This window comes from Mobula birostris, chromosome 23 (assembly GCF_030028105.1).
Source record: "Mobula birostris isolate sMobBir1 chromosome 23, sMobBir1.hap1, whole genome shotgun sequence".
In the NCBI taxonomy this organism is placed as follows: Eukaryota; Metazoa; Chordata; class Chondrichthyes; order Myliobatiformes; family Myliobatidae; genus Mobula; species Mobula birostris.
In genome coordinates, this window is record NC_092392.1 from 51,079,899 (window position 1) to 51,656,614 (window position 576,716).

The window sequence follows — 576,716 nt, forward strand, 5'->3', positions numbered from 1 at the left end:
CCTTATAAAGTAGAATAGCTGATCCCCAAATGGGCTCAAACACAAGCTGCTCTAAAAAGCCATCTTGTAGGCGTTCTACAAATTCCCCCTCTTGGGATCCAGCACCGATCTGATTTTCTCGATCTACCTGTATATTGAAACCCCCCATGACTCTCGCAACATTGCCCTTTTGACATACATTTTCTATCTCCCGTTGTAATTTGTAGGCCACATCTTTGCTACTGTTCGGAGGCCTGTGTATAACTCCCATCAAGGTCTTTTTACTCATGCAGTTTCTTCGCTCTACCCACAACAATTCTACACCTTCTGATCCTATGTCATCTCTTTCTAAGGATTTGATTTCATTTTTTATGAAGAGAGCCATGCCAGCGCCTCTGCTTACCTGCCTGTCCTTTCGATACAATGTGTATCCTTGGATGTTAGTTTCCAACTATAATCACTCAGCCACGACTCAGTGATGCCCACATCATACACGACGATCTGTAACTATGCTCCAAATTCATCTATCTTATTCAGTATTTGTGCATCCGACTCTAATACCTTCAGTCCTGTATTCATCACCCTATTCAATTTTTCCACTTTACATTGCAACTGATCCAATTGATTGCAGTTTTGCCCTATCATTAACCTCTTCTTCTCCACAGTCTCACTACGTACTGCATCTACTTGTACACCACCTGCCTCATTCTCAGACCTAAAACACCAATTTCCATTCCAGCCAAATTAGTTTAAAATCTCCCCAACTGCTTTAACAAACCTGCCCAAAAGAATATTGGTCTCCCTCAGGTTCAGGTGTAAACTGACCCTTTGTTCAGATCATATCTTTCACAGAGGACATCTCAATGAACTAGAAATCTGAACCCCTGCCCTCTGCATCAGTTCCTCAGCCACACATTTATCTGCCAGATGTTCCTATTCTTACCCTCTCTGGTGCGTGGTACAGGCAGCAACCTAGGGATTACTACCCAGGAGGTCATGCTTTTCAGCTTTTTATATAGCACCCTAAAATCTCTCTTCAGGACCTCCTCACCTTTCCTAACTATGTCATTGGTGCTAATATGTACCAAGATACCCCTCATCTACACATTAGGGGGGCATTTACAGTGGCCACTTAACTTCACAACCCACATTTTTGGGATGTGGGAGGAACCCCATATGATCACACTGAGAATATCCAAGTTCCACGTAGAGGTCAGGACTCAAGTTGGTTTATTCAAGTTAGTGTGATATACAGTATCGTGCCACTTAAAAGAATTCAAGAGAGAATTAAATGAGAGAGCAATAAATGGTTATATCTTGAAATGAGTATCAAATGATTCAATATACCTTTTCAGCAGAAACTGCCATTTGTCCCTCCAAGAAATCCTGATTTGGCTGCTGATTGCCAGAAGGAATTGCACAGTTCAGGGCAAAGGCTGTCACAATCTAATTTCTCAAGGGGTCTGTAACAATGCATTAAGTTTTTGTTTGCATATGTCAGTCCAGGCACAGCTCCAAATATCTGCTGAACAGCCCCTACAGTGTCGTGGGAAGTTCAGTTCCCTCGGAACATGTTTATGCATACTCAAGTCATACTGGATCCTTCGGCAGCTTTGCACTTATAAAATGGGTCACATAATAAAATCTCTTGGTTTTTGGATTTATTCTATACTGGTGCAATCTCCAATGAGATTGTGTAGTCTGAATCCAATTCCTGTTCAGTCAATAGTACTCAGAATAGGAGTGAACTGCTGTGATCTCTGCTATATATGGAGAAATGTATCTGCTGGTTAAGTGATGCCATCCTATCAGTATTAGACTGAGAATCGACGAAGTTGCAGAACTGAAAGAAAATTGGGATTTTACCTTACATAAAATTAGGTACGTAACTCTAAGGAAGTATTTTTCAATTTCCAATGAAATGTAAAATCCTAGATAATAAGAGAAATATTTTCTCTACAGGTATTTTGCAATTGAATCAAACAGGACTTATTATTATATATCACCAACAAGAGAAAACCTGCAGATACTGGAAATCCAAGCAACACACACAAAATGCTGGAAGAACTTAGCAGGCCAGGCAGCGTTCCTGGAGAAGAGTGCAGTTAACGTTTCAGGCCAAAACCCTTTGGCAGGATTTTCATTACATATTTTAACTTTTTTTTGCTATTTGCTATATTGCTTGATTATGCTCTGTACACTACTCCAATTGTTAACTCTGATCTTCCCTTCTATTCCTCTATCCCTAACAATGCTGCTTTCTATGGGTGAATTTCTTACACTGCTAGTAATGTAATGGGAGCTGCTGGCTGAAGCAATATTGCAACTCCCTGCACACCATAGCCTGTATGCACCTTTCTATTCAAGTTATTATATGATTAACTTCTTTGATTCATGTAGCTCTTTTGTCATGTTTACTTTCACAGCCCCCTGAACCTGATCACTATTTTATTGAACAGAAAAAATGCTGAAAATGCTTAGCAAGTCAAGCAGCATCAGTGGAAGGAGAAATGATTGATGATTTTGGTCCTGGACCTATTAGCAGAACAGTTGTTTTTTTGATTCGTTGAATCCACAGCCATTTCTTCTCTTAAATCTGTCAATTACCAAGACATTGCTCTGAGCTTGCACTCCCTCCATGGTTATGGATCGATAGTTGAAAGTGACTTACCTGTAAGAACCCTCAGCTTTTCTCGCTCATCTAGCATGATATCACTTAGGGATTTTTTTTTCTCTGACAGGACTGCCTTTAACCAGTTAAATGTTTCAACAGAGAGTAGAATGTAAGGAAAGGTAACTCACTTTAGAGCAGCCCCACAGCGCACATTATTTAAAGAAAGAACTGCATTTTCATAATGCTTTTCGTCAGCTCAGGACACACCAAAGTGCTTTACAACCAAAGACTAATATTTGAAGTGTAAGAAATGTAACAACCAATTTGCCTGCATCATGATCATTGAGCTTATTCAGGGCAGGGAGGCAGTCAGCACTTGCTAAAGGATATACTTCAAAAGATCTCCTCTGCCAACACTGTGTGCTTGATGCCGTGTCCTTGACTCCATCACAGAACATATTATCTACCTGAACTCTATCCCAGCCTGAGAAGAGGTTCAAAAGGCTGACTGACAGTTCATAAACAACATAGCCTCTGCTGCAGTTGCTCTCCTACTGAAATGCTAAAGCATGGCAGGGAACTAATTCCTGACCTTGTCCCCTCATCTGGGAGTGGGTGAGCAAGGTTCTTGACTCACAGGTAAGCCATTTCCTGCCAGCTGCAGCAGCTCCCCCGGGGTTCATAACGGGAACAGCAATTCATTTGTGTAAGGAAATTGGCGTGCGCTATATGTCCTCCTCTACTTTGAAGAAGCCAAATGCAGTTTGAAGGACTGTTTTGCAAGATACCTTCATTTATGTCTGTCATTTTAATTCTGCATCCCATTCCTATCCTGACACATCTGTCTTTGGCCTCCTGAACTAAAGAGGAATACCACCTTATTTTCTGTCTAGGCACATTTCAGCCCTTGGGATTCAATACCAAATTTCACAATTTCAGATAGCTCTTTTTTTCTGTTATATTAGAACTGGATAGTTTTGCTGTTATCCATGTGCAATTTTACCTCACTTTTTCTTTCTCTAAAGACACTACCTGATCTGCTTGGCATTTTCAACATTCTGCTTTTCAATTCAGTATTTAAAAGTAGTTCTGACCTGCATTTCACAGCTTTAACACACACGTCTGTTTGTGTTCTCTCTCTTTAATTTCCCTCATTAATCTATTTACCAGTTAGCTCTATGAACATTGGGAAAAATTGGAAGACCCTTGTCTAATTCTATGAGAAATAATCTGTTTTTTTTGTCCCTCTACTATCCTTCTCGAAATATAAAACTAACTTGTTTTCTAATTTTCTGATGAAGGATTTTTGTCCTGACACATTAACATAACTTCGCTTTCCATAGATGGTCCCCAATCTGCAGAGTTTCCAGCATTTTGTTTTTATCTCAGATTTCCAGCATCTGCAGTTCTTTGTTCTTGTATTATTAATGATAACAGATGCAGAATGGGGCCGTGCTTACAAATGTAGGTTTGTACCTGAAATTGATGTCAGACCAGGAAAAATTGCATGAATGGTAAAACAGTAGGTTCTTTTTTTCTGAATGCAAGTCACATGTGCAACAAGAAAAGTGAACTAATAGCACATGTAGAAATAAATGGCCCTCTCAGAGAGTGATCACAGTTGGGAATTAAATATTCTGGAATACATAATATTGAAGCAACAGAAAAATGGCAAAGGGAATTGATTTAAAAATGAGGTAAAGGATTTTAGCTCTGAAAGTCAAATAGTAGAATCATTCTGGGTGGAGCTTAGAAACAAAAAGCAATAAACTTTGAAGGGTGTTGTATATTGGCTACCTGACAGAAATGATAGTTTAGGTCGTAGTATTAATCAGGAAATTGAAGGTGCACATAACAAAGTTAGTATAACAATCATGAGGTGGGGGGCTTTAGTCGACATAAAATCTGGCAAATCATATTAACATTAATAATATGCAGGATGAATCAAGGTACATTTAAGAGATAGTTTCTAGACAAGGAACCAATGAGGAAACAGACCCTTTTTTATTTCTTCTACTGTATAATAAGTAAGAGTTAATAGGTGATCAGGCAGCAAAGGGCCCTTGGAAGAGCTGTGATCATAACAGAATTTTGAATACCTGTTAATATTCAAAATTATCTGCTTCATTCTGATACCAAAGTCTTAAATCTGAATCAAGCATAAGGTATGAGTTTTCTATGGTAGATCTGGAAGCTAAATTGGATGATATGAAAGAAATCCAAAAATGGATAACTTTTAAAAAATTAATACTTAGTATTATATTATATAAAAGGCAAAAATCCAATAAAGAAAGCAACTTTGCCTTGGCTATTAGAGAAATTATAGACAGTATTAGATAAAATGAAAAGATTTCTAATGTGACCCAAGAAACAAGTATGCCTGAGGACTGGAAAATTTAATAATTCAATAATTGAGAACCAATGCATTGATAAAGAAAGGGATATTAGAATATGAGAAACTTAAAAACATACAGCAGTAAAGATGTAAAAGGTAGAACATCAGCTGAAGTTCATGTTGATCCTTTATGGACTGAGAGGGAAGAAATTACATTAGAAAGCAAAGAAATGGCACAGAAATTAAATCCGCTTTCATGGAAGAAAGTAGAGGAAATAATGGAGGAGAACTATTCTTGAGTAAGTGAGGAACACAGCGAGAGTAACATGAAGATAAAACAAGTATTGGAGAAACAAAAAGGAATTACAGACACTGAATCCCCTGATCTATTGATCTATACATCAAACATTTGAAGAGAAGGGTATAAAGAAAATGGGTGCACTGATCGACATCCTTCAAAATTTAGTAGATTCTATAACAATTCCCACAGATGGGAGAGTAACAAATGTAATATCATTATTTCTCATTTTGTAAGAAAACAAGAAACTGACATCAGTACTATGGAAAATGCTGGAAAGATTAATAAAACATATTAATTGGACAGAATCAACATGCATTTACAAAAGGAAAATCATGTTTAACAAATCTGTTGGAAACATTTTAGGTTTCTACTAGCAAGATAAATGAGGGTAAAGCAGTTGATGTGGTGTATGTGGACTTTTAGAAGATCTTTGATAAGATACCACACAAGAACTAATTCAGTAAGCTGGCACACATGGGTACTGAGGGTTATTTGATGACTTGTACAATGTGTTTTGATTCATTTATAGACTGAAAAAAAGAGCAGGAATAAATGGGTTATATTTGGGTTTGAAGAATGTGATCATTGGAGTGCCATTGGGGTCAGTGCTGGGGCCACAGCTGTGCGTAGTCCAATGAGATGGATAAGAAGATCATATATATTGTATGCAACATTGACAATGATACAAAATACTGTGATAACGTGGGCAGAAAGGAGGATGGATAATAGCTTAAAGGGAATATAGACAAATTATATTAATGGACAAGGACACAAGAAATGAAGTATAAATATGGAAAAAATATAAGACCATAATACATAGGAACAGAATTCGGCCCATCAAGGCTGCTCCGCAATTCCATCATGGTGGATTCATTATCCCTCTCAACCCCAATCTTCTGCCTTCTCCCCATAACCCTTGACATCCTTACTGAACAAGAACCTATCAGCCTCTGCTCTAAATATGCCCAATGACTTGGCCTTCACAGCCATCTACATCAATGAACTCCACACATTTACCATCCTTTTGCTAAAGAAATTCCTCCTCAAGGTCATTCACTTTGGTAGGAAAAATACAAAGGGACAGGAGAGATTAAGGGAATCCTTAAAAACACTTAATAGTAATGTGCAGGTTCAGCATATGTTAGCCTAATTGCAAGAGAATTTGCATATACTGCAATTTATTTATTTATTTTAGTTCTTCTACATTATAGAAAAACATAGAAAACATAGAAAATAGGTGCAGAAGTAGGCCATTCGGCCCTTCGAGCCTGCACCGCCATTCAGTATGATCATGGCTGATCATCCAACTCAGAACCCTGCACCAGCCTTCCCTCCATACCCCCTGATCCCTTTAGCCACAAGGGCCATATCTAACTCCCTCTTAAATATAGCCAATGAACTGGCCTCAACTGTTTCCTGTGGCAGAGAATTCCACAGATTCACCACTCTCTGTGTGAAGAAGTTTTTCCTAATCTCGGTCCTAAAAGGCTTCCCCTTTATCCTCAAACTACGACCCCTCGTTCTGGACCTCCAGTAAACAGTCACACAGAAAATATGATTTGACAGTCAATATAGTCTTATGAAGAGAAATCAGCATTTACAAACATAATATATATTGAGTGTGCTTTTAATATAAATGGGGATATGGGGAAATCAGTGTACTTAATTATGTTGATTGGGTAATTGATAAGATGTCACACAAATAGTTATTGCATTAAATAAAGATTAGAGACTATGAGTGAATACTGATAGAGTTTTGTCAAAGGAAAACATAGATATACTGTACCTGCAAAAAGGGTGGGTGAGTGAGTCTATGAGGACTGAATGAAATGTATTGCACTGAACTGCTGCTGCTAAGTTATCAAATTTCATGTCACATGCCAGTGATAATAAACCTGATTCTGATTCTGAGAATTTGAGTATAAAGTGAGAGATGTCTTGCTCCAATCATATGGGTCCTGGTGAGACCAGACCTGGAACAATGCTTCCAGGTCTGGCCTCTCCAGCTAAGGAAGAATCTGCTTCCAGTAGACAGCAGGTTCACAGATTGATTCCAGGGATTGTGTGTTTATTATTGAAAAGAATTAAACACTTGGACCATACTCTACTCATAAACAAGAGAAAATCTGCAGATGCTGAAAATTCAAGCAACACACACAAAATGCTGGAGGAACTCAGCAGGCCAGGCAGCATCTATGGAAAAGAGTACAGTTGACGTTTTGGGCTGAGATCCTTCAGCATGACCATACTCTACTGAGTTTAAATGAATGAGAGGTGATCTCACTGAAGCATGCAAAATATTTCACTGAGCTTGACAGAGTAGATGCAGGGTTGATGTTTCCCCTGGGTGGCGTTCAAGAACAAGTGGCAACAGTCTCAAAGTAAGGGATTGAACAGAACAAAAATGAGAAGACATTTTCTTACCCAAAGCATAGTGACATTTTTGAATTCTCACCCTGAGAGCTATGAAGGCTCAGTTGCTAGGTATTTTCAAAAGAGAGATTGATGGATTTTTAGGTATCGAGTGATATAGGATTCCACCGGAATTGTGGTGCTGTGGTGAAAGATCAGCAATAATCTGAGTGCCTATTCCTGCGTCTATTTCTTGAATTCTAACACTTCATTCCAAAAGACAGCTCCTTTGTTAGTGAATTACGCAGGCAGTGGACTGGACTATCAGTCTCTGGATTGGTACTTGAACCTTCAACATTTGGACTTAGTGAATGCTACCGGCCGGAACATAGATAACACCAGATGACATATTAGATATTTAGGATTCTAGTATGTGTTGCTATCATTGCAAGATCACAGCTTGGTTTATGTGCAAGGTGAATGACCTTTGTATATGTACTAGAACTACGTGTCCTGTGTGACAATATAAAGCAAAGTGTGGTCATGCAAAAATGTTTACATTGCCAGATATAGTTGCATTGTCCTGAATAAATATGGCTAGTCACAATTCTGGGTGGCGAGGTAAAGATATATCTCTACCAAAGGAGGTGTACTGTGCTCCTTCCCTTCCCTAGGCTGCAGGTCACCCTTGGTCAAGGTGTAACACCTGCTTAGCCACCCGAACTGGATCACGAAGCCAAGGGAGCAGATAGTGGATGGTCGTATGAGCAGCTGGTGCATATCACAAGTCCTGGCTATGCAACCACTGATGCCAGGCAGACAATTCCTGAAGAACATTGATAATGGCTGGAGTCACCCATCTTGTTAAGTCACTGCCCAGGAGAAAGCAATGGCAAACTACTTTGGTAGAAGAATTTGCCAAGAGCAATCATAGTCATGAGACCATGATTGCCTATGTCATACAACACTGTACATAAAGATGATGAGTCATAATTCCCTTTGCTTTATGTTATGTCATGTTTATATGTGGACAAATTTGCTTTCATTCTGTGTGTTATTGTACACACTACGCAAAGTCTTTATTTTTCATTCAACCACTCTTTTATGCACTTTATTTTTTTTCCAAAACTCAGGAAAGAGGAAAAATAGCTGCAATATTTGTATTTGTCATCTGAATGCATTGTGTGTGGTTTGGTAACTTAGAGGAATCTCACCCACCTGAGTGCTCATTTGGTAAAATATATCCAAAGGTAGAACATCGTGATCCTTCAAGATGTGTACAGCCGCTTAGAATCTGTGAGTTATTTCACTGTCAGCATCACCAAAATGTTGTGCAGAAAATATACATCACACTTTGGAAGCATGTCTGGATCTTCCTAGACTTGTATAACAGCTGGTACCTGAGGCCATTTCATGCAGGGAATCCTCCAGCTAAAATGTATTATCCATTGTGAGCAAGTTAGGATCTCCCTGACAAAGATACAGACATTTGTGCCTGCAGTTCTGCACTCTTCATGAATCAATCTCTTTTACAATAACACACAGAATGAAGGCAAATTTGTCCACATATAAACATGACAGAGCTTAAAGCAAAGGGAGATGTATGTGAGTAGATGTTAGTTATCAAGTGTGGTCTGGGATTTTTTTATGGTTGACCCCAAGTACATGTGTGTTTCTTCTAACAATGGGCAGAATTAACCCATAACAAGAATCTCCACTAAGGTGGGTGAACTTTAAGTGAGAGTTAATCTCAAACTTGAATAGATAGTGGAGAAGACTTATGCATCCAGAGCACTGGCATCTCTGAATAAAAAAAAAATACAGACTATACAATGAATAACAATTACCTTGAGGAAGTACTTAACCCATAGAAGAAGTGAAACAACACATTTCATGTCATCTGAGTCAGTGATCATAAATCTGATTCTGAGGATTGCTAGTAAGAGGTATCTATAGATAAGAGGAATCCATAGTGCTTCCCTAAGAAAAGTTGGCTGTACATATGCTCAGAGTTAATGTTAAAAGATGATCTACACAAGACTAAATGCAAATAGGATAGGTGTTACCCCTCGGAGGTTGTGTTGCCGAATGTTGGGGGCACTTTAAGCTAGTGGCTACCTTTACGGAAGTTTCCTGCCCTTAGCTGGAGGCACAGTGAGTAGAAGTTTCTACAGATTGTCTTGCCCAGAGCTAGAGGCAGAGTAGTTAAAGATAACCCATAGGAGGTAGTCCTACCCTGAATTGGGGGCACAGTTGGTAGGGTTTCCAAAGTGACAATATCCTATTCATATGGTTTATCTCCTAGGGGTGGTCATACCCTGAACTAGGACTACCCTGATTGAGTGTCTTAGCCCAAAAATTTGACTATTCATTTTCCTCCCCAGATGCTGCCTCACCTGTTGAGTTCCTCCAGCATTTTCTGCAGGTTGATCCAAGTTTCTAGCATCTGCAGTCTCTCTTGTATCTCTGGGACACACTGTGTTACTGTGGGAGGATGCCACAGGAGTTAGGGGCGAAGTGGGTAGAGTTAATCTATAGCAAGTTGTTCTGTACAGAGCTGGACCACAATTGCATGAGGGTTACCCACCAAAAGTGTGGCCTTACCTAAAGCTGATGGCACAATGGCCAGAAAGAACAGAAGTTACCGAAAAGAAAGTGTCCGCCAGGACTGAGGGTTAACTTCAGTTCCGCGGGACTATACAGTATCTTGGCCAGCTCCAGGAGAGCGCCACGACCCCAGAAGGGGGCAGTGAACGTGCCCCAGGTCGGCGCGGTCCATTGTTGTCCCGGCAACGCACCGCGGTCGCGAGCGCATGCAAGCACATAGCGAGTGCGAACCCGTTCCCCGTCCTATGCACCCCGCCCCCAGCTCGATCCGGAGGATTCTTCCCCCTCACCTCGGGCGGCTGCCCGGGCGACGCTCGTGCACAGCGGTCACTACCTGGTCGGGGCGCGCGCCGGCCACTGGAGCGTGCGGACACGACGGGGAGGAGTCACAGGCGTCGGGAGTGCGCAGGGACCTCCCCGGCTCCAGATATGGCGGACTGCAAGTCCGAGTGGCTCCGGCTGCCGGGGTCCTGGTCTCACGGTGTTACCCGGGACGGGCGCGTCTTCTTCATCGAGTGAGTGCGGGGCGGAGCGGCGGGGAGGGGAGAGGAGAGGAGAGAAGAGGAAGGGAGGGGTGGCTGCCCCTTTAGTCTGCCATTGACCCGCGGTGTTTATATGTGTGTTTCTCTCCCCCAGTGAGGAAGCACAGCGAACAACCTGGCTGCATCCAGCGACAGGCGAGGCCGTCATCAGCGGGCACCGCAAGACGGCAGGTACGGAGAGCCCGTCCCGCCCTCGACACCTTTCTCTGTTCCCAGCTGGGACCGTAGTGGGGGCGGGAAACCAGGTCGCCCAAAGTGCTGGGCTTGTTCTGACAAGGGACGCATGACTGTGGGTGAGAGTGTGGGTCCTGATCGGGGGACCCTTGGATTGGAGTGTGGGTCCTGATCGGAGGACCCTTGGTGGGAGTGTGGGTCCTGATCAGGGAACCCTTGGCAGGGAGTGTAGGTCCTGATCAGGGGGCCTCCGGGTGGAAGTGTAGATTCTGATCGGGGACCCCTGGGTGATTGTGTGGCTCCTGGTCGGGGCTCCCTGGGTGAGAGTGTAGGTTCTGATTGGGGATCCCTGGGTGAGAGAGTGGGTTCTGATCGGGTACCCTGGGTAAGAGTGTGGCTCCTGGTCGGGGCCCTTTGGTGGATGTGGCACAAGAGTCTGCGGATACTGACTACCAGGATTAGGCGACAATGAGACCCTGGACCGGAACTCCCTGAATTGGGATGGATTTTGGGTGATTGCACCTTTCCCGCACCAGTTAGCGGTGGCTGAGTATGCGTACTCTGTCAGTGCGAGGTAGTCGTTTGTCTTCAGTTTGTTGTGCTTCCCAGAGCCCCACTAACCTGTCCTGAGCTCTAGGCGGGCGGTATATGTTGGTGAATGCTCTCGGCTCAACAGAATGTGGGAACACCGTGTATTTGTCCAGTTTTTTACCACGCTGCAGCTTTGTGCCTGAGTCAGGGTCAGTGGTGGGGAGGGGGTCAAAGGGATGCTCATTGTTTGAGTTGCTAAGGCTTCCTATTTTCGGACAGATCTACCAACCGGTTGGGAAGAAGGATACACCTTCGAAGGGGCGAGGTATTACATTAAGTGAGTAAACCCAAGACTTATAATACAATGAGTAGATTCGTGCTGAATCTGATTACTAACTCTTGTGCGGCGCTCTGTTTCAAGTGCTGGTTAGCTGCGGATACCAATTTTCTTGCGTTAAATTCGAATTAAAGTTGCTCAATGTGGATTTCGCATTTTGCGTGGGGTGGGTGTGTCGCGCCTGTAGATTTCGACATAGGCTCCAGCGACGCTCTGATTAAAATGTTACGTCTGAACGTCATCCGAAATTTAAAAATGCTGTGAGTCGTTACCCTCTGCGGGGTTTCTCGTGTTTATTTACAAACGATGACGTGTCGGATTAGGATATTCTAATAGCAGACGTAAAGAAAAGTTTTACCTGTTTCCTCCTTCGTTTTATTGTAATAAAATGACTGTAGTTTGAATCAGTGTGCTTAAGGCAAAGTCCTTCCAGGAAAAGCTGATTAGCTGATATATTCGGGTTAGCTAGAAGACATGCACCTTGCTTAAAATCAAATAGATGCAATATTTTTCTTTTTTTTTCTATCACGTTTATGACTACTTTTGAACATTGTAGCTGGATAGGCTAACAAGACAGTTCTAACAAGAGTGAAGTTCACAATAATTCTTGAACTACTTCTTCACCATTATTATGTTGTTACTATACGTTAAATTCAAAACTAAATGTGGCTGGCGGCAGTGCTTATTTCTGCCTTGAAGGTTGAACATTTTGAGACCCTGGTAAATGTTTCCATTATAATATTCGAAATTTTGTGTTTCTTTGTAGAACTCAGCATTGCTGTGTATTAGCAATGATTTGTAATGTGCTTGAAGTCTTAAGATCCTAAGTGTAGCCATCTAAAATTGTTTCTTTGTCATCAGTTAGTGCCTGTACCAGTGGGGTTAGATGAAGTGTGCTTTAGAATATATGGCAGAAATTGTTTGTGCTAATGGCGCTGCAGATAGAATATCTGGCTATGGAAGTACACATAGAGTATGCTTCAGATCCTCAGCAGGTCAGGCAATATCTATGGAAAGAGAAAAAGAGTTAACAATTCAAGGCAAAGACTCATTGTCAGCCCTGACAATATACGTGAAACATTATCTCTTTCTCATTCTAGAGATGCTGTCTGACCCACTGAGGGTTGACAGCATTATGTTTTTGCTTCAGATTTCCTGCGTCTGCAGTTTTTTTGATTTTCATGAAAGCACACTCCCTTGGTGAACTTATTCCTTTAGATGCAGTGCTTGCGTCCTTTTGTTCATGGAGGTTGTCACTTCCCTATCAGAAAAGTAATAGAGATTTAATGTGCTGATGTAGTTTTACAATGAACAATATGATGAGTGCAAGGTGAACCCATAATTGAAGGGTGGAAATCTGCATTATGATGGGTCTGCATACGGCTAAGATTTGCTGTGGATAATTTTGATCATTGTTCTTATGCATTCTGAACGTGTATGTAATTAATGTGCTACTTACACAGCAGAATGGCTTCATGTGGAAGTTTAAATATCACTACTTTCAAAATATGTTAAATTACAGCGGTTATTAGTTAAAATGTTAGAGGTTTATTAAGTTTAAATTTATGAAATGAAGGCAAAATATTATATTATGTTTGGAGGAAATGTATCAGATGATTTGTAATGGATTTCATTCACTCTTTCAGAACTGCTAGTTAGCTGTTAATGGGAGATTGTAAAATAATATTCATTTCAAGAGCTGAAGTTTCCACACATAATATTATCTGACAGACTGTGCCAATTTGAATGGACAGAAAGATGCAGTGAGAGCAATGAAACTCATTCTAGAAGGACTTATTTAGGATGTAAAATGTATTTTCATTGAATGGCTGATGGAAAGGTTAGAATATGAAGGAAACTCATGAATAAATTCAGAAAATGCTGGTGAACGCAGCAGCAGGCCAGGCCGGAAGGGTCCCAGCCCGAAACGTCGACTGTACCTCTTCCTATATATGCTGCCTGGCCTGCTGCGTTCACCAGCATTTTTTGTGTGTGTTGCTTGAATTTCCAGCAACTGCAGATTTCCTGGTGTCTGCGTTCATGAATAAACTGGTCATTTTGAGGTTGGGAGACTGATTACCCATGTGGTGCCACATGGTTCGGTTTAGGGATTCCAGCTGTTTACAATCTATATCAGTAATTTAGATGAGATGACCAAGAGCAACATATCCAAAACAGTTGCTTATATATGAGAGTATAGATTCTGGGGAGGACGAAGAGAGGCTTCAGGGGTCATAGAAAGGCTAGGTATCAAGGTAAGCACACAGAGGATGGAACATAATGTTATGAAGTGTGTTATTATCTATTTCCTTTTTAAAGAGATTATTTTCTAAATATTGATAGATTAAATGATGTCTAGAGTGACAGGCGTGTCAGTAAAATTAATGTGCAGATATGACAAGCAAACGGAATATCACCTTTTATTTTTAAATATGTAAAGGCATCCGTTAGTCCGATGAGATCATGGATCTGTGCCTGGAAAGTCTTCACTCTCCAGGGCGCAGGCCTGGGCAAGGTTGTATGGAAGACCAGCAGTTGCCCATGCTGCAAATCTCCCCTCTCCACGACACCGATGTTGTCCAAGGGAAGGGCATTAGGACCCATACAGCTTGGCAACAGTGTCGTCGCAGAGCACTATGTGATTAAGTGCCTTGCTCAAGGACACAACACGCTACTTCGGCTGGGGCTCAAACTCACGACCTTCAGATCGCTAGTTGATTGCCTTAACCACTTGGCCATGTGCCCACACTTTTAAATATGAGTGCAGTCATAACTAATTGATATTATATAGGGTCCTAGTGAGATTTCACATAGAATATTATTTGATAACATCTAATAACAAAGAATAGATATGCTTGCAGTAGAAGGAATACAGTGAGTCCTGGGAGGATAGATTAAAGCATAGGGCCTGTCTGGTTAGAGATAATGAGGAATGATCTCAGTGTAACATACAAAATTATTCTTAACAGTGTAGTCCCACAAGCTGGGCTATTTGGTACAGGCTTCAAATGAGCATCATCAGTTCAGGATTGAGATTTTGGAGTTCTCTACCAAAGATCACTTTGGAGGCTTAGATACTAAGTATGTTTAAGACACATTAAGATTTGATTGGTATAGAAAAATGGATCTGTGATAAAAGACCAATCATAAGCTCATTTGGCGGAGTAGGGAGTAGGTGTAAGGGACCTAATACCCTCTGACTTCTGAGGCTTATGTTGTTTTGATCAAATGGGTAGGTTGAAGAAATATTGGAACATTTCTGGTGCACAAATACGTGGGGAGTATTGGTTGGTTAGGAATGAAAATAAATTTGCTGAGTGGTGTTTGTTTTTGCAGAGTTCTTAAATACCCGTAATTGTTGGGTCCTTAAGTATTCTGCATACTTGCATTAAGTGCTTTGCAGCAGAGTGCCTCAGTTTTATTTCCCAGTACCTACAGTTGAAGTGTACATTAATTTAAATTAAGTAACAGGCTATAAAAGTTTTCAATGTAGTAAAGAAAATACAAAAGACCACCCTGAGTGTTGTTTCTATCAAATAACATCTCATCTCAACTGACCCCTATTTATTTCTCAGAATAATGGTAAGGCTATCTGTTCTAACAGCAATAATGAACAAAGTTAGACTGTAATTTCTAATGTACGCTTTTTTGTGATTAAATGCAAAATCTGGAAATTATAGTCTTGAGTTATCTGTTCCTCATTGCTCTGTAATGTTTCCTTTCAGATGGACCCGGCATTGAAATCTATGCCAGATCATGAATATGTTAAAATTATCCATTAAATATGGCAGAATAAAAATAGGCCATATGTATGAACTTTTAATATTATTCAGGCATTAATACTTCAGATAACTTATCCGTCCCTAAGACAATGTAATAGTCAGATATGAGTGTCAGAACTTAAAATTCTTCTTCATCTAATTTTTCTTTCACAATCAACAGGAATTCTGCAGATGCTGGAAATTCAAGCAACACACATCAAAGTTGCTGGTGAACGTAGCAGGCCAGGTAGCATCTCTAGGAAGAGGTACAGTCGATGTTTCAGGCCAAGTCCTGACGAAGGGTCTCAGCTTGAAACGTCAACTGTACCTCTTCCTAGAGATGCTGCCTGGCTTGCTGCGTTCACCAGCAACTTTGACGTGTGTTGCTTTCTTTCACAATCCTCATTTTGACATGATTTAAATTTAATGTATAGATCTCGGTTCATACTTCCTGTGTTAGACCACATGTCCTAATGACACTTAAATCAGGCTGAAAGTCTCATATTATCTGTACTGCAACTCCACAGATCCCCTGCAGAGGATGTCATATTGGATCAGATTCCAGATTAGAACAAGCCTCTGTTCAAAAGCCTGTGAAAACTTTGGAGGCAGCTGTAAACGTATTGAACAGCAAGTGCCAGTTGGACCTTTGTAATGTACCATGATAGAAAACAGTCGATTTTTGTTTTGCTGTATTCTCAAAATACGTTACTCTTGATTATTTATACGAGTAGGCAATTGGATGTTTAAGATTTGAATAAAAGGCAAAAATGGTGTAGAACATGACATTTTTACTTTCCACATTGCTGAACCTTTGCCCATTAATTAGCTTGTTTACTTAATCAATACACTTATTGCAGAATTTCACAATAGATCAAAACATTCCTTGGAGTATTAGTAGAACTTTGGAGTATGGTGGTGAAGCTAATGGAGACTTGACCTGGAGTTCAGAGTTTGGTAGCTGAGGAATTTAAATGGAATAAATCTGGAAAAATCTGCTTGTATCATTAGTGACGGTCAACAAGCTACCAGAAACCACCACCCCCATTTTATTTACTGATGTTACAGTAGGGGGTGGGTCATTTAAAACTGAGGTGAACAATGATTTGCAGAGAGTGATGAATTTCGGGAATTTTCCAACCCAGAGAGTAGTGGAGGCCAGATAACTGGAGGTATTTTTTAAAAAGTGCTATTTTGAGAGCACTGGGATTGAGGACTAAGGGAAACTGGCACAGAAGTAGAGAGATAAAGATTAACTTTATTTGTCACATTGAAACATACAGTGAAATATATCATTTTGTGTCAACGACCAACATAGTCCGAAGATTGTGCTGGGGACAGCCCATAAGTGTTGCCACGCTTCTGACGCCAAAATAGCATGCTCAGAATTCAGGAACCCTAACCGTGCATCTTTGAAACATGGGAGGAAACTGGAGCACCTGGAGGTTACCCACTTGGTTATGGGGAGAACGTATAAATGCTTCACAGAGCAGCAGTGGGAGTAGGTTATCAAAGATCATATTGAATGGCAGGACAGGCTTTAGGGGCCAGATGGCCGACTTGTACTCCCACTCTTATTCCTATTTCCTTGTATTTTTGTTCTTCAGGAAAGGAAGTCTGTCCAGTTATCTATGTACGTTAAGTATATGTGATATTCTCCTGATGTAATAAAAAAACATTTTGGTGCAATAAATTATATTACTGTTATGTGGAAAGTATAGCTGCCAATTTGTTGTCATTAAAGTTTCTCAAGATATAATTGAATGAATAACTAAATCCTTTATGGTATTAGTAACAATTTTACAGTGAATTATAGTCAGGTAAATCTTGCGTTGAAACAAGAGTGTCAGAGTACACCGCGCTGCAGGATAGTACCCTCATATAATAATAGTTTGGAATATGCAGTAACTTATGACTTTACTGGAACTCAAGTCAGTCCTGGATTTCATTTTGCCATAATGAAGTGAATTGAAGACAGTGATTTGAGGTATCACTTCAAACACTTAATCAGACTGCTGAGTAATCACTTTTAAGGTGTTTATTGTTTACAATGTTAAATTATCAAGTAAATAGAGATAATTCTTAGATCTTTGTACAATATATGTACTCCATAAATTTTAAAACTGCTGTTACTGCCCTCTACAGAAAACTGCTAGTAAATGAAAATTCTGGAATTCACACAGAGCAGTATTGAGGCGATTTAACAATTTGGTTTGCATGCTCCAAACAGTTGATTCCATTTGTGTCATTCTGGTTGCCGAACAATCCATATACAGCATAATTTTCTCAAATAATAATACAGGGGCAGTAGTGCTTATTGAGTGAACAGTTTGGTTTCAGAATGTATTAAGCTAGCTGACAACTGTGGCCTTCACCTTTTATATTTTCAAGTTCTTATCCAGAAACCTGCCCATATAGACCCTGGCCTGTACTTCAGAGTGTTCTGAAGGAGCTCTGCATGTCAAAATGTGACATTTCTGTGAAACATGAAATCAACATTCTGGCATATCTCAAGTGTTGTGAAAGATGATGTAGTGCTATGTAAAAACAGTAATCAAAAATTTTCCTGGTGTCCTGGTCAATACTTTTCTCAAAAAATAGATGATCAGTCATAATTTTATTACTGTTTATAGACCAATCAGTGTGCATATTGATTGTTAGAACACAAGAGTGGCTGCACTTGTTGGCGATAAAAATGCTGTGGGATGTCTCAAAGTAATGGAAAAGTCTTGTATAAATGTATTACAAAGTGTAAATAAATAAATGACTCAGTATTCCTTTTGCTTTCAAGTATCCAAGGGAAAAAGAATAATATTTATTCACCCTTTAATAAGGGAATTGACTTCACATCTGAGATGAACATAATATTCTTGAACCAATTGTGCAGTATTTTTTTCAATATTATTGTGTAACTTCATTTAATTTTGTTGTAGAAAGAAATCCAAATTTGTTCTGATTTTCTCCTTGATACAATTTATATCAATCCCAGAAATTAAAATAATTAATGTAATCTCAATGTAGGGGTCAAAATATTGACTCCTACTATCCTTTGAGTAAAGAAGTGTTTCAAGGATAGCTAAAATTTTGGCGCTTTCAAGGCTATGTGCATTCTTACCAGGCTAAATATTTATTACTTATCAAGTGACATCCTTTATTTGAAAGACTTTGGAGTTTATGGTATCATTGGGCATTGTGGATAAATAGAAACTATTTCTGTTGACACATTGGCCAGAGCATAGCAAACATTATTTAAATCTGGAAAATAATAATATAGCTGCAGGTTAAAAGATATGACATTGTGGCCATCACCGAGTCATGGCTAAATGATGGATGTGATTGGGAGCTGAATATCCCAGGATACACAGTGTACAGGAAGGATAGGAAAGTAGGTAAAGGGGGTGGCGTGGCCCTGATGGTAAGTAACGATATCAAAGCAATAGAAAGAAGGGACATAGGATCAGAAGAGGTAGAATCCTTATGGGTAGAATTAAGAAATGGCAAGGGTAAAAAGACACTAATAGCAGTTATATACAGGCCTTCAAACAGCAGTCGGGATGTGGACTACAAGTTGCAGCTGGAAATAGAAAAAGCGTGTCAGAAGGACAATGTCAAGATAATTATGGAGGATTTTTATATGAAAGTGGATTGGGAAAGTCTGGAAGGTAATGGATCTCAGGAGAGGGAGTTTGTAGAATGCCTACAGGATGGCTTTTTGGAGCAACTTGTCCAGAAGCCCACCAGGGGACCGGCTGTTTTGGATTGGGTGCTGTGTAACGAACCTGAGGCGATTAGGGAGCTGGAAGTAAAGGAACCTCTTGGAAGTAGTGATCATAATATGATTGAGTTCAGTTTCAAATTTGAAAAGAGAAGCTGGTATCAGGTGTATCGATATTTCAGTGGAACAGGGGAAATTACAGTGGTATGAGAGAGAGAAAGTAAACTAAATGGAGGGACGGCAGAGCAGAATTGGATGAAATTCCTACAAGAAATAAGGAAAATGCAGGAAAAATATATTCCAAGAAAAAAGAAAATCATGAATGGAAAAATGGCGCAAATGTGGCTAACGAGAGAGGTTAAGGCAAAAATAAAGGCAAAAGAAACGGCGTACAAGGAAGCAAAAATTAGTGGGAAAAATGAGGACTGGAAGACCTTTAAAAACTTACAGAAAGAAACTGAGAAAGTCGTTAGGAAAGAAAAGATGAAATACGAAAGGAAGTTGGCGATTAACATAAAAAAGGATACTAAGAGTTTTTTTAAATATATGAAGAGTAAAAGAGTGACAAGGGTAGATATGGGACCGATTGAAAATGATGCTGGAGTAATTATAATGGATAACAAAGAGATGGCAGAGGAACTGAATGAGTATTTTGCATCAGTCTTCACAGTGGAAGACATGAGCAATATACCTGATAGCCAGAGGTATCAGGGAATAGAATTAGGTACAGTCAAGATAACTAGAGAGAAAGTGCTTGGGAAGCTAAGTCTCCCGGCCCGGATGAGGTGCACCCAAGGGTTCTGAAGGAGGTGGCTTTGGAGATTGTGGAAGCATTGGAAATGATCTTCCAGGAATCAATAGACTCTGGCATGGTTCCGGAGGACTGGAAGGTCGCAAATGTAGTTCAGCTACTTAAGAAAGGAGGGAGGCGGCAAAAAGAAAATTACAGACCTATTAGTCTGACATCGGTGGTTGGAAAGATATTGGAGTCAATCCTCAAGGACGAGGTTATGAAATACCTCGAGGTGCATGACAAGATAGGCCGAAGCCAGCGTGGTTTCATGAAGGGAAGATCCTGCCTCACCAACCTATTGGAATTTTTTGAGGTAATCTTAAATAAGATTGACAAGGGAGAGGCTGTGGATGTTGTGTATTTGGATTTTCAAAAGGCCTTCGATAAGGTGCCGCATATGAGGCTGCTTAATAAGATGAGAGCCCATGGAATTATAGGAAAGGTATTGAAATGGGTGGAGCATTGGCTGATAGGCAGAAAGCAAAGGGTGGGAATAAAGGAATCCTATTCTCATTGGTTGCCGGTTACTAGTAGTGTTCCGCAGGGGTCGGTGTTGGGGCTGCTTCTTTTTACGATGTATATCGATGATTTGGATTATGGATTAAATGGTTTTGTGGCCAGGTTTGCGGATGACACCAAGATAGGTGGAGGAACAGGAAATGTTGAAGAAGCAGAAAGGTTGCAGAGAGACTTAGTCAGTTTAGGAGAGTGGGCAAAGAAATGGCAGATGAGATACAACATTGACAAATGTACGGTTGTACATTTCGGAAGAAGAAATAATCGGGCAGATTATTATTTAGATGGGGAGAAAATTCAAAAATCGGAAGTGCAAAGGGCCTTGGGGGTCCTCGTGCAGGATACCCTAAAGGTCAACCACCAAGTTGGATTAGCGGTAAGGAAAGCAAATGCTGTGTTGGCATTCATTTCAAGAGGAATAGTGTATAAGAGTAAGGAGGTGTTGATGAGGCTCTATGGGGCATTAGTGAGACCTCATTTGGAATACTGTGTGCAGTTTTGGGCCCCCTATCTTAGAAAGGATATACTGATGTTGGAGAGAGTTCAGAGAAGATTTACGAGGATGATTCCTGGAATGCAGGGGCTAACATATGAGAAGCGTCTGTCGGCTCTTGGATTGTATTCATTAGAGTATAGAAGAATGAGAGGGGATCTCGTAGAAACGTTTCGAATGTTGAAAGGGTTGGACAGAGTAGATGTGGAAAGGTTGTTTCCCTTGGTGGGTGAGTCCAGGACAAGAGGCCATAGTCTTAGAATTAGAGGGTACCCAGTTAAAACAGAGATGAGGAGAAATTTTTTTAGCCAGAGGGTCATGGATTTGTGGAACTCATTGCCACATATGGCTGTGGAGGCCCGATCATTGAGGGTGTTTAAGGAGGAGATTGACAGGTATCTAATTAGTCAGGGTATCAAGGGATATGGGGAAAAAGCCGGAAATTGGAACTAGATGGGTGAATAGTTTAGCTCATGGGGGAGCTGCGGAGCAGACTCGATGGGCCAAATGGCCTAGTTCTGCTCCTTTGTCTTGTGATCTTGTGATAAAGGATGAATGTTGTAAAGTGCTGTAGATTAACATATTTGAGCTGTAGCGTCTTTGAAGAAGTTTTAAAAATGTAATGCTGCCTTGTTGTCACTGTGTGGTGAAATAAACCTGAGTAGAGAGACTTGCAAATGGAAATGATGTGTATTACTAGATAACATTCAGGTCACAACCCTTCGATCTGAAACATCAACTATCTCTTTCCCTCTATAAATGCTACCTGACTAGCAGGGTTCCTTCTCCGTCTTGTGTGTTGTTCCAGAATCCCGCATCTAGTCTTTTGTGCCTCCCAACATATTCATGACTTGGTAAGGTTAAGAGATAAGTTGGGGATAATAGTTTGGGAATTATATGGGTGAGAATTTGCACATGGACATGAGAATTTTTATGGAGCTTTAAAGTGAAAATTACCATCACCATGTGTGACAGCAGAGATTGAAAGAAAAAAAGATAGATTCTTTGGAGGTGGACAGAATAACTCATGGTAAGTTGGTGATAGACAACTAAACTACTTCTTTAGAAAAAACAGATGATAAGGTTAGAGCAAAGTGAAGTCTTCAAATGAAAAAAACATTGAGAGCCTGCAACTCCATCTGGTATTGGAAGAGTCGAGCATTGGACCAGAAGTCCCCACAAAGGACTGTAAGAACAGCTGAGAGGAACATGGGGGTCTCCATCCATTGGGGCCATTTATCAGGAGCACTGCATACACAAAGCTCTTAATATTATTAAGGATCCCACCCATCTATCCAACATCCTCTGACTTTCTCCCTTCAGGCAGGAGACTATGCTGCATAAAAACAAGAATGATCAGATGAGAAACAGTTTCTTCGGCCAGACCATTAGGCTTCTGAACTCCCTGCTGCATTGTACTTGAACTGTTATTGTTCCGTACCTTACAATATTTAATATTATTGCACCTTAGTTTGTTATTGATGTGTGATTCATTTGTAGATTTTATCCTTACTTCCATAAGTTATCATGTGAAATGTGTGTTATGTGTACTACTGTGTTTTACACACTGGTTTGGAGAAATGTAGTCTCATTTCTATATACGTTATATGGCTATATGTATTATATACATTCAAAACTGGTAATTTATATCACTGCTTTATAATGGATTATAAACTCACTGGCTAAGTCTGAGCAATTCATGCCACACAGTCATGAGAATGGAAATTAAAATTGTTGCTCAACAAACTGATAGGAAACAATTGAATTTGTTTTTAGAACATTGTTTTCGCATTTAGTGCTGAGTTGGTTAATTTTTCTTTGTGAGCAATAACAACATGGAAGCTGGAATGTAGTGAAATGCTCTAGCTGTTAAATATAAATATTATCAAATAAAAAATGCGGTATAGAATTAAATGACCAAAAGATTGGCCCAGTAGGGAGGTCCCAAGTAGCTTCTCAAAGGGAATGTGAGAGGTAGAGAGCTTTTCAGAAGGAAATGGGTCTAATTTGGCTGAAAACTTGGTGACATTTAAAATGAACAAAGTGCAGAGGAGCATCTGAAGAGCAAGGACAACTTGAAAGCTTATGATTTTACAGAGATAGATAAAGGAATTTCATGTCTTTGAAATCGAGTGGTATTAAAATCTAGGTATTGCTGCGTAAGAGCTGGTGAAAGTGAGGAGGTACTGTACTGGTATAATTGGTGATAGAAACTTGGTGTGAGTCAGGATATAGGTATTATCTTTTCAAATGATCATGGAGTTTGGCTAAAAGTCTACTACAATATTTAAGTTTACCACTCAAAAGTTAAGCTCATCTAGAAATTTGGCATGATATCTTGGCTTAAGTTAGCAAGAATTTGAATTACATTGTTAGATGCTTGAAATAGAGGGAAAAAATTATCTTAGGTTTGGGAAGACAGTCTGGGACAAGATTTAGAAATGAGGGCCATGTGGGTGGTTTGAACAAAGTAAACACTGGGAAATTCTGTCAGGTGAGAGAAGTTTCATGGACATAGGATCATTGTTCTTATTTCATGGTATTGTTTCAACTGCTCTGCACCCATCCAGGCAAAAGAAGAACGTTTAATTACGGTTCAGGTTCTTGGCTTGGAAGTGATAGAAAGGCTTTGGAGAATAAGGTGATGAGTTACTTGATGCAGAGTATCAAAATTGTAAGCAGAAGATTATCAACTAATGCAGTTACTGGCTTTGAAATTAGCACTTTGTGTGTCAAACTTGACAAACTGCTTACAGCCATTCTGGAATGCAAACTTCATGGAGAAATTCTTAACCTTTCCATTTGTGGACCTTTCACAGAAGGAATTACTTTCCTAATGCTTTTTTTAGTTTTTTGGAACATATGCCTTGAATTTCAGATATAAGAGCCAGTGAAGGTTTGTAATTCTGTAGTTTAATGACAATGTGCAGCCACAGATTCACTTGACGTATTCTATTGACATTACCATTCTTGAAACAGTGTTGGCTGCATGTGTGTAGCATGACTGAATGTCTCTATTCTCACAGCTTGGTGTAGGGCCATGTCAGGCTAGGTCTTGCTTCATGTTTGTGAGTACTAGGTATTTTTTTTTCATTGCAATTTGTATTGCAATTGTGCTGCTTCTGATTGAAATGAGTTATCACTCCTTTAATTGAAAGGTGTTTTTATTTTGTGGGAGCTGGGGTATGGGTGGGTTTGTTGATGGAACTAGTGCAGGTGCATCAAAGATTTTCATTGGAATAAAATCATATCGAGGAGCGAGGTAAAAAGGAAATTGCAGTATGGGACCTACATATGCTTGCATGAGGAAAAAAATCCATCACAGCCTCTAAGCGTTCAGTAAATTGGTTTCTTGTGAGACAAATGTATTAGTTAGGGTCTTATAAAGGTTTCACATTACAGAAAAGGCAATCAACTGTACGACAGAGGAATTACAAAAAAAAATTGGTTTAAGATAGGATCTTTAAGATCTTTTCATCAAATGACAAAGTTTAAATCCTCAGTATTAGGATTTATTCCACAGAAAGGCTGTCCTTTATCACAATATGTTGTCTTCATTCTGAATTTGGAAACCCAGATTTTTGCTTTAATGGCTTCGCTCTTTAATAAAAAAAACAAATGCTGGAAGGAAGCCTGTCAAGCAGGCTTTCTACAGAAAAAGTAATCCGTTAAAGTTTCAGGTGAAAGACCTTCAATCAGATCTTTGAACAGAGATTTTGACTAGTTTCTCCTTCTATGGTTGCTGTTTAATGGCTGAGTTCTTCCAGCATTTTTGTTATTGTTTCAAGTAATAGTTTCTGCTGGTTTATTTGTTTTTGTTTACCCCATTTATGTAGATGCTGCAGAGAAGGTGCTGGATCTACTAGGCTTGTCAGGCCACATTTGTGGGAAGAGAAGCAGAATTATTCTTCAGAATTGGGAAGGAGAGAAAATGCTTGTTAAGTTGCAGGGATGGTGAGAGATGGGTGTTTTCAAGAGGGTTGAACCATGGTGACCTTGAGGATAGGGCATAACCAAAATGATGAGACTGGGAACATAGACAAGGGAATGTTTTAGTTGTGAAATGTGGAGCTAGAAGATGTGCTCAGCAGGTAAGGCTGAACATGCCCACTATTATCAGAGGCAGAAAAGGAAACAAAAATAACACCAGCTGACCAATATTACAAATAAATGACTGATGCAGATAGACAGTTCAAGTTACCTGAAAGTTTAGAATTCAATATTGAGTCCAGAAGCTACAACATGTCCAGTTGGAAGATGAGGTGCTGCTTTTGTAACAGTGCCGACCAATAAGAATGGGATGGTAGGCAACAGGAACCTTAGGGTCGGCCCTGTGGACTGCATACAGTTGTCTTGCCATGCCGTTACCAATCTGCATTTGATTTCTTTACTGTCAAGGAGACCATGTTGTAAATACTGAATGCAATATATATATATATATGAGTGGAAGAATTGCAATTAAATCACTTCTTCACCTTAATACATTCTTTTGGGCTGTGGATGATAGGAAGGCAAGAACGGAGAGGACAAGTGTTACATTACCTGCAATTGAATGGGAAAGTATCATAAGAAAAAGAAGTGGTTTGTGGGAACAGTAGGGTTGACCAGGGAGCTATGAAGGGAACTGTCCTACTTGGATTCCAATTGTATTAGGAACCTATTGTAAAGGTTATATCTTCAAATCCTGGTGTCATGGTCTGTATCTGGATTGCAATTTCACATAATGGAAAGGCATGCTTATTATGAAACATTCTGATATTTTGTAGAATATTCATCTTTCCCATGAGAACACGATAGGAATAAAAAGGAATAAAAAGATCAAATCTGTGCAATCAGAGACTCTTGTTAATCATGTGGAAGAGACAAATACATGGGGAAAAAGGCAAAATAGTCTTTTAATTCCTTAAGTAACCATGGAAAGATCCAAGGGATATGTGAAGCTCCTAACACTCAAAATAAATTGTAGAGCGTAATGGAAACAGTCATTGAATACATTTGCCTGAAATGTTGCTAAGAAAGCAGAATCCATCATCAAAGCTATTCAGGCCATACCCTCTTCTCACTACTACCATTGGACTGGAGGTACAGAAACCACAAGTTCCTCACCACCAGGTCAGGAACAGTTTATTATCCTATATCTATCAGGCTCCTGAACCAGTGTGGATAACTTCGTTCACCACTACTCTGAACTGATTCGACAACCTGCTGACTCAATTAAAAAAAAACAACTCGTTCTCAGTCATCATCTTCATCATTATGCGCTGTGTCATATGACATGGGTGATGATGGTCTTGTGACCGTGATTGTTCATGGCAGTGTCCTCACTATTATTTGTACTTGCACAGTTTGCCGCCTTTTTCACATTGGTTGTTTGCCAGTCTTTATGTATAGCTTTTCATAGATTCGATTGTATTTCTTTACTTTCCTGTTGTTGATAGTGACTCACTAGCCACAAAGTACCTGGTGCAAAAACTTGCTATTTGAAATCCCTGATTAGCGGTTTCAACTATTAAGCGGATTCAGTTCTAAATGGTGAGGTCCAATGTATAAGCTGGTCCTGTAGAAACTCTACTTATTAGATAGCTGAGAAAAAAAGCCGTAGCTGACTGAACAAACCCCAGCTTTGCTGGCTGTCAAGGTCTTCAAAGTGAGGAAATTAAGGATCCAGTTGCACAAGGAGGTATCGAGACCTAGGTCTTGAAGCTTGTTGATTAGTCCTTGATTCTTTGACCACTCATCTGTAAAGCTAATTCCAGCATACTAATCACTGATTAAACATGTTCAACCAATTCAAAGGGAGCTAAAGAGCTGGCTAGAAGGAGCAATCTCACTGTTACAGGACTACCTTGAAAACATAGACTGGAAAGTGTTCAGGGAGGCGGCTACCTACGACCATCACGTTAATATCAATGAATATGCATGATCTGTGACTGGCTACAAAGAAAGTGCACTGAGGACGTCACTGTTACAAAACGCATCTATGTGAGGGCAAATCAGAAGCCATGGTTGACAGCAGAGGTATGAACCTGACTGAGAGATCGGAATGCTTCCTTCAGATCGAGGGTAAGAGAGCTGTCAGGTCAGCAAGAGCTGCACTTTCCCATGCCATCAGGAAGGCAAAATGGGATTATTCACAAAGACCAACCCTGTTTTGCCTTTTGTAGAGACCGTTTTAAAGAATTGGCGCTGTAGCTTGATGACCTTCGTTTCATACAGAAGAATGATATATGGGAGCTACAGAGAGGCAGTCACCCAGACCACTTTGAATATTGTTGGGAGGAGCAGCCTACCAAGTGGAAACTGCAGTGGCTGAGTCTCTAGTACTGAGTCTGTCCCTGTGGCTCAGATGGAAAGGGGGTGGGAGAAAAGGAATGTAGCAGCGATAGGGGATTTCATAGTTAGAGGAACAGATAGGAGATTCTGTGGATATGAAAATGAAACCCGGTTGGTATTTTGCCTCCCAGCTGCCAGGGTCAGGTATGCCTCAGACTGGGTCCACCGCATTCTAAGGGGGGGGGCGGGGAGGAGGGTAAACGGCCAAAAGTTCTGATACATACTGATACCAATGACATTAGCAGAAAAAAGGAGGAGGTAACGAAGAGAGAATATAGGGAGTTAGATAGAAAGTTGAAAATCAGGACCAATATGATCGTGATCTCTGGATTGCTGACTAGGTCATGCTCTAGTGAGGGTAAGAGCATGATGATTTGACAGATGAATTGGTGTAGAAGGTAGTCTTTCAGATTTCTGGATTATTGGGATCTCTTCTGGGAAAGGTAGGATCTGTTCAAAAAGGATGAGTTACACCTGAATGTGAGGAGGACCAAAATCCTTGCTGGCAGCTTTGCTAGAATTGTTGGAGAGGGCTTAAACTAATTTAACAGGGGGATGGGAACCAGAGTGATAGGGCAGAGAATGGGCAGTTTGTGTATAAGTTGATGCAGTATGTAGTGTGACTGTAAAGAAGGACGGGCAGATGATGAGGAAAAATTGCAGTCAATGGGATGAGGTGTAGTGTAACATGGGAACAAAATCGAAAAGGGTGATGAGCACAGGATTGAAGGTGCTATATTTGAATTCATACAGTATACTGACTAAGGTACATGATCTTGTAGCACGATTGGATATTGGCAGGTATGATGTAGGCATCACTGAGTCACGGCTGAAGAAAGATCTTGGTTTGGGGCTTAACGTCCAATGATACACACTATTGAAATGACAGGCAGGTAGGCAGAGGGGATGGCATGGTTTTGTTGGTAACAAATGAAATTATATCCTTAGAGGTGACGTAGGATTGGAAGATGTATCCTTATGGGTAGGGTTAAGAAACTGAAAGGGTAAAAAGACTCTGATAGGAGTTATATACAGGCCTCTGAATAGTAGCCAGGTTGTGGGATACAGATTACAACGGGAGATAAAGAAGACATGTAAAAAAGGTGGGGAACTCAATATGCAGGTAGACTGTGAAATTTGCTGTATCCCAAGAGAAGGAATTTTTAGAATGCTTAGGAGGTGGCTTTTTAGAGTAACTTGTGGTTGAACCCACTAGGGGATCAGCTATTCTGGATTTGATGTTGTGTAATCACCTAGATTTGATTTGGGAGCTTAAGAGTAAATGAACTTTTAGGAGACAGTGATCATAATGTGATAGAATTCTCCCTGCAGTTTGAGAGGGATAAGAGGGATAAGATAAAATCAGATGTATCTGTATTCCAACAGAATAGATGGAATTACAGAGGCATGAGAGAGGAGCTGGCCAAAGTTGATTGGAAGGGGACATTATCAGGGATGAAGGCGGAAAAGCAATGGTTGGAGTTCCTGCAGGTGGGTCAGAAGGTATAGGATAGATATATCCCAAAGATGAAGTAGTATTCTAAATAGAGGCTGAGGCAACTGTGGCTAATGAGGGAAGTCAAAGACAGCATAAAAGGAAAAGTGAGGGCATATAATAGAGCAAAAATTAGTGGGAAGTTAGAGGATTGAGAAAATTAAAAACCAACGAAAGACAACTAAAAAAAGTCATGAGAGAAAAGATGATAGTTAAGCTAGCCAGTAATATATAAGAGAATACCAAAAGTTTTTTTTTCAGATAGGGCAGAACTGAGTGCATTTGCTTTTGAATCACTGGACTCTAGAATGGTTCTGGAGGTCTGGAAAATTGCAAATGTCTCTCCACTCTTCAAGAAGGGAGGGAAGAAGAAGAAAGGAAATTGCAGGCCAGTTAGCCTGATCTCAGTGGTTGGGAAGATCGTGGAGTTGATTGTTAAGGATGCGGTTTCGCGGTACATGCAGGCATAAGATAAAATAGTCCAAAGTCAGTATGGTTTCCTTAAGAGGAAATCTTGCTTGACAAATCTGTTGGAATTCCTTGGGGAAATAAGAGGCAGGATAGACAAAGTTTACTTGGATTTTCAGAAGGCCTTTGACATGGTGCCACACATGAGGCTACTTAACAAGAGCCAATGGTATTACAAGAAAGGTGTTAACATGTATAGAGGATTGGCTGACTAGCAGGAGCAAAGAGTGGGAATAAAGGGAGCGTTTTCTGATTGGCCTCTGGTGACTAGTGGTGTTCTGCACGGGTTGATGTTGGGACCACTTCTTTTCATGTTACGTGTCAATGATTTGGATTGTAGAATTCAAATCATGGCCAAGTTGACTGGTGATACAAAGATAGGTGAATGGACAGGTAGTGTTAAAGAAGTAGGAGGTCTACAGAAGGATTTAGATTGGGAGAATGGATAAAGAAGTGGCAGATAGAATACACTGTTGGAAAGTGTATGGTCATGCACTTTGGCAGAAGGAATAAAGGCATAGACTATTTTCTAAATTGGGAGAAAATTCAAAAATCTGAAGTGCAAAGGGACATTGAAGTCCCCATGCAGGATTCCCTAGACGTTAACTTGCAGGTTGAATTGGTGGTAAGGAAAGCAAATGGAATGTTAGCATTCATTTCAGGAGGACTAGAATATAAAAGCAAGAGTGTAATGCTGGGGCTTTATAAGGTATTAGTCAGACTGCAGTGAGCAGTTTTGGACCCTTATTTAAGAAAAAATATGCTGGCGGTGGAGTGTGTCCCAAGGAGGTTCATGAGAATGATTCTGGGAATGAAAGGGTTAACATATGAAGAGTGTTTGATGGCTCTGTGCCGGTACTGGCTGGAGCTCAGAAGAGTGAGGAGCTATCTTACTGAAACCTGTTGAATATTCAACTGCTTATGTAGAATGGGTGTAGGAAGGATGCTTCCTTTTGTGGGTGAGTCTTTTTGTGGCACAACCTCAATTTAGATAGATGTCCATTTAGAACAAAGATGAGGGATTTCTTTAGCCAGAGGGTAGTGAATCTGGAATTCATTACCACAGATGGCTGTGGAGGCCAAGTCATTGAGTATATTTAAAGCGAGCTTGATTGGTTTTAGATTAGTCAGGACCTCATGGATTACCAGAAGAAGGTAGGAGAATGGAATTGAGAGGGATAATAAATCAGTCATGATGGATTGGTGGAGCAGACTCGATGGGCCAAGTGGCCTAATTCTGCTCCTATGTCTTATGGTCTGATATACCAGCATTTCTGTGACACCAGAAATACCAAGTATGTGTGATAGGGCATTCAGATTGTAATGGACTACAAGTCCATCCTACATGTCAACGACAGTGACACTTCCCTTCCTTATAGGCTAAACGTCTTTTATGCTCAGTTTGATGCATGGACCAATGTGTCGGTGAGGAATGCTCTCCTTCCCTTTTTGGGGCTTGCCATCTCTCTCAGTGCAGAGAGGAGGTAGACCGTCTGGTAAAATGGTGCAAGCACAGCAACTTGAGTCTCACCATGAACAAGATCAAAGAGATGATTGTGGACTTTAAGAAGATGCAGGTTGACCTTTCTTTGCTGCCCATACACAGCTCCTCCGTAGCGTGAGTTAGGGGTACCAAGTTTTTGGGAGTGCACTTAAACGATGATCTCATCTGGACCCTCAACAGCGCCTTTGGTCAAGAAAGCATAGCAGCATTTTCACTTCCTGAGGGGATGGAGATGAGTGAGGGATCCCCCTTCCCGGTTTTAAACAACCTTTACTGCAGTGGTTCCCAACCACCGGGCCGCAGAGCATGTGCTACCAGGCCACTAGGAAACAATATGATTTGGCGATATGAAACAAAATGAGTCAGCTGCACCTTTCCTCATTCCCTTTCACGCCCACTGTTGGAACTTGAACACTTGCAAGGTCATTACCCACGCATCATCCACGTGGGAGGAAGATCAACTCCTCGAGCTTGCAAATGACGGTGGGCTGAAAAGTACATTTTACATAACATCTCTGCCGGCATTCTGAATCAAAGTCAAGGCTGAATATCTTGAGATAGCCACGAAAGCACTGAAAACGTTGCTTCCATTTCCAACATCATATCTCTGTGAAGCTGGCTTTTCTGCAATGAATGCAACGAAAACTAAATTGCGGAATAGACTGGACACAAGGAATCCCCTTCGAGTATTGCTATCTCCCATCACCCCTCGATGGGACCGTCTTGTTGCAGGGAAACAAGCCCAGGGCTCGCACTGATTCAGCGATATTGGTGTGTTGCAATGATTTATATGTTCATATGGGAAAAATATGTGCTGTGTGTTTAATATTAAATTCATTAGATAAACCCTTTTAGAAATGAAATTGAGTGTATTAGACACTTATAAGTGACTTAGTTGACTTATCACCTATATTCCAGTTGTGATTAACACCCCTCCTTCCCCACCGGTTGGCCGGTCCGCAAGAATATTGTCAATATTAAACTGGTCCGCAGTGCAAAAAATGTTGGGGACTCCTGCTTTACTGGAGCACCATTAAAAATGCCCTGACCAGTGCATTACCATCTGGTACAGGAATTGCAAGGCATCTGACTGCAAGTCCTTAGAAAGGTTGGCTGAGAGGATCATCGGGGTCTCTCTTCCACCCATTAGAGATACTTTATCAGGAGTGCTGCATACTTAGGTCCCTTAGCATTGTTAGTGATGCCTCCCATCCATCCTACAATCTCTTTGACCCTCTGCCATCAGGCAGTATGTACCATAGCATTAGGATAAATGATGTTAGGATGGGAATCGCCTCTTCCACCAGACAGTGAAGTTACTGAACTCCCTGTCACCACCTAGGTCTTATCATGCATGAAGTACCAGTAGCATTAGACAATAGACAATAGGTGCAGAAGTAGACCATTCGGCCCTTCGAGCCATATGCTGTTTACTTTTTAACTTGTATATATGCACCTTATTATTTGTTAGTTTATTTGTGGTAATGTTACTTTGTGCTGTGTATGAGTTATATTTACTGTGTTGTGCACCTTGGTTTGGGGTTGTCTCGTTTGACAACGATTTTGAACATGGCCCAGGCCATTGACTCCAGGCAATCCTTTTGCCACTTGTCTGGTGCCTTGTTCTTTAAACTGCCTGTATACTGGGGAGGACAGCCAGATGATCAAAATTTCTGAAATGTGGTGTAGAGATGGAATAGTAGGTATTCTTGATAATAGTGTAGCAATAGTTGACTGTGTTGAATCCTGGGTACTGAAGGTGATGTGCTGATGCTAATTGGCAGTAATTTCTTTGAGCAAGTCTGATTGAAGTCCCTGGCAAGGATGTATTAATCACAGCTCACAATATGCACACAATACATTGTATGCTTGCTTGTCATCTGCCTTTGGTGCTATGTAAACTATGGTCAGGATCACAGCAGAGAGTCCTCTCAGTAAATAGAACAGTTAGCACTTAATCATTAGGTGTTCTAGGTTGAGGGAACAAGAGCAAGATGAGACTAGACATTCAGATACATTTATAAGCTAATTTTCAATGTGATTTTTTAAAATGATTATATATTTACCAAAACTAAATAATAAAACACTTAATGGACAGTGTTTAACCAAAGCTGAAGAAAGGTTCAAAGATAAAGTAGATATGCTTGAACTTTTGTCCCTAGTAAGTGTTGCTCTTCATGAAATAAACTGAGTCACTGTACTTGCACAGCTCTAACCTGATGTCAATTCAAGAAGTGCTGTAGGTTTGAACTTTACAGCAGTGAAGAATTGGGTATGAGGATGTATTAAGTAATCACGAGCTAAGAATGACCTGTAACTTCAGGATTTCTACCTGTGAGGGCAACGCTAAACTTGGTTGCAGTTCCATGAAATTACTGGCATTTCATTGTAAGGTACATCTTAGTCTGAATCAATATCCACTACTTATGAGTACATATTATCCATTAGGTGTTGAGGCTTTGTGCACAATATACTTTTATGGACCATAGTGATAATTCCATATTCTCAAATACAATATGAAAGATAATTTATACTTTATAATATTATTGTCGGTTTCATATTTTAGAGCTCCCAATTACACAAGCTTAAAATCTGGTTTGTTTTCTCTTTTCCAATGTGGCAATTTCCCTTTCCCAAGGATTGAAAATTTAACTGGATTTCTTTCTTGGCCCTTTACTTGAAATAAACTTTCCATTTTTCATTAACCAAAGTTTGGAAGTTAGAAATTTGTACATTATTAAGACAAAGTACTTGAGAAAGTGGCATATATTTTCTTTCATTGATCTTCAAGGGCCAGTCTTTATGCTCATGTGGTCATTTGCAACTTAATTTTAATCTGAACAGGATAATATGAACCCTTCTGGTAAACCATATAAAGCTTTGAAAGATTTCTTCTATACTTTGCTTTCTCATCTTCCTGTAAATTTAATTGTAAATATTTTGTATAATATGGAAAGAATCACAGGCAATACTATCAGATGTGGGAAATGTAAATATGAATAACTGTCGGAAAGTTCTGTCACAATTACATTAGGAAGATCAACATATCTGTAAACTGTGGAGTTCATTGCAATGCATATTCATTCTTCTGTTGAGAAAATTAACATTGCTTCCAAGCTGAGGAAGCTAAGAATCTTGATTCAGTGAGAAAGCAGTCCAGTGACTCTTGAGTGGAAGTGTTTATGCTTACAAGGTTAGATCAGAACTGTCTGTGATTCAGAAATCTTCTTAGCTCTTGCCAACTGGGGAGTTATGAAGAATTGTCAATTCCACAAGAGAGTTTGATAACTGCACAAGATAGGATAGAAGAGAAATTAGTTTGACAAAAGAATCTGTTGACAATTTTTGCACAAGATAGTAGGATAAGGGGTAAAGATTATGTATTAGTAAAGAAAGTGGGAAATTAATAAATAAGAACAATTGTGTTATTAGCTTGACAGGGCATGAAGCACATGTACTTGAATTATCATTGACAGATCCTTGCACTGTTTACCAAGATCTCCGGTAAAGACCAGGTTTTACATCCACACTCCCTTTGAATTTCAGACATCAAGGATAAGCATCAGCTGTCTGTACGCCTCTCTGCATCCTAGTCAACGTCACCAAGCAGTGCTGTGTGCCAGTCAGTTTGTAGTCTGTGTGTAATTCTTTCTGAATGGGAATTATTTTATTTTATTCTGTCAAGTTTAGCCACTGTATGTTCTGGTGCATGTTTCCTCTTCCAGTGTTCATAGTGGGTGATGACCTAATGAACTGTCATTTCTTTTCTTCCACAATGTGGGCATCTTGTCAAGAACTGGATATTTTGTAGTTGTAACACACACAAAATGCTGGTGGAACACAGCAGGCCAGACAGCATCCATAGGACGAAGGGTCTCGGCCCGAAACATCGACTGTGCTTCTTCCTATGGATGCTGTCTGGCCTGCTGCGTTCCACCAGCATTTTGTGTGCGTTGCTTGAATTTCCAGCATCTGCAAATTTCCTTGTGTTTGGATTTGTAGCTGCTTTCCCTTCAGGTGATAGCATCTTTTTCCACTACACATTTTTGAAATGTATTTAATATTGTTTAAGAAATCTTACTGTGGCTTCTCTATATAATTTAATATCATGAATGTGCATGCCTTAATGTTATTGTGGATTTGGCATCAACTGCCTGACCTGGCCACAGAGGGAAGTGGTATGAGGCTAATGGAGGAAACAAGCTTGAATCCTTTGGTTTGATATTACATGGAAAGAAATTGCTCTGTGGTTATTTATCTTATTTAAAATGTGCAGAGGTGACTATGCCATTCTCAAAATATCAATTAGCATCAGTTTTATGCTAACTTGCTCCTTTCAGATATAACCTTTGCAGCCAGAAAACTTTGGAGTGTATTATTTTATTTTATTTTTTATTTTGTTCTTTAGAGATGTAGCACGGAATAGGCCTTTCCGGCCCAACGAGCTGCACTGTCCAGCAATAGACAGCAATTAGTGCTAGCCTAACCACAGGACAATTTATAATGACCAATTAACTTGCTATTCAGTGCATCTTTAGAATGTGGAGGAAACAGGAGCATCGGGAGAAAACTCACTTGTTCACGGGAGGATCATACAAACTCCTTACAGATGGCATTAGAATTGAACTCCGATCTCTGACACTCCAAGTTGTAATAGCATTGCGCTAATCTGTAAAACTGTAATACCATCAAGGACTGTGCGCTGCTTCCCTAACAACAAACCATGGGTCACCAGTGATCTTAAGGCTCTTGTCAATCACAAAAAGAGCCTTTAGATCAAAACAGGAGAAATTAAAACAGGTGCAGAAGGAGCTAAAGAAGAAGATCAAGGTAGTTAAAGAGGGATACAGGAGAGAGGTGGAGAATAAGCTTGGACAGAGTAGCACATGGAAGGTGTGGAGAGGCATGAAGAACATCTCTGGCTTCAATCTGCTCACAAACAAGAAAAAATCTGCAGATGCTGTCCCGCCAAAGGGTCTCGGCTCCAAATGTCGACTGTACTTTTTTCCATAGATGCTGTCTGGCCTGCTGAGTTCCTCCAGCATTTTGTGTGTGTTACTTGCAGCTTTGGAGCATTGGAATATAGTCGTGAATAAGCTAATGAGTTAAACCAGTTCTTCAATAGGTTTGACAATTGCCTTCCTGTTCACAGCCCTCAGCACACCAGTCCAGGTGTCGAGGCACCCAATGCTCCTTCAGCCACGATATCTCCCGTCCCCCCCACTTCCCCCTCCCGTTCAACACATAGATGAACTACACAGGCTTCCACTGTCTACATCCCCCTCCATGCTCTGCATCTATCATCCATACACCAACCATCGTCCCAATCTTCACCTCCTCCAGCCCTCGCTTTCCACCTCAACTCCCCAGTCATCATGGACTCACCTTCACTCATAAGCAGGTGAGAAGGGCTCTGGAGATATTCAGACATGGTAAAGCATTGGAACCGGATGGTGTAAACCTCAGGGCCCTGAAGGAATGTGCTGAGCAGCTATGAAGTACTCCAGTGCATTTTCAATCTGAATCTCAGCCTGAAAAGGGCCCAACTTTGTGGAAAAACATCATGTGTGGTCCCAGTACCCAAGAAGGGTCAACTGAAAGTCTTGAAAGACTACCGTCCAGTGGCCCTGACATCACACATCATGAAGACCCTAGAGGAGCTGGTCCTGGCACACCTCCAAGCTCTGGTCAGATCAGCCCTCAGTCGCCTGCAGTTTGCCTACCAGGAGTACGTTGCCGTCAATGATACTGCCATCTACCTGCTGAACGGAGCCTACTCTCATTTGGATAAGTAGGGCAGTACTGCGAGGATCATGTTTTTTGATTTCTTGAGTGTCTTCAATACCATGCAGCCCTCATTGCAGGGGAAAAGCTCCGTTCAATAGAGGTTGGCATTTCTATTGTATCCTGGATAATGGACTACCTTACTGGCTGACCACAGTTTGTGTGGCTTCAGAACTGTGTGTCAGACATGACTATAAGCAGCTCTAGGCCCGAAAGGGGACTATATTGACTCCCTTCCTGTTTACCCTGTATACACCTCATTTTCGATAAAAAGAAAAGAGTCATGTCATCTACAGAAATTATCTGATGACTGAACAATAGTTGTGTGTCTAAAGGGAGGATGGGAGGATGAATATAGGGCTCTGGTGGAGGACTTTGTCAAATGGTGCAAGCTGACTCATCTGTAGCTGAACATCAGTAAGACGAAAGAGAAGGTAATGGACTTTAGGAAGACTAAGCCTGCATTATTACTATAGATGATGAGGACGTGGATGTGGTGAGGACCTACAAGTACCTGGGGATGCACCTGAATGACAGTCTTGAGTGGAGCACCAACACAGAGGCTGTGTACAAGAAGGGCCAGAGTCACTTCTACTTCCTGAAGAGAGTAGGGTCCTTTGGAGTTTGCAGGCCTCTCCTTCACATGTTCTACCACTGTGTTGTTGCCAGTACAATCTTCTTTGTAGTGGTGTGCTGGGCAATGGCATCAACATGGGTGATGCCAACAGGCTCAATAAACTGATTAGAAAGGCTGGCTGTGTTATAGGAGTCAAACTGTTCACTGGGGGCTGTAGTAGAACAAAGGACCCTATGGAAAATCCTGGCAATTCTGGACAATGTTTCTCATCTTCTGTATGCCACCTTGGCTGAACAGAGGAGCACTTTTAGTAATAGGCTAAGACAACTGCGCTACTCTTTGGAGCGCTACATGAGGTCATTCTTACTCTTGGCTATTAGGCTTTATAATGAGTCAAACTATTGCCAGGGAAGTGGTGACCCCCTCCTGTTAGACTGTTTGTGTTAAATTAATTTTTATTCTCTCTTTTCTTCTAATATTTGTGTATCTGTGCAGTTGTAATACAACTGTGATGCTATAATTTCCTTTGGGATCAATAGAGTATCTATCCATCTGTCGCCAGGCCCAGTGAAAAGTCAATGTTTCTGAAAAACTGTACCACCTGGTTTCCTTATTATTTTGAATGGTTGTAGTTATTGCAACCATCTCATATATATTTTCTTTATAAGCATTACATTTTGTTTTACTTTTAGAAATGTTGGAGGAAAGTAACCTTTAACATAGAACATAGAATGGTACAGCACATTACAGGCCCTTTGGCCCACAATGTTGTGCCGACCCTTAAACCCTGCCTCCCATATAACCCCCCCACCTTAAATTCCTCCATATACCTGTCTAGTAGTCTCTTAAACTTCAGGAGCGTATCTGCCTCCACCACTGACTCAGGCAGTGCATTCCACGCACCAACCACTCTCTGAGTAAAAAACCTTCCTCTAATATCCCCCTTGAACTTCCCACCCCTTACCTTAGAGCCATGTCCTCTTGTATTGAGCAGTGGTGCCCTGGGGAAGAGGCGCTGGCTATCCACTCTATCTGTTCCTCTTATTATCTTGTACACCTCTATCATGTCTCCTCTCACCCTCCTTCTCTCCAAAGAGTAAAGCCCTAGCTCCCTTAATCTCAGATCATAATCCATACTCTCTAAACCAGGCAGCATACTGGTAAATCTCCTCTGTACCCTTTCCAATGCTTCCACGTTCCTTCCTATAGTGAGGTGACCAGAACTGGACACAGTACTCCAATTGTGGCCTAACCAGAGTTTTATAGAGCTGCATCATTACATTGCGACTCTTAAACTCTATCCCCCGACTTATGAAAGCTAACACCCCATAAGCTTTCTTAACTACCCTATCTACCTGTGAGGCAACTTTCAGGGATCTGTGGACATGTACCCCCAGATCCCTCTGCTCCTCCAGACTACCAAGTATCCTGCTATTTACTTTGTACTCTACCTTGGAGTTTCTCCTTCCAAAGTGTACCACCTCCCACTTCTCTGGATTGAACTCCATCTGCCACTCTCAGCCCACTTCTGCATCCTATCAATGTCTCGCTGCAATCTTTGACAATCCTCTACACCAGCGGTCCCCAACCACCGGGCCACGGACCGGTACCGGGCCGCAAAGCATGCGCTACCGGGCCGCGAGGAAACGATATGAGTCAGCTGCACCTTTCCTCATTCTCTGTCACACGAACTGTTGAGCTTGAATGCACGCGTGGTCATTACACACGCGTCATCTATGTCAGCACGGGAAGAAGATCAACTCCTTGAGCTTGCAAATGACGGCGGGCTGAAAAGTGTGTTTGACATAACATCTCTGCCGGCATTCCAGATCAAAGTCAAGGCTAAATATCCTGAGATAGCCACGAAAGCACTGAAACTGTTGCTTCCATTTCCAACATATCTCTGCAATGAATGCAACGAAAACTAAATTGCGGAATAGATTGGACATAAGGAACCCCCTTCGAGTATCGCTGTCTTCCATCACCCCTCGATAAGACCGTCTTGTTGCAGGGAAACAAGCCCAGGGCTCCCACTGATTCAGCGATATTGGTGTGTTGCAATGATTTTATATGTTCATACGGGGAAAATATGTGCTGTGTATTTAATATCCAAACATTACTTAAAATGTTATGATGCTATTGACTTATATAACCATATAACAATTACAACATGGAAGCAGGCCATCTCTGCCCTTCTAGTCCGTGCTGAACGCTACTCTCACCTAGACCCACCGACCTGCACTCAGCCCATAACCCGCCATTCCTTTCCTGTCCATATACCTATCCAATTTTTCTTTAAATAATAATATCGAACCTGCTTCTGCCACTTCTAATGGAAGTTCGTTCAACACTTACTTCAAGCTCCCCTGATAATTGACATATCACTATATTCATGCGAAGAAAATATGCACTGTGTGTTTAATATTAAATTCGTTAGATAAACCCTTTTAGAAATGAAATTGAGTGTATTAGCCACTTATCACCTATATACCAGTTGTGATTAACACCCCCCACCCCCCCGAACAGAATGGCTAAAAAAGATTTGTAGAAAAAATCGGCACGTACACGCATGCGCACTGGTGCCCGCACAAGGCTTCATGTAGTCTTTCTCGGGGTAAAGCCAACGTATTTGACTGCTACTCTTGTCCGTTGGCAGCCCTACCCCCACCCCCAGGTCGGCCGGTCCGCAAGAATATTGTCAATATTAAACCAGTCCGCAATGCAAAAAGGTTGGGGACCCCTGCTCTACACTATCTACACCACCACCAACCTTTGTGTCATCTGCAAACTTGTCATCTCACCTCTCTACCCCCACATCCAGGTCTTTTGTCAGAGTCTAGGTTGTCTACATGCTCCACTCTGCTCTGGAGCACCTGGACAACTGCAATACATATGTCAGGCTGCTGTTTATTAATTGCAGCTCAGCATTCAATACCATCACCCCCTTGGTACTTATCACCAAGCTTTAAAACCTGGGCTTGTGTACCTCCGTTTGCAACTGGATCCTTGACTTCCTTATCAGGAGACCACAGTCAATGCTGATCAGTAATAATATTTTCTTGCTGACAGTCAGCACAGGTACACCCCAAGTGCTTAATCCATTGCTCTACTCACTACCGCTATGACTGTATGGCTAAGCACAGCCCAAAATCCATCTATAAATTTACTGATGAATCCACTGTTGGTAGAATTTTTGATTGGTGACAGGAGTGAGATAGATCAGTTGGTTGAGTGGTGTCACAACAGTAACTTTGCACTTAGTAGTAAGACCAAGGGGGAAAAACACAGACACCTGTCTTACCCCATATGATTAGTTTCTAAGTTTGTCATGAAATTTTTGTAGTACGTGTACATGAACGGCAATCCATTTGGAGCAACACAATTCTAATGTTCTATGTTGTGAAGGTACTTTGTTTTATCCTTTTTAGGTTCAGAGTGGATATATTGTAGTTGACTCTTAACTAACAATCATTTAGGCGTTAGGTAGTCTTTTCTAACCAGTCTTTCTGCTCTTATTGGTTGAAATGCTTGTCACTATTCTTTATTATAGTCGTCATTGTAGTAACTTCTTGATAATAGATATTCACCTTGTATTGTAATTTCTTGGTCTGTCCCTCACCTTCCCTAAAAGTTAATGATGTGTATTTTTCCATATTACTGTAATTGTTCACCAATTGAAAGAACTTTAGAAGATGATAGGAAATCAACAACATTCTTGATTCCATAATGCCGGAGGGAAGCGTCTGTTCTGAAGGTTTACAGCTTTTGAGTTTGTTACTCGCCTTCTGTACTGCTGTTTTTTGATGTCACATGTACAGATATCTGGGGGAATTGATGTGAGCTCTTAGCCTGAAACATCGACAGCTCAATTCCCTCTATAGATACTGCCTGGCTTTGAGTTACTCCAACATTGTGTGTGTGTGTGTGTGTGTGTGTGTGTGTGTGTGTGTGTGTGTGTGTGTGTGTTTTACTCCAGCTTTCCAGCCTCTGTACTTTCTCTTATGTCTGCTGTTTTATGTTCATTTGGATGAATTCCCATCCTTGAGAATATTAAGAATGCTTGTTGTCTTCTTTCTATACAAGAAATGCCAATGCCAATTATTCAACAATTCTGTCATAACAGTTCTCTAGGGTTTCATGTTGCTCTCAACCACATTATTTATAATTGTAAATATATTTTGCTGCCTTTGATATTCGTTGCAAGCCTCTGCATTTTGTAGCTTTTGCTATCTTTTTGCCATCACTTGTGGGCTAAAATTTGTAACTCTTCCAGTCACCAGAACTTGGCTAGTTTTTGTATGTTTTATGGGTTTTGTTATAAGTTTTATTTCTTTTATCTTTTGATATCTATAGCTGTTCTTTGGCAAGCTAAGCTCTTTCCCCAAGTAAACTGGTTCTGTAAATGACATAGGAGCAGAATTGGGCCATTAGGCCTATCGAGTCTGCTCCGCCTTTTCATCCTGGCTGATCCAATTTTCCTCTCAACCTCAATCTCTTGCCTCCTCCCCGTATTCCTTCATGCCCTGACCAATCAAGAATCTATCAACCTCTGCCTTAAATATATATAAAGACTTACCCTCCACAGATTCATCACTCTCTGGGTAAAGAAATTCCTCCTCGCCTGCGTTCTAAAAGGACACCCCTCTAAGTCCTCTGGTCTTAGACTCACCCACCATAAGAAACGTCCTCTCCACATACACTTTGTGAAGGCCCTTCACCATTTGATAGGTTTCACTGAGCTTGTGTATTCTTGTGAATTCTAGGAATACAGGCCCAGAGCCATAAAAAAAAATGCTCTTCATACGACAAGCTATTCAATCCCTGAATCAGTTTTGTGAACCTCCTTTGAACCCTCTCCAGTTTCAGCACATCTTTTCTAAGATAAGGGTCCCAAAACTGCTCAGAACACTCCATGAAGCCCTATGGGGCTTCTTAAAGTCTCAACATTAGATTCTTGCTTTTATATTCTAGTCTACTTGAAATGACTACTAATATTGCATTTACCGTCTTCACCATAGACTGAGCCAGCAAATTAAACTTTAGTGAATCCTACACAAGGACTCACAAGTCCCTTTGTGCCTCAGTTTTTTGTATTTTGTCTCCATTTAGAAAATAGTCAACCCTTTCGTTTCTTCTACTAAAGTGCATGACTGTACACTTCCTGACACTGTGTTCCATCTGCTATTTCTTTGCCTGTTCTCCTAATCTAAGTCCTTCTGTAGCCTCTCTACTTCCTCAAAGCTACCTGCCCCTCTACCTACTTTCATATTGTCTGGAAACTTTGCAGCAAAGCCATCAATTCCATCATTCAAATCATTGATATATAATGTTAAAAAAAATCAGTCACACACAGACCCCAGTGGAATACTGCTAGTCACTAGTAACCAACCAGAAAAGGCTCCCTTTATTCCCACGCTTTTCCTCCTGCCAATCAGCCACTGCTTTAACCATGTTAGAATCTTTCCTGTAATACCATGGGGGTTGTAGCTTGTTGCTCCAGAAATCTTAAAAGTTTTCAGTTTTTTTCTTTTCAAGTATAATGGATGAATCAAGTACCAAGCTAGCTAAATGTGGATCACTTGTTAGTCTTCTCTGTTTTTGGGTTTTGGTATATAATTTTGTGGAAACTATGTTATATTGTCTCTGGAAATTTGCTGGTTTTCTATTATCACAATCTACATGGAAAAATTGCCTGTCCCAAATGACTGTCTAATTTCTGCATTTATAAATTCTGGTATGAAGATGGCGCCAGTGAACCATGGTGACGTTCTGTGGGTTACATGCAGTACTACTAATTATACCTCTTGAATTACTCTTGCTGCAATCTGAAGCTTGTTATTTCCCTGTAAACAATGTATTTTTGAACTAACTTCATCAACCACAGATTGTACAATTTCCCTATGGACTTGGTGGACATAACACTCAAGGAAACGGGTACAGCACCTTTAAGCAGATGAAGGTTCATCACCATGGCCAGAAGCAAAGCCGGAGAGGAGACTCCAAGCCAGCCTGAAACACAGAGGAATGAGATCTCTTCTACCCTCCGTCTTGTCAGCAAATGTGCAGTTGCTGGAGAACAAAACTAAGGACTTGATGGCTGTATTGAAGGGAAATGAGAGATCGTTGTGTTCGATGTTTAACCTTGACATGACTTACACCCAGCATATCAGATACAGCAATCAGACCTGAAGGCTTCTTGATTCATAGGATGGTCTGAACTGCTGATTTGGAAAAGGCAAAAGTTGGAGGTGTGTGTTTCATGGTAAACTCTCTCAGTGGTGCTCCGATGTGGCAGTTTTGTCATTGGATAACTGTAATCAAGCATTTGAGATATTGTTTGATGCTGTCACAAAACTAGAGAAGGTCCATCCCGGCGCATTTCAATCATGGTTGGGGACTTCAACCAGGCTTACTTAAAGAAATCTCTGCTCAATTTCCATCAGCCTAGGACCTTTAGCACCAGAGGCCTCAACAGGGTAGACCACTGTTGTACGAAGATAAGGAATGCCCAGTTCACATTTCAGGAAATCTGATCACTTGGCTGCCCTTTTCCTACCTGCGTACAGACAGAAGCTAAAGAGCACGGCTTCAGAGTTTAGTACAACAAAGAGGTAGTCACAGGAGGCAGAGGAGCGGCTATGGGATTGCTTTGAGTCGGTGGACTGGGCAGTGTTCAGGGAGTTATCTGTGGATCTGAATGAACACACCATGGTTATCATGAACTTTATACAAACAATTGTAGATGAGTGTGTCCCTACAAAATTATTCAGAGTCTTTGCTAATCAGAAACACTGGATGGACCATGAGATTCACAATCTGCTGAGGGCCCGGTCAGAGGTGTTCTAGTCTGACGACCAAAAAAGTTACAAGGACCAGATATGATCTCTGGAAAGCCATCTCATGGGTGAAGTGGCAATTCCTGATTAAACTTAAATCAATGAAGGATGTTCAACAGTTGTGGCAGGGTTTGAATGCTATCAGTTCTTACAAATGAAATCAAGCGACATAGCAACAACAGGGTTTTGCTTCCAGATTATCTCACTCCCTTCTATGCTCACTTTGATTGACAAAACATGGGGGATCCATGACAAACTCCCACAGTCGCCACTGATCCTGTGATTTCAGTCTCTGAAGCTGATGTCCCTGAGCATCCTTCAGGAGGATGAGCCCTTGATAAGCGTACAGCCTGGATAGGGTATCTGGCCAAGTATTACAGACCTGTGCTGATCAACTGGCTGGGGTGTTCACTGAGATCTTTAACTTCTCATTTTGGCAGTGTGAGGTATAATTCAATCAGGCTTCAATTATGCCAGTGTCTTAAAAGAACATGGTAACCTACCTCAAAGAATATCGCCCAGTAGCACTTAGGTCCACAGTGATCACATGTTTTGAGAGGTTGGTGATGAAACATGTCAACTCCTGCCCGAGAAGCAAGTTGGATCCGCTCTAATTTGTCTACCGGCACAACAGGTCCACTGCGATGCCATTTCATTGCCTCTTTCCTCAACCCTGGAACATCTATACAGCAAAGATACATACAGATCCTGACAAAGGGTCTCGACCTGAAGCGTCGACTGCGCCTCTTCCTAGAGATGCTGCCTGGTCTGCTGCGTTCACCAGCAACTTTTTTATGTGTTACAGATCAGGATGCTCTTTTTTTGCCACAGCTCAGCATTCAATACTATCATCCCCTCAAAGCTAATCAATAAGCTTCATGACCCTGGTCTCAATATTTCCTTATTCAATTGAATCCTCAATTTCCTCACTTGCAGACCTTATTCAGTTCGGATTGGCAACAACATACCCTCCACAATCTCCATCAGCACAGGTGCACCACAAGGCCGTGTGCTTAGTCCCTGCAGCTCGCTTTACAGTTATGACTGCGGCTAAGCACAGCTCCCATGCCATATTCACACTTGCTGATGACACCATTGCTGAAGGCTGAATCAAAATGGATTAGCGTATAGGAGGGAGATTGAAAATCTGACTGAGTGGTGCCACAACAACAACCTGTTACTCAATATCAGCAAGACCAAGGAGCTGGTTATTGACTTCAGGAGGAGGAAACCAGAGGCCCATGAGCCAGTCCTCATCAGGGTTCAGAGGTGGAGGGGGTCAGCAACTTTAAATTCTTCAGTGTTATCATTTCAGTGGACCTGTCCTGGGCCCAGCACATAAGTGTAATTATGAAGAAAGCACAGCAAGCCCTTACTTTATTAGGAGTTTGCAAAGATTCAGCATGACATCTAAAACTTTGAAAAACTTTAGATGTGTGATGAAGAGTATATTGACTGGCTGCATCACAGCCTGGTACAGAAACACCAATGTCTTTAAATGGAAAATCCTACAAAAAATAGTGGATATGGCCCAGTCCATTATGGGTGAAGCCCTCTCCACCATTGAGCACGGAGTGTTGTTGCAAGAAAGCAGCATCGGTCACTGGGGACCCCCTCCACCCAGGTCAGGCTCTCTTCTCTCTGCTGCCATCAGGAAGAAGGCCCGAAACGTCGACTATGCTTCTTCCTATGGATGCTGTCTGGCCTGCTGCGTTCCACCAGCATTTTGTGTGTGTTACTTGAATTTCCAGCATCTGCAGATTTCCTCGTGTTTGTGTTAGTCATTATTGTGTAAGTTTGCCCTGTGCTCTTAAGCAATGTATGATGCTGTAAAAGGAACAGGGATTTATATTGATTAAATGTTGTCTAGCTTCATCATCATCAGCACAATTTACCATCAGCACAGGTTCATCACATGGCTGTGTGCTTAACTCCCTGCTCTCTACTCAGTTTATGTTTAAATTGTGTAGCTAAGTACAGCAACAATGCTGTATTTAAGTTTGCTGATGACACCAGTTTTGTTAGCTAAATCAAAGGTGATGAAGAATCACCCAAAGGAGGGAGATTAATAATTTGGTTGAATGATGCTTCAACAACTTCTCACTCAACATCAGCAAAATCAAAGAGCTGATTACCGACTACAGGAGGAAGAAGCCAGAGGTCTATGAAGCAGTCTTCATTAAGGGCTTGGTGATTGAGAGGGTCAAAGTTCAAAGTAAATTTATTTATTATCTAAGTATGTATATGTTAGCAAATAAAACTCTTGAGATTCATTTCTTGTGGGCATTCACAGTGAATCCAAGAACCATAACAGAATCAATGAAAGATTGCACCTAGTAGGCCAGACAAACAACCATTATGCAAAATACATCAAACTGAAAATACAAAAAGATAAAAATAACAAACAAAATAATAATATAAATAAATAAATAACCAATAAATATCGAGAACATAAGATGAAGAGTCCTTGAAAGTGAGTCCATAGCTTATGGGAACACTTCAGTGATGGGGCAAGTGAAATTGAGTGAAGTTGTCCCCTCTGGTTCAGGAGCCTGGTGGTTGAGGAGTAATAACTGTTCCTGAAACCAGGGCAGTGGATTTGAATCCCTTGGTGTTATCACATCAGAGGACCTGTCCTGGTACCAGCACTCAAGTGTCATCACAAAGAAGGCACAACAGACTGTCTGCTCTCTTAGAAGTTTGAGTAGATTCAGCATTTCACCAAATCTTTGACAAACTTCTATAGTTTCACAGTGGAGAGCATCCTAATGGTTACATCACAACTTAGTATGGAAGCACCAAAGCCTAGGAACAGTAAAGGCTGCAGAAAGTAATGAACACACAGCTAGGTCTGTCATGGGGAAAACCCTCCCTACAATTGAATACATGTGCATGGTGTGCTGCCATAAGAAAGCAACATCCATCATCAAAGACATCCACCTTGCAGTCCATACCCTATTGTCACTACTACCATCGGGCAGGAGATACAGAAGCCTTAGGTCCCACACCACCAGGTTCAAGAACAGTTATTAGACTACAACATAGAGCATTACAGCACAGTACAGGCTTTTTGGCCCATAATGTTGTGCCAACCTTTTAACCTACCCTGTGATCAATATAACCCTCCCCCCCCCCCATAGCCTCCCATTATTTTTTTTTATCTGTGTGTCTAATAAGAGTTTCTTTAATGCTCTTAATGTATCTGCCTCTATCAGCAACTCTGGTAGGGCATTCTCTGCACTCACCACTCTCTGTGTAAAGAACATATCTCCAACATCCCCGTGTACTTTCCTCCAATCACCTTAAAGTTGTTCGCCTTGAATTAGCTGTATGATTTTGTACACCTCTATTAAGTCACTTTTCATCCTCCTTTTCTCCAAAGAGAAAAGCACTAGCTCGCTCAACCTATTGTCTGAAGACATGCCCTCTAGACCAGGCAACATTCTGGTAAATCTCCTCTGCATCCTTAGGCTCTTGAACCAGCATGGCTGGCTTCAATCGCCACATCACTGAACTGATACTATGACCTGCAGGTTCATTTTCAAGGACTCTTGACAACTCCTGATCTCAGTGTTACATTTTATTTGCACAGTTTGTCCTCTTGTGCATATTGGTTGTTTGTCAGTCTTTGTCTGTTTTTGTGTAGCTTTTATTGAATTCTGTGTATTTCTTTTTCCCTGTAAATGCCTACAGGAAAATCTCCAGATAATATTGTAACATGTATAAATTTACTTTGATCTTGAATTTTAAATTTTAGAATTGGAATCAGGTTTATTATCACCAGCATGTATCGTGAAATTTGTTATCTTAGCAGCAGCAGTTCAATGCAATACATAATATAGAAGGAGAAGAAAATAATAGTAATATAATAAATAAGAAAATCAATTATCATGGCTCCGTCTGTCTAAGTAGACAATGGATGCACCTGGTATCCGGGGCGCAGACCAGGGCGATGAATATGGAGACCCTGGGCTGCCCAGACATCAAGATCTCCCTCTTGGTCTCGTGGATGTGGTCCAAAGGAATGCCAAGCAGTACATTTGGCATCAGCTTGGCTGCAGGAGCTGCCGGGAGGTGACATGATACGTCATCCAACCGCCTTAGGGGCTCCACTCCGGATTTGTGTAGGGTTTCCTCCTTAGCCTTCTCTTCTCCCGAAGATACCCACATATTGAATAAATTAAAAATCGTGCAAAAAACAAATTATATTTTTTTAAAAAGTGAGGTTGTATTCATGGGCTCAATGACCATTTAGGAGTTGGATGTCAGAGGGGAAGAAGCTGTTCCTGAATCGCTGAGTGTGTGCCTTTAGGCTTCTGTACCTCCCACCTGATGGTGACAGTGAGAAAAGGGCATGCCCTGGGTGCTGGAGTCCTTAATAATGGATGCTGCCTTTCTGAGACACCGCTCCTTGAAGATGTCCTGGGTACTTCGTAGGCAAGTACCCAAGATGGAGCCAACTAAACTTACAACCCTCTGCAGCTTCTTTCGGTCCTGTGCAGTAGTCATCCCCATATCGGACAGTGATGCACCCTGTCAGAATGCTCTCCATGGTATATCTATAGAAGTTTTTGAGTGTTTTTGTTGACATACCAAATCTCTTCAAACTCTGAATGAAGTATATTCGCTGTCTTGCCTTCTTTATAACTGCATTGATAAGTTGGGACCAGGTTAGGTCCTTGGAGATCTTGACACCCAGGAGCTTGAAGCTGCTCACTCTCTCCACTTTTGATCCATCTATGTGGATTGGTATGTGTTCTTTCATCTTACCCTTCCTGAAGTTCACAATCAGCTCTTTCGTCTTACGTGGGATTGAGGATTGTAACCATAGTCCAGCATCATAATGTATAACACTCTACTTTTCTGCTTAAAATACAAACCAGTGATCCTTCATGTAAACTGCTGTTCACGGTTTCTCATTCTAAAATATTATCATGCATAGCCTTGATGGTGGAGAAAGACTGCTCTTTCCCTTGGTGGTTAGTGTGATGTATTATGGAGTCTGTGACCCAGGTTCAGTTATGCTGCTGTCTCTAAGGAGTTTACATTCTCCCCATGACTGTGTGTTTCCTCACAGTGCTCCATTTTCCTCTCACATTTCAAAGACATATGGGTTAGGAAGTTGTAGGTATGCTATGCTTATGGCAGAAGCAAAGCAATACTTGTGGGCTGCCGCCAGCACATCCTCAGACTGTGTTGGTCATTGATGCAAACAGTGCATTCCACCATATGTTTCAATGTACATGTGACAAATAAAGCTAAGTTTGTTAGGGGCAACTGTAAAGAGAGGTTGTAACTGTGAAGAGAGGAAAAACAAAAATTTCATTCATGACTATCCACAGATACAGTATATGCTATGTGATCTGCTGACTAGCCTCAGCATTTTGCTTTTTTTTATTCCTTAAGTATCTTGCATTAATAAATGTTTGCATTGCATGATGCCAAATCCACACACCTAACCACTAATACTTCATTTCCTGTCAGTCACCTTATGTTCAGATACTCCTGTGCCTAGTGTCACTTTATGGACGTACAATTGATCTATGTATATAAACAGTCTCATGTATTTATCTTTATTGTGCTTTTTAAGATATTTTGTTCTTTCGTGTATTGTTTTTTTTTGGTGTACTGCATTGGATCCAGAGTAAGAATTATTTTGTTCTCGTATATACTTGTGTACTGGAAATAGCACCAAACAATCTTGTATGATTTTTGATCACATTGTGCAAGTATAACTGGTTATTTTTTTAAAATCTTCAATTTAGTTTGAGAGCTGTATGGCACTCAAACTCGCTGGAATTTAGAAGGATGGGGGGGGATCTCATTGAAACCTTTTGAATGTTGAAAGGCCTAGACAGAGTAGATGTGAAAAGGATATTTTCCATGGTGGGGGAGTCTAGGACAAGAAGGCACAGCCTCAGGATAAAGGGGCATCCATTTAAAGTAGAGATGTGGAGAAATTTCTTTAGCCAGAGGGTGGTGAATTTGTGGAATTTATTACCACAGGCAGCTGTGGAGGCCAGGTCATTGGGTGTATTTAAGGCAAAGCTTGATAGGTTCTTGATTGGACCCGGCATCAAAGATTACGGGAAGAAGACTGGGGAGTGAGGCGGAGGAAGGGGGGATAAGAGGATCAGCCATGATTGAATGGCGGAGCAGGCATGGGCCAAACGGCCTAATTCTGCTCCTTTGTCTTAGAGTTTATAGTTTATGGTTTTGTGTAACAATTCTTGTTTATACAAGGGAATTCTGTTGTCTGTCTTGACTTCATAGTTAATAAGTGATCTAATTGTGAAACAACAGGAAGTAGAATTCTTCTAAATGATGACAAATTGGTCCAAGCTGTAATTAGACTACATACAAGATTGCTTTTAGATGTTCAAAATTTACAGTTCCTGAGATCTTTCTTTTGGTGTTTTCTTAAATTAGTTGTTGATTTATAGTTACTAATGTTTGGATACATTCCACATGTTACTTTATTGAATTTATGTTTGAGTCGAAATAAATTTTGCAGCTTGCTGTACACTTGTATACTGTATGGTGAAGGAAAGAGTTGTAAATTCAGTCTGTGACCCCAGAAGTAGCACATTTATTACAGTGATTGTTTTAAAGTAGTTTTCCAAGCAGAATATCTTACTTTGTATTCAATATCCTCTCTTAAGCCTCAACTGTATACATCAAAATTGACTCAGTTCCTCTTGTTAATGCTCTAATAATCTCAAAGTTGTATGTTTTCTGGTGATATGGACTATAAGAAATTTATATCTGAAATACTTCTTTAAAAGTCATTTTGTAAGGCTGGTGGGCATTTCTAACTTGAAATTACACAATCTGTGTCAAATAATTGCCCGACGCCGGCCCCCTAGGCCTGAGTCGACGTAGTAGTAGTGTGTCAAATAATCATCAGCGAAGGTTTTGATCTTTATGTGATTTTAAAAACTTGTGCAATTTATTTGTATTTTTAGTGGGTTAAAGAGAAAAGATATTGGGGTTGCACGGTAATGTAGTGGTTAGCACAACGCTTTACCGTACAAGTGATCCAGATTCATTTCCCCCCACTGTCTGTAGGAGTTTGAATGTTCTCCACATGACCGCGTGGGTTTCCTCCGGGTGTGCCAATTTCCTCCCACAGTCCAAAGCTGTGCCGGTTTGTAGGTCAATTGGTCATTTTAAACTGTCTTGTGATTGGGCTAGGGTTAAGTCGGGGGTTGCTGGGTGATGTGGCCACAAGGGCCTATTCCATGCTGCATCTCAATTAATTAACTAATTAATTAACAATATTTAGATATTCATTGTAATGAAATGTAAAAATGTGAGGTAATTTGTGTGCAGGGAATTGATGTTGAATCTTTAGCAATGTTCCCTTTCACCTCCCTTCCAAACAAATTGTTCAGAGAACATTTCAGGATTATAATACTGTTTCAAAATTCCAAAATATTTTTTTCCATGGTTTCCCCAACTTTCACTTTTAGATTTCTTACATTTACAACATTTTGATTGTTAACGGCCATTACTCAGTCACAGTTACATAGAACATAGAAACATAGAAAACCTACAGCACAATGCTGTTCCGAACATGTATTTGCTTTTAAAATTACCTAGGGTTACCCACTGCCCTCTATTTTTCTAAGCTCCATGTACCTATCCAAGAGTCTCTTAAAAGAGATAGGGGGAGTAAAAGAGTTATATCCTTTCAGTACTGGATTGCCATGTATCAGTATATATTTTGTTCAGTGCTTCTAAAATGTGAAAGCAAAATAGAAAGCTAATTCTGTTTTGAGACTGAGTTGGCCAAACTTAAATGTTTGTGACGCTCTGTTATAAGGATGAAATTGGGTGAGAAGCAAAGGGACAGCCGTTGGACTTGTTATCTTTGGGAGTGGATCTTTAACTCGAGGCCAAACCAATGCCAGTAAGTGGCATATCTCTTGGTTTGTTGTACAGGTTTCTCCTGCTATCCGAAAGTAGAGCATTCCTGTGAAACCCTTCATAAGCCGAAATGGCATAAAGCGAAGAAGCAATTACCATTAATTTATATGGGAAAAATTTTCCACTTTAACCAGGACACCACAGAGGTTCTGGCACAGGCAAACATGAAGCTGAAACGAGAATTATTAGAAGTGTGGTTCTCTTCAGATAATTCCATAGACAAACGTATTAAAATAGACACCATCTATGAACCGCTAAGAGCCAAAGAAACACGAGCCAATGGAATTAAAAGTTCAGCTGAAGGGGCCCCTAATCAGGACCGAGTCAAGTGAATGGGGGCCTATCAATGTTCCCTCTGAGGTGTGCGCGCGTGCACACGCACACACGCACACGCACACGCGCACACACACACACACACACACACACCTTTTGCTACCAGGGCACAAAAGAATTTAAATTGCTCACAAAAGGTTGACACCCTCTGCCTCATTGGCATGTTAAGTATATTTCATGATTGTGCGCAATCACATTCCTTTTCTAGTTTCTGATGTGGACAGTGTTGACAACGTGGAGTTTGCGATGATTTGTCTGCAAATCTTAGAATTGTGATACTCTGGAAATTCTCACTGTCTCTTTGGAGAAAGCTCTGAACTTTAATCCTTCTAGATACTTTCTAAAATGTGCTTTGCCTGATGATTGCTTGTTATGGAAACTTAATACAATCTGCACGTGTGGATGCTGTTTTTGCATTTTGTTCTGTATTTGTTTACTTTTCATCTTTTAAGCTTTCTAGGAGTGCCTGCATAAGATTAGAAGTAGCTGTACACCCACCCCCATCCTTACCCATTTAATTGCATTGCTGTCTCATAAATGTAAAATCAAGTAGAGACTTCAGTTACAAACGAGAGAATCTGCAGAGGCTGGAAATCCAAGCACCAGACATAGGATGCTGGAGGAACTCAGCACACCAGTCAGCATCTATGGAAAAGGTTACAGTTTAAGTTGCTTAGATACTTAAGTTGTGGATTTTGATGGCTTAAAAGTGAAGCTTGTTTCTGTGATACACATTTAATGTGATTGTACCATGTCTTTAACATGGCTGTGACAACAATACTCTGAATCCTATTGGTTGAAATGATAGATGGTGGCTTGCACAGTAGTTTCCAGTATAATTGGTAGCTTTCTTGATGTTATCAGTAAGTTTTGTGAATATTCCCTTTGCTTTTCAGTTTAAAATAACCATGTTGTCTTATTTCCTCTGATCTTGGCTTGTTACATAACTAACCAATCTAAATATCTACAGACTTGCATTTTAGGCAGTTAGCACAAAAGTGAAATCTGTTTCACTTGAATGGGTAGTTATTATATTCTGACTCTTTGAAGCTATTTCTGGGTCACAGCCTCTTTTTATCTTGATCACAAGGTGCTATTAATTAACTGGTGTCACACGGTCTCCATTGTTTCTTTGTCTTCTAGAAGTGGCACAGGAAGCTAAATGCAGTAATCTGAGTACTTTGAACTGTGTCCCTGTTGTAGCATTGACCAATGGTTGTTTTATTAGTATTACGACAGCAAGTCCAAAAGCAGCAGAAGTAACACTAATCTATTATTTCATGTCATTTTATGTTAAACTTGGGAAAGTTTAAACACTTTGCAAGTCACAAATGTATATTCACATGGCCATCTTAGATTGGGTGTTGTGCAATAATCCACATTTTATGAGGGAGCTTAATGTAAAGGAACCCCTTGGAGGCAGTGATCATAATATGATTGAATTCGTACTGCAGTTTGAGAAGGAGAAGCATGAGTCACATGTATCAGTATCGCAGTGGAATAAAGGGAATTGCAGAGGCATGAGAAGAGAGTTTGCCCAGGTGGATTGGAGGAGATTAATGGTGAGGATGATGGCAGAGCAGAGATGGCTGAAGTTTCTGGGAATAGTTCACAAGGCGCAGGATAGATTTGTCCCACAAAAGAAGTTGTTCTCAAATGGCAGGGGTAGGCAACTGTGACTGACGAGGGACATTAAGGACTGCATAAAAGCCAAGGGCAGGGCATATAAGGTAGCAAAAGAGAGTTTGGGAAATTAGATGATTGGGAAGCTTTTAAAATCCAACAAAAGGCAACTAAAAATGCTAAAAGAAGGGATAAGATGAAATATAAGGACAAAAATAATATAAAGCAAGATACCAAAAGTTTTTTTTCAGTTATGTAAGGAGTAAAAGGGAGGTGAGAGTTGATACTAGACCACTGGGAAATGATGTTGGTGAAGTAGTAATGGGGAACAAAGAAATGGCAATGAACTTTCAATGGGTACATTGAATGTCAGAGAAATGGATACAATATACATCCTGAAATTCTTTGCATCGGGAAATTCTTTCTTTACTGTGGAAGCCACTAGCAGTGTGCCGGAGGTCTGAGTGTCAGGGAGCAGGAGTGAGTGCCATTGCTATTACAAAGGAAAAAGTGCTAGGCAAACTCAAAGGTCTTAAGGTGGATAGGTCACCTGGACCAGATAGACTACATCCCAGAGTCCTAAGAGAGGTTGCTGAAGAGATAACAGATGCATTGTTCATGATCTTTCAAGAATCACTTGTTTCTGGCATGGTCATGGAAGCCTGGAAGATTACAAATGTCACTCCTCTCTTTAAGAAGGGAGGAAGGCAAAGGAAAGGAAATTATTGGTTAGTTAGCCTAATCCCAGTGGTTAGGAAACAGTTGGCGTCAATTATTCAGGATGAGGTTTCGGAGTACTTGGAGACTAATGATAAAATAAGTCAAAGTCAGCATGGTTTCTGCAAAGGGAAATCCTGCCTGACAAATCTGCTAGAGTTCTTTGAGAAAGTAGCAAGCAGGGTGGACAAAGGAGAGGCAGCGGATATCATTCACTTGGATTTTCAGAAGGCATTTGATAAGGTGCCACACATGAGGCTGCTTGATAAGATAAAATCCTATGGCATTATAGGAAAGCTACTGGCATGGATAGAGGAATGGCTGACAGGCAGGAGGCAGCGAGTGGAAATAAAGGGGACCTTTTCTGGTTGGCTGCCAGTGACGAGTGGTGTTCTGCAAGTCAGTATTGGGACCACTACTTTTCACATTGTTTGTCAGTGATTTGGATAATGGAATTAATGGGTTTGTGGAAAAGCTTGCGGATGATACAAAGATAGGTGGAGGAGTAGGTAGTGCTGGGAAGCAAGGCGATTGCAGCTGGACTTGGACAGATTGGAAGAATGGGCAAAAAAGTGGCAGATGGAATATAGTGTTGGGAAATGTATGATAATGCATTTTGGTAAAAGGAACAGAAGTGTTGACTATTATTTAAATGGAGAAAAGGTTCAAATATCAAAGGTACAGAGGGACTTAGGAGTCCTCGTGCAAGACTCCTCCAGGTTTCACCTATCACAGTGTGTTTCTCTCCCTTCCCCCCACCTTTTAAATCTACTCATCAGCTTTTTTCTCCAGTCCTGCCGCAGAGTTTCGGCCTGAAACGTCAACTGCACGCTTTTCCTAGATGCTTCCTGGCCTGCTGAGATCCTCCAGCATTTTTTATGTGTTGATGGCATGAACATCAATTTCTCCTTCTGGTAACCATTTTCCCCTCCCCATTCCGTCTTGTATTTTCCTTGCCTGTCCAATACTTCCCCTGGTGCCCTTCCTCCTTCCCTTTCTCTCAGGGTCAACTCCCATATCAGATTTCCTTTTCTCCAGCTCTTTTCCACCTATCACCTCCCTGCTTCTTACTTCATTTCCTGCTCTTTCCCGCCCCCCCTCCCCCCCCCCCAGTCTACCTGGCGTCACCTATCACCAAAGCTTGTCTATCTGGTCCTGCTTCCCCTCTTTCCCCCCCCTCCCCCATCTTTTTGTTCTGGCATCTTCCCCCTTCCTTTCCAGTCCTGATGAAGGGTCTCTGTCTGAAAGATCGATTTTTTAATTCATTTCCACAGATGCTGCCCGACCTGCTGAATTCCTTCAACATTTTGTGCATGTTGCTCTGGATTTGCAGCATCTGCAGTATCTCTTGTGTTTAGGAAAATATTTGTGGCTGTTTATTATTTTTAGATGGGCTGCAAACCAGGGGTTTTGTAGAATGAATAAGTTGATTTCAGTTAGTTTACACAATGCTTATGATGTTTGTCACTGCAGTAAATCTTTCCGGCCAGCAGGAGGCAAATGTACTCTGTTCCCAGAACAAATCAGGCCACTTCAGACAAGGTGGTATTTATTTTAGAGAGAAAAATTGTCCTTTTGAGATGTGAGAATTTCAAGCTGTGCAAACTGTTACCTGATTCTTAGTTTTCCAGATGTTCAGCGCAAAGACAATTGACTGCTGGTATTAATGGTGCAACGTGTTCAATAAAATAAATGAAAAAAAAATGAAATAATTGAATTAGAAATTGTGAAGTGGAAGAGAAATAATGCAAATGTGAGCAAAATTGCTGGAATGAGATATGCATAATGAAAAAGTAATATATTTAGTTTTATGCTCAGTTTTTACTTATTTTATGATCAAAGTTGACAGCTAAATTCATTTCACTTTATATTTTTAAAAAAATTGAATTCTGATCTTAGAACCCAGATCTGTGATCTAATTAGGATCTACCAAAAACTGCAGTGGACTCATTAAGTGGGAGCGAGGAACTGAAAGAGTAAAAGATATAATCACAATTTGTCTAATTATCTTTCCATAACTACTTTGGTTTATAGACTAATGAATCAGTTGTCTTTCGCCTGTTGGAATATTATTGCCCGGTTACTAACTCAATAATCATATGAATTCAGAGGCAATGTTCACTTAGAATGCTGAATGAAGACTCAGGGTCAAAAGCAATTATATGAAATGTAGCCTCTTTCATGTTAACTTTTGTTTTCCAAATTGTGTTATCAGTTTCTCTTTCGGGGGGGGGGGGGCTGCAGTTTCACAGGGAAAAAAATAGTTTGGATTGTTTGAAATCAGTTTGCTTCGATTCAGTTTTACCTGAGTCAATCGTCTATGATCGACTGAAACAGGGGTCCCCAACCTTTTTTGCACCGCGGACCGGTTTAATATTGACAATATTCTTGTGGACTGGTGGGGGGTGGGGAGGGTGTGTTCCAGTAGGGTTAAACTCACCTCAACATTGTCTTTTACAGTTTGGGTTGCCAACTTTCTCACTCCCAAATAAGGGACAAAAGTAGCAGTCAAATCCCGGGGAACTTTACCCCAGGAAAGACTACCGTGACCATGAAGCCTTGCGCGAGCACCTGTGTGCGTATGTGTGACGTGCACATGTGATGTGCGCATGCACGTACGTGCCGAATTTTTTCCCACTAATCGGCTTTGCCTTCATATTCCCGACTATACTGTACATACATTATTTCTACTTTATATAGGCTGTGTATTTATCATATCATTCCTGCTTTTACTATATGTTAGTGTTATTTCGGTTTTGTGTGTTATTTGATATGATTTGTTAGGTTATTTTTTGAGTCTGGGAACACTCAAAAATTTTTCCCATATAAGTTAATGGTAATTGCTTCTTCGCTTCATGCCATTTCGGCACGAAAGGTTTCACAGGAACGCTGTACCTTAGCGGGCGACATACGGGACAAGGGCGGTCCCGTATGGGACAACCCAATTTAGCCCAATATACGGGATGTCCCGGCAAATACGGGACAGTTGGCAACCCTATGTTCAAGTTCAACAGTGCGTGTCAGGGAATGAGGAAAGGTGCAGCTGATTTGTATCGTTTCCTCATGGCTCGGTAGCACATGCTATGCGGCCTGGTGGTTGGGGACCACTGGACTAAAAAAATGAGAATGCATAACTTAACCTGACAAATAACCCAACATTTCTGTGCTGTGCAACAAATTAAGCTGCCACTTCTTAGATGAATCAATAAACTATCTGCCTTGTCAGGATCGATAACATTTTGTTCTGAAGAAGGGTAGAATAATTAGTAATATCATTCTTATTGCCCATTTCTTCTAACCAATATTACAAAAGTATGGGTATATACATCTGCTAAACTGATCATCCCAAATTCTTAATAATAGCAAGTGAATAAGTAATCAGGTAACTTTTAGAAACAAGAGAAAATCTGCAGAAATCCAAGCAACACACACAAAATGCTGGAGGAACTCAGCAGGCCAGGCAAGATCTGTGGAAAAGACTTTGTGCTGATTAAGGACCTCAGCCCAAAATGTCAATTGTTTACTCTTTTCCACGGATATTGCCTGGCCTGCTGAATTCCTCCAGCATTTTGTGTGTGTTGCTTGGATTTCGCAGATTTTCTCTTGTTTATAAAAGTTATCTGATTATTTATTCGCTTGTTATTATTAAGAATTTGGGATGCTCAGTTTAGCAGATGTATATACCCATATTTAAAAATCGTTGAGTATGAGGCACCTTTGCACATCTCAAGACTGTGAAAGGAGTGGTTTGACTTTTCTGTTTAAGACTATGTTCTAAGAATTATTAACAAAGTATTGCACTGAATTGCTGAAATGAAGATAGACAGTTTTTTTGTCCAGAGCTCATCTCAAGGTTGAATGAGACCAAGGTTGTGAACTATCTGCATGTACTAGAAATCAGAACTAACAAACAAAAATACTGGAGCCTCTCTACAGTTTGTGGGCAGCATCTGTGAAGAGTGAAGTCGAGTTAATCTTTTGTCAGAGATGGTAAATGTTAGAAAGGAAATGTTGCAGAGAAAGGGGAAAGATGTGGAAAAGATCGAAAGAAACTCTATGCTAGGGTGAAGATTCAGTTACCTGTGGCTGCAGTTTTATCTGCAAGAAGGTGCTAGAGTAAACAAATAATAATAATGACTTTATTTAGAGAGCACTTTTCATACAGATGATATAGTTCGAAGTACTCTACAATAGGTTAAAAGTACAAACATAATAAAAAATATAAAAATAAAAGACAAAAACATGTGAAAATCAAGATTAAATCAATAGGTTTTGAGTTGGAGTTTAAAAGTCTCCACTGAGTCTGCATCCCTTTTATAAGTTTTAGGTATTGAATTCCACAGTTTAGGAGCGTAATTCAAAAAAGCTGACCTGCCTAATGATCTTTTGAGGGAGAATGTTTAAATTTAAGGGACTGGTGGAAGAAGACCTGAGAGCTCGAGCAGGATTATAAAACGAAAACGATTCTGTGATGTATTCCAGTCCCAGACGATTAAAAGCTTTGAAAAGAAGTAAGAGAACTTTAAAATCAATTCTAAAAGATACAGGAAGCCAATGCATAGGTAGCTTTAAGGGAGTGATGATGGAAGTTGGGGTGGAGAGGCAGTGTAAGTAGGAGGCAATGAATGAAGTCTGAACTGCTGGGGAAAGAAACTGGAAAGAATACACCATACCGGTAATGAAGACACTGGAATTTGCAGATATTGGGGTCTGGAGCAACATACAAACGCTGGACGAGCTCAGTAGGTCAGGGAAATGGTTGGTTGATGTCTTGTGTCAGTGACTGTTCCTGCTCTGTCCACCAACGAACTAACAGTTCCCCTTACAGAAGAGATATAGTTGCTCAGATACCCCCACACATACCAATCTGGAGCCAGACTTATCTATGTGCTTGACAGTACCGAGAGACAAATTACAGAATAGGTATAATGGCAACATACACAAGACAGGCTGGAGCTGATCTTATGTATGTGTATGACTGCACAAAGAAACAAGGATCTTGAAACATTGTCTGACTCTTGAGAAGAAATATGGCTCAGCATGGCTTAGCACATCAGTTGATCATCAGCGGTTTCTTGCAGAAAAACAGGCTGCTGTTGTTTAACTGATCGTGTTAACCCTTTTACATACTTTATCACTTTGATAGCTAGGAAGCCTATTCTCCCAAGCCACAACAGTGAGCCTAGTGCATGCCAGCATCCCACTTGATCTTCCCTTCTTTCCCATTGTATTGATGGCAGGAATGATCGTCATTTGCCTGATGTGATTTGCCATACTCACGCGTGGTCAATGAGATTGTGAAGAATGGAAAAGAAGAGTAAAAAGTGGTGAATGGGCCGGGGGAAGGATGAGAAAGGAAGAAAGTGAGGGATTGGAGGGTGAAGAGAAGTCAGGCAGAACGTAGGGAGAATAGAGAATAGGAAGTTTGTTGGAGGAGAAATGGGGAGAGTGTGGGTCAAGGAAGCGGGAGGAAGAAGTATAGAGAAAGTGTGGGGTATAGAAAAGTCAATTAGCCACTGGTGCCTTAATGAACACGTCTGACCTTTAACAAAGTACCAATTTCTTGTACTAACCCCCTACAACTTGAATGTCTTGATGTTGGCAACTTGATAATCTTTGTCTTCAAGATACTAATTGTTTGAGCCTTCATTGTCATCTTGGGTACTGAATTCCTAAGACTCATCGCACTCAAGGTGAAAAAATCCTTTCTTGCCTTTCTTTTGAATGGCTGATCATTGTGAGACTTCTGAGACTGTGACTGTAGGTTATGGATGTCTTATAGAGGGGAAATAACAACTCTGGAGACTCACCAGGACTCTGAGCAATTGTATGTAGCAAGACTTCTTTTGCACTCGCCCTTTTTCAGGCAAGGCTAACATGCTGTGTCTCTTGCTAACTGCTGAAAATTTGTATTTTGCATAATTTTGAATATTCTTCCTGTATTTTGAATTTTTACGTAATTCTGTATTGTTGGTGTAAAGGTGTCACTGAATATGTGGGGTTGAAGTCTGTAGCTGAAGGAAACTGGTCTGATGAGAAAGTGGACATGCAATAATAAAAATTGCCTCTTGATATTACTCATTGCACCAAAGGAACTTTATCAGAATCTGGTTGGTGATATATATTTCAATTGGTCAAAAACCACAGGCGTACTTCACAGTATTATGAGGCTACTGTGGAGGAAAACCGAAAACCCTTTCGATTTGAAAGAATCGGTCTCGAGTATGTCATACTCTTAGATTCTTTTGTCCATTGTAAAACTTCCCTTGTATTATCATAGCTATTACAATCTATTCCTTAAAAAAATTGTATATTTCCTAGTCAGCCTTTCAGGGCAAACCAGTTTGTTTACCCTCTCTCAAAAGAAGATTAAAACAGCATTTTATCTGGCTGAGTGATTGTGGAACTGCAGTTCAGTTTTTGCTTAGATTTACCGATGACTAGAAAGGTAGAATATTAAAAGATGGAGGATGGTTTTTATTAATGGAAGTAATTTAGTTCACTGTCTGCTAGCAAATTAGATGAGCTGTAAACATGTCCCTGAAGCATAGTCCTCATAATGAAGTGGAGAAACTTCTACGTCGGTGGAGAATGCATGCTTTGAACAGCACCTTAATTAGACAGCATATTGGCCATTATTGACTTCAAATGATAAACCCTTTGACAGGGTTATAGTTTGTACATAAGTAATCATGCTTATCTAGTTTTCTAAAATTTATATTTTGATTGTTATTTACAGTTTCATCCAGGAAAAAATAATCTTTGGGCTCTGTCTCTGAGATGGCTAATGGGTTTGATGGAAAGATTAACATTTATTCTGCAGCTGATTTATAAATCTGAAAGATCTGAACTTGGGTCATGCTGTGTGATTTGTAATATCATTCCTTAAGCTTATACCTGAAGTTGCACTGGGAAGTCAATTCGTGTGTAAAATCATGGATTCAGGAAATTACTGAACACAATGACAGAGTTGCACTAGCTTGATGCATTATGTGGGGAGGTACCACCAAGTTATTCACAATAAGATGAAAAGGGATGAGCCTGACATATTTGGTGTGGATGCTGGAAGTTGCATGCAGGAGGTCAGACATTTGGTCAGAGGGCGGTCAGTTAAAATAACTGGCAAGTAAAGAGTTAGATTGTAAACTATCTGGTAGAGTAGGTGTGGAGCTGGTAAATCTGGAGGTGATATTTAAAACAGAGAAATCTTTTGGAACATCTGATTTATGAAATTCTAGTTGCCAGATGGTGGCAGCATTTATTTAGCAACAGATGGTGGCAAGTCTAACATTGAGTCATCTGAGTATTTAAAAATGGGAATTTGCAATTCTAAAAATTTGCTATATGTTGGAATTCTAAATTTAGCTGAAATACTTACTTCTCTATTCTCTAAGAAAGGTGTACTTTCTTAACAAATTTAGTGAATCATTTTTGTACCTCAGTCATTAGCTGAACCTGCTGCAAGATTAAACAATTCTCTCTTCTCAAACCAGTGCATTCCTTTTAGCTGAGGGAGATTTGTAGCTTTACTCTTGCTGTAACCTGTGGTTATTTATCTTTATAACATTTTAGTGCTAGCTAGCTTCAATCTCCCTTCCTCTCTTTTTAACCCTGAATTTGGATACCGGGCGTCAGAGCTAAGATTGTATAGATTTATGTTTTCCAAGTTATAGTCATGGCTTATGTACAAAAAGTAATTATGATTTTCTTTTGCAATTAGTACCATTCAAATTTCCACATTGTAGACAAGAATTGAATTTTGAAAATCAAAATAACTGCAGGATGCTGAAAATCGAAAACAACAATTAAAAAAAAAGTGCTGGGTATTCTCAGCAGGTCAGGCCACATCTGTGGAATGAGAAGCGGTCAGTATTTCAGTTCAGAGACCCTTTCTCAGAACTGAAAAGGAGGCAAAAGATGCTGGTGAAGCTGGGGGATGGTGGGAAGTGGTGCCACCGAATGGAATATCTGTGACAGGGTGAAAACAGGGTTAGAGTAAGGAGAAGCTGCAAGCATAGTTTTCAGAATCAGGTTTATTATCACCAGCATGTGACGTGAAATTAGAGGCTGAGAATATAGATAAAATAGCCTTACAAAAGAATTGGGAGTTGTGAAATGCAGAGCAAATGGATGCAGGTCAGGCTGGTCATGTGCTCCACTCCCAGAGAGAAGGGGAAAAGACAGGCTAAACCAGGGGTCGGCAACCTTTTTGCCTCTGTGGGCTGGATCGCGTATTAATGAGCAGACGGCGGGCCAGATAAATGCCATTAAAAACTTGAAATATGGGAATTATCCATTTAAATACATCTAGTTATGTTTTGCCTCAAATTAATGAATAACGCATGCTAGAAAATCATTTGTGCTTGAGGTTGCCTACCCCTGGGTTAAACTAACATTCCAGATTGATGATTGATGCAGATTAATAAGTCACATTGCCTGAAGTTGTAAAATTTAGCATTGAATATAGAAGGCTGCAGTATGATTAGAAGATAAAGTATTGTTCCTTAAACTTGCAATGAATCTCACTGAGGCGCCGCAGGGGACCACAGATCAGTAAGTGATCAGGGGTGCAATGAGAAGGAAAGTGGCAGGTAACAGGAAGGTCTGGGGTCACTCCTGTAGAATGAATGCAAATGCTCAGCAAAGTGAGAACCCACTCTCTGGTTTCAACAATCTAAAGGAGACCGTATTGTGTACATAGAATTCAATTCACTAAATCAGAAGAAGTGTAAATGTATTCCTGCTTCACCTGGAAAGATTGTTCAGGTCCCTGGATGGTGGGAAGGGAGAATGTGAAAGGACGTGCAAAATTTCTTGAGATGCTTTAGTGCAGTCAAGGAATACTGTGGATCTTCATCCTAGGGAAGTGTTATTTGTGAGGACCCTTTGTGGATAGATTTCATTATTTTATGAAAGACCATAGCTTTGAATACTTAAGTAAAGGAGTCAATAATGACTTGGTTGCTTATGTCAAATGTGCCATTTGCAAACAGCATCTTTATGTTGGGATTGGATGATGGGTTGAGTAATCTTGGTTCTGAAGTGGAGCTAATAAAGCTTTAATAGATTTCTTTTGCAAGTGATTTTCACTTTGCAAGCTGGTGGGAGTGGGGGTGCCTATTTCAGGTGCAGTATTTCTTGACTCCATTTTGCACTAAGATTGGATTCCTTGGTGAGTATGTGTCGTATGTAATTGCGTGGCAGGTAAAAATGTCAGTAACTTACCGTTAACAGCTAAGATTCAGAAGGACTGCAATTTGCCTTTTGCCACAATGGAGATTTTTTTAGCCAGAATTTTTTTTTTTTTTTTAGCTAAAATTTTTTTAGCCAGAGGGTGGTGAATCTATGGAATTTGTTGCCACGGGCGGCAGTGGAGGCCAAGTCATTGGGTGTATTTAAGGCAGAGATTGATAGGTATCTGAGTAGCCAGGGCATCAAAGGTTATGGTGAGAAGGTGGGGGAGTGGGACTAAATGGGAGAATGGAGCAGCTCATGATAAAATGGCGGAGCAGACTCGATGGGCCAAATGGCCGACTTTTGCTCCTTTGTCTTATGATCTTATGGCAATTGTCAATGGCAGCTGCAATCCCAATCGCTCTTCACATGGCTTTAGACCACCTGGATAACACAAACACCTATGTCAGGATGCTGCTCATTGACTATAGCTCAGCATTAATACCATCATTCCCACATCCTGATTCAGAAGTTGCAGAACCTGGGCCTCAATACCTCCCTCTGCAATTGGATCCTTGACTTCCTAACTGTAAGACCACAATCTATGCGGATTGGTGATAACATCTCCTCACTGGCGATCGACACTGGTGCACCTCGGGTATGTGCTTAGCCCACTGCTCTACTGTCTCTATACCTATAACTGTGTGGCTGGGCATAGCTCAAATACCATCTATAAATTTGCTGATGATACAAGCTGGCACTCAAAATCAGTAAGATGAAAGAGCTGATTGTGGACTTCAGGAAGGGTAAGATGAAGAAACACATACCAATCCTCATAGAGGGATCAGAGGTGGTGAGAGTGAGCAGTTTCAAGTTCCTGGGTGTCAAGATCTCTGAGGACCTAACCTGGTGTCAATATATTGATGCAGTTATAAAGAAGGCAAGATAGCAACTATACTATTTAATGAGTTTGAAGAGCTTTGGTATGTCAACAAAAATACACAAAAATTTCTATAGATGTACCGTGGAGATCATTCTGACAGGCTGCATCACTTGTCTGGTATGGGGGGTGGGGTGCTACGGCACAGGATCGGAAGAAGCTGAAGAGGGTTGTAGCTCCATCTTGGGTACTAGCCTACAAAGTACCCAGGACTCTTCAGGGAGCGGTGTCTCAGAAAGGTAGTGTCCGTTATTAAGGACCTCCAGCACCCAGGGCATGCCCTTTTCTCATTCCTAGCATCAGGTATGAGGTACAGAAGCCTGAAGGCACGCACTCAGCGATTCAGAAATAGCTTCTTCCCCTCTGCCTTCCAATTCCTAAATGGACATTGAACCATTGAACACTACCTCACTTTTTAAATATATATTTGTTTTTTGCGCGATTCGATATATGCATACTGTAATTTACTTTTTTTCTTCTATATTATGTACTAGATTGTACTGCTGCTGCTAAGTTAACAAATTTCACGACATGCCGGTGATAATATACCTGATTCTGATGCTCATTCCTTGTTCCTCTCAGCCGGGGCATTTGGATTTTCTGAAGTGTCAAGTTTATTGTTGCTGCATACAATTTCCTTAGACTTATTGCATGGTGAAGGTTATGTTTTCATGAGCAAAACCTGCATTGGAGCTCTCAGTAACTTTGAAAGAGGTCCTTTGTGATAACCATTGCATCTATGAATTCCTTAACAATGTAAAAGCCACAATGTTTTGAAGATCTAAGGACTAACCCCACTATGAGTTGTGACTGGAAAAAAAGCTCAAGTGCAGGCAGCTGGGCAAACCATCTGTAATTACTTTTGTTGGAACTACCATGACTATAGCATCTCTGAGATCTGCTGCCATGCTCACCTCTTCCCTGATGACAGAGATTAGGTCATGAATTGATGCCAGAAGTATACTTCTGGTATTATTTTTAAAATCTCGGCAATGATATTCTGTGTTCTGGAAGCTTTGCAGATTTTCAATTGTTGAATGGTCTTTTCAGCCTGTTACAGGGGTGGGATAGCACCAATATTGTTGCATGTGTTGAGCTATGGGATGGAGTTGAGAACATTCGTGTCAAAGCCAGTATCAGTTGAAGAAACTCTTGGCATGCTTGCTTCAGGAGGTGTTTGTAGCCTCTGCACTTGAGCTTTTTTTTCATTTGACCACTCATAGTGGGCTTGATCATCGGATATTCAGAGGGTAGCTGATTTTGGCATTGCCAAGAATACACACTCGAAAGTAGGTAGCAGATGGATCTCGTACAACTAATGGGCCATCTGGTCTTTAAGTTGTGGATAGTTTTGTTTGATCTCAGAATTCAAAAACCTTTTATATGTCCGAGACAGGATTGTATATCTGGTTTGGGAAGCTTTTTGAATATTATTACTCACTTCTTGGATCTTAGTAGAAATTGAGGACACCCTCAGAGACATGAGAGATTCTGCAGATGCTAGAAATCTTGATCAACGTACGCAAAATGCTGGAGGAACTCAGCAATTCAGGCATCTATTGTTGGCTTTATTTCCTTCCATAGATGCTGCCTGTGTTGAGATCCTTTAGCATTTTATTTGTGTTATTGTGGACCCCTGCAGCTCCTATGTATTCATTCACTGACTGAATGGAACTTCAGTTGCACGGGTTTGATACCTTTGGACAAAGATTTTCCCGCTGCAGTGTTTACGTTGAGGGAGACGATAGTCCTGATTGTACAGTGGATGGTCCAGCAATCATCAGCAGCCTCCGAGGTGTGAACATCACTGCGGTTACACACTTCAAAATTTGTAAACTGGTTTGTTTCTATCAAGAGTACAGTGAAAAATTTGTCTTGTGTACTGTCATACGGATCAATTCATTACAACAGTTCCTTGAGGTGGTAAAGGGTAGTACAATAACAAAGTGAAGAATAAAGCATTACAGTACAGTGAAAGTATAGACAATAAAGTTCAAGGTCATAACGAGGTAGCCTGCGAGGTTAAGGGTTCATCTTGTCATACTAGGGGACCATTCAATAGTTTTATATCAGTGGATAGAAGCTGTCCTAGAGTCTGCTGTTACAGTGCCTTATAAAAGTATTGAAACCCCAACCCTGTATTCACATAAATGATTATTACAACCAAGGATTTTGATAAATTTAACTGGGAATTCTTATTTGTGAATTGCTCTATTTTTTTCCACCCAGGGAAAATTGTAAAGCATGAAAAACAATAAATTCAAAAACTGTAATGTCAGCAATTTAAAAGCCTTCATCCTCCTTTGTGCAATACTTAGTTGAACCATCTCTTTCTGCTATAACAGCCAGTGGTCTTTTTGGATAAATCTCTGTATTAGCTTTGACCAACATGATGAAGCACGATTTGCCCATTCTAGGGATGAGGCAAGGGACAGGCTGGTTCAGCTAGCTGCTCTGTGCAGTTTAATCATCTTTGTGCTGAACTGGGGCTGTGGCCTGTGACAAACGGGCTACTGGGTCCGCTGCAGTGCCTTGGGCTCACTTTCATGAACTTCCATTGTTTGCTTGCATTTGGATGTTTGTACAATTTGTTTTTTCTGCACATTGGGTGTTTGGTAGTCATTTTTTAATGGGTTCTATTGCGTTTCTTTGTTCAGTGGTTGCCTGTAGGAGACTAATCTCAAAATTGTATGTAGTACAATTTTGACATTGGTTAGTCAATGTACTTTGAACTTTTACTCCTTGAAAAATTGCTAAAGCTGTGCTCGGTTAGTTTGGGAGCAGTGGTGGATAGCAGTCTTGAGGTCGTGCCAGAGATGTTTGATTGTGTTAAGGTCAGAACTCTGGGCCAGTCAAGGACCTCAATTTTCTTCAATTGAAACCACTCTATGGTTACTCTGGCAGTGTCATGCCCTGCTGAAATACAAAGTTCCTCCCCAGTTTAAGCTTTCTGGCAGAGGGTAGCAGGTTTTTATCCAGGATCTCTCTGTACTTATCTGCATTCATCTTCCCATCAATCCAGATTAGTTTCCAGTCCCTGCTGCTGAAAGGCATCTCACAGCATGATACTACCTCCACCATACTTTACATTAAGTGTGGTGTGACCATGCTTCTGCACAGTGTTGCATTTATGCCACATGTACCGCTTAGTGTTGAGGTTAAAAAAAGTTCAATTTAGTCTATTTAGACTACAAGACCTTCTTCCACATCTTTATGGTATCTTCCAAGAATGCTCTGCAAAGCGTATGCTTTTTATTTCAGCCCGGGCTTCTTCCTTGTTACTCTTCCGTAAATATCCTATTTGGGAAAGTCCGTAGAAATTGTGGAGCCAAGAAACTTCATCTCCAGTTGCAGTCACTGACTTCTCAGCTCACTGAGAATGAATGTTGATATCACAGTAGCTTCAGTTACAAGTGCTATTCTTCTCTGGTGATGAAGTTTGGAAGGACAGCCAGACCTAGGCAGTGTGGCTGTGGTTTCATATTTTTTCCACTTTTTCATGATGGATTATACTGAGCTCTGAGATACGTTCGGTGTCTTTGAAATGTTTTTGTACCCTTCCCCAAATCTGTGCTTCTATAGTATCATTTCTTTGACTTTTCTTGAATGTTCTTTTGTCTTCATTTTGGTTTGTTTTGTAGATTAGGTCAAAAAGTCCTACTTCAATACATCTTAAATTTAGAGTCTGAGATAGTAAAATGTAAAAACATTTGTGGGGATTGAATAGTTTTTCAAGGCACTGCACGTTTTCATGCTTTTGTATCTTCTCGATAGAAATGGAGTAAAGAGGATGTCGGGAGTTGGTGGGGTCTTTGATTATTTTGGCTGCTTGACTGAGGCAGCAAGAAGTACAGACAGAGTTTATGGAGGAGGGGCTAGTTTCTGTGATGTGCTGAACTGCCCACAACTCTGAGTTTTCTTCTTGTCACAAAGGTTGGATTTACTGATTTACCATGCTAAGCTGTGATGAATCCGGATAAGATACTTTCAATAGTGTTTTGATTTTTTTAAAAAATGATGGTGAGAGTCAAAGGGGCTCTCACCAATTTCTTTATAACAATTTCTTTAGCTATCTGAGGAAGTAAAAGTTTTTTTTTGGTCCTGGCACCTATGTGGTTGGAATAAGACATGCTTTCAGTGGTCACTTCTGTTGACATCATTCATTAGGTAGCAATGGTTTGACTAGTTACATAGAGGGAATCAGTTTGTTTCCTGTTGAAACTCTAGCTCAGGAATGTTCAAGATTTGAAAAGGATACCTCCTGGCTTCATCTATTGCCTATGTCTGATGACAAGCATATTGGCTTCACCTTGGAATGAGCCAGAGTGATAATGGTGAGAGAGAATTTTTTTTCCCTTCCAAGATAAGGTGTAGGGCACTACCTTGTTCTTTGAATTGCTTTCCTGCCCATCGTTGTCATACTGAGGCTAGTGCTATCAGTAGTCAACAGTAGTACTCAAATATGTGAGAACCTATTATAGTAAAACTCTGATAATACTGGACCACAAAAATTTTGCTTCCTGAATACTTTTTGGTATATCGTTTGGATACTGGGCTGCTGATCATGAAAATAACCATGAACTTTCCCAATCATGCATCTTTTCTTTAATTGCCTATACTTGTTATTTCAATTCATAATTCAAGTCAATTGAAATGTTGCCCACAATGTCAGCTGGGCATGCTTACGCAGGGTAGATGCTGCATGGTAGGACAGGTTTTAGGAAGGCTGTAAATTTCCATGGAGGATTTTGATGTCAGTCAGATGTTTCCAGGACTAACTGATGCCAAGATTAAGGAAGGTACTTTTGTTGGTCCACTAATTAAACAGGTCATCAATGTCAGGCAAATCAATGAACTTCTAGTGGGATTGGAGAAAATCACATGGAAGGCTTTCAAGGATATTGTTGAAACCTTTCTTGGCAACTACAGAGCACTAAACTTCTTGCAGCTGTTTGATAAGATGCTTCAAGTATACAAAACCATGAAGTGCAACATGTCACTAAAGATTCATTTCTGCATTCCCATTCCAACTTCTTCCCTGCAAATCTTGGCACTGTCAGTGACAAGCATTGTGAAAGGTTTCACCAGGACATTACAGTCATGGGCATTGTGGTATCAGGGCAACTGGAATCCATTAATCCTGGCTGATTATTGTTGGACACTTAAGCGAGAAGCCTCAGACACCAGATTACAAATGAAAATCGACAAAACATTTTTAGCTTAGTTGAACTGCTTAGCAAACCATCAACACCATAATGCATTTAAACACATTATATTCTATAAGTTATTTCTTTTGTTTCTCTAATTTCCTCTGTGAGACAAGTAGTCTGAAGTTATATTTGTGTTCAGCTTCAAGCAGTCTAACATAAATTTAAAAAAAGTTTTAAGGAAGCAACACTTTCGGGAAAAAAAATTGTTGTCCATTGTAATCAAGTACCCCAATGTTTGGAAACTAAGATAGCTTAGCATCTGGCTCAGCAGGCCGCCATTCCCATACTTGCTTTAAACGCATCAATGCTCCCTTTAAACACATCAGAGCCCCCTTTATACACATCAGAGCCCCTGTTGCCAATCTCATTTTAACCTCCCTGGGCCTCTGTAACCACACTTAAAGTACACTGGGGCCCATTCTCACACTCACTTTAAGTTCACTAGGTTCATTGTAAATTTTATTACTATCCTATATAATTTCTTTAAAAAAAATAAGTGAATTGTAAGTCTGACAGTCTGGCACCAGAGTCTCCAGGATATTGGATTATTGAAGCTTTAGTGTGTCTGGAGTCAGTTTCACTGTTGTAGTTTAAGGTGGGTAAAGCAATTTTAACATATAAGTTATTATAATTTTACAGATTGAAATAAATGTTAAGTTCTGGTTCATTCACATGCAACAATTTATGTGCTTTAATAATATTCTAATTTTGCCAAGTTCTCCATTTTTGATATGGATACTAGTTTTTACAAAGTACTGGATATGCAGTCCACAACGTCACTCACTTATATCTGTTATATCAGTTAGATGTACAAACTTCATATATGTACGACATCTGATTTTAATAAATAAAAGCACTAGGGATGAGTAAAAAATCATCAGAAGAGAAAGCAGTGAAGGCAACTATTCATCATTTTATTTATTCTCCTGTTGTCTTTCTGTTTCCTTGGTAGAAATCAAGATTATATTGAAATCAACACATCATATTACACAAGGTCCATTGATGTTGCTTCAGTGTGAACATGTACAATAATGATTTTAACAAAGTAATTTTTAAACAAGCCTTGACTGCAATATGGTGACTTCAAATGTTACTAAAGTCAATTCTATGAGAGTTTGCTATAAGTGTGTCCAAACACTTTTTTTTTATCCAGTGTTAAGAACTTTAATTTTCATCTTTGCAAACATGAGAGTTCCAGAAAATATTTGCATATACTTATGTAATAGAAAATATTTTTGAGGAGTTTGTTGACATCTGAAATATTCTGCTTATTATTTAATAATTACAGTGGCATGCAAAAGCTTGGGCACCCCGGTCAAAATTTCTGTTACTGTGAATAGCTAAGTGAGTAAAAGATAACTGATCTCCAAAAGTTATAAAGTTAAAGATGAAACATTCTTTTCAACAGTTTTGTTTTGTACAATTTTAGAGGGGAAAAAGGGAAAGGAGCACCATGCAAAAGTTTGGGCACTCCAAGAGATTTGAGCTCTCAGATAACTTTTACCAAGGTCTCAGACCTTAATTAGCTTGTTACGGCTATGGTTTGTTCATAATCATTGTTAGGAAAGGCCAGGTGATGCAAATTTCAAAGCTTTATAAATACCCTGACTCCTCGAACCTTGTCCCAACAATCAGCAGCCATGGGCTCCTCTAAGCAGCTGCCTAGCACTCTGAAAACTAAAATAAATGATGCCCACAAAGCAGGAGAAAGCTATAAGCAGATAGCAAAGCGTTTTCAGGTAGCCGTTTCCTCAGTTCGTAATGTAATTAAGAAATGGCAGTTAACAGGAACAGTGGAGGACAAGTTGAGGTCTGGAAGACCAAGAAAACTTTCCAAGAGAGCTGCTCGTAGGATTGCTAGAAAGGCAAATCAAAACCCCCCTTTGACTGCAAGAGACCTTCAGGAAGTTTTAGCAGACTCTGGAGTGGTGGTGCACTGTTCTACTGTGTAGTGACACCTGCACAAATATGACCTTCAAGGAAGAGTCATCAGAAGAAAACCTTTCCTGGATCCTCACCACAAAATTCAGCATCAGAAGTTTGCAAAGGAACATCTAAACAAGCCTGATGCATTTTGGAAACAAGTCCTGTGGACTGATGAAGTTAAAATAGAACTTTTTGGCCACAATGAGCAAAGGTATGTTTGGAGAAAAAAGGGTGCAGAATTTCATGAAAAGAACACTCTCCAACTGTTAAGCACGGTGGTGGATCAATCATGCTTTAGGCTTGTGTTGCAGCCAGTGGCACAGGGAATATTTCACTAGAAGAGGGAAGAATGAATTCATTCAAATACCAGCAAATTCTGAAAGCAAACATAACACTGTCTGTAAAAATAAACTGAAAATAACAAGAGGATGGCTTCTGCAACAGGATAATGCACCTCAAAATCCCAATGGACTACCTCAAGAGGTGCAAGCTGAAGGTTTTTCCATGGCTCTCACAGTCCTCCGACCTAAACGTCATCGAGAATCTGTGGCTTGACCTCAAAAGAGCAGTGCATGCAAGACGGTCCAAGAATCTCACAGAACTAGAAGCCTTTTGCAAGGAAGAATAGGTGAAAATCCCCAAAACAAGAACTGGAAGACTCTTAGCTGGCTACAGAAAGTGTTTACAAGCTGTGATACTTGCAGAAGGGGGTGTTACTAAGTACTGACCATAGAGTGCCCAGACTTTTGCTTCAAGCCCTTTTTTGTTATTTTGAAACTGTAAAAGATGGAAATAAAAAAGTAATCTTGCTTAAATTATTAAAGAAATGTGTCATCTTTAACTTTATGCCTTTTGGAAATCAGGTCATCTTTTATTCGCTTAGCTATTCACAGTAACAGAAATTTTGACCAAGGGTGCCCAGACTTTTGCATGCCACTGTGTGTGTGCAGTTTATGAATTTGTTGTTTATACCCTCTGTGACTAGCTTCTTTGAAGGAGGGTTTTGGCCCAAAATATTGACTGTTTATTAATTTCCATAAATGCTGTATGACCTCATGGGTTCCTCTAGCATTTTGTTTGTAGCTATTTTGTCTGTCTTTTGAGATAGTATTCATTAACTATTCCATTTTATTCCATTTTACAACTCCAGATCTGCTGTTTCATCCCCTGGTTCTCTGGTTATAATGAATAGGGTACACAAGGCATCTTTTAGCATGCTATTTGCAAGCTTGATATTATTGCTTGATTATAGTCTGCAATACCTCTAATTTGAACAAAATTACCTGCATAGTTTCATTTGACTTGGCAGTGGACTTCACTAAATCTTACAAATAAAGATAAACCAACATCCCTTACCTAACTCTCCCATGCAATAGATTTCCCTCTATGGCAGGAGAATGAAGACATGAATGTTTATTTGTTGGACAGTGACCATATAAATGAATTATTTTCTCTCAGTAAGCATTTTCAATGAAAAGTACAAGCATTATTAATGATTTTCATGTTGCATCATAAAACATTTGTCAAAGTAGTAAATAAGGCATTAAATATATTGACGTATCTCGTACCAAAAATACTGACATGTCAATTTGGAATTGCTTACTGTAACTAAATACTGTACATAATGCAACTGTTCATTGAATGAAATAGAGTCATTCAGCAAGGAAACAGACCCTTTGGTCCAACCCATCCATGCCAAATAGGATGCCCATCTAAGCTACTCCCATTTGGTCGCGTTTGACCCATATCCCTCTAAACCTTTCCTATCCTATCCAAATGCCTTTGTAAACATTCCTGTATTTACCTCAACCACTTCCTTTGGCAGCTTGTCCCACCCTCTGTGCAAATAAAGTTGCCCCTTAAGTTCTCAATAATTTTTTCCCTCTTATTAAGACTATGCCATCTACTTTGTGATTTTCCTGTATGCAGTCAGTCCATGTATGATTTTATACACCTTAGATCACTACTCACTCCCCTGTATTCCAAGAAATAAAGTCCTATCCTGCCCAGCCTCTCTCATAATCTAGTCTCTCAAGTTCCAGCAACATCCTTGTACATTTTTTCTAAACTCATTCCAATTTTTTGGCACTTTTCTTACAGCAGGTGACCAAACAATAATAGACAATAGGTGCAGGAGTAGGCCATTCGGCCCTTTGAGCCAGCACCACCATTCACTGTGATCATGGCTGATCATCCACAATCAGTATCCAATTCCTGCCTTATCCCCATAACCTTTGATTCCACTATTTTTAAGAGCTCTATCCATCTCTTTCTTGAAAGCATCCAGAGACTTGACCTCCACAGCCTTCTGGGGCAGAGCATTCCATATATCTACCACTCTCTGGGTGAAAAAGTTTTTCCTCAACTCCGTTCTAAATGGCCTACCCCTTATTCTTAAACTGTGGCCTCTGGTTCTGGACTCACCCATCAGCAGGAACATGCTTCCTGCCTCCAACATGTCCAATTCCTTAATAATCTTATATGTTTCAATAAGATCCCCTCTCGGCCTTCTAAATTCCAGACTATACAAGCCCAGTTGCTCCAATCTTTTGACATATGATAGTCCCGCCATCCTGGGAATTAACTTTGTGAACCTACGCTGCACTCCCTCAATAGCAAGAATGTCCTTCCTCAAATTTGGAGACCAAAACTGCACACAGTACTCCAGATGTGATCTCACCAGGGCCCTGTACAGCTGCAGAAGGACCTCTTTGCTCTTATACTCAATTCCCCTTGTTATGAAGGCCAGCATGCCATTAGCTTTCTTCACTGCCTGCTGTACTTGAATGCTTGCTTTCAGTGACTGATGTACAAGAACACCTAGATCTCGTGCTTCCCCTTTTCCTGACTTGACTCCATTTAGATAATAATCTGCCTTCCCGTTCTTGCCACCAAAGTGGATAACCTCACATTTATCCACATTAAACTGTATCTGCCATGCATCTGCTCACTCACCCAGCCTGTCCAAGTCACCCTGCATTCTCATAACATCCTTCTCCCATTTCACACTGCCACCCAGCTTTGTGTCATTGGCAAATTTGCTATATAATACTCACAAGTGTAGCTTCCAATGTCTTGTACAGTTGCAGCTTAACATCCCAACATCTGTACCCAATGCCTCAGCTGCTGAAGGTCAGCATGCCAAATTGTTCACTAATTTGAACCAAATAACATTTTTTAAAAAATTTTCAGCTGAAGTATATATTCAAGATTTGAAATTGTTTAATGTCATTTCTAATACACAAGTGTAAAGGAGACCAAAATAATTATTACTTTAGGTCCGGCGCAGCATAAAAAACACAATAATAAAAAGTACAATAAATACAAATACGTAAGATAGCTTAAATACATTGACTCTATGTACATAAAGTGATGCTAGGCACAGGACTATCTGTACGGAAGGTGACATTGACACGAAATGATAAAATAGTGGTGATGGGTGGGCAGGCCAGAAACATTTTGTTCTTTTCCTCTGTCTTTGTGGCCTTTTATTTTAAGCCAATGAATGAATAGATTGTGCCTATATAACAATTAGCTTAGCTAAGCATTGGGAAACACTTTCAAAAGCTTATTTAAATGTGCTTTAATTTGGGTTGAAAGTCCTTTAACCAAACAGAATTAACACATGATTGCAGAAACGTGGCTATTTACTTCGCTTGCTGTCTTCTTTCTAAATTAAGATCATGGGCTATTATATTTGGCTTCAGTGAAAAATTGTTGGTTCTCTATATGGTTGCTCTATTATAATGTGGAACATCTCTTAGAAGTAGAAGTATTATTATTTCGTACTTCAACATCAGATAGCTTGTTACTTTTTGGAGCTGTTATTGCTTTGTACAGTCCATTATTTTATTGCTGAAGAAGAGTGGGTCATTTGAAGAAGAATCTGCTACCCTAAGGTTATTTTGCTATTGAACTCTTACCTGCTTTTTCTTCATAGGCCTCTCTGTATGTCCATCATGTGTCTGACATTAGACTTTGATATAGTTATTATCTACTGTTGAAAGCAAATAAATTGAGGCATGACATTTTTTTGAATTTAAAATTTTCCTGGTGTCACCAATCATTGTTCAGGAAACTGGTTAGTAAGTGGTTGAATATCTATAATTTTCACAATTATTAGATCAGTCCTAATTCTATGCCTTGAGAGTAGTTGAAAAGTGAATGAAACGATTGAACGGATCCAATAGTACATAATAAAGGAATTGGTGGAGCATGTGTTGAATAAAATTGAAGTAATACTTCATTAGTCTTCTAGTTTTTAGTTGACCAAAACCATCTTTAGTAGCTTGAGGATCTTATTGCCATAAAAGTGATTATCTTACATACTCAATTTAATAGAAAACTTGGGTGTGCAGATGTTAAACCTGTTGTGATATCTAGTGATTGACATTTTCCTTGGACTGTTATACACTATGTACGCAGGATTTATTTGTGGTGTAGTTCAAGGAAGTTGAAAATTGTAGAATGAGCTTAATTCGAATGAGATGAAGTTTCTGGACAATTATTTTGGATAGTTTATTATTGAAACAGACATTTTAAAATAAAATGTATTGTAATTCTTGTGAAAAATACATTATGTCCACTGTACCCTCTAAGCTGTGCGGGTGCAGGGTCGCACAGTAACTGAAATGCACATAGTCAATGCAGCTGGAATTTTCTTTTATATAATGCTAATATAATTTTAAAATCTTTGAACCATAGAAACTACAGCAAAGAAACAGGCCTTTTGGCCCTTCTTGGCTGTGCCAAACCATTTTCTGCCTAGTCCCACTGATCTGCACATGGACCATATCCCTCCATACACCTCCCATCCATGTATCTGTCCAATTTATTCTTAAATGTTAAAAAAGAACCCGCATTTACCACCTCGTCTGGCAGCTCATTCCATACTCCCGCCACTCCCTGTGTGAAGAAGCCCCCCCCAATGTTCCCTTTAAACTTTTCCCCCCTCACCCTTAACCCATGTCCTCTGGTTTTTTTCTCCCCTTGCCTCAGTGGAAAAAGCCTGCTTGCATTCACTCTATCTATACCCATCATAATTTTATATACCTCTATCAAATCTCCCCTCATTCTTCTATGCTCCAGGGAATAAAGTCCTAACCTATTCAACCTTTCTCTGTAACTGAGTTTCTCAAGTCCCGGCAATTATATTTGCTAATATAATTGTGAAATTCCCTTAAATCAATGATGTGTTAATGAATATAATCCATAAATTTTCTAAATAGTAAACATGTCAACTTTTACTTTTTAGTGCTTCCAATGTATTTACATTGTCAGTATTTCAAGTTACCACATTGTTACAAATTGTAACAATAAACAGAGAATGGAAGTTGAAACTCATTGTTTAAAAACTACCAGCCTGCTGAACGCTGACACCATTTAGTCAAAGCATTTTACTTTTGCCATTGTGCCTATCAGTTGCTTTGACCTCCTTGACATCACTTACATGTGTGTGAGTTGTGGTTTGTGTTTGATGTGCATATTACAAAAAACAACATTTAGAGAGCCCTGCAGTTTTCAGGTCATGAAAAAAAATTCCTGCTCAGAGTAATGGTCGGCCCATGCACCTGTTAAAAAAAATAGAGGGAGTGTTGATTATGTCTGATATTTTGAATTCAGTATAATTTGCTTTTATAGTTATAGGAAATATTTTAATGTAAAATTAAAATAAAAATAATGTATAGAACTCTGTCTTTACTGGTAAGGAATCATTTAAGCTGAGTGTCTATCATTAATTACTGTGAGATTGCAAGCTACAAAATAGGGTCCCATTATTTTTGGCCTCAAAATTGAAGTGCACTGAAAAGTCATAAAGGCTAAAATAATTAATACTAAAGTGCTTAAGTCACTTGCTATCATGTAGCTTATTGTTACACTGGCTTTGAGTACTTTGGAAATGACAACCCAGGCACAGGTAGGGGTTTGAAGAAACAAGTGGCTAATAGAAATTAAAATTATAGTCAAATAACAATATAGATTTAAATAAAAAGTTCTCAGCAAATATGACTAGAAACAGACAATTGTGGCTAACTGAGACATTTATTAGATTAAAAGAAGCTGATACTGTTTCCAAAATAACAATGAGCTTGAAAAGTCAATAAAGGATAATCAAGAAACTGATGGGAAGGGAAATAGAATGAATGTAAGCCAGCAAGAAGTTTAAAATAGATTCTAAGAGATTTTACAACTATACAATAAGGAAAATTTGTGAAAGAAAACACTGGTCCTTTGGAGGTAAACGTGTGGGCAGCTTGGTGAGTTTTGACATGCAGTTCTCCCAGCTCAATGGATTCAGTGGTAGTGGGAGTGAGTCATCATCCCTGACACATATGGGAATCCTAAACTGACATCAGTTTGTCCACATTGAGAATGGCCAGGCCTGTAGGAGGGAAATTGCATTATAGAAGTAGCAATATGTTTGTTTCAACCAGTTATATTATTTGTACATAAATGACAAATTTTCTGTCTGCTGTGATCCCACACATTCAATTTTCTTCAGATCAAACCTGTTTTTAAAAAGTTGCACAATCTTCTAAATTGCTGACTTGAACAGTGCATTCTACTGTCTTACAGCCTTCAATTTGCAGCCACAATGAATTTCTTCTGGAATGTCTGGTACACTGTAAAAGGTCAACTGAATGGTCTGCGGCAGTTTTGGTCAGTAGTCCACTGCACAGCAAGGTTTAATTGACATAGCCATTTCAATCTTGCAGGCAAAATATGCCACCAGTTTCCTTTCCTCAAGGTTGGGCAGTCTTGGATATTGGGGAGCTGTAGAGGGACGGGGTGGGGGGAAATGCCCCTTTGCTTAAGCATTGGGAGTGAATGGGAAGAAACTGACAATTGGATAGGACACTTGGAGAGGAAGAGCCTCTTACTGTTAGTTGTGGAAACAGATGGGACTGCAGCCTGCCTTGGGAAGAAGGAGCAAGCACAACATTGGAACATGGGGAAGGGAGCAAACTGGCACTCTGAATCTATATCTGGAGGAGATGGTTCTAGCATCTTGCTTGACAGTTGAGAGAAGCAAGGACCAGGTTTCTCCTTGGATACTGAAAGGAGGGAGGATTCTTTTTCGTCAAGTTGTAATAAACTTGTATATGCCTGTTAGCAGTACAATAATGTGTATTTGGAAATTGCATCTTCCTGAAATAATTTTCCAAGTTATGAGGAAGATTAAAGTTATCGGAAGCTATGGGTTTTACACTCTTGCAACTTAAAATGAAAGTCATCATGTTAATATCAGCAGGACCAAGGAGCTGATTATCGACTTCAGGAGGGGGAAACTGGAGGTCCGTGAGCCAGTTTTTATCAGGGGATCAGAGGTGTAGAGGGTCAGCAACTTTAAATTCCTTAGGGTTATAATTTCAGAGGATCTATCCTGGGTCAAGTATGTGAGTGCCATTGCAAAGAAAGTAAGGCAGCGCCTCTTCTCTCTTTGAAGAATGCAAAGATTTAGCATGACATGTAAGACTTTGACGAACTTCTATAAATGTGTGGTAGAGAGTATATTCACTAGTTGCATCACAGTCTGGCATGGAAACACCAATGCTTTGAATTGAAAATCCTACAAAAATAGTGGATATGGCCCAGGCTATCATGCATAAAGCCCTTCCCACCAATGAGGACATCTACATAGTGCTGTCATAGACAAGCAGCATCCACCTCCAGGCTTTGCTGTCTTCTTGCTGCTGTCTTTAGTAGAATGCTACTGAAACTACTACACTACTATAAAATTGTGCATTAGGTCCTTGTATTTATTGATGGTAGAATCTGCTGTGTTCTTTTTGATTGTGTGTAAGTGAACCAAATTAGCGTGGACACCTTCAAACAATGCTTTTGACGATGGCATCCTCCAAATCTTCAGTTTCATTGTAACATTCAAAATGAGTGTCAATTCCTTCAATTTCTTTGTAGTTCCTAACATGAAGTAGTGAAATGGTTTCATTTTCACTCTCAGCTGTTGCTGGAATCTCCAAGCCTAAATGCTTGAAACTACAGTAAGCAAAACAGTTATGAGTTGTCTGACTCTTTATTACTCGCCAACTTATTAGTGATAAAAATCACTGCTTTTTGAATACAAACACACAAGTGACACCAGTTAAAATTTATTTGCTTTAAGGGCGGTGTAATGGCTAACAATCACAGAAGTGCACATGGCTGACACTGGTTAGAAACTGTTCGGCAGTAGTCTCCGGTCCCAATTAAGCAGCATAGTGTCCCTAATAAAAGATTTCCAGCTAATTTCATGATTTAATTTTCTTCTTTAAGAATTGTGCTGAATGAACAGCTGCCGTGATTAACTGATGTCCAAATTAACCAGCATCCACTGTACATTGTTTGTCTAACTGATGTTTAATGAATGGATAAGACTAGCTTACTTGGCTATAAGGATTTCTGGATGTGGCTTTCTGTGGTGAGAATGAATACATTTTGGGAGCAAGTCTGAATCTAGTAGTGTCAAGAGTTTTTCTAGGTGACGGCAATAATATAGAGGAACATAGAATTTTGTAAAATATGAGGATCAATTGAGAGAAATGCTGTTAAATGGGCAAGATTCATTTTTCCAAATGTTAAAATTGTTGTCTTGCAATTACTCAATCAGATTGACCAGTTCTGGCCATTTTACACAAAAACGATATTAGTTTGTTGAAGGAGGAATTTCTTAACTGGTGAATGCAGTCAATTTTATGATCAGTTATCACATAACAACTAGTTAATTGCTGTTTAACAGATGGGCTATTTTTCTGTCTTGACAAATTGACAATGTATTTGAAACATTTCCTTGGACAAGATGTTTTTACTGCTGTTTTAAACTTGGGTGTAAAATATTGTGATGTGCTATTCATGGAAAGGAACAGGAATAAATCATGCAAAATGAGCTCAGAATCTGCGAAATTAGAAGAAATTTAGCAGGTCAGGCAGCATTTCTGGAAAGTTAAACAGTCGATGTTTCGGGCAAGACCATTCTTCAGGACTGGAAAGGAAGGGGAAAGGCGGCAGAATTTAAAAAGCTGTGGAGCAGGGAAAGGGGAGAAAGGGAAGAAGGAGGGGCACGGGGGGGGGGCGGTTGACAGACAGGTGAGAAGAATTAAGAGGCCCGAGTGGGGAATAGAAGAGCGGGAGCGGAAAAGAAAAAGAGAAAAAAAAATTCCAGATGGAGAAATTGATGTTCCCTCTGGTGCCCCTCCTCCTTCCCTTTCTCACATGGTCTACTCTCCTCTCCTTTCCAGCCTTTTACTTTTCCCACCCACTTCGCTTCACCTATCACCTAGCTTGTCATCCTCTCCCTCTCCCCAACTTTTTATTCTGGCATCTTTCCCCCTATCTTTCCAGTCCTGATGAAGAGCCTTGGACCAAAATGTTGAATGTTTACTCACTTTCATAGATACTGCCTCACTTACTGAGTTCCTTCAGCACTTTGTCTGTTTCTCTTGATTTCCAGCTTCTGCAGAATCTCTTGTGTTTATGATTTGCTGCTCCACTGCAAAGTCTCTTTGAGCTATGCCTACCCTGAAGAAATTTAAATCTTCTCTTTGGGAGTTCAGTGAGACCCTCTCTCACTACTCCCACTCTGTGATCTCTGCTGCCCTCCAACTTGTTGACCATGTTTTCACCCAGACTCACTACCACAGCCATGTACCACCCTGGGAACTTGTCTTCACTGCAGTCATGTTCCATAGGGCTTCCAGCTCCATTTTCAGGCCTCCGGGTTTGGACCAACTGAGGATCCCAGGTACATAGACAGCTTCTCCTTCTGAATTTTACACACCATCCTTTCAGCTTTGTGGAAATACCTGCGGACTCTCTCTCAGTCTCTGCCACAGCTCCAGGCCTCTCTCTCCTCCGCCTGCTATGGACTCCTCTGAAATTTCATCATCCTTCAGATCTATGCCTTCAATTGCCAGTTCTTTGCCTTCCTCGCATTCAGTAAGAATAGCGAGATTGCCTTTCTCCTGACAACAGATTATGCTGTCTCCAACTCCGGTCCTGTACGCCTCCAAACCACGGCCACTGCTACTTCCCGCTCAGACCTTGATTCAAATGTGCGCCTGCAAACCATGGATCCCACTGTTTTCAACTCCATTTCTGATGGCCCTGGACACCTCCAGACCATGGCCCTTGCTGCCTTCTGCTTGGAACTCCATTCGATCAGAAGCCTCCAGACTGCGGGTCCCATCGACTCCAACTCTGATTCTGATGGCTTGCGTGGCTCTAGATCGCAGCTCGCACTGTAACCAACTCCTGTTCCGCCAATACCAGACTTCTTGAGATAGTGAATTATGTAGCCTCCATCTCCAGCCCCAACCTTGGCTGCTACCACCTCCAAGCTGAGACTTTCCTCACTGCCACTGGGCCCCTGGGCTCCCCTTCCCCCACCACAGCTCTCCAACCCCAAATCTCTCAGGTTTCCCTGTCACCTCTTGGGTTCTCAGAACCTTTCCCCACCACCCCCCTGAACACCCCAACCATCCTCTCTGGCCTTACCCTTTCTGAGGTGGAATGTTCTGTCCTTGGCACGGGCCTTTGATTCCCTTTGCCTGCCACTCAGTGAGTTCTGTGCCTGCCACGATGCCGAGCTCTACTTCCATTGCCTCCAACTTCAAGACCACTTCTTTGGCTAGAATTCCCCACCCTGCACAGATGACCCCTATTCCTGTGTCCAACCCTTCCCTTCTTGGACATCCCACTCTAGTTCTGTGCTTGCACTGGATTTCTTCATCTTAAATTGCTGATGAGACATAAACTAGCTTGACCTCCTTGGACCTTGACCCTCCTCCCCCCCCCCCCAAATGTTATGCTTTCCCCTCTCTCCACACCAATCCCAACCTCAGCATCAAACCTGCAGACAAAGGGACTGCTGTTGTCATGTGGTGGGATGACTTCTACCTTGGTGAGGCCAGGCAGCAACTTCAAGACACATCTTACTTGCCTCTTGGAAAGGACTTCGCTCTGGACCATTAGGCCACTGTTTTCCACACCTCTACTAACCTCATCAACTCTGGAGATCTCACATCCACTGCCACCAGACTCGTAGTTCCTTACCCTGCACTACTCGCTTCTACCCACTACCCAAGATCTACAAATCTGACTCTCCGGGTAGGCCATTGTCTCCGCCTGCTCCTACCCCACTGAATTCGTGTTTGCATACTTTATCTCCATTCCATTGCCCTTGATTCAGTCCCTTCCCACGTACATCTGCGACACTTAACATACTCTCGTTCTCCTCAACAACTTTCAATGTCCTGGGCCTGACTACCTCATTTTCACCATGGATGTCCAGACCCTATCCCCAACAAGAAGCCCTTAAAGCTCTCTGCTTCTTTCTTGACAAAATAGCCAACCAGTTTCCCTTCATCACCATCCTCCTCCATCTGGTAGAACTAGTCCTCACCCTCAACAATTTCTTGTTCGGATCCCAATTTCTCCAAACTCAGGGAATAGCCATGGCCCCCAGCTATGCCTGCCTTTTCACTGGGTATATAGACCAATCCATGTTCTTTGCCTTCCTTGGCAATGCTTCCCAAATCTTTCTTTGCTACATTGAAGACTGGATTGATGCTGCTTCATGCACCCATGCTGAGCTGATCAATTTCATCAACTTTGCATCCAACTTCCACTCTGCACTTAATTTCCTTTGGTCTATTTCTGACACCCCTCTCTCTGTTCTCCATCTCTCTCTGTCTCCATCTCTAGGGACAAACTGTCTACTGACATCTTTTGTAAACTTACAAATTTCCACTGCTATCTTGACTGTACCTCTTCCCAGTCTATCTTCTGTAAAAATAATATTCCCTTTTCTCAGTTCCTTTGTCTCCACCGTATCTGCTGCCAGGATGAGGCTTCCTTTCCAGGACCACAGAGATGTACTCCTCCTTTAAAGAACGGGGTTTCCGTTCCTTCACAATTGATGCTGCCCTCACCCGCATCTCCTCCATATCCTGGACATCTGTGCTCACCCCATCTTCCTGCTGCCTTAACAATGATATTGTTCCTCTTGTCTTTACCTACCACCCCATGAGCCTCCATGTCTAACTAATCTTTCTCCACAAATTTTGCTATCTTCAGTGAAATACTACAACCAAACAGATCTTTACTTCCTTCCCACTTCCTGCCTTCTGCAGGGATTGCTCCCGTCATGATTCCCTTGTCCATTTGTCCCTCCCACTAATGTCCCTCCTGGCACATATCCCTGAAAGTGAGAGAAATGTTGTATTTGCCTATTCACCTCCTCCCTCACCTCCATTCAGGGTCCCAAACTGTCCTTCTAGATGAGGCAACATTTTACTTGGGAATCTGTTGAGTTGTCTATTGTATCCGGTGCTCCCGATGAAGTCACTTCTGCATTTGTGAGACCCAGTGAGAATTTGGGGACTGCTTTGTTGAGTACTACTGCTCCATCTGCAAAACAAAATTTCCCAATGGCCAACCACTTTAAGTCCTATGCCCATTCCTGTTCTGACATGTTGGTTCATGGCTTCCTCTTCTACCACAATGAGGCCACTCTCAGGGTGGAGAAGTATTACCTCATTTTGTCCAGGTAGTCTCCAATCTAATGGCATGAATGTTGATTATTCCATCTGGTAATTTTTTTCTCTTTTGTTTTTCTTTGACTCTTCCATCTTCTATTCCCACTCTGACTTCTTAGCTCTACTCCTCACTTTACCCTGGTGCCCCTTCTTCCCTTTCTCCTATGGACCACTCTCCTCCTACCAGATTCCTCCTTCTACAGCCCTCTACCTGTCCAACCCACTTGGCTTCATCTATCACCAAGAATAACATCTAGCTTGTCATTCTTCCCCTCCCCCCACCTTTTTATTCTGGCATTTTCCATCTTCCTTTCCAGTCCTAATGAAGGAGCTAGGCCAGGAACATCAAATATTTATTTATTTCCATGGATGCTGCCTGACCTGCTGAGTTCCCCCAGCATTTTCTGTGTGCTGTTCTGGATTTCCAGTATCTGCAGAGTGTCCTGTATTGGAAGGGAATTTGCTTACTCTAGTTAGGCTGCCGAATTTGTCTCTTTCATATTTTCTATGCTCTTAGCACTTTATTCATTTCTCCACAATTTAAGTGTTTTGCTTCAGGCATGTTTATTTCAGGAAATACTCGGAAATCAGCAATTACTTCAAGTTTAGTAGCTGTGGCTTATTTTACTGGCCACTGAGCATGCTCAAAGCATTTATCAACATCTTGATATTGTAAAATTACAGCAGCATTATTTTTATTCAAAAATTTCAGGCAGTAAAGTAACATAGAACTGTTAAAATTGAAGTATTTATAGAAGATATCACAGAGCTGGTTCAGAGATGTTTCATTGAGAGGGCAAAATAACTGTACTAATAAATGTGATGCACTGGTATCTAAATGTGGTAAATGTGCATCACTATGTTTCCAATGCATCTTTTTAACTGAAGATGAGTTGCAAAGAGAATTCACAGCTTATTGAGGGTTTTTGTATAACTACTTCCTTTTATTTAACCTGTCAACTATCCTGAAAGGAAGATGCTTGGTGGTTTTCCACTTCCATTGGAAAAAGTCTGTTGGGTTATAAAGGGAAATTTTGCATTCTAAAAGAAGTTTGTGAAAATATTTGGGATCCAAAAATGACTGGAATTGATGATTATATTGCTATTTATCTTACTTTTAACTAACTTTTTTAAAACTGATCTTTTATTTTTACTTCTCTTCTAATACTTGTATATCTGTGCACTTGTAATGCTACTGTGGCATTGTAATTTCCTTTGGGATCTAATCTCTATTTGGTAGAAATTTTAGCGATAGGTTTGCTGTATGTAATACATTTGAAATGTTTCTGTTTTGAATCTCATTATTTCTAATTACTTCCCCTAGAAGTTGCACTTAAGCAATTTGGAGAAAATGTAATTTCACCTTAATGGGGCTTCTAGTTGTGGAATAATGTTACACTTGAGAATTGATAAGCTTCAGTTTATGATGAAAAATATTTTGTAGTATTGCATGATCACTTCTTAAAGCTGCTCAAGACAAATGTATGTTTTTATTTGAGAGCTGAATAAATGGCTGCTAATTCATTTGTTCTGTATAAATAGCATAATCCTTTTTTATATGCACAAGTTTATGTTTTGTATAAGATAAACTGTTAGAATGTTCTTAGAAAAGGTTTAAGGTTTGGGCCAGTCTTCATTCAAGATGCTTTCCCTGTAAATCCTATTGTAAATGAACATAGATTGTGCCATTAATTCTGTGCAGATTAATTGAATAGATTTCAGTATTCAGAAGGGTACCCTTCAGAATTTATGATACAGAATGTACGACAGATGAAGATAAGCTATGTTGATATCTTTTGCACTTGAAAATAGTTTGCATATTCTACTAGTAACTTATTATTTTTTAAAAGTATATGTTATAGAAGTAGGCTTAGAAATATACAACAATTTCAAGTTCAAAGTTTACAGTAAATTTATTATCAAAGTACATATGTCACCATATACAACCCTTGGGTTCATTTTCTTGTGGGCATACTCAATTCTGTAGAATAATGATTATGAAGAACCACCTGACTAGGATGTTGAACCAGAGGGCAGAAGACAACCAACTATACGAATACAAAAAGAAGAAATAATAATAATATTAAATAAACAAACAGTAACTATCAAAAACATGTGATTAAAGAGTACTTGACAATGAGTCTATTGGTTATAGGAGCATTTCAATGAACATTTCAAATTATTCACAACTGAATTTAATAAGAAAGTCTAATTTTATCAGGGTTGTAAGAATTATTAAATGTTTATTTGCAGCACGCTCTTGTCTTTGTTTTATGATACCTTGTAACCATTGTCCAGAATTACAGCCCACATGTTTTTATTGAATGTGTTGCCATATTTTTCTGAAGGGCTTTCAGAATCTCTAGGTGTGAATTGCTAGTTCTATTGCTATGTAATTAATTCCAACATTCTGTTAAAGAAACACACATAAAAGTTGCTGGTGAACGCAGCAGGCCAGGCAGCATCTCGAGGAAGAGGTGCAGTCGACGTTTCAGGCCGAGACCCTTCGTCAGGACTAACTGAAGGAAGAGTGAGTAAGGGATTTGAAAGTTGGAGGGGGAGGGGGAGATCCAAAATGATAGGAGAAGACAGGAGGGGGAGGGATGGAGCCAAGAGCTGGACAGGTGATAGGCAAAAGGGATACGAGAGGATCATGGGACAGGAGGTCCGGGAAGAAAGACAAGCGGGGGTGGGACCCAGAGGATGGGCAAGGGGTATATTCAGAGGGACAGAGGGAGAAAAAGGACAGTGAGAGAAGGAATGTGTATATAAAAATAAGTAACAGATGGGGTCGGAGGGGGAGGTGGGGCATTAGCGGAAGTTAGAGAAGTCGATGTTCATGCCATCAGGTTGGAGGCTACCCAGACGGAATATAAGGTGTTCCTCCAACTTGAGTGTGGCTTCATCTTTACAGTAGAGGAGGCCGTGGATAGACATGTCAGAATGGGAATGGGATGTGGAATTAAAATGTGTGGCCACTGGGAGATCCTGCTTTCTCTGGCGGACAGAGCGTAGGTATTCAGCAAAGCGGTCTCCCAGTCTGCGTCGGGTCTCACCAATATATAAAAGGCCACATCGGGAGTACTGGACGCAGTATATCACCCCAGCCGACTCACAGGTGAAGTGTTGCCTCACCTGGAAGAACTGTTTGGGGCCCTGAATGGTGGTAAGGGAGGAAGTGTAAGGGCATGTGTAGCACTTGTTCCGTTTACACGGATAAGTACCAGGAGGGAGATCAGTGGGGAGGGATGGGGGGGACGAATGGACAAGGGAGTTGCGTAGGGAGCAATCCCTGCGGAATGCAGAGGGGGGGGGAGGGAAAGATGTGCTTAGTGGTGGGATCCCGTTGGAGGTGGCGGAAGTTACGGAGAATAATATGTTGGACCCGGAGGCTGGTGGGGTGGTAGGTGAGGACGAGGGGAACCCTATTCCAAGTGGTGTGGCGGGAGGATGGAGTGAGAGCAGATGTACGTGAAATGGGGGAGATGCGTTTAAGAGCAGAGTTGATAGTGGAGGAAGGGAAGCTCCTTTCTTTAAAAAAGGAAGACATCTCCTTCGTCCTAGAATGAAGAGCCTCAACCTGAGAGCAGATGTGGCGGAGAGGGAGGAATTGCGAGAAGGGGATGGCGTTTTTGCAAGAGACAGGGTGAGAAGAGGAATAGTCCAGATAGCTGTGAGAGTCAGTAGGCTTATAGTAGACTCTCACTACTGACTCTCACCTACTGACTCTCACAGCCACCCCCCTTGTCTTTCTTCCCGGACCTCCTGTCCCATGATCCTCTCGTATCCCTTTTGCCTATCACCTGTCCAGTTCTTGGCTCCATCCCTCCCCCTCCTGTCTTCTATCATTTTGGATCTCCCCCTCCCCCTCCAACTTCAAATCCCTTACTCACTCTTCCTTCAGTTAGTCCTGATGAAGAGTCTCGGCCTGAAACGTCGACTGCACCTCTTCCTAGAGATGCTGCCTGGCCTGCTGCGTTCACCAGCAACTTTGATGTGTGTTGCTTGAATTTCCAGCATCTGCAGAATCCCTGTTGTTTGTGATTTTGTTAAAGACTTTATTTTTGTTTTAGGCTAGTGAAAAATAAGGAATTTGAAGTAACACTTAAATAAACTATTGAAGTTACTTGACTTTCAAATTAGCCTACAAAATTGTGCACCATATCTTGCAACCAAAACGAAATTAGGTCTGGTATTTTGTAACAGAATTAATTTCCAGCAAAATTTAATTGGGCCCCATAGAAGAAGGTAATATCTGATGAAATGTTCATACGCAACAATACATTCTTGAATACGTTGGACGTATCTTGTTTATAAATCAAAAGTACTTGGATAGCAGCTGAGAACATTCAAGCAACCGAGGATCTGCAATCAATTCGCAATCGTATTGAAGTTGATCTGTTCCTGACCATTTGTTGAATCAGACGAAATGTTACTGGAAATGAAAATCATGTCAAATGTTTCACCTTCACAAGCACATATCAATTAAAACTCCATTTCTCTGTGGGGTAAAGTCCTGATTTGGTTCCACTCCTGACCAGAAAAGGATAGACAGAATATCTTGAATAGCGGCCTTTCCTTCTGCCCTTGCGGCATTTTTGCCCCCAACATTCAGACTTGGCTCTTTTTGCAACAGCTTTCACCCTGCCTTATTTACCTATAGAAATGAATAATCTAACACAATCCCACATGTTCTCCTCTTGAATATCCGTGATCGAGAGAGAGAGTTCTCCTCTTCGACCAAACTTAAGGTAATTCAAGTCACAAATAAAACAGACAGTGCTGAAAGTGCTCAGCATTAACATTTCACATCAATGCTGTCCTACCAGAATTTATTCACATCTATGCTATTCACATTCAAACTCTCAACAAGCCCTCCTTCACACATCATCCTTGTGCTTAAATGAAGTCTAAGTAAAACTATGATTTTAAAAATTCTCGAACATTGGTCAGTCCCACAGCTTCCAAAAGTCACCTCCAGCTCCCAAATCCGCAGCTCTGTGCTCCTTCAGTTCTAACCTCTTTTTATCAAATGTAATCATTGTCAGTGGTCATAACTTCAGCTATCTACCACTGAACTCTGGAAATCCCCTCCCTTCTCATTCTTCCACTATTTGACTTCTCTTTCCTCCTTCGGGGCATTCCTTAAAATTTACATTTACTCAACTATGCTATTAGTTATCTGTATTTTATGTCTCTTTTTTGGCCTATGCTTCATTTTTAAGTGATGCTAGATACTTGGAAGCTGATTATTTCCAGTGCTTATTTGGTAATAAATAAAATCAATCCATATTTTCTTTTACATTATTTTAAAAATTTATTTCCTCCTACACAATTCCAGAGCATTGTTGTTAATTTTTGCCTGCTATGCACCTTGAATTATTTAATATTGCTGTCTGTTATCTGAATGTTCAGTGCCTTTGGAATGTTGTGAATACACCATTTGTAATATACATTTGATGGCTAAGTTCATTTCTGCAAAATGCAAATTACTTAAGCAACATTGAATCGTTGAAAAAAATTTAGTGTTAACATCTGTTATGTTGTACTAATAAATATAATTATTGTTATGCTAGGTTTATCTCCTAACCAAAACAATGTATTTTATAACATAAAAAAGCTGCAAAATCAGTTTATGTATACAACAAAGGGTGCTAGAATGCTTAAACTTTGGTAATTAAATCTTACTGCTTTCAATTCACTTAGCCTGTTCCAATGAGAGAAACACAGATCCCACATGGAATACTAAAATGTTCCAAAACAATCTCATGGCTATTAGTGAACAGTAAATCTAAATGTACTATTTAAGCAGTGTGTGTATATTCTGGCATCTAACCATCTGATCTTCCCATCTACCCATGCGCTTAAAGTAGAACTGACAAAAGCAAAACCTTTTTTATTCATATTCCAAACCAAAGGCATGCTGGTATCGTCATCTGCAAGGGGTAGATTTTAGCTCTTCTCAAGTGAAGACTAGATACAGTAATCTTCTGCTAAGCCAGAGAATAACAAATCAGCACAGATTGTCATAAAGTTCTTGAAGTGATCATCATGTATTGTGACTCCTAGAGTTAGAGAAACATTTATTCTCCATTTGCTCATTTTCCTGAAATCATAAAGACATGGCATCCGCTATATTGTCTCATATTAAAAGGCGTATTGTTTTCAGGTCATTTTACTGAGATTTTTCTTCCCCCACGGTTAGTAGAGTTTGAAGTGAGAGTTTGTCCTCTGGCCTATACTTACTGGAATTTAAAAATTAAGGTCTTTATGACAGAATAGATTCTGAAATGTTGTTTCTTCCTGGTGGAGAGTTTAGAACAGGGGTAGGCAACCTTAAGCACAAATGATTTTCTAGCATGTGTTATTCATTAACTTGAGGCAAAATATAACTAGATGTATTTAAATGGATAATTCCCATATTTGAAGCTTTTTATGGCATTTATCTGGCCCACCGTCCGCTCATTAATACGCGATCTGGCCCACAGAGGCAGAAAGGTTGCCGACCCCTGGTTTAGAACAAGGGGTTTAGGATTGTCTTTATGGAGTTGAAGATAAGGATATATTTCTTCATGCACGGATTGTAAATCTATGAGTTCTGTACCACAGAACCTTCAGGAGTTTAGTTTTTTTTTGGTCAGGATTGAGACTGAAGGACAATTGAAACTTGGGGAATCTGGAAATTTGAATTGTGACTTGTTGCATGCTGGCCATGTGTGCAGGATGAACTTGGCAGTTTACAACTTTGTTTTGTTCTGCACTCCATTGAGTGTCTGCAGGGAAAAAAAGACAGCTGACAACCTTGTGAATTCACTAGTCTAATCTTGTGTTCATCTTCTTTCCTTTCTTCATCATCCCTTATTTGTCCTTTCCTGAAATCTACATTGCCATTAAGTACTCTCAGATCTCTCCACTCATAATTACTGGGGGTAATTTACAGAGACCAGTTAACCAGCCAATCTACATGGCTTTAGGGTGTGTGAGGAAGCCAGGGAAAGCATGCAAGCTCTGCATGAAGAGCACTGGCATTCCTGGGTATGTTTTCTGTGATGTTCTGAGAGTCCTTCATTTTATTTTTCTGTAGAAAGTGGCAGTGGTCCTTCGTTTTACTCCTCATTTCTAGCTTGTGTGTGCAATATTAAGACGAAGGTCCATAAAAAATGGGAAGTCCAAATAATTATATTTCCCTTGAGCCTTGGAATACACAAGTCTCACCATAATCCCACCCTTGATTGCTCATAAATGTCAAATCTCTATTTTCTGTTTAATGAATTCAGGTCTTAAAAAATAACAAGCATTCATTTAAAAATAAAGGCAAGACTTTAAAGCTTTTAGTTGACAATAAAGTATAAACTAAATTATTTTATAAATTATTAATAAAATTTCAAAAGCATTCTTTTGAAATATCAAATTAATACCTTCAGCAAATCATATGCCTTCTTCAATTCTTTGAATTGTATTGCTAAGAGGTTTGAGTAATTATTACTGACTGTGTTATCAGCAAATTATAGACATGATGCACCATTTCAAAGTCAGTCAAGTTTATTGTTATATGCACAAGTATATGTAAGCACAGAGGCAATGGAAAAACTTGACTTGAAACAGCATCACAGGTACAAAGCATCAGATACACAATATTTACAAGGAAAATATAAATTAAACAGAAATTATGCATACAGTAATTCTTACAAGAAATAACTCAATTAGAACTAAAAACACAGAGTCTATTGTAGTGCAAAGTCATCATGGTGATGCTGTAGCGAGCTAGTGAATAAGATTATGCAGGTTGTTTAAGAGCCAAATGGTTAAAGGGAGTAGCAGTACTTGAACCTAGTGGTGTAGGACTTCAGGCTTCTGTACCTCCTACATAATGATAGGTTTGAGAAGATAGCATTACCTGGATGGTGGGATCTTTGATAATGTGTGTTGTGTTCTTGAGGTAGCATCTCATGTAGATACTACCGATGGTGGGAAGAGATGTACCCATCTTGAGTCTACGACTTGGCAGGTTTGGTATTCCTGTGCATTTGGATGTCCAGACTAGACCCTGATGCAATCAGTTAGGACACTTCCAATAGTACATCTGTAAAAGTTTGAGTGTTAAGAAACTTGGCAAATCTCTTTAATCTTCCGAGAAAATAAAAACACTGACGTGCCTTCCTTGTGATTACATCTATGTGCTTGGTATCTGATATGTTAATACCAAGGAATTTAAAGCTGCTGACCCTCTCTACCACTGTTTTACAAAAATAGACAGGCACATTTTCTGCTTCCTTCCTCTTCCTGAAGTCAGCAATCAGTTCTTTAGCTGTACTGACATTGAATGAAAGTTGCTTGTTGATTTGCCATTTAGCTAATAAGAAATGTATAAAAATTGTATATGGGGCCTGGAAAATGCTTGAATTTCCTAGATTCATTTGGAACCTCAAGGTCTTTTTTTTTTTTGCTTCGTTGTTTAACTGTGTAACCAAGCTGGCAAGACCATCTTTTATTGACCATCTGTGATTATCCACTAGTTGGTACTGAGTCGCTGCCTTGAAGCATTGTCCTGCTTCTGATGAAAGATACGTCCACAATATTATTGAGTAGGGGTATCCAAGATTTAGCTCCAGCAAGTGATCAATGAATAGAGATGTATTTTCAAGTTAGGATGGAAGTTTGAAAGAGAAAATGCAGGCCCTGTTCACATCAGTATTCTATCAGTTTGCTTGTAGATGGTGGAAAGTCTTTGGGGTGCCATGAGGTGAGCAACTTTCTTGAAGACATTCCTTCAACTTGATCTTGTGCCTCCAGTATTATTGTGACTAATTGTGTTAAATAGGTGTTATCTTAAGTCTTTCAAGACAGCATTGTTTAGTTATACTATAGATCTGTGGAATTGCTTTTTCTTTTTTGAAATAAAATTTGATTATTTTAAATCATTTGGGTACCATGAGATACTGTATCTTCAGAATGGATGCTATACTTGAAATTGCCACTTTGGGTTAGAATACAATAAAATTAAGTCAATATCCTTCATCTGTATGTGCTTGCATCAGTAAGTGCAATTTGTATTTTGTACTCTGACTTGGGAGAGCAACTGAAATGTTTCCTTCAGAATTTCTCATTGTGCTACTAATTTGCCTGTGAACTGTCAACAAAGTGAGTCCATATACAGTCCATTAGCGTAGTTGTTCTGACAGCATAAATTATAGATATGATACAAATAATCAATATTACAGTTTTTAAGATGCTATCTGGCAGCAAACACTTACTGGTCTGAAAAAGTTGATCTGCTTTGAGTTCACCTGGCCCTATTTGCAGGGATGTACAGCTGAAGATCAATGTAAACAGTGGCCTCTAATGAACTAAATGGTACTGTTGCAGTTAGTCAGCTGATATCCATGATTTACAAGGAATGGGAGAGTAATCACTGAAACATCCCTTGTTCTCTCTCCCTTCACTTCGAACTTAAAACCTGATAGATTTCCAACTTTAGTTATTTATATATACATTAATCAATCTCTTCACAAATGGTGCCCAACCTGCAGAGTATATAGGGGACGTTCAATTTTTAAAATCTTAAGTTCTTTATTATTATTGTGTTCATACTCTAAACATTAAGATGCCTGTATGTCATACAAAGACCAAGATAGGGTAATATTTATTTAGCGTTATACTGAGGAGTAGCCCTTCCGGCCCTTCGAGCCACACTGTGCCAGCAATCCCCGATAACCCCATTAACCCTAACCTATTCATGGAATAATTTACAATGCCCAGTATGTTTTGGACTGTGGGGAGAAAACTGAGGACCTTACAAATCACTGATGTGGAAGTTAGAGACAGGTTAACCCCAAGGAGGATGCTGATGGTGGTGTGCTGTGAAACTGCCAACTAGAGGCAAGCACATTTTAGCTGAAAAACTGGTTATGTTCAGAAGCTCAAACATGAGGTATTCTGCAGATGCTTGAAATTCAAGCATCACACATCAAAGTTGCTGGTGAACGCAGCAGGCCAGGCAGCATCTCTAGGAAGAGGTACAGTCGACGTTTCGGGCCGAGACCCTTCGTCAGGGCTAACTGAAAGAAGACGAAGTCCTGACGAAGGGTCTCGGCCCGAAACGTCGACTGTACCTCTTCCTAGAGATGCTGCGTTCACCAGCAACTCTGATGTGTGTTGCTATGTTCAGAAGCTGCTCTTTAACAAGATACTTCACAACCCAAGCAGGGGAAAATGTAAAGTCCTATCCTGATTGTTTACTTCCTTAATGTTATCTTTCCTTTTATTATGTTATATGCTGCACATGAGGCAATTTAACAAGATAAAAGCCCTGTTTGGCTGCTGGTGACTGCTGGTTTACTGCAAGGGTTGGTATGGGCACTGTTTCTTTTTATGTTATATTTCAGTGACTTGGATGTCGGAATTGATGGCTCTTGACCAAGTTTGTTGATGATATGAAGATGGATGGGCAGGTAGTGTTGAGGAAGCACAGAGTCTGCAGAAGGACTTGGACAGATTGGGAAAATGGGCAAAGAAGTAGCATTTGGAATATAGTGCACGGAAATGTATGGTCATGCACTTTGGTAGAAGGAATAATGGTATAGACTTCCCTAAATGGGGAGAAAATTCAAAAATTAGAGGTGCAAAAGGACTTGAGAACCCTTGTGCAGCATTCCCTGAAGATTAACTTGCAGGTTGATTTGTTCATGAGGAAGGCAAATGCAATGTTAGCATTCGTTTCAAGAGGACTAGGATATAAAAGCAAGGATGTTATGCTGAGGCTTCCTAAGGCATAGGCCAGACCCCACTTGGAGCAGTTTTGGGCCCCTTATCTAAGAAAAGATGTGCTGGCATTGGAGTGGGTCCAGAGGAGATTAATGTGAATGAAAAGTTTAACATATGAGGACAGATTGATGGTTCTGGGCTTGTACTCACTGGAATTTAGAAGAATGAGTGGGGTGGTGGGGGAGAAAAAACTTAATGAAACCCATTGAATATTGAAAAGCCGAGATAGAGTGGATGTGGAGAAGATGTTTCCTTGATTAGGTCAGTCTAGGGCCAGACAGCACAGCCTCAAAATAGAGAGACGTCTATTTATTACAGAGATGAGGAGGAATTTCTTTAGCTAGAGTGTGGTGAATCTGTGGAATTCATTGCCACGGACAGCTGTGGAGACCAAGTCATTGAGAATATGTGAAGCGGAGCTTGACAGGTTCTTGATTAGTCAGAGAATCAGTTATGGGGAGAAGGCCGGAGAATGTGATTGAGAAGGATAACAAATCAGCCATGATGGAATGGTGGAGCAGACTCGATCGGCTGAGTAGCCAAATTTTGCTCCTATGTTTTATCATCTTTTCTGGTACCTTTTTGTTTAGCCCTTGATATAACCAGTCAGAGAACACTGTCTAAACATAATTCCTCTTCTTCATGCTACACAGTGCTTCGAGTATCCTTGGTAAACAAAGAAAAATAAAATGGACAGCTGTTCTAACCTGCCCTCTCAGATTACTCCTACGGAATTAAACTTAAAAGGACATCCTTAGTAAAATTATATTCACCCTATCACTTTGCCAATGGCACATTTCTTTTTCTCTGCCATATTTTCTGTCATGCCAATTTCAAAAACTTCACTTTTGTATTTGTATCTATAATTCCTGAAGAGAGCAATACTAATATTTTTTACATGGAAGGAAAACAAACTATAACGGAATTCTTTCCCGTGTCTTTAAGGGAATCGAGAAAGGTCTCTTCCATGAGATGCAGCAGGTGCTTGCAATGAAATGGTGCCGAAACTATTATAGCAGTGGATTGAAGAATTGGGCGTATAAATAATTACAGATTTGTACTCTGATTTTAAGAAAACATTCCTGATTGGCATTTACTTGTGTGACCTTCATGTTTTTTGGGAAAATAGAATTTTAAAGAAACATAAAACCAAAGCATCAATTCCATCATTTTGAGATGAATCTAAGTTGCTTTAGTTCCATCTCCGTTTTGATGTTTTGTTTTCTGTAATAGGGAAATATTAGCAAAATTTGTTAATGTTTTAAAGCTAAAACTTTCAATTAATGTTAAAAGAATTTATGTTGGAGGCTCTTTATTCATGGGACTCACCACCTGTATTACTGACGCAACATTTAGACATACAACTCTATTTCATGATCTGAATCTATTGAGAGCCTTTATTTCTATCTGCGTCACACAGTCATGAGTCATTCTATTCAGCTTTGCAAGTATTTTAATTACGTCCTTTAATGAATGTTAGTCCTGTGTTACTGAATAGTGGGTGTTAAGTACTGGTGAAATAAGGATTCAAAGATAGTGGGTTAAATTTATTTTTGAATGATTCTGAATTATTTTGATGAAGTACAATTAACACACAAAGTATGGATGGTGACTTTTAAGGTAACAGTCTTTGAAAGACTAAGTATTCTGTTGGTGCTTTTGTTCTACTGAGAGACATTATTGGTAGTAATAAGTGAACATTACTCTGATCTGTAGTGGAGGTGTACTAACATGGTTTTACAGTGCTTTAGTGTTGCTCCTAGAAAATGCACTGTTCTCTGCTTTGAGAATAGTTACACACTGCTTACAGTTGTCAAGCTGAAACAGTGCAATTTCAGTGAAATAATGCTCTTTAAAACTTTCCTTGGGTCAATCACTTAGCAAGTATTTTCTTGCTGCGTTGATCACAACTCTGGTGTACTGCTACTTCATCTCATTATTGTTGAATGAGGCTCGTTGGTGGTCACCAACTTCAGGCATTAGTGTTGTGGCATCAATTGATTTATTTCCATTACTGGCCAATTTTTCATATTTTTAAAAAACTTAATTCAAAGCATATACAGATAGTTCAGAAGTAGAAGTTATAGAATGCAATGATTTTTGTACAGAATGTTCACTCATCTGTACGCGGGAGCTTTCATCATCTTAATTCCCTGTATTGCTCGTGTGAAAAGCAATTGTAAATAATGTGTAAGAAGAGGTACAGTTGTCGTTTCGGGCCGAGACCCTTCATCAGGACTAACTGTGACTGACGAAGGGTCTCGGCTGGAAACGTCGACTGTACCTCTTCCTATAGATGCTGCCTGGCCTGCTGTGTTCACCAGCAATTTTAATGTGTATTGCTTAAAATTCCAGCATCTGCAGATTTCCTCGTGTTTGCGTGTAAATAATGTGTGACAGGTATTAAATACAAGTTTATTGTAAAGAGTGCATGTTATGCTTTTTTCTGATCTTAGGGTTCACAAGCAATTTTATCCCCACTGAAATACTCAAAATATAATCCATATGTTTCCATATTTCTTCGTTATGTAGATGGAGGCTTTATCATCCTTGTGAGTCTGTGCTGGCTCACACAGCAACTCCATTTGATGCCTATTTTCCTGTAATCTATTCTTTCCATCAGCTCCCCTCCCTATTCTTGCCCTTACCCACACTAGAGGCAGTTTTAATTAGCCATTTAACCTACTGAATCATACACCTGAGCAACTGGAGGTAACCTGTGTGGTCACAGAGCTAATGGAGATGCCGCACAAGTGGTACAGCGGTTCAGGATGTAACTGGGTCACTGGGCTGTGAAGCAGCAACCTACAGTGCTGCCCACTCTTACTGTATGGTATAAAACAGTTTTCTTTTAGCAAAATACTATAAATGATAATGAGATAGATTAGATAGTGTGTTCTCGAATTTTGGTTGAGAAATAAAAGGTGGTCAGGATACTGGGATAATTCCCATGCTCATTTTCCAGTTGTGCTATGTGAGAAATTGCATCCATCATTGAGTGGACTTAGGACATCAGGGTAAAATAATGTTTCACCCAAGGTGGCTGATAGGAATCGAATCCACATTTACCTGCATTGAATTACCATTGAGTTATGTGCTTAAACTGAAGATCTTCTGACTAAACATAGTGAATAAAACCTGATTATTTTCCAACCTTGTGATGAAAGATCATCAGCCTAAAATATTTAACTCTTTTTCTGTCTTTCCAGATTCTGCTCAACTTTGAGTATTTCCAACACATTTTGCATTTGCTACATTTTAATTGAGTGGCTTGTATTGTTCAAAGATAGCAACAATCTGAAAATGATGGGTGCCGATAAATAAATACGGTATTTGAATCCTGCGAGACTAATTGCCTCTGTGAAATTAGTTAACTTGTAGTAGTTATTTAAATTGATCTGAACTTTTACTATAAGATCACACTTTTTTAAAAAAAAGACTCGTGTGTAATTACCTTGATGTGCTTTCCAGTAGACTGACTGGTCGTAGCTTGTTGACGTGAGGACCTTTTTTTTTAAAAAGAAACTTTTTCCTCATTTCGCGTAACCAATTAACATCTCAAAAGAAAATCTAAGTGTTTACATTGGAAGCATGCATATTTTGAAATCGTGAATTTGCATCTTGTGAGAAAGGAAAGGGTGAATAAACTGGGGCTTTTTTCCATAGATGTCGTAAATATAGATATGGCTTGTGAACAGGTTCTGTTTTTACAGATGTTCATAAGCTGATTGTGTACATAATTTTGAAAATATACGACAATTGCTTGTAATCATATCTCCTTAATTTTTTTTTAAATGTCAGAGATGTCAAGGGTAAGTTTTTTTACGCAGAAAGTGGTGAGTGTGTGGAATGGGCTGCCGGCGACGGTGGTTGAGGCAGATACAATAGGATCTTTTTTTAATTTAAAAACAAAACTTTCAATTTACAGATACATTTACATTTTTTCCCCTCACAGATATCAGCTTTCAGAACACTTCCATCGAAATATAGACATCACCACAACATCCTATACAAAAGCCCTTATTAGTATAGCAGACAGGTTTACATCTACATACTGCAGAAAAGGTTGCCATGTGTTATGAAAACTATTTGTTTTTGAGTGTACCATACATGTCAAAAAGTCCCAAGGAATGTATTTCATGATTAACTTACGCCAACCAAAAAGTCCAGGGGCCTTATCGGATATCCAACAAAGTAAAATGTTCTTCCTTGCACAAAAAGTCAGGATGTTAAAAAGTTTTTTCTGATGAGCATTAATAATACGACCGCTGGGTAAGCCGAAGAGAAAAGACACTGGGTCCAGTTCAAGCTCCATCTTCAGAATCCTTTTCATTTCACGGAAAATATTACTCCAGTGTGCCTGAAGCTTGGGACAAGTCCAAAAACAGTGGGTGAAAGTTCCAGTATTTACTTTACATTTGGAACACATTTGGAGAAACCCTTGTCTTAAATTTCGAGAGACGATCTGGAGTCAGATGGGCTCTATGCAGAATTTTGAGTTGCAATGCTTTAGTTCTATTAAAAACTGTAATTTTCTTTGCATTATCACAGATGTCTTCCCATGTTTCATCTGTAATTTCTACTCCCAGCTCTTCTTCCCAGACCTTTCCCAGACCTTTCCCAGCTGCTCAGCCTCTCCACAAGAACGTTCCCTCAGGATGCTGTAAAAAGTACTAATGGAGACTTCACCCTTAGAACAAAACACCCTCTTTTTTATGTCAGAACTATAGAAATCAGTTAACAATGATGTTTTTTTTCTGTATATGATCTCTTATCTGAAAGAAACGAAGAAGATCCTTGTTGGGTGTGTTAAATTTTTGTACTATTTGACTAAAAGACATCATCGTTCCTTCATCAAACAGATCTCCTAGATGGAAAATACCCTTAGAAATCCAAAGTTTAAATCCAGAATCCATTATGCCAAGCTGAAAATCTGGACTGCTGGTTATTGGAGTGAAGGATGATATTTTCGCTGCGTTGCCCTCAGTTTGTCGTACCGCCCTCCAAGCCCTGACTATATTAATTATTATTTGATTGCGACAATATTCCTTAACTAGTTTCATCTTATTGAGGAAAAGCAAATTAATAAGAGGGCATTTTGCTTATGAAGCTTCAATGTCTAGCCAAATTGAGGAGGGGTCCCTGCAAACCTAGTCAACCACATAAGATAAAAAGGAACTTAATTGATATTTTATGATCTCTGGAAAATCCAGATCCCCCTAGACTACTGGGAAGCTGTAACTTAGACATTTTAATACAGGGTCTCTTTTCGTTCCAGATGAAAGAAAAAAAACAGCCATTTATTTTTTTAAGTATTTGTTGGGTAAAAATGACTGGAATCATTCGTATTGGGTAGAGCAGACGAGAAAGAACGTTCATTTTGAGCGAGGGTACTTGGCCAAGCCAAGAATTGGGAAGAGTGCTCCATCGCTCAAGAACCTGCTTGATTTTGTCAAATAACTGTGTAAAGTTAGCTTTAAACGATTGATCAAACGTAGATGTGATAAAATGCCTAAGTAAACAAAACCTGTCTGCCACCATTTAAAGGGGAAAGCACCCTGAGTGTCAGGTATCTGCTGCAGATTCCCCAGAGGCATAGCCTCTGATTTAGTAAGGTTTATTTTATAACCTGAAAAGGCGTTAAATGAATTGATGCATTGTATAAGGTGATGCACTGATATAGCAAGCTTTAATAAGGAAAATTAGAACATCATCCGCATACAATGTAATTTTATGTGACTTTAGTTCTATGTCTGGAGCAGATATTTTGGGGTCTTGCCGAATAGCCTCAGCCAATGGCTTGATCACTAGTGTGAAAAGTAGTGGTGATAAAGGGCAGCCCAGCTGGCTGCCCCTCAGAATACTAAAGTTATCCAACCTAATACCAACAGTGAGAATCACAGCCAAAGGGTCATTATAAAGAACCTTCACCCACTTAATAAAATTATTGCCCAAACCAAATTGTTCTAAAGTGAAAAAAAGATATGACCATTTGACACGATCAAAGGCCTTTTCTGCATCTAAGGAAACCACCAAGCCGTCCACTGCCTGTTGCTGAGATGCCTGAATCATATTAAGTAATCTTCTGATATTGTTAGATGATCTACGGCCTTTTACAAAACCCCTTTGATCCTCTTTTATGATTAAAGTTAACACAGTTTCTAATTGTAATGTTAAGGTTTTAGATAAGGTTTTAAAGTCAACATTTAACAATGAAATAGGCCCAATCTTAAATCCAGAATCCATTATGCCAAGCTGTAGGAGGCACAATCTTCAGGACTCTTTCCTTGCTTAAGCATTAGGGAGATGTTAGCTTCTCTCAATGATGGTGGGAGGAGACCACAATTAAATGCATGATTGAATATGTTTAGCATAGGCTCTGATAATAACTCTGTGAGCTCTTTATAGAATTCATCAGTCCATCAGGACCAGGGGCCTTCCCACCTTGGAGCTGTCTCACAGCTTCCTGTATCTCATGTACAGATAAAGGAGCATTGAGGAGGGACTCTTGTTCAGAAGAAATGCCTAGGTCAGGGGTCCCCAACCTTTTTTGCACTGCGGACCGGTTTAATATTGACAGTATTCTTGCAGACTGGCTGACTGGGATGGGTGGTGGTGGGGTGTAGGGTTGCCAACAGACAAGAGTAGCAGTCAAATTCAGGACACTTGTGTTTACCCCGAGAAAGACTACCATGACCATGAAGCATTGCTTGGGCACCTGTGTGCGCATGCGTGTGCGTGCAGATTTTTTTTTCCCACAGATCGTTTTTGGCGACTCTGTTCAGTGAAACTACACTGTACATACATTATTTCTACTTTATGTAGGCTGTGTATTTATCATATCATTCCTGCTTTTACTATATGTTAGTGTTATTTTTGGTTTTATGTGTTATTTGGTATGATTTGGTAGGTTATTTTTTGGGTCTGGAGACACTCAAAAATTTTTCCCATAGAAATTAATGGTAATTGCTTCTTCGCTTTACACCATTTCGGCATGAAAGGTTTCATAGGAACACTCTACCTTAACGGGGGAAATACGGGACAAGGGCGGTCCCGTATGGGACAAACTAATTTAGCCCAATACAGTATATGGGATGTCCTGGCTAATATGGGACAGTTGGCAACCCTGGGGCGGGGTGGTGTTAATCATGACTGGAATATTGGTGATAAGTCAACTATAAGTCACTTATAAGTGGCTAATACACTCAATTTTGTTTCTAAAAGGGTTTACCTAAGGAATTTAATATTAGACACACAGCGCATATTTTCCTCGCATGAATATAGTGATAAGTCAATTATAAGTCACTTATAAGTCAATAGCATCATAACATTTTAAGTAACGTTTGGATATTAAACACACAGCACATATTTTACTCGTATGAACATGTAAAATCATTGTAACACACCAATATTGCTGAATCAGTGGGAGCCCTGGGCTTGTTTCCCTGCAACAAGATGGTCCTATTGAGGGGTGATGGGAGATAGCGATACTCGGAGGGGGTTCTTTATGTCCATTCTATTCCACAATTTAGTTTTCATTGCATTCATTGCAGAAAACCCTGCTTCGCAGAGATATGTTGGAAATGGAAGCAACGTTTTCAGTGCTTTCGTGGCTGTCTCAGGATATTCAGCCTTGACTTTGACCCAGAATGCCAGCAGAGATGTTATGTCAAACATACTTTTCAGCCCGCCGTCATTTGCAAGCTCGGGGAGTTGATCTTCTTCCCGCGCTGACATGAGTGACACATGGGTAATGACCTCGCATGCGTTCAAGTTCAACAGTGAATGACAGGGAATGAGGAAAGGTGCAGCTGACTCATATCGCCAAATCATATCGTTTCCTCATGCTTTGCGGCCTGCTACCAGTCCACGGCCCGGTGGTTGGGGACCACTGGCCTAGGAGATCTAAATTTCTGAAAAAGGACTCCATCCTAGATTGTCCATCATTACATTGCTCAGATTGATGCAATTTAGAATAAAAATTCTTAAACACAACATTAATCATTTTAGAATTACTAGTGAGGGCTCCTATCCCATCCCTAATTGAAGCAATAGCCTGAGAGGCATTTTTCTTTCTAGCTAAATAAGCCAAATACCTACCTGGTTTTTCACCATGTTCAAACAGTCGTTGTTCAGCAAATGTCAATTTTCTTTTGGCTGCTTGTGTAAGTAAAGAGTTTAGTGTAGCATAGGGCTGTGATATTCTGTAACTTGGCTTCAGAAGGCTTATTAATATAGTTCTTTTCAGCTGCTGCAAGCCTTGCTTCCACTAGACACTGCTGTTCCGCAGCTCGTCACTTCTTACTAGCAGAGTAGGAGATAATTAATTCCCTTGCATAGGCCTTAACGGTTTCCTAGAGCATCGATGGACTACTAGCTGATTTGAAATTAATAGATAGGAAAATTTTAATTTGGAAGTAAAGTAGTCTATAAATTTATTATCTTTTATAATAAAAGGATTCAGCCTCCAATGTCTAGATCGTGCTGAATTATCTTTGGGCTTAATATTTAAATATACTGCTGCATGCTCAGAAATAGTGATATTTCTAATTGTGCAGGATACAACTAAATCTAGGAACGTTTTGGGGGTTAGGAAAAAGGTCTATTCTGGTATAACGCTTGTGTGGATTAGAAAAAAATGTGGTCTGTTTCTGAGGGATGTAACAACCTCCAGACATCCACAAGTCCCTAGTTCTCCACATAAGCCCATGATTTGTTTGGACTGGGAGGAGAGCAATGGGGGACCACTAGGCACTCTGTCCATCAATGGGTCCATGAGACAATTAAAATCCCCACCTACAATAATGTTTTGTATTGAAAAGCTTGTAAGTTTGGAAAAAGCATCTATTACGAATCTGAGAGGATGAGCTAGACGGTAGTAAACATTGAGAATACTATCTTCCTCTCCATATATTGAAGACTTAACAATCATAAACCTCCCATACTTATCTTAATGCAGTCTAATAACTTAAAAGGTAGGTTCTTCCTAATTAAAATGGCCACCCTTTCCCACTCCTGGTATTAAAAGATGAAAAATAGACTTGATCAAATCCACTCTGTTGCAGTTTTAGATGTTCTTTATCATTTAAATGTGTCTCCTGCAATAAGGCTATGTCCACCCTTTCCTTTTTCAGGTTTAATAGGATTTTCTTTCTCTTGATTGGTGAATGACTCCCCTTAATGTTCCAAGTGCACAATTTTAATATAATACTGGTCATAACCCTTTATAACAATCATTTGACTCTGGAGGAGAAGAAACCCAACTTAAGATCAGCTGAGCAGCAATAAGTGAATTAAAAAAAAGCACAAAAAAACAAAGCGTCAACAGCGCTGAACAAGAGGATTTACCCCACACTTAAAGGGGATATCTGAACCTTCTAGCACCCCATATTCTGCCCCACTGCTTAATATGGCATTTAACATAGTCAGAAATGAAAACAGGACATTCTTTAGCCCAATGTGTCTACAAAAGTTTTAGCTTTGCCTGGAGAATCAAATATAATGGTGGTCCTGTTGTAGTTGATTTTCAGCGCCCCTGGGTACAGCATAAAGTACTGGATTCCGGATTCCCTCAGCCATTTCTTTACATGGTCGAATTTCTTGCGCTTCTGAATAACGGCTGCTGAAAAATCTTGAAAAATCATAAGCCTGGATCCCTCATATATTAAAGCCTGGGCATCACTCCCGCGGCACCCCAAAGCCTCCATCACTCTTTGCTTATCACCGAAATTATGGAACCGCACGAGGACAGGTTGAGGAAGTTGGCCTGGGCCCAGTTTTGGAGCCAGCGTACGATGAGCTCTTTCCACTTTAATGCGTCCAGCCTTGGTTTCCAAATCAAGGAACTTAGACAGCCAGCCCTCAAAAACTTAGCTGGCTGGCTGCCTTCTGTACCTTCAGGTACACCGCTAATTCGTATGTTCTTCCTCCCACTTCTATTCTCAAGATCATCGATATGGTGAGACAGGCTTTGAACTTGCTTTTCTGACGCCCGGATGCAGCTTTGGGCTTGACCAGCTACAGTTTCTACCGGGGAGACTCGACCCTCGGCCTCGGTCGTTCTTGTATCAAGGTTTTTAAGCTCCAATGTGTGGTTCTGGAGTGTTAGAGAGAGTGGACCCAACTTCTTGTCCATCATTTTGGACACGTTCTCCATAACTTCCTGAATTACTTGACGAGAAGCTGGGTCCAATGTGTTAGCATAGAGAGCAGCACCTAGCATCTCAGTCCTGGGAGAGCACAGGATGTGCAGTCCATCCTGGCCGCCTGTCTAGTACTTTTCAATGGCATGGTGTTGAAGCAGCTCAAAAAAATACTCATCAATGTTCATGTTATTAAGTCCGATACGTGGGCATTTTTAAAAAAAGTTGGAACGGATATGGGAAATTATCAGCGTTGTGATGCTGAGCTCAGCAAGCGGACGTTTCACTGTGCCGCGATCTTGAAAACCCACAATAGGGTCTTTTAAAAGACTCCTGGACAGGTACATGGAGCTCAGAAAAATAGAGGGCTATGGGTAACCCTAGCTACTTTCTAAGGTAAGGATATGTTTGGCACAGCTTTGTGGGCCGAAGGGCCTGTATTGTGCTGTAGGTTTTCTATGTTTCTATGTTAATTTTCTAATAAATGGTTTCAAAATTACACATGACTGATAAGAAAGAACAATTACTAAAAGTGGAAAGAGTGAAGAAATAAATGTGAGGCTCTTGAATTTAGTATGGTAGTTTATTCACATGTATATGTGTCTATAATTTGGGTGTTCATAATCCTTTGGAATTTGAGGCCTAGATTAAGGGATGATTCCATTTCTTTAGCGTTGGAAACTAGAGATAATAAATGTAATGCTTTCATCAATGAATTCAGAAGCAATGTGCTTACATGAAATGTGAGAGTTACTACTGAAGTGTAGTTGAAACGAATACCATAAATGGATTGAGAGGGAAGCTGTGTAAGTACAGAAAAAGAATTGAATGATAGTGTGGGATGAAGCAACTGGTGGGAGGAAGATAATATAGATCATAAACGCAGGCAGCATCTAAACTGCAAGCCCAGTTACTTGTGTGGGGAACAGTGATGAGGTACTGGAAGTATTCAGAGCAGTTTCTGAAGTACTGTACATAACTTTGTTTTCTCTGCTGCTTGTGTTTATTTTGTTGGGGGGGGCATCTTTGAAAGGCTATTGTGCTTTAGATTGTACATGTCAGCACTGTATTTGGAAAATTATTTACTAAGTTAATTCTATTGAACCGTTTGTTTCTATTACATAGGCCTCTGAAATATGCAATTTAGTTAATAATTGTCATGAACAATATTCTCTCTAATTTTTAGTAGTCAGTGTGTGCAAATTTTTTTCCTGTGACAAATGTGCGCACTGAATGCACACATGGCACAGTTTATGTAGGTTTATAAAACATTTGACATAAAATTGTGCAGAATAACAACAAAATAACATACATATTTAAGTCACTGAGTTATTTTTTCTCTCTCCTGTCTTTGGCATATACCTATTCTTTGTAAGCTCAATCTAGACTAATAGAACTTCCATCCAATAGATAGCTTTTGATTCTCATTAACATATCCAAATAACATTCACCTGAACGGTTTCTCAGCTTGTTTTTGAGTTGATTTATTAGGCTAAAACCTCACTCACAGTCCGCAATAGATGCAGGAAGGTTCCCCCAATGTCCATCAACTGTGCAAGGTTGCAAAACTGTTCATTTTTGAAGTACAAATGCCACCATTTGAGCAAAGTTTGAAATCAGTTTGGATTTAATTTTTTTCTTGCATGGAAAATTTGAAATCATTAAACTGTCTAACTATTACAGTATTTTCAGCTAGAAAATCATGATATTTTAGACATAAGGCATTAACTTGTTCATCGCCAAATGTGAAGTCACAATCTGCAATTGCGGAGAAATCAAAAGCTGACCATTCTTGTACCTCATCTTCAGGAAACCTTTCTTCTAAATGAACACAAAGACTATTTATAAAAGCCAACAGCGAACTTGTATCTACTGTGACGTTTTCTTCACGTTGTTGGCTTAGCAAAACTTCAACTTTGTCACTCCATGAAACATTGTCTCCCAGATACTGCTTTCTTGCCTTGTTAATTTTGCCTCGCGCAAAATGAAGTGAATCAGTCGGTGTCAGGCCACTCTTTTGCAGAATCTTTCACAGTGCAGCCAGTTCATCAAAGACATCACTTAAAACCTGTAAAGCTACTTCAAAGTGATGTTTATCAAAGACATCACTTAAAACCTGTAAAGTTCTTTTGCGCTTCATGGTCTTCGCTTCTTTTGAATTCGACATAGTGATTCAATATTTTTTTCAATAAAAACTAGTAAGCTATCTATAGGTTTTGAAACAGATCTTTGTAAACTTTACGTTATGAACACTGTCTGCCAAAGATGGCTGCTGCTGTGATGCAGCTGTACAAACTGGAACAGGAAAGGTGAGGTGACGTAAATTAGTGACGTGCATTGTGGTATTTGAAAAACCAACTAACTAGTTAACAAAATCATTTGGCTAAAAGATTATTTTCAATAAGTATAATTATTAATTACTACATTATTTTAGGTAACTAACCTTTTGTGCGCACATTAATTTCCTTTGTGCGCTGGTTGAAAAACGTGTGTGTGCGTGCACATGCACACAGCTCAGAAGGATCACAGGCCATGAACCCATTTACATGGTTTATGGTTTTTATTTTTATTCCCTTTTTGATTACTAGGGTGAAGTAGCTTTCTTACTTTACCACAGTCTGTATTTTGCCTTTGCTTTCCCTTTGGGCTTTAGCCCATCAACATTTTTTGTATTTTATTGTCTTTTTCATGGTGTACTCAAATTTCCTCAGCAAATCCATTTGCATGTTTACATTTTCGTGTTACCCTTATTTATACTTTAATTTGTGCTTAAACCACCAAATTGATTTTCTACTCACCTCTGCTTGTTTTTATATCAGCTTTAATTTCTAGCTCCCACTTTGATTCCCATTCCCAGTAGAATGTCTTTTCTCTTGGCAAAAGAATTTCCCATTTCTCTTTCATGCTTGTTTCTCTTGGATATCATCCCTTCCATGTGATAACTTGAATTGAAAACTGATGAGGAAATTTGAGTACATCATGAATAAGCCACTAGACCACTTACCTTCTTCTGCTTCCTTCTCTCTGAGGCCATACACTTCCTCTTCTCTACCATTTCCATCTATATGTGGGCTGACCACGTAGGTGAAAGCAGAAGCATAATAGTTTCTGTATTTTTAATGTGACCTGAGATCAGGAAGTCCAGTACTTTTTTTATCATCATAATTTTGTTAGCTTATACATTGTGTTTTATAGTTGCAGGAAGAGAAAGAACAATATGGGGAATTTTCTGGTAGATAACTGAAAACATGCAAATGAATTTGCACATTGCACATGGATTTTGGACCAGACTTGAATTCTCCTGAATATAGGATTTATATTCAAATAGGAGCAATTGATAGCCAAAACCCTGTATCAGGACTGGTAGGAGGGTCTCAACCCAAAATGTCTACTATTCCTTTGTCTTCACAGATTCTTTTTAGTGTGCTGAGTTCCTCTAGCGGACTGATCTTTGCTCCATATTATAGTGTGTGCAATTTTTCTGTCTCCATGATGGCCAAGTGTTTGGTTTCCACTTTTCTGTGTGGTTGCCTGGTGATTAAAAGAGAAATTGTTCTTCAAATTGACATGACCTTAAAGAATTATTTTATTTACACAATGGTCATAAGACTGTTAATTTCCTATCTGACTGTCTCAATACCTCCTTCTTCCTTGTGCAATTGGATGTTGAGTTCCTCACTTGCAGACCCCAGACAATTCATATTGGTGTCTCCTCCATAATCTTCATCAACACAGGGGCACCACAAACTACTTGCTTTACACTTATGACTGTGGCTAAGCACATATTCAGATTTGCTGATGACACCACTGCTGTTGGCCAAATCAAAGGTAGTTATGAATCATCATAAAGGAGAGGGATTGATGCCACACAACAACCACTCATCATAAAGGAGAGGGAATGATGCCACACAACAACCACTCACTCAATATCAGCAAGACCCAAGGAACTGATAATTGACTTCAGGAGGGAGAAAATGGACGACAATGAGCCTGTCCTCATCGGGGGATCAGAGGTGTATGGAGTCAGCAACTTTAAATTCCTTGGTGTTATCATTTCAGAGGAACTGTCCTAGGTCCAGCATGTAAATGCAATTACGAAAAAAGCATGGTAGTGCCTCTTATTCCTTAGAAGTTTGCAAAGATTCAGCATGATATCTAATACTTCGACAAAACGTTTATAGATGCGTAATGGAGAGTATATTCACTGGTTACATCACAGGCTGATATGGAAACACCAGTTCCCTTGAATGGAAAATCCTACAAAAAGTAATTGATATGGCTCAGTGTATAATGGTAAAGCCCTCACCACCATTGAGCATATCTACATGGAGTGCTGTTGCAGGAAAGTAGCATCTATCATCCTGACGAAGGGTTCCGGCCTGAAACATCGACTGATCTTTTCCACGGATGCTGCCCGACCTGCTGAGTTGCTCCAGCATGTTGTGAGTGTTGCTTTGACCCCAGCATCTGCAGATTATTTTGTGTTATCTATCATCAGGACACCCACCTCCCAAGTTCTCACTGCTGCCATCAGGAAGAAGGTACAGGTGCCTCAGGGCTCTCACTACCAGTTCAGAAACAGTTATTACTCTCAATTTTCTGGCTCTTGAACCAGTGGGGATGACTTCATTCAGTTTCACTTTCCTCATCACTGAACTGTTCTCACAACCTATGGACTTACTTTCAAGGACTCTTCATTTCATGTTCTCGATATTTATTGTTTAATTATTTATTAATGCAATTTATTTTTCTCTAGCTCAAGCTGTTAAAACCTGAGGTACAGGCATAGCCAAGCATGCTCATTTGTCAATTGCTAAGAACTTTCGGACTATTCTAGTGGTGTTTAGTGTTATGGCTTTCTGAAGATTTACATAGAAATTACTGTGTAGCCCTAATTGTTTAATGCTATTGTGTAGTGTCTTTGGGATGACACCATTTGTAGATATTACTATCGGGAAATGTATAACTTCTTCATGTTCCAAAATCTTTCATTTTCCTCTTCTAATTCAGCATATTTCTGGTGTTTTTTACTTATTGATTTCTGTATGTTATGTATGTTTGGAATGGCTATATCTCGTAAATAAGTTGCTCTTGCTTGTTTATCCTGTTTTTAGTATATCTGGGCAGTTATTATGAATTGTCCTATCTGTAACAACGGATCAGTTGTAATATAATTTGTGGTATTTTGATTCTAATTCTAAAACTGGTTCAGACTTGTATTTGTAGTAAGGTGTGATTTCATTTATGAGTTCGTATTTTAAAGCAAACTTTTCATGAATGATGTTTACCGCTTGATTGTGCCTGTGTAAGTAATCAGATTGTGTTAAACTGGTATTATTGTTATTATTATTATTATTGTTTTTCTACTGTTTGTTGACTTCTACACATTAGCTGTTTGTCCTCCCTGTTGGGTGCAGTCTTTCATTGATTCTATTATGGTTCTTAGATTTACTGAGTATGCAAGAAAACAAATCTCAGGGTTTTATATGGTGACAAACATGTACTTTGATAATAAATTTACTTCGAACTTTTGTAAAGTTGCAAAAGCTGGCAATGAAGGTGTTTGAAAAAATCGTGAGTTAAATCATGGATGAGAAACTAATATTTGAAATTTTTGCTAATTTATTACAAGTTATCTAAACAAATTCATCATTGATTTCTAACATTCACAAAACTGATAAGCAGGTCTGCAGTTTCAATTATTGTCAACAATTTTTAAGTTTGCATCCTATTTTCCATGACATAATATATTCACTGGGACCATTAGTAGTAAGAACTCTTTTTCAAAAGAACCATACTGTAAACTTTGTTCATCATTGTGGCCTGCTATGCAATTTTCATATAGAGACCATTTTAAGTATACTTATGATGAGTATAATTGGACTTTTATTCAGTGAGATAATAGAAACAGTGTATAGAGGCAGAATAAACCATTTGGTCCATCATGCCTGCTTTGCTATTATGGCTGATTCTGTATCTCACTACTTCCACCCCTCGATGTCAGGAAATTTATCTATCCCCTTAAATATATGTGATGAATTTTCTTCTACAACCCTCTGTGGCAGCAAGTTCCGCCCTTTATGTAAATGTCAGTTCATCTGAGACTTAAATGTCTAACCTTGTATTCTGAAATTTGACTTCTTTGAATCAACCAGTCAGGGGAAACATCTGGTCTGTTTAGCCAGATTAGGATCAATCAGATCCTCTTTTTCGCTCTTAAACAACAAAATACAAATTTTGTTGACCTAATCTCCCATCATATGGCAATGTTACTATTGGCAAAACCTCTCTGATGAACCTTTTATAGCATTCCTTCCATGACATATAAATCCTCTTAGATAATGCGACCAAAAGTGCATATGATACTCCAGCTGTGGTGTGACAAAGGCTCTGTAAAATTGTAGCAAGATTTCCTTGTTACTGCTCTCAAATCCTCTTGCAACAAAGACCAGGAAATCCTTTGCTATCTTAACTACTTGCTACACTTGCATGTTTACTTTGAATGACGTTTATAAGAACATGCTGGTCCCTTTGTAGAAGAACATTTCTAATCAAGCATAATTTAAATAATGCTTCATTTCTGATTTTCCTTCCAAAATAGTTAACTTCCCATTTATCCATCTTGTACTACATCTGCCAAGTTTTTGCCCATGTACTCAATCTGTCCAAGTTGCCTTAAACCCTTTTCACTTTCTGTGTAATTGACAATTCTTTTCAGTTTAATGTTTTAAGCAACCTTAAAGTATTATTTTCTATTCTCTTACCCAAACCATTAACATACATATTCTGAATAGCTGAGGCTGAAGTACAGATTTCTGCCGTATCACATTAGTTAGTTCCCATTACCAAAAAAGGCCTATTTATTCACTCTCTCCACTGTCAGTTTTCAGGTCATGTTAATATCACATTTTAATTTTGCAGCTTTCTGAAAAGCCAAGTTCACCACATCCACTTATTATCCGTTATCTATTCCACCAATTACATCCTCAAAATGATCCAGTGTTTGTCAAGCACGACTTCACTTCCAAAGTTCGTGTTGAATTTGGCTGATCCTGTTGATGTTTTCCAAGTGTCTAAGTATCTCATTCTCTATATCTGCCTGCAGCATTTTCCTTACTGCTGATGCTAGACTTTTCTACTCTTTTTTTAAATAAAAAGTTTACATTTGCTATCGGCTAATCTGTGGCAACTGTCACATGATCCTTAGAATTCTGGAAAATGATAATCAATGCATCCAGTGCTTCTACAGCTGCCTCCTTTAGCGTCTTGGATGCAAATTATGGGACTCTAGGGATTTATGGTCTTACTGTGCCATTAATTTCTCAAGCATTATTTTCATACTAATTTTCATTTCTTTTAGTTCTTCACCATCATTAGATACTGGATTCCTTAACATTTCTGAAATGCTCTTTGTGTCTTTTTCATTGAGTACTTTTATAAATTCTCTGCCATTTCCTTGCTCCCCATTATGAATTCTCTTGTTTTTGAACCCTGCATTTGATTGCCCTGGTCTCTTGTGTTTGTAATAGCTTTTATAGTCAACATTTTAAAGTCAACATTGTTAATGAAATGCATCAATACAAATATTGAATAAACATGCAGCAAAGATAGAATGGTTTTAATGGGGAATTTTACCTTTTGCATCAATAGAGATAAACAAAGAAGGTAAAATCTTTGAGTGTATTGAGGTCAAACAATATGACCAGAAACAGCAATGAAACAGATTATATTTAATAATTCATCAGAAGTCATATTTAGTTGGGATATTAATATAGTGCAATTTGAATCTAATATATGCCATAAAAGGTATTGATTTCAATATTAGTATAACAAAACAGCAATCCAAGGTGGCTAATTTTTCCAAAATTTAGATTTTGGAAAGGATAACTTCAGTATGATGGTACATCTACAGCTAATTGGCAAAATTAGTTAATAGATGATATGTAAATAATTGTGCAATGATCACAATGAATTTAATATATTACAGGATGAATTATAGGCTTCTTAGCTCTTTAGGATACATGCCAATGAAACAACTATAGATAGGAAATGAGTTTGATGTTCGAGTTCACCTCCATTCTGGTGTGTTACACCAGCCTTGGAGTTGATGGCATAGATTCACAGTAAATCTAGCAGTGAATGGAAATCTGTAGGCATTCAACAGGAGAGACACAGTCCACCACGATCTGTAACATCGAGGCAACTTGTTTCAGTGGAGATATTAGACAGGTAAGCTGGGATAGAACATGTGGCATGGTTAAAGGCAATAAAGTGCTAACCTGGCAAAGCTGCGGCAAGATTCCATTCATTTTAAACAGCAAAAGCAGCATGCTATGGACAGAGCTAAGCAAATCTATGCCCAGCAAGCCAGATCAAAGCCTGAAAATCCTGCCACATATGGTTATGATGAACAATTTAAAGAAAACAGAGAGGGCAGATCTTGGGAAGTAAGTGCATAGTGCATTTCCAATTAGAAATGAAGAGGAAATGTTCTGCCATGGTCTTATACTGAAGACCTACATTCATAGACTAATCTTTATTCAATCTAATCCTCTCTCCATCATTTCAAAGAATGGCGAAGTACATTGGATAGACTTAAATGTACTCTCAACAACATCCTAGTTAGAAGTGCTAAAGACCATGAGTAATTCTTTCACTTGCCAGGTTGTTTCAGAACACCCAAAAATGCTGACTATAGACACTGGGGAAACTTCAGACCAATATTACGTGGAAATTCTTGAAAATGACATAGACAGTTCTTAATTGCTGACCTATGAACCTGCTCATTGCTGCTCAGATTGGATTCCATTAAGATCATCGGGCTTCAGACTTAATTGCAGCTGTTGCCCAGAGGGGTGGAGAGAGTGACAGTCCTTGATATCAGAGCAGCATTTATTCAAATATGGTTTCAGGCAGCTTAAGTAAAATTCAAGCCACAGAAACTGAAATTCTCCGCTCTTTTAGATTATACTGAACAGTGTTTGATGGCAATCAGCTCAGTGCTAGGGCTAGGGGTTAAATAGAACAGCATGTTGGTTGAACTATCTTTAGCAATTGAATTGACTTTATTACTTACATTCTCCATAAACATGAGGTGTAAAAATCTTCACATGACGTCTCCATCTAAATGTGCAATGTGCAGTTTATAATAATTTATAATAAATAGTATGTACAACAATATTGAATACAAATACAGTTGTGTCAGCATGGCTGATGGCTTGGTGGAGAAGCTGTCCGGGAACCTGTTGGTCCTGGCTTTTATGCTTTGGTACCGTTTCCCAGATGGTAGCAGCTGGAACAGGTTGTAGCTGGGGTGACTCAGGTCCCCAGTAATCCTTCTGCCCTTTTGACACACCTATCTTTGTAAATGTGCTGAATAGAGGGAAGTTCACATCCACAGATGCACTGGGCTGTCCGCACCACTCTCTGCAGAGTCCTGTGATTGAGGGAAGTAGAGTTCCCATACCAGGCATGATGCAGCCCATCAGGATGCTCTCAATTCATAACAAGATTCCCTCCCACAATATCAGGAGTGGAGATTTTTTCTGATGTGCAGTGAACTGTTCCATATACAGTTTGTCCAGGAAAACATTCAGACATCAGTGGTAAGTTTTGATCATAGAGTAATGTGCCAATAAGTTCAAGTTTAATTGTCATTCAACCTTACATGAATATTCCTGAATACAGTCAAACAGACCAAGGTGAAAAACGCAGTACTAACAGACATACACAGCACAAGACACATATAGGGATACTATTACAGCTACAGAAAGGATGGGTAATGTAGCAGGGTCCTCTTTTGAGTCAGTATGGGTAGAAGTTGCGAACAGGAAGGGAGCAGTTACTCTATTGGGAGTGTGCTATAGGCCCCCTGGTAGCAGCAGAGATACCGAGGAGCAGATTGGGAGGCAGATTTTGGAAAGGTGCAAAAATAACAGGGTTGTTATCATGGGTGACTTTAACTTCCCTAATATTGGTTGGCACCTGATTAGTTCCAAGGGTTTGGATGGAGCAGAGTTTGATAAGTGTGTCCAGGACGAATTCCTGTCACAGTATGTTGACAGGCCGACTAGGGGGAATGCCATACTAGATCTAGTATTAGGTAACAAAATGGGTCAGGTCACAGATCTCTCAGTGGGTGAGCATCTGGGGGATGGTGACCACCACTCCCTGGTCTTTAGCATTATCATGGAAAAGGATAGAATCAGAGAGGACAGGAAAATTTTTAATTGGGGAAGGGCAAATTATGAGGCTATAAGGCTAGAACTTGCAGGTGTGAATTGGGATGATGTTTTTGCAGGGAAATGTACTATGGACATGTGGTCGCTGTTTAGCGATCTCTTGCAGGATGTTAAGGATAAATTTGTCCTGGTGAGGAAGATAAAGAGTGGTAGGGTGAAGGAACCATGGGTGATAAATGAGGTGAAAAATCTAGTCAGATAGAAGAAGGCAACATACATGAGGTTTAGGAAGCAAGGATCAGATGGGTCTATTGAGGAATATAGGGTAGCAAGAAAGGAGCTTAAGAAGGGCTGAGAAGAGCAAGAAGGGGGCATGAGAAGGCCTTGGCGAGTAGGGTAAAGGAAAACTCCAAGGCATTCATCAATTATGTGAAGAGCAAAAGGATGACAGGAGTGAAGGTAGGACCGATTAGAGATAAAGGTGGGAAGATGTGCCTGCAGGCTGTGGAAGTGAGCGAGGTCCTCAATGAATACTCCTCTTCGGTATTCACCAATGAGAGGGAATGTGATGACGGTGAGGACAATATGAGTGAGGTTGATGTTCTGGAGCATGTTGATATTAAGGCAGAGGAGGTGTTGGAGTTATTAAAATACATTAGGACGGATAAGTCCCCGGGGCCTGACGGAATATTCCCCAGACTGCTCCACGAGACGAGGGAGGAGATTGCTGAGCCTCTGGCTAGGATCTTTGTGTCCTTGTTGTCTATGGGAATGGTACCGGAGGATTGGAGGGAGGCGAATGTTGTCCCCTTGTTCAAAAAAGGTAGTAGGGATAGTCCGGGTAGTTATAGACCAATGAGTCCTAATACGTCTGTGGTGGGAAAGTTGTTGGAAACGATTCTTAGAGATAAGATCTGTGGACATTTAGAGAATCATGGTCTGATCAGGGACAGTCAGCATGGCTTTGTGAAGGGCAGATCATGTCTAGCAAGCCTGATAGAGTTCTTTGAGGAGGTGACCAGGCATATAGATGATGGTAGCACAGTGGATGTGCTTTATATGGATTTTAGTAAAGTTGGTGGTGTTGTAGATATTGTAGAGGATTGTTGAAGATTGCAGAGAGACATTGATAGGTTGCAGAAGTGGGCTGAGAAGTAGTAGATGGAGTTCAGCCCAGAGAAGTGTGAGGTGGTACACTTTGGAAGGACAGACTCCAAGGCAGAGAACAAAGTAAATGGCAGGATACTTGGTAGTGTGGAGGAGCAGAGGGATCTTGGGGTACATGTCCACAGATCCCTGAAAGTTGCCTCACAGGTAGATAGGGTAATTAAGAAAGCTTATGGGGTGTTAGCTTTCATAAGTCGAGGGATAGAGTTTAAGAGTTGCAAGGTAATTATGCAGCTCTATAAAACTCTGGTTAGGCCACACTTGGAGTATTGTGTCCAGTTCTGGTCGCATCACTATAGGAAGGAGGTGGAAACATTGGAAAGGGTACAGGGGAGATGCTGCCTGGTTTAGAGAGCATGGATTATGATCAGAGATTAAAGGAGCTAGTGCTTTACTCTTTGGAGAGAAGGAGGATGAGAGGAGACATGATAGAGGTGTACAAGATATTAAGAGGAATAGATGGAGTGGACAGCCAGCACCTCTTCCTCAAGGCACCACTGCTCAATACAAGGGGACATAGCTTTAAGGTAAGCAGTGGGAAGTTTAAGGGGGATATTAGAGGAAGGTTTTTTACTCAGAGAGTGGTTGGTGCGTAGAATACACTGCCTGAGTCAGTGGTGGAAGCAGATACACTAGTGAAATTTAACAGACAACTAGACAGGTATATGGAGGAATTTAAGGTGGGGGGTTATATGGGATGCAGGGTTTGAGGGTCGGAACAACATTGTGGGCCGAAGGGCCTGTACTGTGCTGTACTATTCTTTGTCCGATATAGCACATATATTTACAATAGCAGTAAATATACCGTCACAAAAAAGTAATGGTAATATAGCCCAAGTCCCTGAGTATCACATCCTGTAAATTGGTGCATGGAATGATGTCAGCAAGAACAAACCTACAGCATAGTAGTCATCTCATGCTAATGCAACCACAGACGAATGCAAACAACAGGAATTCTGCAGATGCTGGAAATTCAAGCAACACACATCAAAGTTGCTGGTGAACGCAGCAGGCCAGGCAGCATCTCTAGGAAGAGGTACAGTCAACATTTCAGGCCGAGACCCTTCGTCAGGACTAACTGAAGGAAGAGTTAGTAAGAGATTTGAAAGTAGGAGGGGGAGGGGAGATCCAAAATGGTAGGAGAAGACAGGAGGGGGAGGGACGGAATCAAGAGCTGGACAGGTGATTGGCAAAGGGGATATGAGAGGATCATGGGACAGGAAGCCCAGGGAGAAAGACGGGTCGGGGCGGGTGGGGGACCCAGAGGATGGGCAAGGGGTATAGTCAGAGGGACAGAGGGAGAAAAAGGAGAGTCAGAGAAAGAATGTGTGTATAAAAATAAATAACGGGTGGGGTACAAGGGGGAGGTGGGGCATTAGCAGAAGTTAGGGAAGTCAATGTTCATGCCATTAGGTTGGAGGCTACCCAGACAGAATATAAGGTGTTGTTCCTCCAACCTGAGTGTGGCTTCATCTTTACAGTAGAGGAGGCTGTGGATAGACATGTCAGAATGGGAATGGGATGTGGAATTAAAATATGTGGCCACTGGGAGATCCTGCTTTCTCTGGCGTTCAGCAAAGCGGTCTCCCAGTTTGCGTCGGGTCTCGCAAATATATAGAAGGCCACATTGGGAGCACCGGATGCAGTATATTACCCCAGCCGACTCACAGGTGAAGTGTCGCCTCACCTGGAAGGACTGTCTGGGGCCTTGAATGGTGGTAAGGGAGGAAGTGTAAGGGCATGTATAGCACTTGTTCCGACTGCGAAGAAAGTGTCCCGAAGGTGTGGAAGGGTCTGGGATAGGGACACCAAATACCTCCTCATGGCGGAGAGGGTCGCCTTCAGAGCTTGACGGGAGAAGCGACGAGAGGCAGAGTCAATAAAATGTGAATACCAATCCAGCTTGTCTTCCTCTGAACGAACACGGGAGGGAGCAAGCCCCCAACCCAGCATGGATGCCCGCTGTGTCACACCACCTCTGGCATCTCTTCCCTTGGATGGCTGCAACACGCTACCTAGTGGCACATGCGTCTGGTCCGCACTGCAACAGGTTCCCACCATTGGTCTCGCCAACAAAACAGTGAACCAGATTTGCAGTTTTCTACATTATCAATGTTCAACAGGCTCTCGTGATCTCTAAAATAACATCCAAGACAATCACTCACACACACACACACACACACACACACACACACACACACACACACACACACACACACACCCCCCCCTCCGCCATGCACTGCCTCAGACATGCTCCTGTAGCAGGCTGCAACACAGTCTGCAACAAGTCCAGCTTGATCACTATCAATTAACGATCTGTGTCTCCTAATTACTGACTTCTTGCCACAGGGGGAAGAAAGATCTTTCCTGATTACTCTGCTAAGACTTTTCTCAAAATTGCCTGCCTCTATCAAATCCCTCTTCATCCTTTGTTTGAGAGAAATGAATTCAGTCTAGTTTGTTGTAAACACATGAGATTCTACAGATGCTGGACATCCAGAGTGGCGGGCACAAAACTCAGCAGGTCAGGCAGCGTCTATGGAAAGGAATAAACAGTCAATGTTTTGGGCCAAGACCCTTCATAAAGGACTCAGGATCAAAAGCAGACCTAGTCTGTTTCTCACCCTAATTATTACTTTCCTGCCTTGGTAATATCTTAAAACCTCTTTAGACTCTGGAGATATCACAGCTTCCTATACTGTAAAACTACAATACACATCTATACAACCATGTGTTAGGGCGCAGCAAGAATACTGCATGCAGGTCTGATTGCATTGTTGTACCGGAGAGGTACAAAGGTCATTCACCAGGAAGGTGCCTGGGATGGACCAGTTCAGATCTGAGGAAAGACAGGGTAGGCTGAGTTTGTTTGGTTTCATTTAAAGATGGCAAAGACTGAACAAGTCTCCAGCCAAAATAAAGATATCATTCAAATAAATAGAGGTGAGGGAGGAGATGTATTTGGACTGGAATTAAAAAGTGCTTTTCTTATTCTGCAAGAGAAAGACTAGTTTGAACTTGTGCAGGTTGCCACTGAATAGTCAAAGAAGCTGTTCTATGTAATAATGTGTTTAACCAGATAAAGGAGGGTGGTTGTTGAGGACAAGTAGTTGGAACTCTGTTCACTGAAGAAGCAAGGCCATTTCATGATTTAGTTTTTCTGATTAGAAACTGGAGGCCTTGATAGATTATATGCTCTCCGCACATCATTTATTTTAGTGAGATCTGAACTGCAGACACTTAATTATAAGTAATTGCATAAACTTTGGATATATTCTCTGTAATTCAGAAGAATAACTAATATGTTTTGGAGGTATTAAGGGGATTTCAGATTAGGTAGAGAAACTATTTTTGTTAGCTGAAGTGCTTAGGATTTGGAAGTCACTTAAATTGGGAGATAGGCTTTTTATTAGTGTTGCTAGGAAATGTTTTTGTGTGGAAAGGCTGATACGAGTCTGGAAAGCACGGCAACAACAGGTAAATGGAATTTGGCCATCTTCAGTGAGATTCTTACTGAATGCATTTTGCATTCAGCATTTTGGATCCAGCTTTTGTCGCTGTCTCTTTACATCTTCGGGTCTAAGAAAATTATCCTACCAATGTGCTCTTGTGGTTTACTAAATTTATTTTGATTCTTAGTATTAACCTTCATTCCTGTGTGGCCTCTGTGATGGAAATTGCATCTGAACTTCTCATTGCAATTATGCTCTCATATTCAAAGTTACATTGTCAGCTTGAAGTGCATGGGAAATTTTTTGATGTTTGACTTCATTTCCCTTCTAAAAAGAAGGTGCTACACATGAATATAAACTTTGAAAACTTGGATTGAATTAGATCGGCAAGCTTACACTCATTTTCTCCTAACATCTCAATCCATTCACCAAAAGATTGCAATTTTCCTTTATATCTTACATGGCATGCTATAGAAATCTGATAAGTAATATATTTGGCTCAGTTACTTTATGGTAACTGCAGGCAGATCTCTCTGCTATCTGCCTTGAGGATTTAATCACTTAATATCTGTGCCCAAAAGAGCTACTTCCTGAATTGCATTGTGAACTCTGACCATCGGGAGACACAGCGAGCATGAATTTCCTGTGCACTTCAAGGTGACTATGTGACAACTCCTTGAGAAATGCAGAGAGCATTATCAACCTCCGTACAATGCCGTTTTTGACCTCGTGACAGTCTTTCACTCCATTTTTTTTGGGAAGGACTTTGGAGCGTAGTATTCAAGATTGTCTCCATCTTGCATCTTTTTCATGAAAGCATGCAAGCTGTGATCTTAGTCAACAGGTTCAGAACAGACGCAATCTCATTGCAGAATAATGTGAAGCAAGATACCCATCATCACCCCAGCACTTTCCTCAATCTGTGTAGCTGCATCTTACCTCCAGGGATCTTACTGTTGGGACAGAGCTAATTTACAGAGCAGGTGGGAAACTGTTCAACCTACATTGCCTCCATTCCAGAATTAAGGTTGCTCCAACTTTAGTAATCAAGATGCAGTCTACAGGTGAAGCCTCAAGGTGCCTGTTTTGGCCATGGAGCTGCAAAATATTGTTGGGTTTTTCATTAAATCACAGGGAAGAACGGGCCCTACACTTAAGATTTGCAAACCAAAAAACCTCTATCAACTTACTTTTCAAAGTTCAAAGTAAATGTCTTATCAAAGTACATGTGTGTCACCAGATATGACCCTGAGATTCATTTTCTAGTGAGCGTACTCAATAAATTCAATAACCATGATAGGATCAATGGCAGACAACCAGTGTGCAAAAGATGACAAACTGCAAATGAAAAAAAAATATATAAATAAGCAATAAATATTGAGAGCATGAGATGAAGACTCCTTGAAAGTGACTCATTTAGTTGTAGGAACAGTTCAGTGGTGGGCAAGTAAAGTTGTGAGAGGTTTTTTCCTCTGGTTCAAAAGTCTGATGGCTGAGGGGCAATAACTGTTCCTGAATCTAGTGGTGTGAGCCTAGAGGATCCTGTACCTTCTCTCTGATGGCAGCACTGAGAAGACTGCATGAACTGGGTAGTGGAGATCCCTGATGATGGATGTTGTATTCCTGCAATAATGCTGCTTGTAGATGTTCTCAATAGTGGGGAGAGCTTTGCCCACGATGGGCTGGACCATATCTACTACTTTTTGTAGGATTTTCCATTCAAGAGCCTTGTTATTTCCATACCAGGCTGTGAAACAGTCAGTCAATATACAGGTGTCCCCCGCTTTTTGAACGTTCGCTTTATGAAACCTTGCTGTTACAAAAGACCTACATTAGTTACCTGTTTTCGCTAACAGAAGGTGTTTTCACTGTTACGAAAAAAGGCAGCGCGCGCCCCGAGCAGCCTCCCCCGGAACTGCATTCTAGCCGGTGTTGCTTAAACACGTGCCTGTGAGCGGCCATTAGCAAGATGAGTTCTAAGGTATCGGAAAAGCCTAAAAGAGCTCATAAAGGTGTTACACTTAGCACAAAACTAGGCATAGTTATAGCGTTTCAGTCGTGGTGGACAAAGTGAGTTTGGCTTGTGGAAGTTGACGAAGCTGATGTTGAAGAGGTTTTGGCATCCCGTGACCAAGAACTGATAGGTGAACAGCTGAGGAAAGGAAGAGGAAAGGATAACAATCGAAACCAAATGTAGTAGCGAATGGACTGAAAGTGAAGTCGTCCAGGAACTGAATGTGAAGCAACTGCCTGAGAGTTTCGCTGAAATAATTGCAGAAAAGTATGACTTTAACTTTGAAAGGGTACGCCGGTTTAGGCCATATTTGCAAGATGGTTTGAGTGCTTACAAAGAACTGTATGATAGAAAAATGCGCAAGTCTAAGCAGTCAAGCATACTGTCGTTTTTTAGGCCTTCCATATCAGCCACAGCAGACGATGAACTTCGACTTTCGACATCGAGGCAGGCAGATCAGAGGTGATTGCCGATTGTGTCGCCTCTGATCTGGGCTGACATTTACGTGCCGGGCGGCACCTAATTAATTAGCTTGTTTATTTCGGCTTTTTTCTTAAAGATGTGCTGCATCTTGGCTACTGCTGCACCACTGCATGCTTCGCGGATCAATATCGTTCCGCGGCCTGGAGGGTGGGGACCACTGCACCACCCCGGCCTCCGACGACTCAGCCTAACACACCATCATCAGTGTGCTGGGCGCTGTCTTCCTGATTCTAGTAAGTGATACTACACTGTACATACATTATTTCTACTTTATATAGGCTGTGTATTTTTATGTGTTATTTGGTATGATTTGGCAGCTTCATAGCTTAAAGTTTACTGGAGAGAGTGTTTCTGCCGAGAGCACTTACGCCGTGTTTCTGCCGAGAGCACTTGCGTGAGATTTTCGCTACGGAGAACAGTGCGGCAATGATTATAGAGAAGTATTTCTACTTTATATAGGCTGTGTATTTATCATATTATTCCTGCTTTTACTATATGTTACTGTTAGGTTTGATGTGTTATTTGGCATGATTTGGTGGGTAATTTTTTGGGTCTGCGAACACTCACAAATTTTCCCCATATAAATAAATGGTAATTGCTTCTTCACATTATGACATTCCGGCTTACGAACCATTTCATAGGAACGCTCTACCTTTGGATGGCGGGGGAAACCTGTACTTCTACACTGCACTGCACTTCTGCAGAAGTTTGTCAAAGTTTGAGATATCACGCTGAGTCTTCACAAATTCCTAATGAAGTAGAGGTGTTGCTGTGCCTTCTTTGTAATATCACTTGCCTGGTGGGCTCAGGACAGGTCATCCAACATAATAACACAGAGAAATTTAAAGTTACTGACCTTCTCCACCTCTGATCATCTGATGAGAACTGGCTCATGGTCCTCTGGTTTCCTTCTCCCGAAGTCAATAATCAACTCCTTGGCCTTGCTGACATTGAGTAAGAGATTGTTGTTATGGCACCACAAAGCCAAATTTTCAGTCTTCTTCCTGTATGTTGACTTATCACCATCTTTGATTTGGCTTACGACAATGGTGTCATCAGCAAACCTGAATATGGCATTCGAGCTATGCTTAGCCACAGTCTTAGGTGGAAAGTAATTAGAGCAGGGGGCTAAGCACACAGCCTTGTGGTATACCTGTGCTGATAGAGATAGTAGAGGAGATGTTGTTGCTAATCCAAACTGGCTGGGATCTGCAAGTGAAAAAATCAAGGTTCCAATTGCACAGGAGGTATTGAGGCCAAGTTCTTTAAGCTTGATGATTAGTTTTGAAGAGGTGATGGTTTTTAATGCTGAGCTGTAGATAAAGGACATCCTGATGTACTGTGTGCAGCTTTGCTGTTCAGATATTCCAGGATTGAGTACAAAACCAATGGCATCTACTATGGACCTGTTGGGCCAGTAAGCACCAAGTCACTTCTCAGGCAGGAGTTGATATGTTTCATTATCAACTTCTCAAAACATTTCATGACTGTGTATATAAGTCCTACAGGACTTCATTGAGGCAAGTTGTCACTTTCTTCTTAGGCACTGGCATAATTGAAGCTTGCTTGAAGCAGATGGGTACCTCAGACTGCTGAAGCAAGGGGTTAAAGTTTTCAGTGAACACTCCATCCAGTTGATCAGCACAAGTCTTAGTACTTGGCCAGGTACCATCTGGGTTAGAGGCTTTCCGTGGGTTCACCCTCTCGAAGGATGCACTTACATTAGCCTCAGAAATTGAAATCACAGGATCACTGAGAGTTCTACAGCACTGTCTTCAACATTAAAGGTTCATTGCAAGACCCTGGGAGAAAATGTGGACAGTTTTCCATATATGAGGAACCACTTTTAATGCAAAATGGCATAGATGATGAAGTTCACAGTCACCTTCATAGTCAACTCTGGGGAAAAGTGTTTTTTAAAGATTGACCTCAAATTCACTTCAGGAAGGTTTACTGGGCCCTGCCCTCCCATGTACTTTTGAGTCATTGGCTACCTATGGAGGAAACCTCAGTGGTACCACTAATGCTGCTTGACAAGATTATTCAAATCCACCTGGAAGATAAATGTACCAATATCAGTATTCTCTACCACATCTCCCGCATTGAAACGCAAATTTCATTTGGCTAGCTGCAAGTGAAGGTTACATGTTTGACACAAGGTTCCCAAAACTGACACTTTATTTTATGGATGTTGAGCTTGCATATTTTCCATTTGTGTTTTCTCCAGATGCTCCATTTTCCTCCTAAAGGAGTGCAGACTTGTTGATTAAATACCTCTGTTGTGGAGGTGAATGGCAGAACTGGAGGGAACTGATGAGAGTGTGAGGAGATGGTAATGGGATTAGTGTAGAATTAATGTCAATGAGTGTTTGATCTGTTTCCATACTTGGTAAGTCTATGATAAAATATCTGAAATAGGTAAGTTCATATTTACAGAGCGTTGAACACATGCTCTCATTTCAGACAGGAAGTTCTGTACCATTGTGTTCTTTGTTCGGAAAGATATCTTGTTTTTAAATTTGAAAAGAGTTGCTTTTATTTATATAGAAGTTAGAAGCAATATTGTATTCTATTCTGTGACTGATGTTCATATTTTTCAGAGGACATCTTGATTGGTGTCGACAAATTGGGCTTTAAAGGGCCTATGTCCACATTGTATAACTCTGCCCTTCAACCCACAAATCCTTGTAGGCCACTTCTGTATACATTTATCCAGGGAAGTAAAGTATGTTCCTTGTAATTTCTACTCAATGCACATTTCCAGAAGTTCAGTTCAGTTGTAAAATTTTAGCTGTGTTAATGAATAAGCTAACATAGTTTATTACTTTTGCATTTTAGTGTATTTTCGAAAGGCATTGTAAGGTACAAATTTAATATGAACAGAGAATAATAAATGCCTGTGCACATTAAAAATGCAATCATCGCATTGCTTTCAGTGTCTTTAAAAAGAGAACAAAGTTAGTGGATTTCATAAGGCATTATATAAGACTTAATTAACAGTGCTTCAAACCAAACAACTGAAATCAATGCAGTATTATAAATTGCATAGTATGCTTGCGTGAGAGTTAAATAGTTTGTTCCCAAAGATAGGGTGGTCGTACTTTAGAAGATTGTTTGTGTTCATTCTGAGATAGAAGCTAGATAGGATTAGAGTTAGTTTTTCACCCTGACTTCTGATATGATAGGTCAGGACCACTAATGACTCAAAGTTCTGTGGAAAAAGTCATGTAAATGTTTACAAAAAAAAATTCAGACTTCACTATTGCAGAATTAGTGGCGGTTGTACGATAAATCTGTTCTACCCACACTATCATAAAGGTTCGCTGAAATGTGTTGTCTTAAGAACAGATTAATACAATTTCTATTAAATGCATAAGCCAATGTCTTTTTTTTAACATTTGATAATTTGATATTTTGTGTATGCAGTAAATGAACTATATGTTTGCAAGGTATGAAACAGAACTGTTTCACATAATGTAGCATTGAAATGACATCATGCACAGTGTCGAGTTTCAGTTCCTGCAAAGCAGCTTGACAGCTGTGATGCTTTATTTCTCTCTCTTCGGGCATTAGATTGCTCACTGGGGAACCTCTTCAAAGAAACGGGATCCATTTCAGGACTTAGCAAATACTGCATCTTGACAGATGTCGGGAGTTCAGCAAAAGGATTGAATTACCTTGAACACTAAAGTCTGACTTTGTGCTGTGATTTTGTTTTTATTTGCTGGTTTAGTTGCTGGAATTGTGCAGCATACCAAGGCAATTGGTTAATACAATGTAAGTATGATTTTGATCAGAAGAACTATACTGTATCCAGGTTGCATGTTGCATTTATGTAGATTTTTTGCCGAAAAAATTCTTTTACAAAGATTGAGATTCTACATTGTTTTTCAGTTATATATGTATATATATGCCTTTAGTATATAGATGAAAGTCTTTAAGTTCAAGCAATAATTTAAAAGCTATAGTGCTTGAACTGCAAGCAAAATAAATTCGCTTGAAATTTGAAAAGAGCGTCAGACATTTGGCACTGTTTGTTCCGATCACTGGTGACAGATTATATGCCTCTGCGATTTGATGATTGTTAGTTGTTCTATAGACTGGTAGAAGCCTGCAACCAGCATTGGGAACAGAAACAGATTAGAAGTACGATTGTCTGGTAAATTCGTAGATAAGCACATGACAAGCAATTCAGGGTGGAGAGGAATTTAGAAGGAGATTTGATTAGCTTTATTAATCTTATTCTGCAACTTGTAAACTTGAGATGTAATTCATATTTGTGGGAATATTTAGCTTCATGGTTCATTTTACAAAATTTATTATATGGGTCAAATGCTTTGTATGGATTTTACTGTTAATTCATTAAACTATAATGAATGAAGCTTTAAACTGAAGTATATTTACATATCCAGACTATTGCAGTCCCTAAAAATCAGTTTTAAAAGGCATAATAAACACATCAATGCCATCTTTTTAACACATTTTTCTCTTCATAAATTTGTGCTAACAGTGATGTTTTTCAGTGTTTAACATTTTTTAAAAACTGCAACATGTTTTAATCGCGGGTGGGGGAATAGAAAATTCTGGAGACTTGATTGTCTTTTCATTTTACCATGTATTTTAATGGAATTCATTCATGATTAATGTTTACTGGAGATAGTGTTGAGATATTTGGTTGGGCTCCATTTTTGATGTTTTGGAATGCTGTACAGCAATCATGCAACTTATCACGTTCCAAATATCCCCAGAGATTTTCCAGTTTGAGTAGTATTGGTAAAAGAAAGAAACTATTTATTTGCATTTCTTACTTACTGTATCTGTTGGTATTGGGGCTTCACAAGGCCTACATATATTGGCCACCTCTAATTAAGAGCTACATGCTTAAGCTCCTGCTGTCTCCTTCTGGTGTAGGTACTCTCAGAATGCTGGTGTAGAAGTAGTTTCAAGGTTTTGACCCAGCAGTGGTGAAGGAATAACAGTATAGTTCTGGGGTAGGTAGTGTGCGTCCTGAAGGGGGAGCTTCCCATGGATTTGAAACCGCTATTGCTCTTGGTGGCAGAGGCTCTGAGTTTTTGTATTACTGCAGTGCATTTAATTGGTGTTACTGGCTGTGACCGCTATGTATTAGATTTAATATTTAGTGTGGTGAATGACATTCTGGTCCACCTAGGGTACTTTATCCTGCTAGATATTGAGTTTCTTGACATCTGTTGGTAATGGCAAATGGATTAAACTGATTCTGATTCTGAAATGTGATGGATTGATAGACTCCTGGTATTAAAGGTTTGAGGTGTCGGGTGATGAATCACTCACTGCAAGCTATCCTCGCTTCAACCTGCCCTTGTTGGCAATATATTTGTGTGTCTGGACCAGCTTAGTTTCTGGTCAACAATACCTCTAATATATTAATAGTAGAGACTAAGTGACAAATGCCATTGAATGTCAAAGACAGATGATGAGACCACCTCTTGTTACAATTGGTCTTTGTGTTATAAGTTTTACACGCCATTTATCAGTCCATGCCTCAATGTTGTATGGGTCATGTTGCATGCAGGCATGTGCCACTTCATTTGCCAAGGAGTTACAAGTGTAATTAATGTTGTAAAGTCATCAGTAATTGGCCCAGCTGCTCACTTTATGATAGATCATTGATAAACCAATGGAAGGTGGTTGAGACTAGGAGCAACACAAACAGAATGCTGGAGAAATTCACCAAGTCAAGAAGTATCTATGTAGGGGAGTAAACAATTGTTGTCTCAGGCCAAGATTCTTCATCAGGACTCTGATGAAGAGTAGGACGTTTTGAGACTCAGGACACTGCATTTGTGTTCTGGGAATAGAATGTTTGCACCTCAAGCAATGCTGAAGAAACAATATAGTTTGAGTGGAAATTGCAGTTTTATTTTCTTTTAGTATTGGTAAATTCACTTTTAATCTGTAGTACCAATTAATGTATCATGCATGTTCCAGCTGGAACTCACTTTAAACCCATCTAACATTAATAGAATGTTTCTTCCAAATCTTCTTTTTCATATCCCTTGTTTCCAATCCCAATTTTACATTCCAGAGAGTCGTATAGGGTGTGTTGTACATATAGGCTCGGTTGTGCATATAGGCATTGGCTGTTGTACATATAGGCATTGGCTGTTTCAGTTGCACTGGAGCTGTGAGCACAGTTGGACATTGTGCAATCATCAGTGAACACCCCCACATGTGACCTTGGGATCGAAGGAAGGTCATGGATCATTGGAACTTTGGATCAAATCAGGTCCTTTAATTTTCCCTTTCCCAGACTGTGATAAGTGGGGCATTGATGCTGTTGGATTTATGTCCTTGAATTGAGATCACGCTGATAATGTTATTGTGCAGTTCCTTGTTTTCTTTTTATGAACCCAACAGTGAGTGACTCCATTACTCTTGTTTTACAACATCCTTTGATTTACATTTCCACTCAGTTAAATTTCAGGATCTTTGCCCAGCCTAATCCAAATGATGATATATACACATGTGACACCCTGACACGGATCTACATGTTTTTTCCATCTTGGTTGCTCTCCTGGTGTCATCAATTCACTGCTTTAATCATATTTTCTCTCATTGAAGTGTTTTTTTCCAGCAATATCCCATGCCTTGTGTGTTATTCTCTTCAGAATCCTACTCAAAACCTTTTGCTTTAACTATTAACTTTGCCTGTTTCCTACATGATCATTGTTCTTTCTTAATTGTCCAAGCTCTGAAATGATTTGGAGTGTCTTATCTGACAGTCCAAATTATTATTCATGGAGTGGGCTTGATCCAAGTTAAAGTGACAAGGAGTATCACTCATTCGCTTTTGAAAATAAAACTGTCTGATTATTTTAAGTGGAAGCTGTTGATTTTTGTATATTGGTTGCCACTTGTTTTTTTCCTTCTGAGAAGTAATTTCAGTTTCCTTTAGCAGCACCACTCTCTGTGGGTTTTGGCACAAGGAGACCATGTTTCCAATCACCAGCCTATCACCCCATCGTGTAGACTTTAAACAATTTCTGACATGTTAACTTCACCTTAAATGTGTTGTCATTTGGACTCATGACTGCCTCCTTGGTCCCTTTTAGACACTATTGCTAAAATTATTATTATTATAGTCACCTATTTGGGGATGATTTTGGACTGAAGTACAATTTCTCAAAACTACAATCCAAGGAAGAGATTTTGAAAGATTATGAACCGTTGTCTTTTTTTTCAAAGAACCAGGGTAAAAAATCCTGGGTTCTTTTTAGAACAGAATCACCAGCTTATTCTGAGAAGACATTTTTCCAATCTTGCCAGAATAAGCTGGTGATCCTTTCAAATAAAAGCAGCTGCAATATGTATTCACTGAAAAAAGCCAGCCTCACTTTTTATTTTTAGAACTTTACACTCTTAGTCATGTAATAAAGATTCCATTCCCCCGAAAGGGCTTTAATCACCCATTCCTCAGATATCATATTACACAATACAGTCTATCCATGTAATCTCCAGATATTCCACAGAGTATTCTTAACTCCAGTACTGGTGAAACATCAGAGAGGTTGCTCACTGGTACTAAGCTATTTCATTCTTACCACTGTTTTCCATTAAATCTGTAGTCAGGTATGGTAAATTATTTTAAAACTTTTGTTTTCCAATTAAAACTTCAATTATGTATTAAATTAATGGGAATAAACTGACAACTTAATAAACTCTGGGAAATAGAGTGAAAAAGCAGGTGACTAGTGGTACGGTTTGAATTTTTTTTGACACTGACTCGTACATTATTCTGACACTGACTCATGCTTACTGTACTTTGCTCCCACATATGCACAAAGGTACTCTTTTTACAGGCTGTTCAAATCTGTCAGTGAGTGAGCATTAAATAAAATTTTGGTTGATGTGGGTGAACAAACCATTTTTAAAGATGGTGGGAAAGATTTTACTGACATTGTATGATAGTCTGAATTATTAAAAAGTTGATATTTTATATACTGAACTTTTTCAAGATTGAACAGCTTAAGCAGAGGTAGTTTGAGGAATTGTCATGGCATTGATATTTTCCTTTTCCTGATTAAAGGAGCAGAATTGTCTTTGTGTCTGCATTTTGCAGCTGAAGTAGATTTTCTTAAAGCTATTGCTGGAATTCTAAAGTTCAATGTAAATTTATTATTATCAAAGTACATATACGGCACCATACACCACCCTGAGATTCATTTTCTTGTAGGCATTCACACTAGAACAAAGAAATGCAATAAAATCAATGAAAAACTACACACACAGACTGACAACCACTGCAAATGATGTCAAATGATCCAAATATAATAAAACAATAATAATTATATAAGTAAATAATACTAAGAATTAAGTAAGTAAGTAAATGCAAATGTTCACAAGGCAACCAGAAAACCAGACTTTTATGAGGCTTTTAGGATTCTTTATTGGGCAAAGGGGATATTGTTGGAGGATTAATTATTCTATATAATTCCAATTTCAAAGGATATTTGTTAACATTTTGCAAATTTTGTGCCGAATATGAGGTATACGTTAGATCAGATGTATTCCAATTAATTTTATGTATTGAGGGATGACCTCTGTTAATGTAGATCTTTGTTACCTTTTCCCATGTAATTCTCACTAACATGGCAAAAAACAATTTAGTAGAAAATAAGAAAAGCTCATCTTTTGGTGTTCATGTCAAGGCTATTCTATATACTTTGAGTTATTTCCAACGTTTTAAATCTGGTCGAATGAGGTTCTTTTATTTCCAAAATCAGCAGCCACTGGACCATAGTTTGAAAATTTTTTGCAAATGATTTGTAGAATACCCTTCCCATCAAACCTCAGCTGAGATTGATGGGAATGGTATAGCTGAAGTTTCAGTTGTGTTCAACCTCCTTTTTAGCCCTTTTAAATTGTTTCCACAGTGGGAAATTCAACTATTACATCTGCTTTAGGCTTTAATTGATAGATTATCAGAGTCAATATTTATTTTTCTTTGCTGGTTCTCTGTTTCTTCTCAGTTGCTCTATTTAGTATGCTGCTAAGGCAGTTGTTTGATACAAGAGACAGAAAATGCTTGAGAAGTACTGTTTTCTCTTGTTAATTACATGCATAGGCTCTGCTTGTTCTTCCCAGAGTAATCTGTCATTTGGATTTATCAATATTCAACATATTACTGATGAGATACCAGCACCTCAAAAACTACCTAATGTCATCCTCCATTTCCATCTTACTTCAAACTATCTTCTTACCTCTTAATTGAAATAATATAATGTAAATATTTTAACTGACCTTCATAGATATTTTTGGAGTTCATTATTTTTTATATTCATATGCAGCAAAACTTTTGCTGGTCTTTGTCTTTCAACTACTCATGACACTGAGTTATTTGAAATCTTTCCACGGTTTTATAATTGCATGTTTTAAGGTAGGTTACATAAGCTTATAGAAGTACTGAAGTAGAATATGCTTTGCAATTGTGTTGGGTTTCAAGTTTATTAGTGCAATAGAAACTTGAATTAAGGGTCTAATGCAGGAATTCCCAACTTTTTTATGCCATGGATACCTACCATTAACCGAGGGGTCTGTGGGTCCCAGGTTGGGAACCCCTGGTCAAATGAAAGGAATTAAAAGTATTGTTCTGTTTCTGCTTCTTTCAAGAAAAATCACATAAATTCAGGCAAGTGAATATTTTGTTCAAAATTTTGTCCCTTTCTTGTTCAGGTAGTCAGTGTGTTCTGGCCTCTAGAGACACAGTTTGTTCTGTATGAACATTTCTTCCTGTGTGTAAGCTGTTTTTATCCTTTCTCGCATGGATTAATTTGGATTTCAATTTGAAGTATATAGGAAGACCTTTATCTCCATCTTCTCTTTATTTGCCCTTGAAACAACAATATCTGTATGTCTTGTTTTGTTAATATTGGTAAAAATTCACTATATTTTTTTTAAAGGAAGCATTGTGTTTATTACTTCTAATTATTAAGGTATCACTGTGCCATGAGTTTAATCTTGATTACGTGGCATGGCATATGGAGTCTTGTGTGTGCATATTACCGTGGGTAACGCCAATTGTGTGAATAATCGATAGAATTGGTATATTCAGATGCACAACGATTCTTTATTGAATTTAATATATATTTTACTTTCTGCAGTTTCAGAAATAAGATCTCATTAAAACACTAAAGGAATCTTCCCTCTTGCGTCATTCTTGAGAAGGTGTTTAACTCACTGTGTAGCTTTGTACATGCACACTGTGGGAGCAGGGATATTAAGTAATAATTATATAGCTATGAATACAAAATGTTTAAAATATAAGAAGGTGAACAGTTTTCTTGAACATTGTAACTTCATGTCTGTACTGAGCATACTTTCTGTAGGAAATAATAAAGGGGCAGGCTCTGATCTTTTTAACTGTCAAAATCTGTATCGTGAAATTTTGTATTTACGCTTTTATGAATAGCATACAACATTTTTAGTGAGTGCAAAAGTTTTCTTGATATTCAGTCAAAGAACTGTATTTGACAACATCCTTTCTTGAATGGTGCCTTTAACGAAGTGTTGTGGGAAATACAAAATTAAAGTACATTTAGTTTATATTTGTTCATGGGTGGAGCAGATGATTTGCTTTAAGCTCTTGAAGTTGATTCATTTTTTTTAGTATTTGGGAGTTCAAAGTTCAAGGTAAATTTATTATCAGAGTACCTATATGTCACCACATACTCAGTAAATCCATAATAGAATAGTACTCAAACGGAATCAGTGAAAGACTGCACCAACTTGTTTCAACCGATATGCATAAGACAACAAACCTTGCAAATACAAAGAGAAAGAAATAATAATACATAAATCAGCAATAAATATCGAGAACATGAGATGAAAAGTCCTTAAAAGTGAGTCTAAAGGTTGTAGGAACATTTCATTGATGGTCTTAGTGAAGCTGAGTGGAGTTACCCCTTTTGATTAAAGAGCCTGATGGTTGAGGGGTAATAACTGCTCCTGAACATGGTGGTGCAAGTCCTGAGGTTCCTGTACCACCTTCGTAATGGCAGCACCGAGAAGAGAGCATGACCTAGGTGGTGGGAATCTCTGATGATGGATGCTGCTCCCCTGTGATAATACTTCTTGTAGATGTACTCAGTAGTGGCATTAATAAATCAAATGCCAATACTAAATCCAATTGTTCCATATAAACGTTGTATATTTGGTTGCTAGAGGCTGCAGACCAGGGAAATTGGGAATTAATGCATAAATGAAGACTGGAAAATTGCAAATCTCATTCCATTCTTTAAATGAATGTTGTTTACTTGGATTTTCAGAAGGCCTTTGACAAGATGCGACAAGATAAGAACCCATGGTATTACAGGAGAGATACTATGATGGATAGAAGATTGGTTGATTGGCAGCAGGCAAAGTGTCAGAACAAAGAGGGCTATTCTGGTTCGTTGCTAGTTCTGCAAGGGTTGATACTGGGCCCTGTTCCTTTTACATTACATGTCATGATTTGGATGCTGGAATTGATGGCCAAGTTTGCAGACGATACAAAAATAGGTGGAGGGGCAGGTAGTGTTGAGGAAGCAGGGGGTTTGCAGAAGGACTCAAATAGATTGGAAAAATGGTCAAAGAAATGGCAGAAGGAATATAGTGCGGGGAAGTGTATGGTCATGCACTTTTACCGAAGGAATAAAGACATAGACTATTTTCTAAATGGAAAAAATTCAAAACTCAGATTTGGGAGTCCTTGTGCAGGATTCCCTAAAGGTTAACTTGGAGGTTGAGTTGGTGGTAAGGAAAGCAAATGCAATGTTAACGTTCATTTTGAGAGGTCTAGAATATAAAAACAATCATGTGATGCTGAGGCTTTATAAAGGCATTGGTCAGACTACACTTGGAGAATTGAGCAGTTTTCGGCTCCTTATCTAGGAATAGATGTGCTGGCATTGGAGAGAGTCTGGAGGAGATTCACAAGAATGATGCATAGAATTTTTTTTTTGGCTCTGGGCTTGTACTCGCTGGAGCTCAGAAGAATTGTGTGGGGGGGGGGATGAGGATCACATTGAAACCTATTGAATATTCAAAAGCCTGGACAGAGTGGTTGTTGAGAGGACGTTTCCTATCATGGATGAGTCTTTGACCAGAGGGCACAGCCTCAGAGTAAAGGGGCATCCATTTTGAACAGAGATGAAAAGGAGTTTTTTTCAGCTAGAGGGTAGTGTATCTATGGAATTTATTTTCATGGCTGGCTGCGGTGGCCAAGTTTTAAGTATATTTAAAGAGGAGATGGATGGGTTCTTGTTTAGTCAGAGCATCAAAGTTTAAGGGGAGAAAGCAGGAGAATGGGGTTGATAGGGATAATAAATTAGCCACTATGGAATGGTGGAGCAGAGTCAATGTGCCCAGAGGCTTAATTCTGCTCCTATGTCCTATGGTCTTTCATTTTAATGGTCTTTTGTAACTTAGTGTTGTTCTTATTCGTAAAGGCATACATCTGTTAGAATAAAGCACACAATGCAGTTTGATCCTGAGATACATCCTAGGATATGATGGGACACACCATCGGTGATGTAACCTGGGGTCATTGGATGTTTCAGGTCTTTCAGCATAAGGTGCTTTCGCCCAGATGACCCAGCCAAGATTGACTGGGCCCTAGCTTGTGACCCAGCAACAATGGCCCGTAGGGCATACCTCTTGATCCACAGCCATCTGGACACTCACTCAGCAGCCTCTGTGATGGTCCTGATGGCTCTTTTCTTTGCAGCCCCTGTAATGTCAAGGAGTTAGTAAGTTCTGCCAGCAAAACCTCTGCACACCACCTTGACAGGCGCACATCGAGCTCTCCACCCATCTCTGACACTGCACCACCAGCTTTTGGTATTTGGGCTTTCTTACGCTCAAACGCCTCCTCAGTTACTTTTCTTCATTCGTGAAATGTAGTGAACTTAGTTCTTCTACTTCCATGGTTTTGGCCTTTGTAGTTAAGTGTTCCTTAGATTTATAATTCCACAATTTTAAAACAATAATAAAAGATGAGTGTCACCTGTGTTACTCAGAATGGTGCACAATTTAAAATGAACACAACAGTGAAAGAAATCCAATGATGTAACAGTTTTATCTTCTTCCTAGTCGATGATGGTGGCTCTAATTATGTGCTGGAATTAATGTGGAAAGTATGCCCCAACTTAAAAAGTGTGTATAGCTCAGAGGAAACTAAAGTTGAAACATTGCAACATGGTCAGGTATGTTTTCAAGAAATTCAAAACTTGCACTGGTAAGTGGAAACCCCCTGGCATTAAAGCTATTGCAATCACAATGGAGAGCCAGTCAAGCCAAAAAGTATTGTGCATTCCATCCACAGCCTCTGTGGGAAAGTTTGCTCTACTCCCATTCCGCTGGCTTAATCACATCTCCTCTTATCAGTCAAGATACTGGATGGCCTTTAACTTGCCAATGGTACATTTAACTTGTATTCACAGAATAGAAAGGCAGGATTAAATGGAACAACTACATTATATAACAATGGAAAACATCCTGAAATGCTTCAGTGATGGGATTCAACTGAGCAGAAACCAGAGGAAAAACTAATCAGCTCCAGAAGACAAGATCCTGCAGAGTTTTGGATTTTTTTTAAAGTGGATGATAAAAAACAATGCAAACATGTTAAGAGAAAAGAAAAGCTTTAACAGCTAGCACTTAAGATAGAGAGGGATGAGAGAGTGCCTAGGACAAATTATCGCAAGGATAAAGCTCCTCAACATCATATGTTGAGGGACAGGATGGCAATGGGCATACAGGGCTGATAAAGGAGCAGAAAGCAAAGCTTAAGGGCAGCAGAAACGACATTTTAAGAACTATACTTAAAAAAAACTTGAAACTAATTATCTTGAATAAAAGTTGAAAACACTGGAAGCACTCAACAGATCAGGCTGCTCTGTGGTGTCAAGAAGAGAGTTAATGTTTATGGTTTTAACCTTTGAGAATTTAAAAATGTTTGCTTGAAGGGGATCCAGTGTAAATGAGGATGTACAAGAAGATGAAGATGTGGCAGAAATGCAAGTAAAATTTTGAAAATGAGTCTAACATCCAAAGGGATTGCAAAGTTCTAATCTATTGCTGAACCCCAATGAGGAGATCAATAGAAAAAGCTTGTTTACCCAAATTGCTTTTGTCAGCATATTCATTTTTATTGAACACACCAGTGGAAACTCTAATATACCTGGCTCGTACCTGCAGATTTACTTCTTCCATGGCCTATGGCCAATGTTTTTTTTTAAAGCTTCTAATTCCCTTTATTTCACTGTAATATCGATAAATCTAACTGGATCTTCTCCCTTTCAAACTGCAGGGTGAATTCTGCAGTGTCATATTATGATCATTGCCTCTCAAGCATATGCTTATGGTAATTTAGCAGGATGTACCCAATCTGGCCAGTTACTGGTCTGCCTCCTGGCATTTAATCATCTAGGTAATTGAAGTGGATAGCTCTAGCAAGGAGAGGTTCATCAAAAATGATCAGTTCACCAGTGTTCACTATTAACTCAGCTTATCCTACCTGCTTTCCTTTACCGTGTTTTCAATTTATAAACCTATACCTTTCTATTATATAAAACAGTGGGTGGTAGTAAACTCTTATCTGCACATAAAGCATGACAGCACAGAATCTGCATAGCATTAGTCACAACACTTAGTGGTATTTTAAAACACTTAGAAACTTCATTTATTTTCCAATTTTACATCCTCCAAGTCGTAATGTTCCACGATTACACTCACGGTGCTCATTCCTAATGTCAAGCCCCCAAATAGTTTTGCCTTCTGGTTTGCCATGGTGTTCATCAAGGTTGAGGTTAACCTCATGTAGAAAAAATGATTCATTTGCAGTACTGTTGTGGCATGTAATTGCATTGGAAAGCCAAACTGAATATTACCCCTCACCTTATCATACCTTGTACTGTAGGCAGACACATTAATTTCAGTGAATAACCAGATATCCAGTACCACCTTAAGTGGTGGTTTTTACCCAGAAATCATCCAGCAGGAAGGATAAAGTAGTCCAATCACAAGAACCCTTTTACTGCCAAGTTCCCCGTTTAAATTACGCATCATCCTGATTTAAGAAATGTCATTCACTTATTATTTTGTAGCTTTAGAAGTGTGAAATCTCTTGTCTAAATAATTGTAACACTTCACAGCAAAGGCTGAAACCATGAAAGTTGTAGTTCTGTCTTCATTTCAATGGGCAACAAAAGAATGGACAATGCAGTGCTTAACAGAGAGAGCTGCTTGCCAGCTCCAGTGACTCAAGTTTTATTCTGATCTTTGCGATTTCTGTGTGGAGTTTACATATTCTCCTGGGTTTTCTGGTATCCTCTTGCATCCAATAATTGGTTACTATCAGTTATATATGCCACCCTCCCTCCAAACCCTACCCACCCCGAATCATTAGGTTAGGTGGACAGTATGTGAATTAGGGTGAATTGATGGGCATGTGACAAAGAATAGATTACCATAATAAACTAGGGAGTGAGATTTCAGAAATTGAGAATGAATTTGCCCTTTTCTGAGTTTTTCCTCATGCTGTGAGCAAGTATTATAAATAAACTATTCCTTTATACTCTGACAGAATTAATTGATTATGGATCTTGATTTCAATAATGCTGGATGGTAGAGTTTTCTCTACGGATGATGTAATAAAGGCAGTAACAAAACCATTTATTTTCCCTATTAAATGGAGAAGAACATACATACCTATTTTATTAACAATAAGGATAGACATGTCAAGTTTCATGTGCACAGAAAGATTTGCTGCACTATATGAATTTATAAAATGTTTTCAGTTTTCTGATTATACAGCATAATGAAAAGCAATTGTGATTGTTCCTGCTGTCGGCTCTTTTGTAGCAATTATAAAATATGGCTAGTTTTTATTTAAAATAAGGTAACCAGTTTTAAGGCATAAGGCACTGATGTGATCTTCATGTTAAAGGTGTATTTTATTAAGCATGACATTATTTTGTACCAATAAAGACAGTGTCAGTTAATTGCAATTGATTTGATTTTATTTGCTGAGAAAGTATTGACTTTCCAGAGCTGTTGGTGGGAGATTTTACTATCAGACATTTAATTTGTTCTTTCACATTCTTTTTTTTTGAGGACTAACAATTAACAAGCTTTTTTTGTCTTCCACTAGCTAGATATAGTTGACCTATTTGCTACAAACTATAGTCTGAACAATGGTTCATTCATTATAAGGCAGGACTGTTCAATTTTCAAGGCACAATGAATTCACTATGAAGCTGCGCTATATGGGAAGCCAAGAGTCAATGTAACACTTGGCTATGTCAACGTAATGAATACATTGAGGATTCAACCACCAATTTTGCAATTGTCATTATATAATATCTCTATTCACAGAAACATTTATGCATTAATTCTCTGGAAAGTATGCGATTAAAAATAGTAGTCTTCATATTGGACTGGATAAATAGGTTGATATAAACAGCCTAATGTAACATGGCAGTAGAACAGATGCTGGTAGGTATGTCATATTTGGGTGTTCTGTGTGTTGGATGCCATCTTTTACATCAAGTGTATATCATAATGTACAGCAGTATATTGTATTTTACAATGTCCCTCCGGTAATGTCAACTTCTCTGGAGATAGATTATTTTCTGTCATTTGTCTAGCTAACTGGAATTTGGCGTACAAGTTTCATGAATTGTTCAAAGTAAAATAATGCACATGAATATCTCAGATGTACTGTTGCTCTTAATTATCAAAAAACAGAATATTTGTGGCCTATTGGTTAAATTATTTTAGTACTTTGCAAGCTTTCATTGTCCACGATTTGGTATCAGGTAGATTAATAATCCCGTGGTATTCCAAGAGTTGCAAAAGAGAGACTAATGAAAGTAACACGGAACCTGGAGACTTCAAACTCTTAATTGGTCAATATAATGCTTTGAAGCAGTATGAGAAGAACTACTAAAATGATGGACCACACATTGATCCTATAATTAATTCCTCTTCCAATAAAATATTATTTCATTCTGTCTTAACATCAGGGAGGTAGAATGCATTTGCGTTCACCAGTAGTTTAATCAATATTTGGCTTTTGCTGAATTATTATGCTGAAAATGGCATATGAGTCAGATGGAGCACTTCATTCTCAATCATCTTTTCTTTTGTAGAAGTATTGGTATCTTGTTATGCTTCATCTGAATGTTTTGTTCAAATGAGACAAAGGAACAGGATTTAGGGAAGTTTCCTACCACAGTGGCTTGTTAAAGGAAGAACTATACAACACCTAAAGCATATTTTGGTTGAATAATATTTGGAAATTTTTTGGAAGATTTTTCTTTCCTCCAGTTGTATTTGCTGTCAGAGCAACCTAAATACATGAATTAAGAAATGCAGTGGATGCTGGTTAATTGGGCCATCAGTTAATCAAGGCTGCTGCTTATTTGGAACAACTTTTATAGAAGAAAAACTAATTGAGAAACTAGGCAGGATTCCCTTAATTTATTTGAGACACTATGTCACTTAATTGGGACAGGAGACTGTCTGTGCTTAGAGTGAACAGTTTTTAAATAACATCATTTGTATGTATTTGTGTTCAAAAAGTAGTGATTTTTGTTACTGATAGTTTGTGAGAAATAAGTAGTAAGACAATTTAGAATCGTTTTGCGCACTGTAGTTTCAAGCATTTAGGCCTTGAGATGCCGCAAACGGCCAGGAGTGAAAATGAAATGATTTCACTTCTTCAACAAGTTAGGAACTACAAAGAACTTGAACTTGAATGTTGCGATGAAAATGAAGATTTGGAGGATGCAATTGTTAAAAGCATTGTATGAAGGCAGTCCACTAGGTAGGTGCCTGTGCTAATTTTGTTCATTTAGAGTCAATCAAAAGAATATGGTAGCATGTCGGTTGTCTGTCGTATCTAACAATGTCAATGAAGCCTATATGGAAGAGCTTTCAAAGTGGAAAAGGCATTGCACTGGGACTGTTCCACTCTCTCAACCTCAGAAGTCTGAGTTCATTGGTCTGAGCAGTTGATTAGGTACTAATACAGTTTTATGGTAATGTAGTAGCATTGGTTGTGCTCCAATTTGTTCTGCATTTCATCTGGATACATAATTTGAGACTCAGTTAAATGGTAGTTTGTCTTTTCTATACCTTTTTAACTATTTCCATGAAAATTCAGCTAACCGGGGCAGCTGCTTAGTTGGGCCAAAATGTACTAGTCTCGATCTGTCCCAGTGAACCAGAATCCACCCCATATGCCATACATGAAATTTGGGGTAGTTTGTGCCCCTTTATTGTTGATGGTTAAGCCGTCATGATATATTTCTGAGCCTGACCTTATCAGGCTCTTTTAAACATTTGGAGACAGTTTCTTGGAAAGGTTATTCATAGAAGTGACTGCACAACAGCTGTTTGTTTTAATAAATCTGGTTTACAGTATGAATGAAGCTTTATTTACACTTATTGGATGAAGGTGTATGTGAGAACATACTTGTGACTTAAGTGTGATTAATGGGTGGATAAAGTATTTGTAGGGTAAGTCCGATCTTCTCATATGGTGATCTTGCACTAGTGATGCTTAAGTTCCAATTTGGTGTTAGCTGAAAACATGGTTAACAAAGTGGGACTTTTTTTTTTTACATGAAGCATGATATTTGTGGAGTCAGCTGCCAGAGGACGTTGTTGAGGCAAGTACAATAGCAATTTTCAAAAGACAGTTGTACAGGTACATGGATTAGGAAGGTTTTTAAAAGGTTATGGCCAAATGCTGGCAAATGGGACTAGCTTAGATGTGGCATCTTGGTCAGCATGAACCAAATGCGCCGAAGGACCTGTTTCTGTGCCGTGTGACTCAATGACTGATAAAATATACCCAATGACTTGGCCTCCAGAGATTCATCAACCTCTGGCAAAAGAAATTCCTTGTCATCTCTGTTTTAAAGGGACTATTAAAGGAAATTAATCTCAAGGTAGTATATGGTGATATATGTGCATTTTAATCATAAATTTACTTCAAACTTCTATTCTGAGGCTGTGCCTTCTGGTCCTATGCTCTCCCACCATTTGAAACATCCTCTGGACATCCAGTCTATCTAGGCTTTTCAATATTGGGTAGGTGTTTTCAACATTTATAAGAATCCTAAACGATTCTGGCTTCTGAGTTATAGTTTTTAACATCTACTTCTCAGGTTTAAAAAAAAGTGCAAAAAATATGCTAGAAACACTCAACAGGTCAGGCAGCATCAATTACTCAGAAATGTCTTTGACCCAAAGTGCTAACTGTTTCTCTCACTACAAATGCTGCCTGAACTACTGAGTGTTAACCACATTTTCTGCTTTTTTTTTTTAAGAGCTGTCCATCCACAGTTCTGTTTGAAATTATCATCTGTTAATGGAGTTTCTCATATCCTAGCAGGTTTCCAGACTCAAACAGTTTACTAATTTACAAATGTTATCCATATAGATTTGGACTAGCAATCTCTTCTGAAACTAATTTGAATTTTGTTTTATTTAAATTGGGAAGTTATGTGTATTAATAAGAAAAATGTGACTAGGGAAGCAATGTTTTTTTTCCTTTCCTTGTGTAGCAAGCTTAGCTGTTGCCCTGAAACTTAAGCATTTAAGGGAATCTTCTACCTCTACAGATATTAATTTGTGATGGTATTCCTTTGAGCATAATCAAAGATGAACTTCATCAAGCTGTGCAACATTCAGCCAAAAAAAAAAATGACTTCTCAGTTTAAAAGTTAGCCACTGAAAGATTTTGTGCAATAAAGTGCACATTTTTTGTGTGGGATAAAATGTTTAATTGCCCTTTATAAATATCTGATCTTGGTTTTGAATTTACTGTATGACATTTTTATGTTCCTTACATTTTCCCCATATTTACTCATCACAAAGAAAGAGGCCATTCAGTCCAATGAGTCTGTGCCAACTCAGCACCATTCCCTATTTCCCTGTATCCCTATCTCCTCACACCTTCCAACCATCCCGCCCTGCTGCTCTCGCCTACCAGTTTCCAGTAGCTTGTTAACCTACAATCAGCATCAGGGAATGTTGGAGAAAACCGAAGTTCAAAGTAAATTTATTATCAAAGTATGTATATGTCATAATACAGTCGTGGGAAGAACATGCAAACTGAACGCACAGGGACACACACACAAAAACACACACAGGTTAGTACTGGCTCTGGGCTGCCGAAACAGTGAGATATAAGCAATGATGGCTATACCATTCTTTTACCCTTGAGCCAAATTGTGCTGCCTTTTGCCACTGGTTCACATAAATGTGCAATGTTTGTTTAATAATTATTCTGCTTGAGTGTTTTCAGCTGAAGTTTTATGTGCTTTTAATTTGTTCTTAATTGTCTCTCAAGGCATTTAAAGCATTAAAATTAATGACAGCTTTGAGCCCTTATTTTTCTGGCTTACAGATTTAGAAAGGAACATTTGGAGATGGGGCCTCAGTATGGCACCAGCTGAGCCCAGTTACAATTTTGACCACACTTCTGGACTCTGGGGGAGGAAGATCCATGAGTTTAGCCCTCTGTCTCTTGCTGACATAATGGCCACTTTGGTTGGAGCACAGATTGAGAATCCAGGCCGTACAATTGATTTGCAGCCTAGTGCTTTTGCAAGCAGTGCAATTTTGTTTTTCAAACATCTGGTTATGCAATGAATTGAGTTGACTTCAGCCTACAAATCATTGCTCACGTGAATGATTTAACATGTAAACAAGTGAAGTTTTTGTGTTCCAGAGTTAATTCTACAAAGATGAATAATCTTGGAAGAAACAGTACTTCCTAATAACTCACTGTTGCTTAGTTTAGCTTCTATTAAGAACACAAGATTATAGTTTTTATGAAAATATGAACAAAGGCGTTGAATTCTTTAAGGTGGTGAGGTGAATTGCCTACGAGATAAATACAGTATTTGACAAAATATACCATTGTGGATAAAGTAAAAGGCAGAAAAACTCAAGGTGAAAACACTTCACTGGTTAAAACCTTCTCTTTTCCAGTACAATGGCTGTGATTGTTGAAGCAACATCTGCAAGATGTTGATCAACACAGTGTCTCAGACTTTGGTAGTATAGTGTCAGTTAAGTGCTTAATAATCCAGCATTTGAGTTTAAATCCTACTATGGAAAGAGGGAAATAGTAAAAATGCCAGGTAACTTTATAAAAGAGCAACAATGGAGAAATAGCATTGAGAATTTAAATATGCCACTTAATTTTGGCTCTTAAGTGAGCTAAGATTTCAAAAGGCCATCTAAAATTGTAGTTATCTTTGCATTAACAATGATTATTTTTGGTAAGGTGTTGGACATTCCATTACAAAGATATTGAAGTCAGGAAAAAATGTACTGCAAATTGCAAAGAACAACAATATGACAGGAGATAGATGGAGTGAGACATTGAAAAATTGGCATTATGTTCACTCCCACCTTAAGCTGTGTATGGCCCCGTTCACCATTCTAATGTATGCTTGCAGAGCAGCACCTAGTCTTCGAATTGGACATGTTGCAGTCACAGAGACTATAGGTTGGAGGCCTGATATCTGCAAATATGAGAGTCCAGGACCAAGGATTGGAGGCATGGATGGGGCCTTTCCTAGGGTTGGTGGGATGGTGGGAAAGAAGCTTGGTTTGTTGCTATTGTCTTGTTTTGTTGTGTTCTTTTGTTATGTTGTTGTTACTGTTTGTGTTGTTCTGAGTTTTGTGTTGTTGTTATGTTGAACATTGTGAGCATGCTATGTTGGTGCCAGAATGTGTAGCGACACTTGTGGGCTGCCCCCAACACATTCTTGGATATGGTAGTTGTTAAAGCGAATCACACATTTCACTGTATATTTTGAGGTATATGTGATAAATAATTCTGAATAAGTATAGGTAAATCAGATGATCAGACAGCTAGAGGGAGCAGTGTCTGAACTCTATTTTGGTAAGCAGATAAGCTGTCAAAAATGACCTGGAAAATAATCTAAATGAATTGAAGCCACAAAGGATATGATCATATAAATAACCAAATCTTCGAATACAGACTAACAAGACCAATTAATAAAGCCAATAAAAGGCAAACCAAAAGCAGGAGTTTGAATATAGGTAAATGGAATTGGAGGGTAATGAAGTTAGGCTGAATGTTTATTAAAGTTCAGAGATACCACATTTGAAGTAGTGTATGCTGTTTTGGTTACCAACATTATAAAAAAAGCTATGATGCCCATGTAAAAAAAATAAACAGCATGACTTTTTCTGACTAAGAAAAGTGTTTGGCCTTAAAATTATAGTAGATTTTGATCAAATATGCACAGATAGAATATTTCCACTGAGAGGCTGTTAGTGTGAGACGTGAAAAAAATAAAATGTCTTGAGAGTTGTATGTCATTTCTACATTATGTTCCACACATTTTCCACATATTGTATAGAATGTGAAAAGTAATACTATAGAATACCAAAGAAGCATTAAAGAAAGATAAGCCCATAAAGGAGTCTGGAACGGATGTTTCTGCTGATGCATTTAGATGATGGTAGAAAGCTGGAATGCAGCATGGTTATTATATGGAACTGGTAAGGCAAAAATCTGTTTTTGTACTTCCACATGTAATTACACAGGATTTCATAGGGCCCTTCTGGTTTTAATATAAATTCTACTCAAAATCTCTACTGTATGTTGTCATCATTGTAATTTTAACTTTTACATATTTGGGTTATGAATCTGAAGAACTGTTAATTTTTTTTTAAAGTTTAAACTTTTAACAGATTATGCAATTTTTACAAATGTGGACCTGAGAAAGGAGACATGTAAGATGTACATTTGAAGATCCTTAAGAGCTTGTAATCTGGCAAATCCACCAACTAACAAAGCGATGGAGAGGGCATGCACACTTTCTGTTTCCAGTCCCCCTGAGTATTTCTCCACTTAAAGGTTATTGACTAACATACTTTTGTGGAAGGATCCATAATAAGTCTGCTCCAACTAGAAAAAGCCTGGTTAACTAAAGAGTTACTTTTTAACCCCAGCATGAATGATAATGATTTTCATAGCAGACCTATCACGGAGGTGAGACAGGTAATCTTACAGATGAGTTAGAATCAATTAAGAGATGCTATCAGTAGTTACTACTGTTGTTTGAGAAGTTCTTGGTGTATAACATTTGAAGGAAGGTGTTAATTAATGGTTACAGGGAAGTCTCTCTAAAGTCTGACCAGGTAGCTTCATGTGAGATCTGACAGAGATACCATGGGGTGGATTGCAGGTCTCATGGTGCCAACTTTGAATCGTTATCTGGAAGGTGCACTATTTGCTTTAATTCATCCAACAGTTCTATACACCGGTTATATTCTCCTTCAGGGAATTTTGTAATAGAAGAGTAGATTCAACTTTGAAGACATTCCGTTCCACTTGCTAATTAAGCTGTGCCTTCATCTCCTTGAAGGTGTCGGATATCTGCTCAAGCCATGCAATTCAAAAACAGATTTTTGTAACATAATGAAGCAGATCTTAAGCCATAGAGTCAATTGCACTCTGATACAATTGGCAATCACCTCTGATCTGGGCCGACATTTATGTGCTGGGTGGCACCTAATTAATTAGCTTGTTTATTTCGGCTTTTTTCTTAAAGATGTGCTGGGTGTGTCCCAGCTACCACTGCATTCTCTACGGCAATGTATCGGTCCATGGCCGGGGGGTTGGGGTGGTGGGATACTGGGGTGTCATCTCGTCATCTGTTTCCATCAGGGCAGGCAGGCCATCTTCTTCTGTGTCTGCCTGCCTCGATGTCGAAGGCTGAGGTTCGTCGTCTGCAGTGGCTGATGTGGAAGGCTTGAAAAACGACAGTATGCTTGATTGCTTAGCCTCGCGCATTTTTCTATCATACAGTTCTTTGTAAGCACTCAAACCATCTTGCAAATATGCCCTAAACCTACGTACCCTTTCAAAATTAAAGTGGTACTTTTCTGCAATCATTGCAGGGAAAATCTCATGCAGTTGCTTCACATTGAGTTCCTGGACGACTTCACTTCCGGTCCGTTTCGCTACTGCATTTGCTTTCGATTGTTATCCTTTCCTCTTCCAATTGCATCAGCTCTTCATCTATCAGTTTTTGGTCATGGGATGCCAAAACCTCTTCAATATCATCTTCATCAACTTCCACAAGCCAAACTCACTTTGCCCTTACTTCGTTCACCACGATCGAAACACTTAATTATGTCTAGTTTTACGCTAAGTGTAACACACTTATGAGCTCTTTTAGGCTTTTCTGATACCTTAGAACTGATCTTGCTAATGGCTGCTCACAGGCACATGTTTAAGCAATGCCGGCTAGAATTCAGTTCTGGGGGAGGAACTTGGCTGCTTGGGGCGCACGCTGCTTTTTTCGTAATGGTGAAAATGCCTTCTGTTAGCGAAAACAGGTAACTAATGTAGGTCTTTCGTAACAGTGAGGTTTCGTAAAGCGAACATTCGAAAAGCCGGGGACACCTGTAAACACAAAATGCTGGAAACACTCAGCAGGTCAGGCAGCATCTGTGGAAAGAGTTCCTTTATCATTTGCTGCATGTCTTGCTGAGTGTCTGCAACATCTGCTGTTTTTGCTTTGCATTACATTAAATATGAAACAAGGCTGAATTAGGGCTGGAATCACTGCAGTGTGATAGAGCTGAGTATTCTAACCTTAATTTCCATTTCCTTTGTTACTCACTACCATTACTGGCATTAAGTTACCAGCAATGATGATCTCAGTGGGCAAACAGCCAAGGCAGATTTAATACAATTCTGGACCATTAGTCACAGGAATTGTTAAATCAAGATAGTCATAGCCGAGAATATCACATTTCAAAAAGTAGCTGTAACTTGTATTAAATGAAGAAACCTTCAGCTAGAGCTAAGCTACCTCAGAGATCCTTCTGAGAAAACTGGGAGAAATTTTTTTTAAAAATGGCACATATATCACTTCTTGGTGGAATGATTGCAAAAATACATTAGTAGATGGAACACCAAAAGAAAATCTTGAAGTTCTAATATTTTTCTATCTCCAAGTTTATGCACACCATACCAAAAGCAAAAGGAACAGCAGTTAGCAGGACAATACTCCAACCTATTTTAATTCAGACAGGTTTAATTTTAGTTCTGAATGATCAAATTAGATAATATTGTAAATTTTAACTAATCTACTCTATAGAAATGAAAAGGTAAAGAGAGCTGGTTGATGAAAGGCCCTCAAAACAGCACGCTACAGCGTTTCTATGTGCAGTGAAGGAGTGCTGCACATTTAGATTGTGATACAAGTATATGGAAGACAAACGGTCATCAAAAAAATTAGTTTATCTGTATCAGCATATAATAACACAGGAATAATCCTAAATTATTTTTCTTTTATTGACAATACTAAAAGGACTCATTTAGTCTTACAGCAATAAATGTTTAGCCTAAAGAACTTATCTAAACCGTCAGTCTTGGAAAAAGATTTTGTAGTTGACTGTGCTTGTCTGGACTGTGCTGTGAGGTTGTGCTGATTTTAAATAATGATCACATCTGACTAGGACCTATGGGTGAGGAGAATGATTTCTTTTCCCTTGCCATGTTTTCATCGAAATAAGCAACATCAGAAATTATTAGAGAAGTCAGCAGTAGAGTCACCTATGGAGAAACAGAATTCACCTTTCAGATTCATGAATTTTCATCAGAACTAGGAAAGTATAGAAATCAAATCTGTTTGAGGGAATAAAGGAAATGTCTGTGACAGGATGGAGACGAAGAGAGGCTGAAGGACATAAGTAGTAGTGCTTCTGGCTGATCATAGACAATGTCTCTTGTTTATTGTTTGTCATTTAGAAGTTGTTAGCTTATCCTGCCTATTGTGCATTTGAGCTTTAGACAGCTACTTCATTCATACTTGTATATAATGATGATACATTAGTACTTACACAGACCTCAAACAGTACAAAAACAACTTTTGTAAAGTATGCACAGTGCTGCTGTAGGTGAAAATTCTATTTGTTCAGATACTCACTTTTATCTTGTTGAAAAAGAAGAAATTCAGCATCTCTAAGTGAAATTGGGTGAGGCAGCATGCCATATTACTACTTAATATTTACATGGCAATTATTCTGAGAAAGCAAATTAATATTAAATTTCTGCAGTGGTTTTCCAGGGCTGATTTTAAGGGAATTTTAAAACCACTGAAGATGAATTTGAAGAAACATATTCCAAGAATAGATCCGAGTTAAATCCTTCTGGAGAGGATGTTGATATCATATGACTTGGCATTCTAACTCTCCCCAGAATGATTTATTGCCCACCTTGTTCCAAAGCTGCTGTGGAGAGATATTAGTAGTTTCTTTTATCACAACCATCCATCTTGTTTTCTGTCCATCATCTTTATCATTCCACCTTACCTTGGCATGTCATCTTTTCCCTGAGCATTGGTGCTCAGTGGGATTAGGAACTCTGTTTGGCACAGAGGAGAGTAGATAATTTTTCTTCCATTTCATGGAATCTGAGTAACCTATAATGAAGCACATCTGAAATTTGTATGAGTTGAGAGAGTGGTGGAAACAGAGTCGCTGGCAGCATGTAAGAACTGTCTATATGAACCTTTGAAGACTGTTGGACAAGTACTGGAAGGCTGGATTCATGCAGGTGGCTGCCCCTGGATTGGTAAGCTAATTGATTATTTCCCATGTTGAATGACCTTATGAAAAAAAGCTGAGGCAGAAATCAAAGTAAAAGGTCAAAGCATCAACTGCTGAGATGTGCAGATGATAAAACTCGGTTAGCTAAAATAAAAGAGGATATGAAACATATTAGGAAAGGCAAAGATGGACCATGAGAGCTGGCCTGTAATTGAACATCAAGTCACAGGTCACAATGTAGGGAATGCAAAAAGAATGGAATGATCACATGAAGGCACTGAAATTCTTCATCTTGGAGTCAGACTAAATCAATACAGTGATGTGACCTGACAAAGGCAAAGTGTTCTGAAGAAGAGCAATGTCAGGCTTGGTCAAGATAAAGGAAGTTAGGGATATTACTGTGACAAGTAAGATTACTTAGAATGTTGATTTTCCTGGAAGTAGTAAATATTTATGATAGCTGTATCTCCTGCCTCATTATTCAAAAATAAAACACAACTCCACCATTTCTGCAGTATGTTCTGATTTTATATTCACACTCTAGTGATTGATGCACAAACAACACTGGCAAGTCAAATGGTGAAATAGTTTCCATTATTTAATTTTCATTGCTGCCATTCACACAAAGACCATAAGATATAGGAGCAGAACTAGGCCAATCAGAAGATAGATTCTACTTCACCATTCCATCATGGCTGATCTATTATCCTTTTCAACCCCATTCTCCTGCCTTCCTTCCATAACTTTGATGCCCTTACTAATCTAGAGCCGATCAACCACTGCTTTAAATATACTCAATGACTTAATTTCCACAGCCATCTGAGGCAGTGAATTCCACAGATTTACAATCCTCGAGCTAAAGAATTTCCTCCATGTATCTGTTCTAAAGGGTTCTCCTTCTATTCTGAGGATGTCCCCCGGTCTGAGACTCTCCCACTTTTGAAAACGTCCTCTCCATGTCCACTCTGTGCAGGCCTTTTAATGATCAACAGGTTTCAATGAGATCCCTACTCATTCTTATAAACTCCAAAGAATACGGGCCTAGGGTCATCAATTGTTCATCATATGTAACCATTTCACTCCCAGGAGTCATTCTTGTAAGTAACCTGGGTTCTCCCCAATGCCAACACATCCTTACTTAGATGTTGGCACAAAACTGCTCACAATTCTCCAAAATGTTCTGGCCTATGCGTTATAAAATTTCAGTATTACATCCTGAGCAGAGTGACATTTGCAATTTTCCAGTTCTCTGGATCAATTCAAAATCCAGTGATTCTTGAAAGATCACTACTCATGTCTCCACAATCTCTTCAGCTACCTCTTTCAGAACTCTGGAGTGTCGTTCATCTGGTCCAGTTGACTTAATCTACCTTCAGACCTGTCAGCTTCTGAAGCACATTCTCCTTAGTAATAGCAACTACCCTCATTCCTGCCCCCTGACACTCTTGAATTTCTAGCACACAGTTATTGTCTTCCACAGTGACGTCTCACACAAAATGCTTCAGACCATAACGCCGTAAGACATAGGAACAGAATTAACCATTCAACGCATGGAGTCTGCTTCATTTCATCATGGGTGAACCATTTCCATCTCAACCCTATTCTTCTGCCTTCTCCCCATAATCTTTCTCGTCTGACTAATCAAGAGCCTATCAACCTCCACCTTAAATACACTCAGTGACCTGGCCTCCACAGTGTCCTGTGACAGCAAATTCTATAGATTCACAACCCTCTGGCTAAATAAATTCCTCCTCTTCTCTGTTCTAAATGGATGTCCCTCTATTTTGAGGCTGTGCCCTTTGGTCCTAGACTCGCACTGAAAGAAACATCCTCTTCACATCCACTGTATCTAGGCCTTTCAACGTTCAATAGGTTTCAATAAAATTCCCCCCCCCCCCCCCATTCTCCTAAATTACAGTGAGTACAGGCCCAGAGCCTTTAATCGCTGCTCATATGATCACCCTTTCATTCCTGGAATAATTCTCGTGAACCTCCTGTGAATCTTCTCCAATGTTAGCACAATATTTCTTAAATAAGGGGCCTAAAACTTCACAATACTCCAAGTGAGGCCTCACCAATGCCTTATACAGCCTCAGTATTACATCCTTGCTTTTATATTCTAGTCATCTGGAAATGAATGCTAATATTACATTCGCCTTCCTCACCACTGAGTCAACCTGCAAATTAACCTTAGGGAATCCTGTGCAAGGACTCCCAAATACCTTTTAACCTCAGATTGTTGAATATCCTCACAATTTAGAAAATTGTCTATGCTTTATTCCTTCTACCAAAGTGCATGACCATACACTTCCCAACACTGTATTCCATCTGCCACCCCTTCATCTTTTCTGCTAATCTATCTAAGTCCTTCTACAGCCTCTCTGCTTCTTCAACACTACCTGATCCTCCACCTGTGGTCCTATTGTCTGCAAACATGGCTACAAAACCATCCATTTCATCATCAGAATCATTGACATACAATGTAAAAAGAATCAGTCTCAACACAGACCCCTGTAGAACACCACTAGTCACCAGCAGCCAATCCGAAAAGGATTCCTTTAATCCCACTCTTTGCCTCCTGCTAATCAGCCAATTCTCTCTATCTTTGCTAGTTTCTTTCTTGTACAACCCTGAGCTGTTGTCTTGTTTAGCAGCCTCATATGTAGCACCTCAGCAAAGGCCTTCTGAAAATCGAAGCGCACAACATCCACCAATTCTCCCTTCTTTATCTTGCTTGTTATTTCATCATAGAATTCCAGCAGATTTGTCAGGCAAGATTTTCCCTTGAGGAAACCATGCTGACTTTGGTCTATTTAGTCATATGCCTCCAAATACCCTGAAACCATATCTTTATCAATCGAGTACAACATCTTCCCAACCAGTGAAGTCAGGCTAATGAGCCTATAATTTTTGTTCTTCTTTTCTTCCTTCTTGCATAGTGGAATGACATTTGTAATTTTTTATTTTTTCAGAACAATGCTAGAATCAATTAATTTTTGAAAGATCATTACTAATGCATCCACAGTCTCTTCAGCTACCACTTTTAGAACTCTGGGGTGTGCACCATCTGGTCCAGGTGACTTAGCTACCTTCAGACCTTTCAGTTTTCCCAAGAACCTTTTCTGTGGTTGTGGTAACTTCACACACTTCATGGCCCCCAACACCTGGAATTTCAACTATACTGCGTGTCTTCCACAGTGAAGAATAATACAGAATACTTATTCAGTTCATCCACCATTTCCTTGGTCCCCATTACTATCTCACCAGCGTCATCCTCTAGCATTGGAATATCTACTCTTGCCGCTCTTTCATTCTTTATATACCTGGGAAAAAAAGTTTTTGTATCATTTTTGATATTAGCTGGTTTACCTTCATATTTTATCCTTACCCCACTTGTGTTTTTTTTAGTTACCTTCTGTTGGTTTTTAAAAAATACCCAATCCTCTAACTTGCCACTAATTTTTGCTCTATTATATATCCTCTCTTGTGCTTTTATGTTGGCTTTGACTTTCCTTGTCAGTCATTATCTTCCCTTTAGAATACTTCCTTTGCTTTGGGAAGTATCTATCCTGTGCTTTCTGAATTGCTCCCAGAAATTCTGGCCATTGCTGCTCTGACGTCATCTGTCCCCTTCCTATCAACTTTGGCCAACTCCTCTCTCATGTCTCTGTAATTTCCTTTACTCCTTTAGTCATAGTCATACTTTATTAATCCCGGGGGAAATTGGTTTTCGTTACAGTTGCTCCATAAATAATAAATGGTAATAGAACCATAAATAGTTAAATAGTAATATGTAAATTATGCCAGTAAATTATGAAATAAGTCCAGGACCAGCCTATTGGCTCAGGATGTCTGACCCTCCAAGGGAGGAGTTGTAAAGTTTGATGGCCACAGGCAGGAATAACTTTCTATGATGCTCCGTGCTGCATCTCGGTGGAACGAGTCTCTGGCTGAATGTACTCCTGTGCCCACCCAGTACATTATGTAGTGGATGGGAGACATTGACCAAGATGGCATGCAACTTAGACAGCATCGTCTTTTCAGACACCACCGTGAGAGAGTCCAGTTCCATCCCCACAACATCACTGGCCTTACGAATGAGTTTGTTGATTCTGTTGGTGTCTGCCACCCTCAGCCTGCTGCCCCAGCACACAACAGCAAGCATGATAGCACTGGCCACCACAGACTCGTAGAACATCCTCAGCATCGTCCGGCAGATGTTAAAGGACCTCAGTCTCCTCAGGAAATAGAGACGGCTCTGACCCTTCTTGTAGACAGCCTCAGTGTTCTTAGACCAGTCCAGTTTATTGTCAATTCATATCCCCAGGTATTTGTAATCCTCCACCATGTCCACACTGACCCCCTGGATGGAAACAGGGGTTACCGGTACCTTAGCTCTCCTCAGGTCTACCACCAGCTCCTTAGTCTTTTTCACATTAAGCTGCAGATAATTCTGCTCACACCATGTGACAAAGTTTTCTACCATAGCCCTGTACTCAGCCTCATCTCCCTTGCTGATGCATCCGACTATGGCAGAGTCATCTGAAAACTTCTGAAGATGACAAGACTCTGTGCAGTAGTTGAAGTCTGAGGTGTAAATGGTGAAGAGAAAGGGAGACAAGACAGTCCCCTGTGGAGGCCCAGTGCTGCTGATCACTCTGTCGGACACACAGTGTTGCAAGCACACGTACTGTGGTCTGCCAGTCAGGTAATCAAGAATCCATGATACCAGGGAAGCATCCACCTGCATCGCTGTCAGCTTCTCCCTCAGCAGAGCAGGGCGGATGGCGTTGAACGCACTGGAGAAGTCAAGAAACATGACCCTCACAGTGCTCGCTGGCTTGTCCAGGTGGGCATAGACACTGTTCAGCAGGAAGAGGATGGCATCCTCAACTCCTAGTTCGGGCTGGTAGGCGAACTGGAGGGGACCTAAGTGTGGCTTGACCATAGGCCGGAGCAGCTCCAGAACAAGTCTCTCCAGGGTCTTCATGATGTGGGAGGTCAATGCCACCGGTCTGTAGTCATTGAGGCCACTGGCTTTACAGATGGCTTTAGCTTCTTTCTTTCAAATTGCAAGGTGAATTCTATCATATTATGATCACTGTTTTCTCAGGGTTCCATTATCTTAAGCTCCTTAATCATATCCAGTTCATTACACAACACCCAATCCAGAATTACTGATCCCATGGTGGGCTCAACCACAAGTTGCTTCAAAAAACCAATTCAGAGGTATTGTGCTAATTCTCTCTCTCGATATCCAGCATCAATTTGATTTTCCCAATCTATCTGCCTATTGAAATCTCCCATGATGAACGTAACATTCCCTTTTTACATACTTTTTCTATCTCCCACTGTAATTTGTAGACTACATCCTGTCTACCGTTCAGAGTTCTGAATATAACCCCTATCAGGGTCTTCTTACCCTTGCAGTTCCTTAACAGTACTCACAAGGAATCTACGTCTTCCGATCTTATATCATCTCTTTCTAAAGATTTCATTCCATTTTTACCAGCAGAGCCAGTCCTCCTCTTCTGCATACCTGCCTGTCCTTTTGATAGATTGTGTATCCTTGGATATTAAGATTCCAGCTACAACTGTCTTTTAGCCATGTCTCTGTAATTCCTACAACATAATATCTGCCAATCTCTAACTTACTAAGTTCACCAACCATTTCTTTGAACCCCTTTACTACCAATCCAGCATAATTTTCCAGCAGTTTGATATCTACTCTTGCTTGTCTTTTACTCTATATGTCTGAAAAAAAAATCCTTTGGTATCCTCTCTTATATTATTGGCAACCTTACCTTCATATTTCATCATTTTTCTCATTACCCTTTTAATTGTCCTTCTGTTCATTTTTTAAAACTTCCCATCCTCTAGCTTCCCAATATTTTTTGTTCTGTTGTATGCCCTTTTGCTTTTGAGGAGGTTTCTTCTTTTTGGGATAGATATTGAAATCTGCATATTGGAAACCTCACGAGCATCATAACATTTTCCTTTCATATGACTTTTCTACTTCCCATTGTAATTTGTAACTCACATCCTTGCCGCTGTCTCTATAACTTCCTTCATTTTTACCTCTATGCACAAGCATTCTACATTTTCTGATCCTCATGTCACTTCTTTCAAAGGTGGGGGTTCAAAGCCTGGGGTCCACAGACCTCTTGGTTGATAGTAGGGATCCATAGCATAAACAAAGTTGGTAGCCCATGTTCTAAGAATATGGTTTCATTTTTTACCAATAGACCCACTGCACCCTCTCTGCCTACCTGCCTGCTTTTTGATGGGATATGTATCCTTGAATGTTTAGTTTGCAGCTGTGATCTTGTTTCAGTTATGATTCTGATGGCTGTAGCATCACAGCCACCAATTTCTAGCTGCTCCATAAACTCACTTACCTTATTTTGTATGCTCCATCCATTCATATAAAAGGTCCTATATACACCACCCAACTTCTTGATCTTGTCTCCATGTTGCCTGAAGTTAAATTTGTATCACTTTCTGACTTGTCCTTTGTTCTAGAGACTTCAGTAAACTCCCCTCACTCTCTTTCCCTTTTACTTTATATATTCTTTTCCAAGCTGTTGAATCCACCCCTTACTAGTTAGTTTAAAGTCCCATCCACAGCCCTGGTTGTACAATTTGCTACGACCATGGTCCTAGCATAGTTCAGCTGGAGCCCTTCCCATTGGAACAACTCCCTCTTTCCCCAATACTGTGAATAAGTTGCCATTTCTACTTGCGTATGTTACCCATTGCTTTCACACCTTTATCTGGTTTGAACTAATAATGTTTGGAAAGCAACAATGCACAACATTCCCCTAACTACTGAATGTTACTATGGCAAATATTCAGGATTTATTGTAACCAGATCTGACAAAAGTTAATTGCTTCTGAATGTATGTCTGCTTTATATACTGTACAATCTGCATCTTGTGAAATTATCTGTATTCCATGATTTAGAGAATAAAATGTGGGATTCAGTCAGGCAATTATCTGTGGAGAGAATGGTGTTATTTCATGTTTCAACTTCTTCAGAACTGTTAGATTCACAGGAAATTTCTTAAATGCTGATTTTTTTTGGATAATTTTCTGATTCATATTTTGACAGGGACTGATTTTTGCCTTTAAACATGAAATTTCTTTTGTATAGATCAGTCCATCTTCTGTTTGCTTGATTTGTTGAAATGTGAATTTCATTGTGGTTCATTTTAAATTTTGCAACCAAGCAGAATGATAAAATATCATTTTGAGTTTATCTGTATTTTTGTGCAGTACAGACATATTAATTTAGACTGTACTTTGTGGGTATATACTATAGAGCCGGGTCATCTGGGTTAAATTTGAGCAAGTTTGCTATTCATTTCAAGATTAAAGCTGGCTCCTAGAGGTGGTTATCTGACCACTCTACTGTTTGTACACTGTATGCATGAGTGTGTGATCCAGAGAAAAGCAAGGAGGGAAGTAATTGTGATATTAGTATAGCAAACTGACACGTATTTTCTTTTTCTGCAGTCACAATGAATGGAAGGTAACTTGCAAACATCCAGTTACAGGACATACATCGCAAGAAAACTGTATATTTGTCATGAATGACGAGTAAGTCACAATTTTCTCCTTGTGTGGCTTGTTACAGTGTTTACACAAATAGTTGAAAATCTCTAAAGGCAATATTCTGAATGTTTAATTTGCTGACTTAGAAATATTCCACATTCTTGTCCAATTAATTTCACTGCTTGCAGATGTTTTTAAAGTTGCACTTTGTGGTTTAATTCCCAATGTGGTTTTTAAATTGAATACTTTTATTCTGAGAATGCAGCACAAACATACTACACTGTAATTTGAAATTTCTGCTGAGTACTCAAAACAGTTTAGCATTTGACCATAATTGTATCCAAATGTTCAGGGACTTTTTAATTTGCCTGATTTTTTTTTTAGTTTAATCTTTTGGGGTTTTTTTTTGCTAAAATTTCAGGAAAAGATGGCATTTCTATGGCCTGTAACGAAAAATTCAGTAAGCTAGCTATTTCTAACATCAAATTCGCATAACTTTCATTTGACTTTTTTAATGCTGGATGCCCAAACATTCCTCTCTTTACAGGAGCTATCTTTGGAAGCTTACAATTCCTCTTTACAGCTCCTAAACAGGTCAAATGGACTTCCAGCTTGTGTGTCAGTTGTGTATCTTAGAACAGCTGGTTGAAGGTCCAAAAAAATAGCTCCAGGCTCTCCCTTTCTGCTTGTCCTTGTCCTCTGAAAGCACGTCAATTAAGCTACATTGATTTATATTGTAGAATAAGGTCATTCATTGGAAGTAGCTCTTGGATGCTGTGAGTATTCATTTTAAACAATGGTTTATAGTAGAAGCTATGGTCAATAAAATTACAAGTTTAATTTTATTTACATTTGTGAGCTACTAAAATCAAGCATCCTTGTTATGCACATATTTAATGTCTCACTGAATTTGTAAACTTTCTAAACTGTTGAATAGGTGTTTTATTAAAAGAGAGCCACTTGGCATGGTGCAGATTCATTTTTTATGTGTACCTAAGGTTTTTGCAAACTGAAATCAGTTTTCTTCATTGTAGCGGTTTGGACAATTTAAACAATATACTGGAAAGACAGGGTGTCAGGATCAGAAGCGAGAGCCAATATTGCTTGCTGTCCTGCAATGGTGTCTCTTCTGTTCATGGCGCTGAGGCTGTGAAGTTTATCCCTGGTTGTTTTGCTTCGTGCCCACTAATATGATGGACTGATACCTAGGCTTGGGGCTCCTCCGGGCTGCTCTGGGGTTCAGATCTAGGGACTCATTTTGGTTCAGAGTGTTGTTGCTTGCTTCTATTGTTTGCATGATTAGAATATTTTTCCCCCTTCTCGGAGCAGCAGGTGATAGTCTTTATTTTATTTATTTTTAATTGGGTTCTTTTGGGTTTCTTGCTTTGTGGCTGCCTGTAAGCAAAAAAATCTCAAGGCTGTATAATTTATACATTCTTTGACAATTAATGTATCTTGAAATCTTTGAATTAATGGTGAAATATATGAATTTAGAAATTCCAGCAGACCCAAAGAATTGCAAGCAACTGCTGAGGGAGCGGATCTCAAACAATTACTTTAGTTACCATCAGTCTCTGCAACTTCATTTAGTCTTCAAGCTTTATACATTTTTTATATAAAAAATATACCTGTCAATATTTTCTTTTGTGACCAGGTTCAAGGGTCCAAATGTGTGCTGGCCAAAGGTCCAATTATTCATTTCTGTAGCCTGGAGGGGGTTTGGATTCAGCAATAATCGATGACCCAGAGCTGGGGTTGAGATGAGTGAGGACAAAACTCCCTGTGGTTGTTCACTGGGTTAATGGAAGATCAGAAGGTGGAGCTGAGGTCTGCAGAGATGGATAATAGAGGATAGGATGGCAGCCAATTTTTATCACGGAGGGAGCCACTGGTGGTAGTGGGCACTGTTCATGGCCATAATCTTTGGATTTTGGTGCACAAGGGTGATCAGGCTGGTTTCCTAACAGGCATCACAATTTGCTGTTGTACAGGGAAGATCTGTTTATCCCCATTCTGCAAAACTACATTTACTCCATGGAATACGTTATCCAATTTTTCACACAATGTTCCAGAAGGGGCCGTTCCATGGAAAGTAACATAATGTGAGAACGCGAGAGTCCCATGCTATGAGGGATAAGGATTGCAATAAGAAAAAGCAGTCCGTATCCCACTTTTTCATAATTCAAATGCACTTCTTATATGTATGCATCAAGAAAAGCAAATCAAAAGCAAAACTGTGTTGATTGTTCTCTTCTTTTCATGCACACTCTGTGAGAAGAAATGTTAACCCATGTCTCAAAATTCATGTTGTGAGTTGTGAATTTCTGTTAATTAATTTTTATCGCATGAAAGGCGATAATGCAGGGATCACCTGTAAAAGGAAGCAGCCAGAAAGTCTTCAGGGTGACACAAATAGAGCCATCAAAGGTTGCAGGCATGTTTCACTGCAGAGAAAGATGAATTTTCAGCATATAATGCTGAGAAAAACTAATTTTATAATATTCTTGTAAAACACCCTTCCTGATGAATGTGTTTTGTGCAACTATCACATGTTAAGAAGGAATGTCATCTGAGAATGAGAAGTGTTTTCGTAAATACGCTCCATTGCAGTTTAAAGTTTTATCTGGTCATTGTTTATCCATCAGCAGCTTAATTGGGTGTTGGGACTGCATGTCCAATAAACTTGCTATTGACTCTAAGTTAACGTAGTTTTTTGTGTGGAAAAGTCCTCAGGAGATCCCCCTTGAAAGTTTTGTGGTTCAGAGCAGCCTCCAGTTTATCCCTAAACCATGCAGATCAGATGCATCAGCTTGATTCTGAATCTGTGTTAAATTAATTTATTGACCAGGGTGTCTGCAGTAGGCCTTATAGATCCTGTACTGTGTATTATCCAGGGCAACTGCCAGCATTGTAAGATGACAGTGGTCCACCAAATGTCAGCTCATTTTCATTTCAGCAGAAAATTAAATTTCCAGAGGAAATGGTGATTCAAAATCGACCTGATAATCCTTCGTTAAAACTAATCTGATCGACTGGATCATTCGGACCAGTAATTCTAGAAACTTTTTTGCCTTGTCTTTGGTTGTGTGTGAACCTGAGATTTAAAAAAAAGTTTAAAAGAATCGATGGTCTGTAAAGCATTCTATACATACTCTATTTTTGTTTGCCCTGCAGAAAAGTTACAAATGCTGAAATGTAATGTGTAGAATGTCATTCTTTTCAGAGAAAGTTTCTGGAGCATGTTCAGCTGCTCTCTTCGTCAAAGGTCTTTTTGAGACTGATTGCAGCTGCTTCTTTGAAATGTTGGTGCCTCCAGGCACACCCCTTCCCCCACGAGAAAATAAATACCATGACTGGCCTTTGTATCTCTTTTCAGTAATTTCTTATTCTTTTACCAGTGTAAACTTTTGTGCCCCCAAGTATATTCCTCTACAATGTGATCTCGCAAGACACATTTTAGGGTATAATTGCAAAAAAAAGAACTTGTGTAACTTAATTTAAGCCCAACCATATTTTCACATTAATTTTCTATGCTTTGTTGCTTTTGTGCTTTCAGTTTTTTTTGGGGGGTGGGGGTAAATGAGAGAGAAGTGGAAAAAAGCTTTTGCTTTTTTTTGGTCTTAGGCCTTTAGCTTATAAAGACTGGGGTCAGTCTGATAGTTTCCAGCTAAATACCCTCAAAACTCTGACCAATTCATTTGTCACATGAAGAATAATGACTACACAGTATGATTATGCTTTTTTTACAAAATTGAAAGATTTTTGTTCAGAATTTAATCTGCACAATGGCTAATACAAATTTCTTGTCACTTATTTGGCATTTGAAAATTTCAGGCAATTGCCATTTATTTTGGATCAGTTTTGGGAATCACTCTCAGATGTCGATTAATGGCAGCTCGTGGTTTTATAACGTGCTGTGATCTATACCCACACCATCTGTTTCAGCCGTTAAATTAATCCTTTTAAATCTAATGTGCATTTCAGAGTTTCCCTCTGGTTCATCAGAGCTTGGAAACTAGAATTCTTTGAAATATTATGCCAAATGTATTTACATATCCAATGAAGCATTAAACTTCTGAAGTTTTTGCATCTGAATTAATTACATGTAAAACATATAAATAAAATAATTTCCTGTTCAACTATTGATAATTTTATTCATATTATTAGTTTCATGATGCGACTTGATGTAATATTTTGCTGGATAGTTTTACAAAAAAGAAGCAGTGGAACTATATATGCCAGGTGATTCATTTCATCTCCACTTCTGTCAACCAAATTGGAAGTCAAACTTATTTAAAAGAAAATCAATTTTAAGTAGGTCAAAGAGAACTAGTTGTATTATTTCTCCTAGAAAATCTAAACCAAGAAAATACTCTGAAAGGCTGTACATATGATCTCTAATTCTGGATTTCTAGTTGCGGAGTTATTTTTATAACTACGTACATGGAAGGTGAATATCATTGTAATGCTAGCATTTACTATCCATCCCTCATTGTCCCTGAGGTACGGAAGCAGCAATGAGTCAACCACATCTGGACTCACATTTACGCCTAACTGCATTAGGATGGCACATTTCTGTCCCTGAAGGACATCCGTGAGCCAGATGGGTTTTCATGGCAATCTGGTGGTTTCGTGGTTTCTGTTGCTGTGGCTAACCTTAAAAAAAAATTTCTGGATTTATTGAATTACTCTTAATTTAAATTGCTCAGCTGTCATGATGGGATTAGGGCTTTGTTTCAGGATAATGGTCCCAAATACCACTCTGCTACCATAGCCCTAATTAGGTCTGTTTGTCTTGTTTCTGGTTTGGATTATTCTTGGAAGTTCAAGAAAATTGATTTTTTAATGTATACTTGAATTTTTCAGTTGTTTAACTACAGTATCTGTAGGCTAATGGATTTCTTGGGTCTTATTACAAGTATTGTAACTCTGACATAGAGCAGATAAAGCAGCAGTTCAATTGAAGGTGGCCATTCTCAGACTAAAGAGCAGCATCCAGTTGAAGATTTGTGTCCTACCAAGTCTAAGGAAATGTAAGCATTTGTGTCTTGCATGGATGTAAATAGATACAATCAGTACCAGGTTAGTGTAGGGTCATTGAACTATGCAACACAGAAACAGGCTCTATGGCCCAACGCGTTTATGCTGACCAAGTTTTGCCAATGTGAACTAGCCCCATTTATGTCCATTTGGCCCAAGTTCCCCTAAACCTTTTCTGCCCATTTACTTCTGTAAATGCCTCTGAAACATTGTAGTTGTGTCTAACCACTCCCAGTTTCCCTTGCTGCTTGTTTCACAAACCCACCACCCTATGTGTGGAAAATATTTCCTCTCTCAGCTTGAATCTACATCATCTAGTTTTATACTCTCCCACCCCGGTGAAAAGGACTGTGTGGGGATAGGCCCACTCTATGCCCTTCATTTTATATAATCTCTAAGGTCAAGTCAGCCTCCTGTGTTCCATGGAAGAAAACCCCAGCCTATCCAATCTGTCCTTTTCACTCAAGACCTTTTATGGGACTAAATATCTGCAAAATAAACTGACTGACTTGGAAAACCTGATGTCTATTATGCAAGTAAAGTTGGTTTTAGTCCATAATTAATACGTCAGAATTAGCCTGTAAATGTAATGGATTGACACAAATGGAATTTAAGACCACAATGGTAATCTTAATGTCTCAGTACCAAAAATGTGTGGCCTGCTGTGCTGAACTTAATTTAATAGCCTATAATACTGATGCTGTACCAATACTAGAGAAAAGTACTCCATTACTAGGTACTGAAATCATTCATTTTAATAAGCCACATGTACACTTGTTTTAAATATAACTTGGATTGGTTTGTTATTGGTATTTAATGGGGTTGGGAATTATGGGTTAATGGTTATAGCTATCACTGAAAGTTTATTTAATATTCTGAGAGGGAGGCAATAGAACATCCCCAAAAAAATAAATTTTGTTACTGAAGCTATATAATGCATGTGTTCTGCCTACATTGTTTACTGCAATAATGGGTGAAAATCAGGATCAGAGGATCTAATCTTATTTGGGAAAACATCCCTAATTAGCTGTGCCCTGTTAGGCAACTTGAAGTTCTATTGGCAATCCAATCTTTTTGCACAGGCAGTCATTATATGCAGTAGCTAAAATTGTAGGGTGTGTTTCTTAGAAATAATTTCTACAGACTATGATTTAACTAACGGCTTGAATGATCTGCAGTCTCATTGCTGAGAGTAAAAGAATCGTATAGTTAAAATAAACTGTGTATAATTATGCATGCTGATTATAGTAAAAGAGTTGCATGAGGAATCTTTTATTGATGCAAACTGCAAGTTATAATTAGGATTTATAACTGCCTCAATTCAGAGTTACACTGCAAGGACTTACTGCTTCCATTTTGTTTTGACAAATGATAAGAGTTGTGTCCCATTTGTTCATCTTGTTATCTTCGATATTTAGTAATAAGTATCGAAAACGATTGACCGTTTCAGGCTAATTGCCTATTTTGAATTATTCAAATACTGACTGTTAATGAAGACCAGATGAAATGGGGAACGGAAATAGTAGACATTGGGCTCTTTATACCATTCTGTATTTCATATTCCCATTATCTCATACTGGTTGGAATTTTTACACTAAAAAGACAACTGTTTTACATATTTTAATCCTATGATGTGGCAGTTTGGAAGCCAAATGTTGAGAAAGATGCACAACTGGAAACAAAGTATTCAATTACCTTCAAAAATATTGAAGCCTTAAGGCTCATTCCTTCACAGCAGCCATTTTAAAATGCACTTTGAGCATGGTGCATCCTGGAAAGGAACTACAAAAGGCACACAAGATACCTCCTTGTGAAAGTCAGCTGTGCTTTTACAATCCTAATCACAACCTATCGACATTCAGAATAAAAAGTTATCTTGTGATTTGGTAGGGTAGATGCAGTGGTGACATCTCTCATGGATGGTGTCTCTAGAATCTGGATTCACAGTCTCAAAATAAAGGTTGGCCATTCAGGATGAAAATAGAAAGTAGTCCTTTTTACCCAGCTACATACAAAATGTTGGAGAAACTTAGCAGGACAGGCAGTATATATGGAGGGGAGTAAACTGTTGACGTTTCTTTGCGGAGTCCCTTCGTCAGGACCTTAATGGGACCTTCATCCTGATGAAGGACCACAGCTTGAAATGTTGACTGTTTATTTCCCTTTATTGATGCTGCCTGAACTGCTGAGTTCCTCCAACATTTTGTGTGTGTTACTTAAGACTTACAGTATTTACAGAATCTGTTGTGTAAATCTTTACCCAGCTAATGGCGAAATTTTAAAATTCTCCATGTCAGAAGGCTGGACGGTTGGTTATTCTGTCTATTCATGACAGTAAGAAATAGTTGGCTGGATATTCAGGGCTCAGTGGTGATCTTCATGAATAATGGAGCAGGCACCAGAGAACAGTTGGCCCACTTCAGTTTCATTTCTTGTGTTGTAACCTGTTAATGAAGGCCAGATTGAGAGAGAACAGTAGTCTCTATGCATTCTTTCTCCAGAATAGTATGTATATTGAAAAGCTTATGTAGAAGTGCTCCTTTGTCTTGACAATTATTGAAGAAACATAAAAACTTCAATTATTCCACAAAAGTCATGGAAACCAAACAAGTTGTTTTCTCTGTTTCATTGCTGCATAATGTCCGGAACTAACATGCATCTGAAAGGATTACAAACAATCTCCAAAGTACAGACACCAGAATAATCAGCAAGTTCTCTTTGTATTTTCTCATTTTTCATTAGAAGTACCAAAAAGATTACATTTTTATACTATATTCAGATATATAATGGACTTGTGGCAGATGATTAGTCCTTAGGTCACACCGTTTCTTGCAACATGGTCCCAGACTCAGACCTCTGACGGATGTCAGTTTTATTCAAAGTTCAAGGTATATTTATTATCATAGTACATATATGGCACCAAATACAATCCTAGATTCATTTTCTTGTCGACAATCACAGTAAACATAAGAAACACAATAAAATCAATAAAAGGACACTCGAGGATAATTTGAGGGGAAGATTTTTAAAGATTAGTTTTATTTTGTCATTTGTACATTAAAGCATCAAAGCATACAGTAAAATATATTATTTGTGTCAACAGTCAATGTATCCGAGGAAGTGTTGCCGTGCTTCTGGCTCCAGCAAAGCATGCCCATAACTTAATTACCCTAATCTGTATGCCTTTGGAATGTGGGAGGAAACCAGAGCACCCAGCGGAAACCCACGCGGTCACAGAGAGTACATACAATCTTCTACAGACAGCTGCATGAATTGAACCTGGATTACTGGTACAATGAAGTGTGCCTTCTTTTTCGTAGACATTGTTGGTCTCAGGACTTTTCTGCACATCATATTTTTCATTAACGATTATGTGCTTATCTTCCAATATAGTATAATATCCTGACCATGTATTTTCTATTAACCAAAGTACATACTGGTCACTGTTTTGTAGGACAGTGTCTTTCATTTCCAGAATGGCTGTATTTTTTAAAAGTGAGGTTTGTAAAAGGATTATTGAGTGTGTTCAACCATGTCATATGTTATATAAATCCCTATCATCACTGCCCCTGTCCCATTCCCCACCCAAGGGTCAATATCATTGGGAAAGAATTGTCAACTTGGATGAAAGCCAGAAATATGATTACATTTCAGAAAGACCTGGAGGTTGATATCAAAGCTATGTGGTTACATCCTTTTCTAGTTGTAATTATTTTCATTAATGAGTCACCAAAATATTTTAGTATTAACTGAGATACAAATTGACAATTGTTTGATGTTGTTCCTACCAATGACACCAATTTAGACTGAAGATTTGCTGGGCAAACCTGCTGCACTACTATTGAAAAGGATACTTCCAGTCTCTCAAACTCATTTAAAATTGTTCATCAGTGGAGTCATCCCTTAACTGTGTCTGCTTCAGTAAACAAGTTTCTAATTTTTCGTTCATTGTCTCTAAGTCTATCTCTTCACCCCAATATCGTCCTGGTGCTACGGGGAAGGTCATCTATTACCTGCAGTAATGAATTTAAAACATGAGTTCAAATTGTTGCCTTGGTAAAGCAGCCAGCATCATCAAAGACCCCACCCATCCTGATCATTATCTCTTCTCCACCCTCTCATTGGGCAGAAGATGCAAAAGCCTGTAAGCACATACCACCAGGCTCAAGGATAACTCCTATCCCACTCTTGCAAGACTATTGAATGATCCTCCAGTACAATAAGAGTCTATGCTTGACTTCATTATGGCATTGTACCCCATTGTATGCACTTTCTTTGTAACTGTAATGCTTTAGTCTGTATTCTGTTATTTTCACATAGTTCCTCAATGCATTATTGTAATGTAATAATTTGTGTCGATGGCATACAAAACAAATTTTTTCACTGTAGTTCAGTACATGTAACAATCATAAATCAATTTTTTAAAACATCTATTAACAGTACATCTGGAATTTAAGTTAATTAACTAATCTAAAATAAAGTATGATGTGAGTAACAGTGATCCACAGGTTGTTCTAAAAACTTATGTTTTCAATATTGCGCTTCAAAAAGGGAACTTTGTGGAATTTTCAGACTGACCTGTATGTTATTCCCAAGATCATAGTAATGTGGTTGATTCTTAGCAGTCCTTTGAAGTGGGTTAGAAATTCATTAAATCTAAAAACAATAAGGAATGGGTTTATCAATCTCATCCATACTGTATTCCATGAATTAAGAATATGAATAAAAGATTCATCTCACAAATTAATTCCATGAGTCAAGTTTTTCTCAAAATTTTGATACGCTTTAAATCTGAAGCTTCACTGTAGTGTGGGGTTTGTTTCAGCTGCAACTTAACTAATATTTTGTACAGACTTATCATTAACCTCTTGCTGTTTTATTCATTGTAAACCTACTGTCCATACACCATGTTTGAATTCTGTGTGCCTTTTGTAATCTTAATGGTTTGGGCACCTTCTCCCATAAAATTGTTTTGTTTCTCCTTTGGAAATTTGCAAGGAGAAGCATAATTCTATTTGCATCCTAAAATGTGGAAATTTATATTTATTTATATTGACTTGCATGGTCACACATCCACTAAGCCCATAATTTTTTTTCATACATACTAATTATTATTGAAGTTAACTGGACTGTGATATTGTGCAGGTCTCCCTGCGTCTTTGCCAGGAATTTAATTTCATTTGTCTCTCTACATTGAAGGGGAGGAACAGAATCAGATTTAATATCACTGGCATATGTCACGCAGTTTGTTGTTTTGCAGCAGCAAAATATATTTTGCAATACGTAATAATAAAACTAAATTACAATAAGAGATATAAAGAAAAATAAATTAAGCAGTGCAAAAAAAGCAAAATACAAAAAAGTGAAGTAGTGTTCATGGTTAATTGGTCATTCAGAAATTTGATGGCAGAGGGAAAGAAGCTGTCCTAAAAGATTGAGCATGTGTCTTCCGCTTCTGTATCTCATCAGTGGTAGCAATAAGAAGACTGCCTTTCATATGAGTCTGTGAACACCAGTGCCATTTGACAATCTTTTTTATTGTATTATGAAAATAAGTACCTGAAATGTGCAGCAGCACAATGATGAAGCTAGTAGAAATCACTGCTTCAGTGTCAATCCTGATCTTGTGCTGTCTGTGTAGAAAGTTGTGTGGTTTCCCTGTGACCACGAGTTTTCTCTGTGTTCCAATTTCTTCCAACATCTCAAAAATGGTAGGCTAATTGGCCACTCTAAATTTTTCCTTCTGTGTAGGTGAGTGGTAAAATTTCGCGGGAGCTGGTGAGAATGTAGGATCAATGTAGGGTTAGTGCAAAATAGATGGTTGACAGTCAGTATGGACTCCATGAGAAAAAGGGCCTGCTTCAATGCTGCATCTAATTTAAAATGGGGTTTAAAAGCTCATATGAGCACCTGTGCTCTTCCAAGTAAAACAATAGCCATTAGACAATTACAGATTGCTTGTTTTTGCTTGTTAAAACAAGAACAGCATGCATTTGATTTATTGCATCTGTTTGGGAAGTGATACTAGCTTTTAACTTTTTCTCATTGTAGCTGGCATTGATACCTCTGCAAAAATTAATGATTTACTATTCCAGCTGTATGAATTTTCACATATGAAGAGTTCTTAGAACCTTGGTTCTTTTTTAGCTTGGGAAGACTTGATAATTTATGTCAATTCCACATAAAATATATATTGGCTACAGCAATGAATGCAGTTCTATGCTATTAGGTACATTTTCACTCATCATTAGATAATTCTGCAACCACTCATCAATTACTTGTTCAACACTGACATCCATAATTAAATGAGCATTAATCTTTGCTGCATATTTTTATGTGATAAATTGAAAATCTAAAATTACTTCTCCACTTATTCTCTTAGTTAATTTGTTTAATAATTTGAATTATTTGAAAATTGGTTAAGCAGATCATGTAGTTTAGAATTCTTGCTCATTTTCCTTGGTGATTCCATAATTTTATGCTATTTTTCCTGAGGTTTTTCTAAACAAATCTCAAAGAGTACTGTTCTGTTCTTACCATGAGATGTATTAATCTGGCATCTGAATGGCCTTTTTGTACACAGATGGAACACTGGCCTGTCTTCATCTTAATTTGTTGGGCTGATTTGATTATTTACTTAAATTATATCCAAAACAGGTGGTTCTTAATTTTTTTGCCACATCTAGTTTCAGTACTTGATCATGAATCAATGTTGTAATTCGGTGGTTAAAATCTTTTTTAGACCATGTACATTTGTCTTGCAATATGCCATGCATTTTGAAGGTGTAGTCTTCCTCCCAAGATTCCGCAAAGTACATCTATAATTATTGGTTACATGGGTAGTGAAGATTTCAAAAAGACACTTCTGTCTTCTGGGAGAAAAAAAATTGAATGGTTAATATTATAGGTGATAGATGAAGAATAGCATTCATAAATATTGCTTAATTTTAACAAAAGAACTAATTGATTTGGAATTAAAGCAAAAATAAACTGCAATTACTGACAATCTGAATCACAACTGGGAATTCCCAGGAATGCTCAGATGATCAATCAGCATTTGTAGGGTGGAAACAGAGTTGGCATTGAACTGATAAGTTGACACTGTTTCTCTCATTTTCTTTTTAAGTATTGGAGTTGGGAAAAAAAAGACATGAAGAATGTGTGAACAATTTTGGCATTGGTCAGATCAACCTCATAATTTCAGTGACATTTTAACACAAACTATTGTATGAAGGTTTTTTTTTTGATTTAAAAGTCTGTCCTAGGTGAATCTATTGCACTTTATCCATTCTGTCTGTCTTATTCTTTCATCTGATTATTCAGCTCACAGAGAAGGAGCAAAATTACCTACATGGAAATAAGTTGTTATGAACATCATATTTTACAGAATTACATATTTTTCACTTAAAAGGCTTAAAGAAAGTCAAGGGCACAAATTATCGTGGAATGCAGTGAAAATGGTCACATTTAAACAATTCCAGTATTTGGTTAGATCTCAGTGTAACAATACAATATAATCAAAGTATGTCATCAAAAATAAAGATGAGTGTTGTCTCTTAAATCTCTTGGAGCAATTTTCTTTCAGTGGATTATATTGAAGTGCATTCCTGTTGAGTGGGCAGTCTTGTATGAAGCAAAATGGCAGTGAAGAGAATGAAAACTAAACAGTATGTTTAGTTATGCTGATTGAGAAAAATATTTTAGCTAGTCGTATCTTCAGAATTCATTTCAATTCATTGAGGTGCATTTTTTGTACGAGGCTAGGGTAACAATTTAAATCATTAACTACCCTGGAAAGTTCTTGCTGCTGCACTTTGTCTATGTTCTGATGTTAGACTCCCGATGGAGTCAATCAGAGGAGTTCCAGACTTGTGCAGCTTCTTAACAGTTACATTTGGTAGTCATCCAATAAACTGCACCAGTTTAGGCTTAATGCAGATTCTGTGACTTCATCCATTTCAACAGTTCAGAAAGTAAAAGATTAGCTTTAGTGAGTCAAAGCCTTAATTGAGTTAACTTAAAACTATTTAATTGACTTTAAAATGTTTAATATGCAGTATTTAAATAATTTAAAGTGTTTTTGAAGATCAGGTGTTCCAATTCTATTTTTTAACATTTTTAATTTGTTAAGTAATTCTACTACTTTTCAATGAATTTGCAGTATGCAAGTTTTGGGTACATTGACAAACATTATAAGTTTTTTTTTACCAGTTATACAGCCAGTAAATATGGGGTGAGCAAACTTCACATGTTGTTGAGGCATATTGGAAGACCTGTTTCTGGATTTTGGCTGAAGGCCCCTGTCTACAAGTGACCTTTACATTCACTATGGCTTTATGCATCGACCCAGTACACGTGTCCAGTCCATCATCAAGATAGTACTTTTTAAACGGTAACTACAGTAGACAGGAAATCTGTAGGTTCTGCAGTATCTGGAAGTACAGTCAGGTGTGCTTCTTGGCCTGGTTTTTAAGGAAAAGTCTCACTGCGCCAGTGCAACTTCAGGGATAGTAGAGTACTGGATGATTCAGCCTGAGTCAGTTTGAAGGCATTGGTGATGCATACAAATGACCTATGTATTTCAGAGAAGTACCAAGAAAAGAGAAGCTTAATGGGGAAAAAAAAGTTGTGATTGACAGTGCATGACATTCATGAATTACACCAAGGATGGGCAGACAAAAATTTTGGGGAGCTTATTAGAACTTTTCAAATTAAAGACAGATGGAAAACTATGAACGCCTATGTCATATGGCCTGGCACATGATGCTTTACTAGTGAAGAGCTCAGCAGTAGAGTCATAGAGAAGTAAGCACAGAAACAGGCCCTTCAGCACCTCTAGTCCATGTTGATTCATTTAAGCTGGTTAGTCTCATCAACCTGCACCCGGACCACAGCCCCACATACCTCTGCTACCCATGTACCTATCCAAACTTCTCTTAAATGCTGAAATCAAACTCGCGTGCACCACTTGTGCTGGTGGGCTCGTTCCACACTTTCACGATCCTCTAAGTGAAGAAGTTTCCCCTTCTGGTCCCCTTACACGTTTCAACCCTCACCCTTATCCCATAGTTGTAATTCCACCCAATGTGTAGCATCCATTTGAATACTCATCTGGAGCACCCACATAGTCATTTAAACTAACTTCCACCCTGTTTTCAAATTCACTTGAATCATTTCTAAACAAAAACTTCTCTCCCTTTTCTCCACTCTTATCTTTCTCTATCTCAAGAGAGAAAGCATCTACTGGTAATTATTAGAAACCCACTGACTTCAACAGCATCTTCTCCCTCCCCGTATCCTCCAAGAATACCATTCTTTTCTCTTAATTCCTCCATTCCCACTATCTGTTTTCAAGATGAGGCTTTCCATTCCAGGACTGAGGAAAGGTCCTCCTTTAAAAAAGTATAGCTTCCACTATATTCTAGTTGATAGATCTTTGCTTGCATTTCTTAGACACTTATTCTCACCTACTTCCCGGTCCCCGGAACAGACCAAGCTTGAGCTCCTCCGGTTCCCACCCTTTACTCCAGGGGTTCCCAAACTTTTTCGCACTGTGGACCGGTTTCATATTGACAATATTCTTACGGACTGGCTGACCGGGGGTGGGGGGGGGGGGGGGGGTAGGGTTGTCAACGGACAAGAGTAGCAGTCAAATATGCTGGGTTTTCCCCGAGAAAGACTACAATGACCATGAAGCCTTGCGCAGGCACCAGTGCGCATGCGTAACTTGCGCATGCGTGTACGATTTTTTTCTACAAATCGTTTTTGGCGATTCTGTTTGGGGGGGTTGTTAATCACGACTGGAATATAGATGATAATTAGCTAATACACTCAATTTCGTTTCTAAAAGGGTTTATCTAATGAATTTAATATTAAACACACAGCGCATATTTTCCTCGCATGAATATAGTGATAAGTCAATTATCAGGGGAGGACAGGGGAGCTTGAAGTAAATGTTGAACGAACTTCCAGTAATAGTGGTAGAGGCAGGTTCGATATTATCATTTAAAGAAAAATTGGATAGATATATGGACAGGAAAGGAATGGAGGGTTATGAGCTGAGTGCAGGTCAGTGGGACTAGGTGAGAGTAGCGTTCAGCACAGACTAGAAGGGCAGAGATGGCCTGTTTCCGTGCTGTAATTGTTATATAGTTATATAAGTCAATAGCATCATAACATTTTAAGTATCGTTTGGATATTAAACATGCAGCACATATTTTCCCCATATGAACATATAAAATCATTGCAACACACCAATATCGCTGAATCAGTGGGGGCCCTGGGATTGTTTTCCTGCAACAAGACGGTTCTATCGAAGGGTGACGAGAGACAGCGATACTCGAGTGGGGTTCCCAATGTCTAGTCTCTTCCTCAATTTAGTTTTCGTTGCATTCATTGCAAAGATACGTTGGAAATGGAGGCAACGTTTTCAGTGCTTTCGTGGCTATCTCAGGATATTTAGCCTTGACTTTGATCCATAATGCCGGCAGAGATGTTATGTCAAACATACTTTTCAGCCCGACGTCATTAGGCAAGATGGAGGAGTTGATCTTCTTCCCACGCTGAAATGGATGACGTGCGGGTAATGAACTCGCATGCGTAATGGCTCAACAGTGGGCGTGACAAGGAATGAGGAAAGGTGCAGCTGACTCCTATCGCCAAATCATATCGTTTCCTCGTGGCCCAGTACTGGTCTGCGGCCCAGTGGTTGGGGACCGCTGCTTTACTCCACCTGCCTCCGCATCCATCACATCCTCACATCACCAGTCATATCTTCCCTTCTTCCTGCCCCCTTTCCACATGAACCACTCCCTTAGTGACTACCTGGTCTACTCGTCCTTCTCCACAATACAAGGAGCATAATAGCCCTTCCAGGTGAGCCAGTGTTTCACTGCACTTGATATGGCGGCCTCTCCATTAGTGAGATCTCTTATCTGCTTCTGTTTCTGTTTCTACCTTCCCTTCCCCTTTCCTCATCCCATCTAGTTCGATCTGCTGAATTTTCTTTGTTTCCACCAATCACCAACCAACTTCAATCTCCAAATCCCCTCTCCCCCACCTGGTTCCATCTGTCTGTTTCCCTTATCCAGTTCCACTTAACACTTTCAAGTCATTATCTCACCCCTCTTTCCCACCTCTTTATGCTAGTTATGTAAATCCTGATGCGGGTTGTTCAATCGATATATCCACCATATTTTTGACTCCACAGATGTTGCTTGACCTGCTGAGTTTATTGAGAAATCCAGCATTTTCTGGTTTATTTTATTCAGATTTCCAGCATCTACAGTCTTATTTTCATGTGTAGGCCTGCGTTTCTTCTCAGCATCCTTCCCCCTTTCATCTTGTTGTCCTTAACAACATCTGTCTGTACAACCACATGACCAGCACTGAGACAGGTGAGGTTTTGTTTCTCTGTAATTTGATTTCTTAAATTTTTCAAAAAAATGATTTCATGAATATTTCATATGGTTTCCATAAAATTAGATGTACATTGTGCATTAGATGTTAGAATAAATCCATAGCCTTGCTGACTATGGGTTGAATTTCATTATTGATTTCTTCTCAGAGACTCTGCTGCAATATCATTCAGATTATTCCAACAAAATAGATACTAAATCCAGTCCTCCTTCATCCTCGTGCATCCATACTTTCCAGTAACTGTTCTGCTGCTGCCTGACCTGTCTGCAGCATTTTCTATTGTTTTAGATGCTTTTTTTTTACTGTTGTCAGTGTTCTCTAATAAAATACTTCATGAAGCATATTTTGTAGCGTGTTGGTAATGAGCATGCAGTGGCACTTTGGATTGAGTGTGAAGGCAGTGTCTCATTATGACTTACCTGTTGTGGCCCAACTCTAAACACTGTGCCTGACAGTAACTCATGCATAAAGATGATGTGGCTGTATAGAACAAAGAGATACTGATATTGGTGAAAGTAGCTGATTGATGTGAATGAATATATAGAATTGGGTGGCTTTACTGATAGTAAAGTCTAGCCGGAGAGGCTAAACTTTCTGTTTTCATGAAATTAAAAATTAGAAGTCTACCAAATAATTGACATGTTTTATGGGAAAATAAATATTTCCACATCGGGGGGATAAAATTTTGTTTTCAACCTTGGCCATGTGAACTTAAAATGAGTACCTCTGGCACTTAGTCATATAAGACCATAAGACATAAGAGCTGAATTAGGCCATTTGGCCTATCGAGTCTGCTCTGCCATTCAATCATGATTGATCCTTTCTTCCCCTCTTCAGCCCTACTCCCTAGCCTTCTCCCCGTAATCTTTGATGCCATGTCCAATCAGGAACCTATCAAGCTCTGCCTTAAATACACCCAACAATCTGGCCTTCAGAGCTGCCTGTGCTAGTAAATTCCACAAATCCACCACCCTCTGGCTAAAGAAATTTCTCCGCATCTCTATTTTAAATGGACACCCCTCTATCCTGAGGCTGTGCCCGCTCGTCCTAGACTCTCCCACCATGGGAAACATCCTTTCCACATATACTTTGTCTGGGCCTTTCAACATTCAAAAGATTTCAATGAGATCTCCCCTCATCCTTCTAAATTCCAGTGAGTACAGACCCGAAGCCATCAAACGTTCCTCGTATGTTAACCCTTACATTCCCAGAATCATCCTTGTGAACCACCTCTGGACCCTCTCCAATGCCAGTGCATCTTTTATTAGATGAGGAGCCCATATCTGTTCACGATACTCAAGGTGAGGCCTCACCAGTGCCTTATAAAGCCTCAGTATCATATCCCTGCTCTAGTATTGTAGACCTCTTGAAATAAATGCTAACATCGCATTTGCCTTCCTCACCACTGACTCAACTACAAGTTAACCTTTAGGCCGTTCTGCAGAAGGACTTCCAAGTCCCTTTGCATCTCAGATTTTTGGATTTTTCTCCCCATTTAGAAAATAGTGTGCACATTTATTTCAACTACCAAAGTGCATGACCGTGCTTGTCCCTACATTGTATTTCATTTGCCGCTCTCTTGCCCATTCTCCTAATCTGTTTTAAATCCTTCTGCAGTCTACCTGTTTACTTAATACTACCTGTCCCTCCGCCAATCTTCATATCATCTGCAAATTTGGCAACAAAGCCACCTATTCTATCCAGTGTAAAGGGTTTCTTCTTTTATGTTACTGCATATGTTAATCAAAATGGCTTCTTTGTTATGTTAATCTTTTATGTTACTGCGTATGTTAATTAAAATGGCTTCTTTGTTATGTTAAACGCTGATAAAGTCTCCAGATAGCAGTTTGCTTGGATTATGGTATCGATAACAGAGCAAATGAACCAATGGGTGTCCATGTTATTCTTTCTTGGGGTGATATGCTGTCTTATATGGCTGGGAAACAGGGGTTTTAGCGAGGAGTTGGAGGAGAGGCCGGGAGGATGACGGTCGTACTGGGAGTGCTGTGGTTGATCACTTCGGGCGGGGAGTTGGAGGAGAGGCCGGGAGGACCATGGTCTTACCGGGAGTGCTGTGGTTGATCACTTAGGGTGGGGAGTTGGAGGAGAGGCCGGGAGGACGACGGACGTCCTGGGAGTGCTGTGGTCGATCACTTCGGGCGGGAAGTTGGAGGAGAGGCCGGGAGGTCGACGGACGTCCTGAGAGTGCTGTGGTCAATCACTTAGGGCGGGGAGTTGGAGGAGAGGCCGGGAGGACGGCAGACATATGGAGAGTGCTGTGGTTGATCACTCCGGGTGGTCCCGGGTTGCGCGTCGAGGGGGTCAGAGTGGATCGCAGAGGGAAGAAGGAGGTCCCGAGCTCCAACGTGTGCACAAAGAAATTGAACTTTGATAAGTCTGGCGCCTTTTCCATTCCTTTTTGTATTGTACCTCTATTAATCTCATAGATTTCGTAATATCTATAAAGTGTAATTGGTAAAACGTGCATTGTGTGCTGGCTGATGACTGATGTTTGAAGCCGAATCAGGTGGCATTTGTACAGCAACCGATGTAACCGGGAGGCAAGGTGGGTGGCAGACGGGGTTTCCCCTAGATAAAAGAAAGCCAATATAGCTGAGCATTACACCACCATAAAAAGAAGCGGTCCCAACACCGCTGACTCCTGTGGAACATCACCACTCACTGGCAGCCGATCAGAAAAGATCCTTTTTATTCCCACTCGCTGCCTCCTACCAGTCAGCCAATGTTCTAACCATGCTAGTAACTTTCCTGTAATACCATGGGCTCTTAACTTGGTAAGCAGCCTTATGTGTGGCACTTTGTCAAGGGCTTCTGAAAGTCCAAATATACAACATCCACTGCATTGCCTTTGTTTATCCTATGTGTAATCTCCTCAAAGAATTCCAACAGGTTGTGAGGCAAGATTTTCCCTTAATGAAACCATGCTGACTTTGTCCTTTCTTGTCCTGTGCCTCCAAGTGCTCCATAATCTCATCCTTAACAATTGACTCCAACATCTTTCCAACCACTGAGGTCAGACTAACTGGTCTATAATTTCCTTTCTACTGCCATCCTCCTTTCTTAAAGAGTGGAGTGACATTTGTAATTTTCCAGTCCTCTGCACCATGCCAGAGGCCAATGATTTTTGAAAGATCATTATAATGCCTCCACAATCTCTATCACTACCACCTTCAGAACGCTAGGGTGTAGTTCATCTGGTCTGGGTGACTTGTGTACCCTTCGGTCTTTCAGCTTTTTGAGCGTCTTCTCTCTTGTAATAGTAACTACACTCCTCTTCCCTCACACCCTTCAACATCTGGCACACTGGTAGCGTCTTCCATAGTGAAGCCTGATGCTAAATACTCATTTAGTTCATCTGCCATTTCCTTGACCCCTATTATTATTTCTCTGGCCTCATTTTCTTGTGGTCCTATACCTACTCTCATCTCTTGAGAAAGCTTTTACTATCCACTTTGATGTTGTTTGCTAGCTTACTTTCATATTTCATGTTTTCCTTCCTGATGATTTTTTTAGTTGCCCTCCGTAGGGTTTTAAAAGCTCCCAATCCTCTGTCTTTCTACTAATTTTTTGCTTTGTTGTATGCCCCTGTTTTGCTTTTACGTTAGCTTTGACTTACCTTGTCAGCCACAATTGTACTACAAACGTTTGTATTTTGCCATTTGAGTATTTCATTGCTTTTGGAATACATCGATCCTGTACATTCCTCATTTTTCCCAGAAATTCATGCCATTGCTGCTCTGCTGTTATCCCTGCCAGAACCACCTTCCAATTTACTTTGGCAACTCCTTTCTCATACCACTGTGATTTCCTTTATTCCTCTGAAATACTGCTACGTCAGACTTTACTTTCTCCCTTTCAAATTTCAAGTTGAACTTAGTCATATTGTGATCACTCCCTCCTAAAGATTCTTTTACCTTCAGTTCCCTAATCACCTCCAGTTCATATGTAGGCTCAATGATAAACTGCCATCCCGTAGGCATTCAACAAACTCACTCTCCTGAGATCCATTTCCAAATTGATTTTCCCGGTCGACTGGCATGTTGAAATCTCCCATGACTATCATAACGCTGCCCTTTTGACATGCCTTTTCTACTTCCTGTTGTAATCTGTGGTCCACATCACAGCTACTGTTAGGTGGCTGTATATAACTGCCATCGGGGTCCTTTTACCCTTGCAGTTTCTTAACTCAACCCACAAGGATTCAACCTCTTACGATCCTGTGTCACATCTTTCTGCTGCTTTGATGCCATTCTTTACCAGCACAGCCACACCAGCCCTCTGCCTACCTTCCCATCCCTCTGAAACAATGTGTATCCTTGGATATTTAGCTCTCAACTTCAACCATCCTTCAGCCACAATTCAGTGATGGCCACAACATCATTCCTGACAATCTGTAATATTGCAACAAGATCATCCTCTTTATTTCTTATACTCCGTGCATTGAGATATAACACTTAGAGTGCTGTATTTGCTACCCTTTCTGATTCTTCATCCCTAATGCACTGATACTCACCCTGCTGGCTGCAGTTATGTTCTGTCATCTGCCTGCCCTTCCTATTACCATGCTTCTTATCCTGAGTCCCTTCCCTCAATTTCCCACCTCTCCGCCAAATTAGATTAAACCCTCCCCTACAGTTCTAACAAACCTGCCTGCAAGAATGTTGGTCCCCCTTAGGTTCTGGTGCAACCTGTCACTTTTGACAGGTCATACCTCTCCCAGAAGAGATCCCAATGGTCCAAAAACCTGAAACCCTGCCCCCTGAATCAGCTTCCCAGCCATGCATTAATTTGCCAAATCAGCCTGTTTCTACCCTCACTGGCACATGGCACAGACAGCAATCTAGAAATTACTACTTGGGTGGTCCTGCTGCTCAACTTTCTGCCTAGCTCTCTAAATTCTCTTTTCAGGACCTCTTTGCTTTTCCTTTCTATGTCTTTGGTACCAATATATATCAAGACATCTGGCTGCTCTCCCTTCCTCTCCAAAATGTTGTGGACATGATCTGAGACGTCCATAACCCTGGCACCTGAGCGGCAACATACCATCTGGTTGTCCTGTTTACATCCACAGAATCTGCTATCTGTTCCTCTGACTATTGAGTCCCCTATCACTACCACTCTCCTTTTATCCCTCTGTATAGTTGAATTGAAATACATTTACAACAAACCCGATAACTTGGATTGAACATAGCTTCTCTGTTCATTTTGCTTCTATGTCACTTAAACATAGTACTGGGTAAATACTTCACCAGAGAAAAAGTAGTGAGCCTAACTTCAGAAGAGGGGTCCTCTGTGAGTTTGTTTCATTTCATTGGAATTGGTTTGTTCATGTCACATGTACTGAAATACTGTGAAAAGCTTGTCCTTGCATACTGTTCATACATATCAGATCATTACACAGTGCATTGAGGTAGAACAAGGTAAAGCAATAACAATGCAAAATAAAGTGTAACAGCTACAGAGAAGGTGCAGTGCAGTTAAAAAATATGGTCCAAGGTCATAACGTCGATTATGAAGTCAAAAGTCCACATTAACCTACCAGGGAACCATTTAGTAGTCTTGTAGCAGGGTAGATGCTACACCAGGCATACTGGCGGTATGTGCTTTCAGGTTTTTGTTTCTTGTAGATGAGAGAGGAGAGGAAATGTCCAGAGTAGCAGGGATCCTTGATTATGCTGGCTGCTTTACTGAGGTAGTGAGAAGTCCATGGTGAGGAGGCTGTTTTCAGTGATATACTAAGCTGTATCTGCAACTCTCTTGCAGTCATGTGCAGAGCAGTTGACATATGAAGCTATGAGTCCAGACTGAATGCTTTCTTTGGTGCAATAATAAAAATTGGTAAATGTCAATGGGGACATGCCAAATATCTTTAGCCTCCTGAGGAGAAAGAGGCATTGGTGGACTTTTCTTGGCTATGGTGGCTATGGGGTTAGACAAGGGCAGGCTATTGGTGATATTCATTCCTAGGAACTTGATTCTGTCAACTTTTGCAACCTCAACACTATTGAGCTAATCAGGAACATGTGGATTAACCCCTTACTGAAGTCAATGATTAGCTCTTTTGTTTTGCTGACATTGAGGATCGTTAATGAAGTCTTAACTTTATTCATGAAGTGCCTGTCTATTTCATAGAAAGGAAGGAACCCCTTTAGTGTCATGTTTCAGATAGTTTCTGCTGACGTGTGCTATTTCCAGTTGAGATGATCTTAGTAACTTTGATGACTGTCATTGTATAAAGGAAAATGGCTTCTTAGTGCAAATATTTGATGAACTTACATGGATTTGAATTGATTATTAACATAAATGGAAGACCAGGTATATTACAGGAAACCATTTTGACCCTAATCAGCTAACGGGCAATTGCAACAAGTGTCAAGACACAACTTTCTTCATGTTTCTCAGTTTTGAGAGGTGGAAATTTCACACCTTGTGCAAAATTGAAATTTCAGAAGAAACATAGTATGTAAACTTCTTTATCATATTTTAATACGAGGAACATTTGATGGCCCTGGGTCTGTACTCACTGGAATTTAGAAGGATGAGGGAAATCTGATTGAAACCTTTTGAATATTGAAAAGCCTAGACAGAGTAGATGTGGAAAGGATGTTTCCCATGGTGGGGGAGTCTAGGACAAGAGCGCAAAGCCTCAGGATAGAAGGGCATCCATTTAAAACAGATGCAGAGAAATTTCCTTAGCCGGAGGGTGGTGGATTTGTGGAATTTATTATCACAGGCAGCTGTGGCGGCCAGGTTGATAGGCTCTTGATTGGACATGGCATCAAAGGTTACGGGGAGAATGCTGGGGAGTGGTGTTGAGGGGGGAAAAAAGGATCAGCCATGATTGAATGGCAGTGCAGACTCAATGGGCCAAATTGCCTAATTCTGCTCCTATGTCTTATGGTCTTATGGTCTTTAAAAGTCTTTGTCAGGCATTTGGCTATGATGAAATTGTGTGTGAGAACCACATCAAATGGAGTATTGCTTTCAAACAATGATTGGTTAGCCCAAGTACCAACATTGGATTGTGTTTCACTTACAAGAACATACTGATCTTCCTGTGCTGTTGCATTCTGTAGTCCAATGTTGCATTCTGTTAGCTGTCCTTGTGTTTTACTGGACCTAGGTACTGGTCTTTTGCAGATCATTTGCTGGGGCATCTTGGGCTCTCTTCATCTCAGAGCTCTGCAATCTCCCACCATTTCGATAGTGATATTTTTACTGCCAAACTAATATTATATTCCTTATGTTAGCTCTTTCCCCACACAGTTAACTTGTCTATATCCCTTGTAGCCTCCTTATGTCCTCATTAGAGCTGATTTTCCTTTCTATGCTTGGGTCATCTGCAAATTTTGCCATAATTTCTTGGGTACTTAGATCAGGTGATTTATATAACTTGTAAAGTATTGAGACCTCAACATTGATCCCAATGGATCAAAGAATATGCCTGTTGCAATCTTTCCATATCAATATGTTACTTTCAATATTATAAACTTATACTTTCCGTAATAACTTTTGCAGCATTTTTATCAAATACATTACAGAAGTCTAAGTATAATACATTTATTGTTTTGCCTTTATTCATAGCATGTTATTTTTCCAAGAACTCATGAATTGATCAAAAATGACTTGCTAAAACAAGTTGTCTGTGTTCAATTATGTTGATTTATTCCAAGTGTCTGGCAATATTTTCTCCAAAAACTAATATTTTACCTGTGAGACATTATAAGGTAACTGGCCTGTGGCTTGCTGCTTTCCATCTCCCTTTTTGAATGAAGGAGTCAAATTTCTATTTTCTATCAAATGGCAGCCTCTCTAAATCCAGACCAACACATCACTGTTTTATGAGTTACCTTTTAATTAAAGTCCATCAAGATCTGGGGACATGTTAGTCCCCAGTTCCAACTATTAGTTTAGTACCACTGCCTCTATGATGGCAATCTAACTGAGTTCCTTCCTCTCATTCAATTATTCCCATTTCTGTATCGTTACTTCTACTCTTTAATATTGATTTAAAATACCTATTTAATTCACCTGCCACTTTCCACATATTCCATTATTCATTCCCCACGCTTGTTTTCTGTGTATGTTAATTATATGAAGTGAGGTTCTGCAGCACAGTAATTATTTTTTTCTAAGCATTAGTTTAAAAATGTGGATTCCACTGATATATTTCAGTGAAATATTTTGGTATTTCATCTCAACTGAAATAGTTCTGAATTGACAGAGCCTTTATGTACCAGATTGGTCTTATTGATTAATGACAGAGAAATTCACCATCTTGCATGTATAAACACCTAAATGTGCATTTCTCTGAAAATGCAGTTGTCTGTTAATGGAACAATGAAACAAATGGGCCCTTTTTTGAAAAAGTAATTTGTTATCAGTGTTCAACTCTGAATATTGCATGCTGTAACATATTAGATGTGGAACTAGTTCTGTGTAGATTGTATTTGCTTTCATATACTCAATGCCCACTTTATTAGATACCTGTATGTTTGTGATCTTCTGCTACTATAACCCATCCACCTCAAGGCTTGACGTGTTATGTGTTCAGAGATGCTCTTCTGCAGACCACTGTTGAGCCACATAGTGTTTTGTATTACTATCACCTTCTTGTCAGCTTGAACCAGTCTGGTCATTCTCCTCTGACCTCTCTCATTTATAAGGCGTTTTTTTTCCCCCAACAGAACTGCTAATCACTGGATGCTTTTTGTTTTTTCACATCATTCTCTGTAAACTTTAGAGACTGTTGTGTGTGAAAACCCCAGGAGATCAGCAGTTTCTGATATACTCAAACCACCTCAGCTGGCACCAACAATCATTCCACAGTATGTCACTCTGATCATGTTTCTTCCCCATTCTGATGTTTGGCCTGGACAACAGCTGAACCTCGATCATATCTGCATGCTTTTATCCAGAAATTGTTACCACATGATTGACTGATTAGTTATTTGCAAAAATGCGGAGGTATACAGGTGTACTGAATAAATTAGCCACAAAGTGTATAAATAAAGGAAACAATGGTGTAATAATCTATTAGGTAAAGGTATTAATATTTGATCTTGCATGTTATTCCCAATCTCAAATTAATGTATGTACCTATATGAGAAATGATGTTCCGAATCAAAGTCAAGTTTAATATCACTGGTATATGTCGTGAAATTTGTTGAATATATTTTAAATAGTTCAATTAAATAAGGAGTGCAAAAATAGAAATAAAAAATTACTGAGGTAGTGTTCATTGGTTCAGTGTCTATTCAGAAATCAGATGGCAGAGGGGAAGAAGCTGTTCCTGAATCATTGAATGTGTGCTTTCAGGCTTCTGTACCTCTTTCATGATGGTAGCAATAACAATAAGACATCATCTGGGTTACTGGGGACCTCCTTTTTGAGGCATCGCTTCTTGAGGAGGTCGTGGATGCTAAGAAGGCTAATGCCCATGATGGAGCTGACAAAGTTTACAACTCTCTGCAGCTTATTTTGATCCTATGCAGTAGGCACCCCTCCTCTCTCCCCCCACCCCCCGTACCAGACGGTGATGCAGCCAGTTAGAATGCTCTCCACGGTACACTGGAAAAATTTGCAAATGTCTTTGGCAACATACCAAATCTCCTCAAACTCCTAATGAACTATAGCTGCTATTCTGCCTGCTTTGTAGCTGCATCAATATGTTCGGTCCAGGTTAGATCCTTAGAGATAGCAGCACCCAGGAACTTGAAATTGTTCACTCTTTCCACTTCTGATCCCTCTATGAGGCCTGGTGCGTGTCCCTCATCTTACTCCTTTTGAAGTCACAATCAATTCTTTGGTCTTACGGACTGATGTTGAGTGCAAGGTTGTTGCTGCGACACCACTCCACCAGCTGATAAACCTCGCTCTGTAAGCCTTCCTGTCACCATCTGAAATCCTGCCAACAATAGTTGTATATCATCATCAAATTTATAGATGGTATTTGAATTTAATTTGTTAATTTGTTGAAACAACACAAAGTGCTGCAGGAAATCAGAGGGCTTGGTAGTATCTATGGAGGAAAATGGAGCAGTCTACATTTCAGATCAGGACAATTTATCTGGAATCAAAGTTGAGCTCAGTCCAGATGAAGGGTCTCAACTTGAAATGTTGACTGGCCATTTTCCTCCATAGATGCTGCCTTACCTTGTGTATTCCTCCAGAGCTTTCTGTGTTACTCCAGGTTTCTAGCATCTGCTGTCTCCTCTTAATTTTGTTGAAGCAGGTTTAAAATGAAAAAAAAGTGTAAAGTTGAGCAAGTATATTTCTATTTTGAACAGTTAATTTAAAAATCAGTTTTGACAGCTGGGCAAAATAACAATTGCCAATTTGCTTTCAGTACATCCAGAGTGCAGCTTGAAGTACAGTGTAGTTTCAGTAAGCAACTAGAAAATAGGACGTCTGAAGAAGCAGCAAGGGAAAATTTCTATTTATAGCTGTCCTGCTCTGTGTCTTGTACTCTCCATTTACAATATCCCACTTTCTAGTTTCAGGACTGCTGCAGCAATAGCGTCACAAGACAAAAAAGATCGACCAGTGAGCTTGGTCAGTGAAGTTTCTACATATACCATGGCATCCGAAATGGCTCTGCTTCCAACTAGTCCTGTTTGCCGAGTAAGTGCTGACTCTTGTAAATGTAATTCAAATCCTGTGCTGTTTAGTTCCTCTGACATTTTCAAATGTGTCTGCAATTAATAAACAATTAATTAATAAATGTCTGCATTTAATTATTGTTTGATCTGTACTGAGCTGGAAAAATGCAATGTTTTGCATGATCTGTTTTATGTTTGCAGCAGCAGTGCTTTCAAATATATAGGGATTTATATTGTTTTGTTCAATAGTAAAACATGCGAATATATATAATTTTTAAGTTCAATATGTTATTGTACTGTCAGTTTTGCACTATCAAGAAAGGAAGCATCATGAGTGTAAAAACAGATTATGAAAAATCACTTCCAAAAGAATAACTGATAACTCTACATTGATTGGTATCTGTAGAAGTGAATTGATTTATGTTGTGAAAGAATTTTATTTTTGTTTTATTCTGGAATTGTATTGCACTTGTGACACAGAAAGATGCCATTCGATCCGTTATGCTTGTGTCTGATGAAAAACTCTATAAAAACATAAGCAAGTTCTTAGAAATCTAAAATCATAATTCTGCCATTTGTAAAAATACTATATGCAGAACTCATCAGAGATTTTACTGTTTGCAAAACATGAAGTTATAAGGCAGGATGTTCATCAATTATTAAGGTAAAATTTCCCTTTGCATCCTGATTGATGGAAACCTATGAGTCAAGCTACAGTTAATAAGAAATGCTACAGTTCTTAAAGCAAATCTAAAAATCTTGATCTGATTGAATATCTTGCATTATTTTTCATGGGTCATTGAATGTCAATATTCTGTTTGAGGACTTCACTAATATAGTAGTATGTGGAACTTTTAGTTTACATTGAGATAATGTGTGTGAGAGCATGATGATTCTTTATTATTTGTGAGTTAATTCAATCATCCCTCATTTCTTTCTTGCTCAGCCATTATGTTAACAGTTAATGATGTTCTTTCAGTTTCAGTGTGTATTCCTCAGCAAAGTCCATCATTGCTGTTGCGCTGTCACTGTTTTCACAAACTCAGTTAAAAATCGTGAAAGTTTTTATCAGTCAAATTCTTTTAAACAAAAAAGTTGCCATAGTGTTGCAATTCCATTTATACTTTAGAATCAGAATCCAGTTTATTATCACCAGCATGTGACGTGAAATTTGTTAACTTAGCAGCAGTTCAATGCAATACATAATCTAGCAGAGAGAGGAAAAAAATAATAGTAATAAATAAAATAAAACATAATATATAAACAAGTAAATCAATTGCGTATATTGAATAAATTTTTTTTAAAGTGCAAAACAGAAATATTGTATATTTTTTTAAAAAGTGAGGTAGTGTCCAAGGCTTAATGCCCATTTTGGAATCGGACGGCAGAGGGGAAGAAGCTGTCCCTGAATTGCTGAGTGTGTGCCCTGGGTGCTGGAGGTCCTTAATAATGGATGCTGCCTTTCTGAGACACTGCTCCCTAATGATGTCCTGGGTATTTTGTAGGCTAGTGCCCAAGATGGAGCTGACTAGATTTACAACCTTCTGCAGCTTCTTTTGGTCCTGTGCAGTAGCCCCTCCATACCAGACAGTGATGCAGCCTGTCAGAATGCTCTCCACGGTACAACTGTAAAAGTTTTTGAGTGTATTTGTTGACATGCCAAATCTCTTCAAACTCCTAATAAAGTATAGCCGCTGTCTTGCCTTCTTTTTAACTACATCGATATGTTGGAACCAGGTTAGGTCCTCAGAGATCTTGACACCCAGGAACTTGGAGCTGTTCACTCTCTCCACTTCTGATCCCTCTATGAGGATTGGTATGTGCTCCTTCGCCTTACCCTTCCTGAAGTCCACAGTCATCTCTTTCATCTTACTGATGTTGAGTGCCAGGTTGTTGCTGCGGCACCATTCCACTAGTTGGCATATCTCACTTCTTTACACCCTCTTGTCACCACCTGAGATTCTACCAACAATGGTTGTATCATCAGCAAATTTATAGATGGTATTTGAGCTATGCCTAGCCACACAGTCATGTGTATACAGGGAGTGGAGCAGTGGACTAAGCACACACCCCTGAGGTGTGCTAGTGTTGATCGTCAGTGAGGAGGATATGTTATCACCAATCTTTAATCTAATTTAAAGAGGATACACATGATTTATATAAACTTCATATCTGTATATTGATAATTTTTATTTTTAAATTGCTTTGCACTCCCGCTATTGATTGGCACGTGAATATCAAAGTCAGATCAGACCAAATCTTTCTAACAGGAGTTCAAGGATACAACGCTTTACAGTACCAGTGACCCAGGTTCAATTCCCGCTGCTGCTTGTAAGGAGTTTGTACGTTCTCCTCATGACCACTTGGGTTTCCTCCTGGTGCTCTGGTTTCCTCCCACAGTCCAAAGATGTACCGGTTGATAGGTTATTGGGCATTGTAAATTGCCCTGATATTAAGCTAGGATTAAATTGGAGCACTGCTGGATGGCGTGACTCAAAGTGCCAGAAGGGCCTATTCCATGCTGTATCTCAATAAAATGATACTAAGTTATTATTTAGGACCAATGAAAAAATTACAGTTGTGAGAGTAACCATAGTGAGCACTAGTAGCTAAAACAAAACAAAAAGAACAATGTTTGAGTATCAGGCACTTTGGAAACTTATTGTGGTGAGTGAGGTTAGGGTTTCTAAACCTAGAATAATGGTGTTGAATCCAGCTGTAATGAAATAACAGACGAAAAGATATCAGAATTGATCATATGCATAGCACGGTAGTGTGGTGGTTAAAGTAACACTGTACAGCACCAGCAGCTGGGGTTGAATTCTTGACATCGTTTGTAAGGAGCTTGTACATTCTCCCCATGCTTGCATGGGTTGCCTCTGGTTACTCTGACTTCCTCTCTCATTCCAAAGGTGCATGAGTTAGGGTTAGTAAGTTGTGGCCAAGTTATGTTGGTGTTGGAAGCATGGCAAATCTTAGGATTGTGTTGGTTATTGATACAAATGACTTATTTCACTGTATGTTTTGATGTACATGTGACAAATAAAGCTGATCTTTAATTTTTAATCTTTAATCATAACAAGATTTATTATCACCATATTATATAATGTGAAATGTGTTGTATTGTGACTGCAGTAAATGCAAATACATAAAATTACTATATGCTATAAAATAAATAGTGCAAAAAAAAAGCAAGTAGAGCTCATCGAGTATTCAGAAATCTGTGATGATGGAGCAGAAGAGGCTGCTCCTGAATCATTGAGTGTGGGTCTTCAGGCTCTTGTGGCTCCTCCCCGACAGTAGTACTGAGGAGTACTGAGGTCAGGTCATTCGTCTGAGTGCTACTGGTACCATGTAACCCAATACAACCTGTCGCATGGTCGGGTGGTCGGCGACTAAACCGGCTCCCCCACCAGGCTCGCCTGGTGAGGAGGATGGCTAGACACCCTGCAGGACGAAAAACAAGACCTGTCAAAGGGCGGATGAACCCTCTCGTAGGGTCAACGGCCATCTAGTAAACATGTGCCGTGAAGCACAGGAAGGGCATCCCTTGCCTGGAAGCTTGGTCTGGCCATTCACTGCAACAGAACTTCCCCTAGCTGTCTTGGACCCCACCATGCCACTGGATCCAGGAGGGGATGTCAAGAGGGTGGGTCTGGACCTGTGCAACCCCCTACTCACCTAAAACCCATTCACGCACGCGCTGTTCCTTTCTGAGGAATGGGGTCAACCCCACTAACTGTCTGAAAGGAACCATCATCATCCTATGGGATGGATAGCCAGAGAGAGGGGAGACCGAGGAGAGAGCATCCTCACCTGGATGGTGAGAGTCCATAATGTTGCATCCCACCTCTGCAAATGTTCATCATAGCATTAAGCTAGTCTTGGGGCTTGCAAACTACAGTCTAATTTAACATATGAGAGCAAGTGCTATGTCCTCTTAATAGTGTCCTTCAATAAATCAAATGTGAAAATGATTAACAACATGTCCTGTAACTAAGTAATTACAGTACTTAATTGGCTAGCTAATACTGGATCACTGGAATTTTTAGATGCATCTGTGATCAAGTCAAAAGCAAATCTATCAACTGTAATTAATCACAAACAAGACAAAATCTGCAGATGCTGGAAATCCAAGCAACATACACAAAATGCTGGAGGAATTCAGCAGGCTGCTGAAGGGTCTCGGCCCGAGATGTCGACTGTACTTTTTTCCATAAATGCTGCCTAGCCTGCTGAGTTCTTCCAACGTTTTGTGTGTGTTAACTGAAATTAATCTTGGTTTTGTCTCTGTGATACACTGACCAAAGTGTTAAAGTGATCTGGGGCTGGCCAAGTAGGGTCCAGTTTCACCATGGAAAGCAAATGCTATGTCCTCTTAATAGTGTCCTTGAATAAGTCATTAATAAAAAGGATTAACAACATGTTCTGTAACCAGATATCCACCATACTTAATTGGATAGCTAATACTGGATCACTGGAATTTTTAGATGTCAATGCATCTGTGATCAAATCAAAAGCAATTCTATCAACTGAAATTAATCCTGTTCTTGCCTTTGTGCTACACTAACCGAAGTGTTAAACTAATCTGGGGTTGGGCAAATATGGTCTAGTTTAATATAGAAAGCAAGTGCTATGTTCTCTTAATAGTGTGATTGAATAAGTTATTAATAAAAAGTAATTAATTTCATGTCCTGTAACTGAATACGCACAATGCTTAGTTGGATAGGTGCATAGCTGATATTGGAGCCATAGGAACTAATAGAAGTCAAAGTTTTAATTTACTGGGGATATTCTGTCTGCAGCAGTGAAAGTGTTTGGAGAGTGTTGGCACCTAAATTCCTTTGCTGAGTCCTCGATCAGAACATGTGCAAGGTCCTTTACCCAAAGAGAAATATTGCCAATAACTTGAAGGAAGAAATGACAAGGCAGTTGGGTTTGCCTGAACTATTTCTGCTGTGTGTGACTTTTTTTTCCATTAGTTACAAAGAGAAACTAATTCTGGAGTTTGTTGGAACTGCTATGCTTGAAGATGGAATTAAAAGTGAAATTAACATTTAATTTTAAATGTATGAGTGTTGATTTATTACTGGGGATCAGGATATTCCTGAGATGTCATCAGACCTGAATTTAGTATTTTCCAAAACTTCTTTTAGACTTGTGTCTGTTTTATCACTAGGACTGTGAAAAGAAAATTTAATTTCTATTTGATTTCTACTTGTTTTGCTTGCCAAGCTGTATCGTATTTAATAGGAAGGACCTAATATTATAATGCATGTAATGCAATGTCACTCTAGTAAGAACCTTCTCTCTTGTAGTTATAAGATCAAGGCTATTGAAACAAGGACCTCAGATGATACCAAAGAGGCGTTATTGACTATAGGTTTGTTTAAAAGTGACATGTGGATAGCCCTCCAGTCACAAACAAAAGAAAATCTGCAGGTGCTAGAAATCTGCGTGACACAGACAAATTGCTAGAGGTACTCAGTAGGTCAAGCAGCATCTGTGGAAGAGAGTACAATTGACTTTCAGGCCAAGACCTTTCAGCATGGACTGGGGAAAAAAAAGATGAAGAGTAGATTGAAATTTCAAGTTCAGAGTTTTGCCCAAGTTTTGATCCTGATCATTTGATACAAAGCTATAACATTCTGAGTAGCGTTAGAATAGATGGTAAAGATAGCTTTTAAAGTACATATGAGCTAAAAGTTATTGAGCATCTCTCTTGCATTCAGGTTGAGATATTTTGTTGTAAAGGAGTATTTCTTGTAGTTTAGTCTTGATTGTTTTCATGCCAACTAGGAGAACAATATATAAAATTTCATATCCAGGAACTCGTTATCTTACTGTGAAGATGTGCCCTTGGGGATTTAATTTACTTTATAGTAGGTACATATTCTATTCAGGTTTTATTTTGAAATACAAAGAAGGTTCTTTCCAGGGTTTTGGCCAAGGGTATGACAGATGAGTCTGTTGCATTCATTACCACCCATTGAATTGTGAGTTAATATAAATGGAAAAATTTTATATCTCTGTACATTGCATATGTTCAAGTAATAAGTTTTTTCTAGCATGTTGCCTTCATTGCCTGTGCACTGAAGTATTTTCATAAACCATTATCCAGTACTATTACAAGTCCATTTCTGAGACCGGCACCATCTATCAAGGTGAAGGTTATCAGTGGATCAATTTGAATTGATTACATTGCAGTTATCTGTGACCATCGTTACAAACTTACTGCTTACCATTATCATCTGAGGTAATTCATAAAGGAACTGGAAAAGTTTGTTAGGAATAAAATATTATAAAATTGTAAGGAAAATCCCCATGAAAAGGAATAAGAAGGTTAGTTGTTTGGACTGATTGAGCTGAAAAGAAGGAGCTGAGTTAAGAGGGACATTATATCAAATGAGGGAAGCATATCCATCCCACCCAGAGCTTGGGTACTCACAATGATTCCATATTATCCCCTTATGCATATGTCTGTATTGTAAAACATGCAAAAGCAGATTGAAATGAAGGTAGATCCTGCTTCACTCGCTGAGACCTTCCAACAGAATGGTCAGTGCTTGAACTGGTGACATTATTTCTGTGACTGCCCTAGGACAATCAGTTACTACTGCCTCCAGTCATTTCCTGTGGGCCTGTTCCTGCAAAACAATATAAACATTGTCCATTTCAGTATCCCTCGGGATATCTCCAGATTGTCAAAATAGAGAGAGTTTTAATAGATTGCTTGCCATTCAGGGACTTGCTACATGTTTGTACAGTTTGCTGTTTCCTTTCTATTGGCATGTTGATTCTGAACACCTTTAGTCTCCATCTTCACTGTCCCCTCAGGCTCAGAAACTGATTTCTTTTCAAGTGCCTGCTTCTTATCCACTTGTTCCATCACTTCTGAGCTTGGTAAAATTTGCTTTCCTCCTCGTGTAGAAATTTTACATGTTTTACCTTTTACCTTTTCTCCCTTCTATAATTATGCTAAATTCTAATGAATTAATATTACGAATGCAAAATTCTATTTGTGATATTCCTTCCACCTGACCACCTTTATCGCATCATTCCCACCCCTTAAAAAATGTATTAATGTTCCCATTTGAGCTTACGTCATTTTGGCTAGAAGAAAAGTTCTTGTGAAAGTAGCTACAGAAGTGTGTGTGTGTGGATGCGTTTTACATTGATTGTAATCACAGTCATGATTATAACCCTGTTCTTATTGCGCTTGCAGATGTTTGCCTTGAACAGTTTGCTTGGACAGTTGAAGCATCTGGATTACACTCCCTGCAGTGATTGCTCTCTTTTTGTACTGTACTGCAATCCATAAAGCCTCATTTGAAGATTCTTTTAACTTGATATCCCTTACTTAGTTGTAGTTGTTTATTTAGCTAGTATCATCACTACCCCCTCCCATATCTGCCTCTTCCTCTAGTCTGAAAATGAAGAGGAACATCAAGCTCTCCCTCTTTAAGATGAGTTGAAGAAATTTCTAATATTACACTTCTTCCACTTGTTGGTTTGTGTTCTTAGCTCACATGCTGCAAACTTTGCATTTTAGGACACACTACTGTATGTTCTATTATTACAGCTAGATTCCCTTTTCTCACCTTCCCTTTCCAAGTCTGCTTTTCTATGATCAGCTGCCTGTCCCTTGCAAATTTAGTGTTAATCCTCACACTGAGCAGCCTGCCTCTGTAGAAGTATTTGTCCAGCCCTGTACAGGTCTCAACTTTCCCACAACCAATCTCAATTCCCAAGAATCTAAAGCGCTCCCACGAGGACCTTATGCACATTAGTCTGCACTGACCTCTTAATTTTCACCAACAGCTACTATTATTATTTAAATAATACCTCACTATCTGCACTAATCGTATTGTAACCCCATTAACTCGCCTATCTTAAGCTCACATTCTCCAGCCAACTTTCTATGCTGGGGCAATATACAGTGGTTAATTAACATGCCAAAGAGCCAGTCTTTAACATGTGGGAGGAAACTAATGTAGTAACTGAAATGATCTGCAAACTCCACACAGACGGCATACAAAATCAGTATCAAACTAGGGTCGCTGGAACTCTGAGGCAGCAGTGCTAACTCTTGCACCACTGTGGTTTGGATAAAGTTTCAGATATTCTTATCTGCAAGTCATCTAGACAGATCTATCCTTTCTTTACTTGTCCCATTGGCACAATCTTTCACGTTACTCCATCATAAGAACATAACAAGTTGGAGCAGGAGTAGGCCATGTGCCCTTTCAAGACTTCTCCGCCATTCGATAAGATCATGGCTGATATGCCCATGGGCAAAGCTCTGTGTATCTGCCTTTTCCCTACAAACCTATATCTGATTGATTTTGTTCGCCAAGCTGTATCTTTTTTAATAGGAAGGACTTAATATTATAAGGTATGATATGCAATGTCAATCTAGCAAGAACCTTCTCTTTTGAAGTATTAAGGTCAAGGCCATTGAACCAAGGACCCTATACTTTGCCAAAGAGGAATTATTGGACTATGAGTTTAAAAGTGACGTGGATAGCCCTCCAATCGCAAACAAGAGAAAATCTGCAGATGCTGGAAATCCAAACAACACACACAAAATGCTGGAGGTACTTAGCAGGTCAGGCAGCTGAGTACAGTTGATGTTTTGAGCTGAGACCTTAAGATCTTTCCACATCTGACTCAGTGTCTGTATTGTATGGAAATTTCTTAAATTCCCACTATGATAATTTTAAATTATTAATAGACACAGCAGTTATCAAAGAATCATGTACTGAAACTTTGGGATCTCCACTTCTAACATCCTGCCAGTTCCAGAAACAGTTTTCAATCATGCATTCTGCTTCAAACCATTTGCTCATTTTTGGATCCATTTATGTGTTCTCCCTTGGATTACTGCCCATCCTTCTATGTGGAAACTTGACAAAAGCCTTGTTGAAATTGAAGTGAACTACATCAACTACACTGACTTCATCACCCATTCTTGTTGCTTCATTAAAACATTGAATCAAGTTGACTGCACATGAATCTCCACCTTAAAATCCATTCTGGCTGGCTGGAATAATTTGTCCCTCTTTAAATGAAGTTTTGTCCTTTTCACTCAGAATATATTTCAATAATTTGCTCAGTCCTAAAATTGGACTAATTACTCTGTTAGTAGTTGATTTATCCCTTCTTTTTGAACCACGGTACAATGGTATCTGTCCAACATTTTCTTTGTAATTAGTTTCTCAACAATTTCATAAAGACCTATTAAGTGATGCCCCTTTTAGTTCATGACAATTTATTAAATGAAACATTAAAGAACAATTGATATGCAGAAATGAAGGTGAAGATTTGAGAATGATGTCAAGTTTGTCTTATACTTGACGTTTGTCGTGAGATATTTGATTACTGCATTGTATATTCACAAATGATAAGGGAAAGCTGAATTAAATTTGGTTGCAGCTGTCAAATTCCCTTGATCAGTCAGGTAGTTAAATTGAGTAACTGTACTTCTGTCAACTGTCAATTTAATCTTTTAAATAATTCAATTATGTTCAGTACAATAACGGAATAATAATATTCCTTTTCTTTTTGTCTGTTTCTTTGCTAGGAAACAGAACTATGAACTGAAAAACAAAATCAAGGCTATAGGATACAGGAGCAGATTTAGGCCATTTGGCCCATTGAGTCTGCTCTGCCATTTCTTCATCTCCTGCCTTCTCCCCATATGCTTTCATGCTTTGACCAATCAAGAATATATCAACCTCTGCCTTAAATATACACAGTTTCACCACTCTCTGACTAAAGAAATTTCTCCTCATCTACATTCTAAAAGGACACCCCTCTATGCTGAGGCTGTGTACTCTGGTCTTAGACTCCCACACTATTGGAAGCATCCTCTTCACATCCACTCTATCAAGGCCTTTCACCATTTGATAGGTTTCAATGAGATCACCCCTCATTCTTCTGAATTCCAGTGAATGCAGGCCCAGAGCCATCAAACACTCTTCACATGACAAGCCATTCAATCCTGGAATCATTTTCATGAAACTCCTTTCAACAGTCTGTAGTTTCAGCCCATCCTTCCTAAGATAAGTGGTCTAAAACTGCTCACAATACTCCAAGTGAGGCCTTACCCTCACAGGTGCTTTGTAAAGTCTCAACATTACATCCTTGTTTTTATATTCTATTCCTCAAGTAATGAATGTTAACATCGCATTCGGCTTCCTTACCACAGACTCAACCTGCAAATTAACCTTTAGGGAATCCTGCACAAGGACTCACAATTCCCTTTGCATCTTTTTTTGTATTTTCTTGCCATTTCGAAAATAATCAACCCTTTCATCTCTTCTACCAATGTGCATGACCGTACACTTCCCGACACTGTGTTCCATCTGCCATTTCTTTGCCCATTTTCCTAATCTGTCGAAGTCCTTCTGTAGCCTCTCTATTTCCTCAAAACTACCTGTTCCTCCACCTAGCTTCAAATTGTATGCTAACTTTGCAACAAAGCCATCAATTCCATCATACATATCATTGACATATGACATAAAAAGGATCAGACCCACACAGAACCCTATGGAACACCACTGGTCACCGGCAGCCGACCAGTAAAGGCCGCCTATATTCCCATTCTGTGCCTCCTGCCAATCGACCATTGTTTTATCCATGCTAGAATCTCTCCTGTAATATCATGGGCATGTAGCTTGTTAAGTAGCCTCATGTTTGGCACCTTGTCAAAGGCCTTCTGAAAATCCATACATAGCATCAACCAATTTTCCTTTATCTATCCTGCTTGTTGTTTCTTCTAAGAATTCCAACCGATTTGTCAGGCAAGATTTTCCCTTGAGGAAACCATGCTGACTACGGCCTAGTTTATGTGCCTCCGAGTACATGCCCTCATTCATACTAATTTACTCCAAAATCTTCCCAACCCCTTGAAGTCAGACTAACTGGCCTATAATTTCCTTTCTTCTGCCTCTCTCCCTTCTTGAAGAGTGGAGTAACATTTGCAATTTTCTATTCCTCCTGTACCATGCCAGAACCCACTGATTTTTGAAAGATTATTACTAATGCCTCCATGATCCCTTTAGCCACCTCTTTCAGAACCCTGCGGTGTACACCATGTGGTCCAACTAACTTAACTACCTTCAGACCTTTCAGTTTTCCAAAAACCTTCTCCCGAGTAATGGTAACTTCACACACTTCATGACCCCTGACCCTTGGAACTTCCACCATACTGCTAGTGTCTTCCACAGTGAAGACTGAAGCAAAATACTTATTCAGTTTGTCCGCCATTTCCTTGTTCCACCATTACTACCTCTCCAGCATCGTTTTCCAGCAGTCTGATATCAACATTCGCCTCTCTTTTACTTTTTGCGTATCTGAAGAAACTTTTGGTATCCTCTTTAGTATTATTGGTTAGCGTACTTTAATATTCCATCTTTAATTTAATGACTTTTTTAGTTGCCTGTTGGTTTTTAAAAGCCTCCCAATCCTCTAACCTCCCACTAATTGTTGCTCTATTATATGGCCTCTCGTTGGCTTTCATCCTGGCTTTGACTTCTCTTGTTAGCCATGGTTGTGTCATCTTTCCTTTAGAATACTCTTCCTCTTTGGGATGTATATATCCTGTGCCTTCCAAAATGCTTCTAAAAATTCTAGCCATTGCTTCTCCACTATCATCCTATCTCTTCTGGCCAATTCCTCTCTCATGCCACTATAGTTCCCTTTAATCCTCTGTAATATTGATACATCTGAATTTAACTTATCTTTCTCAAATTTCAGGGTGAATTTGATCATATTATGGTCACTTACCCTAAGGGTTCTTTTACCTTAAGGTCTCTAATCAGTTCTGGTTTATTGCACAACACCCAATCCAGAATGGCTGAATCCTTTCATGGGCTCAACCACAGACTGCTCTCTAGAAGCCATTCATAGGCATTCTAGAAATTCCTCCTCTTGGAATCCAGCAGCAACCTGATTTTCCCAATCTACCTCTATATTGAAATCCCCCATGACTATTGTAATATGGCGTGCACTTTCTATCTCCCATAATTTGTAGACCACATCCTTACTACTGTTGGCGGGGGGGGGGGGGGGGGGCGGGGGTTGTATACAACACCCATCAGGGTCTTTTTATCCTTGCAGTTCCTTAACTCTGTCCACAAAGATTGAACACCTTTTTACCCTATGTCACCTCTTCGTAATGATTTGATTTCATTTTTTACCAACAGGGCAACACCGCGCCCCCTGTGCCTTCCTCCCTGTCCTTTTGATACAATACCTCATTACCTGCCAATCTGCAACTGTGCTACAAGTTAATCTACCTTATCTGGTACACTGCATGGATTCAAATATAACACCTTCAGTTCTGTGTTCACCCTTTTCAATTTTATATACCTTTTACGTTGCAACTCATCCTGTTGACTGCAATTCTGCCCTATCAAAAGCCTCTATTCACTACACATTGCCTCTTTGTAAACCAACTATCTCATCTTCAGCATTATCATCTGCCTTTCCTACAATACTACTTGCATTGAAATATATGCATCTCAGGACACTAGTCACACTATGCTCAACCTTTTTAATTCCTAACTTTGTCTGAGGCCTTAACAACATCTGTTCTGGCTCTCTGGTTCCTGTTCCCCTGCAACTCTAGTTTAAACCCCACCATGCAGCATTAACAAATCTTCCTGTTCGGATATTAATCCCCCTCTAGTTCAGGTGCAACTGTCCCTTCTATATAGGTCCCACCTTTCATGGAAAAGAGTTCAATGATCCAAAAGTCTTACCCGCTCCCTGCAACGCCAATTCTTTAGCCACGTATTAAACTGTATAATCTCACTAGTTCTAGCCTCACTAGCATGTGGCATGGGTAGCAACCCTGAGATCACAACCCTGGAGATCCTGCCTTTTAACTTAGCACCTACCTCCCCCAGACTCTCTATGCACAACCTCGTCACTCGTCCTACATATGACATTGGTACCTGCATGGACCACGACTTCTGGCTGCTCATCCTATCACTTAAGAATGCTGAGGAGTAGATCTGAGATAACGCTGACACTGCCACCCAGGAGGCATTCATACCATCCTGGAATCCTGTTCTCATCCTATCCATTTCCCTAACTAACAAATCCCCTATCACCACAGCATGCCTCTTCTACCCCTTTCCCTTCTGAGTTGCAGAGGCAGACTCAGGGCCAGCGATCTGACCTCTGTGACTTTCCTCTGTTAAGTCGACCCTCCCTCTCCCCAAAAAAAACCAAGTTCTCAACAGTCAGGTATTGATAATCAACAAAACCTGGCACCATTCACGTATTTTCATGCAGTGTCAAACATTGAACTTGGTCATCTTGACTATTTTTCTCCTGACTATCCCACTATCACAGAAGTCAGTTTTATTCATGCCATGACATTAAGAAATGGCTGAGAATGCAGGATACATGAAGGTCTATGCCCCAGGCAAATCCAACAAAACACTTGTTTTCCAGAATCAGCCACAACACTTGTCAAGCCATTTCAATATTCACTCTTCACTGTGGAACATTGCTCTGATATATCCTGTCCACAAAAACCAGAACATGTCCATTACCTAACAATGGATTATATAATAGAAGCTGTCACTAACAGTCCAATCGGATAGCACTTTCTCACCATTTAACTGCCCTCTGGTTCTCATCATGATTTTACCAAAGTCACTTGGCTCCTGGATGTGTTGCAATTAAAGATGGAAAAATAATATCAGAGGTGAGATGAGAATAGCTGTCATCAAGGCAGCATCAGGGTTGGGTACCAAGGGCCCCTGTTAAAAACCAGAGTCAAAGAGAGTGCAGGGGAATGCTCATCACTGGCTTGAATCGTACAGTCGGCCCTCCTTATCCGCGAGTTCCGCATGCACGAATTCAACCAACCGCGAATCGAGAAAACCCAGAAGTGCTGTTCCAGCACTTATTGTTCGAACATGTACAGACTTTTTTTTCTTGTCTTTATTCCCTAAACAATGCAGTATAACAACTATTTTACATAACATTTACATTGTATTAGGTATTATAAGTAATCTAGAGATGACTTAAAGTATACGGGAGGATGTGCGTAGGTTATTGTGGATCAGGGTCGAATAAAAACCAGAAGTTCTCTTACTAAGTAAGTCGGAACAGGTACATCCGGTATTATTTAGTGTCAGTTAGTCAAACGTTTGTCTGAGTATATAGTATATATTTTACCTTTCTATGCATATAAAACACTTAAGAAACGTACGCTTCAGCGCCAGGCTTGGGAACGGAAATTCCCGAGTTCAGTCCAGTGACAGACCGCTCCCAAGCACGCTGTCCATCCCTGCTGGGTTGATGTGCAGGATCAAAAACCCCAAAACCCAATAATTAAACCACTAAGGTTTGGCATGAACATTGACCTCTCTAACTTCCGTTAATGCCCCTCCTCCCCTTCATACCCCATCCCTTATTTATTTATTTATTTATTTATTTTTATTTCTCCTCCCCCCTCCTCTCTTTTTTTCTCCCTCTGTCCCTCTCGCTATAACTCCTTGCCTGCTGTTCATCCTCTGGGCTTCCCTCCCACTTTCTTTCTCCCTAGGCTTCCCATCCCATGATCCTCTCCCTTCTCCAGCCTTGTATCCCTTTTGCCAATGAACTTTTCAGCTCTTAGCTCCATCCCTACCCCTCCCGTCTTGTCCTATCATTTCAGATCTCCCCCTCCCCCTCCCACTTTCAAATCTCTTACTATCTCTTCTTTCAGTTAGTCCTGACGAAGGGTCTAGGCCCGAAACTTCCTACAGAGGCTGCCTGGCCTGCTGCGTTCATCAGCATTTTTTGTGTGTGTTGCATCAGTATGTACACTTGAAATTTTGTCATAGAGCATTTCTAACACCGAGAATTAGACATCAAATGGGATTGGTTCCTGACCCACATTGCTCATTTTGCACCCACGGAACCATTGGCTCTTTTATACATGTTGTATGGGAATGTCCAGGGGTTTTTGGTTTGTGGGGAAAGGTTATCAGTACTTTTCCAGAACTAACAGGGGTACAACTACCAATGGACCCTGCTGTACATCTTCTAAATGATGACTCCCACCTTTCTCTTGCGGAAAAAACATGCTAAGTCTGGCTGGCAGGCCTGACTGCAGCTAAGAAGATTGTAGTCCAGCGCTAGAAACCTCCTCATGATGTTTCAAATACTCACTGGCTTCGGAGCTTTTTGGACATTTCTTACCTGGAACTATCATCAGCAAGAGTAAATGATGCACGACCAAACACAATCTTAATGTGGACAAATTTGATATCTAACTTAAAATTAACCTCTGTTAAAATAGGAATGCTCTGTCTGTGTATGCACTACTATTCAGTTGGTTGGTGGGGCGAGAGGGGGGAGGGTGGAGAAGGGGGTGGGGATGAGGATGAGGGGTGGAGGGGGGATGGTGATGAGGGTTGGAGGGGTGGCTGGGTTAAACAGTCGTAATGTAATTGGCAACTGGTTGTACTGAATGTAATTTATTGGTGTTCCAATAAAAAATTAGTGATAAAAAAATTTGGGGTTGCGGGTACAAGGGCAGGTCAGCAGCTGGGAATCTTGCAGACCTGACAACCCAAAGCCTTTCTACCTTCCACAATGCACAAATCAGGTGTGTGATTAAATACACTGTACTTGCCTTGCTGCAACTACAGCTTTAATAATACCCAAGAAACTGCATTTTATCCATGTGAAAGCAGTTTCATTTGATTTGCATGTAAATCACGTTCTCCACTGCAAGTGCATGCATAAAAGATATAAGACTGCTCGAACACCTTTCAAACCCACCGCCTCTGCTACCAAGAATATCAAAAGTTGCAGCTACATAGTTTGCACACTCCTGATGAGAAATTGTTCCTTCATTGTCATGAGATGTGAATCTGGAATTTACTGCCAAGAAGCATTGTATGAATTCCTTCATGACAGAAACTGCAGTAGTTCAGGAAGGTAGCACACAATCTCCACCTTTAAAACAATTAGGAATGGGTAACAAGTATCAGCCTCGCTGCTAAGATGCTCACCCTATAAATGAATTTTAAAAATACATTTTGAGAATTCTAAACTGTACCTTGTTCTAGAGACGTGCAATCTAATGTATAATTTGACTGAATTTCAGCTATGAAGTGGTTTGTATTAATTCACTATGCTTTTTGACTTTGAATGAATCATCAGCAATGTGTCTGCAATTTCAAGTGCTCTTGACTTTTGACATTTCATTAGGTATTGGATAATGCTTTTAGAGCAATGTTGAGTTGTTCAAGATTTTGGACATTAGTTCTTTGCAGATTAATGTGTGAATGTTCCTAGTCATTTTTAATTAATGTGTAAAGATTTATTATTTACTTGGTCCAATTCTGTGCCTTTTTTGGGTAACTCTTATAGTAGATTTATTCTTGGCATGCAGTAATATAACATGAAACAGAATGTTGTAGGGAATCACATTGTATAACGCGTTTGATTATTCTATGACCAAAAGATACTGGTGCAGATTTTTTATGGATTTCAATTCCCCATTGGAAACTGATTCATACTATGTTGATGAATCTGTACATTTTAAGACCAAGCTCCATGTCATTGAATTCTTCATCAAAGCATATGAGAGAAATACTGTTACAGTAAACATTCAGAAGATAAGGTCCTCTGTGAACCTGCCCCACCCTCCATCCCGCAACACTGATGCTACATGATGAGATCTCAGAAAATAGGGACCACTTCCCATATCTTGGGATTTACATTTCAGTTAAGGCAAATCTCATTGACAAAGTTTTCTATGTTCTCTGGTGTGTCAGCACAGCTCCTGGTCAACTGAAGAAGACCAAGACCTCAAACCTGGAATTAAGCTCATGGTCTACCCCCTAGCAGCAAAGATCCCCATCCTACTGGATGCTTCACAGATATGTGCCAACTATTGAAGAATCATCAAAACACTCACCAAAAGTACTACCAACATTGCCTCTGTAAAATGCTCCTAATCCTTTGGCAACATTAGCAAATCAATGTTAGTGTCCTGTTCTAAGCCAGTGTTCCTAGCAGACCTCCTAAATCAAGCACTCTGCTGTGAGCTCTACCAAGTTACAAAATTTTTTAGAGGACATGGGAAATACGTCAAGGACAACTTCAAAGTTCACTTGAATAAATGTAATCTCTTGATTTATGATGCTCCCCAGCAAAAATGAGGAGGATCACTGAACACCTCAACCCTTTGCAACAGGAGTGCATGAATGGCAGAAGGAGCACACAACATCCCAAACATTTCACAGCACACCGAGCCAGTTAATGACATATCCCACCTCAGAATTTACAGATTTCAATGGAAGCAAGCCATCCTTGACCTTGGAGGATAAGATCTAGAACTCTCTGCCAGATAGGAGTGGTGGAAAATATATTAACCAAAGTTTTCAAAGAGGAATTAAAAGCACGCTACCTGAGGGACAGTAATTTACAGAGTTATTGGGAATAAATGGAATGACTGAAAGGGTTGCTTAGCAAAATGCATGAATTGATTCAGTTGGTCAGGTAGCCACCACTCACTAGTGTCAAAAATCATTGATAGAGGTTGCCATGTTCCCTAATTTGCCAGCATTGCCTTTGATCTACTGAAGAAGGCTAAGACCTTGAACCTGGAACTAAGCTGATGGTGTACCTAGCTGCAGTAATCCCCACCCTCTCCCCCTATATACATATGGAGACAATGTTGGTGGTACTTGTCAAATGTTTCAACACAGTTCTGTTGGCCATACTGTAATGAACTGGTGAACTGAACATAATGAGTCAATCTTACCAGATTCCAATAAAATGGTCAGAACAGTGACAGGATTCTGATGGCGTAAACTCCACTCCCAGATTATTCCTGAAAATTTTGACTGGTGTCGTGGGTAGACGGGATGGTAATGAGGGTCTTAGGTTCAATAGTTTCATTTAATATTAGAAAATGTATACAATATACCACCTGAAATTCTCATTCTCTGCAGATGGAAGAAAAACACAATGAATGAATGACAGAAAAAGCATAAGTACCCCAAAGCCCCTTGCACCCTCCCACGCACAAGCAGCATCAACCCTCCCCCTTCCTCCTTCCCCACTTAATCTAGCATAAAGCACCAGCATTTCGACCACCCGCCATGCAAACAACAACAAAGCCCCCAGTGAGAGATCATGGTCTACAGTACGTCAAAAACTAACTGTTCACTCCAACATATTTGACATCCCACAGGGACTCTCTCTCATTAACAAGGGAGAGGCAGATTGCACTATTTCTAAATCGACAGTCTCTATTTCAATGTTACCATCAGTCTGAAACGTTACTTTTTATTTTGGTCCCCCAACTCAAGAATTGGCAGGAAACTCTCCCTCACTATTGTATGAAAGAGAGCGAGAGAGAAAGAGAAATTGATTGCCGAGTGCAGAGCCTTCTGAAGGCTGCTCTCGCTGAATTTGATGCTCTGGTTTCTGCTATGCTTCAGTTCACAACACACCAGCAAGAGTTCTTGTCCACAGGAGCCACGCAGGGCCTCAAAGTCACCCTACCAGGCCAAACCTGGATATACTAAAATACAGTCGATCAGCGATCTCCATAAACGGGAACTCGCCATCATGCAGAACGGCAGTTTTGAGTGCAGCTGTGAATCAAAGATCCCATTAGGACCCTCGCCACCCTAAAAAGGAATATGGAGATACTAAAATAGGAAGAATTTAACTGTTTCACTGACAAGCTGGGAAAAGCCACCCTCTGGAGTCATCTTGAGCTCTGCCCACTTCATGCTACTTTCATTTTCCTTGTGTTCTGCTCTTCATCTGTCAGGGTATTGAAAATAGAAGTTGGGGTATTATCTTGCAGTTGCATCTGTGGAGAGGCCACACTCGAAGTATTGCCACAGTTTTGCTTACCGTGTTAAATGAAGAACTTTAGTAGGCTTGAGAGTGCATAGAAGATGTACAATAATGATACCAGGACTCAAGGGTCTGAGATATATTGAGAAGTTGGTCAGGCTAGGATTAAATTTAGAGTATAGAAGTCTGAGGGGTGACCTTATAGAGGTGTATAAAATAATGAGGGAAAGTGATAAGGTGAATGTACACAGTATCTTTTTTCCCAAGAATGCAAATCAAAAACTAGATGGCATAGGTTTAAGTGAGAGTGGCACTTCTTCACACACAGGGTGTTGCATAAATGTAACAAGCTGCCTGAGGAAATGGTGTAAAGACAACATTTAAAAGACTTTTGGATGAGTATTGGATAGATTAACACTGGAGCAAAATGAGCCAAGCACAAGCAAATGGGATGAGCGTAGATGGGCATCTTGGTCTGCATGAATGATTTAGCCAAAAGGCCTCTTCTGTGCTGTAGACCGTAAAAACTGAATAATGTTTTAAGTGTCTTTAACATATCAATATATTTAAGAACTAAGAAAATGTTTAAACATTAAAGTATTGATACCTTTTAAAATAAAGTTTATTAAAATACCTAAAAGCACTTAAAAATTTAGAACATGAGACTGAAGGGCCAGTGCTACTCGATAGAGAACCTGCAATCCCATTTGATGAGTTTTAGAATCTGTGTCAAGTTGCATCTGATGCAGAATCTGAGAAACGGTTGCCAGAGAAATGCTAGAGGAATATAAGCAAGATGTGGCTGTGGTGTTCAGCAGCACAAACTGTCAAAATCAGCCTTCTGGTTCGAATTGGCAATGTTAGCCAGTGCAACTCAGCCATCTGGTTCTATGAAGGCTTTAGCTAAGGCATGAAAACGTGAGGGAATGCTTGTATTACTTTGAAGTGTAGGCAATTTGACGAAAGATGGTGATGCTTTGTGAAATTGGTGCGAAGATGTATATAATTATTTGAAATCAGCGGAGGTTGAAAGGTTCTTGATTTGTCAAAGGTTATGGAAAGGAGGCAAGAGCAGGGTTGAGAGGAATAATGAACTAGCCATGAAGCAGATTCAGTGGGCCGAATGGTCTCATTCTGCTCATGTGTCTATAAAGTAGCCAATGCTGCAGATTGCTGCAATGTATAGTAATTTCTGGTGTATTCTGATAACTCTACTATAATATGCATATACTATATGGCTGTTTTAAGTATTTTCAACCAGCAGTCACTGCAGTGTCAGAAGTTCATTTAATTCCTATTTCTAATGTTTTTATTTATTTAGTAGAGAGACTTAAATATATTCTTTACAATATTTTTGCAGTCATCAAGACCTTCAAAGAAAATTCACAACTTTGGGAAAAGATCAAATTCCATTAAGAGGAATGCAAATGCACCAGTTATAAAGCATGGCTGGCTTTACAAACAGGTATTGTTAAATATGCATCACTTGGCTGGGAATTGGGAAGGGGGTCAATAGATGTACTGTTTGATATTTAATTAAATGATTTTAATATATGTGTTTTATATATATATATATATATATATATATATATAAAAAAAAGAAATATGCAGGGACCCAGTATTTTTCTTAAATGCTAAAGCAGCAGTCAAAGCTTTTAATAATGGAAATAGTTCCCATCATTCCATCCCTAATATGTTTCATTTTTTTTGAGATATAAGATTTAAAGCACATACTGCATAAAAATATTCATGGCAGCTAGACTAATGCACAAATCTGGAAAAATAATTCCTTTTCCACTGTGTCTCCAGTAGTTTTAATGTTTAGTAGCTTTCTATCCCTCTGGCTTACTGAAGTGATGGTTGTGTAATACTCGATCAGAGTGACTGTCTAGACTGGAAAATGAATCAGAAGAACACACTGAAGATTCACAGCAAGTCGAGTAGCATCTGTGGAGAGAGGAATACAAATGGATCAAAGTTATTTATTTGAGTTCTTAATTTTGTTTCTTTTTTCACAGATATCGCCTAACTTAATGAATATTTTCATCATTTTGTCTTTAAATATGTATTACCTACCAATCCTGGTATTGTATTCCACATTCTCACTAACTCTGTTTAATATAATTAAATGCTATTTTCTTCCACGAATTAGAACTTCATTTCTTTCTCCAGGCTCCTGTTGTTAGATGTTCTGACAACAATGTCTTCCATTCAGTGCTTCTGTTATGTCTTCATTTTACCTCAACTAAAGATTTCACTTTATTGTTAATGAAGGAACCTTTGATAGTGTCTGTTTCATTTCTTGCCCTTCTGCTTTCAACCATATTGTCCTCCTGAAGCATGATTGGCTTCCAATTGTCCTCATCCATGCTGTAGCCTCTGTATCTCTGTCACTTAGTGGGATTCTGCCATCAAATGCAGTATTCCCTTCCTGTCAGCCTGTAAAGAAACATGCAATATTTACCATCCTTGAATTTGCATTTCTAATTAAAACCAAATATACTGGAAATACTCAAGAGGTTAGGCAACATTTGTGGAAAGAGATATTGGAAAGGTTCGGTTGAAAGGTCATTGATTTGAAACATTAATGTAGTCTTCCTGCATCATTGTTTAATTCAATGACATTTCAGTTCCTGTAGTAACCTTGAAAAAATTATGCTCTTTTCTCTGAGCCTCTCTTTGTCTCATTTTGGTCACCTTCATTGCTTTCTGTTTGTTGTGTTCTATCTTTGATCAAATATCGACAGAATGTCTGATTGTTTGTAGGACAGTACTGGTATGAAGCTCTGGAAAAAACGTTGGTTTGTACTTGCTGATCTCTGCCTGTTCTATTATAGAGGTAAGATGTACAATAATATGGAGAAACACACTATTTTATTCATACAGTGATCCACTTTGCAGAAAATACAATTTTAAAATGTACATTAAAAATCTAGTTTTATTCAAAATGTATTAACCTGCTCAGGGCATTTGTGCACATAAATATTTTTCAGAGCACTGTCTATATAACACCTCTTTAGCATAATGCTAAGTAACTGTCCTTCCCCCTCCCCATTACAATCAGCAACAATTTTACTCTGGGTAGGTGTGATGGGAGGAGGTGGAATATGAGTAATCATTGTTCCTTCAATTACCAATGTGCTGAACTGTTGCTTTAAAAATGTTTGGATAAAATAGAATTAATTAATTTATTTTCTCAAATGTGAATCCCCACATAGAATTCATTATATTTCTGATAAAACTGAACCAAATGTGACTTTAAATATGTCTTTACACATGCAATCATCCCATTATATTCAAGATATTTTAAGTATGTGTTCTTTCTTATGAATGCCACATCTGTCCTTCAAAAATTACAAGTTACATGACGGAATTGGCTACAAAATCTCTTTCATCCATTTTATCCATTGCTGAAGGTGAGCACGTAATGTGAGCTGAATAGATTTTGAATTTTTAAGCATAGTTTCTTAGTCTCTAAAAACAGTGTCACACTTCTTGCTGCTCAGCTCTGTTAGACACTTAAATGGAAGTGTCTAAGCTGCTAAACTGCGGCTTTGCTCCTTGTTTTCACACAATTAGCATTTGTTTGTGCTGGTATTCTTTCAAAGTGTAACATTAGGGCAACTGATAAGACTGTAACAAGTTTTACTCGTTTATCATGTCAGCCTGCTAATTTGCGACAAGCAGTTCTTCATACCTGCATTTTGTGAAAGAACTTTCAAAGGTGTTTCTCCAATATTGCTTGATCTTTAATTTTGCATTGATAATATTGTTTATAGATCTAATTTAACTCTAAATCTTAAATGCTCATTACTGAGGACATTTGCTTCTGGATTTCTTGAAGAAATTAGCGACCTTTTTGTTATGTCTACCATGAAATCCGTCATTGTCCTTCATTGAGATCTGGATTCCTGAGCAGAAGCTATGGAAATTTATTCTGCTAAATATCAAGCTAGTTTGTTATCAAGTAATTTTGAGTATGAAAACATGTTATATTTACATAACAAATGAGAAAATATGCAGATGTTGGAAATCTAAACAACACATACACATTGCTGGAGGAACTCAGCAGGCCAAGCAGCATCTACGAAAAAAAAAGTACAGCCGACATTTTGGTCCGAGACCCTTCAGCTGGACTGGAGAAAAAAAAAATCCAGTCCTGCTGAAGCGTCTTGACCCAAAATATCGACTGTATTCTTTTCCATTGATGCTGCCTGGCCTGCTGAGTTCCTCCAGCATTTTGTGTGTGTGTGTGTTGCTTATGTTTACATAAACTCTCATGTTTATTCGCTTGTGAGATCTTATATTTGTACCGAGACTGGACTTGGGAAAATAGACTTTTAATCTGATTCTATTTTTGGTTTTGACTGTTCATTAGATGCAAATTTTTAGCCTGAGGAGCTTGACCTTTTATTTTGATGTTCTTTTTCGGGACCTGGGCACACTCACAATTTATTCCCCCTCCCTAAACTGCTCTTCAGAAGGTGATGGTGAGCTATCCTTAAGAACCAATACAATGCTATTGGGGTAGGTGTCCGACAGTAGTTTTGAATAAAGAATTTGAGAATTTATTTCCAAGTAAGCAAGGTATGTAACTTGGAAGGAAACCAGTTCCACTGTGTTCCTTGGCCTTTTCTTTCTTTGTGGTTGAGTCCCATTGGAGCAGCTTTGGTAAATTTAACTGGCATTCATTTTGCATGTGGCACATATGTGTGCTGGTGGTGAAAAGAGTGCTAATTTAGAGTGATTAATGGGATGCTAATCCACCAGGCAGCTTTGCCCTGGATGGTGTTGAGCCTCCTAATAGTTCTTGAAGCTCCACACATCCAAGCAAGTGGAAAGCGTACTTGTGCGTTGTAGATAATGGAAAGGCCTTGGAATGTCAGGGTGTGTGTTACCTAACACAGATACCCAGATTTTGCCTTGCTCTTGTAGGCACGATATTCAAGTGGCTGATTCATTTGAGTTTTTGTTCATCTGTAGGAGGTTTGGTTCTTTCCTGTGGGAAGGCTCATTGCATGGTGATTCTGTGGTGTGCTGCTTATCAGTTTATCATCATTGCATGGTGATTCTGTGGTCTGCTGCTTATCAGTTTATGCCTGAATATTGTCAGAGGCTTGTTGAATTCATGCATTGGATGCTTCATTTGCTGAAAAATTGTGAAAGCGTTGAACACAGTACAGACGTCAGTGAAGACCCAACTTTTAATGATAGAAGGAAGAACCTTGATGAAGCAGTTGAAAATGGTTGGGCCTATGTCACTATCCTGTGGAGGTCCTGCAGTGATACAGTAGGGGTGAAGGTGATTATCTTCCAATGACCACAGCCATCTTTTAAGTGAAGTATAACTCCAACCAAGGAGTATTTTCACTTTGATCTCATTGATTTCAGTACCAGGAAAACCTTAATGTGGTCAAGTGCTACCTTATTCTTACTTCAGTTCTGGAAGTCAGCACTCTTTGTCCATGTTTAGACTAAAGCTAAGATGAGGAGTCTGGAGTTGAGTGCTCCTGGAGAAAAACAAATTATTCCTTGGTTAGTACGGTGGTTTCAGTAAGTGCTGCATAAAAGCACTGCCAATAACAGCTTCCATCATGCTGATGATGATTGAGAGTAATTAGCTGGATTGGAGTTTTTGTGGTAGAACATACCTCGGCAATTTTCCACATTGCTGAATACATGCTAGTGCTGTAACTGTATACAGGTTTCCCCCGCCATCCGAAGGTAGAGCATTCCAATGAAACGGTTCATAAGCCGAAATGTCGTACAGTGAAGAAGCAATTACCAGTTATTCATATGGGAAAAATTTTTGAGCGTTTCCAAACCCAAAAAATAACCTACCAAATCATGCCAAATAACACACAAAACCTAAAATAACAGTAACATATAGTAAAAGCAGGAATGATATGATAAATACACAGCCTATATAAAGTAGAAATACTTTTTGCAATCATTGAAGTACTGTCTAGCGCAGCGAAAATCTCACGCATGCGCTCTCGGCAGAAGCACCCTCTCCAGTAACCTTTAAGCTATGAGGCTGCCAAATCGTACCAAATAACAAATCATACTAAATAACACAAAAATACACAGCCCATATAAAGTAGAAATACTTTTTGCAATCATTGAAGCACAGTCTAGTGCAGCGAAAATCTCACACGTGCTCTCGGCGGAAGCACTGTCGGTGTAGGCGCTGTCGGTGGAAGCATTCTCTCCAGTAACCTTTAAGCTATGAAGCTGCCAAATCATACCAAATAACAAATCATACTAAATAACACAAAAATACATAACCTATATAAAGTAGAAATAATGTATGTACAGTGTAGTTTCACTTATGGGAATCAGGATGGTGTGTTTAGCTGAGTCGTCGGAAATTGGGGTGGTGGGAGGTAGAGGAGACTGGGGTGTCATCTCATCGTTGTCTATTTCCAACAGGGCAGCCAGCTCATCTTCTTCTATGTCTGCCTGCCTCGACGTCAAAGGTCGAGGTTCGTCGTCTGCTGTGGCTGATGTGCAAGGCTTGAAAAACGACAGTATACTTGACTGCTGAGCCTCGCACATTTTTAGATCATACAGTTCTTTGTAAGCACTCAAAACATCCTGCAAACCTGCCCTAAACCTACGTGCCCTTTCAAAATTAAAGTCATACTTTTCTGCAATCATTGCAGCGCTGTCAATCGCAGCGAAAATCTCATGCAACCGCTTCACGTTCAGTCCCTGGACGATTTCATTTTCGCTACTGCGTTCGGTTTCGATTGTTATTCTTTGCTCTTGCAATTGCATCAGCTCTTCATCGGTCAATTCTTGGTCATGGGATGCCAAAACCTCTTCAACATCATCTTCATCAACTTCCACAAACCCAGCCTCCTTAGCCAAGCTCACTATTGTCGTATTTATTGTTGATGGTTCGAAGCCTTTAAAATCGTTCGCTGCTTTGGGACATAGTTTCCTCCAAACGCCATTTCTCATTGAGACTGTTAGCCTATCAAGAGCATCTCCAGTGTTGGTGATTGCCAGTTTTATATTGTAGTCTTTCTAGATCTCTAGCAAAGATGCTTCGGAGTTGCCCTCTCTGTCAATAGCACTACAATAAAACGCATCACATTTTGCGTGTAGTAAGCCTTAATTGTGGCTGTTAGGCCTTGGTCACACGGCTGCAGCAATGATGTATTCGGCGGTAAGAACACCACACAAATGTTACTGCCATACTCGGTAATGTCAGGCGGATGAGCAGCACAATTATCGACAATCACAAGGCACCTATTATCGAGGTTATTTTCTCTACAGTATTTTTCAACAAAAGGACTAACGTAGCTGCTCATGTACTCAGAAAAAAGCACTTGGATGTCCCAGCTGCTTGGGTGTGAACGGAACACAACGGGAAGTGTTTTCTTATCAACGCCTTTAAGTGCCCTCGGATTTTCTGAATGGTACACTAGTAGAGGCTTAGTGGCATTAATAATAGGCATTAGGGTAAACCTGTCCTTCGATGCCTTGTGCCCCTTAGCCTGCTTTTCTTCCGAAATAAATGCCTTACTCGGCAATTTTTTCCAATAAATTGCAGTTTCGTCACAGTTAAACACTTGCTTATATGAATAACCACCTTCTGTAATTATTTTCTTCAGTTCTGCTGAGAACCTTTCAGCAGCTTCAGTACCGTATCAGCCGAAGCACTCTCTCCAGTAAACATTAAACTATGAAGCTGCCCTCGCCTCAGAAACCGATAAACCACCTGTGACTACCTTTAAATTCCACTTTCACAATTCTTTCATCACCATCGGCCAGTGCTTTCTGTTTCAGCTTATTAAAAAGACTTGACTGATTTCTCCTTAAGTATAAGATAGCTTAAAGGAACACCACGTTTTGTACACCCATCAATCCACTCAAGCAACAGACTTTCCATTTTATCCATTACTGGATGCCGACTAAGAGAGACCACTTTGCTACGAGCAGAACCAACAGTAACATCGGCAGCTTTCAAGTTCTTTTCTTTCTGCGTATAAATAGTGCGAATGGTGGATGCAGGCACGTTCAACGCACGGTCAATGTCCTTACTTCGTTCACCATGATCGAAATGCTTAATTATGTCAGTTTTACGCTAAGTGTAACACCCTTACGAGCTCTTTTAGGCTTTTCCGATACCTTCAAACTCATCTTGCTAACGGGTGCACAAAATAAATCGAGATAAAGCACATGTTTAAGCAATGGCAGCTAGAATGCAGTTCCGGGGCAGGAGCTTGGCTGCTCGGGACACGCGCTGCTTTTTTTTTTGCACGCTGCCATTTTTCGCGTGCTGCTTTTTTCGTACAGTGAAAAAACCTTCTGTTAGCGAAAACAGGGTACGAATATAGGTCTTTCGTAACAGTGAGGTTTCGTAAAGCGAACGTTCGAAAAGCGGGAGACACCTGTACTTGAGCCAGTCAGACTAGAGGTGCAACTAATTCTAGAATGCAGGTTTTCAGAACTATAGCTGGAATGTTGTCCCATCCTGTTTCCTTTTTTTTTGTACCAGTACTCTCAGTTGCTTCATGAAGTGAATCAAATTGTCTGGAGTTGATAGTGCAGAGCTGCAGTGGTCACTTATACCAGTGCTACCTACCACAGACAAACTGGGGAAAACAATGTTGTTGGTTTTTTTACTCATGTTTTCTACCACAGACCCTGTCTGGCAGCCACGTTTTCAGGTGTTGACCAGCTGGGCTAGTGATGGTGTAGTGAAACTACTCTAGGTAATGGATATTGAAAGTAAACTTTAATTGAAGGAATTAAATGGTAAAACTATTATATACATTCATTATTTGTTTCAATAATGCCACAACTAAACATAAGTTTATTAGAGTAAACGAAGTGTGAAATTAGATTTGGGTGCAAAAGTTCAAGCAGTTGATTACAAAAACATAGGAACAGGAACTCAGATTATTAAGCATACTTGAGCATTCTTTTTCTCAATATAATTTTTGTTAGCATGTTATCTGCAGTTCATTCATTTGATACCTTTTAATCCATTAAAAATGTTACTTTGTTATAAATTTAGCCTACAGTAAAAAAAATCTAGATAGCCCAATTTTTAAAGATGATAATTTCAAATTTATAGTGTTTTTTTAAGTGAAACAAGTGCTCCCTAACTTTTAAATAGTCTAACGCTAATTTTAAAGGTACATGCCACATTCTGATTTCCCCTTCCAGAGAAAATTGCTTCTCTATCTATTCAATCAAACCACGTTTAGCATCTCTCAGTCTGATGATTTTCTGGTGATCAGTGTCCCACTCAAAACCCATTTTTTTTTAATAGACCTCCATTTATTCAAAATCTTGTTCTCCATTTGCCTGACGCCGGCCCCCTAGGCCTGAGTCGACGTAGTAGTAGTAGTGTTCTCCATTCACAGGATTTGGATATAATTGGCAAGCCAAGTATGTAATGCATGCTCTTGCTTACTCTTGAGCTGGTAAAGTTGAGCCACTGAACCTCTGTAATCTATCCCATAATACAGTTGAGTAGGGTGTTCCTGGATTTTGAGGAACAGTGATATACTGTATATTTAAGTCCATTAGATAAGAGCTTGCTCCACAGTCCTTGGTGAAATAGGTTTAGATAGTGCCGTCAAGGAAATCTTATTGTCCTACATATTTTGCTGATGAAGAAGGCTGAAGCCTGCATGTATCAGTGTTAGATAAATAGCAGCATTGCTCTGGATGGTGTTGAACAACTTCAGTATTGTTAGCATTACATTTACACCAGAAGTTTTTCGCAAAGCAGAACAGACTTTTTGAGCCAAGTAGCCCAGTTCTGCTTATATGTCTTATGGTTAAATGCTCCTCTTTTGTGTTGTTTCTGTCTGGAAGGTGACCTAGCATTTCTCCTTGTGATATTTCATTCACCTGGCCCACCTGTATCTCCTTGCAATTTGTCTGTATCTCCATCACATTGGTGATCATGGTGAGAAGACATTGAGACAGTAATTTCTCAGAATGGATTTGTCCTACTTAATGTGGTCAGGGTCAGGGCTGCACATGTCTCGTTGTGTGCAATCCAGGGCTTTGATTAATATTATGGATTATGACCTAGTTTTACGATCATGTTCTGATTCTGTACCAGCTGACTGGTTTGTTCTTTCAGGAGAAAAGTTAGAGCATCAACAACACTCTGGCACTGGAATTATGTTTTGGCTGGGTGAGGTTATAAACCGAGAACTTCCTTCCCTCACAGATGACTCTACTGAAGTAGTTGGAGCTGTTTCATGAAATTTAAATTAATTGAACCTACTTGTAGTTTACTTTAAGTTTACTTGTAGTTGTGTCTCTGGATTAGAAAAGAAAATGATGCAAATGTCTTTAGCATTTTTTTGTTTATATTTCATATTTGCAGCATCAGTGCTTCATTCTTGAATTCTATCTCTGGGTCATTAAGAAAAGTATCTACAGGTTAAATCCAGGAATTCAGTCACTTAGCCATTGTTCCCCGTAAGATCTTTCACATCTGTCAAGTCTTCTGACTGGGATAAATTTTGGCTAATTTATTAATCATATCATTGTGCTCAAGTATTTCAGCCAATCTTCCCAACTATCTCTGTAATCTCCTGCAACCCTCCTGTATCCTGAAGTCTTCTCTGAATCCACTTTGCCTTTTGCCCATTATTGGCAAAAATCCTTTGGTCACCTGGAATTCTTTCCCCAAATTTCTCCTCCTTCCTACCCCACACCATTTCCCCATCTCTCTATAGCTTAAATGTCCTACTTGAGATTAATCTTCATGGAGTTTCTAGCTATGACTTTTGGATGCTGTTGTTATTTTTACATGCATGCCAAAGAGAGTTATTTTTTTCTTCATTCCTGGCAGATGAAAAGGAAGAAGGCATTTTAGGAAGCATTCTCCTTCCTAGTTTTAAGATAACTCCAGTTATGCCTGAAGATCATATTAACCGAAAATATGCATTTAAGGTCAGTGTTTTCATTCCATTCATGGTCTTTTGTGCGAAAATTGTATTCAAAAAAGGTTAGAGTTGGCTAAATCATGAGCAATTACTTCATGAACATGTATCCGTCTCTAATTTGCAGCTGAGAAGAGCATAGTAAAATCTGTTTTTTTTTAAATATCCAAGAGTGAGGTTTTGGGAGATTTCTAATCCAACTTAAAGTTCTGAGATATTTGAAAGTGAAGCAATGGTGTAATATTCTAAGCTGTTCTGTTGTTAATATATTGTACTAATTAACATGTTTGGAGTAATTAGAAATCCAAATTTGACATTCTATTTTTTGTCTGTAATTTAAAATTCTCACATCTCTGACAGCTCAGCAACTCAGGTCACTGAACTGATGAGTCATAAGTTAACTAAGGTGCATCATCTGATCTGAATAGACAGAAAATACACTGACATTTTGTCTCTCTTTGAATTTCATTATAGTTTTTGACCTTGTCTGTTTTTTAAAAATTGCGTTTTTTGACAGCAATATATAATGGCCCGTGAATTCTGTCATTTTATAGTTTTAAATGTATTCAATCTGTTGTGATATCCAAGAGCATTACAGACAATAGTAACAGCAGTAAAGTGAATATTTATTAATGTATCTTTGTTTATTTCCAACTTGCAACTGGATTTTGAGCAACTGCTGGGCTCTAGATGTTTCATAGTCAATGGAAATTCACTTGAAACAACCAAGTAAGTATGCTTCACATCTAGTATAAATTCCTACCTGGTTTAAGTGCCTGGCTCACATTAGCAAAGTGATTAGCTCATTAAAAGAAAATGATTGTAAAATAATATGCCTTCTTGAAGTCAGTAGCCTATGATGCAGTTAGTGTTCCATCTTGGCTCCTAATTCAAAAGTCCACAGCAAAACATTTTTTTTTAACACTGTCCAGTGTATCTTGTGATCATAAGCATATATTTTTTTTGTTTGTTTGCTTTCATCAAGACCGACTTCCTACTATTGCACTTTTTACTCAGGTGATTCATACTTTTTATCATGCAGAGCTTACCTTTCTGATAGCTGGAAGAATATCATGTAATTAGAATATTCCTTATTATCATTAAAATTACAGGTCACATTTGCCTGGTGATTTGTAGAATACTGAATGGAAAACAAAGTACGATCCTCAAATTAATGCAACTAAAGTTAAGCAAATCTTTAAAAATTAAAATTATATTTCTTGTAATTCGGGACCATTGGCTTTTATTAAACGTCCTGATCTGTTTGTATGTGAGAAAGGCAACGTTCTTGTCATTGACTGCAGAGCTCAAATATTGCCCTAGTCACAATCAAAATTGAACTGAAGGCATACAGAAAAACCCAGAGGTTATGAACCAATCAAATTTGAAGAGATATTGAAAAATTTAAGAACAGAGTTATTTGACCAACCCATGTTGTCCTGGTGCAACTGCTCACAGGCATTGGGGCAAAGTTGAGTCTCTGTCCGACAGCAAGGAATAAGTCCCCCGAGTCCATGCTGACCAACATTTAAACTAATCCTAATTCTATTCTCCCCACGTTCCCCTTAACTTTGCCAAGATTCAACCACCGTCCTACATACTAAGGGCAGTTTACACTAGGCAATTAACCTATCAAGCTGCACATCTTTGAGATGTAGGGGGAAACTGGTGTGCCCATGATCCATATTAAAGGAGCTCAAGTTAGATGCTTTTTTATGGATGCTCTCCTTTAAAGATTTGATTCATGGAGACTAAGCAAGTCATATAGCATGGAAACAGGCCATTCTGCCCAACTTGTCCATGATGATCTAAACTAATCCCATATTTAACCCTTATCTTTCTAAAGCTTTATTATCTATTTAACTGTCCAAATATTCTTTTAGCATTGTCATCATTCTTGCCTCTACCACTTGCTGTACCACCTTTTGCCTTTGTGTAGAAAAACTTGTCCCTCAGGTCCCTTCTGAGCCTTTCCCTTCTCACTTTAAACCTACTGTATGTCCTCTAACTTTAGGCTCCCCCACACTTGGAAAAAGACTGAAACTATCTACACTTTCTATGCCCCTTACATTTTAATAAACTTCTATAAAGTCACCTTATAGAAGGTGTTTTTCTCTGCTCCAGAGAAAATGCTATAATGTTTCATGTCAGACATTAATTACAAGTGTGCATAGGGAAGGATTGCAGAAACAGTTATGATAGGAGAATGAGCACCAGTTGGAAGAATGTCTGCTAGCTGGTCTCACTGACTCGATGAATGAGAATGTGAGTCTGCTCAGCACTCAAAGTCAGACAAAGGACCAGAGGCTTGTGGACAAAGACAGGCAGACTACGAGATAAAGCATCATCTAACTGAAGTTGCAATATCTTGTATCAGTAGTATTGTCAACCTAACATGCCATGAAAAAAGCAGTCACCAAAATTAAATTGTTAGGGAAAAATTATGAGAAACAAAAGAGACATTGGGAGACCTGGATAGAAACAAAATAAGTGATCCATTTGCCAAAAAAAACCAGAAGGTTAGCCACCCAAATAGAAATCGCATGTGAGTCCTAATGTTAAAATATGTGATACTTGTTAAGGGAGAGAGAAATATGAACAAAAGACTGGGAGAGGAACTTAGGAAAACATGACTGTGTTGGCCCACGTCCTGACCACAGGCCCAGTGACTGCTCTCCCTTCTCTGCCTGGACATCTAGAAGTCAGGCAAGTGGCTGGAGGGAATATATAGAGATCTATCAGGGATTTGTTTGGAGTGAGAAGGTTGTGTTGGAGTCTCCGAAGTGGACCTTGGCTATTTCAGACCTTGACTAATCAGTGTGTGTCAAATGGAAGTCAGCAGGTAGGGAATGGGGCAATTTTAGAAGGAATAAAGCTAAGTATGGGACTTAGCTTAGTGGCATCTCCAGTTTAGCATTGTGGTGTGCAGGGTCATTAAGTAAGAACATTTTATTTTATTTATTTAGCTATACAGCGTGGGGTAGGGCCTTCTGGTTCTTCAAGCCATGCCGCCCCAGCAAACCTACAACTCCAATTAACCCTAACCTACAATTCCAATTAACCCTAACCTACAACTCCAGTTAACCCTAACCTAATTATGGGTCAGTTTACAATGATCAATTTGGACTGTGGGAGGAAACGATATAGGGGAAAACCCACGCATTCCAAGAAGAGGATGTACAGATTCTCTTTGACAGAATCGCGCTGGAATTGAATTCCAAACTCTGGAGCGCCCCCAGCTGTAATGGCATCACGCTAACTGCTACGCTACTGTGGTGCCTATTTTAATCTGAGTTCCTCTGCACTTATCCAAAAGGATTTGAATCACATGTGCATGTGGGTATCACAACCAGCTCTTGATTGAATTTTTGCATTGGTGTGTTTCATCCCAGAAGTGCATTGTAGTTGGGCAGAAAAATCAGCATTCAGGCGTGTGGTGCTAGGAGGTGGTTAGGATGTAAGACATCTCATTCTAGGCCGCTGTCCCTCAGGCCTAACACATTGAACTTGTTTTTATTACCATTTGAAATACATTTTGTGTTAATTATCAATTGATTTTATTTTTTTCTCTTTTGCAGGAATCACACAGTTTAATAACCAATATAATTTTGACCAGGCTGCCCATTCAAACATGCGAACCTATTATTTCTACACGGAAACAGCAATGGAGATGGAGTCCTGGATGAAGGCCATGATAGAAGCTGCACTTGTCCAGACAGAGCCTGTGAAGAGGTACATGGCTGCTTGCACCTTACCCTTACCACCCCAGCTCCAGCTCCGTCTCCTTGTGTACTTCAAACACTATAGTGGGTTGGAACCTCAGAGAGTGGCTTAATTTTGCACATGTACTGAGTTGCTTGGGTTATAGTTCAGATCTGAAATTGTTAACCATTCAACTGCTCTGAGAAAGTTAATATTTGTTCATTAATACCTAAAGAACATTTGTTCCTTAGAGAACAATATCAGTGAGAACGATGGAAAGTAACAAATTTGAAGCAATATTACTCTACATATTGACGATTTATTCGGACTGGAACATACATCCCAATTACAGACCAAATGAGGAGGACCAAGGATGAATCTGGATTCACGAGGCTGCAATATTAGAAGGGGTTGGTTGCTAGAAGCTCCACTAAAAAGTCATATAGACTCCAGTAGCTGAATGGTAACCAGAATTACTCATTTATTGTTTATCAGAACTGACATTTGACTTTATTATGGGATGGTGCTTGATTTACTTTGATCTTCTGCATTTTATTTTGATATACTCTGTGGATGAAGAACTGGTGTGACAGTAATGCGTTTCAATTCAGGAGCCAGTGACACTAGAACTGGGGAGTGGAAGTGCTGTTCCAGTGGAGTGGACTTCATTTACATTGTGTAGGGCTAGTGTCCTTGGAAATTGAATTATTTGGCTGTAAATAATGTTTTAAACAAAATAGCAGGTGGTGTTGAGATGGGCATTGGAAGGAAGGTCAGAACCTAGTGAGGGGAAATTTTAAAAGTTAAGCAAAAAAGGCAAAGTCGAATCACAGGATAGTAAAGTAGGTAATTATCAGCAGGATAATATTAGAGTTCAGCAAAGGAGGACAAGGAAAGAGAAGGTGAAATAGAAAAGTAGGCTAGCAAGAAACAAAGGTAGATTGTAAGAGCTTCAATGGAAATGTGAAAAGAAGTATGCTTACTAAGATTAATGTAAGTCAATTACACAGAGGAGAAATTATATTGCAGAGGAAAGAAATTACAATGATTTTAATCAAATATATTGTGGCAGGCAAGAGAAAATCTGCAGATGCTGGAACTCTGAGAAATCAAGGTACAGTCGACTGTACTTTTTTTCCATAGATGCTGCCTGGCCTGCTGGTTCCTCCAACATTTTATGTATGTTGTGGCAGGCTTCAAGTTTAGAATAAATAAGGAGCATTGGTGCATGTATGCGGAATCCTGAGGAGTTGAAGACTGTCATCCTAGGGTTTTGAAGGAGCTGGTGAGGAAGAGACTTGATGCATGCGTTGCCATCTTCCAAAATTGTAGATTTTCAGAAGTTCCCACAGATTGAAAGGAGCAGATGTTACCCCACCCAATGCGAAAGGAGGGAGCGAGTAAACAGGAAACTTGAGGCAAATTAACTTTATGTCAGTGAGTCTGTTATTAAGGCGATAGTAACTGGGTACTTGGACGATGTTCATAAGAACTGGGGAAGGTCAACTCGGATTTACGAAATGAAAATATTTCTTGGTAAATTTGTTTTTCATTGTTTGAGATTGTAATTTGCAAAATAGATGTGGGTAAACTAGATGATGTGGTATATCTAAACTTTCAAAAGGTTTCAGGAAAGTGTCAGACAATAGATTACTAATCAGAATTAGAATGCATGATATCCGTCTCAACATACTGATGAACATTAAGGAATGTTTAACAGACAGAAAACACAGGATAAGAATAAATAGATCGTTTTATGTTTTGGAGATTGTGACCAGAGAGGTGCTGGGGTTCCATATGCTCACACTGTAATACATACAGGTTTGTTGTTGCTGTAAGGTGGCAGGTGGCAGCGTGTATTGCAAGGAAAATGCAGAGCCTTCAGGGGAACGTGGACAGGCTGACTAGATGGGTAGAGGCATGATGGGTGGAATATAATATGAAAAAATTGCGAAGTATAAAACATAGAATGTTTAAATATGTATGCTTAAGTGGGGAGAAATTGAAGAGTATTGTCTACAAAGGAACCTTAGCATGCTTATAAACAAATTATTGGATACTTACATACAGGTTTAGCAAGCTATTGTGAAAGCAAATGGCACGTTGATTTGTCTTGCTTAAATTAAATGGAATTTTTGTAAGGTGGATATAGAATGTTGAATGTAAGCCCCTTTGCCTTTCCTTCCCCTTTTCCCCTCCCCCTTCTGCTGATTTGCCATCACGTTCTGTATACCTGCAGCAGTGTGTAGCATCGACACAATCTCCAGTTTAGTGTCAAACAGTTAGGTTAGTTCAATTTAGACATGTTTATTTAATTTATCTTCATTTAAAACTTATGTTCTAACAGTCCTGATGAATATAGTTGAAGGTTGTCCTGTATTTTTGTTTTAAAAATAAATATTGTTTGACCTACACACAAGATACTGGAGGAGCTCAGCAGACCAGGCAGTATCTAAGAAATGAGCTTTAGGCTGAAACCCCTCGGCAGGACTGAAGAAAAAAAGCTGAGGAATAGATTTGAAAGGTGGGGGCAGGGTAGAAAGAAACATAAGGTGATAGGTGAAACCTGAAGGAAGAGGGAATGAAGTAAAGAGCTGGGAAGTAAATTGGTGAAAGAGACAGAAGGCTATAGAAGAAAGAAAAGGGGGGAGGAGCACCAGAGGGAGGTGCTGGGTGGGCAAGGAGATAAGGTGAGAAAGGAAAAAGGGGATGGGGAATGGTGAAGGTGGCGGGGGGCATTACTGGAAGTTCGAGAAATTGATGTTCATGCCATCAGGGTGGAGGCTACCCAGATAAAATATAAGGTGTTCTCCAGGAACATCGTTGGCATGAACATTGATTTTTCGAACTTCCAGTAATGCCCCCACCCCCTTATCCCCTTGCCCCCCCCCCATTGCCTCCCTCTGGTTCTCCTCCCCCCTTTACTTTCTTCCATGGCCTTCACTCTCTTTTACCAATTTACTTCCCAGCTCTTTACTTCATCCCATTTCTTCGATGCTGCCTGGCCTGCTGAGTTCCTCCAGCATTTTGTATGTGTTGCTCAGATGTCCAGCATCTGCAGATTTTCTTTTGTTTGTTATTGTTTGACTTCCCAGGTTTGTGGTGTCTCCTGTGCCCCAATTTTAGAGAACATTTGATTCAGCTTTGTTTGTGTCTTCTTGAGTTAGGAAGAGGTAGAGAATTTATTCTAGGCGCAGAAGCCCAAAGGCTTTTTCTTTCCATGGAATGGAATCTAACACATAATAAGAAAGCATTGTGTCTGAGTATTGCCTTCCTATTGCTGATTTATTTTGCCTGGAGAGGTTATTTTGTTGAATTTTGTGCTTAAGATTCTGAGAGCATAAAATTTAACTTTTTGTTTTCAAGTTGTTGTAAACTCAAGTAATATCAATGGATATTTGCAGAAATTTGAGGCAAACTTTGCAATGGTTTATAATTCAAGATCAGTTTCTCTTTAGTGTCGTTTAGCCTCAATATTATTGAATGATTTTCAAGGTGGTGCTTGCAACGTGGGAAAAGGATGTACTGCAAAAGATGCAGACTTTAAGATATGTTGCTGACAATACTTATAACCGCACTCTTGCTTTCCCCTTCTACCCACAGGATGGAGAAAGTTGCAACTGAAATTGCACCACGACAAGAGGTTAACCATGTTGCAAACCACAAAATATTAGTGAAGCCTGAACTTAAGAGCAACCAGCAAAATATAGACTCCACTTTGAGTCATAAATCAATAAACAATACAAACATCACTCATACTGATAAATATGGTTTTGAGACAGATGGGCAGGACCAGCACAAGCCCTTAACTAAGATCAATAGTGTAAAGCTGCATCCTGCAAAATCGGAAACTGAAAATGTTGCATCAAGTACCACCACTGTTCAAATTCTACAATATAAATCTTTGCAAGCAAATAGTTCCAATGAGCACAGTCCGATTGGGCCCATTTGTGATCCTGTAGGAAATATGACCTTTGGGAGAGAGAGACTGATTAGTCAAAATGAAACTGGAAGGGGAATCCAAAGGACTAATTCAATGGTGCAGTTGGAACAGTGGGTGAAAACGCAGAAAGGAATAGGCCAAGAGGAAGAACCCAGGAGGTATGGAGGATTTATTTTTCTTTAAAGTATGTGATTACGTAACTTCAAATTTTAAAAAAATCAAAATCCACATTTTTGTTTTGTGTACATTTGGTAAAATGATCAGAACCTTTGCACTTTGACAGATTTTCTGAAGTACACATGAAACTGAGCAGTCAGAAGGTATATGCCTCGCCTTTTGATTTTGCATTCCACAACAGCAGAAGAAAAATAATTGTTTTAAAAAAATGCAATTTTGCATGCATTAGTGAAAACTGGAAATAATGCTGATTTTGGTGTAATTACTTTTTATTCAGGGTGCATATGTCTAACTTGTAATTAAGCAATGAAGAAAATATGATAATTCCAGGTTTGGTTCTTTTGGATTATTGTCACACTTTAATTATTTTTAGAACAATGTTACAGAAAAATATCTTGGTGCTGCAATGGAGTATAATGTGCTGGGATAGTTCCCATTCATTTAAATTCCACCTTACCATGTGGAAGAAAGGTTGAAGACTCTTGCACTATAATTTTAACAGCTGCTACAAATGTGACAGTCTTAATGGATTTGATTTGGTTTTTAACTTAAAGGCATTGACTTTGGAAAGCAAGCCCTCACACTTCAGAAAAACTGAATGCTTCTTACGTTTGCATTCACTGCAACTCTGTTCTTTTAATCTGCTATTTTCCAGAGTAAAAGTTGAATGCATTTTGTTCAATTTCATGCACCATTTTTTCTTTCAAATAATTAGCTGTAACCTGGGCCATATTGTCCTTCATGCCTTTTTGACTTGGAATGAAATGTTGTAAGTGGTAATGAACTAAGTTACATTTAAAACCATGGCTAATCATTTAATCCCCATTAAGAAAGACTTGTCCTGTACCATTACTCAAAATAACACTGATTCAGGGCTTTTATATGAGGAGTTATCATATATCAAATAAGTTCAGGGACTGCCCAGGTTGCAAATGACCTGATAAGTGGAAATTCAACTTTACGCAAATTATCCCATACATTTTTATAGTTTTGATTAAATTAAAAGAATAATGTTTAATGGTATTTGTTAATGATTCAATATTGTAAATACTAAATTAGTTTTATTACAGTTTGTGTTTGGGTATTTGGCCTCTATCTTGGAGATTTATCATGTTTGTATTGATTGCAAATCGATTACATGTTTTCTACTGGGGAAAAATGTGGTTAAATGCCTTTTTCATCTTTTTCTACAACAATGTGTGTAAACAACGGTTGAAATGTGCGCACAATTCTTTATTTGCAAACCCTTACATTGATGAGATCTCTTTAAAACATACTACTTATAGTGTAGTTTGTAACTTTGAGGGGAAATATATCAAAACTTGTGCTTGCTCTTCTCTAGTATCACATCCTGACCTATTTCCAACCTATATCCTTCAACCCCTTCCAATACCAAGGTGTTAAGGATTCCTGTGATGGCTCTGGATATACCTGCTTTTCTATGCACACTCTCCGCTGAGGATCGAACTTCCTGTGCATAAAATCAGTTCAGAAATGCCCAACTGCCATTGCTGAATTAGCAAGTAATTGACCTATTAGAAATTTACTATGCCAGTAAAGTCTCCAGTGAATTCAACTTACACACTTTTGCAGCATTCACTTTTAAGTTCTTTTTGAAATCATTTGAGCTTGCAACTGAGGAAAAAGTATGATTCAGTCTAAATGTACAAAATTTAGAATTAAGGTTGGAAATGGAACCTAATAAATCATGAATAAAATTGGAGGCTTTGGAGTTACTAGCAGTGAATAGAGCAGGCGCACCAGTACCTTTGTTTCTCTTTGCCACAAATGAAGTGTCCAATTGCAGGAATGATTGTCTGATTGGAAGTTTAATGATAGTCAAGGATCACACAAGAGGCCTTGTGTGAATGTATGTCGTTCAGATAAGGGATTGTGCTACATGCTTTTGCATATAGAATATAGTGATCAAGCAAAGTCTTCAGTTGAAATAAAGGTGAAGGAGTATATTTACTTTGTCCAATGCCATAGCTGAAATTCAGTCATCACTTTAAAGTCATTCTTTATGTTTTATATTTATTATAAATTTCATTGCTTACAATTAATATAGAAACTGTACATGTCAACTTTCCAGTACAAACAGGGTCAACATTTCAAACATTTAAATTGCCTTACTGTGTGCTAGTTAAAGCAGCAGCTATACCAAGGACTGCTTAGATATTCAATTCTTTTGCACTCTTGACTTGTGTTTCATTGTTTTTGATACACATGCATGAGCATTAAAATGTGTTCATTATTAACTTCAGTAGTCAAGTTTTGTAAGACTTTATATCCAGGGATTCTTAATTCAGCATCGTGACAAATAATATCCTCTTTCTGACTACATTCCTGGTGTTTTCCAACAAGCCATTGTACTATAGAAAACAGATTCAGTTTATGTTGGTACATGTTAGTGCCACAGTGTAACTGGTTCATCTGCAGTCAGTCAAATACTGAATAAACAGTCAATAATAGAACATTGTTTGCACTTAATTTGACATTTATGTCTATCGTATCTATATCATGCACCATTACTATGATACATTTTATAATTATGCTTCATGTTAGCAGTCTTCTATATGGAAAAATACAATGTTAAGTAAAAAATAGTGAGAATAGTCCCACCAACCAGAATATGCACTCTTTTCATTGCTACCATCAGAGATGAAGTAAAGGAGCCTGAAGACACACACTCAACGTTTTAGAAACAGCTTCTTCCACTTTGCCATCAGATTTCTGAATAGCAATTCCATGAGTACTTCCTCACTATTTTGGTATCTTTTTTCCAGTACTTATTTAATTTTGTATTTAATTCCTGTTAAAATTTATAGCATTTTTGTATTGCAGTGCACTACTGCCACAAAGCAACAAACTTTGAGACATATGTCAGTGATAATAAACCTGATTGTGATTCTATTGCAATCACTTTCACTTGTCCCATTACCCACTATGAAAGTAAAATTACTGGGCAAAATTTATTTTGGAAATAGAACCAGGTAGGGAAGGGATCTGGATATTGTGAGGTTGAATGTTAAATGTAAATTCATTTCTATGTTCAAATCTGTATGGGTTGCCTTTGCAATGGGGTAAATGAGCTGTGCCTAAACAACTAGAGCATGTTGTGTTGTAGAGCATTGGAATTTATTCTGTTAATGTGTTTGCTCATTTTACGATAAGAATAGAAAATTCAGGTAAATTTCACTTAAGAGACTGGAGGAGGATTCCCATAATGGCATTGTATTTCCACGGTCATGAATTAGTCAAAGTAGTCACAGTTTTGGAATCATTCATGATTAGGTCTGCCATTGATTGACAAGGACGAATCTTGTATTTCCATTCCAAACTGACTCATTCAGGTAATGATACCAGTAAATCAACTTAACCTTGCATTAATGGTTATCCTGGACAGCTAACTAATGTCTACCTAACCGAGTCAGATAGAAATTCTAGTTTATGTGTAGAATTCTCTTTCACAGGCTTGTATGTTCTACAGAGATACTGAATTTACCATTCTACTCTGAATAAATGTATCCTGAAATAGATAAAATTGTCAAATTAAACTTTATTAAGTTATAGAAACTTGATAAATTGGATTATTATTGTCACATATACTGAGGTACAGTGAAAAGTTTGTCTTGCATATTCACACAGATCAATTCGTTACAATAGTGCATTCAGTTAGAAGAAGGTAAAACAATAACAGTGCAGAATAAAGTGTTATAGTTACACAGAAAGTGTAAATAGGCAGTAAGGTGCAAGGCCATAATGAGTAAATTGTGAAGTCAGGAGTTCTTATAGCACTAGGGAATCGTTAAATAATATCTTATTGCACTGGGGATCATTCAGTAGTCTTATAACAGCGGAATAGAGGCTGTCCTTGAGCCTGGTGGTGCATGCTTTTAGGGTCTTTGTTTATCTTCTGCTTGATGGGACGGGAAAAGAGAGAACGTCCGGGGTTATAGGAGTCCTTGATTATGCTGGCTGCTTTATTGAGGCAAAGAGAATTGAAGATAGAGTCCACGGAGGGGAGAATAGTTTCTATGCTGTGCTGAGCTGTGTCCACAACTCTGCAGTTTCTTGCAATGATGGGCAGATCAGTTGCTATACCAAGTTGTAAATGTATCTGGATAAAATTGCTTTCTATGATGCATTAATAAAAATTGGTGAAGGTCAGAGGACACATGCCAAATTTCTTCGGCCTCCTGAGGAAGTAGAGGTGGTATTCTTTTTTGGCTGTGGTGTCAATGTGATTGGACCATGCAAGACTGTTGGGTATGTTTAGTCCTAGGAATTTAAAGCTCACAGCCCTTATCAACCTCAGCACCCTTAATGTAAACTGTAGCTTGTGCATTCCCCCTTCCTGGAGACAATGGCCAGTTCTTTTTCTGACGCTGGGGGAAAGGTGGCTGTGTGATACCATGTCACTAGGCCTGTGTGTACTCATCATCTTTCTGTACTCATCCTTGTTTCAGATATGGCCACTATGGTGGTATCATCTGCATTTTCATAGATGGAATTGAAACAGATTCTGGCCATGCAGTTGTGAATGTACAGCGAGTAGAGTAGGGGTCTGGGAACTCAACCTTGTTGCGCACTAGTGTTTAGAGCTCCTCAGGACAGGTGTTGCTGCATATCCTTACTGATGTGGTCTGTTGATCAGAAAGTAGCGGATCGAATTGTAGTGTTGTCTCCAGGTCTCTGAGTCTGGAGATGAGTTTGCTTGGAATTATAATACTGAAGATGGGCCTGTAATCAATAAACAATAATCTTAACATTTCTATCTTAACTGTCCTGATGCTCCAGAGATGAGTGTAGGCTCAGGGAAACAGCATCTGCTGTAGGTGAATTGCAGTGGGTTAAGGTTAACTGGGAGACTGTAGTTAATGTGTGCCGTGACCAGCCTCTCATAGCACTTTATGATGTTGGATGTCAGAGCCACTAAGACATAGACATTAAGGTCTGTTATCTTGTTTTTCTTAGGTACCAGGATGATGATGCTTAGAGCAGAATGAAGCAGAGAGAGATTTTTAAAAATCTGCCAATTCCTCTGTGGACTTAAGGACACAGCTAATAATTCCACCTGGGCCAGTTGTTTTCCCGGGCTCACTCTCTGGGAGGCTGAGCTTACATCTGCAATAATGACTGGGTTCAGGTGCATTGGAGGCTGTCAGGGTGGGTGGGGACACTCCAATCCCCTTCCATTCAAAGCTGTACATACAATACGTTAAGGTCATTGGGATGGGATGTGCTGTCCTTGGTGATGCTGCCTGACTTTGGTTTATGGTCTGTCATAGTATGTAAGCCCTGTTGGGCAGTCTGCGACTTGATTTTGGACTGTTATTATCTCTTGGTATGCCTGATAACTTTATGGAGGTCATATCTCAAATTTCTTGTAAAGGTCAGGGTTATTTGATTTGAACGCTGCAGTCCTAGACTTCAGAAAGGAGTGGATCTCTCGGTTCATCCATAGTTTCTATTTTGAAAACACCTGGACTGACCCCTTTGGTTGCATAAGCCTCAGTACATTTGCTGATCAAGTCCGTGATGGTGGTGACATACTCATCTAGGCTGTCAGTTGATTCTTTGATCATGAACTGGTCTACGGATTCAAAGTAGTTGTTTAGAAGATCATTTGCTTCTTCATATTAACACTGTATGACTTTCTGTACTGATCCTCCTGTTTCAGCTTCTGTTTGTATGCAGGGAGAGGGAGCACAGCCTGGCAGCTGATCTATTAAAGTGTTTATGTGGGGGGCTCATAGGCATATTTGGTTGTGCACCAATGGTAATAGTGTTTGGGGCCCTGGTGGACAGGAGACACGCTGGCAGTATAGTGGTAACACACTCTTGAAGTTGGCCTGGTTGAATCACCAGCAATAATGAAGAGGGCCTGAGAGAATCCCACTATCTCTTGGTATTTTTAGATTATTGTCACTAGTAATAAAATGAAATGTGTTGTCAAATGTCTAAGCATGTCAGATTCATGCGTAGTCAAATTGTATTTATTTGCAGCTTCCTGATAGATTGGTTTGAGACTCTTTTAGCTCTAACAAGGCAGTATTCTGACATGGCAAGGCAGATTCAGCAGGCTGAGAAGAATGAGGGCAGCCTGGGGCCAATCAGACTAATGAAGACCAACTTTGGCTGAATGATTTAAAATGTGCAGTTTCATTAAATCATCTACTTTGCTCAATGTGCAAGTTCCAGCTTGAATTAATGATGCTGCTTTCAAGCACAATTAGCATTTTTTTTGTGCTGTGTCTTCTGGATGCTGTGTGTCCCTACTGCAGCAGTTTATAAATTGTGGGACATTAGTAATTTGTTATGTGAGAAGTTCCCTACTACACCCATTTTGGTTGTAATTGTTGAGTATAGCTAAGTTGCAATGTTTAGTGCTGTTCATTAAAAACTAAAATAATTAGAAATAATTTACAGTGCCAAGAAGGAGGTGTCTTTTGTTGTTGGAAGAAACTTTTTAGAAGAGTAAGGTGGTGTATATCTGAAATGATCTATGCTGTGTCACAGATGGAGTAGTCCATTTACCAATCCATCTTACTTTTGTCTTATTTCTCTTCTTGTGATACAGATCGAGGCCAATTTGTTATTCAAGTCTATATCAGACCTCAGGATGTACCCTTCTGTCTCAGAATATTCCCATTCCCCTGCACATTTCCCTTTAATCACTTCTCACACGCTCAGTAACTCTTGCTACCTGTGACTATCCACCTATAGAAGAAGTACTTTGCTAGCAAGTCTTAAGGATGTGGGAGGGAACCCACATAAATAGCACTCAAGGTCAGAATCAAACCTGGGTCACTGGAAATGTGTATGGTAGGACCACTAATTACCTCACCACTCTGCAAACCATTGTTGAAATAAAAGCAGAAAGTGCTGAAAACAATTTAATTGGAATATAAACAATATTTCAGGACAATTACTTTCACCAGAATTGATTTTTTTTCTTCTGGAGGGTGTCATTTCCTCTTTTTGTTACCCCTTCCCCCAGAGTAAAGCCCACCTCAGTTACTAACTTAGTTGCTTTACAACATTATAATTCAAGAAAAGTAGTTGGCTTAAGGAATAGAAGCAGGTGGAGGATTAATGACCCCCCTGAGGCTGCTCCACCATTTGGTACCCGTTGTCTCATTTTATCAGTGTCAGCCTTGAGTATATGGAATCGCTAAGTATACGTCTCCTCCAAATAGTTATTACTCTCTGAAGACAAAAATCTCAACTTAATACCTTGAATTCTAAGACTGACAAGTGTATTCCCATTCCCTGATTTCTGTCCTTTAATCAATCCTTCAGCTACTTCATTATGTTCTCTTCGATTCTCTGCATCCTTATTTTGCACAATAACTTTCTGTGCAGCAACTTACCAAATGGTCATTGAAAATCCAAAGGCATTCTATCCACAGATTCAAATTATCATGTTCCCACCTGCATCCTAGGAAGATAAGTTTGGCAAACGTCATTTTTCATTTACAAACAAGAGAAAATCTGCAGATGCTGAAAATCTGAGCGGTGACTGGAAAAGAGTACAGTCGACTTTTTGGCAGGACTGGAGGAAAAAAAGCTGAGGAGTAGATTTAAAAGGTGGGGGCGGGGAGAGTGAAACACAAAGTGATAGGTGAAACCTGAAGGAGGAAGGATGGGTAAAGAGCTGGGAAGTTGTTTGGTGAAAGAGATCGAAGACCCTGAAAGAAAGAAAAGGGGGGAGGAGCACTAGAGGGAGATGATGGACGGGCAAAGGGATAAGGTGAGAGAGGGAAAAGAGAATGGGAAATGGTGAAGGCGAGGGGGGGGGTCGGGGTGAGGGACATTACCAGAAGTTCAAGAAATCGATATTCATGCCATCAGGCTAGAGGCTACCCAAACGGAATATAAGGTGTTGTTCCTCTAACCTAAATGTGGCCTTATCACGACAGTGGAGGAGGCCATGGATGGACATATCAGAATGGGAATGGAAAGTGGAATTAAAATGGATGGCCACTGGAAGATCCTGCTTTTTTTGGCGGACGGAGCATAAGTGCTCAGCAAAGCAGTCTCCCAATGTACATCGGATTTCACTGATATACAGGAGGCTACACTGGGAGCACCGGATTCAGTTGATGACCCAAACAGACTGACAAGTGAAGTGTCGCCTCACCTGGAAGGACTGTTTAGGGCCCTGAATGGTAGTGAGGGAGGAGGTGTAGGGGCAGGTGCAGCACTTGATCCACTTGCAAGGGTAAGTGCCAGGATGGAGATCAGTGGGTGGGATGAATGGACAAGGAAGTTGCGTAGGGAGTGATCCCTGCAGAAAGCAGAAAGTGGTGGGGGGAGGGAAAGATGTGCTTGTTGGTGGGATCCTGTTGGAGATGATGGAGGTTTTGCAGAATTATGTGCTGGATGTGGAGACTGGTAGGGTGGTAGGTGAGGACAAGAGGAACCCTATCCCTGGTAGGGTGGCGGGAGGATGTGGTTGGGGGTAGGTTTGGTGGTGAAGGAAGGGAAGTCCGTTTCTTTGAAAACGCAGGACATCTCCTTTGTTCTAGAATGAAAAGCCTCATCCTGAGAGTAGATGTGGCGGAGACGGATGAATTAAGAGAAGGGAATGGTGTTTTTACAAGTAATAGGGTGGGAAGAGGTATAGTCCGGGTAGCTGTGAGAGTCCATGGGTGTTGTGAGAAGGCCACACTTAGGTTAGAGGAACACCACCTTGTATTTCATTTGGGGAGCTTGGGTGGATTCCCGCCATTCATAGGAAAACAATGAACATTTTGCTGTAGTTTTCAAATTCTTACATGTGTGAGCAAGCTTTTTCATGTTTAGCAAGCATCATGAGCCAGGATAGAAATAGTCTCATTTCAGTTGAAGGTGAATTCCATGTGTGCTTATCTCATTCGACCCTGAATTGAGAAATTTATTATGTTTGCCTGGTGAATTTTTAAAATTTATGAAAGGGAAAGAAAGAGATTAATTTCAAGAAAGGTTAGCTAAGCTTAACTATCTGTTTTTATTCAAGAAAGGTTGGCTAAAAATTCATTCTCTACTCAAAAGAGCATTGACAATTATTTTTAGATTATTATATCTACAACTTACTGATTATGCTAACATACCATAAGTGTTAGATATTAAACTTTTTGTGCTGGGGTTTCCTGAGGCCTGAAAATTATTTCAAGGGTTCATCCAAAGCTGAGAAAGGCTGTTGTAAACATTTGCTGTTAGGCTGAGCCTTTTTTTTTGCCTTGAATAACAATGTAACACTTGCAACATTTCAATCTGCTTGGTGTGCTCCAGAAGCTAGACATGTTAGAAAATCATCACTAGTGCTTGGGATGAATGCCGTTAGGTTCAAAGCATATGAACAAACAATCTTGGAATAGGTTCAAAGTTCAAAGTAGATTTATTATTAAGGTACGGACAGTGCCTATAAAAAGTATTCACCCCTTTGAAAGTTCTAACATTCTATTGTTTTACAATATTGAATCATAGTGAATTTAATTTGGCTTTCTTGACACTGATCAACTGAAAAAAACTTTCGTATCAAAGTGAAAACAGATCTCTACAAAATGATCTAAATTAATTACAAATAGAAAACACAAAATGATTGATTGAATAAGTATTCATCCCCTTCAAGTCAGTATTTAGTAGATGCGCCTTTGGCAGCTATTACAGCCTTGAGTCTGTGTGGATAGGTCTCTATTGGCTTTGGACATCTGCACACTGCAATTTTTCCCCATTCTTTTTACGAAGCTGTCAAGCTCTATCAGATTTATGGGGATCATAAGTGAACATCCCTTTTCAAGTCCAACCACAAATTCTCAATTAGATTGCGGTCTGGACTCTGACTTGGCTATTTCAGGACATTAACTTTGTTGTTTTTTAAGCCATTCCTGTGTAGCTTTGGCTTTATGATTGGGGTCATTATCTTACTGGAAAACAAATCTTCTCCCAAGTCACAGTTCTCTTGCAGAATACATCAGGGTTTCCTCCGGGATTTCACTGTATTTTGTTGCATTCATTTTACCCTCCACCTTCACAAGCCTTCCAGGGCCTGCTGCAGTGAAACATCTCCACAGCAGGAGGCAGCCAGCACCATGTATCAAGGTAGGGATGGTGTGTTTTTGGTGATCTGCTTATGCCAAATAGAGCGTTGAGGTTGATAGCCAGAATACTCAGTTTTGGTTTAATCAGACCATAGAACCTGACTTCAGAGTCTCCCACATGTCTTCTGGCAAACTCTGGCCAAGATTTCATGTGAGTTCTTTTCAACAGTGGCTTTCTCTTTACCACTCTAGCATTAACCTACAGCTGGTGAAGGCAACGGTTGTTGTATGCGCAGTCTCTCCCATCTCAGCCACTGAAGTTTGTAACTTCTCCAGAGTTGTCATAGGTCTCTTGGTGGCCCCCCTCACTTGTCTGTTTCTTGAAAGGTCATTCAGTTTTTGAGGATGGCCTGCTCTAGGCAGATTTACAGCTGTGCTATATTCTTTCCATTTCCTGATGATTGACTTAACTCCAAGGGATATTCAGTGACTTCGAAATTTTCTTGTATCCATCTCCTGACTTGTGCTTTTCAATAATCTTTTTGTGGAGTTGTTTGGAGTGGTTTTTTTTTGTCTTCGTGGTGTAGTTTTTGCCAGGGGACTGACTCACTGGCTGTTGGACCATCCAGATACAGGTGTATTTTTATACAATCAATTGAAGCACCTTGAGTACACTCAGGTCTCCAAAAACAGATATCCATTTAACTAATTATATAACTTCTAAAACCAATTGGCTGCACCTGTGATGATTTGGTGTGTCATATTAAAGGAGGGTGAATACTTATGCAATCAATTATTTTGTGTTTTATATTTGTAATTAATTCAGATCACTTTGTAGAGATTTGTTTTCATTTTGAAGCAAAAGAGTCTTTTTCTGTTGACTAGTGTCAAAAAAGCCAAATTAACTCCACTGTGATACTGTGATTCAATGTTGTAAAGCAATACAACATGAAAGCTTCCGGGATGGGGGGGAAGTGAACACTTTTTATAGGCACTGTATATGTCACCATATTCATCTTCATGTGGGCTTTCACAGTAGAACACAGTGAAATATAGTAGAATCAATGACACATGTTTCAAAACTGCTCCACTATTTAATAAGATCATGGCTGATGGGATTGTAATCTCATCTCTGGATTCTCATCTACCCAAAAAGATTCTTTCATCCTTTTCTGAGGAAGAACTTCCAAAGCCCTGAGATCCTTTGTGAAAAATTCACTGGCAACGATTCTAACAAATTAAGTTAAAGTGCTTTATGACATTGGGGGTATCAGTAGAACAGTTTAAAGCTGATTAAAGAAATTTCTGTTTCTTTGATAGTGTCACCTGTTATCAGACATTACCAAGAAACTTGCCAAGTTATCGGACTCAGGCCATGCCATGTTACAGAACATTGCCTCGTCATAGCAGCACAAGAACTGACAGTGTCTGCACAGTGATGCCTTCTGCCTACGACAGAGTAATTCGAGCACCTTCGTCACAAGAAAAGCGGAAGTCAGTGCGAGATGATACCATGTGGCAGCTATACGAATGGCAGCAGCGGCAAGTTTATAATAAACATGGAACACTTAGCAGACATGGTGCTCCTCTCGCTATGGTGAATCTAGTTGACCAATCACGCTCAATTCCTCCATCACCTTCCCATGGCTCACTGGCTCCGTATCAGGTATACTCTCCCCTAAGATCCTACAACATGGAATCCAGATTGGAGCTTTCGCCACCTGTTTTAAGAGGAGACATGACAATTGATTCCATTAAGTCTCGGCGTTATAGAACACCTGTTAACAGGGTAAATCAGTTTGTTGATTTTTGCCATTCATTGTGAAACACCATTCTCAAAGTTGAGAATTTAGTGCTGCTAATAGTTTACTTCTATTTTACTACATAGGATACAGCCATATTCCTCGATTCCAAGAAAAACTGTTTGCATGATTGTCTTTTGATAAGTGGAAATCATGTTGGTAAAAATTTAAACTAATATGGCTGCTGACATTTCTTTCTGCAATGGTGCAAATATTTGTTTTCAAGTTGGAAGTACTTTAGGTTCTGTTTAATTTGTTACACAAGAGTTACTTATTTTGTTAAACAATAACACTAAGATTGGAAAATATAACAGAACAATCAATATTTGAAGTATTAAAAGGAGAATGTGCACATGCACTATGAAACTTTGGTAAGGGATTGGGTGCAGGCTGACTGCTTATCCTCTTGGGTTAGAGCTCCTGTGTTTCCAGTGGGTTTAATATTTATAATGAAGGCAAAGGTGGTCAAATGATTACTGACATAAATTTCTATCTGCACCCTACACTTTCCAGATTAACTGTCCACCTGAAAGAAAGTCAATGCCAGCTGGTTTACCTGTACAGACTCTCACAACAGAGAACTTGCAAGGGAAAACGGTGAGTCATACGAGAGTTTTGTAATTTAGATTATGAGAACATTCAGTCCTCTTTTATTGTCATTTAGAAATGCATATATGCATTAAGAAATGATACAATGTTCCTCCAGAGGGATATCACAGAAAACAGGACAAACCAAAGACTATCACTCACAGAAGCACATAATTATAACATATTGTTTTGCACTGCTGTAACTATACCATAATTTGATGAAGAACAGACCATGGGCATGGTAAAAAAAAAGTCTCAAAGTCCCGAATCGATCGACTCCCAAGTCCCCGATAGCAGGCGGCAAAGGGAGAAACTCCCTGCCATAAACCTCCAGGCACCAACAACTGCCGATGCCTTGGAAGCAGCCGACACCGAGTCCATCCATCCAAAAACTTCAAGCCTCCGACCAGCCCCTCCGATACTGCCTTCCGAGTGCCATCCTCTGCTGAGCGCCTTCGACCTAGCCCCGGCCGCCGAAACAAGCAAAGCCGAGGATTCGGGGCCTTCTGCTCCGGAGATTCAGGTTACCTACAGCAGCAGCGGCAGCGAAGCAGGCATTTCAGAAGTTTCTCCAGATATTCCTCCGTATCCTCCATCAAATCAGAATTGTGCACGATCCCCTACTTGACAGATAACAGATATCATTCACCGCAGAGGCTGCGTGCACTGCGTCGCGCCACCATCTTCTCCTCCTTCTCTATTAATGGTAGATACATTTTAAGTTTGTTAGCTAGGCACATAATCTTCTTGCAGCTTGCCAGTTAGCCATCTCTTTCTTAGGTTTGTTTTAGCATTTATGATTCTCAGTTGAATTGCCACTATAAGACTGAATGAAGAATTGTTGATAAAAGATAGAGAAAATTTCAAAAAAGTACCTTGTTTTATCAAGGTGCAAAATTGATTGTGACTAATTGCTGAAAATTCTGATTCAATGCATTAAGATTAGTCCTTCAGTGGTATTCTTCCTGCCTTTCGTAAGAACATGAAATATGTAAATAATAGTAGGCTATTCAGACCATTGAGTCTGCTCCACCATTCAATCATTGCTGATTTTCAGTTTTCAACACGATCTTAGTTGATTGTTAATGATTGACTTGTACAACCCTTATGGTACCACAGACCAATAATATCAAACATGTCTCCACACCCTTCTGACCTCAGATTTTAAAGTTACTCATGTTCCCTCCCCTCTAAACCCCTTTCCTGAAAGTTGCAGCCCTTAGCCATGCTATCAGCGTGCAGCTATGTCCTCACATTTCCCTGTGGTTCCGCAGTCACTCTCACACCTGGGCACAGACTTTACTTGCTTTCAAGCTAAGGCAATTTGCTGTCATCATATTTGGAGCAATCAGTCTCTGCCACAGATGAAAAGAATACCAGGATAGAGAGAAGAAAAAGGAAGTATTTGAAATGTGAAGTAAGCTGAAGTTAACTAAGTAAATGAGAGGATCATGAAGTAAATAAGGGAAGACATAAAAATAAACACCATTGGGTTCTGCTTTCATGTTGCAGCTGCTCATCCTAATATGGAAAGTTGACCCTTCTCCCAACTTTCTCTATTCTGAGCTCTTTTCTTAAACCACTCTCCCTGCCATCTTCAATCATATTGTTATCAATAAACTGTTAAAGTATGGATTTGTCATTGATTATCATGATCCAAATCTCTTTATCTGCTGTTTCCCTCCTTGCCCCAGCCTACCATATAAAGCTTTCAGTAAGAATCCTTCCGGTTCTGTTCCCGCAATTTAATTTCTCTTGAACTGAACTTATTCTCTCCACACACATCAAAGTTGCTGGTGAGCGCAGCAGGCCGGGCAGTATGGGCCTGAAACGTCGACTGCACCTCTTCCTAGAGATGCTGCCTGGCCTGCTGCGTTCACCAACAACTTTGATGTGTGTTGCTTGAATTTCTAGCATCTGCAGAATTCCTGTTGTTTGCGTTATTCTCTCCACACTTGCCTTGTTCTAAAAGCCTACGTAACTTTCCATTCTACACGTATTATAGTTGTTATTATCAATAGCTCTCTTCCTACATACATTTCCATTTGACTAGTGTCATCTTTGATCCCTCTTGTCCTGCCAAGTGGTTAGTCAATCACCAGTTTTATCACCCAGTGCTTTAATGTACTGTTTTCTCCAAAAATACTTGGCCTTCATTCCTGAACCGCTCCAATTAAGTTTCCGTAATTCCAACGATCTCTTTTCAAATTCACAGAGTGCTATCTGTGTGAATTGTCCAACGTAAACTATCCATCCTCGTCTTTCTCAATTGGTTCACAGAATTTGATATGGTTAACCATGTCTTTCTCCTCAACCATCTTCTTTCAGACATCCACTTCAGTAGAACTGTCCAATTATTTCTGATTGTCAAGTTGTCACCAGAAAGTCACCTCAGTAGCATCACTGTCTGCCAGATGCCAGCACATCTGGTATCTCCAATGTATTAGTCTTTGGGCCACATTTACTAATGCTCAGCTATTTCTGTTTATACATCTGTTCTGTTTGTTGACCTATATTTTCCCTTTATAATTTATTTTTCCTACACTTTTCTTTGGATGGTGCTCTTGGGTTACTTGATAAAGCATTTATTTGATTAGTAGAGTACAAGTTTTTGATGCATGCGTAAGATATGAAATCCATCAGCTTCAAATGCATCGGCCACAAATACAAAGACAGCCTTTATGACCCATATTCAGGATCAGTACCCATATACTTGTAAACAACTGCATCACCTAAGTAGAAGCCATGTATCCCAGCTTTTGATCTCTAATATCACAGACCAATTTGCTAAAGTGCTTTTACCAGGATGTGGAGATTGCAAAGTTATCTTCTGTCACTCGGGGGGGGGGAGAATGGATTAACAAATGGACATTGGTTTTAATTACAACTAGTTTGTTTCCTATCTGTGGCACTAATCCATCTTGTACTGTGTTACATCTTGATCTAATGTTAAAATTTTACCTAAAGTAACCTTGTCTTCCTTCTATGTCTGTTACCATGACTTCTGATTGAACAGCTCAGCAGTTTTGAAATACTCATCTTTGTCCTCAAATCTTTTCATGCTTTTGTTTTTTCTATTCTTTTTTAACCTCAGTTTGATTGACATATCATTTACCTCAGCTTCTAAGAATCGAGCTCTGGAAATCCTCAGTAAACATCTCCATCTTCTATCTATCCTTTAAGATTTTCTTTGCCATTAACTTATGTTTGTGACTCAGTAGAAATTTCACTTGAAAATGCTTCTCTGAAGCACAGGGAAACATTTTACTACTTTAGTGGCCCTTGAATTAAATTCAAGTTGTTAAGACAGGCGAGTTTTGCACAAAGAGCCAAAGAAGATGAGAAAATATTAGTTGTAATAAGGCAAAAAAAATTGAGATAAAAGTTAGAGAAGGGAAGGTGTGACAAATTTTATTTTTGCGGAGGGTTTGCTATGTATTGTATAAAATAAACTAATGTTGGTTCCTCAAGCCTCTCCAGTGCAGTCATCTACAATGCTTTCACGTGGTACACTGTGATTCACTGACTGGAGAGAGGAGCAGGATGTTTGTGCATCACAATATTTTGTGTGCTATGCTAATAAATTTTATATAAACATGTTTATTAAGCATAATTGGATTATTTTCATGAGTGACCTGCATTCCTAGAAATTTGGCTTAGAGCCTCCATGTGTATGTTTTGCATGTGCACAGTGCCTCCTGGGTGTGCACAGCACTGTCAAATGGAATGCAGCATATGTCTTGCTGTCAACCAACAAATGAATTCTTCTGCACGTTCAAGAACCGAGTGGTGTGGACCCACTCACACTGAAGCAGGCCCTAATTGAAGAGACCAGATCGACTTCAGCATTAAAGATGAACAATTTTATTTGGTTTACTGTCTGAGAGTTGAGGAACTGATATTTTGTTTTGGTCTTCGAGGTATGTTACTTGTATGTCACTTTAACTTTAATGGCGAACAAGCTTTTGGAAGAACCTTTGAGGAACAACTTGAATCAGTATCTACAAAGGTACTGTTTAGCCTGCAACAAATGCCATGGTTAGGTTTAATAAAAGGTTGTGTCCAATTATTGTTTATGAGGAGAGATACAGGGTTACAGTAAGTTTTATCAAAGCTGTTGACAAATTTTTTTGTGCCTGTAAGTAAAACCCTAGATAATCCAAGCAACATTATGTTGCATTGGAATATAAATTGGTCCAATGGGAACAAGATAATGGATAACAGCAGTTCTACCAACTGTACAGGTATACTGTGGGATTTATGAGGATGTTGCTGGACTGGGGATTCATAGTTCTAAACCGACTCATCTGGAGATCTTTGTAACGAAGATTGGGGCGGAGGGGAGGGAGAGATTTTTTTGAGAGATACAAAATTCTTTGAGGTCTTGACAGGATCAACAGGATGATGATTAGCCATTACAAACGATGGATTTCAATTAATTGGTAGAAAGGTTAAAGGGAATTTCGGACAAAGATTCTTGCAAGGAGTACTCTGGATCTAGAAGTCACTTGTAGAGGTGGTGGAGGCAGAAATCCTTATTGAAGGTACATTATTCCCTATATGAGTCTGTGAAAAATTCTAACCTTTAAGGTAATCAACCAAACAACTACTGGGAAGTGAAGGTAACTTATGTTGGTAGATTTTTGACGCTGGGCGATAGGTTTCTGCAATTCCTTCATTAGGTTTTGCAAAGGCCCTTTGTAATACAACCATAAGAATTCCCAAGCCCATGTCTGCTCTACATATTATGGGTCTAGAGTGCCGACAATTTTTCCTTCAAACTAAAAACCGCTTCTTTTTCCTTTTGTGATGTCATTTTGCAATGATTGCATAACAATAGGTTTGTAGTTTCCAATTAATTAACTCCATCACCATTCAACTACAGTTGGCCTAGCTTTCATTATTTGGTAAACATCACAAAACCAAAAACCTGAAATTTATTCTCTGGGTTCAGATGACATCCACAAACTAAAACAACACACATCAAAGTTGCTGGTGAACGCAGCAGGCCAGGCAGCATCTGTAGGAAGAGGTGCAGTCGACGTTTCAGGCCGAGACCCTTCGTCAGGACTAACTGAAGGAAGAGTGAGTAAGGGATTTGAAAGTTGGAGGGGGAGGGGGAGATCCAAAATGATAGGAGAAGACAGGAGGGGGAGGGATGGAGCCAAGAGCTGGACAGGTGATTGGCAAAAGGGGATACGAGAGGATCATGGGACAGGAGGTCCGGGAAGAAAGACTGGGGGGCGGGGGCCCAGAGGATGGGCGAGGTATATTCAGAGGGACAGAGGGAGAAAAAGGAGAGTGAGAGAAAGAATGTGTGCATAAAAATAAGTAACAGATGGGGTACGAGGGGGAGGTGGGGCCTAGCGGAAGTTAGAGAAGTCGATGTTCATGCCATCAGGTTGGAGGCTACCCAGACGGAATATAAGGTGTTGTTCCTCCAACCTGAGTGTGGCTTCATCTTTACAGTAGAGGAGGCCGTGGATAGACATGTCAGAATGGGAATGGGATGTGGAATTAAAATGTGTGGCCACTGGGAGTTCCTGCTTTCTCTGGCGGACAGAGCATAGATGTTCAGCAAAGCGGTCTCCAAGTCTGCGTCGGGTCTCGCCAATATATAAAAGGCCACATCGGGAGCACCGGACGCAGTATATCACCCCAGTCGACTCACAGGTGAAGTGTTGCCTCACCTGGAAGGACTGTTTGGGGCCCTGAATGGTGTTAAGGGAGGAAGTGTAAGGGCATGTGTAACACTTGTTCCGCTTTGACTGCTTTGCTGAACATCTACGCTCTGTCCGCCAGAGAAAGCAGGATCTCCCAGTGGCCACACATTTTAATTCCACATCCCATTCCCATTCTGACATGTCTATCCACGGCCTCCTCTACTGTAAAGATGAAGCCACACTCAGGTTGGAGGAACAACACCTTATATTCCGTCTGGGTAGCCTCCAACCTGATGGCATGAACATCGACTTCTCTAACTTCCGCTAGGCCCCACCTCCCCCTCGTACCCCATCTGTTACTTATTTTTATGCACACATTCTTTCTCTCACTCTCCTTTTTCTCCCTCTGTCCCTCTGAATATACCTCGCCCATCCTCTGGGCCCCCGCCCCCCAGTCTTTCTTCCCGGACCTCCCATCCCATGATCCTCTCATATCCCTTTTGCCAATCACCTGTCCAGCTCTTAGCTCCATCCCTCCCCCTCCTGTCTTCTCCTATCATTTTGGATCTCCCCCTCCCCCTCCCACTTTCAAATCTCTTACTAACTCTTCCTCCAGTTAGTCCTGACGAAGGGTCTCGGCCTGAAACGTCGACTGCACCTCTTCCTACAGATGCTGCCTGGCCTGCTGCGTTCACCAGCAACTTTGATGTGTGTTGCTTGAATTTCCAGCATCTGCAGAATTCCTGTTGTCCACAAACTAAAAAGCTTTTTTGACATTTGACTAAGTTATAGCCTTCTTTTTGTTCATGACTACATGCTTATATTTGTAAAATACAGTGTGTCAATGCCTTTTTCATGTGTATCTTATGGGAGCACTTTAACCAGAGATATTTGACCCATTTTACAAGGCTATGTCTTACACAAAAAATGCTTTTGTCAATAAACTGTATACTTTTAAGAAAAGAAAATTGCTTCATTACAAGATGTTAACTGTATTTTTTGATGATCTCTTTAGTATACTTAATTACATTGCTCCTTCTATCACTCAGCTTTCTTTCTAAGTCAGGGGTCTCCGACCTTTTTTGCACCGCGGACCTGTTTAATGTTGACAATATTCTTGCGGACTGGTGTTCAAGTAGGGTTAAACTCACCTCAACATGTCTTTTACAGTTAGGGTTGCCAACTTTCTCACTCCCAAATAAGGGACAAAAGTAGCGGTCAAATCCCGGGACACTTTACCCCAGGAAAGACTACCATGACCATGAAGCCTTGCGCGGGCACCTGTGTGTGCATGCGTGACGTGCGCATGCGCGGATGTGCCGATTTTTTTTCCACCACAAATCGGTTTTGCCTTCATCTTCCCGACTATACTGTACATACATTATTACTACTTTATATAGGCTGTGTATTATATCATTCCTGATTTTACTATATGTCAGTGTTATTTACTTTAGATTTTATGTGTTATTTGGTATGATCTGTTAGGTTATTTTTTGGGTCTGGGAACACTGAAAAATTTTTCCCATATAAATTAATGGTAACTGCTTCTTCGCTTCACGCCATCTCGGCACGAAAGGTTTCATAGGAACGCTCTACTTTAGCGGGGGGAAAACAGGAAAACCAATTTAGCCCAATATACGGGATGTCCCGGCAAATACGGGACAGTTGGCAACCCTATGTTCAAGTTCAACAGTGCGTGACAGGAAATGAGGAAGGGTGCAGCTGACTCATATCGTTTCCTCACGGCCCGGTAGCACATTCTTTCTGTCCTGGTACCGGTCCGCAGCCCGGTGGTTGGGGACCGCTGTTCTAAGTGATTTAGTTCTCTATTGATATGTAATTAGATACAATACGTTCTTGTACAGAAAAAATACATTTGTGGGGATCATAGCAGTTAACATTATCCTATTAGAGGTTCAGTGATCAGCAATTGGGGTTCAATTCCCACCACTGTCTGTGTTCTCCCCGTGACTGTATGGGTTTCCTCTGGGTGCTCCAGTTTTGTACCACATTCCGAAGTTGTATGGGTTAGGGTTAGTAACTACTGGGCTTGCTGTATTGGTGCTAGAAGCCTGGCAACATTTGAGAGCTGACCCCAACACATATTTGGGCTTTGTTGGCCGTTGATGCAAAATGACTGTAGTTTACCATATGTTTCAATGTACATGTGATAAATAAAGCTATACTTTAATCTTTAGAAAGTTGTTAATTTTCCTCTTCCTTTTTCTTTGAGATTGTGGCAGAACTCAATGAGTGATGCATGAACATTGACTTCTCAAACTTCCACTAATGCTCCACCTCCCCCTTGTACCCCATCCGTTATTTATTTATATACACACATTCTTTCTCCCTCTCTCCTTTTTCTCCCTCTGACTATACCCCTTGCCCATCCTCTGGGTTTCCCCCCCTCCCCCTTTTCCTTCTCCCTGGGCCTCCTGTCCCATAATCCTCTCATGTCCCTTTTGCCAATCACCTGTCCAGCTCTTGGCTCCATCCCTCCCCCTCCTGTCTTCTCCTATCATTTTGGATCTCCCCCTCCCCCTCCCACTTTCAAATCTCTTACTAGCTCTTCTTTCAGTTAGTCCTGACGAAGGGTCTCGGCCTGAAACGTCGACTGTACCTCTTCCTATAGATGCTGCCTGGCCTGCTGCGTTCACCAGCAACTTTGATGTGTGTTGCTTGAATTTCCAGCATCTGCAGAATTCCTCGTGTTTGAGTGAAGTGGCTGCTGTGTTACGGCTGAAGTTAAACAAGATACTTAGCTTCTGAGAAATAATGAAATGCTGTTCAAGCTGTGCACTTATTCCTACAGAACTGTTTCAGAAAGGATTAAAGGCGTTCCTAACATTCGTTAGAACTCCTGCTGAAGTTCACTATTGGAGTAGTCTGCCTATGAGATGAGCGTTGGTATTAGCACTGGTTTATTATTGTTACATATACCAAAATGCAGTGAAAAGTTCATCTTGCATGCTATTCATACAGATCAAATCATTACACAGTAAGTGCATTGAGCTAGAAGAAAGTAAAATAGTAACAGCGCAGAATAAAGTGTAAAAGCGAAAAATGTGCAATGCGGTTAAGCAACAAAATGCAAGATCATAATGTATATTGTGAAACCAAGAGTCCATATTTTTGTACAAGACATCTGTTCGAGAGTGATAGTAACTGTCCTTAAGCCTAGTGATATTTGCTTTAAGGCTTTTGTAACTTCTGCCTGCTGAGAGAGGGGAGAAGAGAGAATGGCCCAGTGGATGTGGTATTTGATTATGCTGGCTGTTTTACTGAGGCAGCAAGAAGTACAGACAAATTCCATAGAAGGGAGTATCTTCCTCAAGCCTAGTTCTTCAGCCAGTTGATAATTGGAAAATGAGTAGGAGTGAAATAAAATGTTTCAAAAATGACCTAAAGTCATTTGGGTCATTTCAGAAATGGAATAGTGTAGATGAACTTGAAACACGGTTACAGATTGTCATGTCTGACGTTGTGTGCATTACTAAATCGTAGCTGAAAGAAGATTATAGCTGAGAGTTTAACCACCAAGAGATACACGTTGTATTGAAAGGATGGACAGGTAGGCGGAAGGGGTGGGTGACTCTCATGGTAGAAATGAAATCAAATCATTCGAAAGAGATGACAAAGGATCAAAAGGTGTAGAGTCATTGTGGCTAGAGCGAAACTATAAATGTAATAAGACCCTGATGGGAGTTAATGTATACACCAAAGAAGTGGTGGTCTACAAATTACACTGGGAGATAGAAAATGAATGTCAAAAGGCAATGTTAAGATACTCACAGGGAATTTCAATGTGCAGGTACATCGGGAAATCCAGGTTGGTGCTGGGTTGCTGGAGGAGGAATTTCGAGAGTGCCTGTGAGATGGCTTTTTAGAGCAGCTCATGGTTGAGCCTACTAGGGGATCGGCTATTCTGAAGTGGGTGTTGTGCAATGAACCAGATTTGACTGGAGAGCTTAAGGTAAAGGAAACCTGAGGCAGCAGTGATCAAAATCTGATAGAATTCATCCTGTAATCTGAGAAGTTAAAGTCAGATGTATCGGTATTACAGTGGAGTAAAGGGAATACCAGAGTATGAGAGAGATGCTGTCAGAATTGATTTGAAGGGAACGCTAGTAAGGATGATGGCATTACAACAATGGCTGTAGTTTCTGGGAGCGATTTGGAAGGTGCAGGATAGATGCATTACAAAGAAGTAGTGATATTCTAAAGGCAGGAAGATGCAACCATGGCTGACGAGAAGTCAAAGCCAACATAAAAGCCAAAGAGAGGGCATATAATAGAGCAAAAAATAGGAGGAAATTAGATTATTGGGAAGCTTTTAAAAACCAACAGAAGGCAATTAAAAAAAGTCATAAAAAGAAAAAGATGAAATACAAAAGTAATCTAGCCAATAATATTAAAGAGGATACCAAAGGTTTCTTCAGATATATAAAGTGTAAAAAAAAAAGAGGCAAGTACTTGAAAATGATGCTGGAGAGGTAGTGATGGGAGACAAGGAAATGCTCAATGAACTGAGTAGGTATTTTGCACTGGTCTTCACTGCGGAAGACACTAACAATATGCTGGAAGTTCGAGAGTGTCAGAGGGCAGAAATGAGTGAAAGTGTCATTACTAGGGAGAAGATACTTGGGAAACGGAAAGGTTTGAAGGTAGGTAAGTCACCTGGATCAGACACTCTAAATTCTAGGCTACTGAAGGAAGTGGCTGAGGAGATTATGGAGGCTTTAATAAAGATGTTTCAAGAATCAGTGGATTCTGGTATGGTATAGGAGGACTGGAAAATTGCAAATGTCACTGTACTCTTCAAGAAGGGAGAGAGGCAAAAGAAAGGAAATTATAGGCCAATTAGTCTGACCTCAGTGATTGAGAAGACATTGGAGTTGATTGTTCAGAGTGTGGTTTCAGGGTACTTGGAAGCACATGACAAACTAGGCCAGAGTCAGCATGGTTTCCTTAAAGGAAAATCTTACCGGACAGATCTGTTGGAATTCTTTGAGAAATCACAAGCAAGATAGACAAAGGAGAATCGGTGGATGTCGTGTATTTGGATTTTCAGAAGGCTTTTGACAAGGTGCCAGTCATGAAGCCTCTTAACAAGTTAAGAGCCCATGGTATTACCGGAAACGTACTAGCATGGATAGAGCATTGGCTGATTGGCAGAAGGCAAAGAATGGGTATAAAGGAAGCCTTTTCTGGTTGGCTGCCTGTGACTAGTAGTGTTCCACAGGTATCTGTGTTGGGACTGCTTTTTACATTATATGCCAATGATTTGGATGATGGAATTGATGGCTTTGTGGCCAAGTTTGTGGATGATACAAAGATAAGGTGGAAGGGCATGGAGTGTTGAGGAAGCAGACAATCTACAAAAGGGCTTAGAGAGTCTAGGCAATTGGGCAAAGAAGTGGCAGATGGAGTACACTGTCAGGAAGTGTATGGTCATTGCAGTTTGCTAGAAAAAATAAAAGCATAGATCATTTTCTAAATAGAGAGAAAATTCAAAAATTGGAGGTGCAATGGTATATGGAGTCCTTGTGCAGGATTCTTTAAAGGTTAATATGCAGGCTGAGTCAGTGGTGAGGAAGGCAAATGCAAAGTTACAATTCATTTTGAGAGGGCGAGAATATAAAAGTAAGGATGTAATGTTGAGCTTTGTAAGGCCCTTGTCGAAGAAAGGATATGCTGATGTTAGAGAAGGTTCACAAAAATGATTCCAGGATTGAAAGGCTTATCATATGAGAAGTGTTTGATGGCTCTGACCTGTACTCACTTGAATTCAGAAGAATGAGGGGGTATCTCATTGAAATCTATCAAATGTTGAAAGGCCTAGATTTAGAGGATGTCAAGAGGATGTTTCCTATAGTGGAGGGAGTCTCAGACCAGAGAACACAGCCTCTGGATAAAAGAAGGTTCATTTAGAACAGAGATGAGGAGAAATTACTTAAACCAGAGAGTAGTGAATCTGTGGAATTTGTTGCCACAGGAGGCTGTGTAGGCCAAGTCATTGGGTATATTTAAGACAGAGGTTGACAGTTGCGTGATTAGTCAGGCATGAAGGAATACGGGGAGAAGGCAAAGAGATTAGGGCTGAGAGGGAAATGGATCAGCCGTGATGAAATGGTGGAGCAGACTCAATCAGCCACATGGTCTAGTTCTGGTCCAGAAGGTCTAAAGTGAAGACTTAGCAAAGCTAAAACATGAGGTAATTTAACCTAAAACAATACACTATGGAATCAGAGATGCATTCAACATGTCATTTAACAGATCTCACAGCAAAATACATATTCTTCCAGAGATAAGTAATTCAAAAGTTTGCAGCATGTATATGGTATATATGGGTATCAAAATAATCATTGCCAAGTGTATTCCTGATATTGCAAAATAGTCATCGCCAACTTTTTTCCTTATGTTTCAAAATAATAATTCCTAACTATATTACTGCTCTTTCTAAGAGGCTTGTATTATTTTATTACATATGGCTTCTCCAAAAAGACACATTTTTATTTTCTTTCTATTGTGAGTAGAAAACATGCAATTTGAAAATTATTTTAATACCAAATGGGGATTTTGATAATAAGACCATAAGACAATAAGACATAGAAGCAGAATTAGGCATTTGGCCCATCGAGTCTGCCCTGCTATTTTATCACAGCTCATCTATTTTTCCTCTCGGCTTCAATCTCCTGCCTCCTCTTCATATCTCTTCATGCCCTGACCAATCAGGAATCTGTCAACCTCTCCCTTAAATGTACATACAGACCTGGCTTCCACAGCTGCCTGTGGCAACGTATTCCACAGATTCACCACTCTGTGGCTAAAAAAATTCCTCTTCATCGCCATTCTAAATGGATGTCACTCTATTCGGGGCCATGTCCTCTGGTCTTCGACTCTCTGACCATTGGAAACATCCTCTACACATCCGATGTAACAAGGAATTTCAACATTCGATGGGTTTCAATGAGGTCACCCCTCATATTTCTGACAGGCCCAGAACCATAAAACATTCTTCAAATGACAAGCCATTCAAAGCTGGAATCATTTTTGTGAACTTCCTTTGAACCCTCATGCATGTTGTTTCCAAGGTAAGGGGTCCAAACCTGCTCACAAATAAGGCCTCACCAGTGTTTTATAAAGTCTCAACATTACATTGTTGCTTTTATATTCTAGTCCTCTTGAAACGAATGCTAACATTGCATTTGCCTTCCTCAGCACAGACTCAACCTGCAAATTAACCTTTAGGGAATCTTGCACAAGGACTCCCAAGTCCCTTTGCGCTTCAGATTTTGCATTTTCTCTCCATTTAGAAAATATTCAACCCTTTCATTTCTTCTATCAAAGTGCATGACCATTCGCTTGCCAACACTGTATTCCATCTGCCACCTCTTTGCTCATTCTGCTAATCTAAATCCTTCTGAAGCCCCTCTACTTCCTCAAAACTACCTGCCCCTCCACCTACCTTCATATCGTCTGCAAGCTTTGCAACAGAGCTATCAATTCCATCATGTAAATCATTAATATAAAAAGAATTAGTCCCAACACAGAACCCTGTGGAACACCACTGGTCACCGGCAGCCAACCAGAAAAGGCTCCCTTTATTCCTACCCTTTGCCTTCTGCCAATCAGCCAGTGCTTTATCCGTGCTATATCTTCCCTATAATGCCATGGGCTTGTAGCTTATTATGCAACCTCATGTGTGGCACCTTGTCAAAGGCCTTCGGAAAATCCAAATACACAACGTCAACCGATTCTCCTTTGTCTATCCTGCTTGTTACTTCTTCAAAGAATTCCAACAGATTTGTCAGGCAAGATCTTTCCTTGAGGAAACCATGCTGACTACGGCCTCTGTTATTATGTACTCCGAAACCTCATCCCTAACAATCGACTCCAACATCTTCCCAGCGACTGAGGTCAGACTAACTGGTCTATAATTTCCTTTCTTCTGCCTCTCTCCCTTGAGGAGTGGACTGACATTTGCAATTTTCTAGTCCTCCTGTACCATGCTAGAATCCACTGATTATTGAAAGATTATTACCAATGTTTCCACAATCTGTTCAGTCATCATCTGGTCTAGGTGACTTAACTACCTTCAGACCTTTCAGTTTTCCAAGAACCTTCTCTCTAGAAATAGTAACTTCACAGATTTCATGACCCCTGACACCTGGAACTTCTGCCATTTCCTTGTCCGCCATTACCACCTCTCCAACATAGTTTTCCAGCAGTCTGGTATCCACTCTTGCTTCTCTTTTACACTTTATGTATTTGAAGAAACTTTTGGTATCCCCTTTAATATTATTGGCTAGCTTACTTTTGAATTACATCTTTAACTTCATGACTTCTTTTAGTTGTGTTTTGTTGGTATTTGAAAGCTTCCCAAATCTCTAACTTCCCACTAACTTTTGCTCTATTATATGCCTTCTCTTTCGCTTTTATGCTGGCTTTGAGTTCTCTTGTTAGCCACAGTTGTGTCATCTTGCCTTTTAGAATGCTTCTTCCTCTTTGAGTTGTATATATCCTGTGCTTCCCAAATTGCTTCTAGAAATTCCAGCCATTCCTACTCTGCCGTCATCTCTGCCAGTATTCTTTCCCAATCAATTCTGGCCAATTCCTCTCTCATGCCTCTGTAATTCCCTTTATTCCACTGTAATACTGATACATCCGACTTCAGCTTCTCCTTCTCAAATTTCAGGGTGAATCTGATCATATTATGATCACTTACCCCTAAGGGCTATTCTACCTTAAGCTTGCTAATCAATTCTGGTTCATTGCACAATAACCAATCCAGAATAGCTGATCCCCTATGTGCTCAAGCATGAGCTGCTTTAAAAAGCCATCTTGTAGGCATTCTAGAAATTCCCACTCTTGGAATCCAACACCAACCTGATTTTCCCAATCTACCTGTATATTGAAATCCCCAATGACTATTGTAAGGTTGCCCTTTTGGCATGCATTTTCTATCTCCCATTTTAATTTGTAGACCACATCCTTACTACTGTTTGGGGGTCTGTATATAACTCCCTTCAGGGTTTTTTTTTACCCTTGCAGTTCCTTTGCTCTATCGAGAAAGATTCAACACCTTCCGACTCTATGTCACTTCTTTCTAATGATTTGATTTCATTTTTTTTACCAACAGAGCAGTGCCACCCCCTCTGGCTTCCTGCCTGTCCATTTGATACCTTGTGTATCGTTGGACATTAAGCTCCCAGCTTTAATCTTCTTTCAGCCGTGCTCAGTGATGCCTTCATCATCATACATGCCAATCTGTAACTGTGCAACAAGTTCATAATGTCTCAGTTTGATAAGCGATTTGTCCATGCTGCCATCTCAATATTATTAACTTCCAGTTATAAAAGCCAGAAAGAAGCCATAATTATTACATTTAAACCCTCTTTTGTTAATTTGTCTCTATCAGGTAGTTCAGGCTCCCCTTATTATACCACGTTTATTAACTGGCGTACGTCAAGAGATGACCTATTTAGAGTCAGGAAACTGTGGATTTTGATACACTTTTGCCATTTTGGTTAACCTTAATATTGGTGAGAGTAGAATCTAACATTCTGAATATTATTACGTGCTGTTTATAATTACTTCCTGCTGTCTGTTCGGATGGAAGATGAATAGCTGTAATCTGCCTGAAGCCCTAATGGAAAACTTACTTCAGAAATCACTGAGATATGACCTGTTTTTTTCCTCAAAATATGAGGCAATTAGCTTTATACCTGCCACAGACTATAACTTATAAATGCTTACTGAAAGAATTTCAGTCTTAAAAGTCTGGAGTTTGGCATGGAGCCAAACACAAATGGAGATTTAAATTTATCAATGTTAAAGCAAAAGGCGAAAAATATTGCAAAAGTACCTCGTGCCATTTTATTTTAAAGTTTATTTTTGAAATGTCTTATTGAAGATAAGAGCCACGTCTACAAATACACTTTATGAGCCTATTACATTGCATGATAGATTTGTCTTGGTAGATTTCTTCTGGGAAAATATATATTTAGCATTGCCCATATTTGAAAGGGCTTTTCAATGAGAGAGGACATGATGGCTATTTGGCAAATTATTCCCAGTGTGAATAAGTTCCTTTCTTGAATCATTTCCTGCTTATAATGCACAAGGAATAGTTCTGGCTGCAAATTAGGCTTCAAATATCAGACCTTCAATTCCAGATGAAATTAGATTAGTTCATTGCCATATGCATGCCAGGGTGCAAATAAATTACTTGTTCACTGTAGCTTACAAAGTAAACAGTACACATGATAATAAATACAGTGACAAGCGCTAAACAGTAGAAAGGTGCAAAGATGGTCCTGCTATGTGGAGTACTGCAAGAAAAACTAAAATGAACATGGGGAATAATTGAGAGGTGTAGATTTCAGAGTACAAGAACATGGCAGCAGCAACAGTAAAGGAGTATGAAAGAAGCGTTTCATTCAGGAGAGTGATAGTAGTGGGGGAAGTAGCTGTTCTTAAGTCTGTACATCTGTGCTTGCAAGCATCCTGTATCTTTTCCCAGAAGGTCAGAGTGGTGAAAGGCAATGACCTGGGTAAGAGGCATCCTTAATGATATTACTAGATAAAATTCTGCAATGGAAGTAGAAATGCAGAATATTTTTACTGGAAACTGTTGACCCAATAATCCTGGCTTTAGGTCAGAAAGCCTTGGGAGGGGTTAAAAAAATAACCCTTCACAATATTTCAGAGCGACACACAAAACGCTGGAAGAACTCAGCAGGTCAGGCTGCATCTATGAACTGGAATTAGCAGTTCACATTTCAGGCTGAGACCCTTCATCTGGACTGGAAAGGAAGAATCCAGAATACGAAGTTTAGGTGAGAGAAAGTAGTAGAAGCTGGATGGTGATAGGTGAAACCAAGTGAGGAGGTACTGCATCTGATGCTCCCAATGCGGCCTTCTATATATTGGCGAGACCCGACGCAGACTGGGAGATCATTTCGCTGAACACCTACGCTCTGTTTGCCAGAGAAAGCAGGATCTCCCAGTGGCAACACATTTTAATTCCAAGTCCCATTCCCATTCTGATATGTCTGTCCACGGCCTCCTCTACTGTAAAGATGAAGCCACACTCAGGTTGGAGGAACAACACCTTATATTCCGTCTGGGTAGCCTCCAACCTGATGGCATGAACATTGACTTCTCAAACTTCTGCTAATGCCCCCCTCCCCCTCATACCCCATCTGTTATTTATTTATTTATATACACACATTCTTTTTCTCTCTCGCCTCTTTTTCCCTCTGTCCCTCTCACTATACCCCTTGGGCTTTTCCCCCCTCCCCCTTTCTTTCTCCCTAGGCCTTCTGTCCCATGATCCTCTCATATTGCTTTTGCCAATCAACTGTCCAGCTCTTGGCTCCATCTCTTCCCCTCCTGTCTTCTCCTATCATTTCAGATCTCCCCCTCCCCCTCCCCCTCCCACTATCAAATCTCTTAGTATCTCTTCTTTCAGTTAGTCCTAACAAAGGGTCTCAGCCCGAATCGTCGACTGTACCTCTTCCTAGAGATGCTGCTTGGCCTGCTGCATTCACCAGCAACTTTTATGTGTGTTGTTTGAAATTCCAGCATCTGCAGATATCCTCGTGTTTGAGGAGGTAGATTCCTTTTGACACACAAAGGACTGCAGATGCTGGGATTTGGTGCAAAAAAAAATACCGCTAGAGGAACTCACCATGTCAAAAAGGAGTTTTTGATTTGTCCTGGCTGGTGCTGAACCAATTATCACTAAATGAATGATCAGAGAATTTCTCACTCCTGTTTGTACGAATGCAGTGCAACTAAAACAGACAACAGTATAAAATAATTCATTTTGATGTAGGTTCCATTGGGATTTTCAGAGGCTCTGACAAATACTGTAACTGCATAAAAGCAAAAACTGAAATGTCAGAAGTTCCAAAGTATTCATCCCCCCCCTTTGCTTGGTACTTAGTTGAACCACCTGTTACACCCATTACAGCCAGTAGTCTTTTTTGGAAGAGTTGCTATTAGCTTTGCACAACGTGATGGAGCATGGTTTTTTCATATCCCCTTACAAAATTGCTCAAGCTGTCCCAGGTTAGTTGAGGATCAGTGGTTGACCGCAATCTTGAGGTCTTGCCAGAGATGTTTGATCAGGTTAAGGTCAAGACTCTGATTGGGCCACTCAAGGACATCAATTTTCTTCATTTGAAGACACGTCATGGTTGCTCTGGCAGTGTGCTTGGGTCATTGTCCTGCTGAAAGACAAACTTCCACCCCAGTTTAAGCTTTCTGACAGAGGCTAGCAAGATTTTATCAAGGATCTCTCTGTACTTAGCAGCATTTATCTTCCCGTCAAATCTGACCAGATTTTCAGTCCATGCTGCTAAAAAGCATCCCCATAGCGTAACACTGCCTCCACCATACTTTACAGTAGGGATGGTGTTACTTGGCAAATATACAGTATCAGTTTTACACCACAGATACCACTTAATGTTCATGCCAAAATTTCCACTTTAGTCTTATCTGAGCACAAGACTTTCTTTCACATCTTTACAGTATCTTCTAAATGACACTAGGAAAAGCCTTTACAGGCAAAGATACGCTTTTTTTTAGCCATGGCTTCTTTCTTGCCACTCTTCCATAAATACACTTTTCGGGCAAGACCTTGGAGGTTGTGGATCTATGAATTTCACCTCCAGTTGCAGCCACCGGCTTCTGCAGCTTACTCAGAGTGACTGTTGGTGTCACAATAGTCTTTTTTACAAGTGTCATTCCTCTTCGGCGACATCAAGGATAGAGGGCCAGCCTGACCTAGGCAGTGTGGGTGTGTTTCGTATTTTTTCCAGTTTTTCATGATGGTTGCACTGAGTTCCATGGTAGTATGTTCAGAGCCTTTAAGATGGTCTTATACCCTTCCCCAGATTTGTACCTCTCTATTATAATTTCCCTGGCTTGTCTTGAATGGTCTCTTATCTTCATTTTGGTTTGGTTTGTTGAAATCCTATCATACTGTTGGACCTTACAGAGTGATGAGTATTCTTCTGAATTAATTGAAAATGTGATATTCCAATTTTGTACATCAACAAATTGTGTGAGTTGACATAATAAAAAAGTATTGCGCCTGAGGAAAGTTAGCGTAGTAATTACAAAGAGGATGAATACTCTTTCAACCTCACAATTTTTGTCATTAATTTGTAGTAAATTGTTGACAGGTTTTGGAATTTTTCTTTTGATTTGACATGATGCAGAATGTTTTGTAGATTAACTCAAAAAGTCCTGCTACAATATATCTTAAATTTAGAAAATGAGACAGTAAGTTGTGAAAATAATTATGGAAGCTAAATACTTTTTCAAGGTACTATATGTCTGGAGCTTTTAGAAATAGAGATCTGTGCCTTTTTTAAGTACTGTTGATTGTGTGTTATTATTTATTGTCAGAGCCTGCACAAGGTAAAATGGAAAACAGTTTGTTGTGAATTATTCCAAGATCTCTCCCTGCTCATACACAACTGTCTGCGAAAAATGCTGAGCTGTTAACACTGACAGATAGCTCTTTTTAACCTTCTGCATCCCAACTGTGATGCACGGTATTAACGAGTTCAGCCAGCAGTTTCGGATAATCCAGACAAGTGGTTAATAAATAATAAGTTAATATGTTTCTTTCCCCTTGGCTCCCCAAACTGCATTCCTGCAGCCGGAGGAGCTGACATTACTACTAATCAAGCTGAGGCGGCAGCAAGCGGAACTGAACAGCATCCGGGAGCACACAGCAGCCCAGCTTGTGCAATTGAATCTCAGTGATGCAAATCCCAAGGTCAGCTGCTAATATGATCTGTCATACTCCATTATCACTGTTTTATAATCACATCAACCATTACTGTTCTGTATAGTTGGTGTTCAGTAATGCTCTGTAGTGTCATTTTATACCTTCTCAGATAAGTTTATGATTCCATATATTATTTCATAAAATTTAAAGATGTCAAACTGCTCACCAGTGTGTTTCATCAACGTGTTGTGAAGTTGGTTGTTTTGTGGAGAAAATTTGCACCCGGATTCTTTTGCAAATGCATAATCTTTATTGAGGGGGCAAAATAAATGAAAATGCTGAAATTAATGATTTTGTGCCTGAAGGTTTGTGTCCCAAAATCTGTTGTTCTATGAATGGCATCAGAGAAGTTCCTATTTTTGTAGCTTGGTCCTAAAGTAGTAAAGCATTGTAGTGCAAATGTATATTCGCCCAAGAACTCACTGAACTGTTTTAAATTGTACAGGTTTGTCATTGAATTATTAGCTGCATTTCCTTGCTAATTCCTCACCAGTCTGGATTTCTTCTGTTTCGTATTTCTTATTCAGGGCCAATAGAAACACTTCTCAACAACTTGTTCAACCTAGCTTTACCTTCTCATGAATAAATGAGTTGTGGATTTTCAAATTGAGTTATGCAGGTGTAAACTTGTAGTGACAATTAAATTCCTGTTTTTTAAATTAATTATAATCTACTGCTGCTCCTCTTCTTTCTAATTTCAATTCTTTGTTCTTATTTATTGCTGCCTCTTAGAATGATATCCTCATTCATCACCTTCAAAGAAATCTCGTGTATTTGGATTATCAGGTGGGAGCACTAGAAATGAATTTTTCATTATTTTTAGTTCCCAATGCATGCCACCACAAATCCATCAACCAATCTGGTCACCTCCAACTTGAATGGAGAAAATCCTGGGAACCTTTTTAACCTGTCAGTGATTCCAGTCCATATCTCTGATGCACTTGTTGCTGCAATCTTCAGTGCCCCATTCTGTGTAAAAGAACATTCATGAGAAAATCCTAGAATGTTAAAAGACCATTTGAGTTTACTGCATTTTTTAAAAATTTGGCTCATAAAGAGATCATAAAAAGTTGCTTGGCTAGTTGACATTAACTAGCTAATATCTTGAGTTAGTTTATTTGCTAGTTCTGATTACGTCAAATAAAATGTCATTTTAAAATTCTCCTTACCAACTTCCTGAATATGCTATTAGCAAATTGATAGTGCACAAATATTAACTGTGAGTTAACTATATGCAGTGTTTTAGAAACAATCTTTGAGATTTAACATATTATTGATGGCTTCTAGTTAGTATAAAACTTCATGTTATTAAGATTGGTGTATATGCATGTTAGTGTGTTGCAGTTCTTTTTTTCCTGTAGTTTATAATTTGGCTCCTTGTCAGCAGTTAGTGTACATTAAGGCTTTTGTCTAATTGTAAAAACGTAATGTGATATCTTAAAATCTCCCTCAAAAGAGAGGACTGAGGTACATGCAGTATGTGCCTCCTTGTATTATCTTTTTAGATTTTCTCCTTTTCTTTAACTGAAACTATCTTTTATTGATAAATTTCTGGCTGTTGTGGGAGATAAGAGATGATATTTTTGCATCAGTTATAGCTCCAATTTTTAAAAAAAGTTTTGAAATGCTGAGAAACACAGAAAACGCCATATTTTTACCTCTTACTGCAGGAAAAGGAAGTATTTTGTCCAAGTTTCAAGCATTTTCTCTTGCTCTAAAACTATTTATTTTTTGAATAAAATACAAACTTTTGCATTATTACAAATTTGTTTAAAGAAAATTTGGTTGACTAATTCTTTCCAGTACATTATTTATGAAATTTCATGATCAGACCTGTAAAATTATTTCCAATTTTTTTTATCTGCTTGGTCATAGCAAATCCCGTACTGTAATCTTTTTTTTGGTTCAATGTATAATGCTTGCAAAAGGCTTTCATATCTTCTAAAAAGCAGGAGCTATAATCACTGTTTCATCTTTTAAATCCAGCCATGCTGTAAACTGATGTTTACTGTATGCTCCTCCTGATTTGAAATAGATGAAAGAAAATGAACCTTTAATCGCCACAGTTCACACTATGATTGAGAATTCAGCACCAAGGCCACAAGTATACAAGCAAGTAAGGTCTTGGATGTTGGTTGCTTTGCTTAATCACAAAGCCCTGTGTGTGGCAGCTTTCGGTTTATTACAGTTAAATCATACCCCAGAGTTTTTATTTTACTCCAGTTACATTCATCCATGCTTTGAACCATGCTGCAGCAGTGTTAGCATGGCTTATTTTACCATCTGCAAGATCTGTTATGCTTTACCTCAATATCTACTGTAGATGCTCAGATCCATTTTGCAATCTGGTTTTGTAATTGTATAGAAGGGTCAAATCTGACAAGCTCCTGTCTGAAACTAATCTCGCCTGGAACGAAGTGTGAAATAAACTGTGCCAGAGAATCCTATTGTCTTGTTCATAGTAACAAGTCAAATTGAAACAAATTGCTGAAGTGGTTTTGTATCATGTTAAATGTAGGTCAATTTGCAACCCTGAGGTTTTTGAAGTTTGGCTGGTATTTTATTGCCAAAGGTTTCTAATTCCATTTGTTTTGAGTTTGGAAAAGTAAGACATTTATCCAAATCAAAAGCATAATGATTTTGTAAAATATTACTTGGATATAAATAACCTGTTGTTGCTTATTCATACACTGCCCCCCACTCTTCTTCCCTAAATATGTAACCACAAAGTCGATCGCAAGCATTGTGCTTTCTTCCCTACTGTATTTTTCCTTAAACATGGCTCATCATTTCTGCATGATGGTTGTTACTGCATGCTTAAATGTATATAGTTCATGATAGAAGAACCTGAAGAAAGGTGTTTGTATTCTGCGCCAATACTTCCTTCAACTCCCACGTCTTTAAGATCAGATCAAAGGTAGGTCTTATGATGCTATGGGCACTTATTATGCAAAGTCTTAATTCACTGCACTGCCAGATAAAAAATTTTAAAGATTATAAGATATGCAATTTTACAACTGTTATTGCAACTGTCTTGTGCCTTTTCAGTACCAATTGAGCTTAGTGGTACTTTGTGGTTTGGGATATTAATAACCCCATGTGTATAATATCCTTATTAAGTACTATACTTTGAGAATGGGTAGTCATAACATTAGAGACTATCTGCAGCAGCCAAACTGGCTGTGGTTTGCAGAGTGATGCAGCTCCTGCAGCCCGTTTTTAATCCTGACCTCTGGTGCTGTGTGTGTGGAGTTTGCGTATTTTCCCTTTGACCACCAAGGTTTGTCCAGCTATTTCCACATCCCAAAACGTACAGGTGAGTTAATTGGTCACTATATATTGCTCCTGAGAAACCCGAATGGTAAAATATAGGGAAAATGATGGGAATGTGGGGGGGGGGGGGATTGTGCCATAATGGCCGTGTCCTATGAAATGAGGGGACAGTGAGGTCAGTTTCAGTTTTGTTTGGTGTGAAGGATTAGCCTGTAGCTCAGCAAATGCAGTTTACATTTGCTACTGTTGTAATTTAGCTAACCTTGAAACTTAATGCAATAAAATAGATAAAATGCAGCTGATGTATGATACATTATCCTCAATTTTATTTTCTTACAATAGCTAGTCATATGATAATAAACTTGATAAATATATCAGTCACCACAGTAGCATCACAGTTAGCATAATGATATTACAACACCAATAACGCAAATTCAGTTCCACCATTGTCTGTAAGGAGTTTGTACATTCCTCTGTGACTGCGTAGGCTTCTTCCAGATGCTTTGGTCTTCTCCCACATACCAAAGACAGTACGGGTTTGTTGGTTAATTGGTCATATGGCTGTAATTGGGTGGCCTGGACTCATTGGGCTGGTAGAGCCTGCTGTGGTGTTGTCCCTCTAAATAAATAAATATTGTTGAGTACTGAACTGAAACAACAGTGAATTAATACGTAGTCAAGTCATCTGTGCAAGTTCATTGCATTCTAGTTAATTGGGCCATCAGTTACAGGGCAGCTGCATATTTGGGATAACTCTTAAAAGAACAAAAACTATTTCAGAAAATTGCCAGGATTCCAATCTTTTATTTGGGACATTATGCCACTTAATTGGGGAAGGACACTGTTCCTGAACAGGTTCTTAATAGTGTCAGTTAAACACACATGTGTGTCTATTAGACACTACAGTGACTTTAGAGCAAACAGTTTTTAAATAGCATCAGTCATGTGTGTTTCTGTTCAAAAAGCGGTGATTTTTGTCATTGATAGTTGGCGAGAAATAAAGTCTAAGACAATTCAGGAAAGTTTTGCTCACTGCAGTTTCAAGCATTCAGGCTTGGAGGTGCCAGCAACAGCCGGAGTGAAAATGAAACGATTTCACTACTTCAGCAAGTTAGGAACTATGAAGAATTTGACGGTATCAACAATCAGAGAATATTACAATGAAAATGAAGATTTGGAGGATGCAATGGTTGAAAGCAGAAGGTGTCTCTGCTGATTTTATTCATTGTGTACACTGGACAAATTCCTCCATTGTTAACTATTAGGAACTAATGAACAGCTTTATAGTATTGGTACTGTTCTCATTTGTTATATAATTCATTTAAATACATGATTTTTTTACTCAGTTTGACTTTTTTATACTTTTTAACTATTTCCATGAAACTTTGGCTAATTGTGGTTGCCACTTAATTGGACCAAAATATACTGGTTCCGATGTGTCCCAATTAACGGGAATCTACTGTATTTGGTACCACTTTGATAAATTCAGTGCCTGTAGCACTGAATTTGCGCAAAGCACTGTCTTATCTACTTCATACGATTCACTGGTTCTCCCACACCCCTCATCACTATTCACCTTTCTGTTCTGTTTACAATAACAGAAAATAAAATGGAGCAATGTTTAAAAAGAAAAGCAGCAAACACATTTTATATTACAGCTGCAGGTCAATTTTATTCCAGTTTCTTCAGTCTGATTTATAAACCGTCTTAAATAGTACCAACGATAATTTTAACACACCATATCAGGGCCATATTTTCCTATGCTGCTGCCTCACAGAAAATATATTTATTAATACTAGTGTCATAATGTTAATGACAAAACCTTGCCTTTTTCTCTTCTTTAAATTCGCTAACCTAACAATCAATTTTATCAAGATTAAAACTAACTGAATATAATGTTGCTATTACTTAATAGCTCTGAAATTGATTGAATTATGATTTTGGCCTTTATGTATGATTTAGCCATTAGTAACGACTGTACTTGTTTCATTATGCAACTGGGACTTAAATGCACAGTCTGCTGTAACCCTGAAGCAAAAAGCAAGAATCATCAAGATTTCTACTTCTGTTATGTAGTAAATTTGAACATGGTGTCTGCAATTTGTTCACTCTTTATGCTTTGAGCAAGCTTTAAGTTTTAATTCATTACTTGGAAACTAATGGTAAAAAAATTGTTTAACTGACAGACTGAGACTTCGTCATGTTTAAAACACTGTGTTTCTGAAAATTGTTCACAATTTATTTCTTGTATGTTGTCTGACAATTCCTTGCAGGTTAGCAATTCAGATGTTAGAATGAAGAATATGCTGCAATTGTGGTCTGCATTGATACAATATTTTTCAAAGAACCTAATTTCAACACATGCTTTTTCTTACTCTGCTATTATGTTTAAATATTGCAGTTTTCAAGGTGTGATACTTTGGCTAGCCCGTTGCTGTCTTTATCTGTGAAATGTATTATACAACATAGAATAGTACAGCACAGTACAGGCCCTTCAGCCCACAATGTTGTGCCGACCCTCAAACCCAGCCTCCCATATAACCCCCCACCTTAAATTCCTCCATCTACCTGTCTAGCAGTCTCTTAAATTTCACTAGTGTATCTGCCTCCACCACTGACTCAGTCAGTGCATTCCATGCACCAACCACTCTCTGAGTAAAAAACCTTCCTCTAATATCCCCTTTGAACTTCCCACCCCTTACCTTAAAGCCATGTCCTCTTGTACTGAGCAATGGTGCCCTGAGGAGAGGCGCTGGCTATCCACTCTATCTATTCCTCTTAATATCTTGTACATCTCTATCATGTCTCCTCTCATCCTCCTTCTCCCTAAAGAGTAAAGCCCTAGCTCCCTTAATCTCTGATCATAATCCATACTCTCTAAACCAGGCAGCATCCTGGTAAATCTCCTCTGTACCCTTTCCAATGCTTCCAAAGCCTTCCTATAGTGAGGTGACCAGAACTGGAGACAGTACTCCAAATGTGGCCTAACCAGAGTTTTATACAGCTGCATCATTACCTCGAGACTTTTAAATTCTATCCCTTGACTTATGAAAGTTAACACCCCATAAGCTTTCTTAACTACCCTATCTACCTGTGAGGCAACTTTCAGGGATTTGTGGACATGTACCCCTAGATTCCTCTGCTCCTCCACACTACCAAGTATCCTGCCATTTACTTTGTACTCTGCCTTGGAGTTTGTCCTTCCAAAGTGCACCACCTCACACTTCTCCGGGTTAAACTCCATCTGCCACTTCTCAGCCCACTTTTGCATCCTATCAATGTCTCTCTGCAATCTTCGACAATCCTCTACACTATCTACAACACCACCAACCTTTTTTGTCATCTGTAAACTTTCCAACCCACCCTTCCACCCCCACATCCAGGTCGTTAATAAAGATCATGAAAAGTAGAGGTCCCAGAACCGATCCTTGTGGGACACCACTAGTCACAACCCTCCAATCCGAATGTACTTCCTCCACCACAACCCTCTGCCTTCTGCCTTCCTTAGCATAAATTAAAATTAACTGTTTATCTGTCTTACCAAGGGTAACTTGTGTTGTCATACTTCAAGGAAAAATAAATTAATGTAATTCCCAGGATAAATTTTCTTGTTCCACATTCTCAGTGGGAATCTTCTCTGAACAAGGTACTGATTGAAATATTGGCTCTGCAGTATTGTGACTCTGTCTTTAGCTCACACTTGCTTCAAATTAGGCTTCCTGATGGGAGTACTACATCACTGAACCTGTTTCTCAAGTTAATCTGTTGAAATTCTAACACTTGTTACTTTTTCTTAATCATTCTCTTGCAGCTGGCTCAACATGATGAATACAGAGAAACTTTATACAGTCACAGAACTGAAGAACTAGATGTAGATGTATGTAAAATTTGTTAATTTTTTGTGTTAATTGTGCATTCTGTATTGATTCTGAGTGTGGTGGGAGACAATAGAGCAAGATTTTAAGCATTTTAAGGCATTATGGAGATGCTTTCTGCAATTTAAAGTGGTAGATGCACTTTGTTTGAACCATTGCCTATCCTCTCACGTACATCTTAAACTTGTTCTATGTTAAACATTACTATAGAAATCACACAATACAAAGTTCCCTATAGATGCTAAGCATATTTTTTCTCTGTTCCCATTCAATTAATTGACCAACAACAATTTCCTATGTGTGAAATTCACTTTGCTCCTTTTCCTATTATTTTGCACTAAGCTGTTGAGATTTATCTTGTTTGATTTGGTTGTGGATGATATTCAATCCACCGGTATGGTTTCTATGGACTAGAATACACCATGATCTAAGGGTTATGCAGAAGACAAATAGCATTTATTGCAAGGGGATTCAAGTTTAGAAATTAAGAAGTTTTGTTACAATTGGGCATTCATTGGTGAGGCTACACCTAGAGTACCGCATACAGTTTTGGTCCCTTTATTTAAGAAAGGATTTATTAGAATTGGAGATGGTCCAGAAGAGATTCATAAGGCTAATTCCTGAGTTGAGAAAGTTGTCTCTCATGACTGGCTAAAATAAAAATAGACCTGTATTTCTTGGAATTCAGGAGAATAAGTGATGTTCTTGAAACAGAATGTTGTCAGGGGTCATGACTGTGTAGATGTTGGGATGCATCCATGAGTGGGAGAATCTTGAATGAGGTGATGTTCTTACAAAACTGGAGGATACTCATTTAAGGGTAAGATGTATAGGAAAATTTCTTGCAGGTTGTGTTCAATCTCTAGAATTCTCTACCTTGGAGGATAATAAAGAGCAGATCACTGGAGAAGTATTTAAAGAGGAGGATGGTAAAAACTGAAGAAGTTATGGAATAGATGGCTTTGTGGCTAAGTTTGCTGATGATACAAAGATAGGTGGAGGGGCCGGTAGTGCTGAGGAAACAGAGAGTCTGCAGAGAGACTTGGTTAGATTGGAAGAATGGGCAAAGAAGGGGCAAATGAAATACAATGTTGGAAAGTGTATGGTTATGCACTTTGGCAGAAGAAATAAACAGGCAGACTATTATTTAAATGGGGAGAGAATTCAAAGTTCTGAGATGCAACGGGACTTGAGAGTCCTCATGCAGGATACCCTTAAGGTTAACCTCCAGGTTGAGTCAGTGGTGAAGAAGGCGAATGCAATGTTGGCATTCATTTCTAGAGGAATAGGGTATAGGAGAAGGGATGTGATGTTGAGGCTCTATAAGGCGCTGGTAAGACTTCACTTGGACTACTGTGGGCAGTTTTGGTCTCCTTATTTAGGAAAAGATGTGCTGACGTTTGAGAGGGTACAGAGAAGATTCACTGGAATGATTCCAGGAATGAGAGGGTTAACATAAGAGGAACGTTTGTCCGCTCTTGGACTGTATTCCTTGGAGTTTAGAAGAATGAGAGGGGACTTCATAGAAACATTTCGAATGTTGAAAGGCATGGACAGAGTGGATTTGGCAAAGTTGTTTCCCATGATGGGAGAGTCTAGTACGAGAGGGCATGACTTAAGGATTGAAGGACGCCCATTCAGAACAGAGATGCAAAGAAAAATTTGTTGCCACGGGCGGCAGTGGAGGCCAAGTCATTGGGTGTATTTAAGGCAGAGATTGATAGGTATCTGAGTAGCCAGGGCATCAAAGTTTATGGTGAGAAGGCGGGGGAGTGGAACTAAATGAGAGAATGGATCAGCTCATGATAAAATGGTGGAGCAGACTTGATGGGCCGAATGGCCGACTTCTGCTCCTTTGTCTTATGGTCTGAAGAGTATGTTCAGAGATAACAGTGTTTCTCCAATTCTGGCCTCTCAGGCACATTCAATCCAATTCAATTAATGCTATGCATTCTCGAATTCCCTCCCTAAATTCACTCTCTCCTTCTGCTTCTATAATGCTCCTTTACACTTAAATTTAATCAAGTTTTAAATCATGTTCTATGCAAGGCATGCTGTTGAGCGTTGTTTGCTAACATTGGAGTGTTTTCCAATGGTAAAGTTTCTAATAAATACAAATTGTTGTCAGCTAATACGGGGCTCACAATTTGTCTAGTTTTATGCACTTTCCCACCATTTTACTAAACTTCAGGAAAAATTTTTCTGCATGCATATTTTCATTATCTGCAAATCCTGAGAATGTGTTTGAAGTTACTATAAGTAAATACTGGAAACAAAAAAAAAACTGCAAGAGGAGAAACAAAGTTAATGTTTCAGGTCAAGGAACCTTTGTCAAATGAAGGGTCTTTGACCTGATATGTTAATATTGTTTCTCTCCGCAGATGCTGTTTGACCTGATGAGTTTTTCCAAAATTTTCTGGTTTTATTTCAGAATTTCAACATTTTTGATTTTGTTGAAGTTATAATACTGATTTGTGTGCTAATCCTTCACATTTTCTATCTTTGTGATTGCCTTTTCAGGCGAAACTGAGCCAGTTGTGTGAACAGGATAAGGTTGTTCATGAGCAGGAGGAGAAACTGCAGCAGCTGCACAAGGAAAAAGTAAATAATTGAGATGAAGTTCCTGAGCTTGAACAAAACATAAAAAACACATCCAGTTAATTTAATCACGTTTGGTCTAAAAATACTAAATGTGCCTTCTCACCCCTGCAGCATACACTGGAACAGGCATTATTAGCAGCCAGCCAAGAGATTGAAATGAATGCAGACAACCCCAGTGTGGTGCAAAGTGTGGCCTTACAGAGAGATGTCTTGCAAAATGGATTACTCAGCACCTGTCGGGAGATATCAAGGGCCACTACAGTAAGTTGTTACAGCCTCACTTATAATTGCTGCTGTTGTGGTCTACAAGCTGGTCATATTGTGTGGAAGGTATTAAGTAGGACAGTACACTATTCCCAAAGGAACCAGGGAGTGAGATGTGGAGGGAAGTGCAGGACAGTTGCTGTTAGTCAGCTCATGCACCCCACCTGGTGGCTGGTGCATGTCAGAATGTCAAAGGACTGGGACTAACCCCACTCCCAGCAGTATATAGGATTATTTCCAATGCAGCAATTATATTTTATTTGCAAAGTTTTGCTGTTTTTTTTTATAGTAAACAGTTCTTTATAAAGCTATGTATCTTGTGATTTAGGAGCTCGAAAGAATGTGGAGAGAATATGACAAGTTAGAATATGATGTAACTCTTGCAAGAAACCACTTACATGAGCAACTGGACAGATTTGAAGGAGTTCAGGTACTTTAATCAAATATACTTGGATTCCAGGTACTTTTATACTTACAAAAGGGTAATATATCTCTGTCACCCCCATGTGCCTCCGCATCCAACACGTTATTTTCCGTAACTTCCGCCATCTCCATAGGGACCCTACTACTAAACACATCTTCACCTCCCAACCGCGCCCCCCGCCCCCGCCACTTACTCTGTGATTTCCTTGTCAATTCCTCCCTCCACACTAATCTCCCTCCTGGCACTTAAACCTGCAAGTGGCCAAAGTGCAATACTTGCGCTTTCACCCCCTCCCTCAGCTCCATTCTGAGCTCAAACATTCCTTCCAGATGAAGCAACACTCCGCCTGCAAATGTATTAGCGACACCTATTGTATCCAGTGCTCTTGACGCAGTCTCCTCTACATTGGTGAGATCCGTCATAAATTGGGGGACCGTTTTGTCAAGCACCTCCACTCCATATGCCAAAAGCGAAATCTCCCATTCCCGTTCCGACTTGTCGGTCCTTGGCCCCCTCTTTTGCCACAATGAGGCCACTCTCAGGGTGGAGGAGCAACACCTCGAGTTCTGTCTGGATACCATCCAACCTGATGACATCAACATCAATTTTTCCTTATTGTAACTTTTTCTCTTCCCTCTTCCCTCTTCTTCTATTCCTCACTATGGCCTTCTCACCTGCCTGTTACCTCCCTCTGGTACCCCTCCTTCTTCCCTTTCTTACACGGTCCACTCTCCTCTCCTATTAGATTCCTTCCTCTCCAGCCCTTTATCTTTCCCACCCACCTGATTTCACCTTTCACATTCTGGCTTGTACTCTTTCCCCTCCCCCCACCTTTTTATTCTGGTATCTTCTCCCTTCCTTTCTAGAAATGAAAAAGGGTCTCAGCTCACAACGTCGACTGTCTATTCATTTCCATAGATGCTGTCTGACTTGCTGAGTTCCTCCAGCATTTTGTGTATTTTGCTATCTTTCTCTACCAACCATTTCTCGAGAATAGCAAAATGATAGGGCACATTGCATGCATTATTTCCTTTCTGTGGCAAGCATATTTTATTTACCATTCTATTGGTATATTGGGTACACAAAGAACCATTTTTAAATCATTTGTAAGATTTTGGATAAAATAGTATGGATTATGCTTTTGTAGTTAGAGGAGTTTATATTTCTCACAAGGCGGATTTAGCTGGCCACCAACACTCTCAGATCCAAAAGGAACTCTGGAGAATTGAAGATGTTATGGAGGGACTTAGCAAGAACAAACAGCAAAGGAATATTGGTAAGAGAAGTTAAATATTTATATAGCACTTGTACGGTAGAATATATTGTGTCTTATTTTTCTACTAATGTAGATAATGTTTGAGCTTATCTCTGAGAACTGCAATAAATATACTTTAAAGAATTCAGAAGTCTGAAATTGCATCTTTTGACTTGGTTTTAAATTAGTGATCCGAAACTATGGACTTTCCCTTTTAAGATTATCGTTGTGCTAATGATATCATAGATTTAAATAAGATAGATATGATTATTTCTTTTTATGGCAAGTGGAAAGCATTTTTAACAAATTATTTTCTTTTTCACTACATTAAGTAAAAAATGTACAGCAATATTGCAAAATGTTTTGATGAGTTTGCAACTCAAAAATATGCCACTAGTTCCATGTCCTTGTTTGTGCTCCACGTAAACTTTCACTTTCCCCTATCTAATTAATATATTCTTCTGTTTCTTTCTCCCTTGGACTTGCATAACATGCTCACTGTATTCATACTATTCATCTCAACTATGCCATGTGATGAAAAGTTCGCCATCATAAGCCACTCTGAGTGAGGAAGTGTAAGAATTGGGCCAGATGGTTCTGGTTGTTAGCCAACTGTTCATGAGGGAATTACCAGCCAGCTGTAGTGTACACGTTAGTGTGTTTCTTGTCATTAGCTGCTGCACACTGCAACCAGGGATGGTTCCCTATTGTACTGAGCTGAGAAGGTTAAATGCACTTTGTTACTAGCTCCTCAAATGTTAATGGATTTGCTCACCTTATGTAAGGGTATTTTCCCCCTTTCAATTAATATTAATATGTTAATAAATTATGTACATTATTTTAAATGCATTACTTTGAATTTTTAGATCAATTTTGATTTGAAATATTTAAGTATTTCAACTCTGACTAAATTTCTCAAATCATCGGAGGAGTTTAGAGACAACGGGAATGACCTTTGACAGCATAAGCTTTCAGAGAGTCATCAGTGCAATGCTAGGGTTGGAGCCTTGGATTACATTGCCCGAAGTCTAGTCATTCACATCATGCAACAGCTCTAATGACAATGGTGGCAGTGTGGCTGCCAAAGATGAATGTGAATGCAGGCATACTGTAGGAGGTGAACACGGGGAAAGCTTAGGTCAAGCACCAAATCAACCTATTATTGACTGCCCTGTATGAATGAAGCCCAATCTGGCTTCACCCACAAGTGGAAATGACATTTATCCTATCTAGCCCTTTCATCAGTGTGAACAACTTTTATCGGGTCACCAGTGAATCTTTTTGATTAAGAAAGGATTGCCACCTGTTTTATTCCTTCTCACTATATAATCTCTGGGTTCTAGTATCAATATGGTCAAACTTTTTTTTCACCTTTTTTCCAGTAGCTCGATGCTTTGATGACCAGAAATGTTCATTGCGCTGTGAAGTGTGGTCATAAAAATAAAACAAGTGTTCTGGTTTTCAGTTCTGTCCTGCTTGTATAGGCATATTCATCTCTCCCACTAACTTTCAGAAATTTGTGCAGCTATTCTATACATCCCTCTATTCCTCTCACCTATTTAGATACTTATTTTTCGGGGAATGTGTGGTCTGATGTATCTTACCGAAATATAATATTTTGTACTTCTTCTTGTTAAAATGCATTTGGAAAATTGTATATGCACGTTGTAAAGTAAATTAGTTGCAGTACCTCTCTGTTTTATTAAATCTATCATGAGTGGTAACAGACATTTAACAGATGAAGGTGGCTCCATGGTAGAAGCAGTACATAAGTACCAAAGAGCAGGCTGAAGATTTGTGACCAGCTTCATATGGAAGTGTTAAGTGAATAATCCCTCGTGACAGCCTTTTGAGGAGTTTGAAATCATTAAAGCATTATAGCCAATTTGATTCGCTCTATGATTTATCAAGAAATGGCTGAGCATACGCTGCATAGTAAGTGTTATGAAATTCCATGACACCTTAGTAATGGCATTAAGAATATATGCTATTAAACTCACTCCCCTTCTAGTCAAAGCTTGCCATATAGCAATGTGGATGTTTCCACACTAAGTCCCGGCCATTTTAAAAAAAGAGCAAGGAAAATCCAATCCAGCCTGCATGAATCTACACTCAATGTAAAAGTAATGCAATTTGTCATGGGCATTACAAGTAATACTCTTTCCGTGAGAGATTGTAAAACCCCTTGATTTGATACCATCCACAAGTTTTTAAATTGTTTTTCTGATTCTTTCTAAATGCAAATAGTGAACAGCAGTATTCCCAGCATTAAATCTTGTGGGTTGATTACTAACATGTTTTAATCCAAATATTTTCATGTATCGAAGCCAATTTTGTTCCAATCTTATGTTTATCCTTACTTTAATCATAATCTACTACATAATATTTGGCAAATGCTTTTGAAAAATATTTTTTTACTTCATTCATCCAAATTTTTACATTATGTTGGCTAGTGTATATGATTATATTATCCTCTGTATTTAATCTGTACCTTCTTTTTCCCTGTTGTATGGCTGTTTTTGGTGGTAAACATGCAACTTTCTTACCTCCCTGTCAGTAGTTGATTTAAGTTCTTCTTTCTCAATTATCTGAAGCCTGAGTTCAATTCTGTGAGTATGGACTTTTGTTGAGATTGCTGTATGCTGGAGTAGTGGAGCAGTCCTCTGGTTGACATTGAGTGTATTTGTTTAGTCCTGTGGTACTAGCCTTCACTGGAAACATTGCTCAGTATTTACAGAGAGAAATAAAAAGTAAGTCCCCATGTTGGAAAGCTGCTCTGCTACATCTCGCTTGTGCCCAGCCTAATATTCAAGTTTATATGATGCCTATTTAAAAAAAAACTTGCTTCAGCACCTTTTATACAAGTTGAATTTTTCCACAGTAAGGTTGATTAGATTTTCCCTTTTGAATGGGGAACATTTTTGTTTAGAGGCTGTGTAATCAATATTTAAGAGATCTTATTATATATGAAGCACAAGCAAGTATACCCCTTAAGAAATTGGTAACTTGATTGTGATCAATATGATGTTTGATGGGAACATGCAGATCATAGTCATGCTTGTTTCACAGATGCTGTTATGACTAGTATCAGTATCATTGGAAAAGTAAAGGAGAGGGTAACTTAATCCATTGTGCTCTCATCAAAAGAATCTTTCAGAATTATTTAATCAATGTTGTTTAAGGTCCCTGTCTTATCTCAAATATTGAATCTCCGAATTATTCTGTCAAGCATTTTGCGCAATTTCAGTTTTGTTCTTACAATGTATGGAAAACAGTGTTCATCACATGATTTATTTCTAATTATATAGAAAATGAAGGGCAATTCTTTTTTCTGGAATAGCAATGCAATCCCATGGAATCTGAAAATAAAAAGGCTTCCTGCCAGCAAATTTTTAAAAGTTAATGCCCTTGAATCAAATATTCTAATTTGTGCTTTTATTTCTGTTCAAAGCCATTGCTGTGTCACAATCTGGACCTGCTTCAACCCTAAGGCATAGACAGGAGGTAAGGAGCTATTCTCAGTCACTGGTGTGTACCTGTTAGAATGGGGATATTACTGTAAAATAAACTTGAAAATGATCAGAAGATGAATACAAGTTTGCAGTCTCACATTAATAATCTCACATTTATAGGTGAAATGTTTGTGTTCATTTGATGCTGCTTTATTATAGGACATTGACTTTTCACCAACATGTTTTGAAAGTGGAAAGAATAAACAGAAGATATGATCATTGTTCAGACCCATCTTTTCTTGCTAATACACTTTATTTCTGATTATTCAAAGTCATTTTGGTACAGATAGATCGAATCATTAAATAATATTAATCAGCCAACATGATGTAAGTGATAGTGTCAAAAAGTACAATAATTGGATTGTATTAGCTGACTTTGAATTAAGGAATAGACTGTAGTACTATATTTGCTTTCATGTATCTATTTGCAGAACATGATCATGAGTTAATTTGCATACATAAAATAAGCAACATCTGGCATATCTCAAATTGTGTTGTGCACTTATTATATGGTGGCCATCTTACACTCTTTAGGAAGATGAAACAGCCCCTCCTCGTCCTCCTCTCCCCCAATTATTTGACTTGACAAAGAAGGGTCCCTCAATTCCTCCTCTTCCCAGTGAGAGAAATCTTTACCCTTGTTCTACCAGAAACCTGGTGCATCTAGACAAAGCGAAGATCCACCCTGAACTGGAAGATCCGAGGAATGGTGCAGATTCAGTAAGTGGCTGACTACTGCCACTGTTTATCTTTTTTAAACCTGCTCCATCCGCATTTCCCTCTTCATTGTTTTTTGCCATAAAATTATTTTGCTTCCTCACTTTTTTGTGGTGGTTTTACTTACACTTTTACCATTGGTGCTTTTTTTTATCTTTCATATACATGAATGAGCTGTCTTGCATAATTATAACTTATGTAAACAGATGAAAAAAATCTTGAAATAGAATTACACGTCATGAATAATATTCTCACCTTTGAAATATTTACATCATTCCTTGGACAGGTTGTCTCAAATGTTCTGCCCCAGTACCAAAATCTGGCATCTTACTTCATGTTTTTACATTAGTTACACAAGTGTGTTAAAACATTGATGTCTGTTCAGTTGCTTTATGACAAGACAATTCATTCAGTAAATTTGACTTTAATGTTACTTTTAAAGTGATTACCATTAATAGGTTGTCTATTGACATATTCTACTTAACATTGTAGAACTATCTTGGATTACCAGTATCTTTGGAATGTACTGTTAAATTGAAATCTATCTCACTTTGGTGTCAGTGATAAATAATTTATTCAGAATCCTGGTTAGGCATTTAGAACTCTGCCTTGCGCTTGTTCTACAGAATGTTATTGGAATAAAAAGACAAGAAGTATCTTATTACGCATTGAAGTTTTGAAGTCTCAATGTCCCATTCATTAACATATATACTTCTGTGTAGATTTTAGTATGCTGAAATTGAAGGTAAAGTCAAGAAATGCTGGAAACACTTAACAGGTTAGGCGGAAGGAGAAACAAAGATTAACATTTCAGTTTAAATACCTTCAATCAGAATGTATGTCTGGTGTGAGGCCATCTGCTTTAAAAAGAGTTTATTCATTTCAGGATTTTACTGCTCTTGAAAGTCAATTTAAAACTTAATTCCAGAGATTAAGACTCAGCCACTAGGCTAGAATGTTATCCCTTTATCAGAACAAACATAAAACATGTTTATGTTGACAGTAAAATAGATACAGTGGATTCTGGTTAATTGGGACATATCGGGACCCATCCATTTTAGGCCAATTAAACAGCTGCCCCAATTAGAATCAGAATCAGTTTTATTATCACCGGCATGTGACGTGAAATTTGTTAACTTAGCAGCAGCAGTTCAATGCAATACATAATCTAGCAGAGAGAAAAAAAATAAAATAAAATAAAGCATAATAATAAATCATGTTTATTGAATCAATAAAAATCAGTAGCGTTTATTGAATAGATTAAAAAACATGCAAAAATGGAAATACTGTATATTAAAAAAAAGTGAGGTAGTGTCCAAAGCTTCGATGTCCATTTAGGAATCAGATGGCAGAGGGGAAGAAGCTGTTCCAGAATCGCTGAGGGTGTGCCTTCAGGCTTCTATACCTCCTACCTGATGGTAACAGTGAGAAAAGAGCATGCCCTGGGTGCTGGAGGTCCTTAATAATGGACTCTGCCTTTCTGCTCCCTAAAGATGTGTTGGGTACTTTGTAGGCTAGTGCCCAAGATGGAGCTGACTAGATTTACAAACTTCAATAGCTTTTTTTGGTCCTGTGCAGTAGCCCCTCCATACCAGACAGTGATGCAGCCTGTCACAATGCTCTCCACAGTACGACTATAGAAGTTTTTGAGTGTATTTGTTGACATGCCAAATCTCATCAAACTCCTAATAAAGTATAGCTGCTGTGTTGCCTTCTTTGTAACTACATCGATATGTTGGGACCAGGTTAGATCCTCAGAGATCTTGACACCCAGGAACTTGAAGCTGCTCACTCTCTCCACTTCTGATCCCTCTATGAGGATCGGTATGTGTTCCTTTGACTTACCCTTCCTGAAGTCCACAATCAACTCTTTCGTCTTACTGACGTTGAGTGTCAGGTTGTTGCTGCAGCACCATTCCACTAGTTGGCATATCTCACTCCTGTACACCCTCTCATCACCACCTAAGATTCTATCAACAATGGTTGTATCATCATCAAATTTATAGATGGTTTTGAGCTATTCCTAGCCACACAGTCATGTGTATATAGAGAGTAGAGCAGTGGGCTAAGCACACACCCCTGAGATGCACCAGTGTTGATTGTCAGCGAGGAGGATACGTTATCACTAATCCACACAGGCTGTGGTCTTCCGGTTAGGAGGTTGAGGATCCAATTGCAGAGGGAGGTACAGAGACCCAAGTTCTGCAACTTCTCAATCAGGATTGTGGGAATGATGGTATTAAATGCCGAGCTATAGTTGATGAACAGCATCCTGACGTGGGTGTTTGTGTTGTCCAGGTGCTCTAAAGCCGTGTGGAGAGCCATTGAGCTTGCATCTGCTGTTGATCTATTGTGATGATAGGCAAATTGCAATGGGTCCAGGTCCTTGCTGAGTTCAGTCTAGTCATAACCAACCTCTCAAAGCATTTCATCACTGTCAATGTGAGTGCTCCCAGGCGATAGTCATTAAGGAGGGAGGGAGGGAATGTACGTCGACTCAGACCATGAGAGGCCTGCGTCGGGCATTTTCATGCCTTACGAGGCACAGATTGGAAGTCTGTGTGGGGCACCACTCCTCGCACAGACACTAGAGCAATGTGTGATTAAGTGCCTTGCTCAAGGACACAATCACGCTGCCACAGCTGAGGCTCGAACTAACGACCTTCAGATCACTAGACGAACGCCTTAACCACTTGGCCATGTGCCCAATAAATAACTGTCATTAAGGCAGCCCACATTATTCTTCTTAGGCACTGGTATAATTGTTGCACTTTTGAAGCAAGTGGGAACTTCTGCCCATAGCAGTGAGAGGTTGAAAATGTCCTTGAATACTCCCGCTAGTTGGTTGGCACAGTTTTTCAGAGCCTTACCAGGTACTCCATCGGGACCTTATGCTTTGCGAGGGTTCACTCTCTTTAAAGACAGTCTAACATTGGCCTCTGAGACCAAGGTCACAGGGTCATCAGATGCAGCAGGGATCTTCACAGTTGTAGTTGTGTTCTCCCTTTCAAAGCGTGCTTAGAAGGCTTTGAGTTCATCTGGTAATGAAGCGTCGCTGCCATTCATGCTATTGGGTTTCGCTTTGAGGGAAGTAATGTCTTGCAGACCCTGCCAGAGTTACCGTGCATCTGATATCGCCTCCAACCTGGTTCAAAATTATCTCTTCACCCTTGAAATAGCTCTCTGCAGATCATACCTGGGTTTTCTGGTACAGGCCTGGATTGCCAGACTTGAATGTCACAGATCTAGCCTTCAGCAGATGATGTACCTCCTGTTTCATTCACAGCTTTTGGTTTGGGAATGTCATGTAAGTCTTTGTAGACATACACTCATCCACACAGGTTTTAATGAAGTCGGTAACAACTGCAGCATGTTTATCCAGCAGCATATGAATCCCTGAATACAGTCCAGTCCACGAATTCAAAGCAGCTGTGTAGACGCTCCTATGCTTCCCTTAGCCAAAGTTTCATGGAAATAGTTAAAAAGGTATTTTTCCAAAAAAAAAGCCAAACTCTCATTGAACTGAGTAAAAAATTATGTATATGAGGTACAGAACAAATTAGAACACTACCAATATGACTACAGAAAAATAAAACCACGTATTAGTTCCTAGTAGTTATCAATGGAGGAATTCATCCAGTTTTTGCTGCAGTGCACTGATTGATAATAAATGAACAAAATTAGTGCAGATAATGGACTGCCTTCATACAATGCTTTTGATGATTACATCCTCCAAGTCCTCATTTTCATTATAACATTCAAGATGATTGTCAATGCCTTCAAATTCTTCATGGTTCCTAACTTGTTAGTAGTGAAATAGCTTCATTTTCACTCCTGGCCATTTCTGGCAACTCCAAGTCTGAATAGAACCATAGAAATTACAGCACAGAAACAGGCCCTTTGGCCCTTCTTGGCTGTGCCGAACCATTTTCTGCCTAGTCCCACTGACCTGCACACGGACCATATCCCTCCATACACCTCCCATCCATACTTGAAACCACAGTGAGTAAAACAATTCTAAGTTGTCTTTCTGCTTGTTTCTTGTCAAGTATTATTGACAAAAATCATTGCTTTTTGAACATAAAATCACACAAGTGATGCTATTTAAAACTGTTCGCTCAAAGCACACGTAGTATTTAATGGCCATACAGGTGCACATGACTGACACTATTTAGAAACTGTATGGCAACAGTCTTCTGTCCCAATTAAGTGGCATAGTGTCCCAAATAAGCAAAGGAAATCCTGACACGAGGAAATCTGCAGATGCTGGAATTTCAAGCAACACATATAAAAGTTGCTGGTGAACGCAGCAGGCCAGGCAGCGTCTCTAGGAAGAGGTACAGTCGACGTTTCAGGCTGAGACCCTTCGTCAGGACTAACTGAAAGAAGAGCTAGTACTTTATACTTTATTGTCGCCAAACAATTGATACTAGAACGTACAATCATCACAGTGATATTTGATTCTGCGCTTCCCACTCTCTGGATTACAATTATTAAATATTAAAAATATTAAAGATAGTAAAAATTAGTAAATATTAAAAATTTAAATTATAAATCATAAATAGAAAATAGAAAAATGGAAAGTAAGGTAGTGCAAAAAAAAAATGAGAGGCAGGTCCGAATATTTGGAGGGTACGGCCCAGATCCGGGTCAGGATCTGTTCAGCAGTCTTATCACAGTTGGAAAGAAGCTGTTCCCAAATCTGGCCGTACGAGTCTTCAAGCTCCTGAGCCTTCTCCCGGAGGGAAGAGGGACGAAAAGCGTGTTGGCTGGGTGGGTCGTGTCCTTGATTATCCTGGCAGCACTGCTCCGACAGCGTGCGATGTAAAGTGAGTCCAAGGACGGAAGATTGGTTTGTGTGATGTGCTGTGCCGTGTTCATGATCTTCTGCAGCTTCTTTCGGTCTTGGACAGGACAACTTCCATACCAGGTTGTGATGCACCCTAGAAGAATGCTTTTCACGGTGCATCTATAAAAATTAGTGAGAGTTTTAGGGGACAGGCCAATTTCTTTAGTTTTCTCAGGAAGTAAAGGCGCTGGTGGGCCTTCTTGGCAGTGAACTCTGCTTGGTTGGACCAAGTCAGGTCATTTGTGATATTGACCCCGAGGAACTTAAAGCTTTTAATTTCCTCTCTGTACTCAAACTCATCATTACCCGAGATAGCTAGTAGCTAGTAGCTCTTCTTTCAGTTAGTCCTGACGAAGGGTCTCGGCCCGAAACGTCGACTGCACCTCTTCCTAGAGATGCTGCTTGACCTGCTGCGTTCACCAGCAACTTTTATTTAAAGGAAATCCTGGCTATTGACTTGTTTTTTGTTCTGTAAGAGTTATCCCAAACAAGTGGCTGCCCTGATTAACCCCAATTAACTGGAATCCACTGTATATATCAAGTGTGCATGCTAAGAACCACTGGCTAACAAAACCTTGGTGATTGATTATACTCTTAAATTGCCTTTGATAGTTCTTTCAAATTATTTTTTCCATAAAAAGGCACTGTAATTTTAAGAAATCTGCTGTTAGAGCCACTGTAATAATAGCATGTCTCTAATGTAAATTATCAGCTACTTGAGATGAAATCAAAAAATGCTTTTTGAGAAGAAATGTTAGTTCTGTTTCTCTTTTGTGCATATGGTTTTTAATTGTATTTTTTGACATTTCAACAAAGTTATTTAATTTTTTCATTCTTGTCTCAAGCTTAGTTAAAAAACAAACAAAATTGAGCAATTCTCAATATCTCTTTTTGTGGGCTATAATTTGTTCACCAAATAATTCTTCCAGATGAGAATTTAACTAATTTTAAGAATGATTGTAAAATGAATATCTCATTTTGCATTACAGGGTCCTGATTATCGGCAATACAAGAGTGAGCCAGAACTGACGACTGTCACAGAGGTTGATGAATCAAATGTGGATGAGAAGTCAGAAGTGGTGCCTGACAAAGAAAGTGTCATATCTAAAGGTAGTTGTATTACATACAGATTGAGTTTCATTTAACCAGATTCCACCTAAGCTATTCTTCTTGTGTTCATACATGGCCTAAACCAGGGGTGGCGAATGCATGCATAAAAAAAAATTATTGGCAAGTGCCAACAAAATTGCAGTGTCATCCCTCAATTCTTTAATCCTCATCCATAACAAGAAGATACATTATCATTATCTTTACTGCCACATAAAGCAACAAATGCAAGAGCTTGAGATGTCTTCACAGGAAGCGTCTCACACTAGTTTGGTGCCAGCTAGACAGTAGGATGGTATGTTTTGAAATCTTCACAGACCTGATGTATACATCAGTATTTAGATAGCAAGTGGTTACAATAACACTTGTTATAAATTTTGTTATTTTTAAATTGTCTTTTTAAAAGATTAACATTTATAATTTTTGAAAGGGTTTTCTAAAATACTTCATTCATTTCAATCTGTCTTTGTTTTACTTTTTTAATAGGAAAACAATGAGTACATATAAATATGCACCAGGAGTTATCCTTTTTCCATTAGAAAGTCCATAGTTATTGTTACTAATTCATTAATGAATAATAATCTCTGCTTAAAGTTACCATGGCATGCAGGCAAATTTTTTAAAAGATTATCACTAATTTGGGCATACTCTCTCAAAAAGGTTTGCCACTCCTGGTATGTTCAGAAGAGTTTATGAATAAGTAATCTTAAAGCGAAAATCATGTAATTGCTGATGCTGGAAATCTAAAATAAAAGATTGCTGGAAAGACTTTGTACATCAGGCCACAACTGTTGGAAAAGAAACAGAGTTAACGTTTCAGGATGTGGAACCTTTGTCAGAGCTGGGAAGGAGACAAGAAGTTAAACTGCAGACAGGATGGGGAAGGGGACTGTCTGTGACTAGGTAAAACTGGTGTGGCCGTGGATTATCTGATCAGTATGGATGAGGTTAGAGACTGGGAACGTCAATGAAAGAACATCAGCATTGCAAAATGCAGAACAGGAAGAAATACCCAGCCTGACAGACTGTTTTATCAAGGACAAGAATCATTAATATTTTAAATCTGATCTAATATTTTAAGACCTGATGCAGATTAAAGCTGCCTTTTCACATTTTTAATTACATTTCCATATTTTATAATTACATTCAGAATGGCAGCTATTGGAGCTACTGACAAGTCGTATGCTGTTAGGATATATGATGGAGAAATATTTGCAAGAAAAATGGTGTGAATCCTTTGCACTTACCTGGTTTTCTGCATTAATTACTGATAAAATGTGATCTTCATCTAAGTCACAATAATAGACAAACACAATTTGTCTAAACTAATAACACAAGCAATTGTACTTCTTGTCAATAATGAGTGCACCATTTAAACAATCACAGTCTACATAGGTGCAAAAAAGTTTGTGAATCTCTAGGGTAATGCCTTCTACAAAAGCTATTTGGAGTTAGTTGTTCCAATCAATGAAATGAGATTGAAAATGTGGATTGTAGAGGTGCCCTGCCCTATAAAAAAGACACACAAAGTCAGATACTGACAGAGCCTGCACTTCTCAAGAAAGATCTGTTTATGTGCACCATGCCTTGATCAAAACAACTTTCAAAGGACCTTAGAAGAATTGTAGAGATGTATGAAGTTGGAAAAGGCTACAAAAGCATTTCTAAAGACTTCAGTGTTCATCAGTCCACAATAAGAGAAATTGTCTACAAATGGAGGAAATTCAGTATTGTTGCTACTTATCCTAGAAATGGGCATTCTGCAAAGATTACACCAGGAGCACAATGCTGAAGGAGGTGAAAAAAAACCCAAGGGTTACAGAAAAGACCCTGCAGAAATCTCTAGAACTTGCTGAAGTCTCTGTTCATGCATCCACTGTAAGCAAAACACTGAACAAAAATAGATACCGTGGAGGAAACAACTGCTGTCAATAAAAAACATTGCTGTACATCTCAAATTTGCAAAAAGGCACCTGAATGTTCCACAGTGCTTCTGGAACAATGTTCTGTGGACAGCTGAGACAAAAGTTGAACTTTTTGGCAGAAATGCACACCACTATGTTTGGAGGGAAAAGGGCACTGCAAAACCTCATCCCAACTGTGAAGTACAGTGGAAGGAGCATCATTGTTTGTGACTGCTTTGCTGCCTTGAGGTCTGGACAGCTTGGAATTGTTGAGGAAACAATGAGTTTAAAATTGTTTCAAGACATCTTATAGGAGTATATCAGGGTTGCAGTCCATCACTTGAAGCTTAATACGAGTTGGATGACGCAACAAGACAATGATCGAAACACAAGAGTAAATCAACAACAGAATGGTTTAAAAAGAAGAAAGTTCGTGTTTTGGAATGGCCAAGTCAGAGTCCAGGTCATAACCCAATTGAGATGCTGTGGTATGACCTGAAGAAGGCCATTCATGCAAGGTATCCCAGGAATATTGATGAACTGAAACAGTTTTGTATGGAGCAATGGTCTAAAATTCATCCTTACTGTTGTGCAAGTCTGATCAGGAGCAATAGAAAATGTTTGGAGGAAGTTATTTCTGCTAAAATAGGTTCTACCAGTTATTAAATACAAAGGTTCGTGTACTTTTCCAACCTTGGCTGTGAATGATTAAACAATGTGTTCAATAAAGACATGAAAGGTACAATTGTTTGTGTGTTATTAGTTTAGTCAGATTATGTATGTCTATTATTGTGAATTAGATGAAGACCAGACCACATTTTGTGAGTAATTAATGCAGAAAACCAGGTTATTGCATAGGATTCACAGATTTTTTCTTGCAACTGTATTTTTAAATGGGTGGTACTGAAAGTGCATCTCAATAACTGCGTCATGATAGTCATTGAATTGGAAATCAGTTAATATCTTAATTTTGCTTAACATTTGGACCGTATGCTTCTGTAGTTTGATCAGGTCAACTGTGGAAAGAAAGAAACACCTTCCTATGAAATTCCTTTCCAAACAACTTGGAATGGTCCCATACCTTGAAAAAAAATACATTATTGCCTCAATCCTGCCAAGTTCTATACATAAAAGGGATCATATGTAAGTAATGTGGGGGCATAGGAAAATTATGCAATTAAATGTGATGAAATAATCCAGTTTGTTTGTTAAAGGATAATCATGAATGTAAAACTAATAAAGTATTTTCTGTCTGGAAATCTCCACTTAAGGCAGTGATAGAACTGTGCTAATGAAAAGAGGGAAAATCTATTCCTGTAATCAGCCTTTGTAAGAAGCAAATTTACAGTTGATTTACTAGTTAACAGCCGAACAATTCAAAACATTGATTTTAACTGGCTGATATTCAAGCTGCACTAGTCTCATCTGATTGTTAACTAAAGCAGATTAGATGACCTTAGTTAATTTTATCTGTGTCCCAGGATAATGCTTGATGCTGATTCAAATCAAAGATTTTCCTGTCCCTGAGACATAGCATTTTCCTCTGTACTACTGTGACCCTCAGGCTGGACCAGCATGTCTTTGTCTGGGGGAAGACAACTTCTGGCCCCGTGATGTGTTGCCCGGTTACAAATCCGCACCGCAAAGTATCAGACAGTGCACCGTATGCAATTAAATGATTGAACTTTATAAATCTTAATCTGAATATGACGAAGAAGAAAGCCCTTAACTCCGAGTGGAGTCATCGGAATGCCGTCATGACGGCGTTTTTTTAGCAGGCTTCCTTATTTTTACGAGTCCAAGTTGCTAGCTCAACGCTCAACCCAGCACGGATGGGAAGTGTGCAAGGGAGCCGATTGGATTCGAACTCGGGAGCCTTCGCTCCGAAGTCGGGCACTAATGTCACTACGCCACCAGCCGGCCAATCTGAATATAGGGTTAGTAAAGAAAATAAAAAGAAAAAGGGCCCATTTTAAGGGAAAAAAAGTCAGAAGTGCACATTGGAGCTCACTGATATGGCCATTCATCAACCATCAACCTCCTCCAAGCGTTGCCAGCCTTTGGACCCTCGCTCCCAGTCCTCTCCGTCTGGTCGTCTCCCAGCTCCCTCCACACGCGTCTTCCTTCTTCTTCTGTCACTGACAAAAGACAGCGAAAATCTCTCTTCCAGACTCACAAGAAAGAACAACATCCCTCTCGTTGGATAACATACATTCCAACATCCCGGTTATCTCTAGTCATAACGTAAACATTGCTGCTACAGAGAGGCCATTACATTAGTAGTGAAATCTTACAGCGTGTTACACTTTCCTCCCACCAAATTTAGTCATGTCCTCATGACGTTGAGATAATTCGCCAAACCTTCCTGCAAAACACAAGGCCCAATCCGGGTGTAAAAGGCAGTGACATAGCTCACCAAGGGGTCACACTTTGTTCCTCTGGTGCTACGTAGGCCAGCCTATCCAGTGGTCTCCTAATACTCTGAGACCTCTGCACACCCTCATCTAACTCTTCAGGTTCAAACACTACTGTGGATACTTCCAGTCTACCTGGCGGTGCCTCCCCCGATCTATCACTCGTGCCCACCTGCAACTTGGAGCCCTCTGTCCTGTGGCCAAACCCTACTTCCTCCCCTTCAGAGTCCTGCTGTAACCCAGGCTGCCCGCAGATAGCCCCCCTGACTTCACCTGACTCAGTGGGAGAAGGTCTGGGAGTCTCTTCCTCAATCAATGGGGAGTTAGCAAAAGGCAGCATATACCACACATCTTGTCCCAAACACTGATTCCTTCCATAGATACTGAATTGCTCCACCATTTTGTGTAGGTTGCTAAAGATTTCCAGCACCTGCAGAATCTCATGTCTCTGACCAGGTGTCACAGACAGCATCTGCAAATTACCCTGGTGGTTCACTCCATGCCAAACCATATGGCAATGTGTAACTCTGTGTTCCTGCTGTGAGTTTGTTAGTGGAGGGAGCAGTTAGGACCAGCTTGCCTTCCCAACACCGCAATGAGCAACCAAAGTGGATGTCTGGTTTTAAATTCAGTGGGTACGTTACTGTGAGTGCTTTGGTTCCAGGACTAAGAATACTGCAGTTCAACACTTCCCAACGTAGTGCTGATCAAGTGAGCCTGTGATCCCGTGAGCAGTTTCTGATTTCTTTTGCACTTGTGAGGTAACAATACCTCCACCTAGTAGCTAATATTTTTTTATCTAAATTAAGCCACTGTGTTTATTTGTGGATTTGTGATAGTTGGCAACTATCAAACTCAATACAAACTTATCATGGGTGCAGTTTATCACCAGACATTGTTGCATGTTAATGTAATTTTTGAGAGGGTTTATTTACATTCTCTACATGTACAGGCCTGTCTTTTCCGATTGGGATCGTTCCACCTAGAAGCAAGTCTCCAATTAGCGAATCTTCCACGATTGCTTCGTATGTCACATTAAGGAAGCACAAAAAGATGGATGGAACTGGGCCTCATGTGGTAGGTATATAGAGTGGACCCTGAAAATGTTGAGTAAACCTCAATGTAGAACTCTAGAGTTCAGTGCAACTTTGGTGATTTTTCTTTCTTGTAATAGAATATTTAGTGTTTTAACTGAACATTATTTTTAAATCTCTTTACTGTGTGTTTAGAATTATGTGGTCCTTGTAATTACTACTTCTGCTTGTATTTATCTACAAAATCAAACTCTTTGGCATCCAGGTATGATACATTCATTTTCTTGTTCTGGTTTATTTCATTGCTCGTTTAATGCCATGTACATGTATTTTGTTATGATGTAGAGGAAAGCCATTTTAACCCAGTGAGCCAATGCCAGTTCATAGACCAGTCCCATTATTTCATCAGTTTTCCTTGTAAACTATTTTCCCACCTCCTCAGAGATTCTATCTCTCAGTATGTACCAGAAGCATTTTACAGTGGCTACTTTGTCTCGCACATCCCAAAGACAGCTTGGTAGATGGTGAGAGCATGCAAAAGAAAACCATGGGCTTACAGGGAGAGTGTGAAAATGCCACACAGACAGCACTTGAGAGGTCAGGTTAGAATCTGGGTTGCTGGAGCTGAGAGGCAGTAGCACTACTACTGTATCATTCTTACAAGTCAGAACACTTGGAGATTGTTTTATTTCTTTAAGTGATTACCCCTATTATCCCAAGTAAAGACAACAGTTTATGCAGACTTATTAATGCTAATTTGCTAAATTTGCAGGAAAGGCCCAGGAGTGCGGTCGAGCAGCTTTTCCTGGCAGAGGGTCCACGACCTAGAATGAGTGTCGAAGAGCAACTTGAGAGAATAAAACGCCATCAGCAGGCTTCTCTAAAAGATAAAAGGAAAGGATTGGGTTTATTAACCCTACAAGATCAATCTCCAGCAAAGAATCTGTCAAGAGAAAACAACCAGGCAAAGCCTCCTCATCCTATGGATAAATACTCAGTAAGTTCTAAAGCTGCAATTATGGGTATGACTTTGGGAGGTATGGAGTCGGAGAAGATGGCTGCAGTAGGCATAGGATCCAGGGAAACAGCTGAGCGGACTCAGAATTGACTTGCCCACAAAAGGCAGAGGGCAGTATTAGATGGAGCATATTCTATCTGGAAGTCATTGACTAGTGGTGTTCTGCAGAGACCTGCTTTGGGACCCCTGCTCTTGTGATTTTTATAAGTGACTTGGATGAGTTAGTAAGTTTGCAGATGGTAACAAAGGTTGGTGGCATTGTGGACAGTGTAGAAGGTTGCCATAGGTTACTACAGGACATTGATAGGATGCAGAGCGTGGGTGAGAAGCGGCAGCTGGAGTTCAGTCCAGAGAAGTGCGAAGCAATACATTTTGGAAGGTCATACTTAAAGGCATAGAGTACAGGGTTAATAGCAGGATTCTTAGTAGTGCGGAGGAACAGAGGAATAAGTCTTTTGATCCGCGTCCATAGATCCCTCTAAGTTGCCATGCAAGTTGATAGGGTTGTTAAGACCTATGATGTCTTGGCTTTCATTAGTAGGGATAAAGAGTTTAAGGGCCATGAAGAAATATTGCAGCTCTATAAAACTCTGATTAGACCACAATTGAGTATTGTATTCCATTCTGGCCACCTCATTTCGGATGGATATGGAAGATTTAGGGAGGGCGCTGAGGAAATTTACCAGGATGCTGCCTGGATTAGAGAGCATGTCTTATGAGTAGAAGTTGAGCGAGCTAGGGCTTTTCTCTTTGGAGTGAAGGAAGATGAAAAGTGACTTGATAGAGGTGTACAAGATAATAAGAAGCTTTGACAGGACAGCCAGCGCCTTTTTCCCAGGGTGGCAATACCTAGTATGACAGGCTATAATTTTAAGGTGACTGGAGGAAAATATAGAGGGATACCAAAGGAAGGTTCTTTACACTGAGAGTTGTGGGTGTGTGGAATGTGTTGCCAGAGGTAGTGGTAGAGGCTAATACATTAGGGCCATTTAAGAGACTCTTAGTTAGGTACATGGATGAAAGGGAAGAAAATGGAGGACTATGTGGGAACGAAGTGTCAGATTGATCTTGGAGTAGGTTAAAACACTGTGGGCTGAAGAGCCTGTACTGAGATGTACTGTTCTATGCTCAGCACATATTCTAAAAAAAATTAGTCGAACATTTAGTTTGTTACCACAAAATACTTAGCCATAAGTTGAATTTGTGCTTACAAGATAGGGACCGTGGAACCTTCACATCCATCTCATCCATCTATATTTATCCACATGTCTCCTGCCAGCTAGTTAAATTCCTCTTCTCCATGATAGTTCTAAATGGAATCTGAAAAGGAATCAACATCCCTAGCTTGTTGAACTTGAACTACCATCATTTTTAGAAAAAAATTGTCTACAAGAATTGGATGAAATTCATCGGGCCTGTATTCTACAGATATATGTATTTGCTTTGGCTCAGAACCGGGGGCCACCTTCTTTGTGGATAAACTGGATGGCAGAAAACAATGATAATTTTTTTCTCCTTGGAATCAAGAATGATAGAAATTGAGAAGTAAGTGAACTCCTTACAGTAGGCTGTGAAATCTTAAACCCTGAATCAGGCAAGTGTACAGATGCTGGCAAATTGCAGCATCAGTTTAGTACAGTGGAGAGCACATCTGGCACAGGTACTTTTCCCAGTTGTCTTCACATAACTCTGTATTACATTTTTTAATGAGTAAGGTTGTTCCTAACTGGACAAATAGCAAGAAGCTTGCTTGTGTTCTTTTGAAATAAGGTGTGTAATATGGACTACTTAGAACTATAGATCCAAATATGTAAATAGGAATATTTAAACTTGCACTGTGTTAATTAATAAGTAACTTTCTAAACATTCCATGTTTCAAAAAAAATATAATCCCCACTTATCATTTAAGCTGAGAATGCTGGAAGTACTCAGCTGACCAGACAGTATCCATGGAGAGTAAAAGTTAATTAACATTTTAGACAAATAACTTATGTCTTTTTTCAGTTTTCTAAGGAAAGTTCATTGACCTGAAACATAAATTCCATTCTTCTCTCCACAGATATTGCCTGTCCCACTGACTTATGCATTTAAAACTTAATGTTTATGTTCATATTTACAGTATCTTTCTTTTGCATGACTTCTGTTTGTATGGATTTTTCCATAACTTATTTTGGAGACTGCACCATGGTATTAGATTTCTTGATGAGCCGAGCATTCTGCTGACTTTGGTCTGACTTTGTTAGTGACTAAATCCGAATAGCCACTGCAGAACTTTAAGTAATTGAAATGATCTTGATGCATTTTGATATCATCACTCTGCAGTAATTTGAAATTGGTTTTGGATGTCTGGAAATTACCGTGACTGTGGTGTTTACCTACTAAATTATGTACTACGATGACTCAACAGATTTTAAATGCCTTTTGTAGCATTATAATACAGGATTCAAACGAGAATTTTTCATGTGTTTTAATATTTCCTCCCAAATGGTCCACAACACATCTTCAAAAGGTTAAGATTCTCTATTTTTGCATGATGATTAACAATTTTGCATTTCTATCTTGTCCCATATGAATTTCCGATTGAGACTGAATAATCTTTACTAGAATGGTTTGTTCATAATGTTTTCTTTAGAAAAGATTGGCTGCTAAAAGTGAAGCTTGTCCAGTTGAAAACTCAGATTTTTCTCTGAAAAAAAACTCTTTCACACTTTGAAATTTAGTGGATAAAAGAGATCAGTTTAGAAACACATTTGAAAAGAAAATACAGAATTCCTTATATGTGACCTTTTTACATCACTTTATGTGGTAAGATAAGGATTAGTGACTCAGTTTTCAGTAACAGTGCCAAAGCAAAACCTTTAGAAAACTGCCTATCAGCAAGAACTTGTTGTGCTACAAATTGATAATTTAAACCATTGCAGCTGGAGCTTAGTGGCTGAAGTAATTAACAGCACCATTATTTTGCCAAACAAAAGTTGGTCTGCATGGAAGGAAACATTATTAAAAGAAACAGTTCCCTGGAGAAACAATACAAAAATAAATCAGATTATTTTGATATTTATCTTTCTATATTGAATTCAGTTTCTGACCTGGTTGAAATCTGCATTTGTTATATAGTTTTAATAGCCAAACAATTGCAGTGTTTGATAGGACACATTGATGTACTTCACCAGTCCAAAATACCACACTATTAACTCCCATCAAGGCCTAGTAACCCATCAACCCCGAAGCCAACTGACCTACATTGACTTCTGGTTATGCATTGACAAAATTCTCAACCTTGTTTTCAAATCAATGCATGGCCTCACCCTTTCCCATCTCTTGTCATCTCCTTCACCCTCCATGCCTCTGACCTATCTCTGCTCACCCAACTTGACCGAAGCATGGTGATTTTTTCCCCCCAAGTCTCGAGATTTCTTAACCCTTCATTCCTACTTTTAAACACTCCTTTCAATGTCCAACTTCCACCAATATCTCAGGAGTGTGGTGCAGTGCCAATTTCTGGGTATCATCTTGGGATACCTTATTTAAAGTGCTATGTAAATATGAATTATTGAGAATTTGACCTGGATAGAAAAATGTATGAAGCTCTCATGTCAACAATTCAGTAACTAGCAAGGAAACTATTATTCATAGATGCCTCCTGCTGTTTCTCTGTAATATGGCCAGTTAATAAGGGTAATGATAATTCATAGGACAATTACAACATTTCAATAGCACTGCAGTATCTTTAGCAAATACATACCTATTTCAGCTAAGACCTGATGACCAGAAGAGTGTATAGTTGTATTAATATTGCCTCTCAAAAAAATCCTCAGAGCACTTTGTCTTTCTTTTATTTCTTGGATGAAGATGTCAATAAACCTTAACGTTGGTTATAATTTAAGGACTATTCCTTCGAAGTAGAACAAAGACCATTAAGTGCAAACGTCAAAAATTCCATTTAGTCCATATATCCTGCTCCCTCCAGGGACCGCATCTAATAAATGTAAAGTTGTAATCATTAAGTAATCACAAAGGGAGCTGTTGTGGGGGAGGGGTTGAGTTGCTGTGGGAAAGAGCATTCAATAAATTGGTGTCTTTCAAAAAGACAATGATTGTAGAATTTTAGTGGGATAACATTCTGCAGGGTGCCCTCAACTTTCTTTCCTGCACGGTGAGTATACAATTGTGGAGCGAATTTTTGTGATGGCATATTTATTTAACTATTGAAACACTTCAGCCATTCACAAGTTGCAGCTGCTGTGGTGCATTTTTTTGAACCATTAAGTGTGCTGAGATTTACCTAATTACCAAGCACAAATAACAATGTCTTTGAGAATGGACAAAAAAGTCTTGTACTTCTGTTGAATTGTTGGGTTTTCCAAACCAGCCACAGAATGTCTCAATTAGAAACTTGTTATGTTCAGTGTCTGCATGTAAAAGTTCTTAGAAAAGCATGTTAATAGCTTTATAGTGTAACTCACTTGAATTAGTAAATGAAACATTGAACAGCTAGTCCTGAGTTTTCTGATAAGAAGCAACATTTGATCAGTTAACTTTAGTTTTTGGTAATGCTGGTAGTGTAAAAGTGCTATTTGTGACATTCTATAAAGAGTTCTTGTACTTTTTTGTGTTGTTGCTTTCAAGTTGTGTTGCAAAGTGGCAATGCTCTACCCTACCCTAGTTTCCTCTTTTCTCATCTTATAAGTCTGGGCAGCACAGTAGCATTGCAGTTAGCAGAACACTTTGTAGCAGTGGGTTCAATTCCCACCACTGTCTGTAAGGAGTTTGTATGTTCTCCCCATGACTGCGTGGGTTCCCTCTGGTGCTCAGTGTCCTCCCACATTCCAAAAGACATGTATGCTATGGTTACTTGTGGACATCCTATGTTGGCACCGGAAGCACATGATACCCCCAGCACATCCTTGGACTGTGGGTTGTTGATGCAAACAATGTAATTAACTCTATGTTTCGATGTTTCCATGTACACGTGACAATTATATCTAAACTGTATTTGTAAACTGAAGTTGTTATATCATTGCAGCCATTAGTTACATTGTCCGTGTTCTTAATATATCTTGCAGCACTTTGATAGAATATTTTCAAGCAGCAATAGGTGAATCACGGGGCCCTATTCCACTGTAGCAAAGTCAATAGCTTCACCTTTTTTCATTTAATATCAAACTTCATTGCGATGTGAAGTTCCATTGAATATTTTATGGTACAGGTTTCCCCCGCCATCCGAAGGTAGAGCGTTCCTATGAAATGGTTCGTAAGCCGAAATGTTGTAAAGCAAAGAAGCAATTACCATTTATTTATATGGGAAAATTTAGTGAGCGTTCGCAGACCCAAAAATAACCTACCAAATCATGCCAAATAACAAATAAAACCTAAAATAACAGTAACATATAGTAAAAGCAGGAATGATATGATATGATATGATTACAAATACCTGGGGATACGAATTGACAATAAACCGGACTGATCAAAGAACACTGAGGCTGTCTACAAGAAGGGTCAGAGCCGTCTCTACTTCCTGAGGAGACTGAGGTCCTTTAACATCTGCCGGACGATGCTGAGGATGTTCTACGAGTCTGTGGTGGCCAGTGCTATCATGTTTGCTGTTGTGTGATGGGGCAGCAGGCTGAGGGTAGCAGACACCAACAGAATCAACAAACTCATTTGTCAGGCCAATGATGTTTTCGGGATGGAACTGGACTCTCTCACGGTGGGGTCTGAAAAGAGGATGCTATCTAAGTTGCATGCCATCTTGGTCAATGTCTCCCATCCACTACATAATGTACTGGGTGGGCACAGGAGTACATCCAGCCAGAGACTCATTCCTCCAAGATGCAGCACAGAGCATCATAGGATGTCATTCCTGCCTGTGGCCATCAAACTTTACAACTCCTCCCTTGGAGGGTCAGACACCCTGTGCCGATAGGCCGGTCCTGGACTTATTTCATAATTTACTGGCATAATTTAGATATTACTATTTAACTATTTATGGTTCTATGACTATTTATTATTTATGGTGCAACTGTAACAAAACCAGTTTCCCCCTGGGATCAATAAAGTATGACTATGACTATAAATACACAGCCTATATAAAGTAGAAATACTTTTCCACAATCATTACTGAACCGTTCTCCGTAGCGAAAATCTTGTGCAAGCGCCGTCAGCAGAAAATCTCGCGCAAGCGCCGTCGGCAGAAAATCTCACGCAAGCGCTGTTGGCAAGAGCACTCTGTCCAGTAACCTTTAAACTATGACGCTGCCAAATCATACCAAATAACATATAAAAATACACAGCCGATATAAATAGAAATAATGTATGTACAGTGTAGTATCACTTAGCAGAATCGGGACAGCGCAGAGCACACTGATGATGGTGTGTTAGGCTGAGTCATCGCAGGTTGGCTGGTGCAGTGGTCCCCACCCTCCGGGCCACCAACCGATACATTGCCGTGAAGCATGCAGGGGTCCAGCGGTAGCCAGGAGGCACACAGCACATCTTTAAGAAAAAAGCCGAAATAAACATGCTAATTAATTAGGTGCCGCCTCTGATCTGGGCCGACAATTACGTGTTGGCGGCACCTAATTAATTAGCATGTTTATTTCGGCTTTTTTCTTAAAGATGTGCTGTGTGCCTCCCGGCTACTGCTGCATTCTCCGCGAATTGGTACAGTATCTGTCCGCGGCCTGGGTGTTGGGGTGGTGGGACACTGGGATGTCATCTCATCATCCGTTTCCATTAGAGCAGGCAGCTCATCTCCTCTGACTGCCTGCCTCGATGTCAAAGGTCGAGGTTCGTCGTCTGCTGTGGCTGATGTGGAAGGCTTGCTTGACTGCTGAGCCTCGCGCATTTTTCTATCATACAGTTCTTTGTAAGGACTCAAAAAATCTTGCAAATATCCCCTAAACTTACGTACCCTTTCAAAATTAAAGTCGTACTTTATCATTACTCATTTGGTTTCGATTGTTATCCTTTCCTCTTCCAATTGCATCAGCTCTTCATCTATCAGTTCTTGGTCATGGGATGCCAAAACCTCTTCAACATCATCTTCGTCAGCTTCCACAAGCCAAACTCACTTTGTCCTTGCTTCGTTCACCACGATCAAAACGCTTAATTACATCTAGTTTTACGCTAAGTGTAACACCCTTATGAGCTCTTTCAGGCTTTTCCGACACCATAGAACTCATCTTGCTAACGACTGCTCACAGGCTCATGTTAAAGCAATGCTGGCGAGAATGCTGTTCCGAATCCGGGAAGAGCGGCTGCTCGGGGCGCACGCTGCTTTTTATCACGCGCTGATTTTTTTCGCGCACTGATTTTTTTCGTAACGGTGAAAACACCTTCTGAAAGCGAAAACAGGGTACTAACGTAGGTCTTTCGTAACAGTGAGGTTTCATAAAATGAACGTTCGAAAAGCAGGGGACACCTGTAATTAAAATATGTTGGCATGGGATGTTAGTGGCTCCTATTCAGTCACATGTATGAACAGTGTTGTTTTGTGGTTGCATAAATATATTGGCATGGGATATTAGTGGCTCCTATTCAGTCACGTGTATGAACAGTGTTGTTTTGTGGTTGCATAAAACTGGGCCACCTCCAGATATGGGGGTTGAAATGAGGGTACAAAGCAGACTGAAAGCCAGCAGCTTGCTGCACCACTGTTGAGAGTTTTGTTTTAAATGGCCCTGTGGAGCAGGTGTAAGCCAATGTATCTAAGGCAAGGCTTCGCATGTGTCGTCGAGGGTATTTGTGGGGCCTGAAAATTAAAGTGCAAAGCTTTCACGTGACCAGTATCAGCCACTTAAGAAAATTAAACCCACATACAAGGGGAAGGTTTGGGGTTTGAAACTGCACAGATTTTCATAATTTTCCATTTAAGGATGATTTGATGCCTTTTCTTAAAGACAGTATCACTGTTCAGATTGTTCCTTATTTTAAACAAAAAAGTCCCTTCATTGGGCAATAGTGTGTCACACAGAGGTGGCAGTTGCTGTTGTTGCCACTGATGTTTTACCTGGTAAAACATTGCATAACTGATGCACTTCAGGTTAACATGTTTTATTGCCAATGGATGTTAAAAATTATGCTTTCTGTTTAAAAAACGTTATAGCCTCAATCATGTATATAACATGGTTGCAAAATACTTAAAATGATGTCACAGCTGCCATATTATTCTGACGATGATTGCATACACCTTCAGTTCAAAGTTGATTATAATCTCCCAGTTCTTTTCCCCTTTTTGGTGTTGTCTTGCCAAGCCATCTCTGAGGGCAGGGCGCCCATGAGAAGCAGAGAAATATGAGGTCACGTGCTGATAGGAAACATCTCCAATTTGTCCATTCTATGGGGGCCTCCCCAAGACAACCATATTTTTATGCAGGCAGTTAAGCATGACATTAATAGGTGAGAAAACGCGTTAAATTCAAAGTGATTGCTGGTGCGGGAAAGTGTGACAACGCAGTCCAATTGTTGGAAACTGAGTGAAATATGGCACCTTTGTAACATAGAACAGTACAGCACAGTACAGGGCCTTTGGCCTACGATGTGCTGACCTTTTAGCCTACTCTGAGATCAATCTCCTATATAGCCTTCCATGTTTTCTTTCATTCATGTGCCTACCTAAGACCCTCTTAACTGTACCTAGTGTATCTGCCTCTACCCCCACAGTGTGTTCCATGGACTTACCATTCTATGTAAAAAAAAACACCCTGCCTCTGACACCCCCTCTATACTTTCCTGCAATCACCTTAAAATTGGGTCCTCACTATTAGCCATTGCCCTGCTGCCTGTCCACTCTATCAGTGCCACTTATTATCTTATCATTTCCTTCACATCACTTGATTCTTCTCTATTGTCAGCTCTCATCCTCCTTTGCTCCAAAGAGTAGCGTTAGCTTGCTTATCCTTTCCTCATAAAACATGCTCTCTAATCCAAGCAGCATCCTGATAAACCTCCTCTGCGCCCTCTCTAATGCAAATAACATATATGTCACCATATTATACCTTGAAATTCATTTTTCTTGTGGGCATTCACAGTAGATACAAAGAAACATAATAGGATCAATGAGGAAAGAAAAACACATAATAAATACTGTAAGTAATAAATAATGTGAGAACATGAATTGTGGTGTCTTTGAAAGTGAGTCCATAGGTTATAGAATCAGTTCACTGTTGAGTGAAGTTATCCACACTGGTTCAGGAGCCTGAAGGTTGAGGAATAATAACTGTTCCTGTTAGTGAACTAGTTAAGTTTTTATATTTATCCAGCAGCTACACTTGTGACCATTACTGCTTTTTATTTCTGAACTGAGTCAAATACTCAGGTTGGAGCCTGTACTCTAGGTAACACTGGGGCTTTCTGAACTGCTGGTCTAAGAACCTGCTACATTTTCCACAGTAAAGTATAGATGTTGTTTGTTTCAGCTTTACAGAAATAGAACAGTTGAAAATAATATTAAGGATTTGGAAGCTGCTGTTCGAGATGATAATTATGATCAACATCCAGAAACTGCTGCAGAAGAAATTGCCCGTTTAAAGGAAGGAAACGTTGAGTCGAATCAGCAGCAGTCAGAAAGCAGGAAAGATGTGAGTTCAAATAAAATTATGCTCCATATTTCTTACCTTCATTCCATTCTGTATCCTCCGTAGACTGCAATGTAATTCATAAATTTTGGGGAAGTTTGGGCATGACAATAATTGAAAGAAATAAAATATAAGAAGCTATAAAATGTTGCTTGGTTTCACTTGATGTTAACAGAAAGGGTCTTACACTTCCAGAAAGGAAACTGAGAAGTTTAGTGTTTATTCATAAGAGTTCTGCTGGCAAAGGGAATATCTCATGGAGACCAACATAATCTTGCATTGATACAAAGGGACAAAGACTGATTATCAAAAATGAACAGTGACGTTCTTTTGAAAACACTTCCATCTTTTTTTTTTATGAGGCTCACCCAAATAATACTAACGAGGCTCATGGTAATGTTTTAAGCCAGCCTTAGTAACCTGGTCGGATACTTTGCAGCTCAGCTCACTTCATTTCCTCCATTCTGACACAGCAAAGTATTGGAACTCAACTATTACTTGTTAAGTAATGGGGGCATTTTCATGACTGTCTCCATGGTTCTCTCCATTTTCATGACTGTCAAATCTGAGACCTGTTCCTAGGTCTCAGATTAATAAACAAAATTATTGACGCACTTTAGACATCTTTAAAACCAATCTTTGTGTTTGCAACTCAACAGTTTCCAAGCCAGGAGCTCAAGATTGAGAGGTGCAATGAAGCTGAATCGGAAATGCCAAATCCTAACAAAATCATGAGTAAATCAACAACTATTGATGAAATAGAAATCAAAAGCAGGTATGTTACTGACTGAAGTTTAAAAATTGAAGAATTTATTAAATTTTATCGGGTCACTGTGGGTTGTCCCATAGGAAGAGATAGTCTAGAGAAGCATTGTAAGAAGAGGCTTAAAGTCTTACTACCTGACGCAGGAGTTCACTGCAATCCTGTTACAGTGAGACATATGTTGTGCCCACAACTTCTTCAAGCGACTATTTGTGCATTTTAGCTTCGGCTCTGTCTAGATTACTGTTCAAGCATGCTGCATTAAGTAGTAGAGTATCCAGAGCTGTGGTTGTCTGGTGTAAATGCAATGACCTGGCAATGATTTGCGCTCAACCTTTGTGCTTGCAGCTGTGGAGCAGGAGATGAAGAAGAAGGTATCGATATCAACAGCTACCTTCTAACTAACAGATTTGGAAATGGTCCAATTCCATGTTAATTCAGTTCCTATGTCCTTTGTTGCTGATCATCAACAATATCTGTCTTACCACAATGATAAAACTAATATCAATGTCAAATCAAAATTATACACCCATCCATGACAAACATCAACTACTAGTTCCTGTGCATTCTATTTGTGCCTGTCTTCCATGTGTATTCCAAAGCCTTGATCCTTCTGCTCACTGCATTCCAGTGGTTGAGGCTTGGTTAAAAGGCTGATGACAACACTGCAAATGCTCTGGACCTTGCCATGAGCAGTGGTAGTCTGAGCTGGCTGGCTACTTGACAGACAAAAGGGAGAGCAACGGCAGAAACAGCAGTATTAAGATTACAGTGTCACTTAGCCTGCTATGTAAGCCTTGTGTCCGTCAGTGTTGGCTTCAGATTTTACAGTGGACAGCGGTGGAGGTTCCAAGCTCCATGTATAATCCTGTGCAAGGTTGGAGCTACATTTCGTGCGGCCTCTTAACATTGCGCACATGCTTTCTGTTAGGCCTGCCAATCTATCAAGTTGTTCATTATGCACACATATTAACCACCTTTGTAGATTATCCTACTAAAATCATCATTTGAATTCTCTGTAGCAGAACTTCTGCCCTGTGGGTAACTGGCCCTGATTTACCACTTTTGCCCTGTGACTTAACATATGCAGATTCCGTCTCCAAGTTATTCTCCACAATAATGAAAATGTCAGATCAAATATCATCTTTGTTCGTATATTGTTGCATCATTGTCTGGCCAGCTTAGAGTTCTTCACCATCCAGAGAGAGTGACGTAGTAGAGTTCTGGTGAAGGAAAGTGAGAGGTACTTGGCTTGACACCACGTGCATCGTGTATTCAAACGTGATCATGGAGCAGTGGACAGGAGGAATATGAAGTGGAAGGTATCTGAATGTATCGAATTCTTCAATGCCTTTACTGCAGTTAACCAAAGATTCACAACCCTTATTCACTTGCACTTGAGTGTAAACCTGGTGGGTTTCCTCTCCCAGTGAGTAGCGAGCCAGTCTAAATAACTTAATACCAGCTTTTGCTTATTTTCAACTTGGCTTCCAGCAAGCTGAAATAACTAATTCTAGCCATAATGTACCTTGCCAGGCATAATCATAACTACCTAACTACAGGCCTAAAGCAAAAAAACAGCACGCTTAGTGTGGGCTGATCAATGAAATGTGTTGAAGGATGGCAGGAACTGTTTTTGCTGCTTGCATTGTGTTGAACTTAATTGTGCATTGCATTCCCAGCACATACTTATGAATGCTATTCAATTTGGCCCCGAGTAACTGCACTTCAAATACATGCCATTGTCTGTAAAGTACATTCAGATGTTTTGAAGTTGAGAAAAGTGTGATATAAATGCTTTCCTGTTCTCTTAAAATTTGGATTTTAAAGCCCCCCTTTAATTGGCTAAGTAGCCTAAATGTAAAAAGTGACCGGTAATGTGAAGCTTGAAATGAAATAAAATCTACTTGTTCTAAGACCTTTCCTTTTGTCAACAAAGGCAAGGCTACAAATGTACGTAAGTTACTTTTAAACTTTATAAAAACGTAGTGCCCCACCTGGAGTGTATTGCCACACATGAAAAAGGAGGCTGAGGCCTTGGAGAGGAAATTTGAAAAAATTTACGAGCTTAAGATCTAAACCTTTTGCATTTGAGACGAGAGGAAAAATAAAGGATAAATTTAATAGAGAGATCGAAATTATTGATTTTGTAGAGTAGATGTGATATAATGTCCTTATTTGATGTGAATCAAAGAGAATTGAGATAGTTGGTGAGAACAAAAGGTCTGATGAAGCTAACTTTTTTTCTTGGACAATACTTTATGCATTGTCTGAAAGTTGATTCCACTGTAACTTTCAAAAGAAATTGATCGTATACATAAAAAGGAACAAGAATGCACAAAACTGCAGAGTAATAGCAGATAACTGCAGTTACTGGGATTAATTGGAGAGCTCTTTTATAGAGTTAGGCCAAAAATAATTGGCTAATTGACTACCTCCATTCTGTAGTCCTGAGCTCAATTTATTTGCTGTTAATCAGTTATAGTGCATCAAGCAAATCTTCCCATGATACATTAAAATCAAGGCTCACTGGCAAATGTACTGCAGAATTGATAGCCACCTAAAAACTGACAAAATCTTTCCGTAAGTAGTCTGTCCAGTATAAGGAAAGTATTTGCAGTAGTGTGGATTCCAGTTAATTGGGCTATCTGTTAATTGGGGCAGCTGCTTATTTGGTAGGTAACATATGTAAAGAACAAAAAATAAACTGAGAAAGTAGCCAGGATTCTTTGTTTACTTGGTGCACTATACTGCTTAATTGGAGCAGGAGATTGTTGCCAAGCAGTTTCTAAGTAGTGTTAGTCGCATATACTTGCATGGCTGTTAGACATTACACTATGCTTAGAGCAATCAGTTTTTAAATACCGTCATGTGTTTGTGTTTTAAAAAAAAGCAGTGATTTTTGTCACTGATGGTTGTTGAGAAATAAACAATAAGACTATTAGGAACTGTTTTGCTTATCACGGTTTCAAGCATTCAGGCTTAGAGATGCCAGAAGCGGCTGGGAGTAAAAATGAAACTATTTCACTACTTCAGCAAGATAGGAATTATGAAGAAATTTGAAGGTATTGACAATCATCTTGAATGTTAAAATGTAAATCAAGATTTGGAGGATGCAATCGGTTCCCAGCCTCTTCTATGCCATGGACCAATGCCATTATAGCAAGGGGGTGTGTGGACCCCAGGTTGAGAACCCCTGGTCTAAAGCATTGTATGAAGGCAGCCCATTGCATATCTGCGCTGATTTTGTTAATTTACAGTCAATCAAAAGAACATGAAGAACATGGCAGATAATTCCTTCATCAATAACTATTAGGAACTATTACAGTGTTATAGTACTGTAGAGGTATTGGTAGTGCTCTAATTTGTTTTGTATTTCATTTAAATACATATATTGTTGTTCAGTTAAATGGAAGTTTGCCTTTTTTATACCTTGTAACTACTATATTTCCATGAAACTTTGGTTAATTGGGGCAGCCGCTTAATTGGGCCAAAATGTGTTGGTCCTGATGTGTTCCAATTAACCAGAATCCACTGTGTTTTGAAGGCACGGTGCTAATTTAGAAAAAAATACAGTAGAATGTGCTTCACTGAGCAGCAGAGTATTTTCTCTTCCTAAATAAGTATGGCTTTGTATAGATGTGTGCACTGAATGGAGAGAACAAAGAGTGTCTAGGATAGGTGAAGACAAGGAGATAGTAAATGACACATTGGTGAGTGAGCATGGTGAAAGCTTGTTAGTTGTAGATATTCTGTTTCGAGATCTAATTAAGAGATGTATTAAAATGGAGATGAGGGGGGATAAAAAGTAAAATGCTTGACCACGAGATAGAAACCAATTAAATAAATCTGTGCAGATGCTGTCAATCTGAAATCAAAAGAAAGAATGCTGACAATACTGAGCAGGGGATGCACCATCTACGAAGACTGAAACAGAGTTAATGCTGTAAATCAGTGACCTTTAATCAGAAATGGTCTTTTTTCTCTGATACGTGCTGAAGGCAGTACAGGTTTCCCCCGCCATCCGAAGGTAGAGCGTTCCTATAAAACAGTTCGTAAACCAAAATGTTGTAAAGCGAAGAAGCAAATACCATTTATTTATATGGGAAAATTCTGTGAGCGTTCGCAGACCCAAAAATAACCTACCAAATCATGCCAAATATCACATAAAACCTAAAATAACAGTAACATATAGTAAAAGCAGGAATGATATGATAGATACACAGCCTATATAAAGTAGAAATACTTTTCCACAATCATTGCCGGCACTGTTCTCCGAAGCGAAAATCTCACGCAAGCGCTCTCGGCAGAAAATCTCACGCAAGCGCTGTTGGCAAAAACACTCTCTCCAGTAACCTTTAAGCTATGAAGCTGCCAAATCATACCAAATAACACATAAAAATACACAGCCTATATAAAGTAGAAATAATGTATGTACAGTGTAGTATCACTTACCGGAATTGGGAAGACAGCGCGGAGCACACTGATGATGGTGTGTTAGACTGAGTCGTCGCAGGCTGGGGTGGTGCAGTGGCCCCCACCCTCCAGGCCGCCGACCGATACATTGCCGCAAAGCATGCAGGGGTCCAGCGGTAGCCGGAAGGCACACAGCTTTAAGAAAAAAGCCGAAATAAACATGCTAACTAATTACGTGCCACCCAACATGTAATTTTCAGCCCAGCTCAGTGCCAGTTGCTGATTGAATCGCTTCTGCTCTGGGCCGACATTTACGTGTCGGGAGGCACCTAATTAATTAGCATGTTTATTTCGGCTTTTTTCTTAAAGATGTGCTGTGTGCCTCCCAGCTACTGCTGCATTCTCCGTGAATCGGTATCTGTCCGTGGCCCGGGGGTTGGGGTGGTGGGACACTGAGGTGTCATCTCATCATTGTCTGTCTCCATTAGAGCAAGCGGCTCATCTTCTCCTATGACTGCCCGCCTCGATGTCGAAGGTCGAGGTTCGTCGTCTGATGTGGAAGGCTTGCTTGACTGCTGAGCCTCGCGCATTTTTCTATCATACAGTTCTTCGTAAGAACTCAAACCATCCTACAACTATCCGCAAAACCTACATAACCTTTCAAAATTAAGGTCGTACTTTATCATTGCAGTGAAAATCTCACACAGTTGCTTCACGTTCAGTTCGCTACTGCATTCGGTTTCAATTGTTATCCTTTCCTCTTCCAATTGCATCAGCTCTTCATCTATCAGTGCTTGGTCATGGGATGCCAAAACCTCTTCAACATCATCTTAGTCAGCTTCCACAAGCCAAACTCACGTTGTCCTTACTTCGTTCACCACGATCAAAACGCTTAATTATGTCTAGTTTTACGCTAAGTGTAACACCCTTACGAGCTCTTTCAGGCTTTTCCAATACTTCAGAACTCACCTTGCAAACGGCTGCTCACAGGCACGTGTTAAAGCAATGCCGGTGAGAATGCAGTACCGAATCCAGGGGAGAGCAGCTGCTTGGGGCGCGCGCTGATTTTTTTTGTAACAGTGAAAACACCTTCTGTTAGCAAAAACAGGGTACTAATGTAGGTCTTTCATAACAGTGAGGTTTCGTAAAGCGAATGTTCGAAAAGCGGGGGACACCTGTAATATGCTGAATCAGGAAAAAAGAAGTCTTCCAGTTGGCCTCATTGCATAGTATAGGAATTCAAAGAAAGATAAGAGAATGATATAAAATTTGAGCGGCAATCTACTTGTAACCTGGATTCACCTCTGCAGATTGATCAGAGTTTTGTTTTATGTAACAGGTGTTCTCATCATCTGTTTTCATTGGTCTTCTTACATTTCCTATAGTCCAAAGTCATCTGGTTACAAGCCTGCACCATTTTCCGTCAGCGCCACCACTGCTCGTTGACCATATTCTCTTCTGATTTCCACCCTGTCACAGACATTTCCTTTATTATCTCCACTCCTACCCCTTTCTCTGCAGTTTAAATCATATTTAGTTTCTAACTTTTTCCATTTCTGATGACAGTTGTGCCACAGAAAGTTAATTCTGTTTCTTTTTCCAGATGTTTGAGTAGAATTTTTCCAATGTATTTCTAGTATTCTTATTTGTTGGGTTTTTTTTTGGATTTCAAGAACATCAATTTTTATTTGTTTTGGGTATTCCAACAATATCTTTTACTAAATCTTCCAAACAGTGTATTCTGTCAGGTCTAGTTTGCTTTTATTCATTGATAAGTGCTTTTAGAAAATGACTTTGGCTTTGAATTGAATTTTTTTGCTACGAAACTTTGAGAACTTGCTTCTTGTTTGAAGAGCACATCCCAAATTTGCTCATTGATGTAGTTCATGTGATAAACTGTTTGTTGGCCTAGTATCCAAATGTAAGTCCTCAAATTGGCAAAAATTTTACTACTTTCTTTTCTTTTTAGTGTGCAAACTGTGACCCCAGTTATTAACCTCAAAACCAACACTGATGAGGAAAATGCAGAAGGAGTAAGGCTGATTACTATCTCCAGTGAAGTAGCTACAGATGCACCAAGAAACAGCAAACTTGTAAGAGGTCGGTTGAGCTTCAGTTTTGAGTCAAGCAATTACATGAACATAAATTAATACTACAAAATTTTAATCTTACATCCTTGCAAAATCCAATAGTTATAATGTGTTGTTTTATTGCACAGGAACCATGTAGAGTAAGTATTAAATCAGAAAATGCCACCTAAACTCTGCATTGGTGTTGTAATGTACTGCTTTATAATTTTCTGTTAATGGTAGTTCAAACTCGATGTGATCTGTAATATTGATCATTTTTACTACACTATGTTAACGCTATTCTGTATCTGCTTCCTGTGTGGTTTTAGAAAAAATTACAGTCTGAGTAGCCTATGTATATGCAGCTGGCTGCTGTGTAAGAAACCACAAAAAGGATTTTGCTTAATTTCTATAGTTCTCCATTCTACTTGAGTGAGACTGCTGGTAACTTGCATCAATATCCATTTTTAATAACAAATTTTGTGATGTATTCATAATCATTATCCCATCTTTCCTCATCGTACCCACCAAAATATATTTTTTTAACAGAACAAAGATCATACAGGATCTACAGGGATCAGTTCTCAAATCTGCACTGTCTTTCCTGCCCTTTGAATTAAATTCAGTGCCATTCCTTTCCCATGAACATTAGATTCTGATAAAAGATCTCTGATCAAGAACCTCAATTCTGTTTCTATCTATAGGAATGCATTTGACCTGCTAAGGTTTTCCCACAGTCTCTATCATAAATAAGAGAAAATCTGCAGATGCTGGAAATCCAAGCAATGCACACAAAATGCTAGAGGAACTCAGCAGGCCAGGCAGCATCTATGGAAAAAGTACATTTCAGGCCAAGAACCTTCGGCAGGACTGGAGAAAAGAAGCTAAGGAGTAGATTTAAAAGGTGGGGGAGGGGAGAGAGAAACACCAGGTGACAGGTGAAACTAGAAGGGGGAGGGATGTTGATTGGTGAAAGAGATAGAGGGCAGGAGAAGGGGGAGTCTGATAGGAGAGGACAGAAGGCCATGGAAGAAAGAAAAGGGGGAGGAGCGTCAGAGGGAGGTGTTGGGTAGGAAGAAGATAACGTGAGAGTGGGAAAAGGGGATGGGTAATGGTGAAGGGGGGGGGAATATCAGAAGTTTCAGAAATCTATGTTCATTTATCAGGTTGGAGGTGACCCAGATGGAATATAAGGTGTTGTTCCGCCAACCTGAGTGTGGCCTCAACATGACAGTGAAGGAGGCCATGGGTGGACATATCGAAATGGGAAGTGGAATTGAAATGGGAGAGCCTGCTTTTTCTGGCGGACGGAACGTAGATGCTCGGAGAAACACCAACAGGATCTCACCACCAAGCACGTCTTTCCCTCCCTCCCACTTTCTGCTTTCTGCAGGGATCGCTCCCTACGCAACTCCCTTGTCCATTTGTTCCTCCCCACTGATGTCCCTCCTGACTCTTATCCTTGCATGCGGAAAAGTGCTACAACTGCCTCACACCTCCTCCCTCACTACCGTTCAGGGTCCTGAACAGTCCTTTCAGGTGAGGCGACACTTCACCTGTGAGTCTGTTGGGGTCATATACTGCGTCCAGTGCTTCCGGTGTGCCCTCCTGTACATTGGTGAGATGTGAGAGCCGACGTAGATTGGGAGACCTCTGCGCCAAGCACCTATGCTCCATCTACCAGAAAAAATGGGATCTCCCAGTCGCCACCCATTTTAAGCAACACACATAAAAGTTGCTGGTGAACGCAGCAGGCCAGGCAGCATCTCTAGGAAGAGGTGCAGTTGATGTTTCAGGCCGAGACCCTTCATCAGGACTAACTGAAGGAAGAGTGAGTAAGGGATTTGAAAGTTGGAGGGGGAGGGGGAGATCCAAAATGATAGGAGAAGACAGGAGGGGGAGGGATGGAGCCAAGAGCCGGACAGGTGATAGGCAAAAGGGATACGAGAGGATCATGGGACAGGAGGTCCGGGAAGAAAGACAAGGAGGCGGGAGGGACCCAGAGGATGGGCAAGGAGTATATTCAGAGGGACAGAGGGAGAAAAAGGAGAGTGAGAGAAAGAATGTGTGTATAAAAATAAGTAACAGATGGGGTACGAGGGGGAGGTGGGGCATTAGCGGAAGTTAGAGAAGTCGATGTTCATGCCATCAGGTTGGAGGCTACCCAGACGGAATATAAGGTGTTGTTCCTCCAACCTGAGTGTGGCTTCATCTTTACAGTAGAGGAGGTCGTGGATAGACATGTCAGAATGAGAATGGGATGTGGAATTAAAATGTGTGGCCACTGGGAGATCCTGCTTTCTTTGGCAGACAGAGCGTAGGTGTTCAGCAAAGCGGTCTCCCAGTCTGCGTCGGGTCTCGCCAATATATAAAAGGCTACATTGGGAGCACCGGACGCAGTATATCACCCCAGCCGACTCACAGGTGAAGTGTTGCCTCACCTGGAAGGACTGTTTGGGGCCCTGAATGGTGGTAAGGGAGGAAGTGTAAGGGCATGTGTAGCACTTGTTCCGCTTACACAGATAAGTGCCAGGAGGGAGATCAATGGGGAGGGATGGGGGGGACGAATGGACAAGGGAGTCGCGTAGGGAGCGATCCCTGCGGAAAGCAGAGACGGGGGGGAGGGAAAGATGTGCTTAGTGGTGGGATCCCGTTGGAGGTGGCGGAAGTTACGGAGAATAATATGTTGGACCCGGAGGCTGGTGGGGTGGTAGGTGAGGACCAGGGGAACCCTATTCTTAGTGGGGTGGCGGGAGGATGGAGTGAGAGCAGATGTACGTGAAATGGGGGAGACCACCCATTTTAATTCCACTTTCCATTCCCATTCCATTGTCGTGATGAGGCTACACTTAAGTTGGAGGAACTTATATTCTGTCTGGGTAGCCTCCAACCTGATGGCATGAGCATCAATTTCTGGAGCTTCCGGTAATTCCCCCCTCTTCACCATTCCCAATCTCCCTTTTCCTCTCTCACCTTATCTCTGCCCACCCATCGCCTCCCTTTGTTGCTCCTCACCCCTCACTTTTCTTTCTTCCATGGCCTTCTGTCCTATTCTAATGGAGACCCCCTTCTCCTGCCCTCTATGTTTTTTGCTCATCAACTTCCCAGCTCTTTACTTCATCCCTCCCCTTTCAGGTTTCACCTATCACCTTGTGTTTCTCTCTCCCCTCCCTCCACATTTTTGATCTACTCCTCAGCATTTTTTCTCCAGTCCTGCGGAAAGGTCTCGGCCCAAAACATCGGCTGTACTTTTTTCCATAGATGCTGCCTGGCCTGCTGGGTTCCTCCAGCATTTTGTGTGTGTTGCCCACAGTCTCTGTTAATTTCAGGTTTCCTGCTTTGGCACCTTTGCTTCTATCGAGTCACAGAGGTTTACTCTATATTCCATCCTCAATGAATCCCTGTTACTGAGCTATCTGGATCAGGCATTCAAAGTTGCTTACTGTGACTGACTAAATTATGGTTAATTTTTTTAGTTTAGTACTCTTCTTTATAAATAATGACTTAGTTGATGAACAGTGTCCATAAACTATCCCTTCAAGGAATTAAGCATCCCATCTTCCCAAACACATACTCAAATTTATTATTATTTCACTTTAATTCCAGCATATTTTCTTCAGTTAACAAAAATTGCCATTAAAAAAGCTTCTTGTAAAAACTTAATTCTTCCAAGACCCCATTTTACAAGTTACAGTCTCCTCCCCGTACCAAAGTAAATATAATAAATATTGTTGACCAAGGTTACTTGTGCATAAAAGATGCCACAGAAGAATTTGATTTGTGCTGTCCCGGTTCAGAGTGACTGTAAATTCTTCATCCTCCTCTGAGTTGTGCCCTTTATTTGCTTGGGACTACAAACTATCTGTCCATGAATCCACTTCATAAGTATCTTTTGCTATATTCATTCAACCTCAGAGTATACCACCTCTCAACTTTTGTTTGTCAGATCTAGGCCATGATATTTCTATGGAAGCCATTGACAGTAGGCAGAGCGACCCTCGAATCCCTCAAACTTTGATGTCTCTGACCTTCAGAAATAATGAAACACCATTTAAAATATTTAAAAGTTATTAAAATGTCTTCCGAAGTCAACTAAACCCTCTTCAAAATATGTTTAAATAATTAATCTATTGATTGCCAAATCTGAACCCTGAAAAAAATACCCTTATGTTCTTAGCTCAGTTGAATTGCTGTATACCCCAGATACATTCTTTGAATGATAGGTGACTCACAGGACCGTAACAAAAAGTTATTGGTAGGGAGCAAGATGACAATGAGGGTAGGAATAGAGAAGCTCCTTTGGGACACTCCTTCCATCTATTCTTTCCTATGGTCTCTTCACTGCATCTCCTCAGATATATCAGTTTAAAACCCCTTCAATTACAAATCTGCTATCCTTATGTGAAACTTCTGTGACCGCTTACAATTGTTCCTGTACTTCCCAGTCTGTTCAGTTGTTTCTGCTGTATCAGTGCTACATTCACACCAGTTACCATGTCTGTCTTTCTAATCTTGTGACTAATTGATTCTCACAAAATAATAATCATAAAATTGATTGCACAGAAGGGCCACTTAAACAAAGAAGTTAATGTCTTAATGCATTGTCTCAGTTTTGCTGTATCTTGGTTAATTACAAGACCAAAGATTATAATCGTAAAAACATCAGCACATGCTTGGTTTACATAACAGCTACACAGTTATTTAATGTTTAACTTATATAGCCCTAAGTTTCCCATAATAGTTATAATGACAATTTTACAACCATTCACAAATAAAAGATCAGAAAGGGTTTGTTTGACGCAAGAGCAAATATTATCTGGTTATTGGTCTTTATTGCATGTGTATTGCCCAAATATCTGGTTTCATATAAACACAATACATATGTTCTCCAATTCATCAAGCAGAAAAAAAATGAGAGTTTTAACCACATTGGGCTTTGCTATAGTTAAACTAATAGCTACATTCAGTTTTCTCTGAATTTGAAATCACAGGTTATGAATCATTCTGGATTTGGTCATTGTCAAAGTTCTGCAATGTTTTCAGGGTTCATCAGAGCTTTAAAAATGCAGGATTCAAACCATTTGATTTTCTTTCAAACCATATGATTTTTTGAAAATGAGTCTGATGACAATTTTAAAAATTTATAGTATACACACAGAACTTGTGCTGACAGACGCGCTTCAGAAATTTGGGAACTTCCCTCCTTTTCAATTTTGCTTCCATTAAAGTAAATAGACATAAAATGTAGAGCCGAGGTTTATTCTCGGAGCTCTCAGTATGGATTCCAGGTGCATCATATGTGAATTAATGCCCCTTATGTTAGCATATGTTTCCCTTTATTTCCTCCTAAATTAATATTCTTCACCTATCAAGCTTTTATTCAGGTCTTGTTACAACAAAATTCTGAAGGAACTTTCTGTGACACCCAACATGTTAAAAGAACTTGAGCTTAAAAGATGTGGTCACAGAATTTTTCAAAATGTTGCTGAAGTTCTAGTACCATTAATCAGTGCTAAGCTGCCAATGAGAAGCCAGAAAGTTGATTTTAAAAGTGGGAATGTCACATGGATTGTAGGGATATTGAGATGTGTGGGAAGTTGTATTTTGAATGGAAGTGTCATTGCGGGCTGATAGCATTTTACTGGCAGTGCTTTCTGCATTAGTACAGTTTTGCTATGTGTTTATTAATGAAGGGTTTGATATCAGATGCTAAATATATTTTAAAATTTGCATATGCAAAATTATGTAATTTTCATACATTTCAAAGTTAATAATTTGATTCAAAAATTGCTTTGAGTCCTTAGTTAAGGTGGGTGGAGCAACACCTTGTGATACTATATGGACTATTTTCCACTTTTGCCTGGTACATACAATGGTGCTAGAAAGTTTGTGAACCGTGTAGAATGTTCACTATTTCTGCATAGGTATGACCTAAAATCTGATCAGATCTTCACGCATAAATCTAGATAAAGAGAACTCAATTAAATAAATAACATTAAAAGTATTATACTTCATTTTTTATTGAGGAAAAATGATCCAATATTACATGTAACCTCTGGGGTAATGCCTTCTACAAAACCATTTGGAGTCGGGTGTTCCAATCAATGAGATGAGATTGGAGCTGTGGGTTGTAGAGGTAGCCTGCCCTGCTCCTCTCAAGAAAAATCATTTGTTTATGTGCACCATGCCTTGATCAAAACAACTTTCAGAGGACCTTAGAAGAAGAATTGTAGGGATGCCTGAAACTGCAAGAGCATTTCTAAAGACCTGAGTGTTCATCAGTGCACAGTAAGAGTAATTGTCTACAAATGGAGGAAACTCAGTACTGTTGCTACTCCACCTAGGAGTGGGCATCCTGCAAATATCACACCAAGAGGTGAAAAAGCACCCAAGGGTAACAGCAAAAATCTCTATAACTTGCTAAACACTCTGTTCTCATAGCCTGTATAAGAAAAACACTGAACAAGAATGGTGTTCATGGAAGGACTCCATGGAGGAAACCACTTCTATCCAAAAAAAAAACATTACTGCACGTCTCAAGTTTGCTAAAGACCACCTGGATGTTCTACAACGTTTCTGGGACAATGTTCTGTGGACAGATGAGACGAAAGTTGAACTTTTTGGCGGAAATGCACACCACTCTGTTTGAAGGAAAAGGGGCACTGCAAAACCTCATCCCAACTGTGAAGTACGGTGGAAGGAGCATCATGGTTTTTTGGCCACTTTTCTGCCTCAGGGCCTGGACAGCTTGCAATCGTTGAGAGAAGAATAAATTCAAAATTGTATCAAGACATTTTACAGGAGAATGTCAGGGTAACAGTTCATCACCTAAAGCTTAATAGAAATTGGATAATACAACAAGACAGTGATCTGAAAGACAAAAGTAAATCAACAACAGAATGGTTTAAAAAGAAGAAAGTTTGTATCTTGAAATGGCCTAGTCAAAGTCCTGACCTTAATCCTATAGAAATGTTGTGGAAGGACCTGAAGCAAGCAGTTCATGCGAGCCCATCAACCTCCCAAAGTTGAAGCAGTTTCTGTGAATAGAAATGGCCTAAAATTCCTCCAAGCCAATGTGCAGGACTGATCAACAGTTACCAGAAACGTTTGGTTGAAGTTATTGCTGTATAAGGCAGTCACACCAGTTACTGAAAGTAAAGGTTCACATACTTTTTCCAACAAATACATGTAATATTGGACCATTTTTGTGTTATTCATTTAATTGGGTTCTCTTTTATCTAGTTTTAGATATTACATCAAGATCTAATCAGATTTTAGATCATATTTATACAGAAATAGAGAAAATTCTATAGGTTTTGTAAACTTTCTAGCATCACTGTAAGCATGTATTGTTCTCATCCACATTTGCCACTTCCTTACTGGAAAGGTAACGTAGCTAATATGGCCAATCCTAATTGTGATTCAAAGTAAATACCAAATTATGCTTTGACACTGCAGTTTATCCATCTTTCTGTTATTGGCTGCAGCTTTATTACATTGTGAACATTGCTTCTGTTTTTGTACAATTTAGAGATTTTAATTATTTAGTCATAATTTTACTTCATGTTTTAAAATGGGTATTGTGTGTGATTGTTAAATGTGATATCTCCTAGCCTTGTCACTAAATGTGGCTGGTTCACTATAATAATCATTGGGGATTTTTTGACATTTATGTTACATTGTATATAATGAAAGAGCATTGACTTAGAGAACTGTTGTGTTTTTTTTTATTGTAACCATAAGTCATTTGTTAAAAATGTCATTTTTTAAACATTTTTGCTTATTTTTCACATTCCCTGTTCTTTTCAGAAAATAATCTTTCTCCACCACAATCCCCAAAATCTCCATCTCCATCACACCCACAGCTCACTGAAGGATCTCATTTTATGTGTGTATGAGGTTTAGAAAAAAGTAAGCTTAATTTATTTTTCTTTTACCAACTCAGCACTCATTTTCATCACTTGAACAATTTTTGTTCAAGATTTTCTCAGCTTGTTTTAATTGAAATCGCTGTTATTGTTACCCTGTTGTATTCTTTGTGAAAATTCTCATTCAGTCATTTGAGTTTTATACTTCATCCTGAAGTTTGCTCCAGGTCTAAGAATGGTCTGTTGCATCAGGATTATCTGACTTTAGTTTTACTCCAACAGGTACTGCAATTGTTGTAAAAGCCAGAATCATCACTTCAGCTCACTAGTAATTAGCCTGGTTTATTTACATTGACCATAAAAAATAGTGACAGAAAATTTCAAAGCTAGAATGGTTAGTTGAGAAGTTTCTCCTGCCATTGGTTCTTGAAAGAATAACCTCCATTCAAGGAAGAAGCAGAGGAGCTACAAACTTTTTTTTAACTCCTTTTGAGGATGGAATTTGGAGGGGCTTGTACTTAATGAAAAAGAGGCACTTGTCTTTTCACTGTGAACTGTTGGTGACAAGACGTATGGAGGTACCCTGTCTGTGAGTTACAAAAGATTGTACAAGGAAAGGAAAAAGGTCAAGATGAGAATGAGGAATGAGCAAATTGAAATATTTTATTTCCTGGTATAGTGTGATTGTAGATGTTCAGATTTAAGTAAAAATAGGGTTGGGATTTTGAAGGCTATTGGATTAAGATCTATTGATGTGAGCATTGATGGTCAGGGAAACAATATTATTGATGTTGTGTGATAATATAGTGGTTTACGAGGAGATATTTTTAACATAAAATTTAGCCTCTGACAAGCAGGGGTCTGTTTGGCAAACAGCAATAATCTTGTTTTTACCCATATTTCGAATGACAACCCAAGAGTACATGCCATTGCAAGTTCAGTGTCAGAATGCCAATATGACACTAAAAGTTCCATCATGAAACTGAGGATTTTAAATGGGAGAATCATGGAGGGCAAGGTCAAAATACTAAAGAAAATATGAATGGATGAGGTTAGATAGTGATTGAAATGTATTCATATCTAGGAATAATTGAACCTTACCCTTGGCACTTGATAGGAAGAGAGAATGTTCTGATAAAGTACAAGACCCACGTAGCCGGTTGGTGGTGGTGTGACATCAGCATCGACTTCGAGGCGAGTAGTCCCAAATTTGAGTCCAGCCAGCTCTTTGCACACCTTCCATCCATGCTGGGTTGAGCATCGAGCTAGCAACTCACCCTCATAATAAAAAATTGTCAAATGTTATGGAAATGGCAAAAGTGCCGTCCGATGCACCACAGATGTGAAAAGAAACAGCACAGGAGACAATGTAAATGATGAAATCAAACTTTAGTTGTCATATATTTAATAACTGTAGGGATGATTTTCTTTTTAATTTTAGATTATGTTGTTACAAAATAAATCAATAAAGTGGATTTTTTTAAAAAAGGAATATTAAAGAAAAAAGTATTTGGACAACATTGCTGGGATTAATTGTGGCAATTCCGGTTTATTAATCTGATCATTTTGAGTTGCGTTAAAAAGATAATTGTGTACTTTTATGATGAGTTTTGGTGTATATTGAACAATATATTTCACTGAATAACTTAAGTGACTTTCTTTTTGATAATTCAGCTCAGGCCATTGACACAGGAAAACTGTAATCCATGCAACACAATTTTGAAGGACTTTGACTGCAGTCAGAAGTGCTGTGGGACTACGTTCAAAAGACAGCACCAGTGTATGGAAATCAAGTGCACCAGAGCACAGGAGTTCAAGCAAGTGTGACACTTGACTCACTATTAAACACTCCTTATAGGAAATACCATTTTGTTGGATATAATACCGATATTTTGCTTACTTCAGGAGCATGTATTGGTTCACGGTAGTTTTGTAACTTACTCTTTTTAAATTGTCTATATATAGAGATTATGGTACATTAGCATAAATGGTGATTAGGATCTTAATTTGGTTTACACGTTAGAATTTTGTTTGCATTTTAAATTGTGTAGTATGTTTAATTTAATGCCTGACTTTAAGTTCACTTGTAACTGTTGCCATATCTTTTAAGAAATCGCTAAAGTTTAAGATATACAGTAGGAAATGGATTCATATTTGTTTTGTTACTATTTTCATTGATTGCAGTGCCATTGTACTGGTGCAAAATAATGCTATTATTTGGTAATGCCATCTGCTGTAACTATTTATACTTAATGTTGTAATGAATGCAGTTTCTGCCAAACTGCTCTCAGCAAAATGAAAACTGTTCCACTGGTTATTTTTTAATTTCTCTATGTTCTTTATCTTTCGTGACTTTTTCATACAAGCTTTGTGGAGGGTTTGTTTCAGCTCCACTATGCCATATAGCTCAAATGCAAAGCAATATGTAGAGGGCTTAATATTCAGTACCCCATTGTTTGTAAAAATTGTAATTATGTTCATTGTGTACATAGCGTACAATGAGCAGAGTCTATAATTATAAGATGCTAATTACAAGTGTTAATATGCCTTGTCCATATCACATCCTGTTTTATATCATGTTATAATAAATGGTAATGCTATTTTGGTGGTGTAATTTTAAAATGTGTTTAATGTTGATGCATATCAAGAGGGGAGAAATGCCCAAGAGGAATCCTTGTTAAGGTATCAAACTAATTTTTCACTATTCATAAATATTGACATTTTCATAAAAATTTAAAAATATATTAATAATGTGTTCTTTAAGATTGTTTCAAAAGAACACTGAATTGACTCGGGAAATACCTCTTCTCTATTGTAGTACAGTAACAAAAGACTGAGCTAGGCAACCTGGTAAGCAAATGCACCTGAAATTGAGTATTGTACTGCAATAGTCCACTGAATTGGTGCTCCTGCTTCTGACGTAATGCTTACAAAGAACCAGTCAGGGTTCTCTTTGCTTAGACCATGATAGAAGATATGGCAGGTAACAGATGCCGACAATCCTGTGCATAATACAAACAAAAAAATCACAAGGCCACACAACATGAAGCTATACCACGATAGTTATGATATTGAAACTGGCTTTAATGTGTTGCGTTATCTTTTATTTCTTGTACTCACTCTCTCTCTCTCTCTCGCTCCCTCTCTCTCTCTCACTCACTCACTCTCACTCTCGCACTCTGGGTCTCTCTCACTTTCACTCTCTCACTCTTATTGGCCGAATCAAACATGGTGACGAATTGGCATATAGGAGGGTGATTGAAAATCTGTTTGAGTGGTGCCACAACAACATCTCACTCAACATCAGTAAAGCCAAAGAGCTGATTATCAATCCCAGTAGAAAGAAACCAGACATCCATGAGCCAGTCCTCATTAGAGGAATGGAGGTGGAGAGGATCAGTGGCTTTAAATTCCTTGGTGATAACGTATCAGAAAATCTGTTTTGGGAACCCATTTTTATTGGCATTACAAAGAAGGAGTGAGAGCACCTCCAATTTCTTAGAAGTTTGTGTAGATTCAGCATGTCCACCAAACGCTTTGACAGACTTCTACAGATGCACAGTGGAGAGCATCCTAACATCATGCCTGTTATGAAAACTTCCAATGTCCATGAACAGGAAAGGCTACAGAAAGTAGTGGACAAAGCCCAGTCCATCACAGGGAAACCCTCCCTATCATTGAATACATTTACATGGAGCACTTCAACAAGAAAGCAGAATGCATCATAAAAGACCCCACCATCCAGACTAACCCCTCTTCTCGCTACTACCATCGGTCAGGAGGTACAGAAATCCTGGGTCTCACACCACCAGGTTCAGGAATCACTATTATTCTATAACTATCAGGCTCCTCAGACAGTGTGGACAAATATCACTACTTTGAACTGTTTTTTGAACTACAGATTCATTTTCAAAGACTTTACAACTCGTGTTCTCGGTATTATTTCTATTTGTGCAGTTTGTCTTTTGCACATTGGTTGGTTGTAGTCAGTCTTTGTAAATGTGTGTGTGTTTTTCCCCCCTGTAAATGGCTGTGAGAAATTGAATCTCAAGGTACTGCGTACTGTGATGATAAATTTATTTAGAACATTGATCTCACCCTCGCCCTCACCCACACCCTTCCCTACCTTTCTCCCCCCACACTCTCTCCCCATTCTCCATTCCTCACCCCTCCCCCTCTCTTCCCCCCTCCCCACTCTCTATGCCTCCACCTCCCTACTGCCCCCATTCCACTTTCTCTCCTTTCTAGTGCCTCCATGTCTTTGTTACCGTGTTTCCTCTGATCATCAACATCTGTCTGCCCACAGTTCTTTCTTTGATCATTATGAACTTTTGTCGCCATTTAGGTTCAGCCTGAAAGAAATGTCTTAATTTTAAGTGCAAACACTGAAAAAGCATGTAGAGCATTAGTCAGCATAATGATGGTACTAAATACTGGCAACAAATAAATCGGCTTTAATAAGAATTAATATTTCTATGTTCAATCTACCCAATGATAAATCTGTTTAATCTTTTAAGAATGTCTCTCTAATTCCCCAAAATAATGAAGTAAAACTGCTTATATTTGTCTGTCCTGATATTCTGCTATTTAACCTTGGTTAGTTGCTTTTCACTGATGGTCCTGCCTGCAGCAACATATAGAATGAAGGGAATTTTTGATTATTAGTTTTTCAACTAAGCTCATGTATATAATTCTAATCTCTTCCACCAGACTGCCCATTTCCTTTTTGCCAAATTCAATTCCACTATTCCCTTCTTTTCTTCCTCTGCCTTCACATGCATTTTCTCTCTCCTCACGAGCCTCTCTTCTCTCTTCTCTGCAAATATTCCATCCTTTGATGAGTCACGAATGGCATACTGGTAGAAGGAACATCACAAGCAATGACATTCAACTGCAGTGGACCCCATCTTAACATAAATGCAGATCACATAAGTCATGTACCTAAGCATCATGTGATCTGAGTTCCACAGGAACAAACCACCAGGAATACCTCCATACAGAGTTGACAACAGATGGGTCTGGAAAAGATGCTCTGTGAGGAATTGGTAAGGTCACTTGCAGTGGCTGTTGTTCAAACAAAAAAATAATTCTCATTCCTGGACCTGATGTTGAGCCTGAAAGATTGAAAGTGCTTCATCAAAAAGTGAGAATTTTGCATGGATTTTTATTAATGCTGATGGCAACAGTGTAGTGGATGATGATTACCATAATTAGACTAAGAAAGAAAAATAACATAAGAAATAGGAGCAGTGATGGCCCAGTTGGAAAAATTTAAAAATAAATCTTACATTAAAAGTATGGCAGAAGGTGGTTATTTCATGTGGAATTAATAACATGTTAAAACTCTTTAGATGGTGTGCATATGATACCGAATTCCTTCCCAACAGAGGAGATAAAAGGTTTGAGCTATGGATAAAGAAAGGTCTTACAACCTACCTCTCATTTATAGATAAAAGAGTATTACAAAGTTTCCAAACCCTGCAGGACAAACATGGCCTAGAACATAATGACTTTTTTAGGTACCTTCAAGTACGAAACTATGTTAACCAGAGTTGTAGATATACAGACCTATCATATTTTTTGGGATTGCCCTAAATTAAGTCTATTTTGGGAAGGTATTCATAGAACATTAGTTAAGGTACTTAGGTCCCAGATACCTCTGAACTTTGAGACGCTCTATTTGGGGCATGTATTGTTTCTTGAACAGAAGGAAGATATAAAGTTGCTGCAGGCCCTCTTAGCGGCAAGTAAGAAATCAATCACTAGAAAATGGCTAAATCCAATACCACCTACATTAGAAGATTGGTACGAAATTATCTTGGAAATATTTAAAATGGAAAAGTTGACTTACTCCCTGAGAACTCAAAAAGAAAAATTTTATCAAATCTGGAATAAATGGATTGAATATATAACCCCAATGCGAGCAGACTTTAGATGACTCTCCTAATGATTTATACTGCTCTTCACATCAACCCAGTAATATTGCTAACGTAAGCACCCCTAGTCTAAATGTTTGTTTTTTTTGTTTTCTTTTGGAAAATAGAGAATTAACACAAGTAAAGGGAAAGATTTGGGAAGGGGATAAAAAAATGAAAAAATTAAGTAAATAAGTACATAGGGATTGGATAATTATGTCTGCGGGCAGGAGCAGGCATGAACAAATTAGGATATAAACACCTACAATGGTTGATACATAGGCTTATATACAACATTTTGGACCAGTGGAAATGGTCCAGAAGGGTTATATGGAAACTATTATTACCATTTTTCTTAACAACTAATTCCATTACTTAGCCTAATAGGTTAGATTTACCACAGTACATAATTATCTATTTAAATGTTTATTTTCCTTTTATATCATCACAATGTGCCCTTAAGAATGTATAAATAATTGTAGTTTTATACATACAAAAAAATGGAAAAGGTTATATGTGTGAAAAAAGTACATGATATTTGTGAATTCCTTATCCAAATAAAAATAAAATTTAAAAAAAATTAAAAAAAAAGAAATAGGAGCAGGAGTAGGATATCTTGCCTGTTGAATCTGCTCCACCATTCAATAGCTCGTGGCTGAATGGAAAATTAAAGGGACAAGCCTTAGTTACATTGACTCAGAACTATCTTAATGCCTCTAATTTCATTGAGAAAAGTGAGACTTCTGGGCAAAATTGGGGGGAATCCTCCATATATTTTTTGATCTATTGATGATCCATCTGGGAATGGGCAAAATAAATGTCATTAGTCCCAACATCACATTTTTCGAATGTATCAAAAGAGAATGCATTTGTCTGTGATTTTGTAATGATTTTAAGTTGGGGGTGTAATGGTTAAATTTCAATCTGCTACTCTGCAAATGCTTTACTTTTCTCAACCAATGCTCAGGTATACATTTACAAATTGATATGTGTTGGCAGAAAAATAGTTCCCATGAACTCAGCTGGAAGATCAAACCAGTTCACTTGTCATGCACTTCTTTCACTCTTATTATATTATTTGCTCAAGGTGATTAAATATCTTTTTATTTATTGAAGGCCTTTTGACCTGGAACATTGACCCTGTTTCTATTTGCACAGTCACTGCCTGACCTGCTGAGTGTTGCCAGCATTTTCAGATTCCATTACAGATTTCCAGATTTTCTTTTTAAAATGGAAGAACTTCTCAAATAGATGTTAAATTCTGTCTTTGTGCATAAATTCTTTTCAAAATCTCCTTGCTTTCTAGCTGTAATTCACTCCAGATGAACTACACACTCCTCTGACCCTGATCTGCTTTATCTTCACTGAATCATAAGAATCATGCCACCTTGTGTCCCATACGCATTAATTCCTTCCCTAATATTATGCAGCTCTTCCCTCTTTAGAAACCACCTCTTTGATCAGACCATCCAACATAATGGCTGCATAGGTTCTGGAAAATTGTAAAGCACTGGTAAAGTTAATTTGTAGCAGGGAAATCCGTTGCTGTTTTGTGCCGAGTTTTTGTTGCCACTCTTCCATTTTCAGTCAGAAAACAGATCAAAGACCTGAGTAAATATTTTTAACGCATGAGATTACTGAATATGTCAAACCACTGATTTTGGTTTTGGTAGCAAGCTATGTCCAAACCCCTATCAAAACCAGGAATCCAGTTAATTGGTCATCTGTTTAATGAAGTGTAATTAATCAGCTGGAAGTCAGAGAAGGTGATTTTAATTTACAGTACAAGTAGGGATGGAGATCGGATATAAAATGCAATAAAGAAAGCTCTTTGGAACAAACTTTAAATTATTCTGAGCAAACCGTTCTAATTAAGATAAGGTCTATATAATGAGAAAAGAAGCCTTATTATAACCCATATTGTTTGTAGCTCCTCTAATGGTTGCACAATTTTTTGTGAACAATTTCATATCTCCCAGTCCCAGAGTATGTCATGTTAAATGTTGCGCTCTATTTTCCAACTATCATCAGCTTTCTCCATGTCATGTCCTACTGGTGTTCCCTGTCGTTGAAAGTTAACTTTAAAATTGTCATGTTTCTTTTGAATTCACCAATATTTTGAATATTCAAGGACATTTTCAACCTCCCACTCCTACGTTCAGAAGTTCCCACCTCCTTCAAAAAGGCAACAATTATACCAGTGCCTGAGAAGAGTAATGTGAGCTGCCTTAATGACTATCACCCAGTAGCACTCACATCTGTGGTGATGAAATACTCTGAAAGGTTGAACTCGTGCTTGAGCAATGACCTGGACCACTGCAATTTCCCCATCGTCACAACAAGTCTACAACAGGAGCAATCTCAATGACTCTTCACACAGCCTTGGATCACCTCAGCAAAGCAATCATCTGTCAGGATGCTGTTCATTGACTATAGCTCAGCGTTTAACACCATCATTCCCACAGTCCTTATGAATAAGCTGCAGAACCTGGGCCTCTGTACCTTACTCTGCAATTGGACCCATGACTTCTTAACCAGAAGACCACAATCAGTGCAAATTGGTGATAATATCTCCTCCTCACTGATGATCAACACTGGTGCGCTACGGGTGTGTGCTTAGCCCACTGCTCTACTCCCTCTATACTCATGATTGTGTGGCTAGCTATAGCTCAAATACCACCTATAATTTACTGATGATACAACCATTGTTGGTAGAATCTCAGATGGAGATAGAGGGTGTACAGGAACGAGATATACCAGCTTGTTGAGTGGTAGGGTAATAACGAGGGAATACGAACCAATCCTCATAGAGGAAGAAAAAGTGGAAATTTCAAGTTCCTGGGTGTCAAGATCTCTGAGGATCTAACCTGGTCCCAACATATTGATGCATGTATAAATGAAGGCAAGACAGCAGCTTTATTTCATTAGGATTTTGGAGAGATTAGGCTTGTTGCCTAAAATGCTTGAAAACTATTATAGATGTATAATGGAGAGCATTCTGACAGGCTGTATCACTGTCCGGTATGGAGGGGGCTACTTGTGCAGAACCAAAAGAAGCTACGGAAAGATGTAAAATTAGTCAGCTCCATCTTGGGTACCAGCCTCCATGGTATCCAAGTCATCTTCAAAGAGCAATGCCTCAGAAAGGCGGCATCCATCATCTAAATATTTAATATGGATATATATATATGTACTGTAATTGACGTCTGTATTGATTTTTTTCCTTTCTATATTATCATGTATTGTATTGCTACTGCTAAGTTAAGAAATTTCACGACACATGCCGGTGATATTAAACCTGATTCTGATTCATCATTCCACTTATGAAATTTCCTCTTATCTCTTTTCTTTGTGCACTTCCTCCTTCAAAGTGACATGGGAGGAACTAAGAGATGGAATAAGAACACAAACAGAAGCAGGACCAGGGTGCTTATTGCCTCGCATCTGATGAGACATTCGTTTAAATCACAGTTCATCTTTTATCAGCCCCATTTTCCTGCACTAATCCCATATCCAATGATATATCAATCTATTATGAATATGTTGCATGACATGGGTATAGAGAAGATAGATTACTAATGTGGTGGTAGGCTGGGGAGGTGTTGGGAGACTAACTGCAACATTCAAAATTGAGTGGTGCTTGGTTTCCACCAAGGATACCACAAAGCCCGCTGGACAGATAATCTTTCAAAGAGTGGAAAGGGTAAGTGAACGTGTTTACAGAAAGTACATGTAACCATTAAAAGAGAAACTACAGGAAATATTTCCCCTTCAGAGAGATCTTGAGGTGAGGAAAAATAAACACGTTAAGTACATGCCAAAATAGGGTAATGAATGGCAAAATTAATAGCATGCATTTGGTTACCTCTGGGTTGAAACTTCTGAACATAGGCATAAAATAATATCATCTAATTATTCAGTTGTGGCATCAAATGTCTTGCTGCAACTGTTCTGAAGACTGGCAAATGTTATTAATTGAAGGGCCAAATGAAAGAAATGTATGATTTTCAGAGTATCTGTCTTGGGACCCACACTCAAGTGTCATTACAAAGAAAGCCTCTACTTTCCTTAGAAGTCTGTGAAGATTTGGCATGTCATCTAAACCTTTAACAAACTTCTATGGATGTGTGGTGGAGAATATATTGTCGCATCACAGACTGGTATGGAAATATCAATGCCCTGAACAGAAAAGTCTACAAAAAGTAGTGGATACAGCCAGTCCATCACGGGTAGAGCCCTAACCACTATTGAGAACATCTACATGGAGTACGGTCGCTGAAAAGTAGCATCGTCATCAAGGACCCGATCATCCATGCCATCCTCCCTTCTCACTGCTACCCTCGAGAAGGAGGTCCAGGAGCCTCAAGACCCACACCACCAGGCTCAAGAGCAGTTATTACTCCCTCAACCACCCGGCTCTTTAACCAGAGGGGATAACTTCACTCACCCCATCTGTTCCCACAACCTATGGACTCACTTTCAAGGACTCTTCTTCTCATGTTCTTGATATTTATTGCTTATTTAATTATTATTACATTTTTTCTCTGTTTTTCTATTTGCACAGTTTGTTGTTTTTTGCACATTGGTGTTTGTCTTGAGTGTGGTCTTTCATTGTGTTTCTTTATATTCGCAGTGAATACCCACAAGAAAATTAATCTTAGGGTAGTATATGGTGACATATACTGTACACTGTCTACTTTGATAATAAATTTACTTTGAGCTTTAAATGGGCAGTTTTCATTCCATGAAGAAATGGTAAATTTGAAGGGTTTGTCGGTGAGATTTGATTGCCATATTTGAGACCTTTGTAACAGAGAGGCCACCGGAAAGGGCATGGATAAAGACAGGGAATTTATGCAGAATTGGACTGAATGAACACAAGCCTGAGAAGAAAAGTTTGAAGTATGTTGAAGTACAGACTTCAGTTCTAAGGATAAAGAATGCAGGGGCTAAGGTAGGAAATCAGTGTGAGTTTAAGATTACAAACAAGAGAAAATCTGCAGATGCTGGAAATCCAAGCAACATACACAAAATGCTGGAGGAACTCAGCAGGCCAAGCAGCATCTATAGAAAAAAGTACAGTCAACATTTTGAGCCGAGACCCTTCAGCAGGACTGGAGATAAAAAGGTGAGGAGTAGATTAAAAAGGTGGGGGAGGGGAGAGAGAAATATAAGGTGATGGGTAAAGTAAAGAGCTGGGAAGTTGATTGGTGAAAGAGATACAGGACTGGAGACAGGGGCATCAATCAGGGAGGACAGAAGGCCCTGGAAGAAAGGACATAGGGGAGGAGCACCACAGGGAGGTGATGGGCAGGCAAGAGATGAGGTGAAAGAAGGAAAAGGTGATGGGGAATGGTGAAAGGAAAGGGGGGGGGGACATTACCGGAAGTTTGAGAAATCAATGTTCATGCCATCAGGTTGGAGGCTGCCCAGATGGAATATAAAGTGTTGTTCCTCCAACCTGAGCGTGGCCCCATTGCAACAGTAGAGGAAGCCATAGATTGACAAATCGGTTTGGGAATGGGAATTAAAATGGGTGGCCACTGGGAAATTCCACTTCTTCTAATGAAGGTGCTCGGCAAAATGGAATCCCAATCTATGTTGGGTCTCACCAATATACAGGAGGCCACACCAGGAGCACTGGACACAGTATATGATCCCAACAGACTCACAAATAAAATGTTGCCTCATCTGGAAAGAACTGTTTGGGGCCCTGAATGGTAGTGAGGAAGGAGGTGTAGGGGCAGGTGTAGCACTTGTTCTGCTTGCAAGGATAAGTGCCAGGAGGGAGATTGGTGGGGAGTGACAAATGGCCGAGGGAGTCGCATAGGGAGCAATCCCCTGTGGAAAGCAGAAAGTGGGTGGGAGGGAAAGATGTGCTTGGTGGTAGGATCCCATGGAGATGGCGGAGGTTCCGAAGAATTATGTGCTGGACGTGGAGGCTGGTGGGGTGGGAGTTGGCGGAAGGATGCGATAAGAGCAGGCGTGCATGAAATGGAAGAAATGCGGTTGAGGGCAACATTGATCGTGGAGGAAGTGAAGCCCATTTTAAAAAAGGAGGACATCTTCTTCATCCTAGAGTGAACACCCTCATCCTGAAAAAAGGTGCCACAAAGACAGAGGAATTGAGAAAAGGGGATGGCATTTTTACAAGTATTAGGGTGGGAAGAGGTATAGTCAGGGTAGGTGCGAGAGTCTATAGGTTTTTAACAGATATCAATAGATAAGCTGTCTCCAGACATAGCGACAGTGAGATCAAGAAAGGGGAGGAAGGTGTCGGAAATGGTCCAGGCAAACTTGGCAACTGTTGCACACTTCAGATGAGAGTTCAAAATGTATTCATTTTATAAGATATGGTAACACCGAGTTAGCCAGCTTTTGTCATGCATCACTAATTGCATTCAAGAAGATGGTGATGAGCTAACTGTCCTACAAAAGACACTCCCACAATGCTTGCCAGGGTGTTCCAAGGTTTCGAATGAGCATCAATGAAGGAGCGCCAATATATTTCCAAGACAACATATTGTGATTTGGAGCAGAACATGCAGGAGTTAGTGTCCTGAGGTTCTTTCTGCCCTTCTTCTTATCGTGTGCTAAATGTCACAGATTTGGGAGATATTGTTGGAATAGCACCGGTGAGTAGCCACAATGCTTTTAGTATGTGGCCCTCATCATCACTAAGAAGTGCCAGAGTAAATGGCAGGTAAGATGAAGATTTTCAAGTTGTGTGAAATATTGCATTTATTAAAGAATAGAAATCAATGTCACTTTAAATCATCCCAAAATCATTTGTGTACTCAACAAAACTGAAATAATGTTGGATCATGTGTAGTGCTGTCCAGTAAATACTTACCTTCACCTTTATAAGTTAGAAGCCAAATGATACTTACCAAAGGTACTTTATATTGATTTTGCCAAAGGGTAGAGACTTCCAGTCTCTTAATATAGAAAGTCAGCAGATGGAACAGATTTTCATTTCATTGCTCTGGGCTGGATTTTATCTGGGTCACAATAATGAAAGGATATTAGCTTGGTTGTTAATGCTTTTGATAATTTAACTTGAAAGTCTGTCATTCTTCAATATTGCACAGCGCATTCACGTAATATTTGTGGTATTAATAGGAATTCATATCTTATGCTACTTTTGAATAGCATACTATTTTTCAATTATCATTATTAATAACACAACTTTCCTCATGTTCCAATATCAAAGCCAAAAATCTTTACGCTATACACATGATCTTATAAAATAAATGTATAATTATATCATCAAATCAAAACAATATTAACTTCTCAGGAAGAGGAGTTAAAAGAAAATCAGCTAAGTTGTTATAGAGTGAAAAACCCATCGTTTATTTTATTTAGTAATACAGCCCGAAATGGGCCATTTCAGCTCTTCAAGTCACGCCGCCCCAGTAACCCTAAACTAATCACCTAATCTTTGAACTGTTGGTGGAAACCGGAGAACTCGGGGTAAACCCACTCATTTCGTGGGGATAATATACAGACTCCTTACAGATGGCGCTGGAACTGAACTCTGAAACGCCCCGAGCTGTAATAGCTTTATGCTAACCACTAACAATACCATGGTGCCCATTTTCACAAAGCATTTTCGCACTTCCTGTGAAATTTAATCCTAAATCTGAGCATATTTGTTTGTGACTTCACTGCTTGCAATTCATCCAGTTCAGCCTATTTGTTCAGCAGCTTACTTGAAACTATAGATTATATTTTTGTCAGAAGAATTAAAAATCAGATTCCTATGCATTTGTTATCAGGATGACATTAGGAAACATTCTTTCCTGTATGATTAGGGCTCAGTTCAAATGCTGTTTATGCCTGGAAGAAAATAAAGGTAATAGCAACAATGGTAGGTTTCTTTGTAGTTCCAAACTGGACATAAAGTTTTAAATGGGTTCCGTTTTTAATCAAACTAGTTCAGGCCTCTTAAACTTGTTTGTAGTCCTGCTCTCTGTTAATCTCTGCTTGAAAGCTCCAGTCATCTGGCCTTAATTTGAAGTTAAATTAAAGTAACAGGAAATACTGCCCAGTTCATAGATAAAACAGCATGGTTTGGTTTGTCTTTAAGGGTTCATTTCTCTTTTTCTTCTCCCCCTCAGGGTGCCTTCCTCACAAAGGAAGAGTAATAGAAATTCATGTGGTACTTCCTACAATTTCCTGACAATTAATAAAAACTTAAATTTTTCCCAATTGAATAAAAAACACTGAAATTATGGCATTGCTATGGATAACTTGGGAAGTTAGCAGTTATATTATGTCCAAAAGAGGCTTACATTGCTGATAAATAGTAAGCCTAATAACTGAGGCAATATTAACTTTGTGAAAAAATGCACAAGAAATTGATAAAGGAAAATAACTATCTATTGGCGATATGTGACCCACTGGCAAAGCCAGCTTTAACTTTCATTTAGATAGAATCTAAAACTACAAGAAAAACTACAGCACAGAAACAGGCCCTTCAGCCCATCTAGTCTGCACTGAACCATTAACCTGTCTAGAGACAATCATAGAACAAACATCTCACGGCCGAAGAAATTCAGTATAAGCATTATTCAGCTCTTGGTCTGACGTGCAAGTTTAAAGGTTATATTTAGAGAGAAAATATATTATTGTAGGCTTTGTTCACTAAAGCTCAGTCTCGGCTCAAAGTCTGTCTCTCAAAGTAAAGAGTGTTTGCATGCTGGCAAAAATGAATCTTTTCTTCCTCCAGAGTTTCTGGGTTATAATAATTTACTGGTGACCACACTGACCTCCACCTCTTTTACTGGCTTAATGGATCCTCGGGTGGCTTTCACTATTCCACTGACCTCGGCTTTCATTTTGCTGCACTGGCCTTGGTCTTTTTTATTCATTCATTCTTGAAATATGGACATCATTGGCCAGGTCTGCATTGTTTTGTCCATTCTCAATTGCCTTTGAGAAGGTTGTTGTAGAGCGTTCCAGGATTGAGACCCTAGGACGATGAGGAAGTGACAATATATTTCCAGGTCAGGGTGGTGAGTGACCTGTGGAGAAGCCTGCATTTTACGGTTCTAATTGGACAGCACCAAGTTTGGAATAGCCTAGGTGATTAACTGCAGCTCACATTACTGGCCCACCATCATCCACCTAGATCATTGATTCTTCACTCCAGTGGTGCACCGTTGTGGCAGTGGTGGAATTCACTGCCACAACGGTGCACCACTGGCGTGAAGAATCAATGATCTGGTTGGATGATGGTGGGCCAGTAATGTGAACTGCTTCATGCTGGATGGTGTCGAGCTTCGAAGTTGTTGGCACTACACACATTGGATCAAGTGCAAAATGGTCCATTATGCTCCTGGCTTGTTCTTGCAGACAGCGGAAAGGGGTTTGAGAGGTGAGTTGTTTGCTGCAGGATGCTAAGGCTCTGATCTAGTCTTATCACCATGATACTTAGTGTGGCTGGAGCAGCTGAGTTTCTGGTAAATGGTGACACCCTTCTCCCCACCCATTTGAGATTGATCATGAGATGGGGAAATTGTGATAGTAATGCCATTAAATGTCAAGTGTAGATGGTTAGATTCTCCCTTGATTGCCTGACACTTTTTACTTGCCATGTAGGACCTATGCTTGGGTGTTGTCCAAATCCTGCTTTGTGCAGGCATTGACATCTTCGTTTGCTGAGGAGTTGTTAATAGAATTGAAAACTGCCAATCACCAGCAATTCTGATTTGATGGAGATGGACGTGAGAGTACGGAGGAACATCTGGAGAAACTCCTGAAATGCCTGCTTTGCTGCCGCTGCTACTGTGTGGTAACCGGAATCTCCGGAGCAGAAGGCCCCAGATCCTCGGCTTTGCATGTTTCAGCGGCCGGGGCTAGGTCAAAGACGCTCGGCAGAGGATGGCGCTTGGGAGGCTGTATCGGAGGGGCTGGTCGGAGGCTCGAAGTTTTCTGATGGACGGACTCAGTGTTGGCTGTGGTCGGCTGCTTCCAAGGCATCGGCAAGTTGACGGTGCCTGGAGGTTTATGTGGGGAGTTCCTCCCTTTTGCCGCCTGCTATCGGGGACTCAGGAGTCAATCGACTCGAGGACTTTGAGACTTTTTTTTACCGTGCCCATGGTTTGTTCTTCATCAAATTATGGGATTGCTTTGCACTGCTGTAACTATATGTTATAATTATGTGGTTCTGTCAGTGTTAGTCTTTGGTTTGTCCTGTTCTCTGTGATATCACTCCAGAGAAACATTGTATCATTTCTTAATGCATGTATGCATTAAGAAATGACAATAAAAGAGGATTGAGTGTTCTCATAATCTAATATCTCTGTCTTCAACATGTTGAAAATACTTGAGCCGGGACACTCAACAGTGATGTCCTAGGGCTGGGATGATTGATTCCAACAACCACCCCCATTTTCTTTGTGCAAGGTAAGACTCCACCCACTGGAATATTTTCCTTTCATGCCCATTGATCACAATATTACCAGTGTGCCTTGATGGTAGAACAGGTTAAATCTTATCTTGATGTCAGGGACAGTTAATTTCACCTCACCTCCAGAACTCAACTCTTTGGTCCATGTTTAGAACAAGAATAAGTATGGAGCCAAGTGGTCCTGGTGAAACACAAGTTCGTCATTGGCCAGAGGTTATGATGAGTACTTTTTGATAGCAATTTTGTGGATGTTTTGCTGATGATTGAAAATAGAGTGACTGGTAACTAGCTAGATTATACTTGACCTGCTTTTTATGAACAGGATGTACCTGGCAATTTTCCACGTGATCCAGAAGATGACAGTGATGCAATTGTACTGGAATAACTTGGATAAATGAGGTCAATTAGTTCTGGAGCACAGTTCTTCAGTACGATAACCAGGATGTATTTGCCCCAAGCCTTTGTTCTCACTTGTGCCCTCAGCCATTTCTTGATAGCAAGTAAGTCAAACTGGATGTAGATTGGCTTCTGTGATGGTACATATCTCAAAAGGAAGCTGAGGTGGAAAATTTCCTTGGCACTATTGCTGGATTTGATTGTGAATGCTTGATATTTTTCTTTGCCTATCATGATTATGATGGTGTGCAGTACATTGTTGCTACTTAAGAGTATCGTCCACAGCGATTTATGGTTATTCAGTGTTGCCAGATCTGTTCTCTGTCTATTCTATTCTATCCAGTACAAATTTGCAAAACCAAGAACAGGATGGGTTTTGATGATCATCATAAAGGCAAACTTTTTTTTCAATTTCATACCTAAAGTCTACAACTGCTAGGGTGAGTTTCAAAATCTGGCCCTTGGATTTTTAGTCCAAGCTTCTGTGTTAGTAAGTTGATAAATTAATCCCTTTGCTGCAACTTTACCCTGTGTAACAATGACCCTGCCCAAAGCCCAGTAGTTTGCTGGTTTTTTCTGGTACAGCCTCTTCCACCTCGTGGTCTGTTGTCTAGATCTCCTGTTGACACTTGGCTTCGATGCTTTTTTTGTTTGAGGGAGGAGGGTGCTTTGTGGTTGATTGGTTTGCAGGGGCTACATCACTTTGGAGATGTGGGAGTCTGAGGATAATGTGATATTTCAATCAATGTCACAATCAACATAGATTCAAAGGTAAAGAATCTTGGGTTGTATTATAAATTTGAGATGATATGTTGTGATGTTGCGTAAGTTTAAGTTGCTTTGTCTGAATTCAGTTGTGGCAATATGCCAATGTGGGCACTAAATTTCTAACTCAGGATTAGCTTGGATTATTGAGCCAACTTGTTGGTATCCTGAGTCATCCGATGGCAATTACTTTCTTTGCCTAATTTCACATGTGGGTCAATCTGGCAACATATCAGTTTGAAACCGCTCTAGAGGGACTTTGTCTAATTTGGGCCACCTTTAGAAAAGTGCATTCTGTGTTTTCCATGGGACATTCCCCCCTGGCAGCTTGTTTTGGGAGACCTGGTTGGTATTATAAGTAATTAGCACACACCCACAATTACTTGCTAACCAACGTAAAGTGTCAAACAAGCCCCCTTAAGAACATCCAAACAGACCCAGCATTGTAAATAAACAGTCTGAGTACTTTGTATCCAAAATTCCGAATTCTGAAAACCTCCAAAATCTGAACTTTTTTGAGGGCAGGCATGACATCACAAATGGAAAATTCCGCAAAGCACCGGGAAGGTTCCCAGTCAATGCGCAGGTCTCTGTGCATCACAGACAGTTCTGCAAAGTGACCTCACAGATGTACTGAACAGAAGTTAATGAGAAATAGAAAAATCCTGCATAAAGCAAAAAATAAGAATCTCGATTGTGTATTGAAAGAGTCCATTCATCAGCATTAGAGTAAACATACGCCACCTAACAGCATGCTGATCATGAAGCAAGCAAAGATCTATCATTACAAGCTGAAAATTGAAGGTAATTGTGAATATTCTGCAGGCTGGTTGCCAAAATTTAAGAAAAGGCACAGCATTAAATTTATAAAGATTTGTAGCGATAAAGTGTCCGCTGATCACGAAACAGCAGAGAAATTCATTGATAAGTTTGCCAAGATCATTGCTGATGAAAATCTAACACACTGAACAGCTGCATCAGCACAATGTGTAATGCAAGAGATGCATGACTTCAATTCTGAAGTTTGCCTGAACCACCAGGTATTGGGATCCAACTTAACCTGTTGGTAGAAGCAGTCTTTAACTTTTATCCCTTAAAGATTGTTTCCCACCCAGCCCTATTCCCCTTACTGGTGATGCCCTTGGGTAGCCTTGCCGGCACTCGGTCATCTTGCCAAAAGACTGCAAATCATCTGCCTGAAGTGAGCATCCTATCCTTGTGTTTTCCCTCTTCCAATCATACGTTAGTACTCTGAAAGATCCAGAGGTATACAGTTGTGCTGTCAGAATGATCCACGTGTTGCTAATTTGATTCTATTGCAGTGTCTCTCAAGAACAGATATTGCTCACCTGAAGCATACAGTATCCTACATCTCTTTGCAAAGCTTGATTCAGCTCTCTCAGGATTAACTCCTTCCATGCCTGTGTGCACGATATGCGCATGATGGGTAACTGCATTAACCATTGATACCAAGTTTCAAAGGTTCATTTATTACCAAAGTATGTATGCAGTATACAAATCTGACTACTTCACATGAATATGACAACTGTAGTGTAAATACACCCTTAATTCATTTTCCTCTCTCCCATTCCACTGTAAAGCAATGTGATAACTGGCATTAAAATGGAAAGTTTGTGGAATTAAGTCAGACACTGCTGAAGGAGAATTCAACTTTTGTCTCATGACAGAATCTGACAAGTAATAGACACATAAGTACAAGCTCAAAGATGCTGCCCTCTGCTCCAACCAAAACTGAGCATTGGACAGAGTTTGGACCCATTGTTGCCATGGCTAAAGGCCCATGGAATTGTGAAACCAGACAGGCTGGGCAGAGAATCATTGGAAGGCTGGACGTGTGAGGGGATTTTGTTCTTTAATTCAAACAATTTCCCTCAAAGGATCAAGTTTTTTGAGCTACACTCCTGAACTATAGAATTCAATACCTAAAACTATAAGAGGTGCAAAGTCAATTGACACATTTAAACACCAACTCAGAACTTACTTATTTAATCTTGCTTTTACTAACATCTTTTTGTCTTTTATTTGTTTATTTTTATTCTTTATTTTATTTTCATATTTGCACTTTATCCAATTATAAAGCACTTGGAACTACATTGTCTGTATGAAAAGTGTTCGATAAATAAGTTATTATTATTATTAGTATTATTACAGGTTGTGTACCCCTGAAGTAAGCCTGTAGTTAGACTCATATTTTGGACTCCCGTATCTTCATTTAAATTAGTTTAATATTTTGAAGATACAAAACATAACAAAAAGAGATAAACTTCTCGATAAACTTCAGAAACTTGGCTCCCCTTGTAAAGTCAGAAGGAACCAGCCTGGGCGTTATCCTTGATTCTATTTATTTAGCAATACAGCACGGAGAAGGTCTTTCCGGCCATTTGAGCCAGACTGCTCCAGCATCCCCAGAACCCCAATTAACCCCTAATCTAATCACGGGACAAATTGCAATGACCAATTAACCGACCCAGAATGTCTTTGGACCGCGGGAGCAGACGGGAACACCCGGGGAAAACTCACACATCCCACAGAGAGGGTGCACAGAGACTCCTCACAGAATGGCGTCAGAATCGAACTCTGAACTCTGGGACGCCCGAGCTGTAATAGCGTTGTGCTAACTGCCACGTTCTCACGGCTCAGGTTTGAATTTTAAATTCCACATAAAGGTGACCACAGCAGCACTTCTACACTTAAGAAATATTGGAAAGGCACGTCTATTTCTGTCATGTAATGATGCTGAAAAACTAATTCACAGCTTTATACCAAGTAGACTTGATTACTGTAATACATATCCTACTGGTCTTCTAAGCAAGCTATTGACAAACTTCAACTCACTCAGAACACTGCTAGACTTTTAACTAAAACCAGGATGAGGGAATATATCACTCTCATCCTATCTAATCTGCATGGGCTTCTTCTACCTTAAGGAATTGATTTTGAAGTTCTGTTACTTGTTTCTGAAGTTCTTATTGGTTTGGAACCAGAATACATCACCGAATTGCTCGCATTTTATAATGTTACTCCAGGTCTTAGGTCTTTTTTCATTGGTCTCTTAATTGAAGCGAGGTGCACACATATCATGTAGTAGTGTGGTACTGAATGCAATTGATGTATTTTTACATATAACCCATAATTAATTATTTAAATGGACAAGAATGCTTCATCGTCCAATATATATTCAAGATTACTCAAATATAACTTAAACATTAAATACAGAACACTCCTCCCTGCTTAACTATAAACCAACTCAATAGAGAATGCATCTCAACTATATGACAATATACTATATAATACAATTATTGGATTCAAACATCCACAGCGTAGTAAATTTTTAAATTGTCCCATTCAGGCAAAAAGATTTCATTGTTCTGGAGGCTTTCTTACTCTTGTGGGATAATGTCCTTCCTGACAAGGGAGGTCACTCTACTTGGTTGGCAGGCGAGATTTGAGGCTGCCAAAACAATCTCAGGTTCTGGGCCGTCCTCTGTGGTGGTGGTCGGAGTTTAATCTGAGACTGGAGGAAGTGGTTCTGACAGCTCTGGGCAGCTTTCTTCTCCTTCCTTTTTCTTCTTCTAGTTTGTGCATCTGCTTTTACAAGCAGCTTTTTGCCTCCCACTTGAAGTTCATGCAATAACCTTAATGCACGCAGAGTAGATTCTGGTTCCTTATACTCACAAAAGCTGAATGCTTGCTACTTTCCTGAAGCTCCTTGAATTCTCTTCCAGTTTAAAACCAAGCTACATTTCGCAAGTAACTACCTGATTAATATACCAGAAACTTTCTCAGATAGGTTGCCTACAAAAACAATTGTAGCCGGACCATTGCTTTCATCAATTTTATAATTCCTCTGAGCAGCATAGTCCTTCCTTGGCCCAATATGCTTTCCATCCAGAGGCACAGAGTTGGCACCAACACCTATTTGTCTTCCATTGGGTAACAATTCATGGTTCAATTCATGGTTTTCGGCAAGGATACAGTTGTGGCATCATCAGTACCTTTTTAAATTCACTTTCAGAAGGCTTCATTGCAGGAATGTGGCATGCAAATAGTGGATGGATCTCCAATCAAACTGTAGTTCTCTTGGCTAATCACACCCCCACAATGTTGGTCCTTCTGTTTTTTACCACATACAAGCTCAATGTGGCTTGTTGGTTGTTGTATTTCACCATATGGATGTAATTCCCACAGGAGTTATCTTTTTTTCAGTATACAGTAAATTCTTCGTTGGATATCTTGACATGCCATTCAAGCTCATTTTGTGGAATGACTGAAACAGATCAGCCAGTGTCTGATTCCGTTCTAAATAATTTGCTGCTCACTTCTGGCGTAAGCCATATTGCTTGTTTATTGTTAAATTTTCACACTGTAAATATTGAGGCTCCACAGTCTCTCATCTTTATCAGATTTTTGATCAACAGTTTACAGATTAGTGCTCTGTTTGAAACTGCAACTTGACTTTCTAGCTGTTTCTATCTGTTGAGCAGCCCATTATTATTGTCTGCCTGACATGCTCCTTGTATGTGACCTACTATGCTGCATTTTCTGCAAGTTTCGCCTTTAAACCTGCACTTGTTAGGTGAATTTGATCTCCTGCCACAACGGTGACACAATTTCTTCCACCAAGCCAGTTTCTGTTTAGACAATGCAATTTTATTCACTCTCGCTTTCATTGCTGACTGCAACTCAATTGCGTCTCTGTCTGTGGTTTCCATTGAGACAGCAATTTCTGCTGCTCCTTTAAATGTGTTTCAGTTAGGAGCTGTTTTTGAATGCTTTCTTTTGAGATTCCACAAACTAAATGATCTCTCAGTGCATCATTAAGCAAACTGACAGTGCTCAGATAATCTCTCCAATTCAGCCACGTACACTGGATGGGCTCCCCATCAGCACCTACGGCAGGCAAAGAGATAACAGTTGACATTTTGGCCCGAGACCCTTCATCAGGAGAAAAAAAGATGAGAAATCAGAGTAAGAAGGTGGGGGAGAGGAAAAAGAAATACAAGATAGTGGTTGATAGGTGAAACCAGGAAGGGGGAGGGTTGAAGTAAGGAGCTGGGAAGTCAATCGGTGAAAGAAATAAAGGGCTGGAGAAGGGGGAATCTGATAGGAGAGTACAGAAGGCGAGTTCATGATACTCAATCTTTATGAGCCCTGGATTCTTCCGTTTACTAACTTCTTTTTAAACTCAATCATGTACAGTATTCCCTTCCGAAGAACACGTGCTGCTCTATTTATGCAATGCTCACTTGCGTTTTTTTTAGCTTGTATATCTTGCTGCACGCTTGAACAGGTCAGAAGATGCCAAGGGTTCATTTTTAACAATACCTCATGCCAATGTTATGTTTTGTATCTTCAAAATATTAAACTAATTTGAAAAGACATAGGAGTGTGAAATGTGATTCTAACTATGGGTTTACTTTAAGTGAGGTGCACACATATCACGTGATAGTGCAATAACCCATGCAACTAACATATTTTTACATATAACCGTAATTATTTTTTTAAACGAACAAGAATGCTTAATCAACCTATATACACAATATTACTCAAATATAACTAAAATATTAAATACACAACACTTCTGATTTTGGGACCAAACAAAAGTATTTCAGTTTATCTTCATTTAGTTTTAGGAAATTATTGCTCATCCATTTGTTTATTGCAGCCATACTAGAAGTCAGAGAAGCTAAGGTATTATCATCGTCACAGAGATAAATGCTAGTGTGTCATCCGCATAACTGTGAAAATTAAATTTATGCTGTCTAAGGGGAGCGGGTATAGGGAGACGAGTAGGGGATGATGACAGCTTCCCTGAGCGACACCAAAATTCATGTCGTATCTCTTAGAAAGCTGGTCTCCAAAATAAGACAAAAAATTTTCTCTTCAAGATATAAGGTACGTCGCATCTGGAGTTTCTCCGGTTAGCAGACGATTTCCCTCCACGCCTCTCTGACGTAGTGGGGAACCACGTACGAGGCAAGTTACAGCAGTGGTTGGCCATTGCCTTCTGCCGGGTGAGTTTCCAAAGATGGAAAGCATGCAGGGGAGCCGGCTGGATTCCAAATCGGGACCTTTCGTCCTGAAGTCCGGCACTGATGCCACTACGCCACCAGCCTGGTCCGAGATATAAGAGCAAAACCAATTAAGGGCACTACCAGAGAGGCCAACCTGGTTCTCAAGGGATCTAGGAGAATGTTGTTGTCAACTGTGTCAAAAGCTGCACTTAGATCTAGAAGAATTAAAACTGAGACTCTGTTGGCGTTAGTGCTGAGCCTAAGGTAGCTGACAGTTTTGGTAAGGGCCGTCACCGTGCTGTGGTTTGTTCTAAAACCAGACTGAAACTTTTCTAGAATATTTTTCTCATTCAGAAAGTTGTTAAGTTGGTTGAAAATAACTTTCTAAGAATCTTGCCCAGGAAGGGAAGATTTGTTATAGGCCTGTAGTTACCTTACTATCAAGGTCTAGCTTTTTAAGTGGGATTTAACAGCTGTAATTTTGAGGGCATCTGGAAAAACTCTAGTTTCAAGGGATATATTAATACTTTTCCTAACAGAATTGAAAAGAGTCCTTAAAAAGTGTAGTAGGGACAGGATCAAGAAAACAAGTAAACGGTTTACTCTTTGTTACAATCTTACAGAGTTCTGAATCAGAAATACTTGTAAATTTTGACACGGTTGCTGTTTTCCTATGAGGTTGGCTGTAGAAATTACCAGCATCTGTAGCTATACTCTCCTTAATGGAAGTAATTTTGTTGATAAAAAATATTGTGAATTCATCCTATTTTGTGGCAAATGCTTGACTGAGAACATTATTGTCTTCGATAGTCGGTTTATAGTTGAGAACAATATTGTTGAATCACCACTGTTCTCTGTAATAGTGAAAATTGGCTCTTCTTGCAGTGCATATAGCCGCATTAAAGGAGGCTAGTTTTTCCTTGAAAATATTATGGTGAACTTTTAGTCCAGTTTTGTTTCATTTTCTCTCAGCGACCCTGCATGGTCTCATGAGTTGGTGGACAGCATTGTTTAACCATGGCAATGTTCTAATAAATGATTTCTTCTTTTTAACACAGAGTGGGGCCATTGTGTTCGTATATTTGCCAACTTATTTTTGAAAGAATCCACTGTTTCAGTTATTGAGCAGTTTAGGTCACATGGGTCAGATAAACTAACCAGCTCAGAGAATTTAAGTTGCATTGCCATAGCAAGAAACTATTTTTAAACTAATTTCTATTGTGGTCTAGGTCACGGGCAGGAGGGCAACAAAAAGTACACAAAAATGATCAGAGATAGTGGAATCAGACAGAGAGACAATAATACTTTTGCCATTACTCTGTTCTAACCTGAAAATGGTCCTCTGTGCAAAGGTTTGATTCCTCTGGTACAATCTAATAAATTAATTTATGATTTGTTTAAGAGTCCAATTACATGTAAATTATGCTCAGTGATCACACATATATTTCCTTTGTAATTGGCTTATTGAGAAAATGTTACATTTTGATGAATTTATCAGTTTGAGAATTGATTGACTTTATTGGCAATTTATCAATGAATAATGAACTTTTTCCCAATGGGCAAGGCAAAACTCAGAGGATGATGGGAAAGAGTTATTTCTTCTCCCATCATGAGGTGTGTTTCCCTTTTCAATAATATACTGTTTGACATTAATGCATTATTGATTCAATAAACTGCAAGCTTTGAATCCATGGGGTAGGGAATACTGAAGTGGTCACCCCAATAATCCTCTTCGATTTCCTTAATAATTACCCATTTTACAGTGGGTAATTCTGATGACCTTTGCAGATTTTCCTTTTTGTTTTCTTATTGTATCAAATTATGCAACTAAAAAGCAAGGAACGTTGGCAGTACTGGGACTAAGCTTTTGTTAGAGGCTTCACAAGCTAACAGTGTTTGAGATCTTAGTTTTCCTGAATTTGGATTCCAGTCTCAGTTCCTGTTGCTTAGCGATACCAATAGATGGAGCAATGAGCAATGGGTGTTTTTATGAATGGGAATAGGCTAGTAGCTTGTTTTGATCTACTGAAGTGGCATTCCAACTTGCAAGCTCAGGGAATATCATTAATTCTTCAGCTGCATGGCTCAACCTCAGTGATCCCAAGTGAAAAACAAATCTTGTATGAACATATTTCCTACAAGTTAGGAAAAAAAGGTGGAATATTTAACTTCGTCTTGAGCTCATGTAAGTGATCATAGGTCTGGTATAATTAGTTACACAATAATGACTTGTGCTGCAAAGTCATAATTGAATAAAGATTATTCAAAATGGAAGATGCAATCCTGTGGCATGTGGAGAAGTCCTTCAACCCACAAGAAGAAACCATATCACCACGGGTGAGAGTCTGCAGATAATAGCAGGTGCTGGTGAACTAACCTACCATCTCACCAAAAACTGAATTGAAATGCTCATATAAACTCTAATTGCATATATATCTATGTGTATACATGTGTGTATACATCTGTAAAAGAAAATAGATAGCATGTGTTTATATAGCAGCACTGATGATGGTAGGACTTCCCAAAGCAATTTGCAGCAAGTATGTTAAATGTAGTGACTGTGATTAGTAAACAATGGCTAATTTGAACACTGGAAATTCCCCAAACAACAGGACAGTAAGCAATCAGATCATCTACTTAAATAGCAGAGTAATTCAATCACTTCTTATTCCTCCTTGGTCCTGGAAATCTAACCACGTGAAAATCTAACTCTGCATCCACCAATGTCCCCATGTAGATGGGATTGTGATTGGTGATTATAATATTATGGTGGTTTGCACTGGTAGACAAGGTAATGAGTGAGGTATTGGGTTACTTGCCTTTATTAATCAGTGCACATAATATTTGAGCTGGGAGATTACAGTATAGTTTTGTAAAACAGCGTGTACAATTCTGGTTGACACATCTATAGTAAGGGCATGAGGGCAGTGGAGAGGATGCAAAGGAAATTTATCAGGATGATGCCTGAGTTCGAGTGTTTCACTTGTGAGACTGGATAGACTGGGTCTGTTTACCTTACAGTGGGAGTGGGCAGTACAGGCCTAACAATAGACAATAGTCAATAGTCAATAGGTGCAGGAGTAGGCCATTCAGCCCTTCGAGCCAGCACCGTCATTCACTGTGATCATTGCTGATCATCCACAATCAGTACCCTTTTCCTGCCTTTTCCCCATATCCCTTCACTCTGCTATCTTTAAGAGTTCTATCTAACTCTTTTTTTGAAAGAATCCAGAGAATTGGCCTCCACTGCCTTCTGAGGCAAAGGATTCCACAGAACCACAACCCTCTGTGTGAAAAAGTTTTTCCTTAACTCCGCTCTAAATTGTCTACTCCTTATTCTTAAACTATGGCCTCTGGTTCTGGACTCCCCCAACATCGGGAACATGTTTCCTGCCTCTAGCCTGTCCAATCCCTTAATAATCTTATATATTTCAATCAGATCCCCTCTCATCCTTCTAAATTCCAGTGTATACAAGCCCAATCGCTCCAATCTTTCAACATATGACAGTCCCGCCATCCCGGGACTCATGAACCTACGCTGCACTCCCTCAATAGCTAGAATGTCCTTCCTCAAATTTGGAGACCAAAACTGTACACAATATTCCAAGTGTGGTCTCAGCAGGGCCCTGTACAACTGCAGAAGGACCTCTTTGCTCTTATACTCAATTCCCCTTGTTATGAAGGCCAGCATGCCATTAGCTTTCTTCACTGCCTGCTGTACCTGCATGCTTACTGTCAGTGACTGATGAACAGTGCTATCCAAAATTACGAGGGGCATAGGTAGGGTATGCAGTAACAGCCGAGGTGTCTAAAACTAGAGGGAGCAAGCTTAAGGTAAAGGGCAAGGGGTTTAGAGAAGATAAGTGAAGGAATTACTTTTCACCCAGAGGTTGTTGGATCCTGAAACATACTCTCTGAGGGGGAGGTGGAGGCAGGTACTATTACATTAAAGAAGTGCCTCAATGTGCACATGAATTACCAAGGCATAAGCATTATGGACTGGGTGCCTGTAAATGGGATTGGTGTAGGTGGTTACTTGATGGTAACCATCAAGCTGACAGACTGAAGGTGTTGTATGACTCTTACATTGTGCTTTACGTTGCTTGAATGAGGCACTTCTCTGTGCATCACACACACACAGGATTATATCAACACGATGTACTCTCTGCCATAACAGCCCATATGCGTGCACCTAACATAAAATGAGAACTCCCACAGGAAATTGGATCTGAATGTCAGAACTCATCCCACAGCTGCACCAGTACAAGGGACCTGCAATTACTTGCAAAGCTTTTTGAGGAAATACGTGGGGAGTGAGCTCAGTTTGCTCTGCAGGGCTATAGTATCCAAATGTTGCTGAGATTTACCCTCAGTGCCAGGATGTAGGCTGCAAAATGTTTGCGTAAGTAGGGCTGCCCTGGTACTGGTCCCAGTAGGCCTCTATAATAGGAGAAGCAGCAGCGAATATGACTGAATGCTTTTATTGAAAAACTCATGTATCTAGAGCTCACGGTTCACAAACCAAGTTAAAGCTGAAATTCACTCTTTGACCTGATAACCTTGCTTGTAGCTAATCCCCATGGCAATATAATTTTACCCTTTCAGAGACATTATATATCCCTCGCCCCCTCCCTCCCACTTTAAAAGATACTTTTTTCCCTTGAGTTCTAAAAAGGGGTTTGGATCGGAAATGTTAACTCTTTTCCCTTTTCCACAGGTGTAGCGTGACCTACTGATTACCTCTAGCAGGTAGATTTTCCGTTTGGAGTTGCAGGTCTTGTCCTACGCATGTACAGCTCCACACATCAATGTGAAGATCACAATTACCCTGAACTTTGGATCATATTATGTGACACAGCTGATCGGTGCCACCTTCACAGTTTGCAGTTATTATCAGCACGGGTCTCTCCTTGGGGAGAAGGGAATTCATCTCTTTCTGCTATTGAGTACAGACCAGTACATACAGACCATAGTGTCATATAGCACAGAACCAGGCCTGTTAGCACACTACATTGATGCTGACCTTTTCGTCCACCATCTAAACTCATGTCATTTGCCAGAATTAGGACCATATCCACCAATGTCTTGCCTATTCAAGTGTGTCTTTCTAAATGCCTCTGACATGGTCATGATTGTATCTCATTGCACTGCCACTGGCAGCCCATTCTAGATGTCAAACAATGCACACCAAATGCTGGAGGAATTCAGCAGGTCAGGCAGAATCTGTGGAGGGGAATAAACAGTCAACGTTTCAGACCGAGACCCTCCCTCAGTACCACACTTATGTGCTGCCACCATTTAAAAATCCTCATGGTCAATACTGCACACCCAAGAATCTAGCAGAGCTTATTCAGTCTCACGCATGGCATTGCACCCACCACATGTCAGGTAACATTGCTGAGGGACAAATCCTGTTTCTTGGGTCTATTACTCATCATCACAATGCAGACTCCTGGCAATACTGGGAGCACAATTACAACCCATGCCCAAGGTCCTCATTGTGAAAATAATCTTCAAGGTCCTCAAACAGAGATTTTATTGTGTGGGTTAATTAGTACACACAAGACAGGATCCCTCATTTGGTTGTCAATTGCTGTACCCATCACAATCTGGTCACAACGCACTACAGCTCCTTCACACTTCAGGAGGGGGAGGATGAAAAAAAGAGGAGAAAGACCCTATGATTGTGGGTCTTGTCACCCACAGCCATAATTGGTTTTTGATTCAGCTGAGGTTTACTCTACAGAATACGAGCTCAAACAAAGAGCAGATCAGAAGTAGAGTTCAGACAAAGCAAAAGTTCAGAGAAGAGAGATGCTGGAATCTAGAGTAACACAAGATGCTGGAGGAACATGTTATGTTTTGTACCTCCAAAGTTATTTGAAAGAAAAACACAGGAGAACAGGATAAACATTTAATTTTCATTTTTTCAATACGAGGCACACACTTATGTCTTGATAGCGTAATGACATGTGCCATTTACATATTTTTACATACAACCCATAATGAATTATTTAAAAGAACAAAGAATGCTTAATCAAACAATATATTTACAATATTACTCAAATATTAAATAAACAGCACTCTTCCCTGCTTAGCTATAAACTCTAATTCAATATAGAATGCATCTCAAGGTATGTACCTGTATACTGTATGTATGTGTGTCTCACACACACACACACACACACACACACACACACACACTGCCTTTAAAAAGTACCCATGTCCTTGGAAGTTCTAATGTTTTATTGTTTTACAACATTGAATCACAGTGATTTAATTTGGCTTTTTTGACACTAATTGACAATTGGTTTTAGAACATAGAACGTAGAATAGTACAGCACAGTACAGGCCCTTCGGCCCATGTTGTGCCGACCGTCAAACCCTGCCTCCCATATAAGCCCCCACCTTGGATTCCTCCATATACCTGTCTAGCAGTCTCTTAAACTTCACTAGTGTATCTGCCTCCACCACTGACTCAGGCAGTGCATTCCACGCACCAACCACTCTCTGAGTAAAAAACCTTCCTCTAATATCCCCCTTGAACTTCCCACCCCTTACCTTAAAGCCATGTCCTCTTGTATTGAGCAGTGGTGCCCTGGGGAAGAGGCACTGGCTATCCACTCTATCTATTATTATCTTGTACACCTCTATCATGTCTCCTCTCATTCTCCTTCTCTCCAAAGAGTAAAGCCCTAGCTCCCTTAATCTCTGATCATAATGCATACTTTCTAAACCAGGCAGCATCCTGGTAAATCTCCTCTGTACCCTTTCCAATGCTTCCACATCCTTCCTATAGTGAGGTGACCAGAACTGGACACAGTACTCCAAGTGTGGCCTAACCAGAGTTTTATAGAGCTGCATCATTACATCGCGACTCTTAAACTCTATCCCTTGACTTATGAAAGCTAACACCCCATAAGCTTTCTTAACTACCCTATCCATCTGTGAGGCAACTTTCAGGGATCTGTGGACATGTACCCCGAGATCCCTCTGCTCCTCCACACTACCAAGTATCCTGCTATTTACTTTGTACTCTGCCTTGGAGTTTGTCCTTCCAAAGTGTACCACCTCACACTTCTCCGGGTTGAACTCCATCTGCCACTTCTCAGCCCACTTCTGCATCCTATCAATGTCTCTCTGCAATCTTTGACAATCCTCTACACTATCTACAACACCACCAACCTTTGTGTCATCTGCAAACTTGCCAACCCACCCTTCTACCCCCACATCCAGGTCGTTAATAAAAATCACGAAAAGTAGAGGTCCCAGAACAGATCCTTGTGGGATACCACTAGTCACAATCCTCCAATATGAATGTACTCCCTCCACCACCACCCTCTGCCTTCTGCAGGCAAGCCAATTCTGAATCCACCTGGCAAACTTCCCTGGATCCCATGCCTTCTAACTTTCTGAATAAGCCTACCGTGTGGAACCTTGTCAAATGCCTTACTAAAATCCATATAGATCACATCCACTGCACTACCCTCATCTATATGCCTGGTCACCTCCTCAAAGAACTCTATCAGGCTTGTTAGACACGATCTGCCCTTCACAAAGCCATGCTGGCTGTCCCTGATCAGACCATGATTCTCTAAATGCCTATAGATCCTATCTCTAAGAATCTTTTCCAACAGCTTTCCCACCACAGACGTAAGGCTCACTAGTCTATAATTACCCGGACTATCCCTACTACCTTTTTTGAAGAAGGGAACAACATTCGCCTCCCTCCAATCCTCCGGTACCATTCCCGTGGACAACGAGGACATAAAGATCCTAGCCAGAGGCTCAGCAATCTCTTCTCTCGCCTCGTGGAGCAGCCTGGGGAATATTCCGTCAGGCCCTGGGGACTTATCTGTCCTAATGTATTTTAACAACTCCAACACCTCCTCTCCCTTAATATCAACATGCTCCAGAACATCAACCTCACTCATATTGTCCTCACCATCATCAAGTTCCCTCTCATTGGTGAATACTGAAGAGAAGTATTCATTGAGGACCTCGCTCACTTCCACAGCCTCCAGGCACATCTTCCCACCTTTACCTCTAATTGGTCCTACTTTCACTCCTGTCATCCTTTTTTTCTTCACATAACTGAAGAATGCCTTGGGGTTTTCCTTTACCCTACTCGCCAAGGCCTTCTCATGCCCCCTTCTTGCTCTTCTCAGCCCCTTCTTAAGCTCCTTTCTTGCTTCCCTATATTCCTCAATAGACCCATCTGATCCTTGCTTCCTAAACCTCATGTATGCTGCCTTCTTCCACCTGACTAGATTTTCCACCTCACTTGTCACCCATGGTTCCTTCACCCTACCATTCTTTATCTTCCTCACCAGACAAATTTATCCCTTACATCCCGCAAGATCTCTAAACATCGACCACATGTCCATAGTACATTTCCCTGCAAAAACATCATCCCAATTCACACCTGCAAGTTCTAGCCTTATAGCCTCATAATTTCCCCTTCCCCAATTAAAAATTTTCCTGTCCTTTTTGATTCTATCCTTTTCCATGATAATGCTAAAGGCCAGGGAGCGGTGGTCACTGTCCCCCAGATGCTCAACCACTGAGAGATCTGTGACCTGACCCGGTTCATCACCTAGTACTAGATCTAGTATGGCATTAGAAGTCACATAATTAGTTAAATGGAGATCACCATGTGCAGTCAAGTTGTTTCAATTGATTGTAGTAGAAATACACCTGTATCTGGAAAGTTCAACTGCTGGTGAGTCAGTATCCTGGCAAAAACTATGCCATGAGCACAAAAGAACATGCCAAGCAACTCCACAAAAGGTTATTGAACAGCATGAGTCAGGAGATGGATATGAGAAAATTTCCAAGTCACTGAATATCCCCTGGAGTACAGTCAATTCAGTCATCAAGAAATGGAAAGAATATGGCACAACTGTAAATCTGCCTCTACCAGGCCATCTCAAAAACTGAGTGACCATGCAAGTGGACCAGTGAGGGAGGTCACCAAGAGAACTATGACAAAGAGAAAGCCAGTATTGAAAAAAAAACTCACATGAAATCTTGCCTAGAGTTTGTCAGAAGGCTTGGGGGAGACTCTGAATTCAGCTGGAAGAAGGTTCAATGGTCTGATGAAACCAAACTGAGCTTTTTGGCCATCAGACTAAACACTATGTTTAACACCTCACATGATCAAAAACACACCATCCCTACTGTGAAGCATGGGGGAGGCTGCATCATGCTGTGGGGATGCTTCACTGTAGCAGACCCTGGAAGGCTTGTGAAAGTAGAGGGTAAAATGAATGCAACAAATCACAAGGAAATCCTGGAGGAAAACCTGATGCCGTCTGCAAGAGAACTGCAACTTGGAAGAAGATTTATTTTCTAGGAAGACAATGACCTGAAGCATAAAGCCAAAGCTACACAGAAATAGCTTAAAATCAATAAAGTTAATGTCCTGGAGAGACCAAATCAGAGTCTAGATCTTAATCCAGTTTGAAGTTTGTGGCTGCACTTGAAAAGGGCTGTTCACTCGTGATTCCCATGACAGAGCTTGAACAGTTTTGTAAAGAATAGGGAAAGATTTCAGGGTCCAAATGTGCAAAGCTGATCCACATAAACTTGGCTGTAATTGCTGCCAAAGGCACCGCTCTAAGACAACTGCATTGCTTCAAATAGTGCTCTATCAGGTCATTCCTACACTCGGCTATGAGGTTCTATAATGAGTCAGCCTATCGCCAGGGAAGTGATGGCCCCCTTCTGTTAGACATTTCAGATATTTATTTTTTATTCTTTCTTACTTCTCTTCTAATATATGTATATCTGCACACTTGTAATGCTACTGTGACACTAATTTCCTTTGGGATCAATAGAGTATCTATCTACCAACTAAATTCTAACTTGAAGGGGATGAATACATATGCAATCAATTATTTTGTGTTTTATATTTGTAATTAACTTAGATCACTTTATACAGATCTCTTTTCACTTCAACTCGAAGGAGTCTTTTTCTGTTGATCAGTGTCAAATTAAATCCACTGATTTCAATGTTGTAAAACAATAAAGCACAAAAATTTCCAAGCGGGTTGAATACTTTTTATAGGCACAGTACACTGGCTGCATACAGACTGTCTCGAGATTTTGCAGATGTCCCTGTCATCCCCACTGGTAACAAATTTTGTCATCCAGGTCCAGCTATGGACCTGGGCATCCTTGCAGCACCTGGTCCTTAGCTTTCTGTCAGAGTGCAGGTCAAGAAACTACTCCAACAATAAACCTGTTATAGTGATAAACCCTTCCGTGAATATTGATGAGAAACACTTTGGACTCTTCTTTCATTCCAACTGTAGGTAGGCCTCAACTAAGTTCACTTTGCAAAAGTGTTTCCCTCTGGAAAGGTTTCCAAAGATCTCCTCTATCCTAAGCAGAGGGTATTGATCTACTTTATGTACTGGGTTGACTGTGATCTTAAAATTACCACAGACCCTGGCAGACCAATTCTTCTTGGCTACTAGGGCTACACACAACCTTTGGAAAGAATTCCTCCAGCCTCCATGTGATCTGGCACACTGGCTACTTTATCACAGATGGTACAAGGAACCGGATGGGCTTTGTAAAAATTGTGAGTGACAATTTCATTTAAATCTATTTTACCTTTGATAAGTCTGAGTTTTCCAATGCCATCCATGAATACTGCTGTGGCATCGCCCAGTAGCTATCTTAATTTGCTGTCAGTTGACTCTGTTGCAGGGGATGTGGCATACAAGTTGTGGTTGGATCTCCAATCAAGTTTTAGTTGTCTCAGCAAATCACGGCCCCACAATGCTGCCCTTCCTGTCTTTACCAAATAAGCCCAATGTGGCTTATTGGTTGTTGTATTTCACTGTTATGAATGTCATTCCCACAGGATTTATCTTTTACGTTCACTGACATCTTTAACCTCTTGCATCAGCAGTCCGAGGTATCCACCTGTTTCAAGCACTCTGCAGTTATACTCCTGGCTAAAAAAAAACATGGTAACCTGCCTCAATGTCTATCATCCAGGACCACTTACATACATGAAGTGTTTTGAGAAGTTGGTGATGAAACGTATCAACTGGATCCACTCCCGTTTGCCTACCAGCACAACAGGTCCACAGCTGATGTTATCTTATTGGCTCTTCACTCAACCCTGGAACGTCTGGACAGCAAAGATGCATACATCTGGGTACTCCTTATCAGCTAACACTCAGCATTTGATACTATGATCCCCTCAAAGCTAATCAATAAACTTCAAGAGCTTGGCCTCCTTCTGCAATTGAATCCTCAATTTCCTCACTTGCAGACCCCCGTTAGTTCGGATTGGCAACATCTCTCCACAATTTTCCTCAGCACATGTACACCACACACTGCCTTACTGGCTTTACATTTATGACTGTGTGACTAAGCACAGCCCCAATGCCATACTTAGGTTTGCTGATGACACCACTGTCGTAGGCTGAATCACAAGTGGTGATGAATCAGCATGTTTAGGAGGCAGACTGAAAATCTAAGTGGTGCCACAACAACAACCTCTTACTCAATGTCGGCAAGGAGCTGATTATTGACTTCAGGAGGAGGAAACCAGAGGGCCATGAGGAGGTCCAGATGTCATCGAGAGATCAGAGGTGGGTAGGGTCAACAACTTTAAATTTCTTGGTGTTATCACTTTAGAGGAACTCTCCTGGACCCAGTATGTGAGTGTAATTATGAAGAAAGCACAGCAGCGCCTCTACTTCCTGAGAAGTTTGTGAAAGTTTGGCATGACATCTAAAACATGAACAAATTTCAATAGATGTGTGGTGGACAGTATATTGACTAGTTGCATCACAGCCTGGTATAGAAACACCAATGCCATTGAATGGAAAATCCTACAACACATCTACATGGAGTGCTGTCACCAGAGAGCAGCATCCATCATCCCCACTGCCCAGGTCATGCTCTCTTCTCACTGCCGCCATCAGGAAGAAATACAGGAGCCTCAGATACCACACCACCAGTTATTACCCCTTAACCCCATCAGGCCTTTAAACCAAAGGGGATGCCTTCACTCAACTTTACTTGCCTCATCCCTGAACTGTTCCCAAAACCTATGGACTCACTTTCAAGGATGCCTCATCTCATGTTCTTGATATTTATTGTTTATTTATTTATTATTATTATTATTTATTTATTTATTATGTATATGCACAGTTGATTGTCTTTCACACTCTAGTTGAATACTCAAGTTGGTGAGGTCTCTCATTCATTCTATGATGGATTTATTGAATATATCCGTAAGAAAATGAATCCCGGGTTGTACATGGTGATATCTGTGTATTTAGATAATAAATTTACTTTGAACCTTTATCACTCACCGTTTGTGAAACCTGAATTTCATCCGTTTTCTGACATTTTTTTAAAAACTCAACGTCTCACTGCACTTCTGAAGCAAAAAAAAAAATTTTACATGAATACCTCTCCGTTTGCAAAGAAATAAAAACAAGTTGCGCCTCTTTTTTTTCACTTGAACATCTCCCTGCACCTCAACAGGTAGGTAGTCATCTCAGGTACATTTTAAAACTTCGTTATTGCCACTATTATGTTTTATAACTCCAATACTGATGAAAAGAAAAATACAGGAGACCGGGATAAACATGTACTCTTCATTTTTACTTTAGTGAGGTGTGCACTTATGATGTGGTGGCATAATAACGTAAGACATTCACGTAATTTTACATATAACCTTCAATTAATTATTTAAATAAACAATGCATGGTTAATCAAACATATTTACAATATTACTCAACTATTACTGAAATATTAAATACACAACAGAACTCAGTGGATCAGGCAGCATCGGGAATCAGTTTGTGGCTAGACCTTGCCCATAAATGGACTTTGAATGGTAAGTGGCTGGTAATGTTGACATCCAGCAAGTGGAAATGGCATTCACGGCATTATCATCGCCAATTCCCCTCCCAGAACATTCTGAGGTCTCCAGTGACCAGGAGCACTCCTTAGAGGCTGCATATTACTTATAAGATTCTGAGAAAATATTTCTCATCATTTTGGAATTTCAAACTACACCAACACAGATTCAAAATAAGGCATCACCCATAGAAGGTGGATTTGAGGAAGAACTTCTTCTCTCAGAAGGTCATTAAAACCCCATTCCAGAGGGGCAATGAGGCTGTATCGCTTGATGAAGTCGGGGCTGAGAGAGATTTGTTTGTCTACAGAGGAGTGAGTCAGAGGTTGTGGGGAATAGACAAAATATTGGAGCCTGAGAGCACTATCACTTTTGTGAAACAGTTTAAGGCCTGATCTTGTTCCTGTATAAAATCGTTAGCATAAGGTGACTGTGTTTTCAAAGACATGGTGTATCAGCATATTAAATTACCAGGATTGGAAATCTAGAACTTGCAACGTCTTAAAGGGGAAATCTTTAACAGCCTGGATTTTAACCACTAAGATACACTGTGGCCACTTTATTAGGTACACCTGCACATTAATGCAATCAGCTAATCACTTGGCAGCAATTTGATGCATAAAAGCACGCAGGCATAGTCAAAAGGTTCTGTTGTTGTTCTGATCAAATATCAGAATCAGGAAGAAATGTGATATAAGTGACTTTGACTGTGGATGATTGTTGGTGCCAGACAGGGTGGATTAAGTATCACATAAACTGCTGATCTTCTGGGATTTTCATACAAAACTATCTCTAGACTTTGCAGAGAATGGTATGAAAACCAAATTTTAAAATCCAGTGACCGGCGTTTCTGTGAGTGAACATGTTGTTAATGAGAGAGGTCAGAGGAGAATGGCCAGACAGGTTCAAAGTAACAGCAACTCAAATAATCACATGTGACAACAGTGGTGTACAGAAGAACATTTCCGAACACACAACATATCGAACCGTGAAGCAGAAGGGCTACAGCTGCAGAAGACCACAAACATACAATCAGTGCCTACTTTGTTAGGTACAAGAAGTACAGTATCTTAAAGTGACCACTGAATGTATATCAAATATGCACATAATTACTAAAGGTGTGATATCATGCAATTGAAACCACAGAAACTGTGTGTGAATAATACAGTAATGTTGTTCAGACTCATTCGAGTAGTTGTCAGAGGGTGTTGTAAGATGACAAAGTTCACAATTTATATGCAGTGTGAGGTTTAAGGAGTCAGTCAGTTGCATTGGTTCTGTGTCCCTCACACTGACCTACCTCCTTACATCTAATAAACCGTGTACTCCTGCTCAAATCTTGACTTTTCTCTCCAATCCAGGACCCCGCCCACATTTTCTATCACCTATGCCACCCTCGTTCCTTGCGGATACGACCCCTCTCTCTCTCCTCCGATACCCTCCCTCCTCCCTCTGTTGTTACCATTTCTCTCCCTTCCAACACTGTACCTTCTCACCCCTATAATACTTTGTATTCTCTCTCGCCCCGTTCAGATAGTGCCACATCTAGTTTGCTTTCTAATACGTTGACCTCCTCTCTTTCTGTCCTGTCTTTCCACTCTGATTATCTCTTCCTTCTCTTCCCTCCTGCTTCCCTCTTTGATACCTCATCCTCTCCTCCCCCAGTAGCCTGAACCCACTTTCATCCCACAGACAGTCTTTGTTTCACTCCAAAACCATCTTCTCTCTTCTCTAATACAGGTTTCCCCCGCAATCTGAATGTAGAGCGTTCCTATGAAACAGTTCGTAAGCCAAAATGGCGTAAAGTGAAGAAGCAATTACCATTAATTTATATGAGAAAATTTTTTGAGCATTCCCAGACCCAAAAAATAACCTACCAAATCACACCAAATAGCGCATAAAACCTAAAAATAACACTGACATATAGTGAAAGCAGGAATGATATGATAAATACACAGCCTATATAAAGTAGAAATAATGTATGCACAATGTACTATTCACTTACTAGAATTAGGAAGTTTGAGCCAAAATCGATTTGTTGAAAAAAATCGGCACGTACACACGTGCACATCATGGATTCACACGTACACGCATGTCATGCATGCACACATATACGTATTTGCATTTCATGCATGCGCACACACCTGCTGCGCAAGGCTTCATGGTCAAAAGGATGTTTCCGATGGTAGGGGGAGTCTCAGACGAGGGGACACAGCCTCTGAATTTAGGGGCATCCATTTACAATGGAGATGAGGAGGAATTTCTTTAACTGGAGAGTAGTTATTCTATGGGATTTGTTGCCATGGGAGGCTGTGGCGGTCAAGTCATTGCGTATACTTAAGGCAGGTGTTGATAGATTCATGACTAGTCAGGGCATGAAGGAATATGGGGAGAAGGCAGGAGATTGGGCTGAAAGGAAAATGGATCAGCCATGATGAAATGATGGAGCAGACTCAATGCACCAAATGGCCTACTTCTTCTCCTATATCTTATGGTCAAAAGTGAACACAACTGCTCTTTCCTGAGGGGAAAATGCAACCATTTGTGATGAGATTCAGATTGGGTTGAATCAGACTCAGATTAATTGTCATTGTCTTATATAACATGAAGTATGTTGTTTTACGTTAACAGTACAGCAGGAAAACATAAAATTACTATGAATTACCAAACTATAGAACAAATAAAGGGAAGGTAGTGTTTATCGACTATTCAGAAATTTGATAGTGGAGGGGAAGACTGTTTCTGAGTTACTGGGTGCGGGTCTTCAGGTTTCTGCACCTCCTCCCTGATGGTAGTAATGAGAAGAGGGCATGTCCCATATTGTGACAGTCCTTAATAATGGATGGTGCCTTTTTCAGGCACCATCTCATGAGAGTGTCCTCAATGCCTGTGGTGGATCTGGCTAAGTCTACAAACTCCCCAGCTTCTTGCAATCCTGTACATTGGAGGCTGTCCACCACGCAAGAATCTTTGGTGACATACCAAATCACCTAAAACATCTAATGAAATATCGGTGCAGGCCAGCCTTTGAGGTGATTGCATCTATGTGTTGGGCCCAGGACAGATCCTTGGAGATGTTGATGCCCAGGAACCTAAAGCTGCTCACTCGTTCCACTGCTGTCTCCGCAGTGAGTTCTGGTGTGTGTTCCCTAGACTTCCCCTTTTAAAGTCAATCAATTCTTTCGTCTTGCTGACACCGAGTGCCATGTTGTTGTTGCGACACCGCACACAGCTGACATATCTCACTCCTGTATACCCGGTCGCCATCTGAGCTTCTAATCATCAAACTTACAGATAGCACTTGAGCTGGCCATAGCAACAGTTGCAGGTGTAGACAGAACAGAGCAGTGGGCTCAGGTGCATACTGTCGGTGAGGACTTATTGGAAGGTCCAAAGGAAAAGGTTAAAAAAGGGTTGCTGGCTCCCATTAAACAGGTTCAGCTCAGTTTCTACTGAAGCAGCCAACCACGATTACAAAGTGGAAGGCTACAACTCGTGTTGTGTCAATGAAAACAAATCAAACAAAAATTCCTCTTACTAGCTCTCCCTTCAGTTAGTCCTGACGAAGGGTCTCGGCCTGAAACGTCGACTGCACCTCTTCCTACAGATGCTGCCTGGCCTGCTGTGTTCACCAGCAACTCTGATGTGTGTTGCAAACAAAATTTAATATCATTTGATAAAATGTTGCACAAATAGTCACTAATACCGATTAATTACGCTCTTTGCCTGTTGCCGTAACTGCTGGGCAAGTCTTGATCAAAATAGTGGACGAGCTCCAAAGGTTCCTCGCTCACATCTCACCTCTCCTCTTGCCTGGCCACGCTGTTTTGAAAGCGTTGCGCGGTCGACCTTGGCGGCCGGGCCTCCGTCGTGCTCTGTCGCGCAGGCGCGGCACGTGACCCGCCAAAGCTGTAGCCGCGCTGAGAAATGGCCGCAGCCGCCGCTCCGTCAGCCGCCTGCGGCCCCGCGGTTCCTCTGACTGAGCCTCACCTGTCCCCCGGCGCCCAGAGTGAGCAGTCGGCTGCGGCAGCCACGCTGATGAACGGCGCGGCGGTAATGGTATCAGGTGGTAAGAGCTGCCGCGCGGAAGCGAAGAGCGGCGGTCGTTGCCAGGCCTCGAAGCAACGGCGGCGGCGGGAGGAGGAGGAGGACGAGGACGACGAGCCGGTGGAGGAGGATGACGAGGATGAGGAGGAAGACGACGAGGAGGAAGAGGATGATGAGGACGACGAAGAAGAGAGCGAACCTGGCGGTCCCCGCAGGGCCCGCGCCCACTCCGCCGGGGGACAGCCCACGTCCCCGAACACGCACCGGCCCCAGGGCCCAGTCCGCGGCCCCCAGCACCAGCAGGCGGCGAACGCGGCGTCCAGGACCGGAGCCAGGGGCGGCCAGCAGCAACAGCAGCAGCAACAACAACAGCAACAGCAGCACCAGCGCGGACGGGACGAGACGGCAGCACCGGCCTCCGGCAACAGGAGGCAGAGTTTGGAGAACTCGTCGGACGGCGAGCCGCTCAGCCGCATGGACTCGGAGGACAGGTGAGAAGTCGGGGTTCGGTCTCGGGTTCTGTGGAACAATTTGGGATTCTGGGATGAAGGTGCGGGGAGAGGACATCCACAGGTGTAAAATCAGCCGCGCCCACCCCCTCCTCTCCTCTCCTCTCCCCTCCCCTCTCCTCCGTCCCCCTACCCGGTCCAGCGTTCCCCTTCGCCTCACTGTTAAGCTTCAGTGTGACGAGACCGAGTTCAATAGTTTGTCTCAAACTCATTCACCCAGCTTCCTGAGAAGATGCAGCAGTCTTTCCCCACGCTCTGTATTGTTCCTCGGCTCCACGCCAACTCTTTCCCTCCTCGACTTTCAAGAGCCGACTCTGCTCTGAACGCCCCTTGTGTTTTCCCTTTCGTGTTCTGGGTGGAAAGTTTTATCTCCTTCCGTCATTTTGTCTGAGTGGATACTTGTAGGCAGTGTAAATAGATTTGGAAGCCTGATTTTAGAAGCTGTACTTTAGCGATTCGTGTATTTGGTAATGGAGTTTTGAGACGCAATTTTCAGATGAAATGGCGGTTTCGATGTAGAATGGAAATTCCCAAGTTTGTACTAAATGAGTATGTGAGTGTGATTTAGGTCTCAATCGTTTATCCTAGAATTGCCCACTGTGTACACACGAAGATCAAAATGCTGCAACTGTTGTTTCAGGCATCATTGGTCCCCGGGGTGGGATTAGAATTCTGAAATAGCATTTAGTGTAATTAGTTATGTTCATTTTGGAGTTATTCTGTTTTGCATTTTGAACACGAGTGTGACTGTTAGTTCTGCATAAGATAAACTTGCATATGGCTCAGGTAGCGGCCTAAATACAGTACAGAAGTATGTAATCCAATTTGGCATCTGTTTCAGCCAGTGATGTATTAGCAGAACCTCCCTCTTTTAGTTGAGACCCTGAACAAAAAAATCGTCTTTCTTCAGGAAGATGGATTTCACTCTTAGCCAAATTAAGTTTCCTCCCTGGCTGGCAGTTAAAACATAACTGTTAACCTGATAGCTTATTTGATTTTCTATGTAAGCAATCATATTCTAGGAATAATGCTCAGATCGTGAAGTGTTACAGCGTGCAATGAAAATCGACTTGAATGCCTGGAATAGGAGAAATAGAATTTCAAAGTTACCGGCATTCTGGGCATTTGACATGGTAGGGAATTTAATTAATCTCTAACTTTTGGGATGTGGTGCAGTTTATGCAGATAATTGCAATGGCTAGTAAATAAACTAGCCTATATATGTGTAAATCTCCAAAGAAAAAGTTTTGACATTTGTGACCTGTTATTTGGAGTTTGATCATAATTAGTCATTGCAAATTGTGGTGATTGCAAGAAGTGATTGACTATTTTGAAATTGAATCAAATTGTTTTACATCTTTAATATGGTTTACTATGCTTCTGTTAATCTCATTATTTAAACAGTTGTAGAAGTTTGAAACTTACAGACTGATCCCACTTAAATAATTTATGTGAAAATTATTCCCTCCCATCTCATTCATCAAATTGAATATTTTAATGTGTGCAGCTGTGGGTAGGAGGATGTAAAATGATGGTTTACAATAACTTTTGACACAGGTTTGCTGAAATTGCCAGCTATTGACTTGGTTGTCAGTGCAAAATATTTACATCCTTTTCAAAAACCAGTTTCTATTATGCATTCTTTCCAGCTGGATATTTTGGATGAGACTATTACCTGCATTCAGAAGTGTCTTTTTTCTGCAGGTTTTCATTCTGTATGACAATGCAGTGTAAATAAAAGGAGATTATTTTTGTTCGGAGGGTGAGACGATGTTACTATGTAAACATGATATTGAGTTTGGCAATTGTGAACTAGATCTAACAGCTGATTGGGCAGTTTAGAGAATGTTCAAGGATATTCTGGAAATTGCTGATACACTTGAGCATATGGAGAGAAAATCAGAATCAAGTTTATTATCACCAGCATGTGACATGAAATATTTTAACTTGGCAGCTGCAGTTCAATGCAATACATAATCTAGCAGAGAGGAAAAATAATGATAAAAATAAATAAACAAGTAAATCAATTACGTATATTGAATAGATTTTTAAACAGTGCAGAAATACTGTATATTTAAAAAAAAGTGAACTAGTGTCCAAAGCTTCAATGTTCATTTAGGAATTGGATGGCAGAGGGGAAGAAGCTGTTCCTGAATTGCTGTGTGTGTGCCTTCAGGATTCTGTATGTCCTTTTATAGGCATCTGTTAGTCTCATGAGACCGTGAATTTGCACCTTGGAAAGTTTCCAGGGTAAGGTTGTATGGAAGACCAGCAGTTGCCCATGCTGCAAGTCTACCCTCTCCAAGGGAAGGGCATTAGGACCCATACAGCTTGGCACTGGTGTCGTCGCAGAGCAATTTGTGGTTAAGTGCCTTGCTCAAGGACACACATACTGCCTCAGCCAAGGCTCGAACTAGCGACCTTCAGATCACTAGACGAACGCCTTAACTACTTGGCCATCTCCTACCTGATAGTAACAGTGAGAAAAGGGCATGCCCTGGGTGCTAGAGGTCTTTAGTAATGGATACTGCCTTTCTGAGACACCGCTCTTTGAAGATGTCCTGGGTACTTTTCAGGCTCGTACCCAAGATGGAGCTGACTAGATTTAGAACCTACTGCAGCTTCTTTCGGTCCTGTGCCGTAGCCCCTCCATACCAGACAGTGATGCAGCCTGTCAGAATGCTGTCCATGGTACAACTATAGAAGTTTTTGAGTGCGTATTTGTTGACATGCCAAATCTCTTCAAACTCCTAATAGCTGCTGTCTTGCCTTCTTTATAACTTCTTTTAAACCACCTTTTTAGAGTAATTTATGCATTTAGGTGAGATGTTCTTTCTCTTCCTCTCCCTCCAACCTCCATTTTATCCAGAGCTTGTGTAAAGTTGAAATGAGGATACAAATTTAGGTGGACATATCTTGATCGGTCATAGCATCGTTCATTATTTCTGCATAGTTTTAAATAATTGTGTTTTTTTTCCCTAAATGAAACATTTTTGGAACTAAGTTATTGAGTTAAAATTTCAGATCTCTCATTCTAAGGAATAATAATTTTTGAACTTTGCTGTGTTTCAGACGGAATCATCCTAAGCATTATGTTGATTCTTGTCATTAAGATACAAATCCTGAGTTAGTGTGGAGAACCACAAGGAAGCAATAGAAAACAAGGTTTGACGTTCAGTGTATTCAGGTTTTGAGGGAATTCAACAAGAAAGTGATGGTAAACCATGTGACCGCACTAAATGAATCCTTGAATTAATGAAAGCCAAGGCCCGTCAGCAAATTGCACCCAAGCAGTCAACAAGAAGAATAGACTCATGAACAAAAAGGTGAAGGCAAAAGATTGATTAATTTCAAGCTATCCTCTATGATGGATGTAGGTAGGGAGATATTTTCATAACTATCATGTTACCTTCCTTTTTAATAAGTCATTGTTGTAAATATCTTGGAAAGTTCAGGACACTTTCTGTGGAATTAATTTGGGCACATTGATTTAACAAAGTTACCCTTTCAAAATAGTGGCATTGCAGACATAAGCCATGTTGAATGAAGGTTTTACTGAACAATCTATTAATGTGGTCAATGTCCTTCATATTTTAAATATGCTAATTAAAGTATCAATGGAAATGGTGACTAATTGGAATCTGAAAATAGCAGTTTATGAGTTGATTGTGCAATTGAAGATCAGTACTCTTGCACTTTGGATGGCTTTTTGTACCAGAGCTTTTTAAGTGCTCTAAAGATTATATACGACAAATAATTTTTAATACAGTGCTTGAAGTGGGGCATTCCCCCACCTCTTGTCTTTAATATCAAGCACTTTCCTTTGGTATTGACTGTAGGAACAGTTTAGTGTTTTAATATGATGCATTGCTCAGTTGCTATGTTAATCACTTAAGTGTACAAAAATTTTCTCCATAACTTTTGTATGGGCAAAAACATCAGTACAATAATCTAGTTCCAGAAGATGTTTTTTTGAAATGTTTATAAAAATTGGGCAAAGCAATGATGTAAGTACTTGGAAAAATAATTATAAAATGTAACCATCACAGAGTGAGGAGGGAGTGAATTTCCTCCTGTCACTTGAAAAGCTATCTGAATGTTTGCCTGCGTTCAAGTTCAAAGATTTGATTGCTTCGATTTAAAGATTGAGTGAATAACCTGTTGTGGAATTACTGTAAATGATACCATAAACCATATATTCAAATATATAAATCATGCCCCCGTATATGAAACATCTTATTAGTGTAAAATGCTGATATTACTTTAGAAGCAAGAGGTCGTTGAAGGATTAAATTTACCTGTTTGATGCAAAATATCAATTATTGAAATCAGAAGCAAGGATAATGGGAGAATTTGGTTTGAGATTAATATTTCTAATGAAGCCAAGATGTGACCAAGTGTTGTGACAACAAGTGGTTGCTTGTTTTGGGATGTTGTCTTTGAGCAACCCTTATCTTGTGGGTAGCAGCCACAAAATTACACCAATTTTTCTTTCAAAATAAAAAATATTCATGGCATTTAAAATATGGAATTCCTGAGCATACAGTTTAAAATCTATGCTTGCAATCTACTCCTGTGCAAAGCCATTATGCAGTTTTTATATATGGCCTTGAAATTTTGATATCAGAATGACACTATTTGGCCTATCTTCTTTGCCAGTAATCTGAGTTGTTTTAAGAGAAAGGAAAGTGTGATTTACTTTGTACTCCAGTGATCCTTTTTTTAAAAAAATAATTACTTAGTTAAAAGTCATCTGGTACATTTAAAACAGAGGTTGAATAGTTCTTGATTAGTCAGGGCATCAAAGGTTATGGGGAGAAGGAAAGTAAATGAGGTTGAGAGAGGTAATAAATTTGCCATGATAGAATGGCAGGGCAGACCAATGGGCCGAATAGCCTAAATCTGCACCAATGTCTTATGGTATTCTCTGGCTACAGCAGCTTTTCTTGCTATTTGCTGCCAGCTCCTCATGATTTATATCCTGGGAGTTGTTTGCACAATGAAAGTGCTAACACACAAGCCCACTAACTTTGTGTTGCTCCAGATTTCAGCAGTCTTTGCTGCAAGAGATGTTAATGGTTTTTAATAAACTGGTAAATGTGTAACTTTGAAGCAAGTAAGTGGTTTATTGAATAGAATTATGATAATTAAGCATCATTGAACTACACTGTTGTCTTGGGTAACATGCTGGAGTGTTTCCAGAAATTTTCATTTTGATTTCAGATATACATGCATTTTTACTTGTAAGTCACTTATGGAGAGGCTTAATGATCTTGGGTATTTCATGTTTAACTCAAGTGATCTGTTATTTGCTTTTCACTTGTTTTTTTTTATCTGAGACTCATTTGGAGAACTCTGCTCACAGTCCAATGTGATGAATAAACTTCTGTCTGGGGATTACATTAGACTGGAATGCTTAAAATTGCATGTGAATTGTGAGCAGAAGTTCTTGAACAAAGCAGACACATTTCCCATGTTCCACGATAGTCAGTAATTTAAAATGACAATGGGGTATGGCTATTCCTGCAGGCACTGTGATATTTTACTTTGGGACTGTGCCCACTTGCTTAAGTATCCTCAGTGTGGTGTTTTGATTTCAGACTTGTACGTATGGTTTCTTTACGTTCAAGTGTTTTATGCAGTTGCTTACTTGAAATTTTATTAGGGAGTGTGTAAATCTTCTAAGAAAAGAATTTTAAATCTTAATTCTGAGTCATTGCAGCTTTTAACATAATGTAGATAACTGATGTGATTTAGAATTGTCAATTTGAAGCTCCAAATCCACTGGAGGAAGTTTGAGGTACAAGAGAAGGAAAACATTATAATCCCAGTTCTCCATTAGAATGTGCCCCAGCATGATTTCCAGTTACTGCAGGCTTAGACTGGACTCAGCACAGATTTATAGATGGTAATTGGCCACATCTTGTTTCTTCATTTCAGTTGGTACTAACTATTTCATTGCTCAGTCCCAAAAATCCAGTTAGTCTTTTCATCTTGGTGAGTTTGCTGTTATTCTTTTTATTTTCGTTAACTTCCCTTTCATTAATTCTGCCATGGTTAATATTCTATTTGCATTGAGATAGTCTGGAAGATTACATTTTCAGTTGTAAAATGGGGGGAAAAAAGCTTCAGTTTCATTTTTAACGTTTCATATGTATGTAATGCAGTCTCTTTTAAATCTGGATTATTTTGACAAGTAAACATAAGTAGTTTTTTACATTATGTTTTGATGCAGGAGGATGCAATAATGAGTTAAGTGTAAACTATTAGAAATTGTCAAGATTTTATCTTGAAATAATTATCTTGTATATGATATCAGCTTTGACTTTTTGTTACAGTTTTAAAGTGCATGTAGTCTTTTGTCTTTTTTGTCTTACAGCTGTAGAGAATGGCAGAGCAAAAGTCATTTTGCACATTTGTATTTGTTTGGATCTCTTTCAGCTGTAGTTTTGTTGTTTAATTGTAGGAGGAAGTAGGTTACAGGCTGTTTTTTTAAGTCTGCAAGGGCTTGGACTTGTCTGCCCAATGGACCATGCTTGTTTCTACAAAAGCGTCTTCAAAGTTGGATTTTTTTCTTCAGTCCAAATGATTTGTTTAACATAACACATCTGTAAGAGCACCTAGCAGTGCTCAACTGAATTAAGCGTTTTTGTTCCTTGAGATTTGAGAAATACTAAAGCTTTGCAGTGTCATGGTTTTAAATTACATTCTTTATTGCCTGTCATTCTAATGTTGGCTTGTACAAAATGTCTCGAATGCTTATTAGCCCACATTAAACTGCAATAGCAGCTGTTTGAAAACCCTGATCTTTAAGGATTTTAATGCTACATGGTCTTGACTTGTCATACCTGTGTATTCTACGTTAAGTGTTTTAGATGTGCATTTAATATGCAAGGAATAATTTGTTTTTCTGATTATCATATAACAGATTTATACAGTTTACTTCAATCACCATGGTTAAGAAAAGCCCTATTACAATGTGCCCTTTCTTCATCCAGGTCTGTTTGAGTTTTATTAGCTTGATAGCTTTTCAAACCACGTGATCAGGAATGGCTCAAAAGAAATTCTTGTGAACTTTGAAGAAGATAGAGCAGAATGCTTGTAAAAAATGCTTCTGATTTAATTTTTTCAATATAGATCTACAGAAATAAAACTTGTACAAGGAAGGAAAAAAATGTTTAGTGCAAGTAGAACTCTATAAAGTGGTATTTTAAATACTGATAAGGAATCCAAGTGATGATATCAGATTTATTTGCATGACAATCATCAGCACTGTTGCGGTTGAATTCTCCTTGCCTCTTAATGCATCCATACAAATATGTAATCAATGTATAGAGACAAATTGGAAAACGTAATTTCACTGATGTTTCACTGCTCTTTCCACTTTGGTGTATTTGTCAATTGCACCCAGCCTCAGATTAATTATTAGTGCAGTGGCATGGTGGATGTCTTTTTCTGAAATAGTAAAGAGCAATTTGGTAGATTGTCAGAACTGCATAGAACTTCACTTTGGACACAGTCTCAAAGGACGTGATTGATATTGCTCATATTATTAAGAGGCTGTTGGTGAAAGAGTTATGTAAAGAAGAGCAACAGTAAACAGGGATCTTTTTGAAGTAGGAATTTAAAATGTATACATCAGAATACTGATTTTTTTTGACTTCTTTGCCGTCCCAGTTGAAACTATATCACGTTATGATCCACCAAAAGTGAGGGTGAATTATTTACTGTAATAGTAAAGAGACATGAACAAGTCTTGTACCTTAAGTCTCTGACTTGGAGGTAGCTGCGGAAGAAGCAGATATGTAAACAATAGCATTCCTGGACTCCTTAGAACCTGGAGCCAATTGTAAAATAGCAAATACATTACTTCTCCATATTTTCTTCCCATATTCAAACGCAAGCTAGTAAATTGGTATTAGTTAACAGAGAAGTTTTCTTAAAATGGCTATGAGGAACTTAATCATATCTACTACCTAATATTGTGAAGAGAGATAATATTTGCCTTTAACCAACAGATAGATAATTGGGGGGGGGGAATATGATATCATTGTGGGTAGAGCAGTTCTGGTCTTTTCATAACATGTGGTCTGTCTGTGGTATCCTGTGACCGCGTGGATTTCCCCCGGGTTCTCTGGTTTCTTCCTGTAGTCCAAAAACATACCAGTTGTAGGTAAATTGTCCTGTGATAACGCTAGGTTTAAATTAAGGGTTGCTGGGCAGCGTGGCACAAAGCTCCAGAAAGGCCTATTCCGCACCACATCTCAATAAATAAATACGTAAAAGTTGAAACTTGAGCTAGCATTTCACTAAAAGATTGTTTAAAAGATTGAAAATGTTTTACTGCTGCAACAGCTTTCCCTGTCCATAGATCGATATGCATGGAAGCAGTGAAGTGGTAACTTTTCCCCAGTGGGTATGGCCCTGGATTGAGAAGATCGATCTAGGAAGATTGAGTAGGATTGGGTTATTCTCATTGGCATTCAGTAGATTGAGGATGTCACTGAAATAAGGCTTGGAAGGATTAAGCGTAGATACTGAACAAATTTCCTTTGTGAGAATTTCAAATTGGTCTTGGGATAAGGCATCAACTGCTAAGAATAATAAGGTTATTAGGAAAGTGGCCATTTGGTTCAACAAACCCTTGCCAGCTCCAAGAGCAACAATCCCATAAATAATTCCCTTGCACTCCCATTTCCTCCCCTCAATTGCTCTGCAAATTATTTTTCCTCACATTCCTATTCATTTTTTTTTTGAAGGACCTGATTTGATACTCTCCTTGTACCCTTGACAGATAGTGTTCATTATTGTCTCTACTATGTATGCTTTCCTTTTGTGTTGCTTTTATATCTCATGCCAGAATTTCAAATCTCTGCCTTCTGATCTTTGAATCTTGGAACAATTTTTCTTCATTATTAAACCAAGTAAGCAGTCTTAAGTATCTCCCAAAATCTTTTCTGCTTCAACTAGAACTCCAGTTCTCCAGTAGCTGGAATTTTTCTGCCCTGGAATCATACTGGAAAATATTTTCTGTATGCTTACCAGGATCTTCACACCAGTAGTAGGTTAATTGGCCATTGTAAATGATCCAGTGATTAAACTAGGATTAAATATAGGTGTGTTGCTGGGTGGTGCAGCTTGTTGGGCAGGAAGGGCCTGTTCCATGCTGTATCTCTAAATTTAAAAATATAGCTGAATGGATGAGCAGATTTATAATGCAGTACTCAAGTCATGGTTTTATCAGTGGTTTATGCAAATTAAATTACCTGTTTTTGTACTTTTTTCTTTTTGAGTCCTGGCACTTTGTGCTTTAACTATTCTCTCAACCTTCCGTTGACTTTCAAGGTTATAAGGGTACCTCCTGATCCTGTTTTCTGTTGAGTGCAATGAAAGATATGTTTCCAGACAATGTTGTTTATTGCAATTAGATGTTGTGATTTAATTGATGCTCTTCCTTTCCACTTTTCCTCTCTACTGCTTTTGGGCTTTATTATCTGGAATAAGGGAATCTTTTAGGGTATGTCCCAAGCAGAGAACATTGCATCATGGAATCAAACCAGAACTGAGAAAGTAATGCAGCTTAACATTTGTGAATATGGTCATTTGAATGTGAAGAGCAAAACTATTTTTTTAGACCTTGTTTATTCATAGCTAGATGACTAGCCTGAGGTGGAATAGCATTTTCATCCAGTGCATCAGAAAGTTGTGAACAAGTTGACTAAACAGTGAAGCAACAGAATTTGTGTGACAGTTCGGAGCTCTACATTTTTTTAAGCAAGCTGGGAGTGTTAAGACCAGGATGAACGATTACTGAATTAGAGAGACGGCCTCTTCTGGAGGTCTGTTGGACCCAAGGCTTGCCTGGCTATTTGATAATCCACGTGTCAGCTTGTCAACATTATTGGGGTTGCAGATAACTGAGGCTCATTCCTCTATAATAGATGCAGTCTCACCTTGGAGTTCCTCCAGTGTTTTGCGTGGGTAGCAAAGGCTTTTGGTCAATTCAAGTGTAAGTCTTCCCAGTTCTTTGATTAACCCCATGGCCATTCAACACTGTAGTGAGGACCTTTTAGCAATAATCTGAAGATCAGCAGAGGGGCATGCTTGATCTCCCCTGTGCCACTAGTAAATGCTGGATCCCAAAGCTGTCAGGTGACCCAATATCAGTACTTCAAATTGCAGTCCAGCAAGTCCCATGCTTCCCAGAAATTATTTTTTTGATGTGATCATATTTCCCTCAGACTTTATCTTTGCTCATTTGGGATTCTCCTTGGGGTTTCTTCCTCCCAAGACTTTCCAGGAGCAAACGAAGGGTCTCGGCCTGAAACGTCGACTGCACCTCTTCCTACAGATGCTGCTTGGCCTGCTACGTTCACCAGCAACTTTGATGTGTGTTGCTTGAATTTCCGGCATCTGCAGAATTCCTGTTGTTTCCAGGAGCAAATCTCAGATTCAAATTTTGTTGAATCAAATTGTCTTTAACTGCCTTCTAATCCTACCAATTAACTTGCCTTTGTTCTCTGGTATTGACTACACTGTCTCTCTGGACCTTTTATGTAATTTCACATACATCAGTCAAATTAAATCAGTAAATCTTTGTTTAAAAAGATGACATCAACTGCCCTAACTGGATTTGCCTCGTCACTGCAATTCTTCAGCCTGGCAGCACCCTTGCATCCCCTCTGACCTTAATGCTGGTCCAACTTAATAGTGTAATGGCCAGAATTTTAGTTATGGTCTGATAGTTTTGCACAGTGTTTAGTACTGTAGGTTATGAAGCTAGACATGCCTACCCTCGCTGCTTGGTAAGATCATGGCCGATCTTATGAGTCCATTGTACTATAACCCAATCCCATGGTGTCCAAAAATATGCTTGGACAGAATTGTCTAAACCAAGAGAATTCCAAAGATATGAAAAACAAAGGAAATTTCTCATTTCAGACAAAGCTGTAGGTGTTTTTTTTAGAAAGAGGAAATGCCTCTTGGTCTCATTGTACTCTACAGATCCTTGTCTTATAAGCAGATCATATCTAACCTAGCATTACTTCTGGCTGAACATGCGAGTTAATTCTGTCATGATTTGAAGGATGTGAAAGAGTATTCCATTTGGTGATTCTGTTCCCTGAGCTTGTGGCTTTTCTTGGCATTTCTTACTGTAGCTAGTCATATGGAAGAGGCCATATTGAGTCTTGTGCTGTCAGAGCCAAGAAATTTTATAATCAGTTTTAAATCGAATGGCAGAAAAATGAAACTTTCCATGGGGTTAACAATTTTCATTTTATCATAGCTTAAATCTGCGATAAGACTTCATACTTAGAAAAGTTTATATTTTAGTACCAGAAGACTTGTTTGGTAGAAACTGCAGAAAATTGTGCAGTTCTTGAGAAAATATATCTAAGTTTAAATGGGCAAGCTTGTCACTGTTTAGTTATCAAAGACTGTCCCTTCCTTAAAATTTATTTAATATTGTTCTAGAAAAACAAGTTTCTGAAGGAACAGAGCAACTGGTTATGGAGTCGTACATCACAGAAATAAGCTCCAGCCCATACAGTCAGTGCTGACCATTACTCTTGCACCAGTCCATTTTTTATTCTCTCCACATTCTTATCCCCACCCCCCCCCCACCCCCCAACCGATTGTACAACTCATCTATGCATTGGGGGCATTCTACATTAGCCATTTAACTGAACAACCCTCACTTACTTCAACAAAAATTTGTGCAGCACCACGAAGTGTAAATTCCACTGAGATCAGAGTTGAACCCTGTTCTCCAGTGATTTGAGATTGTCGCTATCATAGCTTGACCACTCTGCTGCCCAGTTTCTTGATGTTTGCACATAATGAAATGCAGGATGCTTTGTTTCTTTATATGCAAGCTTTAAGCTTATCACACAATTGCAAACTTAAAAACCAACTCAGGAAAATGTTTAAGTTTTGTTTTAATCTTTGTGTAACATTGCGTAATGTTGATTGATAGAACTGCTCTTGTGATATATTAAAGGTTCTGAAAATGCTGGTTGGAATTGTGGTTTTAGTGAGTAACAGTACTGGTAAAAATGTTTGTTCCATTTAAATTGTTGCTATCAGTAAATAGGTTTGAATAGGCAAAAGATGACTGGTATTTTTTTGTGATTGTATTATGCATGCAGTTTCAAAAACTTTTCTACTTACATTTAAGCAAGATTCTCATTTTGCTCGATTGTTTTTCTTGATGCAAATATTCTGAAATTAGTTTTGAAAGTTTAATTCTGTCATCCAACGATTCCCTGTCTTTTGTGTTAAAACATCTACGAGCTAGGTTCTAAGAATCTTTCTGGACACAGCATTGGTTTACTAAATTAATCAAATTTACTTTGTGATTTGTAACAATTTTTAGTATCAAATGACAAATCAGGTGTTCTGCTTCATTGCTTTCATTGTGACTATATATAATGGGAAGACATGAAAGAGGTACTGAAAATTCAAATAATTTTGAGATTTTTTTTATGCAGGCATTTCATGTTCCATTGAACTCCTTTGCGACTGGGTTTATTTGTTACCAGTCTAAATGGTGACATTCTTGTACTACCTTGCCCTACTTGCTTTCATTAACCATTTCCACGTTTCTTTCGGCACTGCTAGAAGTCAGAGCTTAAGTTACTGACTTGGAAATGGAATCAGTTAGGAAAAAATACAGAATTAACTCAAAAAAACAGGCAAGGTATTGTTCAAAGCCAGTCAGTGAATGCTGTGGGTTGAAATGTAAACTGCTGGGGTCATCAACAGGAACTCCTGAGACTTGGTTTAGAAACTCACTTTCCTGCCAGCTTGTGTTACTAAATCCTGCAGCTTTATATTTGGCTTGTAGCATGGGTAACACCTGGGAAATACAGTGACAAAGGTGAAGTAAAAGTGCCAAATTTGCCAACCTGCTGCTACAAGGCAAAGTAGAATTTATCCGTGAAAATAGCTGATAACTAGTTCAATGGATTAGCCTAACAAGTTTGAAGAATAGCCATTCAGCATCTTTCATCCACACACATTCAAAGTGAGCAACTAATCAGTTTGGATCAAACCTTACAGGTAATGACTGCTTTTATACACTGTCGGTTGTATTGAAACCTGTTCATTGCTGATCAGATACAGTGCAAATACTGGTCTTGCTGCAGTTATGTCTATGGGTGATTTCCCCTGTTATGGCCAATCATGTTGGAGAAACTTTTCCTCACAAATACCCAAAAATAGACTGCAAAAACAACAGATTTCACAACATATGCCAGTGATATTAAACCTGATTCTAAGACGGAATAACTTTTGTTCATGTAGAATTTGTGAAAAAATGAATGTTTTAAAACTCCCATTTCTTATGAATATGTAAATAACTGCTTCATGTTGTAGAGAATCATGATGTAGGCCATTTGCTAGGTGGTGTGGGTTGCCTCGAAGTTCACTTGTTTTTTTTCATTGACTTTTTTTCAAGTTTTGTGATTCTTTCAGTCATTCTTACTGCAATTTGTATCTTTGTGCACAATGTTTACTAAGTAGCATTGATTTGATATGTACCTGTAACTACAACTTGCAATAAGTACAAGAAGTTGATTTATTACCATTCCAGAATTCTTGTGTGCCAGCACATTTTCCTTTGATTTTTGGTTCATTAAGGTTGACGTGATTGTGACACAGCATATGCCTGTGGTGTCAGCAGAATAATTGCAATACACCAGAAAGGAAATTTGTTCTTTTAGTTCACCTATTTGCAAAAGTGCATTTTATTTTGTAATGAGGGTATTGATCATCTGTTAGTCTTTTACTAAGAGCTAATGTTATTATTTTTGGCAAATGTTTCTGAACCAAAATGCCTACTGCACAGCCTGGTGATTGTGGGTTGGGGGGACTTGATAAGATTGGTGAAATGATGGGCAATGACCTTGGAAACTTACCTTTTTTTGATCATAAACTTTCATCCTGAAGTCTTTCTTAGCGTGTTTTAAATTGGAAGCTGTTTCTCAATAACAGTCAGTATTAAAATATTCATAACAAAGAAATCAAAAAGTGGAATAATTGAAGGGCACACTTAGTGTAAGAGTAATGTAAATAATATAAAAAGATGAATTCTGTTGCTACAGGGTAAAACTAAAATTCAGGATCCTGCATTTTCAGTGGAAGTATCAGAATCTCCTGAGTACCAGGGCTAAAAAGGCTCTGTCCAAATGAGTAACCAGCGGGTAGCTGATATAAAATATTTGGGGGAAAGGGTATCATATCTTTGTGCCAGGGAATAATCTGTATTTTCCTTGACACTTTCAAGGAGTCAGGTTGCGTTTAAGTTCAAAAATATAACTTAAACTCTGCTTGACATTGGACTCAATGCAATACTATTGAAAATAGCTTCTATTTATTACACCAACATACACTAGAAGAAAAATTACAGGTTTTGTAAAATTGGGTGTGAAGATTGTAAACTTTCTATTTGTGCTGTCTAGTTCATCTATATCAGAGGGGTGTCATGGGTTTGCTGAATTGTGATGTCAATTTAAAAATAAAAGACCTCTTTGGATTGTGGTTGCATAATTTTTTAAAAATGTATTAAGTTAAGAGGGTCAGGGTTGTATTTTTGTTGGAGCAGGCTTTAGTTGAAATAAGCTACCAAATCAAGTAACTTGAGTAGCTCAAATAGGGTCACAGGAATGGTGCAAGGATAAATGTGTGTTTAAAACAAGCTGCATTTTTAACATGAGTGAATTGATGTCACACACAGGAGAAAAAAAGTGTATGACGATATTTGCAGAAATATGGTTTTGAGGTAATCTGATGAGAACTGAATGCTTTGGGGTTCATCATATTTAGGAAAGGTAGTCAGAAAGCAAAAGATGGAGTTGATTAAAAGGATGCAGTTAGTGCCATAGTTTGATGGATGAGGATGTTGAATCACTTGGGGTAAATTGAAAGTAACAAGGAAATAAATTGCTGGAAATGATAACTAATAGTCTGCCCAATGGTGGCTACGTAAGATAGTACAAGTCAACAAATAGGGGTATGTAGGAGAAGTACTAGAACAATAGACAGCAAATTTAATGTTGTAGATTGAACAACTCAAATTAGCAAAAGTTAAATTGAGGATGAGATGAATAAAGGCCTTTTAGTACAATATTGTAGAACCAACTTTGGAATTAGCTGGATGTGGTCATATGTATTAAGTGATGTGGTCCAAAGAAGATCATTACTTTAAATTTTATAGTTGGTGTGAATGAGAAAATTTCAGAAAAGCAACTGTGGTTTTAAAGGCTATTAAAGATGAGTGAGTGTTGATCTTGGAAATTAAATAAGAAACTAAGACAAGCAATACCAGACATTTGACTTCCGAATTCTCAGCAAAGTTGCTGAACGATTCATTTGGGGATGTTTGAATCTTCCACCACCCAGCACACGCCCTTTTCACACTGTTCCAGTCAGAAAGTAGGTACAGAAGCCTGAAGGCGCACAATCAGTGATTCAGGAACAACTTCTCCTCTGCCATTTTATTTCTAAATGTTCATTGAACCCATGAACACTACTTTTATTTCTTTCTGTTTGTCTTTTGCACTACTTATTTTAGCTTAATTGTTTTTATTTAATGTAACTCGTTTTTGCCCGCTCTATCATGTATTTCATCTTTCTGCGGTAAATTTAACAAATTTCACGACATATGCCAGTGATATTAAACCTGATTCTGAGTCTTGAATTCTGATTCTGATCTCTCTGAGAAATTCAAAACCTAGCATAGGAGGCTAATATAGGATTCAAAGTTTTATTTGTCATGTGTACATCAAAACGTGCAGTAAAATGTGTTATTTGCATCAACAAACATTACATTGGGATGTATGAAACTGCTGCTTTGTCAGAAACAATCTATCATTCACGACTGTCCTTCAGAAATGGACATCTGCCGGTCTCTGGTTTGGCCGATGTGTGTACCCCGATCCATGAAAGTGCTATAGATCTTGCTGCTCTCTGAAATGCACAATCATTTTGGGTGCAGTTGGGATGGGTGTTAAACATCAGCTTAGTTAAGTATAAGTATCCTACCTTTTGCAAAATATGGAGTTTGTCACTCAAATATAGGCCCACTTGGCTGCACTTGTAGAGGTGCCATCTCCTTCCTGACCACCTTTAACTTTAAGATTATGAAAGGGTGCAGTCCATTTTAGTGGATAACAAGCCCAACTACTTGGTGATGGGTATATCCTCTTTAGTGTCATTCAGCGCATTCTTCAGTTCTTCCATTCCGTAAAAAAAAAAAATCTGGACCCAGACTAGACTTCATACAGTCTATCCAAGATTCTATGTGCATTTGGCTTAATTGCTGCTTCATTTTTTTTAATGAAAAGGAAAATCATTTTTAATTGCCATGTATGATAGTTTAACCTGGCTGTCCATAATTAAATTTTCCTTTTTCTTCCCCTTCATTCAACATCTGCATGTTTTAGCACAGTACCTGAAAAGCAACAATATACATTTCATTTAATTGAACACCATCTAATTTGCAGCAAAGTTGCTGGGCTAGTTACTGGCAAGACTGATCTGCATGGTCCTAAGTGCTGCTGCTTTTTAACCAATTAGAAAGCTTCAGAATTAGAAATTGTGGAATGGATATTTTTTTAAATGACACAAGTTGTGCTACAACAGTTCTCAAAGGAAGGTGTCAACATATTTTTGTTCACTATGTGCTACAATTCAATGACAATTTTAATCATTATTCTGTTGTTAAGTGTACTTGACTCTGTCAATGACAAGACTTTTACTTTGTGGCTATTTAAAAACTCAATTGATTTGCAAGTACAGCAACCTCCTGAAAAGAAGCTTGAAGGACTTTCACAGTGTAGACACTTTAAGTAGCAGGAGGTGGGGAATTGTTGGTTCATGGTTCTAGTTGCAAGTTTCTGATTAGATTGCACATTATTCATATTATTCAATTATTCCCATTCAAAGTTTTAAGATTAAGGTGTACAAGATGAAATCAGGCATAGATCATATGTGCAGCTAGAGACTTTTTGCCAGGGTGGAACTGGATAATGTTCTGTTTTTTTTATTTGAAGAAAATATAGGAATCAGATGTGTTATATCCAAAGAGTGTAGTTTCTTGGATGCAAATAAAAATTCCATTTGTATACATTCTGAACACTTATCAGACAATGTAGGAACTGGAGCTTGATTAGATTGTAAATTGTTTTATGGTTTGGCTTACAAGTTCTGGATTTAAATTCCAGAGTTAGTATGAAACAGAGTTCAAGAATTGCATCAACTCCATGCTGTCATATCTGCACATTCAGCTGTCTTCAAGCTCAATTTTGAATATTTTTAGAAGAAAGAAATTACTTGCACCATGATCTTGCACTTGAAATCAAAATAGTTTCCTTAGCTCGCTGTTGCCCAAAGGACTTCTTGACTTGATTTCTGTTTGAATGAATTGACCCCTGTATAGAGGGGAATTGCATTCATGGAAAATTCTCTGTATCATGTTCTAAAATCTGAAGCTCTATTTCCCAGGAATTCCATGTTTTAAGTGGAAATGTGTTCCTATGGGATGATTTTTCTCTCAGCAATAACAATGAGTACTGCATCTGGGTTGTGATTTATCAATTCCACAAGGGTGAATATCTGTAACCTGAATGCCATAACGTGGAGATGAATGGGGTGGGGGGTGTTGTCAAATGTATTGACTTTCAACAGGACAGCAGGAAAACAGTCTGAGACTAAGTAACTGATAGTACCACACCTGTCCCTACTGGACTCTGCAGGAAACGCAGTGTTGCAGTTGTTAAAAATTGCAATTAAGGTGGCAAGAAGCTGTGTCATACAAATTGATCCAATGCAGTTACAGAAGATGGCGTGTTGGACAACTTGAGTAAATCATATTGACCATGGAGACTAGCCAGAGCTAATGTCAGTAAAATAAGCTGCTAAAGTATTATGTTCTCAGGACTTGAGTTTCCATCCTAGAATTTTTAAGGAAGTTCTGAATGTATCATAGCTGCCTTTAATTAAAACTATCTTGCACACATCTAGTTTGGAAAGGTGCTTGTATAATCATCTTAGATTTAAAAGGAAACTGTTAGCTAACATCGAGTAATTGCTTGAATTTGTAATTTATTTTTGGAGATGTGGGCAACATGAGAGCAGCAAGTATTTATTGTTCATCCCTAATTATCATTGGGACAAAGGTGGTGAACTGCCACTTCGAATTGTTGGAATCCTTCCAATGACTGCTCAAATTTGTAGAGTAGAGATTTGTAGAATTTGGGTGGGTTAATGAAGGGTCTGTTATATAATTCCATATGAGGAGGTTGTGCTACATATCGGGAGACTGCAAGTGTAGATTTCCCATGTGCCCATTGCCCTAGTCCTTGCGTCATCAATATGAGAGATGCATTGATGTAGCCTGTGTAAGCAACTGCAGTATAGCTTGTGTAAAAAAAATTATATACATGGTTATTGGATACCATGTATGTTTTGGATGATAGGCGAGATACTAAACAAGCTGGCTGTTTTGTTCTGATTGGTGTCATGGTCACTGGATATTGCTGATACTGCTTTCCTTCAGGCAAGTGGAAAGTTCTCCATCACATGCCAGGCTTGAGCCTCACAGATGGCCACCCCTTGCTGTGATTTGCTGTCGGGTAACCAGCCTATGATCTGTTCTTGTAACAACGTTTATATGGGTGACATAGATTAGGGCGATTCCAGGAATCAGTAATAAAATGCCATTGGGACACTTAGACTCATTGGTGTGCACTGCCCTGCATTTGTGAGCTCAGAAATTTACATGGATTAGTGCTCCTTAAGTGTATGATGAAATGTGTTGAAGTTTTTAATTTCTCAAATGATCATTTTTATTTTACTTTGTAGATGTACTTGCTTCAGTTATATATTCCCTACTGTGCTTCATGTCTACTATCAAAAGGCAGTTAATAGGCCCATGCAAGGGACTAGTTTATTAAAGTGGGGGGAGCATGGAGATGCACTGATTTTCAATTGTAATTGGCGTATATCACAGTACTGAATTAGATGTTCAGCAAATAAAACAGATTTGTGGCAAATATATTTTGATTTTTTTTCAAATAGCTGTTGCACTTGGAACTTTTATAGTTACAACACGATACTCTCTGAACTTCTGTTTATCATTGAGAAAGCATCATGTTGAGTACTATTGTATCAATTATTAAGTAAATTATTAAACACGGAGGGGGGTGGTAGAGTAAAAGGATGCAGGAGTAACAATGTAGATGTATCAGCATCTGCTTAGTTCACATCTGGAACCTTGTGAAGTGATGTGTTCAAACTCTACCAAGGTATCATCTATGGAGAAAGAAATGGTTAGCATTTCAGATGTAATAAAGTCTAAATCCAAAGGCACAGATGGGAAAGAGATAAAAGAATATGGGGTAGATTATAGGAGTCATTAATTCGAAGATTTACTAAGTCGAGAATTGTGAATAGGATAAAAGAAGAAATGAGCCGTGGGTTAGGGGAAATATGCATGATTAGTTCAATGGGTTTCATCAAATACATCACAAAAGCTGCTTTAAAAGTTTAGATGCATTTCCTCAAATTCCATGAGAATAGTGTTGGAGTAGGGAATGGAAAAACATCTGGAACTATAGATGTATGCTAATGGACTTAATGAAAGTGTTCAGAAAACAGCTAAACCAGAATATGCTGTGTACCTTCAATGTAATCTGAATACTTCATCTGCGTGGAGATTAAAAATTACACAATGCTTTGGCTTTATATTGGTTCACAAGTTTGACTTCTGTATTTTAGTTTTCCTGGAGTTAAACCCATGTTTTTAACAGTTTGATATACACAAAATGTTGGAGGAACTAAGCAGGTCAGGTACCTTCTGTGGAGAGGAATAAACAGTTGATATTTCAGGCCAAGACCCATCATCAGTTCTATAAGGTTTGAGCCCCAATGCAGGGTGTCACCCTGAAACATTGATTGTTTATTCCTCTCTATAGAATTTGTTCGATGTGCTGTGTTTTTACACAGGGTTTTACTAATTCAATTCTTTTGAGGTTGTACTGGGATTAAGGCAAGTTTTCCAGAAACCCACAGTTAGCTGTTCAGTTTAGCTTAGTACGGTTTGATCAAGGGAGGTATCCCAAAGAAAGGGGAAATAAATTGGTTATTACATTTTGTATTATAGATCTGATTACCTTGCAATATTATTAAAAATACTACTTTCTTTTCAAAGTATCAGCAGCACCTTAATGGATATGGACAGTACTATCTCCAGTGGACGCTCTACTCCTGCGCTGATAAACGGTCATGGAAGCACTACTTCAGGAAAGAATATCACTTACAACTGCTGTTGGGACCAATGCCAGACCAGTTTCTGCTCCAGTCCAGATTTGGCAGATCACATCCGTTCAATTCATGTGGATGGGCAACGTGGAGGGGTCTGTTTTTCTCCTTATTCCTATGCATTTGGATAGCTAAGTATCAAAATGTAATAACTGGCTCATTATAAGGTTCAGTAGGGGTTGCTTGAAATTTTTTTTCGACGTCAATTTTGACGCCAACTATGTTCTTTAGTATAAATTGCTTGATTCTTCAGTTTGGATGTTGTACTGGAAGAACCTACGTTAATGATTATGGGTTCTTAGTCTTATTTCTGATTTGATATTTTACATCTGCTATTGAAATCTTGGCCAAGTTGATTGCTTTAAGTTTTTCAGATATTAAGCGATTAACCAAGGTACTGATTTTGCTGTGCCTACTTTCTTTATCCTCCCCTTTCCCTGCACAGGAAAACATATATTTTAGGGCCCTGCAGCCATGTGTCATGAGTTAGTGAATAGCATGCTCTATGCGGGATGTGTAATGCCCTTGTAAGAATCTCATCTCATTAATCAAACTGAAAGATTAAACTTCAAGTAATCTTTCACATACTACTTTCATATAAACTTTCCAAATTTTGTGCCATCAATTTCAAACTGAAGTCTGTGTTTGTACAGTATCATTAGTTGTCCACTGAGCTACTGAGTGTCTGTTTGATGTTTTTCTATATTCATTCTCCCTATTCAGTGTTCTTCAGTTTTTATCCTACAGTTCCATCCCATTTTCTTAATGTAGTTGTCCATATAGAAAACATGTTTTAAAACAATATGAATCTGATTTCCTATTTAATTGTACTGATAATGGAGTGTGAAGTTGAACGTTTGCTGCATGGTACACCATTGGAAGTCTTTATGGAACAGTGAATGAAACTTCACTGTTCTTCATCAGAGATGAAGTGAATTTGATGACTTTTAAGTACTTAGAATAGTAATTAAAAATTGTTACAACACTTAATTCTTTTAATAGCACCTTGTCCATACTGTAACTCCAATGTACTGTAGTATTTTTGATTTATCTTGTTTAATATTGCATGCTATTTCATTTAAAATTATGGTTATAAATTGATGTTTGTGTAAATGCTACTTGCACCTCTTAGTTTCTTTCCATAACCTTTTTTTTAACCCGAGCTACTTAACTAGTTTCTGGTTGCGGTCTTTTAAGTTGTAGCTGCCCACACAGACTAAATTAACTGCCAAATGTTCTATGAAGACTTGGTAAACTTAATTTGAAAATTTCCTTCCCTGGAATATATATCTTGATATGCCTGCACGGATAGAAGCTGCTCAAGTGTCAGGGAAATACAAACAGGCAAGCAGTGTGTTCATGACTTGTCCCTTTATAGGTGGTGAAAAGCCTTTGAAGAGTCAGATGGCAAGTCATTCACCACAGGGCAGCCAGCCTTAATCCTTTTGTAGGTATGGCATTTGGAAGTTACTTGGTTTCTAGATCTGTGGGGCTGATGCAGATAATGGCGTAATTGTTTGCATTACAGTTATAAGTAACTCACATTGCTGCAGGCAAAGTGAATACTTAGCTGTGCCACTTGTTACTTGTGGCACACTGTCTTGTATTAACCGGCAACTGAGTTATAAATGGTTCCTCCCAAAAACTGGTTATTGTTTGTTGAATTTAAAAATAAATAACAATGAAGGATTCATTTTCTGATTGCTTTGGCAAAGTTGAACTCCTTGAAATATTTTGGATACAACATAGTTGTTTCAATATGTTTAATTTTAAGTGCTGTGTGTATTTAACATGTACTGATAGTTAATGTGTATTTCAATTGTATGCTTGGGGTACTTTTCAATAATTCATAAATGTATTCAAATGTACTTTGTATCTGGAGAGAGCACTAATGTTAAATGTATTGGTGAACTGGATCCTCCTAGTTAAAATAATAAGGTAATGTGAGGACATTTACATTTTGGCTTTACATTTGTTTCCCTCTGCCTTGAATGTTTTATTAGTTCCTTAGATGTGCTAGCATTGTTAGCGGTGATTTCAGTTGAGGGAACACTAATATTTTAAGTCTTTGTAGAAACCAGGTGGGATTGTGAAGCGGATGCAGAGGTGACTTCATTCATTGTGCAATTGGCGAAAAGGGATAGTACACTGCAGATAAATATGGATAGTACTTCAATAGTGAAAAACAGAAGTCACTTAAATAATGTTCAATTGGGAAATGTCGATATACAAAAGAAAGCGTTTTTAGGTGTTGGTTAGTGAATACAAACATTCCAGTGCAGCAGGCAGTTCAGATCGCAAATCAAATGGAGGCCTTCATGACAAGGGACTTTTGTATGAAACAAGGATGTATTGCTTAAATTTACAAGGCCTTGGTGACACTCTTAATAGAGAATTGTATGTAGTTTCAATCTCTTCACATGTCTTGAAGGTAATAAAGTGTTGGTGGGACTACCATATGAAACATTAAGTTGACGTGGCTTTCCTTTGCTAGAGATTCAGAAAAATGGGGAAGGATGGGTTCTAATTGAAAGGTGCACAATTCTAATGAGGCTAGGCAAACTGGATGAGAGGAGAGAGTTTTCACCAGCTGGAGTGCTGAGAACCAGAGTTGATAATCTTAGGATACTTAATAAATTAAGATTGGGATGAAGATAACTATGGGTGCTATGACAGCAAAGTGAAAATATTTGAGGAGGTAGAAAAATATCTGGACATTAAAGGCATCAATAGGTACTTGGGAAGTACGGATATATAGATGGCTAGCCATGAGGCTGTATTTTGGAATGGGCTCAAAAAGCCTGTTATTATATCTAATGCACCTTGGAGTTTGAATTTCTTTTCATGTTTTTAATTGTAAATTGAATGGATTTTGCATTTCTCTGGTATTTGTGTTCTAGCATAATAGAACAATACTGTGGAAGAAAGAATTTTGCAAAGGCTCTGGTGAACAAGCAAAACATGAATGAGGGGAAATAAAACTTGAGGGTTATCAAGTTGGTCTGAAATTGGTCATAACAGTTTAGGTATCTAATTGTGATGGTTGTTAATTAGACAATTATCTTTCGTACAGTAAAAGTCTGATAATCCAGCATTCTTGGAACTTCGGTGGATCTGGCTGGATCAGCAGATTTTCACCGTTTTTACATGTTTAAGGTATAATATAAAATTTCCAATTAACATGTTAAGTTTAAAGGAATTGGGAAATATGCAAGCACCTTTGGTCCTAGCTCCAGCGGAATACTCACCCCACTGTCCAGACCCACAACTCATGATGCAAGACCATCAGGATTTCTGCAGTCAGATGATGGACGATCGGGGGTGGGGGTGTGGATTCATTGTAATTGTGTTTATCCTTTTGTCTCTAGAAATTAATTTTGTTGCCTGTGACATACCAAAAAGCACATCAAGTTGTGCAGAGTAGGAGACATAGGAGAGAAGTCAACTGTGTTATGCTCAATGAATACTTAATTCTAGCCTAGAATGAATGTCTGGCCATTCATTACTCATTTTTGTTGTCCTGCAGTTTCATTTGAGATTTTTTTTAATTGGTACAAAGCTATGGGTAGTGTTTACTTGGCGGAGTCAGTTCTAATTTTTTTTTAAAACAAAAACATAGAGTTTGACTGCTAAATTTATTCTGGAGAACAGGGTATAACAAAAAATTTAATTAATCATTTGGTGCTTTCTAACACCAACATGATGCATTATTTTTCTTGTACAGATTAGAAATGGCTAAATTGTAAAGGATTAGCTGTTGTCTATCTGTTCAGATTGAAATACAAATTACTGCTTCAAATGCAGTGTTTCACATCAAACTTTTGGCTTTTGAGTTGCTAGAGTGACACTTATCAAAGGTCAGCCTTGTTCACTCAGATGGAGACAAGACTGCATATATTGGAATCTGGAGCAAAACGAGCTTCTGAACTACCTCAGCAGGTCAGGCAGCAACTATACAAGGAAACATCAACCTGGTCTGCTGAATTCCACCAGCAGATGTTTTTTGCTTGCTCACTCAAATTTACAGAGTAGTTAGATTATTACTGTTGCTTGCCAAAAAAACTACGTTATTCCATGGTACAATTTTATTTGAATTTCAGTCTTTTTTCTTTCACCCCTAGTTCTCATGGATAGCTAAAGGATATTTTTCCATGAGCAATTTACAAATTGCCTAAGTATTACAATGTTGTCTTTCATTTTAATTGATTTCATATTTTCACAAACGAGTCCATATTTCTTAGTTTCAGCATCAATAATGCATAGTACTGATATTAACATTGTTCTTGAAACCTAAGGATTAATGCTATATAAAGAAAATTGTCATCTACAAATCAGTCATTCCAAATTTATTACTTTCTTGATGCAAGCAGATATGAAGGCCCTAAATCTTTACATCACCTGTGTGTCATAAAATCTCAGTTTTTGAAGTGTATTTCTCCAATTCATCCCTTATGATTCCATATTACTTTCATTATGGTTGTCTGTAAGCATGGTGTCTTTAGGCTTCCTTTTAACTTTTGGTAGGTTATTTTCCGGGACTACATAATTGATTAAATGCTTTTGAGATTTGAAGTGATGTGATATTTTGTCCATCTTGTTTATTATTCACACTGAAGGTGTTGGGGAATTATTTACCCAATAGTCCATTGATTCTGCTTTCATAAATTCCATCATTGACAATGGTCAGTATGCATTTGTCAGTGCTATTTGACCTTGTTCTATAACAAACGCTGGTAGAAATTTTGTGCTGACTTTGAAATCTTCACTGCTTGAGTCTGCAGCATCTTTGTTTCTCATCCAGAGCAGTGAGATAAATTTCCTTGGCAAGTTTGTGGAAAAGGCATTCAATCTGAATTCTTCTGTTTTTGTATCTGTCATCCACCTTTAATGTATAATAATTTTCTTAAAATATCTAATGTGTGTACTGAAATTTGAGTTTTGTTATTCAGGGTTCGTTCTGTATTTATGTGACTCATTTAGAGCCTTGGATAATAGGTTCTTCAGTGCTTATTTGAAGTGACCCTGCCTGACATGATTGATTTTACCTTGCTGTACAACCTATGTACAATTTGCTAAGATCCTCTAAAATTAATTAGCATTGAGTGTGTGGGAAATTTTAATTTATTTAAAATCTCTTAATTTGAATTTGTAATGATAAAAATATTTTAAAAGGCCACTCATTGATTATATATAAAATGTTAGATGTTCAGTTTTGAATGTTCAAAGATTCAAAGGTCAAATTTGATGTCAGAGAAATGTATACAATATACATCCTGAAATGCTTTTTTTCACAAACATCCATGAAAACAGAGAAGTTCCCCAAAGAATGAATGACAGTTAAATGTGAGAACCCCAAAGTCCCCCCCCCCCCGCCCCCCCAGCTCCCTCTCCTGTGTGTAAGCGGCGGTGAGCAAAAAATCCCGACTGGCAAAAAAAAGCACACCCGCTACCGAACACAAGCGATAGCAAAGACACAGACCAAAGTTACCCCAAAAGCTTCACATTTTATCCAAAATTCGGCAACCCACAGGTTCTGTCTCCCTGGCAAGGGAGAGGGAGGTGGCCCCTATTTTCACAGTGAGCGAGAGACATAACAGCAACTGGCTGGCTTATGATGTTATAAGTCCTTATTGTTGCTTTTTTCGAGCTCTGTGTCTGAAGATTACAAAGACCTCGGGTCTTCGGGCCCACTGCAGAAGATTTTACAGCCTCCCTGATGACACACGAATCTCCCGCCATGACACTGACCCTCGATCTGCCCATCTCCAGAGCCCTGAGATCTCAGGCTTCTGAACATGATCGAGATTCTCAGGCCAAACTCTTAGCGTGTGGAATAGCGGCCAGTTGTGGAACCCCGAGAATGGGTCTCATTTCTGCAAAGAACCGAAGCCTGCGTGTAACTCCAGGTCAGGGTCTTCAAAAGAACCCTGAAGGGAAAAATAAAGATATTAAAGGTAGAAATAGAGCTGTTTCCGAAGTTGCAAGCAAAGGAGTCGCCATTAGGTGCCATAATTCCTCCTGATCTCCGCCTTTTCCATTGGAAGTAATTAGTCAACTTCAGTGGCCTTTTTAGGGTTTCAAAGCTCATTGTGACCAAAGACTGAAGAGATTACATTTTATTTTGTACTTACTGGGGTGCTATGGTAATGGTAAAAAGATGTTTCTTTACTGAGGATTAACATCCTTTTTCATTTTGCTAAAATGCATAAAAGGCATGTTCCTTGAATCTTTCAAACATTGTAAATTTGTTTTTCAGGTATTTGTTTGCCTGTGGAAAGGGTGCAAGGTGTACAACACACCATCTACTAGTCAGAGCTGGTTGCAGAGGCACATGCTTACACACAGCGGAGACAAGCCATTTAAGGTAGGTCTGAAAACCTGTGCATATTCTACCCTATCACAATGCAGTACAACAATCATTTATTTTCCTGAAGCTGAACCAAAAGTCCTGTATGTGTTTACACATTGATGAACCCTTAGAGATTCCAAAAGGCTATCCTTTAACTCAGCAAATAGTATTAGGTTCAGTTGTTCCTTTTGAATAAATATGCAGATCATAATGTTAAGACAGAGGTTGCTAGATTCTTGATTAGTCAGGGATATGAAGGAATACGGGGAGAAGGTAGGAGATTGGTGCTGAGAGGGAAATGGCAGGGCAGACTCAATGGGCCAAGTGGCCTAATTATGCTGGTGAGCATATTTGTGGATGTTGTAAAACTCCATGTAATACTTCTGGCTAAACTCCTGTTTGGGCTGCACATGATCTACCCACATAGGAGCTTCCGGTCAGGAAACTTGAAAATGTGTAAAAAGCTGAGCCAAATTTTGCAGTCTGAATGGTATGGTACAGTGTGATATTTAAATGGACTTGTCTTTGACAAATTTTGGTATTCAGAGAGTGCAAGGTCTGTTGTTAGGATCTCAATTTTTTTTTCTCCTTTCTGGTCATGTTTCAAGCTGAATCACATTGCCATGCATTGAAATGGAAAGTTGAGAACGACAGCCGAATCTGTTTCTGGAACATCATGTTATTGTGAAAGGCACAGAGACAATAAGAAGGTTTTTATACTGCACGTTGTTTCACCAGATACTCTCCAGTTGAAGATTAGATCCTACTGGATTATTAACATTCTTAAATGCGAAGTTGGCATTACATTAAAAAAAAACAGATCCCTGGAATGAAGCTTATCATAAATTAGAATCATGACCGGTCAAATTTTACTGGAATTTTATTTATTTTATCAGTGTTCTCCAGTAGTATGGGTAATAGTTTAAAAGTGTATGGTTAAGTTAGTTGTAAAATTTGTCAACAGACTTCATTAATATCCCTACAATTCTGAAGTCAAAACATCTATTTGTAAGCCATTTAATAAGTTTGCTTTTATCATTTCTGTTAAAACCACAGAGTTATTGCTGTTAAGCTATTGTTGAAGCTGGGAGCAGAAAAAGAAACCTAAATGCACGGTAGCTGAAACCGATCAGGCTGGCTGTTGTCACTGGTTCAGATTTCAATAAATCAAGCCCTCTCATCATATTTTGCTATTGAATAGGCAAAACTGGTATTACTGCCTGCCTTTTTCCATAAGAGGGAGGATTCTTTTTCAGATCCTCTGCATTCTCTGACCAATGCACATTTCAATATTGCTTCAAATCACTTCATGATTTTTTTTTAAAATAACTAATCTCTTTGACCCCAGAAGTCACAGGCTTTGATTAGTCGGTTGCAGATTTTGTGTAGTATTTGCATGATCATGTTTCTAGATTACATTGTTGTATAGCTTGTGTCTAATTTTAAGATCTTTACCCAATTATTCTAGATTACCTTACCGGGGACATAGTTTTACATTGTCTACAGATTGTAATTTCATAGTTTCTCGCACTCCCAAAAGAATAAGTCTGACCATACAAATTGTTCTTGTATCTTATCAGTTTATATCCTTGTCATCTTGTCAATCTGTACGATAGCCTTAGAAATCCAATGTATTTTTATCCTGTCCCTTGATTATGTTCTGCAGGAACATTGAGCAGTCAGCACTCTACAAAGCTATACCTTACATTTTCTTCCAAAGTTAATGTTTCCAACTTGCTAATTGAGGCCAAGGCATTCAATTAAAAAATATCTACCCATTGTTTGCTAGATTTGAAACGTGCTTGTCACTTTTTGAATGTGAACTGATTTTGTGGATGTTTACATGCATATGAATTAACACCCAGATGCCTAATTAGTATCTTCAAAATTTGCACACGTGCTTCATAAACTATTTTATCTAAATTAACTTTAACATCTGAAGTGATTTTTATTTTAAATCATAATGGGGTGAAGCGCAACGCTTCATTCTCTAGCTAACCATAATGGTTTCATTTGTTCAACATTAAGTATTTTGTACAGGATTTGTGGTGACAATATTTTCTTAACAAGTATTTTCACTTTTTTTTAGTGTGTTGTTGGTGGTTGCACTGCTAGCTTTGCATCTCAAGGTGGCCTTGCTCGGCATGTCCCCACTCACTTTAGCCAACAAAACTCTGCAAAGGTCACTAATCAGCCGAAGGTCAAAGAAGAGTCCCCTTCTAAAGCGGTAATGAATAAACGAAGGAGGCTAAAAAATAAGCGCCGACGTTCATTACGTAAGTTTTTCAAGCCTGTCTGCAATCGTGAGCCAATTTTTCAAACTTTTACCATTATTAGTGGTTTGTAATACAATTTTGTGCTGCGTTATTGTATTCAGCATTTGATGCCTTGCTGAATTGATGGTTGTAGCTGAAGGAGTTACTGTGTGGGTAAACTTCTTGAATTGAAGATGGAAGTGTTTTTTTTGTTCTTTGTAGTTAGATGTCATGAACAATGGAAGTTTAGGTTCTCTCAACACAATGCCATTTGGACATAATATTGCCAGTGATTTGAGAAGTGGCTGGTGAAGGAGATATTCATTTTCTATTAGAATGCTTCGGTGCTGGGAAAAGATAGAACTAAAAAGATCGAATATGCATGTTCTTGGTTGGATGGTTTGTTTCACTACTCATTTCAATCTTCTGTTTTTTTTAAACTACTGGTTTGTGGGTGCCTTCCTCTGGCATGTGATTTAAGACTCGTTTTATATAGTTCATATTTAAATGCCTTGAGAAGTGAGCCAGCTGCTAACATACCACAGTTCTACATTGTTTTGTGTCTTGTGAGTTAAGTTTCTTGTGGAATGGTATAAAAGTAATGTAGCTTTATCTGAGAACTGTCATATAGTTTTTTATTGCTCATCAGGATCGCTGTACTTGGGCATGTAACCAAATAGTGTTTGACAGTCATTTCTGAATTGGAGTTTTAACATTATGATCATCTTTATAGCACGAACAGACCTGGATGTTTTAAAAATCCTTCCTCAAATGAAGTAGTAGAACATCTGTTAATGGGAGTGATTCAGATTTTGATAAACTGTTCATAAAACTCTGCACAAGGAATATGAGAGGCAAGTCTTAATATGATCAACATTTAATGAGGTTGGGAACTTGAATGTGATAAATCAAGACCTTGGAAGATGTAAAAGAAATGTGGCAGAATGGTACTAATGATTGTCATTCTGCTGAATGGGGAGAGTAGAAAATTTGGAAGTCCACTCCTTCAAGAAACGGGGGTTAAGGGAAAACTTTAAATAAGTGTTAAACATGATTTTGATAGAATAATTGATAAGAACTGTTTCTATTCACAAGGCAAATATTAAAACAATTTAAAAATAAAAAGGTTTTTTTTTACACAGTAAGGAGTGAATGAGAATATAGTGCATGAAGAGCTAGTGAAGCAGATTCAACCAATTTAGATGAAATAAGTATTAATGGAAATATTTGTAGAGTTCTGGACAAAAAACAAGGAGTTAGGTTACTGGGGTACCTCTTTCTTAGAGCAGGAAGGATGGGCTAAATATCTACTTTGATGCTATAAGACTAAGCTGAACACTGCTGAAAATGAAGTAACACCAAGTTATTGTCTGTGATGTGGAAATCTTTGTAGTTAGTTCACCCAGGTTTCCACAAGGTTACCTTGAATTTAGACATGCATGTTTTTTTTTTGCAAACAATGGCTTGTTATAATCCATTGTTTCTAATGTTCATTAAAAATCTGGTGTTTCCAAATATTAAATTACATGCAAAAAAATTCAACCTTTGGTTATTTTTCTGGAGTTGGAACCTTCATCACTTAATATTGATGTTCTAGCAGCTAAAGGAAGTAAAAGCTGGTCTTCAAATCTTCTCTTCCTAAGTGGCACGTCCCTTATTCTGAATACCTGCCTTAGTCATAGTGAACATTTTTCCTTGTCTTGAGCCTATAAAACTGGTATTTTGATATCTCATACTTCTGAAATACAAAGGTACCCAGACTTTTTGATGTCTCCTTGCACAGCAAACTTGCCATCCTTTTTATGACCAGTTGATCCTTTATTTTATGAGGAAACTAAACCTACATAAAATGCCACTGAGTGTGGTTTCACAAGTGCCTTTATACAATAAGGTTTCCATACTCCTTAATCCAGAACCCTGTGTAATAAAAACTAAAATATTGCCCTCATAATCATTCTGCACCTCAGTGTTGCAATGCAAAGTGTGTACAAATGCTGCTGTATCCTTTTTGACCATGAACACCACCCCATTAGCAATTAGTAAGTATTCTGTTGAGAGGTAATTTTTAGTGTTTCCTATTAGCAATGTTCTTGCCCCTTAGCTTATCTGTATCACTGTGAAGACTCCCTATCCTCCTCCATTTCTCACTCTACTTGGCTAATTTAGTATTGTCAGCAAGCTTAGAAGAGTAATATTTGGTCCTCTCAGTCAAGTGGTTTGTACGAATTATGAAGAATTATGCCTGTTGTCTATGGTACCCTACCATTCATAGTTTGCCAGCCTGAGAAGAGTTTATTTATTCACATTGTGTTTTTTTTTTGGTTCAATAACTAATTCCCAAGCCATTTTACTATGATGCAATTTACTCCTGTTGATTAAACTACATGTGACCTTATTAAACAAATTCCTTAAATTCAAATAGGCTGCAGTTGCTGTTTCAACCTTCTTTATTCCAGTTACATTTTCAAAGAATTCCAGCATATTAATCAAGTATTATTTTCCTTTCATAAATCCATGTTAGGCTTTACTCAATTGCTAAATCCCTTTGTTCTTTTCAAGGAATTTTGTTGTTATATCTTAGTAGATTCTAACTTTCTCCTTACCATTGACATGGGGCTAACAGGTTAAAAGTCTGACTTGTTTTCTTGTCTGCTGCATCCCCATCCCTCCCATTAGTCATGTCACATTTGCTACCCCCAATCCATGGGATAAATTCCAGAATTCATAAAACTTTGAAATATGATAGCCAGATCTTCCTTTTTTTTTACATCATTGTGTCTTTGAAATTTATTATCTCAACAGTTAGTCTTGAACATTTTTATATAATGTTCCATCCCATTCTCAGCTTTGCTAAATCTTTGATTTACAGATGTATAGAACAGCTTCTGTGTCTTTTGTGAATTCAAGCATAAAACATTTGTTTAATTTGTCTGCCTTTTCCCTTATTCCCAAAGTTTAATTTGTCTGTCTACAAGGAGCAGTCTCAGCAGTCTCTTCTTTATATGCCTATAAAAGTGTTGGTGCCTAGCCCCTTTCCTCCCTATATACGGAATCTTGTTTTGGATTAATAGCTTAAACTATATACTAGAATTTAGTACCAGAAGTTGTCTAGTAACATGAAACTTCAAAGGAATAAGCAGTATGCACAGTAGACAGTACCTACAAATCTGGAATTTCTTAGCTATAGTTTAATTTTGTATTCTATTCAATTGTGCAGTCATGGGATGGTAATCAAGTGAACCTCATCCGAATCTTGAAGCTAGAAAATTATTATGCACTAATCATTTAGGCTCAGTGGAAAAGGCAGTAGTTTATACATTTGGTCAGTGTGTTTGCTATGCTTAGAATTGCCTGCACTCTATCAAGTAAGCTCTCACTGATATATTCCACTGATTGTTGCCATGTACATTTTAGAGATAATTTGGTTTTACCTTTCATTTTGGAAATTCGTTTCACCATAGCAACATATGCCATAACGGTACAAGTAATACATCTCTTTCAGAACTGACCATAATTGAAACTAAGATTATAGAAGATTTCCGTAAATCAGGATTATTCAAATGTTCTGTTCTTGATTTTACTGTGCCCACTGCACTGCATTCATGTGAATTGGCTTCTTATTGGTTTCTCTTCAAGTTTGAATTGCATCCTACCTGTACTTGAGAACTCAGAGGGTTGAATAACATCAGTATATCAAAATCAAAATCTTTGAAATGCCTATGTGTTGCTACTCTTTTTATGAAAGGGCATGAATGAGTAAAAGTAAAGTACTCTTTTGTTTTTTATTTTGCTGCAGGTATTAAGTAAGCACTAGGATCAGTGTAGTGAGGATTGGGTGACAAATTAGATATTTATTTGATAGGAGCTAGGCTCCTGAATAGGTTGTCTTGAATGGATCAAGTTGCTTTATAGATTTACCTGCTTAGCACCATTGTTGCACACCTATTTCAGTGGGATAACTCTAGGATATATGCACCAAAATTTTATCAGCCTTCTCTCCTCTGAATCTTGGGTAGCAACAGCAGACAGAACTTACCATTGTTGCCACCTGTTTAAAATGGAGTCACTGGATTTCATTCCTGATGTGCCCTTTCATTTAATGCTGTTACTCTCCAAAGATACAGCAGCCTTAACTACTTTACTTTCCTTGCACTCTCATGCCCTTCTCATCTTCCCAGGAATCAAGTATAGGCTGACTGAAGGATACAATGTAAAGAATGAGGAAGGCAGTGCTGCAGTCATCAGCGCTTTTCCATCGTCCTTGCCTCTGTCCCGATGAAGCAGTCAGTCCTTTCAATAGTTGAGAGTAGTAATGATGCTATTGATGTATCTGTCTCTGCAGAGAGGAGAATGAGCACAGTTGGGTAACCACCTTGTTTAAAAAAAAGTACTGCTTGCTTCTGTTTGCAACTAAACGCAAAAGCCTTCAACCCTCTGTAACTTGAAGCCTCCACTTGTAAATTCAGTCAACACACATCAAAGTTGCTGGTGAACGCAGCAGGCCAGGCAGCATCTCTAGGAAGAAGTACAGTCGACGTTTCGGGCCGAGACCCTTTACCAGTACTAACTGAAAGAAGAGCTAGTAAGAGATTTGAAAGTGGGAGGGGGAGTGGGAGATCTGAAATGATAGGAGAAGACAGGAGGGGGAAGGATGGGGCCAAGAGCTGGACAGTTGATTGGCAAAAGGTATATGAGAGGATCATGGGACAGGAGGCCTAGGGAGAAAGAAAAGGGGGAGGGGGGGAAACCCAGAGGATGGGCAAGGGGTATAGTGAGAGGGTAAATTCAGTCTTTTGCTTCCTCACTTGATGTATTGAAGTGTAACCTAAGATTGGGAAGCAGCACCTCATTTTCTGCATAGGCAAACTGCAGCCTTCTAGACTTAATGAAAATCAACCTCAAATAAGCTGCTTTTGTATTATTTTCATTTTGAAATTCTATTTGTGGCTTTTCCAAATTGACTTTTTGTCTCTTGACCCATTGTTGTCCTCTTACGCTTTATTGTACCTTCCTTTTAATTAATTTAGTTTGCCACTTTCATTGTATGCCTTCCTTTCAATTCTGACGTGAATTGGACATTATTGAATTGCCCCTCATGTGATTAGTGGAATCAAGTAAGATTGATGACACTTAACGTAAATGGTTGCTTGATAGGTGACTTGGGCTCAGTGAGATGAAGGGTTTCTGATTGCTGAATTGCTAAGGTTTTGATATTTTGCTCTCAAGACTGCATTAGCCATTGGAGCTTGAATGTAATCTGCGTTTAAATTAAATCTTATAATGTTTATTCATGATAACAATAGTTTTCAAATGAGTGTTTCACATTTGGTCTTGCATCCTCAGTTTGTAACATGTTCACAATTGAAAAGGGAAAGCAGTCCGAACTAACCAGCAACAGATGGTAGAGAGATGAATTACAGGTTTTGTAACATGAGTTGGTGTCCAGAAGATGAGGTATGTTTTGGTTGAGGTAAAAGGTTTGTTTTTGTCAGAAGCTGGCTGTAAGCTTGTGAATTTAGGTTGCTGCATTTGGCTTGTGAGGCTGAAGAGACTGCAATAAAATGAGTTTTGAGAATTGATGTTTTGAGGGCTACTCAAATACTCAGCCATATGACATAAAAATGCACTCAGTAACTAATGTTGAAAATCAGTTTTGCACTCCATTTCATTATCCTGAGCAAAGCAATGACTTGTGTGTCCTTCAGTATGGTAATATGCTTGCACAGCTTTTGGAGGTAGTGATTTGTAATTTGTGGTAGAATTCATTAATATTGACCAGTCTTCTAATATTGTTTCTTTACATTTTCATTTGCTGCATTTCACCATAACTTTAATTTTAAACAAATATTCCAGTTACAATATTGGTGACCTGTCCCTTTTTGATGTTGTTTTAACAGCGCGACCACATGACTTTTTTGATGCTCAAACAATGGATGCCATAAGACATCGTGCCATCTGCTTTAATCTGTCGACCCATATTGAAAGTCATGGAAATGGGCATAGTGTTGTGTTTCATAGCACAGTGAGTAAAGTTTTGCAAATAGCTTATTTATTATTAAAGTAATTTATTGCTGTCAATTATCCTTCCATTCATTTAAGTTTAGCTATAAATAGAAATGGCTTCATGATTAAAGAAAGCTTAGACAATATTTTGATTTTGTTATTGAGACAATTCTGCTCATTAGCCAGAATGATACAGCCACATCAGTAAGGCCATGCTTGTCCTGGCCATTTTGTCTCCCTACACATTGTTGCGTGCTGGTATTTTCATACTGGGAAACTAGCTACGTTGCTCTGAAAATCGTGTCCAGGAAAGTGTATAAAGAATTGTTTCTGCTCTCATGTTTACTGAGTGACACACAAATTTTAAGATTTTGGCTTTCTATGTTAACCTTTGTTAAGTGTAACACTTATAAGATGAAATATCGATACAAGATTCTGCAGATGCTGCACACAAAACACAAAATGCTGGAGGAACTCAGCAGGTCAGGCACCTCTGTGGCAAGAAATAAAACATACAATGTTTTGAACTAAGACCCTTCGTCAGGACCAAATGAAATTTTGATTTGTTTTGGGACTTGCCATTTAGGGTTCTTAATTACTCAGTGCATCCCTGGAATAGCAATTTATAACATTCCCTTTGCATTGGGAAAAATGCACACAGGGTAAGGATAAAATTGGGCCTCAAAGTTTAAGTAGGAAAAAAATGTTTAAATCTCTCAATAGGTTCAGTAGCAGCTGGCAAGAAAGTGTATACCCATTTCGGGCAATGGCTTCTCATCAGAACTGGGGAAAGTTTCTGTTCTGACGTAAAGACAATTGTCTGATTGGATCATTCCCAGCATTTCAATACAACAAACTTCTGATACATGAAGAATTTTTTGAGTAAGTTGGCCTTCATTCAAAATGCCTTCCAATGTTCCCTATGGAGGATTACAAATCGATCTGTACTAGGGCAATGCTTTTTAACTGCTAGCATACTTAAGACTAAGCCAAAATAAGGGCAGTGCTGAAAGAAGGGAGAATGTTTACACATACATGATGCATCTGGTTCAAAGGCAAAAACTTGAGTTGGTTGGTTTTACAGTAATTTGTTTTTTGATGTCACACAGTCCCATTTCTGCAGTATAGTTGACTTAATCTTTCGTGCTAAAAAGAGCAGCAATGCTTGATTTTTGACTTTACTGAGGACCTTGAGATGATTACTAGAAAAAATAGTTGGAAGTTTGCCATTAGGCACAAAGTGAGAAAGTATGAGTATCAGTTTTAAAAAAATGACTGAGAATCATAAAATGATTCTTCTGAACAATCTTGGTCTGTCTTATGTTGCTGTGGTCCTGAGAAAGATATCCCTGACTCCCTCATCTGCTCTTTGGATTTCTTGTTTCTGCCATGAAGGTCCATAAGTGCCTGCTTACTGTCATTTGGGGCATGAATGGGTCCATCAATCCTGCAGCACCATTCTGTGAGATGATTGCTATCCAACACAATGCACTTCACCTCTTATTCATGCATAAAACTATATTTTATTTGTAACTTCAAGTATCCACCTGTCTTGGTTCTGAATATAATTGTAGGGGTAACAAAATCCCTTTAGGTTTGTATCTTTAGTGTGAAGAGTTTTGTACAACTGTAGTGTATAGTGACTTGCGTGGTAGTGTTGCAGATTTTAAACCCTTGTCTCTTGCTGACTATTTATCATCTAATATATATATATATATACACACACACACATATATACATATATATACATATATATATACACACACACACACACACACACACACACACACATGTATATATATATACATACACACACACACACACACACACACACACACACACACACACACACACACACATATATTCTGTATTTATCCTTGTAAAAATATTTAGGCCCCCCCCTTCCACTCTTTGTTCACGTAAATATTACAAGCAGGGATTTTGATCAATTTTTAACTAAGAATTTTTGAGAATCACTAGAGCCAAAAAAAAGGGGAAAATTGTAAAGCATGAAAAACTAAAAATTCAAAACCTGAGACGTGAGCAGTTCAAAAAGTATTCATCCCTCTTTGGTCAGTACTTACTTGAACCACTTCCTTGCAGCTATTACAGTCCATCGTTATTTTGAATATGTCTCTATTAGCTTTGCATGTCATGAAGCAAAATTTGTATATTGCAAAATTGCTCAAGCTGTGTCAAGTTAGTTGAGGAGTGGCAGTGGACAGCAATCTTGATGTCTTGCCAGAGATGGTTGAACAGGTTAGGATCAATGAGTAACTTGAAGACATCATCGACTTTCTTTATTTGAAGCCACTGCATGGTTGCTCTGGCAGTATGCTTTGGGTCATTGTCCTGCTAAAAGACAACCCCCCCCGCCCCCCAGTTTGAGCTTTCTGGCAGAGGCTAGTAGGATTTTATCCAGAATCTCTCTGTATTTAGTAGCATTCAGCTTCCCATCAATCCAGTCCCTGCTGCTGAAAAGCATGCCCATAGCATGATGCTACCTCCGTCATACGTTACAGTAGGGATGGTGTTACTTGACTGATGTGCAATATTAGATTTATGCCATATGAGCTGCTTAGTGTTGAGGCCAAAAAATTCCACTTGGTTTCATCGACCACAAGACCTTCTTTCACATCTTTACAGTGTTTTCTACCTTACCACTCTTCCATAAATTTCCTTTTTGTGCAAGACCTTAGAGATTATGGAGCCGTGAATTTCCTCTCCTGTTGCAGCCACTGATTTATGCAACTCACTCAGTGTCTGTTGATGTCACAGTAGTCTCTCTTACAAGTGCCATTCTTCTTTGGCAACTAAGGCTATGTCCACACTAGACCGGATAAATCCGTAACCAAAGCCTTTTCTTTTTGTTTTGACCCTCCGTCCACACTGAAACGGCGTTTTCCTCCCCTGAAAATGGAGCTTTTCTAAAACACTCTCCAGAGTGTTTAAATCTGAAAACGCCGGTTGGCTGTTGTAGTGTGTACGGGGTAACCTGCTAATTTTAAAAACACTGTCATGACGTGCCGGAACAAATGGTGACGACAGCGCCCGTTTCATTGCTTTCTTGAACGCGACCTGCAACACAACAACAATATCTGACAGTTGATGTGTAACATCCTAATGTAACATTGTATGGAATTACAAGGTAACACTGACGCAGACATGTTTTATACATTTAACAAGGTGCTTTATTAATGTATTCCTTGTGCAAACATTCAATAAATGCGATTGTCACTTTTGCTGAGTAACTCGTTTTATTGCACGTTAAATACAGCAGAATAATACCCAAAGACACAGCAAAAGTAAAAGCAAACAAATGAGGTAACAGTAAATTTTACTTTTGCCCAGTAACAAGCCTTATTGCATTTAGTTGTAACTGTCGTCCCTTTCATTGCTGAAGAGACTATGGCTGTAGGAAATGTTTCTGGACAAATGCGCACCAAGTATACCGTTTCCTCTTTGCTTGTTTTCTGTGTGTCCTGCGCATGCCCAGTAGGAGGAGATTCACCCAAATACCCATTTTAATGTGGACAGAGGTATTTTCAAAAACGCCTGGTGTGGACGCCTAATGTGTTTACGCGAAACCAGTGTTTTCAAAATTATCTGGTCTAGTGTGGACATAGCCTAAGTTTAGAAGGGCGGCTTGACCTAGGCAGTGTGTCTGTGGTTTTATAGTTTTGACTTTTTCTCAATGGACTGCTCTGAGCTCCAAGGTATGTTCTGTACCTTTTGAGATTGGTGCTTCTCAATTATTTCTCTGACTTGTCTTCCAATGCTCTTTTGTCTTCATTTTGGTTTTGTCTGTTGAAAATCTGCCATACTGTTGGACCTTACAAAGAGATGGGGTATTTACAGTATTCCTGTGAATTCATTTAAAGTAGGTGATCCTCCAATTTCCTACATCAACAAATTAGATGAGTTGGTAATGTAATATATTGCTATTGAGAAAAGTTAGTGTAGTAATGACTAAGGGAATGAATACGTTTTCAGCCTCTCAATTTTGGTTTTTTGAACTTTAGGAAATTGTTGGCGTGTTTTAGAACTTTTGATTTGACATGCACAGTGTTTTGTAGGTTAGCTCAATATTACTTTAAATTTAGAAAAATGGGTAGTAAAATGTGAGAATAGTTGTGGGGACTGAATACTACCTAAGAGCAAGTTCCTTCTAGTAACCTTCCTCCCACTGATGTTAGTCTCGCAAGCCTCTAATTCCCTGGTTTGTCATTGCAGCCAGTATTAAATGAAGAAACAGCATTAACCACTCTTCATTCTGCTGATACAGCTTCTAAGAAGATAGAAAGTTCTCTTCCAGGGTCCCAGAAACATCTATCTTAGCATTCCAGTGTGCTAGGATGCATTTGATCATGGCCTGAGTATTTATCCACCTTTATTTGTCACCAAACTTCCACACCCATTATGTAATGTCAATGTATTTCATGATGTCACTGTTCTCTTGCTGAATTCCTAGGCTTCCACAATGATCATAAATGAGAAGTATTCATTTAAGAACTCGCCCATCTCCTAAGAATTTCTTGATTTTTCTCAATTGTGTCTCTCCCCCCCCCCCCCCCCCGCCTCCCCCACTTTGCTAAATGGCAGTTCATTTGCCAAATCAGCTTGTGGAGTAAATTGAGCCCTGTGAAGTCTATTTTGTAGTAACATGGGATAACACAAAATGACATGTAAACTGTCAATATATCTCAGCATACGCTGTGTGAAATAGAGTAATGTTTGGAACACTGATAGTGCAAGATAGTTGATTCTGGCAGCTTTCATAATATTTAGGCATTTTGAACCACCTAAAAGCTTTTGAGTAAATCCAAATTTTTAAAATATTTCAATGCTAAAGAAAGGAACTATACTTTGAACAAAACACTACATGTTTCATTTAAAAGCAGCTCAGTTGGCTTTGTGGGTGGTTTATGATTTGGAATTCACTGTCTTGTGGGATGCTGGAAAGAGGCTATACATTTTCAAAAGGGAGCATGGTAAGACCTTGAGAGACAGAAAGAATGGGAGTGACAGCACTCTGCTGAAGCTTTAAACACTTAATAGGCTAAGTTACTCCTTCCATTATTGTAATATTTTATGATTTTATGGTTGCATTGGTCAGACAAGTAAATTTTGATTTGACTTTATTGAACTATATGTATATTGCTAGAAGTTGCACATGATGAAATTTTGATATTGTGCCCCAGCCACTAGTTCACACACAGCTTTAAATTCAGTTTGTCAAAAGAACCTAGTTGTGTTGCTATATACTCTGAGGTAAGTCTGGACTTTGATGTATATTCAATATATTTGAAGGTGCCATTTGCATTGTTGAGCTTACTAAGTCTGCTACTCTCAAAACGAAAATTTGCAGGCTGACCTTTGAAAGGAATTATTAAAATGTGTAATGCTTAGTGACGATATTGTGAAGCACAGGAGATATTAAAATTATGAGATGATTCATAGTGATTTTAGTGTCGGCTCATGAGAGGAGTAATAAGAAAAAATTCAATCGTCAAGTTTCTTAGGAGCCGACGAGCTACTTACCTAGGTACCTATAGAGTAGATTTCTACTTTGAATTTTGGGGAGATCTCAATTCATTTAATAGTCAAAATTTAAAAAAATACTACAGATGTTTAATATCAATGAATTAAATATTGACAATCAATTTCTGTGAAGTTCAGTTGAAAATTAAGATCCTTTTCCAGAGGCATGCATCTTCATTTTGGGAACTGAACTTTCACAACCATTTAATTAAAAATATTTGTCTTTAATAAAGCATAGTGGCCTATTTGCTACACTTTCACTGTCACTTTCTTTTCTAGTCTTTACTTTATCTCCAAAATATACATAGTTTTGTGAAGGTACATAATAAACATATCTCCCTCAAGTTATTGATTAAAATAGTGGTTGAGGTTTAAGCTGGCATCATTGTCGAATTCCTAATTAAATATGACCAACCTGAAAGTCTGGAAGTTCCTGGTTTAGTAGCTGAAGGAGCACACAGTAGTCCTCATCGACAGGTCAACAGTGGAAAGGCTGAGCAGTTTCAAGTTCCTGTCAACATCTCTGAAGGTCTGTCCAGGGTCCAATATATTAATGCAATTCCAAAGAAAGCGTGACAGCAGCTTGATTTTTAATAAGATTTTGAAGAGCCAAAGATCTCTAAAATTTCTATAGGTGTACAGTAACGAGTATTCTAACTGGTTGCATCACCATCTGGTATGGATGGCCATTGCACAGGATCGGAAAAATCTGAAGAAAGTTGTAAGCTTAGCAACAATCATCATGGGCAGCAGCCTTCACAGCATCCAGGACACCTTCAAAATGCTTTGCCTCAAGAAGTAACATCCAACATCAAGGACCCCATCACCCAGGCCATGTCTTCTCATCACTGCCATCAAGGAGGAGTTGCAGGAGCCTGAAGACACACGTAAAGTGAAAATTTGGCAAGATCATTTAAGAAAATTAATTCACAAGATTTACAAGGCGTTCTATTTTTCTCCTCTTTGTTAAATGATACAACATTTCTACAAAGTGTGTGAGTAACATGTCATGCCTTCATCTTGTGAGGTGTTTCATGATCATTCTTCAGTTTGGGGCCATTTTACAGCTCTGAAAGCTTTCCTATAAAAGTTGAAAAATTAGTCATTCTTTTGACCTTCATTTAGTTACTTTGAGAAAATTAATTGGGTGCCATCTAGTGGTGGTGTGAATCAAGCTGCTGCCTTTGAGGATTAATCAGCATTCTGGAAAAGAGCCAGGAATCCAATAATGCTTAATTTGTGTGTTGTGTGAGTGAAAGGCACTTCATTTTGTTAAACCAATTTTTGTTTTTTTTATATAAAGCTTGTAATAACACCCCTCTTTTCAATCTAATTCCACCTAACAACTTATGAAGTTCTGTACTTATTTTCTGAAGGGGTTGTTTGCCATCTGTTGCTTTTTCCATTGCTTTCTGACTAACTCAGTAGAAAATGGTATTAAATTGTCAGTCTTTTTGGCGAACAGGTGCAGAGAAAGTCACTGCTGTGGTTAAGAGATTGGAGGGATGTAGAAACAAACTAGAAATTATTGAGCTAGGTATCTGCCACACAACATCTCTAATGGTGCCCTAGGTGTGACAAGTATCTTACTGAAATTTTGAACTGCACAATTTTGTAAAGCCTTTGTATGAAAGAGTTAGTGCTGTCTTTGAGGTGTCAGTTCAAGTGCTGTGTTTAACTGGGTGCACAGACTTTTATTTAGAGCTACAAACAAATACACCAGGTTCAGGTTAATTGGGCCATCGGTTAATCGGGGCAGCTGCTTTTTTGGGACAACTCTTCAAGAACAAAATCTAATCCAAAAAATAACTGGGACTCCTTTCGCAAACAAGAGAAAATCTGCAGCTGCTGGATATCTGTGTGTGAGAGAGAGAGAGAGAGAGACACACACACACACACACACACCACCCACCCCTGGAGGAACTTAGCAGGGAAACCCAGGGTTTCGGCCCAAAACACTAACTGTACTCTTTTTCCTAGATGTTGCCTGGCCTGCTGAGTCCTTCCAGCATTTTATGTGTGGGACTCCCTTTGTTTATTTGGGACACTGGCGCTTAATTGGGACAGGAGACTGTTGCCAAACAGTTTCTAACTAGCGTCAGTTGTGTACACTTGTATGGCCATTAGACATTACACTCCGCTTAGAGCGAACTGTTTTAAATAGTGTCAATTGCATGTGTTGTGTTCAAAAGCCAGTGATTTTTGTCATCAGCATTTGGCAAGAAATAAACAGACAATTTAGAACTATTTTGCTCAGTGCAGCTTCAAGCATTCGGGTTTGGAGATGCCGGAAACGACTAGGAGTACAAATGAAACTATTTCATTACCTCAACGTGTTTGGAACTATGGATGATCATCTGGAATGTTACAGTGAAAATGAAGATTTTGAGGATATAATTGTCGAAAGCATTTGATGATCTGCACTGGTTTTGTTAATTTAGTTATCAAAAGAACAAGACAGCATACCCTAGATGAACTCCTCCATTGTTAACTATTAGGTACTAATAGAGTTTTATGGTACTGTGTTGGTAGTGTTCAAGCTTGTTCTGTATTTCATTTAAATACATAATTTGTTACTCAGGTAAAGAGTACTTTGTGAGTTTATACATTTTTAGCTATTTTCATGAGACTTCAGCTAACTGAGGCAGCTTCTTAATTGTACCAAAATGTACTGGTGAAATCCAAAATCCACTGTATATTGTGAATGTAAATTCTTAAAATTAAACAATGTTAACTTGTCATGAAAATATCTTCAATTCCACTCAAAACACCCCCTCCCCGCCCTCCATCTGTATTTTTTTAATGTCTGAGTTTGAACCTTAGCTTTGATGTGAACTGCCCACTACCACTTGGATATTGAGTTGGAGTCTGTGCATCATTGTTCCCTTTAATACATTTAATATCACCCACTACACAAAATAGCTCATAATGAAGAAGTGGTGGAGAAAGGGGAAGCAATTGCAGCTGATAATGCTGCTGAAACTCAGAAGAAAAATTGTTGCAGAGGAAGGAGAATTCCATAAATGTTGCCATAAGCTCTGCTTTGATAGTTGGTACTTCATTCATTGCTCTAGTTTCTCCCCATGTAGCCAGTACTTCAATTTGGCTTTGTTTAAAATTCCTTCCAAAGTAGTGCTATCTGTGTAACCTGTCCAGAAATTCAGAGATGTGTGTTTATTCTGGTATTGTGTGCTAGCTACTATTGGTGGGCAGCATCTTCAGCCCTGAAATTTTCTGAGCCGAACCTTGGTCTTAAACTTATCCTCCGAGGTTCTCCTTAACCCTCTTCTCATTTAGGGATTTAAATGAGCAAGCATGACTGATGTTGTCACTAAACGAACCAGCTATTAGTCAGGGAGCAATTGATATTCTGCAGGAGGTAATCATTAACACTCTGCTTATTGAAACTGAATATAACTTGCCTGATATCAAATGACAAAGTAACTGAAGCACATGCAAGACCAACGGAAATCTACATGACTGATTCTGGCTGAACTCTGTCAATATACACTTTATCACTGTCCCAGCAGGATAAGGTTGTGAGTCCATCTATTCATGTAAGCCTTCAGAATGGATACAAATGGTTCCATTTTAATATCAGAGAATGTATACCATATACAACCTGAAATTCTTGCTCTTCGCAGACATCCACAAAAACAGAAAAGCACCTAAAGAATAAATTACAGAAGCAATAGAACCCTAGAGACCCCTCTCCCCCCTCCCATGCACCAGCAGGGACAAAGTTATCAGCCTCAACCATCCCCCCACCCATTCAGCAGAAAGTGTCAGCACCCACCACTCACCAAACGAGCAATAGCAAAGCCTCCAAAGAGAGACCATGATCTGCAGTCACCAAAAACTATTGTTTATCTAACGGTTCAACATGCCACAGGTGCACTGTCTGTCTGTCTGTGTCCATGTGTCTGTCTGTCTCTCCCTCCCTCTCTCCCCCCCCCCCAAACAAGGAACAGAGAGATGTCACCCATTTTGCAACGAAGAGGAGACTCTCAAACAATTGCTTTATGGTGTTACAATATGCCATGTCGCTTTTTATTCTGAGATCCTCCAACTCAAGAATTGGCAGCAAAGTCCCCCCCCCCCATTGTGAGTGAGAGAGACCACTTGAGAATTCAGAGACGTATGTCAGCTGTTTCCACTGCTGCAATCTTCTAATGTTCCTTCTCCCACGATGCCTCAGCAGGCGTCTCCAGCCTGAAATCGGCCATTCACAGGACCACACCTTGGTGGCCTTGCATTCTTCCAGGCTGCTCCTGGATTTGTCAGAAAAAAGGCCAGTCATTGAGCTCTAGATGCGAGAAATCAGCTGCCATTTGAGAGCTGTAGTTTGAGTGTAACTGCAGATGATGCAGAATCCCAGCCACCTTGAAAAGGAGGAAAGGGACATGTAAGAAAGGAATTTAAGCTGTCTCCGTAGATGAGCTCGAAGAAACAGCCAGTTGGCACCATCTTAGCTCCACCACAGACAATGTATTTCAAACTTATGCACTTCCAGAAAGTAAAACCGGGATGAAACTCTAATCCTTGTACAATTTTTGGCCTGACAAAAAGCATTTTGCAGTCAACCAAGAACATCATAGTGAAATTTAAGGAACCTTTGGCAATTTATGGCTTGTTCACTAATTCAGCAATGGAATGTTTGCTCGTACGGGTCATCTGAAACATTCTGTTCAACAATGGAGTAAGTAGTGATGTCATTATGATCTTTCTGCATAGGGATTCCACATGTGTGTGATATTAAGATTGCCACAAGATATTAAGTTGCTGGAAAACAAAGACAAGATTAGCAACCTACAGTTTGTGATCTTGATCATCATCACTGTCCCTGAAATGCATATCTGAGCTTGTCAGCCTGTTGGGTAGGAACCATTCCTGTACTGCTTGTGATGACTTGGACTTTGGAATCCATGTCAAAATTTATTACTTTTATTCAGCAATACAACGTGGAGTGGGCACTACCAGGCCTTCAAGCTGCTGCAAATGGTTGTGTTATAAATATGAAGCTTATAAATGTGAAATGCCAGTGAGTCAAATGATTGAATTGCCAAAGTAATTACAACTTTCATATGAGATGCATTTGTAGATGCAGTAGTCAGCAAACAAATCCTGAAGCTTGCTAGAGAATGCCCAATGTGAACAAAATACTGGATGGAAGTAAGCTAAGAAGTGTCATCTCTCATACCTATCTTTCATATCCATCTGTCCTTGACATGTTTCCAGCATGTATAGTAAATCTATACAAAAACTAGATAGCTTGCTGAGCCACATTTACATAGAAACCTGATCTGTAAAGTGAGCTGGTATACCAAGTATCTATAGTGCCCATTATGGCCAGGTCCTCTCACCCAAGATATCAAATTAGCAATAAGGAAAACTTGAAGTTGGATATTTTTTTGAAAGTTTTAAAAATTCATATTTGATGCTTTGTTGTTTGTCCCTGGTGTAGTGACAAACTTGCTTTCCATTCCATCAGCAGGGTAGCACTGTGGTAAAGCTTATAGTATTACTGCTGCATAACTCCAGTAGCCCAGGTTTAATCCTGATCTTTTGTGCTGTCAGTGTGGTTTGTATGCTTTCTGCCGTTTCTTCTCATTTCACAATGAGGTGTTATTTAAGTTAATTAGCTATTGTTCTATAAAGTCACAATACTGTATGTGAGAATGGCTGAGATGCAGCAAAATGCATGCAGTACACATCTTGCAAAAACAGCATGACTACAAGTAATTGTGCAGCTTAGAGTATTCTCTTTTGCTGAGTATTCTTCAGTTCAAAGTGCAAACTGCCCTGAAAGGCCACTTGTTTATGGAACCAAATCAGTTAACACTATTCTGTTTATCTTTGAACCCAGAAGATAACTATAAAGGAAGATGTTTCGAATAGTTCTGGGTGGCGGGGTGAAGATATGCCTCCACCGAAGGAGGTGTAAGGTGCTGCTCCTTCCATCCACTAGCCTGCAAGTCACAGGTCATATGAGCAGCTGGTGCATATCACAAGTCCTGGTTATGTGACCACTGATGCCAGCCAGACAACCTCTGAAGACTATTGATACAGGTGTCCCCCGCTTTTGGAACATTCGCTTTACGAAACCTCACTGTTGCGAAAGACCTACATTAGTACCCTGTTTTCGCTTTCAGAAGGTGTTTTCACTGTTACGAAAAAAATCAGTGCGCGATAAAAGGCAGCGCGCACCCTGAGCAGCCGCTCTCCCCGGGATTCGGAACTGCATCCTAGCCGGCATTGCTTAAATACATGCCTGTGAGCAACCGTTTAAAAGAGCTCGTAAGGGTGTTACACTTAGCATAAAACTAGACATAATTAAGCGTTTCGATCGTGGTGAACAAAGCAAGGACAGTGAGTTTGGCTTATGGAAACTGACAAACATGCTTTTGAAGAGGTTTTGGCATCCCATGACCAAGAACTGATAGATGAAGAGCTGATGCAATTGGAAGAAGAAAGGATAACAATCGAAACCGAATGCAGTAGCGAACTGAACGTGAAGCAACTGTGTGAGATTTTCGCTGCAATGACAAAGTACGACTTTAATTTTGAAAGGGTACGTAGGTTTAGGGGATATTTGCAGGATGGTGTGAGTCCTTACAAAGAACTGTATGATAGAAAAATGCATGAGGCTCAGCAGTCAGGCAAGCCTTCCACAGCAGATGACGAACCTCGACCTTCGACATCGAGGCAGGCAGTCATAGGAGAAGATGAGCTGCCTGCTCTAATGGAAACAAACGACGAGATGACACCCCACTACCCCACTGTCCCACCACCCCGTGGTTCGCGGAGAATGCAGCGGTACTGATGCAAGAATTTAAGAGCTGAGGACATAAAGAGCGGTTTGGCTCTGAAAAAGCTGTTTGTCATCTTGAAAGGTATGTTATGTTCTTTCTGCAGATTTGTCCATAAATTATTTTGCAACTTAAAACTCCAAGCTGCTGCTCAGCAAAAATCGAAGATGAAAACTTATTTTTACTTTGACTTGAAGATAAAACTGATGCTGGATGTATTTTGAAGAGAGCATTGTTGGTGCGGATTGCTTTTGTTTGTCACAGTTACTCCCAGTGTGCTGAGCAATTGCTTTTGGCAGCATGTGCAAACTCCTATATCTATTCTGAATGGTTTGGCTAATATTTGATATGTGGTGTTGTAAACATTACATTTGATAGCAATATAGATTATCAATTGAAATGAGCCTGTGCACAGTCAGTAGTGAGATGACATCTCACCATACACTGCCATTGGTTCTCGTTGAAGTTGATGAGGAAATGTTATGCTTTAAATTTTTACTTAACATCTCTTGTCATGTTCTACATTGATCTGCAATACCTTCTATATTCCTGTAACAGCTATTTTCTTACATTACCAAATGGTGAACTATAGAAATGAGTGAATTATAACCTTTAGCTGCCTGAGAATTTGTTTCAGCCAGAAATCTGTTCATTTGTCCACAAGATGGCAACCCACTCCCAATCTTTAATAAACATGTTTCAAAATATTCTCCAGTTGTAGTACTTTGCATTCAGTAATATAATTCAAGAGCTCCTGAAAAAAATTGAAATTGCACCCTTGGTCTCAGGATATCCAAAACCAAGCTGCAGATACTAGAAATATAAAATAAAAACAAAATTTTGGAAATACAATCTGAGGCATTGCCCTTGTCTGTCTTCTATCACATGTGACCTGACTTGAGTATTTGCAGCACTTTCTAGATATCCAACATCTCTGGCAGGCCAGAAGCTGGTATAAATCAAGAGGTATAGATAGTGTGTGTGTGTGTGTGTGTGTGTGTGTGTGTCTCTGAGTGTCTGAGATTTGTTGCAAATTACAGCATGAGTATATCCAGTACTCTCCCCGTATCCACCGAAGGGCTAGTGACAGAAAAATTACTAAAAATAAGTTTAGAGGTAACCAAGGGATAGATGTGGAATTCTGCAGCAAGTTGCTAAAACAAGAATGGAGTAGAAATGAGAAATTTAGCTGATTTCATTATATTAAATGGAACTTCTCTTGGAGTTGAGTACAGCTAAGGTTCTAAAGCTTGGTTTCAGTTTTATTGCTCAGATAATGGACTTGATGATTGGAGTTGAAACTATGGTTTTAAGGAAATTTATACTTGTTTCATGCTGAATATCAGGCAACCGAATAATATTAGGGGTGTTGAGTTTCACACAGTTGGTGAAGTTGGAGGAAATGAGAGCAAGGAAGCTGGGAGTTGCCATTTGGGACTCTGATGAAAAGAATGTTCTTCAATCATCTGTGGTGAAATTCTTGAGGCTAGTCATTATTCAGGGAGCTGTCAGGAGCAGTCTGCTTAATTAGGAAGTTATATGGCACAGCCAAATGGCCGTACAACCAACGTAGGAGCACTGCTACTCCTATTTTAATGATTCCGTTATGAATTGTCAGCAATTCAGATTTGGACCCAATGACTTGTCATGTGGTCCAGGCATATCTGCTCAGTAGCTATATCACATGGACCTTTGAGAGAGTTGTGCTGAGGGCTGTATATGTGTATACCCATGGTGTAACGAATGGTTATGATGAGTTTCCTGCTCAACAGTGCTATATTTTGCTGCAGCACAACTTTTTAGTGAAGTAGTTGGGATTTACCAGTACGCTCGCACCTCATGGACATAGGCAATGTCAATTGCATTCCATACATTGCTTAAGTTGAGCCTCTTAATAATTTAAACTCCATTCTCCACTCTGGGGAAACCCCAGAAAATAATTGGTCAGTAGAGTCAAAATACTCTTACTTCTTGTGTAGGCAGACTGGCTGGCATTGGTGAGGGCACAGCCATTATACTTAGAAAGGTTACACCCTCAATTTGATGCATGTTGGGATTAATTCATGCCACAGTCAGTAGTGATGACTGTTGAGGATATTAGGTGGTTAGATCAGGCTGGTGCCAGTGCCCTTATCATTGATATCACTTGGACATGTTTATGGTATTGTTTGTTTAGAGGAACATATTACTTACAGCCTATGATCACCTGGAGATAAAATGAAAGATAAATCTATTGCAGGTGGGGGATTGGTGGTAGAGGAGGAGTGTGGATCAACTTTAAGAAGGTTTAAGAGATAAATATGATACATTTTTGAATATTTGGCGCCCTTATTTACAAAAGATAGGATGGCATATTTAGTTGCTCCGATAATAAAGATGTTGGTCCCCTGGGGAAAGTAATAAATAAATATACTAAATTTATTTTGAATCCCATGGAGCATGTGGAAACCTTCCAATATCCAGGCAGTTCTTTTTTATTCCTTTTTTCCCCCTTTTTTTTCAGGTAGGGGTACACATCGGGGAGGAAGGGTTAAGGGGAGGGGGGAGAGTAGATATCATTCTATGTAATCACATAAAAATTATATTAAAAAAACTTTAAGAAGGTTAAATGGGGAAATGTCTTTTTTTTAAAAAAAGAAATTGGTACAGGTAACAGAAGGGATTGTTTGCTGCTCTATTTTATTTAATTAGAGCAGACCAACTGCAGATAAGTTAATGAATGGATTTTTTGGTAATTGTAGGCTACTTAATTGGTATGTTTTTTTTAAATTGTCATATTTACAGAGATACAGAGCAAAGGCCACACCAAGCCTTGTGTCCAGGAACGATGCTTTCTGTGTGCATCAATTAAAAACTGGTAAGGCTTGATAAGGACATGCAAAATTTTTTTAGCCTCTTGAGGAAGTTGAAGTATTGGTCAATTTTCTTGACCATGACCTCTATGTGGTTGAACCAGGGCAGGATATTTGTGATGTTCACTCCAAGGACCATGAAGCACTCACCCTCAAAACCATTTTTGTTGACAGGAGCATGTGCAGTGCCCCATCCTGAAGTCAATGACTAGCTCTTTTGTTTTGCTGACATTAAGGGAATGGTTGTTGTCATCTCACTAAGTTCTGTATCTCCTTCCTGTAGTCCATGACACAGTTATTTGAGATGAAGTCTAATATAAGGCACTTGAATTTTGGAGCAATAATTAATCAGTTTTTCCACAAGGCATTAAATTATTTTTTGAAGTAGAACTTTATTTTTCCAAAATAATTTCAACAGACTTTTGAGCTTTGCATTCCATTATATGGAATAGGAAAGGAAAGGTACATCACATCTGGAGTTTCTCCGGTTAGTGAACGATTTCCCGCCACGCCTCTCTGGCGTAGTGGGGGACCACGTACGAGACAAGTTACAGCAGTGGTTTGCCATTCAGACCCACTAATTTGGCTAAAATATAATCTGTAATTATACATAGATATTTGCACTGCCTTTTCCAAATTGATGTATTTCTATGCGAAGATCACGTAACGTATGTATGGTATAGCATTGCTTCTGGCCATGTATTAGGAAATGAACAATCTCAGATTCTCATATTGAGAATTTTACACTTGAATGTTTACTTTAATAAATAATCTTGTTAATATTGCACATGGAAACCTGGGGATGAAAATGTATTTTATTCACTGACAGTATTGTTTTGAGAGCTTTTTGATGTTGTACTTGATCATAGATAATGTTGTATGCATGAATTTAATTGTGTGCAATAAATGTTAGACTTGGTTGTGTTTTTTTTCCAGGACACCATTGTGGCCCACAGTCACCCACACTGGACTCAGTGGGAACAGCTAAACACCAGTGGTTCAATTGAAATGCATCATCCACAATCAGCACTGTTCTACAGCAGTCTACTGATTGCTGCTTCCAATTATGCAATTCTGAACAAAATTGTGATAATCCATTTTTCGCTATGTTAAAAATCATTTGTTGTTTTGTTGTTGTATCCAACAATGACAGGACACCTTTGCAGGAGAGTTTTTAAAGTGGAAAAGTTGTTCCATACTTCAAACTTTGAAGTCTAAGTCTAGTGGTATGAGTGGTTGTCACAAACTGGGGTTTTGAAAATCATTAATGCATTGAAATTCTAATGACGTAATCTGTATTGCGTGATATTTTGTGGGCACACTCCATAACTGTCATTAAATCACCTTTGTTTGCCTGATTTCAATCACTAAATGGATACGATAGTGAGCAATACACTCATCATGGATGCTTAGAGTGTATTAATGTGAGCACTGGGAGATTTAGGAAAGTATTCTTTCTTGGGCATTGTTGGTGTCAAATATTGTTGCCTTGCAAACAGAAGTTCACACCACACAGGCTTGAGTCATATCAGCACTATTCTCTTGAGATTGAGCTTGAAATGGAGATGTCAATTGGGTTTATTTTGGGTTATCTTAGTCTTGTGGACCTTTGTTGTCTCATTATGAAATTACATTGGCTGTTTCCCAGACTACTAAATTGTGTTTTTCAGGTAATAGCGAGGAGGAAAGAGGATTCTGGAAAAGTTAAAGTGCTGCTTCACTGGACACCAGAAGACATGTAAGTTATCGAACTACCATATTTTTGATTGAAAACTTGTGTATTCGTATGTATATTTATACTAGTTTAATTAAGACTTCTGTGGAGGGGAGTCATATTACTGTAAACACCTTAAGACAAAAGAAAGTGATCCTTTGTGAGGTACAGCTATAACTAAGCTTTAAGGCATGGGGGTAGAAAGGACAGGGGATCTACGCTCATGAGTTAGTAATGCAAATAAACATTACACCCATAGGAATGGTCGCTGATAGTTATGTTTCCTTTGTAGTAATGGGGTCAAGAATAACATACAAGAATCAGCAAATATTTAGGGGGGACATGTACAACCATACATGGTGGTTTATTTTGGTACTAATTATAAAAGTCAAAAGAACAACGAGGTCTTGTTCTTTTGCAAGGAAATGGATAGTACAAACTCCATTTCCAGAAAAGTTGGGATAATTTCCAAAATGCAATAAAAACAAAAATCTGTGATATGTTAATTCACGTGAACCTTTATTTAACTGACAGAAGTACAAAGAAAAGATTTTCAATAGTTTTACTGACCAACTTAATTGTATTTTGTAAATATACACAAATTTAGAATTTGATGGCTGCAACACACTCAACAAAAGTTGGGACAGAGTTAAAATAAGATTGAAAAGTGCACAGAATATTCAAGTAACACCAGTTTGGAAGACTCCACATTAAGCAGGCTAATTGGAAGCAGGTGAGGTATCATGACTGGGTATAAAAGTAGCGTCCATCAAAGGCTCAGTCGTTGTAAGCAAGGATGGGTCGTGGCTCACCCCTTTGTGCCAAAATTCGTGAGGGAATTGTTAGTTCAAAAGGAACATTTCTCAACACAAGATTGCAGAGAATTTAGGTCTTTCAACATCTACAGTACATAATATTGTGAAAAGATTCAGAGAATTCAGAGACATCTCAGTGCGTAAAGGGCAAGGTCGGAAACCACTGTTGAATGCGCGTGATCTTCGAGCCCTCGGGCGGCACTGCCTAAGAAACCGTCACACTACTGTGACAATTATAGCCACCTGGGCTCAGGAGTACTTCGGAAAACCATTGTCACTCAACACAGTCCGTCGCTGCATCCAGAAATGCATCTTGAAACTATTACGCAAGGGGGAAGCCATACATCAGCTCTATGCAGAAACGCCGGTGATTTCTCTGGGCCCGAGCTCATCTCAGATGGACCGAAAGACTGTGGAACCGTGTGCTGTGGTCAGATGAGTCCACATTTCGGAAAAAACAGACGTCGAGTTCTCCGTGCCAAAGATGAAAACGACCATCCAGATTGTTATCAGCGAAAGATGCAAAAGCCAGCATCTGTGATGGTATGGGGGTGCATCAGTGCCCACGGCATGGGTGAGTTACATGTATATGAAGGTACCATTGACACTGAGGAGTATATTAGGATTTTAGAGCGACATATGTTGCCATCAAGGCGACGTCTCTTCCCAGGACGTCCATGCTTATTTCAGCAGGACATTGCTAGACCACATTCTGCACGGGCTACAACAGCGTGGCTTTGTAGGCACAGAGTGCATGTGCTTGACTGGCCTGCTGCCAGTCCAGATCTATCTCCTATTGAAAATATATGGCGCATCACGAAGAGGAGAATCAGACAACGGAGACCACAGACTGTTGAGTAGCTGAAGTCTTATATCAAGCAAGAATGGACAAAATTTCCAATTGCAAATCTACTACAATTAGTATCCTCAGTTCCAAAACGATTAAAAAGTTTTAATAAAAGGAAAGGTGATGTAACACAATGGTAAACATGACTCTGTCCCAACTTTTGTTGAGTGTGTTGCAGCCATCAAATTCTAAATTTGTGTATGTTTACAAAATACAATTAAGTTGGTCAGCAAAACGATTGAAAATCTTTTCTTTGTACTTTTGTCAGTTAAATAAAGGTTCACGTGAATTAACATATCACAGATTTTTGTTTTTATTGCATTTTGGAAAATATCCCAACTTTTCTGGAAATGGGGTTTGTATTTAAAAAATAGAACCTCAAGTGTAGTCATGCTACTCGGCCTTGGACCACAACAGCAATGCCTACTTCAGGCTGTTCTTTATTGATTACAGCTTGGCATTCGACACAATCATCTCCTCAGTACTAATCAACAAACCTCAAAACCTGGGTCTCTGTATATCTGCAGCGAGAACTTTGATTTCCTCATCGGGAGATGGCAGTCAGTGTTGATTAGAAATAAAATCTCCTCGTTGACATTTGACAAAGGTACATCTCATGGATGAATGCTCAGCCCATTGCTCTACTCTCTTTAAACTCATGAATGTTGGCTAGGCACAGTTCAAATACCATTGATAAATTTGCCAATGAGACCAATGTTGTTGGCAGAATCTTGGGTGGTGACGAGGAGGCATACAGGAGGCGAGATAGATCAACTGGTTGAGTGGTGTCGTAACAACAACCTTGCACTACCAGCAAGGCGAAGGAATTGATTGTGATCTTCAAGAAGGAAAAGTCGGGAGAAAATATGCCAGTCCTTATTGACGAGCTAGTAGTGGAAAAAGTGAGCTACTTCAAGTTCCCAGGTGTCAGCATCTTGGGTGAACTATCTTGAGCCCAACAATATCCAATCACAAAGAAGGCAAACTAGCAGCTGCACTTCATTAGGAGTTTGAGGAGACATGGTATGTCACCAAAGACCAACAAATTCCTACAGATGTACCATGGAAAGTATTCTGACTGGTTTGATAACACCTGGTATGGACACTCCAATGTACAGGATCGAAAGAGGCTACAGAGGGTTGTACGCTCAGCCAGCTCAATCCACCATTGAGAACATCTTCAAAAAGCATGCCGCAAGAAGGTGACATCCATTCTTGAGGACCCTCACTATCAACTATCAGGGCATGCCCTCTTGTTGCTACCATTAAGAAGGAGCAACAGGAACCTGAAGATGCATACTCAATATTTTAGGAACAGCTTCTGCCTCTGCACTATCAGATTTTTGAACAGTCCATGAACACTGCCTCACTAGCCCTTATTCCATTTTTGTCCTATTTATTTATTACTTCCTATTTTAATTCACACTAATTTTTCATGTCTTGCTCTGTACTGCTGCCATAAAACCACAGATTTCACAACCAATGTCAGTGATTTATAAACCAGATTGTGATTCTGAGAATATTCCTGGTACTAGGGGTTGGTGCAGATAAGAATACATCAAGAAGAAATTTTTTTTGATGATGGGACCCATTCTGAGGGAAGCAAGGCCTTGTTTGGGATCTTTTGTGGTAAGGAGATCCTCTTTCAAGGGGATATTATACTATATGCTATCTATATCTCAGCAGTTAAATAGGAACCTGGCATTAATTTCACATGAAAGGTAAAGTAAACAAATCTACAAAGCAGCAAAAAGGTATTTGGGACAGAGGAAAGGAAACAAAATAAGAGTTGGGCTCTTTAGTTTGTTTTAATCAAATGCAGGTGGTGAAGAAGGCTTTGGTATGCTTGCCTTCACAGGTTTTGGCATTAATATAGAAGATGGGGCATTCTGTTGTAACTTTACAACACATCAGTTAGACATCACATGGAGTGTTATGTGCATTTCTGATCACCACACTGTAGAAAGGATGTGTTTGTGTTGGTGGGGTATGTACAGAGGAGATTCACCATCATTCAGATTGGATGGTTTTGATTCTGGGAAGCAGTTGGGTCAGCTCGTGTGAAGGAGGCTGAGGGGGGTTACAAGGTCGAGGTATGTAAAATTGCAAGAGATATTGAATCTTTACTGTGGTAGGGGTATGAAAACATGAAGGTACTGATTTAAGGTGGGAGGAAAGAGTTCTGCAGGTGATTTGATTTTTTAAAAAAATTTTTTTGATAATCTGGATCCTTCTGATGGAGGATTTGCTGAAATTAGATAGTCACAAGTTTTAAGAGACATTTAGACAAGTACTTAAATTAGCAAGGGATATAGACCTATTATGGCCAAGTGGGATTAGTGTAGGTGGCAAGAAGGTGGAAATGGTGAGGGATTAAAGGACCTGTTTTTACTGTAAAGTGTTATGCACAGATGTTTCTGGCTGATAGTATCTCAGGTTTTTCCGAGTATAGCCATAATGATTAATAAAACTTACAGCTGTGAGGGATGAAACACTAGAATAATCAACATTTTACGCCATTTATATTGAAGCCATGAACAATGGGGCAGTCAAGAAAGCCTGTAGGTAAATTTCTGAGGAGAGAAAATACAGGTTTGAGAGGCTAGTGCAGAATTTACAGGAGCCTTAGCAGAGGTATTTAAAACGTCCTTAGCCACAAATGTTGTGCCAGAGGATTGGAGGATAGCTGGTGTTGTTCCATTGTTTAAGAGACTCTTGGGAATAAGCCAGGAAATTATAGACCAGTGAGCCGATGTCAGTGGTGGTTAAGTTATTGAAAGGTATTCTAAGGGGCCAGGTATAACCATTTGGATAGACAATGACTGATTAGGGATAGTCAGTATAGCTTTTTTTTGTAGTAGATTGCGTCTAACCAATCTTAGAGTTTTATGAGGAAGTTAGCAGGAAAGTTGATACAGGAATAGCAGTAAGTGTTGTCTACATGGACTTTAGCAAGGCCTTTGACATGGTCCTGCATGGGGAAGTTGCTCAAGAAGGCTAAGTCACTGGGCATTCAGGATGGGGTAGTAAATTGAATTAGATAATTAGCTTTGTGGGTGAAGCCAGAGAGCGGTAATAAATTGTTGTGCCTCTGATTGGAGGCCTGTGACAATTGATGTGCCATAGGGATCAGTGCTGGGTCCGCTGTTTGTTATCTATATCATTGATCTGGATGATGTGGTAAACTGGATCAGCATATTTGTGGATGGTATCAAGATTGGGGATGTAGTGGACAGTGAGGAAGACTATTAAAGCTTCAAACAACAGGAATTCTGCAGATGCTGGAAATTCAAGCAACACACATAAAAGTTGATGGTGAACGCAGCAGGCCAGGCAACATCTCTAGGTCAGGACGAAGGGCCTCGGCCTGAAACGTCGACTGCACCTCTTCCTAGAGATGCTGCCTGGCCTGCTGCATTCACCAGCAACTTTTATGTGTGTTACTATTAAAGCTTGCAGTGCGATCTGGGCCAGCTGGAAAAAATAGGCTGAAAAATAGCAGTTAGAATTTAATGCTGAAAAGTATGAGGTATTGCACTTTGGGAGGACAAACCATGAATTGCATGGTGAGTGGTAGGATACTGAGGAGTGTGGTAGAACAGAGGGATATGAGCATATAGATCCATAATTCCTTGAAAATGGTGTCACAGGTAGATAGGGTTGTAAAGAGAGCTTTTGGCACATTGATCTTCATAAATCAAAATATTGAATAGAGGATTTGTATTGAAGTTGTTTAAGACGTTGGTGAGGCCAAATTCGGAGTATTCTGAGCAGTTCTGGTCACCTACCTACAGGAAAAGTATCAATAAGATTGAAAGAGTGCAGAGAAAATCTGCAAGGATGTTGCTAGAACTTGACCTGAGTTATAGGGAAAGGTTGAATAGGTTAGAGGTTTATTCCCTGGAGCATAGGAGAATGAGGGGCGATTTGTTAGAGGTATGCAAAATTACAAAGCATATAGATGGAGTAAAGGCAAGCAAGCTTTTTCCACTGAGGTTTGGGTGAGACTAGATCTGGAGGCTATGGGTGAAAGGTGAAATGTTTAGGGGAAACATGGCGGGGGGTGGATCTACACTCAGGGTGGTGAGTGTGGAATAAGCTGCCTTGGAAGTGGTGGATGCGGGTTGCATTTCAACATTTAAGAAAAATTTGGATGGATACGTGGATGGGAAGGTTATGGAGGGCTATAGTCTGGATGCAGGTCAATGGGACTAGCAGCACAACAGTTTAGCACACAGACCGAATAGCCTGTTTCTGTGCTGTAGTGTTCTATGACTAGGTAGTAACAATGTTAGTGATCCTAAAATTAGCTAAGCAGTTTAAAAAAAAAACGTGTGGGCAGAATAAATAACTCAAAGTGCACTAAAACTGTTTCATTTGGCAAGTTGCAAGCTCAGTGAGAAGGGACTGCATTGGGTGCATATGAACCTGGGCAAGTGGAGAGTGACAGTAGGGGTTAACTTGATGGGCTTGTATGCAATAAAAGAGCAGATTAAGAGATATAGCGTCCTTTAAAAGTAAATCCATCACAAGGCCTCAACATGTCAGCTAGAAAGGAAATGGAGACAACTCTGAATAGTGTTTTTCAAACTTCTGATGGGAAAACTGTAATCAGATTCCATGTTGCTATGTTTTCACCTGAGACTTCTATGCAGAAGGCATGATTTTCAGTTGTAGGTAATGAAAATGCAGGCAATTTGACATGGAGGAATGAAGTCATTGACTAAAGGAGGATATCAGTTAACAGGTTAAAAGTTGAGTTAGATTTATTAAAGTATCCAAAACTGAGTGTCTTGGAGTGAACAGAATAGTTGTTTCTTTGGACGGAAATTGTTTTAAGGGAAGTTAAAATACTTTCATGCAAAAGATTGCTGAGAATGGATCTAATTGCCTGATGGTGGAGGCAGAATCCCTCATCACTTTAAACAGATGACTGAGTCATAATGCTAAAGCTATAGGCTGAGAAACGGATCAAAATCAGGTTTATTATCACTGTCGTGAAGTTTGTTTTGCTGCAACACCGTTGTGTAAGATATAAAATTTGTTGTAGCGTGGATGAAATCACTGGAGAGACAGAGTCACTGGTAGATACAAAGCAGCTTCTTTATTCGACACAACAAGCAGGCATCATACGGACAGAGTTGCTTTCCGCAGAAAGATTTGCTAGCTCAATGTGGGCTCGATATTTATATTGCGAAACACAAAGGCAATTGCTACTTAAAAAGTTGTAGACAATGCTTCCTATTGAAGCTACAGACAAAATATCACACCATCCTTCTGGTGCCAACATGTCTGGGTTGGTATCCATAGCCTTTAGGAATGCAAGTGTAGTCTACGATACATTTATTTGGCATTTCGCGTGCTAACATAGAAGACAATTAATATTTATAATATGTAGATAATACTGTCTTTGAAACTACAGCATCAAGTCAAACTACGGCGCCAGAAGCATCTGGTAATCGCACCTTTTTAGGAAGCGCACTTTTATGGACTCAATCCACAGTACTTTGTCAAATAGAAGTCTGATGGCCAAAGTCATTTAAATGTAAACAAATCATCTACCTAAAATATTCACTCTAACAAAATTATTACAAGTTACAAAAGTAAATACATAGTACATAAATAGAATGATCTAAAGCAGGGCTTGCCGACCTTTGTATGCCATGGAGCAAGGTAAAGAACTCCTGAAAAAGAGTTCAATTTTTGTCGGCAGTGTACGCATTGGGTTGGTTGGCTGTTTCCTCTAGTTCTGCATGAAATTGCTGGCACTTAAGAATATTAAGTCAGTTTTTCTTTTATTTACTGAAGCAACTGCAGTATCTTGTGATTGGAAGTTTCCTTTAGACAGGTGCTATCTAGGTATTACTCACAGAATGCTGGACAAACTCAGCAGGCCAGGCAGCATCTATGGGGGAAAGAAGTATAGTTGGCTTTTTGGGCTGAGACCCTTCGGCAGACCCTTTGTACTTTTTTCTGTAGTTGCTGCCTGTCCGACTGAGTTCCTCCAGCATTTTGTGTATGTGGCTTGGATTTCCAGCATCTGCATATTTTCTCTTGATTGGTATCTGGGTATGTTTGTATTACAATTACTGTTCCTGATCTGTTTGTCAACACATTGAGTCATAAATATTACAATTTGTCTCTGAGCTGAGTTTTCATCTGTCATTGAAATTTCCTACTTACACGACTGTACTTTTCTCCTCTTCCTACATACCACTTGATTTTCAGGCCAAGTTATTGATATTAGGAATGGATTACAAGTTGGTCTCTAATCATTTGCCACCCTTAAACTTAAGCATAACAAAAGCTTGCTTTCTGTTCTAACCACATCTTTTGTCAAGGAATATTTTAAGTTGAAATGTAAGTCGCAGTTGCAACAAGTATTCTTTGTTCAGTTAAACATTCTAATTGTAGAAGATTTTATTCAAACTCCATGCAACACAGGAAAATAATGGTTACTATGTAGAAGACTATTATAAAAGACGAATTTAAAATTCGCTTTTCAGAATTTACCTTTCTCAGTTTCAGTATTTTGGTTGCTTCTGTGCTGCAGTTGTTGGAAAATTCAGAGTAAAATAGTTTATTATTTCTAGCTAGTTTATCCTAACATAAGAGTCACAAGATATCCACATAGTTCCTTGTCTGCTTTTCATATGCTGCTGCTCATATGTTAACTGTCATTGAAAAGTGACCTTTCATATTATTTGATTCATTTCAAGATGAGGCAACATTGCCATTTGTCCTCAATCCAACTTCATCTATGTTTTACTAGTTTGCACTGAGATTCTACAGCTAAAATGTTATGAGCTGGTGATGGTGGGAACTCTATAACCCTGTTCCTTGGAGATCACCTTCCTGCTTACTAATACCTCTGAGCTTTGAATATGAAATTACGATTAAAATATTGATATTTGCCCTGCTATAAATCTGTGCACTGATTTGCTGTGATGGTAGCTTTCTGAAAACGCTCAAGATGGGTAGCATCTATGGAGAGGCAAAAGTTTCAAGTCATTGACTTTTCATCAAAACTATAAAGTTTTGCAGATAAGCTTTGAAATGCAGCGAAAGTGGCAAAGGGAGAACAGGATGAAAGAGAAGAACAATGCAGGATAGAATGGCGGGAAGATTAATGTAACAAAAGGATGGCGCAAGACGAAAGGTTGAACAAGTACAGAAACAAAGGCATAGTGGAAGCAGTGTAAATGGTGACAAAAGGCTTCTCTGAAACTGAACTCAACATAAGTGGAAGGTTGCAATGTGTCAGTTGAAAGATGAGGTGCTGTTCAACGAGCTTGCATTGTACAGGATCTGCGGGAAGCTGAGGCAAGAGGTCAGCGTGCAAGAGGGACAGAGAATTAGTCATTTCAATTCTCTGTTCACTCCCATTCTGTCCTTGGGAACCCCCCCCATTTTGCTCAAATAAAGTTTGGCATAAGCTCAAGAAACAGCATATTATCTTATTTTCAGCACATTACAACCTTACAGATTTGTCGTTGAGTTCAATTTCAGATTATTCTTCCCATTTACCTCTTTCCTAGACTGATGCTTGTTTCTATACATTGCTATTTTCTTTCGTTTTGTGCTATTTTCCTTGTCATTTAATCTCTCCCTTGAGCTATCCTATCACTAATCTTCTCTATTACCCCTTGCCCCTTTCTCTGCATCTCAAATCATGTACATCTGTTTCTCCAGTTTTGGTGAAGGGTCATTGACCTGAAAATTTAACTCTGTTTCTCTCTCCACAGATGCGTTTGACCTGTTGAGTATTTCTGTCATCAGCAGTATTTTGCTTTCGTATTCTTTTTTTCTGAAAGATGCTAACAAACATATTTGGAACATAGAAGATGAAACACTGAATTCTAGGCTCCAGAAGGTAATTAAGTGGATCAACACCACTTTTCTCATCAGTTGCATCGCAGATATTCTCCCAGAGTTTTTCCTTCTGATTTCTTTGTTTGAATAATTGCTAACACTGCCTTTAGTTTGATACTGCTCTAACACTTTAATAAAAGAGCATATTGTTCTGGTTCCCTTAAGGAATTTTCTGGATAAGAGGTTACTTTTTTTGTGCTTCCTTGTGATGATTTGAAAACCACCCATTTTCCTGATGTTTTGCCAGTCCATTGAAAGAAATTAAAACAACATCTTGGCAGCATGCATGTATTGAGTGATTGGTTGTGGAAGTAATAATATAACAACTGATAGCAGGAATGAATTTGGTAAATGTGCAAGACATTGCTGAATATTGTCATGCATTTGAAGATGATTTTTATATTTAAATGATTTCAAATGACAGCTTTGGGAAGGAAAATTCACATTTTTTGACAGAAATGCAGAAATATGTTTGGAAAGTAAAGGGATTTGATACTGCATGTGTTTGAGACTTTTATATGAAGTATTATTGCACATTGTACTGTTGTTCTGCATTTTGAAAAGATTAATAAGGTCATACATGACTTGGAAAAAGTCTGAATGGAGAGAAAACATAAACTTCAGGAATTCCAAATACCAAATTGGTAGAAGCAGTGATGCAAGTTAATAAAGCCAAGAAGTATGTATTTTTTTTAATGTTTGAATTCCTTTCCAGTGGTCTAGAACTGGGGGGAAAAAGCCAATTTATTAAACTGTGGGTAGATTGCATTTACGATACGATACTGCAGTCCGATTCTTTGTATAAAAGACAGAATGCAAAGATATTCAGTTATATTAGAGCATAGGTCAGACTAAATGTGAATTGTTAACTGGCACGGAGCTTTTGAAAAGTCAAGAAGTGGTCAGTGAGAAACATCCTCCGGGCTCCCCTCCCCTCTTCTCTTTCTCCCCAGGCTTCCTGTCCCATGATCCTCTCCCTTCTCCAGCCTGGTATCCCTTTTGCCAACCAACTTTCTAGCTCTTAGGTCCACCACTCCCCTCCTGTCTTCTATAATTTCGGATCTCCCCCTCCCCCTCCCACTTTCAAATCTCTTACTATCTCTTCTTTCAGTTAGTCCTGATGAAGAGTCCCGGCCCGAAATGTCGACTGTACCTCTTCCTATAGATGCTGCCTGACCTGCTGTGTTCACCAGTGTTTTTTGTGTGTGTTGCTTGAATTTCCACCATCTGCAGATGTCCTCGAGTCAGAAACACTGCAGGTCAAGTAGCATCTGTGGGAAAAATCTTCAACCCAAAATGTTCAACTTGCATGCTTCGATTGTTTGCTGTTTTCATTTGTGATTTCTAGCATCTGCAGTTCTTTGATCTTATTTGAAAGACTGAGAAGTGAGATGGTACTATGCTAGGGGTAATGTAGAATTTTTACTTTTGCAGTAAAAAGCAACAGTATACCAGAAATTTTATGCACTAATAAATTCAGTAAGTGGTTCAGAATATACTTTGAGTTTCAGCAAAGTTGTTAAGGTTACTGGCTAAAGTGTATTTATGGAAGAGTGAGATATTGCATCAGAGAGTGGGGACAACTATTATGATTTGTTTGAGCCAGTACTTATTTGACACACCAGCACAAGTCTACTGTTTGGATGGGCCATTTCTCTGTAATAAATAGTTAAATTTAGTTGTTTTTCCAGAAACAACAACAGTTCTCTCACTGTTAGTATAGAAAGCCAGTGCATGTACAGGAGTGTAAAAAGTGTACAGTTGGAAAATCCAGAGTAGTTCTTGTGGTGGCATAAACTTTGATCTAGATACTTAGTGAAATTGCTTAGTGAAGACCAAGAATGGAAAATTGTGAGAAAATCAATCCCACCATCCTTATTTGCTTTCTCCTTGTAGGGTGTGACAGGTCTCAGACATGAGGACACAATGATAGAATAGAATAGATCTTTTTTGTTGTTGCTCAAGACAATGAGATTGCAGTGCTGCTCCAGTCTGTGTAAAACAGATATTTGCAATGCATGCAGTATGGCTTAATTAAAGAAAAATTATGCAGTAGTCCATAACACACCAAGCCCATTATTCAACTGCATAACAGCCCCTGGGAAGAAGCAGTTTCTCAGTCTCACTGTCTTGATGTTTCTGTATCTCTTACCAGATGGCAGAAGATTAAACAGACAGTGTCTGAGATGGGATGGGTCTTTAATGATGTCACAAGCGTACCGTAGGCGTTGGGAGCTGTGGATTGTCTCCAGGTCCAATCATTGAGCCCTAATGATGTGCTGAGTTGTACTAATTACCCACTGGAGAGCTTTGTGATTTGTATTGCTGCAGCTAGAATACCACGAGGTCATTCCATATGCCGGTATGCTCTTTATTGCTTATCAATAAATGTTGGCCAGCAATTTCTGGGGTAGATTAGCTCTCCTTAAGTGCATCGAGTAATATAGTCACTATTGTGCCTTCTGTACTATCGAGGTGTGTTGACGGACTGAGAGGTCCTCGGTGAAGTTCATCCCTCAAACCTTGAGACTGGAGACGCTTCTTCATTTATTAATAGTGGAGCTTACCTTCCTGAAGTCAATTATCATTTCTTTTGTTGTCTTGATGTAGAGTGACGGTTGTGGTTCCTATATCAATCGGACCGTTTTTTAGCGCCTCCTCTCAGTATGCAGATTCATTATTGTTTGTGATTAGGCCAGTTACAGTTGTATCACCTGCAAGTTTGATAACTCATAGGTGAAGAGTAGAGAAGTGAGCTCAGTACACACCCCTGCAGGGCACTGTGTTCAGGGTTAGAGGAGTTGATAGTACCATCTACGCACAATTAGTGAGGAGGTCCAAGATCCAATTATAGGTTGAAGATTGTGGAGCTTGAGAGTCAGCTTGTTAAAGGCTGAGCTCTAATCAATGAAAAGCATCCTGATGTAGGTGTCTTGGTGCTCCAGGTGTTCCAAGACAGTATGAAGGGTGGTAGAAATAGCTTCAGTTTAAATATTTGTCTTGTAGGCAAACTGGTGCGGGTCCAAGGTAGCCGGGATTACATCCCTGATGTGGGACATGACCAATCTTTCCAAGCACTTGGCAACTATGGGGGAGTGAATGCCATCGGTCTGCAGTCATTAAGGCATGTTTCAGCTGACATTTTAGGGACTGGTATGATGGTTGTTGCTTTGACTCATGCCAGAACCATAGGCTGAGGCAGCAAGAAGTTCCAGATACCTGTCAATTTCCACCGGCTGGTCAGCACAGTCCTTGTGGAACCATCTGGGTACACCATCTGGTCCCACTACTCTGCGTATGTTGACATTATGGAGTATACGCCTCATTTCATGTATGTTCAATGTCAGCGCTTTCCTTCTGTCCAATGTTAAGACCCTCATCACTGGTTCCTTATTGTCCATATGAAAGCGAATAAAGAAGTTTAACCTTTCTGCTAGTTTGGCATCACTATACGCAGGAGAGTTTTCCTTTGTAATCTGAGATGGATCTGATGCCTTCTCAAACGCGTCGGGGATCGGTGGCGTTATAGAAGTCTCAATCTGTACTTTATGTCCAGGATTTGATCTGACCTCACTGTACACTTTGGCATCACTAGATCTGTAAGCAGCATCACAAGCTTCAAGCAGGTTTGTGTCTGTTTGATCCTCCATGACTTCTGGTTCAGGAATACTCGGATGTTTTTGGTGGTGATGATATTCTATGCAGAATTTGACGTAGTGCCTAACTGTGGTTGTGTGTTCCTCTAAAAATCAATGCCTGAGTCCTGTGTAGCTGATGTGCTAACAGACTCCCATCAGTGCTCTAAAAACAATCTTTAAGACTGGTGGTGGTTTCCTCAGGCTGCACTATCATTGGTTTCTCCTTCCTTATTTAGGATCAGATGTAAAGACAATCCCAGGTGAGGGCATGGGAAGGCCCGATAGGCACCAGTGTGTATTGGTCGTTGTAGGATGGAATTTGGGAAATACTGTTTTAAGGTTGACCTGATTAATAAAGGCACCATCTGGGTGAGCAGCCGTTTGTTTAACAATAGCATTATGCAGTTGATGCTAACTTGGTGCTGGCCCGCTGAGGTATGCAAACTGCTGTAACATAAGCAACAGTGGTTCTCCTGGTAGATGAAAGGGTCTGCACTTTCATCATTTGGTATTCCAGATTGAGTCAGCAGTAACTTTCGATAAAGATGCATTCCATTTTCCGTTCATGCAAAGGTGACAAGGAAAGGATGGAAGGAAATGCCTGTCCATGAGCATCACTGGTTTCCTGGAGCAATAGGCTAGCTAGTTAATGTTACAAATTTACCAATGATCTTGTATTAATTACTTTTGAAGGGTGCGCATTTGGAGAACTGCTTAACGCGTTCCGAACCATAGCCTGAACATCTCCACTTTTTGTATCTTGAGCAGTTTCCTGCTCTTCACTGGACTGTCTAGAAGCACAGTACTGCAGTTGCTCAAACTGCATTATAATGTGGTGTAAGAACAAGGCTTGTCATCCCCCCCCCCCCCACATGCCAAAGAAACCAATTTTTATTATTTTATTTATTTATTTAGAGGTACAGCGTTGAATCGCCCCTTCTGTCCCTTCAAGCTGCAGTGCCCAGCACCCCCCTCCCCTTCCCGATATAACCCTAGCCTAATCATGGGACAAGTTGCAATAACCAATTTAACCTACTAACAGGTACAGCTTCCAACTTGGGAGGAAACCTGACCATCCAGAGAAAATCTACGCATACCAAGGGGAAAAAATACAAACTCCTTACAGGTGACACTGGAATTGAACTTCAAACTCTGCCCTGAGCTGTAATAGCATTGCGTTAGCCACTATGCTCCATGGTGCTCACAGTGCTGTGGTCTGCTTTTCCACTCTTCATCTCTGCCAGTACCACTCTTATGGCATCTTGCTCTACAAATGCATGTAATGAAACATCTTTTACTTTGTCCAGGAACCCAACCACTTTCAGGTGAAAGGACAGTTTAGGTGTTGTAGAAGAAGAAGAAGAAGAAGAAGAAGAAGAAGCCTACTGCGAATAATGCTTAATATGTTCTATTTCACATTGAGGAAACCACGTGCAGATGCAGGATTACTTTACAGATCATCTCCATTCAGTTTGGAAGGATGATCAGCTTCCAGTTGTCTGTGGTTTTAGATGTCCATCACCCTCAACTCAGACCCCTCACTTTGGTTGTGTATGCTCTTCCAGTGAAAATCAATACACGCAAGTTCAATGAAAATTACTTAACCACTTTCATTTGTGCCGCCACATGAACACCTGTGTTGCAGGAAGGACTACAGAGACATCAAGTGGCAGAATAAGGATACAGCCCATATGCCAGATCTAAAAGTTATAGTACACTGTAGTTGAAGCTACTGATCTGGGTGTGTGAATTATTGTATTTTCTGGGGGGTGGGGAGTGTTTTCCTTAACTGTTTAACTTTTTTAAAAAATAAATTGTAGCTGCTTTTCATCCCTGTTCTTACCACCGATCACAATCCATTTCCCACTTTATCCATCATTGATTTATTGAGAACTGAATCAGTGACTGGATGTTAATCTTTCTTTTGTCCTCTGCCAGAAGTGGGCAAACTTCTTTTAAGTACACTGTACATGCTACTTTTAAGTTGAAATCTTATCATTAGTGTTTGTGATGCTGAAACAAATTCATAACAGTGAGGGATCAAAATAGTTTAACCACTGTTTTCTGTAAAGGCCCAAGTTTAAATACTTTGAGCTGAATCTCCTTTTCAAGTCATTAAATCTGTGCCTTTAAGTTTGGATGTAGTAAACCAAGCTATTATTTTAATCTACCCCAATTTCCAATCAAGTGGTTAATATTTAAAACATCATTTAAAAACCAGAGTTCCATACAGTCACCAGAATATAACGCACTGTTTACTTTCAATTACAAAATCAGATTTTTAAAACTTTGTATTGCTTTCACAACAAGCACTACAACTTTAAACCTTGTTTTAATCTTGTCTCTGAAATGCCTTTGCTAAATTAATTTTTCCCAGTCAATAAATGTGAGGGGAATGTTTAAACTCTATTTATTCTCCAGAATTCATGGTTAGCCCTCACAAGTATGGTGATGTCCTCTTCTATCTTGAAACCACTTCCTTTGACTCTGAGTGGCTGGTCTGTGGAAATTACCAGAAAGGTAATAATTAGAGTCAAGAAGCCCTTTCAGCCCATCTATGTTGGTGCTGGGGGAACTCAACAGGTCCGAAAACATCCGTGGGCACCAAAGGGTGGTTAACATTTCTAGTCAATACCATGCGCATCAGGACCCTATTTTGTGGTTGTGAACAGTTCCCACAAGGCTGACTTTAAACATTAAATTTTTGCTTAACACTAACCTTGCATGATTTCGAAACACTGCTGAATAGCTGCAAACATTATGGTTAAGTTTGATGGAAAGATGGAAACCCTCAAAACAAATAACATAATGGAGGTCTTAGGCTGAGGTAATTCGCCAGCAGAACTGATGTCTGATAATGCAACTGAGGTATATTACTATGCATTTAGGCAAAGCTAATGTGTTGTGTAGTAATATGTTTTGTAGCAATTTGTTTTGTAGTAATTGTTTGATTTCTTTTACAGTTTGCCTGATGTATGGGTGAATGAAAATGACAGATCTCAACTAAGGACAAAAACAGTTCATTTATCAAAATTACCACAGGATGCTGCTTTACTACTTGACCCAAACATATACCGGTACGGTTGAAATAACTTAAGCTATGCATCTAATTCATTGTACCTTGTATAGTAAACTTGTGTTCTTGGTGCAAAATGTGCCAATGTATGTATTGCCTGAGGGAACAGTAGTTCAGATAAACATCCCAATTTTCCGTTTCAAATTACTGTCTCCCCATCTCTTCTGGTATGAGCAGTTTGTTTTGGATCATTTTCTAAAACCTGTAATCTGTTTTCCTGGGTAAAATGTGAGTACTTCATGAGAATTCATTCAATTTGCCTTAAGGGCACCTAAGCAAATTTGTTTTCCATTTTCATAATCAGTGAAGATGATGTGGAGATACCATAATGAGTTTGAATGGACTAAAATCACCCTGATTTCAAGATGTATCATATTTGTATCCAGCGGAACATGCATTTCCTGTTTTGAAATGGGGTGGCAATTTGATTTTCTTTGAAATGTGAGAGGATAAGGCAATGTGAAGCATTTTTCAATGAAGCTTCCCATTCTGATATTTTAGATTGCAGTTTTTTTTTGTTGGCTAAATTTAGCTGGAAAAAGTGCTGAATGACCAAGTCAAGCAGATTAAAAATGAGGATTTCAAACATTTGGGAACAACAAGTGCCCCAATTTAAGGTAGCAATTAATAAGATAAACTTCCACTAATCACTTCACTGATTTAAAATTTGATTTAAATTGCACCTGCTGCCATATCCAGCAGCCTCCAAGCCCCATGGACTCCCCTCCTTTTTCATAACTTATCCTTAATATTTATGATTACTTATCCTAAACCTACAGTGTCTCAATTGCTCCTCCTGTCTTCTCCACCACCCTTTTACAAACTGCATTGAAGTTTTCTGCATTCTTTCCACAATCCAGTGTGTTTTTTTACACACATTTCTGCAATATCACCTACAATTTTCATCAATGTCCACGTGAAATTTATTTTGTGAAGCTGAAATAGTAACTGGCTGCTATTATATATTGGGGTAGTGAATATAGGTGTTTGAATATTGTCTACAGGCATTTAATATTTGAGTAGGGAACTTTGGAGGATTTGCACTTAAAGGAATGAGCAATTTTAAATGCTGCTCACAGCTTTTTGGACCTCTTTTACCATTTAAGTATATTTAGTTTATAAATTCTAGAATTCATGCAGATTGAAATTGGAAGATTTGAGAATGTAACCACTATTTTCTGCAGTTATGATCAAAAATGCACCAGTCAGCTGTCTTGTAGCTGGCACACCTTGCCATTGTTATACTCAGCATTTTAGCTTTCATTTCAAAAGAATTTCTTAAGTAAACTGACTATCATTCTTCTGGAGTAAAGACACCAAATTTTAAAATTTGCGATACATTTTTACCCCACAGAAATGAGAGTAAAGCAACGAGACTGAGTGGAAGCATCTTTTATATGGACTTTTGAAGGCAAGCCCAAAATTTATTGACATGAATTTATTGGTAGGCTGCCACCATGAAGTAAAGGGGCAGTCACAGGGCTGCTGGATAAGAAACTAGAGAACTTCAATGCAGCAGTAATAAAATAAAAGTAATAACCTATGAGGTGCTGTATTATTTCTTGGAGAAAGATGGGTGGTGTCCTCTCATTTAAATAGTTAGTGGTCATCCTTTTTTCGTGTTTATAGCAAAGCTTTGGTTCATTGCTGTAATATTTGAGAAATGTGCTGTGGCCAGAGTGCCAGCAATAGAGGGAGTGAATACCTCTTATGTAAAAGGAGTGCCAGTCAAGCCGACTACTTTGTCCAGGATGGGTCAAAACATGGTGTTGGAATAGCACTATTTGTCTAGACAAGGAGAGTGTATTCCATAACACTCCTATCCGGTACCTTTTAAATAATGGAAAGTTGTTACAGAGTTGTTTTGTAAGTTGATCAGAGCATACTTGGCCTTCAGTCTGAAAAACAAAAGACTCGGCAGTGGAAAGAGAAACAGTTAGTTTCACGGAAGTGACCATTTATCTGACTTGGGAATGAGAGAAAGGTTTTAAATAGCAATGAGGATGAGAGATGGATAGATTTGAAGGAATATACCTGCTTGGTTGCTGTGGGGATAAGCCTTTGGTGAGCCCATTTGGTTTTCAGGTTAGTGAGAGGCCAAGGAAAAGGTCTGAGTCGGATGTAAAACTGCCTTTGTAGCTGCAGTTTGTCCTGTTAAAGTTGCTGATTGGTGCTGAGTCTCCCAGGTTGTTGTGAATTTTGCTAGGGGATATCATAGTTAACTAATGGTTTGATAAATTCTTTAAAAATTGTTTATTTTGATTTGATTTGTAGCATCCCAAGACTAGTTGTGGGTAATATAATGCTTCATAGGCCATAGTGATGCAGTATGTGAAGTTCTGTAGAGAACAGTACTCTTTATGGGGCTTGGTAGGATGGATGAGCATTTGATGTTTCGCCTGACTGCCATGTTTGGAACCAGCCTCATCCACATACATATGCACATGGATGAAAAAGTTGCCCCTCAGGCCCTTTTAAAATTTTCCACTCTTACTTTAAAACTATGCCCTCTAGTTTTTTTTTGATCCTACTCTCGGGGAGGGGGCAGGGGGGAATTCAAGCATTCTCCCTTTGTCTGTCCCTCATTATTTTATGAACTACTAAGGTCAAAATATTAAATATAGCTTAAAGCACAAGAAAATAATTTTGGAATTTGCAAGTGAACAAAGTATTGGTAAGTTTTAGTCAATGTCAATGAACCCATTAAAGTGAATGCTGTCTCACTATTTGGGTCATCCATCTTTTGCCATATAGTGGCAGGATCTAGAACCTTTAACTCAGCAGTTTATCTTTCACTTGGATGGGTCCTTCAAGTGGAGAAGAATAATCTGCAGTCCATCTGATTTCTGAGGAACTGCTGACCAGAGAAGCTGCATTTGTACTGCCTATAACCACCTGGCATGAATTATTGAAAGAAGTAAACAGATGATATTACATCCTTAAGATGCCTAGCACCTTGGTTAAATACTCCTTGTCCATGCAAATAAACTACCAACAGAAAATGGTAAAGTCGCATTTAATATGACAATCTGCAGTGTGGTAAAAAAATAATTATAAATGATCTTCTGTCATGAATTTTCACTTTGTCAGATACACTAATGACATTGTGAGGCTCAGGTACATAACATTATTGGAGGTTATTATTAAATATTGCACTGGGTAGTTGGTACAATTACAAGTTTTTGGAATGCTGCCTTCTGGGTGCAGATTCTTGATCTTTTTGATCATTTAAAGTTCAAAGGGTAAATTTGAAGCACAGTGGAGGTAGAGAGGAGTAGCTCATTGTTGCCATTTTTATTTTACGGTCTGTTGAAGCACAAAGTAATGGAATTATGCAGTTTTCAAAGTATTTGGGGGGGGGTTATAAGCAGATCCTAATGTATATTTCATGTCCTTCAACTGCTAACTTTACCATTCCGAGAAGTAAACATGTTTTACCAATGCCAATTGTTGAATGATTTAAGTTGGCTCTGTGGAGTAGTCCTGGTAATGTTCTCCAATTTCTTCTGTGCTACATTAATGCTGCTGAGCTCATCAATTTCATCAACTTTGTCTCCAACTTCCACCCTGATCTTATATTCTCGTGCGCTCTCTCTTTCCCTCCTCCCCCCCCCCCCCCCCCATAAACTACAGATTTCCACGGCTAATTTGACTATACCTCTTCCCACCGGAAATCCTTTAAAAATGCTATTCCCCTTTCTCAGTTCCTTCATTGTAGCTGCATCTGTTCCCAGGACGAGGCTTTTGCTTCTAGGTCATAAGAGCCGTCCTCCTTCAAAGAACCGAGTTTTCTTTTCTCCACTATTGTTGTTGCCCTCACCCCCATTCCTCTATCTCGCAGACATCCTTGCTCACCCCATCTTTAATATCACCGGCATATGCCATGAAATTTGTTAGTGCAACAGTACAAAGCAATACATGATATCGGGAAAAAAAATAGATCAATTGCAGTAAGTATGTATTTATATTAAATAATTAAATTTAAAATGGTGTGTTACGTGCCCCGTAACTGGGTTGCCAAACCAGCAGAAATGGACCACTTAGTTGGAGTCTGGATTACTGGAACTAAGAAAGTTTTATTAAAGAAATAAGTAACACAGTACTCTAATAGTAAGGATATAAATGCAACAGGTTAGCAATGAATAAACACACATGTACACAGAACTAGGATAGTAGGATCAATCAAGCTCTGTCGCAGTCTAGGGGTATAATGATCGGTCTCAAGTGACACGGAGTTCACTTCAGTTTCAGTTCGCAGTAATCGCCGTCGTGCCGTTAGAGAGAGAGAGAGAGCGAATGCGAATATTCAAATGGGATTCAACAGACCTTTGATATTCCTCGCAGTTAGCTTTCGGCGCGAGCCCTTTTTAATGTCTTCTGAGGTCACCGACTGTGACCCCTCCGTTCCGGATACAATCGTTCTTCTGCGGTGAACCCGGCACCCAGGCAAGGGTGGACATACACACCAGGTTCCCACCGACCATACCGTCTCACCCTGTGCGTCTTTGGTTGGTCCCGCGACCAGACCTCCAAAACTCCCACCAACTTGTGGGGGCACACTGCACTTTCAGGGTCTCGTGGTGTCGTGGTGTGTCTCCTGCCTTAGCGAACCTGTTCCTTTTATCCCTCTGCTGGGGTATCGCCTGTCCATCAAACTTCAAATAGTTCAGGTTAAAAGCAACCGGTCTCTGACAATACTCGGAACTGTGTCTCCTTTTCGTTAATCCCTCTTGTCTCTCTCTTATTAGCATTTTGAATGTTTCCCCCATTTGTCTCTCGCTTATCTCTCTTATTGGCATCTTCTGATAACTTGGTCACAGGTGCAAAATCAGAAATAGTGTTAAAACAATAGCGAGGTAGTTTTCATGGGTTCAATGTCAATTTAGGAATCGGATGGCAGAGGGGAAGAACCTAACACATCTTTACCTCCTCCCCACCCCCACTCTCTGCAGGATAGATCCCTCAGTGATTCCCTTGTCCATTCGTCTCTCCCCACTAATCTCCCTCCTGGCAGATATCCCTGCAAGCCACAGAGGTACTATACCTGTCCATTCACCACCTTCTTCACCTCCATTCAGGGACCAAGCAGACCTTCCAGGTGAGGTAACACTTCATCTGTTGGGGTTGTTTATTGTATCCAGTGCTCGTGGTGCGACCTCTATATTGGTGATAGATGACATAAATTGGGGGATCGTTTTGTCAAGAACTTCCCATCTTCCAAAAGAGGAATTGCCCAGTGGCCTTGTCGGTCCATGGCCTCCTCTTCTGCCATGATAAGGCCACTCTCATTTGTGTAAGGGACTTGTTGGGTATCACCTATATTAAAAAAAAAAGTGACTAGTTCTGGAGTCATGCTTGGATATCAAATCTGCAATCTGAAAACATGCTCATGGCTGAAATTGCTTGGTAGAAATAAGATTGGGCGGTGTTGGCATGGTGTATTTTGTGAAATATGGTAAGTGCTTATGGCCAAATGCAGGCCGAGTTGATTTGTGACTGAATTGTTTATGGCAATTTAAATCTGATCTTTGATCTTGTCCATTCTACAGAGAGTAATGCTTAACTTTTGCAGGAAGTAAGAATGAGACCTGCACTGGTGTGATGCACTTTGGGGTTTCCCTTTGGTTGATTCTGAGATTATAATATGTGGGAAAGAATGCTTCCCTGAGAAACCAAATCCTTCACTGAGCCTTAGGATGTGGCAAACCAAGCAAGCACTTGTAATATTTGAGCAAAATTCAGATGGTCATCTGAAAACATGGTTTTTGTTTTGCTAGACGGGTGTCAATAAAACCGTACTGTCACATCTCATGTTTTCTTTAGTTTGAGCACGCTAGTAAATTAAACTGTCGAGTTTCCAAAATCATAAACTAATGCATGGGTACAAGCAGAATGGAAAATGGTAGGTAGAGAATGTAATTTTATTTATTTACTGAGTTGCACCTGCAAAACATTTTTACATTTTAAAAAACTGACATTGTGTCATAAATAGAAAATACTTTTAAAAAAATTAACAAAAGACAGTGCTTACAAATAAGAAACTAGTAAAGAAAAAGAAAGCTGGCTGACATGGTAAATATTTTGTCACCCTAATACAGGGAAAGATATTGTCAAGTTGGAAAGGGTACAGAACAGATTTTTCTCCGGGTTTGGGAGTCCAAACCTAGAGGGTGCAGACACAAGATAGAACGGGCAGATTTAAAAGACACGCGAAGCATCTTCTTTTACACAGGTGGTAGTGAGGATCTGGAAGGAAGGAATAGAGGAAGTGGTTGAAGTGGATACAGATATAAAATTTAAGAGGCATTTGTTTAGGTACCTGGAGGTGAATGTCTTGAGTCCCAAACACAGGCAACAGCAGGAAAGATGCTGTGGTTGGCGTGGATCAGTTTGGCTGAAGAGCCTCTTTTTTCCTTTTTTTATTGCTTTCTTGTATTTACGAAGAGAAAACATTCCAGAAGAGTCTGTAAAGATGGCTCTTCAACTTGCTTCAGTGCTAGAATGCTCATCCACTGGCCAGTTGTTGATAACTCGTTGATCTTTCTCCCCACATTGTTTTTCTCTTGATAGCCTGACTGGCAAAGTGCATACATTTGCCAACCCTACGATATCTGATAACCTGAATTAGTTCATTTCAAGGTTAGTGTCTTGGAACTAACTCGCAAAGATGACCTTTTGGAATGGGGGAATGGAACAATAGAAATCGGGATGCTGCATAGGAGATGTGTTTCTTCCTAGTTGGTGCTTGGGTTTTCTTACAGGCCTGGAATCCATTACTGGAAATTGTAATAATTTGTCTTGTATGAATATCCTGATGGATTGTGGTTGAAATTTGGATTTGGCCAACTGAGTGTTTCCTCAACATTGAATCTAAATGCAGTGGATTCAGGTCCACTTTCAGAGACTTGAGTACAAACAATCCAGGTTAGAAATCAAATGCACTTATGAAGTGCTTCACAGGCAGAGGTGCCATCTTTAAGTAATAGATCTGTTTCATCTGATGGTACAAACAAGGAGAAATGCCTCAGCGATTTTTGTTATCCTGAGAAACATTTATCGAAAATCAACATCACTATAATAAATCTGTTTGTGAAAACATTCTTGTTTACAGACCTTGTTCTGCACTTGTATTGCAAAATTCTTTGGGAACCCTTGGGTTGGAGAGATCTGAAATTAGGCTAAGTAGTTGAGTATTTTCAAGTCTGAGGTTGATAGATTTCTATAAGCTTGTTTGATTGGCAATTGAGAGCAGCTTGGCTGGTGGATCAGCTGTGATCTTGTTGGCTGTAATGGCAATTTTGTAAATGTTTGGAAATAATGTGCAGTGGCTCATATTCCATTTCTAGTCTGCTCCATGAGTTTTTTTTTTAAAGCAAAGATGGAGAGAAAAAATACATTCATGTATCCATTATTTCAGGAAAGTGGGAGGCATGCTTTTTAAAAAAAAAAAAAAAAAAGTTAGGCTGGTATTATTAAGCTGTGCAGAAAGCACTTTCCTGAGCATTCTGAAAGTGTAGAATGTTCAGGGTACATTGAACAAGGTACAGAATGTTCTGGGGTATAGATGAAATTTGCCTTTTAAACTTTCTTTTTTTTAAAAAAAACTTAGTCTGTCTACAAATGCTGATATTATGATCCTTGTATCATTGTTTTTACTATCCCAATTCTTGTGCCTGTTTATAAAAAAAATCCGCTGATGCACCCCTGGGCATGTATTACATGCTTAAGCCAGTCGTGATGCCATGGTGCTTGTTACTTTTGCACCTCCTAACTCTTCAGCTGGTTGTGCTGAATGAATTCGACAGTGTACCCACTTTGCTTCCCAAATTTCATTGAATTTTGCTAATTATACTGGAGAGTATTCAAAGATATGTGAATTTAAGATGTGCAATCAATGTATAATTATGCTCACTTATTGCACTCTTTATCTTAAACATTTCAGCTCCAAAAATCCCTTGACATTACATCTCTTTTTACAATTTAAGTTTGACTTGCAGGAGGTAAACTTAAGTTATTGACCAAGGTGTTACATTGAAACTGAGCTAATCAAATTTTCACTAATTTTTGTTAACCTTCGAGTAGTAGAAGCATGTTTTTTCTTCCCATCCTTCCCATATTTCCGTTATGTTTTAATGTTTTGCTTGTAAACCTTTTACTGCTAATTAAATGCAAAATCAAGTTTTTTTTTTTGCTTCCTACTCGAAGAACTCTCCCAAAGACTGGTTTTCATTGATTATAATGCAAAGATGTTTTGTATCAGTGACACAATCACCCAACATTGATCTGGAAGCACTGCAAAACAGACTTCTGAAAGATGAGCATCCTGGGCAATATAGTGCTCCTAGCATTTCTACTTGCTGTGTATGTAGAAGTTCATCGTGAGCAGGGCATGTCACTTTAATAGCATCAATCTTACCTGTCTCCTGCTTCACCCTTGCAATAGATAGGAGCATTCATTGTTTTATTTTAATTATAGTTTCTGTGCACTTAAAATGCTGCATTTGTGCTTGATAGAAATGCTTTTGAGTTTTCTTAAAGCTTTTTATCAATAGTTACCTAAATTTGTCTTAAAAGACTTTTTAAGAATAATGCTACATTAGATTACGTAACCTTGAGATTTATTAAATGATATATATTGGCATCCTTTTAAGAGCCTGTCTTTTCAGTGGGTCACAAATAGAATGAGGTCTTAATCACTGCAAATCAAATAGTACAATTTTGTGCTGCAGCAGTGTATTGTACTTCTGAATAATTCGGCTTTGAGCTGTTTTTACTTGTGCTGACAGGCCGACTGGCTTCCTACAACATTATGAACATGGCTCCATGGTTGACACATGACAACTAAACTTCATATAAGTCTAGAAGAAGCAGCACAGGTAGGGCTAAAATAAAACTCGATCTGCATTCTACTAGTATTGTTACAAGTGTACCCAAAAGGCAGGTCACATTTTTTTACAGAGAAGTTCTGTTTTTAATCCTTAAAGTAGAAGTATTTTACAAAATTCCGTGTGTCACATACAGCCTTCAATGAATCGTAATATATATTTATCTATCCTTTGTTTGAATTTTCCATTTGACCCCTTTGCCACCTATAAATCAAAGTACAGGAAAATAACATAGTTTCAACAACATCAAAGAAAAAAAATTTCAAAATGGACCCAAGCCACATCAACTTTGAGATTTTGGATTGCATTTATTGTTTTGCATAATGAAAACTTGTAAGGCAGCCTATTTAATTATTTTAAAAATAACAATTTTGTATTTATTACTTGCAATTGAATAGCTCTTAGTGAAATAAATTCAAGGAAGGGAATACAAGGCATATAAAAGCTGATCCTAGGCTCTTTTTTTGTTCATTGTTGAGGCTTAAAAAGTCTGTCATGCTGATGTACTGATTTGAAATCATTGATTGTGTTTTTGCTGTTTGTACTAAAAGGGCAGAATGATAATTCTTTTAGACTATGGCAAATATGTTCTTTATCAGGCGACCTACCTTTTTTTTTGCATTGCTTAGCAAAAGCTTGTTCTATAATACTCTTCTCCCTCTGCTAGAATCCTGTCTTGCAGAAACACCAGAAAATTACAATACTGCAAGGTGAACCATGATCTTGATGGTGGCATTCTTTTCCTAATACTGCCCCTTCCAAACTTCAAGTAGCAAGGTTTTGGTTTTGCCAATTTTACCTTTCCTTTTCTGTACCTGGTCCCCTTTGGAGGTCTAAAGATTTCAACGTCAGTTGACACAAATGTCAAATGTATAGTGGTTGGATACAGAAAATATCTGCGAGGCAAATCAAATCTAAATTTAAATCTTATTAGGAAGCTGAAATGTTAAAGAAAATGTATTTTGCTTGATTCAAGGTACTGGTCAGGTACTGTCATGATTAATTATGAGACATTGGAATGAAAATATGGTTAGAATGCAATACAGATTCAAAATGCTCAAAGTATTACAGGTGCTAGAAATTTGAAATTCTGACAGGGATCCTCAGCAAGGCAGTCAGTGTCTCTGAAGGGAGAAACAGTGAACATTTTCAGACTGATCGCCTTTTTCAGTACCTGTGAAAGATCATTGGCTTAAAATGGTAGCTCTCTTTCTCCAGGAAAGCTGTTTGACTTGTGAGTATTTTGTTCTTTTGTGTGTTTTACTTTCACTAGAATTGTACCAAGGTTAGTAAGAGTAGTTCATGAGGAGAGGTTTCCAAAACACAAAGCTTTTTATTTCTTGATTGTTCCCCCCCACCCCAGTTTGGTGTTTTGAAATGAATTGATAATTGGTGAATAAGTTTTGCTGACTGAAGAAGTTGTTTTTGTTAAGGAAACATCAGGGCCAGGCCATTCAGGAGAGAATTTAGGAAACTTCCTCAAAACAAAAGTAGATGTCTTTACGTTCACTTTAGTTTAAAACCATAGTTTTTGCTGGAATATGCTTCATGTATGGAGCAAAGCAGGTAGATGGAGTTAAGTATGGTCATGGTCTCTTTGAAGAATATAGCAAGTGTAAGGGAACGAGTCTTCCTCTGAAAGGTTTAGAAGTTGTTAAATTCAAGGATGTAATTTCTGCCCCCCACCCCCCACCCCCCACCCAACTGGGAACAATTTTGAATTTGATCAAGATCAGCACAAATAGTGTGCTTTGGCCAGACAATCATATCCCGTTTTCTAAAATTTTTCATAAGAGAACAGCTAGTCTTTTTATGTTCTTGTCAGATCTCTTTTCCTCGAAGAAAATAAATAACTTTCCTCAGAAGAGACCACTACAATATGGTTCGATATTTCTGGTATTGCATTTTGTTAATTAAAGGCTATTCATTATGAGCAGGAAACTGACTATTTTGGAGTCGGATGCACACTTGTACATTTTGGAAAGCGTGAGAAACCCAGTAGTGACGTGGTCACTTTTGGCTTTTTCTGGGAGGGGTTTTGGGGGAAAGTGGATGGAAATTTTAAGTAGTAAATATTCTTCCTGCATTTCTTTTCACCATTATTTTGCACATTTCCCCCTTGATTTCTACTTTAAGATTTGTGACACTACAACATGACGAACAAAATCCAACTTTTTGTTTTGTTACTGATCCGCAGATGTTTATGGCATAGATGAACATTTGAGGTTTTTTGTCTTTGCTGACCTTTTACTGGAGAAATCCAGTACATTGCTTTGCTCCTTCCTGAAAACAGTATCTTCGTGATTCAGGTGTTTAAGCACTATATTTTTAAATGAATGCAATTATCAGCAACTTTGTAGCAAAGCAGTCTATTGATAAAGGCAGAAGTGTGCATCAGTAATCAGTTTTAAGTATGGGAACAGTTTATCTAATAGTGTGTGTGTGTGTGTATGTGTGTGTATAAAAGAAAACAACACACTGGCAGGTATTAAATAATTTAAAATCAATTAAAAGTTCAATTATTTTCTGTTCCTGCAATAAGTGACTTTTTTCTTCTGCAGTTCTTTACTTTTTAAAATAACTTTTTTTTCCCCCCTCCTATTCGCCCCACAACCCCTCCCACAGGACGATGCCACAGAAGAGGCTGAAAAGGAGGTAAGATCAGATCCAGGAACCAAAATGGTGTTCAATTTAGCCGCCAAGACTGGGATAGAATATTGCACATTAGAATCAGTTGTTCCCCCAGTCTTAACTCGTTATTGTACTAAAAGCAGATTTTGGGAGAATGGATCTGAAGCTTCAGTTGGGTTGGCACTCCACCCTTTTCGACGATACAATGGAAAAAAACTACAGGGAATGCTTGACATCTATTGGGAGAAAGAGCAATGAGGAACTTTCTCCAGAGGCTTGTTTGCTCACTGCTTCAGGCTTCTTAAGCTCAATTCAGGATTTCAATTTTCACAAGGGTTTCCAAACAAAAAACATGTAGCTCTTTGTTGAAATGCAGAGAATTATTTTCCCTGGTTGTTATGTATGGAGAAATGCCTCAATGTAACTGGACGCACTGTATTGTTTTTGTTCTTTAATTTGTATCTTTCAAACAGCTTGATGGTAAAAGGACACAAGTTTAAGATACGTGAACATTTAAACTTGAAATCAGTCTTTAAAAATGGAACTGATCTCGGACATTGAAAGTGGATTACTTTCTACCACCAATTTAGGATGCCAATTTTCTGGGGGAGTAAAGGCTGGAATGTTTTAATTCAATGCACCAAAGCTTGCTGCATAGAAGATCTTAGAGTCGAAATTAACCAACTGTTTGCATAGTTGTTAATCTTCATGCTTATGTATACACATCAAAAGAGCCTGTATTTTTACTTGTATGAAAATGAGATTTCTAGAATATTCTGTAACATCCTAGACATAGTTTCAGAAGGCGTAAAGAGTTGCATATAGTTAATAGTAAATTGCCTGTAAATATTTCTGCAGATTTGTAATATATTTTTATACTTTAAAATGTACTGTAGATTTTAATTTTGGTTTATCTTTTAGGAGCATGGAAGCAAATTTTGAAATGTATATATTATGGTAGAACAAATGTTGAAGGATAATGTAATTCACTTGAACTGGCAGAATACCTGTTAACAAACCTTCCTTGGATCCCAGAAAAAATAGCACCTTTCCTAATTATAAGTATAAAGGGACGTTTGCAGTTTGCTGCAAATGTCTAATACTACTGCTCATGTCTTAAAGTTTTGTTCAGGATATAATCAACATGACTTGGATTTTGTCCTTAAACTGTACAGAAGGCTGGTTTTCATTGACAAATGCAGGCTTCTTTAAAAAGGCCTTCTGTAAAGGATCCTTGTTTCATTCAGTTGTAAGCCCTTCATGTAACGTATCTTCACCCGAGCACTTCATCTGTATCCACTGCTTTGTTCTGCGTCTAAATCAATGCCACTGCTTTATCAGCTATTTTTTTTTATATAATAAAGTACCAACTGGAAGGTTTTGTATTTCCTGTTATCTTTAGTTGATGTGTACTTGTGTAATTTGAATCAAATAGTTACACTATTAAGTGAAAGCTGGTCAATTACAAACAGTTGGAATGCACTTTATCCAATGACAGAGGAAGCTCTTAAACTGAGTTGGCCAATTTATGCTGTAGAATGTAGATTGTATTAAGCCAAGGTGATCTCCCTCTACATTACATGGGAGTCTTTCTTGTATCCCCACCTATCTCACCTAATCTTTCAGTACAACTTATGTAAGAAAGGAGTAAGTACCTAAATTCTCTTCAAATGAATCAGTTACTTGCTACAAATTTTTCATTAAATGGTTCAAAGAATGAAGGTTTTTAAAAATTAATATTTTAAGTTTCTTTTACTTATCACATGCATTGAAATATTCAGTGAATTGTGTTTGCAGTAACAACCAACACGACCTGAGGATATGCTGTGGTGGCAGCCCGTGATCTTTAATCATACTATGACCCTTTCAGCATTTTCATTTAGTATAAAAACAGACTTTATCAATTTCAAAGACTAATGCCAGAAGAAAGCTTTGAGAATCATTTATATGTCAACTAAAACATTACTCCACAGAGCATATGAATAGATGTCTAGAGCATGTATTAATAAAACTATTTGCAGAATGATAGAATACATGAATGAAAGTGCTGGTAAGTTAATTGTTTAAATTGGGTAAGTTAATTTTTAACGTAAATAGTTTACAACAGTTTATCTATTTCTCTAATCTTGACCTTTGGCTGTTTATAAATTTATTTGATTGTTTGGAAACAATGGAAGGAGTTTCTCATGTCAGAAGGCGGTTAGAGCATTATGTAATCAAGGCCATAATATAGGTGCTCTACAGCCTAATTGGGTGAGGTTAAAGCCCACAAACATGAATCATGTTTGCTGTTGTGTGCTGGGGCAGCAGGCTGAGGGTAGCAGACACCAACAGAATCAACAAACTCATTCGTAAGGCCAGTGATGTTGTGGGGATGGAACTGGACTCTCTGACGGTGGTGTCTGAAAAGAGGATGCTGTCTAAGTTGCATGCCATCTTGGACAATGTCTCCCATCCACTACATAATGTACTGGTTGGGCACAGGAGTACATTCAGCCAGAGACTCATTCCACTGAGATGCAACACAGAGCGTCATAGGAAGTCATTCCTGCCTGTGGCCATCAAACTTTACAACTCCTCCCTTGGAGGGTCAGACACCCTGAGCCAATAGGCTGGTCCTGGACTTACTTCAGAATTTACAGGCATAATTTACATATTACTGTTTAACTATTTATGGTTCTATTACTATTTATTAATTATGGTGCAACTGTAACAAAAACCAATTTCCCCCGGGATCAATAAAGTATGACTATGACTGTGATCGCACTGTCCACCACAGACTCGTAGAACATCCTCAGCATCGTCTGGCAGATGTTAAAGGACCTCAGTCTCCTCAGGAAATAGAGACGGCTCTGACCCTTCTTGTAGTTGGCTTCAGTGTTCTTTGACCAGTCCAGTTTATTGTCAATCAGGGTTGTGGGAATGATGGTATTAAATGCTGAGCTATAGGGGATGAACAGCATCCTGACATGGGTGTTTGTGTTGTCCAGGTGGTCTAAAGTCATGTGAAGAGCCATTGAGATTGCATCTGCCATTGACCTATTGTGGCGATAGGTCAACGGCAGATGCAACTACTTCTCAGGAAGTATTTAAAGTATAAATACTGAAAAAATGTGCTTGTAACAACTGGGTATGTATTTTGGAAGTAAATTTGTTTTTCTACACAGCATAGTGTGCCAATACTTAAAGACCTGAACTATGATAATTCAAGTTTAAATACCATTCTCCGAAACAGGATATCACATTGTTGTCACAATGGGAATAAGAATGCACTGAGAGTGCCTTTGGCATGATTCCAAATTTCAGCAACTGAGTAGTCACTGTTATAATTTGGGTAATATAGCAGTCAACTTATAAATTATTTTTTGGTCTTTATCACGTTATTTGTAAATGTTTTCCGAGAGCTAAATATCAGCCTTGTTTTTTTTAAAAAGCAATAAAGCTATCCATGAGATTGTAAATGAGACCAAAACAATCTGTTAAGAGAGGAGTTAGTTTCAAAATCTCTTGTAAGAGGTAGCCTCTAGGATGTAGCAGAACTCATTCAGTGAATCAATCCAGACATTAGTGTTCTGCATTGTGGACTGAGGTTTGAGGATGCAGCTTGTCAATTCAGGCAAATGGACTGTCAACTTCACTGATCCTTCGCTCCTGACACCGAGGTAAAGGCTCTTAGGCTACTGGGATACAACTTATGTTGTTCTAGTCTCCTACCACTTTAAAAAGGCGTAAAATATCCGAGCTTCACTTTTTCCTCCCTTCTGTAAAGCAGGCAATTTTGAATTATACTTTATACTTTATTGTTGCCAAACAATTGATACTAGAGTGTACAATCATCACAGTGATATTTGATTCTGCGCTTTGTGCTCCCTGGAGTACAAATCAATAGTAAATATCAAAAATTTCTATTTATGATGTATAATTGAAAAGGGAAAGTAAGGTAGTGCTAAAAAAAAAAAACGAGAGGCAGGTCCGGATATTTGGAGGGTACAGGCCAGATCTGGGTCAGGATCTGTTCAGCAGTCTTATCACAGTTGGAAAGAAGCTGTTCCCAAATCTGGCCATACAAGTCTTCAAGCTCCTGAGCCTTCTCCTGGAGGGAAGAGGGACGAAAAGTGTGTTGGCTGGGTGGGTCGTGTCCTTGAGTATTCTGGCAGCACACTCCCGACAGTGTGTGGTGTAAAGTGAGTCCATGGATGGAAGATTGGTTTGTGTGATGTGCTGGGCTGTGTTCACGATCTTCTGCAGCTTCTTCAGGTCTTGGACAGGACAACTTCCATACCAGGTTGTGATGCACCCAAGAAGAATGCTTTCTACAGTGCATCTATAACAATTAGTGAGGGTTTTAGGGGACAGGCCAAATTTCTTTAGCTTTCTCAGGAAGGTGCTGCTGGGCCTTCTTGGCAGTCAGGTCATTTGTGATATTGACCCTGAGGAACTTAAACCTTTTGACCTGTTCCACTTGCGCACCACCAATGTAAATGGGGTCATGCGGTCCACTACTCCTTCTGAAGTCAACGACCAATTCCTTCGTCTTGCTGATGTTGAGGGATAGGGAAATTCATTATCCGAGATATAGCCCACAATTGTGTGATCAGCAAATTTATATATTGAGTTTGATGGAAACTTGGCTACACAATCATGGGTGTACAGTGAGTACAGCAGGGGGCTGACTGCACAGCCTTGTGGGGTACAGGTGCTCAGTGATTGTAGAGGAGAGCTTGTCCCCTATTTTTATAGCCTGGGTCCTGTCTGTGAGGAAGTTGAAAATCCAGCCAAGGCCCAGTGTCCGGACATTAGGAATCAGTTTATTTGGAATGATGGTATTAAAGGCAGAGCTGTAGCCAATGCGTCTTTATTCTCCAGGTGTTCTAAGGAGGAATGTAGGGCTAGAGCGATTGCATCTGCCGTTCACTTGTTGCTCCGGTAGGCGAATTGCAAAGCGTCGAGTTTGACCGGTAGGCTGTAGCTGATGTGTGCCATAAGCAATCGCTTGAAGCACTTCATAGCAATTGATGTCAGAGCCTCAGGTCGATAGTCATTCAGGCATGCCACCTTGCTCTTCTCCAGCTAGCTCACTTGTACAGGCCCGGAGAACCCGTCCCGGGACGCCATCTGGGCCCGTCGCATTCCTTAGATTTATCTTCAGGAAGGCCCTTCTAACGTCCTCCTCGGTGACTATGAATTTCGATGCCACCAGGTCCGGTTCATCCGGAGGGAGCGGGACGCTCCTCTTCTGTTCAAATCTTGCGTAGAATATGTTAAGTTTGTCAGGAGGAGAAGCGCCACAGTTATTGATATTCCCAGCCTTTTCTTTGTGCCCAGTGATCTCATTTAGACCCTGCCATTGTCTACTGGCATTCCTCTGGTTTGCCTGGGCTTTCAACTTGGCTCGATATTACCTCTTGGCACCCTTAATGGCTTTCCGGAGTTCACGCCTGGACTCCGTGTAGCGACTGGTATCCCCGGACCTAAAAGCTGCAGCTCTAGCTTTCTTGCGAGAGTCCTCTGTGCATTTCCAGATAAAGTCCGTGGCAGCTGAGGCATACTCATCGAGGTTAGCTACCGAGTCCTTGAATACTAACCAGTCCACCGATTCAAAGCAGTCACGGAGGACCTCATCCGTTTCCTCTGTCCAACGCGACACTACTTTTGACACCGTGACCTCCTGCTTCAGTTTCTGTTTGTGAGCCGGGAGGAGGAGTACGGCCTGATGGTCCGATTTTCTAAAGTGAGGTCGTGAGACGGAACGGTAGGTATCCTTGACTGCTGTGTAGCAGTGGTCAGGTATATTCGGGCCTCCAGTTGGGCGAGAGACATGCTGGTATAAATTTGGCTGCGCCTTTCTGAGGTTGGCCTGGTTAAAGTCCCCGGCTGTATTGAGCAAAGCCTCCGGATACCTGGTCTCAAGTTAACTGACGTTGGCATACAGTATGTTCAGAGCACACTCCACGTCCGCTTGGGGGGGATGGATGTAGACCGCTGTCAGTAAGACCGAGGTGAATTCCCGTGGCAGATAGTAGGGACGACACTTCACCTTCAGGTGTTCCAGGTCCGGGCTGCAGGAGCTTGTCAGTGCCACTGTGTCCGAGCACCATGCAGTGTTGATTAGTAGGCAGACACCACCTCCCCTCGTCTTGTCGAAAATCCCTCAGGTCTTGAAATAAATCTTGAATTATCCAGTATCATTTGTTGCTTTGCTTCTCATTCTGGATTTCCATATATTTACAGCTTAAAACAAGTGTGTAGAGTTGTAATTTGAGGGGTCTAATGCAGTGGGAGAACATACACTAAATAGGGTAACACACATCAAAGTTGCTGGTGAACGCAGCAGGCCAAGCAGCATCTGTAGGAAGAGGTGCAGTCCACGTTTCAGGCCGAGACCCTTCGTCAGGACTAACTGAAGGAAGAGTGACTAAATAGGGTGTCCTGTAGCATTGATGTAATGGTACAAGTCTATAGTTCTCTGAAAGTGGTGACACAAGTGGATAGATTGATCAAGAAAATGCCCAGCATACTCCTCCTTCATTGGTTGGGGTATTGAGGAAACGTGTGAGGTAAGTTTTGTTTTAAGAATTGTAGGTACCTGATCTGGCATGTTCAGTAACAGAACTTATAATGGAGAAGGCGGATAAGCTATGACCTCAAATGACAACGGCTATAGTACAGGCAGATGAATATTTGGGAAGAGAAATGGGGATTTCTTCAGTTCGCCCAACGGAAGGCAATAGTAAACCACCGTTGCTAGATACTAGGTTTCCTAGAATCTATGTGCTAAGAAAACCGTGGTCAAACTCAAAATGTATCGCACAACAACAGTATAAAGAGGATCTTCAAGACAATTCTGAAGTTGCTTCAGTCGGTAGGGTGGATTCTGGGCAGCAGGGGATCCCCGACCATCATCAAGCTACTGCTCATAAAAATTCAAGTAACACAAAAGAAAATTATTGCCACTTGGAACGTAAGAACCCTATATCAAGCAGGAAAATTGGACAATGTGATAAATGAAATGGAAAGACTAAAAATTAACATGGGAATTAACGAAGTTCGTTGGACAGGTGCTGGGACATGTCAGAATAGAAATAAAACACTTAATTTATTCTTGTGGAACATCCCATACTAATGGAGTAGGAATTCTTATGGTTGAAAACAAGGCAAAAAGTGTTTTAGGATATTGGGCAATATCAGAAAGAGTGCCTCTCGTTAGATTCAGAGGACAACCATTTGATTTAGCAATCATACAGGTATATGCACCAACAACAGATGGAACAAATGACGATATAGATAAATTCTATGAAGAGCTTGAACAAACAAAGAGTGGATACAAATCTCAAGATATAGTTATTGTCATGGGAGATCTGAATGCTAAAGTAGGACAAAATGCTGATGAAAATACCATAAGAAAATTTGGACTAGGGGAAAGAAATGAGCGAGGTGAGAAATGGGTAGAATGGTGCAAGATGAATAATCAGGTCATTATGAAAGCCTGCTTTAAAAACCATCCAAGACACTTGTGGACCTGGAAAAGTCCAGGTGATAACACTAGGAATCAAACTGACTTTATTACTATAAACCAAAGATTTAGAAACTCAGTAACTCAATGCAAAATATATCCAGCTGCAGACTGTAATAATGACCATAATCCAGTAATATGTCATGTAAAAGTAAAACTTAAACTAAAGAAGCAAAAACCTGAAAATTCCCTTGACTACTCGCAATTAATTAAAGAAGGAAACTTAAGACAGAAATTTACGATTGAAGTAAGGAATAGATTTCAAAGTCTAGAAATAGAATCTGTTGAAGATGATAGCAATCATGTAGAAATTAAGTTTAACTCTGAAAGATGCCTTGGTAGGATCAGCAAAGTCAGAGGTTCCTAAAAAAGAAAAAAGCACAAAGGATAAATGGATGACAGATTAAATCAACAATCTAATGGAAGAAAGGAGACTGAAAAAAGCAAATCCTATAGAATATAAATCCTTAGATAAAAAAATTTAAAAGCCTATGTCAAAAAGCCAAAGAAGAATGGTTAAACCAGGAATGTGAGCAACTAGAAAGAATCCCTATTACTGATCCAAAAAGGTTACATCAACAAATCAAGAATATTACTGGTAAAAAGCTCCTCTGTTCTTCAGGTGGATGTTTGAAAGCAAATGATGATACTATTATCAAGGAAAAAGATGAGATTACGAACAGATGGACTGAGTATATTCAGGAATTGTTTGAAGACAATTGAGGCGAAAAACCAGAAATTAAGAAGAACATTGAAGGTCCAAGTATTTTAAAATCGGAAGTTTGTAATGCTATAAATAAGATGAAGAAAGGAAAGGCAGCAGGTCCTGATCAATTAGTAATAGAACAAATTATCATCCTTGAAGATTATAGAATTGAAAAACTTACTGATTTAATCAATGACATTTATAAGACTGGAATAATACCAGAAGAGATGAAAAAAATCAGTACTTATCACTCTTTCTAAGAAACCTGGAACAATAGAATGTGAATTACATAGGCCCTTAAGTTTAATGAGTCATTGGGACCTCTTTTGGCGCAGGCGTGACCTGTACAAAAAGGACGGGTTACACTTGAATCCTAGGGGGACCAATATCCTGGCAGGGAGATTAGCGAGGGCTACTGAGGTGACTTTAAACTAGAATGGTTAGGGGGTGGGAATCAAATTAAAGAGGCTAGGCATGAGGAGGTTAGTTCACAACAGGGAGATGGGAACCAGTGCAGAGAGAAAGAGGGGTGTAAAGTGAGGGTAGAAGCAAAAAATACTAAGGAGAAAAGTAAAAGTGGCAGGCCGACAAATCCAGGGCAAGCATTAAAAAGAGCCACTTTTCAACATAATTGTATAAGGGCTAAGAGAGTTGTAAAAGAGCGCCTGAAGGCTTTGTGTGTCAATGCAAGGAGCATTCATAATAAGGTGGATGAATTGAAAGTGCAGATTGTTATTAATGATTATGATATAATTGGGATCACAGAGACATGGCTCCAGGGTGACCAAGGATGGGAGCTCAACGTTCAGAGATATTCAATATTCAGGAGGGATAGACATGAAGGAAGGGGAGGTGGGGTGGCGTTGCTGGTTAAAGAAGAGATTAACGCAATAGAAAGGAAAGACATAAGCCGGGAAGATGTGGAATCGATATGGGTAGAGCTGCGTAACACTAAGGGGCAGAAGACGCTGGTGGGAGTTGTGTACAGGCCACCTAACAGTAGTAGTGAGGTCAGAGATGGTATTAAACAGGAAATTAGAAATGTGTGCAATAAAGGAACAGCAGTTATAATGGGTGACTTCAATCTACATGTAGATTGGGTGAACCAAATTGGTAAAGGTGCTGAGGAAGAGGATTTCTTGGAATGTATGCGGGATGGTTTTTTGAACCAACATGTCGAGGAACCAACTAGAGAGCAGGCTATTCTGGACTGGGTTTTGAGCAATGAGGAAGGGTTAATTAGCAATCTTGTTGTGAGAGGCCCCTTGGGTAAGAGTGACATAATATGGTGGAATTCTTCATTAAGATGGAGAGTGACATAGTTAATTCAGAAACAAAGGTTCTGAACTTAAAGAGGGGTGACTTTGAAGGTATGAGACGTGAATTAGCTAAGATAGACTGGCAAATGACACTTAAAGGATTGATGGTGGATATGCAATGGCAAGCATTTAAAGGTTGCATGGATGAACTACAACAATTGTTCATCCCAGTTTGGCAAAAGAATAAATCAAGGAAGGTAGTGCACCCGTGGCTGACAAGAGAAATTAGGGATAGTATCAATTCCAAAGAAGAAGCATACAAATTAGTCAGAGAAAGTGGCTCACCTGAGGACTGGGAGAAATTCAGAGTTCAGCAGAGGAGGACAAAGGGCTTAATTAGGAAGGGGAAAAAAGATTATGAGAAAAAACTGGCAGGGAACATAAAAACTGACTGTAAAAGCTTTTATAGATATGTAAAAAGGAAAAGACTGGTAAAGACAAATGTAGGTCCCCTACAGACAGAAACAGGTGAATTGATTATGGGGAGCAAGGACATGGCAGACCAATTGAATAATTACTTTGGTTCTGTCTTCACTAAGGAGGACATAAATAATCTTCCAGAAATAGTAGGGGACAGAGGGTCCAGTGAGATGGAGGAACTGAGCGAAATACATGTTAGTAGGGAAGTGGTGTTAGGTAAATTGAAGGGATTGAAGGCAGATAAATCCCCAGGGCCAGATGGTCTGCATCCTAGAGTGCTTAAGGAAGTAGCCCAAGAAATAGTGGATGCATTAGTGATAATTTTTCAAAACTCGTTAGATTCTGGACTAGTTCCTGAGGATTGGAGGGTGGCTAATGTAACCCCACTTTTTAAAAAAAGAGGGAGAGAGAAACCGGGGAATTATAGACCGGTTAGCCTAACGTCGGTGGTGGGGAAACTGCTGGAGTCAGTTATCAAAGATGTGATAACAGCACATTTGGAAAGCGGTGAAATGATCAGACAAAGTCAGCATGGATTTGTGAAAGGAAAATCATGTCTGACGAATCTCATAGAATTTTTTGAGGATGTAACTAGTGGAGCGGATAGGGGAGAACCAGTGGATGTGGTATATTTGGATTTTCAGAAGGCTTTTGACAAGGTCCCACACAGGAGATTAGTGTGCAAACTTAAAGCACACGGTATTGGGGGTAAGGTATTGATGTGGATGGAGAATTGGTTAGCAGACAGGAAGCAAAGAGTGGGAATAAACGGGACCTTTTCAGAATGGCAGGCGGTGACTAGTGGGGTACCGCAAGGCTCAGTGCTGGGACCCCAGTTGTTTACAATATATATTAATGACTTGGATGAGGGAATTAAATGCAGCATCTCCAAGTTTGCGGATGACAGGAAGCTGGGCAGCAGTGTTAGCTGTGAGGAGGATGCTAAGAGGATGCAGGGTGACTTGGATAGGTTGGGTGAGTGGGCAAATTCATGGCAGATGCAATTTAATGTGGATAAATGTGAAGTTATCCACTTTGGTGGCAAAAATAGGAAAACAGATTATTATCTGAATGGTGGCCAATTAGGAAAAGGGGAGGTGCAACGAGACCTGGGTGTCATTATACACCAGTCATTGAAAGTGGGCATGCAGGTACAGCAGGCGGTGAAAAAGGCGAATGGTATGCTGGCATTTATAGCGAGAGGATTCGAGTACAGGAGCAGGGAGGTACTACTACAGTTGTACAAGGCCTTGGTGATACCACACCTGGAGTATTGTGTGCAGTTTTGGTCCCCTAATCTGAGGAAAGACATCCTTGCCATAGAGGGAGTACAAAGAAGGTTCACCAGATTGATTCCTGGGATGGCAGGACTTTCATATGAAGAAAGACTGGATGAATTGGGCTTGTACTCGTTGGAATTTAGAAGATTGAGGGGGGATCTGATTGAAACGTATAAAATCCTAAAGGGATTGGACAGGCTAGATGCAGGAAGATTGTTCCCGATGTTGGGGAAGTCCAGAACAAGGGGTCACAATTTGAGGATAAAGGGGAAGCCTCTTAGGACCGAGATTAGGAAAAACTTCTTCACACAGAGAGTGGTGAATCTGTGGAATTCTCTGCCACAGGAAACAGTTGAGGCCAGTTCATTGGCTACATTTAAGAGGGAGTTAGATATGGCCCTTGTGGCTACGGGGATCAGGGGGTATGGAGGGAAGGCTGGGGCGGGGTTCTGAGTTGGATGATCAGCCATGATCATAATAAATGGCGGTGCAGGCTCGAAGGGCCGAATGGCCTACTCCTGCACCCATTTTCTATGTTTCTATGTTTCATATCACTAAGATACTTCTAAGAATTTTGATGACAAGAGCTAAAGGTAAGATGCAAGCTGAAACAGATAAAGAACAATGTGGTTTTGTGAAAGACAAAGGTACAAGAAACGCGATATTGACGTTAAGGATACCATCAGAACGAGTTATTCAAGTGCAAAGAGATTTGTTTTATCGACTACACAAAAGCATTTGATAAAGTGAGGCACAAAGTTAGATGAAATATTACAGGAAACTCTAGATCTAGATTCGAAAGACCTCTGCCTAAAGAGAAATCTGTACTGGGAACAAATTTCCACTGTAAGAATAGATGGAGAAGTGAGTCAGTTTACGAAAATCAAGAGAGGCGTTAGACAAGGGTGTGTTTTCTCCCCTGATTTGTTTAATGTGTACAGTGAAACAATATTACAAAAAATAAGAGACATCTTGGGAATCAAAGTTGGTGGTGAAAACCAATAATTTTAGATATGCGATGACACTGTGCTAATTGCAAGTATGGAGGAAGAACTACAAAACTTAATTGATATAGTTGTTGAAGAAAGTGCAAAAATGGGTCTATCTATCAATTGCAAAAAGACAATGTATGGTGATATCCAAAAAGGAGAATCCTTTCTGCAAGCTGAGAATAAATGGAGAAGACATAAATAAGTGCAGAAATTTTGCTACTTAGGAAGCTGGGTGACATCAGATGGCAGGTGCAACATGGACATCAGAAGAAGAATAGGGATGACAAAAGACACCTTTATGAGAATGAAGAATATACTGACCAATACTAAATTAGGCATGACAACCTGCCTCAGAGTACTGAAATGTTATGTTTATCCAGTTATGTTATGTGGCTCAGAATGTTGGACAATATATAGTAACATGAGGAAACGAATTGAAGCAGCAGAGATGTGGTTTTTGAGGAGGATGCAAAGAATATCATGGACAAAATGAATATCTAACGAGGATGTCATGAGCAAAGCAAACACAAAAAGAGAAATAACGTATGAGATCATGAAAAGGCAATGTAACTTCATTGGACATGTGATTGGGAAAGAGGAGTTAGGATGCACGGTAATTATGGGAAAGATTGAAGGGCAGAAAGCAAGAGGAAATCAAAGACAAATGATGATGGAGACAGCAGCCAGAGAACTGGAAATGAATACCAGTGAATTGATCCACCTGACCCAAAACAGGAGTGTGTGGGCCATGGCAGTCAAAGCTCAAATTGGGCATGGCACCTGATGATGATGATGATGAGGTACCTGTACAGCATTTCTAAGGGAAGTGGTAGAAACAGATATAACAGCAGCAATAAAGAGGCATATAGACAGAGGCATGAATAGGCAAATAATAAGGGTATATAGGCTACACACATCAAAGTTGCTGGTGAACGCAGCAGGCCAGGCAGCATCTCTAGGAAGAAGTACAGTCGACGTTTCAGGCCGAGACCCTTCGTCAGAACTAACTGAAGGAAGAGTTAGTAAGAGATTTGAAAGAGGTTTGCAGGGTATATAAGCTACTTGGAGGCAGATGGTATTTGATTTCCACAGTCTAGGTGATCTAAGGAACCTGCTCCTGACAAGATTCCATGTTCTGTGATTTGTAAAGCCAGTTTTGTTTCCATAGTTCACTCCAAATCTTCACGCTTACCTGAGGCAGAATAAAGGACAAAATGAATATTTTGAGGAGAAGACATAGAGCATTGTGCGATCTTTTCAAATTCTGTATGTAAGTAAATGGAACATTCCATATTTGAGGCTATATGGATGACTGACAAATGACCAATGTGTAAAAGAATTAAACAATATTCAAATAAAAATAATACTGAGAATGAGTTATAAAGAATCCTTGAAAGTGAGTGTGTAGGTCATAAAATCAGTCCAGTGTAGTGTTCAGTGAAATTATCCACCACTGAACTGGTTCTGGACTACTTTGCTGCATCAGGGGCCTGATGGTTTTAGAGTGATGACTACTCCTGAACCTGGTGGTGTGGGACCTAAGGGTTCTATAACTTCTGTCTGATGATGATAGTAAAAAGAGTGCATGGCCTGGATGGTGGATGTCTTTGATCAAGTATGCTGCTTTCTTATTGCCACACTGCATGAAAAGGTGCTCAGTAGTGGGGAGGGGTTTTCCTGTGAGGACTGGGCAGAGTCCACCGTAGTCTTTTCCGTTTCTGGACATTGGTGATTTCATACGAAGCCATGATGCAACCAGTTAATATATTGTCCTCGTGCATCTACAGGAGTTTGTCTCATGGACCTCTGGATTCTTCCTCCTGTAGTCAATAATCAGCATTTGGTTTTCGTAATGTGAAGTGCAAACATACTGCTGTGGCACCCCTCAACCATATTTTTTAATACCTCCCTTGTATGCCGATTTGTTACCACCTCGAACAATTTTGGAAAATTCTGGCATGGTTTTGTATTCTTATAGAATAATGAGAGCTATATTCTATTTCTACATTGATTAACATGAGTTTGGTTCAATGTTCACCAGAAAACAGAAATTTCTCCCTATAATAGCGAACAATGGAATCTGAGATATATATGTAAGATAATGAGCTGAGCCTTATGACTGCACCAGTCACTTGGGCAGAGCCTTATTTGAAAGCGGCAGGGGACTGATTTGTATGTAACTGCATTGTGAGAGCTGCAAATAAAATTGATGCACAGGGTAGTGAATATTTGGTTCCTAACTGATTATGCTCAAATATCTTGCATAATGTTTTTAGAGGATCAGCAGCATTCTGCTGCAACTTGTGAGATGTAATTCCTTCCTGCTTCACAGTGGCTGCCTTCACCTGACACAGAGCATGTCTTTGCAACAACAAAAAGAAGAATTATTTCTCAAAATCAATTATTCCTGGCAAAATGCCTTTGTAATTATACACTTTTCAATGCCTTCTATATGACCTAAAGTTAACTGCATATAAATTGTTTGTTGAATCATTGTGGTGGAGAATATTGAATCTGAGGCAGTAACTTGTGTTAGCATTAATTCAATAATGCTGTCAACTTGTCAACGGGGCAGTCATTTACTACTAAGGCAAGTAACCTTGACAGCATTTGAAAGAGCTTGATTCTATAGTTGGAAGACCTTGAGTTGCCTTGCTGCCCCCCCCCCCAACAAGCTTTGCTGTGACTGTGGTGTGAAGAAAGAAAGCCTTGTCCTTTGATGCTTTACTGTCATGCACAAACTGATGTGCATCATTCCTGATGGCCTTAAATGTTTAATCATTTCAGACACCACAGTCCAGATGCTTGCTTTCTTTCCAGTCCTAGAGCCTGAGGAGATTTGCCTTCACAGTTCTAGGTCACTCACAGTAAAGCTACAGTGATCTGTTATAGAAGGGCTTCATAACATCACAACATCAGCATTTGATTTCTCCCTTAATGCAAAACTGGATTATTTGAGTCCCATAGAGATGCCATTAACTCCATCAGTTTATTCCTCGTATTTTACAGTAGCATTTGTGTTCAAGTCTTTTTCCATAAGAAAAATTCAGTGACAGAAGATGTATTTAACAATTACCAAACAATTCATATTGAAAGTGATTGAAGTGAAAGCACAATATGCTGGCATGCTGTTAAATTGCTGATTGATATCTTGTATGTTGTGCCCTTTACATTCTGAATTATTGAAGACTTCTTAACAACTAAGAAATGTAATGGAACAGATGATGGTGTTGCAAGCATTAGTATCTATCTCAAAGCTCCAAATTTGCTTAGTCTGGTTTCTTTGAAGCTGTTGCGACTGGAGTTCCACAAACGCTGCCTGATTGCTGAATGGATTTATAAAGTTGTATTGTAAAGGTTGGAAACTGAATGAAAACACACAGATTTTAAGTGTTAGTTCTAAGCCCACTCTGACTGTTTTGTATTTTCCAAACTATCCATTTTAGGCGAATTATAAAGGATTACTGTGTGGATTTATCAAAATTATTTTACTTAGCACAAATTATTTTGCTAGGCATTTTGTTTAAATTCAATGTATTAATTAAATGCTTACTGCATATTATATCTTAAACAGTAGTGGCTGAGGTTGAATCATTTAGTTACAAATTGCACGATAATAAATAGAAATTTATTTTGCAAATGTTGAGATTTGAAGCACCTGGATGCATCAACTGGGGTAAATTTCCGACAGTTGTCCTGTTCCTGATGTATAACAAACTAAGACTGAACATGGAACGGTATTGTATGGTATCAGCCCTTCAGTCCACAGTGTTATGCCAACTCTGTAAACCTACTCCAAGGTCAATCTAACGCTTTACTCCCACATAGCCCTCCATGCTTCCTTCATTGATCTGCCTGTTTAAGAGTCTAAATATCCTTAATGTGTATGTCTGTACCACCACCTTGGCAGTCTGTTCCATGCACCTGTCAGTCTGTTTTTCAAAAAAAAAACAGAACAATTTAATTGTGACAGTCCCTCTTCTTCCCCCCTCCCCACCATCCCCCATAATTTCCTCCATTCACCTTAAAAATATGTCCTCTCGTATTAGCTCCAGTGAAAAAGAATCTGGTTGTTTGCTCTATCTATACCTCTTATCATTTTATATATCTTCAAGTCTGCGCTCATCCTCCTCTGCTCCACAGCCAAGTGTTTCTGGATCTGATGCCCCCAACCTTCTGAATGAACCTACAGTGGAGAACCTTGTCGAATATCTTGCTAAAAATTCACCGCTCTACCTTCATTTTTTTTGTCACTTCCTCAAAAGTCAATCGGGCTCATAAGGCCTCCTGATTATCCTTAATCATGCTGTGCTTCTCCAAATGTTCATAAATCCTATCTCTAACAATCCTCTTCAATAGTTCGGCCACTACTGATGCAAGACTCATAGAAACCTACAGCACAATACAGGCCCTTCGGCCCACAGATTTCTGCCGAACATGTCTATAGTGTTCTCGTGCAGTGTGTTGAAACTCTGACTAAACACCAAGTTAAACCGGAGCCAATGAAGACAGAGTCGTAGTAAGGTTAACCATTTACTGTTCACTCTTCCACATTAACATCGTATGGTGAAAACTTGATAAGAGAGTACAAACATATACAGCATCTGTTTCATTCTGGAGACCACATGCGCCCTCTTCTTTTAGTGAGAGTCTCCAGCCACCCCGAGTAGTGGGTGAGGGAGTCCTGTCAAACCGCCATCGGGCTCGAGCCCACCCTGCGTTTGAAATTGAAAAGCTGACATGCGCGCCGCCCCAACCACCGCTTCCTTAACAGAAACCGCGTTAATATTTTTACTTCAAGTACTTTCTTATGAACTTACGACGTTGCTTCTATAACGTTTCTTTGTGGGTAGAAACAGAGCTCCTCACGATCATGCTGCACGCATGGCACCCACCTTCACACCTTCCCGAACCGGAAAGTTACACACAAGACGCGGCGAAACCGGAGGTGACGTCATCACATGCCGCGATATACCATACACAATGGATTTACCTTTGTTATACTGTGTCATAGTTATCAACCTTTAACTTTAACTAGAAAATAGTTACAAACAAATCACTTAAAGTGTAGACCCAACAAAGTCAAATAAATGCCTTAAGAGCAACACAATCCCCGCCTGACCTTTGTAAGGTCACTATAAACATGGTATAGAACTTTAGTCTCTAGATCAGTCTTTAGGTAGAAGTAGAACAACCTCTGTAACTGGTCTCAGGTTTCCTTTTCAGGGTTCGTTGTAAAGATGTGAACTGGTTGACTGCCTGCTCTTTGTTGTTTGGTAAGCGCTGGCGCGGTACTCTGAATGGTAATGGGGCGACCCAGTTGTTCGATTCATCTCCAAAGACACTTGTGTCCATTATTTTTAAGAAGATGGCATCTTCCACCGATGGAGCAAGTTTATTATTGTGCTTCGTTTGAGCGAAGACTGACTGTCCCAGTGTCTTCTCAGTTACTTTACTGAGCTCGTGCCTTTGTTGTGCTTCCTTGATACATGCGACACTTGTGGAGGGCTGAGAAATTGAATGACGGCCACTCTCTAGCATGTTTAGTCTTGAGCGTGTTAACTGTCGGTTTGTGTACGTTGCCAGGGCACACCTCTCCTATCACCACCCAACCCAGATCCAGACGTTGGGCGAAGGGGACGTTGTGTGGTCCATTGACCTGCTGCCTGACTTTGTGCACCCTAAGAACATCTCTTCCAAGTAGCAGGAGTACTTCTGCTTCCCGATCCAGTTCTGGGATGTGCTTGGCAATGTGGTGGAGATGGGGCTGGCGTAGCACTGCGCTTGGCTTTGGAATCTCGGATCGGTTATTTAAGATCTCATTGCACTCTAAGAGTGGAGGGAGGCTGATGACGACTTTGCCATCCAGCAACTTGAGCTGGAAGCCTTCTGCCTTCCTGCCATGTGTTTCTGCGATGCCAGAGCAAGTTCTGAGGTAGTATGGGAATGGATTACCCTTTACGCTGAACAACTCGAAGTACTCTGGTCTCACTTGTGAGCGGTTGCTCTGGTTATCCAGAATTACATGGGCTTTGATGGCCTTGTCTTTGGCTCCCTTAGGGTATACCTTAGTGAGGCAGATCTTTGAGCACGAACGACTCGACTGACCTGGACTGCAAACTTCTGTGCAGCTCGAGCTGACAATAGTTGTATCAGAGTGATGCTCTCCCTCCCCACCATCCTCTTGTAGGAACGGAGGAGCCTTGGCAGTTTGCGGTGATGGGCCGGGATGCATGGCTCCATCGTGATTAGTGCTGTTACATTCCGAGCACTTTACGGGAACGTACACTCTTTAGCGAGGTGGGAGGTAGAGGAACAGCACTTAAAACATATTCTTTTTTCCTTGAGAAGGGCCCTTCTTTCGTCAAAAGGTTTGTTTCGAAACATTCTGCATTCTTTGAGGGGGTGGGGTTTGTTGTGCAATGGACAATTCTTGCTAGGGCCATTGTTGATTGTGGAGACTTCGGTTTTATGCACTGAGATGGGTTTATTGATGACAAAATTGTTCAAAATGGGTTTGACTGGCTTGGTGTGAGTTGTGGTGTTGCCTTGATTCATGAAGCTAGAGTCGTTTCGCCTCTTCGCCTCATTGCATACAAACGTACTAAAAAAACTCAAAGGGAGGGAATCGACCACCATTCTCTTCCTTGTACTCTGAGCCAATAGACACCCATCTTTCCTGCAGCCCAAATGGAAGCTTGTCCGCAATTGGTCCAACTCCGCGTGAAGTATCCAGATACGACAGGCCAGTTAAATAGCCATCTTCTTTAGCACCTTGGATCTCCACGAGTAAATCTTCGAGTTCTCATAATTTAGTGTGGTCCTTGGCTGACACCCTAGGAAAATTGTCCAGCCATTGAAATAGCACCCTTTCAGTAATTTCGGGGGCTGCATCGCAGTCCTGAAGTCTCTCCCATGCTTTGTGTAAGGCTAGCTTGGGGTTGCTTACATACACTGAGCGTATGCGTTTCACCTGTTCATTTGATTCCTTTCCCAGCCACTTCGTCATAAGGTCCAACTCTTGGGTTGGTGTGAGCTGGACTCCACCGGTGGCACTGGTAAATGAGGAGTACCACACATGGTTATTTTCAGGTTTATCGTCAAACTGGTATAGTCCTGAATTGACGAGGTCTTGTCACGCTAAATACTGTGCCAAGAGTTCTGCCGCAGGTGGTGTGCTAGCTGGGGGAATATGTTGGGGAACATGTGACTGAGCGTGTACGTTCATGATGTGATTTGATGTTCTGACTTCAGCCTTTGTCTCTGATCTCGCCAGATCTGATAAATTTGGTGTCAGGAAGTATTTGTAATCAGCCCTTTCATACTTGAGTTTGTGGCAAGGTTGCAATTGTGAGTTGTCTTCCCCAGGTGGACGCGATGCAACGAAGCTTCCCTGTGATTTCACATGAGATGGGACGCCAACAGGCAAGTATGGAGAGGGAGAATGAATCTGCAGGTCAATTTGAAATTGGACATATTCGCTGGTGCGTTCCAATTTGGCCCTTACTGACATAGATTTTCCTGTTTCGTCTAGAACGTGCATTTCTTCAGCGTTTTCCAACTCTTGTGCTTCCACCGCGGCCGCATCAGCTTCTCGTTGTAGCATCAGCACTTCTAACTCTGTATCTATCCTTGCCTTTTCCAACTGGTTTTCCGCTTCTCTGGCAGCTTTTTCCATTTTCAGTTTTGCTTCTTGGTTAGCGTATGACGCTCGCACCTTGGCGGCTTCTGCTTCAGCTCCTGCGAGGGCAGCCACACTTGTCAACGCTCTACTGCTCTTGGCGCTGAGTGCAAGTGACTTGATGCTTGATCGCAAAGCCATCGTACCACTTGTTGGAACACCGAATGATTTCGCCTTTTCACTATAGTGTTCTCGTGCAGTGTGTTAAAACTCTGACTAAACACCAACTTAAACTGGAGCCAATGAAGACAGAGTCGTAGTAAGGTTAACCATTTACTGTTCACTCTTCCACATTAACATCGTATGGTGAAAACTGTTGATAAAAAAATACAAACATATACAGCGTCTGTTTCATTCTGGAGACCACGTGCGCTCTCTTCTTTTAGCGAGTGTCTCCAGCCGCCCCGAGTAGCGGGCGAGGGGGTCGTAGTAAGCTCCCCACGATCATGCTGCATCCATGGCACCCACCCTTACACCTTCTCCGAACCGAAAGTTACACATAAGACACGGCGAAACCGGAGGTGATGTCATCGCATGCCGCGATATACCATAGACAATGAATTTATCTTTGTTATACTGTAACATAATTATCAGCCTTTAACTTTGACGAGAAAATAGTTACAAACAAATCATTTAAAGCGTAGACCCAACAAAGTCAAATAAATGCCTTAAGGGCAACACAATGTCCCTACCTTAGAAATTACTAGGCTTACCTATAGGCCTCTATTTTACTAAGCTCCATGTACCTATCTAAAAGTTTCCTCAAAGACCCTGTCGTATCCGCCTCCACCGTCGTTGCCGGCAGCCCATTCCACACACTCACCACTCTCTGTGTAAAAAAATTACCTCTGACATCTCCACTGTACCTACTCCCAAGCACATTAAACCTGTGTTCCTCTTGTGGCAACCATTTCAGCCCTGGGAAAAGGCCTCTGACTATCCACATGATCAATGCCTTTCATCATCTTATACACCTCTATCAGGTCACCTCTCATCTTCCTCCGCTCCAAGGAGAAAAGGCCGAGTTCACTCAACCTATTCTCATAAGGCATGCTCCCCAATCCAGGCAACATCCTTGTAAATCTCCTCTGCACCCTTTCTATGGTTTCCACATCCTTCCTGTACTGAGGCAACTAGAACTGAGCACAGTACTCCAAGTGGGGTCTGACCAGGGTACTATATAGCTGCAATATTACCTCTGGGCTCATAAACTCAATCCCATGATTGATGAAGGCCAATGCACCGTATGCCTTCTTAACCACAGAGTCAACCTGTGCAGCTGCTTTGAGTGTCCTATGGACTCAGACCCCAAGATCCCTCTGATCCTCTACACTGCCAAGAGTCTTACCATTAATACTATATTCTACCATCATAATTAACCTACCAAAATGAACCACTTCACACTTATCTGGGTTGAACTCCATCTGCCTCTTCTCAGCCCAGTTGTGCATTCTATCAACGTCCCACTGTAACTTCTGACAGCCCTCCACACTATCCACAACACTTCCAACCTTTGAGTCATCAGCAAACTTACTAACCCATCCCTCCACTTCCTCATCCAGGTCATTTGTAAAAATCACAAAGGGTAAGGGTCCCAGAACAGATCCCTGAGGCACTCCACTGGTGACCGACCTCCATGCAGAATATGACCTGTCTACAACCACTCTTTGTCTTCTGTGGGCAAGCCAGTTCTGGATCCACAAAGCCTCCTTGGATCCCATGCCTCCTTACTTTCTCATAAGCCTTGCATGGGGTACCTTATCACATGCCTTGCTGAAATCCATATACACTACATCTACTGCTCTTCCTTCATCAATGTGTTTAGTCACATCCTCAAAAAATTCAATCAGGCTCGTAATGCATGACAGGCCCTTGACAAAGCCATGCTGACTACTCCTAATCATATTATACCTCTCCAAATGTTCATAAATCCTGCCTCTCAGGACCTTCTCTAACAACTTACTGAGGTAAGACTCACTGGTCTGTAATTTCCTGGGCTATCTCTACCCCATTTCTTGAATAAAGGAACAGCATCCACAACCCTCCAATCCGCTAGAACCTCTCCCGTCCCCATTGATGATGCAAAGATCATCACCAGAGGCTCAGCAATCTCCTTCCTCGCCTCCCACAGTAGCCTGGGGTACATCTCATCTGGTCCCAGCGACTTATCAAACTTGATGCTTTCCAAAAGTTCCAGCACATCCTCTTTCTTAATATCTACATGCTCAAGCTTTTAAGTCTGCTACAAGTCATCACTACAATCTCCAAGATCCTTTTCTGTAGTGAATACTGAAGTAAAGTACTCATTAAGTACCTCTGCTATTTCCTCTGGTTCCATACATACTTTCCCACAGTCACACTTGATAGGTCCTATTCTTTCACGCCTATTCCTCTTGCTCTTCACATACTTGTAGAATGCCTTGGGGTTTTCCTTAATCCTTAATCTGAAACATCCCGGACCCTGGCACCTGGGAGGCAAACTACCATCTGAGTTTCTTTCCTGCGTCCACAGAATCACCTGTCTGAACCCCTAACTATAGAGTCCCCTATCACTGCTGCCATCCTCTTCCTTTCCCTACCCTTCTGAGCCACAGGGCCAGACTCCGTGCCAGAGGCATGGCCACTGTTGCTTCCCCCAGGTAGGCTGTCCCCCCAACAGTACTCAACCAGGAGTTTGTCAAGGGATACAGCCACAGGGGTACTCTCTAGTACCTGACTCTTCCCCTTCCCCCTCTTGTCTGTCTCCGATGGCCCTGGTGTGATCACCTGCCTATAACTCCTTTCTATCGCCTCCTCGCTCTCTATGACCAAGGGAAGGTCATCGTGCTGCACCTCCAGTTCCTTAACTCGGTCCCTTAGGTGCTGCAGCTCGACACAACTGGTGCAGATATGGCTGTCCGGGAGGCTGGGAGACTCCAGGACCTCCCACATCTGACACCGAGCATAGAAAACTGGCCTCACACTCATACTACTTCCTTTCCGCAATTAACACAGGTAAACCTACCTCACCTCTTCCCGTTACCACCTAAGCCTGTTGAGCCAAAGCCCAATCACTCTGCCGCCTCTCACTCCGCTGCCCGCTGGATATGGCGGTCTTCTTTCTCAACCTTTCATGCTGTACTGGCTAATGTCATGTGCCTGCGCGGTCTCGCCTCTGGTCTATAACTCCCAGGATTATCCTCATAACCTTTCTTGAACAATGGAATATCATTTCACTCCTTTGACCTTCTGGTACTACTCCTGTGGCCACTGAGGACATAAAGATTATTGCCAGTGGCCCAATAATCTCATCTCTAGCTTCCCTTAGTAACTTAAGCTATATTCAGTCTGGCCTTGGGGACTTATCTATACTAATGTTTTTCAAAATTTCCAACAGTACTTCTTAACTTAAGCATATTCCAGTACGTTAGCCTATTTTACACTGACCTCACATTCATCAAGTTCCCCTCACTGAGGAATATGGAAGCAAAATACTCATTAAGGAGCTCCCCTCTGACTCCAAGCACTTTTATCCCTGATCAGTCTGCGCTCATTCTAGTCATCCTCCTGCTTCACGTCTATTTGTAGAACACCTTTTTGGAGTTTTCCATAATCCTACTTTCCAAGGCCTTCTTGTGACCCTTCTGGCTCTCCTACGCCCCTTCTTAAGCTTCTTCCTGGCTACGTTATAAATCTCAAAGCCCTTCTTTTGAATAAATGTTACACATTTCTTGTCAGCCAGTTCCTTCACACTACCATCCTCTCCCTGTCTCAGTGGGACAAATCTATCCCGAACCTCAGGCAAGTGCTCCACAATTCCGTTGTATATTTCCATCTGAACACCTGCTCCCAATTTACACTCCCAAGTACCTGCCGTATCAGCATCATAACTTGTCCTTCAATTAAATTACTTTCTATACCATCTGCTCTTTTCCTTCTCCAGGGCTATACTAAAGGTTAAGTAATTGTGATGACTGTCTCCAAAATGGTGTCCCACCAAGAGATCTGTTACCTGACCATGTTCGTTGCCTGGAACTAGATCCAGAATGGCCTGTCCTCTAGTCAGCCTGTCCGTATATTGTAACAGGAATCCTTCCTGGACACACCAAACAAATTCTGCCCCATCTAAACCTGTTGTACTAAGGATGTATATTCAATATTAGGGAAGTTGAAGTCACCCATGACAGCAACCTAACTCTGCTCCTCAGCGTTCCTATTGCTATTGGAGCACCTATAGAAATTGACCATTAGAGTGCTTGCTCCCTTTTGCTGACCTCCATCCACAATGACTCAATAGACAAGCCCTCCATGATATCCTCCCTTTCTACAGCTATGATACTAACCCTGATTAGCAATACCACTCTTCCACCTCTTTTACCTCACTCCCTGTCTCTTTTGAAATATCTAAACCCTAGAATATCCAACAGCCATTCCTGTCCTTGTGACAGGCAAATCTGTAATACCACAACATCGTAGCTCCAAGTACAGATAAATGCTTGTCCGTCGTCCTAGTTCCTGATTCTTGCATTATAGTAAATATTTCAATCCATCCAACTGACTGCATTTATGCCCCACCAAACTTCCTACTCGAGGCATCTACCTTTACATAAATTGGTCTATTATCTGATCTATCATTCTGATCCAAGTATGTCAGATTTTATTTAAGATGGCTTCTTTTTCAGTTCTTGGGTTATGCTTGAGGAGATGTTCTCTTGGTAATCTTGCCTGCAATTTTTCTGTGTGTGCTTTTTCACTTGTTTTGCTGATGGATGTTAAGGTAAACAAGAGATTCTGCAGATTCTGGAAATCGAGAATACTGTAGCATACAAAATGCTGGAGGAACTCAGGTCAGGCGGCGTCTATGGAGAGGAATAAAAAGCCGACATTTCAGGCAAGGCCTTTCATCAGGACTGGTACGTAGTTTTTCAGTTCCTTGTTGAAGTTTCATAGACCACTGCATTATTTAGTCCCATCACTCCATAGACGATCGGAGAATTCTATTCTGTAAATAGTAGTTTATGAAAGTTATCAGATTTACTTAAGTAACCACTCAGTTGAGTGAGAAATCCTTGGTCTAATGATTCACTAAACCCCATAAAATTGAACACTGAAGTTCATTTTTTTTAAAGGAGGATTTAAGAGGAGCTTTCTGAAGGGAATGTGACAAATTACTGGCCAAGTATTTGCTTAAAACAGGCTAATAGTGCAATGAATTATGGATTCAAATAACTGGCCGATCCAAATCAAAACCTTCAACATAAAATTGGATGCAGCTTATTAATTTTGTTTATCTTACTTGAGGAAAGGGGTAGGAACTTCCAAGTAGCCAGGAAAAGAAATGATTTAACTATCTTTGTTAGTTTGGCTTAATGTTAATTTTTAAGAGAACCGTGTTTCATAAAGTGGCCTCAAGCTAAATTGCTTATATTATAGTTTGCCAATTGATACAATTTGAATTGCCACAAATAAAGCAGCATCCTATACCTTTTCTTGGAAGCATTTCGGGTTTCACTGCATTCCTGGATGTGACTGTTCAGAAAAAGATCTATGACGCTGATTTCATTTTGCATAGAATACAGGGAGTTCAGTGAGCTGATCGCTGAATGTGCGTAAGGATAAGATCTTGTGGATGTCACTGGCGCACAGGCTGGCCACTCAATTTGCAAGGATGTTTTGCAAAGGGAAAAGACCCAATGGATTCTGCTGAACCCTCATCATTCAATATCAACTTTAATGAGAGATCTGATGTGAAAGTTAATTGGCGAAGCCTCAATTAGCTGAGTTATTGAGCATACATGCAATCAAAGGGTTGAGCTAAGGCCAATTTAAAATGAATTACAGTTGCATCAGGTATTATTTTACTACTTTTTTGGTCTTAATACCTTATTCAGTGTTTAGCATTAATGAATAGTTCAGTTCAGATTTTCTTGCCACATGAACATCGAAACATACAGTGAAATGCATCATTTGCGTTAATAGCCAGCACAACCTAGGAATTTACTGGAGGCATCTTGCAAGGGTTGCCATCAACATGGCATGTACACAATGGCAGACAGGGAGGGGGGAGGTGTCACATGGAGGGACAGACACACATACCTCTTGACCCCCAACCCCCCAACAGGTCTCCAGTCTTCAGGCTTCAGTCATTGGGCTTGGACAGCTGGACTTCCAATCGTTGGTATCAACCCCTGGGCACTGAACTCCAGGCTCGATAGCTGGGCATGCCTTCAAGCCCAGAGTGGAGGCCTGCACTGTGGATGCCCTATGTCACCCAGCTGCATCGCTGCCCTACTAAGCTTGCATTTGAACTTTCTTCACACAGTAAGCAATAGCCTTTCTCCAAAATGAAAGGAGCCACAATATTGTTAATTATTCTCCTCATGCTCAGTCTCACTTTCCAAATAAACATACAATTTCACCTGAAGTAGTATGGAGTTGTAGAAGTTAGCAGAGTAGTTGTGATAGCTTTTAGTGGTACTTTTCCCTTAAAGGCTATAGGTGTTTTGTGTTCTTGTCTCTAACAGGGAATTAGATACATGGTTGCTGAATTTGGAAGGGTTGGGGTGGTTATAGATGGGCTAGTAGATTGGAAGTGTTTTGTCACGATGTCTCAGCTATCAAGTCTATTTCACATTTACTGGACCAGTTTGCTCTGTGTTCACCTTTGGGACTTCATTGCTATTGTCATCTCTTGGATTACTGATTTTTAACTTTCTATAATAATTACTGTCTGTACTGTCAAATTCAGTCAATGCAGACCGTGACATTGGGGGCTCCTTCAATTGCTGTCAAAATGTCAGTAAATTACTGATACGTTCTAATCTGTCAGCTCAAATTGAAGACACTTTAAGTTCTGTCATTAGAGTGCACTACAAAGTTACATATTAGGGCATGAGTTGTCTTGAAAAGGAGGCACCAAGGTGTTACCTCTCACATAGAAATTTCTTTTGATACATTGCAGTGTCCCTTAAAATCCCACAAGCTCTTTAATCACACAGTTCTTTCACTCCAGTGATGCACATATGAAGCCAGCTGTTTCACAGCACTAAATTATTTATAACATAAGCATACCTAAAATGCATAATAGACTTTATTTTAAATTTTAATTTGACAGGGAATCTTGAATTTATGGTGTCTTTATGCTCCTGCCAGGAGATGCTGTCGGAGAATCTCTGATAAATTGGTGCATCTCTGACAAATTTGTGCATGCCCATAGTTCCTATGCCTCTGTAGAATGAATGCTTAGCACAGTAAGATGTTAATTAAACACCTTGCTTCGTCCTGGACAATTTTGATCTTCTAAGTTTTGTCAATGCACTTTGCACCAAGCAGCCTTTCTTATTTCTTAGTGCTACTGATATCCACTGTCATTATCATTTCTTAACTTCTATCCAGCACTTGCTGGTTGTAGATCCATTCCAAGAGAGGTGCTATGATGAGAAATTTAAGTGTTCAGTTATTTAGTGGTGTAGAATTGTTTTAAAACAAAATTAAAATATTGGCAATCACTTAAGAAATTGTCTGAAGCAGGGGTTCCCAAACTTCTTTATGCCACGGAGCCTAACAATTGTAACTCTCGCTTCGGCTGGCGGCTTAACATATGGGGTGATAGCCCCCGGCCCGGTCAAATTTAAGAAATCTCGTTTGGGTGGATGCTGCGCGATGTGTCCCCTGTTACAAATCAGTACCCTGAAATAACAAACAATACACAATATGCGATTAAACGATTGAGCTTTATAATTCTTATTTTGACTATATGGTTAGAAAAGAAAACAAAAAAAAAAAGAAAAAAGGGCCCATTCTGATGAAACAGTCTATTGCGCAATGTTGGAGCTCACTGATAAACCGGTCATCCACCATCGACCTCCTCCGATCGTCACTGCTCTTCGGACCCGCGCTCCAAGTCCACTCCGTCCAGTGGTCTACCAGCTCTCTCTATTTTTGTTTTCTCTCCTCATCTCTCCCCGGCAAAAGACCGCAAAAATCTCTCTTCCAGACTCACAAGAAGGAACAACATTTCTCTCATTTGGATATCCCCGCATTCCAAAACTCTGTTATCTCTAGTCATAACCCAAACATTGCTGCTACAGAGAAACCATTACCTCAACAGTGAAACATTACAGAGAGGCCATTACGTTAGCAGTGAAACCTTGCAGCATGTTATACCATTAACCGAGGCATTTGTGGACCCCGGGATGTGAACCCCTGGTCTAAACAAACAGGTCAGGAACAAATTTAAAAGTAGCTTTATTCTGCCAGAAGGGCAAGGAAGTGTTAACCAATAAAGATATGGCCTTGATTGTAAAGTCTCACCGAATATTTTCTGTAGTGAATTAAAAACAATTTAAATAGAAGAGCCACAGGAGCATTATTTCATATGCCATTTTCTCCAAAATAAATTGTTACTTTGAGTGACCTATTTTAGATTCTGATTTCAAATCTCAGGTATGTATTTATTCTATTTGATATTTTCAAGTGAGCAGTATTCTCCAAGACCATTTTCAGAGAGATTTTTGTGAACTATGCTTATACTTGTTACTGCACGATCATACATTCCTATGTTGCTTCCGTCAGGGAAAAAGTAAATCCAAGTAAGCATTAGAAGAAACCTTATCCTGATACAAGGTCTCTTTCCAGCCAAGGACCCTGATTGAATTTGGCTAAGAGCAAAGTTGTGATCATGCACTTATGGTAAACGTACTTGGAAGACTACAGTTTATTGTTCATTTTATCGTTTAAGGTTACAAACAGATGAACATAGGAAGATGGGCAGGAAAAGTTCTTTTTAATCCTGCTCTAGCTGATGACTGAACTCTCATGGCTATGCTCTTCACTCCAAGCATCTTGGCCACCTTGTGGATATTTGTGTTTTAGGAGAGATAAAATTAATGCCAGTAAGAGATATCCACGATTGTTAAGGGGAATAATGAAGATATCGATGAACTGGTGTCTTCCCTAGAAGTACAACATGGATTTGAGAACATTCTTGCACCACCTTGAAAATACACACCCACTGTACACATATTTGAGAGGCATATTTACCTCGGCCAGAAGTGAAACTGCAGACCAGTCTGCTCCTACTCTTATCTTACTGAGATCCTGACCTCTGCTATTTATCCCTTTCTAATGTTAAGCATCAATAATTGGTCATTATGGAATATATTGACTGGCTTTTTCAAGATGGATAATTTATTTCAAGAGTTGAGCAACTTGCACAAAACTAAACTCCATTCCTGTTTCTAAAGCTGACCTGGATCCACTTTGCTTAAACATAGGGCCGGTCACTTCTTGCTGCAAACCTCACCCTCACATCTTTGTAAGGGCTATCATCTGCCATGGTGTGGTCTCTGGGTCACTAATCCAAGTTTCCAGATCACTGAACAGCTGAGAACCAGTGTGACAGTTGCAGTTTTGCCCCATGTTGCTTTTTCATGTTGTAAAAAAAATCTTCCAGATGTGCAGGTTACTTCTCACAAACTGATGCATGGGCAAATTGATTACATTTGAAAGTAATTATTAAAATTTATTCACTCTGTTGCAAGACTTTCTAATCATCATGGGTCAAAATGAACAGTCAGGATAAACCAAAGCACAGCTTGAAACTCTAGGCAAAACAGCTTGCATCCATGCAATTGGAGCAGTACAAAGTCAGACACTAAACTAAACTGAGATTTTAGAAAATGATCAGAAATTTGGTTAATAAGTTTGATTTTTGAGGAGTGAATGAGGTGGTAAGGAAAGGAACAAGTATTTGCCATTCAGAGACAGCAGGAACTGATCAAGGGGGAAAAGAATTAGATGTGGAAAAGCAGAAATGTTGACCTTGTCCCAATAGGGAGGAGATTAACTGCAGGCATTCTTTTTGTGGTGTAGCCTGAATTGCCAATGGATGGACAGAAGCTTATCCAAGTGGCATTCAGATTGTCAGATGAATATGCAGGGATAAGGGATATGCGTCATGTGCCGGCAGAAGGGATTAGTTTAATGTGACATCTGACTGGGCACAAGCATCATGGGCAGAAAGGCCTGTTCTTGAGTTGTACTGTTTGGCGCTCACAATTCTGCAACAATTTTCATATAAGTATTGAATACCAGCTACTTAATGTTGACTTAGATTTATTTTAATGTATTTAAAAAAAGTAAAATTGCACTTTTACACTTGTCTTAATGAAAATGATATTTCTTGAACCAAGGCCGATCCTTCAGCAATAGATCTTGGTGGGTGAGTGGGGGTGAAATCAAGGGAAGGGGCAAAACCAGACTGTATTCAGTCAGATGAAGAATTAAACATTGGATTTTTAAGTGTGTGCAGGATGGATGCGATCTTCAGAAAGCTAAATTACAGTTTCATAGTTTATAGATCAAAGGAGATTTGTCAATTTATTGCTTACAGGTGTAAGTAATCCCAGACTAATAGAGCTTCATTAGGATAACATTTGACACCTCATCGAGAATATTTTTAAAGTGTAATAGCGGAAGGTCTGCCTTCGAAGCAGTAAAGTTATACTTAAAGCAAACAACTGGCTCAGTAATAAAATAAAAAATAAAATTGTAAGAGCATAGGTCACTTTTGAAGAGAGTCTAGAGTAGAAAAAATAACCTGAAAACTGCAATAAGAAAAAATATTCCTCTAGTAAATCTCTTCAAGGCTAAAGCTGGTTTAAACAACTGTTGCTCTGCAGGATTTTGAATATCCTTCAAAAATTGCTTCCATTTAAGGAGAAGAGAACTACAAACTCTTGCACTATCCTGAGACAGGAATGATCCAGAGTCTAGAAAATTTCGGATGCCTATTCAACAGATAGAACCACTGGGCATGAGTGAATGCCTGGCACTCTGCCTGCCAATAGTGGCAATTTTTCCCTGTTGCTGAAGAAACTCTTGGCCTTTTTGGAGTTGTTCCTTAACCTAGATGAAGTAGGAGTGATGGTCCCCAATGTTACGTTTTGTAACTCCAGAAACTTATTGAAAGAAAAACACAGGAGCTGGGATATGTTTTGTCTACTTAGTGAAGCATTCACATATGATAAGGTAGTGAAATGACATATGCCTGAGTATCTTTGAAATACCATTCAAACTCATTTTGTGGAAAGACAGAAACAGCCAAGCCAATGTCCAATTACATTTTAATTGCTGTTTGCTTTTGGTGTAAGCCATATTGCTCGTCTATTGTTAGTTTTCACGCTGTACAAATCTCAAGTTATCCAGCCCTGTATTACTCTCATCATGATCTTATCAAGATCTTTCACAAACGGCATGCAAATCAGAGCTCTTTTTGAAACTAACTGATATATTTTCTTTTTCTCTTCCTTGTGCAGTCCATTTATCTTTTGTGCCCTACATGCTCTTTGTGTGTGTCCTACTTTATATGTGTCTTACTTTGTGGCATTTTCTTCAAGTTTCACTTTTAAACCTGCTTTAGTCTGGTGTAGGTGAGCCCTTGCCACAACAGTAAAACAATTTGTTCAGCCAGCCAGGTTTTTGTTTAGACATTGCAATTTTGTTCACGCTCACCTTCTTTCCTGACTGCAACTGAATTGCACTCCTGTCCACTGTTTCCATTGATACAGCGATTTCAAATCCTCTTGTAAATATGAGTTGTGCCTCAGTTAGGAGCAGTTTTTGAATGCTTTTTCATAAGATTCTGCAAAACTATCGGCTATCCCATTCGCTTTCAAGTCTGCTCAATTCATTCCATATACATCATCCAGTTATCTGTTGTGCAAACAAACTCATCTATCTTTCTAATGTGGCCAGCCATTTTTGTTTTTTAAAAAAATTATTATTATTATCACTGGGTACTCAGTTTATGAATGTACACTTTGCCTGTTAATATTTTCTCTTTTTTCCCTTTTTTTTTGAAACTCTGACCATCTCCCTCTCTCCTCTTAAACAAATGCATGCTACTCTTTTTTTAAAAACTTGAATGCCTCTCTCACCTTCTGAAGGAAAATAAATGCTGCTCTTCAACATGTATGTAGTCGTCTCGGGCTAGTTTTACAACTTCCTTGCTACCACTGCTATGCTTGGTAACTCCAGAGACTGATTGAAAGAAAAACACAGGGGTTGGGATATGTTGTATCTACTTAGTTTTTCTTTAGTGAGGCACTAATATATGCCATGGTGGTGTAATGACTTATGCCAGTCACATACTTGTATATCACCCATGATGAATTATGTAAGCAACAAAGAATGTTTAATCAAACAATATGTTTACAATATTACTGAAATATTAATACACTACACCAGAGATCTTTTGCAGGATTAGGTAGTGCCTAACAAATTCTCTTCCACATGCACTGCCTCTTGGCAAAGAGGCTTTGCCTTCATCCCCCTCTCCAGCCTCAAATGTAGAAGAGGCTCTGTTGGATCAGAATCAGAATCCTTTATTATCGCCAAGTACATGGACACATACAGGGAATTTGATGCTGGTTTCCCTGAGCTCTCGCTGTACAGAATCAAAAAGCAAACAAAACAATAGTGCAAATAATCGTGAACTATATACAATGAGGTATACCTGTGTCTGTACAGGTGGACTTGGTTTATAATAGACTAAAATTCAAGTGTTCATAAGACTGATGGCATACGAAAGGAAACTGTTCTTGTACCTATTTGTCCTGGCATACAGTGATCTAAAGCACCTACCAGAAGGAAGGAGTTGGAACAGGTGATGTCCAGGGTGTGATAGGTCTACAATGATGCTGCTTGCTCGCTTCCTGACTCTAGATGCATATAAGTCCTGGATCAAGGGCAGTTTCACACCAATAATCCTTTCTGCAGCCCTGATGGTTCTTTAGAGTCTATTCTTGTCTTGTTTGGTAGCTGATCCAAACCAGACAGTGATGGACGAACAGAGAACAGACTGGATTATTCCTGAATAGAATTGAATCAGCAGCTCCTGAGGCAGGTTGTACTTCCTGAGTTGATGTAGGAAATACAACCTCTGCTGAGCCTTTTTGATATGAGTGTCCGCGTTGGGTGTCTCAGGTCCTGGGAGATTGTGACACCCAGAAACCTGAAGGTCTCCACAGCAGACACAAGTATAGTGAGTGGGAGGAGTATTGGGGGGCTCCTCCTGAAGTCCACTGTCATCTCCACAGTCTTGAGCGTATTTAGCTCCAGATTGTTCTGACCGCACCAGAGGGCCAGCCGTTCCACCACCCGTCTGTATGCAGACTCATCACTGTCTCGGATAAGGCCAATGACTGTTGTGTCGTCTGCAATCTTCAGGAGTTTAACAGATGGATCCTGTGAGGTGCAGTCATTAGTGTAAAGGGAGAAGAGCAATGGGGAGAGCACACATCCCTTGGATCTTTGCGTAATTACCAATTCTTGGTGAAAGAAAGGAAAATGGAAGGTTTAAACAACTAAATGCTATGCTTTACAACTGAACTTCTGCAATATTATCTCAATGCTGTGTTCCAAATGGTCCCCAATATACCCACAAACAAATTATAAACTGACATATAACTTAAACATGAGGTTTGTTAATAGACGGTAAATGGCCTGAATAAAGAATATTAAGGACAAAGTAACAGGCTATGAAACATGGGGTTTTCCAAACCAGGGGATGGAAGGTAGCAATGCTTCCCAGATCTCTGCTTTAACACCTCTGTTTTCTAAGTTGTGTACAAATAATTTGTGCTTTGGAGTAGTGGAACTTTGTGACAAGATGCAGAAAGCCAAATACCAGAAAGGTTGGCAGAATGGGCACAAAATGTGCAAATGGAATTCAGTACACAGAGGTTTGAGGTAATTTTGGCAGGAGTCAGGAGAGACAATGCAGAATTAATAGTACAATTCTAATATGAATGAAACATGGAAGCTGGGAGTTCATGTGGCATGACTTATGAAAGACGTGGGATTTATAAGTGTAGATACTGAGTGAAAGCTGGGAAATTTTGCAGAATCTATGCAGTTCTGGTTAAGTATCCAGATCTCATCATACTTAGGATGGCTGTGAAGGTCATTGATCAGGTGTAGAGAAAATCTACCACAATAGTACCAGGAATGAGAAGCTGGTGTTTTCCTTAGAAAAAGGAACTTGAAGAAAGATATGATAGATGTGCACCTATTCAGGTAAGATGAGGAAAGAAATGCTATTTTGTTAGCTACTGGTACAAGGACCAGTGGATAGAAATGTAAGATTTTGTCAAGAGGAAAGGTCGGGGGGTTGGGGGTAGGGGGAGATATAGACTTGAAGAAAGTTTTTTTTTTGCATCATGGGGGTGGTAATGACTTGGAAAACTCTACTTGCAAGATGGTGGAAGCAGAGCTGATTAATTATTTTGTAAGATAATTGGTTGGCATTCCAACTCATCCCAACAACCCTGGATATTTTCAAAGTGTCTTTTGCTTTATTTGAGACCCGATGAGGGATCTCACCCTGAATTGTCAACTGTTTACTCTTGTCCATAGATGCAGCCTGGCCTGCTGAGTTCCTCCAGCAATTTTTCTGTGTGTTGCTTAGATTTCTTGTGTCTGCAGATTTTGTCATGATTGTGAATGTTATGATTTTAAAAGACATCGTGTGAGGCTTGAGATTTTCCACAAGATTTTCAAACTGAGGAAAAAAGTATCAACATCAACCTTGGAAGTTATGGGCCTTCTTATTGCTTGTAAAAAAGCCCCACTTTGTTGAAGTTATGTAGCAAATGCTATTAACCCTACAGAAATTATATCAACAGTTCTAGGGGATTAATGGAGTGAGAAAATCGTATGACTGTTACATTGCCAGAGATTTCTCTTGGCCAATCATATACTCCTAACGAGCTGGATTTCTGAGCCCCCTTTGACTTGATACTGAACTTTATAAGACACCCAACAATTACCTATTTAAAGATTTTGAAACATTTTGGCCTATTTAGGATTTATTCTTTGTGGATGTAAACTTATAAAATATTCTGTTACTTGTAAACATCCTCATGAACCAAAGAATTTTTGCAGACTTCCGATTCCTAGCTGTCAACCTTCACAGAATCCTGATCTGAAATCATGTCTACTTTTATCAGTTGTGATATTCCTCAGGTAGCTGTTGTGAAGTACAGCTGTGAAAGGGCAGTTACTTCACTACAAAATAATTTACGAAGAGGCTTGAGCAAGCGATGTCAGATGGTTGCACTGTGATGACATTTTGCCACATTATCTGAGTTTTTGTAGAACTAAGGCAGAGTGGGCACTCCTGATCTGAGTTTTCGTGCTCATGTATTATGAAAAAGTTTGCAGAAATCTAAAAATCAACCTGTTTCCTTTGACAAAAAATTGGGATTTTAGATTATCAAGAGCCAAAGATCAGCAGAACTTCCTGGTGGCCAGTCATTTTAATTCAGATTCCCATTCCGGTTCCAATATGTTGGTCCATGGCCGCCTGTTGGGCCACAATGAGGTCACCCTCAGGGTGGAGAGGCAGCACTTTGTATTCCGTCTGGATATACTCCAATCTGATGACATGAATATCGATTTCTCTTTCCAGTTTAAAAAATGCCTTCCCCCTCTCCTCTATTCCCCACGCTGACCTCTTACCTCTTCTCAGCCACCTATTATCTCCTCTTTCCTTTCTCTTATAGACCCATTCTTCTCTCCTATCAGATTCCTTCCGCTCTAGCCCATTATCTTTTCCATTCGCTTGGTTTCACCGATCACCTAGCTATTCTCCTTCTCTACCCACCGCCCCCCACACATTTTTACTCTGGTGTCTTCGCCCTTCTTTTCCAGTCCTGAAGAAGGGTTTCAACCTGAAACATCAACTGTTTATTCATTTCCATAGATGCTACCTGACTTGCTGAGTTCCTCCAGAATTTTGTGTGCGTTGCTAACAGGTTATATTTGACTTGGTTGCAAAGTTTCAGTTTTAGAATTGAAAGGATTTAGTTTCATTCAGATGAAACTTTTTTGTTTGCAGGGGAATTTTGTGTAGAGCTTTCATTAATCTCACACCATTACTGTAAGGGTGAAATACTTGAGAGGAACCTGAGCGGGAACTTCTTCACTTGTGGTGCCAGTGTGGAATGAGTTTTCAGAAGAAGTGGTGCATGTGGGTTAGATTTCAACATTTAAGAGAAGTTTGGTTAAGTACTATATATGGGTAAGCAGAGTATGGAGGGCTATGGTCAGGTCAATGGCAGAATAAGTTTGCATGGACCAGATGGGCAGAAGGCCCTGTTACTGTGCTATATAACTCTGTGATTCTAATAAAAACTACTTTAGGCATTGGACTACTTTGTATTTTGGGGTCTTAAAAGATATTGAGTAAGTTCAAAACTCGAAACCAATGTCCAAAGACCAAATGCTTGGCCCAAGAGAAGTCTTAAAGGAGCATCTCTCAAGAGTACAGGAACTGTTTCTGGGTGAAGGTACAGAGCTTAAGGCTAGGACAACTCTGTTTCGACTGGTGATGAGAGGTCAGGGGTACGATGCTCTCAATATGTGCTCCTCACACTAGTTGAATCCAAGCATAAGGTTGGAAGGATTGACAAGCCAGAGTAAGATTGTGGCAGTGTGTGAAAAATTGGATGAGAATTTTAAATTTAAGCTATTGCTGAAGATGTTAACTGTGAATACAAGGATGATAACTGAATGGAATTTGGTGCACGTTGGTATATGAGCAGCAAGTTTGGATGACCCCAGTTTACAGAGGATGGCCAACAGTTAGAACATTGGAACAGTTAAATGTGGATTCAGTGAATGAAAGTTCAACATTATTTAGATTGCCTAACTATATTTTGGTGATGGAAAGTGGTGGTCTTATGATTTGGAAGATCTACAGTTGGAAGCTCATATCAGGGTCAAAGTGAAGTCGAGGCTGGGGACATTACTGCTCAGCCTGTGCCATAGTCATGAAAATGGATGAGATACAAAGGGTAAATAGCATGTGTACTGTGAACATTCCAGAGTGATCATTTTTCATCTGAGCAAGAATACAAAAGAGAGCTGTGTTTAAACAGGTTTTGTGGAAGATGCAAAAGGACTAGGAATGATGGACAGAAAGACGGTTCAGATAAAGAGTCTTGAAGAGATTTGGCATGTCAACACATACACTCAAAAACTTCTATAGATGTATATGGAGAGCTATTCTGACAGGCTGCATCACTGTCTGGTATGGGGAGGGAGGTAGTGGGCTACTGCAGAGGATCGAAAGAAGCTGCAGAGGGTTGTAAATCTAGTCAGCTCCATCTCGGGCACTAGCCTACAAAGTACCCAGGACATCTTCAAGGAGCGGTGTCTCAGAAAGGCAGCGTCTATTATTAAGGACCTCCAGCACCCAGGGCATGCTCTTTTCTCACTGTTACCATCAGGTAGGAGGTACAGAAGCCTGAAGGCACACACTCAGCGATTCAGGAACAGCTTCTTCCCCTCTGCCATCCAATTTCTAAATGGACATTGAACCCTTGGACACTACCTCACTTTTTTTTAATATACACTATTTCTGTTTTTTTGCACATTTTAAAAAATCTATTCAATATACCTACGCTGTAATTGATTTACTTATTATTATTTTTATTTTATTTATTATTTTTTTCTCTTCTATATTATGTATTGCATTGAACTGCTGCTGCTAAGTTAACAAATTTCACGTCATATGCTAGTGATGATAAACCTGATTCTGATTGTAAATTAGTATATATCTTTGGGACATCTGTAAAGCAAGATGTAATCAGCCATTGGGTTATCTTTAATATTGATGTGATTTTAGTGGGTTTGTTGGAAGTAAATGGATTATACCAAAAGCTTTGCAAGGATATAGGTTGACATATCCCAAGAAACTTGGCCATTCAGTAGCAAAATTGAGATCGATGTTTCTGCAGTCAATGCAGTGCACAATTTCTCAGAAGCAGAACTAAAAGGATTTCAGTTTATAATTAATATGGAGATGCTGTAGCTAAAGTTAGTGAAATATTTTACTTCTGCAAATCTTAAGTCTTTTTGAGGCTTCAAGTACCAAAAAATGACTGCCCCTAGGCAGCATTCTGTCTGGTTTTCTCCTAGTGCTCTGACTTTCATGTGGTGATTCAGACAATTACATAAACATGCTTTATAATCTTGGAAAGACTCAGAAAAGAGCTACAAGGCTAAATCAAATAACCTGTTACTCAAATATGGAGTGTGGAACCACCTGGACTTGATTGACCTCTAATGAGGAATTGAGGTTGGAAAGCCTGCCCTTTGGCATGTTTTAATAGAATAAGGACACTTTTTCTGGGGCAGAAGTGACATCATCAGTGACATTGGTTTGTCATCTCCAGAACAGTTTTTACTTAACATTTTTTCTGTATTTTTGTTATCCTTCAATTAGCTTGAGTATCTTATGGAGCTGCTGGAGTAAGGGTTCCAACAAGGGATTGGTTGGCAGAGGTACTTGTTGGGGTTGGGCCTTTACAATTATGGTTTGTAACCGCCTTGATAGAACTAATTGACTTTTTCCACCCTGTGAACCTGTGTGATGTCATCAGTGATATTACCATATTTATTCCCCACTTGTTCTACTAATCAAATGTAATGTTTTTTTCTGTTATATTTTCAAGTCAAAGGCAAAAATATGAAGGATAAAATTTATGATAGCTGAACAAAAGCTAGATTAGACAACAGAGCTATGAATGGCGCCATAAGGATATATCCAAATTCACAGGGTGTCACCAGAGCTCCCATAAAGTTTGTTAGTGATCATATAAACCAGGCTCTCATTCTCTGGAATACAGAGGGCTAAGGATTTTTTAAGGAGTTGATATGCTGGCAAACGAGCAATTCTTTCACTCTCTTCTGATGTGAAAATCTAGCAAAAAGGGAAATAATCTCTAATTAAAAACCAACTCATGCAGGATACAAATTGGAAAATTTTAACTGGTTTAAAAGTGGAACTCTGTATCCTATATAAAAATTAATCAAATACAATTCAATATTGAATTGAATAGGTTTTTGCTTGACAAGAAAAAAGGCAAGATGACAATAAAGATATTGAAATTAAAGTACAGATTATATTGAAACGCAAAACAGGATGGATAACTGAACAGCATACTTCATTCCTGTGTACTTACAACAAATACCAACATTCAACTCCATTTCTCCCTCCTTCACACTGTGTCGTCATCTTGTAATTCCATTTTTTCCCACTTCCTCCTGTACTAGGTTATCACAAGCTGAGTTGTAATGAAATTAGCCATGTAGAAGGTGTATGCTGAAAACACACCAGTTTAATTTGTGGATGTTCACTGAGCAGTCACTTCCTAGTTCTAATTTTCGTTTTAGATTTTTTTCGCCTTTCATGTAAGACTCAACAAATATTCATTTTACTGGTCAGTTTGGTGCAATTTGTCCGGAGACTAATAAAATGGGCTCCGATGCAGATGGAAATACAGCGAATGACACAGGAGGTGACTTGATAAGGCTATTGTCTTCTGTCATTGATTCCATTTTTGTGTTTTGCAATATGCACTATATTGTAATAAAATGTAACCTGTATGAATGTTATATAGCCCTGTATAATGGCAAGAAGCATGAAGCAGAGTTTTCCATTATGCACCAATGCATATGACAGTGTTTATAGATCTATTAGTAAGTCCTATTTTTAAGCAAAATGATTGATATTCTCTGTAAGATGCTTTCAGTTCTCTTTGAGCAAGAACAATACATTCTGAGCAAACGAATCTTTTACAAATGAAGACTGACGCATTATGTGAAACCAGTCTGAGTTGGTTTAGTTCCCCTAGAGACTTTCTATTAGGATCAGTGTTTTGATTTTCAAAAATGTTTGCCAGAATTTCCATCTCAAATTTATCAGCGTAAAAAGGGGGTGAGAAAGAATGAAATCTAGCTTTAAATTAAATTTTCTAGTAGAAAACAAAATTTAACTTGACTATAAATTTGCTATGCTCTGCAGCTCTAATTCATTTCATTTATTTAAGCTTTTCACAGATCAGCTTACTAAACTGGAAGGCAGAAGGGATCTTTGATACAAAAATAATTCTTGCACAGGCTTAAGGCCGCATTTACAATATGCTAGAGCTAAATGCTGTTTATTCTCACAGAGTTAAGCACAGGGAAGAAAGGCAAGGAAAACTTCTAACCCCTAAGAAACCAGTTGTTTTAAATTTTTTCTTATGAATATATGGGATTAAATACTAATTTTATAGTTTGGAACTGTTTGGGGAAGAGTGATCACAAAATGGTAGAATTTTACTTTATGAAGGTCACCTGAAATTGGTCTTAAACTTGAAGGCAATTATTTGAGTATGAAGGGCAAGTTGGTTCAGAGCAATTAAAATCTATACCCAGAGATGGACAGTTCAAGAAATATTTTGTATTTCTTTATGAAAAAGGATGATGTGGGATAAGTTATTTAATTATGGCTAGCTAAAGGGAACAAGTGACGAGCTAAGGGGAACAATGGTATTACTTTGAATGAAAAGTGCTACACCTGAATGCTGGAAGTATTTTGGAAATGTTAGAGTGACTAAAATAGAGCTTGCAGTGATATTTAGCAGCACCTTTGGAGAGAGAAAAGTGACCTTTTCTTTGCTTCAAAGGTCAGTAGTCAGGATTTACAAAAATTGAAAGAGTAAACTGGAGAAATGTTAAGCCAGTTGGCCTAACCATAGTGATTTGGAAAATGCTGGAGTCTATTACCTATCGTCATCATCATCATAATGTGCCGTGTCATATGACGTGGGCCAGTGGTCCCCAAGCACCAGGCCGCAAAGCGTATGCTGCCGGGCCGCGAGGAAACAATATGATTTGGCGATATGAAACGATATGAGTCAGCTGCATCTTTCCTCATTCCCTGTCACGCACTGTTGAACTGGAAATAACCTACCAAATCATACCAAATAACACCATAAAACGTAAAATAACACTAACATATAGTAAAAGCAGGAATGATATGATAAATACACAGCCTATATAAAGTAGAAATAATGTATGTACAGTGTAGTTTAACTTAACAGAATCGGGAAGATTAAACCAAAACTGATTTGTAGAAAAAAAAATCAGCAGGTACACGCATGCGCACACATGTGCCCGCGCAAGGCTCCATGGTCACAAGTGTCCCGTATTTGACTGTTACTTTTGTCCCTTATTTGGGAGTGAGAAAGTTGGCAACCCTACTTGAACACCCCCACCCCCACCCCCCTGTCGGCCAGTCCACAAGAATATTGTCAATATTAAACCAGTCCGCGGTGCAAAAAAGGTTGGGGACCCCTGGCGTGGGTGATCTTGGTCTATGACCATGATTGTTCCTGGCAAATTTTTTTACAGAAGTGGTTTGCCATCGCTGCCTTCTGGGAAATATTTTACAAGAAAAGTAGTCCCAGCCACTATCAATACTCTTCAGAGATTGTCTGTCTGGCGTCAGTGGTCACACAACCAAGACCTGTGACATGCACCATCCACCATTCACCACCTTCTCCCATGGCTTCACATTACCTTGATCAGGGGGCTAAGATAGGGGTGACCTGCAGGCTGACAGAGGGAAGGAGTGCCTTGCCCCTCCTTTGGTAGAGGCATATTTCCACCCCACCCCCTACACTCAAAATCCATTATTAGGCATTCAAGTAACCTACCGAAGAAGAGCAGATTCAGCAAAAGTTTCATAAGAAGAGCATTATGTTTGCAGGTTTGAGAATTTTTTAAGATAAAGAGGGGTCAATGATGGTCAAGGATTTCTGAAGGACATTTCATAAGATGCCATAAGGAAATGATGAGCTTCATGTGAGCGAGGCTAGCATTACAATGCATAGGAGAGGAGGTTACCATACAAGGGGTGATTAATAAGTTCGTGGCCTAAGATAGAAGGAGTCAATTTTAGAAAACCTAGCACATTTATTTTTCCTACATTTACACACTTAGTCCAGCAGTCGTGGAGCATACGGATCCGTTCTTTGTAGAAGTTGGCGTCTTGGACCTCCAGAAGTGGTCCACAGCAGGGGTGATTGATAAGTTTGTGGCCCAAGGTAGAAGGAGGTAAGTTATTAACTTCAAACTTTCTGCATTTTCACTCAAAGAGTGGAACTGCACGTGCATGTAACTATAACTCATCTCCTATCTTAGGCCACAAACCTATCAACCACCCCTACTGTGGACCACTTCTACAAAGAAGGGATCCGTATGCTCCACGACCGCTGGACTAAGTGTGTAAATATGGGAGGGGGACTCATTTGAAAAATAAATGTGCTAGGTTTTCTAAAATTGACACAGTCTACCTTAGGCCACGAACTTATCAATCACCCCTTGTAAAATGCAAGTGGTAGGGATAAATGGGTTATTTTCAAGCTAATAAGCTTCAAAGAGTAGCCTGCCTTGGGGACCAGTTCTGGGATTTTAGCAATTCGCAACTTATATTGCGGACTTGACTGAAAGTACTGGACTGAACTAAAGGGACCTGGCGTTTCCAGTTTTCTTTATTCCCTTTGGTTGAAAGGATCAGATATAATATGCTAAACTTCACTTCTGATACATAACCTGATAAGAAAGTAAGTTATGAGGGAACATAGCTAAGTTCATTATTTTAACTAAGTTTTTAAACTAAATTCATTATTATTCCAGTATTGCATTCATATAGGAAATCTCCTGAATATTATTGTACAAGCTCTTGAAAGTAATATAGTGCAATGCATTTGTGTTTGTTCCATATCAGTGCTACCAGGCTCTCTTCTATAACAAAATATTGTTTCAAGAACAGTAGCCATAAGAGTTTGAAATTCTTGTGTTGGTACCACTTTGTATCACAGGTTTGACATTGTATGTCACTTTGGGGAATAATCTAAAATTTGCAACCAAAGTCTTGACATGAGAAGTTGGCCACTTGAGACTAAGATGAATTTCTTACCCAATAAGGTTGAGCCATGGGAATACTCCACCCTAAGAGATCTGTGGATGTCCTGATGTATATTTGAAATCAGTTGTATTATAGGGATTATGAGTCTTTAGCAGAGAGTAGCTGAATCTGAAGATCCTGTCAGTCATAATGATTATGGTCATATTCTCTCCACATCTGTAGGTTGTTGTGAAATGTCTTTGCAGTCTAGCTCCTTTCCCCCACCCCGAACTTTTGAATCAATATTGTCTGTCATATAATGGTACCTGTTGGAAGGTTGACACTTTCCATGGGTATTGAATTTGAGCTCTGACCTATAGAAGGTGCTTGTATGGTACTGTGGACAGCATGGGACTTTAGAAGCAGTAAAGAAAAAAAAACTTGAATGATTTTCTCTATGAATACAAACCTCTCCTTCTTTATGAAAAAGGATGATGTGGGACAAGTGATTTAACCACGGCTAGCTAAAGGGAACAAGTGACTAGCTAAAGGGAACCAAAAGTGAAGCCCAAGGGGTAACGCTTAAACATGCTTTTTCTTGTCACTGTCATGCAAGACTTGGACAGAAATATTGTTGGCTGCTGGATCTGTGAATCGATTAATACCCATCTCTTAATAAGGTTCAATGTAGCGTAGATGCTGTTTATGAACCTGAAGATGTTTAGACTACTGAAGTCATGAACATTTAATAGACCCTTTCTGAGTAATACTTAGAATTTCTGAAGAAATTTTGGATTTGTGAGCGTGAAACCTGCAAAATGGCTTTCTACCCAGAAGAGTAACACACTATTAAATTTCCGCTCTATTTTATATATGTCTAATTGATGGAAAAGTTGATTGTGCCAAAACGTATTCTCTAATGGAGTAATTTTATATCTGGACATATGTTCACAATATGCACAAATGTTAGCATGTTTGATTATTTATTTGCAACAGACATGGTTAGTTTAGAGTCAACTTGGCCAACAGATAGAAAAATTACTAGCTAATTCCTTATAGGGCCACATACCTTCCAGCCATTCCTTGACCAACTTGCTTTAAAGCCAAGGTCTCCTTATAGTTGAGAACTTGTCTGCACTTGTTTTTTAGTTCAAAGTAAGTTTGTTATTAAAGTCCCTACATGTCACCCATATACTAGCTTGAGATTCATTTTCTTGAAGGCATTTACAGGAAAATCAAGAAATACAATGGAACTTATGAAAAACTATAAACAAAGTTTGACAGTCAATACGCAAAAAAAGCAAATACAGCAAATAATAATAAAAAACTAAATAAGTAGTACTGAGTTGTAGAGTCATTGAAAGTGAGTCTATAGCAGGGCTTCCCAACCTTTATGCTTTGGACCAGTGCCATTAAGCAAGGGATTTGTAGGCCTCAGGTTGGCAACTCCTGATCTATAGGTTGTGGAGTCAGTTCAGCATTTAGGTGAGTGAAGTTATCCACACTGGTTCAAAAGCCTGTTGGCTGTAGGACAATATCTGTTCCTGAACCTGGTGCTATAGGACATTAGGCTTCCTGACAGCAGCAGTGAGAAGAGTGCATGGCTTGGATGATTGGGGTTCTTGATGGATGCTGCTTTCTTGTGGTTGCACACTTTGTATGTAACTGCTCAGAGATGGTGGGCTTTGCTTATGATGGACTGGGCTGTATCTGCAACTTTCTCCCAGATATTTCTAGTCCTGAGCATTGAAGTTTCCATACCAGGCTGTGATGCAACCAGTTAAGTTACTCTCCACCATACATATATGGAAATACGATCATGTTCAAGTTCAATCATACATGAATACACACGAATGCTGCCTTATGATGCATTTTTCCTCTGGGGCCAAGATGCAAAACACCATACACAGCAGAAGGCAAGTAAACGTACAGTCACAAAAAAAATACACAGTGCCTCTAAAAAGTATTCATTCTTTCTTGCTGCCCCCTCCCCTGAAATATTCATGTTTTAATTGGTTTACAACATTGAAACACAGTGGATTCAATTTGGCTTTTTTGACACTGATCAACAGGAAAAGACTCTTCTGTGCCAAAGTCAGAACAGATATCTATGAAGTGATCTAAATTAATTACAAAATAATTGATTGCATAAGTATTTGCCATCCTTTAATATGACACACAAAATCATCACTAGTGCAGGCAATTGGTTTTAGAAGTTAAATGGAGATCTGTTTTTGGAAACTTGTGTGCAGTCAAGGTGTTTCACTTGATTGCATATAAATACACCTGTATCTGGAAGCTCTAACTGCTGATGAGTCAGTATCCTGTCAAAAACTACACCATCAAGACAAAAGAGCACTGTAGGCAACTCCGCAAAAAAGGTTATTGCAAAGCACAAGTCGAGCTGGATCCAAGAAAATTTCCAAGTCACTGAATATGAAGTCACAGAGTAGAGTTAAGCCAATTATCAAGAAATGGAAAGAATATGGCACAGTTGTAAATCTGCCTAGAGCAGGCCATCCTCAAAAACTGAGTGACTTTGCAAGAAGGGGACTAGTGAGGGAGGCCACCAAGAGATCTATGACACTTCTGGAGGAGGTTCAAGCTTCAGTAGCCGAGATGGGAGAGACAGCGCAAAGAACAACTGTCGCCTGGGTGCTTCACCAGTCACAACTTTATGGGAGAGTGGCAAAGAGAAAGCCACTGTTGGGCGGAGGGGGGGGGGCGGGGGGAGCTCGCATGAAATCTTGTCCACAGTTTGCCAGAAGACATCTGGCAAACTCTGACGGCAGCTGGAAGAAGAGAAGGTTCTGTAGTCTGATGAACCCAAAATTGAGCTTTTTGGCCATCAGATTAAATGCTATGTTTGGCGTAAGCCAAACACCACACATAATCAGAAACACACCATCTCTACCGTAAAGTATGGTAGTGGCTGCATCATGCTGTGGGGATGCTTCACTGCAGCAGGCCCTGGAAGGCTTGTGAAGGTAGAGGGTAAAATGACTTCAGCAAAATACAAGGAGATCCTGGAGGAAGACCTGATGCAGTCTGCAAAAGAACTGTAGCTTTGGAGAAGGTTTGTTGTCCAGCAAGTCAATGATCCCAAGCATGAAGCCAATACCCCACAGGAATGGGTTATAAACAGCAAAGTTAATGCCCTGGGGTGGCCAAGTCGGAGTCCAGACCTCAATCTAACTGCGAATTTATGGCTGGACTTGAAAAAGGCTGTTCACTCATGATTCCCATGCAATCTGAGAGAGCTTGAGCAGTTTTGTAAAGAAAAATGGGAAAAAATTGCAGTGTTCAGATGTACAAAACTGATAGAGACCTATACACACATACTCAAGGCTGTAATTGCTGCCAAAGTTGCATCTACTAAATACTGACTTGAAGAGGGTGAAAACTTATGCAATCATTTTGTTTTATGTTTGTAATTAGTTTAGATCGCTTTGTAGAGATTTGTTTTCACTTTGACACGAAAGAGTCTTTTTTATATTTAAGAGGGAGTTAGATATCGCCCTTGTGGCTAAAGGGATCAGGGGGTATGGAGGGAAGGCAGGTACAGGGTTCTGAGTTGGATGATCAACCATGATCATACTGAATGGCGGTGCAGGCTCGAAGGGCTGAATGGCCTACTCCTGCACCTATTTTTTATGTTTCTATGTTTCTGTTGATCAGTGTTAAAAAAGCCAAATTAAATCCCACTGATTCAATGTTGTAAAGCAATAAAACATGAAAAGTTCTAAGGGGGTGAATACTTTTTATAGGCACTGCAGAGCCCAAATACCTGAGTGACATTTCTTATAATTTGATGGTGCATGATGCATCAACAGTCTGTCTACGGATGTACACAAGCATGCAATCTAGCTCATCTTCCACCGAGCGAACATCAGGGGACAGCACCAATGGGAGGGGCCAGTCCTTAATCCAGCATGGATGCTACGCTGTGCCACGCTGCCTCTGGCATCTCTGCTCCTAGACTGGGGCGATGGGCAAGCTTGCAGCTTGAGGTCTAGTCCTCACAACGACCAAGGCCACGCAGCTCCCCTGCCTTCAGTCTTGCCAGTAAACCAGTGAACCAGAGTTGCAGTATTTCACATTACCAAAGTCCAACAGGGCTTTGCAATCACAAGAAAGATGCCCGAGACATTGTTAGACTGCACACTCCCTTTGCACGCCGACTTTGATGCCTTTCTGTAGCAGGTACCAAGTCCAGCTGCCCTACCAACGAGCAAATCGATGATGGCATAGACCTGCACTACTTGAAGTTCTCGATGTCCAGCATGGTCTTGCAATTAAAAAAACATGTTTTTAAAAAGACCAAAGCACCTTTGGTTGGCCCCGGAGAGGCTGCTGCATCGAGCATACCACCATCCTACAGGCAGTATAACACCATCGGTGACATACTGAGTCTATACAAACTTTCAAGAACGAAGCATGGACTATTACTAGTTTCTTATCATGCAACCTTCAGGATGGGTGGTAACAAGGAAAGGAATCTAGTCTCAGCAGGCGTCCATTCAGCCCTTTGAACATATCCCAAACCTCAACCAGTTTATGATTGCTCTATTTATTAAATCCACCCCTTTTCCTTTATTATTGCCCAACAAAAATCTCTCCTGGGACCCAAGGAAGCTTGGCTGTGTGAATTCAGAATCAGCTTGTCCGCAGAGGGCAGAGGCTGGTAGTAGATGGAACATATTCTGCCTGGAGGTCGCTGACCAGTGGTGTTCCACAGGGATCTGTTCTGGGACCCCTGCTCTTTATGATTTTTATAGATGACTTGGATAAGGATCGTTGCAGATCTATGAAACCCTGTTTAGACCACATTGGAATATTGTTTTTAATTTTGGCCAATTATTTTAGGAAACATGTGGAAGCTTCAGAGAAGGTACAGAGGAAATTCATCAAGATGCATGTCTTATGGACATAGGTTGAGTGAACTTTTCTCTTTGGAACGAAGGGTGATGAGAGGTGACTTTGAGCTTAAACTGGCGGTGTTTAAATATTTGATAGATTGAGGGATGGAATCTTATACAAATGGAACTGAGTACTTTAAATAATAATTGTATAAGCTTTATTATGGTGAGTGACTTTGACTTGTTTCATATGGATAATTACTGGTATATTTATAAATTTGCATTAGTACAGCTCTGTGTACTAGTTGGTGAGGTTTGCAGATTGTGAATGATGATTGCTGTTCCTTGTGAACACTGGTGTTGATATATTTAACCAGTATAGAGTAAATTAAGTATATTTGTTATCCATGGAACTGGGAAACATGTGCAGCCAATTATTTGGACACAAGCTGTTCAGGCCCAGATGTGTTCTTCGGAGTATTCTACTCCTGCAGCTGAGTACTGTACCTGGCTCAGAATGCAATTCCACTTGCTGGGACTCAAGAGGGGGAGATTTCTACACCACTGCCTTGCATTCTTCCTTCTGTATCAGAAACTGCAGAATAAGCACCTCACTTGTCCAATCTATAACGACAGAATTGATTTATCAAACAGTGTATAAATAAATAAAAATGATCACTACAAATATAAATTTTAAATATTAAATTTAATTAGTTTGAACTTAACAAACGTTTGACATTTTGTCATGATCACCCTTTGTCCTGATGAAGTGTCTTGGCCCAAAATATTGACTGCTTCCTTCCATAGATGCCTGATCTGCTGAGTTTATCCAGCATTTTGTGTGTTACTCCAAATTTCTGGGATAGTGTTGGATTTGTATAAAGTGTCTGACAGGCAGAAGGATCTACTTTTCTACTGTTGTGACTCTGACTAGTATCTAAAGGGCAGTGCCTATTGGCTTTGATTGGACTAGCTCCATGGGACTCTGAGCATTACTAATCCCCTGGAAGCCAGCTTTCCAATTCAAGAGTGGGTATGAGCTCCTGTTCTGAGTAAGACAAGACTTCCATAGCAGGTACCTGGCAGGCTGGTGTAGTCCATAGTAACCAGGAGGAGTGGCTCATTAAGACTCACTGGGGCCACCAGGCTAGTGCAGCAGACAGTGCTGCTGCCATGCAGCTCTAGTGACCATGTTTGATCCTAACTTTCATTTCTGTCTGTGTGGAGTTTGCATGTTCTCCCTCTGGGTTTTCCCCAAGCGCTCTGCCTTCCTCCCACATCCAAAGGTTTGTTGGTTGGTAGAGTGATAAGCCATTGTAAATTATCCCTATTATCCCTTTGCCTGGATGGATGCAGGGAGAACCAGGATGGAGTTGATGAGCAAGTGGAGTTAAATAGAGGAAGGGGATTGTTAGCATTGCTCTGTGATCTGACATGGATGTGATGGATAGAACAGCCTCCGTCATGGGAGTATGCTAATGCAATTTGAAATTCTTTGCTCTGGCACCCTTGGGATCTGATCAGGAGAGCTGTTCTTTCTACTCCCAGCATTGCTTAAAGGTTCTGGGAATGATCTGGATCTTGAATTTTCTGTATGTCAGAAAGTAATTTTGCTGAGATCACAACAATTGCATTGGTAAGTTAATTAGCTACAGGATTGTTCAAGTGTTCGTTAAGTCTAGGATTGCAGTTAGATCTTGAAGCTTAGTTGATGTATACTCCAGATTCAAAACAAGCCAGACCACAAGATTTGCCAGACTTGTAGTGTTTCAACCTGTAGTGAAGAAGTAAGGGTGAAGACTCACAAACAGGACTATTTTGTGTGCTTCAGGAATGGTTGTAATAGTGTGCCAGATACAAAATAACTCTGGTTTTCTGCCTTTCTTTCATTAAATCATCAGTTCCAGAGTGTTGGCCATTTAATTCTGAAGGCAACTTTGCCCATGAGATGTTGAATCAATGCATTCTGGGATTTGGAACTCTCAGCCAGCCTGAAACTCTCAACCAAGTTCTGATATCAAACCTTCATGAGAAAATTGAATTAAAGTTGGTTTACTATTGTTACATTTATGGAGGTACAGTGAAAAGTTTGTTTTACATATGGACTAAAGTACAGGTTGACAATAAAATGCAAGGTCATAATGGGGTAGACATGGATTCAGATTATTGTATCAGGGAACCATTCAATTATCTTATAACAGCAGGTAAGGGGAGTTAATGTTAAGGTGAAATTGGGATGGTGTTAATGTTAGGTAGGATAAAAGCTGTCCTTGAGTATGGTGATGTGTGCTTTCAGGCTTATGGTTTTGCAGATTAACAAAAGGCAACAATGGAGGTGCTGAATGGTTTTGATGAGAACTGAGTATATTATCAAAAGCTCCATGGCTTTGAGACAATGACAGAGTGGTGATTAGATCTATGCTGAAGAACTGGCAGAAAAGAAGCACTATGCAAGTTGCTTTTTATAATGTAGGATTCTATTATTTTAGATAATTGTTGTTTTGAACCAATGAAGATCATAGCATAACATACTAAACTGGACTTCAAATGAGCAACAGCTAATTCCATTTTTACTTAAAAATAAAACATGTTGGAAATACTCAGCAGGTCAGACAGCATTAGTGGAAAGAGAATCAAGTAACTTTTTAAATCAGTGACCCTTTGTCAGGATTCTGACTTTCTGGCATCTGTAGTTTTTGACTGATTTTTCTTTACACTTGAATCCACTGCCACATCTTCTTCAGGACCAGTATCCCTGAAAAAGTGTCTTGGACCTAAAACATTCACTCCATTTTTCTTCCCACAGATGCTGTTTGCCTTGCTGAGTGTTCCCAGTATTTCTCTTCAGAGTTATCAGTTTTTCCTTTCATTGATAATATATTATTGTTTTGTGGCCACATTCAAGTCTGATTTCAAAGTAACACACAGGAAATGTTGGGACAATTCAATTGATCAGGCAGCATCGATGGACGTGAAAAAGCTGTCAATGTCTCAGGCCGAGACCCTTCAAGTCTAATTTCTCCCTAGTTTCACTTGATCTTGTAAACTGAAATCTGTGATGTGGGTTATAAAGTCTAGATATCCTCGAGATAAACACTGACAGCCTTTGTGTTGCAGGTTTTAGAAGAACAGAAGAAAACGAGAGCAGGAACAAGCAACTAAAGCCTTCACCACCAATCAATATGACCATGGCTAATTTACACTGGTCTCAAACTTCCTTCTGTGCTAGTTCCCCATAATGCTCCATTTTTCAATCTTACAAATATCCATACCTTAAGTAAATCTTCTGATCTGGCCTCCACTGCCTTCAGGCCAGAGAATTCCAGACCTCTATTACCTTGAGAGAAGAAATTTCCATATACCTCAGTTTTAATTGCCTGGCCCCATTTTTTGCAGCTGTTTTCCCCCCTTGTTTGTGAATATCCCACTTGTGAAAACATCTCAACATCTACCCCATCATGTCCATTTAGAATCTTGCATGTTTGAATCAGATCACCTTTCATTCTTCTAAACTTTAAGGAATACAAACCCAATCCGTTGATCCTAACCTAATAGGATAACATCCTCATCTGAATAGGTTCTAAAGTCAGCTAGAGACCGGATTGACAAAGCATGCTCCTCATGTTATGTCTATATTAAAAACATGAAGGTTAGCAATAAAATGTCAATTTTTATTGCACAGTTGAAATAGATGGCAATAATGTCTCTATACCAGACCCTATGAACCATATGGATAGAGTCCACAGATTTCATGTTATTGGAATACAACTATTAAATACAAGTATTAAACGGACACTGCTGAAGATAGGCAGCATTTGCGATAGTATCTGTATAGAAAGAGAGAAGCAGAATTAATCTTTCATTTTCTGATGAAGTCATTGACCTGAAACATTAATTTTTCTAAAGGCAATGCCCTACCTGATGAGTATTTAGAGCATTTTCTTTTTAATTAAATATCTGTCCAAGTGCTCATTTATTTGCATTTTAAGCTCCAGACTATATTAGGAAGCCTTTAAGCGTGCACATGAATCGGTAGGGAATGGAGGAATGGGAGGCATAGTAACGAACGGTTAACGTAACACTATTACAGCGCCAGTGACCCGGGTTCAATCCCGCCACTGTCTGTAAGGAGTTTGTACATTCTCCCCGTGACTGCGTGGGTGTCCTCCGGGTGCTCCGGTTTCCTCCCACATTCCAGACACGGTTTTGTAGGTTAATTGGGTGTAATTGGGCTGCACAGACTCGTGGGTCAGAAGGGCCAGTTACTGTGCTGTGTTTCTAATAAATAAAATAAAGATGCACCCTGTGCAGGCAGGTGGGACTCATTTAAACTGGCATCGTGGTTGGCACAGACATCCTGGACCAAAGTGCCCCTACCGTTTTATGTTCCATGTTCTGTATTAACTTCTATAATAGTTAAACCATCCTTTCAAAAATTAAGCTGGGTTTAATCAGGTTTTCAGTTTTCTAGTGCTGTGTAACACTTTGCCAGTTTTACTCCTTTTGACAATGATTTTTTCCCCTCTCTTTTCTTTGGGCTCATTGTTCGACAAATCTCGACTCAAGTGCTTGCTCTGCTTCACAAGAATGCATCCGAGCTCTCCCTTGGAGGCCACTAATCACATTAGCCATCCCTTCAGAGAGCCTTTCACTCTCTAACAAAAATAAAATTAAACTTTTATCAATTGCTGCTTGGTTAGCTCAGGTCCTGCGTCATCACCGGGTCCCTGCGTACATTCGATAATTTGCCTGTGAGTTTAACTGTATCACATACCATGCCTGTTAATATGAAGAGGTGTATTCCTTATCACTTCATCTAATCTCTGCCTTTATTTTAGTGGAAGCTTCTTAATAGATAACTTGATGAGCATGTTCCATTGTTAAGGTCACATGAGCAATAAATCAGGGCTCCATTTAAAGGACTATTCCCATGAATTTTAAGTTTACTAGGCATAACTTTTCTCTGTCCTCATAATCAAAATAGAGTAATTTTAGATGACCTTTTACTTATTGGACTGTGTGGAAACATTTAATATGCTATTAAGTTCAACAGCCTTCCATTGCAATAGGTATTTGCTAATCATACCAAATACAGATCACAAAAGAACTTGCATCAGGCAACTGATTGGCCCCGATGTTTTCCCAGAGGGTGGGAGATGAAGCAGAACAACAGAAGTGAAGTCATTCTTGCACGTCCTCACAGCAGAGAGACATAAAGTGCTTCTTTATGCATCAGCAGCGCTTTGGAATACAAGTCAAGGACAGACAATTGCTGGCTTTTTGAGAAGCAACACAATCCCTAGCCACTGCTTTCATTTCCTCTTTTATATGGTAGTGGTTTAGAAGTTATTATTTAGATTAAATTAGCAGAAGCCTCCTCTACAATAAAAAAATCAAATTTGTAATATATTTATGATTGTAATTTGGTATGTTTAAAGTGGAGCCTGATAGGTTTTTGATCAATAAGGGTGTCAAAGGTTAAGGGAAGAAGGCAGAACAATGGAGCTGAGGGGCATAATAGATCAGCCATAATGGAATAGCAGAGCATACGTGATGGGCTGAATGGCCTAATTCTGCTCCTATGTCTTATCATCAATATTATTATTTCATCGAATGAAATGGCATGTAAGTCATACTTCTATGGTTTAACGTAAGCCAGGCACAGAAAATCAGTTGTCATTATGGGCATTAAGGATATTCAGATGGTCTATCAGATGTGGTTTTGCTCAAGATTAATACAGAACTAGGAATGGGTCAATTATCCTTTATGGGCATTTGCTGTGGTATTCTAGTGGATAGGCTGGTGGCACCCGGAGCTTCCATGTAAAGGGAGCTAAAACTGTGCGTTCAGAAATATTAAGAGCAGAAGCCTTTGTGGTTTCTACAGCAACAGCTCATACGCACAGATGAATAAATTGAGTAGTTGCGTCAAAAATCAGAGATACACCTGGAGACTTACACTGAATGGCCACCTTGCTTGGTCACCTGCACATTTTTTTGTCAATGCAAATATCTAATAACCAATAATGTGGCAGCAAGTCAATGCATAAAAGCATGCAGGCGTTGTCAGGAGGCTCAGTTATTCAGAGCAAACATCAGCGTGGGGAAGAAGTGTGATCTAAGTGACTTTGACTGTAGAATGATTGTTGGTGCCAGATGGATCGACTCAGAAACTGCTGATCTCCTGGCTTTTTCATGCACAGCCAAGTGCAAAGTTTAAAATAAATTTATTATCAAGGTACGTGCATGTCACTATATACAGCCCAGTGATTTCCTTTCTTGCAGGCATGCCTAGTAAATCCAATAAAAGATAAACATAAAAATCCAATAAACATAACATAATGGAATCAGTGAAAGACCGCACCCAACAGGATGGGCAAGCAACCGATGTGCAAAAGACAAACTGTGCAAATACAAAGGGAAAAACTAAGCAATAAATATAAATAAGCAATAGATGTTGAGATCATGAGATGAAGAGTCCTTGAAAGTGAGTCTATAGGTTGCAGGAGCAGTTCAGTGATGGGGAAAGTGAAGTTATTCCCGCTGCTTCCGGAGCCTGATGGTTGAGGGGTAATAACTGTTCCTAAAACCTGGTGATGTGGGTGCTCAGGCTCCAGTACCACCTTCCCGATTGCAGGAGTGAGAAGAGAGCATGGCCTGAGAGGTGGGGGTCCTTAATAAAGGATGCTACTTTCCTGAGACGCTGCACCATGTAGATGTGCTCAACGCTGGGGAGTGCTTTACCTGTAATGCGCTGGGCCATATCCACGATTTTTTGTAGGATTTTCCGTTCAAGGGTATTGATCTTTCCATTCCAGGTTGTGATGCAATCAGAGAATATATACTCTGCCACACATCTATAGAAATTTGTCAAAATTTTGACGTCATGCCAAATCTTTGAAACTTCGAAGGAAGTAGAGGTGTTGCTGTGCTTTCTTTATAATTACACATACATGCTGAGCCATGCACAGATCCTCGAAAATGAGGAACTTTAAGTTGCTGACCCTCTCCACTTTTATTCTCTTGATGAGGTCTGGCTCATGGACATCCTGTTTCCTCCTCCTGAAGATAATAATCAGTTCCTTGGTCTTGCTAACATTGAATTGAGAGGTTGTGGTACCACTCAGCCATATTTCTAATATCCCTCGATTATAGTGACTCATCACCACCTTTGATTTGGCCAATGGCAGTGGTGTTGTCAACAAATTTAAATATGACATTGGAGCTGTGCTTAACCTCACAGTCATAAGTGTAAAGCGAGTGCAGCAGGAGGCTAAACACATGGCTTTGTGGTGTGCCTGTGCTGATGGAGATTGTGGAGGAGATATTGTCACCAACCCAAACCGACTCGGGTCTGCAAATGAGGATGTTGAGGATCCAATTGCACAAGGAGGTACTGAGGCCAAGCTCTTGAAAAATCTTTAGAGTTTATAGTAAATGGTACGAGAAACAAAAAATAAATCCAGTGAGCAGCAGTTTTGTGGCAAAAACACTTTGTTAATGAGAGAAGTTAGAGGAAAATGAACAGACTGGTTCAGGCTGACAGTAAGCAACAGTAACTCAAATGTTTATGCGTTACAACAGTGGTGTGCAGAAGAGAACCTCTGAATGAACATTGTGTTGAACCTTGAAGTAAGTGAGCTACGGCATTAGAAGACCACGAATGTACACTCAGTGGCCACTTCACTCAGTACAGGAGCTACCTAATAACGTGGCTACTGAGTGGACATCATGCAAAACAAAAGGGTCCATCTAGCATCTGGAACAAAATAAGACCAGCAAGAAAATAAATATTTTTTGTTCGGAATAAGAGGACAAAGGACTTGGCCTCTTTAAAGTATGAATAATATTTATATTCTTAACAATAAAGTGTGTTGGGATCGAGATGAAATTTAAGGAGTAATTCCATACTGTTCTCCACTGAGCATTTGTGTAGCTTCCATCCCATTTCTGCATAAGTGGCAAACTGTAATGCCCCTCGGTTTCTTTAAATTGGAAATTGTGTGTTGGGGCAGAACGACATCATTTTGCCTGTCTGGGAGATGGTGGCTTCGCATTCAGTGGCACGGTTGCGGTTCTGAGCGAGGCTGTTCTGAATGCTGTCTATTGTTGCCAAAGTACCCCCTTGAAGACCATGGAGGACAAATTCACCTTTGTCTGTTGCTGCCAGTGTGGAAAATATTGAAAGCCTTAAAAATAGTTGAGAGGAAAGTCTCAAAAACACAAGTTTCTGCAGCTGCTGGAAATCCAGAGCAACAGATGCATGATGCTGAAGGAACTCAGGAGGTCAGGAGACATCTACAGAGAAAACTAAGAGCCACCATTTCAGGCCAAGACCCTTCATCAGAACTGAAGTGGTCCTAATCAGTCATTGAAAACTACTCTTGTGGTCAGTGACATATTCTTGTTTTGATTCCAGCGAATAATAGATCTTATGGAAACCAAACTGAAATATTCAGAGCAATGAGAGTGCAATTCTGTATCTGTGTGCAAAGATTTTCCAAATTCATTTGGGGTGGTCAATTAGAAGTAACTGTAAAATTACAAATCAAATTAAAATCAAATTAAATCACAAATCAAACTGTAAATTTAGAAATCAAAAGGCTCAGAATTGTTCAAATGTTCTCTAACAAAAAAAGCTGATACCTTTCACGTGGTGAGATGGCTCAAGGTACTTTCAGATTGTACAATTGGTCCATTTGGGATATGGGTGGGTGCAGACACTTTTGAACTATAGAAGCCTTGTCAGGGACTGGGATTGGCTTGATGGATCTGGTGTTGTTCCATTCATATACTTTTAAATATTATTTTTTATTGTGATGTACTGATCTTGCATCTTAATTTAACATCCTGGATTTACCACTCCCATCTTAACCAATTCTTCAGGATCCTCTCATGGGAACATCTGCACTAAACACCGTATGGGACATTACACCCCAAATGAGAACCTGTGTTTTTGGAAGCTGCCAATAGAGTCTGCAGCTGTGTTAACTCCAGTGAGTCAAGGCTAATGAACTCTCTCTGGGATCATATCCAAAAGGGATGCTATTGAAGAGAGGCAGGGAGGGGGAGTGGAAGATGGAGGGTAGGTGGTGCTGTGCACTATGTCTGGGGCCAGGATTAGACTCCAGAAAGGGATGGTCAACCCTGATTAGTTTCTGTGTCATGACTGACCAGGATCCACCAACTAAATCATGGAGTTTACAATTGATTTGTGTAAAGATGTTACAATCAGTAAATGGAGAAATACTCATGCTGACCATTGAAAACTGAGGTGCAGAGGTGCTGTTTGAGACATTTATGTCACAGTCTCAATCCAATAATTGCCATCTTTCTCCTGGTTCCACTGCAATAGGCAATGAGCCCTGATGCAGGATCTTGACTCAAAATTCCTTTCCTCCCATGAATGTGACTTGACTGGCTAACTTCCTCCAACTGATTGTTTGTTGGAATGTGTCCCTGGTTTTTAGGTGAATGGTGAGGGTTGTGGGCTCTCCCCAGGAGCTCCAGTCTCTGCCAGCAGTGGAAGCCACATGTGTTGCAGTACCTGTGATGTGCCTGGCAGATGTTGACTGTTCTCAGGGGCATACGAGGCTCTAACGGCACCCATGAGCCTTGGTCTTCAACAGCTTCCTGCTTTTACTGATTGCAGCCAATTTACAAAAAACATTTGTAAGCTGCATGATGTGATTGGTGGACGCTGATCAGTCCAAGGCCAGTCATGACATCGATCTGATCTGGGTGGACCTTCTCCCTCTGGAGTGTAAAGCTGATCCTAGACACGTCACGCTGAATTTCCCAGGCCAGCTTCCAATGGGCGTCATGTCACCAAGTTGACTTATGAGTGATGAGTGTGTGTGGATGGTCCAACTGCAAGGCTATCCTTTCCAAGCTCAGAGCCAGCACGACTGCTAAGACTTCTTTCAAAATCAGAGTGTGGAAATCATGAACCAGATTTAGCACTCCTGCAGTGCTCAGATGTTTCCCTTAGAGTCATGAAATCATAGAACGTTATAGCACAGAAACAGGTCCTTTTGCCCAAATAGTACATACTGAACTATTCTGCCTAGTCCCATCGATCTGCACCCATTACCCCTCCCATCCATCTACCCATCCAAGTTTCTCTTAAATGTTGAAATCGAACCCACGTCACAGCTTGTTCCACACTCTCGCCAACCTCTAAGTGGAGAAGTTCTCCCTCATGTTCCCCTTAAACTTTTCACCTTTCACCTTTAGTATTCTAGTCTCTCCCAATATCAGAGGAAAAACCATGCTTACATATACTCTTCATAATTTTGTATACCTCTATCGAATCTCCCCTCATTCTCCTACTCTCCAGGGAATAAAATCCTAACCTGTTCAACCTTTCCCTCTAACTCAAGTCCAAGCAATTTTGTCAATTTTGTCTGCACTCTTTCAATCCTATTGATATCTTTTATATTTTAATATTTATATTTTCCCTTGAAGACTAAAACTAGACACTGTTCCTTGCTGGGAGCACTTGCCAGTTGATCATTTCTGGACTATAATCTAATGCTTCCGCAAAGTAGCTCAATTTGTATCTTTCTTTTGGCAAAGAGCCCATCTGGTCCAGTACGTCTTTCAGGGAAGCAAAGCTGCTGTCATTTCAGATGGCATTGTCACAGGAAAGCGGCATCCATCATCATGCACGCCACCACCCAGGTCATGCTCTCTTCTCGTTGCTGCCATCAGGAAGGAGGTACAGGAGCCCTGGGATTCACGCCACCAGGTTCAGGAACAGTTACTACCTCTCAACCATCGGGCTGGTGAAGCAGAGGGGATAACTTCACTTGCCCCATCACTGAATTGTTCCCATAACCTATGGACTAATTTTTAAGGACTTTTCATCTCATGCTCTTGATATGTATTGCTTATTTATTATTATTATTATCTGCTGCCGGTGGTGTAGTGGAATCCACACCAGATTTTGGGTTCAAATCTGGCTAGCTCCTTATGTTCTTTCCATCCATGCTGGGTCGAGCATTGAACTAGCAACTCGACCTCATTAAACAGACAAACGCTAAAGAAACAGCAAGGTTATTGCCTGATGCACCAAAAGCCACGGGGGAGAACTTATTATTATTATTTCTTTTTTCTTTTTGTGATAACACAGTTTGTAGTATTTTGCACATTAGTTGTCAACAATAGAATCTTTTATTGATTCTATTATGGTTATTAGATATATTGAGTATGCTGCAAGAAAATGAATCTCAGCATTGTATATGGTTACATGTAAGTACTTTGATAATTAATTAACTTTGATCTTTGAAAATTTTACACCAGAATGATTGCATCTTAACTGCTCTCTGCAATAACCCAGCAAGCCATGTGCGTGGATGAAAATTTCTCAAGGCATCTGAATGTGGTCGGTAAATGTTAGGTTCTCTGGTAATTCTGTGACCCCACAGTGAAAAGTAAATTTGTCAGCTTTGTTTTAACTACAGTTTCCCAGCCTCTACTGGTGTTTTGCCAAGAGCATTTTGAACCTTTTTATATTGCTAAGGCAATAAAGTAAAAACATCATAGAGGCTTGAAAAGCCTGTGCAAAGCATCGGCTAGGTGGTAATGAAAGGGATTGTAAAAGTGCACCTGTGCATTGATCCAAGGCTGTTTAACAATCCCCTCAGATGTAATCACTACCCACTTTGATGTTCTTCCGTCTGAGCTAATAAAAGCAACATTATTCAGAACTGTCTAATGCGAAGTAGGCTTTAACCTGTTGTACTGGGGACAGAGATTTTGACTGATCATCTTTTCCAGTGCTCGTTGCAAAATTTGACTTTCAGTATTTCTATAGGACTTTAGGGAAGACGTTTTCCTTAGAAAGGAAAGAAATTGACCAGAGACATTTGTATTGATAATGTAATGTAGAGGTTCCCATCATGAATGAGATCCTTTGGTAGGCACCATTTCAACAAGACTATCAAAGAGAACAAAGATAAAATGACGACTTGCAAGAAAACAGATGTTGCTAAATATTGAAATAGTGGCTAATACATATTCTTGCATTGACAAGCAAGTTATCCAATGTTAAATGTCTGCATCAGTTCACTTTAATGTAATCACATGATGGCCAAACACTTTTGCTCCATCCACACGAAAGGATTGTGTTTTCCTGGTGGCCGTCCATTTCAATTCCAACATGTCTGTCCAAGGCCTCCTCTATGCTGCAATGAGGAGACTATCAGGTTGGAGGAGCAACATGTCATGTTCTGACTGGGTGACCTTCATTCAACCTGACAGCATGAACATCGATTTCTTTAACTTCTGTTAATTTCTCCCCCCTCACCCTTCTCTCTTGTTTACATTCCCGTTCTGGCTCTCCGCTCCCCTTCTTTTCTCACCTCCTCTGGTGCCCTCCTTCTTTCCTTTCTCCAATGGTCCACTCTCCTCCTCCATCAGATTCTTTATTCTTCACTCCTTTACAGTACCACTTCCAGCTATCACCTCTCAGCTTCTCACTTCACCAATCCTCTGCCCCCGCCCCCCCCCCGCCGGTTTCACCTATCATTTGCCAGCTTGTGCTGCTCCCCCTCCCCCAGCCTTCTTATTATGTCTTCTTCCCCCGCCCCCCACCCTTCCGGTCCTGATAAAGGGTCTTGGGCCAGACTGTTTATTCCCTCCATAGAGGCTGCCTGACTTGCTGTGTTCTTCCAGCATTTTGTGTGAGTTCCTCTGGATTTCCAGCATCTGCAGAATCTCTTGTGTTTATCATATGATTGGCTCCTTTTCTGAAGAAAGAAAGATTAACTTTACTTACTGAAATGAGATGAAGACGACCATCCCTCCAGCAATACCACCGAGAGTTATTTGATGCAGAAGCAGACCCTTCGGCCCATCAAGTCAATATCAACTATCAATGATCTATTTCTACTAAGCTTACACTCATCCCAACCTATTCCCCTCATTCCCATCAACTCATCCCAAACTCAGCCACTCACATATACACTATTGCAATGGCCAGTTTACTTACCGACATGCATGTCTTCCAGGAACAGGGCACCCAGGGGAATCCCATGCTGTCGCAGGGAGACTGCATACAGAGGTCATGATCAAACCTGCAGCAGTGAAGCAACAGCCCTGTCAGTTGACCACTACAGGTTAATTAGCATGCACTTAATCTGAACGAAGACATAGAACATGAAACCTACAGAATGTTGTGTTAGGGCCCAGTCCATCACAGGTAAAACCCTCCCTCCCCATTGAACACATTTACAAAGAGCTTGGCCACAAGAGAGCAGCATCCATCATCGGGGATCCTCTGCATTCAGGCCGTGCTCTCTTCTCGCTACTACTATTGGGCAGGCAGTACAGAAGCTTTCGGTCCCACACCACCAGGTTCAGGAATGGTTACTACCCTACAACCATCAGGCTCCTGAACTGTTGTGGATAGCTCCACTCATTGTAACTCTGAACAGACTCCACAGCCTATAGACTCACTCTCAAGGAGTCTACAACTCATGTTCTCAGTAATATTTACTTGTTTTTAATTCATTATTTGCACGATTTGTCCTCTTTTGCACATTGGATGTTTATCAGTCTTTGGTTATGTATAATTTTTCATAAATTTTTCTGTTTCTTTATTTTCCTGTAGATATCTGTAAGAAAATGAGTCTATGTATAATTTTTCATAAACTCTATGGTATTTCTTTATTTTCCTCTAAATGCCTGCAAATATGAATCTCCAGGTTGTATATAGTGACATATATGTACTTTGATAATAAGTTTACTTTGAACTTGAACTTTGAACTCTGATTAAACTGAGGCTCTTGCTTCTCAATTTAGATTTGAAGAAGTTTGAGTAGTGTGCCTGTAGAACGAACCATTGCTTAATGCAATTCTAATATTAATTACTTAGTGTCCCTAAAAGTCTGCAGAGACGGTGAGAATTTTTAAATGACAACTTTCATGATGGTAAGGGATTGAAGAAGATAATTGCTGCAGAATTACTGAGCAGGATGTATTTACCTGCAAGACCTGAAAGGCTAGCAGTGAGGTAGTCAATTAATCTGTTTTCTATGTAGAAATGAAAAGCAGTCACAGTGGTGTTGTATTAATTTCCAAGGTGACAGAGTGCAAGTGTGAGTATTTAGGGAGTCTTTTCAGACAGTGGCAAGGTGGTGTGTGTATGTACAATGGTAGTCTGTGTCTAATTAGTTTGTATGATTATATCAGAGTGTGTTTTGTGTTCTTGTCTATTAATGTATTTCTGCTGATGTGCAATGATATTTTTTACTATTTGATTGATACTCTGGATTTTGTTTCGGGGGGGAAGTGCAGTTTATTTTAGTTATGCTTTATCACCTATCAGCTGCAGTTTCAACCATTTTTCCAATTCATTTGGCGTGGGAACTGTTATGAATGCTTTAGAAAATCATCCTCTCTGTTCCGGGTTGAATTCTGGTACTGCCTGCATGGATCAGGCAAAGAAAAAGCTGGCTAGAGTTCATTTAATTCAAGACTACAGTAGGTAACAGGGTACCCTGTAAAGAACAAGGGACCGGGAGGTATTTGTGGATTGCCACATTTGTTAGTGCAAACAAAGTTTCAGATGGACCAGGGGTTCCCAACTTTTATTTTATGCCTTGCGCTCCCATTAACTGAGCAGTCTGTGGACCCCAGACTGAGAACCCCTGAGATAGACAGACAAACCTCCAAGCCTGTTATTTGCTTGTATTGAAATATTGACTATAAATGCAAAGTGACCTTGGAGCCTTTGTGGCAGATTCCCTACTTTTGAAGGTTCAAGGCTCTGCTAAAGCCTACAGATTTTAGTTTTATTCTTAAGTGGTTTAATGGACGTATCAAAGACTCACTTCAATCCCTGGCCCCTTGGTACAATACTTACACTGTAAGTAGAGATCAAACACTATTTATATCAAAGTAACACTGCACAGATTAGAATTCTGCAACTTGTATTTCATACACTGAGTCATAGAAACATAGAAAATAGGTGCAGGAGTAGGCCATTCAGCCCTTCGAGCCTGCACCGCCATTTATTATGATCATGACTGATCATCCAACTCAGAACCCCGCCCCAGCCTTCCCTCCATACCCCCTGACCCCTGTAGCCACAAGGGCCATATCTAACTCCCTCTTAAATATAGCCAATGAACTGGCCTCAACTGTTTCCTGTGGCAGAGAATTCCACAGATTCACCACTCTCTGTGTGAAGAAGTTTTTCCTAATCTCGATCCTAAAAGGCTTCCCCTCTATCCTCAAACTGTGGCCCCTCGTTCTGGACTTCCTCAACATCGGGAACAATCTTCCTGCATCTAGCCTGTCCAATCCGATTAGGATCTTATACGTTTCAATCAGATCCCCCCTCAATCTTCTAAATTCCAAGGAGTACAAGCCCAGTTCATCCAGTCTTTCTTCATATGAAAGTCCTGCCATCCCAGGAATCAATCTGGTGAACCTTCTTTGCACTCCCTCTATGGCAAGGATGTCTTTCCTCAGATTAGGGGACCAAAACTGCACACAATACTCCAGGTGTGGTCTCACCAAGGCCTTGTACAACTGCAGTAGTACCTCCCTGCTCCTGTACTCGAATCCTCTTGCTATAAATGCCAGCATACCATTCGCCTTTTTCACCGCCTGCTGTACCTGCATGCCCACTTTCAATGACTGGTGTATAATGACACCCAGGTCTCGTTGCACCTCCCCTTTTCCTAATCGGCCACCATTCAGATAATAATCTGTTTTCCCATTTTTGCCACCAAAGTGGATAACTTCACATTTATCCACATTAAATTGCATCTGCCATGAATTTGCCCACTCACCCAACCTATCCAAGTCACCCTGCATCCTCTTAGCATCCTCCACCAAGCTAACACCGCCGCCCAGCTTCGTGTCATCCGCAAACTTGGAGATGCTGCATTTAATTCCCTCATCCAAGTCATTAATATATATTGTAAACAACTGGGGTCCCAGCACTGAGCCTTGCGGTACCCCACTAGTCACCGCCTGCCATTCTGAAAAGGTCCCGTTTATTCCCACTCTTTGCTTCCTGTCTGCTAACCAACTCTCCACCCACACCAATACCTTACCCCCAATACCGTGTGCTTTAAGTTTGCACACTAATCTCCTGTGTGGGACCTTGTCAAAAGCCTTCTGAAAATCCAAATATACCACATCCACTGGTTCTCCCCTATCCACTCTACTAGTTACATCCTCAAAAAATTCTATGAGATTCGTCAGACATGATTTTCCTTTCACAAATCCATGCTGACTTTGTCCGATCATTTCACTGCTTTCCAAATGTGCTGTTATCACATCCTTGATAACTGACTCCAGCAGTTTCCCCACCACCGACGTTAGGCTAACCGGTCTATAATTCCCCGGTTTCTCTCTCCCTCCTTTTTTAAAAAGTGGAGTTACATTAGCAACCCTCCAATCCTCAGGAACTAGTCCAGAATCTAATGAGTTTTGAAAAATTATCACTAATGCATCCACTATTTCTTGGGCTACTTCCTTAAGCACCTTGGGATGCAGACCATCTGGCCCTGGGGATTTATCTGCCTTCAATCCCTTCAATTTACCTAACACCACTTCCCTACTAACATGTATTTCACTCAGTTCCTCCATCTCACTGGACCCTCTGTCCCCTACTATTTCTGGAAGATTATTTATGTCCTCCTTAGTGAAGACAGAACCAAAGTAATTATTCAATTGGTCTGCCATGTCCTTGCTCCCCATAATCAATTCACCTGTTTCTGTCTGCAGGGGACCTACATTTGTCTTTACCAGTCTTTTCCTTTTTACATATCTATAAAAGCTTTTACAGTCCGTTTTTATGTTTCCTGCCAGTTTTCTCTCATAATCTTTTTTCCCCTTCCTAATTAAGCCCTTTGTCCTCCTCTGCTGAACTCTGAATTTCTCCCAGTCCTCAGGTGAGCCACTTTCTCTGGCTAATTTGTATGCTTCTTCTTTGGAATTGATACTATCCCTAATTTCTCTTGTCAGCCACGGGTGCACTACCTTCCTTGATTTATTCTTTTGCCAAACTGGGATGAACAATTGTTGTAGTTCATCCATGCAACCTTTAAATGCTTGCCATTGCATATCCACCATCAATCCTTTAAGTGTCATTTGCCAGTCTATCTTAGCTAATTCACGTCTCATACCTTCAGTTACCCCTCTTTAAGTTCAGAACCTTTGTTTCTGAATTAACTATGTCACTCTCCATCTTAATGAAGAATTCCACCATATTATGGTCACTCTTACCCAAGGGGCCTCTCACGACAAGATTGCTAATTAACCCTTCCTCATTGCTCAAAACCCAGTCTAGAATAGCCTGCTCTCTAGTTGGTTCCTCGACATGTTGGTTCAAAACACCATCCCGCATACATTCCAAGAAATCCTCTTCCTCAGCACCTTTACCAATTTGGTTCACCCAATCTACATGTAGATTGAAGTCACCCATTATAACTGCTGTTCCTTTATTGCACACATTTCTAATTTCCTGTTTAATACCATCTCCGACCTCACTACTACTGTTAGGTGGCCTGTACACAACTCCCACCAGCGTCTTCTGCCCCTTAGTGTTACGCAGCTCTACCCATATCGATTCCACATCTTCCCGGCTTATGTCCTTCCTTTCTATTGCGTTAATCTCTTCTTTAACCAGCAACGCCACCCTGCCTCCCCTTCCTTCATGTCTATCCCTCCTGAATATTGAATATCCCTGAACGTTGAGCTCCCATCCCTGGTCACCCTGGAGCCATGTCTCTGTGATCCCAACTATATCATAATCATTAATAACAATCTGCACTTTCAATTCATCCACCTTATTACGAATGCTCCTTGCATTGACACACAAAGCCTTCAGGCGCTCTTTTACAACTCTCTTAGCCCTCATACAATTATGCTGAAAAGTGGCCCTTTTTAATGCTTGCCCTGGATTTGTCGGCCTGCCACTTTTACTTTTCTCCTTAGTATTTTTTGCTTCTACCCTCACTTTACACCCCTCTGTCTCTCTGCACTGGTTCCCATCCCCCTGTAGTGAACTAACCTCCTCACGCCTAGCCTCTTTAATTTGATTCCCACCCCCCAACCATTCTAGTTTAAAGACACCTCAGTAGCCCCCGCTAGTCTTGTGTTATATTTCTCCCCGTAGTTTAATCTCATTTGCTCCTCATATTATTTTTCCTCACTCTTCAATGTGCAGACAAATACATTCCTTTCCCTGCACAACTGGGCAGATATAACTGTCCAAATGCTTATTTTAATGTTGTAGTTACAGGTGCCTCTGCCACCTCCTCTGGCATCTCATTCCACCTTCTCAGTGATAAACATGTGGAGTTGGTATTTATATTAGTTATTGAAACTGGTTTATTATTGTCATGTGAACCAAGATGCAGTGAAAAGCTTGTCTTGCATACTGTTCATACAGATCAGATTATTACACAGTGTGGTGAGCTAGAATGAAGTGTAAAAATAACTTTGCAGAATAGAGTGTAAAAGCTACAGAAAAAGTACAGTGTTGGAAAGCGATAAAGCACAAGATCATAATGAGGTAGATTGTGAGCCTAAGATTCCATCTTATCATCCAAGAGATCTGTTCAAGAGCCTGATAACAGTTCAAAGTAAATTTATTATCGAAGCAAATATCAAAGGGACAGGGTCAGGTGATAACATGCCCACAATTCTCAGCACAACAGCACAGAACACAGCAAGGAACAAAACAACATAAAAACAAGTTCTGTTCCTCCCTTCCACCCATGCACGTACACAGTACTTTAACCGCAGGTTGGGCCTCCAGCCTCCTGCAGGCTTGGACCTACAGTCATTGGGCTTTGACCTTCCCCAGCAGACACAAAGATTCTCAGACTCAGCTCCGCCCAAAGGACTTCCAATTTGACCCTCGGCATCAGTTCCAGGACATGCCCATTGCTGAATGCTAGGCCTCCAACTCCAGATTTGCTGATGAAGGGATCCCGGATACTAGGCCTCGTACTCTGGTCTCATTAGTTCACAAACCCAAGGGGTCAACGAAGCTAGTTCCACCTGCCTGCATGGATCTCCAGCTTCGGAATTTGCCGGTAAGTTGCTGATCGGAGGGGGGAGGAAGGGGTGGCAGCCTCATCTACTCTCTGCAGGTCCAGCATTTGCATCCTCCCATGGATACCCTGGCTGTGTCTCTGGCTTCAAAGTTCAAGTTTAAAGTACAAAGTTCAAGTACTATTAAAGTATTATAATGTATTATTAAAGTATGTATATTATACAAAGCCTTGAGATTTGTCTCCTGACAGCCAGCCACAAAACAACGAAACCCAATAGAAACCATTAATAAAATGACCATCGAACACCCAATGTGCAGAAATGAAAGCAAGTTGTGTAAACAATAAAAAACGAATAACATTCGGAAAAGAAATGCATGAAAGTGAGTTCACTGCCACAAAGCCAGTCACAGCCAATCCAGGAACCTGTTAGTTGTAGGCCAGAGCCTCTGCTCAGCATGGAGATGAGTAAACTTTGCAGAGCAGTGAGCTGCATACCAGCCCATGCTTTGCCTCCAGTCCTGACACCCAGACCTTTTCAATCTGGCACAGCACTTAAACCAGCCAAACCTCAAGTTGTTCCACACTCTCGGGCCTGGGCCCTGCCACTTTGATACACTCTTGCTTCCGGGACCTGCCACCTCAATTCAACCCGTACCCGAACTTTCCAATTTGGCCAACACTTAAATCGGTCGAACCGTGGCCTGTTCCATGCTCTTGGACCCAGGCTTTTCTGCCTCACCATCAGATCTGCTGCTTCAAATCAGCTCCAAGTCTGCTCTAGCAGCCAAACATTGGCTCATTCTCTGCCCTCGGGCTTGGATTTGTTTCCTCGAATCGGCCTGAACACACCACACTGCAACTTCCCTGCACCTTCAAGACTTCAGTTCGTACCCCAAAAATGCCAGATCATATAGGTGATTCAAAAGCTCAACTCCTGAAGGAGGTTGCAGACTACTGATTTCAGTGATAGTTTTCGAGAAAAATTGTGATTAATAAAGTAATTAGTAGTTGTGTATGCTGCCAGCAAGCCATCACTGTGCTTCACCGGTGCCATCTTAAACTGGAAGAGCAAAGCAAAGAGTTAGAATCTGGCCTGACTTCTAATTCCCTCATATCCCTGCCCCTAAATCCTAACCTCATCTCTACCTGTCCCCAAAACCATCCTTATGAACCCAAAATCAATTAAAAGACAACTAAATGTGAGCCATTTTGGATTCTGTCAATCTGAAGAAATGTGAAATGATGCACTTCAGAAGATCGAATCTGAAGGCAGAGTACAAGGGTAATTGCATGATTCTTAGCAGTGTTGAGGAACAGAAGGATCTATGGGTCCAAACTCACAGATCCCTCAATGTTACCATGCAAGTTGATAGGGTAGTTGTGTTGCCCTTAAGACATTTATTTGACTTTGATGGGTCTATGTTTTAAATGATTTGTTTGTAACTATTTTCCAGTTAAAGTTAAAGGCTGATAATTATGTCACAGTTTAACAAAGGTAAATTCATTGTGTATGGTATTTCGCGGCATGCGATGACGTCACCTCCGGTTTCGCCGCGACTTGTGTGTAACTTTCCGGTTCGGGAAGGTGTGAAGGTGGGTGCCATGCGTGCGGCATGATCGTGAGGAACTCTGTTTCTACCCATGAAGAAACATTATAGAAGCAACACCGTAAGTTCATAAGAATGTATTTGAAGTAAAAATATTAACGCGGTTTCTGTTAATGAAGCGGCAGTTGGGGCGGCGCGCGTGCTGGCTTTTCAATTTCAAACACGGGGTTGGCTTGAGACCGATGGTGGTTTGACAGGACCCTCCCTCGCTCGCTACTCGGGGAGGCTGGAGACTCTCGCTAAAAGAAGAGAGCACGCGTGGTCTCCAGAATGAAATAGACGCTGTATATGTTTGTATTTTTTTATCAACGGTTTTCACCATACGATGTTAATGTGGAAGAGTGAACAATAAATGATTAACCTCACTATGACTCTGTCTTCATTGGCTCCGGTTTAATTTGGTGTTTAGTCAGAGTTTGAACATACTGCACGAGAACACTACAGTAGTTAAGAAGGTGTATGATGTGTTGGCCTTCAGTTGCTGGGGGCTGAGTTCAAGAGCTTTGAAGTAATGTTGCAGCTCTATAAAATTCTGTTTAGACCACACTTGTAGCATTGTGTTCATTTCTGGTTGCCTCATTAATAGGACAGAAATGAAAACTTTAGAGAAGGTGCAGAGGATATTTACCAGGATGCTACCTGGATTAGAAAACATTTCTCATGACGTAAAGATGAGTAAGCTCGAGCTTTTCTCTTTGGAGCAAAGGAGGATGAGAGAAAACTTGGTATGGATGGATATATAAGATTATGAGAGCATAACCCAATTAGAGTCGACAGCCAGAGCTATTTTCCCAGCGGGCATCCTTTTAGGTTATTGAGTGGAGGAATGTTTAGGGGAGATTTCAGGAGTAGTTATTTTCTAAACAGAGTGGGGGCGTGCCTGGAAAGCACTGTAGTGGGTGGTGGTGGAGACTGATACAATAGGGATATCTAAGAGACTCTGGATGCAAGAAAAATTGGGTGTTATTGGCTATTTAGGAGAGCAAGTTTAGATTGATCATGGAATAGGTTTATTTAGGTTGGTACAACATTGTGGGCCAAAGGGCCCATACTGTACTGTACCGTACTGTGTTCCATATAAAAAAACAGAAAATTAAAACACTGCAGATGCCAGAAATCTGAAATAAAAACAGAGTAAATGCTGGAAGCCTCAGCAAGTCAGGTAGATTCTATGGAGAGAGAAGCAGTTAACAATTTGGGTATTCAAAGCTTTAAAGCCACAATTGTTAAGAGTTTTTTTTTAAGTGACTTTCCTTAACTTCCTGAGCGTTTCCAGCATTTTGCATGCTTGTTACAAGGATCTTACATTAATCCCTTCGATTATCTAAGACTATACTGTTGGATCTGGTGACACTGTTCTGGAGATTATTCGGAAGTCAAGAATGAGGCATAAAACTTGGTGGTTACGGCTATTTATTGAGTGTTACAAGAACAGGGAATGAACAAAGCAAGAAAGAAGTGATGGTAATTATCCTATTAAATGGCTAGATTCAAGTGGCATGATCCCAGCTGTAGTAAAACTGAGAAGCCTATTGAAAGCCATAGAATCAGCTACACTACAATTATTGGCAACTTCACCGAACAGCTACATGTATATAAGTGATTATATAACATTTATAATCAAGCACAGAAGGGTTAAACTACAAGGAAAAAACTAGAAAAATGTCAATTCGACACTGATCACTCACTACCAAACAGATTTACTGTTAATTAAATACGGTAGCCAGGTTGGACGGTGCTACATGCAATGAACAGCAACACATTATGGACTAGACAATTTCATTTTGCTGATGCTGAATGAAGAACAGATGGTGGTGAAGATAATGAGCAACACTGACCCTCCTGTTTGAATAAAATTAAAAATCTTCTACACCCATCTGAGAGGGCAAAAGATGGCATCTCCAACAACAGAGCATTGTCTAGCTCCAGCAGTGATTGATGTCCCCACAAGTTTCAGAGGCAATATTGACCCCACTGTGCCTTGGCTGCTTACCTTAATAATTTAGTTATTACTGGAATGATGCTTTTTTTTTTGACAATTAGCAATACTTCAGAATCAATAGTGTTCTAGCAACACTCACAACACGCTGGAGGAACTCAGCAGGTCGGGCAGCATCTGTGGAAACGATCCGTCAACGTTTCGTGCCGGAACCCTTCGTCAGGACTGAAGAGGGAAGGGGCTGAGGCCCTATAAAGAAGGTGGGGGGAGGGTGGGAAGGAGAAGGCTGGTGGGTTCCAGGTGAAAAACCAGTAAGGGGAAAGATAAAAGGGTGGGGGAGGGGAAGCAGGGAGGTGATAGGCAGGAAAGGTGAAGAAGGAATAGGGGAAAGCACAATGGGTAGTAGAAGGAGGCGGAACCATGAGGGGGGTGATAGTCATCTGGGGGAGGGGGAAGGGAGGGGAGGGAATTACTGGAAGTTGGAGAATTCAATGTTCATGCCCAGGGGCTGGAGACTACCTAGACGGTATATGAGGTGTTGCTCCTCCAGTCTGAGTTTAACCTTATCATGGCAGTAGAGGAGGCTGTGTATGGACATTCATGGCCTTCTACTACCTATTGTGCTCTCCCCTATTCCTTCTTCACCTTTCCTGCCTATCACCTCCCTGCTTTCCCTCCCTCACCCCTTTATCTTTCCCCTTACTGGTTTTTCACCTGGAATCTACCAGCCTTCTCCTTCCCACCCTCCCCCCACCTTCTTTATAGGGCCTCTGCCCCTTCCCTCTTCAGTCCTGACGCAGGGTTCCGGTCCGAAATGTCGACTGATCGTTTCCACGGATGCTGCCCGACCTGCTGAGTTCCTCCAGCGTGTTGTGAGTGTTGCTTTGACCCCAGCATCCGCAGAGTATTTTGTGTTTTCAATAGTGTTCTACATTCCAGGATCCATCACGGTTAGCAATATTGGACCCCATGTGTGGAGGATAGACAGACTCCGAAGTAGAGATGGTGACAAGAATTTATTCATAATAATTCCAAACAACCATTGGTGGCTTGGCTGAACGACACCATAAGACATAACATTAGCACTAATCGGGCATCGGCTTAAATAATACAGGTGACATGGAATCCTCAATCTTATCAAAATAAACTTAAGCTTAAGCAGAAAGTGCCAGGAGACCACATTACAAAGAGTGAGTTGCCTGAGAAAAATGCAAGGAACTCTAAACGATTAGCCACTGTTGTTAAACGACAATTAACCAATTCAGGTGTTCTAAAAACCTTGGAGACCAATGCTCTCCAGTGGCACACATAGGCTCGAAGAGCTCATGGCAGAAATAGACCCCTCAGTTTACCACGTTTAGCTGACTATCATGGTTATTGATACTAATCTCACTTGCCTGAAATCATTCCATATCCTTCTATGCCCTCCTCATTCAAGTACCTGTAAAGATGCCTCTGGCATGTTGTTACTGTTCCCGCCTAAAACCACATACTCTGGGAGCTCATTCCATTTACTAGCTACTCTGAAAAATGTATCCCCCAGATTCACTTTCCTCCTTATTCTTCCCTTAAACCTATGCCCTTCAGTTTTAAACAACTCTATAGTGGGGGAATAGTCATTGCTAGCTTCCCCATCCATGCCTCTCTAAATTTTATATACAGTACTTTCATTAGGTTACTTTTCGGCCTCCTTTCCTCCAAAGACCCAGCCTGTGAAGTCTACCGTAATCACAAAAGATTCTGCAGATACTGGAAATTTTGAACAACGCACACAGGATGCTGGAGCAACTCAGCAGGTCAAGCAGCATCTATAAAGGAAAATAAACATAATGAAGGGTCTCGGCTTGAAACATCAGCTGTTCATTCCTTTCCATAGGTGCTGCCTGACTTGCTGAGCTCCTCCTGCATTGCTGCAAAGTCTGTTAACTGGTGGTGAGTTTATCCAGGGTCCACACTAAGAAAGGCCGAAATTCAATATTAATTCCTGAGAGCTAAGTCAATTCAGTTAGAGAGGGGAAGAGTGGAAGGAGGAATTAGAATCATGACCCCCAATAACCAGGTGATAGCCGGTTTGTTGACCGTTGGGCAAGATGTCAGCAGCCAACAGGCAGTACAAAATGCCACTGTGGTCTCATAGCTTCAGCAACCCAGATTCAATCCTGACGTCAGGTGCTGTCTGTATGGGGTTTGCTCATTCTCCCTGTGACCATATGGGGTTCCTCCAAGTGTTCTCATTTCCTCCCAACGTCCCAAAACAATGTTGGTTGGATAATTAGCCATTGTAAATTAGAGTAGGTGGGTGACAGAAGCATCAGGAGAGAGTTGATGGGAAAGTGAGAGAAAACGGGGGTGCAGGGACATCCCTCGCCTTGGGTGCTGGCACCCTGAGCTTTTCAAGCTGACCTGCCTCTTAAATCGTTCAAACCTCAGCTCATCCTTTGCTCTCGTATCCAGGCCCTGCGGCTTTGATATGCCCTCGGGCTGGTACCCCGCCACCTCAATTCGGCACAGTGCTTAAATCAATTAAACCTTGGGTCTTTCCTCGCTCTCAGGCCTGGATCCGGGCCCCACTGCCTCGACTCTGCATCACCTCCACTCTCCTCACCTCAGTCCTGCCAAATGGAATTACCTCCAGGCCCACACCTGCTGTCCGGCCCCGGGCTCCGCTGCCTCGATCCGGCCTGCACATACAATGCTGCAACTGCTGGCACCTTCAGTTCCCACTGCAAGGATGCCAGGTCATATAGGCAGTTCAAAAGCTCAGCTCAGGCAGCCAGGTTACAGTCTATTGTTTGCAGTTATTGTTTACCAGAAGTGTGCTTAATGAAGCATTGAGTTGCCACCAGCAAGTAGTCACTGAGCTTCACCAGCACCATCTTAAACCAGAAGTTGGGGAAATTCATTTCGGCAACTTCATGTGGGGAAATAATGTTCCACGAGTCTGTGGTGGCCAGTGCTATCATGTTTGCTGTTGTGTGCTGGGGCAGCAGGCTGGGGGTGTCAGACACCAACAGAATCAACAAACTCATTCGTAAGGCCAGTGATGTTGTGGGGATGGAACTGGACTCTCTGACGGTGGTGTCTGAAAAGAGGATGCTGTCCAAGTTGCATGCCATCTTGGTCAATGTCTCCCATCCACTACATGATGTACTGGGTGGGCACAGGAGTACATTCAGCCAGAGACTCATTCCACCGAGATGCAACACAGAGCGTCATAGGAAGTCATTCCTGCCTGTGGCCATCAAACTTTACAACTCCTCCCTTGGAGGGTCAGACACCCTGAGCCAATAGGCTGGTCCTGGACTTATTTCATAATTTACAGGCATAATTTACATATTACTATTTAACTATTTATGGTTCTATTACTATTTATTGTTTATGGAGCAACTGTAACGAAAACCAGTTTCCCCCGGGATCAATAAAGTATGACTATGACTATGACTATTTAGTCTATGGATTTCCTCCTACAGAAGTTTTAGGACTGGACAATGGAATTCAGAAGAACGAGGGGTGACCTCATTGAAACCTATTGAATGGTGAAAGGCCTCGATAGAGTGGATGTGGAGAGGTAGTTTCCTATGGTGGGGGATCTAAGACCAGAGGACAGAGCCTCAGAATAGAGGGTCATCCATTTACAACAGAAATGAGGAGGAATTCCTTTAGCCAGAGAGTGGTGAATCTGTGGCACTCTTTGTATTTGAGGCAGAGGCAGATAAATTCTTGATTAGTCCGGGCATGAAGGGGTACGGGAGAAGGCAAGAAATTGCGGCTGAGAGGGAAAATGAATCAGCCGTGATCAAATACCAGAGCAGACTCGATGGCCAAATGGCCTAATTCTGCTCCGATGTCGTATGGTTTTATGGAGAAGGGAATGGAAACAGCGTGAACCTGATAGGCTAAATATCTTGTGAACTAACCTGTTAAAATGTGTTAAAAGAAAATCTAAGCAGCAATGTATAAAGAGGAGGAAAGAGGAAAAATATTACTTTTATTAAAAGTGAATATTGTTGCTTCTTCCAACACTTAACAGCAAGAACTGATTCTGCACGAAGAAACTTGCTTTACTTAAATCAAATATGGTTCTGGAGTTGTTACAAGGAGTTCATTTTCTTCTAACTTTCCTTTTTGGAGTTGTAGGTCTCTGCTTTCATTCATGGAGGCTTAAATTGTTAACAAGTCTGGAGTCTGGTTGTCAGTTGTTCATTGGCCTCTGTCTCTGTTGTCCCCTTTCTGCCACCTTGTTAGTGTCACTGGGAGATAACACACTCAGTTGTGTTTATTTCCAATCTATTCAGCTATTTCACAGTTCGTGCCAATGTGCTAAAATAGACAGTCAGATCTCTGGAGGAAGAAAATATATTAACAGTTTATATTGGACTGCTCTTATTCGCAATAAAACTAGAGATTTAAAGCCATTTTCACTCAATCTAAAATGTGGTAACATTTTACCAAACTCTCCCCAATGGAAAAGATGATCTCAACTCTAAAATGATGGTTTTGAACTCTTTTAATTCAGGAGATTAAGTACACCTCTATGGCGTTTATCATCTTAAATATTTATGTAAAGTAACTGATTGAGCACAACTGGTTGTCATCTACTCCCACTAATTCTGTGCATTAAGCAAAGTGAATTTTCCTTCTGTTTGAACCAAGTTAAGTAAATAACACAGCAGGGCTGGAATTTACTGAGAACGGATAACAGATGTTCCAATAAAGGAAATTTTATTGAATTTACTATGTTGCCATATTTAGTAAAATGAACTTAATCAACTGTTTCGGCATGGAACTGAACGAATATTCCGCCAGTGATGCTGCTTTTCTTTGTATTAAACCCCGGCATGAAAACATGGGGTGAAGGACCCAGTCGCTCTTCAGAGAACAGAAAGGAATTATTGCTACTCTCAGCCATCATTACACTGAGTCCACCATGAACGGATTAACCAGTGCTGTGCACATGCTGACCGCAAAAGCACTGTATCTAGCTTTCAAAATTCTGCATTGGTTTTGAAATACTCTGCATTCTCTTCAATCAGGGAACGCAGTGAACGATTTCTTCATTTTTACAAGAAGTACTTACTCTAGGGTTCCGTAAGATTGATATAGCTGGGGGTGGTAATGGGGACAAGCTCCCATGACCTGGTAAATGCTCCCAAGGGCATGCACCTCAAGTAGCCTCTGGCAACCAAGTCTGGCTCCTGGCCTTCATGTGTGGCTTAGCTACTAAGCCTAGAACAACTGGGACAGGACAAAGGGCAAAGGAGTGTTACTGGCACCTTCAGACTAGTCACTTCGGGCTGACAGGGCTTGTCAGCCGTGGTTGACAGCTCATCTAGGAGAAGGAGAACTCTGATCTCAAACCTCTGTCGCCTTATGGCTATACCCACCCATGGGGAAGTCTTCGAGAGTAAATTCCAAGGGAAGAATCTGGAGCTAGCGTCCCTAAAGCTGTCCTGCACTGAGTTCAACGTTGACTGGCAACTCCTGCGATGCTGCTGGTACCAAACTGTATCAGTCTCTGCTGTGCCTTTGGTTTCATCAGATGTGTGGAGAGGGGGAGCTTGCTGCATGGGCAACAGCTTCTCTCCATATCCGACTGCCCAGGCTTGTGTATTTTGACAGCTATGATGTAATAACCATGGTTGACTCTGACCGACGGAGGCCTCTGAACTGATTTATTCTAGATTCCTTCACACCAGCTACCATACAGACCTGACAGATAGTAATAATGTTCAAAGTGAGTGGAGAACTACTTCTGTTGCATTACAAACGCATGCATAGAAGAACTTGCCTCCACCTCTTCCTCAGCCTCACACTTGTCCACATTTCTCACTCTCATCCCCTCCCTAATCCACCTCCGCACTCTGTCCTGCCGCTATACCGATAGGACCTCTTGTGAGGACCGATAGTTCAACGTCTATACCTGATTAAATCTGATGGTGGCATGGTAACATAATGCCAATACAGTACCAGTGCCATGGGTCAATTCTGCCGCTGTCAGTAAGGACTCTGTGCATTCTCCCCATGACTGAATAGTTTTCCTCTAGGTACTCTGGTTTGATCCACCATTCCAAAGACAGGTAGATAGATACTTTATTGATCCCAAAGGAAATAACAGTGTCACAGTAGCATTACAAGTGCACAGATATACAAATATTAGAAAAAAAAGTTTTGAAGAATTAGTTACCTTAAATGTAAGATGTACAAGATTTACAAGTCAAAGATTACAAAATTTACAAGATTTCCAAATTCACACTAATAAGATGGTAGTGCAAGAACTACTGTAATATTATTCAGTAATGGGTGCACATTCACACCGTCCAAATAAGAATTGATGGTAGTATTGCACAGGGTGTCCATGATAGCAGGGTGTGGTAAATGGAGCTAAACAGAGCTTAAACTGAAGTTAGTAACATCTAACTGGAGGAGGTCATCACTTCACCAGCTATAGATTGAATCATTATAGAGCCTACTGGCCAAGGGTAAGAATGACCTCATATTGTGCTCTTTGGAGCAGTGCTCTTGTCTTAGTCTATTACTGAAAGTGTTCCTCTGTTCAGCCAAGGTGGCATGCAGAAGGTAGAAACATTGTCCAGAACTGCCAGGATCTTCCAAAGGTCCTTTGTTCTACCACAGTGTCTAGTGTGTCCAGCCTTTCTAATCAGCCTGCCTAATTAGATGTGCAGGTCAGTAGGTTAGTTGTTCACATGGTATAATTGGGCAGTGGGACATGTTACTGTGCTGTATCTCTAAAAAAAATCAATTTGTGTTAAGGGAGAAACACTCCAATAGTCGGAATCCTACCTTGACAAACAGGAGATTTTGGATGTTGACGATCAAACAACTCTCCCCCAGAATATCAACACAGGAGTTCACAGCTTCACCTTCCTTCTTCCATCATTAGATCAGAAGTGGTGATGTTCACAGGCAATTGCACAAATGAGGCTGTCCATGCTGCCAAGCAGCAGAACCTAAAACAAACTCTCATGCCAAAAAAAGTGACAGGTAATGATCATTTTCAACAACAGAGGTGAACTACATGCCTGAGACATTCACTAAGTCCCACACCATGAACGGGTCCACACCACCGGGTTCAGGATCGGTTATTATCCTACAACCATCAGGGTCCTGAAATGGCGTGGATAACTTCACTCACCTCAACATTGAACCAAGGTCACTGAACACAACCTCTTTCAAGGACTCTACAATTCATGTTCTCGGTATTATTCATTTATTTGCTATACCATGAAAAAGTCTAAGGCACATATTATATCCCTAGGGTAATTATGATCTTTGCACAGTACTGTAAGTGTATGATGCCTTGGGGTTTTCCTTAATCCTACTCACCAAGTCCTTCTCATGTCCCCTTCTAGCTCTCCAAAGTCCCTTCCTAAGCTCCTTCCTTGCTACCGTAATAACTCTGAAGAGCCGCGTCTGATCTTTGCTTCCTAAACTTTAAGTATGTTTCCTTTGTCCTCTTGAAAAAATGTTCCACCACTCTTGTCAGGCATGGTTTCTTCACCTGTCTCGATGGGGCAAAACTACCCAGAATCCCATGTAGATGTTCCATAAACAACCTCTACGTTTCTGCAGTGCATTTCCCTGAGAAAAAATTTCCAAATTTATACTTCCAAGTTCCTGCCTAATAGTATTATAATTAGCCCCTTCCCAATTAAATACTTTCCGACATCATCTGCTCTTATCCTAGTCCAAAACTATACTAATGATTGGGGATTTGTGGTCACTGTCTCCAAAACACTTACCCACTAAGAGACCTGTCACCTGACCAGGTTCATTGCCTCATAATAGATCCAGTATGGTCTTTCCTCTAGTCAGCCTGTCCACATACAGAGTCAGGAATCCTTACTGGGAACCTTTAACAAATTCTGCCTCAACCTTTTGTGCAAAGTGTTGTACCAAACCTAACTGAAAGAAAACACAGAGCTGGGAATAGTGTATATATTCTAGTTTTGCTTTACTTTAGTGTGATGCATGCATATGACATGGTGGCATGATAACGTATGCCATTCACAAACTTTTACATGTAACCCATAATAGGATTTATTTCAAATGAATTAATTAAATAAACAAAGGATGCTTAACCAAACAATGTATATATTTGTACAATATTACTGAAATATTAAGCACACAACACTCCTCCCTGGATAGGTATAAACTCCAACTCAATGTAGAATGTATATATGTATATCAACTTATATATATAGTATGTAAGTATGTGTATGTGTATATGTATATGTGTAGCCCCCGGTAAGCCTCAGGCTCGCTCAGCTCGCTTTTGTCTAGGGGGAGCAGCCTTCGGCCCCGCCAAACTGGGTAATCAAGTTTGTGTAGATGTTGTGTGATGTACCCCACCCCGCCCAAATAACAGACAATACACCATATGCGATTAAATGATTACAATTTATAGATATTACTGGAACTATCTGATTAATAGAGGTAAAATATAAAAGGAGAGTAAAATGTGCCAAACTTATCAAAGTTTAACCACTTCATGCACAACAGTTGGAGCTCAATTAACGGGGTCCTCTTCCTACCATTCGATCCCCTCCGACCCCCTCGACCCGCCGCCTGGGACCAACCACGGTGGTCGACCAGACGCTTCACACGTGTCTGTCTTCGTCTCCTCTCCTCGCTGAAGACCCTGGGCCTCGGACTCCCGTTCAGGGTCTGTCCTGTCGGCCAGCTTGCAGCATCGCATCTCCTCTCTCTGTCCCCATCGCGCCTTCTGCCCCAAAGCCCGTGCAACACAATAGCTTACAGACACACAAGAAAGAATAGCATATATCCCAATTGGTTCGTTCTCTCTCTTATCAATAATATAACCCAAACAAACAGAGAGAGAGAGAGAGAGAGAGAGAGAACTCCTTACATCACAGTTATCATAATAAAGAAGCCATTTTGATTAGCCTACGCAGTAACATAAAAGAAGAAACCCCTTACAACATATATATATATATACACACACACACGAGGGGTGATTGATTGAAAGAAATGAGTTATTAACTTCAAACTTTCTGCATAGTCACTCAAAGAGTTGAAATGCATGTACATGTAACAAGAGCTGTATAACTCATCTCCTTCTACATTAGGCCATAAACTTATCAATAACCCCTGCTGTGGACCACTTTCTGGAGGTCCAAGACGCCAACTTCTACAAAGAAGGGATCCGTATGCTCCACAACCGCTGGACTAAGTGTGTAAATGTAGGAGGGGACTACGTTGAAAAATAAATGTGCTAGGTTTTCTAAAATTGACTTCTTCTACCTTAAGCCGCGAACTTATCAATCACCCCTTGTGGGTGTGTATTTTGTGTATATATAGCACACTAAATAATGACATAAGACCATAAGATATAGGAGCAGAATTAGGCCATTTAGCCTATCGACTCCGCTCTGCCATTTTATCAGGGCTGATTCAATTTTCCTTTCAGCCCCAATCTTTTGCCTCCTCCCTGTATCCCTTCATGCCCTGGCCAATCAAGAATCTATCAACCTCTGCCTTACATAAACATAAAGATTTAGCCTCCACAGCTGCCTGTGGCAACAAATACCACAGATTCACCAACCTTTAGCTAAAGAAGTTCCTGCTCATCTCCGTTCTGAAAGGACGCCTCTCTGTTCTGAGGTTGTGTCCTCTGGTCTTGGATTTTCCCACCATAGGAAATATTCTCTCCACACTTACTCTATCAAGGCCTTTCAACATTTGATAGGTTTCAATGAGGTCATCCCTCATTCTTTTGAATTCTAGTTAATACAGGCCCAGAGCCATCAAACACTTTTCATATGACAAGCCATTCGATCCTGCAATCATTTTTGTGAACCTCCTTTGAACCCTCTCCAGTTTCAGCACATCCTTTCTTAGATAAGGTGCCCAAAACTGCTCACAGTACTCCAAATGATGCCTCACCAGTGCTTTATAAAGTCCTCTTTCAATATTTTTCTTAGATATATAAGAATACAGAGAATACAGACAAAATATATGTCTATAAATTAAGCTGAATCGCAAATGAAGTCTCCTTACCCTATATCCGTACAAGTCAATTAGTTTGTAATATTGAAAAATAATAATTTTATTATATAAAAAATATCTAACCCACTACCAAGCCTAAAGCCAATTAGTAGAAAAAAAAAGAAAAAAAGATTGTTAGTCATCACCTGTGTTTTGACAGCAAATCAAAGGTTTTTAAAATAATTCAGAAAAGGTCCCCACAATGTTTGAAAGTCTTGATTAGATTCGAAGATTGAACATCGAATCTTCTCTAAATTTAAACATGACATCACATCATGTAACCATTGGGTGTGAACAGGAGGGGCCACATCTTTCCATTTAAGCAAAAGCGTCCTTCTGGCCATAAGAGACATAAGAGCCAAAATGTGCAAATCAGATGGCTCCAAAATAATATCCTTTCCTCCAACAATACCAAATAAAGCAGTCAAAGGATTAGGCTTGAAATTTACTTTCAAAAGTATCGAAAAGGTTTGAAAAACTTCGTTCCAATATTTTCCAAGACTCAGACATGTCCAAAACATATGAGTGAGTGAAGCTTCTCCAATATTACATTTATCACAATACGGAGATATATCTAAATAAAGATGAGACAACTTATCTTTAGTCATATGGGCCCTATGGACCATTTTAACTAAAGTCCTAATGTTACATCCTTGCTTTTATATTCTAGTCCTCTTGAAATGAATGCTAACTTTGCATTTGCCTTCCTCCACACAGAGTCAACCTGCAAATTAACCTTTAGGGAATCCTGCACAAGGATTCCTAAGGCCCTTTGCACTTCATGTTTTTGTATTTTCTCTCCATTTTGAAAATAGTCAACTCTTTCATTTCATCTCCAAAATGCATGACTATACACTTCTCAACATTGTATTTCATCTGCCGCTTCTTTGCCTATTTCCAAGGGTAAACAGGACAATCCATCAGCATTTCAATGATTAGTTGTCTTCTTGAATTTGATCTCGTAATTATATTCTCCAAGAAGCAGAGCCCATCTCTACATTTGTGCTGCTGCTGTTAGTGGAACACCCTTCTGTGGATTGAAAATGGGCACTAGTAGTTTCCATTTGTATGATCAGCAAATAAGGGTAAACTCTCTCATACAAGTACTGGTTGAAATGTTCTGCACCCCAAACCAGACTCAAGGCCTCTCTGCCGAACTGTGCATAATTTTCCTCTGCAGAGATAAGACAATATGATGCAAAGGCTATTACTTCCATTGCTCATAACATATGACATGATTGCATCTATACCATAAACTGAGGCGTCATAGGCAAGTTTTGCTGGACTACGTGGATTATAATCTTTGAGTATAGTGTCTGACATCACCATTTCCTTTACTTTTTTGAAGGCCATCTCACACTGCTTTGGCCATTGCCATTTCTTCCCAATCTGAAGTAACGGGTTCAAGGGATGGAACACAGTCGCCAGGTTTGGCAGGGACCTATTATAATAATTGACAAATCCTAAAAAGACCATGATTGCGAAATATCCTTTGGCCTTGGGGCATCCATCGTTGCTTGAATTTTCTCAGCACACTTGTGTAATACTTGGGCGTCAATGGTCTGACTACAGTAAGTGATGCCTGGTTTAAAGAATTCACACTTGCTGGGTCATACTTTGAGCCCTAAACTTCAAATCTTTTTAGAACTGTCTTGTGATTTTGGAGATGTCCTTTATAATCCTCACTGGAAACAATCATGTCATACAAGTAACCCTAAATGACTGGGCAGTCTTGCAGCACCTGGTCCATGGCTTTCTACCTTTGTGCAGATGCAGGCACTACTCCAAAAAATAAGCCTATTATAGGGATAAAGCCCTTTGTGAGTGTTTATGGTGAGAAACACTTTGGACTCTTCTTACATCTCCATCTATAGGTAGGCCTCAGCTAAGTCAACTTTGCAAAGATACAGTTTCCTCCATCATGTGCAGAGGGTATTGATCTACTTTCAGTACTTGGTTGATGGTGACCTTGTGAAACTTAAAGCATTCTGCAATCAACAATGGTTTTGGTTCTAAATGCTCCTGCATTACTTCCACAATATCAGTAAAGCTCATTTTGGCTGGTTTAGTTGGAACAGTAAAAATTCTAAGCAAACTGTATGCTCTTCCACCTAATGTACTCAGCAAAACTGACACTTTCTTTTCTTTGGGTATTTCATTTCCTTCAAAAAACTGCTCAGTTTGCTCAGTATACAATATCCAGTTATCTTTTGTGCAATCGAGTGCCTCTGTCTTTCCCATGTAGTTCACGATTTCTGCTCTTTTTGTAAATTTATGATTATTATCACCCAGTACTCATTGTTTATGGACCCATGAATTTGTCTTTTTTTTAAAACTCATCCGTTTTTGTCACTTGCAAGGAAACATGTGCTGCAACTTTTAAAAACTCGAACTTCTCCCAGCGCTTCAACAGGTGGGTAGTCGTCTTGAGTTTGTTTAAAACTTCCTCATTGCCACTGTTATGTTTTGTACTCCAAAATGTAAAACTAATTGAAAGAAAACACAGAGCCAGGAGTAATGTGTATACTCTAGTTTCGTTTTTACTTTAGTAAGACACCTGCATGAGACATGGTGGTTTGATGACATATGTCATCCATGTACTTTTATGTATAATCAGTAATATAAATTATTTTAAATGAATTATTTAAACAAAAAAAGAATGCTTAATTGAACAATATATATAATAGTACTTGAATATTACTGAAATATTAAATACACACTAAGGTGGAGCCAATCATACAACCTTGTTATTTTTGCACCTTTCAAAATCTGCCTACTTATCTGCTTCTTACTGTCCCTGTTGCTGTTTAAGAGTGGTGTTGACTATGGCATGCTCCCAAAAGAGTAGTTAGCTCGTTTTTTTCTGACTTCCACCCACACTGACTCAGTAGACAATCCCTCCATGACGTCCTCCCTTTCTGCAGCTGTGATACTATCCCTGATTAGTAATGCCACTCCCCACCTCTTTTACATCCTTCCCTGTCCCTCTTGAAACATCTGAACCCTGGAACATCAAGCAGCTAATCCTGCCCTTGCAACATCAAGTTCCTGCAATAAAATATTGCTTTAGTAATTTTATTGCCTTTCAGATCGTTTTACAAAATATGGTGAACCCAGTGGTCTAATGGCTGTCTCTAGAAATTGTTTCTCATATAATTGTCATACACTTTGATCATTGTATGAAGCAAAAAATGTATTAATACCACTAGATTTCCGGTTATTGGGTCCTTTATCTCTGTTCTTTCTCTCTAATTGCCCTCATTTCCTGGAAAAGGACAGTGTATCTTTCACTCAGTCAGATCTGAACAGACGAGGTCCACATCTCACCAGACAATGAGTCAGACTGAGAAAAGAAATGAGTCAAACACAAAGCAAACAGAACTGGTGCAGAGATTCTTCAAAACTCTTAAAGAATGTTTTATTGAACAATTTTCAGGGTGAATAACTTTGGTTGATACTTTGGAATTAAACGATACAAGTCTGTCTTTTGATGATTTGAATTTTGTGTTTCATTATTAATTGTGAAAGGCCCTGACATATCACATGGATGCTGCCTGATTTCCTGAGAAAGTTCAACACCCTGTGTTTCCAATTTACACTTCTAACAAAAATTGTGCTTTTGCTTTCTCGAGTATGAAAATCTCCTGTTTGTCATGTGATACTGGACAGTCATTCTACAAACCCCATTTCCAGAAAGGTTAGGATATTTTCCAAAATGCAATAAAAACAAATATCTGTGATATGTTAGTTCACGTGAACCTTTATTTTATTTAACTGACAAAAGTACAAAGAAAAGATTTTCAATAGTTTTACTGACCAACTTAATTGTATTTTGTAAACATACACAAATTTAGAATTTGATGGCTGCAACACACTCAACAAAAGTTGGGACAGAGGCATGTTTACCATTGTGTTACATCACCTTTCCTTTTAATAACACTTTTTAATCGTTTTGGAACTGAGGATACTAATTGTAGTAGATTTGCAATTGGAAATTTTGTCCGTTCTTGCTTGATATAAGACTTCAGCTGCTCAACAGTACGTGGTCTCCGTTGTCTGATTCTCCTCTTCATGATGCACCATACATTTTCAATAGGAGATAGATCTGGACTGGCAGCAGGCCAGTCAAGCACACGCACTCTGTGTCTACAAAGCCACGCTGTTGTAACCTGTGCAGAATATGGTCTGGCATTGTCCTGCTGAAATAAGCATGGACGTCCCGGGAAGAGATGTCGCCCTGATGGCAACATATGTCTCTCTAAAATCCTAATATTCTGTGCACTTTTCAATCTTATTTTAACTCTGTCCCAACTTTTGTTGAGTGTGGTGCAGCCATCAAATTCTAAATTTGTGTATATTTACAAAATACAATTAAGTTGGTCAGTAAAACTATTGAAAATCTTTTCTTTGTACTTTTGTCAGTTAAATAAAGGTTCACATGAATTAACATATCACAGATTTTTGTTTTTATTGCATTTTGGAAAATATCCCAACTTTTCTGGAAATGGGCTTTGTACAAGAATCATCACCTTGTTGTGGTGGACATGGTTGTGGGTTTCTCAGATCATAAGAGAGATACTGTTTGCAATTTAGCCAGAAGCACTTAGCTCCTGGTAGGTTCATGCATGGTGGTAAGGTCACGGAGGAGGTTCCAGACAAGGAGACTTTCAACCAGTGAGGCATATCACAATGCCGATAAGGTGGAGGAAGGCAGCAGTAGCCCAGAGTCACCAGTCATTTTGCATCCTATGTCTCTGGACCCTGACCCCGATCTGTCAAGGACCATGTGGTTGCTGTCCATACATCAGCCTTCCCACGTTGAACAAAGTCACACACAAGCATTCTCCATTAACAAAAACCACCCTAAAATCTCAGATTAGCTCCCGTGGAAAAGGTGGCAGGATTGTGAGGTCTAGAATCCTTTACTCACCAGAATATGTGGATCACAGATTGGCCTCTCCTTGAGGACCCACCAGTAAGCAACCTCTTAGGGAGAACATCATACTCGACTCGAATGATATCATTACTGAACAGTCCCTTCTAAAGATGGCCTATTTCTTTATTGGCTTTTATAACCAGTTACAAAGTCGGGTTTAAGCAATATGGTTGAATCAAACTCTCTGACCTCAGACTGGGCACGCAATTTCCAGGAGTGCAGGAAATGCAGGAAATGCTTCAATATACTACTAAAGCTTCCCTGTAAAAAAAGAAGTAACATCTTCAGCAACTTGTGGGAACTTCCACTTCCTGCCACAATCCTGCCACCTTTTCCACAGGAGTTAATCTGGGATTTCAGGGTGGTTTTCTTTAATGGAGAATGCTTGGGTGTGACTTTGTTCAATGTGGGAAGGCTGATGTATGGACAGCAACCACATGGTCCTTGACAGATCGGGGTCAGGGTCCAGAGACATAGGATGCAAGGTGACTGGTGACTCTGGGCTCGAAGTTGGCAGGGAAACATTGAAGAAAGCTCCAAGTACTCTGTCTCCAGAAAAGACAAGCACGAAATAATAGAAGGAAAGAACAATAATCCAATTGACCCACACATGGTAGTTAGGTTCCACGTCTCTCATCCATTGTAACTTCAATACTGCAGGAGACATTTTCTTTTCTCTTTAGTTATAATAACTTCAGTGAGAGAGGGGACACAAGCTATCTCGACAGAGACATAACCTATCTTGTTTAGGATTATTGATCAGTTTTGACCTGTAAGATATGAACCCAATTTCTCCAATTAATTTTATTGAGGATTGCAGCAGTGATTTGCATCCAGGACATCTTCAAGGAGCAATGCCTCAGAAAGGCTGCATTTATCATTAAGGACCCCCATCACCCAGGACATGTCCTCTTTTCATTACTACCATGAGGAAGGAGGTACAGGAGCTTGAATGCACACACTTAGCGATTCAGGAATAGCTTTTTCCCTTCTGCCATCAGATTTCTGAATGTCGATTAAACCTATGAATAGAACCTCACTACTTTTATTTTTCTCTTTTTGCACTATTTATTTAATTTAACTTATTTTTTTATTATTATATATTGCGATGTACTGCTTCTGCATCGCAAATGCTAGAAAGCTTTTCACTATATCTTGGTGATTGATTGATTGATTGATTCATTGCCTGTTGTATCCAATGATGATTGCAGATGATCAGAACTGCACGAAGGAACCTTGCGGGAGAGATTTTAAACTGGAAAAGCAGTTCAACCCTCTCGACCTTCGAAGTCTGGATCCTGAGAGAAAGCCAAAACTGGGGTCTCCCTTTGTTGCAGTGGATGACCATAACTTGTTTTGTACCTGGTCATGCCCTTCGCTCTCCACAAAGTGTTACAAAATGACCTTCCTGGCCATTGGATCTTGCTGTTGGTCTCATCTGTCCCGTCTGCCAGAGCTGACTTCATATGCTAGGACAGGCATGTTCCTATCTCGCCGGGGTATGGGGTCTACTGGCTACCCTCACCTGGTTTAGCTTGTTACTTGGAGCCAGAGGTGAGAGCTGATTGTCCGATGGGGACCAAAGTTGAGTGAGCTGCCCCAGAATGGACTCAAAAAGCCCTTTCTCCAGAGGTGCTACCTCTCCCTGGAAACATGATAATAATCGACCAAAACCAATACCCAACAAAGGTAAGGCTCTAACCACACTCTCATCCATGTTTCATGGACCACAGTCTTCCTGCTTTATTCTGTTGACTGCAATCCGTCTCCCTTCTCTGGACATAATGTCATACATGAGGTAGATGTAATGTTTTGGCGGTGAATAATTAAAGTTATCTTCTGTTGCTCTTGTTTTTATTTAGTTTTCTTGTATCATGTATTTGAATCTACTCAAAGCTTATATTTCCTCAAACATAGGGGGACCAAAGTGGGGATATAAGGGGATGGGGATGGTCAGAGGTTGGGGTATTTGGTATACAGGTAGATGCAGAGTGTTGAGGAAGTTGATAGGGCAATATTGCAGTCAGTGGGATGTACTGAATTGTGTCTATTTTAATGCACAGAGTAACAGGGAGAAGAGTGATGAGCTTACATGAAACTGCGACATTACACAGCCTTGTCAGGAATGGCTGCTGGATGTCTCAAAAGGGACAGGGAGGGAGGTAAAATAAGTGGGGGAGTGGTATTATAATCAGGGATAGTATCACAGCTGCAGAAAGGGAGATGTCACAGAGGGTTTGTCTACTGAGTCAGTGTGGGTGGAAGTCAGAAACAGGAAGGGAGCAATCACTCCTTGCTTCCTGCAAGTCTTGTAGACCTAATCAGAAACACTGCACACAATGTCAGCACTGAAATTGGTTTATTGTCACAAGTACCATGGTACAGTGAAAAGCAGAATACAGATATCAAGCTTTCAAACTACTAAAGGAACATACTGAAATTTTAAGCAAAGCTTTCCCATCACGCCTTACAGTTACGGTATGCATCATAACAAAGCAAATAACAGAACTAAAATTACCAACACCAGATGAACATGAGCAGTACTTAGGGGAGCCCCCAGCATAGCGGTATGTGTAATGTTGTTACAGGTTCAATTCCCACCACTGTCGATAAGAATTTTTGTATGATCTCCCCATGACCTTGAGGGTGCTCCAGTTTTCTACCACGTTCCACAGGGACAAGTATGAGTTAGTAGGTTAATTGGTCTAATGGGTGTAATTGGGCAGTGTGGGTTCATTGGGCTGGAAAGGCTTGTTATTGTTTTGTAATTTCAACTAAAAATAAAAATAATATAGTGTATTTGACATAAAACCTTTCTTACAAAAGCTACTCCTTACAGAAGAGTTGTTGCTGCAAAGAACTCACTAGGCACCTCAGAAACAACAGAAAAGGACACCACAGGGTTGTCTATGAAAGTATAGTAAACTTAATCAGAAAATGTCATCAATAAGCAAAGCAGTTCTGCAAAAATAGAATGTTGAATTGAGCGCAAGAACTTCAGCCAGAATAAAAGATACTTGTGCCATTTTATACCAGAACAACTTGAGGGGCAAGGAAAGATCAAAAGCAAAGTCTCCATGTGACTTAGAACTTTTCAGTTTCTCAGGGTCAGTTTCCAAATGACCCATGCTCAGTGAGTATTACAATCTAATAAACCTACTCGATAAGAACAAGGATGTAATGCAGAGGCTTTATAAAGCATTGGTCAGAACGCACTTGAAATATTTTGAGCAGTCTTGGACATCTTATCTCACAAAGGACATGCAGGCTTTGGAGAGGGTCTAGAAGAGGCTGCATCACGGTCTGGTATGGGAACTCCAATGCCTTTGAGTGGAAAATCCTACAAAAGATAATATATTTGGCTCAATACATCATGGGTGAAGATTTCCCAACCATTGAGCACATCTACAAGAAATGTTGCTGTAGGAAAGCAGCATCCATCATCTAAAATCCTCACCACACAGGCCATGTTCTTTTGTTGTTGCTGCCATCAGATAGAAGGTTCAAGAACCTCAGGACTCACATCACCAGGTTCAAGAAAGGTTATTACCCCTCAACCATCATGCTCTTGAACAAATGGGGATAACTACACTCCTTCTATTTCTGGCTCCCCCAATCAATGGTCTCACTTTAAGGACAATTTATCTTGTTATTTCATACTCTTTCATTTCATGTTATTTCATGTTCTCATTATTTTTTGCTATATATTCATATCTGTATTTGCACTGTTTGTTGTTTGTTAATCCTGCTTTCAATTAATGTTCGATAGTTTTGCCAAGTCTGCACACAGGAAAAAATATCTCAGGGTTATATGTGGTGACGTGTATGTACTCTGATAATAAATTTTACATTGAACTTTGAATAAGAATGATTCCAAGAATGAAAAGGTTAACATATAAGAAGCATTTGATTGCTCTGGGTCTCTATTCACCGGAGTGAAAGGATGAAGGGGGATCTCATTGAAACTTATTGAATATTGATTTGGATTTTGATATTAATATTATTTGGATGAGATTGCCTATCTTTCACTTGCTGTTATAAAATGGGCACTAAGGATTTGTCAGTACTGAAGGTTTCAAGTCACAGGTCACTATAGCAGCATATTCCATCCCATTCAATACACTAGGGAAGACAAATGGAATATAGAAGGTTTCATATTCTTTTATAGCTGGTACTTTAAAGCAGCAAGAACAATTCAAAGAATGGCTCTGGCATAAAATTGGTCCAAATTACCAGCCTCCCCGAATCCCTGAACTTACTTTCTGCATAGGTTCAACAGTGATACATCCACGCAGTACACCAACTCATTGTCACAAGCGTAATCACCCCTCTCTGCAATGTTTCAGCATTCTACCATTTCATGAGCAGTCTATATTAATTTACAATGCAGCAGCAGATTATTTAAACCATATGAAGACGTATTCTTCTACATTATATCCTTGAAAACATCTGGACAAAGACCAAGGAATGCAGTCATAAAAGAGAAACGTACTCTGCCTTTTTCAGTGAGGGTGTCTGGTATTCACACACTAAATGCAATGATTAGCAACACATACTAACCCAGGCTTATCTGCACATAAAATCAAAGTGTTGCCATCTGGGAAAATGCATACTCTATGCATTTCATGACTTGCTGCTTGCTCTGGAGTAACTTCTGGCTCTGTGGATTATTCTTGCTGTGTTTGTTTACAAGAACTGTGCCCTCCAGAGTAAGAGCAACTACACTGAGTTGTTGTCTGATGTGGCAGATAACATTGGTAGAAGGATGTAGGGCAAAGATATTGAAATTAGCAGTGAATGTTTACATAGATCCCCGACAGCTGCTGGCAAAGAACAGCATCCAGAACGCTGACATTTGGAATATTCTATGAAAGACATTTTCATCTTGTGAATATTGGTGATGAGGCTTCCAGTGAGGACTGAGGTCCTCTGTGGTTCTTGTTCTAATACGGACTCAAAAGAATCTCATCCTCTGAAGCACCTCTCCTCCGGTGCTGAGATACTCCCTCCATCCACCATTCTGCACTATGCTCTGATACCGGCCCATCCAGGCTGTTGCCTTTGCCTGATAGTTGGCAGCAGTTTCCTGATCCAGCCGATCCCAGCTCTCATCCCCCCACCTCCCATCCCCTCTGCTCGTCATTTGCAGTCTGCCTGTTCCCCTCCATTATCTTGCAGTGTTGGGGTGAAGAATTAATGTGTTAATTTCCATACATAATGAGGAATGGTTTAATGTGCATCTTCCATTTCGTCTTCATAATTTAAGAATAGGAAGAATTGGACTTCAGAGTATCAAAGTTCAGAAGTTCACAGTTCAGAGTAAAATTTATTGTCAGAGTACATACATGTCACTACATACAACCCTGAGAATTTTCTTTCCCTGCTGGCATACTCAGCAAATCTATAGAATAGTAACTGTGAACAGGATGAGTGGAAAAAGCAAGAACATTGAAGACAACAAACTGTGCAACAGCAAGTATAAACAAATAAATAACAAGAGCATGAAATAACAAGGTAAAAAGTCTTTAAGTTGAGATCATTGGTTGTGCGATCATCTCAATAGAAGAGTGTAATCTCCCCTTTCGTTCAGGAGCTTGATGGTTGAGGGGTAGTAACTGTTCTTGAACCTGGTGGTGCGAGTCCTGAGTCTCTTGTACCTTCTATCTGATGGCAGCGGTGAGAAAAGAGCATGTCCTGGGTGCTGAGGATCTTTGAGGATGGATGCTGCTTTCCCTATGAAAGCACTTCATGTAGCTGTGCTCAATGGTTGGATCAGCAATATCCTGAAGGATCCCACCCACCTTGCGTATGGACTGTTTGTCTTGCTCCCATCAGGAAGAGGCTCCAGCATCTATGCCAGGACTAGACTCAAATACATTTACCTCCTTTCAGCTGATTCACGCCCACCTCCCACCACCCAGTACCTCAATCTATGTATATCACAGTTACATTGTGTTTTATATGATTGCTTTAATTGTAGGTTTTTGCAAATAAAACGAAGGGAGGAATTTTATGTTTAATGTAATCCTTACACATTTTATTGAACTCCAAAACCTAAAAGTAAAAATGTGCTAAAAATCCTTACATAACAATGTCATCACATCAGACCAGCTTCTTAAAGCGAAACTCCAACTCCACATCGGTGGTTGTGAATTATGTACATTTCTCCCTATTACGTCACTCTACATAGGGCCCCATAGAATTCACTTAAACTGGCACTGTGAGCTTGTCTGGATCTTCGATTAGCTGCCCCGCTCTGCTCTTGTGTTCCATGGGTGAAGGAACGGCAGGTGCCCCTGGTTCGTCCAGAGGTGCCGTGACACACTCGTGGTCATGCTGTGACAGCAGGGGCTTGCCAGCCAATACTCCAAAAGTTGGTGGGCCGGTTTAAGTCAAAATACTGAAATACATTCAGGTTTACCCCTCTTATCTATGATAAGAGTCTTTCCTCCCCATTCCAAAATGCAGAACTGGCTATCGTAAGGGGGCCTAAGGGGATGTGGTGTGTGTGAACAAAAACAAACGAGGCAGGATGCAGGTCAACAGGAACCCAGGATTGCTGACACCATGATAGGAGGTGAAAAGGAATTGAATTTACTGAGGAGGGCGGTATGCTGTTGAGAGGCTGAACAGGCGGTTGTGGCATCAGGAATGAAATCCCCTGGTATTTGTAACAGCTCCCAGTCTATCAACTCAACCGTGGACTGCAGATCCTGTTCTGGAGCTGTTCGGAGCCCCAGCAGGATCCATGGGAGACAATCGTGCCAACACTCATCGGTCAGGGAAGTCCTCAGAGCAGCCTTTAAGGAGCGGTGAAACTGCTTGCATAGACCTGCATTCCCTTCGCTGATACACCATGGTGTGATGTAGCCTAAAGCCAAGGTCCTGGGCCATTGCAGTCCAGAGGTCTGTAATGAATTGGGGACTGCGGTCAGAGGAAATATCAAATGGGGTGCCAAGCTGAGCAACCCAGGTGCTGATGAACATCCGGGCCACGTCTGTGGCTGTTAGAGGGACGGAATCTGGCCATCTGGTGGTATGGTCCACCATACTAAGAAGGTACAGTATGTGAAACCACAGGAGTGGGGAAGAGGACCAACAGGGTTGACATTGACATGGTCAAACTGTCGCTCAGGGACCTCGAAAGGTGCCAATAGCACCTTAACATGATGGTTAATTTTTGACTGCTGGCACTCCACACAAGCTGCAGTCCAATCACACACGTCTTTTCTGGGGATGTGCCAAACAAACTTTAGTACAATCAGTTTCTGTGACACCTTCTGGCCCAGATGCGAGAGACCATATATGGAGTCAAAAACAGTCCGTCTCCAGTTTGTGGACATGATGGGGCAAGAGCGATTGGTTGAGGCATCACACAGGAGAGAAGCCCCAGCTTCCCTGAACTTAATGTCAACCAACCGCAAGCCTGACTGCTTTTGGTAAGCCTGGACCTCTGGGTCAGTAACTCGGTTGGCTGCCATGTCGGTATAGTCAACCCCTATGTGTACGGCCTCAACGACTGGCCATGAGAGAAAATCAGCCACGGCATTAATTTCCCCCTTGATAAGTTGTATATCAGTTGTGAACTCTGATATGTAGGCCAGGTGGTGTTGCTGCCATACAGACCAAGGGTCTGATATTTTGGCCGTCGAGTGCATGAGAGATTTGTGGTCAATGAACACGGTGAAATGGCAACCCTCTCGAAGAAAATGAAAATGGTTGTCAGCCAGATAGAGACTGAGAAGTTCACAGTCAAATGTGCTGTACTTCCTTTTGGGGGGATGGAGCTTCTGGCTGAATAAAGTGAACGGCTGCCACACGCCTCTGACCAACTGTTCGTGCACAGCACCCACAGCATAGTCTAAAGTGTCAGTAATAATGGCTACAGGAGTGGGTGCGCAGTAGAGTCACATTAGAAAGAGCTCGTTTGGTATCATCAAATGCTCTGATCACGTCCGCTGACCAGTCAAGCATGTGATTAGGGGTATTGCCTTTAAGCATACTATACAGGGGAAGCATAAGTTCAGAGCTCATGAAATGAAGCAGTGATAGAAATTTACCATGCCCTAAGAAAACTCTGTATTGTAGGGTGGAGTGGTGGGAAATTCATAATAGCAGCCACTTTCGATGGGAGGGGTTTTGCATCTTCTGTGGAGATGTGATGACTAAGAAAATCAATGGTTGACAACCCAAACTAGCATTTAGCAGGGTTAATAATTAACCTGTATTGGCTTTTAATGCTTGAAAAGTGTGTGGAGATGAGATGCATTTTTGGATTTGGTTGCACTGGTGACAAGGATGTCATCCAGGTAAAAAAAAAGGAAATCCAAATCTTTTAATACAGAGTCCATTGGCTGTTGGAAAGTCTGTGCTGCATTTTTCAGTCCAAAAGACATTTGCAGAAACTCAAAGAGGCCAATCAAGGTTATTACAGCTGTTTTGGGAATGTCCTCTAAGCACACAGGCATTACTTGGGAAAAATTAACTTTCCGGCTAAATGTGCTGTAAAGTCTTGAATGTATGGATCTCGGTAACTATTGTGGCATTAACGATCAGTTAAGGTGTTGGTATCACCACGTAGGTGGCAATTACCCTCGGACCTAGCGACTGCGTGAGGGGTGAAGCCCAGGTGTATTCGACTGGCATCTAATTCTGAGTCTTTCCATGTTGGCAAACTCAGACTTTGTGGTTGCAGGCTTTTCTAGCTCCAGTCCCTACATGCGCAGGCATGGACTGGCGGGCCAGTTGTGAGAATGTGGTGCTCAAACCCATGTTTTGTGACGGTAGTGGAGAATGTGGGCTTGGTGAGGTCTGGGAATTCAGTCAGAAGTCGAGTAAACTCCCATGCGGTGGAGCATGTCCTTGACAGAGTCATTGTGGTGAACTTACTGGGGGAGCAGGGTAATGATGCAATGTCCTTAACAGCCTCAAGCCGGCAGTTCTTAAGATCGGCTTGGGCCACCGAGCAAAGGTCTAGCCACTTTAGCCAGGACAAAGTCCCATGCAATATTGCCCACTGAATCAGAGTGTCACCAGTGAGGTTTTGCTGCTTGTTGCCTTCTCATCAATAGGCAAGGCTCGCAGCACACTCACTTGAGCACCTGTGTCACGAAGGAAGAGTCAAGCTGAAAGGGTGTCTGTGATGAACAGTAGACCACCCTGGCAGCTGGAACCCATGGTTTTCACAGACCTCTGATGCCCTGATGTACTAGCACTGTCAAGGCTGCAAGGTGGCTGGCACCTTCTCGTGTTTGTACCAAAGTGAGCATGGTAAAAGAACAGGTCCAGTGTTATCTGTTTTGCAGCCTCGGCATCCTTATGCAGGGGGCCTTGCTGACCGGGCTATTGAGGCGGGGAAAGGAGGGATCATGTAACACTGCCTGGCTAAGTGTGGACAATCAGCCATTTTAGCAAGCTCCATATAGTCCTTCAGAGGTGCATTAGTGACATCTGTGTGAACTTGATCAGGCTTTTGCTGCTTGGAAGAGTTCTTTAAAAATGAAACATGGGTGGTGATTTCCCAGGAGAGGCGGCATGCATTAGCTCTGAAGGCCTCCCATTGCTGACACCATGTAAGGAGAGCAACTGTTTGGTGTGCTTAGACTCCGATAGTCTAAGAGCCTGTAAAAGGTGAATTTTAAACGATCGGTAATTGTCATGTTCTGGTGGGTGTTCAAGGAGACTCATCACTCTCCCAGCTGTGGAGTTGCTGAGTGATGCTACCATGTCATAGAATTTGGTGTCATCGACGGTGATTTCTCGCAGAGTGAATTGAACCTTGGCTTGTACAACCCAAGCGACGGCATTTTGCTCCCAAAACTCCAGAAGTTTCAAAGCGACTACATTGACTGACATATCCAATAAGTCTGGAATTGTCTTAGAGTATCGGGGTCACCAATGTAGGTTTTCCCAAATAAAATGAACTGAGGCATTTTATGTTTAATGAAATCTGTAATACATTTTATTGAATACAAAAATGCACTAAAAATCCTTACATAACAACGTCATCACATCAGAATACCTCTTAAAGTGAAACCCCAACTCGATGTCAGTGGTTGTGAGTTACGTACCCTTCTTGCAACAATGTTACCCTACATTATATTTATATTTATCGTGTTCTTTTAATGCTGCATTAGATCGGGATTAACAATCACTTCATTTTCCTTTACACATGTACTGAAGAACATGTACTGATAAACTATCTTGAATCTTGAATACTTTACGTCACGAGTAAAGAATCAAGTGAAAGGTGTTGAGGCCAGGTGCGTGTTTTCAGGGATCTGATTGGCCGCTGTGACAACACTGATTGAATATTCAAAAATGGGGAGAGGTGGGGGAACTTGCTCTAGTGGGAAGGTTATCGTTTTCTGAATTTAGCCAACAGTCTTTGGACTCATGGCTGCTCTTCTGCTCAATTGGTTAACCCTTGGTTAGTGAGAGATGTGACAAGTTGTGCTCTGGTACAGGTTCTGTGTGTCAGTGTGTAGATCACTAAGGCTTTCATTCTGAAAAATGTAACAGACCATAAACAGTTTGAGAATGCATAGGGTGGTGTGGCCACTTGCTAGCATTGAGAAGTCCAGAGGAGATTTACAAGAATAATTCTAAATATGAAAGCATTAATGTATGAGGAGCATTTGATGGTTCTGGGCCTGTACTCACTGGGGTTCAGAAGAAAGAGGGAGGATCTCATTGGAGCATTCAATATCAAATATTGAAAGGCGTAGATAAACATAGACAGGATGTTTCCAATGGTATGAAAGTCTAGAACAAGAGGGTGCAACCTCAAAATAGAAGGAGACCCCTTTAGAACAGCAATGAGGAGGAATTTATTTAGCCAGAGTGTGGTAAATGTATGGAATTCACTACCACAGACAACTGTGGCATGTTTAAAGCAGAAGTTCTTAATTAGTGAGGATGCCAAAGGTTACGGGGAGAAAGCAGGAGAATGAGATTGAAAGGAACAATAAATCAGCCGTGATTGAATGGAAAAGAAGACTTGATGGGCTGAATGGCCTAATTCTGCTCCTTAGTTTTATGGTCTTATGATCATTTCTAAGTCGTGTTGCCAGGCAAATCACTTCTTCAGTTCTGCAATGTGTGTTAGTAATTGGCATTGCTCTTTATCTTCTTGGCATGTGTACCTTCTTACTGCAAGCTGTTGAGAGGGAATGTTCTGATAGGTTTCTGAATTGGTCATTAATCGAGCTTTAAAGGTCAAATAACGTGTTCACTTTTATTTGCAGTTGCCTGCTCATCAATTGAGACTGAATAAGGTGTTTATAAACAGCCAGGGTAGGGCTGACCTGTCCTCAGTGACTGAGACTGAATGGGTCACCCATTGCTCCTCAACGTACATTAAAATGGGACAACTTGCAATATCACAACTCAAGCAGTTTAGTGAAGCGCAAAATTACTGTTTATCTCAGTCATTGTTCCAGCCTGAGGCACTGCTGACACTTGGGAGACGTGAGATAATGAGAGGAATAATTACCGATGCTATATTGCTCATTGTGAATGTTACTGCTGGAACACTAACAACGATAATGAAAAAAAACATATTTAACAAAGGCATTCAGATGATTGCACCCTGCAGCAGTTTGTTTGGCTTATTTCTCATCAAATACCATTAGAGAACACAAATATTTTTATTAAACTGTTTTACGTTCAATTTAATCTACTTTATTGGACAGATATTGTGCACTGGAGTATCACAGTAGTTGGTGCTTTGCTGTGTAGCTCCAGTGACCAGGGTTCAATTTTATCCTTGGGTGCTGACAGAGTGGAGTTTGCAGGTTTTCCTCATTACAGTATTCCATCCAGGTGCTCTGGTTTCCTCCCATATGCCGGAGATGAGCTGATGGGTCATTACCCACGGTAAGTTGTCTGTTAGTGGCAAAAGTAAGAAAGATGTGTTGGTAGTGTTGTGTATTTAATATTTCAATAATATTTGAGCAATCTTATATTTACCTTTTTGATTAAGTACTCTTGTTCACTTAAATAATTAATTACAGGTTATATGTAAAAATACATGAATTGCATACATCATCACACTACCAGTGAGCATAGAAATCTACATCACATTTCAGGCCCTTCGTCCCACTATGTTGTGCCGACCATGTAATCTACTCTAGAAACTGTCTAGAATTTCCCTAGCGCATAGCCCTCTATTTTTCTAAGCTCCATGTACCTATCTAAAAGGCTCCTAAAAAACCCTATTGTATCCACTTCCACCACCATCGCCGGCAGTGCATTCCATGCACCCACCATTCTCCATGTGAAAAACTTACCCCTGACATCCCCTATTTCCAAGCACCTTAAAACTGTGCTCTCTCGTGTTAGTCATGTCAGCCCTGGGGAAAAAGCCTCTGACTATCCACATGATCGATGCCTCTCATCATCTTATACACCTCTATCAGGTCACCTCTCATCCTCCGTTGCTCCGGAGAAAAGGCCAAGTTCGCTCAATCGATTCTCATAAGGCATGCTCTCCAATCCAGGCAATATCCTTGTAAATCTCCTCTGCACTCTCTCTATAGTATCCGCATTCTTCCTGTACTGAGGTGACCAGAACTGAACACAGTACTCCAAGTGGGGTCTGACCAAGGTCTTATGTAGCTATAACATTACCTCACGGCTCTTGAACTCAATCCCATGGTCGACGAATGCATGTGATACATCTGCACCTTGCTTAAAGTAAACTTGAAGTTAGACCCGCATTTCAGACTCCTGTGTCCTCGTTTGAGTTAGTTTAATGTTTTGAAGTTACAAAAATAACAAGAGGCATTTGAGAGAGAAGTTACAGGTTCAAGATTCAAGTTTATTTATTTTGTCTACATCGAGTCATACAATGCAATGCATCATTTACATTAACAACCAATACAGTGAGGGTGTTCTCGGTCAGCCCACAAGTGTTGAAACACATTCTGGTGCCAACACAGAGTGCTCAGAATGCTTGGCAAATCAACACAGAACACAGCAAGTAACAGAACAACAACAAGAAGAAAACTAGCCCCATTCCTCCCTCCCACCCACACACATACACAGTCTTCTAACCTCAAAAAAGACCATCTTCTTCGGTTTCCAGCCCCCAGCAAACTCAGATTCAAACCTGGGCCTTTGACTACCCCAGCAGACTCGCACTTTACAAGGAAGTAAGGGAGGGAGAATGAGATGGTTATAATAGCTCTCTTACGAACTGTCATAGACCCAATGAACTAAAAGAGCTTCTGTCAGTATTAGTTGAAGAGAAAAATGGTGTTAGAAATCTAATATAATCTAGAAATATAAACCAAATGTGCAGGAAACAGAAGATCAGGTCTCAACAGCAGAATTCAAAGCAGAACTAGTATTTCAATTTGATGACTGTTCTTGTCAGAGCATGGATTGTTCTTGAGAAATGTTAACTCCACTTTTCTGAACACAAATACTGCCCAACATGCTGAGTGTAATTGTTGATTTTCATATTTACAATCCAGCCATTCAAAAGCCTTTTAGAGCAGGATTGCTGGATTGTATCCAGTTGGTAACTGCAGACTATTAAATGAGATTGTGGGTTAGCTGGTATTTATGGTGCATGAGAGTATGATTATCTCTTGGAGCTGCAGATCAAGACGTGTTACTGAGGCCCAAGTGAAGGGGGCCTTACTCTGCTACTCCCCAGTGTTAACACCTTTGTCAGAAACACTTCCTTTCCAACTTTGTCACGAATAAGCAAAATTAGTCTCAACAGGAGACTGCAGTCAGTGCAGATCAGAAATAATATCTCCTCCTTGCTGGCAATCAACACGGGTGCACTCAAAGATATGTCCTTAGCCCCTACAACTCTACTTTCTACATGCATAGCTATATGGCTAGGCACACCTCAAGCGCTATCTATAAATTTGCAATTGACACAACTGTTGCAGACATAATCTCAGATAGTGAAGAGAAGGCGTGCAGGAATGAGACAGATTGGTTTACATATTATATATATATATATAAATTACTCACATACACACACATATATACAGTGGTATGCAAAGGTTTGGGGACCCCTGGTCAAAATTTCTATTACTGTGAACAGCTAAGCGAGTAAAATATGACCTGATTTCCAAAAGGCATAAAGTTAAAGATGACACATTTCTTTAATATTTTAAGCAGGATTACTTTTTTATTTCCATCTTTTACAGTTTCAAAATAACAAAAAAGGAAAATGGCCCGAAGCAGAAGTTTGGGCACCCTGCATGGTCAGTACTTAGTAACACCCCCTTTGGCAAGTATCACAGCTTGTAAACGGTGTCTGTAGCCAGCTAAGAGTCTTTCAATTCTTGTTTGGGGGATTTTCACCCATTCTTCCTTGCAAAAGGCTTCTAGTTCTGTGAGATTCTTGGGCCGTCTTGTATGCACTGCTCTTTTGAGGTCTACCCACAGATTTTTGATGATGTTTAGGACGGGGGACTGTGAGGGCCGTGACAAAATCTTCAGCTTGCTCCTCTTGAGGTAGTCCATTGTGGATTTTGAGGTGTGTTTAGGATCATTATCCTGTTGTAGAAGCCATCCTCTTTTCATCTTCAGCTTTTTTTTACAGACAGTGTGATGTTTGCTTCCAGAATTTGCTGGTATTTAATTGAATTCATTCTTCCCTCTACCAGTGAAATGCTCCCCGTGCCACTGGCTGCAACACAAGCCCAAAGCATGATCGATCCACCCCCGTGCTTAACAGTTGGAGAGGTGTTCTTTTCCTGAAATTCTGCACCCTTTTTTCTCCAAACGTACCTTTGCTCATTGTGGCCAAAAACTTCTATTTTAATCTCATCAGTCCACAGGACTTGTTTCCAAAATGCATCAGGCTTGTTTAGATGTTCCTTTGCAAACTTCTGATGCTGTATTTTTTAGTGAGGATGCAGGAAAGGTTTTCTTCTGATGACTCTTCCATGAAGGTCATATTTGTGCAGGTGTCGCTGCACAGTAGAACAGTGCACCACCACTCCAGAGTCTGCTAAACCTTCCTGAAGGTCTTTTGCAGTCAAACGGGGGTTTTGATTTGCCTTTCTAGCAATCCTATGACCAGTTCTCTCAGAAGGTTTTCTTGGTCTTCCAGACCTTAACTTGTCCTCCACCATTCCTGTTAACTGCCATTTCTTAATTACATTACAAACTGAGGAAATGGCTACCTGAAAATGCTCTGCTATCTTCTTATAGCCTTCTCCTGCTTTGTGGGCATCATTTATTTTAGTTTTCAGAGTGCTAGGCAGCTGCTTAGAGGAGCCCATGGCTTCTGATTGTTGGGACAAGGTTTGAGGAGTTAGGGTATTTATAAAGCTTTGAAATTTGCATCACCTGGCCTTTCCTAACAATGACTAATTAAGGCATGGGACCTTGGTAAAAGATATCTGAGAGCTCAAATCTCTTGGGGTGCCCAAACTTTTGCATGGTGCTCCTTTCATTTTTTTCACTCTAAAATTGTACAAAACAAAAATAATACACTAATCTTGCTTAAAATGTTGAAGAGAATGTTTCATCTTTAACTTTATGACTTTTGGAGATCAGTTCATCTTCTACTCACTTAACTATTCACAGGAACAGAAATTTTGACCAGGTGTGCCCAAACTTTTGCATATATAGAGCAAGGGTGCCTAAGACTTTTGCATATTGGTTAAAATAGGAAGGCGGTTGGGAAACAGAAATAAGAGTACTTAGCTTTGTATTAGCTCAGTAATATTAAGTGTTATTTGGTAACTGGAATGACATAATATACAGTACTGTGCAAAAGTCTTAAGCATCTTAGCTATTTATATAAGCCTAAGTCTTTTGCACAGTATTGTATGAGCAGAATTAGGCCATTCAGCCCATTAAGTCTGTCCCATCATTCCATCATGGCTGATTTATTATCGCTCTCAACCTCACTGAGAGGGACAGAAGCCTGAAGTCACACAGTCAATGTTTTAGGAACCGATTCTCTCCCTCTGCCATTAGATTTCTGAGTGGACCATGATTCCATGAACACTACCTCACCTTTTGCTCTCTTTTTGCATTACTTCATTATTTTTATGTATTTCTTATTCTAACAGAGAGTAATTTTTTATGTACTGCACTGTACTGCAGCTGCAAAACAATAAATTTCATGGCATATGTCTGATTCTGATTAGTTTCCCATAACGTTTCATGTGTTTCTCTGAAAACTGTGCTGAAGTTGCTCAACATAGGTTATTTTTATTTTTATTAGACTCTATAATACATGCTTGTCTTGGAGTTTCTTCTGTTTTCTGTGTTTACAGATAAGCTTTCTTTAGCGCATTAGTGCATCTTTAATCCTTACTGTTATCTCTGTCAGCTGACTGCAACATGCCATTTTTCTACTTCCAGCCTTTCTGAAAGATCAGAAACTGATAACTGCAAGATACACATCAAATAGGTTTTTACTATAATACAACCAGTTCAATGTTGATGATGTTTGGGGTATTTTAGTCCAGCAGCTAGCCTCTTCTTTAAAGGATATAGTGACCGTATTTCAGAGCGAACACTTTGTATGTGATGTTCTCCATCGACACTTTAAGTCACTGCATAGTCATGTGTTTTTGCACAGTTTTATAATATTTGGCTATAGTTATTGTCCTTTAAGTGATTTGGATGATGATGGAAGCACTTCCAATAACCATCTTTCAGAGGCGTTTGCACAGGCACGTGCGCAGGCAGGGAATGGGGGGATATAGACCACGTACAGGTCGATGTGCAGTCAGGTTGGCATTATGTTCAGCACAGACATCATGGGCCTGTTCCTGTGCCATTTTGTTCTTCATTCTATGTAAGTTTTTTTTCTGCGTGTTCTGAATTTTAAATATCCGGATGCACAAGATGGTTTGCAGATAAGTTCTTGTCCAACAGAAAAGCTTCAGAACATTAATTGCTCTTGCATGACATGTTTGAAAGGTCAAAAGGCTGGAAAAACATTTGGTCTTGCAATATAATAAACAATAACAGCCAGTGTCTGAACACGAGGGCATTTGCAGGGCTGAAGAACCATATAGATGTCAAGGAATTGCTGGCCCTTCTGTGCTCTTTCCTCCTTCTGTTTTTAGCAGGACCTCAGCGATCTACGGAAGAGAAAGTCAGTGTTCTCTCTCAAGTCAACACCCTCAGTATTCGACCCGAATTACATTTGGTTATCTCATTAAGACAAGACATGCGAGTCCCAGCTGACACCAGATTCTTGAGACTGACACTTGATATGGTGCTGTGTCAGGACTCCTGGGCAGAGAGAGGAAGGATTCCGGGATGTTCTCAAAACTGCCATGAAAAGCTACAACACAATTCCTGACTCTAAAAATGTCTGGTCCTTGACTGTACAAAGTACATTTATTATCAAAGTATGTACGTATTGTACAACCTTGAGATTTGTTGACTTATAGACAGTCACAAATCAACGAAACCACAAATAGACATTAAAAACTGTCAAACACCCGATGCGCAAAGTGAGAGAGAGAGAAAAAACAAATTTGACAAACAATAAAAATAAGTGCATATCTTCAGAACTGAAGTTTTATGAAAGTCATGCAACCAGACATCACTGCAGCAGGAACAGGCTGTCGTCTCAGTTGAGCGAGGAGTTGAGTAAATGTTTCAGAGCAGTGAGCAGAACTGGGCAGAGCTGGCCTCTGCCTCCCAATGCCCCAACCTTTTCAATCTGGCTCTGCATTTAAATTGTCCAAAATCGGATCGTTGCTCACTCTTGGACCACTGCCACGATTCAGTCTGTACACGACCTTTCCTATCTGGTCTGGCGCTTAAATCAATCAGACTTTGGGATTGTCCTCTGACTTAATGCTGCTTTACCCCTACCTCTGCCTTGATCAATGCCTTCCCTGCACCTCCACCACTGCTTTCCCCAATCATTTCTCACCTGCACTTCCACCATTGCTGCTGCTCGCCTCTCCATTCTTAGTGTTGATCATTAGGAATAAAGTGCTATTCATAAGGCATTTAGTAGTCTCCTTTGTTTTTTTTCTGCCGGTAAGTAGTTGCTGGACAACACCAGCACCATGTTAAACCAGATATTAAAGTGCTGAAAATGGAGACTGAGCATTTGGAATCCAGCCTGGCCCCTCCAGACCCTCCTGTGCAAGAAGCTGTGGGTGTTACATTGGCCTTACCAGAGTTTTTAGACCTGGAGCGGAGCAACTCACCTTAATCCTGAAGGACTAGCAGAGAGTAGAGGAATAGTCAGTGATCAGTTTGTGGTACTATGGGGAAGGGGAGGGGAGGGAATGTCAACTCAGATCGTGCGTCAGGCATTTTCATGCCTTACAAGGCGCAGATTGGAAGTCTGTGTGGGGCGCCACTCCTCGCACAGACACTAGAGCAAAGTGTGGTTAAGTGCCTTGCTCAAGGACACAAACACGCTGCCACAGCTGAGGCTCAAACTAGCGACCTTCAGATCACTAGACGAACGCATTAATCACTTGGCCACGTGCCCAACACCAAGTGTGGTAGTATAGAAGAAGATAACATTGGAAAAGTAATCCTCCCTCAGATACAGGACACCATGGACCAGCTTTTACACTACTATGGATTTGTTTTTTTTCTAAGCACTGTGTTGTAGTATGTGTCCATCTTACCTGTTCACCAAAAGCCGCTTCCCCATGCTAGCTTGGGCTTGTCCTGTTTAATGAGCTTTGCAGCCCTCCTATTGGCTGCTGTTTGGAATCGGCGCCAGCTAATGATGTCAGGGCACAGGTAGGGTATAAATCGAGTGTGCTGAAAGCACCTGCTCTCTTTTTGTTCTCTGGGTCGTCAGTGGAAGTGTGCTGCAGTAAGAGGGAGCCTGGGTGCACGCTTTAAATAAATATTTGTAACTGAGTGTAACTTGAATGGTTTACCGAATCTTTTGTGATCATCTTGTTCTGTAAATAAATGGGGAACTTACTTACCAGTAGTGAGCGTCTTCTGCCCCCACTTAGCAAACCTGAGAACCCGATTTCACACAACATACTGATATCTTGATTTGCACAGTCATTATTTCACTGCCTTGTATAACTTAAGTCCTGTGTGTTGTCTGAACTGTTGTGCAGGTGATGATGCTGCGAGCAAGCTTTTCATTTTGCCAGTACCTCACCGTACTTCTGCACGTGACAGTAAATTCGCATTCGCCAGTCCAAATAGCCATTGTCTGATGATATCAAAAATTAAAATGGCCAGTTTTCATTGCACTGATGGATCCTGTATTGTAAATGTATGAACCCCCCCGGTTTCCTTGTCTACATAAGTCTAGGGAATACACCCTCTGCTCCTGCCAAATCTGTGAGATTGAGATGGCCCTCCTACCCCAAACCTCAGTTTGTGTGGATGCTGTGCAATTTGCTACTGATGCACTGTCAATTACTCCAAATGACTGGAAGTAGAGTAAATACTGAAAGGCTTTTACTAACAGTAAATGGACCAAGGTCCATTCTGAATATCTGTCCTGGACTGAGGGAGGAGCAGTGACACAATTGCCTTTATTCAGGGGTCTGTGGGAGGAGCCACAAGAGCAGTCAGCAGAGGGGCGTGTCCAGACAGGTAACCCAGTTATAACCTATATACAGTATATGTTTTACCACAGCTACCCTGTTACAAATTAGTGCCACGAAATAACAGATAGTACATGCCATACGATTAAAGGAATTATATTTATGAACTTTAACTTAACTAAAGGGTTATTAAAGAAAAACAAAAAGAAAATGGCCCGTTTTAATTAAACAGTCAAATGTGCACAAGTTGGAGCTTAACACTTCATCGATATTCACCGATCCTCAGTTGATATTGACACCTGGCTCCATCGAATCACGTTCCGCATCAGGCCGGATCCTACGACCGATTCTCTCCAGTGTCTTCTATCTTCATCTCCGACTGAACAAAAGCCCCAAGACCAACCTGAGCGTCCTTCACCAAAAACCTCCTCCCAGCTCCACCATCCTAATTGGATGGCACACGTCCCTCATCTTCAGCACTAACCCAAACAGGCTAAAAGCAGAACAGACTGCTCGTACAGAACTGCTGAATGGAATACCTACAGCACAACAGTAAAAACGTGAACCAGGGCGTTACATGTATAATAACTAGAGCACAGAATACAGAAGATACCTTTGGCTCACAATATTTGCTGAGCTTTTAACCTACTCTAAGATTAATCTCACCCTTCCCCTCTACATAGCCCTCCAGGTTTTAAACATAGCTTGTGTGGTATATATTCGTGTATAAAGCACAATAAAATTTAAAAAGGCATCTTGTAAGCTAAAATTCCACTGATAACAATCAAGGCAGATTGGTATCTATATCTGAATAAATCCACACTTCAAATACTGCTTGGTCCCAAGGAGTTCCAACTGGAAACCCTTTACTGTCTTTGAACTGCTCATAAAATCCTACTTTGTTCTTCATGTCATTGGAACTATTTGATTGGCGTTGTGCCTGGTAACTCAGGCAACTGTCTATTAGCCTATGTATGTAGAAATCTTCTGAACTTCTCACACTGCATATAATCCCAATGGTGCACTGAGAGTGATACACTTTAAAGTGGTGAAACGAAAGAATTTATATGGTGCCTTATCACAACTCTCAAGGCAGCCCAGAAGGATTTTGTTAAAGGAGCATGAGCATTTATCTAATTGCATTCATAATATTGAGTTAAGCATAGTTATAGATAGGGAGTTAAGTATAACTAGGAGGCCTCTGTTGGTTGGAGCTGGCCATGGATGTTGTGTCCAGTACAAGCCAGGGTAGTACGATATAGAGAGCAAATGGTTGCCCACGCAGCAGGCTACCCCTCTCCGCATAGCTGATGAATCCAAAGGAACGGCAGAGATGCAACACACGTCAAAGTTGCTGGTGAACGCAGCAGGCCAGGCAGCATCTCTGGGAAGAGGTACAGTCGACGTTTCGGGCCGAGACCCTTCGTCAGGACTAACTGAAGGAAGAGCTAGTAAGAGATTTGAAAGTGGGAGGGGGAGGGGGAGATCCAAAATGATAGGAGAAGACAGGAGGGGGAGGGATGGAGCCAAGAGTTGGACAGGTGATTGGCAAAAGGGATACGAGAGGATTATGGGACAGGAGCCCTAGGGAGAAGGAAAAGGGGGAGGGGGGAAGCCCAGAGGATGGGCAAGGGGTATATTCAGAGGGACAGAGGGAAAAAAAGGAGAGTGAGAGAAAGAATGTGTGTATATAAATAAATAACGGATGGGGTATGAGGGGGAGGTGGAGCATTAGCGGAAGTTAGAGAAGTCAATGTTCATGCCATCAGGTTGGAGGCTACCCAGTCGGAATATAAGGTGTTGTTCCTCCAACCTGAGTGTGGCTTCATCTTTACAGTAGAGGAGGCCGTGGATAGACATATCAGAATGGGAATGGGATGTGGAATTAAAATGTGTGGCCACTGGGAGATCCTGCTTTGTCTGGCGGACAGAGCGTAGGTGTTCAGCAAAGCGGTCTCCCAGTCTGCGCCGGGTCTCGCCAATATATGGAAGGCCACATCGGCAGAGATGCATACAGTTTAGCATCAGCAGCATTGCAGGAGTTGCCAGTCTGCATGGGACTGCCTTAGGGACTCCAGTTCCAGATGTTTCCTTGGGGCTTACTCCTGAAGCCTTCCCCCATAAATGGGTATAGCCACAAGGCAGCGGAGGTTTGAATTTTGAGTTTTCTTTCTCCTAGGTGAGCTGCCAACCATGGCCGACAAGTCCCATCCGACCAAAGCAACTGGTTTTAAGGCACCAGTAACCCGCCCTGCCCCTTCTCCTGTCAGTAGAAACAGTTCCACCACGCTTAGTAACTAAGCTACATGAGAAGGCCAGGAGCTAAACTTGGTTGTCAGAGGCTACTTGAAATGCACGCAATTGGGAGCGTATAACAGAGAGAGGGAACTTATCCCCACATCCCCCCCCCCCCACTTGCTTTGCAACCTTAAGGAACCTAAGCATTACAGTGACTTAAGATTCCCGACTTAACTTAGGTCGACTGCAACTTGTGAACTGGGCAAATCTTTTCATCAGAACAGTAGATTATTTATAGAAATGATGAAAATAACATTTTAACATGATACCACAGCCACAAATCCTTCCTGGCAACTTACCTTCACCGCCACTTTATTCCACATGGCTTCAAGTTCCGTTTTCAAGCCTCCCGGTTGGGTTACACCAGGGATGACTGGTACTCACGTTCGATAGGATGCTTCATCCGTGCTGCTTCTCCCTCCAAATTCTACATGCCACTCCTCTCCACCATGTGGAGATACCTACAGGTCCTTTCCCAGTCTCTTCCACAACTCTGAGCTTCCCTCTCCTCCGCCTGCCATAAAATTCTCCAACATTTACATCTTAATTCCATTCTGACACATCAGTCCATGGCCTTTTCTAGTGTCATGATGAGGCCTCCCTCAGGGTGGAGGGAGCAACACCTTGTATTCCATCTGGTTAGCCTCCTATCTGACAGCCTGAATATTGAATTCTCCTTCTGGTAAAAAAAAATTCCCTCCCACTCCCCTCTTCTTCTAGTCCCCACTCTGACCTCTGACCTCTGACCTCTGACCTCTTCTCACCTGTTCCCTGGTGCTCCTCCTCCTTCCCTTTCTCCTATGGTCCAGTTTCCTCTCCTATCAGATTCCTTTCTGTCCCAGTGAGCTTCACCTATCACCTTCTAGCTATCCTCCTTCCCCTCCCTCCACTTTTTTTTATTCTGGCGTCTTCCCCCTTCCTTTCCAGTCCTGAAGAAGGATCTCGGCCTAAAACGTTTTTTGTCTGTTCATTTTCATAGATGCTGTCTGATCTGCTGAGCCACACCAGGATTTTGTGTGTGCTAATCTAGAACCGGTCCTGACGACAAAAACAAAACTGGCAGAACACATAGTAAAAGCTGAAAATGGGGAAAAATTGAAATTGCTGGGAACATTAAAATTGAGAATAAGTGGTCAGAGTCAATGTAGCCCCTTGAAAATGTGAAGACTATTTTGAATTATCACTTTGCATCTGTATTTGCTATAGAGACCCCAGTGAAACTAATATGGAGTTACAGGTACTGTAGATTGTGACCAAAATTAACATGAGAAAGGTAATGGGAATGAATAAAATAGCGAGACTAAAGAACAGCAAATCTCCACAACCACATGGTTTACATCCTAGGATTTTAAAGTAAGTGGGCAAGAACTTTGCAGGTGTTTAGATGATAATCTCCAAAGTTCTCTCAATTTGAGAAGGCCAGTTTAGATAGAAAAATTGCAGCTAGCTAATGTAGCTGAGTGAGTAAAACTAAGTAATTGTGGACTTAATTGACTTAAATACCATTTCAGGCAATTGCAAGAGCTTATAACTAAGGGTAGATTTACTGAGCACCTTGGTCAACTGATCAGAGGGAACCAACATGGATTAGCTTGCAAAGCTGTTGGAATTCTGAAATAAAAACAGAGGTCGCTACAATTCTCCATCTATCCACCTCTTTTTATTAACTACGCCCAATAAAAGAACGGGGAAAAACATCTCATCAAACAATTGGGTATGCCGCACCCCTAGGTGAACTGAAAAGCAGATACTTTCGGGACATTTAGGAAACTCTTAGATATTCACAGGAATGAAAGAAAATTGGAGCAAAGGGATAGATTGGTCTTGGAGTAGGTGTGAAGGATGGCACAATGTCATAGGCCGGAGCATCCTGTTCTAGATTCTATGTCAACATGTGAGATACAGCACTAAACTAGTTTCCACTCAGAAGCATTGTGTCTTAGAACTGGATCTGTGAAGTTCCTGATGAACTTCACCCTATTTACTGCATCTCCTGATGCTTTGGTTGAGCTGCCTGAGAAGGGTGTCAACACTTAAAGGTTCAAACCCTCTCGGAAGCCAGTCAGTAGCAGTTAGTATTGGCTGTCCAACAAAAATCTCAAGTTGTACCCAAGAGCTCCGACTTATGCTGGCAAGTTTGCTGTGTAATGTAATGGGAACACAAGACTGGGAGTTGTGCTAAAATGAATCATGTGTGACAGTGTCTGAGACTTTTTTCATCTGGAAATGATAGCATAGTATGTCCTGAAAAAAAGTTCATGTATGACTTAAAAAATTGGGCCTCTATGGATTCAGTTTCTGGACAGTTGAATGACTAGGTGCCAAAGTGTATTGTACGGACTTTTCTGAGAACCCAGTTGGAAGCTTAAATATGGCACAACCAAATAGGGAAGAGATAAATGAAGTAAAACAAGATTACTGTAAACTAGCTGCCCATAACATATACAACAGTAAAAGGAAATTGTTAATAGAAACAAAACACCACAAATTGTCACATTAAGTATGAAATGGAAATATTCTTGTCATTCATGATCGATGTCCCCATTCCCCAAAGTTTTTGGGACTGAGTTTAGACATGTAATTTACATGTAGCTATCTACCAATCATTCCAGTCATAAGTTCTGAAACTACTAGAAGTTTACCGCTCACACACCACCCCCTCCACTTCCAACTAAGTTGCATCAATATTTAATCTGATCTAAAAATAAATGCTAGAGACCTTACTGTAAGTGAGGCGATACAAATGAAGACAATGGCGATACTTCAGAACTGACTTCATCGTTATGGTGACTGGAATGCATGAGATCACTGCTGTTAGTGGTGAGTTGAGGAACATTGATAATAATCAAAACAGGTTGTTCTAATTAAAGGCCAGCCATTGTGATGGAGGTGCCGGGGTCCAAACTGGAATGGTTCGGTTCATTTGGGCTTTGCCTGGGGAAGTATTACAGGTGGCCAAGTGCGAGGACTGGAAGTCAATGCCAGGTACTCCGGTAAATGCTCTCACACAATGGAGTGGAGTGGAAAAGCACAGGAGCAGCTGGATTTAATTTGGCTTGGAGCTGATTCATTTGCAACATAAGGCACTGCAAAATTGGCATAAGATGCACATTATGAAATCAAAGAGCCCACAGTGATTCGAGCAAGGGCGAACCTGCACACTGATGCTAGTCTGTTGGGATTACTCACAGGCACAGCTACATCTCTGTAGCTCGCCAGCTGGCTCTGCAATAACTGTCAAATGGTTATACCTTAAACTTGTGGAATGCGTAATAGAGGAGAGCATCGACTGACATACCCTACTACACAGCGTGCATTGTGCATCCAATCAACGCCAGTCTAGACTGAGCATGGAGGAAATACTGCATTGTCCACAGATATCAACTTCTGGCTTGGACTCAGACCATGTCTGCCTCTTTAGTGGAGAGCACAATGTTCCAGCCCCTATATGAGGAGGAGTACAGGATTTCTCTAATGTCTTGGATATAATTTATCTCTCAACGTAAACCCTACAAGACTATCTGATTATATAGATCATTTGCAAATGATGAACGTTGATATAGGAACATTGACAGTGCTTTTGTCTACATAATGGTTTTAAGTACACTTATAAATCAGATACTTCTAAGTACAGCTAAATATTCAGAGGCTGCGAAACTGTCTCAACCTCTTTATTGCTCCCATCACTTACACCCCCTACAGCTTGTCAGTTTTTAATAGTGAAATCTATAAAGCAACTACTGCTCAATATAAATATACAGGATGATATTATGCCTCAAATGTGAGTAGCAAAAATTTAGAAATTTTTTTAATATTGACATAGTATATGAAGAATATTTTGGGAACAGCATCAACATTATGTATTTGGACATAAGAAATATTTTTGAAAGACAATATTTTGATTGAAGGCATTATTATCAAGGTATTATGTTTATTGTATAAAAGGGATTGGAAAATACAAAATAAGCATTAGTAGATAGCCTTCGTCAGTGCAGGATTCAGAAGTGACGTTTACTGGCACATGAAAGATGTACTGCTTCCCTACCTCATCAATCACAAAATTAAGCCAATTGTGTAGATCAGGTTTAATCTCCTGTGTGAAATGGAGGGCTAGACATCACCCTCCTGGCTGCAAAGCTCCTTGGACTAAACTACTTGATATTTTTCAACATGTTGCAAAGATATATGATGTCATAGAAAATTGTGATTGATGGACTAATGCATTTACACCTAACAACAGAATGGTTTGCAAAATAACATCAAGAATAAACAACAGATATCAGCAAATAATTACTGCCTTTGTGCACTTGATGCTAAAATTGAAAGGAGTCTTTTAATATATAACGCTGTCACAAGATGTAACTGCTTTAACACTGTAAAGCAATAACTTTGTGTTGGGAATGTTTGGAGCGTTCACACTTGTGTATACCCGGAGCAATGTGCTCTTTGAGCTGATACATTTGGCATCTCTTGGCTTCCTAAAAGCTCAGGGCTCAAAAAATTTAAATTAGCAACAATCAAGAAAAGTGTGTGAAATAAAACTGATTTGTTAGAGTTTCAAGGGATGGTTTTCCGCTTGTGGCTGTAGTCTGGACAATTCATTTTACTTCATTACAAATTGACTAAATTCTTGCTGTTATCCTATTTTATTTAGGAACATAAATACGTACAAAAGTGTAGCAGTTAGCACAACACTTTACAATACCATTGCTCCAGGCTCAATTCCTGCATCTGCCTGTAAAGGAGTTTGCACCTTCTCGCTGTGACCTCATGGGTTTCCTCTGTGACGAAAAACCAAGTTATCAGAAGATTGATGCTAATGAGTGAGAGATAAGGGAGACAATGGAGAAACGTTCAAAATGTTAATGAGAGAGGAGAGAGAGATTAAAGAAAAGAGACACAATTCAGAATATTGACAGACCGGTTGCTTTGAACCTGAACTGTTTGAAGTTTGATGGACAGGCGATACCCCAGCAGGGGGATAAAAAGAACAGGTTCGCCAAGGCACGGACACACCACGAGATCACAAGATAACGAGACCCTGGAAGAGCGGTGTGCCCCCACAAGTTGGTGGAAGCTTGGAGGTCTGGTTTGAGGGAACCGACCGTAGACTCACAGGGTGTAAAGGTACGATCGGCGGGAACCTGGTGTGTGTGTCCACCCTTGCCTGGGTGCCGGGTTCACCGTGGAAGAACGGTCGTATCCGGAACGGAAGGGTCACAGTCGGTGACCACAGCGGGATAGAAGACATAAAAGGGTCTGCCCGAAAGCCAACTGTGAAGAACATCAAAGGTCTGCTTGAATCAAAATTTGCATCTCTCTCTCTCTCTTTCTCTCTCCAAAGGCACAACAGCGATTGCTGCGAACTGTACTAAGCTGAACTGAACTCTGCGTCACTTGAGACTGATCATTTTACCCCTAGACTGCGATAGAGCTTGGTTGATTCCTATTACCCTAGTTCTGTGTACACGTGTGTTTTATCATTGCTAACCTGTTGCATTTATATCCTTACGATTAGAGTACTGTGTTACTTATTTCTTTAATAAAACTTTATTAGTTTCCAGTTATCCAGACTCCAACTAGTGGTCCATTTCTGCTGGTTTGGCAACCCAGTTAAGGGGTACGTAACACCTCCAGGTGCTCTGATTTCTTCCCAGAATCCAAAGATGTACCGGTTGGTAGTTTAGTTAGTCATTCTAAACTGTCCTGTGATTAAACTGGATTAAATTGGGGGATAGCTGGGTGGCGTGGCTCAAAGGGTCTATTCCGTGTTGTATCTCAATAAATAAACAAACAAATAAATCAAACAAACAAATAAAAAATAAGTAAGAGGCTATTTTCCCTTTTACTTCCTGCCCTGTCATTCAAGAAAAATATAGCCGATCTTTTAATTCAGTCCCACTTTCCAGAATTTAACCTAATTTTCTTTGTTTGATTTTCCAGAAATATCATTTCCTCTACTCCACATAGGTCTTGCATAGAGAATTGCGTTGGTTTGCTTTCTTTTGTCTGAAGATTTTTCTTTTTCCTCTCTGTCCTGAAAGACCATCCTCCTATTTTGAGATGGTAACCCCTGTTTCAAGACTCCCCAATCTGGGGGAAGCATCTGCACCGACTCTCTCATTCCCATGGAATTTTGCACAGTTCACTCAGATCGTGTCTCATTATTCTAAACTTCAGGGTGCATGCCGCCCTGTCTGCTAAATCTTTCCTCACAAGACAAACCGTATCCCAGGAGTCAATCTAGTCAACCTTTGTTGCAGTTCTCCTATTGCAAATACATCCATCTTTAAGTAGAAACATCAGACCTGTGCACAATATTCCGAGTGCTCACCATGGTTCTCTATCATTGCAGGAAAATATTTTTATACTTGTATTCAAAATATCTTGCAATAAAGGCCAATATCTGGGGTAGGTACCGTCTGTATGGAGTCTGCATGTCCTCCCTGTAATTGGATTTGGTTTGTTTTTGTCCTTCACGATCTCCATCAGCAGAGGTGCACTCCGAGGCTGTGTGCTTAGTCCCCTGCTCTACTCACTTTATACTTATGTTTGTGATATTTCAATTTGCTAAATGCAACACCATCATTGGCCAAATCAAAGGTGGCGATGAACCAGCATATGGGAGGGAGATTGGAAATCTGGCTGAGTGGTGCCACAACAGCAACCTCACACTTGATGTCAGTAAGACCAAGGAGCTGATTATTGACTTCAGGAGGAGGAAACCAGCGGCCCTCATCAGGGGTTCAGAGGACCTGTCCTGGGCCAGCGCCTTGACTTTCTTCGAGGTTTGTGAGGATTTGGCATGACAAACTTCCACAGATGTGTGGTGGAGAGTATATTGACTGGTTGCATCACAGCTTGGTATGGAAACACCAATGCCCTTGAATGGAAAAGCCTACAAGAAGTAATGGATATGGTCTAATCCAATATGGGAAAAGCTACCCCACCCTCCCATCATTGAGTACATCTACATGGAGCACTGCTGTAAGAAAGCAGCATCTATTGTCAAGAGCCCCCACTATCCAGGTCATGCTCTCTTCTCGCTACTGCCATTAGGAGCCTCAGGACTCGTACCACCAGGTTTAGGAACAGTTTCTATCCCTCAACCATCAGGCTCTTGAACCAGAGAGAATAACTTCACTCAGATGTACTCGCCTCATCATTGAACTGGTCCCACAACCTATGTACTCTTTCAAGGACTCTTTATCTCATGTCATTAGTATTTATTGATTATTTTTTTTTTCTGTATTTGCACAGTTTGTTATCTTTTGCACATTTGTTTGTCTGCCTGTTGGGTTCATCTTTCATTGATTCCACTGTGTGTCTTGTATTTACCGTAAATTCCTGCAAGAAAATGAATCTTCGGGTTGTATAAAGTGACATATATTACATATATGTACTTTGATAATAAAGTTACGTTGAGCTTTGAACTTATATGTATTGAGTTAAAGTGTAAAGCTTGTCTTGTATACTTTTCATGCAAATCATTACACTGCATTGAGGCAGAACAAAGTAAAACAACAATAGATTGCAGAATAAAGTGTAGCAGCTAAAGAGAAAGTGCAGTGCAGGCAAAAAAAAATAAAATACATGATCATAATGTGGTAGATTGAGGTCAAAAACCTATCTTATCATACTAGGGAACCATTCAATAGACTTATAACAGTAGGGTAGATGCTGTCCTTGATCTTGATTATATGTGCTTTCAGGTCTTTGTATACTCTAACCGATGGGAGCGGAAAGAAGAGAGAATTTCAAGGTGGGAGGGATCTTAGATTGTATTGGCTGTTTTACTGCAGCAGTAGGAAGTGTAGACAGAGTCAATGGAGTGGAGACTGTTTCTGTAATGTCTGATCTGTGTCCACAGTGCTCTGCAGTTTCTTGCGGTCACATGCAGAGCAGTTGCCGTATCGGGCCATGATGCATTCGGATAAGCTGCTTTCTATGGTGCTCAAAAGTGCCTTTTATGCACACTTTGAAAAGGAGAATTAAACTACACCTTTGCGAATCCCTGCAGCATCTTGTGACCCTGTAATCTCTGCCTTGGAGGCCAATGTCAGAAAACCTTTCATGGGGGTGAATCCTTGTAATGTGTCAGGCCTTGATGGAGTAGCAGGTGGGGCACTGAAAATCTGTGCCAGCCAACTGGTGAGAGTGTTCAACGACATTTTCAGTCTCTCATTGCTTCAGTCCCACCTGCGATAAAAGGGGAACAATCATACCAGTGCCCAGGAATTACAGGGCGAGCTGCCGCAATGACTTTTACCCAGATACAATCTCACTGGCTCCCCACTCAGCCTTGCACAACAGCAATACCATCGTCAGTCTGATGTTTACTGATAACAGCTCAACATTCAATGCCATCCTACAATCAGTTATATCAACAAGCTCCAAACCTGGATCTCTCTACCTCCCTCTGCAACTGGATCTTTGACTTCCTTATTGGGAGACCACAATCAGTGCAAATCTGAAATAATAGTACCTCCTCCTTGCTGATGACCAACACTGGCGCACCTTAAGGATGTGTGCATAGCCCACTGCTCTACTCTTTCTACTCCCATGTCTGTGTGGGTAGGCACAGATCAAACGCCATCTATAAACTGGCCAATGACTCGACCATTGTTGGCAGAATTTCAGATGGCGATGAGGTGGTGGTCAGGAGTGAGGTAGATCAGCTGGCTGACTAACGTTGCAACAACAACCTTACACTCAACGTTATTAAGACCAAGGAATTAGTTGTGGACTTTAGGAAGGGAAAGTTGAGGAAACACACACCAGTCCTCATTGAGGGATCAGCAGTGGAGAGGGTGAGCAGTTTTGAATTTCTGGATGTCAATGTCTCTGAGGGTCTATACTGGGCCCAACATATTGATGCAATTGCACAGAAGGCACAACAGTGGCTGTATTTCATTAGGAGCTTGAGGAGACATGGTATGTTACCAAAGACACTCGCAAGCTTCTATAGATGTACAGTGGAGTGATCACTGTTACGTACCCTGTAACTGGGTTGCCAAACCAGCAGAAATGGATCACTCAGTTGAAGTCTGGATCACTAGAACTAAGAAAGTTTTATTCAAGAAACAAGCAACACAGTACTCTAATCAAAAGGATAATGAATGCAACAGTTCAGCAATGATAAACATACATGTACACTGAACTAAGATAACAGGATCAATCAAGCTCTATCGTTGTCTAGGGGTAAATGACCAGTTTCAAAGTGACGCAAAGTTCAGTTCAATTTAGTTCAGTTCAGTTCACAGTAATCGCTGCCGTGGCGATGGAGGAAGGAGAGAGAGAGCAAAACGAATGAATATTCAACACAGCTTCCACACAGACCTTCGCAGTCAGCTTTCGGGCGAGTCCTTTGTGATGTCATCTGAGGTCACCGACCGTGACCCCTCCGTTTCCAGATATGATCGTTTCCCCGCGGTGAACCTTGCACCCAGGCAAGGGTGGACACACACCGGGTTCCCGCCGATCGTGCCTTTCCACCCTGTGCGTCTATGGCTTGTCCCGCGATCAGCCGTCCAAAACTTCCCACCGACTTGTGAGAGGCGCACCGCTTCCAGGGTCTTGTTACCTCGGGTGTCGTGTGTGTGTCCTGCTTTAGCGAACCTGTCCCTTTTTATCCCCCTGCTGGGGTATCACCTGTCTATCACTTCAAACAGTTCAGGGTTCAAAGGGGGAGCCGCTCTTGCCAGCTCTCCTTCCTTCATTAACATCTCCAAATGCTGCTCCATTGTTTTCCTTATCTCTCTCTCCTGAAGACAAGTGGCAGACCAACTGCTGATCCCACCGGTGCCAGCACAGGACAGCTACATCTTAATCTATGTGTATTCTTGTCACATCACCACCTGGTATGGAGGGGCCACTGCACAGGATTGGAAATAGCTGCAGAGAGTTGCAAACTCAGCCAGCTTCATCATGGGCACTAGCCTCCCCAGAATCAAGGACATGTTCAAAAGGTGATGCCTCAAAAAGGCCGCATCTATTATCAAGGATCCACAAAGCCCAGGGCATATCCGCTTCTCATTGCTACCATTAAGGAGGAGGTGCAGGAGCCCAAAACACACAGTCAACATGTTAGGAACAGTTCTGCCTCTGCAATCAGATTTTGGAATGGACAATGAAGCCATTTACACAACCTCACTATTTTCCCCCTCTTTGCACTAATTATTCAATTTATGTAAATAATTTCTTACTGTAATTTACAGTTTTTTATTGTTTTGAATTGCACTGTACTACAGCCACAAAACAAAACATTTCATGACATATGCCAATGATATTAAATCTGATTCTGATTCAATTAAAAATTGGTGAGGGTTAAGGGGCCATGCCTGATTTATTTAACCCCCTGAGGAAGTAGAGGCATTGGTGAGCTTTTTTGCCGAAGTGTCACATGGTGGATCAGGACGAGAAAATCTGCAGAGGCTGGAAATCCAAGCAACACACACAAAATGCTGGAGCAGCTCAGCAGACCAAACAACGTCCATGGAAAAGAGTAAACAGCTGGTGTTTCAGGCCGAGACCCTCCATTAGGACTCACGGTTGGACCATAACAGGCAGTCGGTGATGTTTGCTTCTTGGAACTTGAAGCTCTCAAATTCAGCACCATTGATGCAGACAGGAGCACATTCATTGTCCGATTTCATGAAGTCAAAGTCCAGGGGCATTTATTATCAAAGTAAGCAAATAGCATCCATAACTGACGTTGATAAAAGCGAGTCCACTCTGTGATAGTTGCAGGCCACAGCCACAGAGTACAGAGATGAGTAAACGTCTTGCTGCAGCGGTTTAAGCTGACCCGTGTCCTGCCTCCAGCCCTAACGCTGTCCTTTTCAATCTGGCCTGGCGCTTAAATTGTCCAGACCTCGCTCTTGGACCAGGATCCGCCGCTTTGATATGCTCTCGGCCTGTGCCCCACCAGCTCAATTCGGCCTGTGCTCAACTTTTCCAATTCGGCTCGGCGCTTAAATCAATCAAACCTTGGGTCTTTCCTTGCTCCCAGGCCCCAAGTCCAGGATTGGCCAGACATTGGCTAATTCCCCACTCTTTGGTCCGGACCCCACCACCTTGATCTGGGCCGTCCACACCACGCCGCAGCTGTCCTGCACCTTTGAGACTTTAGCTCCCACTGCAAAAGTGCCAGATCGTACAGGCGGTTCAAAAGATCGACTCCGATGGGGAAGTGACAGTCTATTGTTTGCAGTGACCGTTTAGCAAAAAAAGTGTAAATAATGAACTATTTAGTTGTTTTCTTTGTTTTATTTGCCATCAGCAAGCAGTCGCTGAGCCATCTTAAATCAATGACCATCTTTTCTATTTAGCTGACATTGAGGGAAAAGTTGTTCTCATCACATCATATTTCTAAGCTCTCTATGTCCTTCCTGTACTCTCCCTCTCTCATCATTATTTGAGATATGGCCCACTATAGTGTTGCATCTGCAAACTTGTTGGTGGATCTCTAGCCAAATCGGGCCATGCGATCGTGAGTGTACAGGGAGTAGAGTAGGGGGCTGAGGAGGCAACTTTGTGGAACACCAGTGTTTAGAATAATGGTGGTGGAGATGTTGCTGCCGATGCTTACTGAGTGCGGTCTGTTGGTTAGGAAGTCAAAGATTCAGTTGCACAGGGAGGTGTTGCCTCCCAGGGTTTGGGGTTTGACACATTCGCTTGGAATATTATAGCATTGAAAGTGGAGCTGTAATCGATGAACAACAGTGTGATGTACTGTAGGTCTTATTTATACAGAAGCTTCGGAGATGGGTGTGTTTCCTCCTACATCCTGGAGACATGGAAGTTGGTAGGCTAATTGGCCACTGTTGTTCCTAGTGGTAGTTGAGTGATTGAGTATGGGGCGGGGAGTGGGCTAATGAGAATCAAAATGCATTCTCATTTCTATTTTCTCCATCAAAATGGACAACCTCACACCCTTCCATGCTCCATCTCATCTCTCATCTGCTCAGCTATTCGTTTAGCCAAATTATCCTCCTGAAGCCTTTCTGCATCCTTCTCACAACCCACACCGACACCCAGTCTTGTATCATCAGGCTAGATATTAGAAGCAGCTCTACAAGTATATTGTGTAAACGGCTTCCAATACCTCGTTATTTGCTGCATTAAGACTCAGTAAATCTGGAGAAATTTGTGAGTGCTTACAAAGTAACAGGGAAGTTTCACTCTAAGGTGAGCTACAAAATCCTTTGCCCTTCTCTCATGGTTGAATATTAATGGGCATGGAGTTATTGTTCAGCTCTGCATTAAAGCAATCAAAGCTAAATAAATGATGCCCCTTATTGTAGCTCAGTGGACAACACAGGGAAGTGTAGTATTTATTGTTCCTACTCATTAAAGTGTAATGACATCCTGATATAGCCTGAAAGTCAGCGAAGAGGAGATGTTATTTCTGACCTGCACTGACTGTACTCTTCCGATGAGGAAACCAAGGATCCAGTTACCAAGTGAGGTACAGAGGCCCAGGCTTTGGAGATTGTTAATTAGAACTGAGGGTTTGATGGTGTTGAACAGAGAGCTGTAGTCAAAAGCAACACCATGATGTAGGCATTGTTGTTGTCCAGGTGATCCAAGGCCAATTTACAGTTGGTCCAGGTCCCTGCTTAGGCAGGAGCTGATTCTAGACATGACAAACATCTCAAAGCACTTCATCACAATAGATATGAGTGCAACTGGGTGATAGTCTTTGATGCAGCTCACCCTGCTCTTCTTGGGCACTGGTATCATTACCGCCCTTTTGAAGCAGGTGGGAACATCTGACTGCAGCAGTGGGAAATTAAACATCGCTTAAATGTCGCTATGATATCTGTTTCTACTATCTTCTGGCATCATGTTGCAGGCACGCACCCAGCTCTGTGTAAAACAAAACTTGCCTCAGACATCTCCTTTAGTTTTGAACTATGGCAACTACAGAAACTCAAGAAATACGCAAGGTTACTTCAGGTCCAATGTGTGAATGAGCGAGTACTCTGATTTAGTAGTTTAAATGAGGGATAAATATTGTCCAGGACATTAGGCAGAACTCCCTGGTCCTCATTTCGTGCCTTGCCATCATACACATCCACTGAAGGTCCTGCCTCATTCAAAGGAAAAGTACCTTTAATCTTGTAACACATCTTCACCAAAAACGTCAGCCAGCCTTGTGCTCAAGTCCTTGAGGATAGACTTGAACTTTCAGGCAAAACCATGTATATAAACTGGAGAAAACAAAGGAACTTCATTCTTGTTTCTATGTTCTGCTCTGCCCAAAAGCAGAACAATAGATGCATTGAATCATATCGTCATATTTTTCACTATAGTAATATTCCTCCATCACTGAACATCACTGTGACCACAAGGCCTTTGTTCCTTGCTCTTGCATTTTGATGTGCACTCGTCCTTACTGTGGTGGTTAAATCAGATGACAACTCATCTGGTGTCCTAACCAAATACTAAATATATTGCACTGCATTTGTTGGAGAGCCCCATGCTGAGTGGTCATTACACTAGTCGAAGTGAAATCATGCCTGACTACAGACCTTAGCCATTATGATGGGAGTAATTTTGTCATCATTGTACGACTTTGCAGATTAACTCAACTAGTTTAGATGCCGTCTGCTGCACATCAATCGACCTGCCAAGCTGTATTTTGAGCAACTAAAGGTAATGAAAGACTTGCCACATGTACATCAGGACATGTAGTGAAATGCGTCATTTGCATCGAATCAAGTCAGCAAAGATTGTGCTGGATAGCCTGCAAATATCACCAGCTTGCGGTGCCAGCATGGCACGCCCATGACCACTAACCCCAACATCATAGGTCTTTGGAATGTGGGAGGAAATTGGACCACCCTGAGGAAACCCATACAGTTAAGAGGAGATGGACAAACTCCTTTCAGGCAGTGGCAAGAATTGAACTCCTGTCTCACAGCCGACACTGTAAAGCATGGCACTAACCACTACGATTTCATACCGCCCCTATAATGGTGCATTATTGCACAATGAAGAAATGGTGGTAATCAGGTAGCAGGGGCTCTAGTTATTGCTTTCCATGAGGAGAGATCATTGCAATGTCCCACTGACCTAATAACAGTCAAATAGTTCTGAAATATAACAGCCAGAGTGCCATTCAAATTTATGGAAATTAAACATCACTCAGTAGCAGTTAATGCAATCAAGGACAGGAAAAAAAGCCATTCTTGTGAAAAGCGTTCAACGCATTTATAATTTCAGCAAAATTTACTTCTATATTTTAATTTGAACAGAAGTTAGATCTGAAAATTGAGAAGTATATGATTAATTTCTAATTGGATTATGACTGGACAAAGATTAAAAAAAGCAATGAATAAATGTGTGATTTCTTGAAAAAAACACATTTCAAATAGATAAAGGAATATTTTTAACCATGCAGATTTTTTATTAGCATTTCATGACTGGTTTTAATCAAAATCTTGTGATGAAAATAAGTTAATTTATCAGGTTAAAATCAAAGTTGAGGTTTTAAGTGATACATGGCAAAACTTTTCTGCCATTGCGTAAGGAAACCATCAAGTTATTTTCTCACAGAGATATGTCTCTGTTTTGCCCCTGTATTCTTTCTATCTTGCCTCAGTTTTGCTTCTGGTCATCTCATTTTATTTCCTTCATTTTAGCGTCTTTGATAACCTTTTCCTCACCAATCCTGCCTTTCTTTCTCCGCTCTCTTTTTCAAGGCATTCTTTTCTATCCTTGCTCCTTTACTTGGGTCTATCTAGGGCTCTATATTTTATTTCAGAAAGACACTTATTTTGTTTTAACTTCTCTCATCCTTTCACGGCTTTCTTCCCATCCCCCTGAAACACTGTTTCTTACTTCCTCCTGCGCTCATTCACATTTTCTGCTTTTGGTTCTGCTGTGACCTTTCTTTTGTCCTTACCTTGATGCCACTCAAATATTGGGAGAATCACTACAAACACTAACCATACTCAATGATCGTTATTTTCTATTCGTTCAAAGCATGTGGGCTTTGCAGGCTGAACCAGCATTTAATTGCCCATCCCTGGTTGCTCTTGTGAAGGTAGTGCTGAGCTGCCATCTTGAACTAATGAATTGTGGGAAAACCCACAATGCTGTTTGGCAGGGAATTATTGAAAAGCCTAGATAGCATGGATGTGGAGAGGTTCTTTCCTATGGTGGGGGAGTCTAGGACCAGCGCAGAATAGAAGGACGTCCTTTTAGAATAGACTGTGGTGAATCTGTGAAATTCTTTGCCACAGATGGCTGTGGAGGCCAAATCATTGGGTGTATTTAAAGCAGAGTTTGATAGGATTTGATTAGTACGGGTTTCAAAGGTTGCAGGGAGAAGGCAAGTGAATGGGGTTGAGACGGATAATAATTCAGCCATAATTCAGATGGTGAAGCAGACTCGTTAGGCCAAATGGCCTAATCCTGCTTTTTTCATTTTATGGTGTTATGGAGTTTCACAGTCCTGATGCAGTGATAGTGAAGGAACAGTGATATATTTCCAAGTAAGGATGTTCTATGACTTGGAGGGCAACTTCCAGATGGTGGTGTTCCTACTTCAGCTGGTTTGGAATGCGCTGGCTAAGGAGCCTTGGAGAGCTGCTGAGGTGCATCCTGTAGATGGCCCAAATTGCAGCCTCTGTTACCAGTGATGTAATAACCATATCATTGTGAATGAGGGTCCTAGTAAACTGGCTGCTATGTCCTGAATGGTGTCAAGCATTTTGAATGTAGTTGAAGCTGCACTCAACCCTACAACTCACTTTCAAGGACTCTACAACTCATCTCTACTGCCTGCTATGTCACTGGCGTTTAGGGCAGCAATGAAGGCCCTCCATCTTGGTTTTCACTACTGTTAGTCATGCAAGTCCAGGTTGGAGACTCAGGAATACCATTTCACTCATATGTAGAAGGATTCTTCATTGCTCTTTCGATAACAATTTTGTTAGCCCTGAGCTGAACCCTGAATCTGGAGGACCAATAGACCACTCTTAGTCTGGCCTTTACAATTTGATCAGTTTGATATGGGTGACCCTACCAAGAGCCAAATCATAAAGCCCTGACTACGGCCAACTTAGCCCTCCAGGTCATTGAGGCACGCAAACCTCCAAACCCTACTACAGCAAGGTTATGGTCCTCTTGAAGGACTCTAGAACTCATGTTCTCAGTCTTTTTTGCACAATTTGTCTTCTTTTGCAATTGGTTGTTTCTTTGTCATTGTTTATGTATAATTTTTCATAAATTCCATCATATTTCTTTATTTTCTTGTAAATGTCTGCAAGAAAAGTGACATGTAGGCAGGTACTTTGATAATAAGTTTACTTTGACTTTGACTGATACAGGCAAGTGAAGAGTATTCTATCACACAGCTGACTTGAGCCCTTTAGACAATGGACATGCTCTGTGTAGCCAGGAGTTGAGCTAAACACAACCTCTAACCTGCTCTTGTAGCCACATTATGTATGTGGCTACACCAGTTCCTTTTCTGACTACCAGAAGATTGAGAGTGTGCGATTCAGTGATGGTAATGCTAATGGATTTCAGAAGGTGACAGTTGCATTTTCTCTTATTGGATATTGTCACTGCCTAGGACGTGTGTGGTGTGAATGTGACTTGCCACATATCTGCCCAGGCCTGGATATTGTCCAGGTCTTGCTGCATTTGGTGGTGGACTGCTTCGATTATACCAAACTGAACACTGCAAACATCAACAAACATCCACACTTCTAACCTTCCAAATGAAGGCAGGTCACTGAAGAAACTGAAGGCAATACCCTGGGGAACTCCTGTAGAGATGTCTTGTGGCTGAGTTCACAATCAGCACGGACATCTTCCTTACCACATATAGGCCATTCAGCCCATCGACTCTATGCCAGCTCTCACATATGGCCATTTACACTCGCTGAATCACCAAAATCCACACGATTAGTACCTATAATCAACACATCCTTGGGAGGTAGGGGAGAAAGTAGATTACCTGAAGGAAACCTACACTATCAGAGTGAGAAGGTTCAAGCTCCACTCTTATTGTGCCTGAGATCAGGATCGAACCTGGGTCACTGGTGCTGTAAGGCAGCGACATCTCCTACTGCTCCACTGCATCACTCTGGTCACATCGGCTCCTGGTGTTGAGCACTCCAGAAGCATCAGGATCTCATCCATTTGATGCTGGTTGGAATTTCTTTTCCTTCACATGGGGAGCTTTTGGATACTTATTGACTAACACCTTCATCAAAGTCAGCAAGAACGTTCTTTTAAATAGACTGATGTTTCACACAGTCACTCACATCAGCACAGAGACAGAACTGTTTGGGAAGGTAAAAATAAAATGGTTAATACAAACAGTTGAGGTTCAGTGTATTGTTGGACATAGTTCTGTCCCCTGTTTAGGCACACCAGTGCATGTTGTCCCTGTGCAGGGGTATATGCAGAGCTTTAAGAACCAAATATTTGATGTTGTAGTATTCGCTGAGCTTGCAGATGTTTCACCACCAGTCAAAGGGACGTCTTCAGCACGCCGTTGTTGTTCCTTACATTTCTCTTGAAGATCCTTCTTATTTTTACTTTCATTTGATCCTTTTCATTTCTCTCTGGGAGTGCTTGTGCTTATGTAGGACCCCCGTTTGCTTGCCTCAGTCCTGATTGGCTACCTCTTCAGTTGACTTTTGAGTTCTTTTGGCTCTCGTTTCTTTGGATCTTAGGGTTCGTAGATGGTGTCTGTTTTGATACTGTATGTTTCTTTATGGAGTTATCAGAAGAAAACCATGCTTCTAAAAATCCTAAAAATTCCAATCAGGACCGAGGCAAGTGGCCGGGGGATGAGGGGTGGGGTGCTATATAAGTGCAAGCACTCCCAGGGACAAACAGCTATTTGCCAAGCTCGGCAAGCTCTGCAACATCAAACGCTTCAACCTGAGCTACCAATATTCACCACCATCCTGAAGAACCAAGTATATCATGTAGTATAATGTTTGTATGCTATACTGTTGGTTGCATGTTTTCTGCCTTCAATAAACAATGAGTCATTAATGTCTCTACCTTGGATATTTACCTTAATAATGAGCAATATTAAAGTGTGTACAGATGTTATATTAATGAGGATGGGTTGCCATTATAGAACATTGAATCAATGGAAGGGAAATAAAGGATTAGATTGTTTCCTCCAGCAGCTCATGCTCAAACATGCTCATCCAAACACAACCTATTCGACTCAAGTCCCATTCTGAACAATGTACACACCATAAAATAACACCTTTGACCCTCAAATACTTTGTCGTTCCTTACATTTTACTTGAAGATTCCTTCTTATTTTTGCATTCATTTGATCCTTTCTTTTTCATCCCCCTCCTTCAACTTATTTGTTCCACAACTTGGAAAACCTGACCTTGCTACCTCTAACTTTGTAAAATATTGCCTTTAAGTTTATACTTTATTAGGAGTTTGAAGAGATTTGGCACATCAACAAATACACTCAAAAACTTTTATAGTTGTATTGTGCAGAGCATTCTGACAGGCTGCGTCACTGTCTGGTATGGAGGGGCTACTGCACAGAATCGAAAAAAGCTGCAGAAGGTTGTAAATGAAGTCAGCTCCATCTTGGGCACTAGCCTACAAAGTAACAAGGACATCTTTAGGGAGCAGTGTCTCAGAAAGGCAGCGTCCATTATTAAGGACCTCTAGTACCCTGGACATGCCCTTTTCTCACTGTTACCATCAGGTAGGAGATACAGAAGCCTGAAGGCACACACTCAGTGATTCAGGAACAGCTTCTTCCCCCCTACCATCCAATTCCTAAATGGACATTGAATCTTTGGACACTACCTCATTTTCTTTTAAATATACCGTATTTCTGTTTTTGCACATTTTAAAAAATCCATTCAATATACTCAATTGATTTCATTGTTTATTCTTTATTACTATCTTTATTTTATTTATTATTGCTATTTTTTCTCTGCTAGATTATGTATTGCATTGAACTGCTGCTGCTAAGTTAACAAATTTCACGTTGCATGCCAGTGATAATAAACCTGATTCGGATTCTGATGTCTTTAAATAGCTACCTAGTTTGAACCTTTTACAATTTCTCATTCAGTTTTCTCATCTGTGAGATGTACCCAAGCATGATGGGCACGCTGTGTTGGCACTGGAATGTGTGGTGACACTTGCAGTCTGCCCCCAGCACATTTTTGGGTGTGTTGGTTGTTAACACTAACAACAAATTTCACTGCTTGTTTCAATGTACATGTGATAACTAAATCTGAATCGGAATGCTAACATTTACTAATGCCGCATTTTTCATTTGTCACTTGTTAGTTGTGGATGTGGTGACTCCCATGGGCTTATATCAATGCTTTTTCAATTTGGGATCATGGATGAGAGACAATTTCATCTATATAATATAATCTAAATTGAAATTATTCCCTTCGGTTTCGATTAGCATCCATATGCTTCAAGTATTTGTCCCATCTTCTCGCCACTGACAGATGTCAGCACTAAATACTTACCATTCTTACACACAAAAACTACTAAGAGTCTTTCAATGTCCTTGATGCTTTCAAAGCACTTGTAAAATAATCCAAGAACTTCAATGGTAATGCTAATGAATGAATGAATGGCATGCTATTCCAAATAGCATGACCTATATCACTATCAGAACAATTGATTTATACCTGTCAAAATGTGATGGGAAAGTGCTGGACAAAGTAATCCTGACTCTTAGAGGAAGGCTACACTAAATGCATGGTTTTAGGTCAATTAATAGATAGACATGCATAAACTAGGTGGATTGAGGGAGTCTTTACCATGATAAATGTTTACCCGATAACATCTCTGCAAATGTAATAGGCTCATAAGATTTCAAGTACAATATTTGCATTTTAAACTCATAAAAAGTATATAAAAGTACTATCACCACACAATCATCAATCTAATTTAACTACAAATTAGACAATATTTGTTCTGGAGAAGAATCTGAGATCTACGTATGCTTACTGAAGTTTGTACATCACACAAATATAAATCTGGCATGGTGGTTTGGTTACAGAAGTCAAGAAGCATGCCACTCTTAAACTGAAAGATGTTACCCGTTTAAGGAAATCCTTTTAAATGTGCGTATATATATATATGTATGTATGGTGTGTCTATGTGTGTGTCCCTTAACTTTTAATTCCAAACCATCAGCAGATTAGCCAGAGTAAAATCTTTGTGTCTCATTTGAGTACGTACACGTAAACCCATTGCCTAATTGTGCAGATGGGATCAAGCTAATGTTCTGGAAAAGAAAAATTTTTACCATCTATTTTAACTTCAGTGTTCTGTTTGCACAGCTTGTTGCTTATTTTCTGCATATGAAGTTAGTCACTAGGCAAATATTTGCCAGGCATTTCTGGTGTATTTTTTCATACAATTTCATTAAGAAGCATTAGACTACAATTTTAGTTTAGTTTGAACTATTTATTGTGTATTAATTTCCCTACTTTATTTTGCATATACCAGTGAGGTTTTAGACAGTCTGCTAATTTAAGAAGCAGAATTTGCTTAAACTCATCTTAAAATGATAATGAAAATGGCAAGCAAAACTGATGAGCTGAGTAAACGTTTATTTTGTGCTGTGCTTTTAAAATCAGCCACAGCTCTTAAGTAGTTAAAAAGTGTTGCAGTTCTTATTTAAGCAACTCTGCATTTCTTTGGTTATAGACTTGGGACAAAACAACTTATCATCCTGCCACATTGTGTGATTGACTCAGTTTGTATATGACTGAGGTTTTTAGGTTTAGGTGTAGAGTCTTTCCAGATGGGTGATTTAAGATCAGCAAATAGTTTGCTGCATGTCATGACTTATGTATATTGGATACAACCAATTTTTTCTCAGAAGAAGCAAAACCTGTTGTAAACAGAAAATAAAGATTTTCTTTTTCCTTAATAGTGTTTTGCAACGGATTCAAAATAAGCATTAACGTGTCACTTTTCCAAATCTGGTCTACTGACAGACATTCTCGACTGCTGGCTGAACATGCTGTCAAATTAAGGGCAGTTTACTCTCTATTTTCAATGTTCAAGCTGTAGGTAGATCACAATTGGAGAAATTTTTCAGTGTTTTAGTCCTAAAAGAGAGGTCAAGGAAGAATTTACGTGGATTAGGAATAAAGGTGGAGTGTTAAATTATGCAGAGAAGGACATAGAGGATATTCATAACTCACATTTTGCTAAAGTATTCACCCGCGAAGATGCTAGAAATATGTCATTAAATGTAGTGAAAAATAAGGTTGTTTTAAGTGACTTACAGATCTTAGTAAGTGAGGTCCTGCTTTAGCTGAAAAGGCTGAAAGTTATTAAATCTCTAGGACCAGACTACATATATCCAAGAGTACTTAAAGAGTTCTGTGATTACAGATACAAACCCGTAACATGTATTTTTCAGAAGTCATTGAAAACTGGTGAAATGCCTAAGAACTGGAAATGGGCTAATGTTGTCCTGATATATAAGAAGAGTGACCACACTGACCCTGGTAACTATAGACCAGTAAGTTTAACGTGTATTGCAGACAAGATAATGGAAACAATAATGAAGAATGAGATGGAAAAGCAGCTGATAAGAACAGGCATGTTAGCAGAAAGCCAGTATGTGTTCAGAAAGGAGAAATCTTGTGTTACTAATATGCTGGAGTTCTATGAAGAGGCAACTAAGATTTGTGATAGCAATTGATATAATTTACTTGGACTTTCGGAAGGCTTCAGGGGGCAGTGAGAGGGAATAAAAGGATCTTTTTCTGGTTGGCTGCCAGTGACAAGTGGTGTTCCGTGGGGGTTGGTGTTGGGACCGCTTCTTTTTATGCTGAATATCAATGATTTAGATAATGGAATGGATGGCATTGTTGCCAAGTTTGCAGATGATATGAAGATCGGTGGAGGGACAGGTTGTGTTGAGTAAACAGGTAGGGTGCAGAAGGGTTTAGACAAATTAGAAAAATGGGAAAGAGAGTGGCAAATGTAATACAATGTTGGAAAATGCATGGTCATGCACTTTGGTAGTAGAAATGAATTTGCAGACTATCTTCTAAATGGGGAGAAAATCCAAAAATCTGAGATGCAAAGGGACATGGGAGTCCCTGTGCAAAATACCCTAAAGGTGGAGATTTCAGACTAACATAAGGAAGCATTTCTTTACTTAGCGAGTTGTGGACACATGGAACAAACTACCTAGTTGTGTAGTTGAGAGTAGTACCTTCGAGACTTTCAAATCTAAACTTGATAGTTAATTTAAAAACGCTATGTGAAAAGGAATTTGGTAACCTTTGTTGAGCCAGATGGTCTGTTCTTGTTAAAAACTTTCTAATATTCTAATGTTCTAGAGAATACGAATTTCAGTTCTGGTCACTACATTATAAGAAGGATGTGGAAGCATTAGAGAAGGTGAAGCAGAGATTTTTCAGGATTCTGCCTGGATTAAAGAGCATGTTTTATGAGGAAAGGTTTTGTGAGTTAGGGCTTTTCTCTTTGGAGCAGAATCAGAAGAATTGGAATCAGAATCCCATTTAATATCACTGACTTATGTTGTGAAATTTCTTGTTTTGCAGCTGCAGTACGGTGCAATATATATAAAAAAATTACAATAAAATATATGACATATGTAATTAAGTAAGTAGTGCAAAAAAGAGCAAAAAATAGTGAGGTAGTGTTCATGGGGTCATTCATTGTCCACTCAGAAATCTGATGCCAACCAACCAAATAGCAGGAGTATTCAAGGACATTCTCAACTTCTCACTGCTATGGGCAGAATTCCCACTTGCTTCAAAAAGGCAACAATTATACTAGTGCCTAAGAAGAATAATGTGGGCTGCCTTAATGACTATCACCCGGTAGCACTCACATCAACAGTGATGAAGAAATGTTTTGAAAGGTTGGTCATGATTAGACTGAACTCCTGCCTCAGCAAGGACCTGGACCTATTGCAATTTACCTATCGCCACAATAGGTCAATAGCAGACACAATCTCAATGACTCTCCACACAGCCTTAGACCACCTGGACAGCACAAACACCTATGTCAGGATGCTGTTCATCGACTATAGCTCAGCATTTAATACCATCACTCCCACAATCCTGATTGAGAAGCTGCAAAACCTGGGCCTCTGTACCTCCCTCTGCAATTGGATCCTTGACTTCCTAACTGAAAGACCACAGTCTGTGTGGATTGGTGATAACATCTCCTCCTCGTTGACGTTCAGCACTGGTGCACCTCAGGTATGTGTGCTTAGCTCACTGCTCTACTCTCTATATACTCATGACTGTGTGGCTAGGCAGAGCTCAAATACCATCTATAAATTTGCTGATGATACAACCATTGTTGGTAGAATCTCAGGTGGTGATGAGAGGGTGTACAGGAGTGAGATATGCCAGCTAGTGGAATGGTACTGCTGCAGCAACCTGACACTCAACGTCAATAAGACAAAAGAGCTGATTGTGGACTTCAGGAAGGGTACCAATCGTCATAGAGGGATCAGATGTGAGAGAGTGAGCAGCTTCAAGTTCCTGAGTGTCAACATCTCTGAGGATCTAACCTGGTCCCAACATATCGATGTAGTTATAAAGAAGGCATACAGTGACCATACTTCATTAGGAGTTTGAAGAGATTTGGCATGTCAACAAATACACTCAAAAACTTCTATAGTTGTACCATGGACAGCATTCTGACAGGCTGCATCACTGTCTGGTATGGAGGGGCTACTGCACAGGGCCGAAAGAAGCTGCAGAAGGTTGTAAATCTAGTCAGCTTCATCTTGGGCACTAGCCTACAAAGTACCCAGGACACCTTTAGGGAGCGGTGTCTCAGAAAGGAAGTGTCCTCCAGCACCCAGGGCATGCCCTTTTCTCACTGTTACCATCAGGTAGGATGTACAGAAGCTTGAAGGCACACACTCAGCGATTCAGGAACAGCTTCTTCCCCTCTGCCATCCGATTCTTAAATGGACATTGAAGCTTTGGACACTACCTCACTTTTTTAAAATATACAGTATTTTTGTTTTTGCACATTTTAAAAAATCTATTCAATGTACTCAATTGATTTACTTGTTTATTTATTATTATGTTTTATTTTATTTACTTTTTTTTCTCTCTGCTGGATTATGTATTGCATTGAACTGCTGCCGCTGAGTTAACAAATTTCACGTCACATGCTGGCGATAATAAACCTGATTCTGATTCTGTTCCTAAAAAGTTGAGTGTGTGTTTTCAGGCTCCCGTACTCCTCCCCGATGGTAGCAATGAGAAGAGAGCATATCCTGGGTGATGGAGGACCTTAATGATGGGTGCTGTTGATTTGAGGCATCACCTTTTGAAGAAGTCCTTAATGTATCAGAGGCTAGAGCCCATGGTGGAGCATATGCAGCCCTCTGCAGCTTTTTCTGATCCTGTGCAGTGGCCCCTTCATACCAGATGGTGATGCAGCCAGTTAGAATGCTCTCCAAGGTACAGCAGTGGAAATTTGCTTGAGCCTATGGTGGCATGCTTTGCTGAGTCTCCCCAAACTTCTAATGAAATATAGCTGCCATTGTGCCATTTTTGTAATTGCATCAATATGTTGGGACTAGTCTAGATCTTCAGAGGTGTTGATACCCAGGAACGTGAAACTGCTTACCCTTTCTACAACTGATTCTTTGATGAGGATTTGTGAGTGTTCCCTCAATTTCCCCTTCCTAAAGTCCACAATCAATTCCTTGGTCTTACTGATATTGAACGGAAGGTTTTTTGTTGCAACACTACTCCACTAAGTAATCTACCACACTTCTCCACGCCTCACCATCGCTATTGGAGATTCTGCCAATAGTTGTATCCGGATGCCATTTGAATTGTGCCAGGCCACATAGTCATGGGTGTAGAGAGAGTAGAGTAGTGGGCTAAAAACTCCTCCGTGAGTTGTATTGATGTTGATTGCCGGCAAGCAGGAGATGTTATTTCTGATCCACACTGACTGTGGTCTCCCAATGAGGAAAACGAGGATCCTGTTGCAGAGAGAGGTACAGAGGCCCAGTTTGTTGATCAGAACTGAGCCTATAATAATGTTGAGTGCTGAGCTGTAATCAATAATGAGCAGGCTGATGTAGGTATTGCCGTTGTCCAGGGGATCCAAGGCCAAGTGGAGAGACAGTGAGATTGCACCCACTGTTGACCTATTGTGGCGATAGGCAAACTGCAGCGGGTTCAAGTGTTTGCTTAGGTGGGAGTTGATTCTGGCCATGACCAACCCCTCAAAACACTTTATCACAGTAGATGTGAGTACAACTGGGCGATAGGGGTTGAGGCAGCTCAGCCTGCTCTTCCTGGGCACTGGTATGATTGATGCCCTATTGAAGTAGGTGGGAGCAACTATCTACAGCAGTGAGAGATTGAGGATATCCTTGAACTCTCCAACCAGTTGGTTGGCACAGGTTTTCAATGTCTTACCAGGTACACTATTGGAGCCTAGGCCTTGAAAGATATTCTGATGCTGAGTTCCGAGACACAGGGTCACCAGATATTACAGGGATTCCCACAGGTGTTGTCATAACCTCCCTTTCAAAATGTGCATAAAAAGCATTGAGCTCATCTTGGAGTGAAGCATCACATCTATTCATAATGTCAGGTTTCGCCTTGTAAGAAGTAATGGCCTGCAAACCTTGCCAGAGCTAACATGCATCCAGTTCCATCTCTAACTTAAATTGGAATTGCTTTCTTGCTCTTAAGATAACCTTCCAAAGATCGTACCTGAACTTTTGGTATAGCTCTGGATCACTGGTCTTGAATGCCACAGCCCTCAGCAGACTGCGAATCTCCTGGTCCATCCACATCTTTTGGTTTGGGTATTTGTTTTGCATCGGACAAGGCGAACACAAATGCAGGACACATGCACGGAGGTTGCGTTGGGATGTAGACATGGGCGTGAGTGTGAATGGCAAGCAGGAGTGAGCGCAGGAAGGCAGGAGACAGGCAGCGCTGATCTTGACATGGAGTGTAGAAAGGGAAGTGGCTGACAAAACTTTCCTTAGCACGGAGAGACGGAGTTACACAGGTAAACCTCAGTGCTGAAGTAAAACTTAGAAAACTTATCTTGACATGGAGAGACTGAGTTTCACAGGTAAACCTCGGAACTAGAGTAGAACTTAGAAAACTTATCTTGACACAAAGAGATTGAGTTTCACAGGTAATTCTTGGTACTGAAGCAAAACTTAGAACACACAGTCCTAGACGGCCAGGAAACGTTTAATTACCACACAGACAAAACCAACGATCTGGCCACTAGTGGGTGCAAAGCCGGGGTTCTTATGCTGCACGTCTTGATGAAAACCAGGTATGCTGTTATTAAAGGGAATTAGGAGAAAATGGGGAATTAATGGTCAGGACCGTGACAACTTGAGCAAAGGAGGATAAGAGTCAACATGATGGAGTTCTATAAAATTACAGGTGGCATAGATAAGGTTGACAGCCAGCGCCATTTTCCCAAGGTGGCAATGGGAAATATACCAGAGGATCTCCTTTTAACTTCCAGGGAAATGTCTGAGGTAGATTACTTACTTAGGTGTAAGTGCCTGGAATGTGCTGCCAGGAGTGACAGTAGAGGTAGATACAATAGGGACATTTAAGAGACTCTTAGATATGCACAGGGATGAAAGAAGATGATGTAGGAGGGAATAGTTAGATTGATCTTGGAGTAGGTTAAAAGAGAGGCACAATATTGTGGACCAAAGACCCTGTACTGTTGTATATTAATTATAATTCCAGTGGGTAGAATTTCAAGGTAGATACAGTATTACAAGGTTGATCTAATAGATAGTCTTGAGAAAATGAGAATGCAGTTAATAGTTAGGAACAATGGTCATAACACCAGCTCCACCCTTCAACACCTCATGAGTAATCTTCTATCTCAATCATTGTTTCCTGTTCCACCCTCCTCGTTCTGTTTCTTTACTGGTCATAAACCTGTCAGTCTGTTTCCAGAATGCATTCATTATGGAGCATCTGATGGGGGACCCACTGACAGAAGCAATTTTTCCTTAAGGCTGTGCTACATCCCCAGGTCCGTATCCTGTCACAATGTCATGTATTTAGAGATGCACCAGCCAGGGAGAATAGAATTGATCCACTGGCATAGACAAGTATAAACACAAGCACATGCTGAGAATCCGGAGCAGCACACAAAATGCTGGACGACCTTAGCAGGTCATGCAGAATCCATGGAGTGGAATAAACAGCCAATGTTTTGGGCTGAAACCTTTCATCAGGTCCAAAATGTTGACTGTTTACTCCCCACCATAGATTTTGCCTGACCTGCGGAGTTCTCTCCAGTATTTTGTGTACATTCCACATGTGCAGTGAGCAGCACTGCACATATACTGGCACTAGGACACAGCTGCTACCTCACAGCTCTTAGGACCTGCGGTCAATCCTGACCTCTGGTGTCTTCTGTGTGGAATTTAAATGCTCTCTCTGTGACTTGTAAGGGTTTCCTCCAGGTGCTCAGGTTCTCTCTCACCTCCCGAAGATCCAGGTTAACATTTTAATTGGCTGCTATAAATTCCCCTCATTGTGTTTGTGAGTGTAGAATCAAAGAGGAATTGGTGGGAATTCCACTGAAATGGAATTAGTGTGGGATTAGCGTAAATGAGTGCTTGATAGTCAGTATTTATTCCATGGGTTACATACCTAGTTTCCAAGTATGGGTTTTTGAATACTCCTGATGTGGTCTCATTAAAACCCTTTATAATTGTTGCAAGATTTCCTTAATCATTGCCTCCATCCTCTCGCAATAAACAGTTCCCTTCCTAATTGCTTATTTGACTTGCAAATTAACTTTCTGTGATTTTGTTTTTGACAAAGTTGCCCAATTTCCTCTAAACCATCATTACAAGGCTTTCATCTTTTAAAGAAAATGTTCTGCTTTTCAATTTCCATTAAAGTGGATAATTCCACATTTCCTGACAAACGATACAAAGATTCCTGCATTCCATGGAAAGTTGGAACCAGCGTTGTGTGTTTATCATGAGGCTTCTGTGACTTGGAATTTGTCCCAACTTTAGAAGATATATTGTTTGTTCTGTTCATGGTTCAGTGCTTAAACATATATCCTGGATAACTGCAGTGTTTTGGTGGATACAATTTTCGGATTATCCCTATGTTATTGCTTGAAGGCTGAATAAACTTATAGTTATGTGATATATTTCATATGGACATGTTGAATTTTCAATATCGCCAAGCAGGGAAAAGCGCTTGTGTTTTTATGATATCTTTTGTAATCACATGACTTTCCATAATGTTTTACAGTCGATGAAATACGTTGAAAGCAGTGGCGGTTGAAATCTAAGTGCAGTCAATTTGCACTCAAAATTCTCTTATTAACAATCAGATGGATTTATTCTGCTTTGCAAACTTTCCTAACATGGAGGTCGTAAGGTTGTACTTCAAGATTCATCATAGGAACCTTTTCCACAGAACCACGGCTCGCGAGGGTAGTGATGAAAATTTCAGGTAACCTTATCACTCCATATAGATTGAAAATGGACTTCTGAAGCATCGATCTTGAGTTGTGGACAAGAAAGGCAAAAACTGAAGCAAAGTATGGTTAAGTTTCTTTTAATTACAATGAATTACAAGATGGTTGTGGGGTGAAGAGTAAACAGTCTAGGTTTTGGGCCGAGGCCCTACATCAGGACTGGGAAGAAAGAGGAGAAGCCAGAGTAAGAAGACAGGAGGAGGGGAGGAAGAACTACAAGGTGGCAGGTGATAGGTAAAACTGGGAGGAAGGGGTGTGAAATAAAGTGCTGGGAAGTTGATTAGTGAAAGAGATAAAGGGCTGGAGAAGGGGGATCTGACAGGAAAGGATAGAAGACCATGGGAAGTTGGAGGGGCACCAGAGGGAGGTGATGGGCAGGTAAGGAGATAAGGTGAGAGAGGGGAACAGGAATGGGGAATAGCGAAGGGGAGAAGGCATTTCCGGAGTTTCATGCCATCAGGTTGGAGGCTACCCAGACAGAATATAAGGTGTTGTTTCTCCAGCCTGAGTTTCGCCTCATCCTGGCAGAGAAGAGGCCATGGACTGTCATGTTATAATGGAAATGGGAAGTAGAATTGAAATGGGTGGCCATTGGGAGATCCCACTTTTTTTGTTAGGAGTGAAGGTGCTCAGCAAAACTGTCTTCCAATCTATGTCAGGTCTGACCGATATACAGGAGGCCACACCGGGAGAACCGGACACAGTATACGGTCCCAACAGACTCTCAGGTGAAGTGTCGCCTCACCTGGAAGGACTGTTTGGGGCCCTGAATGGTGGTGAGGGAGGAGGTGTAGGGGCAGTTATGGCACTTGTTCTGCTTGCAAAGATACCAGGAGGAGATCTGTGAGGAGGGATGAGTGGACAAGGGAGTCACATAAGGAGCGATCCCCGCAGAAAGTGGAAAGTGCAGGGGAGGGAAAGATGTGCTTGGTGGTGGGCTCCCTTGGAGATGGTAGAAGTTACTGAGAATTATGTGCTGGATGTAGATCCCAGAGGGATGGTAGGTAAGGACAAGAGGAACCCTATCCCCAGTGTCGCAGTGGGAGGAAGGGGTGAAGGCAGTGTTGATGGTGATGGAGAGGAAGCCCCTTTCTTTGAAGAAGGAGGACATGTCAGTTGTTCTGGAATGAAAGTTCTCATTGTGAGTGCAGATATGGCCGAGACAGAGGAACTGAGAGAAGGGAATGGCATTTTCACACTTGACAGGGTGAGAAGAGGTACAGTCCAGGGAGCTGTGAGAGTCAATGGATTTATAAAAGATATCTGTCTCCAAAGATGGAGACAGAGAGATTGAGAAAGGGGAGAGACATTTCAGAAATGGACAAACTAAGTTTGAGGGCAGTGTGGAAGTTGGAGGCAAAGTTGATGAAATTGGCAATCTCAGCATGGGTGCAGGAAGCAGCACCAATGCAATCGTCAGTGTAACGTAGGAATAGTTGGGGGATGATGCCGGCGTAGGCTTGGCACATTGATCGTTCCATGTTGCCAACACAAAGGCAGACATACCTGGGACCTACGCGAGTGCCCATGGCTACACCTTTGGTTTGAAGGAACTGGGAGGAGCCGAAGGAGAAATTGTTGAGAGTGAGGACCAGTTCTGCCAGATGGAGGAGAGTGATAGTGGACGGGAACTGGATGGGTCTGTTTAGAAAGAAGCAGAGAGCTTTGAAGCCACCCTGACGGGGGATGGGACTGTACTGGGACTGGAATTCCATTTTGAAAATAAAACAATCAGGGCCAGAGAACTTAAAGTCATTGAAAAGATCAAGAGCGTATGAAGTGTCACAGCTAGATAGGAAGGGACTGAACCAGGAGTGGGGAGTAAAACAGAGTCAAGGTATGCAGACACAAGTTCAGTGGGGTAGGGGCAGGCAGAAACAATGGGTCTACCTGGACAAGCGGGTTCGTGGATCTTGGGTAGGAGGTAGAAACAGGAGTTGTGGGATGCAGGAACTGTGAGGTTTGGTGGCAGTGGATGGGAGATCCCCAGGGTCGATAAGGTCGGTGATAGTGTGGAAGACAATTGCCTGTTGCTCCTTAGTGGAGTCCTGTCCAAGGGGTATGTCTGAGAATTGCGGCCTGGCCTCAGCAAGGTAAAGGTCAGTCCGCCAGACTACCACAGCAACCTCCTTACCTGCGAGTTTAAGAGGTGGCCTTTTCACCACTGAGTAGCATGGCTGTTAACAGAGTTAGCTATTGAGCCAAGGTTGCATAAGAACCCTGTTGAGAAGGTTACATGTTTATTACTCATTCCCTCTGACACTAAGTCCCAGCATTTAGATTAATCGAACCCTGGGTCTAGATACCACTGGACCTGAATGCCGCTCACTGGTGGGAGGGGTGGACTTTCCAAAACTCTTCTGTTGGCCGTGCATCACAGCAATTACTCTGGTGAACTTTGGCTGCTTTACTTCAGTAAAATATATCCTCCCTTAAGTGCAGAGACCTTAACTGTATAATATATTCCAGGTGTGGTTTCTTTGGAGCCTTCTATATCGGAAGAAGACATCTCCACTTTGCACACAGTCATCTTGTAATAAAGGTGACAATATAGTTTACCCTCCTAGGTGCTTGCTGTACCTGCACATCTACTGTGATAGAACAGAGTCACAGAGCTATATAGCATGGACATAGACCCTTCAGCCCTTTAAATGAGCTAGTCACATTTGCCCACATTTGGCCTATATTTCTCGAAGCCTTTCCTATCCATGTACCTGTCTAAATGCCTTTTAAATGTTGTAATTGTACCAATTGTGTTGTAATTGTTCTGAAAAGAAGATGCTGTCTAAGTTGCATGCCATCTTGGACAATGTCTCCCATCCACTACATAATATACTGGGTGGGCACAGGAGTACATTCAGCCGGAGACTCATTCCACCGAGATGCAACACAGAGCGTCATAGGAAGTCATTCCTGCCTGTGGCCATCAAACTTTACAACTCCTCCCTTGGAGGGTCAGACACCCTGAGCCAATAGGCTGGTCCTGGACATTTCCTGGCATAATCTACATATTACTATTTAATTATTTATGGTTTTATTACTATTTAATTAATTATGGTGCAATTGTTATGAAAACCAATTTCCCCCAGGATCAATAAAGTATGACTATGACTATGACTAACCACTTCCTCTGGCAGCTTGTTCCATATGCCACTACAACACAACTTTATCCAGATTCTGCTCAGCACCTTTCCATTCCTCACCATTTAAAAAAAAATATACTGCCTTTCAATCATTTTCCTACCAAAGTGGGTAACTGCACACACCTTCACATTATATTCCATCTGCCATGCCCCTGCCCATTCTTTTAGCCTGCCTATATCCCCAAAGCTTCGCTGTCTTCTCTTCAAACCCTGCACAGCCACCTAACTTTAGTTTGCCAACTTCAGGGACAGCTTGTGACTGAGGAATAAACATTGAATCAGGCACGAGGAGAAAGTTTCCTGCTGTTTTCTAAATTATACAATGTCATTGCTTTGGTCCACCTGTGAGGCACTACAGGGTAGGAACAGACACCTCGGCCATCGAGCCCGTGTCAAGCTCTTATTCTGCCAAGTCCCATTGGCTCAGACCTGTACCGTTGTCCACCATACCTTTGCCAACCATGTACAAACGTACATGGACACAGGAGAAGTGTTCCTGTGCAAGTCCGGCGAAGAGCTTAAAAAAGCAGGAATATTTTTCAGTGGGAGTCATTGATTGGAGCACTGCGTAGATGCAGGAGAAGTGTTACCATGCAAGTCTGGCAAAGAGCTTTAAAAAGCAGGAAGTTTATTCAGCGGGGGTCATTGATTGGAGTACTATGCAGACGCAGGAGAAGCGTTCCCATGCAGGTCCAGCAAAGAGCTTTAAAAAGCCAGTCTCCATAAAAGAGGGTACTATCTAGTGGAGTGCCTATCGTGGGAATGGTCATTGTTAGAATAGTCTGCGTCAGAGTGGGAAGCCTTTGGCTCAACAGGGCTTCGGCAAAAACAGGCAGAGACAAGGTAAGTGGATAAATTCATTCCTTATTTCCCATTTCCTTTTTCTCTTATTTCACTCTTGAGAGAATGGGGGTATGTCTACAGGACCAGTGTTCTGTTCTGTGTGTCAGATGTGGGATTTCTAGGAGTCTACCAGCTTCCCTGATGGCCATATCTGCACCAGGTGCCTTGAGATGCAGCTCCTTAGAGAGGATGTTAAAGGACTGGAGCTGCAGCTTGATGTCCTTTGGCTTGTTAGGGAAAGTGAAGAGGTGATAGACAGGAGCTACAGGAAAGTAGTCACCCTAAAGGCTGATTTATACTTCTGCGTCAAATCGACACTGTAGGTACGGCGTAGCCGCGAACCCTACGCAGAGCCTACACGGATCCCTACGCTGTAGCCTGACGTGCACCTCTCCCAAAATGTAACTACGCATCACGGCAACGCAAACCGCAACAACTGTGATTGGTCCGTCTGGTAGCATTGCATTTCCTCCTATGCTGCAATAGCTTCTCATTGGGCGACTGAAGGGCAGGGAAGGAACTCGGCTGCAATGCTTTCCATAAAGCTTTACAGACCTCCGAAATTATGGAGGACACATTTCGCTTTTACGAAAAAAGACACTGGCTTTAAACTTTTTTACCCCAAGAAAGACTACCATGACCATGAAGCCTTGTACGGGCAGGTGCGTGCGCATGCACGACATGTATGAATTGCAGAGCGATGCAGACACACCAACACACAAATATAAATGCTCACAACGACGTTGCCCACTTGCGTAGGCTACGGCGCAAGCTTGACACAGAAGTATAAATTAGCCTTAAGGCTACAGGAGACAGATCAATGGGTGACTGTCAGGAGAGGGAAGGGAGATTGTCAGATAGTGGAGAGCACCCCGTCGCTGTCCCTTCAACAATAAGTATTCCATTTTGAATATTGTTGGGGGGAGGATGACCTACATCAGGGAAGTAACAGCAGTCGCACCTCTGGCACTGAGTCTGGCCCTGTAGCTCAGATGGGCAGAAACTGAAGAGGATAGCAGCAGTAATAGGGGACTCTACAGTTACCTCTCAAGGGTAGTAATCTCTGGATTATTGCCTGTGCCATATGACAATAAGGATGGGAATAGAATAGAATGAGGTGGCAGATAAATGCATGGCTGAAAAATTGGAGCAGGGGCAGGCATTCCGATTTCTGCATAATTGGGACCTCACCTAGGGCAGGTGTGACCTGTACAAAAGGGACTGTTGCACTTGAATCCAAGGGGTACCAATATTCTTGCAGGCAGGTTCACTAGAGCTGTTAGGAGTGGTTTAAACTAATATAGCAGGGGGATGGGAGCTGAGGATGAGCCAGCAGGTTTACCAGTAGATTATGGATGTAACATGAATGTAAGGAAGGACAAGCCAATGATTGGGTACCAGTGCAGGCAGAGCAAAGAGCTAAATTGTACCAAAGAGGCAAAATTCAAAAAGACAAAGAATGCAGAACTGAAGGTGCTGTATTTAAATGTGCACAGCATTTGGAATAACATGGATGAACTCGTTGCGCAATAAGAGATTGGTCGGTATGACGTTATAGGCATCACTGCATCGTAGCTGAAAGAAGGCCATAGTTGGGAGCTTAACATCAAAGAATATACTTTGTATTGAAAGGACAGGCAGGAAGGCATAGGCGGTGGCATGGCTCTGTTGGTAAGAGATAGAATTACATCTTTAGAAACAGGCGACATAGGGTCAGAGAATGTTGAATATTTGCGGATGGAGTTAAGAAACTGCTTGTTGGTTCACCTGGGGGCTCCCATTGAGGGGGGGGGTGATACTGTCACTGTCTGGTCCATTGACTCCTCATTTCTTTTAATTTCCTTTTCCCTGTGTTCTACCAGGCTCCTTGATTAAGGCACCTGATTCTCATCCGAACCGGCAGCATAAAAACTCTGGCTTACATCTACTCGGGTCTGGACTGTCACCTGAGCCAGTGCTGCAATGCATGTTCCAGGCCGCCGAAAATAGTGGATTCTAAGTTGCTTTGGTGCCTGGGGGTGCTTTGGGAATTCTGCCATTTTCGTGGTCATCTGAGAATTGCTGGCCATTTGCCGCTACTCCGAGTCAAGATACGAATTGTTCGTCATTGTTTGGTTTTGTTGTCTCGTGTCCAGCTGAGGATTGCTGGCCGTTTGCCACTACCCCGAGTCAAGATACGAATTGTCCGTCATTGTTTGGTTTTGTTGTCTCGTGTCCAGCTGAGGATTGCTGGCCATTTGCCGCTACTCCGAGTCAAGATACGAATTGTCCGTCATTGTTTGGTTTTGTTGTCTCGTGTCCAGCTGAGGATTGCTGGTCGTTTGCCGCTACTCCGAGTCAAGATACGAATTGACTGTCATTGTTTGGTTTTGTTGTCTCGTGTCCAGCTGAGGATTGCTGGTCGTTTGCCACTACTCTGAGTCAAGATACGAATTGTCTGTCATTGTTTGGTTTTGTTGTCTCGTGTCCAGCTGAGGATTGCTGGTCGTTTGCCACTACTCTGAGTCAAGATACGAATTGACTGTCATTGTTTGGTTTTGTTGGCTCCGTGTCCGTGTCCAAGTCCAGGCTCTGTGTCCAAGCCCCGGGTCCAGGCTCCTCCGGTTTGTTGTCCAACGCTCACGGCCACATAAACATCTAAGCCTTGCTCTCTGGCCCTCCTTGCAGCTATTAATAAACACACGTCTGTTAATGTTACCTACGTGTCCGGTGTCCTGCACTTGGGTCCGCTCCAGTTGCCCATTGTAACAATAGCAGGTGAACTTAATAGGTACTTTGCATCATCCTTCACTGTGGAAGACATCAACAGCATGCCAGAGGTCCATGAGTGTCAGGGAAAAGGAGTGAATGCCATTGCTATTACAAAGGAAAAAATGAGAGGGAAACTCAAGGATCTTAAGCTAGATAAGTCACCTGGACCATATGGACTACATCCTAGAGTCCTGAGAGAGGTTGCTGAAGAGATAACGGATACATTGGTCATGATCTTTCAAGAATCACTTGATTCTGGCATGGTCCTGGAGGATGGAAGATTGCAAATGTCACTTCACTTTTTAAGAGAGGAAGGTAAAGGGAAGGAAATTATAGGCCAGTTAGCCTAACCTCAGTGATTGGGAGAGTGTTGGAGTCTAAGGATGAGATTTCGGGGTGCTTGGAGACTAATGATAAAATAAGTCAGAGTCAGCATGGTTGCTGGGAAGGGAAATCTTGCCTGACAAATCTGTTAGAGTTCTTTGAGGAAGTAGCAAGCAGGATGGACAAAGAGGAGGCAGTGGATGTCACTTACTGCGATCTTCAGAAGGCATTTGATAAGGTGCCACACATGAGTCTGCTAAACAAGATACAATCCTATGGCATTATAGGAAAGATACTGGCATGGATAGAAGAATGGCTGACAGGCAGGAGGCAGCAAGTGGGAATAAGGGGGGTCTTTTCTGGTTGGTTGCCAGTGACTAGTGGCCTTCCTCAGTGGTCAGTATTGGGACTGCTACTTTTCACATTATTTGTCAATGATTTAGATTATGGAATTGATAGCTTTGTGGCAAAGTTTGTGGATGATATGAAGATAAGTGGAGGGATAGGTAGTGTTGAGGAAACAATGCCAGTTAGACAATTTGGAAGAATGGGCAAAAAGTGGCAGGCGGAATACAGTGTTGGGAATGTATGATCATGCATTTTGCTAAAAAGAACAATAATGTAGACTATTATCTGAATGGGGAGAAGTTTCAAATTTCAGAGATGCGGAGGGACTTTGGAGTCCTTGTGCAAGACTTGCAGAGGGTTCATTTACAGGTTGAGTCTGTGGGTAAAGGAGGTGAATGTAATGTTGGCACTCATTTTAAAGGGAATGGAATATAAAAGCAAGAAGACAATGCTGTGGCTTTATAAGACACTATCAGGCTGTGCTTGAAGTATTGTCAGCAGTTTTGGGCTCCATATCTCAGAAAGGATGTGTTGTCATTGGAGAGTCCAGAGGAGGTTAACAAAAATGATTCAGGAATGAAGGTATTAACATATGAGGAGCGTTTGGCAGCTTTGAGCCTGTACTCACTGGAATTTAGAAGAATGCGTGGGGATCTCATTGAAACCTACTGAATGTTGAAAGGACTATTAGGCTGGATGTGGAGAGGATGTTTCCTATGGTGAGGGCATCCAGAACTGGAGGGCACTGCCTCAAAATTGAGGGGTGACCTTTTAGAACAGAGGTAAGGAGTAATATTTTTAGCAAGAGAGTAGTGAATCTGTGGAATGCTCTGCCACAGACTGCAGTGGAGGCCAGGTCTATGGGTATATTTAAGGCAGAATTTGATAGTTTCCAGTTTGGTCATGGCCTCAAAGGATATCGTGAGAAGGCAGGTGTATGGGATTGAGAGGGATCCAGGATCAGTCATGATGGAATGGTGGAGCAGACTCAGTGGGCTGAATGGGCTGATTCTGCTCCTATGTCTTATGGTTTTATGATCTTACCTGTCCACATTTCTCTTAAATGTTGAAATTGAAATTGCATTCACCACTTTCACCGGCAACTTGTTCTACACTCTCACCACCCTCTGAGTGGAGAGGTTCCCTGTCAAGTTCCCCTTAAATATTTCACCTTTCAACCTTAATGTACGACCTCTGGTTCTAGTCTCACCAAACCCTAGTGAAAAAAAGCCTGCTTGCCTTTACCCCCAATCATAATTTTGTCTACCTCTATCAAATGTCCTCTCACTCTCCTACACTCCAGTAAATAAAGTCCTAACCTATTCACAAGTTCAGAGTTTCAATGGTTCATTTAATATCAAAGTATGTATCCATATACAGCTCTGAGATTTGTCTTTTCCAGATTCATCCTATTCAACCTTTCCGTATAAACTTGTGTCCTCAAGTCCTGACAATATCCTTGTAAATATTCTCTGTATTTTTCCAATTCTGTTTATATTTTATTAGATCCTTGTTTTATTCGTACACTTGAGAGCATGACCCTTCCAACAATGCAGCACACCCTCAGTGCTATGTATGAACATCAGCCTTGGTTATTTTCATAACCTGCAACCTTAAAACACATTGGAAGACCTTCGCTCATTAAGCTACAACTGATAGTGCTTTGGAACAGGAAACAATGTTTATAACACACCATTTGTCAGGATAATTCAGTGAAAGCACTGCTCACAGATTATGATACATCCACTAAATCATCTTCATAATAAATAGTGATTCTGCCCTTTGAGGATTTGTGTAACAGCATTTTTTCCATCATTTACTGCAATAGAAAGCTTGAATGTAATGTTTCACCCTCCAGGGAGCAACATTACTCAAACAAGGCTTTCTTCCTGTTCCTTTAAATCCACAAGTTATCTGTCACTTTATTTCTGCATACTCCTCCAGTCCTGCAGCTCGTTCACTCCGTCCCAGCTTTTCATTACTATTGTTCCCCCATCTTTCTGCTCGACAACAAAAGGGCTCCTTTCTTCACGTGTTTAGAAATCAACTTTACACTCTAATATGCGAAAATGTTATATCAATGAAAATCTATGTGAAATTTTCTTTCACCTCCAAGAGTGTTTGCAGACGTAAAGAACTATGTGCACTGCTGGCTGGAAGAAGGAATTGGTTTAAATTGATACTGCGGTCAGCACAGATGTTGTGGATCAGAAGTCCTGTCCTGCACTGTACCGTTCTATGTAGGTTAGAAACAAACTTTGTCTGTTCCACAACATCTTCAGTGTTGTGGAATACAATTTATACATGTATTTTATTTAGGGATACAGCATGGTAACAGGCCCTTTGGCCCAATGAGCCTCTGCAACACAATTACACCCATGTGATCAATTAACATACTAACCTTTGGACTGTGGGAGGAAACCAGAGCACCTGGAGGAAATCCAGTCGGTCACAGGGAGAATGTACAAACTCCTTACAAACGGCAGCGGGAATTGAACCTGGGTCATTGATACTGTAATAGCATTACAGCTAAGCTACCTGCTCCGGTTAGGTGCTTGAGCAATTTGCATATGTGTGTTTCTCCTCTAATACCTAGTGAATATCCTCTGTCATGATGTATGCTGGCAAAGACTGAACCCAGGGGTGGGGGAAAGGCAGACTCTCGTGTCGTGATGGCGACCATAAGTGTTCCAACAAAACCTCGGTGGCTAGGCAGGGGAGCACTGCAAGGTGTAACATTCTCAAAACTAGGACCCAGTGATAAGCACTGATTGGGAGTCCACTTGAATAATCACAGAACGTGGAAAACCTGTGCCAGTCAAAATAAACGTAACAAGGTTAAGCAGAAAGAAGAAGGGTTTAATGACTCTTGCAATGACAACGATTAACAAATCCTGGTGCTCTAGCAACCTTAGAGCCCAATGCTCTACGGCTGCCCGCACAGGCCCAAAGGGCTCATGGCAATCCTCCACTATCAATTGCTGAGTCTCATTCATCGCCACAGGCAGTGCAGTGGCACAGCAGTTGATGCTGCTGCCTCACAGCATCAGGGATCTAGTTCAGTCCTGACATCGGGTATTATCCGAGTGGGGTTTTCTATCAGGTTAACACTAGGGGATCGGCAAAGGTGAGTTGATGGGGATTTTAGAAAGAATAAGTTGCAAGGCCACAGGAAATAAAGCATGGTGGGAAGGAGCAGAGTGGTTTGCTGTATGGACCCAGTGTGTTGAAAGGCCTCATTCTAAGAAGTAAATAACGGATTAGCTGGCCCAGGCTTGGAGAAGAACTAAGAGTGTAGTGAACCTCAGCTGGGCAACAATCAGTCAGTTTAATTTTGCAACAGGGGAATTTGTTGATTAAGAAAATAATTTAATAGACATGCCAGTGATACAGTGCAACTTTGAGAACATTTAGGGGTTGGGGGACAGCACTGCATTGGGAGCCATGCATGTTTAGAAGTGAAGCTAACACCTATTTTTGGAATTGTCTCTTTTTTTTAAATGGTGCCGTACATAGGGAGTCGATGTGAACAGATTACAGTTCTCTCCATGCTCACTCTGTTTCTGTGTCCCAGGGTGTGTAGAACGGAACCCAGTGCTGGTTGTCCATCCTTTCTCAGAATCCGTTTGCTCACTTCTCAGAATTTCCATTGTTAGAGAGGTTGTTTTACATTGAGACACAAGAGGCTGAGGGTACCGGAATTTGAAGTAAAAAAAACAAACTGCTGGAGGAATTCAGTGGGCCTGGCAGAATTTGTGAAAGGAGATGGACAAATTGTCATGAGTTCAACTGGAGGGTCATGACCTGCAATTCCAACTGTCCATTCCTCAATGCTGGCTGACCCACTAAGTTCCTCTGCAGCTTGTCTTCACTTCTGTTTTTATTTAAATTCCTGCTGTCTGGCAATACTCCTGCCTTTCTGCGACCCTGAAGTGAGGTGCACACCATATTATGGGACATGGCAATACCCTTGGTATATCTACAACCACAATAAAATGAGGTGCACAACACTTGCGTGGCTTTTCTCACAGCTCATTCCAGATGCCAAGTACAATTTGTGTGAACATTTTACCACTCAAAGCCCCTTTGAACGTTCTCCCTCTTCACCTTCACCCTCTGTGTCTGTGTGTCTTGATCGTCCCAGTCGTCAGCTGCTGGACTTCTCCAGAGTTCAGGAGTAGAGCAGAGCTCTTCGGGGCTTCTATATTTCAGTGAATTTCAGAGAGTCCTGGAGATTGAACAACTCTTAACCGGCCGCTCTGTATGGAATTCTTGGTTGCAATGAGCAAGGTTTGACTCCAAAAAAAAGAGTCAGTGAGATGTTGGGGAAAGATATCCTCCCTTAAGGGAGTGGGGTCACTAAAGGCAATTCACTACTACTACTTCTGCCAGCTGCATTTAATTAAAATGAAAAACAGAATTCAAGTTCGATGTGGCAGACTTGATAGTTCCAAATTATGGAAAACCAGGAAAAACTTCAAGTCTATTGAATCTAAATATTAAGCATCTAAAGAAAGCAGAGAATACTGGATGTGTTTAACAATCAGGCAACTTCTCTAGAGAGAAACAGAATTACTGTTTCTGATGAGTAAACATTCGGCTGAATATTAACTGCATTATCTTTGCATTAGCTGTCAAAACTGTTTCCAAAATTTGCTGTTTTTATGTTACGTCATATAAATCTAATTGTTAATAGATTGTCTTTACAGTGTGCTGCTCATGTAGAAGCTTCTCCAGATGGTGGAGAATTGAACACGTATGAGCACACTTTGTAGTTTATAAGGAACATGGAGGAAAGTTTAAATAATGAATTGAAAAGAACTTGAAGATCTATTCAAAGACAAGCAAGAAGAAAATGGTAAGGTAGCCGAAATGGGTAGGATGGGGAGCTAGGGGACAAGTCAGGATTTAGGGACAGGGTTGAGGGGAGTTAGAGGGCAGAGGCTGTAAATGAATATTCAGAAGCAGAAGTCAGAGTCGAGGTTGGTGCTGAGTGGTACAAGGCCAGTGATCCTTGTGGGCAACTTTAGGTTGCTAGGCCCCATGGACAAGGGCTGATCATTCCCCGGGACTGTAAGCCCTCCCAAATCGGCAAGCCTCAGGATTGGGTTCATACAGGCAGGAGGAATGATGGCTATTACCCCCCAGGTCAGCTGGTGGTTGGAGTTCCATGTAGGTCTGTAGGTGGCATGTCCTGGAGTTGGAGGGGTGTGTGTGTGTGTCTGTGTGTGTGCGTGAGGGAGGGAGGGAAGGGGCTTGCATTTTTATTGTTGATTTGTTTTGTTGCTGTCGCTGCATTTTGATTTTGTTGCTTCTGTTATTCTGCCAAAAATTGTTGGCATTCTATGTTGGCACCGGAATGTGTGGCGCCACTTGCATTCTGCCCCCACCACATCCTTAGATTGTGTTGGTTGTTAACGCAAACATTACATTTCACTGGATTGTTCCAGTTACACTCGACAACTGGATCTGAACCTGAGTGTGACTGCCTATGGGATAAGAGCAATTAGTTCAAGCTGAGAGCCTGAGGTTGCTCGTCATCAAATTAAGGACGTGAAGGGTGAGGGAAGCAGATGGCTGATGACCACAGGTACACAGATAACAGCAGCTCTGCTGAAGACGTTTATGACTCATCAGGCACTTAACAGCAGGCAGTCATCAACATACTCCAATCAATAACAGCAGCAGGAGTGTAGATGTGCACGAGTAACATGTCATCTTTCTGGCTGATTTGCTGCCAGGTACTTGCTGACTGTTGATTAGGGAGACGAATGACTGATGCTTTGGAGAAGGATGAAATAGATATGGATGATAGGAGGAAGATGAACCATGGCTATCAAAATGAAAGCTTTAAACTCTAACTGAAATGGTTATAGTCCTCAGTGTTGGTTTATAAAATGCCACTTACACCCAGTGTCCTGTTAGGTACATCTGTCCTCTTGCAAATATCTAATCAGCCAATCATGTGGCAGGAACGCAATGCCTAAAAGCATGCAGACATCAAACAGCAACTGTGATCTAAGTGAATTTGACTGTGGAATGATTGTTGGTGCCAGAAATTGTTCTTTGAATATCTCAGCAACTGCAGATCTCCTGAGATTTTCACACACAACAGTCTCTGGAGTTCACAGAGAATGGTGTGAAAAACCAAAAAAAATCCAGCATGTGGCAGTTCTGCAAGTAAAAAAAACAACTTGTTAATGAGAGATCAGAAGAGAACGGCCAGACTGGTTCAAGCTGAAAGGAAGGCATCAGTAACTCAAAAACCCACACATTACAACAGTGGTGTGCAGAAGAGCATCTCTGAATGCACAGCACATTGAACCTTGAATTGGATGGGCTACAGCAGAAGAAGACCATGAACATACACTCCGAGCCCATTTCATTAGATAAAGTGGCCACCGACTGTATACTTCATTGTAATCTAAATAGATTGCTTTTTTTTTCACTTCACTGATGTAACCATGCCAGTAGAAAGTAGATTTCAATGAAGGGCGGAGATACAAAATTTTTCTCTCTAAGGTGAATTTTGTTCCATCACTGGAAGTGGGAGATGGGTTCGCACCAACTTAGAAAGGGGTTGAAACCATTCATTAACTGAATAATGCTTTAGTTCCATAGAACAAGCCTTTGATTGACATGACGTCACTGGAAACAATTGTGTTTATATCGGTTTGATCTCTTTATATCTGAATAAAATTGAAATCCTGTATTGAAGAACTCAGACTGAATTCTTGCAACTAAATAGCAGTCAGCCCACACACTATTAATTAGATGCCATTGAATTTCAAGAAATGGAAAAAAAACGCTTGAGTAGTTTAACACTTTCATGTATTGAAAGGAGGGCAAATCACACCTCCTAGCATCTTAGAAGTACATTTAGAATGAAAAGTACTTGCAGACAAAAAAGGCAAGTTGTTTTTTTAGTCAAGATTGAAGCATATTGCATCCCTGGGCAAGACACACAAAATGCTGGAAGAACTCAGCAAGTCAGGCAGCATCTATGGAAAGGAATAAGTAGTTGACATTTCGGGCTGTGTCATCCATGTAATCTTCATCAAGGTGAGA

At 40.0% G+C, this 576,716-nt stretch overlaps 2 protein-coding genes across 22 annotated transcripts; both read left to right on the forward strand.

Moving 5' to 3' along the window:
* Positions 1 to 10,570: 10,570 nt before the first annotated feature.
* plekha5 (pleckstrin homology domain containing, family A member 5) lies at positions 10,571 to 308,922 on the forward strand. Of its 8 annotated transcripts, XM_072241807.1 has the most exons (28): positions 10,571 to 10,703; positions 10,825 to 10,901; positions 11,715 to 11,772; positions 156,791 to 156,874; positions 183,805 to 183,931; positions 204,104 to 204,208; positions 205,510 to 205,582; positions 213,578 to 213,678; positions 217,285 to 217,400; positions 220,974 to 221,471; positions 232,839 to 233,307; positions 233,834 to 233,917; positions 253,250 to 253,369; positions 260,466 to 260,531; positions 263,050 to 263,130; positions 263,242 to 263,391; positions 263,723 to 263,824; positions 264,992 to 265,094; positions 268,525 to 268,577; positions 269,120 to 269,305; positions 275,141 to 275,261; positions 280,529 to 280,653; positions 281,383 to 281,607; positions 291,048 to 291,209; positions 291,866 to 291,981; positions 298,355 to 298,485; positions 306,264 to 306,365; positions 307,997 to 308,922. In XM_072241807.1, exons 1-27 carry the CDS (start codon positions 10,618 to 10,620, stop codon positions 306,350 to 306,352), a joined length of 3,708 nt encoding a protein of 1,235 aa, XP_072097908.1. In that variant the 5' UTR covers positions 10,571 to 10,617; the 3' UTR covers positions 306,353 to 306,365; positions 307,997 to 308,922. The 8 variants fall into 8 exon arrangements, with proteins under 8 accessions (XP_072097908.1, XP_072097900.1, XP_072097902.1 ...); XM_072241799.1 differs by lacking the exon at positions 253,250 to 253,369; XM_072241801.1 differs by lacking the exons at positions 253,250 to 253,369; positions 269,120 to 269,305.
* Positions 308,923 to 346,640: 37,718 nt separating this feature from the next.
* On the forward strand, positions 346,641 to 428,283 carry aebp2 (AE binding protein 2). 14 transcript variants are annotated; one of them, XR_011882972.1, is made up of 10 exons: positions 346,641 to 347,280; positions 367,511 to 367,715; positions 373,877 to 373,984; positions 376,059 to 376,245; positions 382,122 to 382,246; positions 397,362 to 397,434; positions 399,100 to 399,167; positions 408,551 to 408,678; positions 413,623 to 414,056; positions 415,279 to 415,366. XR_011882972.1 is itself a non-coding variant. In XM_072241702.1 (9 exons), exons 1-8 carry the CDS (start codon positions 346,670 to 346,672, stop codon positions 416,798 to 416,800), a joined length of 1,473 nt encoding a protein of 490 aa, XP_072097803.1. In that variant the 5' UTR covers positions 346,641 to 346,669; the 3' UTR covers positions 416,801 to 416,802; positions 426,902 to 428,283. The 14 variants fall into 14 exon arrangements, 10 of the variants coding, with proteins under 10 accessions (XP_072097803.1, XP_072097806.1, XP_072097805.1 ...); XR_011882971.1 differs by lacking the exon at positions 413,623 to 414,056 and having other exon boundaries at positions 415,279 to 415,367; XM_072241702.1 differs by lacking the exons at positions 397,362 to 397,434; positions 408,551 to 408,678; positions 413,623 to 414,056 and adding exons at positions 416,746 to 416,802; positions 426,902 to 428,283 and having other exon boundaries at positions 415,279 to 415,392.
* Positions 428,284 to 576,716: the final 148,433 nt, after the last annotated feature.

Coding starts and splice junctions, on each gene's coding strand:
- plekha5 (XM_072241807.1), top strand. CDS start 10,618: ATGGCGGACTGCAAGTCCGAGTGGCTCCGGCTGCCGGGGTCCTGGTCT. Junction 10,902..11,714: donor CGGGCACCGCAAGACGGCAG/GTACGGAGAGCC, acceptor ATTTTCGGACAG/ATCTACCAACCGGTTGGGAA. Junction 156,875..183,804: donor ATATTTGTCATGAATGACGA/GTAAGTCACAAT, acceptor CCCACTTTCTAG/TTTCAGGACTGCTGCAGCAA.
- aebp2 (XM_072241713.1), top strand. CDS start 346,670: ATGGCCGCAGCCGCCGCTCCGTCAGCCGCCTGCGGCCCCGCGGTTCCT. Junction 399,168..415,278: donor CACTGGACACCAGAAGACAT/GTAAGTTATCGA, acceptor TTTCTTTTACAG/TTTGCCTGATGTATGGGTGA. Junction 415,393..420,343: donor CTTGACCCAAACATATACCG/GTACGGTTGAAA, acceptor CACTCTCTGCAG/GATAGATCCCTCAGTGATTC.